General features: G+C 35.9%; 1 protein-coding gene and 1 non-coding gene across 2 annotated transcripts; both read left to right on the top strand.

Annotated features, from left to right (window-relative positions):
• The first annotated feature begins 250,175 nt into the window (after positions 1-250,175).
• On the top strand, positions 250,176-530,557 carry LOC150108157 (uncharacterized). Its single transcript, XM_090390420.1, has 20 exons — positions 250,176-250,294; positions 253,548-253,737; positions 254,506-254,610; positions 277,536-279,039; positions 287,346-287,417; positions 287,948-288,064; positions 315,985-316,105; positions 322,718-322,791; positions 348,626-348,690; positions 405,012-405,187; positions 418,541-418,634; positions 419,289-419,562; positions 432,050-432,124; positions 447,558-447,728; positions 463,195-463,287; positions 481,476-481,619; positions 492,744-492,803; positions 509,288-509,401; positions 521,886-522,028; positions 530,399-530,557. The coding sequence occupies exons 1-20, from the start codon at positions 250,176-250,178 to the stop codon at positions 530,555-530,557; spliced, it is 3,870 nt and encodes a 1,289-aa protein (XP_090246546.1).
• Positions 495,234-495,335, top strand: LOC150108158 (U6 spliceosomal RNA). The gene has a single exon (XR_016548173.1). It is a non-coding gene; the product is annotated as a U6 spliceosomal RNA (small nuclear RNA).
• Positions 530,558-576,716: the final 46,159 nt, after the last annotated feature.

Genomic DNA, 576,716 nt, shown 5'->3' with positions numbered 1-576,716 from the left:
TGTGGAGATTTTAAACAATACCATACAAGGGGCTATTTTCATAACAAAATGTACATTTGAAAGATCTTTTTATATTCTTTTTTTTTTTTATCATTGTGATTAAAAGATCTAATCTTAATATATATGACACCTGTGGCTCTGTAGTCACTATTTTCCCAGCCATTTGCTGTTTCAGTTATTTTGTGAAATATATTTCAATCCATATAAATCATAAATGTATAGTGATGAGGTCTTGATTATTTACATTGTAAATTAACAAGAATTTTGATTGTTTTGTAAGCAGCTGATGTTTTGAGTACTGTGTGGTTTAACAAGATTTAAAATTTTGGAAGTTTTTTTGAATGGTTATATATAAATTACTCAATAAAAATTTCCAAATTCATTCTTTATTGCAACATTCAACTAACTTGAACTGCATTCACTCTTCAACATATTTATTAGTATGAGGCAGAAATAATTTCACATTTAGGAATGTCTAAAGGTATACTTTCCATTTAGTACCTGTATATTCTTAAACCTTATCTCTATTTTACAAAAATAAAAAGGATTCTATTTAAAAAAAAAAAAAAAAAAACGTATAATATCAAGCATAGTCTGCAATATGCTGTTTTACAACACATTTAATTTTGAAAAATGTGGCACACCTTATTCAGCAACAAATCTTGACATTTTCATGGATCTTCTCTACTAAAGATTAGTCTATCAAAGCTAGTATGTAGGATAGCATTACCCTGCTTTAACTTCCTGCATATACACATATCGACCACCAAATTAGAAACTTTTATTTAATACTATAATGGATCTAATTTAGCCTGAATTACAGCACAAGTGTAGTTTGGCATAGATTCCCCAAGGTGTTGAATGGTATCTATGCCTACAACATAACAGGTGTTCATCAGACAGACTTTTAACTGGGTCAGATTTGAGAGAAGGCTTTACGCTCAGATTTTTTTTTTTTTTCTAACATGTCCCATAAATGGGGTTCAGATTTGGTCTTTGTGGTGGCCAAGGAAGATAGTAGATATCATTGTCATGCTCACTGAACCACTGCTGAACAATTCTTGCTCAGTAGAAAGTAGCATTGTCCTTGAAACAGCAATCACCTGCTAGATAAAAAGTCAGCATTGCAGGGTGGACTTGTTCAGATATTCCTTGGAAGATGCCTGATTTGGTCTTTGTGGTGGCCAAGGAAGATAGTAGATAGCATTGTCATGCTCACTGAACCACTGCTGAACAATTCTTGCTCAGTAGAAAGTAGCATTGTTGTCCTTGAAACATCACCTGCTAGATAAAAAGTCAGCATTGTAGGGTGGACTTGTTCAGATATTCCTTGGAAGATGCCTGACCTTCCAGCATTATTAGCAGACTTGTTCCATACCAACAGAACCTTGAGTTATGTTTACAAGGCAAGCTGGGTTTGTTGCTTTGTGGGTCTCCTGCCATACTCTCTGCTTACTGTTGGTACAGAACAAGGTGTATTATCACTCATCAGACCACATGACTTTTTTCCAGTGTCCAGTCATGGTGTTCCTGATACCACTGTATAGGCATGCGACTGCCAAAATCTTCAATTCCCTGTGCATGCATCGGGAACAGCCTTTGTTAAATGCTTTGGTCAATTGCTGCAAGCAGGAAGTTCTGTTTGTCTATGCAAGCCTTCCTCAGATCACAGCAGTCTCATTCCTGACAGATTGTCTTAGGACCACAGTTACACATCTTAGACAAGCAATGTGGGTTATTAAACACTTTGGATATCTCACCTTTTGAGGAATCAGCTCTGATGTTTTCAAAATTGTGGCTCCCAGACAGACATGTGCTGCCCGCAATATGCCATTTATTGAACTCCAAAAGATCCTTTGTTTTTCTGATTGTGATCAATATTATTGACTGGCAGCATTCGTAAATGGTTGCCTGGTGCACATGACCAAGTATTTTTCGTATATATATATATATATATATATATATATATATGCTGCATAAGTGATGTTTATGTATATCTTTATAAAGATTTCTAATTCATTGGAAATGGGGTGTGTAGTTGATCCACTAAAATCACAAACATCCTCAGCATTCAGCAAGCATTAACATTCCCACATGCCATGTGCACACAATTCATCACATGAAATTTCTTTGTGTGGTAGGGCAGGTACATTAACTACCTGGCAAACAATTATGACTACAGATATTTCTGGTTACAGTTTATTTTTTTTTAACTGTTTACAAGATAATATAGTTCTATATAGAACTATATAGTTCCCTTTCTGAGCATAGCCTATACATTTTTTTTTTCAGTCAAGGAGACAAATATCAGTTATAAAATTTCATTTTATATATAAAATACTTCTCCCTACTATGTATTAGGCCTACTGGCCTGTTACAGAGCTATCCTTAGCCCTTCTAAGCCGTACCCATCCCAAGGATAAGGTGACTAGCCCTATGCCTTCCGGTATATTCTATGGCTGTAGCTGCATGTGTTCACGGGTCCTGTTTGCCTGCTTGCGGGAGTAAAAACCCCAGATAGACCAGGGAGAAAACCCTGCTGTCCACCCCCACGGCAACAGGAATTGAACCCAGGACACTCCTTTCCCAGGCATATGGTTGCGATGCACATAGTCACTAGGCTAAATGCACAGACTAGTATTTTATAAAATACTAGTTTGGAGAAATAAGGTAAAAATTAATGTTTCAGTTGCAAATGGAAATTTTGCCTTACTCTGATTTACACCATGAAAGAAAAGATTTATGTAATTTCACAGTCACTTTCATTAATGTAATCACTCAAAAGTGCACATATAGTGTCACACTATCCGGGTAAAACAAAAGTTCAAAATTTCTTTGCTATGCAGGAAAAGTAAAGTAGTCAGTTCCAAGATACACAGGTATCCTATAATGGAAAGCATGCACATCTTAATCAAAAAAAAATCTGGATGAGTCTCTTAAGCACATAGAAAAAACAGTGAAAGGCTTCAAAAATAAAACATTCTTAAATTTAGTGCTCCCTAACTGCCCAATAACACTTGCAAAACATTAATATCCTATCTACAGAGTCTGTAGTATCTAAGTAAAACAAAGATTAATATTTTAAGAAAGAAATAGAAATTAAGAAACCCACTGATGTGAAATACAAAATATTAATTTCACTTTATACAGAATAAAAATAAATTAAATTTAAAAAAATACAGAAATGCAGAAACTATTTTTCTGAAATATTTCTCGTTTTTCATATCATATATGTGTATCATTACAATATTTCATTTCTCCCTGTGAAGAATTTTCTGTGAATCCCACATGTTTGTATGTTATTTAAAAAAAAAAAATTGCAATAGTTAAAACACATTGAATGTCTTTATTCTAATTAGTGGTATATGTTCTTTTGAGATTTACTAGTGGGCATGAACAATTTAGAATACAAGGGAAATATCTGGAATGAATGCCATCCAGGGTTTTTTTTTTTTTTCAGTTTTACTCTCTCTGAATATCTGCTAATTTATACTTGAAATACTTAAGGAAATGTTACAAATAAAAAGATGGCTTCAAAATAACATTCTTCTGTATAGCTGCCATTATTTCAATTGCAGTCATTAAACCCAAAACCATATTTTGGCATATATTTTGTGAACAATTTTATTCTGCAATTAAAGTGGTCCATGCAATCTTGTTGGCCAATTGAATAATATACTTTCTCTCCAGTCAAGAGCCTGTAGATTTGAATCCTGCTGTGAGTATGTTTGTGAATGTCTTTAGGTGGCCAATGAACTCCAATAAGCAGTGCAATGAGACCATTGCACTGCTTATTGGAGACCAGAAAGTTCCATATTTGATCCCTAGAGCTGGGTTTCTGTATAATGTAAAAATAAAAATTAAAATCTTAGTTCACACATGGTACTAATGTACATAGGCTTTATGACCTTTCATGGTTCAGAGTCACATGAAACAAAATTATCATGGAAAAAAAAAAGATTTATCAACCAGTGTTGAGCCTATAACTGTGCAACCTTAAAAATTATACTTTGGTATACTCTTATAGAAAGAGACATCTTTTTACCATTCTTTCTCTCTCTTTTTTTTTTTTTTTTTTTGTATGTGTATTACTGTGGAAAAGTGTTCAGGTTTAAATTTTCCATCGTCAGTATATATGAATTTTCAAAATTTTATCATATGGAGAGGGCTTACTTTTGTAAAAAATGTGACAGTTATAGCTTATAACTCCATCCAGTATATGTGGAATTACTGGAGTATATAATTTTTACACATTTTTTAAGAATTCCAAAGTTGAATAAAATATATCATGCGAGAGACTTATTTACTCCTTTGCATACGAATGAATAAAACAAATCATTGTGGTGCTAATGATTTGCCAAATACGATGAACTTGACACATTTGCACATGTTAAGGTCCTCAAATTATGTATGCAAGAAATTAGGCAATATGTGATGGCATCATAATGCTGGACATTAAAACAATGAAATGCATGTGATAGAAACAAATGTGATTTTAATCAAATTAATCCTCTAATGCCTTTTTTTTTTAATTTTCGAAGGGAGTACTTGGAGCTCTTTTAGACATACCTATTAGAAATTGAGGTTCATGAATAGTCAACGTTTCAAACGTTGACTATTCATGAAAATTATTTTATGTATATTTTTATTAGGCTTGCTGTCATATTCATTCAGTTACGATTTGCTTCTATAGCGATCTTATCCTCAATAGATTGCTACAAATCTCCAAACGTTTATCGAACAAATTCTGCAATCCTTTATTATTATTATTTTACAAAGGTTATGGGCAGAACTTTTTTTTTGGCCTAACTTTTTAAAATCTGTTGGTAGCCAGTTGCACCCTTCACTGTTACTAGTAATTGAGTTCATTTTCATTGTCAGGCAAAAAGGCAACGAGAATTGGGCGGATAACTGCTTATTTGTGTTCCTAAAGAGTACTATTGTATGAAATTAGTTCCACAGTAGATTGTTTTCTGAGTTGCGGAATTGAGATCCGAATTTCTTCCAGAACCTAAAAAAACCCTTACATGAAAGATAGATTACTTCAGAAGCCTGAAAAAGAGCTTAGAAAAAAAGAAGAAAAAAAATTCTGGTCATCACCAAAAATCCAATCTATAGTTATCGAATGCGTTGGAAGCTACTGTGAGCAATTATTTTATTTTATGATTTTTTAAGTAACTCGATTTAATGAAAATAAAAGCACAGATCTCTCCAGGTTAAAGCACTCTTCAGCCTGGAAAATTTCAGTTCTAAAACACATAAGTTGAAAATGTCTTGAAAAGGTATAAAGCAGTCCACAGATGAAAACTTCGACTGAGGAGCATTTCGCAAAATTAAGAAACTGCAGTGATAAATGTGGCATGAAAATCAGCAACAAAAACAAACGGAAGACTAGTAAGGTTGGGTTGTTATGAAAAAATAGCCGATTAATATTTATTTTCATAAAATAAATGAATAAAAAAGATGATAGTTCTTTTAGGAATGGACGATTTAACTAGCAATTAAAGCAACGTGAGGATATGAAAGGATTATTGGAAGCGTGAATGAAGACTAAGCAAGTGAAAATCATTATTATATTATATTAGCACTGAGCTATGATGGCAAACGATTTCATGAACTGGCTGTGTAGACAGGAGTGGATTAAGCCCGCTCGGGGTTCCTGCCGGTAAAATTTACAGGCCCCCTTAAAAAGCTGATATATGTATAGGCTATAAAGAGAACTAAGGCTTGACTACAACAACAAAAAAAAATTAAACACTCAAGATATGTGATTTAGTATTTTTATCTCTAATCATTCCAATAATTTTTTTATTTATAACATCAGGCATAAAATATAAAAATTAAAATTACAACAAAATAAAATATTTTAAGAAAAGAAAGAAATACGAGGGTGGTCTGAAAAGTTCTCATCCTAAGAATGAAAAAAGGAATTTATAATTTCTAAATTATTTTTATTTTTCAACAGAGCTCAGTAGAAGTGGTGTTTACACTCTACAGCGCTTGACCGCACGACGAAAGGCATTCGAATCTAGTTGCCGACTAGAGGAACTTTTTCCAAGTCTTTTCTCGACCAGTTCCAGAGTTAGTCGATCTCTGGCATGGCCTAGCGGATTTTTCCTCCCGGAAACTCAAGAAAATCGGCCGTCGAATCCACATTATTTTTAGGCATTAAATATATTGTGTTAGGGTTAGGGACCACCAGATGGCAGCACTTACTAGCCGCCTTCACTGCGTGCCGATTAATCAGATATAGCTGGCCTTGGGCCAGCTATATCTGATTGGCTACCAGTGGAGATTGAAATGCCCACTCAGTCTCCAAAAGTTAGATAGGGTTTAAAAACGGCCTCACTTACTCCCTATATATACGGGAACAAAAAAGGCATTAGCTGTTTTTTTTTTTTTTTGCTGATCTCCCTTAAGACTAATACACTTGTTACAGTGTCATTATCTTGTCACTGTGCTTCTCAGTAAGATCTGCAAAATACCCCTCTACAGCTGCAATCACCTCTTGATTCGAAGAAAAATCGAGGGAGAGTTTTAGTTTTGGGAAGAGATAGAAGTCAGAGGGAGCCAAATCTGGGAAATAGGGTGGATGTTCCAACAATTCATAGTGCAGATCCTTTAATTTTCCCATTGCCAAAACACCTTCATTGTCCTGATGAAAGATGATTTTTTCTTCTGCAAATCACTGTGTGCTTTTTGAAGCATTTGATGCGTTTCGGTAAAACGTTTACCAAGTTTGAGACACAAAAGTCAATCGCAGCTCTCTGTTTGAAACTCATTTTCCGACCTTTCGTCAAAACACACTGTCACTCTTGGCACCATAACTCGGCTCCTAATGAAACAAATGTCATAAACAGTCGATACAACACTAATGAAGGTTGCCGCTTTCGACAATAAAAAGATACAACAGGTGGCGCCACTAGTTTCTTCTATTTTCGAAAAGATCGATTTCTTTTTGGACAGAGGGTGTATAACACTCCCATTCATTTTTGTGAATGGGAGCGTCATCAAAAATGACGAAACTCAAGTGTACGATGATGGTGTATTAGAACTGTCTCATAAACTGAATAAGAATTCGGCAATAGGGGCTGATAGGAAATGAGTACAAATGTTAGAAGAGTATTCAACTAAATTGGTTGTGCCTTTGACCTCTCTCTCTCTCTCTCTCACACACACACACACAATCCCGACTAAAAAACTTGAATCAACTTGCAGCTTAGTGGTTGCAACAGTGTTCTTTCATTCTAAACTTGTGTTTAACAATAAAATAACACTTTCTGAACACGTCGAGTGTAATTCACACGAAATAAGACTGCATATGTTTTATCATTATTATTATTATTATTATTCATTCGCATCTCCCATCTCCCAAGAGTTCTAGAACTCATTGCTGGAGGCCACCACATCCATTTAATACGTTTTTGGATTTGTTAACCGAGTATGTCCTCAGGCCACTTTTGATGTGCGGAAGGAAAAAAAAAACCCTGCTATCTCCATTTAAAGCTTTCATATAAAATTCCTCACATTTCTGGTGCAAAATGTTGTGCTCGGTTATATAAAAAAAATAATAAAAATTCTGTTAGAGTTTATTGAGATTGTTTAGTGTCTTTTTAAGTAAATGTTTAGAAAGAGCGTCACGTGATAATTCCTAGCAATAGTGTTGTTTTTAATTGCAATTCCTCTTTCTGTCACTTTTTTGAAGTGGAATGTTATGAATACAGTTGAAAAAATTGCCACTCCCGCGTATAGTCTGTGGGTGTACATCAGGTTTGAGTTACTCTGTCATGTTGTTCATTTTAATCTAAAAGGATTTGTTTTTAGATAAAATAATGGATTCTGTGAACAAACAGACACCACATTTTCCTCAACTGAAGACGCTTGCAGAGGAAATAAACTGCGAAAAGAAATCCACTTGAACTCAGTATCAGCCTATGTAGATTTATAGGCAGTAAAACCGTCTGCATCTGATTTATCCACAAAGATCGACCAGTGGTCCGTATGTGAGTGGCTTTAGTTGCTATAGAAACCATCTAATCGGAATGTCAAACCAAGTGCTGTCTACAGAGAAAAGAAAATCTACAGTAAGTTTTCCTACCGATATTTTAGGTTATGTACTGTGTGCGAAGAGTAAAAACTTACGACTTCACTACAATAACAAATCATTGGTGAATTATTGTTTCGCTTGTCCACAAAGGTAACGTTAATCGATACGTTAGCTATGTTTTTAAAATTATGGACGATGTTGCATCTCTTGGAGAGTATACAGGCATTTCAACATTGTGAGTTATATTCACAAACTTAAATAGTACTTTTTCAGTTTTTATTTATTTTTTATAATTCAAAATGGAAATGAATTAAACATGGCTGGCCTCCCGGGAATAATTTTCAACATGTAAATAAATAAATGATGTGCTAATCTATAAGGTCAGATATAGGGAGAATATATCTCCTTTGGTAGAAAACAGATGTATGTCAGGATTTATTAATCCACTTATCATATTCATAATGGCTGAGACTGGGAATACTTTCTTCTGATTAGAAATTGCAAGGGTTATTTCGTTTCAAGGTAGTTTATCGCATAAACTTGCGAGTTACGCACACTAATTGGTGTTATAATAACGGAAAAATTAATTCAAAATTGTATCCAGGATATTTTTGATATGGATCACTTTTGATGTGCATGGTTTTGTTAAGAAAATATTATTATTATTATTATTATTATTATTATTATTATTGTTGTTGTTGTTGTACGGGCACCTACATGGAGTCCGTAGACTCATCCCCGGAGACCCAAACTATCCACACAATCTATCATACCACTCCTTGAATCCATTACGATAAAGTGCTAAAAATGACTCTGGCAACCCATCCCATTCATCCACAACTTTCGAAGCAAAAAATCTAGTCCTCACACCCCTACTAACACTACCTTTATTCAACTTACAGGGATGATCCCTTGTTCTGATCTCGCTAGCCAAGTGCTGAAACATTTCCTCTGCATCAATCTATAAAACCCTTTAAGCAACTTACATGTTTCTATCATATCCTATCTTTTTCTCCTATTAACCAACTTCTACAATCCACACACACACACACACACACACACACACACACACACACACACACACACACACACACACACACACACACACACACACACACACACACACACACACACACACACACACACACACACACACACACACACACACACACACACAGTGACATCAATATGATACGACTTGTAATCTATTTATCCCAAAATGTATCCCAATAATTTTACATTTCCGACATCCATTATCTTTTGCTTGGATAACTTTTTCATGTGGAATGCTACCATAAGAATATACTGATTAAAATCAGCTCAATCATCATCTTCTTCTACTTCTTCTTCTTCTTCTTCTTATTATTATTATTCTATTGTTTTTAAGCGGCCATAACTGTTCAAGCTATCGTAATCATGAACCTTTAATGCTATGCTAGAACTAATAATACTAATAGAAAGATCACTTGAAAGAAATGTGGACATTTATATACGGTTCATAGACTTTCAGAAGGCTTTTGACCAGGTAAAACATAATAAAATGTTCAATATATTAGATAAATTAGACATAGACGATCATGTACTTGATCTTAATATCTATAATGAGACAGTGATGAAAAAGATTGAAAAACAAAAAATAGGAATTCGTATCAATTAACAGCAATAAGGCCCCAGGTGCAGATGAAATCCCAGCAGAGTTAATTAAAGCCACAGGGGATGGAGGGATAAGAGTGTTTCATAGGTTGTTTACAAGGATATGGGAGACAGATCACGGCCTAGAGACTGGAAGAAGTCAGTTTTCATACCACTACATAAGAAAGGTGATATGAAGGCATGCAAGAAATATAGAACTATTAGTTTGATATCTCATGCAAGAAAAATTTTATTAAAGATCATGCTAAATAGAATTGAGGCCAAAGTTGAGGCAGAGATGCCCGAGGAACAAGCAGGTTTTAGGAAAGGTAGGGGCACCAGAGATCAGATCCTTTGCCTTAGACAGATCATAGAAAAATATAAAGAATTCAGACTCCCTCTGGTAATGTGTTTCTTAGACTACTCTAAAGCGTTTGACTGTGTTGAGCATGTGAAACTGTGGGAAGTAATGAAAAGAATGGGTTTTCCTCAACACACTATCAGGTTGATAGCCAACTTGTATAAGGAACAAGAAGCCACAGTAAGAACAGGTGCTGGATTGACTGACTGGCTTCAAGTTGGAAAAGGAGTTAGACAAGGATGTTTACTTTCTCCTCACTTGTTTAGTATATATGCAGAGGACATCATGCGTGAAGCATTGTAAGAGCTCAGGACAGGAATTAGGATTGGAGGTAAGGTACCGAGGTACCAAAACCTGGTTCGAGCGAAAATTCAAGGAAGCATGTGAAATGCTCAAACACGATCCGAATGTAAATAAAAATGATGGTTTAACCATTCCAAGAATGTTGAGGACCCATCTGCAACCTTCATAGCAACCACAATGAAAAATCTCAATACAAGAAGATTTGGTGAAGTGTTTATTTATTTATTTTTCCCCCCTGAACATTCAATAACAACCTGTACTGTACAAATCCAGAAGATAATCGTAATATAAGAATATGAACTGTATAAGTCCAGAAGAATCCTAGTACGTGAGGGCTTTAGCAGATTTTATTGTAGTTTTTTTTTATCACTAGAGGGCAGGCTAAGAAAAAAGATTAGTTAACAACGTAGATGTTACGTAATTACGTAAATTTACCTGCATAGAGCGTAACAGCATGTAGTTTGGTTCTTATACACATGTATCCTTCTGATGATGACCTCGATACAGGGGTCGAAACGTCAAGTTATTATTTTATTATTAATCAATAAAATAATCTTTTCAACACGTGTGTTTTGTGTCCCTAAATTCATAAATATGGAAGGATAGGAGGTAGATTGATCAGTAATCTGAGGTATGCTGATGATACAGTACTCTTTTGTAATGATATGGAAGAACTAGGACTAATTCTTAACAAAGTTAACAAGATCAGTAATAACAGAGGACTTAAACTCAATCCTAGCAAGACAAAGATCATGGTTCTCAAAGGAAAAACAAACAGAGAAGCTGTTTGTTTTTCATTAAGAAACAAGTGTATCTTAATGGAGAAATAATTGAGGAAGTCAGCAAGTTTGAGTACCTGGGATCCATTATTAATGTGAAGAATTGCTGTTCAGAAGATGTCAGAAAAAGGTTAGGAATGGATAAAACAACAGTCAGAGACCTGTCTAAAATCTGGAAGGATGGATTTATCTCCATGGAAACAAAGTTGAGGATTGCAACTTTGAGTGCCTTTTCAAAATGTTCCAATGCACTTCTGAGGTCATTCATATATACTTCACATTGAGCCAATAAAACTGTATCATTAAGGATCCATCCACTATCATTGACCTCTCGTGCATGTTTTAATGAGTATTTAGCATATTCTTTGGCAGTTGAATAGTTTTTTAATTCTACATAACAGCGTCCAATTTCATGGTTTAGCCAGGCTTTTTCACGGGGATATTCACAGAGAGGTATTTTGCTCTCCCATATTTCTAAAGTAGCCTGATAGTTTCCAGCCAGTGCATAAGATCTTCCAATGTTATCCAATGCCTGAAGCAAAGTCTTGAGCATTGGATAAGATTGGAAGATCTTATGCACTGGCTGGAAACTATCAGGCTGCTTTAGAAATATGGGAGAGCAAAATACCTCTCTGTGAATATCCCCGTGAAAAAGCCTGGCTAAACCATGAAATTGGACGCTGTTATGTAGAATTAAAAAACTATTCAACTGCCAAAGTTGAGGATTTTAGATGCAGTTGTGTTTCCAACAGCGACTTATGGATGCGAGACTTGGAACCTAAAGAAGTCAGATAAGAAACGGATATCTGCTTTTGAGATGTGGTGTTACAGAAGGCTGTTGAGGATATCATATACTGAAAGGCGTACAAAGAATGGGTGTTAGAAAAGATCAGCAGAGCTTTAAGGCTCCTTAAGGATATTGACAGAAGAAAGTTAAAATATTTTAAACACATAGAAAGGATGGAAGGAGGACTTCTCAGAACAGTAATAGAAGGTAAAGTTCCTGGAAAAAGAGGCAGGGGTAGACCATCAATGAGATGGAAGGATGGCGTGTGTGGAGTGACTGATCTTCAGAGAGTTGGGGCCGCCAGAAAAGCAACCAACAGGACTACATAGCGAGGCCTGGTGGAACATCACCGAGCATCGGAGTGACCATACGGCATCTGTAGATGCCCAGTGAACATAGATAGATAGACCAATTGAAGAAGTTAAAGAATTTGGATTAGATATTAATGCAAAAAAAAAACAAACAAATTTATGAAAATCTCAAAAGATCCGAGCCAGAAATATTCATAAACAATATGAAAATCAAAGATACAACAGAATACAAATATTTAGGCACCTATTTTACTGGAGATGGAAAGCAAGATAAAGAAATAAAAATAAGAACAGCCATAGCTAAAGATGCATTCTGGAAAAATAAAGATCTGCTCAGACGTTCTGTGGTTATTGAGACAGAAAAGAATAAGAATGGTAAGAACATTAGTGTGGCCAATTTTCACATATGGAAGTGAGACCTGGATATTCAAGAAGAGAGTAAGACAACAGATAATGGCTTTTGAAATGTGGTTCTAGGAAAGCACTAAAAATCCCATGGACAGAAGAACATGTGACAAATACAAATGTCCTACAGAGAATGAGAACACAGATCTTTATCAAGAAATGATCCAGAGAAAGAGGAGATTGGCGGGATATGTACTGAGAGGTTCAGCAAGACAGAGCTAATATATATATATATATTAGCATTTTACTGACTATAAACACCAAGTTAAGACAAAAACTTTAATTAGAACGCACCTAGTTTCGTGAATGCCGACTTCTTCAGGTCACAAAAAAAAAACTGGAAAGTTGTAAGATAAAAAAAGTGAACCTCTCATATAAACAAGTTAGGAATAACAACAGTGAAGTTTGAACTGGCGTCCGCATGGCAGGTCTAGCGTGAGGCGTTAGTGAGTGGGAACTATCTCGAGAACCCGAAAACTGAATTACTGCGCTGTGTGAATCAGGTAAGCTATAACTTAAATTACTGTTCAAATTACCGCTCTCAGGGTACCCTGTAACCGCTAGAGAGCGCGTCCCCTGGGTGGCGGATAGGGGAGCCCACCGTGTGTGTGTGTGTGTGTGGTGGGGTGGTCCGAATATACTGAATAAGGACTTGTGGACCAACAGGGCCATAAGGGGCAATCATCTTGATTGTAAGGGAAGCGGCATTCCCATGGACCCCTAGCTAGATCTATCCTCTCCTTCTTCTACTTTGAGGGAGATCCAAGATTTAAGTAAGCTTTAATCTTTCCTATAAGGCCTTATCAGCCAACTCTTCTTATTTTATTACCTTTATGCTATTAGAGTACTCGAGGGGCATGGGGTATTTTCATTTCTGGCCTTATAACTATGCCCTCTCTATAAACCTTACTATATTTCTTCTATAATCTACCCTTTCCCCTTCAATATACCCTATTCCTCCTATGGGTTTAAATTCGGAAGAAGACTAGTTCAGAAGCCTTAAGGTAGCAGCCCCACCACTGAACTATTCCATCATCAGGCTAGTCCCCTGACACGGAGAAAATAATCCTACTTGTAAGCTGACAGAAAAAGATAATCGGATTGAATCTATGGGAAACGACTCTGGAATGGAAAAGGGAAAACGAAAATGGAAACGACAAAATATAATAAGCATAGCAAACTGGAATGTAAGAGGAACAGCATACAAAGAAATAGAATTAGACCAAATATTAAATGAAAGAAATTTTAAAATAGGATTAATCACTGAAACGAAAAAGAAATTAAAAGGAACTATGAGAACCGAAAATTTTAATGTGATATACAGTGAAGTCGCCAGAGACCAAAGAGTACAAGCAGGAGTCATGATTTGGATTCATAATTCCTTTCAAAACAGTTAAAACATTATAAATTATAGAATGAAAGAATAATAGAAGCTAGAATAAAAATAGATAGAGGCTATTTAACAATAATTAGTTTATATGCCCCAGAAGTAGGAAGAGAACAGGATAATACTGATTTTTATAATCAGCTACAAAACATATATAATAAAATAAATAAAAATGACTACATAATTTTAGCAGGAGACTTAAATCCAAGAATTGGACACACGAAAATTAATAATAATGTAGGAATACATGGAGAACACACTCTAAACAGAAATGGTAAAAATTGATTGACTTTGTACTTTATAATAACCTAAAAATAATGAATTCCTTCTATAAACATAAAGACATACATAAATATACTTGGGCAGCAAGAGGATGGAAATCAATATTAGATTACTTCATATTAAATGAAAAGACATCAAAATTTTCACTAGATGTTAGAGTTCACAGAGGATATGAAATAAGCAGTGACCACTTCCTTGTTAAAATAAAATTAAGATGGCTACAAGTAACAAGAACAGAAAGAAAAATTGAAACATTTGTTTATAAAACTAGACTACTGAATGACACAAATGTACAATGGCTATATGAACAAAGAATTAACCAATATCTAGATAAAATAAAACAAAATGAAGAAATAGAAATAGAATGGCTTAATATAAAAACGATACTAAATGCAGCAGCAAATGAAAGCTTAGGAAAGACCAAAAAATTCAATAAAAGAAAAAAACTGAAGATCTGGGATGATACAATCAAAGAAATAATTAAAAAGAAAAAAAGAAGCCTATCACAAATGGTTAAGCAGTAAAAGAATAGAAGATGAAATAAAATATAAAAGAATAACAGCCATAGCTAAAAGAGAAGTCAGAAAAAGACATAGAGAATCATGGAATAATTTTATTTCTAATTTAGAACATGATTTATATAAAATAAGACCCAATGTATATAAGATTTTGAAACACTTAAATGCAGATACCAAAGAAAACATAAAATTAAACACCAAATTGAAATTAGAAGAATTTCTAAATTACTACACAGAACTGTGGAGAGACAAATATTTTAAAAAAGACAACTGGCAAACAATTAACTAAAATGAAAAGGAAATAACCGAAAGAATTAGAAATCAGCCTGAAAGAAACAATAAAATCACCTGGAGAAGATAAGCAAGGTTCAGAACTATATAAATACGCAGAAGCAAGATTCAAAAAAAGACTCTTATTATTTTTAAATAAAATTTACTCAACTGGTATCCCCCCAATAGAATGGAAAAAAGCAATTGTGATTCCTATCTTTAAGAAAGGTAATAGAGATGACCCTAAAAACTATAGAGGTATCAGTATACTAAATTCCTGTTACAAAATATATAGCAGAATCTTAAATAACAAACTAATGAAATTGGTACAGAATGGATTTAGAAAAGGACGATCATGTATAGACCCAACCTTTTGCCTAAAATTAATAATAGAGAAAAGAAGAGAATATAATTTAGAAACACATATTGCATTTATTGACTTTGAAAAAGCATTTGACAAAGTTAAAAGAAACATATTATTTAACATATTAAAAGAAAGACAAATACCAAATAATATCCTAAAAGCTATCACAAGTATATATGAAAATAATCAAATACAGATAAGATTAAATCACGAGCTATCATATACAAGAGAGATAAACCAAGGGGTCCGACAGGGATGTCCTCTCTCAGCAACTCTTTTTAATATCTACTTAAACGAAATAATAATAAAATGGAGTAAATATTTACATCAAGGAATTAAACTTTCACCTACAGCAAACTAACTTAAACACTCTCCTCTTTGCCGACGACCAAATAATAATTACAAATTCTGAAGATAACTTACAGAAAGCTATTTTAAATCTAAATGAGATATCCAAAGATTATGGCATGATAATATCAACGGAAAAATCAAAAACTATGGCCTTTAAAGGACAAGATCCAGCAAGAACTAAAATAGTAATAGATAACAAGATCTTAGAACAGGTGAATTCATTTAATTACCTAGGATGTATGATCACATATGAAAATGAAAAAGATATAAACGTAAAAATTGCAAAATACTTAAAAATAACAGGAGTAATTAACTCTATATTTAAACCAAACCTGTTCAAAAACAAACCCAAACCAGGCTAAAAGTATACAATACATTAGCCCTACCGGTCTTAATGTATGGAAGCGAAATCTGGATAATAAAACAAAAAGACAAACAAAGATTAACAACAGCAGAAATGAAGTTTATGAGAAAAACTGCAAAGTATACCCTATTTGATCACAAAAGAAACGAAGAAATTATGAAAGAATTAAACCAAGAACCAGTAATTGAAAAAATTAAAAAATATAAACATAAATGGATGGAACACGTTCAAAGAAAGAAAACAGAAAGATTACCAAAACAAGCCTTAAAGTACAAGCCATTAGGAAAAAGAAAACCAGGACATCCTCCTAAACGATTCAACGATGACTTCTAAGGCCGGAACAGGCCATGCCAGGCCTAAATCCTTGATACGTATGATGATGATGATGATGACTGTTCATGTGCGAGGGATCAAGAACTATTTCTTTCGATTCTAAGATGCGTCTTTCTAGTTCATAAAGGCATTTATGGATATTTGTAATAAGATTCCTGTTGACGCTCATAAAAATTAGAGTTGGCAGAGAAAAGGGAATGACTGGAGGGGGGCGTTTGCACGGGGTTCTGTTGTAAGAGATATTACGTTGATATCTCTTACAACAGAATATCACGATATCACGAGTCGTGGTGAGACCGACGTATCGGTTTGTCCATAATATGGCTTCCCAACTACAGATTCTACTCGGTTGTAATGGTACATTTTAAAGAATCAATTTTAAATGACTTTAAACCGAGATAAAATATTAAATTTAATGATAATGATACAACTAGTTTCAGCCTTTTACAGCCTTCTTCAGATATCCACTAAAGGTAGAACACAGTAATAAACATTGAAGATACAAAAAACTGAGAATTACAGGCAAAAAATGCAATACATAATTGATACATAAAAAATGTTGTATTTTTCAAGTCGTTCTGTCTAACGCGCTATTGTTTGTTGCATGCGTGCTTGCAGGTTCTCGTGAACGCCAGTATTGAACAACTGCAGTATGGCTATCAGGGATGTTATAACTCAAATTGCTGTTCAAATGTTCAGGATTAAGGAGGATTTCCCTGGACTCCACGATTTTCCTTTCAAACTCATCACTACAGCGAAAAATGTTTTCGGATTTATCCCAGCAGACTGAGTGACTCTGTAGATTATCACGAGGATTGTTAGAGAAAAGAACATGGCTGGATAGCGCAGATGCATGTGACCTTTCATAGGAGATGTTTCTCTTATGTTCCTCAATACGCAGTTCAACAGATTTGTTAATCTGTCCAAAATAAGGAATATTACAGTCGCACCATAACTTGTAAACACCTGGATAGTTTAGGTTGTGATGGCTAAAATATCTTCGGATGGCTTATAAGAGAACGGACTTTAGGGAGTGTAGTGAAAAACGTCTGATGTTGTATTTTTCAAGGACTTTAGCCAATTTATTGGAGACTGAACTAATGTATGGGATGGAGATGCTGCCTTTAAAATTAGTAGTTTCCGTAGTACACTGCCTAGGAGGATCCAGAACAAATTTCTTAATTGTTTTTTCAGAATATCCATTTTGTTTAAAGATAAGAGAAAGTTGTTCAATTTCTTTTTGGAGTTTATCTGGTTCATTTAAAAGAGATCGTGCTCTGTGTCTTAAGGTAGAAATAGTTCCGAGCTTTTGTGGTGGAAAGTGATGAGATTGACAGTGCACATATCTGTTAGTATGAGTTGGTTTTCGGTATATGGAGATTTTAAATCTATCAGAGCATCGAGTAAGAATTACATCCAGGAAAGGAGGGCAGTTATTTCGTTCTAGTTCAGCAGTAAATTTTATATTAGAGTGCTGGTTGTTAAGATGTTGAAGAAAATCCATGAGAGATGTGTGTCCGTGACTCCATATAATGAAATTGTCGTCGACATAACGTCTCCAAAGTTTCGGCTTAAGTGAGAAGGACGATATGGCTTTCGTTTCAAAATCTTCCAGGAAAATGTTTGCTAAAATCGTGGAGTCCAGGAAAATCCTCCTTAACACTTTCATTGCCAAGCTGAAAATTGGAATTTCGTGTGGTGGCCAATTTTTTTTTTTTCATTTAGTTATCGACGTCCACGCGATAACGCGTGATCGGCCGTTTGGTGAGAACTCGCATCCCGCGATATCGCGTGATTAGCAATGAACATGTTAATCCTGAACATTTGAACAGCAATTTGAGTCATACTGCAGTTGTTCAATACTGGCGTTCACGAGAAAATGCAAGCACGCATGCAATAAACAATAGCGCGTTAGACAGAACGACTTGAAAAATACAACGTTTTTTATGTATCAATTATGTATTGCATTTTTTGCCTGTAATTCTCAGTTTTTTGTATCTTCAATGTTTATTACTGTGTTCTACGTTTAGTGGATATCTGAAGAAGGCTGTAAAAGGCTGAAACTAGTTGTATCATTATCATTAAATTTAATATTTTATCTCGGTTTAAAGTCATTTAAAATTTATTCTTTAAAATATATATATATATATATTTTTTTTAAAAACATAGATTTAATGACTAAAAACCGAGATAACTTATAAAGATTTTAATGAGAATAATACAACTAGTTTCGGCTTATAACAGCCTTCCTCAGGTATTCTTAAAGGAAGAGAATAGTAATAAACATTGAAGTATCAAAACAAACTGGAAATTACAGGTAAAAATTGCCACACATAATTGATACATAAAAAACGTTGTATTTTTTCAAGTTTCAAGTTTTAGTCATTAAATCTATGTTTTTATCTATGTAATCCAACTTGAAAAAATACAACATTTTTTATGTATCAATTATGTGTGGCAATTTTTACCTGTAATTTCCAGTTTGTTTTGATACTTCAATGTTTATTACTATTCTCTTCCTTTAAGAATACCTGAGGAAGGCTGTTATAAGCCGAAACTAGTCGTATTATTCTTATTAAAATCTTTATAAGTTATCTCGATTTTTAGTCATTAAATCTGTTTTAAAAATGTATCACTACAACCGAGTAAAAGCCGATCGATTATCACACACACACACACACACACACACACACACACACACACACACACACACACACACACACACACACACACACACACACATATATATATATATATATATTAGGGGTACTATGTCCCCCTGGCGCCTACGGCGCTGAGCCCCCGAGTTTCGGGCTGGTAGGCTGGTTCTCTATGAACTTCACTTTAATTATTCAAAATCACGAAATGAAAATAAAATAATTACTATATAATCAGTCATGACATGCGCGTTATGCTAATTTCAGTAATGAATACTGACACGTACTGTTCTAATGGTCGAAATGAGTTTGATTGTTGTAATCCTGAAACGATAAAATTTTTGTCTCATGAAGGCAAACACATTTTCGGACTTTTCAAAACGTGACATAAAAACGTTTCAAATTTCGGCTTATCTTTATATATATACTAGGGGGAGGAATACGTCTCACTGACGCCTATGGCGCCCCCCCCCCCCGAGTTCCGGACTGGTAGGCCGGTTCTCCTTGAATTCTGATGACTCGAATTTTGATGACTCTTATTTATTATTATTTTTTTTATTTTATTTTTTTTTATTTTTTGGACATCTGTCTCCACTTTAAAAATGAATTAACATCTATCCACTGACTAAATGATTTTTTCCCCACAACTGAACAAAAAACAATCATAGAAGTCATATTGAGACATTTAGAACTTAAATTCGATGTCGTTCTGCGAAATAATAAAAATAAATAAAAAGAGTGAATGGACATCAGTCTCGAGATAAATGTCCATTCACTGATTTTTTTGTGATGTTCTGATTTTGGATCATTCGCGGCTACAGTTCATAAATACGCGCGCGCGCGCGCGCACACACACAGTTGGCGACTTTTGGTCAAATCTGACAGCGTGTTTTTCACTTTTTCTTTATTCAAACACGAATACTGTTTTTTTTTTTTTTTTTTTTTTTTTAACGCCTTAAATTTTTATCGATTACATGCAGGAAATGCAGATGCTGTCCTAGATATCATTTGGTAGGACTATGTAATGCATATCTTCTGGACAGAAGAGAGCCACTCAGAGGAGCAATTCTTCCTGAAGAATGCAGGGGATGTTAAGCCGATAAGGAACACGAACCGAAGATTATGTTTCAAACTTTCACATCGATCGACAATGGTACGGAAGCATTCACCAACAGAAGTGATACAAGACTAATGAAGGGTTCTAAGATTCTAGGGGAAGCAAAAAATCCTTCCCTCGTGAAATACTTCGAGGATGTCTACATTCAATGAAGAAAACTTAAATACTTATCTATCGAGAAGTATTTACAAAATCAATCTTCGCCCTTCGTATCGGCTTCCACTTCCAGCGTTCCTTCACGTACAGATGTCAGCAGTTGCTTGCCATCCTCTTCTTTCCAGATGCCAAAATTGCAGTCATTACAGTCTTGGGCCAAGTATGTGCGATTGGATAAGGGTGGAGTTTAGCTGCCTACTAGTCTTCAGAACGTTAGGGCTAACTGGCCTTGCCTACGCCTATTACCTTTCTGAAATAAAAGGGCATTAACGGATTCACCACTTCAGGGTTCTGAAGTGGTCTAGAGAAGTTTAATGTTTGTTTTCCAGAGCACGAATCCCAGATTATCTATGCCTTAGCAACCCATTATGCTATGGTAATGCACTACAGGTGAACAATGTTTTTTATTTCTAAATAGAGCAGGCAGAATTCCTTTAGCGTAAATGACTTCTAAAGTGGAAGATCGGTTGCAGCTAATGCTCTGTCCTTCAATCATCACTAATAGTGAGCTAAAGCTATCAATGAATCAAAGCTTTCAGGAGAGAGAGAGAGAGTATAGCAGACAGGCACCGCCATTTTCTGTCCGTAAACCCTACCTGGTATATATTGCGTCTGAAAAATAGGGTGAGTTCTACGATTGATTTTTTGAGTTGCTGGGTTAAAAATTCGACTTTCCACACAGAAAACCTCCTTCCTTTTGGCAGACCGACTAACTCGGGAACTGGCCGAATAAAGGCCTAGAAAAAGTTCCTCTAGTCGGCAACTACAGTCGATAGAATCGGCGACCTGAAATAATAATATTATTATTTATTTCAGCTGCGATTAGTAAATCAACTTCACGTAAATAAAAACAGAATTATAATGAAAAACAACAGTTTAGTAATGTGATACATACAATACAAAAGCGAGTTTTATAGTACTTTAGAGGGTTTTTTATTATTTATTACTTTGAGTAGATTTAAAATATTGGTTATTGACATTTCCGTTGTTTATGTAGGAATTATCTGCGACAAATTAATCCATTATTCACGGGACTGTCGAGCATGATACTTTGATAAAAATCTAACGAAGGTGGCAAAAGTCGTTTATTCATTATTCTGAAACCTCTTTAAAGTAAGCATCACTGAGAAGAGCTGTTCATTTATTACTTTTGTTGCAAAGCAATCAATTGCAGATGTTACATTCTCAAAATCGTGTTTCGATTTTTTTTTTTTTTTTTTTTTTTGTACGGTTGGAATGTGAATGCAAATGTTAGATGTCAACATTATGTAATGTCATACGTATAAGATTAAGGAGTTTTAATAAACTCCTTAAGGCCTGTGTAGCTCAGTGAAAACGGCGTTTGCATCCTCTGAGCTAAGCTTCCCGAAGGCAGACTTAGTTTCAAGCCTAGTCGCCGACTGGATGAACGTTTTTGGAGCCTTTCTTCGACCGATTTCCGAGTTAGTCGATCTCTAGCACAATCAGTTTTTTTTTTTTTATATTGTCCGTTTATTTATTTTCTTCCACACTCATAACTATTGCAAATCATTAGAGTATTTCTTCATTCATTGTGACGTCATATGACCACTGTATTTTATTTATTGGCGTGTTATTTTATTCTGTGCTACTTGAGCGCCATCTCTTTTGGCGAATTATTAACTCAGTTTATATATTAACTCTTCCTTTAACCTTTTCTACATGCTTTCATAATGTATTTATTCAATCTTTAACTTTCTTTTTTTCTCTCTCTTTATTTATCTTACTTTCAACCCCTACTACCTGATTTCGCGACGTGCTTCTGAAATATCGCCCCTATGAGTCTAACAGCATATGACAACTAATAACACACAGGCGCTGATGTTATGTTACACAAGACACCTTTCCGCACTACACGACTGCGAATCCCGCGGTCACGTGACTTCTCTTTAGCTTTATTCCACCTTCTTATTTATATAAGTAGTTTCAGATTTCTTTGGCGAAAACAAGTTATTGGAAGTGAAAGCGTGCAACTCGGAAAAAAGATGTCAAAATTGCTTGCCTTCGGGGTTAACGCAGCACTGCACCGAATATTAGCTGTTTGTTTGCGTTTTGGATTCCAGTCGGATGTGTTTAAAAGGCGAAATGAAAAGAAAATTTGTTCAAAGTAGTGTTAAATAATTTACTGACGTAAGAGAATGAATGTTTCAGTTCTTAAAAGTAAATAATTGTCTCAAAACATCACAATGTAAACAGAAATAAGTTTAAAAAAAAGTACACGAGCCCAATCCTCATTTGTCCAAATGCGGTGTTCCCGTGCCCAAATTCTTCGGCTCTTTTTTATTTGCAGTAAGTGGAATATGGTAAACGTGATACGGTAAACCATTAGTCTTCGAGCATATAAATGTATGGCTTGAAGACGATTTCGTACTGTCTGTGTCGATACCAGCCTCCCTGTTGCTGCGGCAAGTTCGCTTCGATGTTGTGTTGCGTTAAATGTTCGATTTCCTCTGGCAAGTAATGACAAATACTGATCGTCTGTTGGAGTTGTTGGTGATGGGAGACCTTGACCTTGTCTTTGCAAACATTTTCCGTCTCCAGGAAGCGATTCCAAAGTCGAGAAAAATTTACGCTTTGAGTTACACGACAAGTTTGCGAGACAACTTGCTGCGTTTGTCCAACTTCTAATCGACCAATGGCTCTCCAAGCCATGGATTCCGGGATATCATGTTGCTCTGCCATTTTTAGCAAAATAATGGGTGGTAAGTGACACAAGTTTACAGTTGAAGTGATAATTATGCACTGTGGAAGCGAGCGTAACAATCCACGATTTTATACCCCCCCCCCTCCATACGCTGATACGGCTAAAACACGTTTCGACAAATCTTAACATGATTTTGTACGCAGTTGTATATTTTCTACTCTGTTGTATATTAAGAATATTTTGTTACATTTGTAAATTATTTTTATAACTTTATAATTTACAAGAAAACCAAAATATCCCCTAATTGTTTTGAGCAGTATAGATAGAGGTTCAGAACATCTCATCCCATGATCATATAGCTTAATCGTGGCAATCATGACGCATATGATAGTGAATGATGGACTATATTTGCCTGGTTGATCTAGCGGAGAGCATTTTTGCTTTTCTACTAACAGGCTCTGTGTTTGAATGTAATCAATCTAAAAGGCAAAATCTACAGGACAGTAGCGAGACCAGCTATGAGGAGGGAGGATGAATATGTGGGAAGAAAAGTCATGCAAATGGATATGCAGGGGAAGAGGAAGCGCGGGCGGCCACAGAAGAGATGGAGGGAGATGGTGGAGGAGGACTTGAGGATGAAGAACTTGGATATAGTTACAGCCCAAGACAGGAGGTTGTGGAGGAGACTCATTACAAACAGCGATCCGACTTAAGTGGGACAAGCTGCAGAAGAAGGCTCTGTGTTTGAATCCGCTTGGGCATGGATGTTTTCGTTGTCTAAAATAACGGATCAAAAATACTAGTTTATGGGAGAAAACCTTTTCTCTCTCGTATTAGCCAGGCTAACTTACCCTTTGAAAACCCTTAGAAAGTTTTTTTCTTTCGTTGTTGTTGTTGTTATAGATGCGATTCACTAGGTCTTTATGGTAAAAAAAAAATATCAACTGAGCTACGGTGAATGCCTCTAAGCGTCGTTGATTTTCAACGTACGGTGTGAGACAACTACGCTAGTTATTGGATGCTGAGGTGGCTCAAAAAAAAAAAAAAAAATTATCACATTGGATTTGCATAGCAGACTTCCTTGGTACTAATGTACGGTAAGGTTGCAGTCTTTTGTGCGTGGGATTAAGGAAAGAAAAAAAAATTGATTTTTTATGAGCGATCGTCGGAAACTGAATCTACGTAGCGCCACAGATTCTGCATTTGATGAACAGAGATTACTTTGGGCATGAGAAAAACTGTACGAATATTATGCTTATCCACCGTGTGTGTGTGTGTGTGTTCTTCGAGTACTTTTTCTGTTTTGCGGAGAAAAAAAAATGTTAACGAAAAACATATGGTACCGGCTAATTCACATTTCGTTGAAGAAGCGATTTGTGAGGGCTTTTTGTAAACGAAAACACAGAATTGCAAATCCAAAAGTGATGCGTTGTTCTGAACGTGCATGAGGGAGGGCGGATGTTCTCCTTAAGTAATGTTTCATTCGTTGATGCATGATAATTGGAAAATGTAAAACTTTATTAACCGGAGAGGGTGGAGTTTTGTTTAAAATGATGTCACATCACTAAGAAGTTGACATTTGTTAGAACCGTTTGAATTTTTCACATTAGAAATGGCATCGAACCATAGTTTAAAAATGTTAAGATGATGTCTTTTTTCGTAATGATTTTCTTAAATCATTTTAATTAAAGATAATTAAGAAAAAGACATACTACCGAATATAAACAAAATCCGCGGTTATTGATTTCAGAATAATTCCAAATATTTTGATATAAAATATTATTATCAGCAGCTAAGCCTTCTTGAGAGGTTTAGATGAGTTCCTTTTCAGTGCATAATTATTATTTGTCAACTTCTCTCTCTCTCTCTCTCTCTCTCTCTCTCTCTCTCACACACATAGTGGGGTTTCTCACTTTACGATCCATCACCCTTTCTATGTAAGGTACAGAAATCTCTTATGAACAGCGTCTATTAAATATGCGATATTCTTGCACATTCACCAGAGTTATCGTGTTGTAGTTGCTTTTTCTTTTTAACATTTAAAAAAAAAAAAAAAAAAAAACCCTGGGCGAAAGGTCCCTATTTGCGACATCGTTTTAAGAAAGATTCCTCTAATTTCACGTTTGAATAAATGCTTTTTTTTTTTTTCTTTCAACCATATAATCTTTAGGTTGATTTCCAACTCCCAGAAAAACGTGCTTGTAGCAAACAATCATTCGATTTTTTTTTTATTTATTTTTAAATTTAATTTACGCTTGTAGCACTAGTTTCGCCAACATAGCGCTCTAAACATTTACGACAGATAGGTTGCGTTCTTCTAAACGACTGTTTTAGTACCTCTGAATATTCATTACAGACTGTATCACAACTTGGATCATTTCTTTTATTCTTTTGTTACTTTATTTTTATTTTGTTTTATGAGAAATGTGAACTAAAATTGCTTTACGCAGTATCTTGGAGTCGTTTGGCATAAGAGAATCTGTAATAAAGCGTTTGACGTCACGAACAGACAACAATGGAATGTTTGGCACGTTTTTGTCTTGTGCTAGCTTGTAGCTTACAGCAAGTAGAGATAAATTATACTTTCGCCAAAGGCTAGGATATTTCAGTATTGTGTTGCTTGCTAGTCAAAATGTGATGAGATAATGGCTGAAATTGCTCGCCATGTTTCACTTTTTTTTTCCTGTTTTTTTTTTTAACGTGAATATGTTCAAGAAACAGCGAGTACGTTATTGAAAGAATTTCGCTTATCTCGTCGGATATATATCCATGTTGTTTTACGCTAGAGGAACTACAGAGCTATTTATTTTGACAGGTTAAAAAAAAAAAAAAAAAAAAGCCAAGTTGAATGTTGTTATATAATTGCTGTGATTTTTTTTTTTTTTTTTTTTTTTTTTTTTTTCTCTGCTAGAACTGCGTTCCGGGACGCAGTTCTAACTTTAACTGTTGGTTCTTTATATTTGAATGTTAACCTAAAACCCCACATAAATTTAAAATAAAATAAGTAAATTAAAACTGCATTCGCAACGTTACATGAAACTAATCGTAAGCATTTCTGTAAGCAGGGAGAAACATTCAGCCTGTATCTTAAACGAATAAGTTGTCTCCGGTTATGGAGACTGCCCTTGGGTGGATATTTTCTGGTTGTTGAACAGTTATTGCAGAACCCATGGGGCAGTTTCCATGTTACTTACACTGTCTCGTATGGAATTGATTTTATATCAGCTAAAAGTTGTTTATATCACGTGTATCGCATTCAAACACGCACTGAATCTGCCTACCCGCTTTAAATAGCCTGAGAAATGACGCATTACGCTGTCTGGTGAGGCATCGGATTCAATTAGTTGAGGAGGTGTGCTAATCAACTGACTACTCAGTGTTTGTAATGGCTAATCACATTGTAAATTTAAAATGAGCATATTCTGTTAGTTTAAATTTAAAATGAACATATAAAATGAAGTTCAAAATTTTCATTGGTTTTGTTTCTTTTCTATTATTATTATTATTATTATTATTATTATTATTATTATTATTATTATTATTATTTATCTTTAATGTGAATCACACCCACGGAAACGTAAGCTTTAAATACCCAAATAACCCATTTCAAATTATTTAAGATCTCTCATAAGCAAGATGGTGGGTTTTATTTATTCATTTTTTAAGTGCAAATGCTACTATCAATCTTAACTGAATTAAGATTTATAATAAATCATTTTAACAATAAAAATAATTACATGTTCGATTTTTTTTTTTTAAAAAAATTATCTTTGATTTGCGATAAGCTTGAAACATATCCCTGGAATAAAACAATATTTTTAAATATGAAAAAAAAAATATGAAAATTAACACTCTGATTTTTTAATTAAAAGTTATGTAATTAATGCTAGCATAATTGCCAAACAATGAAATGACGTCATGAAACGTTCATGCTGCCAACAATGAAAGAAATGACAACAAAATCCTAGGTTGTAAGCAACCGTCATAAAGGTTTTTTTTTTTTTTTTTTTTTTTAAATTCAATGTGTTCACATTTATTACACCATTTATCAGGAAAACTTAGCAAATTATGCTTGCACAATGAGAGCTTTATGACACGGGAATTTTTCTTGATAGAATAGAATAGTCCGGATCCATTGGGTCACATTGTCACCATGTAACGTAATACCTGATCGGAAACCATCCCCATGTAAAATTAGTAGTCCAAGTGTGTGTTCAGTGTGAGTGATGCCCAATATCAGGACATCGCCATCCTGTTTCCGGCCAACCGTGCAGTCTGAGAGGTTTTCGTTTAAAATTTAGGGAGATCTAAAATTACCGGGGAAAAAAAAGTAACATTTAAGTAGGATTGAAACTCGAAATTACAAAAAAAAAAAAAAAAAAAAAAAAAAAAAAAAATTATAAATAGATTAGAATTAGTTCGTGCAGCAATCCCAAGACGAAATCCAACTCCCCCCCCCCTTGAAATACGTTTCAGTTCACCTCATAGCGGAAAGAGGAGCTCCGATGAATTTAAAGAAGAGAACGAAGCGGAAAATGATTACATACCTTTGGAGTCTCTTTTCAGGTAAGTCTCGTCTTATTGTAACTAGATACGCGTAATGGAACTTCTTTTTTTTTTTTTTTTACATTTTTATTTATTTTACTTCGCGGAACATTACTGGAAAAGAAGCCTTGGGAGAATCAATGCTTTTTTTTTTTTTTCCCGAAGTGTGTCGTTTGGATCTCATACAAAAATCGATGCCTCGATAGAACATTAATTGGTTACCTCGTTTTCTTTTATGGCAACAGCGTGTTCTGAATAAACGTGATGCTAGCGAATTATTAATAACGTTGCCGAAAAACACATAATTCACAGAAGCCAAGTTGACGTTTCGTTCAATAAATATCGGAGGGTAAACAGCTGCATAATGCTCGAGTAGCGATGAAATGCCACAAGTGATTGTTATTTATATGAGCAACAAGTTGACACTCGTCCAAGCTGCTTACATCGTCTGCTTAGAAACAGCAACGCGTGTTGATTTCAGAATCACACGTTTACGCCATTACAAGCTAATTTGAAATTTTTTAGACTATGCACGTGCATGTCATTTCAGTTTGCGCGTTAATTTCAACTGTGGGCGCTTTTTTTTTTTTTTTTTTCTTTAAAGCCAGCATACGTTATTTTGTCATTTTGCATGTTCATTTTAACTGTGAGCAAGTTTTACTTTTTTTTTTTTTTTAATACGTCATTTTGTCATTTCAGTGTATGCTCACAAATGCAAGATCATTCGACACATCTACGCATCTCAAAAGAAGGCGAATCCATTCCGGTAATAGGGTAATGAATGCGTTTCATGGGATGGGTGTTTATTATTATAAATCGGAAAATTAGCTTTTCTTTTGTGAAAATTCGAGTTCTTAAAGGGGTAACTATTTTGCTTGTACAACAGTTGGAAAAATTTGCGTATAAAGCACGTGATGGTGACCAATTCGTACATTCTTTATTTCTTTCTCCCCTTCAGCATGAATTGACTATTCTTGGCACATTGCCAAGCTCGGTTCTATGAACTTTGGACGTACAATTTTAATACTTGTTCATTCGGCTTATTATGTTATTTTATTTTTAATTTTCGCTTTGCATTGTGTGTGTGTGTGTGTGTGTGTGTGTGTTGTTTCGCTGATTGCTGTCGCCTGCACTAGTTGAGCGCCGCCACCAAGAAACGTTAGTCGCGCTCGATGCGACACGCGAGCGTTGACAGTGACGGAATTACGTTATTTCGTGTGGTGACGGTACATTTCCGCCCTCTGGTAACCTACCTGTCAGAAGCGCGTCACGGCTTCTTTGGGGACACGCGAACCCATTCGCAACTTCGTAACAATGCGCTTAATTTGATTACCTGCAAACACACCTGTCACTGCGCTGGGATCCTATTGACCGCCGCGTAAGAAGCCGATCGACTTAATATCTACATTAACGTCTAAGTCCTTGCCCGAAAAGTACCTATCGGGATTAAGCGATAATGAACACACACTGATTTAGTTGAAAGAAAGAAAGATCTGGAAAGTTTTGGGGAAGACAGAATTGTTCGCAACAACAGAAAAAAAAAAAAAAAAAGGAAGGAAAAGAAACAAACAAACAAAATACTCGTCTATTTCAGATTTCTGTATGGCTACCATGGAAACATGAAAGCACACATGCGTTGCCATAGAGACTCACGAGCAAACTTGATTAAATTTGAAACAACTACGTGTTTAAAGCAATGCATTGTTTAGATTTGTTGCTTTCAAGTTATTTTCTGTTAAATGGATGACAGCCTCGAATTCGTCTTAATCATAAAAGAGCTGGGATTACCGCGCGAGAGCCAGAATATGTAGTTGATAGTCTGTTTCCTGTGCTCATTTTTAAGGCTTTTTCCATCTCTAATAACTATTATCGAATAAAATTATAGACTGCAATTTCGAAATTGCAAAAGAAATACATAATTTAGTAAATATAAGCAATATTCGATTCTGCCATCTCCGAACAAAACGAGTCATCTAATTAGCATTAAAGGTAGATAACTCATACGTTCGCAATGTCTAGGATAAAAATGAAATGATAAAAAGACAAGGAAGAGGAAAAATAATAATCAAATACATGGCGCCATCTTCCGGCAAGTTTAAGAACTAGCACAAATAACTCAGCAAGTACAAAATGGCAACAACAATAATACTAAACTCTTATTAAAAATGCATTTTTTTTCACTGTATCCATTTAACCCCAACAAGTGCGTTTAATAGACGTTTTTACTCCCCAAAATTATAATATTTATGTATATATAATATCCTCCATATTAAAACTTAATAATGCGCTTTGGGGTAACTCAAGAATCCCTCTTTTATATTTTTTATTTAGAAACCTTTTTTCCCCCCAAAAAAAACGCATTAATAAGTATTAACAATATCTTAATTATAGTGATTCCTCGTGTGCTGGCCGGGAAAGAATAGTCCCAACGTAAATCCAAGCATTTCGATGAGGTGACTAAATGGACGCAGAGTTTGAGTTTCGCTCTCTTAAGGTTTTTGCCTTAAAAAAGCAATTTGAGTTTCCGGAGAGGGTGTTCTCCGGCACGGCCCGGTGAGGGGCTTTGTCGGTGGGTGCTTTTCCCTGGAATATGAGCGGTTCTGCTCAGTGGTGAGGGAGCCTGTCACTGAGTGGAGCCAACACTGAGTTGGACGGTCTTTCGACCACTCGTAGGGAGTGGTCCGGGGGATTGACTTAATTTTTAGAGAGGGCTTTACTTACATATCAGTTCCATTGCAGTCCATGCATGTCGTACGAAGCGACTAAAATGGGTACCCAGGGAGGGTAATGGATGGCAATGCTGTACCAATGAAATTTTAAACTGAGGCTAGGCTATTGCTGTTCCCCTCCTGCCGTGATCAGAGCTTATAGCTCAATAACACCTTATCCATACATTTTCTTCTGCAGATAACGGGGAATATGAAAAGCATTCTTGCTTAACCAATCTAGCCAAAAAAAAATTAAATAGCGATTTTCATAGTGTTATTTTTATATTGTTAACACAACACAGTGACAGTTTTATAACAGCTATCCTCTTATTGAAAATGTAGATAATAATAATTAAAAAAACTCAATACAACTTCGAACCTTTTTTGGGGGGGGGGAAGAAACTGGAAACGAGAGGGTTTTTTATTGTTTTATTTTATTATTTACTATCATCTCAACCCTTTTAAATATTATATATTTAAACTGGTATTATAATAAATTAAATACGTCTATATTTTAAATCGTTTTAATTATAATGCGACTGTTTAAAATAGTGATTACAAGTAAAATAAGTAACACGTTTTATGTTATTTTGTCCTATTTATTTTTATTTATTTTTTCCTACTTGAATTGGGTGATTTGAAACAAGAATGCGTTCTCCTTAGAAGTTCTCTTCGTGCTAGGGTTGTAGTAAAACCTAACCTGGAATGGCAAATGGCAAAAGGTAACTTTTCCTTCCACCGTAAAGCGGTGGCATTCTGGTAGTTTGTATGGTCATAACATCACTGCAATTGTGGCCAAGCATCCCATTGCAAGCATTAAATGCTCTACGTTAGACATCAACAGTGAAAAACAACCGGAATCGAATAATTAAAAGTATGGAAACTTAGCTAACCTAATGCTTTTTCTCAGGAAGGCAAGAATAAAATCGTTTGGAAGAGAAAAAAGAAAGCAAACGACCAATTCTTTTATTTTTTTTTCCCATCATGCATAAAAAAAAAAAGCACAAACACAACTTGACATGAGTGTCCGTTTTATACTTCCGTACTTTCCATAGCTACAAAAGAAATGTGCATTGCTATAGTAACCTGCAGAGTAATGTTAAAATTGCTCACCATTGTTAACTTTGAAACAAACAATTGAAATTGATTAAATTGTAGCTTTCCTATTGTAAACATGATTAAATCTCTTTTTTTTTTTAAATATAAACATAGCAACAATACTACAGGCTTACTAATTTGGAATTTGAATGCAACATAATATGAATACAATCTATCCATCTATTTTAAGCATGGCAACTTTATCGGCTGTCCTTGACACAGTGCTTCAATCTCTTGAACACAGCGCAAGGCAGATAATGATCTTTATAATATCGTTTAATTGCTCTTGAGTCTCTTTCTTCTTGGAAAAGTCGGTTGGCTTCAAATAGAACGGAAAGAATAAGATCGGAGGAGATGAAAGAAAACTTGATTTCCCCCCCCCCTTTGGGTACTTTAAAGAGCTTGTTTCCTCTTAAGAAAATGATTGCGTGAGTGATAAGTGCTCCTTGGATGCTTTAATAAATTATTATGCTGCTTTAATGAACCTCTCTGGTACCGTCTTTGAAGTTGGCCCCCTGCGGGCAAAGCAAAGAATCCTCGATGAAGTTTCTGTTGGGTTTTATTAGGAAACCGGAATTCAAATGCACGGAATAGCGATGAAGATAAGATCAGCAACATCACATCACGATGTCGATCTGGTTATAAGTGCTTTGTTTCGTGCCATCTTCGGATGCCAAGACATCCTTCCGTCGATCTCAAATAGAAAATTGCCGCAAGTAATTTCATTTCTCTTTTTATTCTTTCAAACTTTGTGTTATAATACACTTTATGTCTAATAGCTCCTGTTATAGAAATTATTGTATTCGTTCTGTTTACAGTTCAGAAGAGGAAGCAATAAATTTTGCTGTAATACAACAAGCAGAATTGAATGAAAGCAGTTTCATCGTGTTGGTAGTAAAATTTACCATTCTTTTGGTATCGCAGATGAATTATGGGAGCTTACGTACTTGTAACATTCGCTATCTTTGGACTGGTTGGGTAGACGACATCTCTGGTGTCTAATCAACTCATTGCGGGTTCGAATCCTGCTATATGAACGTTTTTATGTTGGAGATGAATTTCATCGGCAGATGTGTGACCACCGGGCGATGTTTGGTCTCAAGAATAAGGTTTCTTTTCAGACTATATTATTAAGTAACACCTCCAGGGAGTCCAAAGACTCATCGAGGGAGGACACCTACTCTACAGCTATCTCCATCACGCAATCAACTAACTATAACGAACCCCAACTACATCAACGCCATTTACCGCCCACCCCGACCACCACTAGTATTTTCACAGACAATCACAAACATTCATGCCCACGGCGGGATTTGAACCCGTAGCCTTTTGACTGGAGAGCGGACAAGCTAACCACTCGGCCAACCAGGCTGACTATATAAAAACTAAATAAATAAATCATGTTGAAAGACCACTCGAGAATGGTACTCAGAAAACTGGAATTAGTGGCCGATCAGTGGAATCTTCCAACACTTCATTCGCAAGAACGTCACTTCATGAGGAAAATTTAAATTTTCATGATTAATTATCATAACAATCTTCAGTTTTGCGATGCGCAACGTTAGTTGATTAAATTTCCAATTAATAGTTTGATGCGTTAGTTTCCTTCTCCCCCCCCACCAGTGATTTCAAGGGGTGTCCTCCACCTCCGTATGAGTCTGACTAACTCGTCTTCAATTGCAGATTCCTTAGAAAAATACTCGCAGCCAGGATCTTCCAACCAATGGTCGTTATCGCTAACAACGGCGAGAGGTGTTTGAGGGGGGGGGGGGGAATATCACCCCAGATAAGAATCATCGTAATCGTTAGATTGACTGATTAGAAATCATCGAGAGGCTCCACATCAGCATGAGGGGATGGTGCATAAATTATGAAACTTAATGTTACACCCCCCCCCTTCCCCTCTTTCATAAATTAATAGTTGCGTAACAAATTGACACTATCTCTCTCTCTTTTTGATGAACTACACATTTATTCAAAAGTGAGGAACATTATTTCGATATATTGGTTTATATCACTGCATTTAATAAGTCTGTTAGCCATTAATAATATTCAATTACCATTCGAATTCTGTAATATTATTTGCGTATTTGTCATTATCAGCCCTGTTTCTGATTCGATAATTCCAGATCGCCAAAACAAAGACCGCTCTATTCTCTAACTTGAAGATTTTTTTTTCCTAAGCCTTTTTTGATCTTCTTCTCGATTTTAAATCTTAATTTACGAATTGGCGGCAGCCGATTGTTATACTCTTTTCCCCGATGTCTTGAAATCGTCAGCAGCCCTTAACTCGACTACTGTTGACAATAACGGTGTAAACCGACTGCTTGGGATTTTAAAAAGTTAGTTAGGGCTAAAAAATCTTTTGCCTACTCTCCTTAGACGTTAGATGATTTAACTTATTTTATAGGATATATTTATAATTCGTTATATCTTATAACTTCAAAATACGTTTAAATAATCCTCCAGAGAATACGGCGGATTGGTTATCGGGTTCAAAGTTCATCCTTCATAAGATCTATTGCATCTTCTGTTTTTGACGAATTTTGAAATTTAGATTTTATTTGTATTTAGGCATTTATGTCTCTTTTTTTTTATCGCAAACATAAAATGTTTACTGATACTGATTTTCCTTTCAGTCGTTTCCGACCGTAAGTGACTTTGTGGGCATTGTCCACAAAGTATTCCTGGTGAGATTTTTACAGGGTAGTTCACCATTGCTCTCCCCCCCCCTTGATTTTATCCAGGCTCGGGACGAACATATGTCTGGGACGTAATCATGGCTGTAATCCATGCGTATGTTCAGGGGACCGGTTTGCTTGTTCTGGAGAACGGAAAACCCGAGTTTACGGGTGAAAAACCCCCTTACCTCCGTATGAGACCGGCTAACTCACTTTTAGTGAAACGAGACCAGCTCAAGTTTTCTCATGTCACTGACTAGAATCGAACCTAGGTCTTTCCGACCAAAGGCTTTGTCTATACTGACTGAGCTACGGAGACTCTCAGAGGCAAAGTTTGGTTATTGTTGTATAAATGTTAAGATGCAAACAGTATGAACACAAATGTAATTTCAGATCGTTTAAATAATATTGTTGTATTTAATGCTTTTATTTTCTATTGCTAGTATTTGTAACTATTCTTGAAGAACAATAAAGATGATTATTACTTTTTTTTAAAAATATTATTTGTCTACCGTACTCTTACCCCGAAATATTCAAATCGTCTGAAGCCTTGAACTCGTCTACCGATGACTAAAGGTAGAGAAGGCTTGAGGGTTTTTATTTCGTGATAAATCGACCAAAGAATATACGCAACGAAATGCTCAGCCTCTTAGCACTTAGTTGATTCAGCCACAATTCTACCCAAACCTAATCTTTCTGTTCTTCTCAAGAATTTTTCTTCATTTCTATCCTGCTCCTTCTCTCTCTCTCTCTCTCTTTGTAATTTCTAAAAATCTACTGATGGTATTAAAAAAGATGCAAATAAAAAGAGACACAGTTGAAATAAGACTGATTGTAAATGCCATAGAATGTAGATATCGATAAGATAAAGAAAGAAAAAAACGTAGAAGAAAGACAAGAATCAAGCTAATCACCGTTGTGTATCGGTGTTAGCTCCCCCCCCCCCGTCAATGTTCTTCAATGTAGCTTCTATTCTTTTCAGGAACTTCAGTATCAGTCAGACTGTACATCAACTCTCCTACCTTGCGCTGTCGACATGTTCCCGGGCATCTATGGGTAACACCGCCACAGGAAATACGAAAAACTCAGCTTCCTTCTAGCGTTACAGCGATAAGTCAAACGATAAATGGGACCAAACGATGCGGCAGTGCATTCTGTCTTCTATCACGTGCATTTATAACATACGCCTCCTCAGAGAAGATAGTTTATCAGATTGACACCAAATGTTCGCCTTCTGACATCCAGTTTATGGCAGTAGGATTTTTTATTTTTTTGCTTTTATTTTGTATCGTTTTTTGTTTAAATATCTCTTCCTAGAATTTCAAATACTGAAGTTATTTTTATTATGATATTGAAGGACAAATTCGATAAATATGAATGCATAGTATTACAATTGTCCAATTGTTTTGTAGCAGTTGTTGATTTCAAGTTGTTTTTTTTTTATTTCGGACTACAGTGGCGCCATCTCATAATCTCTATAATCCTGTTAGAATATTTTAATGGAAATTTCTAATAACAATACTGTTTTGCAAAGAGACAAAAAATATATATTAAGAGAAATGAAAACAATGGAATTATCGTTAGGATTAACTCCATATGACAAACATGTTGACATCCGAGGAGGAATTAAAAGGAAAAAAAAAACTTAAATAATGAAACTCAGTCTTGCTAATTACAGTTGAAAAAGTGAGAGATGGAGGGAAGGAAGAAGAAGAATGAAAAAATAGATAGGATTCGATACAAACAGAACGCAAACAAAACACTGATGAGGATAGAAAAATCTCATGTTTTTTTTTTTTTTTGTCGACGTTATCCTGCAGAAGTTAGTCTTAATTTCGTGTCTTTCTGTTTACTAAATATAAAAATAATTGAAAAATAAATTGTTTATAATATACGTTATAATACAAGCAGTGGCGGCTCGCTGGCTTAAAATCGTGGGGGTGCTGCAACTTTCGAAATATACATACACACCGTAAGTAGTGTATAGGTGTTTGGATAAAATATCAAAATTATGGTAAAAATTAAAAAAAATTAAACATGAAAAAATATTGTTTATTATTGATAGAATTATACAGTTTAGTATAATTCAAAATTACTTTAAAATAAAATCCATTCCTTTAATTGTAATTAAAGGAATGGATTTACAATTTTTGGACATTACATTTAAATCCTTTAATTGTAATGTCCAAATATTTAAAGAGACGGAGTAAACACGATAAGCACTACGAACACTCTACTACTGGCGCAAACTGCATGCAAACAACAGTGGAACTGCGCGACGGGCAGTGCCGCATTACGCTAATAGCTCGCATCTCACTATGACGTGCATATGCTTGCGCGCGTAGCAATATGACACTGTGGTAAACGCAGTGCTGCTAGCATCCTTCGCACTCCTAAGTGCTACAAGATGGATTTTTATTTTTTATACAAAATAAGAGAATTGTATAGGATTGTTGATGATAAAATTAAATATTACAAGCAAATATAAATAAATTAATAAATATATTTATATATCGAGAAAAATTGGGGGTGCTGCAGTTTCGCAGTGCCTACGAACGAGCCGCCCCTGAATACAAGTAATTATTAATCATTAATAATTTATAATATTATTAATGATTATCATGAATTATGTTGTAAATTGTATAATTAAAACTAAATCACTTTACACACACACACACACACACACACACACACACACACACACACACACACACACACACACACACACACACACACACACACACACACACACACACACACACACACACACACACACACACACACACACACACACACACACACACACCGAGTACATATAAATAAAGTTGAGTTAGGATCAGTAACATATCCTCTTAATCTAGCATGCTGACGGAATGTACTTAACCTCAGCGATAATGGGAAATAAAGACCGACTGCCCACCGATTTCCAAAAAAAGAGCTCAAAGATTGTTATCTGCTCCGTCTAGAAAATGAAAGTTATTTCGTTATACTTTATAAAATTCTGGAATTATTTTTTGATGGAACAGTGGTAGGTTTTTTTTGGGGTGGTGTAGAAGTATTTTACTAAACAGGACAACATTTTTTCTAGAAAACTTTCCCAGGTTTATTTTCAATTTCAAAATGTTTCGTATGAAGAAGACATTTTAGCGTCTGTTTGGTCTGTCTGTTCTACTACTTACTATTTGGCTCTTCATCATACTGTAATCATCATTTATGTGACGTCCATTGAAATACTAATCATTGATGAGGCAAATGAGTCATCATCAATAGCGCAAGATACTGCCTATAGCAAATATGAATAGAATTGATGTAACATGTATTTCAAGTAATTGTCCTGCCTGAATTTCGACATAAAAAATTGTAGTTGAAATTTGTATAATTTTGGTTGCCTATCATAATATTTAACTGAAAATTCATTTTCCGGAAAAAAAAAAAAAAAACAGAAATGTCTGTGTCTAATTTATATTACTTAAGAAGATTTTGTTTTCTTGTCCCACAGTTTGTGTTATTCAAAAATGTTTACCTGTATGCCTAAGTTGCTACTGAAGATCACCAGATGGCTCTTCGATCTGTTGCCTATTTCCATGGTATGATATTCCTATTTTCCAAAGATCACAATTCACGGAATCCTTTGGATATATTTAACAATGCAAACCAGTCGCATTTTGCCTTTATAAAAACGAAGCATGCGCAGTTGCAAGTGGTCATAATTTTGATGGAAATGCGCAGTCTGGCTGTTTGCCAGTGCATAGTTCTAATGGCAAGAGAAAGCACTACAAAGAACCAAGCAAACCATCTAATTACTGGTATTAACTAAAGCATTTCTATCGATCCACTTGGGTGTTGTTGCTATGCAGAGATGTCCACCCAAGACATATGTTTCCAAACACGATCATAAACATCATTCCAGTCACATAAACTACAAATTATTTAAGCACTCACACCACGAATAGCAATCCATATTAGCTTTTTTTTTTGCATCACACACAAATAATCACATTAATTTTAACAGAGTTGTTACATACTGTATAACTGTATGAGTGTTTAGGCTTAACTATAATTGCTTGGAATATTTGTGGCTGCTGTCCAACTATTGAAAAATAGATTTTGGAACGTAGAAATGAGCTTCTCTCTAACTTTAGCTTGAAGGCAAGTCCCGTTTCTCGTTTCAATTCCTCATTGAAGTGCAAATATCACCCATTAAAGGAATCACAGGAGCAAATGTGTTTGCACTTCAAACCAATCTACTAAATATTCATGATATTCATTAGTCTAAGTACAACCTCGTATTTATTATTCCTTTAGAAGTACATTTAATCTAAAGAAAATAGCGGTTGGTTGAATTTTATTCGCTATTCTTAAGATATTTTAAGTCTTATTTTTGTCTTTCCAACCTGAACGCTTAACCAATGAAGCGATGCGAGTTAATCATTGATGTTTATTGCTAATCAGATGGTGTTCGCTTTAACGTAAACGAAGTAACCCCACTGAGGATTTCCCTTTAAAGCTAAACGGGGGGAAAACCGTTGACGTAGTTAATATTAAGACTAACTGGAGTTCGATTCGTTCCAACTTCGTTGTTTCGTTTACTATTTCTTCGATCTGTTTATCCTTCTACTTATTTTCATTTCACTTACTTTTTTACTGATTTTAGGTGTTTTAATTGCATACGTGGCTAATTCGTATGGCGTGAAATGATGCAAGGATAAGGTTGATGTTCAGGATCTCTCTTATAATTTATTGAGTCAGCTCAATTTTGTTTTTCAATGGATTGTTTCAATATAAAAACAAAACAGTACGCAAGTCTACATTAGGTGGACATCGTATCTCCTCTGCAACCGTAGACTGTGGGTTCAACTTACCCCCATCCTATCCATGGTGTGGATATCTGTAACTGTCTTTAGATCGTAAAGGAATTTCATCGCTTTATATTAAACCACCATCCCGCTTACTGGAGCCTACATGGATTGAAAAAAACTCCATTTGGTCTCTAGAGAGGATTTCCAAATTGCCTAACCAGTAGCCCACTGGCGGTATCGGTGTGGGATACATGTAGGTTTTGTGAATGAGATGAACAAGAAAAAAGGGGACTTTGAGTTGAAATAACGAATCCTACACATGAGTCAATACGATTTACGGTACCAGGGAGGTAGCGTACTGAACCTTCTTTTGCTGACATAACTGCTTGCATCCCTTCTTGGCATTGACTCTGCTAAACAACGAAAGATGTCCTGATGTATTCTGGATCAACTACACAGAGTGACGTCCCGGAGGTTAGCGACCGAACGAAGTATTGGTGCCAGAAGATGCTGCATTCCGTACGATAGTAAATGTGCGAATGGATTCAAATCAGGAGAATTAGGCGGCCAGAAGGGGGGAGCACATGGAATGCTGGAATATGCTCTTCGAACTATGCTTGTGCAATGAGAGCCTTCTGACACGGAGCACTGTCACGGATGAGTCCAGATCCATCGGACCACATTGTCGCCCTGCAAAGCAATGAGATGTGAATAGATGAGAACCATCCTCATACTAGGATACTGACACCGGTCTGTTTCTGTCTTACCGTGCATCTTGGACACGCATTATTGTTTTGTACTGCAAGAACTTGGTAATACGAATCAATAATGAATTTGATCGGAAACAAGCTCGATGGTGTTTTAGCTCATGCGTGTATTTCCATAGAAGAATGCAATCACAAAACCCACTATTTTATTAAGATCGTCTAAGTTAATCATTTTTATTCTTAATACTTTTATCTTTCTGAATATCTTTTATTTTTTCTCTTCTTATGTTTAATATTTTTCCCCCTGTTCCATTGACCCCTTTTCCCCCATTCTATGATGTGCCTTTTTATCATCTTTTGTTTGTTATTATTCGAGCTATTTTATAAACTTTAGTTTTTGATCTCTCTCCATTTCTCTCTCTCTCTTTCCCTATCTTTCTCGATCTGTCTATTTAATGCCCATGATTTCCTGTACAACAACACGTGTCTAGTCAGGTTTATGATCGAGAAAAAAAAAAAAAAGCTTCCTCAAGATGGAAGTCCGCATCGATCAAACCGCGGTACTGCTAAGACCTGATAAGGTAACCTAATAACGGGGGTTAATTTCCCCAGGGAACAGTCTCCAGATGACGACCAGGTTTCGAGTGAAATTAACCAAAAATATCCATTTCCCTTCTAATATTTAGGCTAGCTTAGATAAATCACACGTGTGTGTGCGTGCGCGCGCGCGCGCGCGCGCGCGCGTGTGTGTGTGTGTGTGTGTGTGTGTGTGTGTGTGTGTGTGTGTGTGTGTGTGTGTGTGTGTGTGTGTGTGTGGAAGGCCTCACTTCTTACTATAAGATGCTTCAGTCACACGTACGTCTTAGACACGATTTGCTGTTTTGTACCTGCGAGAACTTAATCACGATTCAATAATGGATTTACTTTTTTTGTTAGGAAGTGTGAGTACACATTTCTGTAGCAAAAATTTGCCTAAATAACAGGATTGTTTCAAACAAACAAGGCAAAATTAAAACCATTAAACCTCATATAAAAATGCCAAGTTTACTTCCATTAAATTGCACGCAAGTCGAAATAAAAATCCATTATTAGTGTGACCGTAATGAGCTTACCTTAGCTTGCAGATTTGGGGATTGTAACGAAGGACTCGTTAATAATTGGAATTAGCAGATTTCGCAAATGACGCCATCTTCGCTAGACGTCTATTACCTTACATAATTAGAGGGTAGTCGTAACTGACGACTTGAAAAGGTACGTAACTTGACGTTAACGATAACACACTTAGCTACATGCCCAGATAAGTATCGTATACCGAGTTCATTTACATCTCTCTCAGTAATGAGGAATCTCGTAAATCCGTTTTTTTCCTCTTTTTCCAAGAAAATTTACAGACAAGCACACATGCAGATGCTTTTTAAGTACATCTTTTAAATTTCGTATTTATTTTTATATTTTAAATCTGTAATTATTTTTCTGCGCATATTTTAAATACATATTTATTTCATTTACATATTTTTAAATCTGTGTTTTTTTTATGAACATATACTTTTAAATCTGTACTTATTTCATGTACATAATTTATAACTTATTTTATGTATATATTTTAAGTCTCTATTATTTTTAACGAACATAGTTTTTTAATTTTCTACATGTCTTTTAAATCTATACTTATTTTATGTATATATTTTAAAATATGAACACATTTTTAATCTATAATTATTTTTATATACAGAAATACCTCGCATAGTACGGCTCATCGTTCCACCGGTGTCCTGGACTGTTTGAAACCGGACTAATCGAGGAATTAAATACAAAAAAATGATAATTGGTTCCAAAAAAAAATATTCTCCCTGTTTTTCAATAAATAAAACGAGATTAATAAATTCAAATGTCTTTATCAAAAATAATTAAACAAGAAATACATGTTTTTCGTAATTCATTTTTTATTTTCTAAAAATTGCAACATCGATGTCTGCACATTTTTCCTTCTCCTTTTTCACTGCCTGTTTTAAAAAAGGATGCACCTTCTTCATGAAGCTTAATTATATCGACTTTTGTTCTAAAGCGAGCCATTTACGTTTCTTGGTGAAAGAATCACTTTCACGTCTTCTTTTTGCACTCATTAAGTAGTAGTTTTTTTTTTAAATGGGATTAAAATTTAATTATCATAAATTCAACATTAAAGTTTACAAACATCCACTGCTTACTCGTACTATACATAGCTTACACATCAAGACGTCGAACATAATGCGGCATTTACATTCTCGCCGAGTCTAGGTACATACATAATAAGTATAGATTAAAAATGGGTACAGTTTTAAAATGTGCATAGATTTTAAAATATGCACAGCTTTAAAAATATGTACATAAAATGCGTATGTACATATTTTTAAATCTGCAGATTTTAAAATATGTACAGATTCAAAATATGTATATAAAAGTAAGTACAGATTAAAGAAAATATGTACAGATTTTTCAAACATGTATATAAAAATAAGTAGATTAAAATGTGTACAGATTTCAAGATATGGACATAAAATAAGTACAGATTAAAATGTGTATATATTTTAAAATATGTACAGATTTAAAATATGTAAATAAAATGCGTAGAGATTTAATTAATATGTACCGATGTAAAATATGTACAGCAATATCTCGCATAGTCCGGCTTCTATCAGGAACCCCACCCCCGAAAAAATTGAAATATCGTATTGCATAACTTTAAAACCGCAAAAAAAGAGACTTGACTGTATAAAAGGAAAAAACCGAACATTTATGTATAAAAAAATAATTTTGTGTACTAATTTTTCAGGATTTAAAACCGGACCATAATGAATCCGGACTGATAGAAGCCGGACTATGCGAGGTATTGCTGTACATATTTTACATCAGTACATATTAGTTAAATCTCTACGCATTTTATTTACATATTTTAAATCTGTACATATTTTAAAATATATACACATTTTAATCTGTACTTATTTTATGTCCATATCTTGAAATCTGTACACATTTTAACCTACTTATTTTTATATACATGTTTGAAAAATCTGTACATATTTTCTTTAATCTGTACTTACTTTTATATACATATTTTAAAATCTGCAGATATTTTTTAATCTATTCATACGCATTTTATGTACATATTTTTAAATATGTACACATATTTAATCTATACTTATTTTTCATCATCATTATCATCGTCATGTGTATCAAGGATTTAGGCCTGGCATGGCATGTTCCGGCCTTAGAAGTCATCGTTGAATCGTTTAAGAGGACGTCCTGGTTTTCTTTTTCCTAATGGCTTGTACTTTAAGGCTTGTTTTGGTAATCTTTCTGCTTTCATTCTTTGAATGTGTCCCATCCATTTATGTTTATATTTTTTAATTTTTTCTATTACTGATTCTTGGTTTAATTCTTTCGTAATATCTTCGTGTCTTTTGTGATCAAATAGGGTATACTTTGCAATTTTCCTCACAAACTTCATTTCTGCTGTTGTTAATCTTTGTTTGTCTTTTTGTTTTATTGTCCAGATTTCGCTTCCATTCATTAAGACTGGTAGGGCTAATGTATTGTTTAGTTTGGTTTGTTTTTCAACTAGGTTTGGTTTAAATATAGAGTTAATTACACCTGTTATTTTTAAATATTTTGCAATTTTTACGTTTATATCTTTTTCATTTTCATATGTGATCATACATCCTAGGTAGTTAAATGAATTCACCTGTTCTAAGATCTTGTTATCTAATACTATTTTAGTTCTTGCTGGATCTTGTCCTTTAAAGGCCATAGTTTTTGATTTTTCCGTTGATATTATCATACCATAATCTTTGGCTATCTCATTTTGATCTAAAATAGCTTTCTGTAAGTTATCTTCAGAATTTGTAATTATTATTTGGTCGTCTGCAAAGAGGAGAGTGTTTAAGTTAACTGTAGGTGAAAGTTTAATTCCTTGGTGTAAATTTTTACTCCATTTTATTATTATTTCATTTAAGTAAATATTAAAAAGGGTTGCTGAGAGGGGACATCCCTGTCGGATCCCTTGGTTTATCTCTCTCGTATATGATAGTTCGTGATTTAATCTTATTTGTATTCGATTATTTTCATATATACTTGTGATAGCTTTTAGGGTATTATTTGGTATTTGTCTTTCTTTTAAATGTTAAATAATATGTTTGTTTTAACTTTATCAAATGCTTTTTCAAAGTCAATAAATGCAATATGTGTTTCTAAATTATATTCTCTTCTTTTCGCTATTATTAATTTTAGGCAGAAGGCCGGGTCTACACATGATCGTCCTTTTCTAAATCCATTCTGTACTTCTAAAATAAAGTTTTCGGAATATTTCATTAGTTTGCTATTTAAGATTCTGCTATATATTTTGTAACATGAATTTAGTATACTGATACCGCTATAGTTTTTAGGGTCATCTCTGTTACCTTTCTTAAAGATAGGAATCACAATTGCTTTTTTCCATTCTATTGGGGGGGGGGGATACCAGTTGAATAAATTTTATTTAAAAATAATAAGAGTCTTTTTTTGAATCTTGTTCCTGCGTATTTATATAGTTCTGAACCTAGCTTATCCTCTCCAGGTGATTTTCCGTTTCTTGTTTCTTTCAGGCTGATTTCTAATTCTTTCAGTTATTTCCTTTTCATTTTCGTTAATTGTTTGCGAGTTGTCTTTTTTAAAATATTTGTCTGTCCACAGTTCTGTGTAGTAATTTAGAAATTCTTCTAATTTCAATTCAGTGTTTAATTTTATGTTTTCTTTGGTATCTGCATTTAAGTGTTTCAAAATCTTATATACATTGGGTCTTATTTTATATAAATCATGTTCTACATTAGATACAAATTTATTCCATGATTCTCTATGTCTTTTTCTGACTTCTCTTTTAGCTATGGCTCTTATTCTTTTATATTCTATTTCATCTTCTAATCTTTTACTGCTTAACCATTTGTGATAGGCTTCTTTTTTTCTTTTTAATTATTTCTTTGATTGTATCATCCCAGATCTTCATTTTTTTCCTTTTATTGAATTTTTTGGTCTTTCATTTGCTGCTGCATTTAGTATCGTTTTTATATTAAGCCATTCTTTTTCAATTTCTTCATTTTGTTTTATTTTATCTAGATATTGGTTAATTCTTTGTTCATATAGCCATTGTACATTTGTGTCATTCAATAGTCTAGTTTTATAAACAAATGTTTCAATTTTTCTTTCTGTTCTTGTTACTTGTAGCCATTTAGGTGGTAATCTTTATTTTATTTTAACAAGGAAGTGGTCACTGCTTATTTCATATCCTCTGTGAACTCTAACATCTAGTGAAAATTTTGATGTCTTTTCATTTAATATGAAGTAATCTAATATTGATTTCCATCCTCTTGCTGCCCAAGTATATTTATGTATGTCTTTATGTTTATAGAAGGAATTCATTATTTTTAGGTTATTATAAACTAAAGTCAATCAATTTTTTACCATTCCTGTTTAGAGTGTGTTCTCCATGTATTCCTATATTATTATTAATTTTCGTGTTTCCAATTCTTGGATTTAAGTCTCCTGTTAAAATTACGTAATCATTTTTATTTATTTTATTATATATGTTTTGTAGCTGATTATAAAAATCAATATTATCCTGTTCTCTTCCTTCTTCTGGGGCATATAAACCAATTATTGTTAAATAGCCTCTATCTATTTTTATTCTAGCTTCTATTATTCTTTCATTCCATAATTTATAATGTTTTAACTGTTTTGAAAGGGAGTTACGAATCGAAATCATGATTCCTGCTTGTGCTCTTTGGTCTCTGTCGACTCCACTGTATATCACATTAAAATTTTCCAGTTCCTTTTAATTTCTTTTTTGTTTCAGTGATTACTGCTATTTTAAAATTTTTTTCATTTAATAATTGGTCTAATTCTATTTCTTTATATGCTATTCCTCTTACATTCCAGTTTCCTATGTGTATTATATTTTGTCGTTTCCATTTTCGTTTTCCCTTTTCCATTCCAGAGTCGTTTCCCATAGATTCAATCCGATTATCTTTTTCTGTCAGCTTACAAGTTGGATTATGTTCTCCGTGTCAGGGGACTAGCCTGACGATGGAATAGTTCAGTGGTAGGGCTGCTACCTTAAGGCTTCTGAACTAGCCTTCTTCCGAAAGGGGAAAGAGTAGATTATAGAAGAAATATAGTAAGGTTTATAGAGAGGGCATAGTTGTAAGACTAGAAATGAAAAGACCCCATGGCCCTGGAGTACTCTAATAGCATAAAGGTCATAAAATAAGAAGAGTTGGCTGATAAGGCCTTATAGGAAAGATTAAAGTAAGTGGATCTCCCTCAAAGTAGAAGAAGGAGGGAGCACTTTAGTAGAAGAAGGAGAAAAAAGATCCAGCTAGGAGTCCATGGGAGTGGTGCTTCCCTTACAATCAAGATGATTGTCCCTTATGGCCCTGTTGGTCCACGAGTCCTTATTCAGTATATTCGGACCACCCCACCATATATATATACACACACACACACATACACATGGTGGGCTTCCCTATCCGCCACCCAGGGGACGCGCTCTCTAGGGGTTACAGGGTCTCCCGAGATATACTTATTTTTATATACATATTTTACAACTGTACATATTAGTTTAAATTTGAACGCATTTTAAGTACGTATTTTAAATCTGTACATATTTTAAAATCTGTACACATATCTGTACTTACTTTTATATACACGTTTTAAATCTGTACTCATTTTGTGTACATACTTGAAATCTATACTCACAGCTGAGTATTATAAGGTGGACAATAAGGAATGCAGGGAAGGATGGAAACGATCTGAGACAATCACAGAAAAAAAACAGTGCACTTCATAATAAAAGTCTTATTTATTTACATCGGTTGACAGGAATGATTTCCTATTATTTTCCTCGTTGCTCCACATGAAATACTTGAGAACCGATGAAGTGATTTTGACAAAATTTAATACTTAAGCATTCGAGAGAAAATTTGTTGAGTAATTTTAATCTTGCACGCAGGCCAAAATACATTTTACACTGCATCAGTGATACATGCAGTGAGGTTATTATTGGGCGCCGATGAGTTACACTGAGATGTTAATTCGACCAGGAAATATAAGATGCATTAATTTTCTTGTCTTTTTGTGGATTAAGTAACGGTATTAAACAACTCATGTTGTGTCCATTCCCTAACTTATTAGTATATAACAGTAAACAATGGTAGTGCCTATAGTATATATACTTTTAAAATATTCGGTTTATCCATGAGATATTCACTTCCTTCTCTGAAAGAGAACGAAGTGAATATCTTTATTTATATACAACTTACATTATCTTTGACAATAATACAGCTAGAGTTTAGGATCACAAGATGGCGGCAGTTCAAAATCATCGATAGCCATGAACACAGCGGTTGAAGGTAAGAGTGGAGTTCGGATGTGAATCAATTTTTCAAAGTTAGGTTTATAGGGGGGCGGAGACTTCGTCTACTCCCTTGAAGGAATAATTAAAAGGGTTTTATTTTATTTATGGATATTAAGTATTGTTCTCTAAATTTGTCATTTTAATTCTTAATGTTTGTTATATACGGAAAATGCTGTAATTCATACAGTTAACAGACATAATACATTGCCCTCATAGTCTTAAAAAAAAGATTGTCGACTGACTTGTAAATCTATCTATTCATTATCATTTATTTCTTTTTAATATTTATTTTCAGGTTTCTGATCTTAATCACTCTTCGGCCATTATTTGAAAATGCGATGTTCCTGCGAGATTTGCAGATGGTAACGACACCCACTTTCACATCCATTGCAAATGGTTGCTTTTACATAATTATTTAGAACGCGGGGATGATTTGTTAGTCACAGATCGGTGAACGCCCTCAAGGATTTAACCAGAGGAAAATCATTTAGATAGAAAGAAAGAAAAAAAATGTTCGTTTTCTCGCATTGGAAGAGAATGCTCCATCACGGAAACTAATTCTCTGATATCGAATCACACGAAGCGAATAATTAGCTGACAAAAAAATTGAAAAAAAAAAAAAAAAAGAAATATAATCGAGGGAGAAATTTATAGAGATATTTCTCCCGGGAATCTTCACACCCCATTCGATTTTTAATTGCCTTTGGATCTTATGTTAGTTTAGTTTATCAAAAATACGATGCTCCATTTAGCAGGGATAACAGGATGGAGTTTAAGCGAACCTTTAAATATCAGAGTGGTGAAATGGCAATTAATTTGATGGTAGTACAGAGACGTTGCTGATTAAGCTCCTACCTTTGCCAATAATACGTTGTATCAAGGGGTTCTCGGCTAATGTGTTTTATCAATATATTATCACTGAAGACTCGAGCATTCTTCAGGCCGTTGACTGATTTATTAATGGAAGCGAGCAACAATTTTTAGTTTATTTTTCTTCAGAAAGGTTTTTTTAAGAAAAACAAAACCCGGGTTGTTATCTTACAGCTGAGGAAAATCGATCTTTGAAAATATTTAGGATTAGGTTATCTTGGTTCTTATCTGTCACGGTGTGAATGCCCTGAACTTCAAGGATGGTGATGGAGATGATCGGGTCTTATTAGGGTCAAAATATAAAATCCACATGGATCGATTTATAATTTTTCAATTTTTATTTTCTTTTTTCTTTTGGTTGCCTAGAGTTCCATGTTTGAAGACTGTCACTTAAATACGATGGTTCTTTGTCATTTCAATTTTCTGTAACGACGTTCTTAATGTAAGACATTGTCTGAGTTCTTCCTTTCGATGCGTTTTATATTTTGTAAGAAGAAGAAGGATAACAGAAAAGGTTCCTGATATTGATGGTATTCTTCTAAGGTTTTTATTGGTTTGCGTCCAAGAGGCCTGAAGTGGTTTGAAAAAAAAAAGTTCCATATTTGGTCACCAGAGCAGGATTTCGGGACTGTGTAAAAATAAATAACAGATAAATTTGAAAAATAATGTTTTTTTTTTAGTTTTCAACCTTTAGTGATTGGGAGTCAAATTTCGTTATCCCCCACCTATAAGTGCATATCCTGTTTCATTATTTGAAAGGGCTTGATTTTTCAATACTGCAAGAGAGAAGGAGAGAGAGAGAGAGAGAGAGAGAGAGAGAGAGAGAGAGAGAGAGAGAGAAAGCACCACATACACTAGATTATTAATACGCATATACAGTAATTATCAATATTGAACTAAGAGGGAGGTGGGGAAATGGGTCAACCGTACCAACATTGTTTTAATACAACATTCATCTGTCTAAAGCAACGATTTTCAACTCGTGTGCCGCTGCACATTGGTGTACCGCGAGATTTATGAAAACAAATTAATTAAAAGAAATAATATCGTAATTGGCGCATTTATTTATTAGTGTCTGGTCGTCCCTCTTCTTGTGTATGTAAATCAATCAAAATTATGCCTATTTTTTTGCCAGATCATCAAAAAAATGAAAAGAATATATTTTTAGTGTGCCGCAAAATTTTCATAATTAGTCTAGGTGTGCCGTATTATGGAAAAGGTTGAAAACCACTGGTCTAAAGAGTTATATTGTTATCAATATAAATTCTTTAGTAAATATGACAGTTAATATGGATTTATCTAACACCATATTTGAGGGATAATTACTTAAGTGAGAGTATTGGACCTGGTCAGAATCAGAAGAACTATCCAATAACCAAGGTGGACACATTGCCTCCGGCTGGTGAAAGTAACCATGCGGTCTTGACTTGGGAGATTGAAAAACATGAGGAATATTCTGTGAGGAAGGGATATTTGTGGAACTATAAGACAGGTGATTATGACAAACTTAGGAAGAAACTTAGATTTGTGCCATGGCATAAAACACTGCAAGGTAAGGATGTTAGTAGTGCATAGAATATAGTTAAGGGTCATCTAGAGGAAGCTGTATTAAATTGTATACCTAGAGAAAGGAGGGTTAATCAAGTAGGAATTAGATCGATGAGTAATATTATTAAGCACGAGCTGCAAAACAAGAAGAAAACACTGTGGAGGGTATATAAAAAGAAAGATGACCAGCAAAGTCATGAACAGTACACGATTCAGGCACGGAAGGTGACCAGCATGGCAAGGAAGGTAAAATCAGATGATGAGAAGAATTTAGCCGAACAAGCCAAATGGAATCCCAAAGAGTTCTTTCGTTATGTGGCAAGTAAGAGGAAGAATGACTATGGAAGATTTACCTTAATGAGTGATGATGGTGGTCACGTGGAGACAGAAGCGGATAAAATAGTTGAGTTGCTGAGTGACCACTTTGCAAGCATATATCTTCGTAGTGACGTTACTGCTTTAACCTACGTGACAGGCACTAAAGTGGGAACAGGTGGATGAATTGGAGATTCTTACAATATTGCGGAATCCCAATGTAAATACAGCTGTGGAGTTAGATGGGATATCTGCTAGGGTTTTGCGAGAATGCGCAAGAGACAATGCCTTTAACTAAGCTGTTTAATTTAAGTCTCAGCTCTGGTAGAATTTCAAGGCGAGTGGAAAGAGGGAAAAATTATTCCTTTGCATAAGGGGGGGGGGTTCTAAGACTATAGTAGCAAATTATAGACCAATCAGTATTTCAGGTGTGGTGGTAAAAGTGCTAGAAAAATTGGTTAAAAAGAGAATTCAAAAATGGGTAGATGAAAATATGATACACTATGAGAGTCAACATGGCTTTGTGAAAGCTCGGTCATGTCTTAGTAATTTACTCTTTTTATAATTGAGTAACAGCTGAATTGGATAAAGGAAAAAGCTACACGATGATTTTGTAGGATTTTGCAAAGACATTTGACAGAATTCCACATGGAACTTTGCTACGCAAATTATAACCAATAGGGATGAATATGATACTGGTTAAGTGGATAAGAAGGTGGCTGCTGGACAGATATCAAAAAGTGGTATATGGAGGGGAAGAATCGAGGCGAAAACAGGTGACTAGGTGTACCACAAGGTTCAGTGCTGGGACTATTGCTGTTTAATTTAAATGATATAAGAAATTATCTGAAAGGAAATATCCAGCTGTTTGTTGATGATGCGAAATTAGGTAGAGTAATCTACCTAATCAAGGCGATGTGGAGAGCTTGCAGAACGATTTAAATAGGCTGTTAGTATGGGTAAAAGATAATGGGTATCAGTTTAATGTGAAGAAATGTAAGGTTATGCATTTTGGGATAAATAGATTACAAGCTGTGTGTCACATTGATATCACTGTACTCCAGGAAATAGATGAAACTGGAGATTTAGGGATGGTGGTAGACAGGGAGTTAAAGTTTACAGGATATATTGCTAAGGAAGCTTATAAAATCACTTGGCTATTGAAGAACTCATTAACAAGTAGAGATAAAGAAGTTGTTATTCCTTTTTATAAGGCCTTGATACCCCCACATCTGGATTACTGTGCTCGCATCTGCTCCCCTGGGTTTCTTGGGGATGAGGAAGTGGTGGAGAGGATTCAGAGCGAGTGGCCTATCAAATATTCCTTATGAGGATAGATTGAAGCCGTGTGGATTGCAGAAGTTGGGTGATAGAATAAATAAAGGGGATATGATGATAGAAACCTTTGCTTAAAGGGTTTTATAGAATAGATGCAGGGGAAATGTTTCAGTATTTCTCTAGAGGGATCAGAATAAGGGGTTATTCCTGAAAGTTGAATAAAGGTGTGGTCAGTAGGGGTGCGAGGAGTAGATTTTCTGCTTGGAGAGTTGTGAATCGGTTGCCACAGTCAGTTGTGAGTGCTTTGTCAATGGGTTTAAGGAGAGGTATGATAGATTGTGTGGATAGATTGGGTTTCCCGCGATGAGTTTTCGGACTCCATGGAGGTGTCCGTATAATAATAATAATAATAATAATAATAATAATAATAATAATAATAAATCTTCTTCATTTATTTCTAAACAAATATCAGTTTCCTGTTCCCATATTTTGTGATTCATATGGAAAGATGGTTCACTTTGAATTTCTTTTTCGAAACGAATAAATGGATGAAAAAATAAAATAATCTTTCCATTTCCTTATGTTGTGCTTGAATAGAGTTATATTTCATTTCGTTTTGTTGGAACCATACACTAAAAGATTCTTTCCACATAACAATATAAATAATGCGAAATGGAATAAAAATTAAAACGCTAGCATTTTAAACTCTTGTACAAAGCAAGATATTAAATATTTATTCTTCTTACTTTACTATCCGTTGACTTAGATGATAACAAATCCATTCGCTGTGCTATCGTTGCTTCCATTAACCCCCGTTCGGTCTTGCTCTTCCATCAATAACGTGAATGATGAGATACCTTCTTACAGGAACTGAGATAAAAGATTCATTGGATGTTGATCCATGAATATTAAATTTGTTCTTAAAATAAAAGTCCAAGTATACACTAATGGTCAAAAGTATAAACAGTTGGAAAAAAGTAATTTTCTCTTTAATTCATTTTTGCATATGTTATAATAAATAATAATAATCCTCGGTATTTACAGACCTTTCTTTTCTTTAATGATCCTTTCAGAGCGTCTTCTATGATCATACTTTTTAGGATAAAGGTGGTTGGTCTTATACGTAAATATATATTTTTGTGTAAATTGCTTGTGTTATTCTGGAGGGTTTGCCTGGTTGCGGAGTGAAAAACCCACCACCTCCATATGAGATCAACTAACTCACCTTCAGTTGAAAAACCTTGATAAAGGTTTGGCGTTCTAGGACAGGATTCCAAACCAGACCTTTACAACCAATAACTTTGTCGACATACGTACTGAGCTAAAAGCTCAGTACGTGTGTGTTTGCATAATCATAAAGAAAAGTTAAAAGTTTCCATATAATACAAAAGCATACCTTGTATAGCGCCATCTCTTGACCAAGAAACGAACTAACATACATTTTCTTATATATATATATATATATAGCTCATCATGCGTATGTTTGCATAAACAAAAATATATCTCTATATAATACGAAATATTTGCACATGGTGGATAAACTTCATCGTCATCTCTTGACTAAGACATGAACCAGCGTACATTTTGTTATTTATTTATTTATCGTGTAAGTAAGAATGAGTAAGGGAAAGAACATTCTAATTTATCTATAAATTAACTTACTTTTTTTCAATACCTTCATGAATAATTCATTTTTTCATTCTTTCTAATAATTACATTCAACAACCAAGTTCTATTAAATGATTCATCTCGATTTTTAACACCACATCGTACATACTCGTGCCATTACGCAACCCAGTGCGTTAGAAATTTCAAAGATCTTCAGCGCGTGCATCTTGAACGCATCAAAAGATAGGGAAAAAAAAAGCTCTCCGATATATTTGACGTCCCCCATAACTCAGATCCTTGACCAGTGTACTGTCCGCACATGAGGTTAGTGCAACGAAGTATTGATCGTCTTCTGTGGTTCGAGATTATCTTCAGCATAAGCTCCATGAAGGAAGCTTTTTATTTTATTTTTTTTTCCTCGATGTAGCATCGTTAATGGGGAACTGCTAGGGAAGATGAAAACCTTACCTGGATAATGGAAGTTTGTGAACTGTTTAAATGCATCTCACGTACAGTAAATCAAGAGAGGAGAGACGTTCCGAGGTAAGCTAGCCATCTGGAGGGCGATGAAAATGTGGTTCTAAAGATTATGAGATACTCCCGATTCACACTATTACTCTTTCTTTATCTTTCGTTTTCATGGAGTAAAAGCAAACGAACTACTTTATTTTCAGCTGTTTCTCTTTCTAACTTTAATAGATAGCTTAATCAAATCTATTCATTGGAGTTAGTGTCAAATTAGGCCCACTTTATTTCCAAGAGTGAATATAACTTGGAATGCATTTATTTACATAAGCTAGAGAGAGAGAGAGAGAGAAGATTATATGCTGTGTCTTCCGCCATAGTACAAAAAGGAATAAATGCAGAAAAAAATATATTCCGAAAAAGAAAATAATAAAATAAAATAATAATAATAATAGTAATAATAATAAAGCAAAATTATATAATACGAAGATATCAAAAACTAAAACAAAATGGATGACAATATCACAAGAACCACAAAGATGAAACTTAGAATTGGAAGGTACTATTATGGAACAAATAACGAATTACAACTATTTAGGTATACAACTGAAATGCAAAGGAAGACCACGTGTAGAAGTGAGAAAACAAGTTGCAAAATAATATCAGGATGCTTGAATGAAACAATATGGAAAAATAAACATTTTAGCGTAGAGACAAAAGCCAGAATTTACAAAGCAGTAATCAGGCCTATTATGACATATGATGCAGAAATAAGACCAAACACTAAGAAAACAAGACACATGTTAAACACACGTGAAATGAATATGTTAAGAAAAATAGTAAATAAAACTAGACTAGATAAAATATCAAATATAAGAAGACAATGTGAAATACAAGAAATAAACAATTAGGTTGAACCCGAAGAATAAAATGGATTGAATGTGCGGAGAGAAGTGAAGATAGAATAATAAAATAAGTGTATAGTTGGAAAACAAAGAATGAGATCAGAACAGAAAGACCTAGAAAAAGATTAAAAGATACCATTAAAGAAGATGAAGATATCACATCTAATGCGTGAAGAAGAAGACTTATAGGCCTTCATGATGTGCCCAGGGTTGCCTTTTCTAACCATCATTTTACGATATCGTTCATAGTCGTATGCTTATACAGGGTGTCCCAAACTTCACGCAAGATTTAAATTTAGTGCCATTTGTGCGGTAAAGTGTTGCCAACGAGATAAAAAAAGACAGCGTGACAGCTGACAGTTCAGGATTATTAAAAATGACCACACACACAGCGAAGAGAGTTCGTTGAATGGATTATGGAACAACAACAAGTGGATGCTTATTTTTCGAACAAAATCATCTTCAGCGATGAGGCTCATTTTCATCTTGATGGCTTCGTTAATCGACAAAATTGTCGCATTTGGGTTCAGAAAATCCACGAGTGATTGTTGAGAAATAAATGCATCCACAACGCGTCACTGTTTGGTGCGGATTTTGGGCTGGAGGCATCATCGGTCCATTCTTCTTCGAAAATGCGGCTGGTAAGGCAATCACAGTTAATGGTGCTCGCTATCGCGACATGATAATCCAGTTTTTTGTGCCTAAATTGCAAGATATGGATGTGGACGACATGTGGTTTCAACAAGACGGTGCCACATGCCATACAGCCCGAGAAACAATTCAATTACTGCATGAGTCATTTCCTGGTAATGTAATTTCCCGTTTTGGTGATCAGAATTGGCCGCCCTGATCATGTGACTTAACGCCGTTGGACTTTTTTCTTTGGGGTTTTTTGAAGTCTATGGTTTATGCCAACAAGCCCACGACCACCCACGCCTTGAAGGAGGAAATTGAGCGCTGTAATTCAACGAAATTCAGACACATTTATGCAAAACGGTCATGGAAAATTTCGACAAAAGAGTGCGTATGTGCCAGCAAAGCCGTGGAGGCCATTTACCCGATATGCTATTCCACGCATAACCCTATACTGTATACTTTATGAATCAATAAGAAATTACAATTTTTAATTAAAAACCTGTGTTTTCTATCAAAATTACTTCTTGCGTGAATTTTGGGACACCCTGTATATATTGTTTTGTAAAACCGGTTTTTACTTGGTTGTTTCGGGATGAAAAACTTGGGTTTCTAAGAACGAACGTTTCTTCTCCGCATGACACCAACTAACTCACCTTCGATTGAATAGTCCGTGATAAAGATTCTTCGCTTCCTAGGGCATTCGAATGAAGTCTATCCAACCAAAGAGCTTCGTCGAAACTATCTGCGGAGGTTTTATTCTGAAACCACACCACCGTATCTCAGAAAGTATAAACGTACGCAGGAAATATCCGAAATAGCAACAGCATCCTACACAAGTCTCTGTAAGGCGCTTACTCAAATGATCTATCAGTAATCAGCAATTTGCTTTTATTCGCGCTGACACTATTAGATTTAAAGCTGAGGTATTTATAACTCATCGTATCTCACATTTCTAGCAATGGCGTTGACTGAAGTATTGCCGAATCTACCAAACAACAGTTGATTTGGGAGATGCAGAAAGAGGATTTTGACACCACGTTAATAATGTAAGCATGAATGTTTATAAAAACATATCTGCAACATTATGTTGTCTTTACATAACTGAAAAATATATTACAGGATGAAATCGACAAACGTCATTTGCTTGCATGTCTCTTTCTTGTTGTATATTTTAATAAACTTATGACGTCATATCCGTCTTGGTCGACAATAGATAGCGAAACTCTTTTATTATATATAGATAAGGGAGTTTTTTTTAAGAAAATGTGTGTAAGATGACCTTTTTTTTATTATTTTGGAATAAGAACAATTTTTGCAGTTTATTTCTTACTTTCATTCGCTGTTTATTTTTTTCAGATAATCTTGTTATTAGCGGCAATAAGTTGTGTAATTTGTTGGTCATTTGTTATTTCTAGTTCTTTGAGATCTTCCATCCCAAATAGTTTTTTTTTTTACTCATCAGCGTATATAAAAGCATTGTTCTGGTACAGATTTTGATGAAATTTGGCATTTGGGATGTTTGCTAAATTTCTCGAGACATTTCAAAGTCAGTTTGAATCGGATAATTTGAAAGTGTGCGATCCATTAGCCCATGATCATGTTATGATCTACAATAACGACGGAGATTTACACTTCGTACTTTTAAAGTTGCGTGCTACGGTCAATACAAAATAGAAGCAGTATTGGTGTTTCTTTAGGATCATTTCCTTTAATGCTACTTTTCAGAGTTCATCAAAAAAAATTCATTGATTTTAACGTAGGTACTTCTCGCAGTAAACTCCAATGGTCATAGATTTTCCTTTGACTCGAGTATACGTGCATAAGGCTGTCTTCGACACTTAATGGAACTAGTAATGAAATTATATGAGAAATCATGAAAACGTGCATTTCGTGCCCTTCTCCAATCCATTCGTTATATTAGTATCACCAACGAGTATTTGATTAAGATGTAATTGCCCCAAAACCATTCGATGAGGATCGCTTGTACGTGTGTGATCTGAAAAAAAAAAAATAAAACGCATAATTTTTATTTTTATTGACCAGTGTCATATTCATCCCCATTTGTTCTCATTTGTACTGAAATTTGGATTTAGCACGACAAATTATTAAATATTATTTACAATCACATGCATATTTGAAATATTTGTGCTAAATAATTAACCATAAATAATTTAAATTCAATGTAATAAAATAACTTTCATGGCATTGAATTACTTTGCATATCATGAAGCATTTATGATATTATCCTTACCATTCAGTATTACCCATTAACTTCAATTACTATTGTGAAATTAACAATGACTTGGGAAGAGAAACGACCCGAAACAAACTTTGTTTCGCAGCGCCCTCTGATATCATTCTCTTTAATATAATTAAGGCATAATTAATTTTGTAATTATATGGACTTTAAACACTATGCATATCCAGGATTATAAAGCATTTCTAATTTTATAAATCTGAATCTCTAAAGTTCCCGTTGACCTCTGATCTTTAACTACTGACCTTTGGCTATCGGAAACGGATGTAGTAAATGACGGCGAATCTCTTAATTCAGTACAGTTTTAGCCGAGCAGCACCATTTCATTATCCGTATTTCTCCAAGCACTGATATTTCATTATCCACGTGTTTTAAAATCATCGACATTTCATTATCCATGTTTCTTATCTGCTGCATATTTTATTTATTTATTTTTTTACGTAACGAATGACGCAACAGTAGCAGATGCCCGTTATGGTAGTCACTAATATTTATTATCCATGTTCTTTTTCGTGTTTGTTTTTTCGTGCTTACAGGTCGGAAACACTAGATAACAAGTGGTTTTTTTTTAGTTTTTTTTTTATTCTTTTGTTATTTAGTTTCCTATTTATTATTTTTTGCTAATGTAATTATTTAAGTCTTTTTCTCTCTCTTTATTTAAAAAAGATGATTATGCTTACGACATATAATTAACTTTTTTTTCAAGATAATCCTAATCTATTAATAAGAGTAAACTATTAATCTATTAATCCTAATCTATTCATAGGAGAAACGACCGTGAGATGCGGTGATTAATACCCTTGGAGGGCAATGGATGGCAATGCTGTAGCCAATGAAGTTCTAACTGAGGCTCGGCTGTTGCTGTTGCTGTTACCCACCTGCCATGATCAGAGCTTTAATAGCTCAATAACACCTTATCCCTACACTGTCCTCTACAGATAACAGGGAAGATGAAAAGCATTCTTGCTTCGCCCCTTTAAGCCAGTCCTTATAAGGACTATAAGGACATCATTTTTTTTTTAAGCGCCTCCGTAGCGCACTTGGAAGAACGACGGTACATTGCGCCCTTCGATTGGAATAGGCCTAAGTTCGATTCTCGTCGCGACGGGAGGAATCTTTATCTGGATGATTTTCAATCGAAGGTGAGTTAGCCGATCTCATACGGAGGTAGCAGGGTTTTTCTCCCGCAAACTCTGGTTTTTCATCCCGCATACAGACAAATCGGCCCTTTATACAGACAAATCAGAACACACGCCATTTACAGACATAGAATACCTGTTGTGGTGGAAATGGGCGGTAGATGGCGTTGATGGAGACGATTCGTAGTAGAGGTTCGGTGTAGTGGTTGAGACAGTTGTAGGTGTCCTCCCGTGATGAGTCTTCGGACTCCTTGGAGGCGTCAGGAATAATAATAATAATAATAATAATAATAATAATAATAATAATAATAATAATAATAATAATAAATAAAGCACTAGTTAGTTTCTCTAACTGTAGTTTTCGTGAAGCAATTAATCATGTAGCATTAAATCTAAAACCACTTACGTTAATAGAAATTAAATTTTTAGTTCTTCTTTGCTTACTTAGCGAACTATATTGTTAGACTCGTAAAACACCAAAGGCAATACTACAACTGTTCCAATATCCCCGTGCAACCATTTCAACAGATGCGAACGGCTATCCATTTCCTCATTCGTTTAACTTGAAGCTTCAATAATGTACAAAGTGCACTGTTGAGGCTAAAAACCGTAAACAACAAACTCTTTGTGTACCTACATCAATTCTCGGCTACTGTTAAGACTTAGAGGTTCTCTCGGGATGTACATGAAAGATAAAAAAAAAAAACGAAATAAAAAAAGAAAGAAATTGAAAGGAGAAAAGCTGTCGTATATTAAACTCTTGAGAAAGACAGTTAAGGGAGAAGAGAATTCCTATTTGGGAGGTTTAACGAAGCTTAACAATAAACCAAAAGCAATAGTAAGCCATCGGTATTTCAAACGGAGAGAAAATAATGGCTACAGAGGCGCCACCTAGTGGATTAATTGTTTATAAATATGAAAGTGACAACCATTATTTTACCATCAGAGTTATCTTCGATGTTGATGTCATAAACGTGGTGTGTTCGGTTGTTAATCATGTTATATGATATACTCCTGGAAAAAATATTAGGAACTATGCACGTACGAAGGATTTTTTTTTTTTTCTCTTCACTGAAAAATTCATTTGCCATTCCTTTGAGACACATTACGTGCAGGAGTTTTCGAACAAAAATAACTGCGGGGGGAATTTTTTTAAAGAAGTCCATCTCATTAGCGCCTTCTCACTAGAATTTTGGAAAATCTTTCCGGCGATTATGATCGGACAGAATTCAAAGGAACACTCGAACGATAACAAGCAGGAGGAATCGATGATGCGATGAAAGGGAGAATAATTAGGATGCATACAGAATGAAAATAAGTAGCTAATCATTGCTATTAGCATATTGTAGCAGTTAGACGGAGATTATCAATCCGAATGGATGGCGCTTATGTCGCAATTAGAACGATTCGCTGGACAGTGTATGACAAGAATGGACACATTCAACAGCAAACGGAATGACTATTTCGTTTTGAATGAAATAAAAAAAAAAAAGAGAAAGTAAAATTCAAAGAATGGGTTCTTTCTGGATTCGAATGATAACAAGCAAAAATCGTCCATTTTTTTCATTTCTGTAGAATATTGTCCGACATTTGGTGACTCAGAAATGTACGATGGGATTCGCCTAAATAGAAATTTCAGATGATTGATGTATTGCAAGAGAGAGAGAGAGAGAGAGAGAGAATGACGTAGACAGTTTGTATACATCATTCTCTGAAAGAATAGCTAGGATATAAGGCCATGTATAATAAAAAAAACTATTAATCAATATATTTCCGATCTCTCTCTCTCTCTCTCTTATTTCTTAAAGATAAAGTGTATGTACTCGTATCAAATATACATCTTGCAAAAATATTAGGATTGAAATATCTATCTGTCACCACCTCAGACAGTAAGACACTTTAGCCCCAATCCACTGCAGACTGGAATCCAAAGAATGCCTTCCTCTGGACTGGAAAAAGATAAAGCAAAAAAAAAAAATATATATATATATAGTCAAGTCGAAGAGATTGTCTTTAAGGTATCTGAGATATCCGTGAACGCCATTAGGCGGTAGATGAATTTCATTGTCAGATATGAGAAAAAAATTTGGCTTATTACAGACTTGAAGTGACTTGAAAGGGTTACGTCTTCATCTCAAGTGTACTCGTTACTTGGCTTTCTGGATTACCCAACCCTTAGATCACTCTCAGAACTAATATTAATCTATAAGAGGATTAGCACCTTTTGCAGGTGGGATTCACATTATGAAAACTGTTTCGATAATAGCTGTATTTTAAGAATATTTAATTATTTGTTATCTCTGTAGCTAAAATGCACGCACGCACGCACGCACACACACACACAAGTAGAAAGAATAATAGAAAAAAAGAGATAATTTGAGGATATGCAGTTAACCAAGTGATTTCTGTCTGACGAGGAACCGTAACCTCGAAACATGAAATGCACACTAAACACTGATATCTATTAAATATGGACTAGATACACGCAATATCATCAGCCCACAGGCTTTATTTCTTTGTCTTTCATCACAGAAAGGCTTGTATAGGATATATCTCCGAAGATAACGATGAAATATAGACCTATAAACTGTCGCTATTTCTGTGACTGCTTGCTTGGTCGTAGAACTACATATTGGTTCTCATTACGGTGCGTGCGGGTTGCGTGCTGTCTTACAGCCATTATTAGAACTATCATTTTGCTTCATCAGCTTGTTTCTTGTCTTACGATAACAATATCACAAAATTCTTGTCGTTTTTTTTTTTTGGTAGATAACGGGAAGAAAAAAGAAATAATAAAGCTCCTTTATCTGAGTGATGAGTACAAGTCTTTACCTTTTGATTAAAAATGACGAAGGAATTATAAAGAAGGCCTTCATAGTTGCGTCACATATGTCAGTATTTGAAAGGCTAAAATAATAGAGATATTATATAGCTTAAGTAATTTCTTTAAAGTTTTAAAAAAAAAAAAAAAAACTTCGTTCAAATGATCACCTAAGGCACTAAGAATCAAAGAATTAGACACGATTTTTTTTTTTAAGGCTTACTTCAAATAGAATTCTAAAAGCAATTTACCCTTTGCTTTGTTGACTTCAGAATGCATTTTGGTATTGAAGAAAAAAAAATTCTAACTTGCTTTTGAGCTGTTCAAACGTAACCGGTAAAGCTTTTTATGATTTCGAATAGCAAACAGTGTTCCGAAGAGAAGACCTTTGCTTTCTTTTTAATGAGCGGATACTAATGCTGTTACTGGAACTGTTCCTTGCTTTTCAAACACTCAGATCTTTTTCAGTATAGATAAAAAGGAATGGCAGCGAATTTGTGAAAAGGAACGAGAAAAAAATTTAAAGAGTTTGCATTGGAGTGATTTCAGCAATTTTTTTTTTATATAAAGAAAGCATTTCAACGTCATTTAATTAAACAAGAAGCTCAAATTACGCGTATATAAACAGCTTTTTTAGCACATTTTTTTTCTTCTATTTAAAAGCGCTAGTAATGAAATTGACAATAGCACGTGCCCAGCTTCGTTTGCTAATTGTTGTGAACAATGCAATGCAATAGCAAATCTTCTGAAGACATAAAATTGACAATGTACATTTCGCCAGCAAGGCCAACAATGACTAATCTAAGAACAACAGTTGAATAAACGTATTGTTTCCAAATAAATTAAAAAAAAATTGCCATTAACAAAAAAAACCAAAAAAAAAACTATATTTCAGGTAATTTAGAAACAGCGGGTTTTAGAGTTCATGTTTTTTCGTGATTAATTACTCTTATGTTATCAGGAAGCTAAACAACGAACAGCGAAAGATAAATTATATGTTTTTGATTGATTAAATGGGAGATTGAATTGATGTTCGGATAACATTTGCTAGTTGACAGTCTTCCGAAACTTCCAGCTTAATTTTATTAATATACACAGTTAAAGTTGATAAACTTTAACCCCGATGGAGGGTCAATCTATAATCTTGTTACCCCACACTTAAGGTTTTTAATAGAATCAAGGATGGGTTTCGTTAACGATAATCAAAACTGTCCTAATTAGCCATCGAAGTATTTGTTCATATTAAATCTTTGACTTTGCTCAATTTAGAGACGTTTTTTCGAACTACTTTAGTTAGAACTGTTTTAATTCTTTTCGATTCATTTGTTGTTGATGATAGTAATCTCTCCCTATTTAGTTTTTTTTTTTTTTTTAAATCATACATCCAGACACAATTGATCTACTTAAGTCCGACATTTTTTTTCCCTTCTTGCAATGCCTTGGCAAAAGTCTCTTCTACAATGGTAAACGTCTTACAAGATTCCTGTCTTATTTTTTTTAATTCAAAAACATCGGACTTACTCGTCATACGTAGACGGACGAACAGACATACGGACGAAAAGTCATCCTAATAGACTTAGGCGCATTGTTGAAAAATGCATGTAAAAATGTACGTCAATGAAAATTGACGTCATCACGTGACAACATTAAAGTGCTGAATATTGTCGATTAATACTCATCTAATTGAAATATCATAAATATATATTAGAAGACTTCTGCTAATCGTAAAGAAAACTCATGTTTGTAGTTACCCATAATGCCTTTTATATAACCCAAGAGAAATTAAATAACTTTGTGTTAATACGCGGCGATGCTGTAATACTTCTCTTGACAAGCTTTATTAAGGTGCTTGATAAATCACGTCTCTTCCACCAGACTCGGGGAAAAGTGCGAACGATTAGCGAACTAAGTGTCAAAATAACCACATTAATAACGCCAGCGTGTTACAATTAGTTTTAAATCAAATAACCGAGATATTAATCACTTCTGACAGGTGAATATAGTTGACTGAGCATGAGGGGAATTTTTTTTTTTTTTTTTTTCTGGGTAAAAATATTTTGCTCGGTGTTGCGTTCAAAACCACAGCCGGTTTCTTAATTATGTACCCAAGTCAAAGGAAAGATATCGACAAACGCGGTTTTAATAATGTGCGGTTAATATATTAGGTCATGACGGAAACGAGAAGGCAGAAAAGTAAAAGAAAGACAGAATGATTTAGGTGAGAACGAAATGTTGATTAATTCTTTGTGCTTTTAAAATTTTTGAAAAAAAAAAGAAAAATGTAAAGTCAATAAAAAATAAACAAGTATGGAAATGATCCCAGGCCCATCCCCGCCCGTAATACTGAACCCCCCTCTTCTGGCTTTAGAGAGCTGTCTGTATGGATGACGTGGTGCTATCATGTTGGATTGCACGTCATTCGGGTTAAAAACTATCCAGTTGGATAGTTTTTAACCCTAAGGTGAGTTAGTCAGTCACATGAGGAGCTGAAGGGTTTTTTTTGCTGTTGGAAAGTATTGTTTATCATCCTGGAGAAACAGGTAAACGGCAGAACCCCCCCCCCACACACACACAAATTACGGTCCCTTGAATTAATGCCTCTCACTCCGTTTTAACATAAAATTCCAATCCATTGTTCTCGATTTAAATGATCGTTTTCATCTTCGATTCAGTCAGAGCAGTAGCCTATTGTGACGTCATTTAATCGTAACAATGAACCTAGATTTTTTTGTTTTGTATTGATGAATGTTTACTTTTATTGTCATTTATTACATATAATTTTGTATCATTTTGAAACTGAAGTGGTCCATCAGAAACTAAAATTCCAGTGAAAGCTTCAATTACTAAATTTAATTAAACGATCGTCCAATTAGACCAGAAGCTTTCCGCAACGAAATAGGAAGGAGATTCAATGTGCATCCTTGGTGACTTGAGGAAAAGGGTTTATTTCTTATTATTATAATCCTAAGGAGAAAGTATATATCTTGATGTGGGGGTAATCACAGCGGAACTTGGATTTAGACTCTGAGAAAAATATCTTGAACTGGTCTCTAAAATAAACACTGCGAACCAACCAAATTATGTGTCAAATTATGGATCCGAATTTTTTTTACAGCTCCGCACTAGATAGCTGATTGACCACCTGGTACGGAGTTGCTCTATACAGACGGACAGAAAAGACTAAGCTAAAATATTTACCTCAACTAAAAAAAGAAAATGAGGAAAAAGAATAAATTAAAAAATTTAGTAAATTAATACAAAAAAAATAAATAAAAAGGATTAAAAAAAAAAGAAAATGAATGAACAACCAAACCCATCGGATATTGTACTTGCAATATCGCTATCAGTTTTATAAGAGTTTATCGCACTAATCCACAACCCTTTTCACCTACTTCAATCCTTCTTGACAATATAATTTCTATTCTTGGCGATGGCTAATCGCTACATCTAACCAGGATGAACAATAAGAATGAATAAATAATAAGGATAAAAAAGACTTAATAATAAAAAGTGACAACGACAACAGTATATCCCTATAAAATACAAAATCCTTAATTAAATAAAATAGCATAATAATGATGCAGTAACACTAGTACAACTGAATATAACAATGCAATTTTTCCGATCAATCACTTGTGACGTCATAGAGCATTCTAACTCTTTCCTGTGCAGGCTCTTTTACAGCAACAGGTAGGCGTATTCTGATAATCTATGGTCTACGCTTTCTCGTGTTAAACCGGATATGACGTCATGGAAATCTCAGAAATAAAATTAACGCAGTAAAAAAAGAAATAAACAACAATAAAGATGCGGAAGTTGAAATGAGTACTATGAAATATAATTTATAGCGGATTTTATATTTTCAATCTAAATTTATTACGGCCAAAGAAACGCAATAAAGAAATGTAAAATATAACGACAGAAATGAAGTCTAAAAGCTTCCAACTGACACACAGGAAAGAGAAATACCGATGAAAAAAAAAAGTTGTTCCAAATTCACGAGAGCCATTCGTAAAATCTGACCTCGTTTCGAAAACATCTCTGGGACTTCTGTGTCGAGGTTTAAGTCCACTGGGTTGTGTATTATTCACAGATAGATACACAGAAATTCGTGAACTCTGCCATATGTCTCTTTACGACAGCACACATTTGGAGAAGCACGCCTGGGGAGAAATTGGAGGGCATGTTGGCTCGTATGAATACACCACAGCATCTTTATGGCCTTCTTCCGAGTTGAATCATTCGGTATCAGAACGTGTGGTAAAGATTTAACCCGACTCCACCGAAATAAACTCGTTCGCTAAAGGAAACTGTGCGAGGTTGATTGATTGCGCATGTTCAGTGAATATATATAAATCATAACGCGTCTTGTCGTAAACAAAAATGGATGAGCTAACAACAAAAAAAAACGTCTTCTGACAGTTCTTTTATATCATGTTCATTGCAGATTTTTCTCTGAAATGTACATTTATTTCATTGTTAGAATTCTCGTTGTTAAAATTAACAAATCCGCTTTTACCTGATTGGTATTTCAATAATTGTTGAATTGTTCTTTTATGTCATGTTGATTGCAGATGTTTCTCTAAAATGTACATTTATTTCATTATTAGAATTCTCATTGTTAATATTAACAAATCTGCTTTTAGCTGATTGGTATTTCAATAATTGTTGATTTCATTTATGATTAAGATTAACAATGCTTTTAGCTAATTTACATTTCGATAACTGTTGATTTCATTTATAATTAACACGAACAGATCTTCTGCTTTTCTAATTGATATTTCGATAATTGTGATTGTGTTTATAATTAAGATAAACAAAATTTCTGCTTTTTAACTAATTGGCATTTCATTGTTGTCAAATATTGTTAATTTCATTTATGACTATGATTGACAAATCTTCTGCTTCGCATTAATGACATTTCAATAATTGTTGCTAAATTTTGTTGATTGCAAAAGACTCATATTCTGCTTTATTTTTCACTGAAAAAATTTGTTTTAATTCTAAATTCACTTTCATCTCTGTAGAAATATCCAAGTCATTTTTTTTTCATATTTTAAATATATAATCCGATTACAGAGGTATGTTTATATAACTTTATGAAAAGATTAAACCAAATTCCAAAGCAAACTTCTCTATTTGAACAGTACATAAGCTTTCCCTCTGGAGACTATTAATACTTGTTACAGTCAACTTTATAGGCAGTTCGTGGTAAAGGGATAACACTGTAACCGTGTTTGACTGTCTGTGATAATTAGAAGCGATAGCCTTTGCCGCTTGGTGATTTCAGTGACTTCCTTGGGACGCTGTCATTAGAACGAATCCTCTTATGGTACCTCCATCTATTTGGGTTATTTCTGTGACGGGATAATGAACTGGTTTCCTGGTGTCTATATCAAGCGCTGGGGTCCAAACAAGTATATCGTCTACGGTGATTGCTCGTATATCCACAAACGATCGAGATCTATAAAATAGGTGCAAAGTGTGTATGATTGCTTACTTTTTTATGGTAACCTTAATTTTCTTGAAATGTTTATGGGAACCGTAAAAGATTATGCACTGTTTTTATGCTTCTGGTTTCTTTTCGCTGGTAAAGTGTTATTAATCAAGCAACATTAATATATTAGGAAATATATTGTTCAATTAATCATTCTCTCTCTCTTTCTCTCTCTCTCTCTCTCTCTCTCTATTGGGAGATTAAAATATTTAGTTTTTATATGATTTTATATCTTATATTTGTACATAACTTTTCCGATGGTCAAGGCTTAGGGAAATATTTTTATGTGAATCCCACCAATGCAAGGTCGTAAACTATTTGGATCTTAGTACCGTGGGTTAGCTAGAGTTAGATAACTTGCTCTAAAGACAGAATATGGAACTTATTTCTGGCCTCCAATAAGCTGAGCAGATGGTCTCACACCTGGTGATAAAATTAATCTCCCTCCTAAAGATATTCACAAACATCCATATACCTACGGTAGGATTCAAACTCTCAGTCTGTTAGTTGAAAAGCAACTCAGTCCACTCGGCAAATCAGAGTGGCAATGTGGCGGATGTTGAAGTTTTTCATTCACAGTACCTGTTGGACTAGTCACAGGATGCTTTTTTTTATTAGTTGTTGGTAGTAAACTTTAAGTGCAGGTTTTATTGGACTAAAGCAATTTCAAATAAACCATGTTCTGAATATCCTATCAAACTTCAGGATGTAAACTCCTGTTTGGTTGTAATAGTTCATTGAACTGTATCCGCTAATTTACTATAAGCATTAGACTAGTTAACTCACCTTCAGTTGAAAAGTCGAAACCATTACACGTAAGCTTAATATGTTTGCAGCTCTATCCTCCTTGCATGTCAAGAAACAAAAAAAGTTTGCTAAATACAGTATTTGAAATCCTATACGTAGCGCGAAGCCTTCTGTCTGCATATAGTGACATAATAATAGATCACTTGATGTGCACAAGTAACTAATATAAAAACAAGACAAAAGTTTAGCCATGCCAATAAAAAATCGTATTTATGGGATAAATGTTATAAATACTCAACAATAGAGAATTGATTTTACATCATACTTTTTATTAATTTTTAAGGACCCCGTAACTCAATTGGTACTGATGAAATCCCTGCCACATCAGTAGGGAATTATTATTATCATCATCATCATAAATATGCATTATAAACATTTAATGGAGTATTTGTTTTCTTTTATCTCGTTCGCGTATGATTACCGAAAACTAACATCACCTTTTCACTCATATTCAATATAAGTATTAATTATTTCATTGGTATTAATTCATTGCATATCGTATTAATTGGTTTCAATAGCAATGCATTAGGACGGCCCAGATATTAAATAAATAATTTTACCTGCCCTAAAATCATTTTATTTAGCTTTATTTTTATCACTTAACAATATCATTTATCATTCCTTTTATTTGAATCCAAAAGCGCCAACAAAGATAAAAAAACAAAAAAGTCTGTTATGTGTCCCTATTTACGACATCCTAAATAAGAAACAAATGATGAAATTTTTCCACTACGAAAAGTTGCTAAAGAGGTTCTTTAGCAAAAGAAAAGATGCTAAAGAAAGAGGATAAGCATATTTAATGAATGTAATGTTAAAGAGAACCTTTTGCAGATGCTTTAAAAAAATACCATTTTTTTTTCTCGCGAATGAGCACATTATAAAGAAAGAGCTCAACCGAACTAATTAACAATGGACTGCTCTTAATGTGGAAACAATTACTTTGTAGGAGATTCTGTTTTATAGAAGGGGGAAAAAAGATTGCATTTGTTTCAAGAGACGAACATTTCAAACCCCTGTTTAACTTTAACGTAGCCACGCGTGAACAAGGGCACCGAAAGGGCAAGAAATAGTTAGTTCCTTCTGATCATCAGCCAAATTAATGGAGTGCTATCTTAGCAAAATACCCGTCTGCTATCGACACGACATACGACACGGCGTCGAAATTCCTACAACCTTCACCAGTTGTTACCCCCATCACATGCTGTAAATGTTCACAATCCATAAGATTGTATTGAACATTGGCAAGGGCGGCCTTGATAGAACTTGTGGCATAGGGAAAGTCACTGCATTTGCAGGAAAACGAAATGTGATTTTATTCTGGAAATATCAATAAGAACTGTCGTAACAGAGTCATAATTGCTAATGCGAGACTTCTCCCTCCACTTATTATAAACTTGTTTTGTTTCCATTGTTTAAAATGTGTAATCAACTATGATCTTCACTTACGGTAGATTCAAATTTTTTCACATTTGCTGAAAAAGTACGTTTTGAGAGTTATTTCTCACATTCTATCCTCATCATTCCCATCCAACTAAGGCGGGTATTACGAGTTATTAAATAGTGGATAACTACCTTTTCTTAAAAGTCTCAATATCTCTCTGTCAATATTCCCAAACGTTTTTTGCATCCAAAATGTAAAATGTGTGATGAAATATTTAGATTTTCTGAACATGTTTTATGTCACTTTTATCAAGTTTAGTTAATAATACCTAAAACTAAAAATAGTAGTCTTTCTTATGAACATTTAAACCATTTTTTGTGCTATATATATATATATATATTCAACGTTGAAGTCTGCGCATTCAAAACTGTTCTCTCGTTGGCTTCATTGTTGGGCGTATGCATGCGTATAGCATCTCGCGAACGCCAGTATTTGATCGTAGCACAATGACAGTCTGAAAGGTGGTAACTCAGGTTGTTGTTGAGATGTAGGGGTTGAGAACAATTTCTTTTGATTGTATTATCTTCCTTTCGAATTCATCCTGACAACGGAAAATGTTATTAGACTTGTCCCACAGGACTGTATGGCTAAGGTTTTCTTTATTAGAATCGGCCGAGAACAGAACATGACTAGACAAAGCACTGGCTCGCGTTCTCCTGTAACTGATGTCTCTCATGTTCTTCAATGCGTAACTCGATCGATTTCTGTGTTTGGCCAAAGTATGGTATGTCACAGTTGCACCAGATCTGGTAAACACCAGGATATTTAAGGTTGTGATGTCTAGGTTTCGGATGGCTCACTAGGAACGGATTTTAGGAAGAGGAGTAAATAAAGTTCTTATGTTGTATTTTCTAAGAACCTTGGATAATTTGGGTGAGACAGAGCTTATGTACGGAATAGAAATATTACCTTTTACACTATTGGTCTCCTTCATTACGACGACCGGGAGGATTAAATAGGAATTTATCAGTAGTTATTTGAGAATAACCATTTAGTTGAAAAGTAGACTTGAGAAAATTGAGTTCTTTATTAAGTTCTATCTCATCATCAAGAAGAGAGCGAGCACGATGTCCTAGTGTAGAAATGATTCCAAACTTTTGAGGAGGATAATGATGGGATTGACTGTGGAGATATCTGTTGGTGTGGGAAGCTTTCCTGTAAATCGAGATTTTTAATTTCTCCGAGGAACGGGTCAGTTGATGTCCAAAAAAGGAAGAGAACCATTAGCTTCAAACTCAGCTGTAAATTTTATGTTTGAATGTTGATTATTTAGATGTTCTAGGAAGTTCAGGAGAGATTCACAGCCATGGCTCCAAATCAGGAAAATGTCATCAATGTATCTTTTCCAAATTCTTGGTTTTAAAGGCGAAGAGATGGATTTAACTTCCAGATCTTCTAAATAGATGTTCGCAAGTACAGATGACAATGGATTACCCATTACAAGGTCATAATTTTGTTTATAGATGTGTCCTGAAACTTATTGGATGCAATGAGTAAGTAAGGCCATGATATTTTTAGATAATTATCTTAGAGTAGTACAAAAACTTCGTCCGTAGGAACATTGGTAAATAAGGAGACCATATTGAAACTAGCCGTGATTTACACATGAAATAAAATCTGCGGAGTTTTTAACGAAAGACGATGATTTATCGGAAAAACATTTGAGAGATTTATATTTTGAAAGGTTATATGTTGGAGAATCAATTCCTTCTACGATAGGTCGAAGTGGGGTATTTTCTTTATGAATTTTAGGAAGTTCGTATAATCGTGGAATAAGTGTATGGAGAGAACGAAGAGAAAGGCGTATGTTTCTAGGTAATTCTCAGTAGATTTTTGGTCCGGTTGTGGAGTTCACGGGTGGGATCTCTCTCTCTCTCTCTCTCTCTCTCTCTCTCTCTCTCTCTCTCTCAAGGAACGAATAACTGTCACTCAGTAATAATTCCATCATCTTGTTATGAAATTCATCAATGTTAAGAAAAACTGTTTCGTGCCTTTATCCGTGGGAAGAATAATTATATTTTGTTGTTTGTAACTTCTTAATAGCCTGTGGCTCCGATGAAGAGATATTATCTGTTGGGGGTTTGGCGTTATTGATGATGAAAATGGATTCAATGCGGAGTAGGTTTGCCTCTTGGGTAGGAAGAAAGGAGGTAGATTTTTTAATCTTTATAAGTAATAGTTCTTTAAGAATAGATCTGGTAGATAAAACAAAATTTAGGCCTTTACTGAGGACACTTTTCTCTGCATCGGAAAGATTATAACCTTGATTTGTTAATAACAACTTTGTCGGGATGGAGGTGTGGTTTCGAAGAAGTTGAATTTCTTTGCATTTGCTTAAGGGCTTGGAATTTTCTAATAAGATTTAGTTTATTGTCATTTTGAATTCTGATGGCTTGAGATTCACTTCTCACTTTAAGACGATTCCAACTGTCACTATCTAGAGATTGTTCAATTTTTTGAGATAATGTCGTTTTTTTACTAAATTAAAAAGCCTAAATTAAAAATTAAATTATATATATATATATATATATATATATATATATATACACATACATATATATGTATGTATGTATATATATATATGTCGAATTTTAGTCGAAAAATCCTGAAGCTGGTAGAAACTGTCAATGAATCGAGGCTTTCCGGAGAGAGGGAGAGTATAACAGACAACTGTGCCATCTTGTGGTCCTCAATTCCAACACTAGTATTATTTACTGTGTGCTCTTCATCCTTTTTTTAAGATGCAGGGTTAAAACCCAGAGTTTCTCGCAGAAAAACAATAACAAGAGAATCCTACAGTTCCGAACATCGATGAACTCTGAAACCAATAAAATAAACGCTTAAAAAGTTCCTTTAATCGGCGACTTAATTCCATCTTATAACGGCTTTTTTTCGGAAAAGTTATCACTATGAATTCAGGCGTCAATTTCTATCGCGCTACACAGGGACAGCAGCAGCTGAGCCCCTTTATTCCAGTCAAAAGGGATAACTTTGCAGATTTTCCCTTCTTGTTGTTCTTTAACGTTGCTTATATGGATCGATATCAAAACAAAAATATCTCCATCCCACCCAGAAGAGTAGAATCATTGAAACTCTACAAAAATGTGCGGAAACCATCTCTCAACAACAATATTCCTAAAGTAAAAACTTTAAATATTATTCGGCACCTTAGGGTTGCATGAATGCAACGAGAATCTATAAGGATACATCAATTTCAAGAGAAATATCCCTCCTGCCAATACAGATATATCGCATAAAGGTGAAATCTCTCTCTCTCGCTCTCTCTCTCTCTCTCTCTCTCTCTCTCTCTCTTCCTTATATTGAAAATATGTCAAACAAAATCACCACCGTTACCTTCCAAAAACGGTTGTATTCTAACCCATAAAGAAATGATGATCCTAGTAGATCTCTCATGTGAAACAGATAGATCGATTTTAAGAGATAAAAAAAACATCAAGGAAATGCACACCCAAACAAAAAAAGGAAAACAAAAACTGGTTATCCGATCATGTCATCATTGAAAGACAGACTCTATTGCTAAGGCATTACCCTGTCGTTTTTCTTTAGCACATTTCCTTGTTGGAAACGTATGAAACTTTTTAAATGTCAACATAAATGATGGTGTGATATTAATCCCCCTACAGGCTGCGATAATTAATGTTCGTTAATAAAAATCAAGTGATTGAAAGAAGAGCTACATTAAAACCTGTGATCAAGAGTTATCCTGTAAATTTACCCATCCAGCACTTGCCAGTGTGCTGTTCGATCTAGGTATGCAGTTTATTTTGCTTTATGTAGTCTTAAAACTATAATACTTGTGTTACAATTATTCCGTTTTTTAAATTAGATGTATTCTATAAACATAATGAGTTATCATAAATGAAATATCAGTATTATCTAATAAACTTTTGACAAGTATATTACGAAGTGTGTGCAAATATAGCCTATTAGCCACTCTTTTCTCTATTAATTGCAGAATTTATGGAATCAACAAAAAGTTTATCTTTGACGCAGAATTCTATTCGTTATGGATGTTGACAAAAGTTGAACTAGCTAAGAATCCCGTGTTTAATCGTAACAATAGTTAGATTACGATACCACTAAGAAAATATATTATTATTTAAGTTTTATTTGAGAAAAAAAAACAGATAGAAAGAAAGTATGAGAACCGACAGAATGAAAAAACAGATATCAGTACAAACATAAATAGAAATATTTCCCATGAAATCACAGAGAATGAAACAAAAGCATTGCTTTCATTTCGAAAAGTAATAGACCTCCGAATTCTTACAAAGAGTGTGTCCCTGTTTGAAATAAGTTGTCACAAGCTGTTTGGCATATCATAAAAAGTGCATATACGAAGAATGGATTTCTGCTCAACCTTCTGAATGTCAGGAAAAGTGATAGATGAAGCGAAAGAATTTTCGACTTGAGAGAAAAATTTTGACACATTTTAAGATGTAGAGGAATATATATATAGAATTTAAGTGCATCCAACTCCTAAAATATCCGTAACTAAAATATCTCAGAAAGAAAGAACGGAAGTAGATGGAAGTTTTTTTATTATTATTATTTTACATATAGTTTACCTGAACATGTATTTGTTCAATGTTCTAGATGAGAATAATTGGGATTACACACTGTAAAGGTAGCTACCTGGCATAGCTTATCAATTATACAGTGAAACTTCTAACGTTGCACGTATTCGTATATATCTTCACTTCACCAAACTCATGAAACGACATAGAGATATATGCTCACGGCAAAAGTCATATTAATATTTCAATGGCACTTAATAAATTTCCGTGTGCCGCTGCGTAGTTTTGAAATATTTCCCAATAATGTTTCCTCCAGTGATAGCTGCGATTGCAATAGTGTAAAGATAGCTACCCTGCATAGCTAACTGGCTATACAGTAAAACGGCCTTCTATAACGTTGTACATATTCGTATTCATCTTCAGTTCTCCAAATTCATGAAAGCTCATAAAGATATACGCTCAGGGCAAAAGTTTTATTAATGTTTCAGTGAAGTCTAATAAATTTCCGTATCCCCTACGTAGTATTCAAATAGGAGAACTGCGCATGCCAACATCCTTATGGATCCTGTGAGATTTGACAGAGAAGGATGTCACAAGTCCCTATAGTGGCTTAATTAAATGGCGCACGGCTTTAAGGATTAACGAGTCCCTTTACTGACACCTGCTTCTAGACCTCAACAACACGTTTTCAAGTATGGCATGACAGAGTGAAGTGTGTCGTTGCATGTAGGGATGCTACTAAATTAATTACTATCCATCTACCGTCAGCTGTTTCAACTGAACACGGAAATTTGTTATTGATCTTCGCTGTGTGAACCTGTCGATCTCGAACGCCAACTGATAAGCCACTTGTGTCACGTGAGATGTTCACGGGGATGGAAGAAGACACAGAGATAATAGATTGTGGAGAGTTAGACAGATAGACATACACACAGATAATAAACAGACCATTATGACAGCAGGCATCTCAATAGCAGCTACTGTACAGTATATGAAACATATTGTATCCTTTCCATTTCTTTCTTCTCTCTCTCTCTCTCTCTCTCTCTCCCTTGCTGTCTCTCTTTGACATTAACTTTATATTTTTCTCGATTATACAGAGTTGTTTTTTATGAACTCTCTTACACATTTCTCTCGCTCTCTTTGGTTCTGTCTCTTATTCTGCCACTTATCTTTCTTTCTGTCATAATCTCCTCTCCATCTCTCTCTCTCTCTCTCTCTCTCTCTCTCTCTAGGCCACCGAAGATACCTCAGGTGATCTGAAGTCCCAGACGTCAGTAACCGAGCGAGACAGTAACCTAGACCGGTGGATGTTGCGTTCCACATGATCCCACAAATGTTCGACGGGATTAAAATCACGAGAATTAAAACGGCCAGGGATATGATCTTCGAACTATGCTTGCACAATGCAAGTCTTTTGACACGGAACGTTGGAAAGGCATCTTGAGGAAAGAGTCCAAATCCATATTTGTCACCATGTTGGGCTTTATCTCTTCGAAACAATCCCCAGGTAAGAATTAGCTGTCAAGGTGTGTTCATCGGGGAACTTGACCTGTGTGTGTGTGTGTGTGTGTGTGTGTGTGTGTGTGTGTGTGTGTGTGTGTGTGTGTGTGTGTGTGTGTGTGTGTGTGTGTGTGTGTGTGTGTGTGTGTGTGTGTGTGTGTGTGCGTGCGTGTGTGTGCGTGCGTGCGTGCATGCGCGCCCGCGCGCACATCCCGCAAACTGAATCGAATGATTTCTTCTAGTTTGATTTGCAATTTACTTTACTTTTTAAGGTTGAATGGCTTAGACAGTACTGCATAAAATACAGCTGTGCCTTTTAACCCATCGATCAGAATTCTCAATGTTTTGTTTTACATTCTTAGCACCATAATCTTCCATTGGGTTTTCATGTCGTGTTCAGTGAGTATTTCATGTTAACGGGATGTATTTTAATGATCGGGTTGAGAGGAGAAAAAGTCGTAAGAAGTTATTATTCCTGATGATATTTGGGTCTAGTATATCTAAGTGACCGGGATTACTCGATGGTCAAGTGATTTTGCTTGTTCTTGTCTCGTCTTTTTTATATATTAATCCCACGCACTTGTATACACAAGACTCAAATCCTAATAGCACAATAGTCAGTGTGTACGTGATTAGCGAGCACGAACATCGAACATTCTTTAAGAGCTGGAGGTTGTAGTCTTCAGGGAAGAAAGAGCGCTTCCAATGAAATAGAAGAATGAGACAGTTCGATAAGTTGTAACTGTATATGGATGTTGACCAATAATTGCTCATGTCCGGAGGAAAGTGGGAATGTGGCGACCAATTTGGCGGGAGGGAGTAGCACTCGTTAAAATACTTAATTAGAATGAGTTTGTGTGAAGGAGGACGTGTATTTCAAAGCTTTATCAATATTATGTTACAAGAGTTCTTCTGTCGTAGATGATACCCGTGAAAGAAGAAATAATTGGGACTTTTTATCAAATAAGAATTATCCAGGCTAATTTGAGTTATAACAACCAACCACAGCTGTAAGACAGGAAAATCAGGAAAATCGCAAGTGACAGACATAACCCTCCGATGGATCAAGGTAAATTACTTACCTTCTTGACACGTTTAAACAAGCTAAATGAGGCACCGATTACGCTATAGAACCTCCATCATTGGTTTTAAATATACTTTGTAGTGCTCTGCATATAGCACATTGCTATTAGTGAGATCTCACCTTTGTAAAAAATATTTACTTAGTTATTTAGTGTGCGTATGCTTTTAATTCTCGGAGATGACAAATGTGTACGCACATATACATCACGATAATGAGGGTTAAAGTATTGTCAGTTCTCTACTAAAAGGAGTGAAAGAGAGAGAGAGAGAGAGAGAACAAAGAGTTCAGAAAAAAATTAAATAATAGAAAAAATAGAACCAGAGAGAGAGAGAGAGAGAGAGAGAGAGAACAACAAAAAGTCAAAAGAAAGAATGAAAGAAGAGAAAAGAAGAGGTCAAAAATAATGATAGAATGAATAGAAGAGGAGAGATAGATAGACAGAGATAGATAGATAGAGAATGACAAAACGGACGAATAGAGCGATAAAGTAATTAAGGAAATGGTAAAGAAAAGAAACCTATCGGAAGAGAAAAATTATGTGATGCGAAAAGAATAAAAAACATCCGAAAGAAATCAAAAGAGATCGCGCAAACAGAGATGGAATTATGAAAAAAAGATATAAATAGGACGGAAAAGCAATCGATGGCATTGGGTTAGAAGGGCAGAAGAAAAGCTACAGGTAGAGATCAGCACACTTATTGATGTTCTGTTATCAATAAGTTTTTCTCTTTTTTTTCAGCAAACTACACCATCCGAGTGATCCAATCTGATGCTACAATAGTAAGTCGACAAACACGTAATAAGAGACCTGCTCGAGCCACGTGAGATCAATGGAAGTAGTGTGCATTGTTAGGATGTTGTGGTGACCACGCAATTTCCCAGAAACTATTGTACTTTGTTGATGTAGTGGCCCGACGTCGCGAACAGATTTTCTGATAGAGCAGACTCTTCTTTACAGGTTTGCGATTACAAACGAACCCGGATGAGAATAGTCTCATGCGAAAAACATTCAAAAAAAAAAGTAAATTATTTTAAATCTAAAGATGTTCAGTCCAAACCTTGAGAAAAACATCACACAAAATAGTCCAAGAAATGATATTTTAATAAAACATTGCTGGAGGTAGTTTATCGAAATGGCCGTAAGATGTCAGCACTGATGTTATAAAAAACGTGACCTATTTAAACATGCTAACTTTTTCAATCCATTCTTGTGCTCTTTTTTTCGTTTTTTTTTTTCTTTCGTACAAGTATCCAAACCCATAATTAGTGCTTACGTAATTTCTTTTTGTAAACGATGAAGTGAAGGCTGGTTGCTAATTGTAGATGTCAGACGCTCGAGTGTACAAAAAAGGGAAGAAATATTCTGTAATAATAAAAATAATCATGTATATATACAGGGTAGTTCAAAATTCGATGTACAAACTTTGAGGGGAGGTAGAGAACACCAAAATTAACCACATTCACATAGGAAAGCATGACCGTCTCTACCTTCCCCCAAAGTTCGTACGTGGAATTTTGAACCACCCTGTATATTAGTTTAAAGGGAATTGTGGGATTGTTTAAAAAAACAAAACGTTTTTAGGATTTTTTTTTCTTTCTTTTTTTTTTAAATTTATATTTCCAAAATTATTTTAACACCGAAATATCTACGTTAATTGTTCTTACACAAGAGACACTTGATCCACTAAAATCTAATGTAGAATTAACGTTCAAATGAAGGGTAAATGAATTCTGACTTTTCTTAAAGGATTGATGAAGCCTGCTTATCTTTATGTACCTCCTGAGTACAGCTTGAATGTCTTTATTTACATGCCAACCTCCGATCCCCGAGAGTTGACTAGCCACCGATTATTCTCATCAGTTGACTTTTAGTCCTTAATGACTTAATTAAGACATGGCTCCTGCTAATAGCGCTCAATTATCCTTATCACAACCACTTACATCCAGGCTTATTGTAACGAACTAGCTCAATTTCTTTTATCTTGTCGCTTTTGAATTTTAAACTGTGAATTTTTTTAACCGAAAAAAATTCTGTTCACGCAATCAATAGATACTTAGTGCACTGCTTTGGCAAAATATTAAGCTACCTTTATCCTTATATATATTTGAATATCTATAAAGAATTACTTTAAGTTGTTTTAAAACATTGTTTTTACAAAATAAAATGTTTGGAATTGTTTCTAATGTTCCATTGTTGGAAAATTCTCCTCCATTCTATCGTATGGCATTTGGTTTCCAAGGCAACGCAGCATTGTTGTCTGTGTGAAATAAATTTAGATTGCAGTGTCATTGAATACTTCAGTTTTGTAGCGAAATGAACAATTTCAATGTGAAATAAAACACTTCAGTTGTTTATATCGAAATGAACAACTTTAGTTGTTTATAGTGAAATGAGCACCTTCAGATGGTTATAGTGAAATGAACAAATTCAACTGTAGTAAACAAACTTCCGTTATTTGTAAAATAAACAAGTTCAATTTTTGCGAAATAAACACGCTCAATTGTTGCGAAATAAACAACTTTAATTGTGTAAAAGTACTTTGATTGTTGTGAAATCTAAAAGTTTAATTGTCGAAATAAACTTATTCAATTGCAGAGCGATTATTACATTGCAAAAATGTTTTCCATTATTTAAAAAAAAAACAATAAAAACAACCGAATATTTTTAAGAAAATAGGAGATATACAAATAAGAACAGGAAAAGTAAACTGATGATCTGAGAAATCGTGTTTGCCAACATCATTTTCTTACAGTAGCAGATTACTATTCATTTTACATAACCAACAATAGCTAGTCATGTTACCTTGGTAACTGAATTGCAAACGACAGGACTTTCACTAACAATGGAAACAGAACAAAACGCAGCACTTATTGGACATGTTTTTATGTCTATCTCTTTGGTATGTTAATAATAGAGGTTTCGAAGAAAATATTTCTGGTTTACAAAGAATATTTGTTTAGTAGAGTACTTGCAAGCATTTCCGTTCTGTTTTTGAAAGGCTCTCAGCTGTTGATGACATGGCCGGGATGTTCAGCCACAGCAACAAATTGTGTGGAGAGTGCAGGATGGATTGAAGAAAATGTGACCATTGAAGTCACCGCTTGACACGCGATCAATCAAACAGGTTCCGCATTTAGTTTCGAAAAAGCCTTACCATGGAAGTGTCATTTTTCAATACGTTTATGTGTTCTTTTCAAATCCCTCTTAAAAAGACATCTTTTTACATAGTTACGAAAGTTTTTCCCACTTTCCACTACATGCGCACTACAATTCGTTTTTTTAACCTTTGCGAGCATCCTTTCTTGTATAGAGTGTAATGTTCATTTCATGTAAACAACAATCAAGCGATGTTGCCATGGTAACGAAATAGCAGACGACAGGACATAGTTGTACTTTCAACTAACAAGGCTTTCTAAATAACTCATTTTCAATTTTGGTTGCCTAGTAACCAACTCGTGGCGCAATAAATGTGTCAGTGTGCAGCAAAATCTGTCAGTATGTTCAAGGACAGTTAATCAGACGTGAATTACAAATAAAATCAATCATTGCGCATTAAAGAATTTTCTGCTCCACCTGTGAAGACGGGGTGGTTATTAAAATATCAAATGCTTCAGATTTCTTTGCTAGGCATGCTTTACTATTCCATAATCTAATTTTTCCTACGAGAATCTGGACATTATGCAATTTGTACTTAAACTTTCCTCCATCCATGAGAAATGCTATTGTGTGGAAGTAATAAGTTTTTAAAGAATTTTGAATTAAAAAATACCTGCTCATCTCACTGAATAATTTTAATTACTCTTGTTTTTTTTTCTTCATATTCATTTCCTTATTTTTGTCTGAAATTCTTATTCTTTTAAATTTTAATTATGAGTTTCGTTTTTGTTTTTTATTACTTAAGTTTTGTTTCTAAACTCTCCGATTTACTTTGTTGTTCTAATTGAAACAAAACTGTTTCGAAATCTAATTTGTATTTATTTTTTGAAAACCAATTTAAAACCATTTGTAAAACCGTACGAATAGTTAGAAATAGATTGAGGACGTAAACGGATAGCTTGACTTTCCTAAACTTAATTTTTCTGAATGATAAAGGGTTATCAGGTTATGATAAGACAATGTTAGTCTTATCATAACCTGCTGGGTTTCGTGCGTGTATTATCCACCCAATTTCCAGTTTAGCGGAAAAAGTAGTAGAGTGGTGTGAAGGAGAAAGTGTGTGTACGGAGGTGGTAGAGTCTTTCTCGTGGGGGGGGGGATGAAAGAAGAAGAATAAGACGTTACCAGCGCATGAAACTGGCTAACTCACCTTCAATTGAAAGGATTCTAGAGTCCTGGACAGGATTCGAACTCAAGGTTTTTCAACAGTAGGACTCCATTATTCTTTCGACTGTACTCGAGACTTTAAAATCGTATTAAAATTTGAATAAAGAATATAAATAACTAAACAACAGTAAATAATAAAATATCAAAGAAGACAATATCAGTGCTCTCGAATTTGGGCTATGGAGAGAGAGAGAGAGAGAGAGAGAGAGAGAGAGAGAGAGAGAGAGAGAGAGAGAGAGAAAGTTAAAGGAATATGGATTGCATAGTTAGATGGAAAGGAGGAAAAGAGGTGATATGATAGATATTTAAGTAGGATTTTATCAGATTAATCCAGAGGGATTATAAAAATAGTACACGGTGGGGGCGGAAGAACCAGCGGCCGGCCCTGGTTATGTAAAAATGTCGTGAAGAGGGGTGTGGGGAGTAGATTATTTACATGGAGAATTGTCCGTGAATGGAAAGCATTACCAGAATGTGTTATTAATGCAAGGAGTGTTAAGGATTTTAAGATTCTATACGATAAATATGTTGTCAGTTGAATGAACCTCCTACGATGAGTCTACCAACTCCAAGGAGGGTGCAATAATAATAATAAAGAAATTACACGAACTCAAATTAAGCGCAATAAATATAATCTAACAGAATATACAACTTATAATATTATTGGTGCAACCAGGGATTTTTTCTTGCTGTGCGTCATATTAATGTGGTTTTGATCTCCCTTCCCAATACTACTAGCTGACGTCAAATTATTAGGGAAAAAAATAGACTCACCTAAAGAAAATCAGACACTTTGGCAAAAACGTCTCAAAGGAGGATAGAAGGCAGAGGATAGAATTTGCCAGAGCAACTGCTCTGGCAAATTCAGTTTATTTGATATTTGACAAGATTCAAACAAACTGCTTTCTCGACGCATTCCCTCCTTTCCTTGGGAAAATCCCATATGGATGTCCCTCATTATATATAAACAAATATTCATTGGGAATTGGGGAAATGGAGTTTCGCCTATTCTGAATAATACGCATAAACACGTGTCTTACACTACTGTATTGTGAGAAAGCAGTTTGTTTGAGACGTTTGTGCCAAAGTTTTTACTTTCATCCTTTTATTACTTGATGCAATCTATTTATCCCCCCCCCCATCACAAACTAATAACCAAGTTCTTACTTTATTTCTTATTCAATAATGGAAAAAAAATACTTACTTGGATTGGTTAAGAAGTTAAAAATCTCAGTTGGATTTTTTTTTCTCAATTCTCTTGGATGAGCTAAATCCAAATCCAACAATGATCGCAAGAAATTCTCCCATCGCTTAGGGCATCACGTGTTCTCATGAAGCCAATTTAAGACAACGTTTTTCTTATCCCACATGTAATTGCAAAAAAAAGGGTTTTACCGACATCGCTTCGTACATCCACTATTCCTCCAACCAGCATTTGCTATTTCCCATAAGAACAGATGTACATTAGTACAGCAACAACTTCCATCTCCATTCCTAATAGTTATAAAGCCGTCCATTTTCATGTAATCTTAGAGCATTTAGAGCAATAGTTTTCTAAGTATCCATAGCGACAGTCTTCTTGCTGTCATGGTTACCGGATATTCAGAAGACAGGAACGGTTTCACGTTACCAATAGCAACAGACTTCCGTTACTCATATGAAACTGGTAACCATAGCAACAGGCTACCTGTGTGCACGTCTGCTCAGCTGTAGCGAGTTGGGTTACAACTGTAGAGTCCAGAAAACAAAATTGCAATTTTCAGGTTTCAATGAACATTATTCACATGTGAGTGGAGAGATCGGCGTATGGAAGAGGAGGAGTTGGTTTTCAACATTGGGAATGAAATTGAAAGACCGAACATCTCTTTTGATAAACATCAAACGTTATATATCTGTTGTTTTTGACAAAAGAAGGGAGTCGAAGATGGTATATTGTGATAATCGTTTAACAAATGCAGATCTTAGAAGATAACTAAAGATGCTCCAGTCTTCTAATAATTGCAAGGAGAAAACGTTTGGTAATTAGCACAACTGCAAAAATCAGAAGTCTTTCTGATTTTTGCAGTTGTGCTAATTACTAAGCAGATTCAGTGGTAGCGTCAAGGTATAATTATGGAAAAGTCTTATCCTGGAATGATATTTGTTCAAGATGAAGTATTAAGGGCCGATATGATAACTGGGACTTGTACTCCCATTTATAAAAGTCATTTATACATTGAGGCTTCGTTAATAGCATCGATATCTATTGACGCTACCACTGAATCTGCTTTTTTCGACCATTCATCCCTTCTCTCACTTTCACTCATGATCCTTCTTTACATAAATGGTCTCATCTCTCAATGAACTAGCTATATCGTTGCTGATGATCCTCTTCTTCATACGACAACCCTTTTACATACCCAAGTTTCAAGATCTTCCATAATTCTGATCTCCCGATTTTCTAGTTATTCAGCGAGCGTGGTGATAACCTTGCGAATTTCATGCTACCAAAACGTAGTCCTGTCTTGTTCTCTTAAGAACAATCGCACGTCATCTACCCCTTTAAAAACAACCAAACCTCAAGACAAAACATTACATTATTATTGCGCTAATTTCAAACTGTAGTCTTTCCTAATACAAATAGATCACATCTTAACCTCTTCAAACTCAAAAAAAAATACTGGTTGTCCTTTGCCGTTCATTAATCGGATTGTGGAAGAGACAATCCGATTAATGATGATCCTCTCTCTCTCTCTCTCTCTCTCTCTCTCTCTCTCTCTCTCACACACACACACACACACACACACACACACACACACACACACACACACACACACACACACACACACACACACACACACACACACACACACACACACACACACACAGAGAGAGAGAGAGAGAGAGAGAGAGAGAGAGAGAGAGATTCACTCCGATCACTTCCCACACACGATCAGTTTCAGTATTATACTTTTTTCTGCAGGTGTTTCCATGGAAACTACTCTACTGAATTGACCGCCACATTTCTGGACTTGCCTTAGCAAAATATTTAAGAACACAAGAATTTGATGGTCCTCTTACTGTTCAACTTCAAACTTATGGAATTAAATTCTCCTCCTTCGTTTTCGATGCATTCACCACTGCTGTTTGCAATAGTTCTATTCACACTTTTTTCTAAAGATAAACACGTCGATAAGTGTTGATGTTTTTAAAAAAAATGGAAAATATTTTAGAATAGCTTCTCAATTGAAGGCGAACTAGCCGGTGTTAACTGGCTAGAGAACAACTCGATTTCTCGTAATACTTCCTGCTGTTCTGTAGTTGCTTTAGTAGAAGCAAACAACCAACAATGCATTGTTGGATCACCCTCAATGCAAAACTGCTGCAATCGGTAAATTGTAAATAGACGGGTTGTTTATGCAGAATAAACAAGAGATTAATCATTCCAGTAGAAATATCTGCGATTTAATTGTTAACATCTTTTATTTAATTTTTTTTTGCTCCCTCATCTATCTTACCTTTTATATGACACTTAAAATTAAGTCACAACGGTTCAGAAACTACTGATTGACCTAAAAATACGCTCTTTAATACATACGTTTAGCATATGAATAATATGCTAAGCATATCGTTTTCCTTTCTTTTAGTGTTGCACGGTGATCAGCATTCGTTTTAGAAATTATGGACTTTACAACCGTGTTATAAATAACTATTTTAATTTTCCGACGTTTTGACCTTCGTATTAAGGTCATCATCATCTGGAGTATACACAAATATACAAGGATAAGCTGAGTTACATTTCACACAGTATGCTATATATATATATATATATATATATATATATATATATATATATATATTCACTTCCATTTTCCAATTCTTCATTCTTTTTATGGTCTTAAAACAAGTCAATTTTATTTAAATAAGTAGTGACGTCAGAATATCGTTTGAATTCAGAGAACACTACATAGAGTTCTTGCAAGCTTTCGGTAGGAAAGTATCCCATAGGCACGTACGCCTTTGTGTGTGTGTGTGTGTGTGTGTGTGTGTGTGTGTGTGTGTGTGTGTGTGCGTGTGTGTGTGTGTGTGTGTGTGTGTGTGTGTGTGTGTGTGTGCAGGTAGATTGATATACGCAAGTTTTGCGATGAAAATTAAATTTAAATGAACAAATTAAGTAAATATTAAAGGTAAAGATGCTTCAGTACATAAGAATGTTTATGAGAAATCTGAAACCGGAATTTACGGGTCTCAAATCACCTGACCGCCATCTCCTTAGTTCTACCTATGAAAATCACAATACGACTGACGTCACAAGAGGACGCTAATGAATACAGATAGTAAAAGTGTACAAGGCATTAATTTGATTAATAAAAGATGGGAACTATTAAAATTTCTCAGAAATGAAAAAAATACATTCTTTCCATAAACATGAAGTGTGTGGACAACAATAAAAAATAAAAATAAAATAAAACTACCAGAAGATTTAAGCGAGTTCAGAGCTTACACGCGTGCCCCAGATTAATGTTCTGATGGAATATAAAACGGGATTAAGTGGGGGAGTGTTATAGCCTTATATAAAGAGCTACACACAAAAAATGCAGGTACTCTCAGTGGATATGTAATCTCATCTAATCCTTTCAGAATAAGATCTATTAGAGTGATTATAGATGGATTAGATATCTGTTTACACACCGCAGAGCGTTCTTCCGTGTCTGTTTTCTCTGGATTAGTTGCATCATTTGGGCTCCAAATAAAAGCGGAACTGTGCATTCACAACGGAAGCAGGTAATTGCATTTGTATTAGAGTGTTCCTTTCTGGCAACATTTGCTGCCACAGTCGATGTTAGATAAACACTCTGCCAGGATGGAAACAGTTGCATTCATCAGCAAAGGATGTCTGGACACAGTGGAGTAGTTTGATGAAAGAGGACTTCACAACGAGATGATTGATGGCATCTGTTTTGTGAGAATGTCTTGTGAAGATCTTGCGGACATTACACTGGAGAAAAGAAGCCTTTTTGAAAGAACTATAATAATTAGTATCTTGGTAACGTCTGTTAATTCAACAAATACTTTTGTGATCTCGACTATATCGCACATAATTACAGCCTAGTGATTTTTCTTCCTCAGTCACCAATAGACTGCGCTCCTGTTTTATCGTTGTCATGACAACCACTCGACTCTTGCTTGTGGTGGTCTTAAAGTAGAGCCTAAACTTCTTGCACCACTTAACTGAACAATCCTAATGTCGTTTCAAAAATGCGATGATTGCTATAAGTACTAAATGCATCGTTTGATAGATACTTAAGACGTTGCCGAAAATATTAGAAGGGATAATAAGAAGTCACTTAGTCCTTTACTAGCTTTCAACCGAACAGTGCATTTTTTTTTTGTCAAAAATAATTTATTTAGTCTATAATATTCCCTCAACGATAGCATTTTAGCACTTAAAGAATGGGTTGTCTGGGAAATTTCTTCACGCTATCAAACAGCATGCCTTTTAAGTTATTTATATATTCTGTAGTTATTGTTCTCATTCCTGCATATTACAGATTGGCTTTTAACTATGAATATCTTCGGAGTTTGGCTATAATTAGATATTGCAGACAAATCATTCAAGCCTTAAATCCTCCAGACATTATCGATCTAATAAAGGCATAAAATTAAATAGCTTTAACAGACAGAACAATCTTAATATCTTCCTGTTGTTTATCTTTTCAGACAGAGGGTAAAAGAGCTATTTTTAGCCCTTAGTCTTAAACACCGCGGTACAATAGCATACCACTGAATCCTAGTGTCTGAAAACCTGCTCTAAAGACAGGGTACTTTTTTCAAGCCACTTCAGGCCTCCAGAAAGCAGTGACTTGTGGTAACTGCGCAACTTTCCACGGGTCGTCATGGAGAAGTAATGGACCTTTTCCAAACAAGAAGTAACTTGTTTAGACAAGTTGCATACTATTCACTGCATTAGTATGACTACGTTTTTGTAGGAGAAACAGCCGTCTAATCTTTTATGATTTTGACTAGAAATTGTATAGGAGTTAGAAGACAATGATATCTACAAAAGGCCACCTGAGACACCGAAAGATTGGAAAACAAATACTGCATTAATGTCCTACGTGGCAAAAGATTATGGAGAAAGAAAAAATCTACTGATCAGTTTTTTGAACAGTTGAAGGTTATAGCCGTTGGAAAATACAGAATGAGGAAGATTTTTCTAAAGTACAGCAGTAGACGGAACGAAAGAGAAGTTAGTTCTGTAAGTTTGGACCAGCATATATTGATCTTTATCTGTTCATATTCTTAAAACCTTGGAGGAATCATGGCGGAAGCATAAAATCTATAAGAGATTGATTGGTTGATTCATCATTAATAACAGGAATCACCACAGAGAGCGTCATTGCTCCTCTATTAGACTGTCCTTTTCATCCTGGTCATTTTGTTTTGGGTTTCCACTGCGTGTGTATTGTTAAAGTATCCCCGATAATGCTAGTTTGAGCTAGCGAAACGTCAGCTAGAAAAGAATCTGTTAGAAATACATATAATGCACTATCCTCATACTCTTATTGCTTCGGTCGTAAATCCGAAACAACCCACACACAATGCGTCATGAAGAACAAAGAGCATGCGCACAACATTGGGAAAAATTCAGTCCTCATAGACTCACGAAATGTTAAGGCTAGAGTATATGGACGAAGTCATAAGCAAAACTAAAATTTATGTGGCACAAAAGATTTAACGATGAACAGCGTTCTGATTATCCACCCGTAGGGCAAAAGGAAAGCAAAGAATCGATATTATTGAAGAGTGCTAATCCTTGATCTAGTCGACCAATTAAAGATCTCTGGCGTCATCAACTGCTACTAAGCTTTGTTCTAGCACCTTTGAACATTCTTTTTTTTTAGTTTAAAATGAAAATTATTCCTTCCATGTCTGAACTGAAAACAAGCATGGAAGAGCTGTTAGGTTCGCTGCATCAATAGTGGAAAGGAAAGTCTTGAAGTGGGAGGGACAACAGTGGAGGGGACAGCTTGAAACGAAAGGGGAGGTCTTGAAGGGAAGGGAAAACCTTGAAGTATTAGATTGCAGTGAAAAGGGGATAGTCTGGAGTACGTTCCAATTACGTGTAACGTTGTCTTATACATTCCTGAAGAGTTCGGATTGTATGTAGTAAATCAGTGGGTGTCCAAAATATCAAGAGTCATTGCGAAGAAGGGAAGCATTAAGAAACGGAGACTCCAAATGGACGTTTGATTTACACCAACTTTTGTTTTGTTCACAGAGTATCAGTAAAGAGATTTATTGTGTTCTTTTCACCACTTTAATTATCATTATGATCTGGAAATTGTGTTGCACGCTACGAAGTCTTATTACCACCGTTAAGGTACTCAAGATGCATATTAGAGGATGCTAAAATAAACGTAAAGATAACATTTATTTCAGTTATTTACGAAGAAGATGATAACGTCGAAACTTTTCCTCTTCTTCTTTCACTAGGCGTTATGCAGGGTCCGCGTGTTACTTAGATGCGACTTCTTGTTAGTACCACTCCCAACCGACCTGTCGCTTAGCTGCCGCTAGGGGAGTATATCTTTGGCTGTAGATCCGTATGTTCACGGGGCCGGTTTGCCTGCTTGCGGGATGAAAAACCCCAGATAAACTGGCGGAAAAAACCCTACTGCCCGCTCCCAAGACCGGCTAACTTGGCTGTGCTGTGGCTGAGGAAGATCCTCAAGTTCGTCACGTCTTCGACGGAAATCGAACCTGGGACACTCCTTCCCCAGTCATATGGATGCGAAGCGCAAAGCCACTAGGCTAACCGCGCGGATAATGTCGAAACTTTTTAAATGACTTTAAAAAAAAACCTTTGAATGCCTAGAGATTTTTCTAAGCAATCCAATCTTCTAGAAGATAATCCCAAGACATCAAACCTTGGAGAAATACCACTTCGTCAGATGGGAGAAACCCATTCTACTCCACGAATTCCAGTTTAAATCGGAGACACTGTTTTTCCGGAAACGGAAAACGTTGTACAGTACTGGCAATATAATCATGCATAGTTTTGGCGCATCACCCTGTCTGCCTGTCATCATTAATAACAGGAATCACCACAAAGAGCCTCATTGCTCCCTTCCATTCGACTGTCCTTTTTATCCAGGTCACTTTGTTTTGGGTTTCCACTGAGTGTGTATTATTAAAGTACTCTTGATAATGCTGGTTTGAGCTAGCGAAACGTCAGCTAGAAAATAATTAACTTTAGTCAGTAAATGATTTATTTGCATTCAGTTAGTTTTGACAGAACCCTTTGGTTAAAAATCCTGGCCTCGAATCCTGTTTATGACGTGAAGAACCTTTATCAGATGTTTTCAATCTAAAGTGACAGTACAAGATCGGTCTCATACGGGCATAGAGAGTTTTCCTCTCTGAAACTCGGGTTTTTTTTTCTTCCCTGAAAGGCAATGGGAAACCATCTTCTTCTGATATTTCCTAGTAAACGTAACACGCTATCCCACCAACCAGTACATGGGTTGAGAGAGAGAAGAAAAAAGACAAAGAAAAGTGTAATGAAAAGACAGAAGCAAGACCTGATGTATATAAGAACGTATAGTACATAACCTAAACTGTTATAACTGTGGAGAACTCGAAGCTGTTTCTTTTTTAAATTCAATTAATAGAGTATACACACAGATTCGCGCAAGCCGTAGTTTGTGTACATAAGGAAGGTAATGAGAAAATCCTTCTCTCTCTCTCTCTCTCTCTCTCTAGCATTCTATAATGGCTAAACACTTCACATGTATGTTCGGCAAGCACTAATAAGAAAAACCAAATCTCATCGAAACGCCATGGAAATGTAGTTAAACAGCAACAGGAAACTGCCTTGGATCCGTTGCAATTTCCTCAGTGTGTGTGCGTGTGTGTGTGTGAAGTTTACCCTCACATAACTAATAGTCTAATGCAAAGTTTAAGCTCACACTGATTTCCCATTAGCGCGCTGTGGGTTGTTTTACCAGGCTTGCACGTAAATATTTCTCGGAGAAAATGAGAGAAAAAAACAGCTGTCATAGCCAGCCTTTGGAGATTAATACCAACTCATTGGCACGCCTTACCACTTATTACAATTTAAACAAGTCTCGTTTAAATGTGCGTTTTCATCTGCAAATGTAAAAGCAGTTGGCATCGTTGTTTTTAATGTGTGTGTGCGTGTGTGTAGGATGACAGAAAGAAAGAGTAAGGAAATGAGAAAATGATGAGAGGAAATAAACAATGAAACATGCAGGAAGAAGGATAAAGAAGATACGCATAGATAGAACAGATAGATGGAGATAGAAGTAAGGAAGGAAATGGAAAGAGGAAATAAAGGACAGATAGAAAGAAAGAAAGAAAGAAAAATTACACAGGTAATTTAGCATATTTTAAAAACATGGAAAGTAATGCTAGAGATAGTCTGATTGAGTTTATTGGTTTGAATTAGTGCCTAGGCAACTAAGGCTCAAAGACTATGAGACTACTGCTTATGTATGCTCATTCTGTGTTTTCTTCTAACCGAAAAACCGAATTTTCCGGGATGGAAAAAAAAAACATGCTATATCTGTATGAGACCAGCTAATTCAGTTTCTGCTGAGATCTTAAAGATTCCTAGCGTTCTAAATGGTTTTGAACCCAAGTGTTTTCAACGAAAGGGCATTCTTGTTATTGACTGTGATGATTGGTATAATCCAGTTTATAAGAAGGTAGTTAAAGCTATATTTTAGAACAAAATCAACATAAACAAATGACAAAAAGAACATGTCCATCTCTAATTTTTCATCAGACCCATAAACATCATTCTAAATTTCCATCACTTCTGGAAGACTTCAGCGCTTCCACAGGTGATATAAAATACATTGATGTATTTGACTACTCTCACAAAATGAATTTCAATTTCATCAATAATAGAAACAGAGTATTCAGGTGCACTCATAACCTATAACTAAGGAATTGTGAGAAAATTCATTATAAGTAGGATTCGGAATAATCAAGACAGTAACAAAAATACGTTTTGTAGAATAAAAAAAAATGCATTCTAATCCAGTGATTCGATTCAGAATTTTTTTTCCGAACTGCTGCTAAGTTAGCCTCAGAAAAGATTGGCAACGTTTATTTCAGATAAACTCAGATTTTATTTTCTTTCCTAAAACAAACCAACTGACCGCGGAACACACAGTTTACAGACATAACACCTTGTAGTTCAAGTTAACATCGAATTATGGTAAGTTTTGTTTCTTATTTAGAAAGCAAATTATACCTGACTGGAATTCATATTCTTGTTTTAATCCTTTATCCAAGTGTTAAAAGTTTGAAGTGACGCATCTTCACAACTAGGCTACTTGCACGTACAGGCTGTGTTGACTTCACATCGAATGGATTCAGTATTCAAAAACGCACAGCTCAACTTTGGAAGTGACGTTTCCCATAATGCACACAATATACACATCCAAAAGGGTGTAAATTGTGTATTATGGAATCCCGAGGCGATTTTATGTGGTCATCTGTCTTCACATACAAATAGCCTAGTCGTGAAGATACTTGCCGCTGCAACTTTTGTTTGCTTACACTTATATAAAGGAATAAAAATATGCAATTTATTGTTAAGTATAATATACTTTATTATTTAGCAAAAAAAGTTCTAAATTTTTTTTAGAATATTTAATAATATGGTAATACACCACTTTATTGCTCATATACAAGTAATACACCTTGTGTCCGAAAAAGAAATTGAACTTTTGATAGAAAATAAACCACAGGCCAATTATAATTATTCAAATCATTTATTGCAATCAATATCCTCTCCCTCAGCTTCGATACAGCGTTTGCTACGGTCATTTAATTCGTTCAATAAGTTTTTTATATCGGTTTTTTGGGACACTGTCAAGGGTCGTGGTTACTGCCGCTTGAACGTTTTGAATGGTGTCGTATCGCTTTCCTTTCATCGGCAAATGAAGTCGGAGGAAGAGAAAGAAGTCACAGGGTGCTAAATCAGGTGAATACAGAAAGTGATCCAACACACAAACTTGGTTTTTGCTCAAAAACTCTCGCGACGAGATGGTGCGTTATCGTGCAAAAGTAACCAGCTGCTTGCATCACGATATTCATACCGTACGCGACGAATTCTCGCTATCAATCGCTTCAAAACTTCGAGATAAAACTCACCATTGACCGTTTGGCCAGGCGGAATGAATTCTTTGTGGATAATGAATGCCCTTTGGATCGTAGAAACAAATCAGCATTGTCTTTACTTTTGGCTTCTCGAAGCGACTTTTTTTCGGATGCCCCTCTTCTGGTGGTCTCCACCAGTAACGATCGTTTCAAGGAAGTCTGAATCCTTACGAACGTAATGAGGTTCTTGCAGTGTTCAATTCGATACATTTTTTGGTCGTCCATGACCAAATGTATAAGAAATCTTCATCACTATAACCTGGGTAGCTTCCTGGATGTGGTTGTCGTTGATCTTTTATCTTGTTTCTGAGTAAACCGCGGATGATTGTTTAAAACGGTTTAGTAGTGATCCTTTGGACCCATTGAGTTTTGGGAGAGATAACTCCCACACTTTACCTCAATAATGGTCATCTTTGGGCTTCCTAGAAGTAGACCGGTTTTGCTAGGTCAGGAATTCTCAAATGACGATCAGGACTACTTGTGGCCCACCAAGTACTGATTGACGGGCCAATTCAAGTTTTTTGAACCGGCCCATCAGTTAGCAGCCTAAACAGTATGGAAATCGTGAAAAAGATCAATGGAAGTAAATGTGAATTCGTTTTCATGTGTTATTTTCAATTGCTAAAGCTAAGAACAGGTAAGTTGTAGTAACTACTGATAATCGAGAGGATCTTCTCCCCCCCCCTCTCTCTGTAACTTGAAATTCGTTCGCTTCCTGAGATATTTACATGGTATTTACATGGTTACAAATATTTACCTTTTATAATTGCCGGCCTTGGCTAGCCTGGCTGGCAGAGTGGTTAGAGTATCCGCTCTCCAGGCAAAAAAAAAAAAAAAAGCTGCAGGTTCAAATCCTGCCGTGGGCATTGATGTTTGTGATTGTCTGTGGAAATACTAGTGGTGTGGGTCGGCGGTAGATGGTGTTGGTGTAGTTGCGGTCAGTTGGTGGATTGTGAGTGGTGGAGACGGAGTTGTAGAGTAGGTGTCCTCCCTCGATGAGTCTTTGGGCTCCCTGGAGGTGACTAATAATACTAATTCATAGTAAATGTATGAAATCTTACCATTTTACAACATTATAACACTTTAATTTTTTCATTAAAAAATGGAAAATATTTTAATAATTTCTCAAATTTTAATTCTTGCAAAATATGAAACGAAACGACGCTTAAAACGATTTTAAAAACGATTTTAAAAGTATTTATAACATGCCAACATTGTGTTGCAGCAATTTTTTTTTTTTTTTTTTGGCTAGATGGGTGAAGCAAAAATGCTTTTCGTACTCACTGTTATCTGTAAAGAACATCTAAGTGTGTGGATAGGGAAATATAAAGATCATGACAGAAGGGTAACAGCAATAGCCGAGCCTCAGTTAAAACTTCGTTGGCTACAGCATTGCCATCCATTACCCTCCCTGGGTACCCATTTTAGTCGCCTCGTACGACATGCGTGGGCTACAGGGGGCTGGTAAGTAAATAAAGCCCTTTCTAAAAATTAAGACGATCCCGGACGACTCCTCACGAGTGGCCGAAAGATCGTCCAACTCAGCTTTGGTTCCACTCAGTGACGCCTCCCCACCACTGAGCAGAACGGCTCATATTCCAGAGACAAGAACCCACCGACAAGGCCCCTCACGGGCCACGCCGGAGAACACCCTCCCCAGAGACTCAAAATGCTCTCTCAGGGCTAACCCTCACAAATCTAAGTCCCCCCCCCACACACACACCTGAAAACACCCTCCCCGGAGACTCAAAATGCTCTCTCAGGTCAAACCCCCCGAAATCTAAGCCCCCCCCCTCATCGGGAGCAAAATTCCCTGACGAAACCGAAGAAAGCGAAACTGTCGAAATTCTGCGTCCACGTACAATGGTTACAGAGGTGCTATTCTTAGCTCGATAACCATACGATGTTAATGGACGCAGGACACAGGACATATATGGCGCAGAGGGTGAAGCTTGACGCTTTTCATATTCCCTGTTGTCTGTTTCGGGAGCAGTGATGGGAGAGATTTGTGAGCTATTTTAGCTCGCCCTGAGTGGGCAGAAGTGGTTACACGTCGTTGAGTGTTAGGATGGCTTTCGGTATTTTATATTTCCAGTGGTCATTACCGTCATAGTTTCCGGCTTGTTGTATTAATTGGTTTGGATGCGTAGATGTCTTTATAAAGAATTTTTCTGCTAAGGAGCGTAGTAGTGGAGAGATGTAGGGGATATTTATGCAGGCACTTGTTCTGTAGTCTTTGTAGCTTGAGGATGTTTGTCTTGGAGGTATGGCTCCAGGCTGGGGAGGCGTATATAATTGTGGGACGGATCACTGTCTTGTACAGTAGAATTTTGTTTCTTGAGCTCAGTTTGGTGTATCTGTTGATCAAGGAGTATAGCTGGGCGATAACTTTTGAAGCTTTGGTGCATGTGCTCTTGATGTGGCTGTTGAAGCATAATCGTTTATCGAGAATTATTCCGAGGTATTTAGCTTCAGTTTTCCAGGGAATTTTAGAGTTGGACAGGGTGATGTCTCCTTTGGGGGATGCTCGTCTTCTTGAGAAGAGTATCGGTGTGCTTTTCTGGGGGTTTAATTGTAGTCGCCAGTCTGTAAACCATTTTTCTAGATTCAGGATGGTGTCTTGTAGGTTTTTGGTTACTAGATGTGGTTGGCGGAATCTGGCTAGTATAGCCTGTCATCTGCATAAAGGCGATGGTGGATGTGAGAGGATTTTGAGGGATGTCTGCCATATAGATGTTGAACAAGATCGGGGCTAGTAGTGATCCTTGAGGAACTCCAGCGAGGATTTTCCGTTGGGTTGAGACTGTTTCATTGATTTTGAATTGCAACCTCCTGTTTGAGAGGTATGCTTTAATCAGGTGTATCATGTTTAGTGGAAGGTTAGCGATGATAAGATTGTAGAGGAGGCCTTGGTGCCAGATCTTATCGAAGGCCTTTGAGATGTCTAGGAAGACAGCTCTAGCGTGTTGATTCCAATTAAATCCTGTGGTGATGTATTCTACCAGTCTATGGATATGTTGGGTGGTGCTGTGATTTTGACGGAAGCCAAATTGCTCTTGTGGAATGATATTTAGTTGGTTGACATGATTTTTCAATCTGATGAGGATGATTTTCTCTGCTAACGATGTTAATGATGGTTCGCGTAAACTATTATAATTTTTATATATAATTGTATGTAAAGTGTGCGAATTAATTACCTATATATTCTAATCATTTAATGTTATAATAAATTTTTCTTTTTTGTTTAAAATATGATTTTAATTTAATTATTTTTTATTTGGAATTTTTATCCATAAGTAAAACTCAAGTTTAGCGGCTAATTTACCAATAATTCTATGCCAGGTAGTTTGCCTGGCACTGGGATGGAGCCATTGCTCAGGGTCTTGAAGTAATTCAGAAGTAATGTGTTTAGAGTGATCTTTAGATCACTGATCCATTTTCTCGCACTTTAATAGGAGGAAGTCGAAACATTTTGGATGGAGAACTTTCCCCACAGTGTAATGCTTTTGCATTATGGGATACTGAAGCAACTAATATCAAGTCAACAGCCACTAGATCCAAGTAGATTAGCCGTGATTTGCTTACTCTTGGATGAGGATTTAAAACAAAAATATAATTTCTAATCAAGTATCATTTTAACACCGAGCTAATTTGCACATCGAATATGCTGTCTTCCAACTACATGTGTTCAATGGCTGGTTTGGCTATTTGTGGAAGAGAAAAAATCCTGTAAGTTCGTATGAGACTGGCTAGCTAACGGGGAAACAAAATTAGTTTCTTTAGTGTTTCTTTCAATTCCAAACTTGATCTCTAAACGAGATAAAAAAAAGGAAAAATTTGCAAATTTTTAAGGATTATTTTTCTACCCTCTGGACTATGGAGCCCGTTGCTCGTGCCCCAACACTCGCGACTGCTCACACTCCCAATTTCGTTAAAATTGGGAGTGTGAGCGTATTAAAACAGCAACACAAGAAAAGACAGAAAACGAATAACATTTCCTTGAAGTTGAAATGGTAAAAGTCACACCGACGACCATATTAATACTTAGCTTCGTAAATGTTCAAGCGACCACGTCTTCTGTAATGTAGTTTTCTTTATTGATTCCAACATCACTTTAAAAGCAGACCTTGAAAGCAGCGAATACTTCCCCTGCAACACATTCGTTTGTTTTTTTTCTCCTTTCTTCATTCAACAACAAACATACAGTTCTTTTTTTTATTACATTCCACGTGTAAAGTGTTTTACTCTTTAAATCATGCCTCAATTCTTCAGGATATATCCTTCCATTACCATCTGGCTCTGCAAAGTTATTTTTTCTCTTGAACGACAGGATTTAGGTTTAGATTTTATTAAAGACTTTCTGCAACGAAATAGCAAGAGTATCTTACTTCAACATATTAAATTTGTTAAATTTCTTCACTAAAATTTTTTCGAGTCACTTCAGGCTTCCGATAAGCGGGACGGTGGTCTCACATCGGGAGGTGAAAATCATTTCCCACTTAAATTTAATAATTAAACGATTTAATTAAATTTAGTTTTATTAATAATTAATTTAATTAAATTGATAATAATTTAACATTTTAATAATTTCTTATTAAATGCCTTCGCTTTAAGAATTAAGACATTTTTAATTCTTTACACTTCTTTTTTTCAACTGTATTTTCTCGCTTTTCTAAGACAGCTACTGATTTTCCCATTCAGTCGTTTTCGACCGTAAGTGACTTTGTAGGCATTGCCCACAAAGTATTCCTGGTGAGGTTTTTGCACAGTAATTCACCATTTCTTTCCCCCACCCCCAATTTTTATCCGGGCTCGGGGACCGGCATATGGCTGGGATGTATTCATGACTGCAATCCATGTGTGTTCATGGGCCGGTTTGCTTGTTTTGGGGGACGAAAAACCCGAGTTTCCGGGTGAAAAAACCCCATGAAACCGGTTAACTCACTTTTAGCCGAAGGAGACCAGATAAAGATCCCTCACGTCACTGAAGGGGAATCGAACCCAGGTCTTTCCGATCAAAGCACTTCGTCTATACTGACTGAGCTACGAAGGCCCCACGTAAATCAACTGTGATGCAAATTGACGAATGGATTAAACTCAGCAGTATCCGAAGATCTATTGTTTTCAGATTCTGCTAAACAGCAATAGTCAAGTGGACATGAACGAACACATACTGCCCACACTTTCTGCTATTGAACGTAATCCTAGCAGGCGTTAGTGAACTCCGTTTAGTCTAAACATTAAACGGTAATTATAATAATGAATATCAAGGGAATCTAGAAAACCTTTGAATCGAGAATTATCAGACACGGTTTGCATATTACAGAGTAGAGAGTGAAACGATACAGCTTAAGTTAGATTGCTGAGTAGTATCATGGAAAATCAATGAACACATATCTTGGTTTAAATTCAGAACAATCCCCCTTTTCTTCACTCAATTTCTGACACCTAAATGAATAAAGCATTAATATCAAAAATAATTCAAGGTATTAGTTAAAATAAACCTTGTGAGCAGATTTCCTAACTTAGAATACTTTTTTTTTCGTATGACAGAGAGAGAGACACAGAGAGAGAAAGAGAGAGAGAGAGAGAGAGAGAGAGAGAGATTTCGCAAACACAGAAGCGACACAGAGTGCTTTAGCTGGTCACTAGACAACTTAACAGTTCCCCAAACCACTCTCTGGCGCCAGTACTAATTAAAGATAGTTTTGTTGAACATTCGGTAAATGCATTTTCTTCTTTTATAGGTCGGGCTATACAAATAAATGTAGAACATAAATTTAGCTTGAGCAAGCTGCTTTTAATCGAGGATGGAACATCACTTAATAGAAATGAGTCAGTCTGGTAGACGCACCCAACAAACCTGCATTGTCCTAATTGTGAAGAGTTCTGATAACAGTGTGTTAGCGGAAACTGCAAAGATTTTTCCAATATGCTTAAAACGCATGCTTTTAAACTTTATTTTTAAATGGTAAGAGAAACGAAAGAGAAGAATAGTGATTGTATTTTTATAAAGAAAATGAACTAGTTAAGTAAATGCCATTCACAGACTAGTAAACAAATATACAATCACCTCTCCAGACTCCTCTACTGAAAATATAATATAATATTAATAACGCATGTACGAGTGACTCCCATGTACATAATGTTCAATTGTTATCTAAATAGTACATCTGTACCATTGGTGGAGTAAGGATTTTTTCTGAATTTTTATTATTTTTATTTTTTTGTATCTTTAATTTTTACATAAACCGCTAACTCTATCTATAGACCAACATGAAACTTTTTCAAGCTATTTCAGGCCTCCAACAAGCAAGCCAATGAAATTCATCCAAACGACATTCCCAAACATCCGTGGTTAAAGTTGGATCGAAATCCCCGAGTAACTGTTTAGACAGAGTGTACGCTAACCATGGCTAACCCGACTAATAAAATAAGAAAAATGATATTGATATGAATACATGGATAAACTTCAGACTATATGAACAAAGATTAGATGTCCACAAGAAATTATGAAACAAAATCTCCAATACAAAATAGCTTTGACAATCAAACGAACAACTTATACATCCAAGGCATATCTCACTAGGTGAAGTATTGGTAGCTCGTTTGGTTGCCCAATTCTTTACATTATAATTGATATGGTTACTTCAATAGCATGACCGAAGGTAGGGAGCTTATAAGCCAGAATATCGTGTTGATTGTATGGATGAATTCCTCAAGCGAAATATCTTTGAAGGTACGGTAGTATGACATCCTTCTCCGATGACACCAAGGATTTGAAAGTCTAAATGATGCCACCTGAAATACGTTTTTCTCCCCCGTTCCTATTGGGGCGAGTTGAGCCCCCTCGTGGAGGATTAAGTATTTATGGCCATAGATCCGTGTGTGTTCACGGGGCCTATTTGCCTGCTTGTGGGATGAAAACCCCCAGATAAACTGGGGAAAAAAACCCTGCTGTCCACGCCCAAGACCGGCTAACTTGACAGTGGCTGAGGAAAATCCTTAAGCTCCTCACGTTGGCGACGGGAATCGAACCTAGGACACTCCTTCCCCAGGCATATGGTGGCGAAACGCAAAGCCACTAAGCTAACCGCGCGGTGTTCTTCTGCTAAATGCGACTGACTCAAAATAACAGTGGATACACAACCAGTTGTTAGAAGTAATATTGCATGATTATGAATAATAACGAAACAGCGCCCTCTTCCATTAAATATGGAAATAGACAACAGAATAGTAAAGCACATATGGTGAGAATTGAATAAATTTATGTGGAATAAGAGAGAAATTAATTACAACACTAAACTAGCAGTATACAAGACAGTCTTCAAACCAGTTTTAACTTATGGATCTGTAAATGGATTAAAACAGCTGGTCAAAGACTGGAGGCCTCAGGTGTGTGATATGAGAAAAATTAAGGATCTGAATACCTGGCATCAATGATAGAATCATATTAAAATGAAGACAGTAGATAGGAACTTGAAAAACTTGATTTGTTGCTGGAGTAGAACTAATCTACCGTGGTATTATCACTTAAACAGACCTGGAGTGTGAAAATAAGCACAACAGTTGTTTGATTTGGATCTTTGATCGCAATGCCTGGAAGGATCATGCCCATGTTTCTTTCAATAGGTCGATACACGTCATACACTGCAGGTCCTTCCGCAACATGATTTGAGAAAATGGATATGGAAAACGTTGACTCTTCTGCAGAGAGTCCCGATCTCAATTCATATAAAACACACCTTTGGGATTAAATGTAACGAAATCGGTTGCATGCTAAACCGTTAAGTTCAACAACAGCTTAGTTGAGTTGTTGGCGTTCGCGTTGAAGGAAAAAAATAGTCCACAAACCGTAAAAAATATGCCTCGAGGCTCTTGACGTTTATTCACAGTTTAGAGTTCTCTAAATCTAGTGTTGTCACCATTCTTATTTCAGCATAGGATGTATACGTGTGTACTGGAACTCCTTTGGATAGGAGTTCCAGTACACACGTATCGCTTGAATCCTGGTCTTGGTATTGATTGACTCAATCAGACCATGGAAAGTATCACATCCTGAGTTATCCTGCATCAACAGGGAGGTACTGGCGTCCACGGGCTGGTGTTGCGTTCCACATGATCCCATATGTTCTATGAAGAATAATGCGAAATGCTTGGATATGCTCTTCAACCTATGCTTGCACAATGCAAGCATGGTTTGAAGGCGTTGTCTTGCTAGAAGAGTCCGCATCCATCAGAACCCATTTTCAACACAGTCAACACCTGCTCCAAAACAATCCGCCAGATAACTATGTATATATATATATATAATAAACTAATTCTGGTAGTGGTTTAATTTTAATGCTACCAGACAGCATACTAAATTCCAACTGCAATAGGAAGAAATCACGTGCCTTGAACCACGCCCGTGATTGTATTGTTTCTGTTTTTTCTGTTTTTTTTTTCTCTCACAAGGGACAAAAAACTTGATTCAGTGTATATAAAAAGATTTCAAAGAGTTTGCCAATAATTAAAAAAAATGGTTATTCAGTTGAGAGACAAGCTTTTTTTTCTTTCATTCTACGGAAGCAAAAAAAAAAAAAAAAGAATTTGTAAGTTACAATTCTGATGAATTTCCACTACACTGCACACATTCAGAAAAGTTTAATTAGAAAAGTTGTTCGTCTTTCGTATTTATGTAATTTCAAATATAAACAGTCAATCATAAATTAGATTCTTAGAAAACGCGAACAATTTTTCTGTTCGTGCATCCTTCCTGAGAGGATGAATCCTAGTGATGCATGTACACGGAAAGGTTGGTAAACTATCAACCTTTCCATGGTCCTACAAAGAAAGAAGAAAAGGGGATTGATTCAACGATAGGAAAGGGTGGTGGATGCCTGTGTGTATGTGTGTGTGTGTGTGTGTGTGTGTGTGTTATTTCAATTAATTTGTCTTCTCTTCGGTTTTCATAAATGCACGTCCTCACATACGTACGGATGGAGAATGCTTTTGCTGCCTCTGCACATATACTGCTAATCATCTAATTAAATATTAGTCAGCTTGCAGAACTATATTTAACTCCTCGAATAGTAAAACTGTGCAGGTGCTTATAGAGCTAGCTTCCACAATGTAAAATAAGCCCTGTTTATTACTAATTGTTGTGTGTGTAAGAGCTTGAAGAGGATGTAATATTATACAACTGCTAATTTTGGCTATTATTAATACATATTTTTATTAGAAATAATAATGAAAATTATATTTTATTTAAAATTTAATATAATTTACTAAACATTTTATAATAAATTTTTAAAAATCTTGTAAATATAAAATACACCTTTAAATTTTTCATATTATAGTGCTATAACTAAATTATGATTCAACTTGAATGGGATCATACGACGGAAGAACTTCAATCCAATACCTTTGGAGGATAATGGATGGCAATGCTGTAGCCGATGAAGTTCTAACTGAGGCTCGGCTATTGCTGTTACCCTCCTGCCATGATCTGAGCTTTAATTGCTCAATAACACCTTATCCCTACACAGTCCTCTACAGATAACGGGGAAGATGAAAAGCATTCTTGCTTCGCCCCTTTAAGCCAGTCCTTATAAGGACTAAGGAATGGGATCAATCGACCGTGAGATGCGGTGATTGATTCATTCATTCCAATACCCTTGGAGGGTAATGGATGGCAATGCTGTAGCCAATGAAGTTCTCACTGAGGCTCGGCTATTGCTGTTACTCTCCTGCCATGATCAGAGCCTTAATTGCTCAATAACACCTTATCCCTACACTGTCCTCTACAGATAACGGGGAAGATGAAAAGCATTCTTGCTTGGCCCCTTTAAGCCAGTCCTTATAAGGAATAAGGATCTAACCGCATATATTTCTCAGGTAAGCATATTTGAATACTCTTAAACATGAACAGTTTAAGTCCCGACGACTTAAAACTGTTGAAGAAATTTGAGGTTGAGGTAGAGTGGCCAGGGTTTCTAAACCTATATTCAGCGACAGATGACTCCACAGAAGGGGACAACTCAACACCAGGGGAAGAAGGGAAGATGAACCTGATAGTCTCTGCTCCCAAAGAACATACAGAAACCCATGCTCGAAAAAAGTGTAAAACAGCGGAGACTCAGGTAAACATCAGGGGATAGAAGAAGATGCCCCCAACACTGACCTCCCCACGCCCATCAATGAAAAATTCCCGCCAATTGTACTACGGGAAAAAGAACGATGGATTGCCTATTCATGGGCAAAAAACGTAGATGACGGAGTTAAAATCCAGCCTGCCACAGTAGGCGACTACAGACACCTCACAAAAACCATGGATGAGTTAGATATTAAATATCATACTCTCTGAAATCAGAGAAAAACCCAAACGTTGTACTCAGGGGAGTAACAAAAAACATCTGCACAGATGAAATATCTGAAGGCCTCTGCCTCAACGATCTCCCACCTGTCAAAGTCAGCAGAATGTTACGGGCCGACAAGAGTCCAATGCTCGTAGTACTCGTAGAGATACCTAATACACACACAAGAACATATACAACATAACAACGATCTGCGGTCTGAAAATCACAACAGAACCACTAAGGAAAAGAGCCTCGTCGGGCCAGTGCCACAAATGTCAAAAGTACGGACACGCACAGAAACTCTGTAGAGCAGACTACAAATGCCTCAAATGTGGGCAAAACCACCCCACAGCAACCTGATCAAAACCCAGGACCTCACCAGCCAAATGCGCGAACTGCGGGGCCCCCACCCGGAAAACTACAGAGGCTGCAGTCACTACCCTAAGAATAAAACAGACAACAAAAAGAAACAGTTCTTTCAACCCTGCTCTCAAGCACCACAGTCGACGGCTTCCGTTGCCTGACACCCAACAAAAGACAACAAAATACCAGCTCTCACAAATGGAAAATACCAACAGTCTGGAAAGCCACCGTCGAAGCAGGACATACGCCGGAAGTAGCCCGCCCATCCAAAAATATCCAGCAGGACCAAATTCTTCCAAACATTAGAACAGTCATCACAGCCTCATTGGCAAACATGCTTCAAGACTTCAGTAAATCAAACCCTTCACCAAACTCCACAAAAAGATTTCTAAAAGAAACTCAAACCATCTTATCAATGCTTGTTAATGAACAAAACTAGGTTACTCCCAGACTCACTACAGATCGCCGCTTGGAACGCCAATGGCCTAAAAAACAAGACACTGGAGCTTCAAGAATTCTCTCACAGATACAACCCTGACATCATCCTAATTAATGAAACTCATCTAAGACCTGCAGACAATCCAAAACTGAGACGCTACACACTATATAGAAATGACCGACTGGACTTCACAGGTGGTGGTACAGCCATATTTATCAGGAACTGCATCAGGCACAATGGAATACCCAACCTCCAACATAGAACTCACCGGTGTCGAAGTCCACATAAACTCAACTGGAAGACTTAAAATCTACGCCGCCTACAACTCCCCCAATAAAACCCTGCTATTTTCTGACTTGGATGCCGTACTAGGCATAAATGAATCCATCATCGTCGCTAGGGACTTAAACTCCAAACATTCCTCCTGGAACAGCAGAACCACAAATAAAAATGGCCTTTCCTCTTCAGCTACACACGATTAAACAACACTGTCGTAACAGGACCCACCGAACCAACCTACCACAGCCCAACTGGCACAGCCGACATCCTATACATCGCCATCCTACACAACATCAAATACCAGTACAGCATTCAAGCACTGAACGAATTATCATCAGACCACAACCCAATCCTACTTCACTTAGAGAACAAACCCCAGTCACTCCCCTCCAAACCTCCATTGTCTGGGAGAAACTTAGGAAATTGCTACCAGAACACATTGGTCCGGTTCCCCATATAAAAGCCAAGGAAGAAATAGACACGGCAATAAAAAAAACTCACCAATCAAATCAATAAAGCCATAACAGCAGCCACAGTATCCACGATTACCCACAAAAAAACCCGTCTGCCGGAAGAAATCATGGACTTAATAAGGGAAAAAAACAAACAAAGAAAAAGATACCACAACACTCGTGCTCCCCAGGACAAAAGAGCCCTCAATAGATTAAACAAATCAGTCCGAGAAGTTCCCCAGAACCACAGGAATCACTAATGGGACAACAAGCTCACCTCCATCTCCACAGCAGATCATTCCATATGGAAATTCCTAAACAACCTCAGAAACAAGCGAAAATTCCTCCCATCCTCTAAGCAGAACAGCACCTTGCATACACAGATGCTGACAAAGCCGAAGCCACAGCAAGTAACCTAGAGAAACAATGCAGTCCTGCATATGAGAACCTAAACATCAGCCATGAATACAAGATCCACCGTAAAGTCAGATTCACAGTAAATCGTCTTGATGACAGTCCAAGTCCTATAATGCCTACCTCACCTACCGAAATAATTGGCATCATTAACCATCTCAAGATTAAAAAAGCCACAGGTCCCGTCGGCATCAGTAACAAAGTCATCAAGGCACTACCACGCAAAGCCATAGCACATCTGGCAAACAACATAAACTCCATCCACAAATGGCATGACTTCCCCCAGTCATGGAAAATAGCCGACATCATCCCAATTCATAAACCAGGCAGAGACCCACACCTACCTCAAAATTACCGTCCCATCAGCCTTAGGGAAAATAGCAGAGAAAATCATTATCATCAGACTCCAAGATCATGTCAACCAACTAAATATTATTCCACAAGAACAATTTGGCTTCCGTCAAAATCACAGCACCACCGAACAGATCCATAGACTGGTAGAATACATCACCATAGGATTTCATTGGAATCAGCACACTGGAGCCATCTTCCTAGACATCTCAAAGGCCTTCGATAAGATCTGGCACCAAGGCCTCCTCTACAATCTTATCATCGCTAACCTTCCACTAAACATGATACACCTGATTAAAGCATACCTCTCAAACAGAAGATTGCAAGTCAAAATCAATGAAACAGTCTCAACCCAACGGAAAATCCACGCTAAAGTTCCTCAAGGATCACTACTAGCCCCGATCTTGTTCAACATCTATATGGCAGACATCCCTCAAAATCCCCTCACATCCACCATCGCCCTTTATGCAGATGACACGGCTATACTAGCCAGATCCCTCCAACTACATCTCGTAACCAAAAAACTACAAGACACCATCCTGAATCTAGAAAAATGGTTTACAGACTGGCGACTACAATTAAACCCCCAGAAAAGCACAACGATTCTCTTCACAAGAAGAGGAGCATCCCCCAAAGGAAAAATCACCCTGTCCAACTCTAAAATTCCCTGGAAAACTGAAGCAAAATACCTCGGAATACTTCTCTATAAGCGATTATGCTTTAACAACCACATCAAGAGCACATGCACCAAAGCTTCAAAAGTTATCGCCCAGCTATACCCCTTGATCAACAGACACAGCAAACTAAGCTCAAGAAACAAAATTCTACTGCACAAGACAGTGATCCGTCCCACAATTGTATACGCCTCCCCAGCCTGGAGCCATACCTCCAAGACAAACATCCTCAAGCTACAAAGACTACAGAATAAGTGCCTGCGAATGATACTGGACGCCTCGTGGTTCATCAGGAACGCCCAGATCCACCGGGACATAAATATCCCTACATCTCTCCACTACTGCGCTCCCTAGCAGAAAACGTCTTTACGAAGACATCTACGCATCCAAACCAACTAATACAGCAAGCTGGAAACTATGATGGTAATGACCACTGGAAACATAAAAGACCGAAAACCATCCTAACACTCAACGACGAATAACCACTTCTGCCCACTCAGGGCGAGGTCCTGTCCTGTCCTGCGTTCTGATGCTAACCGCAAGAGATATAGTTTTGGTTTGTCTGTAGTGATGATGATTTGTAACCGCCTAAAGCCAGCACTCAAGTATACGTACGCAGAGGGGTTCAGCAAGGCTGCCCCTTCTTTTCTCTCTAGTACTTGAACCTCTTCTAAAAAAATCGACGAGACACACGCAGTGAGAGGAATTCCGCTGCCCATAGGCTCCAAACAGAGCAAGACTGTCGTGTATGTTGATGATATTGTCGGAACCCTCCGGGATTTCGATTCTACTGACATCTATTTCGGCATACTACGGAAGTTTAGCGTGCTCAGTGGTCTTCACGACAAGACGAAAATCAAAAATTTTGGAACGTTCGGCCCTGCCACTCTTCCGTATGGTTTGAAATCCACAACCGACCCGTTAACAATACTAGGAATTCCCTTCCTCGCGATCCCGGTGCTACCAACACAAACATTAATAGAATCTTATCGCGAAAAATTCACCCCCCTTCAAACCGACCTACCTATCATTCGAAGTTAGGGCGACCGTCATGAAAACAATTCTCAAACCAATGCTGCTATACACCATTAACCTAACAGACACACAAGACAACGCCACTTCCAGATTATCGATTTTGTTTTGGAACAACAGAAAACACGAGGTAAGCAGGGCCTTTCTCCATCTTCCCCCCCCCCCACGCAAGGAGGGTTTGTCCTGCCTTTCCTCAAATACTGCCACCTAACCAACACTGCTCAAACGATACGAAAAGCACTGGCATCAAACCACTCTTCTGGAATTTTAATCCAGTACTTTATAGGACATTTCCTACCTTACTTCGGGACCAATGGGCACGCCGGACCATGTGCGGAGATGGTGCCAGAGTGGTACTACACAATCGGCAAAATACTTAAAAAAATTTGCAACGGATGGAGTTCGGGTACTTCAGTTCAGTCCAAACAAGCTGTACTGGAAATCAATGGATACCTTTGACTGGGAAAAGCCCGATCGGGGCACAAATGAAGAGGTGCTATTCACCAACATCAAAAATAGCTGGGGACAACCATTTCACCGGGACCTCACATGGAGAATCGCCTACGGCAGACTCCCCGTGAAATTGGTTAAATCTGGTTTACCACTCGCGACGACCATGTAATGCCTTTTATGACGTCTGCCGAGCAGTGGAAACGGTAGGGCACCTCTTCTACCATTGTCCGCCCGCCGGTACAGCGCGTTTGGCAAAGGTAGGCTGAGGTGCTTGCGATCCCGGTACCCACATTCGCCGAAGTAATCTTACTACAGTCCTTCCCCCCCCCTCGGTGACTAAAAACAAAAAGTACCCAATTTTCCTAATAAATGTGATAAAACATCACATTTTCGAAAAAACATCTTATCGAGGAAGACCGCATCTATCTTCGAATTGGGAACTGTCTCTCCTCCGTTTCTTGGAGCAGGAAAGGTACTTACTGGGCGAAGAGCGGTTCCTAAGGAGATGGTGCAAGCCACCAACCATTTGCCAGATCACACAGAGGGGAAGAATCCGAGTGTGTATAACACTACTGCCTTTAGTGCCCTCCCTCTAACCCAGCATCGATGTAGTATCTAGTTAAATTCTCTACTCCCTGTTCAAGGTTTCTCTATTCCTAGGTTGGGGTGGGCCTGAATAAACCCGGACTGCGAAGGTCAACATCGAGGTGGTCCCATGGCTCCTTTTTTTAAATTTTTCTGTAAACCTATTCTCTTTCTAGAAATGTCTTCCGCACAACCTTCTGATATATTAACTCCTGTTAAGTTTTTGCCTAGTTTCTAGGCAAAAGGCCGTTTTAGAGGCACCAGGGGGGGTCAACAACTAAAACTGGTCAGCTGAGGCCTCTTTCTCTACTCTACCACCATACACCTCTATCATTTTATCTTCCTCTTCTACTATCTGTTGAATCTCAGCACCCCTTTTTAACTCAATAGGTCGATGATGAGAGACTCACAAATTATTATGAATTATCATATCGACCTCTTTTGGTAGCTGATATTGATGTTTTCACTTACGTAGTAAATGGTCATTCTTCTCTCTCTCTCTCTTCTAATATCATATATTTATATATTATTGTTTATAAATATAAATATTTATATTTAAATGTCTAATTTTGTGCATCCTTTAATTGTTCTTAAAAATCTCATTTCCGCTGCCTCTATTTTATTGTGATCTTTCTTTTTAAGTCCATATTTCTAAAACATGGAATAGAGTGGGAGTGGCCATTACTTCATAAAATTTAAGTCGGGTTTCTCGTCTTGTTTTTTATTCAGTCCCTTTAATTGTTCCACAGATTTTCTGAAATTTTTTTTCATCTATATCTTTATCTTTTAGGTATGTTATTATGGAACCTAAAGATTTAAGCTACCGTCACCTGGCATATTATGTTATATTTCTATGAATAGAATATTTAATAAGATCTATACATTTAAATGCCTGACTTTTGTTTAATTCGGCGAAATTTTTTTAAAATTATTGAAGTCTAATAATAAACTTGGTATGTTTGTTCACTCCACTATATAACATAGTATCTGAAATAAAACTGGGCTTAAAATTCAACGGACGAAACCTAGTTTTAGAGGCTGAAACATTTCAATTTTTCCCATTAACCTCGATTGTCAAGCCTAATTAAAACCTCATTCTCCGAGCAGAACGAACTACCCTCATGTTATTTCATCCAACAGGCAATCGGGCTGTGGGTACTGTCATTATCTCTAATTGCCACTGATGGTATGGGGTCTCATTAATCGAAAGAAGCACCATTAGGCTTGCAAAACAAACCTTTTCCCTAAGCACGCATACGTCAAGTATCATCGACATCGATGTATCACAGTTTAATCACAAACAAAATAACGTTCATTTCAGTTTCTTTTAGGTAAGCTAAAGAAATAATTTTTTGGTGTTTATTAAATATCTTTAATTATAAAAAAATTATTGGATATCTCATAATAATTATTCGAAATAATAAGAAAGTAAATTACTTGACTTTTGTTTTTAATTTATAGATTATCATTTTTTTTATTATTCGAGTGATATTAGAGATTTGTAGAGTGCGCAGTGAATGTGCTGCCTTAGCTATGTTGCATGTTATTGATCCAGTCTCAATCTGTTGCTTCGAGAGAAAAAGGCAGAGGTAAGCGCCCTCTTAAAGGGGAAAAAAGAGACTAAAGCAGACGAAAGAGAAGTTGGATGATTTTTTAACTTGTTGAGGTTTTTTTTTTTTAATATTTCGACAACATTGATTAACACAAATATGTACAAAGCTATGAATAACATTCTTATAAATTATCGTATCCTTTCATCTTTTGGTATCGAAATATAAAAAAAAAAACTTATTATGTTTTTAAGTAATTTATGAAACACTAAAACATTTACTCATAATAAAATATGAATAATGTACGTTTTATTTTCAACTTTATAAAATACTACTGCAATTATCAGTAAAATCATTAAACCGGGATTAAGCCGGTTTGTATTTGCTTATTTTATTAGGAGGATTATTAAGGAAAGTAACTAATTATCCTTAATTATTAAGATTAATTAAACATACTGATGGGTTTATGAAATGTTGAGAAGGAAGTTGCTTGAAAGAAAATTTAAAAAAATCTTAATAATGGATTTTGTCCATTTATAGGTTTTGAAATTAATTTTTTTGTAACATAAAATAAGCATTAATTAGACTTTTTTTATCCATCAGCTCTCTAGCTTTTTTATATTTTTATTTTTTTAATTTGGTATTTGTGATTGTTAGTGATTTTCGTTATCTCAAGTTTGAGATCATTTTCATTGAAAAAATTAGCGAAAAGATTAGCCAAAAGCACATTTGTATGCTACAAATGAATCAAGCTACAGCTTTTTTGTATGCTACAGCTAGGTTATATATTGTAGCACATTTGTATGCTGCAATATATAAGCTAGCTGTAGTTCAATTGCTGTAATAATAAATGATGCGAGTATAAGATGTTATTGAGAGCACACGTCTTTTTTTTTATTATCACCGATAATTTTCAAATTTGTATATTATTCATAGTTGATATAATGTGAATGAAACAAAATTTGTATTTCTAACGGGTATTTATATTTAGTAGGTTATTTTTTATATTCCGTACAGAAGAACAAGATCACAGGGGGAAAAAAAGTAAACTAAGAATGGTTTTGCACATTCTGTTTAATTGAGGAAGGAGCGTGGAACTAAAAATCTATACAATACAATACATCCGTTGTGTAGGTAATCAAATTCATACGAATTTGATAATAAAAATTCATTCGAATTTTTTATTAAAGAAATTAAATAAATAACGGAAAAATTATGAAGAGTGAATAAACGCGTAATAAGCTAATCATGAAGAATCCAAATGATTTGCTATCGAAAACACGTCTCTTGTTTGTAACAATTCCACTCTTCTCTTCTGTGTCTCTCCTTATATAATTTTTTTCTCCATTTTCCAAAGCGGATGTAATGTTTTACTTCCGTTTATCTATGGCAATAGTAGTGGCAAGATTATGACAACAACAACAACAGTCATTTCTATGGCAACAAATGTCGTGTCTATGGCAACAATAATGGTTTCTAGTGGAGTAACCAATAGAAAACACTGTGGTTTCTGTGGTAACGACAATAATGGTAAGATTGTCAATTACAAAGTGTTAAGATCCTATGGCAACAATAGTGATTTCTATTGGTAGTGACAGTGGTTTCTGTGGTAACGACAATAGTGTTAAGATTGTCAATTATAAAGTGCTAAGATTCTATGGCAACAATAGTGGTTTCTATGGCAACAATCAATGGTAAGATGGCAATATTTCAGCGCTATGCACACCATATTATAAAAATAATATCCATATTATAATAAATAAAATCAAACAAAAACCAAGCGCCATCTTTGGGTCAAGTAGTGAATTACATTACATTTATTTACGCGAATACAATAATGCAAGTTTCTGCGAATAAAAAGGAAGGCTCTAATCGGCGAATCACTCACTATCATTCAGTTTCTTGTTGGGTAACTGAGGTTAGGTCCCAATAATCATATCGAGAAGGTAAAGAGTAAACTAAGAAGCATTTTATTCCCTCAATCGTTATGTCGTGTATCCAATGAAATGTCGGCTACACTTATTTTTTGAAAATGCTGTCATTTTCCTTCTTCTCCCCCTACTTCTCTCCCCTACAACTTTTATAGCCCTGGCATATCGATTTTTCTGTCCAAACTTAGTTGAGTAGAACATTATAATCGGAGAAAGATTATCGTTATTAGCTCACTTGCCATGCAAGCAAGAGTCACTCGCTTGCTAAAAAGCGCCAAAAATCCAGTCGGGTTTATGTAAATTGATAGGCGCGAGCCATTTACCTGTATCTATGACGTCTTTCGCTTGACAGCACACGCTTAAAGAAAGAATTGTGCTGACAAAGATATTTCCTGTGTAACACCATTACTACACATTAATGCCAGAAGAATTCTTCGAAGAAAAAAAAAAAAAAAAAAAAAAAAGGAAGGAAGAAAAAAAATTCTTAAAATGAGCTTGGATTCAAATGAGAACTTTGAAAGTTACGAAGGAGTTATTAATGTCCATGCATAGCCTCGGAGAAAGCTAAAATGATGGGTTCGGAAGGGTAGACTGCAGCTCGTGTGTAAGGGAAAAGTGATGATGGCGAGACGACTACAAGAATGGCAAAAAGATAGCTTTTTTTTTGTTTTGTTTTAGTATAAAGCCTCAAAACATTAAATCATCTTAAAATCAAAGAAAAATGATAATTACGTGCGTGACTCTATTTCTTTCTTTCTTTTTTTTTTTTTTTTTACTAAGTCATAGATGTTTATGCTAAAGAGGAACTAATTGTTCTCAGCTACTATAGTAGTCTACTGTTGATTGGTGGATTTCTTCGGGTTTATCGGTTAATGTCTTCAGATAGCTTTTCACACGCAGTGTTTATCGCTATTGCCTAGAATAGAATATCCTTTTGATTTTCGATATATTTCAGCTGGTGAGGTCCCTCAATAGCATGTTATTGTTAATTCGGAAGCAAATTTTCTTTTTTGTATGAACAATAGTGTTTCCCAGGTATTTCTTGTCACAATGGGAAGATTCCTTCAACCACATTCACTTGGAGAGACTAATGGATTATCCCGCACGTTTTTGATAATGATTCCTTTAAAAAATTGCAAAAATTTATAGCCTAAAGGTCTCAATTTCGTATAATAGTATTTTAAAATGCAAGATATTATGGACTCATCCATATTTTATAGCGAAATGTTGAAAAAAATGAAGAGAGCTTATGAGAATATAACATTGGACATCGGAGTTGCCTTGGTTTGCACTACTTAAAAAACCCGTATGTTCACCGTTTATTAGTGCTTACATCAAGTTTCACTGGCCTGAGAGCTGTTTCAAACTTCTCATCATAGACCAGGAAGAAACGTTGAGAAGACAAAAAATTCTCTTTTGGATATCAGAACTTATTTTCGATAGAAAAAAAAATGGCAATACATCAAATGCAACAAATAAATTTGTCAACATAGATACTATTATGAAAAACTTTTTGATATCGCTATTTTGATTCATACACCAATTTTACAATTTTACTCATTTATTTTTCAAATACTTTAGTATATGTCAATATGGCGCACTTGGTGTATTTATTCTTAAAAAGAGACAATAACTCACTTCAATTGTCATGTAACATATCATCATCATAATCACATATATTTTGAGATGATGTTTATTTATTCCAATTAAATTGTTATTTTTCTTAGAAATAATAATGTAACTTATATTTGTCTTATATATATATATAATAATTTTAAATAAATTTATATGTGAATTTATATATTTTTAAATATTTAAGATAAATTAAATACACCTTTATTATTTTAATATGATAATATTACAATTTAATGATGAAAATTATTTATAACGTTTCGACTATTAGTCGGAATTTTTATTTTAGAGTTTTCATTGGAAAATGATACATTCGCTTATAACAAGTTATCAGACGTTGAATATTCTTCTTTCATGGAAATGAATGGTGACAGTATCTTTGTTGATCTCACCTTCGACGATCAGAAAATTGTCGTATTATGATGTGATGCTATCGTAAAAACAAGACCAAAATACTGTTGGCCTTAAAATTCATGTTTGGATGCTTGGAACTATTGCAAAAATGAAATCATTATTATTATTACCTCATAGCACTGAACAATAAAATATTCGGTTATTAAAAATGACCTGTGATAAAAATATTACTATTATTATTAGTAGTAGTAGTAGTATCTTTTAACGTCACAAAAGATTGGTAGAGATTTATTTAAATCTCTTACTTTTAAAATGTGTATTTTTTTTAATTCGTTGCATAATTTTGTTTTTATTTATTTTTGCATACTCTAAAGACCAAACACAGAACTTTATAAGCCTTCAGTAAGTGGGGTGATGGTTTCATACCAGGTGATGAAATTCATCTGACCAAAAGACAATCACTAACATCCATGCCCGCAGCAGAATTTGAACCCGCAGTCTGTTGGTTGGGGAGCGGATATGCTAACCTCTCGGCCAACCAAGTATGCCAGCAGATACATTGGCGGCTTGGCCAACCACGTCAAAATCTAAAGGCATTATTATAATCATTATATTTTTGTTCTTAACGACTTTACTGATATACACTTATACATCTCACATTAATAATTTTACAGTAATTGAGCATCGTAAACTTATTTTAATGTGATCAGTCAAGCGCTTAGAACATAATTAAGGTAAATGATGATTTTAATTTAATAAATTATAAGTGTGTTTTCATTTTTCTTTTTATCTAGTCTTATTTATTTATTTTTAATTATGAAATGGGCTTTACATGAAGTTTCACAGTTCTTTGCAAGTTCAATTCAATCACAGTTCAATCCTTCAAATCCTGTGAGACAGGATTTGAAGGATTTAATGATTTATTGATAGTGATGAATTAAACAGAAGAACAATTATAGTAAATAGAATGATGTCAAGATTGTGTAAAAGCTTCTGCAATGAAATGAAACTGAATATTCATTTTATGAATGTCTGGGATGAGTTTGATAAAAGGAAGGAGTATTTTAAGAGTGATGGTTTGCATTAAATGGATTGGGTGCTTGGCATTTACAACATTTATTGATAAAGGATAGAGTAAATGGTCAGAAAACTGGGAAACGAGATTTGCTAGGGAGACAGGTGATATAGTCAACTGTAAATAGTACTGAGGTTATTAATCGCTGTGAATTTGGGATTAATTTAATCCTAAATCTGTTGCCGCTGTATGACAGAGAAGAGTTGAGAAGGAGGGCCATAATTGCAAATGATCTTATGCGCAGGTTATGCAGGAGGAGTGGTGTGGACTTTGTGGATGTGTGGAGTGAGTTTGATGGACGAAAGGACTTATTTAAGATGGGTGGTTTGCATCTGAATGGATTTGATGTGCTGAGACTAGAAAAAGTGTTGCAGAATGAAGTGAAAGTGGATGTGCAGAATCAGGGAAACTAGAGCTATTGGGGGGGGGGTTGCAGACATCAGGGAGGCAATTGAGTGTAAGAATGTGTATAATATGCCTGAGCTGGTACGAAGGACAATAAATCAGATTGGGATCGTTAGTATAACGCATCAAGATAGGGGTGGGACAAATGGACGTCTGCATTTCATGTATACTAATGCCAGGAGTATTAGGAACAAGAAGGAAGAATTTTTGGCCTTGGTTGGCTCTTCCTGGCCACAGGTTATTGGCATTAGTGAGACATGGCTGACAGAAGATGATATAGCTAGTGGGATAGAAAGTGAAGGGTATAGTGTGTTTAGGAAGGACAGAGAAAAAAGAATGGGGGGAGGAGTGTTATTGATGATAGCTGATGAACTACAGCCAAGGAGAATCGAAGTTGAACTGCAAGATAGTGAAGAGAGCACATTTGAGACTATTTGGTGTGAGATTGAGGCTAGTGAAATAAATTGCTATTGACGAGGTGATGGAATAGGTGGTGGAGATAGTATGCATAGACAAATAGACGCAATGAGTGGAAGGAGGGTAATTATTATGGGGGATTTCAACTATGGTAACATTGATTGGAAAGAGGAGAGGACACATGGGAGGAAGGAATTGGATTTTATGCAGTTATTAAGGGATAACTACCTCAGACAGCATGTAATGGAATATACCAGGGGTTCGAGAGTGCTTGACCTAGTAATTGCATCTGAGAATTTGACTGTAATGAATATGACCATGTTGCCACCAATTGGGGAGAGTGATCATATGGTCTTGACCTAGGAGGTGGCTAAATGTGTGGAATTCTCAATTAAGAAAGGGTACATATGGAATTAACGGTCTAGTAAGCATGACAAGATTAGGAGATTGCTTGATTCAGTGCCTTGGCATGTACAACTGCAAGGGCTGGAGGTTGAGTGCGCATGGGAAGCGGTAAAGGAGCGTTTGAAGGAGGTATACCTAGAGTCCGCATAGTAAATCAAGTAGCGGTTAAATGGATGAATGATACCATTAAGCTTGAGCTGCAAAAAAAGAAACAACTATGGAGGGAATTTAAGGACAAAGGTGACAGACAGGCACATGAATGGTATAAAGCGCAGGCCAGAAGGGTAACGAGTGTGGTAAGAAAAGCAAAAAAGGATTACGAAAGAACATTAGCCATGCAGGCTAAAAACAATCCTAAACAGTTGTTTCGATATGTTGCAAGTAAAAGAAAAAATTTATACGGCAGAATGATTTTAAGGAATGCCGATGGTAGGGAGGGAACCGAATCAGTTGATATAGTGGAATTACTGAGCGAGGACTTTGCAAGAATATATCATCCAGGTAGTCGCATTGCAGGAATGGAGGAACCATTAGTTTATATGGGAATTGTGGTGAATGAAGTAGAGGGGGAATAGTCTATTACAGAACCTGAATGTGAATACAACTCTGGGATTGGATGGTATACCAGCTCGAGTCTTACGTGAAGCAGCAAGAGAATTGTCAGTGCCCTTGACATATTCTTTAATTTGGGTCTCGGGTCTGGGTTAGTCCCGAGAGGGTGGAAAGAGAGGAAAATAGTTACACAGCATAAAGAGGTTCCAAGACTGCTGTTGTAAATTACCGACCGATCAGCATATCAGGAGTCATTGTCAAGACATTGGAGAAAGTTGTCAAGAGAAAAATACAGGAATGAATAGATGAAAATGGGATACTGTATGGGGGAGAGCATGGCTTTGTGAAGGGCAGATCATGCCTCAGTAACTTGCTCATGTTTTATAACACAGTGACGGCTGAACTGGATAAGGGTAATGGGTTTGCAGTGATTCTACTGGACCTTGCTAAGGCCTTTGACAGGATACCACATGGAATTCTAATCAGTAAACTGTAGCATATGGGGATGGATATAGGGTTCGTGACATGGATAGGAGGGTGGTTGATGGAGAGATATCAGAGAGTAGTTTATTCAAGGGTAGAGTCCAAAAGACGGCCTGTGACTAGTGGTGTGCCGCAGGGTTCTGTTCTTGGACCACTACTGTTTAATTTGTTCATTAACGATATTGGAAAGGATCTGAGAGGAACAGTTCATTTGTTTGCTGATGATGCAAAGTTGGGTAGAGCAATAGTGAATGCACATGATGTCAAAATTTTGCAGGATAGATTGGAGGACTGGGATAAGGAGAATGGATGTCAATTTAATATGGCAAATATAAGGTTATGCATTTTGGGGTGAAAAGTTAGCAGCAGTATATCACATTGGTGGAACTGTACTCCAGAAGATTGACGAGGCCAGGGATTTGGGAGTGTTGGCGGATATGGAGTTCACGTTTAGGAGGCACATTGCAAAAGTGGCTAAATCAGCTCATCAAATCACTTGGTTACTGAAGAATACCTTGACGAGCAGAGACAAGCAAGTTATTGTTCCTCTGTATCGAGCTTTGATAAGACCCCATCTTGACTACTGTGCCCAGATCTGGGCGCCAGGGTTTCTTCTTGATGGGGAGGAAGTGGAGAGGATCCAGAGGCGAGTGACTAAGATGATAATAGGTCTATGGAATGAACCTTATGAGAACAGGTTGAAGATTTGTTTACTGGGTTGCAAAAATTGGTGGATTGGCAGAAAAGGGATGATATTATTGAGACATTCAAATTACTGAAGGGTATAAGATTAATTCAGAGGATATTTTTCAGAACAGGACTGGTGGTCGGAGGACTAGGGGACCTTCAATGGAAACTGGACAAGAGTGTGGTTAGTAAGGGTGTTAGAACTAGGTTGTTTACTTGGAGAGTGGTGAATGAGTGGAATAAGTTGCAAGAGTCTGTTGTAGGTGCCATGACTGAATAAGTTCAAAGCAAAGTATGAAAGATACTGTGTGGATGTTGAGTAGTTGTTTAGGACCTCCCTCGATGAGTCTAAAGAATCCTTGGAGTTTCCCGTAATAATAATAATAATAATAATAATAATAATAATAATAATAATAATAATAATAATAATAATAATAATAATTTAATTGTTATTATATAAACAACGTAATACACAAAACACATTCGATTTGTTCATTTTTTTTAAAGAACGAAAGCGCCCTCTTACGATAGTTGGAAATATTATGACAATTACGAAAGTATGAAATATTTAAATAATGTGTGTTATATAACATACTATTGCCTAGTCTTTTGATTTCATGTAATTATTTTGTCTAATTATTATTTGCAGTAATAAGAGGAGCTTTTATAAACGATTTTTAAGCAAAATATGAAGCTCGAAATATACGTTTTCTCTCCGGTGTATAATTAAAATAATGATATAATAAAAATCTAATTTGGAAAGTTTAAGTTTATATAATTTAAAAATGATAACTTTGTATTAAACGTGCAAATAACAATTATATACTTAATGATAGAATATTGTTCCATAATATTGGTTACGTTTTTGTATTTTTAAATAGAAAAAAAAAATCACTGCATAAAGCAATATATATATAGACACCAAACATTTTTTAACATAATTTTATATATAATCCTTGGAGGGTAATGGATGGCAATGCTGTAGCCAATGAAGCTCTAACTGAGGCTCGGCTATTGCTGTTACCCTCCTGCCATGATCACAGCTTTAATAGCTCAATAACCTTATCCCTACACTGTCCTCTACAGATAACGGGGAATGTGAAAAGCATTCTTGCTTCGCCCCTTTAAGCCAGTCCTTATAAGGATAAGGATGGCAATGCTGTACCAATGAAGTTTAACTGAGGCTCGGCTGTTGCTGTTACCCCCCATGGGGGACAGAGATTCGAGAGTTTGAGTTCGCTCTCTTAAGGATTTTGTCTTAAGGGAGCAATTTGAGTCTCCGGGGAAAGTGTTCTCCGGTGAGGGGCTTTGTCGGTGAATGCTTTTCTTCGGAATTTGAGCGGTTCGGCTCGGTGGTGGTGGTGGATGGAAGGCAATCACTGAGTGGAGCCAACGCTGAGATGGCCAGTCTTTCGCCCGCGATTGAGTGGCCTAGGGATCGTCCGAATTTTTAGAGACGCCTTTACCTTAACATACGGCAATGCTGTAGCCAATGAAGTTCTAACTGAGGCTTGGCTATTGCTTTTACCCTCCTGCCGTGACCAGAGCTTTAATAGCTCAATAACACCTTATCCCTACACTGTCCTCTACAGATAACGGGGAAGATGAAAAGCATTCTTACTTCTCCGCAGGATATATATATGGCGCAGAGGGTGAAGCTTGACGCTTTTTATATTCCCTGTTGTCTGTTTCGGGAGCAGTGATGGGAGAGATTTGTGAGCTATTTTAGCTCGCCCTGAGTGGGCAGAAGTGGTTATTCGTCGTTGAGTGTTAGAATGGCTTTCGGTCTTTTATGTTTCCAGTGGTCATTACCGTCATAGTTTCCGGCTTGTTGTATTAGTTGGTTTGGATGCGTAGATGCAAAAATATTCATAAAGAATTTTTCTGCTAGGGAGCGTAGTAGGGGAGAGATGTAGGGGATATTTATGTTCAGGTGGATCTGTGCGTTCCTGGTGAACCACGGGGAGTTCAGTATCATTCGCAGGCACTTATTTTGTAGTCTTTGTAGCTTGAAGATGTTTGTCTTGGAGGTATGGCTCCAGGCTGGGAAGGCGTATATAATTGTGAGACGGATCACTGTCTTGTAGAGTAGAATTTTGTTTCTTGGGCTTAGTTTTCTGTGTCTGTTGATCAAGGGGTATAGCTGTATGGGTATAGTAGGGTATAGCCTATATGGGCGATAACGTTTGAAGATTTAGTGCATGTGCTCTTGATGTGGCTGTTGAAGCATAATCGTTTATCGAGAATTATTCCGAGGTATTTTTCTTCAGTTTTCCAGGGAATTTTAGAGTTGAACAGGGTGATGTTTCCTTTGGGGGATGCTCGTCTTCTTGTGAAGAGTATCATTGTGCTTTTCTGGGGATTTAATTGTAGTCGCCAGTCTGTAAACCATTTTTCTAGATTCAGGATGGTGTCTTGTAATTTTTTGGTTACAAGATGTGGTTGGCGGGATCTGGCTAGTATAGCCGTGTCATCTGCATAAAGGGCGATGGTGGATGTGAGAGGATTTTGAGGGATGTCTGCCATATAGATGTTGAACAAGATCGGGGCTAGGAGTCATCATTGAGGAGCTCCAGCGAGGATTTTCTGTTGGGTTGACACTGTTCCATTGATTTTGACTTGCATCCTCCTGTTTGAGAGGTATGATTTAATCAGGTATATCATGTTTAGTGGATGGTTAGCGATGATAAATTTGTAGAGGAGGCGTTGGTGCCAGATCTTATCGAAGGCCTTTGAGATATATAGGAAGACAGCTTCAGTGTGCTGATTCCAATTAAATCCTGTGGTGATGTATTCTACCAGTCTATGGATATGTTGTGTGGTGCTGTGATTTTGACCGAAGCCAAATTGTTCTTGTGGAATGATATTTAGTTAGTTGACATGATCTTGGAGTCTAATGATAATGATTTTCTCTGCTATTTTCCCTAAGTTGGATAGCAGGCTGATGGTACGGTAATTTTGAGGTAGGTGTGGGTCTTTGCGTGGTTTATGAATTGGGATAATGTCAGCTATTTTCCATGACTGGGGAAGTGCTGCCATTTGAGGATGGGGTTTATGATATTTTCCAGATGTGCTATGGCTTTGCGTGGTAGTGCCTTGATGACTTTGTTAGTGATGCCGTCGGGACCTGGGGCTTTTTTGATCTTTAGATGGTTGATGATGCCGATTATTTCGGTAGGTGAGGTAGGCATTATAGGGTTGTCATCAGGACGATTTACTGTGAACCTGACTTTACGATGGATCTTGTATTCATGGCTGATGTTTAGGTTCTCATATGCAGGACTGCATTGTTTCTCTAGGTTACTTGCTATAGCTTCGGCTTTGTCAGCATCTGTGTATGCAAGGTGCTGCTCTGCTTAGTGGGGGGGGGAGGAATTTGCGCTTTTTCCTGAGGTTGTTTAGGAATTTCCACATGGAATGATCTGCTGTGGAGATGGAGGTGAGCGTGTTGTCCCATTGTTGATTCCTGTGGTTCTGGAGAGCTTCTCAGACAGATTTGTTTAATCTCTTGAGGGCTGTTTTCTCCTGGGGAGCACGAGTGTTGGTTTTTTTCCCCTTATTAAGTCCATGATTTCTTCCGGGAGACAGTTTTGTTTGTGGGTAATCGTGTATACTGTGGCTGCTGTTATGGCTTTATTGATTTGATTGGTGAGGTTCTTTATTGCCGTGTCTATTTCTTCCTTGGCTTTTAAGTGGGGAACCGGACCAATGTGTTCTGGTAGCACTTTCCTAAGTTTCTCCAAGGCGACGGAAGTTTGTGTGTGTGTGGGGGGGGGGAGGTGATTGGTCTTTGTTCCCTAAGTGAAGCAGGATTGGGTTGTGGTCTGATGATAATTCGTTCAGTGCTGGAATGCCGTACTGGTATTTGATGTTGTGTAGGATGGCGATGTCTAGGATGTCGGCTGTGCCAGTTGGGCTGTGGTAGGTTGGTTCGGTGGGTCCTGTTACGACAGCGTTATTTAATCCTGTGCAGCTGAAGAGGATACTGCCATTTTTATTTATGGTTCTTGCTTCGCCCCTTTAAGTCAGTTTTTATAAGGATAAGGATGGCAATGCTGTAGCCAATGAAGTTTTAACTGACGCTCGGCTATTGCTGCTACCCTCTTGCCGTGATCAGAGCTTTAATAGCTCAATAACACCTTATCCCTACACTGTCCTCTACGGATAACGGGGAAGGTGAAAATCATCCTTTAAGCCAGTCTTATAAGGACTATTAAGGGCGATGGCCAAACAGCGGCTCTTGTTAAGTTTTATTGCGGCTCAACTAACAAATTAAAAATATTTATAATTTTTCTTAATTTTCTATTATTTTTAATTTAATTTTTCAATTAACTATATTGTTGTGCGGCAATGTAGTTATATTTATATTACTTTGTCAGGAAATTTAGAAAGATACAAAAGAACCAACTGACATTACAAACCCACCACAATTAGCAATTTTTATTCGTTTCGTTCTTGAGGACGGAGTGACACGAGAAGAATTATCAGATTTAATGACATTAAAAGATAGTACTGTGGCGTTGATATGAAGGAAGTTTTTGATATTTCCCTTAAAAATGTTCCAAAAAGTAAATTTTTGGCTCTTAACAATTTCCGGTAGGTAACTATTGGCTGCAAAAACTCTGGCCACCCCTGCTATATACAATGCGATTAAATTAAAAATGGATAAATGAATATTAAATTAAATAAATGAATATTAAATATGGATAAACGGATATTAAAAGTAATTAAAAACGGACAAATTAATATGATAATGATCAACATTAATGAATTGAATATCCTCTTATATATTCTTTTGTATGCGAGAAGATTCAATATTTGTGTATTTATTATTTGTAATTAATATTACAAATATAATATTTATATTTATATTGAAAATCATAGAAGGTAGGATGCAAAAAAAGTTATATAAAAATATTTAAAAATACGTAAGACATTGAATTTTTAGCAATTAAATTGATTGAGAGATATAGGAGCAGTATAATACACAATAAAAATACATTCCGAGTTCAAATACTTTATCAAACTGCGTTTTATTTCTTTCGTTTCGAAAAGGGGAAAAAACTCCCCTTCTCCAAGATGTTCAGTGATGCATGATTTATACGAATGTGCAGATAGAAATATCCACATTTGTTGCCTGCCCTTACATTACAATTTTAAATTAAACCAGAACACTTTAATTAATTCAATGCGTCAACAGTTACCATGGCAACAGTTGTCAAGTACCTCTCGACGTTAGAAATGTACATTCGGCTTTGGAATAGCGTGTTAAGACTGAAATATATGCACGTAATAAAAAAAGAATAATAACTCTTTTATTCATTGGCATTCCCAAAGATTCTTTAACAATACGACAAGCTTTCTTATTAGCGATGTTTTTAGAAAAGAAGCGGAAGATTTTTTAAGAAAAATATTATCATCTAGTCGGGGTATACCTCTTTAAATTCTGACTAGCCTCCCCCCCCCCACACGCACATTCATCTAAACACCTGTAGGGTGGATGATATAATGGATAAAATTGATGGGCTCGTTCAGGCCAAAATTCCATTCCCGGAAGTGATTGAAGAGTTACAACAGCGATGACTGATCTCGCTCTCATCTTCATAGTCCGGTAAGAAGTAATCGATTAGAGAAAAGTATGTTCTATCCGGGAGGTATTTCTCTGGCACGTAATTTTACGGTCCTGCCCTGACGGATTTCATGGCTGGATGATCGGCAGTAAACATGCTAACGTAAGATGCAAGAGACTGCTAAGCGGACGAAGATTTAATTGGACGGAAAACTTCTAATCTATATAAAGAGGAGCAAAAAAAAAAAGAGAGATGGAGGTGTTTTATCGTATATAAATAATTATTTGTTTAATGTCTTTATATGTTTAATTATAATTAGAAACTTTCTGAATAAAAATAAATCTTAAAATCTATCTATTAATGTCCTCAGAACACGCGAGAAAGGATGGTTATTGATTCTAATAATTACAATAATCTTTTTTAATAGCTGAGCTATTTAATTGTTACGTCACACAGATGAATGCATATTTTGAATTTAATTTCAACAATCAGAAATGTTAAGAATAACACCCAATAATCAGAAACGTACAACAATTATCCTATATTTTTTATTGTTAGAAAATGGTCGATTTCATTTCTAGCAGTTTATTTTCTTCCATACTTTAATGTAGTCGTTTTCTAGCTAATGTAGTTGCGTTTCAACAATGAAGTTACCGGTCCTTATTTGTTAATTAAAAGTATTGTAATTTACGCAGGTGTTGATCTGTAAGAAAATTCTCACTTTTACTCTCGAAAACTCAACGCATTCATTTACGGTTTTGATAAACGGTGCATGCGCTAATTAACACTTCTGTGAATACGATGTATTTCTGTTTCTAACTTCAAGTGACTCATTAATTATCTCTAGCACGGAAGCCTTCAAGGGTAAGGAAAGAATCTACTCGCTCGCGAATAAATCTGAGGAAAATCTGCAAAATCACAGCTGAAGTATAAAAATATTGCTGTTCAAACAAGACATCGTTTCTGTAAACAATTACGGAAAATTATAATTATGAACATAATGTTGTCCATGGTTAATTGGACAATAGATGGCAGAAGTAATATCATGTTTGAGTTATTCATGGTCGGGGCCGTATCTATTTTTGTGTTGATTGCACTCAGAGAATATTCATATTATCTTTATGCTCCGAACATGGATAATACAATCTAGTATTTAAAATAGCTTTGCTTATAGTCCAAATGAAGTTCGTTGTATCCTGTACAAATTTAATGGTGGCAATGGTCCCAGAATTATCAGATTGTGTGTGATGTCGTAGAAGACGTTGATAAATGATGATCGCTCCTAAAGTCACGAGGAGTTGTGTCGCCAACAAATGGGAAAGCCACCAAATGATGCACAAAATTCAATTAATTGACTCTTATAACAATGCCCGCTAATTAACTCTGTGTGTGTGTGTGTGGGTGCGTGCGCGCGTGTGTGTCGTTACCTGGGATGGGCTCGTTTACGTGCACACATTTCAAATACAACAATGAACAGGCAACAGTAACGCCACCTGGGTTAATTATCTTTTATTGTTCACTCACACTAACAATCTCCAGCGAGAGCGTGATCTCCGTGTGAGGACTCATCCACTGACGTATGAACTTTGTAGGGGATGCTTCGCGATAAAGCGCAAAAGTCATATTTTTAGTGAGATGACTGACGTAATATGCGGCGAGTGGGCGGATAATTAGTACGAATACTTGTAGAGTTGCATTAGAGGTGGAAATAACTCTCTCTCTCTCTCTCTCTCTCTCTCTCTCTCTCTCTCTCTCTCTCTCTCTCACACACACACACACACACAGAGAGAGAGAGAGAGAGAGAGAGAGAGAGAGAGAGAGAGAGAACAGAAATTAAAAGAAAGAGAATAAAATTGGAGCAAAAAACACAGCTCATTATAGATTGTCATAAAATGGATATAATCTGCTTACTACATTTTTTAAGGGAATTGCAAAAAATGACATCAATACATACAGCTATGTCCGTTAATTTACACACCTAGAGAAATATTCTGTTATCCAATAAGTCGTTACAAATATCATTTACTGAATAACAGAAGAGCGGAACTGTTGAATGATAGAATCGACCAGAAATGGAGGCACAGATTCATCTCGAAGCAATTGTGGATTGCTGAGCGCTTCAGGCCCAGCCATGGGCAGAGGCGGATGGGAAACGGGGCACTTGTCCTCCCGGATCTACTTGTGAAAAAAAAAAAATAAATAAAAATTAAAAAATTAAATAAAAATTTATTCATGTAATTATTTGTCTCTAAGCTTTGCACCCCCCCCCCGCGAATATTTTCTGCGGACGCCCATGGGCCCAGCCATTCAAGATAAGTTTTGTCCTGAAATTGACCAAAACTTTGAATTCGGTTCTGTAGAATCACCCTTAGAGCCTCCGTAACTCAGTCGGTATAGACCAGTACTTCCCAAACTTCTGGATGTCAGGGTCCCCTTTGGAAAAATTAAAATATTTCACAGCCCCCTCGAAAAAAATTAAATATAGGCATATATTATTATAATATTTATATTCAATCCAAAACATACACAGCGAATATTGCAAAAATCAAATGCAAATATTACATTTTTAGCATCTTACATACACATTTGACAGGGCACATTATCTCCTATTTTTATATAGATTTATTGTTATTGTACATTTGCAGTACAAGCACATGAAACGTAAAACGATTAGTAATAAAGAAAGAATTAAAAACATAAAAGAAGTTTAATAACAATTTAATGTGATGGATGTGTTTCAATATACTGCTACACAGAAAGTCAATATCAGGTGAAATATTTGCATCTGCAAGTCTTACATTTCTGCTTTGAAATGAAACTTATATGAATAAGCATATATTTACTAATATTCATTAAGCGTCGAAATACGCAGGAAGCAAAATTTGTGAACCAATGTGTGATTTTTTCCATTAAAATATAAAAAATAACCAAAAAGAAATAATAAAAATTAAATACGTTTCTTTTAAGATAAAAAAATCTACTTAGTCTTAAAACATTTTCAATTTGTTTTCATTATTTCACGGCAGTCCTCAACAAAACCTACGGCCCCCAAGAGGGTCACGGCCCGCAGTTTGGGAAGCGCTGGTAGAGACGAAGCCCTTTGGTCGGAAACACCTGGGTTCGATTCCCGTCAGTGACGTGAGGAAACTTTATCTGGTCTCTTTCGACTAAAGGTGAGTTAGCCGGTCTCATACGAAAGTAGGGGGGAGGGTTTACCTGGAAACGCCCTCCCCCAGAACAGGCATACCAGCCCCTTGAACACACGCATCTACAGACATAGGACACACCGAGAAGCACAGGGCTAACCACCTCCTCCTCGGGACGGGTACGGTTTGGAAGGGAAGGACAATCCCGTAACAGGCCACTAGGCCTAATACATCGAAAGGAAGAAGAAGCTTGTTCACTGTATAATGAATGTGATGTTATTCCTATGGAAACAATAGGATTTTCTGCCTGCGCACAGTCATCAATGCAAGATTTCACAATAATTACTCAATTACGTTGCTAGGTTCAGTTCTCATTACTTACAGATCGTAACAAGGATCTACAATAAGAAAATGCTTAACAAACCACATAAGTATGTGTGGGGGGGGGAAGTGACCCAAGAATTGTTCCTGCACCTCTCTTACAATAACCAATGCTGTATGCGTGGTATGCTTCACTGAAACATATGTACATTACTTCGTCAAGAACGAAATATGCGATAGGCAGCGAGTATAACGAAAGTTTCCAATGTCATATCGCTGGGTCTCGTGAATTTTTTTTTGTGATAAATTTAAATTACGGTTCTTGAGTCTAAATTTCATCAAAATTGAGCTAATCGAAACCAGCAGAGAACGAGAAATGGAAATCTCGAGTAAACGGAGAATGTTTGCAGGAAACTGAGAACACAAAAGATGCGGTACGAGAGGGATGTTGAATAGAACGAGTCTCGAACATCTGCTATCTCATGTACCGCCCACAGAGTACGAACATTTTAGTGCAGTGTCTGGCAAAGCAAATACGAACGTCTCGATCCGTGTGTGGGTATGTGTGTGTGCGTGCGTGTTTTTGTTTGGACGAAGTTAGTGGAACGTGCCGCACTAGCTAATCTGCTCCAATGAAGAGCCAACAAAGGAAGAGGTAATCACCGAAATCTCGCCCGTACTTAGTCGATGGCAGTTCTCCCTTAAGCGTCCGCCTGCATTTTGTTGCTGCTGCTGCTGCTCTGGTCGTCTTCGTTGGAATTCCGTATGCTACTCCACATTCTTCGTTTCAGCTGCTCCTGACAGACACTTGTAAGATCGCGCTCTTCGTTGAGAGACCTTTTTTTTTTATTTAGTTCGTGTTTGTCTGGATGCTGAACTTTGAATTGGCCGAGATGCTCTCCTTTCAACTCTCTTTTTTTTTTTTCTCCCCTGTTGCTGCGAGGATGAATCTCATTTAGCAGAATAGAAAAGAGGAAATCCACACTAAAAAAAAAAAAAACGATAAACATTCAAACAAGTGAAAGAGTTTGTGCAATTTGTAACGTACCATTACAAAGATCAGAAGTTAATCACTCCACTTCCCATCTCTTTTTTTTAAAATTATTATTGATAGTTATTTATTGTCCGCGCGGTTAGTCTAGTGACTATACGCTTCGCAATCATATGCATGGAGAAGGAATGTCCTAGGTTCGATTCCGTCGACGACGCGAGGAGCTGAAGAATCTTCCTCAGCCATAGCCAAGTTAGTCGGTCTTGGGAGTGGATAGCAAGGTTTTTACCACCGGTTTATCTGGGATTTTCCATCCCGCAAGCGCAAACCGGCCCCCTGAACACACAGGCTACAGTCATAGGATATAGTACAGCGAAGGAAGGCTCATAACCATTTCCCTAGTATAGTAGCATATAGCTACCCCCACCAGCCGTATGGCTGAGAGAATAGAATAGTTCATATTCATATTTGACGTATCTTATTGGATGCCTTACGGTCACTTCCGTACCTTCTTGGGTTTTGGGAGGAAAGTCTCTGCTAGAAGAAGGAATTATAGGCCAGGTGTGGGGAACCCCTGGGACGCAACCCAGGGCTCACCTTAAAAATAAATAAATACATATCCAACATCTTAATCTAAAGGAACTTCAAGAAGTGATGCAAACTGACTAAGGTTGTTAATTACATTTCTGCACGCGCTTGGAATAGAAGACAATTTCAGAATCTATTGAATGAGGTGGATTCGGTGTACAAAAGACTAATAATGTACAACATTGTTCGTTGGCTTGGTCGAGGTCTTGTTCTGAAACGATCTGGTGAATGTCTGGATGAGATAAATCTCTTTTTGGCTAATCAACCAATGTCCTATAAAGAAATGTATGACATCGTGTGGGTTTGTAAACTGATTTTTTTTTGCAGATTTTTGCGAACATTTAAATGACTTGAGCCTTAAACTACAGGGCTCTGGTAAGAATCTTGATGTTATGTTTGATGACACAAAGGCATTTGAAATGAAACTAGGAGTATTTAAGAGGGATGTAGACAGACAGAGATTTAGATATTTTCCAAACTTAAAGAAATACATCAATGATCTCCAAAAGGATGACAAAACAGACTGCTAATGTAATGTCTTCAAAAGCTATTTTTAAACGTCTTTGTGTCAACTGTTGAGCAGATCTCTCTAAGATTTGTTAAGTTCAGAGAATTAGAAGAGTCTGCAAAATTCATTAAGTTTCCAGACACTATAAAACTGGATGAAGTTAACTTTAAGATGTTTTCGTGGATAAACGTGGATGATTTTGAAATGCAGCTGATTGATTTTCAAAGTTGCTCAATTTGGAGGCATGAATTTGTTGATCTCAAAATTAACTTGGAAAATATTGAAAAGGGGCGATTAGAGAAGGCAGTAATAGAGAGAAATGATGAAAACGAGGTACTAAAGACTTGGAATGTTATTCCAGAAACTTTTGTATGTTTAAAAACTCTTGCAACAGCATTATTATCCATCCGCATATTCTTGTGAATGATTTGTTCTCAGTGATGAACTTTGTTAAGCCTCGTAATAGGAGTAGCCTTACAGATGAAACTGTTAGCGCATGCGTATCTCTACATGTTACAAAATATAAACCTGATATAAATTATCTGTCATTAGTGTTGCAGCATCAGAAGTCTCATTGATGCTAAATAAATAAAACGTCCAGTATTTTTCTTTCTCTATTTTGATTTGATGTTTTCTATTAACAAATGGGAAAGATTAACTTCTGTTTAATATATTAATATATTATGTGGTAAAATAACATTTTATTTTATTTATAATTTTTATGTATTACTCGTAAGGGATTACAAATTAATAAAAGAATATCTTTAATTTTACTTTATTTTATTGTGCTTTAGTCAAGTAAAACGATTATGATATTTTGCACTGTAACATATTGGAAAAACGTACTCTTTTGCTGATGTTAAATATCGCGTTTTTAAACTGTGTGGCTTTATATGGCATTATGCGTGGGTAGATATACACGTAATCGGAATATTCGGATTTGTTTCTATACTGGGAAAATCTTTCTAAGAGGTTGCGTATAGTTAGTCGGTGTGATCGCAATGAGAGTCTTCTTTTTGAACAACGAAAGGTAAAAAAAAGTAAAACTGCCCGGTTTGTAGAGAAAGGAGAAATATTGCAATGATGAAATCTCGTGTTACATTTTATGGGTGATGATTGTTGACGGCTATTAAATGAAACGCTGACTTTACTGAAGATTGTTGTTGCAACAGTTTCGATGGGATGTTATCAATGAGACGTAAAACATTGGGAAACGTCGTCCATTTATCATTTTTGAAGGAAGAATTGAAAGAAGATACAGCGACACGAGTGAAGGAATCTTATTGTGTCTGAAAGCAAAAAAGAGAGAAGGTGGAAAGAGAGAAAATAGATAGAGAAAGAAAATAGAAGAAGAAACGGAATGAAAGAGAAAAAAAAAGGAATGATAGGAAAAGGAAATTGAGAAAGAGAGGGGAGAAAGCGATAGAATGGGAGAGAAATAAAAGAGAAAAAAAATAGGAAAAATAGATAGACAGAAGAAAGAAAGAAATGAGAAATTTTTTTTAATTGAGAAAATAAGGAAGCAAAAATGAAGAGAAAAATATAGGGAAGACAGATGGAGAAAGAAAGAAAGTAGTAGGGAAGCCGAATAAGAAAAGCAAAATACAAAAAAAGGAGAATGATAGAATAAAGAAAGACAGAAAGGAGAAAGCAAAAAAAAAGAAAAACAGGGAGAGAAAAAGATAGGGGAAACGTCTATTGGGAAAGACAGATGGAAAAAGAAAGTAACACAAAAGCAGAAAAAAAAATGAATTGCAGAGAACAGAATGAGGCGAATGAGATAATATCACAGAAAGAGAGAAAAATAGTAACAAATGGGGGAGAGGTAGAAAAGAAAAATCAAACATTAAATTAAATCGCTCTGTTTGTTTCGAAATGTGGTTTAAAATTCTAAGCCGTCATCAAATTAGTGTTTTTCTTTATTTTTTTTCCCCCACACTTCCGCAATGCCACCAGCTTGATTGTGGTCAGAGCGGTCGTTAGGTGGAGCCACCGTATTGTCTTCCCGTGGAAACATTTCCCACTGTCGTCAGCGGAGTGTTTTCAAGGTGACAGTCGCGCCTTTAACGTGAAGCAGTCGAACACACACACTGATAGGTGTTGGCGTTTTCTGTACCCAATCTGTGCTTCTATAACAACAACAACAACAACAACATCATCATCATCATCATTGGAAGTGATGTGGTTGATGGAATCGCCAGGACGACATCACGTACGTGTAACGGTAAGCTGTTGACCCTTATTAGTTAATTTATCTGATTTTACATCGATCACCCAATCTGTTAATTGGCGTTAATTTAATAGTTGAACACACTTGGGAAGTGCTCTTCTAATCTCATCGAGATCTTCTCTCATTGGATAATAAATAAACCACAAGGGAAAATCATTGATTGGCTGATTTCACAGGTCTGTTTTATTTCTCAAAACGGAACAATCAAAGTCGATTGATCTCTGATGAATGCATCAGACAGGCAACATAAAATAATTATCGATCTAATTGTATTTGTAACAAACAAACAAAAAAGTAATTGCTGAAACAAACAAGTTTCAATAATAACTTATTCAACAATAATACACAAGTATGATTGTTGAAACCAAAAGACAAAATTTGTATGTTACAAACAATATAACATATAATTATTATACATAACAGAAGCATTTTGAAGCTCATAAAGAATTTATTATTTTTTTCTATCGCTTTCTATCCAATGGATTATTCTGACGCTTCGTTGATTGAATACTTCTCAGATGAGGATCTTGCAACAGCATCCTTCCACTTACTCATTTCCGTAACCAATTTATTTAACTAATTCCTCTTGCATGTCCATATCACATTCATTTATATCCCTTGTCAGCATCTTCCTAAAGGAGTGATAGATAATCTACTCAAGGTTTTCAGGAGAGCGTAATGGTTGTTATACACGCGTGGGTTTTACCTGACTTCTCATTACGTGGTGGTGATGAGTTGTCAGTGGATAATATTAGAAATAAATTTGTAATCTTCCAGGCCTCTGTCTATGCTTCCGTATTCATTGCACTTTATCTATCGATCTATTATTTTCGAATTAAATATGTTAAAACTACATACAGTCCATATACATAATCTCGGTACTGACTCATACAAAAATACAACCACTATCACATGGACTCTCGTGTGTTATATTGGGAACGATACTTTACCGTATGGTAAACCCAACAATGAACATCAAAACACTCATGAATAGTCTGATATATACACATTTGCGTTTCCCATGAATCTTGAGTCGCCTATTCACACTGGAAGATTTAGAGGTGGTCCTTTAGATTAAGACCGTATGGGAGAGACAGACACACACACACACACGTTATTGATGGGAGGGAAAGTCTACTGCACGAAGACCACACCCATTTAGAGGTGATGGTGAGTGGATCGATAAACATTCTTTGGGTTTCTGAACTGAGGCAACACCTGCTACCAGTGGGGGAGTGGGGGGGGGGCTGTTCCATTCGCACAAAGTGTTTGTTGACACTACACAAGATGCCATGACTCGGGTTATAAATGATAGGAGCCACCGACTTGTTTTCTTTTATTCCAATCGGATTTTCTTCTAAGCTCTCCACGCTTCCCTTACTTCTTTGGATACGTTTTGGTTCCTTCTTTCATTCTTCTTACTATTTTATTTTTGCATTCAAATTTTTCGTGTGATATTTTTAACGATTTGTTTAGCTGATCATTGTGAGATGAATTGTATTACGTACAACCCAATTAAATCTATCTTTAATAGTGAGAAAAAGAAGGGGAAAGATATATAAGAAATTAAAGAAAAACAATAGTGAAAATAAATAGAATTAAAATTAAAATAAAACAACAATAGTGAAAATAAACAGAAAGAAGTAATCCCGAATTCAATATCTCAAGGAGAAAGGAAATAATGGCAAACATGCAGAAAAGGACCTGCGACTCTTCATAAATATAAGAAATTGCCAATAAGTGTAATATCCTCTTGAAGTAATAACACACTATTGCGAAGAAACTGCTCATAAAATACCTCTTCCACAAATCAGACATTTAAATTATTCTAGCGGTTGCCTAGCAACCAACATTTCGCTCATTGTTGTAAAGAGAAACGAGGGACAGTTTACAACGCTAATTGCTTTCATCCTAAAATTATATTTTTGTCTTTTAAAGAGTTTTGTAAATGGCTGTAGATGATTGCAACCAGAAGTTTGTTGCAAGGTGATTAGGGGGAGGAGGTTTCATCATGTTTACACAAATCAGTGATCTATCATATGTAAATAAATAAATGCACCCTATTAATATTCCAATATATGTCGGATTATTGTTCGCTTTTCTATTAGACTGATCTTGAGCTTCCCGTTATTCGAATAAAGGATTATTCCGAGAGTGTTCAGTGAATGATGCGACAAAGAGGAATTCGGAGGATTTCCATTTAGTCGTGTGAACGAACTACTGCACATCTGGAGGTCTTCATCAGTCGGTTGGCGTGTTTAATTGGTGTCGCTAATTAGCACAACAGCAGAAATCCCAATAAGATTGCCACGGCATGTTTATGACATGTCATTTCCTCACATACCGAATCTCGCGGAGATGGTGAAGTTGCTGAAACGAAAAACTACTTTTTCTCTACTTACTTCACTCTTATTTCATTTATTCGCTAATTGGAAGAAAATCTTGTTTCCTAGAAGTTTGTCTTCTATCTTCTCTCCATTATTCTGCTGTTTCCTTTTTGATATATATTCCTTTCTTTCTTTCTTCATCTCTCTCTCTCTCTTTATATGTCATCCAGTATTTATTTGTTCATTTTTTCTTTTTTCTTTCTATTTCTATCATTCTTTGCTTCTATCTTTCTTTTTTCATTTATCTCTCTCTCATTTCTGTTTCTCCTTTCTCTCAATTTTCTTTTTCTTTCAAAACAATACATTCCATTTGATTTGATGGAAAAGATCCGGGTTCGAATCCCATCTGGAACTCAGAAATGTTCTCTGAGATCGGTTTCGAACCCAGGGAACATTTCTGAGGAATTTTTATCTTTAACTAAGTTACTCATTTTCAGACGAGTCCCGATTCAAAGTTTTCTGAAAACTGTGGGGCGTATAACAGCTTTCGAACGTGCCATATAAAAAAAAAAGTTTAATTAAAGTTCATGTGACGTCACGACATCAGAACATACTTTGTTATTTATGATGACGTAAGTTTCCATGGAAAACAGAAATGAAAATATCCCATAAAAAATTCAATTTGAATTTTTAATGTGATATTTGAATGTTTGAATTCTTTCAGAGAAACCAATACAATACTTCCTATTCATCTGTTAGCAGAGTTTTATCGAGTACTTTGAGTTTGCGTGAGTACTGCGCATGTTTCGAATCTCTTGACAGAGAATACCCGACTGAAGAGTCTGGACACGGTTGAATAGGAGAGAAAATCACAGGGGGAAAAAATCACACACACACCGAAACTGACTCGGGAAAAATTCAGGAGTTGTGTGTAGAAGTCCATCGGAAATCTGCGAAAAATTGTTTAGAAACAAAGGTAACAACTTTTGCCACTTCTTAAAGAGGGTTAAACGAAATAAAAGGAATTCAGAGTTATCAAAAAAAAAAAAAACTGGATTGCGAACTACCTAAAAATGGAAGTCTGTTAATCCACATCCATTCTTTCTTTTTTCTATTAATTACAACAATCATATTCCTTAATTAATTTAAGCCATAATAAATTTAAACAGATGATTTTTTTAAAAAAATAATCTAGTGTGGCATCACTTCATTTGGTAACTTACATTAAGCATTTTCTTTTGCTATCGGCTTTATGCCGTACTTCTCGTGTGCTGGTGAGCAAATTAAAACGTTTTGAAACTGAAAATAATTTTGGTGATCTTAATGTAGCCTCTGTAGCTCAGTCGGTTTCGAATGAAGACTTTTGGTTGGAAAAACCTGGGTTCGAACCCAGTCTAGGACGCTAAGAACCTTCATCAGGGCTTTTCATCTGAAGGTGAGTTGACCATTCTCATGCGAAGGTGGTATGGTTTTTTCTCCCCAAAACTCGTGTTCTTCATCCAGTAGAACACCAATTGACAAAAGGGAAAAATGAAGATCTAGAAGGCCGGAAATAGACAAAATCAACAACGTTTGTATCAGAAATACGAATATCTTGTAATTAAGTTGATTTGTATGCCGTTCTCTAATTCAGTTAATCTGACCTTTAAGGTTTTGGATGAAATGGGAAATATTCTCAGCTCTACTCTGAAGTTTGGACATTTAATTTTATTTTTATTTTTATAATAGGACAGTTTCCTATTCAGGAGACCTGTTTACCTGTTTTAAGGGACGAACCCCCCCTCCCCACCACCATTTGAGACTGTATAACACACCTTTGATTCGAACCGGGATGTATGGTTCTGTTAAAATCCATGGACATTTTGTCGAAAGACAGTTCATCGAATGAGAATTGATCGAAAGTCAATTCATCCAAAACGGCAATTCATCGATTTTAGATTTCAATCAATCATTATTTTGATGAAAATCCCATTTAATAAATTTTTCGGAGAAATGAATTGTGAGTTTTCGGCGAATGGCATTTCAATCAACTGCTTTGTCGATGAAATGAAATTTCAATGAATTCTGATTTTTCAGTTATTTTTTTTTATTGTTGGTGGATGAATTGTGATTCGATAAACTGTCATGCAATGAATTTTCTGCATACGAAGTAGTACATAAATAATGTCATCTTAAAGATTAGGAAAAGCGAAACTTATATTACAGGGGGATGGGAATTAAAGTACAGGAAAAAAATAACCGTTCCTCAATTTTTCATAGTCAAATAATAAGTCAAAAGCATAATAAAATGAAAACAAAATCCCCTTTGCGATATATGAAATCCTTTCCTCACTAAATGACAGCGGCTAAGAACGATCCGAATCTGGAAATGCCGAAGGAGATTTGGAGAAAAGTCAGTGCAGCACGATAGCCAGTATCAAGCGAAACGAGGCGATCCCCACGAGAGAAGTTAGAAAGAGCTACGTCCTTCTCACTTTCATCTCCCTTCGGAGGAGAAGGTGAGTACGGAAAATCCCCTTTTGGGAATGCTATCCCGATGATTCCCTAGCTGAATTGGGCAGAGCGAATTCGGAGAGACTAACGCTGGTACCCGAGAGTAATGGATACAAACAGTGGTCTTCACGAGCTGTGAATCGTGACCCCTCCGCTGCATACAATGAGGAGTGACCATAAGGAAACTCAGTCTACAATAGAGAAAGAGAGAGAGAGAGAGAGAGAGAGAGAGAGACTATCATTATTATCTTAATAAGATCAAATTTTGACGTCATCTGATCAAACATCTCCACTAAGATCAAAATAATATTATTTCCATTTTAAATCTTATTACGGAGCTATTACCCAATCCGATCCACCTTAAACCGATCTCGTAATTAATGTCTGAATAGAATAAATAATAATCTCTCCATCTTCATCTTGGTCTTCCCTGGCCTCTCATCTGTTTCTCATCCATAGGATAAGTGAAGACCAAGCTGAAGCTGGGATGATTATTAAAATAATTTTAATCTTCATTTTGACATTCGTTTATCCTCCTGTCTGTTTTTCCAATTATAATATAAAATATGTAATGCTGATTATAATAAAATCATTTTGATAATCTCTTCATTTTCATCTTGGTCTTCCTCTATCCTCCCGTCTGTTATATCACATTGCATTATGTGATAGGATAAAGGAAGCAATCTAACAACGAAAATATTATTAAAATCATTTTAATCTCTTCATCTTGATCATCCTTTCTGTCGTCTATCTCCTCATTGTTATCACAGGTCATATTTTTTTCAGCATCTGTTTTTCCACTTGTTATCTCAAAATATGTAATATTAATAATTGAAATAATTTTAATAATCGCTCTATTTTTATCTTGCTCATCCTCTATGCACCATCCGTTTTTTTGCCATGATAGATTAAATGAAGATCAAGCTAAAGATGGAGAAATTATTAAAACCACTTTAACTTCTTTGCATCTTCATCTTGATCTTCCTCTGTCCTCCCATCTGTTCCCCTTGTTATTATAGGCCATCTAGTAGCATCCTCCACTATTGTAGTTTCAATTTCTATGCATAGCTTGCAATATTTATGCGATATTCTATATTTCCAGTTCATTTCTATTATCCTTATTACATTTCTTAAATCCAATCTTGTATATCGAGTCAGTAGACTTCAAAAAACCTCTTTCTGCTTCCTCTATTCTTTTTGCTTCGATTTATTTCATCTTACGTCTTACATGTAACTCCTAATTGAAGTATCTGTTCTTGGAGTAATCTTATAATGTTTCTCGAAAACTCCTTTCTTTATCCATTTGCAAATCTTGATATAAAATTCCATTTCATCTTATAAATTTCTATTTCTCTTTATTATTTTTTAAATTATTTGTTCTCCTTCCCAGTTTATCGTAAATGGTTAGGAGATTTAAATCCTTTTATCTATGTCACGAGATTTTCATTTACGAACATTTTATGTCATCATTTTTTTCTTCACTGTAAAATTGTCATGTTCTATGCTTTTTTACCTTTAAAAAATCGTTTTGTAGAATAACAAATTAGCATTTCACCACATTCGATCCACGTGTTTTTTAAGAAATGCCTAGTTTCAGATTCCCAGAGTCTCGGCCATTTGTATTAAATGTGAAAAATTTTCTTCGCCAGTACAACCAACAAGTGTTTACTCACTCCAATTCTTTATCCCACCCACGCTAGCATCAAACATTCAACAACCTTTTGTAGGATTTATCGAGAAAGCATGATAAGTTACAGACAGACAGATATCTCTCGCACTACGTTGAATAAAAGGGAAAATGGGCCGTAACTCCATTCTGAATGTTAGATTTTATGCTATGCAAAACATCGATCTGTTAAAGAACAGAACACCAAAGTCAAGGTTGGAGACTATTGCTATCTACGAATATATTTTCGAACCATTTATTGCTAAAGAAAAACAGTACTATCTTTAGAAATAACTTGAAAAAAAAAAGGAAATTGCGTTAGCTTGAAAAATGTCGTTGTCTACAACCCTTTTTATTAGTCAGTTTGCTAAGTGTAAACATTTTTGTACAAAACATTCAGAGAAAAGAAATAAAAGTTAAGCCTAATGCAGCAACTCGATGTATCAATATCACTGGTGAACAAAAAATAGTTACATAAGTTATTTATTAAAAATTTATACTAATAATAGTATTAACAATAATTATTAATATATAATTATAATTATTATCAATACTATTATTATACTCATACTAATATCTAATAAAAAATAATTGTCAAATATTATAACACCTTTTATTTAATTACATTTCTTTACACTTATAGTTTCGTAAAGAGGGCTGCACTGTGTTAAATTCCGTGCAAAAAAAAAAAAAGTCCTTTTTAGGACTTCCAGGGTAACAATTAGCAATGCTGAACCGAGGAAGTAAACTGAGGTTCGGCTGTTGCTGTTATCCTGGGTGTGAGTTTTTGAGTTTGCTCCCTTAGGGTTTTTGCCTTAAGGGAGCACTTTGAGTTTCCGGGGAAGGTGTTCTCCGGCAGGGCCCGCTGAGGGGTTCTTGTCGGTGATGAATTATTTTCCTCGGAATTTGAGCGGTTCTGCTCAGTAGTCGGGGTGCTAGGACGGGGCGGCCGACACTGAGTGGAACCAACGCTGAGCGGTTCTGCTTAAACGGGGAGCCCGTCGGGGTGCTAGGACGGGGCAGCCGTCAATGAGTGGAACCAACGCTGAGATATGGACGGTCTTTCGCCCACTATGGAGTGGCCTAGAAATCGTCAGATTTTTTGAGATTTTACCCTTTACTTACTAATCAGGACTTCCAGGGTAACGAATGGCAATGCTGAACCAAGGAAGTTAACTGAGGTTCGGCTGTTGCTGTTATCCTGGGTGATGAGTTTTTGAGTTCGCTCCCTTAGGGTTTTTGCCTTAAGGGAGCACTTTGAGTCTCCGGGGAAGGTGTTCTCCGGCACGGCCCGCTGAGGGGTTCTTGCCGGTGAATTATTTTCCTCGGAATTTGAGCGGTTCTGCTCAGTGGTCGGGGTACTAGGACGGGGCGGCCGTCACTGAGTGGAACCAACGCTGAGATATGGACGGTCTTTCGCCCACTATGGAGTGGCCTAGAGATCGTCCGATTTTTTGAGATTTTACCCTTTACTTACTAATCAGGGTAACGAATGGCAATGCTGTAGCCAATGAAGTTTTAACCGTTACCCAGCCATGACTGGAGCTTATAGCTTGATAACACTCCATCCACACAGATTCTCTTCATTCAGATGACGGGATAAAGAGTCAAGGACTCAGTCCATCGCCCAGTTCTCTTAAGAACTGCATTGTGTTAATAGCAAAAATGCTATTAATATTAATGTCATTCGATATCACATGATGGTGTTAGTTTGTGTTATTCAGGTAATAAATACTTGATGCGAAGAAAACATACGATGAATAAGAATGGGATTAGACAGCGCACTGAATTAACAAAAACTCTTATCTAGTGTTCTTTGCTAGTTCGATAAGCTTAACATTTGAAGAAATTAATTCATTTCAAAGACTTCTACATCGAAATGAAATAACGTGTGAATTTACTGTAGACAATAAGAACATTTCTTTATGAAAAATAAAATAAGAAAGCGTGTATGTTAGCCGAATTAAAGTTTAAAAAAAAGAAGAAGAAATAATAAACTATATAATTTGAATTTATGAATGCAACTTGACAGTGTTCGTTGCAAGAATGGCAGCCCTTTTTGGGAACATACGCTACGTTGTTCAAGTACAGGAACATTCCCAAGAGAATCGTACATGATGCAAAGAACATTAAGAGATTATGTAAATAATGTAGCAAAGAATTATATGCCGTGATACAGACGAAAGGCTGGCTTACACATTAAAATATATTTTGATTTTTGTTAGTATTTCTGGAGTATGTTACCATGTTTTGGGCAATACAGTGCGGATAAATATTGCAATATAAGAATCAAATGCACAGATAAGCTCCAACAAAGTTGGACCGGGTTGTTTTGAATTATGACAGAAGAAATTTGGGGTGCGAAGCCAGTGTATTATTCCTAGTTTTCAGAAGAAAAAACCTTCGACTTACGTATGATGTCAGCTAACTTATTTTCTGTTGAAAACATTTCTAAATGTAGATCACAAGGCATAAAGTGGACTATTGAGCGTGTATTTTCAGATAGAATTCAATGAGTTGCAACCACTGTATTTCGAATGTTTTCCTATTTTATTGAGTAATATTTCATCTTTGGACATAAACGATGACATCGTTCTGTACACATTTGATTTTTTTTTCTCTATAGGGACGAATTTCAAATTACATTTTTTCGCCTTTTATTTAATAAAGGAGTCCTAAATGAATAGGAGACTCTTTAATGTGAGACAAAGAAATCTGTTTCTTACAAACTCTCTTTAAGAAATAGCAGCTCCTTAATTAATGCAAAATGTCAATGTTAATGATATTCGGGATGACGATGTCTCTAGGCTACAAGATACAGAAGCAATTAAATACTGTTTCCAATTACGGATTTTGTATTTAAAAAATAAACGTATGTTACCAATCAGAAATAAAGATGATACCAATAGATCATTTATATGTTAATTCTTGTGATTTATTCGTTTGTTTTAAAATTTTTAATAGTGTGACATGTTATTAAACAAATATCTTTCTTGCTATTCGCTGTAGTTATATGTGAACTGTCAACTTGAAAAGTATTATTTATGTAGGAGAAAAAAACTCTGTCATCCACAGCCACAAATGTGATGGTCTTGGAATAAATTCGAAAGACTTTTCAAGTTGGTTTTGCTGTGAAAGAAGGCGATGTACACTATTTCAAACCGTGTCCGGACAATTCATCGCGGAGAAAATTCATAGCAGGGAAAATTCATCGCAGAAAAATTCATCGCGCGAACTATTGATCGCTGAAAAATGTTATTCGCTAGAAAACTGAAATGAATAGCATTGATACCGATATATAAAAAATAAATGCAGTGCAAGATAAATTTCACAAAATATAATTTTATTATGTATTTATGTATTAGTCCACGCAGTTAGTTGCTTCACAACTATATGCCTGGGAAATGAGTGTCCTGGGTTCGATTTCCGTCGCTGACATGAGGAGCTTAGGATCTTTCTCAGACATTGCCAAGTTAGCCGGTCTTGGGCAGAGGACTGCAGGATTTTTCCTCCCACAAGTAGGCAAACTGGCCTTGAGAACGTAACGCTTCTACAGACATAGGATACACTGGGGGGGGGGGGGGAATAGGCCAACCACTTATCCTCATATAACGGTTGCGGTTATAAGGACTAGAAACCCTCGACACCGTAAAGGTACAAGAGGGATAGATCTGTGTATTATTTATTTAGATTTTCATAATTTTTTTTATGCGAAACAGAGGATAAAGTGGTTGGCCCTATGCCTCCCAGTGTATCCAATGTCTGTAGAAACGTTATCTTCTCAGGGCCGTTTTGCTGTTTGCTTGCGGGAGGTAAAACCCCACATAAACTGGGGAAAAAACCCTGCAGTCCTCGCCCAAGACCGGCTAACTTGGATATTTCTGGAAAAGATCCTTAAGCTCCTCACGTCAACGACGGGAATCCAACCCAGGACACTCCTTTCCTAAGCATATGGTTGTGAAGCAACCAGCCACTTGGCTAACCGCGCGGACTAATACATAATAAAATTATTTTTTGTGAAATTTATCTTGCATTGCATTTACTTTTTATATCAATGCAATTCATTTCAGTTTTCTAGCGAATAACATTTTCAGCGATCAATAGTTCACGCATTGAATTTTTCTGTGATAAATTTTCCTTGCGATGATTTTTCCTCGCGATAAATTGTCCGTGAACCATTTCAAACCCTTTCTTCCTCTTTCACCCCCATCCACAAATGAGAAATATTTGTAAGTCTTTATCATTTATTTCTAGAGAGGCCTTCTTCGCTCTATCTTCTCCGAAAACTACAATCTCCAGCTGTTCAATAAAAACATCAACAGATTCCTACTTTATCATTGACACGTGCGGATGATATGAATGAAAAAAAAAAGTCAGTTCTTATATATTAAGATACTTTCATCTTCTAGACTTGTACGAAATACAGATTATGTCAGTATACATTTTTATTTAAATAAGAAACAGTTATGATCCTTATTGTTCAGCACCTCCCCTCCAAAAAAAAAAGAATGATTCATTCATCGTTGTTGTGATGGTGGCTGTTGTTGGTTCACATTTTGTATCCTTCGTTGGTGGTAGTTTGCCAAAGGTATCTGTTAGGTACTTCACTCAACAACTTTCCTGCTTTATTTGGTTTTTAGCTTATAACACGGAATGCAATTTTCTGGAGAAGTTATAGATTTTTTTTCTCTGATTTTTTTTAAATAAATTTTCTTACTGTAGGGCAGTTCTGTCCTTTTCAAAATCCATATTTTAAAAATCTTAGAGTGTTCTTAATATTCTTCGTATAATATAACATGAAAATTCTACTGAGAAAGTAGCTGCACGTTTAACAGAAAACAGAACTAAAATGTGAAAAGAATCAATTGTTCAAAAAGTAAATTCCCAAAATACCAAATAACTTTCAAAGTATTTTTTTTTTACTTGAAGGAACGAAATATATAACTTTCAAAGCAATTTTCTTCTTTGCTTGCTCGTGATTCCTAAAGGAACGAAATATTCCATGATGTAATTCCTTATAGTCCCTATAAGGACTGGCTTAAAGGGGCGAAGCAAGAATGCTTTTCATCTTCCCCGTTATCTGTAGAGGACAGTGTAGGGATAAGGTGTTATTAAGCTATTAAAGCTCTGATCATGGCAGGAGGGTAACAGCAATAGCCGAGCCTCAGTTAGAACTTCATTGGCTACACATTGGCTACAGCATTGCCATCCGTTACCCTCCAAGGGTATTGGATTGAATGAATCAATCACCGTATCTCACATGACATTATGTAATTCAACATAAATTTTTTATTTAAATTTTAACATTAAAATAAAATTTAAGTGTATAAGTAAATTATTTAAATCATTAAGAAAATAATGAAATTAAATAATGTATTTAATAAAAATTAATAAATAATAATGAAATAAAATAAATTTTATAAAAATAAAGTAACAAAATAAATATTAAATTTTTCAATAATTAATAAAATCTTTCATGTGATGTTTATGGAATTACAGGCTACAAAATGGAATAATGATTAAGAAAATATACAAACTTAGGAAATCAACAATATTAATTTATAGAAAAGGTCCAAAACATTAATTCAAAAAACTGAGTGCACATCTTTGGGTGATTTCAAGTAATTTTTAACAGTCGTAATTAAAATTATTTTACTGTCGCTTTATTATCGACCTAACCATAATAAAAACAGTCGTTTTTAGAGAAGAATACAGAAAAGGAAAAAAAATAAGAAAAAATAAATAAATCAAAAGTAATAATCATCATTCTTTTTAGAATTCCTTTTCAATTTAACCTCACAAACACAAAAGTTTCGGTTGCCATAGCATCTTTCATTACTGTGACACCAACAATATTTTTTCTAGTCTAATTCGTTTCCAAATTTGCGAACCACTTCTAATTAGTCAGTCAGGACATTATGAATTTTTCTTTCTCTTCTATATTATTTATCCCAAGCTGACACCTTTTCTTTGTTAAAAATCTTAATTTAAAAGGGGGAAAAAAAATTCTTTCCATGTGGCGACTTAATTGAGATCCCCGGAATAAAAATAATGTAATTTTCCCCCACACACAAAAAAAGAATCTTTGTGTTCTCTGCTATCAAACTAAGGCAGCTTAGTTTTGCAAACCGCTACGACAGGTAATTAAAATTTTAGGGTACTTTTTTCCTACGTAAGACGGAGATCTCTTATTTAGCGAATGAGATTCTGTTACCACTTTTTTTTATTATTATTTATAGCCCACAGTCTTTGTTTCCTGTTTGTGTTCAGCTTCCTAGTGGTGTGTACGATCCTAAAAGAACATCCGGTAAGTCAACAGTGGTGAATGTTAGTTAGCCAACAGTAGTGTTTAAACATGCATTAACCTCAACTCTTCTTTCACTCCTTCAAAGTTCTAATATTTCCCCAGTGACTGATCGTTTAAAATATTTAACAAAAGAGTTTCGAAAGTGCTTTCACCAGTTTTTAAACCAACGATGCAAAGTATTCGTAATTTTCGTAACTTCAGATATGAACATTATTTAATACATAGGCAAAACTATGTATTAATCTGATCTAGCATAGAGGGATATCAGCTAATCTATCAGGTTATTGTCTTTGCAGATAACCAAAAATTCACACGTATACCACAGTCATTTATTTTTTACAAATGATATGTAGATATTTCGTCTTAATCTTAAGTATCTTATCTTAAGACCAGGGGCGGCTCGTGCATAGGCACTGAGGAACTGCAGCATCCCCAATTTTTCTCGATACATAAATATATTTATTAATTTATTTATATTTGCTTGTAATATTTAATTTTATCATCAACAATCCTATACAATTCTCTTATTTTTGTATAAAAAATAATAAAAATCCATCTTGTAGCACTTAGGAGGGCGAAGGACTCTAGCAGCACTCTGTTTACCACAGTGTCATGTTGCTACGCGCGCAAGCATATGGACGTCATAGTGAGATGCGAGCTATTAGCGTAATGCGGCACTGTCCGTCGCGCAGTTCCACTGTTGTTTAGATGCATTTGGCGCCAGTAGTAGAGTGTTCGTAGGTGCTTTTCGTGTTTACTCCGTCTCTTTAAATATTTGGGCATTACAATTAAAGACATAACATTTGTTATAGTTTTATTTTAGAACATTATTGGGGTTAGGATAATAGATTTTATTTTTAAGTAATTCTGAATTATACCAAACTGTATAATTTAATCGATAATAAACAATATTTTTTAAATTTTTTACATTTTTTAAAAAATTTTACCATAATTTTGATATTTTATCCAAACACGTATACACTGTACTTACAGTGTGTATGTATATTTCGAAAGTTGCAGAAGCCCCACGATTTCAAGCCACGAGCCGCCACTGCTTCGACATCTTATATATCTTAATACATATCTTAACATCTTATCTTATCATCTTATCAATCTTATCTTATCTAAATTATCATATCTTAACATCTTATATATCTTATATCTTATATAAGCATGAGCGTTCATATAAAGAAAGTGCTAAAGCCTTACGTCACAGGCCCAATCTTAACCGTAAGGACTATCTCACTATCCCAAAGGCCTGGGAAATTATTATCTTCAATTGTATAAAATAAATTTATCAGGTACATTTGAATTTAACTTTAATTACAGCCGATTTTTTGGGGTCCCTAAACACTGTATTCTACGTATAGAGGGATTCCAATGTAAGCATGCGCAGTAACTGTTCCTTTGAATGTAATTCCTAGTATTTTTTGTAATAACTATACTGATGATGTCTTAAGATACTTAAGACGAAATATCTACATATTATTAAAAAAATTAATTACTGTGGTATACGTGTGAATTTTTAGTTATGAATACTCCACAGGTTTCATTATATAATAGTGTCTTTGCAGATGAATCGTCAATTTACTCTTCACTACGTATCATGGTGGATAGCTTCTCTTCAGTTTTCCCCCAGATGCTGGAGAACCCTAATATTCCGACCGTTCATCCACCGTCTTCCTTCTATATATTAATCATTTTTTCTCACTAACCACAAATCCTTTCATGACTACATAAACCATTTCTCTTCTTCGTTCACCAATCGTCAAACATTGCAAGCTTTGAGAGCTCCCCCTAAGTATTAAAATGGAAGATAATGGGAAGGAAAACCTTCCACTCAGCATTAGAATGGTTAACGCATCCAACTAGGTATCGTCGTATTGTAAGGTGTATTTGTAATGTTTGCAATAAAAATGAATCTTTATGCTATGCAGATGGACTTTTCTCTCTTGTGTCAACATCAAGTCTGAACACTCAGAGTAGCGCAGGGTTGTGATCACGTGTCTTGCTCGACATACCGGAAACAATGAAGGTCAATAAGCTTTTCTGTCACAAAAATTAATTGGTCTCCGCGTTCCTTCGGTAGAAGCGATATAATAGGATGGGTTCGTCTGGAAATCCGTCTCTCTCTCGCTTCAGCGATGTAATTGCGAATATTTCCGGCTGGTTATTCTCGTTAGTACTTCCGAATTAGTGTTTTCTTCTTATGTTTTAAGCGAAATTAATTAAAGAAAACACTTTAATTATCTTTGACTGATGTGTATTCCTGGAAAAACATCACCACTCTTTTGGGAGTACCTGAATCCACTATCCAATCTACTTTGACAACTCCATACTAATTAGATATTTTTTGATGAACAACTGAAAGTCATTTTTAATTGCACTTTCATAATTATTTAAACAGAACGAAGTACAAGAGAGGCGATCTTCCCTTTGACACACAAAAGTGAGATAAAATAATCTCCCCTCCATTTTTTTTTTTTTTGAATTTCCAACTTTTGAATAAAATTTAAGGGAGGATCCCTGTGATATCGTTACATTAAAATTAACATTAAAAATAATTATAACTTATTTTAATTGAATAATGATAAATGAATTATAAAGATATAATTATTTTAAAAATTTAAATAAATTTTAAAGTAATTAAATTTTATATAATTTATATAATTATATTATCTTGATTACCTTGATGGACCCGTGTTTCACTCAGGATTTCCCCATGAGTGCAGGTCACAAAGATGCCTCCAACGATCTCGATCTTGAGCTTCTCTCTTTCATGTTATACCCATAGATTTCACTAGTGGACCTTCCCATCTTGTAGGTGCACTTCCTGGTTTTCTCTTTATTCTTGGTTGCCAGTTGAGTATTCTATATGACCATCTGTTATCGTCGAGTCTGGCTATGTGACCTGCCCATCTCATCTTGCTTTCATATACTGCAGTTACCTGATCTCTTTCTTAGTTCCGTGTTTCTAACATGTTCCATTCTGCTGATGTTACAAATCCTGCGTTCTATTGCACGCTGAGTTATTCTGAGAGTCTCTTCTTCTTTTCTTGTCGTGTTCCATGTTTCTGATCTATATGTGAGTGATTGTAGAATATCACTATTAAATAGTTTGGCCTTCGGAGAGATGTCAAGATTTGGATCAGTAAGTGTTTCTTTTAGTCTGTTGAATGATAACCATGCAGCTTTCTTTCTTTTTTGCTAGTTCTTCAGATAAATCGTTATTCATTTATATTGTTTGTCCTAAGTACTTGTAGGAGTCAACTTGTTCTATAGGGATGTTATCAATACATAGGTGACTGTCACTTGTGTAGATGTTTTTGATCCATTTTGTTTTTTTCTAGGTTCATTTCTAAGCCTATCTTACTGCTGTTTGTGTATACTTTTTCACCCATTTCTTCTAGGTCTTTTGGGTTGTGGGATATCACTACTAGATCATCGGAAAACATAAGGATTTGTAGCTTTTCACCATCTATGCTTATTCCTCCGTTTAGGTCTATTTTTTTCAGAATGTATTCTAAAGTGCTGGTAAATAGATCTGGGGAGATCACATCGCCTTGACAGACCCCCTGCTCTTTATATCTATATTTAGAGGTTGATCAAATAGGGTTATTTGTGATGACTGCATTGTGTTCTATGGTATCAAATGCTTTTTTAAAATCGATAAAGAGGAAACATAAAGGGATTCAGTATTCTCTGCATTTTTCTGTTAGTTGTGAAATGACCTGGATATGATCTATTGTGGAGAAGCCTCTTCTGAATCCTGCCTGCTCTCTACTGGAGTTGTCTTCGAGTGTGTTTTGGATTCTGTTCAATATTACTCTGTTCATGATCTTATATATGTGAGAGAGTAGACAGATTGGACGATAGTTTTTATGTCTTCCTTGTTCCCTTTTTTGAAAGAAGTATGGTTTTTGAGGTTTTCCATTCCTCTGGAATCTTTCTTTCGTTCTTTGAAGTACCACGTGAATCTGGCAGCCAAGGCTTTGAAAATAATTGGTCCACCTTGTTGGATTTCTTCAGCCTTAACATGATCAAGTCCTGAGGCTTTTCCTTGACTCATTTTCTTAAGGGCATGTTCTATTTCATCTGGAAGTACATCTGGTATATTGCTTGGTTTTGGAATGATAGGTTCTGAAACTTGGCACTTAGTTGCATAGAGATCATTATAAAAAATGTGCACAATTTCTTCTATCCTTTTTCTATTAGTATGTTTTTCTCCATTTTGATCCTGTAAAGCAGTTGGAATTAACTGTTTAAAATTTAAGTCTTTCTCTTTTTTTTTCAGGCTGGTTTTTGCCTACACTGCTTCTCTTAGTTTTTGTATTCTGAAAGCTTTGTAGTCTTCTGGAATTCTTTTCCTTAGTAACTTACAGATAATTTTGTATTCTAGAAATATTTCTTCAGTTCTTTTCTTTTTTTCGGTAGTTCTATAGTTTGAGGTGGGAGTCGTTCTCTTTTCTTTTGTTTCTCTGATTTTTTCTTGCACACGTTGAATTTATTAATAAAGTCAATGTAGTCATCATTTATGTAACAGTTCTAAATAGCCCATTTGGTCTCTTCTATGTACTCCCTGAACTTGTGGTAGTCTATTTGTTTGGGTTGTCTTTTGTGGTTCGATGTTGCCCTGATATGTTGTTCTTTTTTGTGGTCTATTCTTATAATGGCTGTGAAGAGTCAGTGGTCAGAACCTATGTTGAAGTATGTTTCGCCTATTGTACCAACATTTTCTATCAGTCTTTTACAGTCTGTTAAAATGCATTCAATTTCATTTTTTGTCTCTCCATTCGATGATTGCCAAGTCCATCTTCCTAGACGTTTGTTGAAAAAAGTGTTCATGATAAAGAGTTGTTCAGCTGCAGCAAATTCAGCGAATCTCTCTCCTCTTCTATTTCTTTCTCCTAGGCCATGTGGTCCTATAAACGTTTCATATTCTTTTCCACATCCTATTTGGGCATTAAAGTCACCACCAAAGAATGTGTATGTTGACTTGTAATTTAATTCCTGTTCAAGATTCATGTAAAAATTTTCTATTTCTTGATTATCAGCTACAGGTGTTGAAGCATAGCAGGATATTAATTTTATTGTTATACTGTTCTCTATTCCAATCACCAGTACACCTATTCTTTCGGATATGATGTTACAAGAAAGGATCGACTTGGTGAGCTTAGATTTAACAACGAAGCCCACTCCGCCTTGTTTGAGGATGCTCCGAGGAGTATCTGTGAGCCATTGTACCATCTTGCTGTCAGTTCTTTCAATCTTTTTGTTTCATTCACTAGCAGGATATCCAAATTGATATTGGTTAGTTCTTTGAGTAATAAATCTATTCTGCAGTCTCTTGCGAAAGTTCGAGTATTGAGGGTACCAATTGCCATTTTCATAGATTTAAGAGGCGGCCTGTTTTCATCTGCGAGATTCTTAGCACCCCTGGCCACACTCTGTTGTTGTAGTGGCATCTTTGCTGTGGTCGCATATACACTTCTTCTGACCAGGGTTCTAAAGTGTTTGCCAGAGCTCTGTTAGTGATGTTGGGTCCAGGTCCGATAGTGGTTAGGATTCCCAACACTCCAGGGTGCACCACGGGGAGGTAGAGTTGGACTTTGCACCCCATAATTATATATTATAATATAAAAGAAAATATAATTATAAGACATAAAATTATATTTAAACCGCTATATTTCATTAGCAGGAAAAATTATAGCGATTTCAATTCAGAAAACCAGCTGACGTCATTAATCACTGGAATTCAATAAATCAACAATATAATAACAATGAAAACTCAACCGGTTTTGTATGACCATTGTTGCGTAACACGTTACAACAATAACACATCTCATTGTCGTAACTGTTAAAAGATTATTTCAACAATTGTTTATTATGTGTATATTTCTAACAGTTCGCTACAGTACAATGATGTCAAAGTTATTTGCTATCATAAATTTTGTTTTGGTATTAAAGGGTTTAAGTGGATTTATCTTAAATATAACAATGTCACTCAAACTGTAAGTATCCTGTCATGAAGATTCATTTATCTTGTTGTTATACGAGTGCAGATGGGTAAACGGACACAATATGACAGAACATTAATCAATAGATTGTTGAAATGGTCTAAAATAACTAGGAAGCAAAAACACCTATACATTAAAATACGTTCAAAGGAATTATCTCTTTATGGGTTATAATAATCTTAAAAAAAAACAATATTAGTTAAATATTTTAAAGTTACAATTCATATTTTTGGACTTATTGTATCCTTTATGTTCTTTTGTCACTGGGAAAAATTATTACTAATTTACTACAAGTACTTTGGTAAACTTAATCCATCGTAATTTGTAGCTTCTTCTTGGTAAAAGCAGCTGTCAAAACTCTGTTTGTACTCATAGGCTAACGAAGCTTAAAAGTATATCCCTTGTTTCACTAAGTCTGACGTTCATTTAATCCATTTACTCTCATTATTGCATTTTCTTATTGTTTATCTAAAGAGGAAACTAAAAAAAAATTGTCTAGGTGGCGCCACATGTCTGCAGTATCATAAATATACTTCGAAAGAGCCTCATCTCCATGCTGTTGCTGGATAACGACCACATATATTAGGAAGTGCCAAGCTCAAGACACCAACCCCCCCCCCCATGTTTCCCCCTATCCCCCTTGTTCTACAAAGGAACCAACCACGATCCTCCACTATAGAAAGGCTTGACATGCTGTCATCTTTTCTAGTTGACAACAGGTGGGACATTTGGAGTGGGGGGAAAGAGAAGTTTTTTTTTTTATTTGAAAAATGAGGTTTGGTATCCCACAGAGGCGTCTACATCTATGGCTGCTTCTCTCTGTTGCCTTGGTAACCGGGTAGTGTTTGTGCCCGCATCGCAAGGAAACCAATCACATTTCTTATTATCGTTATAAATCTCCAGAGACCTCACCGGTTCTTGGCAGACGCATTCTTGCCATTAACAATGATGGTTAACAGGTTGAGGCAGCCGACCTCCTTCAATTTTTGTCAATTAATTAATTAGAACCAACTGGAAAGAATATTGCAGCTCGTAACGAGAGAGAGAAAGAGGGTTGAATAATGTTAGTATAACTAGTTAGTGATGCTTGCCTGTATCTATGATTTACAGCCATGGAAAGAAGAATTTACAAACAAAATTCCCTGAAAAAAAATCTACCGAGAACAATAAAATTTAATCGATCAATATCTATTCATATTTTTATATACAAAAAATAAAATGGCTTATTATTATATTATTAAAAATCTTCAGAAAGAATGCATTATATGTAATTTTTTTAATTTAATATTAATAAATATTATACTTGGCAAAAAATTATATTCTCATCTTAATCTTTAGTACCTGAATCAACTATCCAATCTACTTTGACAACTCCATGCTAATTAGATATTTTTTGATGAACAACTGAAAGTCATTTTTAATTGCACTTTCATAATTATTTAAACAGAACGAAGTACGAGAGAGGCGATCTTCCCTTTAACACACAAAAGTGAGATAAAATAATCTCCCCTCCATGTTTTTTTTTTTTTTGAATCTCCAACTTTTGAATAAATTTAACTTAAAAACATCTTTTCACTTTTAGAGAGGATCCCTGTGATATCGTTACATTAAAAGTAACATTAAAAATAATTATATCTTATTTTAACTGAATAATGATAAATGAATTAAATAAGATATAATTATTTAAAATTTTTTAAATTTAAAATAAATTTTAAAGTAATTAAATTTTATATAATTATATATTATAATATAATTAAGTCTAAGGAAACAAAATTTTCCCGTGAATTTCACGTCTTAGTTTAAACTCGATTTATGTTGAATAATTACAATTAACATCGTAATTACACGGAGGAATTGTAATTAGTTTTGCAATTTTCGTATTTTTACGACATACTCTAGTTGAGATCTTTCTTATCAATGAATATTATTAAATACCATTGCGTAATACGCAACATTTGAAAGATATATTTACGTTTGATTTTGTTACGTGATATTGAGGATACGAGTGGGTGTGATAACATTTAAGGATGATCCCCCCCCCCAGTAGTTTTATACCATACAATTGTATGTTATTCAACCTAAAGCGAGTTAGTGGGCGCATGCACAGAATCTTTTCTCCAAGAAAACTAGGAAGTAGGGGGGGGGGATTCATCATAAAGGCCAGTACGGAGAACACATAAATTTAACATGACAAACCACAGTAGCCTTATTTTTTTTTTTTTTTTTTTTTTGTGTTACTTGTTTCGGGCAACCAATTCTTATCACAGAATGCTATTGAAGTACGCTATAAAGAAACGGATAAAATCAATTTCAAATGAAAGCAATATTCTGCTACAAACGGGTTTCCATTTTTTAAATTTGTACATATCTCGTCATTTCAAATCCATTGATCAAAAGAGACATCTTTTGAAGCAGTACTGTTTTTCATATCGGGCACAATCTTTACTTCATAAAAATATAAATAAATGAAAGCCTTTTTTTTTATCAATATCTGTACAAATATCTCCATTGCTGCATTCCGGGTTTTCTTGAAAAAAAAAAAGGTTTTAATTGAGTCCCTATTTATTTGATTGTCAGTTTAAACTGCGGAACTGCACGTGCATAATTTTTCTCTGTTTGTAAATGATGGTGCTGATAATTGACAACCTTCTCTGATGAAACATCCATTGCCTGGTTAAAAACAAATGTTTCAAAGAAAAATGTGCTGATTAGTTATAATAGGAGATACTGTTTAAGTGTTAAGTGCGGCATACATAAGGAAATATAGTTACTTTAAGATAGGCAAAACATGTGATGTAACTAACGTTCCAAAGAAAATGTCTTTGTGTGTGTGTGTGTGTGTGTGTGTGTGTGTGTGTGTGTGTGTGTGTGTGTGTGTGTGTGTGTGTGTGTGTGTGTGTGTGTGTATACAGAAGGGTGGCTGTATATAAAAGCCGAACACCAAAGGTGAAAGTCAACGGTGCAGATTATGTTGCTATAAAGTATATCGTCATTGCTCTATAGAGTGTTCAATGTATGGGGTATGAATTCTTTTACGATTCTGATGGGCTGTGTGGGTTATGGAGATGTCTGTAGAAAGCATTGTGTCCTATTGCTTCATCGCAAATGATAAAAGCCAAGATATACACTTTGTGGATCATGCAATGCTTCCATCAGTTTTATGGAACAGACCGATTCTTCTTCTTTCAATCCCGCGAAGCTCAAAGCAAGACTGGAGTTTTGAAGTGACTAAAAATATAATTCTTTTCATGTTTTCAAACGTGACACTCATCATAATTCAGTCTTGTATTTATAAGAAATAAATAATTATATACCATTTTAACAGAATAAAATAAGATTTATCAAAAATATTTCACCCTCACCACGAACACACACCAATAATAAAGGTTTCGTATCTCACAGAAATAACGCGCACAAGCATACAATTTATCTGTAGCGACTCTGCTCAACGAGCAGTGTCAGATTCACTTGTTAGGTGTAGTGACAAGCGCAAACGAATATCGACGAGTCTAACCGCAACTGACCGAACGTGATAATTCCGACACTGCGTTAGATCGCAGTGCATTTGTTTCGTAATCTAAAGCGTTAATCGAACAATTCCAATTATTAATTATTCAATCACTGTCGAAACATAAATTGTAACCTTTAACATGTTGTATTGCATTTATATAATGTTGAAAGCATTGTTACTATTATATAAACACAAACAAAATTTAATTTTTTCGTTTTTTCCTTGGGGTAAACCTTCTATCTCCGTATGAACACCGACTAACTCACTTTTGATTGAAAAGCCCGGAAAAAGATTCTTCGACTCAACCAACCAAAGGACTCCTTTGAAATTAACTGAGCTACTGTTGATTATCTTTAAAGTTAAAGATAATCAACAGGCTTCTGATGATTATCTTTAACTTTAGTTTTTATTTATGAAAGTGTTTCCCTTAACAATAATGATCTCAGATTATTTGAGAATATCTGAAACTATCTCAAAAAAATTCCCTAAGTTTAATATTGAATCGAATTACACTTTTGTCTCGTTAAAATCTAAGGGTTCGTATGCAGAAATGAACTTTGATCTCACTCACACAGCCGAAGTACTTTTCCTTTTAATTTTTGCATCGCATCTTGCGAATTTTCCGAACTCACCAATTGAGAACCACAATCATAAGTCATTCCCAATGGCGGCTCGTGGCTTGAAATCGTGGGGGTGCTTCAACTTTCGAAAATAAAATACATACTGTAAGTAAAGTGTATACGTGTTTGGATAAAATATCAAAATTATGGCAAAAATTAAAAAAAAAAAAACATGAAAAAATATTGTTTATTATCGATAAAATTATACAGTTTAGTATAATTCAAAATTAGTTAAAAATAAAATCCATTCCTTTAATTGTAATTAAAGGAATGGATTTACAATTTTTGGACATTACATTTAAATCCTTTAATCGTAATGTCCAAATATTAAAAGAGACGGAGTAAACACGATATGCACTACAAACACTACTGCGCAAACTGCATATAAACAACAGTGGAACTGCGCGACGGACAGTGCCGCATTACGCTAATAGCTCGCATCTCACTATGACGTGCATATGCTTGCGCGCGTAGCAATATGACTGTGGAAAACACAGTGCTGCTAGAGTCCTTCGCCCTCCTAAGTGCTACGAGATGGATTTTTATACAAAATAAGAGAATTGTATAGGATTGTTGATGATAAAATTAAACATTACAAGCAAATATAAATAAATTAATTAATATATTTATATATCGAGAAAAATTGGGGGTGATGCAGTTTCGTAGTGCCTATGTACGAGCCACTCCTGCTCCTTTCATTTCGTATACGACTAGTTTCATCTACACAAAAAACGAAAATGAAATGGATAATACAAGTACATTCCTTGTACCAATGGAAAGACTAACCGATCTTAAAACTTCGTTTGGTTTCATTTTATTATTAGACAAATACTGTGAATTATGGTTTCAGCATTTCCATCGAAACAGCCATAAAGTTAAATTTACTAGTAAGTAACGCGGGGGGGGGGAATGCAAAGGCCGCCATCAACATCTCAAACGTTGGACCCCCACAAGTAAAAACATTCCAATCGATAAGCTGTTGGAAGGAAAGAGAGCAGTAATGTGCCAAGACTCAAGTATTGGTTTGCTATTCTGTAGGTACGTGTGGTGATGAGAAAGCAAGAGAACTAAAGGACTGGGGAGAGGCGAATAGGGGTGGAACATGGAACGATGGTTGGAAAAGATCGATTTTTCAGCAAGTAATACTTTCCACAGCACTTTCCATAAGTAAATTTTCGGTTTATTAAGGAACAGGAAGACTTTGACCTCCTTCAATTTGTTTTGATTTCGTTTTTTTTTTTTTTCATCATATGTTTTCTACGCCAAACCAATAGGGAGATTCATTTGGAATACAACTTGTGTCGGGTATCATCTTAGACGAAAGAAGAAGAATGCGTCACTCTTGCAATGAATCCGAGGATTTTAATCTGATTGATGGATTTAGCGATGATTTTTTATGCATTGTCAAATTTCCGTTTCGATCATAGGCTAGCTATGAATGTTTTTAATCCCCTACGCATAGAAGTCATAAAATGGCTTTTCCTTAAAAATAACTTCCGTGTCAGCAAAATGAAAGCAAAGATTTTCTTGTGTCAATAGCGAAATGTGCTATAAAAATATCGCAGTTCACTGTCTCTCTCTCTCTCTCTCTCTCTCTCTCTCTTTCTGTCTTTCTCTTTTCACTCAAAATTCGCCATCAAAAAAAAAAGACTGAAAAAAAAAAAGAACATCCACGAAAAAATAAAACGTTTGCTCAAGTCACGTTACTTAAAGATATCATTGTTCGCACGTACACGAACTTCCAAATCAAAATCGAAAAACGTGTGCCCGAATATGGTTGCCATGGTAACGACAGAGACCCTTTCTTCCATTCCCCACTAAGAAATGAATATGTAAAAGTAATGATGGCGTTCAAAGCACTTCATTTCCTTTGTTGCTTATTTTTGCGCGAACCAAACAAAAATATTTCCCAACAATTGCTAAATAATCCCTAGCACCTTTTTCCAGATAGGGGAAAGTTTTTCTGAAAAATTATTCTCATCTCCAAGGTTACGTTAAATGTTTCTTTACCAGTTACAAAATACATCGCAAAATTTCAATGAAAGTAACACGAACGGTATGCAGTGATATTACATGAATTCTGTTGCACATTTCAATTAAGATGGCTGCAACAACACGTGACATCTACCCGCAGATTATTTTAAAGCTCTAAATTTATACAAGCCATCTGTAGGAAAGAGAAAAAAAAGATATAAAACAACTCGGGCAATACATCGCTGAAGTTCTGAGCACAAAAGTTGCAGGATAAGGGTGGCACTCAGAATTCCTGAGCCAGTCCTGTGACGCGATGATAAATAAGAAACGATAAACCAATATCAGCAACCTTCCTGAGTTGTTATACGCATGCATATATATATATATATATATATATATATATATATATATATATATATATATATATATATATATATATATAAATTAAATGAAAAAACTAGATTTGTAAATCTATCGCACATTATAAAGCTTAGAAAATCAGAAATTATTGTTGTGCATTAAAATTTTAAAAGTGGATATTTATTTTTATTCCTAGTTAAATTGCCATACCAGAGATTCAAGGACTAATTATTGGCACGTGCTATCACATCATTAGCAAAGTGGAATGCATCGCGATTCGCATCAACTAAAAGACGTTTCTCGGTTACCTTCTTCATTTTGCACCAAAGGAAACGCAGACAACCATCCCCCCTTGCTTCACATTTAACTGGAATCCAAAGTCCCGGATGTGTTTACAGCTTCGTAAGAGATCAACTGGCTTTCTGATTTGTCGTTAGAAACAGCGTTCGTAACGAGATAACAATTACATTAGATTAATTAACCAATCGTTATGTTTGTAAATGCAAACACATGGAAATAATGCCAGAGGGGGTTGCTTAGTAATACTGCCCACCATCGCTCTTCGTAACTAACACTAACATAACATACTAATGTCTTATACCAATTTACAGTTTCCATCGTTATATCTAGATCACATCAATAGACTCGTAAACGATAAAAGATCTCTGTATGAAACACATTCTTTTATTATCATCAAACCTCGCTCCTCCACATAAAAATAAAGACTTTTCCATATTCAGACAGATGAGAATGTGGCATTTGGCCAAGGCTATATTAGTAATGGTGCTCTGTTGACACAAGTATTGAAAGTGTCATCTGATGGTCTCTCTCTCGCTCTTTATCCTAATAAAATATTTCCTCACCCTAAGGGTAACGATGTGCTAGTTGATTTCCGGGTTCCAAGCATCTAATATTTACTTTAGCCATAACAACTGTGTCAATATTTCTGCTTATTGGCTGTGTGTCTGCAAATGATGCGTTTCCTTAAGGCCCTCATCGTGACTAGCTTGTTGTCAGCGCTTTTGGTTATGGTTTATCCGTATATTTAGGATCATAGTAACGATATTATTCAAGAATATCCACAGAAGATAAACAGGAAAATAAAATGGCAACTTAAAGCATAACCCTTTAGAATTGTTTTGAGATACTGTGTTCTAACAGCGTGAATAAGGTACAACGCCCTCTAGTGATAATTGTAGACATTATTCTTTGAACTAGCTATTGTACAGTTGTTGTTTTTTTCCTCTGCACACTAGCGACCTCTATTCTCTCCAAAAAATCTGGTGCATATCTGGAAAGAAATTCTTAATGCTATGTTTCATTTAATGCATAACGGTAATAAACTAAATAAAAAAATAATGTAATTATAACAAAATGTAAAAATAAAAGAAGAATAATAACCGTATTAAAAACAGAAAAGCTTATCTTTGTGCTATCTTTTCATATTGGCGAATCACTTCCACCTCAGAAGAGATTGAAAAGTTTGATCATAACAGTAATTAAATTGAAGTTATTTGCATGCATGTTTTTGGGATGCGATGGAGAAATATTAGCGTTTTCTATACTTTGTAATAATAATTAATACGAACCATCTCATTCGCACCTGCCAACAAATGTGTTACTAAAAACGGAGAAGGATTAAAAAAAAAAAAAAGGGGGTGGATACATGCTGTATCCTAGCAACCATCTGATATCCGAAAAGTTTTCGATAAGGCAGATAATACACCGATGTTACTACAACAGTGAAGTATTTCTAGCTGAAGAGTGCAATTTTTATTGCTTACCAAAGGACCATCTATACTCAGGGTTACGAAGGTTTCAAGTGCTAAAGAAACCAATATTACCTTTTTTTGTAGTTGGAGCACTTCAAAATCGCCTCTGCATTTATATACATATACACCCACGCAAACACAACTTACTGTATATACAGTAGGTTAATTTCTTATGTGAAGTTCCATGCTGTTGTGTTTCAGTCCAAAATTACTTCAAGTGGCGCCCTCTGGTGCCTTTAGAGGGAAACTGGTGGATGTATACAGCACAACTTGTTCGCTATTTTGGGAGTGGGGTAGGGAGGGAGGGAGGGAGGGAAACTATCCAAGAGATTGAAATTGTCCTCAGTTTCTCTCTCTCTCTCTCTCTCTCTCTCTCTCTCTACAAACTTTCATTACACCGCTTCCTCCTTTGAGACTGGTTCTCTTTATTATCAATATAATAACATGTGTAGCAGATGAATTTTTTATCTGTATTATCATTTATATCTTCTTTTATGTGCATTCACATGGAAAAAAAAATGAAAAGAAACATTTCAATGTGACCTCCCCGAAGTTTAATTTGAGTATGTCGTGAGAACGGAGATCAACAATAAAGAAAATTCTCCTTAGATAACTTTAAGATGATCTCTTTAAAAGGAAAGATATTTGAATATGCTAGTTAACATTTTCACTTACCAAAAACCCAAACTTATTTGTTTGAAATTCCAATCCAACGACACATTTGAATAATTTCTCGATACTCTTTCGAGTTTTTTCATCTTTCGGATACACGTAATATTTACAATTTAAAATAGATTCGAAATCAATTGAACGTATTTACATGTGGTGCCCTTATGTTGAAGAAAAGCAATAAAAATAGAATGACTTTTTGAAATATCACCATACTGGCTATGAAAGTTTTGTTACAGAACGTGTAAAAATATTTATTTAAATATGATATTTGTCATGATGAATATAAAGTGGGCAAAGTTGGGACAAATCCGGATCGAGTGGGGAAAGAAGTAGAGGCAAGTCATCTCACAAGAAATTTTTTATATGATTTCAATTGAACAATAAAAAAAAGAAAGGTTTATATTTTAATTATAATTCGGATAACAATTTGAATTCACTATTTTAAGAAAATTGTGAGCTCCTTTAGCAAGGCTTCACTTTCAAGTGAGCGTGAGTTAGCCGATCTCATATAGAGAGAGGGCAGGAGTTTTCCCTTCAGGTTTTTCATCAGGTAAACTGGCCAAAAGAACGTGCTCAATATACAGACGTTGGAGACTATGGAAATAACCATTAACCACCCTGTTCCGCAGAATAGGGTTTCAAAAGACTGCATCGTATGATGTGGGTGAGCGTAAATATAATAAAAGTGAACAACTGAAGTTATACCAATAAACAAGATTAAGGGGGAAAAAAAACATTTCTTAGTCTCTTGCTACTAATATTCTCAATTGTATTCACGTTTTTCCAAAACGTGCATTCATCTTTGGTTAATAGCGATTCTTTGTATTATATCAAGTCGTGTTTCCTTACAATCTCAACGTTTGCTTCCTTAAATTGCATGCTGTTTTTTTTCAAGAAACTTCGTAGAACCTGATAAGGCGATAAAGCGGTAAGCCGATGTTCAGAATAAAGTTTCTCAGGCGATAAAAAAAGACAAAAAAAAAAACAGTTGTAGGGTTAACCGGACTTTGTCAGTACACGCGGCAACAAAATTTAAACAATAGTACGACACGTACATTTATCGGACCAAATTTCAAAACAGAGAAATAAAAGATATATAAAATAGTGAAAAAAAAAGGAATTAAAAATAAATAAATTTGTATTTTATTTATTGATTTCGTATGATTATACAACTTTTACGGGGAGGTACGGCACTCCCCTATTTTTACTCGGGCTCGGGACCAGCACAGCTGACGAATCAGACCTGTGGTTGGAGGGGTCGTGTTAAGTATTCCTGACTATAATTCGTGTGTGTGTTCATGGGGCCGGTTTGTCTGTTCTGGGGCGAAAATACCCGAGGTATTTTCCGGGTGAAAAAAATCCTTTACATCCGAACTCACCTATCGTCGAAAGAGATCAGATAGATGTCCCTCCCGTCACTGACGAGAATCGAACCCAGGTCTTTCCGACCAAAGGGCTTCGTCCATGCCGACTGAGCTATGGAGGCTCATGAAATAGACGTTTGTAATAATGTTAACTTTTCGTGTGCACTATTGCAGTCACCGTACATTCCTTGAGAATACGTATCACGAATTTGATGACGACAATGAAATGACATCATCAGTTTAATACGCCAAATATATTCTAGTCTTTATCATCTATGCGACAGCAATTGCCATAATCTGATGATTTGCTGAGTAAGTCAACCAATCAAAAAAAAAAAAAAAAAAAAGAAGAAGAAGAAAGAAAACGCGTTGTATCCTAGCAACCATCTGATGTCTATAAGTGTCTAATCTTTTATTTCCTCTCATCCAAAGCGGCTGGTAGTAGAATAATAATCCAAACCCAGAAATTTTTATACATTTTCACACCATGTAATGAGGCATAGAATGGAAGATTATTATTGATTCTTAGAGGTTACTGTTGGGTGCTTATATTTATGTAAATAATTATTCCAGTCAATTGCTATCTGACTTGTACTCGATGTAGCTAAAGATCTTTACACGTCCACTAGGAAGTTCGGCTTATCGCTAAACCCATTTAAAAGACATTAGGGGACCCTAATAGCTGTGTTCTTTCCGCCTGTCTGGTACTTAACATTGTCTAATGCTTTCAGCTCAGAAAACACTAAGTTGAACCTCTACTTGTATTAACGAAAGATGTGCTGCTGTCCGTGTGCACATTCTTTGAGAATAAAGAATAGTTTGCCTTCATTTCTTACATTCCACAAGCGGATGGCTGACTGCAATGAGATTCATAATTTTGTAGAAGATCTTATTCCAGCATTTTCCAACTACTTAACTGAGTTTATCATGCAATTTCTTTTTTTAATTTTAAGAAAGAAATATGCTATGGCGTACTATTCTTTTCAAATATTGATTTTCTATTGGCCCTTTAATGTTGTAGAACTTTCTTTGAAAAGTAGGTCTAAGTATACATATAAAAAAGCAAATAATCCATTATGTTTTGGTTATCTTTATTTTTATTTATTTTTTTTTTCGTTGGAAAGAGTCTTTTTTTTTGTTATCCTCAAAACTCTTCGTGTGTTTTCCCAACAACTCTCTTTCTTAGAGGAGCTATTAATCCAACCTCAACAATTACTGTCAACATGTCAACCACACAAACGAAGAAGGATCACATCTCGTGTACGCTTTGTAAAATGGAAACGCATTGAAATCACTTTCTTGTTCTGACTACGAAATAAAATGTTCTATCTCTTGTAACATCTGCTATAGAAAGACCTTACATAACATTACAAAGTTCACCTTTAGTATCCATTAACATAATATCGATCGAAGATGCTTTTACTGAGGACGGAAGGCTCAAAGTGGTTGTAAAAAAAAAAAAAAAAAAAACACGCGCATTTGTAGTAAAACAATATAAATGATCTGCCAACAAAATATATACTTAAACCTTAAAATTGCGTTATTAAAACGAATTCATTTTCATTGTTTGTTACAAAGTACGTACAAGCTAAAGTTGATTCCTTTAGATAACCTAATGGTATAATGTGTAGAATGACCATTCAACGAACGATAACAAACTATAAGGCTTAATGTATTAGAATCGTAAAGCATATATTAAAAGAGAGTTTTTTAGATCCCTCCTACACATACAAAAGGTGTATTAGGATTGTTAAAAAAAGAAATTGGCTCTTCGTATATGCAAATGAGGTAAGATTACCACCCTGGCTGAATAGTTAGCATACCCGTTCTCCAACTAACAGGCTATGAGTTAGAATTCCACCATGGCAGAGACTGTGAAGTCTTTAAATGGAAGATGGATTTTATTGACCAGTGTTAGATCCAATCCTGCTTACTGGAGACCTGAAGTGGCTTGATATGGATCGGATAGAAATGGATTGGACAGTACGGTTGCTAATATTAATGTACTGTTGGCTTTCGAGCCTTTATAGGTACGATTTGCATTTATGACCTCTGAAGTTCAGAGAGCATATTACGGAAGTTGCCAAAATAGTTTAAAGAATTACTGGGATGTTGAAAAGCACACTAACTAATAAAGATTGAGAAGTTATTATCCCTCTTTATCATTACCTAGGGATAGATACAATTTCCTTCATATACGGGAGATTTTATTTTGAGCCAACAAAAATTGTGAGACATTTTATTGTGTCTTCAGCGTGTTCACAAACATCTAATATTTGGAATGGTGCAATGGTCAGTGCAGTGTCTCCAAGCCACCTACCGGAAAATTATGAAAATACGTTAAGGATTTCTCTTTCATTTGTACATTATGAAACTTTCTTAAAACTGCAATGCATGGAATAAAAAAAATTGCAAAGACTTTTATATATTTGCAGGAGAAATTCGTTTCAATCGTGATTTGAATTGAAGCCGAATATGTAGTTACCTTAGATAGAAGCCTAATTTAATAGTCATTGCTAGATTCTCTTCTCTTCTCTCTCTCTCTCTCTCTCTCTCTCTTTATGATAAAACCTTCTTTATGACAAAGGTTTCATTTTTATTTATTTTATTTAGTTAGTTCTTTGTATGATTGGATCAATTTCCACAACTAAATCATAAAAACAACCAAATAAAGACTGATTTATATTCTGTATTTTGTTCTTCTGATATCGTTAAAGGTCAGAAATAGAAATAATGGGGGATTTCTTCTTTTGGACGTAATCTTTGAAAATGATTTTGATTACATCCTACGAACTGTTCGAGTTGTTTTCATTGAGAACAAAAAACGAAAAGAAAAATCAACCGGAGTCATTCAGAGACTGATTTGATGATATTATGTTTGTTATGGGTTCTTGTTATTTTCTTTAAGAGTCTTTGGAAACAAAATACTAAAAAAAAAGCTCTACAAGTTCAACGTGAAAAGAAATCTACAAGAGAGAGAGAGAGAGACTTCCAAAGAGAATACAATGGATCGTCAGAGTAGTCGCTACTGGCAACCAGAATGAGATTGTCGAGGAACAGCTCCGAAATAGACACAAGTGCTCCTCCTCTCCTGCCTGCTGTTCTATTTTACTGTAAAGATGAGCTGTTCATATTTTACATAAAAAATGAACAATAGTGCTTTTAAGAGAACACTTGAGGCTCATTTAGTTCTCAGAATTTGGCAGACCATTATAAAACGTTCTTTATTCATCACAGATTTCCTTCTATTGCAATGTAATCCGTTTCCTTCGAGGTTCAATTTTTTACCAAGGTTCAATTTTCTCCCGCTCAAGAATCCGCTACTTTATATTACTATCTCTCCTACTGTACTGTTGTCTACATGTTTTAAACCTATTACAGAAAGAATGTTCTACAAATGGTTTGGGCTGGTGATATTCGGAAACAGTAATTTGCCTTAAAATATTTTTTTCCCTTTTAGATAGATCCCGTCTTATTGATTTTCTCTTACTTTAAATTTTCCAGATTCTAATATGTCTCAATGAGCACAGTTAGCCCTTCTATCGCATCTATGTTCATTGTACCGTGAAACAATTGCTTTAGGAGGATTTGGGACCGACCTTGTGGGCTGACATGGTAACAAAAATCACAAGCACTCGACCGAGACGATAGTAGCGCCACCTGAAGGAAAATTACGCCGGTTCATTTCCCGTTACTCCAAGTAAGTACAAAATGACTCTGTCTACCTATCATTCCATTCGCTGTATATTTTCCAAACATTATTCGCTAATTCCATCTGCTACGACTAATGCAACTGCTTCAGTGCTTGCACTTTAAATAGCAAGCTAACGCCAATAATAAACAATACGTATTTTTATCTGATCGTTAATCCTTCTAACTGGAGCATCAGACAGACATTCATCTCAACGCTCTTCGTTTTATCAAGCTATAGAAGTTACTTCTTTCTTGAACACAACTTAAGAAGATTAAAAGTGTGAAAATGCCTTTGCCAATAATAACTCCGACACTAAAGCGGCAGTTATTACGGTGCACAGGTTCGGAATTTAAGGCGAGAAAGGTACAATCAAGTCGGAAGGGCTTTGAGATAAATAATATTTATCTTTGGAGGATGTTAGTCGTCTTTGAAGACATTATTCGCCCTCTCTCTCTCTCTCTCTCTCTCTCTCTCTCTCTGATGGTGAACTCGGACAAAATGAGATGCTAATAGCATCTCCGATAGTTTGCATTCCACAAAGGTGACAAGAGTTTCAGATGATTGTTAGTCAAGACGGAATCCAGAATACGAGAACAGTAAGAGAGCATTTACTTCATTCGAGGTCTCATAGCATCTTTAGGCTCTTAAGATGTCTTTCATATTTCTCTTTTTTTTTTTAAAAAATGAATATTGCACAAATTATATATATGCACTGCTGTGTCGAAATATTAGATCTTGCCGATAATTATAATTGACGATATAATTAATCAACAGATAATAATTAGCTCTGCTAATTGTTTAGGTAACATATTTTAATTAAGATGAATAAAATACTTCGCTTAATAATTCCAAAAAAAAAAAAAATAAGTCCAAACACGCGATTCATAATACATTCTTCAATTCATAACTCGCGTTCTAAGGAATCTCTTTCACACGTTCGGGGAAATATTTTGCCTTACAATATGGTTTTTTATGGGAATCCAACTCTGGAACGGTCGTAAATCTATCAACCCTTAGTACTGTGGGTGAGCCAAGGATTGGATAACCCAAAAACCCTGTTCTGGAAACCAATCATAGAACCTTTTCAACCCACTTCAAATCCCTAATAAAGAGGACAGTGGCCCCACATCGGGTCATGAAATTCATCGACCACCTCGGTAGTTCTGCAAAGGTTCAAATTCCGTGTAAAGCATGGACATTTGTAAAAGAAGTTGCAGAGATGACGCGCTATGCATCTAGCCCATCTAAGCCGAATTCCATCAGCCGAGTGGAATTGCAGGATCGCGCTGAATTAAGTTTCTTTGTTTCTCGTCGAGATCAGGCATAAAGAAGAGGAATATCGTAAAACAACCACATGAAAAGTGTGCAACCAGATGGGAATGGAATAACTCTAGACTTGGAAAGGATAAAAACTTGAAATATCTTTGAAAAGTTGCCTGGACTGTATATAATACTTAATCACGAGGTTTGGATTTTAATTGTATTTAATCCTATTGGTGTTCTGTTTGGTTGAGAAGTAAGCCGATTTTATTCAGCTTCATTTAAAAATATTTAATCAGATTTTGATGATTTGAAACCCTTCCAAGCTGTACCTTATCGAAGTTCTCTTGTTAATCTGAAGATCACTATTTAAGATTTCACTTACTAAACGTCGGCAATTTTATATCGATGTCTATAAACTTCAGTATTAAATTTATTTAGTAGTTGGCCTCTGCTATTCTTAAATATGGAATATATTTCTGTCCATAATCTGTTTTATTTTTCCATGTTTCATCTAGAAGCAGGTACTTGTAGCCTGCACTTCTATTAAAATCACATTTTTCCATTATTTTTTAAACCAATTTAGTCAAGTATTTCGAATTCTCATACAGACTAAAACAAAATCTTTATTTATTTTTTATTTTATTTTTTATTTTTTTTTGGCATCGAAAAGAGTTGGCACACTGCTCGTTTACTCGAAACATAAAAATGCTGTAAGACGTTTCCATGGTAACAGATAGAAGAAATATTTCTATAGGTTTATGATACTATGAAAGAGAGAGAGAGGGGGGGGGAAGAAGAAACAAGAACAGAAGAAGAAGCTGTTTAAATTCTTTCACGAATGTTACTAAGGTAGCCTTACGTGACACAAGAAGACACAAAAGTATGTCGCATCACGACGTTTTTCGTCACATAAAATCATCAATTACATCACTGACTTCGGCAAAAAAATGATCCTCAAGAAATAATACCTCTGTGTAGAGAGAATCCATCTTTCTTACTATAATCTCTCTGTCTTTTGCTGATAGTGATGTTCTTCTGAACACACGATCAGAAAAGGGGGGAAAAATCATTGAGGAAGTGACCCAGTCGTATTTTGGGTTAAAATTTTCATTAACCTTTATCAAAATAGGAGAAATTATCATAAGAACGAAATTATACAGTTATAAAAATTGAATACACAAAAAATCTCGAGAGAGAGAGAGAGAGAGAGAGAGAGAGAGAAACAGGGACGATAGGAGCTATCTATCTAAACTTTCTCCATGCTAACAATTGATTTTAATTAATGCATCGTTTTAACAATCACTTTAAGAGAATGTTCTCAATTATACAAGTTACCACAAAGAAATGCAACATAGTTTGACCGTGTGATGATTTATAGGTTCTCCTACAGCGGGACCTTTCTATCAGAGCTATATCAGCTTTGTTAGTCGCTACTGTCTTGCATGGGAGCAAGAGGAACAGTGAGATAAACAAAAGATCTTCATTTTCTGAAATTATCGCTTATGTAACAGTATCCAGAAAAATTACCGTAGTTAGGGACGATAATATGTTTGGTATTTATCATAATCTTCTTCCAGGGGAGATTAGGAGAGTCAATACTGTTTGAGAGCTGGAACCATCCCTTCCGACATGATTCATTGTCCAGTGATGTCTAGAAATGAAAAGAGGTAGGGGTAAACGTAACACTTGACCTAATATGGGGGGTGTCAACGTGTTTGCTTCTGCATTTATAAAGCTGTGATTGTGGTTGTTCAGAATTATGGCCGAAGTAATTATGAGATTAGTGTACTGTATTGTGTGTGTTAATTACGTGTATTCTTATGCCCGCTCGCCTATTTTTCGGGATAAAAAAATAGTCAGCGTTTCCGACGATGAAAACTCAGTTACCACTAATATGCTAATAATAAACTATTTGGACAAAATTCTGGGAGCTAAAGAATTAGCGGATATGCTTTTCAATGGTTTAAAATTTATTTAGTGTCTAGCTAACAAATGGTAAATAAAATGAAGGTTATAACAGTTCCCTTGAACTACACGCATAAAGAAATGTGGAGGGGATTACGTTTAAAATATTTTTCGTAATACATATTTACACGGGTGCCTGGGTGACTCTTGGCAGTTTACTTGACGTTGAATCCCCAAAAAGAAAGAATTTCTGGATCGATTCTAATCAACAACTAAAAGATTTTTTTTAGTAAATTCCAGAGTTTGTCGATTTTGGCCCATAAAAGTTTTTTAATCCAACAGCTTAGCAAAGGCAATCGTCGAGTACATGAGTCCACACAAAAACTAATTAGTTCGGATTAGAAACATCGCCATTGCCTTTTCCTCTAGCAACCCCCCCCCCCACTCCGGATGCACCGAAATGAAATAAAAAATGATGGAAGCGATTTACAGATTTCGAAAAAAGAGTTAGAGGCTAAAGTTGTTTCTTCTACTTCCTTTTTGTAAAATTAGAGCTTTTTAATTTTGTAAAATTAAAAATCTGTAAAATTCAACAATCAACTTGTGAATACAAAACACCAGAAATCATTCGTAAAGGCGCGTCCGTTATACACGCACACGCATAAAGGCTAATTGTGAAAGACGATAGGTTTTGCAATTTGTTGTATGCTCTTTGTGAACGGTAGCGGAAAACGAAATGCGTATATTCTTGCAGAAGCAGTTCTTACTCACACTGATTTCCTTCAGTATCCCCCCCCCCTCTCAATAATAATTGAAGAGAAATCGTGTGGTCACGCGGCGAATTGTCTTGCTGAAAGACACAATGGTCATTTCTATAGAAATACCATAAAGTAAGAAGCATTGTCTAGAAGATTCAGATACCTCTCGGAGTTCAATGTTAGTGTTATCACAAACAGAAGCCTGAGGCCAATAGTTATGAAACGTGAGGAAGACTGCTCCAAGCACTGAGGTAGATTGAATAAAAGGGTTTCGATGAGAAGTTGGCAAGTATAAAACACGGCTGTAAACCAGGATTTGTTCTAGAGTTGTTCTAGCGTTCCAGGTGAGAAGTAATGTCTTGAATGGAAAAGAAAATAAAGTTTCTTGAAGATTCGGGAAGCTATGGATATGCTGTATTCTGTGCCAGGAAAGAATGGTGGTGTAAGAGTCCGACTGCAGAACTATGCTCCTGTTTAGAGATAGATCTCGGTAGACATCATGGAATTATCCATTCCAAATGGGATTGATTATAATTACAAAAGAAACAACTTAGGCTATGAGATCAGTGAATTAAACTCAGTTTTGGGAGTGGAGAATGGAAAGTTCCTTTCCATTCCCCACTCCTGCAAACCACTACAGGGAATTGTTTAATTCTCTTCAGAATGACAAACCTTTATAACATTCTTCCTATACGGGCAAGGAGAAAGAACTACAATCCTTTCAACTGAAAGAGAAATTCCGTGACATTCTGGCGAGTGCAATATAAAATCACTCTCATTTGGTACTAATATATACTGCTTGGAAAGAAGTCAATGGACACCATAGTGTGAGGAAAAAACATCCATTGAATTTACCTCAATAAAATGTAGGACCTCCTTAGGCTGCAATGACTGCAACAACCCTACAGAGCATACTTTATACAAGGGTACAATAGCGATCAATGAGAATTTTGAACCGTTCGTCCTGTGGGCACGTAATGAAGTCCTGGACTGTTGTAGGGTAGATGTCTCTTGACCTCACCAAACGCTCCAGTTCATTCCTCAGATGTTCAATAGGGTTGGGATCAGAGCTCTGTGCAGATCAGTCATATGTGGTGACGTTCATGTCTACAAGCCTCGCAATTACAGGAGCAGTCTTATGCCACGATGCATTGTCTTGCTGAAAAAGGCAATGGTCAGTTCCGTAGAAACGCCACAAAGTAGGAAGCATTGCATCGTCCAAAATGTTCAGATACCTGTAGGAGTTCAATGTTCATGGCACCACAAACAGATATCCGAGGCCAAATCATGAAGAAACGACACACCGTAACCTCCGAATTTCATACTTGGGATTACTTACTCTGGTAACAGAGGTTCACCGGGCATCCGCCACACCCACAAACGTCCATCTGCTCCATAGAGGGTGCAGCATGATTCGTAGCTCCATAACACAGCTTTCCAAGGATCAAGTCCCACTGTACACGCTCTTTGCATCATTGAAGAAAAGGCTTCATGTTTGTTCGAGTAATGCGGGACTTGCATATTGTGATCCTACCATGGAAACATCCATGTTATAAACCTCGGTTCTGAATTATTTATTTATTTTTGTGCAGATTCATGTTCCAGTCAATGCCTGGAACTCCGCATTCAACGTGTCGCCTTATGAGTGGCGATTTGTACATAATTATCCTTTCTAGCACCCTATGGTCATGTTCTGCGAGTGTGGTGATCGTCCACTGCTGGTGGCACTTGCAGTTGACTCCCTGCGCTAGGACTAGCTACGACCTCTGGAAGGTGTTGCCTGAACTAAACTTTATTCGGTATTTTAGCTAATTTTTAATAATCGTATTATGAAGTATTTTGCACTCATTTCGAAGAAGTGAATTATTCGGTCTATGATTTTTTTTTGTTTTGTTTTTGTAGAATAATTTAGAATCGTTGACAATCAGCGGGATGATGTTAGCTTGACATGTCCTCAGTGTCAAAAAAAAAGTTCATACTAGTCACCGCAAAAATAAATAAATCAATAAAATAAAATAAAATAAAATTTTAAAAAGTAAATTTTTACCTTATTAGACTCGTAATTTTCAAAAGGACTTTATAAGTCAGTTTATTCGAAAACTGTTTATTTATATGAATTTGAAATGTTCCATTCCAGAATCTAATCTTACTTAAAAGAATTATTTTGCAATAGCACTTTTTGGTCAGTTTGTGTAAGCAAACAGAAGCCATTTTATGTAAACTCAATGGTTTTGTGAATTTTTTAAAATTCATTAAAAAATGTTAAATAACATTATATCGTCAAAGGCTTCGATTGGTTATAGTTAAAATACTAAAATAGAGAATATTGGCTATTTATTAATATTCAACTATAAAATATGAATGCATCTATAATATTCTTTATTATAATAAATTTAAATAAAATTTCAAAGTGAAATTTTTAATTTTTAAAATATATTTATTATACAGGAAGTAATTTTTCATATTATTAATCTTTAAAAGAATGAAAATAAACAGCCGTTTGGCTTTTTATCTTAGAATGAAATAAATAAATTGCATAAAATAATGTGAAGTTATAAATATCTGTGAAACAACTTCAATTGTTATTAGGCAACGAAGGAGTTAGAATTTACTTAAAATAATAACAGAATTTTCCACTCACCTTTGTATTATTGAATTCTAAGACCTCATTGTTTCACTAACATTCAACAGCTTTGAAAGACGGCAACTGAATAGATAGAGCTTAGCTATAAATGGCTTCACTTCGTATATTGTGTTCATTGCAATATCTGTTCAACTTAGCGTTGAATCTGCTGTCAACAGAGACTCTAAATTCCTTTGACGCTTACAAAACAATGAATACTCAAAGCGAATCGCTGTATTTTGAAGCCGAATATATTTTCCTCTAAGATAATAACTTTTCAGAATCGTATCATTTCTCATTTCCAGAGGGCTCGTCTGACAGATAATATGTTGCTCTTTACAAGAAACACTTTTACCCAGACAGTATCAGGGGATTTGGACATAATAATAATTTAGTACTTCAGATAACAAATTTAGATGTTTGATAGCTCTTCTTATCGTGTAGTTCCTTCAATGCGTTGACAGTTACCAGTGTCATTCTATGCACGGTAACGGGTAATATTTATAACCTTTTTTATTCAAGTACAAAAAAGATCATTTTAGGGAAGTAGGATATTTATTTTTACTATCTACAACAAGACATGGGAACGTAAACAATCTTTTTTTTTGGTAGCGTACATTCAGAAAAAATATTAGTTATCCTCCAACGAAATGTTAATTTGCATTTTTAAATTTTTTTCTATAAAAATAACCATCTCTCTGACACCAATCCTTTTATACCCGATAGATTTTGAAGCCACGAAGCTCGTCCGTTTTATTTTTAACCCCACAAACCTCAGATGGCAATTATAAGGATCTTTAAAAGATATTATAGATGCTGTGTATCCATTATTTACCTGGGCAACTTTTCATAAAAGTTACGAGTCTGATTTCTATGAACGATATCTGTTTGAGGGATTGGTATAAGCAAAAATGTCATGAAAAGGAATGCTCCTATGAATGTATTAAAAGGTTTTTCGTGTATCTCTCTTTATTTTTTTTTATATGATCCCCACGAAGACTATCGACTATCACAGTCAAACGGTGCTATTCATGGTTCGATACTTAATGCGATATTCTCCACTCTTGTGAAAGAAATAACTCAGAATGGCTCAAAGAACGGTGCGGTTGGTGTTATCAACAAGTAGGGAAAAAAACCGACTTAACTTCCCACTTTCCGAGATAAAAAAAAAAAAAGTCGGATTAGAGATCAACTCTAGTTTAGACTTTTATATTTATTCATCTCTTTCTTTCTTACATATTTTGTGAGTTTGAAAGAACTGATTAATTTTAAATTCAGCCGATAAAATACTTTACATACGTTTATCTATTGCATTCTGTCATCAAATATTTCTCTCTTCACTCATTCAATTAACTAACTAGTGGACTAATCCGCTAAGATATGCTTTCGAATTCTTAGAGGCTAACTGTTGCAATCTAGAAAGCTATATTTATTTACTTGTTTATTTTCTTTGGTTTTTAAGCGTGAGCATTATTTGTCCGCACCTTTCTTTTCATTTAGTTCGTAATCCGCTTAGTTTTAAAACAAATGATCATTCTATTGATGCATGCCATAGTCATTTTTAAAGGTAAACGAATTTACGGTGAGCGCCTGTGTTAAGTAGCTTATTAATAATAGTGTTGATTTGTTAAATCCTCAAATGAAAAATCGACGTGTATTACCTCAGTTCTTTATAGGAATAAATTGCTCTCTCTCTCTCTCTATTTTCTTAGCAAGTAATGGTTAACTGCCGTTAATAATACGAATAAAAAGAACGGATATGCAAACAGTGAGAACTCTTGCACCTGTACACTTACAATGCAATGAACACTAAAATAATTGCGACAGACGCGTACAAGAAATAATCATGAAAAATAGGAAACAGACTGTAATGGCAGATCTGCTTATAAAAACGAATCTACCTGAGGTTTGCTTAGATGAAATAAAATTATAACGATGACTTAGAATTATGAGGGAAATCTGTCGCTGTAGTCCAGGGGTGGCTCTTGCATAGGCACTGCGGAACAGCAGCACCCCAATTTTTCTCGATACATAAACATATTTCTTAATTTATTTATATTTGCTTGTAATATTTAATTTTATCCCCAACAATCCTACACAGTTCTCTTATTTTGTATAAAAAATAATTAAAATCCATCTTGTAGCATTTAGCAAGGCGAATTAAGCTAGCGGCACTGTGTTTTCCACAGTGTCATATTGCTACGTGCGCAAGCATATGCACGTCATAGTGAGATGCGAGCTATTAGCGTAATGCGGCACTGTCCGTCGAGCAGTTCCACTGTTGTTTATATGCAGTTTGCGCTAGTAGTAGAGTGTTCGTAGTGCTTATCGTGTTTACTCCGTCTCTTTAAATATTTGGACGTTGCAATTAAAGACATAACATTTGTTATAGTTTTTATTTTAGAACATTATTGGGGTTATGATAATGGATTTTATTTTAAGTAATTTTGAATTATACTAAACTGTATAATTTTATCGATAATAAACAATATTTTTTCATGAAACAAAAAAAAGAATATATTTTAATTTTAAGTAATTTTGAATTATACCAAACTGTATAATTTTATCTATAATAAACACAGTTTTCATGTTTAATTTTTTTAATTTTTACATAATTTTGATATTTTATCCAAACACGTATACACTGTACTTACAGTGTGCATGTATATTTCGAAAGTTGCAGCACCCCAACGATTTCAAGCCACGAACCACCACTGCTGTAGTCGCTGAATGGTTGGGAAATTGGCAGGTTCAAAATGCATCTCTGATGAGAGTAGTTTTTATGATTTTTTAAACAATTAGCTGATCTGAGATACAAGAAGACTTTTCTTAATTATTGTAAATTTATCTCGTTCCTGTAAAATAAACAAAGAAGGTTGTGGCAGGCTTGCATTTGTTCTGGACTATTCATTTCTGGTACAAAAATATCAATCTGTAGCTTCTTCAGTCTCCAAAAACGCTATTTTTTCACAAATATATTCTGTACAGATCTCAAATTCCTATGCCTAGAACACTATTCTCAGGTTTAAGACCGTGCACCAAAAACTTCCATAGAAAATCCATGATGTTGTTTATATGAGGAACACACACACACACACACACACACACACACACACACACACACACACACACACACACACACACACACACTGTTTCCATTTCATGTCATTGCTACAGTTATTTTACAAGGGCTTTGTTCCACAAAAGTGGCACCATCATCCCACCATTATTGCTAAGCCTATAATCATCAAGTCAGCTAACGCCTTTTATTCCTTAATAGGGAATCAGCGAGGCCATTTTAGCTCTATCTAACTGTTGGGGACTGAGGGGGACAGGTCAATCTCCATCGGTAACAAATCATAGATAGACGGTCCTTGAGTATCATTAATTATACACGGCATCTGGTGAAGAGAGACGACTGATAAGTGCCATCATCTCGTGGTCCGTAATTCTAACACTGTTTGATATTTGAAAATATTGTGGATTCTACGGTTGATTTTCTTGTGTTTACGGAACGAAAAACCCGAGTTTCCTGGAGAAAAAATCCACTTGTCTATTCCCGAGATCGACTAACTCCGGAACCCGTAAAAAAAAACTTAGTTCCTCTAGTCGGAGACTAGAATCGAACTCACGACGTTCTTTCGTCGGGCAATCTAGCACCATGGAAGGCACGCGCCACTTCCACTGAGTTACACAGACACTTTTGACTATAATTGTTATCCCACCGAACATGTAATGCCTTCCATTCTGCTATGGATCAGCCTTCCCGATGAAGTATTTCTCAAGGACTACACATTTCAGCTGTTCAAAAATAATACTCCAGTACTTATCGGAGTTAAGTACTATCGCGTGCTTAAAGTGCTAGGCATTCTGAAACCTATCAGGCATGGCATTGATATTAAAAATTGCATAGTAGTAATATGCCGCAAATTATGTGATCAAAGTTATAATTTCGACATTACTTCTTGCACTCCTAGATTTTTGTTCTTGCGTCCTACGCAAGCAGTTACCACACGAAATCCAAAACTATTTCCTACAGAAACTTTTTTAGCGCTTATATGTGTATAAAAATAATTACGTGCAATATCCATATTTAGCTGTTTAGACTGTGAATAATTTCTATGTATATTCCTTAAGAAATCTCATAAAATCACAGAAAATTTCGTGATAGAAGGCAGCACCAACTCATATAATTACTAAGTTTTACACATCTTGTAACATAAAAGTTAAATAATGGATTAAATTTTTATTAAGCAAAATGAAATGAAATACAGTGTACACAGGCATCTCCACACGTACACAGATTGTGTGTGTGTGTGTGTGTGTGTGTGTGTGTGTGTGTGTGTGTGTGTGTGTGTGTGTGTGTGTGTGTGTGTGTGTGTGTGTGTGTGTGTGTGTGTGTGTGTGTGTGTGTGTGTGTGTGTGTGTGTGTGTGTGTGAGTCCGCCTTCTGTACATCTGTACCTTTCATCATACTAGTCTTGAGTCGATAAATTCTCTATTGGATTTCAATCGAATGATTAGCCAACCCAAGTAATCCAATTAATGTTGCTCTTCCATAGCCATTACTGTGCTTTATTAGTTCGGTGATAAGCGGCATTAGCTTTATTGAACTTTAAACGACGACCTCTATAAGCTTGGTAAACGTTAACAGCTGATGGCAACACCTTCCTCTAGAAAATGTGAGCCAACGAAAGCGTAGACCGTGTCTGAAAGTATCAGAAGCAGTTTAGTTAATCCGAAAGGGAATTCACGGCATCTCTATACCCATGAATATTTAATAGTCGAATTGAAACAGAATTAATGTGAAAATTCCAAGAAAATCAGATCACTTTCCACTGATACCAAGCTGTTGTTCATTATTGAAGGAATTCATTCAGTTCCTATCATTTCACCAGTCATTAATTTTCTTACAAATACCTTACTATTTGATGTTTATTGCAAAAGTGAATGAGAAGATATTAGTTTGCATTGAACTCGGTTGATAAGGTGAATCACTGTCAATCACCGGAAAGTCTGTTTGCCACACCTCCATCTACGTTTTAAATAAATAACTTCTGTAAGGGATTTTATTCTCCAAAGGGAGTAGGCGAAACCCCCTTTTGGTTCTGACTTTTTTTTTTTGAAAATAGGTAGGCTAGTTGTCTTCATCCTTGGTCGTCACTCTTAGTTGAGTCCGTAGCTGCCGACTATTTTGAAAGCATGAGGAAGCCATCTTGTGCTACTCCTGAATCCTAACAGTTATTATTAATGACTGAAATAGCGTCAGTTCAACAGTCAATTTTTATGAGTTTCGGGATTAAAAATATAAAACTACAAAGGTTGTCAGAAGGCTATATAAGCCTCACGGTTTATTTTGTGGGGATTTATATTCGCCTTTTAAGTAGTCCAACCTTTATCCGATTATTTCTATAATTTCATTCACAGAGTAAACTTTTTTCATGAATACTAACGACAGTTTCGACTTTACAATAGTTAGTTTCAGATATATCTCCCTTTTATAAGTTGACATGCAAATACATCAACATTCGATTGAAATGAAGATCTGAAACTGCATAAATGTATATTAATGTGTGTATATTTATGTATCTATGCATGTTTATGTGCGTATATACATCAAGAGTAAAGGCAATCTATAAAAATGAATCTATTATTATTATTATTATTTGAAATTATTTTATGCCCTATCTGGATCATAGCTTGGATAACCTCTATGCGCAACATTGTTTTTTTTCCCTCTATCATTGTACTTTGTTTAACAAAAAAATTCACATTAAATCCTTCAAGATATAAGCAATATATGAATTGCTAACGAATACAGTGGTTTGATCAACATTCACCTCTGGTGTACACAATCCAAGTCGGATTTCCTGCCAATGACAGATGGAATCTTCTACGCATGTGCAGAACCCTTGTCATAGCGTAAACAGAAATAAGTATCTTCCTTTTATTTATTTTTTTCTGAAGTCTGCCGGAAGTGTTCGTTTGATATTGCTTTCTTGTCACGCCAAGTCTCCAGTGAGTGAGATAACTTTCCTGGTGAGGGAAGCAGCAACAGAAGCGTCACGAGTGGAATATCTAATTACAGCAGAAACGAGCACGTTTTTAAGGCTGGCAAATTTTCTATTGTGATTTGACGAGTAAAATTTTATGTTGAATTAGTTAGGCTCAAAGCTCACTTGTTATTATTATGGTTTTCAGTGTATTTTACACTCTTCTTCGCGAATTTTTATAACCTATAACATAAACTGGGAAACAGGAGAGTAATGTTTAGTAATACTACAGCAGTTCCACCGACTTCATCACATACTATTTTTGGAAACGCCTTGAAGGTGGCGTTTCCACGCAGTTGCTCCTAACTTGACATTGTATTAAATTAGCTGACTGTGGCAGCAGAGCCAGTTAATTCAAATATGAAAGCAAATGCATATTTGAAGCGGGGGATGAACGAGTATGAATTAAGCATGAACGAGTATGAACTAAGTGATGCTATTTTTCAAGATCATTAAGAAAAATAAACAAAGTTTGTCCGAATTCATTTAGTTTTTTTTCGTACGATTTCATTCACCCACTTGCATTTTAACTATCGATGTTTCACCGGCGTATTACAGATTTATTTGGCCAAAGATATTTTGAGGAATTTGAATAAACACAAGGAAAATTACGAAGAATGATGTCCTTGGATGTTCTTCTGAATACGTGTATAAATATTTGGCCGTAAATAAATATACAAAGGAATAGGGAAATGTTTTTAGTTATTTTCGATGAATTTCCTCGAGTGTAGCCAGTTACTTCCTGTGAGTAAAATCTGAAGTTTGACGCTTTAGTTGCGTCCTAAACTTACCAAATTTGTCCACAAAAATGTGTTGATGAATAATTACGTGTATCTTAGGCCAGTAGAGTATTTCGTAGAAGAAAAAAATCTGTATTCATTTTCAAAGTGAATTAACGTAGGAGTTTCAGATTATAAATATATACGTGATGATTATTGCTCGACCTGCTATTTCTTTCACTTTGTTTGTGTACATATTTCTTCATACAGTTGATGTTTCTGTAGCATAAAATGTCGACGTGATGTGGTATTCCACCGGACAAAAATTACGGTTCGAATTCCGTCTTTCTCACGAACATTTATGAGGGTTTTTTAACTCAAGGGTCAGTCGATCTCATAAGAAGATTACAGTAACTGCGGAACTGACTCGTGTGTGAGAGGATTCGTTTGCGCGTGGATTTTAGTTAATCGTTTGCTAAACGTGGGTCGAACGAGTGACATATCAGAAGCTAAGAAGTTTCGTATGGTGTCTTTACACAAAGAAGGCCAAGCTCAATAGTTTATAGCTAAGGAGTTGAAATGTTCTCAAACAAGTGTGAGTCGAGTATTGAGACAGTATTCTAATAACCGGAGTTTTCAAAATAATCGCTCTAATAGCGATCGAAAGGTGATAACCACATCAAGAGATGAGAGGAGATTGAAGAATATCGTGAAGAAAACCACTTTTGAAATGTAAGGTATATTTGGGTTTTTAAATGACGTGTGTGTGCCTAAGACGAAGTCGCTTATGACTTCCAAGCAAAAGGCAGCCAGGGTGTGATGGTGTAAGCAAAGACTGTTGTGGGGTCAAGAGGACTGCAAAAAAGATACTTTTTAGCGATGAACGTAAGTTTTGTGTGTGTCCCATGGTCATTAAGGGATACTTCTTTGACGTCTTAAGCGAGAAGCATTTGTTTTTTTTAAAAAATGCATGCAATTTGCAATCTTTGTCATGGTATGGGTTTGTAGGACCACAGAGGGTGCAAGTAGGCTGTGTATTGTGTACGAAAAAGTCAATTTATTTTAATTTATATTTGGCAATAATTATTTTCTATGCAATAAATTAGAATTGTAAATCATTCAACACATTTTCTTGGATTATTCTAATTTTTGTGATTCGGAGATGCATATAATCGGAATAAATTGAAGAGGACTGGAGGGGGGGGAGGGACAGATATCTCTAAATCAGATCATTTAACAGATTTTGCCTGTTTATGACATTTATTAAGGGTATCTGAAAATTCCATTCAATCTGACTGAAGTTCAGAGAGTTATTTAGGTGCCGTCGTGTTTGTTCATAAACTTTACACTTAGCATCGTTCAACTGATATCGACAAAAGTGGCATACGCTTGGTTACTAGATGTCTAAAGGTCTGTTGAAAAACTCAGTGAAATGAGACTGAAATAAAGTTACATAGTATAGGATAGTATAGTATGGTATGTTGTTGTTGGACAAATACCTCTACAAGTCGCATCTTTCAACTGATTTCGACTATTTCAAAATGGCAGCTTCAGAATATCTCATATATAAACAAAAACTTTATATAATATGAAGGAAATCTTCTATATCCTCGACATATTGAGGAAACAAAAGATTCGTTACGATACGAAATCAGCCAAAGTAGCCATAGCGGCTACTTAGCTGATTTCGTATCGTAACGAAAAAAAAACGAAATTTTTTATGAGGTTTATTATACAAGAACAATGCTCATAGGCTTAATAGTATAGGCTAAAATATATTCGCTTTGAAGTCATCAGATTTACGAGAAATAGAAAGAGAAAACAGTAAGAAGTCACCTCCACATCGCAGTCCAACTTTAAACCAGCAGAATCAGATATTTCCTCTTTGTTCATAGCTCCTGCCTGCATCTACTCTTTGAACAGCCTCCCTATAGTATTTTCTAAGAATTACAACTGCGGTAATGTCAATTTTGTTTCCCTTTTGTGGGTTTCTTGTTTCTCGTATTCGGAATTGCAATATTTTTTTAAGAAACCGCAAAATAAATAAAAAATCAGTAGTAAAAGTTGGATGCGAAATGTGTCGAGTACAGTTTCACGAGCTACTGATTACCTCGAAAGAAACACTCGCGCCTAAGGAAGAGGCCAAAGAAATCTTTTTATATAACCCGCAGTTTATCCGTAACAATGGGTTTCCTCATGAGGTAAAAACGACGCCCATCCGACATTTCTGTCACTCTTCTGTCCGTCATTCTCACCCAGAAATTCTCCTGTGCGGCTGCTTTTCACCAAGTGCGGCAGACGCTAAAAGTGCGTTTCCTGTATGGAAAAAGCTTCTCCAGCATCTTTTCACAAAAGCCAAAGAACATCACTCAGAGTAGCCAAGGCGACAGGTGGAGAAGAAAGACTGTTGTATGCATTTCCCTGCCAGGAAATACCGTATGTTTCCTGACGATGCTCGGCGAACGTCTCCAGATCTGTAGGAATTAATGCTTGGCTACAGAAGTGGTTTTTCTCAGAAATCTCGCAGAAGTTGTAGAAAGGGGGGGGGGGGTAAAAATTTGTCTTCAGTTATGTTTAGTTATTTCTTCCGTTCTTTCTATTTCCATTGCGATTAATTGCATTGAAAGTTCTGCTTCTTTCTTAGGCTTCTTTGTTCTATGGGAAATTAGTATTGGATTCGTGGGTGGATTTAAGAGGTGAGAAATTTTTGAACCCTTGCTCTGTACATTGGAGGTTCCAGACTATCTAAACGTGATACTTTTAAAACAACTTAAGGTCTACAGAAAGCGGGCGGGGGGATTTACTACAGGTGGTACAAATAATCTATCAACGACATCTGCAAGTGTTCGTGTCACAAATGGGATTCGAACCAACAGATTGCTGGTAGAAAAAAGGTATTCAGTAAGCCACCTTCCGCTATTATTTTCGTTCATTTTACTCTATTTTCTTAATGTTTCTTAAATTTAGACTTTTATTCTTTCTATTTTCATGTTTCTTAAATGCTTAACTGTTTCATGTACTTTATTTTATTTATTAAAATGCTTTTTAAATTTGTGACTATTTTTTATTCGTTTCTTGTTTTTCTTCTTGACCGCCTTCGGTTTTATATAAACGTTATTTCTTCTTCTTCTTCTTCTTCTTCTTCTTCTTCTCTCTCTCTCTCTCTCTCTCTCTCTCTCTCTCTCTCTCTCTTTCTTTGTCTTTATCGCTTTCTCACTCATACCACCCATTCAATTTATATGATCTTCAATTTTTATTTTCGACATTTCATTTCCTACTCAATGCGTGCGTGCGTGTTTTGTGTATGTTTGTATTGTATGCGTGTATGTGCTTGCATGTGTTCCCCCGCCCCCCATCTCCCATTCCCTTCCCTCGCTGTGATTGCAACGGATAGACAGAAGTCTTTAGGATTACATTCAACAAGTATCTAATAGAATTCTGTCCGTTTGGTGCTCCTCTCCACTGGATCTTATGAATATCAGTTTTCCTCTTGAAATATCTCCAAGGGAACTCACTTTGTCTTTTCTTCCTTTTCCATTCATTGGGCTGCTCCCATGCGATCATCCCCCCCCCTTACCCTCCATCCGTACGTACATACGGTTCGTTTTTCTTTCGTAATCCCTCTTTCTGCACGATTCCAAACAGAATTATTTACCTTTCTTTCTTAATTTTAGGACCGCCAGGCCAGGGACCACGAGCCAGTCAGCAACAGCAGCAGCAGCTTGACAGGAAATGGTTACCAAGGCAACTAGAAACAGCAGAAACCGCTGTGATAAGATGGCTCCTCGTACGTTGCAGTTCCTCGCTCTACGACGCCGCTGCCGCTGTGTTCCGAAGACATCGACAGCCTCCTGTTGCTCGTGAAAAGGTGTGGCGAACGGGTGACCAACGATGGAAACACTGCGTGCAATCGATTCTTAGCCCCGAACTTTGAACAATGGAGTTACGGCACGATTCAGAGGCCGTAAATTATCGACTAGTACAGCCTGTCACATTCCATATGCCTCCATCATCTTCTGCAAAACTATTATGATCTAAGCTTTTAAAAGACACGCTCCGTAGACGCGTGCAAACTTGTATACCCTTCCCCACGTTTCAAAGGGGGGGTTTTTGCATTAGGGAAAAAAAAAAGAAAGTTCGTTTCTGTCCAGTGTGTTTCTTTCGCTCGTGTTACCAAAGGTTGTATACAGATGGGGAGTTTTGTCACCCCCGAACGCATCAGATTTCGATTCCGATCTTTACCGAGACTCCGAAATAAAGGTGGTGTTACATGTGGACGCTGAGGTGTTGAAACATTCGCGAGGTATACGGTGACATCATCGCTGTGCTTCTGAAGGATCGTTCGACTAGTGCTCAATAAGCCAAAATGATTTCCACTAATATGATGTCCTTCATGAAGAAGGTAAGTTTTTTTTTTTTTAAATGTGATTCCTTTAAATATATATTAAAAGGTTATCTAAAAGTGATATGTTGGCACGTGACAGGAAAGACATTTTCCTTTTCATATTCAAATATATAAAAGATAAGAGAGCAAATATATATGCAAATGAAAGAAGCCTATTGAGTAGCTAAATATAACAAGTATCATAAGGCGCGCATGCGCGCGCGCACACACACACACATATCCGACAGACAGATGAAGAGAGAAGAAATGAATAAATATTGGGAAACGTTACTATTTATGCAAATATGAGAGAGTCGGTAGATTGAAACTAAGCAACAGAAACAGTGACAGACACTACGAACGCGAAAAAAATAAAACACAAAGAAAGAGGATGGCAGAAAGAAACAAAAAAAGGAGAAAAAAGAAATAGAATTTAAATTCTGGAATATTTAAAAGGGGATTAATGTCAAGTTTTCTAGGGAAGGGACAAAAACTTCAATAAAAAGTTACTGCAAAACAGATTTAAATGTATACTTAACAAAAGATGGCCAAAACAATTCTAAAATATCAAAAAGCGTGATAAAATTTAAAAAAAAATAAGAAGAAATAAATCTGATAAACAATTATTATGTTGCCCACTTAAAAGCGAAAATTATACTGCATACTTGTACAAATGCACCTCTTTTATTACCATCCAAGGGGTGATGAGCATCCTAAGTACGATGTCTGCTTAGAAATGGTTTGTAGTTCTCCCATTACAAAGTTCGAACACGTTTGGACTCTACAGGTGGAGAGGCGCTCTGTGCGCTGATGCCATCAAGGTCACTGTGTGTACACCGGGTTTCGGCATCCACCTGAGTCAATATTAAGTGTTTTCCGCCATGATGGGGTTTGCGCCGTAAGTTCGCTGCCATTACCGCATTAAATTCTTTGAAGTGTTCAAATTTAGATATACACACGAGAAAATGATAATCAAGACGTATTAATAGTCGGATGTCACTAAATATAAGGTTACGTTTTCAATGAAACTTGTTAAAGATATTTTCTGTTTATTTTTCGTCATACTGTTGTACCAGTTTGAAAAAACGATGGACTCTTGCTAGGAGCGTAACACAAAATTTGCCAAGATTTTTAGTTTTTTTTTTTTTTTTTTAGTAACAAAAAAGATCACTCAAAATGTCTTTTACATTAAGCCAAATTTAAGAAAGATTAACAAAAAAAAAGAGGCAAACTTTGTTTACAGCACGATGACATGTATTAAAATTGTCAGAAATTTCTTTAAAAAAATATTAAAAACAAATTTTCAGAAGAAAATTAAAATAAATAAATAAATAAACATTTCCAAACTATCTTATGTAAGGTAATACTATGTCAGGTTTGTACATAGAAAACAACTAAGCCAAAATTCAAAGCAATAAAATCGCTTAGTAAGAAGAAAAGTGTGCAGTCAAGTATCACGCTTGTTGGTCTACTGAAAAACTAAAATATGCAAATATATGTATTAAATACAAAAATGTAAATCACTGCAGACGAATTACCCACGTCTTATTATATCAAAGTAACAACACTAGCGCAAAGAAAAGAATTTCTTGCATTTGGTTTTACGTTTTTGGAGAAATACCAACCCTAAAACCAAAGTCTAAACCATTATTTCAGTGGTGGGGATTAAAAGGAAACTGTCACCTTTTAATTCCGAGGAAACGACTCACAATATTGATATCGTTAATATCGATATTATGATATCAGTATGTCAAAGTCACTGTGTGGAAAAATCAAGAATAATAACAGTTAATATTAATTTACGTTAATATTAATATTAATTAAAAAAAACTCTTTCATTCCCCTTCTGTTACCTCACTTTAAATTGAAAATTTCTAATAAAGGCCCTTCTCGCTCTATATGGGATTCGAACCCAGGTCTTTCACCCAAAGGGCATCGAAAAAAACTGAGCTACGATGGTTCTTGTTTATAAATCATTTCAACCAATCACTGTTTTTTATTAACTATAATTAAAGCTAACAATAAGTCTATAAATAAATATAAATAAATGATCTGTGACTTGTCATTCACCAAAAGAAGTAGGCGACACACCTCAGCCAAAACATCACTTCCTGTTTTTGAGAATTCATTTCTTACTCATCCTCCAAGTAATCGTCAATACCTGGTGAGATGAGTTAGGAAACTGATGGAATAGAAGCATTTTAATTAGCAGCACACACGAACATTATCGAAGCCTTTGATAATGTTCATATGCAGGACGCTATCAAAGGCTCTACTTAAACCTAAATAATCTCACGGTCATCCCCTACAGTACTTTTTTTCGTGACCTCTTAATACAGGCCGCTGATAGATCCTTATTTTGTTGAGTATAGCATCTTTGAATTTATTTTTATGCGGCTTCTTTTTACAGCCAGCGTACTTAACAAAAATTACCTGTTTCTTTTGATCAGTTTTAATGTTGCAAAGAGTAAGTAAATTTGTGTGTGTGTGTGTGTGTGTGTGTGTGTGTGTGTGTGTGTGTGTGTGTGTGTGTGTGTGTGTGTGTGTGTGTGTGTGTGTGTGTGTGTGTGACGTACAGCACACAGCCTACCCATCCACTGATTCTATGGCTCTAACCATGGAATTTTCAATATCACATCTGATTGTTATCCTAACCCATCACATCCTCTTTTACTTATTAGGCCCAACAACCTATTAAATCCTGATTTTCCATTCCTAATTTGGATAATAATGCAGTGATAAATCCTTCCTCCACAGCTCTATCTATCATTTGTGTGCGCTTCCATGCCAGTTTTTGCAGGAGGGGAAAACCTCTCTGTAAGACTAATTCACTTTCATTTGAAAAGTTTTTTTTTTAATTATTTTAACAAAACGTACTCTATTTACTCCTGAACTGGCCAAGGATTGCCAAGAAGTCCTCTAATATTTTAAATAATTCCAAATGTAAACCATTTGTTCCCATTAGTATGAACGAATATGAATTGAGTATTTTTCAGATCCTATATCTTTACCACAGTCAAGAATATTCGCGCAACAACACTTTTTATGATCTCTCCTCCTATTTAAGTTATTTCCAACCATCACGGTATCTCCATAAATTGTAATGTTACTACCTGTAATAATATTTGCATTTAGCATACTGTTTCTTATTATAATTGTATTCATTAGCGTGTTTCACTTACATGATTCCGTTTCTCACTTGATTCCTCTTCCTAAAGTGAGTTAATGGCTTCCGAAATATTAGACAGAATTAATTATTTCCGCTAACCACGAAGATTTTAGTTTCTCCAAATAATTATCGCCTTCCTTTCCAGAAGACGTTTTGCTCTAATCACCATGTTCTGGATTTCTCCATTTGGACTCTAATACAATTTCACCGACTGCCTCTAAATATTTCCCTTCATCATACCAACGTTTACATTTAAATGACCGGCTATTTAGTGATACGCTATCGTGATCACCTTCAACGACTTCCCTTTTAAAGTTTCCCGCTGCAACATTGCACTGTACCTACTTACTTGTTATGATCCTCTAAATGTTTGTTATAACTTCTAACTTCCACATCTTCCTTGTAGATTAATCGAATGCTATTTCGCTACTTTTGCCATTATTACCCTTTCGTTAGTCTACCTGCTGCGTAATGTTTAAGTGCGTTGAACGATTTAAGCAATAGTAATTAATAAATCAACCAATAGTAATGTTATAGAGAAGACAGAGCTCGGATAACGTGCTACCAATTAGCAAATGGTGTCCAATATAACAGCTGAGAGAACGTGCATCCCACTCGTTTTAAAACGATCATTTTAAAACGAAAATAGACTCGTCCCAAAAAAAGTACAGTTACTTATCTTAAAGAAATTGTAAAGAAAGAACAACAGGCAATAGATTAAATCAAACAGAAATTAAACCTTATGTTGAAGCAATTAAACTCTGACTTACATTCGTTGTTGTCTTTACAAAATGGTTCGCGGACGTTTGCAAAAATAGTAAGTAAATTAATTTAATTACTATTCCAATATTTCGCCTTCATTTCATCTTCAAACGTTTAAGGAAGTATTGGAATAGCGATTATCGGATATTCTTTATATGGATCTATTTAAATGAAAATCGCTCACTCCGATGCTCGGTGATGTGCCACACTAGGAGAGGCCTGGTGTGGCACATGTAGAATCTACATAATTCTAGGATTATAAAATTATACATGAGTGAGTTATTGTAGCCAAAACAACAAAGACAAATAACAGATAACGAATCTCTGAAACATGTATCGTAGTCAGAATGTTAGAGAATGGCTTTGCTGTCCAAAATGTATGCTACAAGTGGAATCATCATCCAAATAGGTTTCATCCATTGGGCATCGTTCGAAATGGATTTAATTCATTCTCATTGATCTGAACATCTTTGTGAGATATGGAAGAAGACTTGGAGTACTACACACACACAGTAACACATTGACATATAGATAAATGAGAGCGGTTGCATGAAGTATCTGGCATCTGCCTATCAAACATTTCGCCAAGGGCAAGCTAAAGTTGAGTTGATCCGTTGTTCTGGAGACCAAACATAAAACTTTTTTTTTCAAGGCACTTCCCATCCTCAATAAGCAAGGTGATGGTCTCGCGCTGGGCGAATGAATCCATCTACCATTTAAAGACATTGACAAGCAGCCTATCCAGAGTCGTTAGCCAACCACGTGAAAATTTATGAAGGACAACTTTTGAAAATATAGACAAAATTTATAAGCAGTACAATACTTCAGAAGCGCAAACATATGATGTAGACGGCCGATTCCATCCATAACATCCATAACACAAGATACCCATGCATCTGGAGCAACAGTTCTAGTTCACTGGAGCTACTTTCGGTGAGTATACGATTTCGGCTCGTTGGTCTCTCGGGTGTTGATTTAGTTTGTCACAAAAAGATTGCAAGCAGATGAGCATGCAATCTTCAAGCAGCAAAGATTGTAGGCTTATCTGCTCACATTATTTTAGAAATATCCAAAAAAGAAAACAGACACGCATTATTTTGCATAGTGTGGGGAAAGATCTGAGTCAGTGATCAGGTGAAAACATGAAATGGCACTCATAACAGGAACAACGTTTCGTTTCTGTTAGTTGGTGCAGTAAGTCTAGAATATTTTTATGCACACTAATACCTCTCTTCATACTAATCGAACGATTCTGGATGCAAGCGAAGGAAGGAGCACGATAGAATACTACATCTCATATAAACCCATTGAATCCATTTGAAATATTCACTTCTTTCAGTGCTAGAAATTATTTGTATTCAACCTTAAAAAAAGACCATCCATTTATAAGTGTGTAGCCGTAGCTCAGTTAGCTTCGACGATGTCCTTTGGCTAGAAACACTTGGGTTTGAATCCAGTCTAGGATGCCAAGAACCTTTCGAATGGCTTTTCAATTGAAGATGAGTTAGCCCGTTTCATACGATGTGGCAGGGTTTTTTCCTCTAGAAAATTCAGGTTTTTCGTTCCACAAAACAGGCGGCCAGAAAAACACAAACAATATACAGACATGGGACACCACAGGAATAAGGATTAACCCCCTAGTCCGTCAGATATGAGTTTCAAACATCTGCATGGTAAAAGGGTGGGTCCACTCGTAAACACAAAACAGGAAGACTCGTGGAGTCCCTTAATGAATGCAGTAAAATTGAACCAAAAACAGATGAAGATATTTTATTCTTGTCTAACTTAGGAGTGAGTTAGATTTTATCATGAATAAGAATATAGATTGAATTTCTAAAGGCACTCTTATCCAACTGTCTGTGGCCAACTAAATCTCGAGTAAAACCAACCTACTCGTAAATACAGAATAATTCAAAGAATAAGAATTCAACAACAGATTTGTCTCTGTGTAACATCACTTGTTGTAAGTATCACTTACAGATAATTCCCCTCAGCTAAATATCCGAATAATAATGTTCCAAGACATTTCCCGAATTACCAACTTTGTGGAATTCAAATTCTACAGTGTTTCAGAATTCCTTTTGGCGATATGAAAATTAAAATAGTAATGAACCTCCTTAAAACAGTGAAGAAGACATTTTCGTTAATTTATAACTAATGTGTTATGATACAGTAAATGTGGAATGTCGAAACATTCCTTCCGTGTCAACAAATTCACTTGCGAAGTGGACCAAACTACTAAATTTTCGTCGCGTATATTTTCCTTGGAATTCGAAAATTGTGTGTGTGTGTGTGTGTGTGTGTGTATGTGGTAACCTCTAACGAAAGATAAAACCTTCGAGAGAGATCTTTGCTAGCTTCCGGCTAAAAGAGCGGAAACGACTCTCCCCCCCCCCCCAAAAAAAGGGGATTAAATTTTGATTAAGTCGTAAATAAGATTTTTATTAGAACATAATTAGGGTTCACGAAGATGGTATGTCTTTACGTATGCCTCACTAAAGGGACTTGGAATTTAATGATCAAATAAACGTGTTGATATTTTTAATCTAAAGATAATGAAATTGAAATTCACGTTGGAGAGTAATTGCACGTCGAGTTCGATAATATACATCAAAGGGAAATGTCAAGAAGAGAGATCGTTTTGGTAATAAAAATTAGTGTTCATCTTAAGACAAAAAATATTTTCGACGGATCAAAATAAAATACAAATAAGCGTCTTAAATTATAACAAATAAGTTACTCTAAATACAGAAAACAAAACTAAATCCATACCTATCATTTTATTCTTCAATTTAAAAATAAAAAGTCATTTATTTGCTAGGCTAATAGCCTACACGAAAAACCAAAGACGGTGAAGATATCAACATTCACTAACCATAAAGGTTAACCTTACTCAATTTCCCCTAATATTTTTAAAGCAACTGCTTCCTTCAAGTACCTCATTAGCGGAAAAGAAAAGAAATGCTATCCTTATTATCGGCAAAATAAATATGCTCCATTGCTCTTTACTTTGGGAAACAAAATTGAATTCAAATAAATATCTCACCTCCATTCAAAAAAAAAGTTGAATATTTTATTAATTTAACGAACTGAAGCTGTCAAAACATCTTTTTAATATTCAGTTTTTATCAAAAGAACAAACTGGAAAAAATATCTGTAATTCGTTTATTGGCTTTCGTAAGACTTATTGCTGCTCTTTGGCAAAAATGGAATTCATGTTTGTTTCGTTCCTCGCAGCACAATCGATTGCTTTCAGCCATTATAGATTTTTTTCCCAATGTCTCTATGTGCATTCTTGTTGTGTGCGCGATTTTATGGAGCGCCTTCTGGAGGCCTTTGCTAGTAGGTTGAGTTACTGGGTTTCGAAGAGTGGTTGAATGTCCTCTCCCCCTCCCCTCCCCCGATAAATTTGTTCCTATTATAGACAGACGCTCCATCCTGAGAACATGCAACTACAGGATGTGAACAAAGTCTGCTTTTCTGCAGAAACAGACCTCTCTAAATATGCTATAGATTCCCCTTTCGGAAGTGGGAATGTCATTAAAAGAATTCCATCTTGAAATGTAAAATTAAAGCACAGTTTATCAGGACTTTTCAGTTATAGACGAAAATTGATCACGAAATACACTGGTGTCAAAAGCTAAGGCGAACTACATTTTGACTTGTATGTGAAAACATTTTCGCGACTACAGCCAAATGTAAACACACATTTATCGCAGCGTACTAATAAATTATATTACACAAAAAATGTGTTATAAATTTCGTACAAATTAAATTGCAATACATTTTTTGGCAAAAGTTACAAATTTCCTAAAGATGTAGTTAAAGAATTAAAGTACAGTACTTATAAAAAACTATGCATACAGACATTTCAGTATTGTAAGTCTACCTCGAACTGTGATGCAGCTCTCACAACGTCGTACCGTGATTAGCACCAAGCCATTCAGGAGTTCTTGAGACAAACTGGCCTGCTTCTCTTTCAGAGAAAGAATAAGGTCTTGTTTGTTTTCTGGAAAGAACTTTCGACCTGAAATACATCTTCCTATTGCATCCCAAACGTGTTCTATGGGATTGAGATCTCGGAATCATGTTGGCCTCGATTCGATTCGATTAATACCCTCGGTCTGCAGAAGTATCTCCACTGCTCGTGTACGATGTGCTGTGGCCTTGTCATTCATAAAAATGAATTCTTCGTGTACAGTACCACGGAACAATCGAACATGATGTAGAAGAACTTCTTTGCAATATCGGTCACCAATCATAATTCTTTATTCCAGCACTTGTACCTCGCTGCATCCATTAAGTATAATGCCTTCCCACACCATGCCCCCGGTACCTCTGTATTTGTCCCTTTCAGGAACATTCTCACGATGATAAGTAGTTCTACTTTCACGCCAGATGAATCGGAGGAAAAACTAAAACGATCTCATTCGTAAAGAGTACATTAGTCCATTGGTGTCTTGTCCAATTTTTATGGATAGAACACCATGAAAACGTGTTCTTCTACGATGAGCTGTGGATAAAGGGACGCAGACTACAGGCATTCGGGCATATAGACCAACATGTACACGAGCATATCGACAACTGTGGCAAGACGTATGCCACAGTTTTCTCGACAGTTGTCGAGATGCTCGTGTGCTTGAATGCGAGATGACCTGCCGTGGTGCGCCGATTACGTTTTGCTGTTAGAACCAAAAATGCGTCTTCGTGCTCCTTGGTAGAGCGAGGGCAACCTCTTAGCAAACATCTGGAACACATTCCATTGGTTTGAAACGCTGCCCAGAGCCTGGACACAACGCTAGATGAGATTCCAAACTCGCTGGCAAGATCGGTAATTCTGCGGCCTTCTTCAAGCTTTCCAATAATTCTTCTTCACGTGAAATCATCTACATGATCTCTTTGAGACATTGCAAGACATTCAAGTTTGCAACTTTATTCCTTCACGAAAAGACTTCCTTCAGACACAATTCGCTTAGCACAGTCTTTTGCCTTTTATCCTGTTAAGTGCTAACATATGACCCCTTTGCGCGGGATTCCAAAATTTGAATGTATACTCGAAATTGTCCGTTATACAAATTGCTCCAATCTGAATTTGCAGTTGCAATATTCAGAAATAGTGTTCTTCCTTAGGTTTTGGACACCAGTGTATGTGTGATGACAAAGTTTCCACAAAGTGACACTTATGCCTTAGCCTCCGAGCACTCTTCAGAATTTGAATTCACTCCTTCTAGCCAAATGAATGTGTTGTTCTTTTTCCAGAAGTTTGTCAACACGCTTGGCATGGGTTGTTTCAGTGCTAGTCCTAAATAACCAACCAATCAGCCTGAGCTTTCTGAAACAACAAACTAGTTATTGAGATTTTTGGAAAAGATTTCAATTTAAATATGGCCTAATGGCGCAGTCTTTTGCCTTGTCAGTACTCAATTTTATTAATCATTGGAAGATCTGCTTGGAGAATCTGGCGTTTCCCCTATGAAGAGAAAAAAACAGTTTGGAATGTTTTGAGAACAGATAATGTTTTCTTGTCTGTGATATTTTTTGTATTAATTTGATACCTTCGGAAGTACCTTAAAGTTGAAATGATCTTAATATTACTGCATCTGCTTTATTTACTTATTTGGTATTTTTAAGCGAATCAGTTTAGATCAGTGTTTCCCAACGTTTTTTGGATAATGCCCCATCTCAACGTCTCAAAGATTTTGATGCCTTCCCCTCCCCCCCTTCTAGCATAATAGTCAGCCAAGTTCTGAAGAAGCATAATATAAATATGTAGTTTAAATAAAAAAGGAACATACGTAAAACTGTTTTTAATTTGACTTTCTTCAATGAATATAAATTTTATATTACACTTTGTATATTATAAAACATAAATCGAACTGAACTCGGAAAAATTAAATCCAAGTTAATGCGATCCTTGAGCTTGATGTCTGCTGCAAAGAGTTTTTATTTGAGGTACTAATTTAGTCAATTTCAATCTCAAATCCCCATGGTTTGTGATATCCAGATGATTTCGTTTATTCAGTAGCAAGTCATTTACAGCACTCAAGCCACATTCAACTAAATAGGACGACGGGAAGGGCAACAGTAATTTTTTTTTTTTTTTGCAAAACTAGTTGAATTTCAGTATTTCGTTTCTGTCTCGTCAGAGTAGAGTCAGAGTAGTCATATCATTGTCCCTTTTATGTTGAATAAAGTTCTAATCGACTCATTATTTTGCTTTTCTGAGAGTTCTTCTTGATACTGTAATTATGTTGACTGCTGTACTAATGATGTCAGCTTTTTTTCTCGTAAAGTCAGGGTTACAACATCGACAATTTATCGCCGACAATGGTAAGTTTTTTGAGTATATCGGTGATGAGGTGACGAATGCAACATCATTTTCTAATTGCCCCCCAAAATGAACTAGAAGAAAAATATTCTGGAATACTTTTTTTTCTACGTAGAAATCTATGTCAACAGCAGAACTATCGCATATGGTTTGCAAAAAAAAAAAAAAGTCTTCTGTTATGCACGCTCGTGCAAAAATAGAAAATAGAATCTATGTAGGAATGTTTGGTCAAAAATGGCGCACCTGTCATTTTAAAATCCCTATACTCAACAGCTGTCATCTTGAGAGTTTTTGCTATATTTTGTCCAATAATCAGATGTCACGGAAGGGAAGAAGATGTGACGCCATTATAACGATTCGAAACAAAAATCTACTTATCGAGTTCAAATCCTAGGACTTTTGCAAAGATTTTTCAACAGTAGTTCAAACATCGGTCGTTGTCGCGTCGATAAGGAACTACAGAAGACAGGCATAGAATACAAAACACTGTTATCTTACAGGAAAAAATGTATTCTTCATTAAAAACAAAAACCTAAACATACCGCAACTCTATCTGAAAGTTTATTTTGTGGTCAGCATACACCCATAGCTTGGTGTATGCTGACCACACCATCCTGCCATCATTAACTAATTGGATTGCTAAAGTATGTAGAATTTAAGAACAATATTCTTTTCACTCATACTAACAAAATCATCTCTGTGTCTGGAATTTGTAAAATTCTTCGTAATTGGGCATCCAAATATGCATTGGTAAAGTGGAAAGGCTTCATTAGTAAAAGTAACAAATATGCTCAACTACCAGTCGTGACATTATTTTCTATTACTCCATCATATTCAGTTTCAGTAAACTACTCTACTCTACTCCATCACACAAAAGCTCTGGAAGTCATCAAGCAAACTAACCACTTTAATAAAAATAATGGTCTGAAGCAAGCTAAACTCGATCTAGACAACTGTCGAGCCTGAAGTACTGTGTGTTTAATGATTGTAACAAACAATGACGCTACGTTACATCTTCTGTTTCGATGAAAAATCTGCTTGCGTCTACAAATAGTTTCCTTCAGACAGTTAATCTTAACCAACGATCTAACTCAATCAACAGTCTCGTGTTACTACGACATAGCTACTTAGTGTGATAACATTTCAGCTTTTATTAGTTATAATGTCTCCACTATCCTTCAAGTGGGGGCGCTGTCTAAAATGAAGGTTTAAAAAAAAACTTCACCGTTATATGAGTTCATGTTTGTTTTGATCTCCTGTTATGAAATTATAAATTATAATTAAATACGTTTATATAACACAATATAATTTCAGTATCATGTTTCGTATAATCCCAGTATTTTTACTTTTTTTTTTCTTCAAATGTTTAGTACCCTATATTCTATAGTTTCCTTAATGTAGGCTTAGCGGCCTGTTATTGTGGCTAAGTAACTCGACTTCATATAAATTTAATTAACGCGAGGATGTTCTGTAGATAATTGGTCAGGAAAAACAACTGTGAGACAGGCCGATCCATATTCGATGGAAAAGCGCTTATAAAAATTCCTAATGTTGTTTTAGCGGCGTTTTTTTTTCTTTTCTTTGTTCAAAATATCACAAATAAATCTTCGTTTGTATTTTTGAATAAGCATTACTTTGTCGCTCACCACCAAGTTCATGTTGTTTCACACGTCTAGAAATGTTATTTCTCCAGGTTAAGTGCGAGTATGTCACTCGTTTGTAGAAGGTATTTGAAAGCAGAGGAATGGTCTCATGACTTGAGCAATATCAGATTGAAATTTTTTCTGAATACGTTCAACACCTGAAGTTGAACGTATCTGACAAGCACGAAACCTAGCAAGAAGAACTAAGGAAGTCCTACATTTACATAATTGGTAGGGTTGAAACAAAGAAAACAAAAAAGTTGAGATTCTTCCAGACGACTAAAAGATGTTGTATTCAGAGAAAGGAAAAACCAGCAATAGCATCAAACACTAACGAACATAAACTTCTCGATTAGTAAGCAATATCAAGAAGAGTGATGTGGGCTAACATCAAAGTGGAGAATTGGACAGTGAGAGGTGGAGAAATTTTTCGAGTCATTACAGAAGTCAGGTAGGTGGATAGAAAATGAATCCCAGATATGTGCTAGGAAAAACTGAAGAAAAGGGTAAAGCTAATAATAATGGTAAGTGCACGCTGGATCTATGTTCAAGACAACCTAGTTATTACTAACACCAACATAAAAATATGCATAAATTCACACGGAGAGAGAAGACACAAGGGAAAAAAAGTTGTTACTGACATTGGTAGTATCTTCGCGTTGGTTCGAGATACAAGAGAATACAGAGGATTTGAAACAGGAAATGAAAACCATTTAGTTCTTCTTGTTGTTCTTCTTTTCTTCAAGGATTAAGCATTTGCCTGTTTCGACTTCACTGGTCTTTCCATCTTGTCCCTAGTCTTCCTTCCTCTTTCTTTTCCTATGGTCTATATCTATCCACCTAGGTCTTTTAGTTACCATTTGGTTTAAAGCAGGATAAAATGGATATCGTATATCTATTTTTAACCTGCTAAAGAAGAAACATGTGTATACAAAAGTTTAAAAAAAGAAGTAAAAGTCCAGCAGCTTTAAATTGGAGATTCAACTATACAAACATTAATATAAAAAAAGGAAAACCGTTTAAAAACAAGAACTAACCTTTAGAATCCTAGTGTCAAATTTTTAAGAAACCATTGATTGATTCAGCTAGGGAAGCATGTGAAGAAGTTGTTTGCATGGATGTAAAAATCTCAAGTTCGTGGTGGACGCAAGAAGTTAAAGAAGAAGAAGCCCTAGAAAAGAAGAAAGCATATCGTAAGTTCGTAATAAAGTTGGCAGATGCCCTAAGAGAACACAGAGAAAAAAAATGTAAGAGAACTAAGCTTTGTGTAAAAGTAGCCAAGAAACGTCATGGAAAGACTTGGGTAACAATATAGAAGACAAATATCACGGCACAAATGGGCTGGAGGCTATTGAAAAAGCTTCGTAATGGAGGAAAGAGTACTGTATGATAAACGTGATATAAAAAAACTGAAGATAAAGATGTTCCGGATGCCTCGAGTAATTCAAAAATTACTTTGAAGGATTATTAAATAAGACAAACGGTCATAAAACAGTAGTAGAAAACATTCAAGAGCATTGCAATCAGGAGTACAAATCAATACTTCAGGTAGAAAAAGCTATCGACAGACTAAAATAGAGAAAGACAGAGGAAGTACATAATATTCGGTCAGAAATACTCAGATATGGAGGTAGTATACAAGTTTTTCAGTGGCTGCACTGAATAATTCAGAAGAGTTGATCAGAGGGTCGAATTCCAGATAATTGGCGTAGAGTTCTCATTGTACCCATCCACAAAAAAGTGAAATAAAGCTAATTGGGGAATTACAGTGGAATTTTCCAGTTGAATGTTCCACTTCAGATTTATGAATGGATACTCGAGAAGATACTAGGAAAAATTATCGAAGAAAAACAACTGAAATTTGGGGAAGAACAACATGGGTTTCGGACAAAATATGGTTAAGATTTTCACTTTACCCCAAGTAATCAAGAAATCGTTTGAATCGGTGGAGGATTACTCAATAGACGCACTAGGAAGGCACCTAGGGTCTGTCGTTTTAATATATATTGAATTTTTAATATAAAAAAAACACTTTTACATATAGGACCTTATACAAAATTGCGTCAAAGGCCTCAAAGGAACATAATCCGCTACTGATTTGAATATAACAAGGATCGATGCTTAAGATTTGTAGTTCTAAAAAACATACAAAGCTACCAAAGAAAAAAAAATCTTTCAAGTTATATGCTGTAAATAGGATATTATATCGAGCACTAAATAGTCTATATTATTCAATAATACAATAATAATTCAACACCTAGAATCGAAGGAGGTAGGAGAAATTGTTTTTCATAAAAGCAGATGTAACACAAGGTCGTTCAATATCGTCTCTGCTATTCATCATCTGCTGTATACGGATCACATTATGGTTATGTTCCTAAACACTTTTGATTATGTTCCTAAACACACATCCAAGGCAAGTCTACAGGTTTCTTTGACCTTATTAAATAATTGCTGTAACAAATATTGCATGAAAATCACTATGAAAATGACTATACGTTTACAACCTATAGTAGATTAGTATCGCGAATGGGCTAAGGATTTCTATTTTTTATGTAATCCGTAACTCTTCTCTAGAGAACATTGGAACTCTAAGCCACTTCAGACTCCAGTAAGCTGGGCAGTGGTCTCACACCGGGAATTGAAATTCATCTTCCATCGAAAGATAATCACAAACAATCGATACCCACGGGAGGATTCGAAGCCTGTTGGTTTGGTATGCAGATACTCTTACTACTCGGGGGCCAAAAAGGCCGATAAACAACCGGTGACTTATTTATTACTCTGGATGAACCTCTTCTATAGGTCCTTCAATTAATAAGAATGTCTTTATAAGAACAATCATCTGAAATTGTCTATTAGTGTCGTATCCAGATTTGCGAGTTATTGTTTTGAAGATATTGTAACAATTTGCCTGAATTTCAGTTTTATTCCTGTGTGATCTGAGTGATCAATTATTTCTCCACTGTCAGCCATCTGCAGTATAATTTCTTCTGTATAAATTATTATATGATGTAATGGGATGTTGAGTATAATTTCCATCCTAATTATTTTAAGACTGTGGGGTTTGTATTGTAATAGGTTATTATTTTCCGCCAATTTCGTGTGAACTTTCACATTAATCAACTATCAAGTGGATTTATTATCTTATGAGTTTTAATTTTATTTTAATATATTTAAACAATAAGAGGCGATATTTCATTCGGGTAAGAATGTTTCAACCTTACTACATTTTAGCCTCACCAGTTTTGAGTTATCGAAGTATTGAATAGTTTATCATCAAACTACTCGGAAATTGAGATTATCATAAAAAAGTGCAAAGTATTTTGAACTGTGCCCCAGTTTCAAAGTACTTTAAGAATTTCACAATGGACATATATCCATGTTATTACTTAACCAAAAGATGTACAATGTCGGACGGAGTTATAATATTTTTTACAATTTTTAAGCGCGTGTATTTTTATAATAAAGTTTTTACTGCTTGTGTCCCTAGCTCAACTAGCTAAAAACAGCCTTTAACCACCGGAAAAATTAGCTTAAATTCCGGTAATGTAGCGTTTATGAGGCGTCTCTCTCTCTCTCTCTAGAGAGAGAGAGAGAGAGAGAGAGAGGGAGACGGATCTCTTCCTAGGTCCCTCTGAGAATTGTGAGAACAAGTATGACAGCTGATACTACACGCATCAACTGTCATAGTTGTTCTGCAATTTATTCACATTGCTTGCACACACAACATCCATGGTAATCAATCCCAATCATGCACTACTCTATGAAAAAAAAAAAAAAAATAGATCTCACCCCTTTTTGACGGCATTCATTCTCAGCCTCCAAGGATGCCCTCTTGTCTTTTCCCCACCCTCCATAAAATTAAAATTTCCATCTACTGATATTCTGTCTGACCCTTTCAGAAGTTTATAAGTCTGAATCATATCACTCCTCTTTCTCCTGTTTGCGAGTCTGCAGGCTACAAATTCTCAATTTGCCTTCATAATCAGTATTCCACAATCCTGTTATCATTTTTAATACTCTCCTTTGCACTTTCACTACTGTTTCAGAATCACCAAGGGAACAAGAAGACCAGACCTGCGCACAGTAGTCCAATTAAGGCTTTGTAAAGAGGCAAAATCACATCCTTATCTTTACATGTCAAATTTCGTTTCAGCATTTGCAATTATATTCTAAGTTGTATTTAAAATCTTTGCTACATGATCCCTGAATTTCAACTTTCAATCTACTAAAACTCCAGGTTTCCTAGTTTGATCAATTTCTTCAAGCATAATCCCGCCAATATAGTACGACACTAGATATCTAATCATGCCAAAGTGAATGACTTTACAGTCACTAATATTAAACTGATAGCCATTTTCCCGTGCCCACAATTCCAGCCTATTCAAATCATTTTGCAAGTACTGCATATCATCAGCATTTCTGATTACCCTACCTATCTTTGCATCATCGTCATCATAATCATCATCATCAAATAGCTGTATGTTGCCTGTCAAATCCTTCCTAATATCATTAATGTACAGACTGAATAACAGTGGACCAAGCACTGATCCTTGTGGTACATTACTGGTTACTTTAAATTTTGCAGACTCACATACCCCCATGTACCACTTTTTGATATCTGTCAGTCAGCCATCTTCTTATCCATGCCAATTCTTTAGAATACATTCCCATATTCTCCAATTTATGCAGCACTCTGCCATGCTGTGTTCTGTCAAAATCTTTAGCAAAATCCAAACGTATCAAGGTGTATCCATCCCCCCCTTGTCTAACCGAATAGTAACATTATTATAGAATGTGAGCAAGTTGCTAAAACATGACCTTCCCTTAGTAAACCCATGCTGCTTAGTAAACTTATGTTCATTGCAAAGAAGAAATTCTCTATCAACCCATATCTGAATGCGAACCCTAACCAAGTTTTCCAAAATCTTCACCACTACTCCAGGAATAATAATAGGTCAATAGTTGGATTCATCATTCTTTGCACCACCTTTGTGCAATGGGATTACCATACATTCTTTCTACTCCTGGGGAATCTTCTCTGTTCTGAGACTTAAATTTTATAGCCTGATCAAAGGACTAGCCCATTTCAGGTGAACACTCTTTTAGCATCTGTGCTGATATTCCATCCGTCCCTATTACAGATATTACATCAGTCCGTACTGCTGAATTCTCATTCAGTTTGTGCAACAGCTCTAATTCTTCCTTCTCATGCTCCTGAGTTTCTCCATTCATTGAAGAGATAGCAGTGAGCGAAATGTTGCATCAGGTTGATAACTTTTAGCAAATTGAGCACTCATTTGTTGACAACCTCTTCCGTATCTGTCACCTTCAGTAAAGTTATTCTTTCATATTCATTCTTTCTTTTACTTGCAGCATAACGATGGAATTCTTTGGGGCTGTCTTTAACTTGCAGACTTTGACTTTCTTTTCATACTCGGACTTAGCTTTCCGTACAACAGTTGTGACTATGCTAGCCTGCTGCTTAAATTATCATAACTAACATCATAGGATGATGTCAGTTATGATAATATGCACACAATATTCCTTCCACATCCTTCTCTTGAGAATCTCTTGCTTGATAAGATTACGCATCTATTTGACTCCTACTCTATTTATTCTTCAAACTCTAGAGACACATTCTGATATTGCATCATTTATGTATTTTTTAAAGACTGCCCATGCACTGTCAATATCCTTCCCATCCAACAACTGATACCATGGCGCAGAAACCAGTATACATCTCAGCTGGTCATAATTTCCTGCTTTGTAGTTCAGCATGTAACCTAATCTCTAAATGGAACATTCATAAACTTAGGCACTTCCCAGTCCATACCTAATGCGGAATTGTAGCAAGATATACTATATCTGAGTGTGGGCTCTCCTAAGGATTTGTAGATTTTCCTAGTGAATGGTGGTAATACGAGTATATCTTGCAAGGTAGTTAATTTTAAAGAATAATACGTGCAGCATTTTATGTATATAGTTAATGGGAGTAATTCATCGCAAGTACAAGCCTAAATATATGAGTTTTTGTAACTTCCTGGATAGTTGGGCAATGGTACGTTTTGATGTAGGGAATATACTACTCATAATAATACGATTTAATTAATTTCAAATTTAAAAAAGAAAAGTGTGTTTTAAGCCAATATAAATTATATTTAAGTTTTGTTTCTTTTTTTCCCAGTATAATCAATGAGTATAATTAATCAATAAACATAATAATAATAACCTATAATCAATAAATTCATTATTTAATAGCATATATTCCCGATAACCAATTATCTTCAATTAGGATTCCCCACCATTTGCTACCAACTGCTTAGACACCTTTCATTAGTTTTTGCATTGTTTCCAAAACACAATTTAACGAGACGACTGCTACGCCTGCTTTGTTTTTCGAACACCATTTATGCCGATAAATTAATAAGCGTATGTATGCGAAATGTTAATAAAAATCTTTTATAGAAAAATTATGGTAACTAAAGTGAACAAGCAATTAATGCATTATATTTTGATTCTATATCCGTCATTTTTTATAAATAAGAATAAAGTTAAAATAAATAACTCATTATAGTTTATCCAAATAGTTAAAATCTAACTTTTTGGAAAAGCTAACTTATCCAAAACATCGTTTTACGATACGACTGCTACGCCCTCTTTGCGTTTCGAACACCAAAACTCGTCATTTTCTATAAATAAGAATAAAATTAAATAAGCAAGTCATTATAGCTTTTCTAAATAATTAACAGCTAATCATTTTCATAGTTTATCTATTTTAAATATTTTATATGAGGTTGGAATCAATAGATGTTTTGGACGGAAGGAGGAAGAATTTAAAAAAAAAAAAAATCAAGAAAGAATGAAAGAAAAGACAAATTGCCATTGAATCATTAATTCTAGAAGTCTTTTTCTTTCTTTTTTTCCGATTAGGTTATTCTCAATCACATAAAAGGAAATAGAATGGAATGGACCCACATAGGCTGAAAAAACTCGTTCAAGTCATCTGTCGCTATTATCAAATTCGATGAGTATGTGGTTCCTTTTAAACCATAATGATGGCTTCATTTTTAACGATAAAATCATAGTAGTTTTACGGATAATAGCCATCGATCTCCATCACATGGGCTTGCCTCACCTTTAATGCTTTAAAATGAAAATCATTCAAAAATGGGCATTTAATACATAATCTTCGGTTGTCAAACAGTTGATCATTTTATTAGAGTATTTTTTTGTAAAGCAGGCATTCGCTAATTTGAAGACTCTAGGTCTGGTTATGATTGTGCAATAATTGCATGTGCTATGGCTAATATCATCGGTAAATGCACCTAAGAATTCACGTTAAGTTTATGCTAAGGAAATTCACATTCCAACTTGAGAATTCCCATCTTGTCCGAAGTGTTGGGTGTTGTTTGATCGAAGCGTAAAAGAAAGGAATTCTTTAATTTGAGGGAAAGAAAAAAGATTTGAGCTGCCAGTAATGGAGTTTGTACCGGTTTTCTCAGCATTTCTCTTAGAAATTGGGGCGGGGAATTCAGCATTTAAGGAGCGTATAATCTTGAAATTTTCTTATGTATGTAACGAGAAAAAAGGAGTATAGGTCGTAGAGGCAAAGAAGTCTTTTTTTTTTTCCTGTATTTGGCAAATTTTTCGCTGAGGATAACGAAAAATTTGCTTCACTTGATAATTCATATCTCATATTTTAAATAATATACAGGATTCTTTTTTAAGATTACGTAATGTGTATAAATCTAATATTTTACGTAGTTTAGTTTGTCGAATGTGAGAAGAATAAAAGAAAGACAAACATTTCTGTTTGTCTTAAAGAGTTACTTTCTATTTAATTTTTTTTTACTCTTAGAGCATCCAAAACAATCATGTCTGATTATTATTGATTGATTGTAGTTTTATATTTGCTGAAGCGAGTTGGATTTGTGGCCGAAGCAATTAGGCTATGAGGTCAGTGTATTAAGTATCTATTTTAGGGAGTTTTCCAACAGCTTTTACTGTCTGGGGATATTTAAAAAAAAAAAAAAAACTGGAGTTCAAAGAGAAAAACATTTACTGGAGTGATCAGAGATAGTTCGAGAGACGTATAGTACTCTTATTTGAAAAATGAAGTGTAGAAATGCGTTATAATTTTACAATCAATAAAGAAAGAATAGATGAATCTTGAGGTTAAAAATTATTTCGAAAACTGAAAGAATTAATTGAAATAAATTGCTATCCACTATCATTGGATAAATGTATCTCATTGTATGCGCATTATTCTTCTTCCTTTTATTTTGATATTGGGCCAGTTTTTTCTTGGAGGTGGGGAAGGAAAATATTTCGAGATAATAGTGTATTTTTTATTTTTATTTATTTTAATTTTAATTATTTTATTTATTTTTATTTCTTACCGTACATTTTTCCGTTAATTATTACTGGCAAGTTTATACACTTTATACAAACGTAAACTGCATTGTCATAAAGTACTTTGTATTTAGTTATGCATTGTTTATGTCAGATGAGGGTTCTGTGAAAGATTTTCTGAAGAAACAGGTGGGTAGCACGTATGAAAATTATGTGAAGGGCGAGCTGCTCGATACTAGAAAAGTAAGTTCAGGAAATACGCTAGTGATGTGTTAATATTTAGAAGATGGGTGTGTCGGATAATTATTTAGTAATTTGATTTAGAAATGATAGCGTGATGAATGGCAATCATTGAATGTGAAGCATCAGCGTGTTGGCCTTTTCATCTTTTATCATATTCGAATTGCCATCGTACGCAAAGTAGACAGAAGTTTCTCAGGCAGCTATATATATATATATATATATATATATATATATATATATATATATATATATATATATATATATATATATATATATATTCAAGATACCAAGTAATTTTATATAAATTTGGTTTTTAATCCTATTTCCCAAGTAAAGAAACAGATGAGTAAGTCAAGTTTGTGCCTGCGCGTAGTGCAAGTCTGAGGCAACTCGTAGTAAAAATGGATTAAGCTCTGATCACTTTCCTTAGTATTTTTCCCCTAATGTAAAGCACATCCCCTTGCAGAGATGTATGATGCATAGCATCATACATCATTTCGATCTTTATGGAGGTTTCGAAACCGGTTTCGACCTTTATTGAGGTCTCGTCAGTGGGAGACAGATCTGACAATGCCAAGGTTGAAGTAATGCAGAGCTTATAAATTTTACCTAAACAAGTTGCCACAAGGTGCTTTGACCTTATTAAATAAAATCTCAGGATGAGAGATAGAGATTATTTATTATTTATTTAGTTTTATTTTATTTATTTATTTATTTATATATAGAGAGATTATTTAATAAGGTCAAAGCAGCTTGTGGCAACTTGTTTAGGTAAAATTCATAAGCTCTGCATTACTTCAACCTTAGCATTTTCAGGTCTGGCTCCCACTGACGAGACCTCAATAAAGGTCGAAACCGGTATGAGTAGTGACCATTGCCGTTAATGCATATCACCATACATCTCTGCAAGGGGATGTGCTTTACATTAGGGGAAAAATACTAAGGAAAGTGATGAGAGCTTAATCCACTTTTACTACGAGTTGCCTCGAAATAGCACTACGTTACCACGAATTGCCTCAGACTTGCACTACGTGCAGAAGCAAACTTGACTTACTTGTCTGTTTGCTTAATTGGGAAATAGGATTAAAAACCAAGTTTATATAAAACTAGGGGGGGCTCCGGCGCCCCACCTCGAGTTCCGGACTGGTAGGCCGGTTCTCCTTGAATTCTGATGACTGGAATTTTGAAGACTCGACACTCAGGGTAGCCCCTGAGTTTCAAATAACTTGAAACTCAGGGTAGCCCCTGAGTTTCAAATAACTTGACAAAAAACGTGACACAAAGCATTACAGAAAAAGGCTTATCATTTTATATTATAGGGTAGATTACTTGGTATCTTGAATACATAATATACCCAAGTTAAAAAACTTTCTACAAATATATATATATATATTTCTGTTTATGATTTTGGTATCAGAATGTTCTTAGGAGTATTTTGAGCATGTGCACGGTAAGCGATAAATAGAGAATTATTATTATTATTTCTATTATTATTATTTTACTCTTGCCAACGCTATGAGTGCGAATCCCACTGTAGTACAGATGTTTCTGAGATTCTTGAGGTAGCAGATGATTTTTGTAGCGTGGTGTGCGCTATTGCCTACTTCTTTGAAGCTCTCAAGTTTCTGGATTATGTTAGTTTTAGCTTACCTTCGATAGGTTTAAAACTGTTCATGGATGGAATTCATTTAAAAAAAAATCTTAAAAGACATAAGTTTATTTTGGTTTGAGTGGAAAAAGTTTGCTTCTGCTGGATAAAAATTACGTTTCTTGGAGAAAGACCCTTCCGTGCTCATATGGAATTTAATCACCGAAAAAGCCATACGAATAAAACATATATAACAAAATATAAGCTTCGTATCCATATTATTTCTATAGTATCCAAATATTACATTAAATTCAATGGACACTTCGCTTCCATATAATTATTGACGTGCATTCACGTCCAGACCGGTTCGAAGGTTAATGTTATTAGAGAGAGAGAGAGAAAGAGAGAGAGAGAGAGAGAGAGAGAGAGAGAGAGAGAGAGAGAGAGAGAGAGAGAGAGAGAGAGAGTGAGTGGGTGAAAGAGAGATCAATTCTATCTTAAAATTGCTAATGGATTTCGTTTATTTTATAAACTGCAGTATTAATGAGTTGTTGTTCGGTTCATTTGGTTGTAATTGGCCATCATATATTTTTATGTGTAGAAGTTACATTAAATTCTATGCTTATGTTCGTAATTGATCTATCAAATTTTTATTATTAAATTTACTACAAAGTTCGCTGTAAAATTGTGAGCGTTTCATTGCTGTATTCTTGCTTTATTGTTATTTTTATTGCGCTGGCCCTCATCTACCTTTCTGCGCGATGGGTTGCGAAGATGTAATATGGCAAAAATATTATCTTCCTAAGAGTTCGTGGTCAGTGTGAACCATTTGTAAAGATAGACTATAAGTCGGGAGTTTCAAAAGGCTTTTATGAAGATCTTAACCTTCAAAAATAACCATGATAAATAAATTAAAATAATAAATAAAATAATAAAATAATCCTGAAGGACATTTGTCTGGATATTTTTAAAACTTTGGCTCAAGAATTTATGCAGGAATGTTGTATTCGACCATCATTTATTTCATAATTTGGAAATGAAAATATCCAGCCCATTATAGTGCAGCTACCTACCTGCTTTTATTGTATTCGTCTTCTTCTGTGAGTGGATTTGTTTTGTTGGTCTCATGTCATTCTTGGCTTTATTTGAATAAAGCGAAATTTATTAGAAATAACGTAAATAATTAGAATTAAAAGGTTTAGCAAGCATTTTGTAATTATGCCATGTTTGAAGACATACACCGAATTTCTTCACTATTGACCTTGTCGACATCTTTACTCCCAAATGTATGTACATTTTCATTTCTTCAAGATATCCTCTGGAGTTTTTCGTTCCGCGTAATATGCAAATAGATCGGAGTATACGCCTAATTTGCAGACATAGCACATTCTTAGTTGCTCTGGTCCGATATGAACAACCAGCTAACGAATGCCTCAGGCAAGAACTCGCGCAACATGGCATTTCACTAGCAAATTGGAAGCATTTTAAATTTATACTTACGAAATGGAAAGGGTGCAAGGGATGCTGGGACTTGTATTAACTGTCTACTCTATCTGCAAAAAAAAATCAGTTAAGCATTGAAAAAGGAAATAATGATTTTTTTTGTCGAATTAATTATTAAAAAAATAAAACAAACCTCTGTCCTTATTTAAATCGAATTCATAAAAACAACAATTTTTATTTTATATAATTTAACCGAATTTGTTTTTCGAAAAACGCTTTGATTGGTCTAAGTGGAAGTTCAAGAAAAGAAGTAATAACATTTTCAAATTTATTCCCACATTTCAAAAATAACAAAATGCACGAAAACTGCGTAAGATACAAACATTTTAATGTAACTAAAATAAGCAGTTTGTGTTTTAGAACGTATTAGGATTGTAGCACAGTTACGCATGTTACCGTCGACCATTTGGAAACCTCGCCTTCTATGATTATTATGCAACTGTCAAAAGAAACTGTCAACGTGATGTAGAAAACCGACTTTAAACTTTTATATTTTTTATCTTTTGCTTGACCCTCTGTTTAATGATAGTTTCATAACCTGCAATTTTAGGTTCCAAAATTGCGAAGGTTTTCTGTGCGTAAGTTACAAAGCGGTTTTCATTTATTTGGGTCTACAAATGGTAATTTTAGGCTATATTTAGTTATAAATGTGTATAGGAAACTTTTAGGTGATTTTTCCCCTACTAATAAGTAGTTTTCCCATATTAAAACTGAAGTTTTGTCAAATAAAATTTAAATATACATAAGCAAAGTTATGAAAAGCTTTTTTTTTTAATTTCGAGATAAATATAACTCTGTACTTATTTTAATGTTTAGAAATAATGATGCAAATTTCATTTTACAATTATTTCATTTTAGAAATAATTGTAAAACTTTCTAAAAATTTAAAAATATTTTCGAAATTTCTAAAACTAAAGCATATGCCTTTAAACTTTCCATGTGGCGGACGGGCTAAGAATAGCGCCACTATAGCCCATGCATGTCGTAAGAGGCGACTAAAATGGGACGCTGAGTTTCGAGAGTTTCGCTCTCTTAGGTTTCTTCCGGAAATTTGCTTCCCGTGAGGCGGGGGGGCTTAGATTTCGGAGGGTTTTCCGTGAGAGAGCATTTTGAGTCGCTGGGGTGGGTGTTCTCCGGCGTGGCCCGTGAGGGGCTTTGTCGGTGGGTGCTTTTCCCTGAAATATGAGCGGTTCTGCTCAGTGGGGGGGGGGAGGCGTCACTGAGTGGAACCAACGCTGAGTTGGACGTCTTTTGGCCACTTGTAGGGAGTGGTTCAGGGGATCGTCTTAATTTTTAGAGAGGGCTTTACTTCCATATCGGCCCACGCATGTCGTACGAGGCGTCTAAAATGGGTACCCAGAGAGGATAATGGATGGCAATGCTGTAGCCAATGAAGTTTTAACTGAGGCTCGGCTATTGCTGTTATCCTCCTGCCATGATCAGAGCTTATAGCTCAATAACACTCCATCCATCCATTTTCTTCTACAGATAACGGGGAATATGAAAAGCATTTTTGCTTCGCCTATCTAGCAAAAAAAAAAAAAAAAAATTGTAGATAAGAAATTGCTTTCTCTTCTCAACTGATATTTCATTATCAGTAGATATAGATAGATTGTTCGATCTTCTCATAAGCAAAGAGTTGAAAAGTTTAGTGAAAGGTTGAAATTAGGAGTGGTTACTTTGTTGACGTTATTTTGAATAATTTCTGGTATATTTTTGTCTCTTCTGTTATGATGTTGCTATAATTATTCAAGGCAATTAACATTTTCAATTAATTATTATCATTATTATTATTATTATCGATTAGATTTAACACCAGGAATTTGGTAAGCTGTAGTTAATCCTGAAGTAGATAAACAGAAATAACTAAGTTCAGGACTAAATTACAGCAAATCGAACTGCTGTCTAGTGGCTACGAGGTGATTAAATTTAAGACGAGAAGTCTCGCTCCCAAGGAGTTGGATTAAAACACTTCAAACCCTATGAATTACCTTGAAGTTGTTTTTCCGTTCTCTAGTTATTTATAAGAGGAGGGATGAGTGTCCCATCTGTATCCTCTCTTTGATTTTAGTATATAAGGTAACCACCCGAGAAAGAGTAATTTCTCAAAGACGTCAAATGAAAAGAGTAATCTTCATTTGACATGGAAATGAAAAAAAAAAAAGTGTCCTGTTGCAGCTGTTTCGTGAACTCATTTTAAAAAGTAGTCAAATGAAATAATTGTGGTTTTTGCGTATCCTTTTGAGTGTGATATTTGCACTCCATAGTATGTAGCTGTTCACTGACAATAAAATCATCAGAATTTTATTATTACAAAATGATGAATTTATGCTGTATTTCGACAGAAAATAGCAGTAAGTCCTTACTACGGTAATGATTATACTAACAAACTTATTATTATTATAAGACGATTTGGATATAACTTATATGCAAAAGATGCTTGAGGTTCTGAAACCTTCAGTCTGAATAACACGATTTGGCATTTAGTTTAAAGCTTTGATCGCCACAAGGAGCTATTGAAATAAAGTATGTTTCCCAAATGTCAAAATATTTTTAACAGCCATCCAAAATCTAAAACGAAGTATGGTGGTACTTATCTGGTCTGATTATATAAATAAATGAAAATAGTTTTGATCAAGTATTGTATTTGAAACCGATTTAGCAAACAGATAATTAATTAAAATAAATCAGAATTTTTGATAGAATGCTTTTGATTTGAAACATTGCAAATCAAAATTTTTTCAAATGCATGTCTGAGGGATTTAAAGACTCACGAATTCACACGCCTACCATGTATTAATCAGCCAATATTTATAAGCGAAGTCTCGAAATTGATGGACGACTCGACGCCATCAATCAGAATACCTCCTTTTCATTTTAAGATTTATTCTCTACCTCTGGGAATGCATTCTAACTTTCAGCTTACAAGAATCTGATTCACTCCATAAATCGATAGCTCAACGTTCGATTTTAGTGTCAGAAAGTATCAACACGTCCCGTAGGTCTCGCCACCGCATATCGAAGCATTTGGACTAGAGATCCGAAACGAAATCGAGAATGAGATTTACCGTAAACCTTGTGAAAGGAATTTTTTTTTCCAGTTAGCACGCATGAAGAACGTATTTGGTAATTGCTATTCTCGGCCGAAGGGGATATATTCTAAAATATAGTCGCTAGAATGCAGGAGCAATTTGATTTTGCCGTTGAATGTGTGGAAAAAGTAAATTCTCCCTTTCCCACTTTCCTCTCGCTTCCTTACGATGAACGGCAAAACTTGAACATGTCTAATCTACCATCGAGTAAGAGCAAACTTGAAATTTGAAGACGTCCAAATAATACTGAAACGAGATGAATCGCCTGATGTACAGTAACCGATATGTTCAAACTAAAATCATCTACTGACAAACGAATTCATTTTCAATTTCATCCATTTAAACGAGTTGTTTGTTTCCACAATATTCTTTAAAAGACAAATCAATTCTAAAAATTATGACAAATGACGTCACAAGTATCACGTAAGTAAGAAGAACGAAACATTATCTTCTTTCGATACGCCTGTTTTTGTGTCGTGCTATTAATTTTATTTTTAATTTGTCTTGGAAAAAGAGAACGATAGCTTCCGTGATCAGAACGTGAAAATAATTTGAAATATTGCGCAAATTCCTTATATTTCAGACAGCTAATCACTAGTTGCTATTTGGCTGACGTGTTGTATGACAGTCGCTATTTCACATTCCTCGAAATGGGTTTCTCACAAAGCGAGCTTATTTCTCGAAATAATCGATCAAATACTTATCAGGAATAGTTTCATCTGTTGCGTTGTTATTTAAGATTTTAGATTCGAAGGCCAAATGATTTCGAAGAGTTATGTGGATGGAAAAAACGATTCATTTTTCGATGAAACCGTGGTTGATTCTTTTATCCCCCTCCTTAAAGTGAAATGTTGTCAATACAAAACTGATCATGCAGAGGAGCAGCTTATCATGTATATTAACTGTAAGGATTTAATTTTTTGTTGTTTATGTTGTATAATTAAACCAAGATTTTCATCCTACATGATCAACACATTGAATTACTATGTAACTTTGGAGAATCTTTCTGCCCATCTATCGCCATGGTTTTCCATCAAATTCCAGCACTTACATTTTTCCAACAAATTCCTAAGAGTCCTATTTGCCAGTGCAATTAGGACTCTTTTTCCCCATCAGAAACCCCAATCATATAATAGAGGAACGTAGAAAACATAATAATACTTATTTAAAAAGAAATTAATGCTAGATTAAATACTAACTAAATGATAATTTACAAGAATTCACTCGTATAGATTGCCAAATATTAACTTCTGCATGCTTTACTATTTCAAACTAACAGCTTCTTAAAGAGGTGAAAAAAGTATTGAAATACATACAAAACGAAAACCCCTGTAAAACCCTTAAATAACGTTATTTGAAAAAAATTGAAGCGTGATATTGCCGATCAATCATGGGAATCATCTATCGTGTTAGGTGCAGTTAGTTTATTGTTACACATCGTTTTTAGATGGTTGCTAGCGTAATGAAGCGTAATAAAAAATAAACAAATCTCATAAACAGTTGACACAACAGTAATTTCTATTACTGTTGTGTCAACTGTTTATGAGATTTGTTTCATTAGAAGCCGAGTTATAGTGCCAAGAGTGAGTGTGTTTTGACGAACGGTCGGTCGTCACGATATTCATGCAGTACGCAACGAATTCTCGCTATCAATCGCTTCAAAACTTCGAGATAAAACTCACCATTGACCCTTTAGCCAGGCGAAACGAATTCTTTGTGGATAATTCCCTTGGAATCGTAGAAACAAATCAGCATTGTCTTACTTTTGACTTCTCCAAGCGACTTTTTTCCAGATGCCCCTCTTCTGGTGGTCTCCACTCAGCACTCTGGCGCTTTGTTTCGGGCTCATACTCAAAACACCCCGTTTCGTCACCAATAGCGATCGTTTGAAGGAAGTTTGAGGCCTTACGAGCAGTTTTAAAGAGATCTTTGCAGTGTTCAATTCGATACATTTTTTGCTCGTCGATCAACTTGTGGGGAACAAATCGCGAATTCAATTTACGAATGCCCAACCTCTCGGTCAATTTGTGCACAGTTTGATTTTGGAATCCCCAATTCATCTTCAATCAATCTCACGGACGATTTCGGGTTTTCTTTGATGAAATCACGCACTTTTTGAATGTTAACTTCGCTCAGTCCAGTTTTTGGACCGCCCAGTTTTTCGTCGTCCTCAAGCGTCTCACGACCACTTGGAGATCGTTTAAACCACTCGTAAACTTGAATACTGGATAAGCATTCATCACCGTATGCTTTTTGAAGCATTTCATGCGTTTCGGTAAAACGTTTACCAAGTTGAACACAAAAGTCAATCGCATCTCTCTGTTTGAAAATCATTTTCCGACCGTTCGTCAAAACACACTGTCACTCTTGGCAGTATAACTTGGCTTCTAATGAAACAAATGTCATAAACAGTTGACACAACACTAATGAAGGTTGCCGCTTTCGACAGCAAAAAGATACAACAGGTGGCGCCACTAGTTTCTTCTATTTTCGAAAAGTTCGGTTTCTTTTTGGACAGATGGTGTAATATGCTGCACTCTTCCAAATATCATGTAGAACGAGACCTTAGTTTCCATTGCCGGGGTGCCTGGAGAACGTATGACATATAAACTTTGCTAGATTCTTTTAATGAATAATAATAGTTGATTTTCTTCCAAGTAAGGCATCGAGGTAGATGATAATTCATGCTCTGGTATTTTGTGAAGATGTGTGGTCTGATTTATTTTTCCTTTTGTAATTCGGACACATTCCTAAATAGTGCATGCATCACATTTTGTAGAAAAAATATGAGATATCCAGATAAATCCTTGAATCGTTTCAGCTGGCCTGAATGTTATGTCTTTATTCACAAATATATCGTTTGACACATTGCTTCCTTAGACGATCCATTTCCACCAGATACTACAAGATTTTATAAACATTGCTTTTAGGCATCTTTCTTTTAAAAGAAAAGATAAGTTTCATATCCAGAAATATGGTCTTGCTATGAATCATAAAAATAATACTGGAGCTAATATCCATTTGGCTTATATAATTTTGCATCGCCTAACTGAAGCCTTTTGGTGCTTTATTTTAGTAACAACTATGGGGACTATGTTCAGAAATGGAGCTATTACTGCTGTTGTTTTTATTATGCCTTTTTTATGTTGCTCCCACCCACGAAAAGTTATTTTCAAAAATATAGTACATATTGTGCTGTGAGTGGAATAAAGATCTTTTTTTTTGTCATTTTTATCAAATTTATATTTAAAAAAAAATTTTTTTTTTTGCATAGTCCGGTGGTGGTCTCACACCGGACAATGAAATTCATCTCCCACCTACAGACAATCACAAACATCCATGCCCACGGCAGGATTCAAACCAGCATGTGATGGTTGAAGAGCAGATACTTTAACTGCTCGGCTAACTAGACCGGCGAAAACTTTTTTCTTTTTGAAGACCTAGTTTAACGTGGGGGGACGGATGTTTGTTTTTAGGCTAATTTTAATAAATATGCTGCAGATAATTTCTGACTTTTCCTTAGATCATTAAGAAAATGTACGTAATTTATGAGAAGGAAATGCACTGGATTATTGTAACTAAAAGTTACGAGATTCAACCAAAAGCAGGTTGTCGATCGAAAGAAAAATGTGGACAGAATTAATTTTAAACTTTATACTTAACAAGATATTGTGTGTTTGTTTTTATCCTTAACCAGAAGGAGTAACTTTGTTCGTTGTACTGGGACATTGATTGGCTAGATTTATTATCATCGAATTTTGTGTGTGTGTGTGTGTGTGTGTGTGTAATGGAATTGTTAGTGGTGGTGGGAAGAATTAAAGTAACAATCTCAATAAAATCCAAAATATAATTTGCCGATTTTTTAAATAAAGATGCAGACGATAAGTTTGTTTTTTCTCCTTAAAAATGTCATAGTGATTTCCTTATCATCCAATTAATCCGATTTACAGAAATCCATCCAGGTACGGCTTTATACGGTCCATAACCTTCTTATCTCTACTTGCAGCTCTTCCGGTTCTTAATATAAGATTAAAAAAATAATACGAACTATGCACTTACCCGGGTTCAAACTCGATTTATAGCATTCCCCGGGCTAAATTTCAAGAAACAATTATTTTTGTCTACTTCCGCAATAAAAACTAGTTCCTCGAGTATTTTCCGAGTATGGTAGACAACAACGAGGTCCTAAACGTCCGACAGGTAAGTGAACTGTCGTGTTCAATGGCAGTATTCTGTTGTAAACCGAGAACATTATGGGTGTCTTTAAACGGACCCCACATAACACTGTCCTTAGTGCCAGTTACGAAGTTTATTTTTTCACCTAAAGTAGCAATTACATGTATCCTTACTCCCAAACTAGAAGCGTATGTTACCGTAAAGATTTAATCTCTTTTGATAGTCTCGAATGATTGGTCGAGGGCTCTTCACACTCAAGAGAGAGAGGGTTGAGTAATGCTGGTGAATTGTTACGGCTTTATTTAGCAATGAGATGGTCGTAATGCATATGTTCGCAAATCTTGAGCATTGTCGGGGATGTTTGGATAATCTCCGTTAAATTTTACAACACTTCTTCCATTGCCAGGTCTTATCGTTGAGGATGATTCTATTCTTAAATCCACAATGTGGAAATCATTACGAGTTTCAGTTAAACTGTTTATTGTGATTTAATTGGTTGATTTGGAATTACTGCCGAGGCAAAGTAAACTCGTGAGTACAATATATATTATGGCTATTAATTGCACGTGCCCTCTGACCGGTTTGCGGAGGAGAATGCCTCCCAAATCCGTATGAGACTCACACACACACACACACACACACACACACACACACACACACACACACACACACACACACACACACACACACACACACACACACACACACACATTAGAGTTATCCTACAGTGCCTATAATTTTAATCACTTCCTCGGTATATCATTAACGTCCAGTTACTATTACTACTATTACTATTATTACATGACACCTCCAAAGAGTCCAAGAACTCAGTCGTGAGAGGATACATTGCTCCACTACACATAACTGACAGTCTCTCCAACTTAATTTGTACATGAATGATGTAGGAAATAACCTGAAAGGAAATATTCAGTTGTTTGCTGATGATGCGAAATTAGGTATAGTAATAGTTAATCAAGGCGATGGAGAACCTTCAGGACAATTTAAATAGGCTGTCAGTATGGGCGAAAGATAACGGTGTCAGTTTCGTGTGGAGAAATGGAAAGTTATGCATTTTGAGATAAATATATTACAGGATTACAGGCAATGGATCATACTGATGTCACTTGTACTCCAGGAAATAGATGAAGCTAGAGATTTAGGGGTTGTAGTGGTAGACAGAGTTAAAGTTTAGAGGACATATTGCTAAGGTAGCACATAAGATTACTTGGTTAGTGAAGAACACATTAAGAAGTAAAGATAAGAAAGTTGTAATTCCTCTTTATAAGGCCTTGGTAAGCCCACATCTAGATTACTGTGCTCATGTCTGGTCCCCTTGGTTTCTTTGGGATGAGGAAACGATGGAGAGGATTCAGAGGCGAGTGACCAGTGGAATGTTCCCTATGAAGACAGATTGAAGAAGTTGGTTGATAGGAGAAAAAGAGGATATGTGATAGAAACATTTAAGTTGCTTAAAGGGTTTTATAAGATATTTTCAGGGCAATTTTTTCAGCACTTGGCTAGAGTAACCAGAACAAGGGGTCTTCCCTGGAAGTTGAATAAAGTTGTTGTTAGTAGGGGTGTGAGGACTAGATTTTTTGCTTGAAGAGTTGTGAATGAGGGGAACAGGTTGCCAGAGTCAGTTGCGAGTGCTTTGTCTGTTAATGGATTCAAGGAGAGATATAATAGATTGTGGATTGGATTGGGTCTCCCGCGATGAGTCTTCGGGCTAATAATAATAATAATAATAAGACGCTACTGTAAAACTCGATGTAGCTTGGAAATACCAAAGCGCTTTACATCGATTTTTACAGAGGTCAAATCCCATGAGAACGTTACAAAAATAACCTCTGTATATTTTATGCAAGATATTATTGTAAATAACCCTATGGGAATTGACTGTACTTACTGCTTCAACAAAAATTTCTCTAATGTCAAAAACAAAGGCAATGCTTTCCCACTGGAACTTTGTATAATAGCTCTATGTAAGTGCATAAGAAAGTTGTTTACGATTTAAGTGTATGAGAAAGTTGCTTACGAGCTTTGCGCATAAACACCTTCAAATTCAGTGTCTAAGAGATCAGCAGGATTCAGATAAGTTTCCGCTGGCCAACAAGAAAAAAAAAAGGAGTGCACGGAGGAGAAGAAAGAATGGCTCGGTCTTCACAGGAGATCAAGGAGATATGCCGAATTCTTCGGGGGTTACAAAACTTCGTGAAAGGTCCCAGAGAACAAGAAATAAAAAGGGACTGAGCCGAATATCGTGGTCGACAATCAGAGTCAGAGCGGCAGTCATTTAGAGTCATCGCAGTCGGCAGTCGAGCGGAAGTTTTCGTCGTCGACAGTTAGAGGTAGAAATACCAAGAGTAGGATCCAGAGGACCAGAAGTTATGGCGAGCCCACGCCAGAGGAGAAAATTGGGAATGACGAGAGAACAGCCGATGTAAATACCCGAAGCAGTTTCGCTTAGAAATCCTTTTGCTGAGGACTATCAACCTCTTGCCAGAGCTATTCGAGTACCGCAGGTTGCAGTCCGCAGCCCGCCAATTCCCGACAAGATAATGCTGATACAAGACACTCCTGAAGAAAGCCTAAGACCTGAGATGAAAGAAAGTCCATAGAGACTTTAGTGCAAGACTTTTGATTGAATGTGCGATACATAGCCTCTGTAAGTTTGTTCTATTTTTTGTACATTTCCTTTTGTAATCTAGGAGACGTTATAAATGGACTGATAAGAATCAATTTAATAGTAATAAGAAGTGTCCATACGACAGTCATTTGAAATGGTAATGATTGGCATAAGAATTGTGAAATAACTTGGCATATCGATACAAAATTAATAACGGAAAAAACTCACGTGCAAAGATTATTTAATAGTATAATTTTCCCCTGTGTGTCAAAGGCATCTTCAGTACATATTAAGCTCAAATTAAACAATAACTGACAATTCCAAAAAGCGCCACCTAAGTAGCTGGTGTAAGATAACTAAAAAGGTCAATAAATTTCCTTAAAAAAATCAATACAATAAAAAATTAGGAAAGATTAGCTGATTTGTAAAGTACTATCTGCCATAAAGGGGATAGACGTAAGCCGTCGAGTCTGTTTAAGTTAGGAGAATGAAGTAGAGTTTCACATGTTTCTTTATAAAGGCATTCCATGAGGAACTGACTTTTGTGAAGAACTCTTTTCTTTCTCCAATGAACTCTATGTCTAGTGAAGATGGCATGTTCTGCAAGTCCAGACTTTTCAGGTTTAAAGTATTCAATATAAGATTGGTGTTCTTCTAGCCGAATAGAGTCAGATTTTCTCTTTATCCGAAATAAGATAATCACACAAGAGCACGGAATCTGGTAGACACCTGGATGATTAAGATGTGGAAGCTTGTCCTTAGGAGAAGTGAGAAAGGTGGAGATTTTTCTAAACGGTCTAAAGGCAACAAAAATATTCAGTGGTTTTAAAGCGTTTGCTATACGTCCACTGATGCCTTGTACATAAGGGATAGGAATGTGCGTTATTTCTTCTGTGTTTGAAGAGGAAGACATATTAAAACTACTCAAAGTTCTTTTAATGAAGCATTTCTTATAACTATTAGATAGAAAGGAAGAAGTTATATATTGTAGTTCTTTCTGTGAAAGATCATCTGAAGAACCAAAGGAGTGGGCCCGATGAACCAGTATTCTTTCTTGTTGGCGAAGAATTAGAATATCTAAAAAGGCTAACTGCTTATTTGATTCTACTTCTAGGGTAAACTTGATCCTATGATGAATTGCGTTTAACTTAGTGAGAAATTGTTGAAGTTCATCCGAAGAGCCATTCCATACAGCAAGTCATCGATATATCTGAACCAATGAGTAGGTCTGGGAGAAATGTTGTCAAAGATACGTTGTTCAAAATGTTCCATAAAGAAATTGGAGATAGCAGGAGAAAGAGGATTGCAGATTGCTGTTCCTTCAATTTGTTGATACAACTTATTTTTAAAGGAAAAATAACCAGAATGTATTACAAAATCAAATCCGTTTACAATGTCTGAAGGAAATTCATGTTGTAGTAATTCAATGCTTTCAGAAAGAGGCACATTTGTAAATAAAGAAATAACATCTGAACTGATCATGATATCAGAAACGTCCAAATGAAGATCTGAAATTATATTTTTGAAATCCAAAGTATTTTTTATATATGTATCAGTTCTTCTAGTTGAAGAGGAGAGTAAATTTGATAAAACTTTTGAGAATCTACATGGAATGAAGATCAAAAGAAAAAACTTAAAATTTTCTTCGGTCGTCCACCTAGATTGTATGGTCTTCCAAAAGTTCATAAACCAGGCATTCCGTTAAGACCAGTCGTAGATTGTATAGGATGCCCCACTTAAAAATATCCAAATTTTTATCAAATTTACTCTCCTCTTCAACTAGAAGAACTGATACTTATATAAAAAATACTTTGGATTTCAAAAATAAAATTTCAGATCTTCATTTGGACGTTTCTGATATCATGATCAGTTTAGATGTTGTTTCTTTATTTACAAATGTGCCTCTTTCTGAAACCATTGAATTACTATAATAGGAATTTCCTTCAGACATTATAAACGTATTTGATTTTGTAATACGTTCTGGTTATTTTTCCTTTAAAAATAAGTTGTATCAACAAATTGAAGGAACAGCAATGGGCAATCCTCTTTCTCCTGCTATCTCCAATTTCTTTATGGAACATTTTGAACAACGTATCTTTGACAACATTTCTCCCAGACCTACTCATTGGTTCAGATATGTCGATGACATTTTTGCTGTATGGAATGGCTCTTCGGATGAACTTCAACAATTTCTCTAAGATAAACGCAATTCATCCTAGAAGTAGAATCAAATAAGCAGTTAGCCTTTTAACATCTTCTAATTCTTAGCAAACCAGATGGTAACTTACATTTCTCAGTCGATAGAAAGAAGACTCATACTGGCCATTAGATTCATGCTGAATCTCATCACCATCCCAGTCAAAAGGCAGGAACTATTAAAACACTGGTTCATCGGGCCCACTCCTTTTGTTCTTCAGATGATCTTTTACAGAAAGAACTACAATATATAACTTCTTCCTTTCTATCTAATGGTTATAGGAATTGCTTCATTAAAAGAACTTTGAATAGTTTTAATATGTCTTCCTCTTCAAACACAGAAGAAATAACGCACATTCCTATCCCTTATGTACAAGGCATCACCACTGAATATTTTTGTTGCCTTTCGACCGTTTAGAAAAATCTCCACCTTTCTCATTTCTCCTAAGGACAAGCTTCCACGTCTTAATCTTCCAGTGTTACCAGATTCCGTGCTCTTGTGTGATTATCTTATTTCGGATAAACGGGAAGATCTGCCTCTATTCGGCTAGAAGAACACCAATCTTATATTGAATACTTTAAACCTGAAAAGTCTGGACTTGCAGAACATGCCATCTTCACTAGACATAGAGTTTATTGGAGGAAGACAAGAGTTCTTCACAAAAGTCAGTTCCTCGTGGAAGGCCTTTATAAAGAAACATGTGAAACTCTACTTCATTCTCCTAACTTAAACAGATCCGACGGCTTACGTCTATCCCCTTTATGGGAGATAGTACTTTACAAATTAGCTAATCTTTCCTAACTTTTTATTGTATTAATTTTTTTAAGGAAATTTATTGACCTTTTTAGTTATCTTGCACCAGCTACTTAGGTGGCGCTTTTTGGAATTGCCAGTTATTGTTTAATTTGAGCTTAACATGTACTGAAGATGCCTCTGACAAACAGGCGAAAATTATACTATTAAATAATCTTTGTACGTGAGTTTTTTCCGTTATTAATTTTGTATCGATATGTTTACTCACGGTATACCTCTTTTAAAACTTGGCCTAGTTAGCTCACCTCTTAAATGAGTAAACCAGAGTTTTCAATAATTCGATTTAATAAACAGAGAAGTAATTGAGTAATTATATTGAATAGTGATTTAGTATTGAAAAGGGAAAGTTTGTTTCTTTATGCTGAAAGTCTAACAGATAGGTAGAGAGAGTAACCTCCCTATCGTTTAATTAATTACTTTGATATTCATGTAAATAAATGTGTTTTATTTATGCCAATAGAGTGATTCTTTAAATTGCAATGCACTGTTCCTAAATAAAGAGACTTGTGAGTGGGAAACCACTAAGGCATATCAAGCGTAGTTTAAGTACTTGAGAAACCACGACTGTTTACGTAAACTTTATTGAAGGAATTCATGCTAGTGAGAGAGAGAGATCTACCGGATGTATTACTGAGTCTTATGCCGAATATTGTATGGCGCAGTCGTAACAAATAAATTTTCCACTGTTCATAGGCATATGACTAGGTGAATGCGAAAGGTGGATAAACATAGTACGCAATAGAATGAGTAAGAGAGGTTACGAAAGAAAAAGCGCACAAGTAATTAGAATAAAGATATAACGCATTAAAACAGCACTTTGTTACACTACCATAACCAACAATGCCATGTACTTCCCACCACCACCACCACCACCAGTATTTTTGACAAACAGGGTTCCCTCTTTTCGAGGGGGGGACCCTTCTACCTCACTATGAGAGCGGCTAACTCACCTTCTACTGAAAAAGCCCACCAAAAAAGATTTCTCTCTTCACGACGAGAATCGAACTCAGGTCTATTCCAGTCGAAGGTAGCTCGTGACATTCTTCCGAATGCACTACAGAAAAGCTTAACCGCTCACTCATCTTCTTGCCTTTTGTTTGTTAATTAGCAGTCGTTAAATAACTTACCTTAATATTATGGAAGCGCCTGCAACGTTGCATTGTACGTACATTTTCCAATATTTTCTTTTTGTATGCTTTCATTTGACACCCGTCTGACGGACTGATGAATATTTCAAAACTTTAAACGCACTGGTTCCAGGTTAATATGCGAGAACAAGCAGAAACTCGCATTCTATGTTAATTTAATGTTTTGTTTCTTTATTAGTATAGAATTTTATTTTGAGTTTTTGGTTCATTTCTCTATTCATTTATTTTTTATTTATGTATGTACTTATTTATTTGGTAGTACAAGTAACCTTCGTATAACGCAGATGTTAGGTTCCACAAAAATGCGGCGTTATATAAAGACAGAGAAGTTGTAAGAAGATTGGAGGCTTTGAAATGTGGTGCTGGCGCTGCATGAACAAAATAAAATGGACAGAAAAAAAAAATCAAACCAAGTCCTGAGAGAGATAAACGAAACAAGAACTCTAATAAAATCGATCAAAATTAGAAGGGATAGGTAGTTTGGACATATACGTTGACATGACGGACTTGTGAAAAGAATAACTGAAGGCAAAATAGATGGGGAAAAGAAGAAGAGGCAGACCAAGGAAAAGCTTTCTTGACCAAGTCAAAGACAGCACGCGGTGAGGAGCTACCAGGAGGTTAAGAAGAAGGCCAATGATAGAGCGGAATGGAGGAAATTGCTGCTGAAGCTACCAGTCCCAAGACTGATGCAACTGATGATGATGATGGGTTTATCCCCATTAACAAACGTGTATATATGCAAAAGCGCTCTAAGTGTGGCCATTACTATAATTTTTTTTTTTACATAAAAGAAGCATTACATATTGTATGTAACTCACCAAAATATAGAGTGCTCAGCTTGAGATGAACACACTGATGATTTTTAATGCGCTTTCCTGACAGAAAACGAAAACAATTATCAACAATAAATACTTCATACGGTAAGCAATTGAGGTACATGCGTGTTAAAGGGTATTTCCCCTGATATAAATTCGCTACTTATAACTACATGCGCGATACGGGAAGACGCAGTTTAACGAAGATAAAATTTGATTTTTAAGTCGCGCGGTGAAAAATATATGAAAAGATAAAGGTTACTACAGTTTCTAGACCGTCTTATATCGAAACCGCGTTGTATAAGTACCGCGTTATACGAGGGTTATCTGTATTCATTTATTGCAAAATTATAATCACTGCTTTGGACGATTTGTACAACCGCATTTTATCTTAATCCACTTCTCCAACCTCCCCCCCCCCCAACTCTTTGTAAATTTAATATTTACTCTAAGACAGCTTCCGTAGAGCCCATGAATTCACAGTGAAAGTTGCTTCCATTCCCCCCCCCCCTTCCTGTATTCGTTTAGTTTAACACATTCTTGTCAACAGACTTCCTTCATATATATTTCTTTAAAATTATAATCTGCTTATATTCAAGCCTAATTTTTTGTTTCTTATTCATCAGCCTTCAATTTAGAATGATATTTTCCACAATCTTTCAAATTCGAAGTTGTCGAGTGGGGGAAAATATCATTTAGTTTCATTCCTCATTAATAACGTATTAAAATTCAAATGGTAGCTTCGTCTAATTAAATTGTATAACGGAATATAAAAATTTTATCAAGATTCTTAATCATTTGTAAACACTTACTGCAAAAGTGACACGAACTTTAATTTTACGGTGACAGCAGAAAATCTGTTTCATCTGTCAACATGTTTCCCCCAACGCAAACGACAGCTTAATTTTATGAATATAGTGTCAAGACGGAACTCCCACAGTCGATGCACTCGAAAATTATTTCTTCAACCATGTCCAAGATATCATAAATTCTAGAAGTTTACGCTGACAAAGTTATTCGCAATGAAAAGTTGATTTAAATCAGTGAGTGGACATTGAAATATTGAGATTTATAATAGGACTGTTGTTTGACAGCGTAAACAACTTTCAAAAATTTCTTGCTATAAATAAACCGAGAAATAAAGAGGAAATAGAATACAGCCATATGCTGACAGACATTTGTAATGTTTGTTTATATATAAATAAACCGAGAAATAAAGAAGAAATAGAATACAGCCATTTGTAATGTTTGTTTATACATAAAATTCAATATACCGATAATGTAACTCTTTCGGGTTTGAGGCTACATGCTCAAGTACGTCAAAAAATGACAGATTTCTGTTGCAACTGCGTTGTTAAATACGGGCACTTCGATGCGTTTTATTTTTATTTTTCTTATCAAGTTCGCTATTTTTAAATAACTCTCGTGAAATATTTGTTTATTTGGTTGGCTCATTGATTTGGAATGCTTAAATAAATTCAAACAATATCATGTTTAATGCAAAACAATAACTAAAAATTATTTAACTGTTTTGCAGCATATTTTATGCTTTAAGGTTTATTTAAATGTATTTATTATTATAAATACATTTATTTATTTATTTATTTAATAAGTGATAAATAATATTTATTTATTATTAATTCTATTTATTTGTAATTTGCTTGATATTTGTTAATTTTTAGTCGCTTGTATAGTTTCATTGCTTTAAAATTTCCTTAAAATTATATGTAATTCGATTACGCTATTATTATTATTATTATTATTATTATTATTATTATTATTATTATTACGCTATTATAATTCATAATGACCATTTCTGGTTACTAAATTCTTGTTTTATACTGATCATTACATTATTTACTAGTCTTAACTAAAATTAATTTAAAAAATGTTGGAATTTAGTTTCTTTGTCAGCTTTCATAGGTAGATCATAACTGGGGAAGGTATTGAAGAGTCACATCATAGGAGTGACGTTCGTAGGACTTGTAGAAGCAGTAATGATTTCTTATGTTTATTCACTAATGCTAGAAGTATTCGAAATAAGGGGAACGAAATTGTTGCTTTGCTCGAGTCTGTTCGCCCCAAAATTGTTGGCATAAGTGAGACGCGGTTAGATATGGTATTTTTCGTGATGATGACAAGGGAAAAAGGGAGAAGGAATACTGTTAATGGTAGCAGATGAGTTGTGCCCATCTAAGGTGGAATTGCAAGGTGGAAATAGTGGTCACGGTTTTGAGGCGGTATGGTGTGAGGTAGAAGTAAACAGGATGAAATATTTAGTTGGGTGTTGCTATAGACCTGGTAATATGGAGGGCAATGGGAAAGAAATGTATAGGCAAATTGGCCTAGCTAGCAAGAAACGAGTTATCATTATGGGCGACTTTAATTATGGTAATATAGACTGGAAGCAAGAGACTGCATCTCTGGGGGTAAAGAAAATGAATTTTTGTAGTTTTGGGCAGCACGTAACGGAGGGTACACGAGGATCAAGAGTATTGGATTTGATCATCTCATCAGATGATTTTAAATGAGGTGTCAAATCTTCCACCAGTTGGTGAGGGTGATCACGTGCGGGATGACCAGTCATTCGAGGACGTCTGTTATAAAAGGATATATGTGGAATTGTAAGTCTGGTAATTACGAAAAGATCAGGAAACAGTTTGCGATAATAAATTGGAAAGAGGAACTGGGTGGAAAGGATATCAATGCTGCTTGGGCAATACTCAAGAACTATTTGGTGAAGGCAATATCAGAGTGTATTCCAAGAGTCAAAAGGGTAAATAGAATGGGTGTAAAATGGATGAATGAAGAGATAAGGTATGCAATCTGGAAGAAGAAGGTATTATGGAAGAAACACAAAATGAGTATTTGTAACAACCAGTTGCATGAGAAGTACAAAGAGCAGGCGAGGAAGATGACTAGCTTGATAAGGATAGCAAAAATGCGGTATGAGCAGCAGTTAGCTAAAGCGGCCAAAAAAAAATCCTAAGGAGTTTTTTCGATATGTCGCCAGTAGAAGAAAGAATGATTATGGTAGGATGGGATTGATTGGTGAAAACGGAGGAATGATAACCGCTGCAGAGGATATAGTTGAGATATTTAGTGAGCAGTTTCTAAAGGTATTTCATTCTTGTGAATGTGGCATCATGCAGAACTTGAAAGCAGTGGGAAAGGAGGAGGAGGAGGAGGAACTGTTAGTAAGTGAACAGGAGGTATATGAGGAATTGAATAGACTTGATGTAAATAAGGATGTGGGACTTCATGCTATTTCACCACGTGTCTTGAGGGAATGTGCCAGAGAGTTAACAACAGCTTTTGTATATCTTTTCAACATGAGTCTCTCACTGGGTCAAGTTCCAAAAGAGTGGAAAGAGGGTAAAATTGTTCCAATTCATAAGGGAGGTGATAAGAGTAAGGCTTTGAATTATAGACTAGTCTGTGTGTCTGGAGTTGTCAAGGTATTAGAGACGTTAGTTAGGAATAAGATCCAGAATTGGGCTGACAACAGAAAAATACTCTTTGGCCGCCAGCATGGATTTACTAAAGGAAGATCATGCTTTAGCAACCTTCTTACTTTTTATAAGAAAGTGACAAATGCGTTGGATAAGGGTGTTGCGTATACAGTGTTATATTTAGATTTTGCAAAAGCGTATGATAAATTGCCACATGACAAGCTGGTAATTAAATTGGAATGGATGGGCTGAACAGTAGATTGGTTCACTGGATTGGAGAATGGCTGTCTGATAGGTATTAGCGAGTTGTCTATGGAGGAGCGATATCCCAGAAGAGGAACGTTACTAGTGGTGAACCTCAAGGGTCTGTTTTGGGTCCATTGCTGTTTAATTTGTATGTAAATGATATCTGGAGAGGTCTGAATGGTGATGTGCAGTTGTTTGCAGATGATTCAAAGTTGGTGAGAGCTATCAGGAGTAGTGTGGATGCTGTAGCTTTGCAAGAGGACTTGAATACACTAGCTGAATGGGTAAGTAAGTGGGGATGTCAATTCAATCTTTCAAAGTGCAAGGTTTTTAAATTTGGGAAGCAGAGATGGGATGTAAAGTACACAATCGGTGCAAATATCTTGGAAGAGGTAGAGGAAATGAGAGATCTGGGAGTGATTGTAGACAAGGACCTAAAATTTCGGGGACATGTTACTAAAATAGTGAAGACAACACAGCGGGTAATGGGAATGATGCAGAGGAGATTGACTTGTAGAAGTAAGGATGTTATGGTTCCTTTGTATAAGGCTTTGATCAGGCCACATATGGATTATGTGCACAGATCTGGTCACCTGGTTTTCAAAAAGATGAAATTGCGTTGGAAAAAGTTCAGAGGCGATTGACTAAGGTGGTTTCTGGTCTCTGGAATGTAGAGCATGAAGACAGATTGACAAAATGCAATTTGCCGAAATTGGTGGATAGAAGAAAGAGGGGGATATGATTGAGACATATAAGCTGTTAAGAGGTTATTACCAGATTAATGTCGGGGAGGTTTTGCACAAAATCGATGAGGATAGCAGGAGAACAAGAGGTCATTACTGGAAGCTGTATAAGGAGGGTGTGAGCAAGGGAGTGAGGAGCAGGTTTTTTGCATGGAGAGTGGTGAGCAATTGGAATGCTTTGCCCGAGAGTGTGGTGCGTGCAGAAACAGTGAATATATTTAAGGCACAGTATGATAAACTGTGTGTATAACAGTGGACCTCCCACGATGAGTCTTTGACTCCATGGAGGTTTTTATAATAATAATAATAATATGCGCAACTCAAAGGTTATCATTAAATGAACAGAAGAATCTCCGAGGCGGTATTATTGGTTATATAAAGAACCTATTTACTTTACTGATCGCTTTCCGAAGCTTCATTGTGAGACTTCAGTAGCCTCTCAGAGATCTTAATTTAGATTGCAACACGAAGTTCATTAACCAAGGTTTTCCTGGCGCACTTTAAATAATCGAAATAAATATCTTTCTAGAAGAATCTGCTACAACTCGCCTGGCATTAAGACATTAATCTTCGCGGCTAAAAGCTTTTATGAAGACAAAATACTTGGGGTGCTCTGTTTTGAGTAACCTTACGCAAAAAAACTATTACTCGTGAGGCCGCTACAGCGAGGTCATACGACACTAATTCTTGCTTACTTGTTTTCTTTTACTACCAAATTTTGTTATCATTAATTGTCTATGTTACTAATGCGCTTCTCCAATCGCATGCTGGTAATTAGATTGTGTGGGTGGAGGCGGGGGGAAAGGATCTATACCGAAGAATGAAACATATTGTTGTTGTTGTGTTTGGGAAATGATTATGCTTCTGTGGTTGTAAGACATGTCATAAATCATGAAAGATACGTGTACTTATTACGTTGCCACACAAGAGCTTTATTGTTTGTTTTACCATCATGCTCGTCAAAGATTTGTTTGTTTTATATGAAGTTATTTTTGATTTTTGCACTTTTGCAAAATCATCCAAATGCCAACAAGCTGAAATTCTGAGTATGGCATGTTGATGGTTACCTATTGAGCAGAACGTGTTCAAAACTAGACATTGATCAACATCGTAGCCGGTTAGTTTTTGAATCATCTAAGTATCATCAGTATATTTCAGTAGTAGCCAGCTTTGTTGTTTAATTCTATACCAAGGATGACCCAACTATGGCATGCGTCAAAAGTGGAGCATTAGATGATTAGAAGTAACGCATTGGACCCCCCAATGATAATAATAATAAAAACGTAAGCCTATATATGCATAAAGATATTAACTATTGTTTTTATTATATTTTTTTTTTCGTGTACATCTTTTGCGCCTTCACTTGTTTGATCCTGAGGCGCCCAGCGCTAGCAACAGCGGTGCGTCGCAGATTTTTGTCAGTCAGTTGCAATTGACACTCATGCGCTACGGAGAGTTGTGCTTTGTTCGTCCTTTGTGAACATTTGCAGTTTGTACCTTTTTCTAAAATTAAGCCTTGTTTTTTACATTCAATTACCCATCACAGTGCAAAAGAAAGACAGAAGGTGATAGTGAGCGTGAATTCAATGAACAGTGGGAAAATGAGTTCTTATTTATAGCGAATCCATCAGGAAAACTCTACTACCCGTTGTGCATTGTTTGTGAAACACTTTTTCGAATAATAAAAAACATGATCTTAATAGACACTATAAAACACAAATCAGACAAAAATAGAAGGAAAGCTGAAGCTAGTGATTGGGTCTGAGGTATACGGAGAGAGAGAATCTTGTTTTTATATTAAATCAAGATATCATGTCCATGTTAAATATGTATATATTAACATATTTTTCTGAAAGTTTTTAAGGGTACAAGAGTTGTAATACGCATCGAAACTCGTACGTGAAAAAATTGGGCGAATGGAACGTAAAAGGTTGGCCACCCCTGATCTATACTATTTAATCATCCATCTACACACGACACCACTGTACCATCGACAAATAACATCATCTATCACTCAATAGTATTTTTGCTTGCAATTGACGTGTGTTCTCTTGGCCTATTTGCCTGTATGCTGAATGAAAAAAAAACACGAGTTTTCGAAAAACTTCTACCTTTGTGTGAGATCGATTTGCCTTCAGCTGAAAAACAGCCCGTATAAAGATTTGGCTCTTCGCCATGAGAATCGAACTTCTGTACATATTTTACAATCGAAGAGCGCAATGTCCCGTCGGCTTTCCAACTGCGTTAAGGAGGCCCATAGATTTCAGGTTCATCTATTGCAAACCCAGAACGAAATGGATCGAATGCTAATGTACTGCAGAAGAAATTTCAAATAATACAATTTAATGAACTCTTTCTTCTTTCTTGTTTTCTTTGTTTTTTTATGTTTTCAAATTCCCGTATGCTATACGAGTTATAAGGCTTAAGACTCAGTATTGCAATTATAAAAATTACATATACGCATTGGATATGAACCTACCATTAGCCTGCGATATAAACTACGAGGTGGGTGTTAATTTTTATTTTAATATATAGTACAATTATGTTAATCTTTCTTCTTTTATTGGGGAGGGGATAGTTCATTTTGTAATTTCACTTATTTTGCGTTGATTTGAATTCGTCAGTTCCTAAAAATTTCGAATCCAGCTTCGTCTTTAAGACACTTTAAAGAAGAAGCTGGAAGAGCTTCCGGTTTCCACTTTCATGAAAAGCGTATCTATTTGATTATCTCGACTACTGTACCACTTACTTTTGCAATATTTTTGCGGTGCAGCTTTCAAAACTCCAGGAATGCATTTCGGACCAGATAGCTATGGACATAGACCACCCATACGTTGTGGTATCGAGAGTCGAAAGTTTTCAAAAAATATTTATTCAGTAGAAGATAGTAAAATGCATTCTATCTATTGTTTCAATCACTTTAATTAATTTCTTGATAAAACCTTAACGTTAGACAAATATAATTATTTGAATAAATGAGATGCATTTTCATTTGTTTTCTTAAAAACAAAATCACAAACTCTTTATAACTTCAGAACCGGATTTCTGTTTAAAACCTGTAATTTTGAACTGCCGCCATAAGAGAGAGAGAGAGAGAGAGAGAGAGAGAGAAATGATTCGATCCATAATACATTAGTACTGTAGATGGACAGAAAACTCCAGAGAAAGATGTTAATACTCGATTTGAAGACTTGTAGATTTAGGAAATACATAACAGTAGAAACTGTTCTAAAAGAAAGCCGAAAAGGGAATAAACGAATGAAAAAGGAGAAAATTTTCGTCTGTGAGTTGGAATTGAAGTGTGGGAAGGAGTATTAAATAGTTCTTGCGCTCGTTTTAACTGATTTAAAGAAGAGTGGAGCGTTACCAATGCCAAAATTCTGGTGGAAATATTTGGAGAGAAATGTATGGAGCAGAAAGTGAACGAGACGCTGATCATTAATCAACATAATTGCTTTCTTCGGTACTGAGTCAAAGATTTTAGGGTGCTCTCAGTCGATATCGCCCGAAATCTGTGCTCTGTATTAAACTGTTGGATGCATTTGCGATTTGTATAAAAGTTACAGATTACCAAAATTTTTTGTTGTTAAAAATCACGTGTACAATACTCTTTGGACGCTGCAGATTTATTAGTTTATTCTAAAAAAGTGTGGTTGCCTGCGATCTTGCTGTAACTTCCATAATGCTAGATCGGCAGAAGAAAGACCGTGACTAGATGAACTTCATCTATGAACTCTTTTTTTTTCAATCGATTCTCGAGTTAATACATTTTAGGTGCAGGCAAATAGGGTTTTTCCCCTCCCTGAAACTAGTTTTTAAATCCCCCAACTTTAAAAAAAGTAGCTCTCACAGTATTTCGAACAATAATGTAACAATTGAGGTTTAGGAATGCGAGATAGAAGAACGGTCATCGACCATACTCACCTCCCTGAATCTTGAAATACATTTTTATTTTTATTCATTTTATTTTATTGAAAAAGTATACATGATTATCATTCCCCGGGTAAGACACCGCTACTCTGCTTACCAGAAAAGTGGCAAAAATGCAGATCTGAACTCCGTAAGTGGTGGGGAGGAGAAGGAGGACCATTTAAAAAAATAAATCATGCTGTAAAACGTTTTTCAGCAAGATCATATTAGCTGACCTTAGAGAGATCTGCTAAGAGGAACAACCTTACGCCGTAAAAATTAGGTTTTGAAAGCCAGTTATTTAGCCACAATAAACAACTACGTCCAATTAGTGGAAAGAAGAACTTAATTTATTTGGCCGCGTAACTGTCGTTAGATATTATTTGTGTCCTATTTAAAATATGCATTCAGTTGCTTGGTGAATTATCTTTCTTGATCTTCGTTACGCGACATATTTGAAAACCCTCATCAGTCGTAATGTTCCCATGAAATATTGTCGTTTCAATGGAATGGACCCAACTCCTCTAACTGGGAATCATTAAGATAAACAAAACAGTATCGGTTATCAGAAGATAAGGCAGGTTCACGTCATTATGTTTCGCAATGCTAGCCTAATTACAGAATTATAATTACCAACTGCTAGAATTTTGTGAACGTCCTTGTACACCATTAATCTCATCTATCACGGGTTGCGCATGTTAATGTGGCTTTTCCTCAGAGCTTCTGCTGTGTGCCAATTAATTGGTCACGCCTCAGTTTGTCCAAATGATTAATTTTCATGGTTATAATTCTGTTCGTTCGTTTCGCTTAGGCAACGATAGCCCCAGAAAGAGACACACCCCACTGTTTTCAGATACAAATTAAAATAACCATTACGATAAATTTTATTAGTCTGGATTATGAAATTGTTTCGGAGATTTTTTTTTTTATTAAAAGAAGTAATACTCTCATAAAAGAGTTACAAGAAAATAAAATTAATATTCCATAGTTTTAGTCAAGAAAAGATGAAATTTTGACGAGTCTATCTTAATTTTGTACAAATTTAATTATAAATCTTCTGGTGGGAATATTTAATTGTAAAATAATATTTAACTTGGCTGATTTAACTATAATGTTCTAAACTCATCACAAGATCAAAATATATTGCAATATGTTAAAGATACCAAGCTATTTTATATGTATATAAATATAAACTTGGTTTTAATCCATTTCCCAAGTAAGCGAACAGAAAAGTAAGTCAAGTCTGGGGACTCCGTACGTAGTGCAAGTCTTAGGCAACTCGTGGTAAACGTGGAATAAGCTCTGATCACTATTCTTAGTATTTACACTTAATGCAAAGCGAAACCGGTCTGGGTAGTGGCCCCTTGCCTTTAATGCATAGCATTATACATCTCCTCAAGAAGATGTGCTTTGCATTAAGGGTAAATACTAAGAATAGTGATCAGAGCTTATTCCACCATTACCACGAGTCGCCCAGACTTGCACTACTTGCAGGCGCAAACTTGACTTACTTGTCTGTTTGCTTACTTGGAAAATGGATTAAAACCAAGTTTATATTTATATACATATAAAATAGTTTGGTATCTTTAACGTATATTATACCCAAGATAAAAAAAAAAAAAAACTTTCTATATTCCAATATATTTTTTAAAACTTTTTTTTATGATGGATAGTTTGGATTTGAATAGCCATTAGACGTTCTTTCTCTCAACATTGCTCATAAAGAAGAGCTGATATATGAAAAATTCATATAATTATTCGTGTTTCAATAAATATTTTGTTCAATAAAACATAAAAGATCAAACATACACTAATGTTATATCCATGTGATGTACGTACCAATAAGAAAAAAAAAATAATAATAATGGCACTCTCATCGCAAGGAAACACTACCCGGTATCAGAATTCTTTCATATTTTGCCAAAGGTGACATTGTCATTCATCAGATCGAGTTCTCTGCTTACGTATCCTGCATCTCTTAGAATAATAACTAGAAGTTGAACGGAGCAAAGTACCATCCCAAGGGATTCTTGGGATATCATTTTGCCTTTCAGAACTGCGGTTTCTTCTGCAACGTAAATTGAATATTCGAATATTGATAATGTTAATGTCGTAAGACATCTAGAAGGGAAGAGATGGCAGGTTTTTTTTTTTATCTCTCTTCAAATGACACTAATCAACGAGAACAAATGGTGACTTTTTTTTCGCTCTTAGGAACACATTACCGGATATTTCAACACCAAATGCTTATGACGCAAATTTATTTTGAATACAATAGTTGATTAAGTTGTATTTAATAAGGAATTAATAGTTTGAGAATCTCTTCTGTAACATTTAACTGCAAGATTAAATTGTCTCCTTACACATAAGTAATTTCTTTTTTTTTTTAAGAAAATATTTTTTCTTTAAAACGATTTTTTAAATGATTATGTTGATTATTAAAATTTTTATCAATGTTTTATAACGGAAGTAGTTTTTTCGATTATCGTCTTCTTTATATTTGTATTCGAAATGTCGAATGCCTTACGTATCACCTATTTAAGGCAGTTATTAAATGCGAACGTTCTTTAAATGATGTTAAAAACTTCATTGGTGTTAACACTCACTTTCATAATGTGTTTTGCAGCATTTATACGAGTGCAATATCTAAATTTTACCGCAAACGATAACTGAAATATACATAACATCTTACTCTACTTATCTTACTGTCTTTGTTATAGAATAATGCTAATAATGCTTCAATTCCATATATCAGAGTTCGCGACTGGCACGTGATTATGATGTATTACACGTCTACCTCTAACGTACTTTTCATTACTGTTAACACTCACGTCCATCCCATAAGTTTTGCCACTGCTGTATTTCATGAAATATTGCATTATACATCACAGGAATTTATAGACACGATCGTTACTATTTTCTTGTAACTGTGATGTGAAGTTTTTAACTCTAGACATGTCGGAAGTAAAGTAAAAAAAAAAAAAAGTTTTCAATCATGGTAGCAAGACTTTGTTGACTTATGTAATCATTTTATAAACCTAAACAAACCTTTGGAGTTGCGTTGTACGTTAATACGTAATTACGTCAAGAACAAAAGGCGATTAACAACCTCCCTTACAAACTGCCTGTCACCTTTTGTTCTTGACATCATCATTTATTTGTGTCCTTTTGTTCAAGATGACTAATACTCAACTAATTACTGCATCATTTACACAATGAAATATTCGTATAAGGAACAAAAGAGTACAATGGAATAATAATGATGCCGTCACTTGTCTTGTTTTTGATTACAACCCAATGCAGTGTTCTAAATGTTTACAACAATTATAATACTATAGGATTCAGATCTTTCGCATGAGTACGAAGCGGATACGATATCACAGATGTTTGACGTCATATTTATGTCAAACTAACTAAATCCATCAGCTCCGTGTCTTTCCCAACGTTTTAAAATGGTGCAGCCCACCTTAATTACAAGAAAATTGTTGGCAATTAATTAAATGATCCCTCCTTTAAATTACAGTCCCCTAATTTAAAAGGAGACATCCAATATCGAATTTAAAGTTATTAGCGGATGAGAATGACCTGTCCGTCTGCCAGCCTTTGGCTTTGAACAGATAAATGTCAGCGATTTAAATCAAGATACCCATATCTTACTTTATAGGAGATGGTCATCATCAAACCAAGTTCTAAAGCTTAAGAAAAACCAAATAATCTTTCAACAAAATCTTAGCATAATTTCTAGTCTGAAATACTAAATTCCAGACTAATCTAAACCAAATGTTTACTCCACTGTTCTGCAGAAAGGTCAGCCAGGGTGTTTACAGGTTCCTTTTCATTTTAGTCTTGAATCGGAAGCATATCAAAATCTGTTATGTTCAGATAAGTTGCTAGGTGACAGTTTGAGTACCATCTTCGAATGCTAATGAAATCAACATTAATGAATTAAATACTCTAATGCCTTTTATTGACAAAAGAGAGTAGGTGGGATTTTTTAGCCTAACTTTTTGAAGATCGGTGAACAGCCAATCTCCACTCTTATCTGTCAGTGGTAGCTGCTTCAAGGGGATCAATGATTTCATAGGAATGAGGGGAGAACTTACGAAACTCTACTGGTCGATAACATTATATGTTATTGTCTGAAATAGCATGGGTTTTACGTCAATTGTTTTTAGGTTGCGAGGTTAAAACTTGATTTTCCAGCAGATCAACCCCTACTTGCTTCGGCAAAGATCGGCTAATTCGAGAACCGGTTGAGAAAAGGCTTACACCTAGAAAAACTTCCTTTAATCAGCAATTAGAATCGAACATATAATGGTCTTTCTTCTAGCAGTCTAGCGCTATTGAAACAAATGCATCATTTCCAGAGGATTACACAGGCATCCATTAATGAAATCATTGGCGTATTTCATTAATGTGTATAGACTCTAGTTCTACATAAAATTGTTTGCAATTACTGTCAGAACAAATTATTCAGGCTATGAGAACAGAGTATTTAGAAAGTCCCAGTTACAGAAAAGAAAAAAACCTCTTTCGTATGAGAGATTTTCCTTTCCCAGATAAGATTCGAACCCAGGTTCGACACTTAAGGATCGCCATTTCAGACTGAACTACAGAGGCGGACATGAATAACAAGATCCGATTATTTTTTGAGCGCTAAGAAATTCATATGTAATACATTTATTCTACAAAAGAAAGAACACACGGCAAAGCAAATAAAGGGCAAAGCAAATTTTCGCTTTAAGAAATCTGATTCATCATCATCAGTATTGCGATCTCCAAACCAGGTATAAAAATTTCATTTTTCAGGACAAATACTTACATTAAAATTATAATATTAAAATATGTGTCGTTAGTAACATGTTATATGAACTTGTATAATTAAGTCAACACTATAATAATAAAACTAGAGGGATCTGTTTTTAACAGAGTGTTAGCAACGAATAGAGAGAACATGTGCAGACAATAAATATGATCTTATTATTAATGCAATACTCTGTCAAGCGACCAGCTCTTGATAATCTATCACAGTTTATTTCTGTCCCTTTTGTACATATCTAATTATTCTACAGCTTCTATGAGTTTTACCGATATTGTACATAATACATTAGCTAGCACAATCGCTTTCCACCCACTCATGCGTCTGATGGTATATAAATGTTTAATCTCGACACCAATGTCAACGTTCAGACATTATTATCATCTTTCGTCTGAAGATTCATACATTATTGGCGAACTGTCTAAGCCTTACATACATCGCCGTATATCGGAAGGCCCCTAGACATGGTAACAAGCAAAGTACTATCGATAGCCTTTGGTAAAACTACTACGCATAATGGATTCACTAAATCTTTAAAGGTGTTATCCCTGTGTGCTTCCATTTGATCTGAATCATTAATATGCAAGTAACAGCGGTCAAGAAGAGGAATAATTGATGACGCTAGAATATGTACTTCAAGGTGCTTGCGGGCAACTTTTGGAAACCCAAACAAAATACATCAATTCCCACTTACAGCCAATTGACATTCCGATATTTGGCATCCAATCTTTTACATATTTGCATTAACATTTCTTTACGAAATTTTAAGAAACTTAAGCGAAAAAAACGAACTCGTTATGGATCTTCCTTTTCCATAAATTTTAAATTCGTGTTGACTAAAAGCATTTGGCATCAAAGTAATCAACGCTTTCAGCTATTTTTAATGGAAACATAAAATGCATCATCTGTTTATTTGTGAAAGCGGTGAGTTTTACGAGTAGCTTTAATAAATTGATAACGTACTTGGCTCCACTGCAGTCGAGATTAATTACGATATATTATCTGGTTTGTTTCACAAAAATCAACGCTATATTTCGACTTGAATGCAGTCAGGATATTGTGAAGTTGGGTTTTATCTTACTAGCAATTTATTTTTCCGCTTTTGTAACTGTAGGAAGAATTAAATATAATGTTTTGCAGAAAGCAAGCTTCAGTTTCGAAATAGTAGCTTAAACAAAGCTTGTATAGTGTGTATTAAAAAGAGTAATATCAAATTATTATTTCTGGTGTGATTAAAAGACTAAATCTTTTTTTCCCCGTTGATCTGATTGCTACTTAATGTTGTATTGTCGTCTGCTTAGTTTTTGGTTTCTGAATACGCAACCTACCGGTATTTTTTTTTTATGTTTAAGAATATACGTAGATTTAGTCATTATCTAAATATAATTATTTTTATCTAAAACTTTTGAGAGTATAGTACATAAATTATCAGTTTTAAGATCCAAAAATTTGTTTTTTAGTTTCTTTTACAAATATTCCAATTCAAAGTTTAGGTTAAGAAACCATGTAATATTTTATTACATTTTTAATATTCTGCTTATCGAGTGAGCACCAAGAAAACTCCTTAAACTGCCAAATAATTATTTCGCTTAAAGAATATGCGAAATATTGCATGTTCTTATTTTTCTTTTGATTTTTCTCCAACTATTTGGAGATCAGCTCTTTTGGTTTTTTCGTTTCCTTTCATGTGTTTCTAATCTACCCTGTGTCCTTCAAACTATTTCACAAGCCTTTCTACCATCTTACGTCTTCTTATTTTTATTATTATTCCTCTATCACTATTTCTCTTCGGCATATTTTCGTTACGAAAATAATGTAACATTTGCAGCAACGGCTTGAAAAATGTTTCGTGTTTGGTCTCGAGAGTAGTATTTCGGGATTTTGTAACTCATAGCCCACCAATGATACTAATGTACAATAGGTTCACAACTTTCGTGGGTGGATAATAATAATAATAATAAATCTGGCCTCATAGATCTCTAAGCGTTAACAACGAATGGAGAGAATGAGGCCGGATTTATTATTATTTTTGGATTCCACCCACGAAAGTTGTGAACTACAAACCATATTTCCCATTTTTACCTTATTAATCGTAAACCTTTATTGTCAAGTCTGTATCCCCACACTTACAAATATCGTTTGCATATTCGCTTTACATTCCCCACCCAATCTTTAGAGAAAGAGAAAGAGAGAGAGAAAAGCATGCACAACGAGGTATTTAATTCGTTGTCAATGCATATAATGCCAAAGTGAAATGATCAAAGCAAAGAGCCGTGCTTTGTGCTTTTAACCTATTATAACCCTGACCTTTTTTGATTCCAGTCGATGGTGAATCTTAATGGTGGTATAAAACAAAATAAGATTATTAAAAAAAAAGTGATAAAAATTATTCGTATAGAATTCTTCGTTTGTTCTTTTCGCATTATTGATATCTCTGCTTATGACTGTTATAAATATTTATATTTATAGCATTCCTAATTTTTTTTCAGTTAAATTAGGAATAATTTCACTGAATTAGTAATATTTTTTTTAGTTAAAATGCTTGAATCTCGTTGTAAGTTAATATATATCTCTGGTCAGTGATATTTTTAACTGTTAGTTTTCTTATAAGTTACGTTTATATCCATTTATCATCAGCTATCTTTACTCTTTAAAGTTATCATTTTAATATATATGTTTTATATATTCTAAAGTTTTTATAATTATAAATTTTATAACATATATATAAATTTTATATTTTATAATATATATGCTACATTTAATCTTGTGTATATACTAAGTAGCCCAACTCTCAACTAATCTTAATTCTCAACTATTAACTAATTTTATTAAATTTCATCAATCTATTTCAACCTTTCTTTCTGTGGAAAAATGGTAGAACACGAGCCTCACCCGAAATACCTTGGCGTGAGCCTGGACAGAAGCCTAACCTATAAAAGGAACGTCACCAACCTGTCCAACAAAATTAAAACGAGAAAAAATATCATTTCAAGGCTTGCTGGAGCAACCTGGGGTTGTGGTGCAGAAGTCTTAAGGTCATCTGCACTAGCCCTCGCATTCTCTGCAGTAGAATACTGTGCCCCTATCTGGAAAAGAAGTGCACACAAATAAACAAAATACAAATAAATTAGCAACCCACTCCTTTCCCTGCACCAAACTCTCATAAATCCACCTAGTCTTCGACTAAAATCTAGAAAGCCCTTCTGGTTTATGGACGAACTCTCTTCAGCTGCCCTACCATCAACACCTGACATGTGGAGAGAATACTGGTCCAACAATCTTCCAACAAATGGTTTCCTGGTAGACGATCCCTGTGCTTCGCAGCCTGGCTTTACTCTTCCTGGGAAGTTTTGGTCATCAATCAACAGGATCAGAACTAACCAGGGCAGATGTGGCTACCTATTACATAAATGGAGGCTATTAGACCACCCTTATCGTGATTGTTCTCCCGTGGCCCAGACGATTACTCATATTGTGAACGACTGACAAAGACGTCAATTTCATGGTGGTGGTGGTGGCCTTCAGGACATCCACAAGGTGACTGATGAGGCACTGGATTGGCTTTCCAGATTGGACATTGACCTGTAGATATTTTGTATTCCTTTTGCCATAAGAATAAATAAAATAAAATTGAATTTCATATTTTATTTAAATATTATTAAACATGGTACGTTCCGTGAAGTAGAATTAATACATTATATAAAGTGAAGCGACCTCATATGACTTTTCCAAATTGTAATGCTTTAAAATATATAATATTTACGAAATGTATATTTAATTTGCTTTAAATATTTTTTTCCTTGTACTGCCTGATATTTCTAATTTCCCATACACAAATTACGTACCTAAATTAATATTTTTCTTTATTTTTTATTTTTTTCATCTTAATTGAATAAAGAAAATAATATTTTCAACTCACGAAAAAATAATATCCCTCTAGCGGAGTTTCCGAGAAATATAACTGAAGTTTATAAAAAATCAGAAATCCAACACTATAACACGTCCAGGTAAGTGTTCTGTTTTACGCGTCGCTACATGGGCCTTCAGGAGCATCTCCGCGCTAACAATGGAAATATGTCGATTGAAAAGGTGCTATATTTCCCAAGAGACTGAAACAAATCTCTTTGACGCATTTTCAGGCCAGCAACGTTAATTTAGTTGCTATAGCAACAAATCTTACTTTTGATTTTTTTTTTAGCCTACCTTTCTTTTGTACTACATATTTAAAATTTTATGAGCTTTTTCCAATAGGTTTAGCGTAAGATGTTCTGAATTTTTCAGTTTCTCAGAAAACTGAAAAGTGGCACTCCTTTTATATATTTATCCTAACGTACATTACTTACGGGAAAGGAAAAAAAAAGAAAGAAAAAGAAATGTATACAGTAAAGCACTTGTTGGTTCCTTTTTGTCGAGATTCAACAGGCGGATAAAAGAAGTAGGTTTAGTATATCTGTGCAGTGTATGCGTATATATATTCAAGGATTTTATTGGTGAGATTTCATCTCGTTATATAAAATAGTTTACATAAGAGGCCTGATCAAAAACATCGAATGTCTTATACCTTTCATTGCTGAAACTCTTTTCAAAGCCTGCTTTTAAGATGAGAAAAATATGGTAAACAAATTATGTATAGTGAATAAATCAAAACTTCCAAATTCAAATGTTTGTTATGATTTGGTTTTACAGAATATATTGCTAATGCTATTCTATAATAACTGAAGAAAACATGCAGTTATTTATATTTATATTTATATATATAATAACTGAAGAAAACACGCGGTTATTTATATTTATATATATATATATATATTTATCTATATATAAATATAGATAAACGTATCTACCGTATCAATCCACCTAGACCAAGATATAGGTGGATTGATACGGTACAAAGTGCCTTAGACGATAGAAATATAAGATCTGATAATGTTGGAGTCTTGACAAGTAACAGACTGATTTGGAGGAAAATTGTAGATAGGAAGTTAGTAATGATGTAATTTTTTCATGTAGTACTGTCATATCCTGTACACTCCTTGAGGGTACATGGCAGGAATTTGATGATGATGATATATTTATATTTATATATATAATAACTGAAGAAAACACGCGTGGAAATATATTTATATAAATATATAAATAAGTGGAAATATTTATATTTATATATATATATATATATATATATATATATATATATATAAATATAATGTATATATATATATATATATATATATATATAAATATAAATAAGTGGAAATATTTATATTTATATTTATATAGCAGTAGGATGAATAACCTTGGAGGGTAATGGATGGCAATGCTGTAGCCAATGAAGTTCTAATGAAGTTCAATGAAGTTCAAAGGAATATACAGTATATATACAGTTTACATATATATATATATATATATATATATATATAAAGGTTTAATGACTATTACCGAGAGAAAAGATGACAAGATATATTTAACAAGATACTACTAGTTTACTAGTTTCGTTACATGAACATCCTCAGGAATATCTTGTATTACTATGTATCAGGAATATTAAATATATCTTGTCATCTTTTCTCTCGGTAATAGTCATTAAACCTTTTTTTATAATATTCCAACCGATATATAATAATAGATATATAATAAGATTAAAAAAAGATTAAAAAGGATTTAATAAGATTAATACAACTAGTTTCGGCTTATAATAGCCTTCGTCAGGTATTCTTAAAGGAAGAGAATAGTAATAAACATTGAAGCATCTAAAAATCTTGAAAATGCAGGTAAAAAATCGCCACACATAATTGATACATAAAAAACGTTGTATTTTTTCAAGTAGTTCTAACAGGCGTGCCATTGTTTATTGCAAGTATGCGTGCAGACTCACGTGAACGCCAACATTGAATAACTGCAGCATGGCTATCTGGGATGTTATAACTCAAATTGTTGTTTAAGTGGACAGGATTTCCCTTGATTCTATAATTTTTCTCTCAAGCTCATCATCACAGCGAAACATATTTTCTGATCTATCCCAGCAAACGGAGTGGCTTTGTTGATCATCATTAGGATTATTTGAAAAAAGAACATGACTGGATAACGCAGTTGCATGAGATCTTTTGTAAGAGATGTCTCTTTTATGCTCTTCTATACGTTGCTCAACAGATTTGTTAGTTTGTCCAAAATAAGGGATTGCAATCGCACCATAATTTATATACACCTGGATATTTTAGGTTGTGATGAGGAGGCTTTGGATGGCTGATTAGAGAACGGATTTTTGGAAGGGTGGTGAAGAACGTCTTGATGTTATATTTTTAAGGACTTTTACTAATTTGTTAGAGACTGTGCTAATGTATGGGATGGAGATGCTGCCTTTAAAATTAATAGTTTCTGTGGTGCACTGCCTAGGAGGATCCAGAAGAAATTTCTTAATCGTTTTTTCAGAGTAACCATTTTGTTTAAAGATAAGAGTCAGGTGATTTATTTCTTTTTGTAGTTCATCTGGTTCATTCAAGAGAGAACGTGCTCTCTGTCCTAAGGTAGATATAGTTCCAAGTTTTTTGTGGTGGAAAATGATGAGAAATATTATGCAGATATCTATTGGTATATTTATATTTATATATATATATATAAATATAAATATACAGTATATATATATATATATATATATATATATATATATATATATATATATATATATATATATATATTTAGAAATATACAGTATATATATTTATATATATATATATTTATAAATATACAGTATATATATTTATATATATATATATTTATAAATATAAATATACAGTATATATATTTATATATATATATATTTAGAAATATACAGTATATATATTTATATATATATATATTTATAAATATAAATATACAGTATATATATTTATATATATATATATTTATAAATATAAATATACAGTATATATATTTATATATAGAGAGAGAGAGAGGGATCGAAGGATAGAGGTCGACCGTGAGTTGCGGTGATCAATACCCCTGGAGGGTAATGGATGGCAATGCTGTAGCCAATGAAGTTCTAACTGAGGCTCGGCTATTGCTATTACCATCTTGCCATGATCAGAGCTTTAATAGATCAATAACACCTTATCCCTACACTTTCCTCTACAGATAACTATTAACTCGGGGTTGGGATATGTTCATTTTTAATATTAACTGACTTAAAACCCGAGAATTATAACAAAATGAGATTTATTTGAAAATGCAACATGTTTCGTCGAGATTGACTTCATCAGGCGTTAAGAACATAGAAAGATATTAAAAGACACTGAAAATAACATTGAGACACTGTAAAACTGTACAATTATAAAGTCATAATATTCGACTGTGAATTACAGTTATTATGAACTTGAGCTATAGTCCGTGTTAAAGTTCTATTGTTGTACACTTGTGCGTGTGTGGAACCACGCGATCTCCAGTATCTGATAGTAGAGCTGAAAGAGTCAGGCAAATTATAGCTGAGATTATTGTTCATATGAAGCGGGTCTAAGATGATTTCTTTTGACTCCACAATGCGGCGTTCCACCTCATCATGGCAAATGTGTAGGTTTGAAGTTGATGTCCAATTTATCTCATGTTGGCGGATTTCGTTTTTCGTGTTTATTGAAAACAGGGCATGGCCCGACAGAGTAGTTGCTCTGGTTCTCTTATAAGCAATGTCTCTCTGGTGCTCCTCGAGACGCAGTAGGATAGATTTCTCCGTTTGCCCATAGTAAGGCTTTCCGCACTCATATGTGACCTTGTATACACCTGGGAATTGTAGAAGGTTTTGAGATTGTTTATAGTTATTGAAACGTGATCTTATTTTTGGCAGAGTCGAGAAGCACGTTTGTATGTTAAACTTCTTTAGGATTCTACTCAGCTTTTTGGACAGTGTGCTGATATATGGCAAGACGATATGACCTTTGGAGTCGTCCTGTGTCTCTACGTTGCTATGTTGACGGTGGTATAATTGGTCGTTAATACTTTTTAAAGAGTAGCCAGTGTTTTTAAAGGTCCATTTAAGATGTTGTAGTTCTTTTTTTAGTTCTTCTTCATTTGACAGTACAGATCTTGCACAATTCGCAAGAGTTGATATAATACCCAACTTTTGCGCTGGATGATGATGTGATATATACTGTATATTCATATATATAAAAATATGAATATACAGTATATATATATAATATATATATATATATATAAAATACTTTCTACAAATATATATATATATATATATATATATATATATAAGTGGAAATATTGGCATACTTCTTAAGTTCTTAAAAGAACTGGGCGATGGACTGAGTCCTTGACTCTTTATTCCGTCATCTGAATGAAGAAAATCTGTGTGGATGGAGTGTTGTTGAGCTAAAAAGCTCTAGTCATAGCTGGGTAACGTCAATAGACGAGCCTCAGTTAAAACTTCATTGGCTACAGCATTGCCAATTGTTACCCTGGAAGTCCCAAAAAGGACTTTTACACCTCTCTCAACCTGTCATACTTCTTGACCATTGACCATTGACGTTACTGACAGGATGGGTGAAGCACAAGTGCTTTTCATATTCCCCTTTATCTGTAATGAGAGTTATTTGGGAATGGGAGATTTGTGAGCAATTAAGCTCGCCCTCTGAGGGCAGTAGTGTTAGCTATGATCGGTTGAGAGAAGAATAGCCTTCGGTCTTTTGTCTTTGTAGTAATCAGTCTCATTGTAATTGACAGCTTTCACGATTAGTGGGTTTGAATGTGAACTTGACTTCACGAAGAATTTTTCTGCAAGATCACGAAGAAGGGAGGAGATGTATGGAGTGCCGGTTTCTCGGTGAATTTGTGAATTTCTGATGAACCACGGTGCATCCAGGATCATCCTAAGGCATTTGTTTTGGATTCTCTGTAATTTTGAAATGTTTGATCTTGAAGTGTGACTCCATGCTGGTGAGGCGTAGGTAATGACTGGACGTATTACCATCCGGTAAAGAAGCAATTTATTATGTAGGTTCAATTTGCTCTTGCGGTTGATCAATGGGTAGAGCTGAGCTATGACTTTGGAAGATTTGGAGCAAACGAGATTGATGTGTTTGTTGAAAAGGAGTTTCTTATCCATCAATACCCCAAGATATTTGGTCTCTGAATGCCATGGGATCTTTTGACCAGAGAGCAGGATGTCTTCTTTGTTGCCGATCTTTCTTCTTGAAAACATCATGGCTGAGCTTTTGAGGGGGTTTACTTGAATTCTCCAGTTGGTGAACCAGTTTGCTAGCTCATTGATACTTCCTTGGAGTCTAGTGATTGCTAGGTGAGGGCTGAGCGATCTAGCTAGAATAGCGGTGTCGTCGGCATAAAGAGCCATAGTAGTTGTTTTTGGGTTGAGAGGAATATCTGCCATGTAAGTTGTGAAAAGTATTGGGGCCAGAAGAGAACCTTGAGGTACTCCCGCCAGGATTTTGCGCCTTGAAGAAACAATTCCGTTGAGTTTTACTTGCATGTATCTTTCATTGATATATGAATATATGAGTTTCACTAATTTAATTGGGATATTGTTTTCAATTAGTTTGAAGATAAGGCCTTGATGCCAGACCTTATCAAAGGCCTTGGCAACATCCAAAAATACAGCAGCAGTATGAAGGTGCCAGTTAAAGCCATGAGTGATATGTTCTGTTAGTCGGTGAATTTGTTGCACCGTGTTGTGAGCTTTGCGAAACCCAAATTGCTCATTTGGGATTATTTTCTGTTGGTCCACTGCTGATTGTAGTCTTGATAGGATGACATTTTCTATTACTTTGCCAAGACAGGAAAGAAGACTGATGTGCCTGTAGCTTTGGAGAAGTTGTGGGTTATTACCAGGTTTTTTCAGAGGTATAATGTCCGCGATTTTCCAATCAGAGGGAAAGTATTGGAATCTTAAGATGGAATTGGTAATATTAACTAGATGAATTATGGCTTTCCGTGAGAGTAGCTTTATTATTCTATTGGTAATGCCGTCAGGGCCGGGGGCTTTTATTCTTCAGATGGGAAATGATATTTATTATTTCTGTTGGAGATGTGGGGGTGATGGTTTCTGAATCATCCTTAGGCTGACTTAGTGCATTTCTAACTTTACGATGAAATTTGTAAATAAGATTGATATTTAAGTTTGCATAAGATGGGCTGCATTGATTTTCCAGATTGTCAATTAGGGCTTCTGCTTTTTCTTCATCTGTGTGTGCAACTCCAAGATTGGTCTTTAAAGGGTGAAGTGGTTGTCTTTTGGTACGAAGAGATTTTACAAACTTCCACATGGAGTTATCTTCTGGGTTGATTTCCTTCAGTTTGGTTTCCCATTTGGACTTCCTGTGGACCTGGAGGGCTTCTCGAACCTGTCTGCTCAAAGTGTTTAAGGTTGCTTTGTCCTGCAGGGCTCTGGTGTTGTGATATTGCTTTCTGGCCTTGTTTTTGGCTCTAATCAGGTCCATTATCTCTTCTGGGATCCAGTTAGGAGCGTGGAAGACAGTGGTTTGAGTGACTGATGCTATTGCTGTGTGGATTTGCCTAGTTAAATTGTTTACAGCTTGATCTATTTCTTCTTTTTTACGAATGACAGGGGGAGGACCGATGTGGATTGGAAGAACCTTAGAGAGCTTGTCCCATGGTATGAAAGAATGATGGGGAGAGAGCTGGTCTTGAAGTCCTAACCTGAGTAGGATGGGATTATGATCTGAGTTAAGCTCTTCTACTGTCTCCAGCTGGTATTGATATTTGATGTTTCTGAGGATAACTATGTCTAATACATCAGAACTTCCTGATGGGCTGTAGTGGGTGGGCTCAGTGGGTCCAGCTACTATTGATGAGTTGAGTGATGTGTAGTTGCATAAGGTACGGCCTTTGGTGTCGATTGACGAACTGAACCAGGCCGTATGTTTGGAGTTAAGGTCTCCAGCTATAATTATGGAATCCGTGGAGTCAAGGATGGAGTCTAAGTCTGCTGTCAATAGTGGAATACTGGAAGGATTGCACGCCGCGTAGATTTTGAGTTTGCCAGCGTTATTAGTGTGCACCTCCACACCCGTAACCTCAAGGTTTAGAGTTTGGGGGTTGGTCAGCGAGTTGTGGCTTAAATAATTTTTGATAAAAATAGCTGTTCCGCCTCCACTAGAGTTAAGTGTGTCTGTCCTGTATAAAATATAACCTCTTAGTTTTGGATTGTTTGATGGTCTGAGGTGGGATTCACTGATCAAGATTATGTCTGGATTGTATCTTTTTGCAAATTCTTGCAGCTCGAGAATTTTGTTTGTTAAGCCATTGGCATTCCATGCTGTTATCATGAGAGAATTTGGTTTAAATTTTTTAAACATTATAGAGAGCTGTTAATATGGATTGGGTTTCTAGGTAGAATCTTTTTCTGGAGGATGGTGAGGTGCTTGCTTTGCTGAATTCATGCAGCATTGTTGCAAGTGATGAGGTTAAAGCTGATGTTAGATTAGAGCTTGTTCGCTCTTGCGATGAAGAAGTCTGGGTTCTTACCGCTTCCGCATATGATTTGGACATGGTTGAGTGCCTTCCTGTGTTGTCGAATGTGAGGTAATATGATCTGGAGGGCGAACTGCTTGGATGTGCATTGTGTCATTTCTTGGAGGAGCGTGGTTACTTCTTAATCATCCACGGTTTTTTGGATGGAAAAGGCAACCCTTGTAATTAGAGGGGTGTGGTCCTCTACAGTTGGCACAACAGGCAGGTGTCGACCTGGGTTTGGTGCAGGAGTTGGTTTGATGACCCTCACCGCATTTTAGGCATCTATATGCAGCTCTGCACAGTTTTTGGGCATGCCCGAACCTCTGGCATCTGTGGCACTGCCCTGCCGATGCCTTCTTCCTTAGAGGTTCGGTTGTGATTTTAAGCTTACAGATGTCAGTTACTTCATAGATGCTTTTTTGTGTGTTGGAGATTTCGACCAACACCAGTGGCATTGGTGTTTTATCTGACCTCAACATTCTACTTACTTTGGTTGGAGTCAGTCCTTGATTGATGAGGTCAGCTGTGATCTCATCAGTTGTGATGCCTTCAGCCACTCCTCTTAGAACTACCTTTAAGTTCTTCTCGCTTGCTAGCACAAAGGTGTGGAAGGGCAGTTTTGAGTTGTCAAACATTTTCGTCATCAAGCGATAATCAGTGACAGTGGTAGGGTGGATCTTTACACCCTCTTCAGTATTTCTTGCCCAGGAAAAATTGATATTATGTTCTCCTATGGATCTTGAGACTGAGGTCCATTTGTCTTTATCTCGAAGGATAACTGGAGGGACCTTTTCTTTTCTGTCTTGGGAGATCTGATTTTGTTGAGTTGTTACATTATCTTCCAATTCACCTCCCGATGTTCTTCGTCTTTTATTAGATTGTTCCTCATAAGAACAATCGAACTGTCGGGGAATCTTTGTAGGTAGAACAGGTGTAATGTCCTCTTCTATGTCCAAATCATCATCTTCAGTGTCATTTACTTGAGTGAAGAGATTCAAGCAACCAGGATAGTCTGTATCAAATTTCTTAAGGATGAATTTGAGAATGTCAAGTGACATATCTTTGTTTAGCTGTTGAATGGCGTTCTTGATATCGTTTACATTCTCCATTCTTGTGTACGAAATATTAAGATATATTTCGGATAGGTATGATGGCGAATAGAACGGGCTAGGGCCAAAAAATTGTATCAAAAGTAATTCTTATCTTCTATTCCGCAAACAAAGCAGATTCACAATATCTAAAACTCACTAATCACCACTGAAATAAAAAAAAAAAACATTCTTCGCAACAACAACCATCATGCGAGACTACTATGCGAGCCGCCATTTTGTAAAAAATGGCATACTTCTTAGTCCTTATAAGGACTGGCTTAAAGGGGCGAAGCTAGAATGCTTTTCATATTCCCCGTTATCTGTAGAGGACAGTGTAGGATAAGGTGTTATTGAGCAATTAAAGCTCTGATGGTAACAGGAGGGTAACAGCCTCAGTCAGAACTTCATTGGCTACAGCATTGCCATCCATTACCCTCCAAGGGTATTGGATTGAATGAATCAATCACCGCATCTCATCTCACTGTCGATTGATTCCATCATCCACCCCATGGCATACTTCTTCAGAAATCTCTCTATAGTATATAAACAATATTTTATTTCTTAAATGGTGTTTAAACTATTTTGCTATAATAATATTTATTAACCAATAATAAAAGCAAAGATCGAGTATATTTTACTCGATATATTAAATTAAATATATTTTTTATTTTGAATGTTATGATTCTCCTTTAAGTATAGAAGAAAATCATAAAGTTCAACCAGTCAAGCACAAAAGTAACAATAATATAAACAAGTAAAGATTCAACTGGAGACAATCATAAAAAGATGTTTTTAGGGACACTGACTAAAAATTTAATTGCAACTCAATCTCTTCCAAAAACATACAATCAGACTCGAAAATATCGACAATTATCAGATATGATACACTTAAATACAGAAAATTATCCCAAAAACAAAATGAATAAAAATATAGGTTCAGCCGATTGGAAAACGAAGATCTGGACTCCCATTAAACATTTTATGGAAGAAAAATTAAAAATATGATATGAGGTTTATTTACTTACAATAAATAGACATATAATGCACATTTCTATGTATATTTAATCATTATTTCAGGAATTATTACTCTATCTAAAAATGAATAGAAATGTTTCAGGTAATTGGTACACAATTATGCCCATAGATATTAATTTTCAATAATATTTCGAAATTAACATCAAAATGTATAGTTCTGGAATCGTGTAAGTAAAATAAACGAAAAATAAATTGAGGATCCACGATTAAATGTTTACTTAGCTAGAAATACTAAGGCAGCTATCGATCTTTCACAAGGTTTAAACAATGAGCAACCAAATAGTTGGACAGTTGCCAGTATTTTATTTACCATTTGAAGTTAAGTCAACTAGACATATTTTACTGAGCTATCATGCTGTGCAAACATCAATTTTAGTAGAATGTAGCAAAGGTTAATGCTTAAGAGAGAGAGAAAGAGAGAGAGGAGCACAGTGACTGTGCATTAAAAAAAAAACTTTGTTTGGATCGCCAAATATTCAAGTTGTTTCTATTGCAGCAGTTTTGAAGTCCTTGAAAACAGGCAGTTTTTCCAAATACCAACTCATTGGCTTGTGATGACATTTAAATACCCTGCATGACATTTTGAAACTAAACTTAAATAACTGAAATCCATCTGTATACGAGACCAAATGATGTTCACTATTTGAATGTAGTTTAATGTGAGCACGTATTTTTCTTATTTGTAAATAGCTTGTAACTCTTTGAATATGGGAGTTTACAGATGAATTGACTATAAAAAAAAAAAAGAGGAGCCTGTCTCTGGTAAAGCAGACAGGTCAAATTGGTGTTTCAAGTTGATATTTTTACTATTGCACAATCAGCATGTCAAATATAACGAAGACTGTATACATTAGACTGATTCTGCATATTCAGCCAGATTTATGGATGCAACGTGACAAATTTAAACATTCGAGACCAGCTCATTCGATACCAAATGCATCCAAATGGATATACGAAAAAAAAAAAAATTATTTCTAAAAAAAATGTCATCAAAGTTAAATATATATACTGTATATATGTATATGTTCAATAATTTTAATGCATATATATTATATAAAATGTCTATTTTATGTAAGTAAATAAATCTCATATCATATTTTTAATTTTCTTCCACACACACACACACACACACACACACAAATTTTTTATCTGTTTGTCATTTTATTAGCTCCATCGATCAGCTCAGTATTATTTTTTAATCCTAACCCTTCAACGCATATAATATATAATAACAATGTCTAATAACCAAATCCATATATGTAATATGCAGTTTTCTTAACTGTATATAATAATATAACCAAAGTCATATACGTAACTTCCTAATTATATATAAGGCGGTTTAATATATAACATAACACAATCTAATCAAATAACATAATATAACCAAATCGATGTAATTTTGTAAATGTATAGCATAGCCTACTATCCAAATGAATTTTTTTGGCTAGATGGGTGAAGTAAGAATGCTTTTCATATTCCCCTTTATCTGTAAAAGAAAATGTACGGATAGGGTCTTATTGAGCTATAAGCTCAATGATCATGGCGGTAACGGCAATAGCCAGCCTCAGTTAAACTTCATTGGCTGTGAATATGTAAAGCCATCTCTAAAAATTATTAGGCGATTCCCCGGACCATCCCCCCCCCCTACGAGTGGCCAAAAGACCGTCCAACTCAGTGATGGGCATCCCTACCACTGAGCAGAACTGCTCATATTCTATTCCAGGGAAAAGCATCCACGGACATGGCCCCTCACGGGCCGCGCCGGAGAACATCCTTCCCAGAGACTCAAAATGCTCTCTCAGGGCAAATCCCCCCCCGAAATCTAAGCCCCCTCACCGGGAGCAAAATTTCGGAAGAAACCTAAGAGAGCGAAACTACGTCCCAGGGTAACGGCAATAGCTGAGCCTCAGTTAACACTTCATTGGCTATAGCTTGCGCACACCATATCTGCCTAGCAGCTTACTATATCTGTTACCCTCTGGTTTTAAATTCTATCCAAATCAATCTATAAGGACTGACTTAAAAGGACGAAGCAAGCATGCTTTTCATCTTCCCTGTTATCTGTAGAGGACAGTGTAAGGATAAGGTGTTACTGAGCTATTAAAGCTCTGATCATCGCAAGAGGGTAACAGCAATAGCCGAGCCTCAGTTAGGACTTCATTGGCTACAGCATTGCTATCCATTACCCTCCAAAGATATTAATTTAATCACCGCATCTCACGGTCGATTCTCGTACTCTATCTATCGTATGCTATCGTTTTAATCCAGAATGATCAATTTGGGTTACTTGCTTGAATTAGTATGCGATAAGATTTAATAGGATCAAAATGAAAGCAATAAAAATGAATTTTAATAATCTACTATGTAGATGGAACTGTGAAAAAATAAACTTATTTATTAGTTTTTTTAATATACTTATATTAATCACTAACCAGTAGCGGATTATGTTCCTTTGAGGCCAGGCGCAATTTTGTTATAAGGCCCTTTATGTAAAAGTGTTTTTTTTTTTTTTTTAATATTAAAAAGACAATAAAATCCTTAAATAATAACAAGTTTTTTTTCTTTATTTATAATTATTTATTTAATTTGCCTGGTTAGTATTACAACCTTACAATGTTACCTCTCGTGCTTTTCAATCTGCAAACTGATCGATAATGTTATCATAATTTAGAATATTAACTATATCGTTTTCTATAAACATTATAGATAAATCATTTAATTAAGTCTGCCGTAAACTATTTTTTAAATATTTTTTTATTCTTTTTAAGACCGTTCGCCACTAACATTGCTTATTGGTAAAATCACAAAAATTGTTAAGACTGTCTCTACGTTTATTAGATGCATATTATCTTTTTGCTATGTAATGTTTGAGGTCCCTCGATACGAAGAGACCCTAGGTCTAGTGCGCCTATTAGGTAATCCGCCACTGTCACTGATTATTATCAGTTGTTAGGCAAGAAGTACTTTTATCTACTTTTCATTATTACGTTTAGGTGACTGTCAAGTGAATCAGGGGCCAAGTAGTATGTTCCCAACGGATATACAATTGCATATATTTAAGCCTTCCTGGCTTGGAGTACCGTTCAACTTACCAGCTACTTTCTGGAGCAGTTGTGGTTGCTTGCAATTACGACTGATGCAGCTAAAGCTATGAGGCCAGTGTCATTGCATCTGTTCTACGAGACTAGCTAACTCACCTTAAGATGAAAAAAAAAAAAAGAGTTTCTGGATTTTAGAGAGAGAGAGAGAGAGAGAGAGAGAGAATTTTATTTTCTGAAACATAGAAATATAATCTACTCTATAATATAAAATGATAAGCTTTTTTGTAACATTTTCGTGTCACGTTTTTTGTCAAGTTATTTGAAACGTTTTTTGAAATTCGGTGGCTACCCTGAGTGTCGAATCTTCAAAATTCGAGTCATCAGAATTCAAGGAGACCAGCCTACCAGTCCAGAACTCTGGGAGTTGAACGCCGGGTGGGGGGAAGAATCCCCTTTCGAGTCATCAAAATTCAAGAACTGGCCTACCAGTCCGGAACTCGGCGGGGTTGGGCGCCGCAGGAGCCAGGGGGGGGGCGTAATCCCCCTTTCGAGTTTTCAAAATTTGAGTCATCAGAATTCAAGGAGAACCGGCCTACCAGTCCGGAACTCGGGGGAGGAAGCCGTAGGCGTCAGGGGGAGGATCCCCTTCCCCTTAGTATAATATAATATTAGTATAACACAGGTCCAATGATCATTTCTACAAAGAAAATCTATCATATCGCCGTTCGTCATCGTTACAAATATTGCATGACAGACGCGAAGTGGATGAGCCACTGATCCCCTCATGTAAACCATTATCCCTTTTGGGGGAGGGGGGGTAAGACTTATAACGAGTGCTTTCCTACGATGCATGGCATTGATGTTTGTGGAAGTGCTTTAGGTGACGAAAGAATTTCACCTCCAGGAAGATTTCCATCTTACTTGCTATAGAAGAATCAAAGTGACTTGAAAAATATGTTTTTTTTTCCTTTCTTCAGTTTCTTGACGAGAGTTTTTGGATGGTTATCAGATTAGTATTCTTCCTGGAAATGCCTATCAAACTTTCGTGTGCAGAACATACAGTATGTACGTGTAAAAAAGAATTTTAAAAAAGGATTAAATGCTAATGCTAAACACTGTCAACCCTTTTTTTTTATTACACCTCATAGACATTTATTAGATTTTGAAAAGAAATTATCTTCAAAGAAAAAAAAACAATTCTTTTCTTGTCTTATTCACATTTTCTAATAATTTTTTTTCACTTAAAAAAAAGGCACATATTACCGTTGCTTTTCCAGAAATATATATAGGATATATATTCATGAAAATCCATGTTGCCGAGTGTGTAATAAAAACACAGAAATGCCCAAACTTTTCTCATGTCGCTAAAAACTTTGTAACTAACAAGAAACATTTAACGCTTCTTGCTCATCGCTTCGTCTAAACTTCTGCTACTTCGCAAATTTATGTTCCGAAAATAAAAAAAATAAAAAAACATACTTTTCAGAAATACTCGCATACCAATGCGAGTCCATCTAACCTAACTTGTTCGATGAGGGGAAAAGATAAAATAAAATAATAAAAAAATCTTTCTTGATATCTTCGCTACTTCAATTCTAAAGTCGCCAAACGATACGATGTTAGGAATAAAAAATAAATTCATTAAATAATAATAATACAAATTTGATTGTCATCTATCGGCCGGTTTAAGTACTAAAGTTGTAACTTATGATTAAAGATAATTTTCTTCTCAAAAATGAAATTTGATGTTCTTAAATAAGCTGATATTTCATTTTTGAATTTCGAAGTATTTATTATTTTTGATTTAGATTGTGAAGAGTACGGGAAATGCAGCAGAAGACGAAAGAGAACGACCGGGTACCATCAACAAGCTGAAGCAAACTGTTGCATCAGGCATACATGAAATAGTACTGGTAAAGGATAAAATGTCGCCTGGAAAATCTCCTCGGGTTAATTTGAAACACTTGACTGCTGAAGAAAGATCGATTTTGGAACGCGTGTGGCAGAAAGAGGAAGAATTTGAAAAGGAAGCTCAGCAGATGAGGTATTTTTCTAGCTTATAAAGTTTTAAAATGAGAACTAAAATTAGCTACATTTTATTAGTATATCTGAAAATTGTAGGCGTGCATTTTTATACTCACCATAATTGCTTGCTTAATATAACAATTAATCTTTACATTAAGATTAATTATTTCATATTTAATTATTAACAGTTCAGTCCTTCGATAATCTATTAAGATTTTTAGAAAGCATCGATTATTTTCATTACGATTAACAGTGCATTAATAATAATAATAATAATCTTTTCTCATCAACCTAATGGTTAGTAATGCTGTTTTCATCCTCAGTGGTTCTAACAGGCACTTAAGCTTCCACGACCTTCCAAGCATCCTTAGATTTGATAACCGTATGTCTATAAGTATTCTTTTGTCTATAAATTGCGTGTATTCTACTGGCCGGTTTGTCTGGATGCGTGACGAAACCCCGCCGCGTTTCTGAGAGGAAAAACCCTGCCAACTTCGTACGAGACCAGCCAACTCACCTGTCACTGAAAATCCTTATACAGATCCTTCTCATCCTAGGTGGCATTCGAACTTAGAATCTTTTTCGACAAAAGGGCTTCGTCTATAGTTCGTCTATAGGATTAGGAGGCAATTCTACAACAACGACAACAAATACTACAACTATAATAATAATAATAATAATAATAATAATAATAATAATAATAATAATAATAATAATAATAATAATAAAGCAAGATAGCTCATACTGACTATAAATACCCCCATGATCAAGTGGCCAAAATATTCCATTGGCATGTATGCAAAAAAAAATATGCTTTTCCTACATCTGATAACTGGTGACAGAATAAAATAGAGACAGTATTGGAAAAACCAAACAGCAAAAACCCTCTGGGACCTCAGAATATTAACTGATCGGCATTTGGAACACAATAGACCTGACATCACAATTATCGAAAATCGACAGGTTTGGATTATCGTTATCGTAGTACCCATCGATAACAACATTAACAACAAAGAACTGGAAAAAATTACTAAATATTGAGATCTGAAAATTGGCGATTAAACTGCGGCTTAAACACACCAAAGTCATCCCAATAGTTATCAGTGCACTTCGTGCAACTTCAAAGAAGCTATCCAACTATTTACAGCAATTAAACATCAACGAAGTGACCCCATATGACCTACAAAAAACAGCATTACTTGGAACAGTCCATATTTTATAATAATAATAATAATAATAATACACATTTTATTGGATTAAAGCAAACTCTAATTATTTTAAATTTAATTTATTAATATATTGTAAGTTGTTTTTTATACAAAAAAATATTTTACGACAATTTTCCACATAGGGCCTGCGTAGTCTTGTGGAAATAGCGTTTCCACTGGACTTCAGAGATCAGACAGGAGTTCAGAGTTCTAGACTGCCCGAAGAAAGACATAAGTTCGATTCTGCACATATCAGCCACTGAATTAGAAACTTTTATTTCATGCAGTGATTACCGTATAGGCATGCGACTACCAATGTAATCCTCTTCAATTCGCTGCCTTAGTTCAGTGAGATATAGGTCAGGAACGGCCTTCATTAAATGCTTCGGTTACTTGCTGCACACAGGAAATGCTATTTGCCTGCACAAGCCTTCTCAGACATTTTCTGACAAATTTTCTTAGGACCACAGTCACGCCTCTTAGATAAGCAATGCGAGTTTTTTTCCACTGATTAAACACCCGGGATATCTCACCTTTTGAGTAAGCAGTCGGTTCTGTTGTTTTCAAAATCGTGGGTTCAACCAGACGCGCACCCACAATAAGCCCTTTATCGAACTCCGAAAGATCCTTTGTGTTTCCCATTGCGATCAACACCATTGACAATTATTGACCAACAGCATTCTTAAATAGTTGTCTAGAACAGCGCTTCCTAAACTCTGGGCCGCTGCCCCCTTGGGGGCAATAGGTTTGTTGAGGGGGGGCAGTGAAATAATGAAAATAAATATTTTCAAACATGAAAACAAACAATGAAAATGTTTTAAGGATAAGTAGTTTTTTTATCTTAAAAGAAACGTATTTAATTTTTATTTATTATTTCTTTTTTGTTATTTTTTATATTTTAATGGAAAAAATCACACATTGGTGCGAGTTCACAAATTTTGCTTCCTGCGTATTTCGACGCTTAATAAATATTAGTAGAATATTAGTAGTAAAAGAATAGCTTATTCATATAAGTTTCATTTCAAAGCAGAAATCTAAGAATTGCAGTTTCAAATATTTCACCTGATATTGACTTTTTGTCTAGCAGTATTGAAACACATCCATCAGATTAAATTATTATTAAACTTCTTTTATGTTTTTAATTCTTTCTTTATTACTAATCGTTTTACGTTTCATGTGCTTGTACTGCAAATGTACAATAACAATAAATCTATATAAAAATATGAGATAATGTGCCCTGTCAAATGTGCATGTAAGATGCTAAAAATGTAATATTTGCATTTGATTTTTGCAATATTCGCTGTGTATGTTTTGGATTGAATATAAATATTATAATAATATATGTCTGTATTATGATTTTTGTTTTCGATGGGGGCCGTGAAATATTTTAATTTTTCCATGACATCCAGAAATTTTTGGAAGCACTGGCCTAGAACAAGTGGTGATCCACGTGACAAGTATTTTGCATATTCTCTACGTAAGTGACGTTTACGTCTATCTCCATAAAGGTTTCTAACTCAGTGGCCGGTATGTGTAGTCACCGACTAGAGGAAATAAACTTCTCCTATGCCTTTCTTCGGGAGGTTTCGGAGTTAGTCGATTTTTGGCGTTTGGTAGAGTCAATTAGTGTTTCTCCTCCCATAAATTCGAGTATTTTATTTCACAGTTGAAAAATTGACCTTAGATCTCTCACTGTTTCAAACATAATATGTACCTCTTAGAGTAAGGCGAAGATATGGTGGCATTTGTCTGTCGTAATTTTCCTCAGGAAAATTACGACAGACAAATCGAATCGAATCTATCAATTGTCGAATTGGTAGATTCGATCTCACTATCAATGATAGCTGAAGGGTGGAGACCGATTGCCAACCGCTCTTCAAAAAATTCAATTAGCGCTAAAGGAGCTCCGTCTTTGCGATTAAAACAAGGCAGATTAATTTTTATATTTTTTTCGGTATTAACGAAAGCAGCAGAAGTTAATTAGGACGTATTTTAGTAATCCTCGCAAAGCATTATACTTGCGAAAATTTTCTAATTCCTTTTTTTCTGTTTGCTTATTTTTAGAAAACAACCACCTGCAGTAAAAGAAAAGCTTGCCGAAACCCCTCCAAGAGTTGCAACTCCTACAGAGACATGTCGAAGTTGTCGGAAGGCACTTGACCCTAATGAGCAAATCCGTACTTGTGATGAGTGCAGTCAGAGAGTATGTGAAGATTGCGCTTCGTATTCCCAAGTTCCTTCTGAGGAGGGTCTGGTATGTGTTTTGCGCAAATTCTTTTCTCAGTTTCTCGTGCTTTTGTCTAAAGAGCAATTTCTAATCTTGGTTCCTTAATGGCTTAGAAATCAATTACAAAATGTCACACTAGAATGTTTAATGTCCCCGAGCATTAACTAAAAATTACAACATCGAAACACAGCTGTTAGAAACGTGATTAGGTTCGATTTAAGCTTAGCTCGTTTTTTTTTCATGTTTCAAACAAGACTTGATGAGAGAAAAAGGCAAACTTTGCCTCTTTCTGCCATCACTTAAAATGCCCACGTCTACGAAATTAACTCGAGAAATATTTGCATTGAAAATTACTAACAGTTGGAATGTATTTCGTCTGCCAGTTCAATGTTGAAATAAATTCACGTAAAATGACGCCACCTATAAAATGCAGTATTACCGAAGATAATTTTTTGTGAATATGAAGTTAAAATTTGTTTTCTTTAAGCGAGATATTTGAATATAATTCGCTATTATTTTATTCAACGTTTACCATTCGCTTTTCTCTTTCAAATAGTTTGAAATTTTTAGTTGTATATGTTTAAATTATTGTCTCTCAGACTGTTAACAATTTATCTTCTGCCCATTATAAAGTTAATTTGTTCATTTTATCAATTATTAAAATAATGAGACATAATATCAAAAACATGAATAGTGCAGAAATATTCAAATAATAAAAATGAGTATATAAACAAAATAGGTTTCGTTGTGTGAAGCTGTTTTTTTTTTTTTCTATTTTCATTTTTATTTTTTAAGGGTTGGAAGTGCAGTTTTTGCCGAAGACGTCAGGGTCAAGATCGCCTTGGAATAGAACCTCCACCTGGAGCTGGTATGCATAGGGTTCCTTCTGTTCGAAGAATGGTAAGAATATTAATTCAATTATTTAAAGAAACTGTTTAATATATTTAATTATTAAAGATGGCGTCACTGATTTCGAAACGTTTATTTTTCATTTGTTTCGTCTGTTGTCTATTAAGAAATATATCTAAACAACATTTAAAGTTTAAAAAAAAAATATATATATAACTATTTTATAGTTCTTATAAAAGAACTATAAAATTATTTTATTCTTATAGAATAAAAGAACTATTTTATTTAGTTAAATAAAAATAATGGAGCTTTATCTGACGGAAAAGAATCGTGCCAAATTTTCATAGGAATCCTTTTCACGTTCAATGCGTTTTTATTCTTTAAGAGAAATTAGTTAATTATTGTAGTAAACTATTCTCGAATATCCTGATTTGTATACAAAACCATAAAAAGCGTTATGCGAAGTGTTTGCTACTAAGTGCCCCATAACTAACATAATATCGCCAGCCATGGACAACTGGATAAACGAAGTAGCAGAATAATGGAAATATCATCTACTTTATTGGATCATACATGCAGCACCACAATTCTGCTGTTGTCACTCCGGGTCGTTTTCCGGACAAAGTGCACAGTCTTTGCATTTATATTTTTCTTAAAATCGCGTTTTCATGTTCGCTTCCTGAATGTTGAGCAGCCAAATATAACAAAGAAAAACTCCCCAAGTATAATGCAGGGCACAGACTGAGATCAGAGAAATATGCAACATTACAGTCTCCAAAGCCCATCCTACACATGATTAATGGGAAAAGTAACGTACCGCTCTTCAGGTCACTCTACACTGTCACGTAAACTCAACCAAGATATTACTTTAGGAAAACAGCTCTGAATTGCTTCTGGAATATTAAACTCATGATGCACAGCGTTTCGTTTTTCAGACCACACGTTTTCAAGAGAAGAAATATAAAACTCTAAGTAAACTACTAATCGTATGTGATAAAAAAATAAAAAATAAAATAAAATAAAAAAACGTGAATACAAAATCAGGAATATTCACCACACTGAAATATTTATGTGTTAATTTTATCTAACTAAAATTCTTTATCACACATTTTTCTCATCTCACATGGAGATATTTATTGTAACCAGAACATGCTAAATCTAATTTAAGTGATACATAAATGAACAGATATGTCCGACCCACAGGTATAAAACACAAACACACCTGCAACACACAAAAATTCCTTGCATATTAATTTTACATGCATTTTTACTCTCGTTTTGATAAAGAAATGAAGACTAAATCTGTACTGCACTTCATTTTTTCGGAAATTTTATTTTTTTAACAATTCAATATTTAATTGGCTTGTAAATTTTAGCTGATATTTTTTAAAGTCTTGTAATTTTAATTAGTTTCATGAATAGGTTGTAAAAATACTTTACTACAGTTTTTTTAGCCATTATTAGCTCAGTTATTGTCGAGTGAGATTTTTATTATGGCTATTGCAACGATATGACGTATACAAAATTGTCTTTACTGATAGCGTTAAAGATTGTACATTTGGACTATTCTACTCTTGAGAGTAGTCATTCATCAGACTCAATTTAGCATTCAAGTTGAGAATCCGCATAATAACAGTATCCACTTTCTTTAGTTTAATTAATTTATTTATATTTAGAGTCAAATTATGGAACTGCAATCGAATTTTCTGCAGGTAGTCTGAATTACTGTTTTGTACTCATACAAGATACACCGATTTCTTTATATAATATCGATAATTATGTAAAGAAATCGTCTTGAGTTTTTTATTCATCACAGCTAGAGCTCTTTCAGCCTTAAACTTTTAAAAATTCGTGGGTAGCCAGTTTCTCTACCTTTAGCCGTCATGAATAGCTGAGCCCATGACTATCGATGATTTTCAAGGTATTGGGGAAGAGAGAGAGAGAGAGCGAGAGCATGACAGAAAACTATTAATCATAAATCCTAATTCATATTCTTGTTCAAAAGAGTAAGCTGAAAGAGTGTGTGTGTGTGTGTGTGTGTGTGTGTGTGTGTGTGTGTGTGTGTGTGTGTGTGTGTGTGTGTGTGTGTGTGTGTGTGTGTGTGTGTGTGTGTGTGTGTGTGTGTGTGTGTGTGTGTGTGTGTGTGTGTGTGTGTGTGTGTGTGTGTGTGTGTGTGTGTGTATGATAATCGGCTTTTACTCGGTTGTTGTGATACATTTTTAAAACATAGATTTAATGACTAAAAACCGAGATAACTCATAAAGATTTTAATAAGAATAATACGACTAGTTTCGGCTTATAACAGCCTTCCTCGGGTATTCTTAAAGGAAAAGAATAGTAATAAGCATTGAAGTATCTAAACAAACTGAAAATTACAGGTAAAAATTGCCACACATGGTTGATACATAAAAAACGTTGTAGTTTTTCAAATTGTTCTAACAGGCGTGCCATTGTTTATTGCAAGTGTGCGTGCAAGCTCACGTGAACGCCAATATTGAATAACTGCAGCATGGATATCTGGGATGTTATAACTCAAATTGTTGTTTAAGTGGACAGGGTTCAGCAGGATTTCCCTTGATTCTATAATTTTTCTCTCAAGCCCATCATCACAGCGAAACATATTTTCTGATCTATCCCAGCAAACGGAGTGGCTTTGTTGATCATCATTAGGATTATTTGAAAAAAGAACATGACTGGATAACGCAGTTGCATGAGATCTTTTGTAAGAGATGTCTCTCTTATGCTCTTCTATACGTTGTTCAATAGATTTGTTAGTTTGTCCAAAATAAGGGATATTGCAATCGCACCATAATTTATATACACCTGGATATTTTAGGTTGTGATGAGGAGGCTTTGGATGGCTGATTAGAGAATGGATTTTTGGAAGGGTGGTGAAGAACGTCTTGATGTTATATTTTTAAGGACTTTTACTAATTTGTTAGAGACTGTGCTAATGTATGGGATGGAGATGCTACCTTTAAAATTAATAGTTTCTGTTGTGCACTGCCTAGGAGGATCCAGAAGAAATTTCTTAATCGTTTTTTCAGAGTATCCATTTTGTTTAAAGATAAGAGTCAGGTGATTTATTTCTTTTTGTAGTTCATCTGGTTCATTCAAGAAAGAGCGTGCTCTGTGTCCTAAGGTAGATATAGTTCCAAGTTTTTGTGGTGGAAAATGATGAAAAAGATTATGCAGATATCTATTGGTATGAGTAGGTTTTCTGTATATAGAGATTTTTAATCTTTCAGAGCATCGTGTAAGCATGACATCCAGGAAAGCTAAGGAGTTATTATTTTCTATATCAGCAGTAAATTTTTTATTAGGATGTTGGATGTTTAGATGATGAAGAAAATCTGTGAGAGATGTTTGCCCGTGATTCCAAATAATGAATATATCATCAACATATCGTTTCCAAACTTTTGGTTTAAATGAAAAGGAAGATATGTCTTTCGTTTCAAAATCTTCAAGGAAGATGTTAGCTAGAAATGGGGACAAAGGATTGCCCATTGGCAGGCCTTGTTTTTGTTGGTAAACGGAAATATACATATATATATATTTTTGTTTTTTCCAAAATAAGCAAATAAGCTAAGTTTGCACCTGAAGTATTTTCAGGTCTGAGGTAACTCGTGCTAAAGGTGGACTAAGCTCTGATCACTTGCCTAAGTATCCCATAATACAAAGCACATCTCCTTATGGACATGAATAATGCTATGTATTATGGGAAGGATCACTACCCAGATCGGTTTCGACCTTTATTGAGGTACTGTTTAAGTAAAGACCTCTCTAAAAATTAGACGGTCCCCCAGACCACTCCCTACGAGTGACCGTCCAACTCAGCGTTGTTCCACTCAGTGACAGGCTCACCCCGTCACCGAGAACTTCTCAGCGTTGGCTCTACTCAGTGGCAGGCTCGCCCCACCTCCAGACAATGACTGACAGGCAAAAACCTACCCCAAGCAGAGGCTCATACCTCAAGGAAAGGGACCACTTCTGCGCCAAAGCACATCAGTAGGAGCAGGACCCAGAGGTAATGATACCAAGGTTGAAGTAATGCAGAACTTATATTTACCTATACGAGTTGCCACAGGGTGCTTAAACCTTATTAAATAAAAATCTCAGGATAAGAGAAAGATGAAGAAAGTTTTTACCTTAGTGTACTATACGTTAAAGATACCAAGAAATTTTATAAACTTGGAAACGTGAAACTCACTCCTATTACACGCTGTAATAATCTTGTGTATATAAGGGTAAGATTCGGCTGGCATGAGTAGTCTAGTGGAGATAGCATTTCTTCTTTAAGACCAACAAACTGTGGATTTGAATTTTGCTGGGTGTTTACGAATGCCTTTAAGTAGTTGATAAATGCCATTGCTTGGAATGAGATCAGTTTTCTGCTTGACTAGATCAGATCAGCATGAGACAGAAGAAGAAGAAAAAAAAAATTGGTCGATTCTAGTCACCGACTTTAGTAACGTTTTCTCTAGGCTTTTTTATCAGCCGATTTAAGAGCAGGAATGTAAATATTTTTTCCGAGGAATATACCTAGCAATCTCAAGACCCAGAAAAATATACTGCTTGAAACAATAAATCCAATCGTCACAAGTTGCTCAAATCAGAGTATTCTTGTCTGTGATATTATTCATGATACTTTAAATTGACCATTTATATAAAGGGTGTTTAATGTTGACGCCACGGGGGTTTCGCCCTATGATTAATTTGGCTCGCCATATGACTGTCTTATTTAAGCTTCGTGCATTAGCAATGACTACAGAAGAGTGACTATCGTTACAAGCAACCAATAATAATCGGGTTCATATAAAGGCCATAGGACCGTAGATGCTGCTCTCCAGTTAATGATGATTCATCCCTCAATCACGCAAACTGACCAGAAGAACACACGCAATTTACACACAAAAATATACACTTAGGCATAAGAGTGACTGACTACCTTATATACGGATTACTATTATTATTATTATTATTATTATTATTATTATTATTATTATTATTATTATTATTATTATTATTATTATTATTATTAATGTTATGATTAATTACATATCTTGGTGCCAGTACTTTTAAAATATGCTGTAATTTGATTCTGTCAATGAAAACTCATAACTATTAATTTACTTTTCTATCGTTTTATTCTATTATTTTGTTTCGCAACAAATATGGCATTTAATGCATGATTTCCTCTTTTGAAATCTTTGTTGTTCGTTATAATTTAATTGTGATTCTGATTCTTCTTTGATAAATTTTGGACACTAGCAAAAAAATCTCTGATGCAATCTCGTCTCTTTGTGGCTCATAAGGCATGGAACATGCTGTAGAAAGGCGGGGAGGCATCTTTTTGAAGCAACTGCATAACTACGGAATATTCCATGACTTATGGGCCACCTTATAGTTGCAAACTCGTATAATCGCAGCAGAGGAAAGCCATACAAAACTATAAAAAAAAATCTCTCTTTGTCAACTTACAGTTGATTTAACATACTAATTAACATTTCATATTTTTTGTAAAAAAGAATGAGTTGCATTGAATTTTATAATAGACTAATTATTAGCACTAATGGCCTACTGAAAAGTTTCCACTGCACATACTAACCTGTATTGTTAAAAATATAGATAGAGAAGATTAAAATTATCAAACTTTGTACCCTTCTTTCCTCGGAAGCAGAAATTGTTATTACAGCCGAAGCTATTAATGCTGTAAGACAATTGTATTAATCCCATTAATTGCTTGTTTTCTCTAGTTTGTCTTTTTCTGGGGATAATATTAATTTAAAAAAAAACTTTCACGACCCTATGAGATTCTGAGTAATACTTGTGGGTAAGTCTCTGTTTTGACACTGGCCACTTGTCTCCGGAAGTGATGACGTGTTGTACGAGTAGGGGCATCCGGATGGAGACCAGTAGCTGAGAGTCGTCAAGTATGTGATCGACAGTCTGTTGATGGTGCGGGCAACAAATGTATGATGGTGATTCCAGGATATAGAATGTGTAAGTAGTGTCTTAGTTTTCCACGTAGCGTGGTTAAACTTGGAGAAATGGCGTGTCTTTTCAGCCGGAGTCTGCTTCTGATGCTTGGTAAGAATTCTTTTGTTGTTGGTCGTTTTGTGATGTTTTCCATTCCTCTTCCCAGAGTCTGGGCTTCTTTCTTCTGCAAGTGTTTTTATAACAGATTTCGAGTACTTTCGATAACTTGTTTCTAGCCGTTCATAGCTGCTTCTTTAGCCAACTAATCCGCTCTCTCGTTTTCTGCTACCCCAGTAAGCGCGTTCACCCAACAGAACTTGATTTCCCATCCCTCTACAGTGAGATTCCAAACCCGATTTCTTGTCTGTTCTGTTAATGCTGTATGGTTGTTCTGGTTTTTTATGCCGTGTACAGTGCTTCTACTGTCACTGTCTGTAATATGCAATGAAAGAACAACTGACGTTTTCTTCGGTTTTGCTTCCGTCAGTGTGTATATATATATATATGGAAATCGTCGCTTTCAGAGTTATCCTTCTCCTTAATATATGTTTTTCTTTGCTGGATGAGGCCACCTACTGTAGTGAAGCGTACGTTCGTAGCAATTTGGATCAACGCTGGAATTTCCGCCATATCTTCCGCGTAAGTGACTGCATATATATAAGAGAGAATTTTTTTTGTATTTTCAGGCAGGTCGGTGTTAGAGCTGCAATACGCAGCTGCCTCGAAAGATATTGTTCCGTATCCTTTAATTATTCGTATGGCTATAAAATGTCGAATTCTGTTTAACTTTTGTTTGTTTTTCTTAGATTTTAGTGTATTTTTTCCAAGCAGGTGCAGCATAAGATATCAGTGGTAGTATAGCTCCGGTAAATATTGTTTGCAGAGCTCTTTGGTCAAATCCCCACTTAATCCTTGCCGATTTTGCTAGAAGGTTTTCAGTTTGTACGCTTTTTTTCGGTAACATATCAGATGTGCTTGTTGAAGGTAAATTTTTCATCTATTATTACTCCTAGGTATTTTAGCTCACTGGCTACCTCGAGAACTTCTTCGTTTAGGAAGACCGTTACAGGCTGTTTTGATTTTTTAAGTGACATGTGGAGCACTTTAGACTTGGTGCTATTGAAGGTAACTTTCTTCTGCAATTTTGAAGAGTTCTTCGCGTTGGCCGTTTCTTCTAACTGTAAGCCGTCGCGTCCCCGAATCATTATCATCGCATCATCGGCGAAGGCTATGATGCGATGACTTTTGTTTCAGTAGTGAAAGGAAGTCTTAATAGCGAGTCGTACTGGATGTTCCAGAAACCTGATCCACAGCAGGCGCCTTGGGGACAGTCGCATTTAACTTCTTTCGTTACAGCTGTAGAACGGTTGAAACAGCAGATTTTTTTTCCATGATTCCATTTTCCGTTCGTAATTTTGGACTAATAGCCGTTTATGGCTTTATAGTAGTATATAAAGCCAACTTTATAGTTGGCTTTATATAGAAGACAGTAAACTTTATAGTTTACTGTCTTCTACTTTATCTTAAATCTTGATTACTGTAGGTTCTTTGATATAGTCGTCTGAGTGGGTTTACACGTTTTCTTGGGACTGTTACTTCGTCGTTCCACCAAGGTGCTAATTTTCTACCATCGATGTTTAGCTTCTTGGTTGTTCTGAGTTTGGTCACAGGATTTTTTCAGACCTGATGAAAGCGCAGAAGTTTATATCTGCTTGTGCTGATGCCCAGATGGCTGTGTTATTGCCTAAGCTGTTGTTTTCTGATCTCAGTGCAATGCTCTGAGATTAGGCGTGCAAATTCTCTTTTTAATGTTTTTATAAATGTATCTAGATTGGTTTTGTTGGTGGAGTATCTGATGTTGATGCTATGGTTTGTCTTCTGTATTTCATTTAAATTTTTGTTACTGATGATGAAACTTAATACATCCGGAGTAAAATAGCATTGTCAGATCAATGAAGCTGCTTCCTCTGGTATTTTCAAATGATGGAGTGTTACAGTCGTCGTTTAGTATGTAGGGAATTTGGTGCTAAAAACTCTTCCAAATTTTTGCCTCTATTGTTTGTGCTCTCGTTAAACCATAAAACCGAATGGTCGTTGCTATATATTCCAAGAATTAGGCCGTGGTTGATGGCAAAATCCACGATGTTTCCCATTTTTTCTAAGTCATATTTTATGTCAGTGTGATAGTTTAGATACATACTTGTAGCATAAGTTTTAATTCCTCTGTACGTAATTTCAATAAGTACCGAGTCCTCGTTGCTATGCTGAGAAATTAATTTTGCTTCAACTTCAGGGTTGACCACGAGTATTGCAGCTCTCTTTCTTTCTGATCCTTTGGAAAATATTCTATAATTACTTGGAAAGCCGCATATTTTGTTGTTGATGCTGTAGGGTTCTTGTATTAATACCTGTCCTCGCAGAACTTCTGTTCCTTAGAGCAGAACGGACATGTGGTTTTCCCCATACAGCCTCGTGTATGATGGTGAAACTTATTGCAGTTATAGCACCCCAGAAAGCTTACGTAGTCTGCGCAATGGCAAATTCTCCACAGCATTTTAACACCAGTTTTCAGCAATTTGGTCCTCACCGTTGGATCAACTTCTATAATCAGTTTTCTTTTGTCCGTTTTTTTTATTTGTCATGATAAATTTCAGTGTCATCTTTGTATTGCCATTGAAGAGTTCTTCATGGTATTGAGCCAATTGCATTGTTCATATCGATTTCACTGGGAATATCATATACGAGCCTTGGAACCTATTTCTTACTGAGATTTTCTACTAACATGTCTTTGTATTCCTTAGAGATTTCGTTATGTATCAAGTCTATGTCGGTCTTTTCTTTGGATTCAATTAAGACTCCATTATTATTTCTTTTCTTTTTTGTGATTCCCATTTTGATTTTTCTTGGATCAATTTTTTTCTTTTATGATATTTTTGGTTTCTTCGCCGTTTAATCGGGCTGTCGGGTTCACTATTAATTTATAGCAAGGATTGTAGATTCATCTTTGTTTTTAACATTGTTTTTAACGACTTGTGAATATAACTGAGTAGGCTGAGCTAAGTTAGCTTGTTCCTGCTTGTTTGTAGTGGACTACAGTTCTTATGTTTCATTTTTCATTTTATAGAATACTTTCGTTAGTTCTCTCACTGTAGTTGTGTTTCTTTTTTTTTTTTTTTGGATACTTATGCTTTGGCATGTAACAAACAAAAGTATTGAATTGAACTAAGTGAGGTATTATGTTCCTTCAGGAATAATAAGTTAAATTTTAAATTCTAATGTAGCTTAATTGTAAAATATAATCGGAACTACGTGCTTTAAGTAAATAATTTAATTACCATCAGCCATGAATGCATTTGTGTTTATCATAAATATTTCTATATTATTTAAAATATCAAACTTTACCCAAAGTAAATACTGTGTGAACAAATAAACAATTTTTTTTTGTTTTAATTTAAGAACGCAGTTGGTTTACTAACGACGTGATTTCATATTCAGAAAACAACTACGTATTTTCATTTTGTCGTTTTTAATTTGAAAACGACGCCTTATCTTGCAAAACTAAACAAGCAGACGAAATAGTTTTTACTGCGTTGAAAATAATTTATACGAAACCGCGATATCATATACGTAAGTCTCTTTGTTCAATTTCCCTCTAGGTACTGTATTATGTTATAAATATTTCCTCGCATTTTTCCCCTTTGTAAGATCTAATTAAATTACGAATTCAATTATAGTGGCTTGCTTTAAGATAAACACAAAAGTTGAAATTAGAGTAATACAATATGACACTGTTTGTTTGATAAAAAAACTGAGTATGAAAGATTCATGTGACATATTGTTTCATCGCACAAAAACATGCGTTATTTTGCGTTTGATCTTATCCTTGTCTTATTTTGATTCCATTACTGAAAGTGCTCAGCATATCGCTAAAGGTCACGCGCGTAGGTTTATATTGTACAGCCCTTTATTGGTAGCATATTCAAATTACACAACTGCACTTCGGGTTTTTGATTTCTTCTTTTCAATGTTTTTATCCTCTTTCTTTAACGAAAAGACTGCATTTAGTTAATGGGACTGTGTGCGTGTGTGTCAGCGCTTTGTTTGCATCAATACAGTATTTGAAATAAAGTTGTGAGTTAGTGGATTCGGGGAGGGGGGGGGGGAGAATTGTTACATCTAAAAGTTTGAGATACACTTTTAAATGCGGAATTTGCGTCAACAGGGACCTTTTGATGATACTCAAATGGCGAAAGTAACAAAAATCAATAGCAGATACGATCAATGCACTTATATAAAAGCATTTACTGAAGTTTTCATTTTTAGAAAAAGACATCGGGATAGGTGAACCATTAGAAAAATTTCTGTTAAATAAAAATAAACATTACGAAACAGCTCTATTTAAATGGATACCGGGAACCGGTCGAAGATAGGCTTAGAAAAGGTTCCCCCAGTCGGCTACTAGACTTGAACCTAAGTCTAACTTCGAGCGGCCAAGCCCAGAGAATGCAGGCGCCACTTCCACTGAGCTACTTCCTTCAATTGGGAAAAACCTGAGTCCGATTTTTTATATGGGTTCTTCAGTGGAAGGAAGTTATAGGTTCTTATATACGGAGGTATCTAATATCTAATACGAAAAGATAAGAAAACCTGTACTTATGAGATTAAAATCTGATATGGGCCTCAAGATATTAAACTGAATTTTGGAAGGCTGCGAAGTGTTTGGAACTTCAACCGCCTTTGCTATAAGTCAGCTCAATTCTCTAGGAGAGAAAAGAGAAAGAAACACACACACACACACACACACACACACACACACACACACACACACACACACACACACACACACACACACACACACACACACACACACACACACACACACACACACACACACACACACACGTGGGTGTGGGTGTGTATGTGTACTGTTTTTAATGCACTTCAATGGGTATATGCTATAGGATTACTAGAAAGTCCTTCGGAGCGCTAAAGTTTGTCTAGTTCTTTTTTTATTCATAAAAATGATTTTTTTGTACCGTTTCTATTTTTTTTTCCTGGCTCCTCTTATACCATGTCCACCAACTGAATTTGCAGTAGACATAATCGATGTCATGATGAACTGCAAGGTCGTTCCGTCTGCAAGCTAATGCCCTTTTTATTGCACTGAACATTGCAAATATTAAATGTTTAGATATTTTCCCCATATACTAAATATCGTATTTCGATTTCTTAACATTGCACAAAAGGACACTTCGAAGGGTTTTTTATTTATTTATTTTATTCAATTACATTCTAGAAGTTACTTAAGAATTGAACAATACAGAAAGATATGTTCACAAAATGTCTTTCGGAGTGTCTTGTTCAGGTCGTGTTTAGCTCACTGGTTGCATTCCTCCAGACATGGAAGAACATTTCAAACGTGGATAGTATTTGCTCTAGAACAGCAAACATTGTCCAAAAAATATAGTTGAACTGAATTACATTTTAATTCTGAAATATTTGCACTTAAGCGATAAATAAATGTCCATGATGTTTAACTTCAATTAACAATTTGTACATCTGTACAGTCTTTGTGAATGCACCAATGTATTTAGAATGGTTTGGGACATAACATTTGAATACATTAAAATACTTTGAGTCCTCGGCTATTTTATTTATACAAAAGTTTTTGTTACTTTTTTTTCATGGCTATTGGTCATTTGGATCGCATTTTCTATATTTTGTTTATAATCCTACTCAATTAGTATTGGTAATAATTACTACCAAAGGCAACTTGAAGAAGTCATACCTTTCCAATGGCTGCAGAAATTACGGTATCTTCGTTACCTTTCCTTAATTCAGTGTAATCAAAGTGTATATTATTGTATATTATGTTCTATTAAGCGAAGAATTGATGCAGATGCATAAATGTACTTTGTTACAGAATGCAGTTAGATTGAAGGTTTCTGAATACACCAACCAGAAACAACTCGAGTTGGGTATGGATGTTTAGAATTACAGTGGTAACAGCTGAAGCTATGTATATTATATCTGTTAAATGCGTGTTCTTCAAGTCGATTTGCCTATTTTGTGAAACAAAACACTTTCAAGAAAAGCCATCTGTCTTCGTATGAGACTAGTTAACTCACCATCAAATGAAAAGCCCTGATTAAGGCAATTCGCTTCCTGGACAGATTTCGAAACCGGGTCTTTCCAACCAGAGTGCATCCACGTTACCGACTGCTGCGGCTGAATAAACAGCCAACATAAAAAGTATTAAGACACCATTATATTTCTGAGAAATATTACTTACACGCAGTTTAAATGCCTGCAATCTCTCTTTTAGCCTGATAATGTTTTTGAACTAGTTTGGCCCTCATCTAAGGTCCAATAAAGTTTTTCAAGTTTTCTAGTTCATTCAGAGCTGTTCTATTTAGATTGAGATTCTTCCAAATCATTTTCCTCAAATGCTGTGGCCATGTGGTGCTGTTGAAACAACTGTTTCAACAGCACCACTTGGACTTAACATGTTGAACGATAACACTTGAGTCTGTTCCATAAAACTACCACAAAATAGGAATCATTGCATTATCCAGACTGCAGCATATACGTCGGCGCTCATCCTTCTGGACTTTACAACGAAAAGTCCGAATTGACATTGAAAGAAACAGCACTAGACCATTACATTTCTGCCACTAAACTTCAACTTCATAGGATCTTGACTCGAGCACAAAAACAATTACATAAAACAATCTTTCAGATCTTTGAGGGCCATTTAAGATGCTCTTATTAGTGTAGTCTGGCCGGTTGATTTCCATGGACGAAAACTGTGCAGATCTTTTTGCACTGTTTTTCAATTACTCGCTTCCCCCAAATGGGGGAAGTGAGTAGTAGAAAGCACTACGTAAAGAATGGTAGTAGTCGTAAAGAACCTGGGATGGTACCTCCTTGATTTCCATTCAAATGTAATCCATTTGATTTCCGTTGATAATACGCTTACAGTCGAATTTGGATGATGCAGTCTTTAACGTCCAATGTCCTAAACGGATAGGCCGCTAGTGTGGCATTTTATGATAACAGCTCGTTTGAAGTCCGTAAGTTTGTCTTCGGGTGTCACTGACAATGTGCAGATATAGATTCCACTTGTGGCCATGAGAATATACATGTCAGTATCTTTCGCTTTAAAACAGGGGATTCCCAATGCTTGTTATAAGATAATGTCTTTTAAAATGAGTGCGAAACATCCCTAGTATAGTACAGAGAAAGAAGTACTAAAACAAAAACATATAGTAGATATAGAAACTGGAAACAACACTCCATCGGTAAACAGATAGAATGTTGCAGAATTCTATATATTGAACTAACAGATTTTACCTTTATACCGGTCGTCCGATGATAATTACAAAAAAAAAAGTGTGTAAGAAAAGAATTAGTTTCATAGAAATATGATTATCAACAGTGCTAGGAATTTTAATAAAAATAAATAAACAAATAAAAACATGAATATTGCATTTCGCGTTGTGTATCATATTTTACTCTTCATCTTTTGACTTTTCTTTACTTGTTAGGCTTAGTTGTCTGTCACGGCTAAGTAACTTTGCTTTACAGAAATCCTAATTAATGTTATCATAGGGCAGTTATCCTCCCCCGTTACCGTCAAGCTACGAAGACGGATTTTACTCTCTTCGTTCAAATTGTCAGTCTGTCCGTATAAGAATAAATAATCATAGAGAAAATTGTAGTTTTTATTACGTTGTGGCGCCATCTATTGTTTTGATGGGATATTAGACGATATTATAAAATCAAACGTTAAAAAATCTGCTTCAAAAAAAAATAATAAATAAATAAATAAAAGAAAAGAAAAAAAAGTAATTAATTAAAAAGGCCCAGATTCAGAACATTTAGGCTGTCGGATTAAATGATCTTACTTGCCAACAGACCATCTACTGTATCAATTGCAGCAAAAAATTGTAATAAAAACATGTAAGTTATGATTCTATTGTGCTTTTTTTTTTCTTTTTAGTTGCCAACGAGGCAACTAAAAAGAAACGCATATTCACTAGAATAATAACCATTAAATGACTCGCTTTAAATCTCCAAAACTATTTCTTACAATATTCTGGCTATATTAGACGTTATGCGGAGTTTATATCAATTATTATATCATTATATAATAATTGATATAAACTTTATTATATCATAACTTAAAAAAGTCAACGGATTTCCATGAAATCTGAACAATACTTTTAATAAAATTCTTTGCGAAAACATAAAGATTCAAGCCAAAATAAGTAATTAATTAAATCGTGTTTTAAAATGTATTATTTCTATTATAATATACGTCCTCATTTCTTAAGCGACGATGTTGTTGTTGTTAACTTTATTATTTTCCCAAGGAAGGGCTGTTTCTATAATTTAAAAAAAAAAAAAAAAAAAGTAACATATGTTGATTCTCCTCGAGGTAACTCCATGACTCTAAATCAACAGAAGAAAGAATATTATAGGTTTATTTCTAGGTACTGATTGCAAAAACTTTTTCGACGATATTTTATTTATTTATTTAAAAAAAAAAAAAAACTCATCCCCTGCTTACTCTTACTTAGTCAATCTTTGGCGTAGGAGAGTACAGTGTTTTTTTAACTAACAAGCTCCAAATTGTTATTTTCATATTATTTATTTAATTAGTTAGTTCCAGGTAAAAGAAAGCGTACAGAGGACTCACTAATATGTATCTATTTCATACGCTTAAATTTTATCTTATTCTATGTCTCCCCAATGATATTTTTTTGTACTGACCAACTGATTACATTCGCCACATTCGAATACGAAACGAAATAATTAGTGAAAGCCATCAGCCTCGAAACAAGGTGACGACTGGGGATTGGTATTGTTCAGAACGCATGCGTTTGTAGTTATTATGTGTGTACGTTGCTATCGACTGGACATTAATATTACATCTCATTCCGGCGTTGTGTTATCGTAACCTAAGCTGAGCAAATATTTACTTCGTCTGCCACCGTGACGAAATATTGACTACCCAAACGAAAAAGAAACGCTTTTTTCTTTCATTATGAGTACTGCAGAATAAAAATAAAAATAAAACAGTTCCGTATGCTTAATCACTATTTCATTGACTTTTTAATTGAAAAAGGAACAAAAATAATTAAAGCAGCTCATTACTTTGAACATTCAAATCTCGTTGCCAGTTGCATATTTAAGATTCCCACTACAAGTCTGATGCTAGGATTAGCAGTTTATTTTTAAAACAACACAAGGGGGCGGGGTAACTCTTTGAAGGTTCCTCAGAATCAAAAATTCACCTAAAAGTCAAATGAATATTAAATTTCAAAAGCTAGTTTGATTTCCATTTTTTAATTATAATGGAAATTTACAAAGATGGATCCTTACAAAGAATATACCGGATATCGGTATATTGTAAACTAAATTATTAATCTATAAAGAAACTTTTTCCCTAGAAGTGATTTTCTCAAAATCTGAAATCTAGGTTCTCTGTAAATATTTTTATGCATAAATTAATTGTTAAAAAAATCAGCTAACGCCTTTTATTCCCCTTATAGGGAGTAGGCGAGGCCTTTATACCCTATCTAGCTTTTGGAGACTGAGTGGGAAGTTCAATCTCCACTGGTAGCCAATAGAAATAGCTGGCCCATGTCTATCACTAATTATAGCAGCCACCGATGAAGAGGCTGGCAAACAAGTGCTGCCATCTCTTGGTACCTAACCCTAACAAGATATGTTACTGTCTGAAATAATGTGGGTACTACGGTCGATTTTCTTGAGTTTACGGGATGAAAAACCCGAGTTTCTTGGGGGGGGGGGAACCCACTTGCATGTGCCAGAGATCGACTAACTCGGGAATCGGTCGAAGAAAGGCTTAGAAAAAGTTCCTCCAGTCGGCGACTAGACTTGAACTTAAGTCTGACTTCGAGCGACCAAGCGTAGAGGATGCAAGTGCCACTTCCACTGAGCTACACAGGCCGTTAAATTAATTGTTTACTATGAAAAAAAAAAGCTGAGTTTTTGTTTAAAAAATTATTTGAAATTACTTGTTTATTCAAGATTTTAGAACTGGAATCTCTTCACATAGTTACTACATGTTATATATATATATTAAAATTCAAATTAGAAAAATACTTTATTAAAGCTAATATTAAAGAAATCCTTAAAATAATGCTACAATAAATGCATATACCTAAAATCTAAATGGAAGTGCACACCAACCATGCTGGCAGTCTCAAAATCTATGCAGCTTACAGTTCACCAAGCAACCCCCTACTAATTCAGATTTAGACTCCATCCTCGGCTCCACAGATTCCATTATCATAGCAGGAGACCTAAATGCCAAGAATATAGCCTGGTTTAGCACCACAATAAATAAAAATGGCCGCACTTTATTTAATTATTCAACACTGAACTCATCGGTAGTTACAGGTCCTACCGAGCCCACCCATCACAGTCCCCTAAGCAGTTCGGATGTACTAGACATTATCATCTTCAGAAATATCAGATATCAATACCAGTTAGAGACAATCAGCAAGTTATTTTCAAATCATAACCCCATCCTGCTCAAACTAGGCATGCAAGATCAACTCATCCCCCTGCACTCCTTCATAGCACGGGACAAGCTATCTAAAAGTGTCTCGGAGCACGTCGGCCCAATACCCATCATACACAAAAAGGAGCAGATAGACGAAGCTGTGGATATCCTAACAAACCAAATCGATAAAGCATCAGTCACCAAAACTACAATCATCCACCCGACCAATAGGATCCCAGAGGATATCATGGACCTAATCAGATCAAAAAACAAATCTAGAAAGAGACACCACAAAACAAGAGCTCTCAAGATAAAACAACTCTAAATAACTTGAACAGAGAAGTCAGAGACGCTCTTCAAAAACATAGAAATCAAGAATGGGACAATAAACTATCATCACTCAACCCAGATGATCATGCAATCTGGAAATTCTTAAGAAGCCTTCATATCAAAAGTCCTTACCCCCAATGCAGACTAAGCACTGAATGGCACACACACACCGATAAGAAAAAAGTCGAAGTTCTAATGAATAGTTTGGGAGAATAGTGCAGACTTTCGTATGATAACCTAAATTTTAATCGCATTTATAACGTCCATTGGCAGTTTAAGCGCGCCTTAAGACAAACAATGAACAAATCAGATCGCATCACCCCACTACTCCAGCAGAAATAATCAATATCATAAAGCATTTAAATACCAAAAAAAGCTCCTGGTCCAGATGGTATCCAGATGGATGATATCAAAGATGCTACCTCGAAACAACATAGTACATATAGTGAATATAACTAATGCAACGATGTCATTCCAGCACTTTCCCATAGCCTGGAAAACTGCTGATATCATACCGATAAAGCAGCCAGGAAAGAATCCCCAACTCACTCAAAGTTACAGACCCATCAATCTACTATCCAACCTAGGAAATATAACTGAAAAAGTAATCCTCTCAAGAATACAAGAATCAACAGAAAAACTAGGAATCATTCCAAATGAACAATTTGGCTTTGGTCGTGAACAGAGCAGTACAACAAATCCACCGGCTAGTGGAATACATCATACATGGATTTCACTGGAACCTGCACACCGCCGAGGTATTTTTAGATATTGCGAAGGCCTTCGATAAAGTCTGGCTTCAATGCCTCCTCTAGAAACTCACGAAAGCAAACATACCAGCAAATCTCTTAAGGCTAATGCAGGTGAATTTAACCATGCAGGTGAAAGTCGATAGAATTATCTCATCAAGGTGCAAAATCCTAGCAGGAGTTATGCAGGGCTCTTTTCTAGCCCCTCTTACTGTTCTCAATCTATGTAGCGGACATCCCACAAAAACCCAAGGACCACCATCACAGCCCTATATGCAGATGACACAACAATCTTGCGACTCCAGGACAGTATCTCTACACTGGAGAAATGGCTCTCGGATTGGGGAATTCAAGTAAACCCTTACAAACGTTCAGCCATACTATTCTCAAGAAGGAAAGTCTCCATCAGAGATGACATCCAGCTTTTCGCTATCTCGGAGTACAACTTGACAAAAAACTCCGATTTAACCGCCATATCAAACTTAATAATATACTAAGGCATCCATAGCCATAGCTCAACTTTATCTCATGATCACCGCAGCAGAAAACTAGACATACAAAATAAATTATTAATATACCTGATGGTGATACGTCCTGTAATTACCCACGCCTCCTCAGCGTGGAGCCATACCTCAACATCTAATATTCTTAAGCTGCAGGGAATTCAAAACAAGTGCTTGTGGATGATTCTGGACGCACCATGGTTCATTAGAAATACTCAGATCCATCGAGAGACTAGAATTCCATACATCCTTTCCCTTCTTAATGATCTACCTGAAAAGTTCTTCGCCAAGGCAAGCGCGCATCCAAACCCATTAATCAAACAAGCCTCCGGCTACAACGAAACAATCTACTGAAAACTCAAAAAATCCAAGTCAATTCTAGTCACTTCTGAACACAGCTAACCCCTCAGCCAGAAAGGGCAAGCGTAAAGCTTAAACCATCCGATCACCAACTTCTTTATTCAGATTAAGGGGAATATGAAAACCTTGTTTGCTTCGTCCATCTAGTCATTAACGTCGTTGTTGTTCATTAAAAGTAGAAAACCAGATGAAATACTCATGTGCCATCAAACCAGTGGTGGGTAGGTAGTGGGTACAATTATCTCACCTCTCCACCCAAAATATCAAAACAAAAAAAATTAAAATTTCCAGTTAAATAAAATAAAATAAAATAAAAAATATATAAAAAAATAAAAACCATACAAAAATGTAAAAGTAAAAGAATGCTATTAATCAGTTAAAATTGATCTAAATTACGATAATAAATCATGAAATATTAAAACGCCTATAAAGACTTATAGGCTTAATAGGAGCATCTCAATAATATAATATTGAGATTCGTCTGTTATTTTAGATATAACCATGCATTTTTTTAAGAATAAAAAAGACATAATAATTTTAACATGTTCTGCTGCGTCACCAAATATTTTGCACGTGTTGCAAACTACAAACTTTAATGACTGAATAAGCGCTTTTAACGAAGTACTTTCTCTTTTTTACTTAATGTGCCGTAAATAATATGAGGCAGAAAATTTTCTACTGTAAGTATCTTTTAGTAACTTATATTTTCCAGTGTCAGCGTAATTCTCAGCTAATTGAATTAAACTGAATTGAATGTCTTTATAATAGCAGTTTCGGACTTTTCTGAGTCATTTGATATCATATAACTTGTCGCTTCTTTTACCTGATTTCTTCGTCTGTATTTAAGGTTGCTCTACTTCGTTTTATTCATCCTATTTTCTTCAAGTTGCGCTATCATTTCCTTGATTCGATTGTTTGGTCGCAAAGGGAAAAACATACCTCAGTTTGTAATTACATCATGACATAAGTCGGGTTAATATATACACTTCTGAATAAAAGAAAATTAGAATAATCAAAGAAAACGCATGTTGAATGATTTACAATTCTAATTTATTGCATAGAAAATAATGATTACCAAATATGAATTAGCATCATCTATATCTACGTACTTTGTAGACTATATAACCATATAAATGCATAAAATGTAATGTAAATTATACGAAAACTGTTATTTGAAAACATTCACAAAATTAGAATAATTTTTGACATGTTTCAAAATATTAGAATAATGCGAAAATAAATGCACGAAAATTAGTCAAATTTTCGTGCATTTATTAACGGTGCACAATCTATTTTATCAAAACATGCCCATATGGTCTGAGACTAGAAACAAGTTCATTTTGTCTCTTGGGGCATCTTCTTGAAGACGTTTCTTCACAATTCCCCATAAATTCTCAATGAGGTTTAAAAATGGTGAGTTTGCCGGCCAAGGAATTACATTGATTTGCGCTTCTTTGAGCCATCTAGTAGTTTTAAGAAGCTGAATCTTGATGAAAACGAAAATCACCATCACATAAATCTCCAGATGTCGGTAACACTAAGTGCTCAAAAAAATCTTGGTACACTTTGAAATGGACTTTTTTTCGTACACAATACACAGCCTATTTGCACGCTCTGTGGTCCTACAAGCCCATACCATGACAAAGATTGCAAATTTCACCGAATGTTTCATGCATTCCTTATCAAATGCTTCTTTCTTAAGAACCCAAACATGTATCCCCTTGATGACCATGGGACACACAAAACTTACTTTCATCGCTAAAAAGTAACTTTTTCCAGTCCTCTTGACTTCACAATAGTCTTTGCTTACACCATCGCACTCTAGCTGGCTTTTGCTTGGAATATTATAAGCGGCTACGTTTTAGGCACACGTGATTTAAAACGCAATTTGTGAAGTCGTCTCAATGTCGTAGTTTTAGATACATTCACATCTATTTTTTTCCATCTCCCCTGAAAATACCTTACACTTCAAAAGTGGTTTTCTTCACGATATTCTTCAATCTCCTCTCATCTCTTGATGTGGTTATCACCTTCGACCGCTATTGCAGCGATTATTTTGAAGACTCCGGTTATTAGAATACTGTCTCAATACTCTATTCAAGCCTGCTTGAGAACATTTCAATTCCTTAGCTATAAACTGTTGAGTTTAGCCTTCATTGGGTAGAGATACCATACGAAACTTCTTAGCTTCCGATTTGTCACTCGTTCGACCCACGTTTAGCAAATGATTAACTGAAATACACGCACAAACGATTCCTCACATACAAGTCAGTCCCAAGTCCTAAACATGTGCTATTTCTATGCTCTCCTCAAAACCTAAAGGAAAATTTTGGAACATCGTAATATTTTGAACCACATTAAAAATTATTTTAATTTTGTGAATGTTTTCAAACAACAGTTTTCTTATAATTCATATTACATTTTTATGTGTTTAAATGGTTATATAATCTACAAAGTAGGTATATTTAGATGATGCTAATTCATATTTAGTAATAATTATTTTCGATGCAATAGGTAAGCCTGTGTAGCTCAGTGGATGTGGCGTTTGCACACCATCGCGCTAGGCCGCACGAAGGAAGTCTTGGTTTCGAGTCTAGTCGGCGACTAGAGGAAATTTTTCTAAGCCTTTTTTCGACCGGTTCCCGAGTTAGTCGATCTCTGGCACGGGCAAGCAGGTTTTTCCTCCCGGAAACTCGGGTTTTTCGTCCTGTAAACTCAAGAAAATCGACCGTAGAACCCACATTATTTCAGACATTAAAAAAATATATTGTGGTAGGGTTAGTCACCACGAGATGGCGGCACATTTGAGCCGTCTCTCTTCACTGCGTACCGCTTAATTAGTGATAGGCTTGGGCCATCTGTCTCTGATTGGGTACCAGTGGAGATTGAACTGCCCACTCAGTCTCCAAAAGTTAGATAGGGCTAAATGGCCTCGCCTACTCCCGTATATACGGGAATAAAAAGGCGTTAGCTGATTTTTTTTTTTTTTTTTTTTTAAATTAGAATTGTAAATCATTCAACACGTTTTCTTTGATTATTCTAATTTTTTGATTCGGAGGTGTACATTACATATGTTAACCAGGCATAGTTTAATGTGTATACTTGTTATCTAATTTTGCTTGAATTGATTATTATAAATTCTCAAAATGTATATTTTATATTAACGGAAACGTCTGCGCCACCTTATGATTTGACTATCCATGTGGGCTGCATACGTTACACAACAGGACAGGAAAGATTATTATTGGAAAAAAAAGTTTATATTCGATATTTGTACACAAATCGACACACAGGCCGATTTGTGTATGCGGAATAAAAGAAACAACCCGTTTCTGAGAGAAAAAACGTTACTTCCTCCGTATGAGATCAACTAACCCTCCAACTAAAAAAGTCCACGTGAAAATTCCTCTCGTCGAGGATCGAACGCAGGTCTTTTCCAGTTGAAAGACGCAAAGCAACGTCGTTCTTCAAATTGAGCAATGGAGGCACATATGAATGAAAAAAATAATATAATTTCTTATCAAGTGTTATATTAAAAATAAAAGTACGATGTTTGTTTTCTAGAAAACAGAGCACTCAAGATATTAAATGTGTGCTGTAGGTTTCCAAGCTTTCGCGAGCGAGATTTTCCCTTGTAATGTGATTTAAGCGAAAATTTTCCCTAACAGTGAACACATGAAGATTTTATAACATAGATCGAAAGCCAAACGGCTAGTTGCCTTGGTGTTGCACTACCAAGTGGTTACTTACACTTGGATTTGCCGGTAGTTTTTCGGTATGAAACTCATAGATCTTAGTCCGAGTTCTTAGAGTTTCGCTTACTGGCAGTAAAACATCAAAAGATTCATATCTCCTTCATTATTATTAAGGTTGCCAGAAAAATAGCCGTTTGGCTTTCAATCTATGTTATAATATACAAGCACACCTTTATGGCATTCGTATAGTGAAGGTATGTAAGTTCTTTTCACTTAAACCTTGTTATTATCTTCCAGGTCTACCTGCTCACCGATGAGACCTCAAAAAAAGGTTGAAACCGTTCTGGGTAGTGACCTCTCCTCATAATGCAATTACATCCCCTAAGGGCTGTGTTTTTACATTATGAGAAAATATCAAGGGTAGTGAGACTCGAATCGAAGGTGGAGCTTGCTCCACCTTCGATTCGAGTTGCCTTGGTGTTGCACTACCAAGTGGCTACTTACACTTGGATATTTCGGTATGAAACTCATAGATCTTAGTCCGAGTTCTTAGAGTTTCGCTTACTGGCAGTTAAGCGAAACTCTAAGAAGCAGGATTTTTATATTGGATTGTTTAATATTTTTATGCAGTTTAAATGGCGTTTATTGTGTGTGTGTGTGTGTGTGTGTGTGTGTGTGTGTGTGTGTGTGTGTGTGTGTGTGTGTGTGTGTGTGTGTGTGTGTGTGTGTGTGTGTGTGTGTGTGTGTGTGTGTGTGTGTGTGTGTGTGTGTGTGTGTGTGTGTGTGTGTGTGTTAGATTAATCACTTTTTTCTTTTTTAATAGGCTGAGAGGATGGCTAAAGGACAAAAGGAAGGACCTTTAACTTCGCTAGGTCATTTCGATCTTGATGTACTCGGAACGCCTACGCTGAACCTCGGAGAAGGACGAAGGTCAATCTGCAATCCCGAAATCATACGGCAAGTTCGTGAAAACGCTAGCTGGTTTGAAGCCCGAAAAACTCAGAGCGAAGAATCCAAAGACGACTCATGTACCATCTTGGCTAGCGACAGACAACCTCGAAGGGACAACCGGCCACCGGTAGAAAGACAGAAATCTATCGAAGGTCTTCGGGATGGCATTGAGCGACTTCAGTCGACTAATGATAAGAAAGAAACATCGCGTTCGTCTTCACCAGAACGTCAGGATCGTCTAGGTGATAAATACGCTTCCTCGGAAACCCCGAGCGATAGAAGATCATCGTCCGAGTCGCAGAAAGGCATCGCTAAGCCTTTAGTTCCGTGCATTAGTCCTAGTAGAATGGGCAGACACAGTCCGGGATTTAACAGATATTCGGGACAACATCACCAACAGCAACATCAACAATCGCGAGCATCTTCGGCGTCCGAAAGCTCTCTGGAAGACGTCTCCGAAGGGACTCATGACAGACGGCGACGAAATCGAATGCGACGCCGATCTCGAATTCAACGCCAGAAGAACTACGAAGATGAGCCCGAATCGGAACCCAGTTCTTATCATAAGGACAAACTTCACAAACGCCAGCCGGTTACATCCCTGGAGTCGAGCAGTGCCTTAGAAAGCTACGACAACGAGCTTGACTATTGTCGTCGAAGGAGACGGCAACAACAACAACAACAACAACCACAACAGCAACACGACAGGAACTCTCCGAAGCCGCTCCGTCACATCGCATCTGATGCTGCTCTTTACATTCGTCACATGAGCTCCGAGAGTTCCGACGTTAGCGATGCCAGTGGTGAATATTCGACTTATAGCGAACGTAGCACGTGCGACGGAAGATACGATCATTATTATGCCGAAGGAAGGAAATCGGACAAAAAACAAAAGTTGGTGAGTAAACAATCCTCCCAGAGACGACCTTCCGATTTCAAAAGAGAAGGGAATTTAAGTCCACCAATGACCATCGAGAGCAGTCCTTCGCCAGAAGAAGTGGAGACAGTCCGTCTGTCAACTGACATCTCGTGCTCTATCGACGAAGCAGAACTCGTTCCGAATACTGCACCCACAGTTAGAAGAAGTATTCCTTTTGTAATGGTGGATGTGGTTGGGGATTATCCTGGAAACAGGCGTCAGGATTACGAGTACGAAGGTGAATTTCCCAGAAGAAGTAGCACTGGACGCGCCTTGCCTCAAATTCCTTTTCTCGATGGTCAGATGAGCTTGTTTCACATGCCACACAATAGGACTAGAAGTACGCACTCTTTGGACATTCCTCGAGAAGAACAAGGAAGACCAGAGAGGAGGGCATCTGCACCCGAAAGGGACCACATAAAAATTGTCATTGATGATGTCGACTCAGAGAAAAAAGGTACGTGTTTCTGTCAATAGTATCATTATCGTTAATATGTAATAAAGACTAAAGTATTAGCTTTCTCTATTTTTATACACCTTTTAGTGTCTTCCGAATTTATACACCTTTCTTGATCATGTATTTTTTTTAAAAAAACAGCATCATTATCATGCTCAAGGTGCCTGTATAGCTCTGTTGAAATGGCGTTTGGATTCCAAAGTGATAGACCGCCTAAAGAAAAACTTACAGGTTCAATTCTAGTTGCCAAATAGCGGAACTTTTTCAGTGGCATCCCGAATTAGTCGATGTTTAGCACATACAAACAGGGTTGATTTTTCTTCCTGTTGACTGGAGATTTCTATTTTCTATTTTCTATTTCCATTTTATGTCGAGGAGAGATTTCTAATAGTTGTAACCCTATTTCTAATAGTTGTACCGCTAAAGAACATCGACGTGAAACTCGAACTATTTCTATTTCAGACAATAATATATAATTTTAGGGTTAGGAACCAGGAGATGTCAACAGCTGTCTGCCGTACTCTCCTCTCCAATGCGTATGAAATCAGTCATAGCTTTGAGACAGCTATCAATGATGGCTAAGGATAGAAACTGGCTGGCTACCAATCTTCAAATAATTAGTTACGACTAAAACGGCTTCGTTCTACTTCCCTCGTATTTTATACGATGTTTTTTTTAATTTATCCTCGTGCTCTAATTTTTCTTAGCCACAAAGCTTGATTGTAGTTCTTACAGGATAGCACTATTCTTAAATATTAAATCGAAGTTTCAGTCACGAGTTCAGATAGTTGTATTCAATTAAAATTTTCAATAAACGAGTTGATTAATTCTCGTTTTGTTTCATCATTTTTAATAAATTAAAATATAGTAACTTATAAATATTAATAAATATTTATATTAAGAGTTATTTTACTTCAATTTTCCATGTATAAAAAATTCTTACTGATCATTAGTACTCTGTGATGATAAAAATGCATTTCGATTTCAGAAGATCGCGCTATTTTTTAAAATACAAAACCACAATTTTTACAAACTGTGCCTCAGAATCAAAGTGCATTTGTTAGTATAAAGTATAAAATATTAGAGAATTCGAATATATTTAAAAATATAGACTAAATAACTCTAAAATACATTCTATATATAGATATCAGGGACGCATATGCAGGGTCTGCTAGGTGTCCAGTGCACACCCACGGAATAGCAATGTTACCATATTATATATTTTTGCATTTATTCCTGTTAAAGACTACCCTAATTGTTTCCTGGCTTTACGTGATTCCTAAAATAAGATACAATATACTAAAGAGGACAGTCTTCAAGGAGTAAAGATTGCATCACATTCGCGTTAATAGCCCGGGTGTGCGGTCACAAATACGAACACCTTCGAGCCATTTGAACAGGCGTACAGATGACGCAGCGGGTCAAATTCTTAGCGTTCCAGTAGATTTAAACTACCCCGACGGCGAGGGTGGGTGTGTGCGGATACAACAGCACCCAGAAATCAGTGGTGGTGATTTGTTATTGTGCGAACCAATCCAATTGAACTTTGTCACGGGTTGCTGTTTTTGTCTTTTTGTGTGGGGTGTGAACTGACGTGTTTAGGACACGATTTAGACAAGTTTTTAATATATAATTTTCCATAAATAATTTATAGCTTTTTTTGTCCATATTTACAATGGGAAACAGTGTTGACGATCTACTGAAGTCCCGTTTTCTGGCAAACAGATCTTTTGCAGATTGTATGATTGTAGTCGCAGGAGGTAAACCTCGTCCTCCTCTTCTTGCAAATTTACTATTACATTTACGTAAACCTTTGAGTAATTTAAATATACCAACCAAATATAGCATTCTCCTTCGTTATTGTTTTCTAACATAACTTAAAACAAACACATTGTCCCTCACTCTACACAGATTTGGTTACAATTAATTGATAAATTAAAGTATTCCAAGTTATCCTACAGTTAATTGCATTAGCCCCATTAAGATGAGCGCTGATGCGCTATGCACTTTTAAAACTTTCGTGCATCGATAAAAATGCAATCATACGGTCAAACTGACGTGAATTTTGTAGCGCATTATACACCAAACCGAAATACTGTATTTAAAACTTCTCTTCAAATTCGGTATTAAGCTGAAATTTCTGTCGAAACTTTACGTTGAATGGCGATATTTCTAATATCCAATGGCTCCGCTAGAATGCCATTTCTTGACATGCCTCAGCAACTGTGAATTCTGCCTGTCTTCATTTATAAACATTTATTCATGGCGTATTGCTGGTGAATGAATATCACAGATAACCTGACCTTTCCCATTTCCATTGTAAATCACAAATATCTTCCTGGAAACATCAAACGTGCTGTAGATACCAGGAAGTTGTGATACGTTGGAATTTACACGGCCACTAGTTATTCAACACTTCGTTTAACTCTTCACAAACAGTTTTGTTTGATTATAAAAAACAGATTATGTTGAGAAGCATTCTCTCTCTCTCTCTCTCTCTCTCTCTCTCTCTCTCTCTCTCTCTCTCTCTCTCTCTCTCTCTCTCTCTCCCTTCCTCTATATAAAAAATTATTATATCATTTGACACAATAATACTGTATCATTATGTCATACATCAACCGCGTTATTGTTAAAATTTAGCAAAAAAAAATGTATCATTTAGTCACTAAAATGATTTTGATTATTCTGACACTAAAATGATCCAATTTGAACCAAAAATACGAAACGGAGATTCTGACTCATCAAAAAAAAAAAAAAAAAAAAAAACTTTTCCGTTGAGTTAATGTTAGATTTAAAAGAAATGGAGGAACAAACACTTCCCAAGAAAAACGCTTAATGAAATATAACGTGTAATCTCTTATAAACAAGAGAATACGATTACCGGTGATTTTTAATGATATTTCATTAAATAATTACTTTTTTTATTAATAGATATACAATCCCTCATTTTTTTTTTTATTTTGTATAAAGTGTCGACAATGATAAAATGGTGCACATGGGCTAACATTTCGATAATCAGAGAACTCTCTGGCTTCAGTAAGTAATAAATAACTCTTAATCGGATAATCATCGCGGGGAACTGCTAAGATTACAAGAATATTGTTATGAATTATTATTTCAATTTTATGATTTTAATATAAAGTTTGATATATATATATATATATATCAATTTAAAACATCTTCTTCTTCGTTTATGATTTCTTATGCTTTTAAGCGTCGAGATTTTGCCAAAGAGATTTCCATGCCGTCCTGTGCAAGGTTTGTTGTTTTGCTTCTTTCCAGTTGATTCCCTTCTTTTCCAATTTTTCTTTAATTTCCTTTTGCCAACCTTTCCTGGGTCTGCTATGTATCTTTTTCCTATTTTCTGGCTTTCGTATACAGTTTTTGCTATTCTTCCTTCTTCCATTCGATTGAGATGTCCAAACCATCTCATTTGGGTTTGTGTTATGAATTGATTCACAGGTGCAACTTGAAGGCTGTCTCTTATGGTTTGATTTCTTATTCGGTCTAGTCTTGTTTTTTGTGCCACTTTCCTGAGATATTTTATTTCAATTGTTTGTAGTTTATTTGTGTTTCCTGTTGTTAAACACCAAGACTCACAACTGTATGTTAATGTTGGTAGAAATACTGAACGGTACACTGCCATTTTGGTATTTTGGGTGACTTCTTTCTTATTTAGGAGTGGGCCTTTCATTGCATAGAATAGCTTTGTTTCCTCTCTTATCCTGTTGTTAATTTCTGTGTCTAGTCTACCATCTTCTTGTATATATGATCCCAAGTATTTAAAGGAGTGGACTTGTTCCAGTTGGTGATTCTCTATTTTTATTATGTGTTTCTGTTAGTTTCTAGATATGATCATTGTTTTAGTTTTATTTATATTTATGGTCATATTCTTTTTCTTTGTTTCTTCATACCAAATGTTGATATTGTATTGCAGATCATCAGCTGTATTTGCTAGAATCACTACATCATCTGCAAAAGCCATATGTGAAATCCTGGTTTCTTTCAGTTCCCTGTATCCTAAGTGGAACTTTTTTGTTTTTGTTTGGTATGCCTTTAAAATTTCATCCATTACTACGATGAAGAGAAGAGGGCTGAGGATACAGCCTTGCCTCACTCCTACATTTGTTTCAAATTCTTTTGATCTATTATTACAGGTTCTTACATAATTTCTATTACTTTTGTAGAGGCTTTGTATGGCTGCTATTAAGTTATCTTGTATCTTGTTTTTCTTTAATGTTTGCCATATTAAGTGTCTGGGAACTCGCTCAAAGGCCTTTTCAAAATCTAAAAACATGAATGTAGTTCTTTTCCATATTCCAATGTTTTCTCTGATATTTGTCTAAGACTGAAGATAAGATCCTGTGTGCTTCTATTTTTTCCAAAGCCATATTGCATTTCATCCAGTGTGTCCTCTATTTGATTCCTAAGCCTCACTTCTAAAATGCAGGTATATAATTTTCCTGGAACGCTTAAAAGCGAAATTCCTCTATGGTTTCCACATTTGCGGTTGTCTCCTTTCTTAAATATAGGGATTATTATAGCTACTTCCCAGTCTTTGGGAATAATTTTCTTTTTCCATACAACATTGAATAGGTGTAAAAGAAATTTTATGGCTTTCGTTCCTAAATTCTTTACCATTTCTGGTGTTATTTGGTCATGGCCTGCTGATTTGCCCAGTTTTATTTTATTTATTGCTGCTAACAGTTCATTTACATGAATTTCTTCACTCTGGTCTTCTATTTTGCTTGTGTGTCTTGCTCTTAGGGTTCTATTTTTTCCGTGTCCTGCATCTTTCAATAATTCTTGAAAGTACTGTTTCCATCTTTCCATGATGTCTTCGGAATTTGTGAGTAACTTTCCATCCTTATTTTTGACAAACTTTATGGGGCATTCTTTCTCTGACCTCATTCTTCTTAAAACATTATAGAAGAGTTTTTGGTTTCCTTTAAAATTTTGTTCTAAAGTATGTCCGAAGTCTTCCCAGCATTTTCTTTTCTCTGCTTTCACCAAGGTTTTAACTTTATTTCTTTGGTTGTTGTATAGTTCTCTATCAATCTGCAGCTTTGATGTTATATATCTCTTCCATAATTGCGTTTTCTTTTTAATTTCTTCTTTTAGTTCTTCAGTCCACCAGGGTGTTTTATGTTTCTTCTGTTTATTATTTAATGATACACCACAAATTTCTTTGCTTGTTTCTGGAAGAAGTGTTTTGAACCTGTACCATAGGTTTTCTACATCTTGGTCTTCATATATATCTTTTTCTACTTCTTTCATCTTCTCTTCTATTTTACTTTTATACTCAATGGCTGTTTCTTCTTTCTTTAGTTTGTAGTTCTTTATCTTAACATTTATTTCCTTGCTACTTTTTCTACATTTTTCAACTTTTATTTTATAGATTGTTTCCAGTACTAATAAGTAGTGGTCACTGCCTATTTCAGGACCTCTGTAGACGCTTGCATTTTTTGTATACTTCCAGTACGATCTGCTTATGATGGCGTAGTCGATTATAGATTTTTCGTTTCTATTGGGCTTTTCCCTGGTAAACTTATGGATTTCTTTATGCTTGAACATAGTATTCGCTATTATTAAATTATTTGTAAGGCAAAGATTTATTATTCTTTAATCCATTATTATTCCTGGTTATTTCTCCTTGTGATCCCAACACTTGTTTCGTTTCTTCATCTACCTGATTCCCTACCCGGCCATTAAGGTCCCCTAGTAGTATGATATGCCCTTGAACTTCTTTAATTGTTTTTTGTAAGAGTTCGAAGAATTCATCTTTAATTTCTTTATTGGCATTACCGTTTGGGCCATATGCAACAATTACAGTGAATACTTGATTGTCTGATTTAAAATCTATAGTAATTGTCAACAACCTTTCGTTTATTAGTTGCCATTTAGTAATATATTCTTTGAGATCTGGTTTAATTATGCAAGCTACCCCTTGTTTTCCCCATTCTCTTGGGTTTACCCCTGAATAGAAAAGTATATACCCATCTTTCATTTTCTGGCAACCTTGACTTTTCTTTTTTGTTTCTGTGACTGCTAGCAAATTCAATCTTGATTTTTTAAATTCATCAATTAATTCGTTTTCTTTTCCATGTAGACTTTTAACGTTCCATGTTCCGTATCTCATATACCTTTTTCCTCGCTTTGTCATTAACCATTTAGGCAGTTCGGCTATCTCTTTGTTATTTCTTTTAATGAGTGAAATTTTAAGGTGTGCAGGGGGGATTAGCCTTCAGCGCCCGAGTCTGGTGATGGGGCTGCCACCTTCGAGGCCCCCAGACCGGACTATGAGTGAAGTGCTATCCTGTTGGTCCGCGGGAGGTATTTTATTCCCCTCCTACCCTTCATACTAAACTATGACGAGCATTCCCCGATCTGCCACCAGGGGACGCGCCCGATGGGGGTGTTGCAACTGCAATATACCGTGTTTTAGTGAGAGGGAAAAATTTGTTGAATGACACATAGAGAAACATGTGCGAGACATCACTATGGCAGAACTAGAGCTACCTCTCCATCTAATCACGTCCTTAATTCTGTTAACCCTAACGATGAAGATTTTACCACTCACCAAGTGATCTTGGATAAATCAGAAAACATTTTTAGATTCTATGATGAGCTTGAGAGGAAATAATGGTTAAATCGACAGAAACTGTCCTCAGTTCGGTCACCTTAGTACTAATCTAAGCTATAACATCCCCAATTGTTACTTCTCAACTGTGGTGCACATGAGATCATACCAATGTGAACAATACTGTGGGATCCAGAACACCTTCCAATGTCAGCAATCCGTTTGTAACTTAATTTATCAAATTGTTATTCACCAATAATGTATATTTTGCTTTGCTTTTCTTTCTTTTTTTTATTTTTCACTTCCATTTTATACACCCAGTGAAGTCTTCTTGGACAGGAAAACGAAACTAGTCGTGCATAATAGATATTTTTTTTATATTGTTATATCTCGGTTTTAGTCATTTAAATTTCTTTTATTATAACAGATAGCCGCGTAAATCCGTTGCATGAAATATAAATCCGCTAACATCTTTTCTGTTCTTAACCAATTACATACTCAAGTCTATCATTGATTTTAATTGGCATCTGGAGAAGAGAGAATGGCAGAAACTGCCGCCATCTCATGGCCCTAACATATTCACGGTCGCTTTTCTCGAGTTGTGGGATTATCTAATGGGTAATTGTATCTTCTTCTTTTTAGTATCATCTGGATCCTAAACTTTCGCTAATCTAAACTTTTGTTGGACACTCCATTAAGTTGTACGAAAATGTATGAAGACATATGGTCAAAAAAGATGGATAGACGGAAAATGCAAAACAGATGGAATTCAGAAACATTGATGCACATGGTTTCTCACCTTATATGAGTTAATAACTGTTGAGTTCACGGCTAAAATGAAGAAATCTGTTTGCCCATTTTTTTAATATGACTTCCAACTATAAACGGTTATAACTCTATAATATATTAATACCATGGGTACGTTAAGGATGGATTTTTCTATATAAAAAATACGAAATAAATTCTCTAGCAACTTTTATTTTCCAAAGTGGTAGCAGGGATTCCTTTAGTATTAAGTTTCTGAAGATATTTGGGCGCCCATCTCTATCTTTCAGCCTTCACTGATTACAAAGTCAAGCTATTAATGAACCAAAGCTTTAAGAGAGAGAGAGAGAGAGAGAGAGAGAGAGAGAGAGAGAGAGAGAATACAACAGACCACTGCTGCTATTTCGCGGATCTAAACACTTATACTATTGTCTGTGAGTGTGAATCTGTTTATATGGTCTATTTTTATTATTTTATATTGTTTGTGTTTTTATTTAATCTTTATATAATCTAGAACTCTACTCTAAAGAAAAAACATGAAAATTTTTCAAGCCACTTCAGACCTCCTATTATTAGGAAGGTGGTCTGACACTGAGCTACCCATCTCCAACCAAACATTCGCATACATTACCCATAGAGGAATTCGAATATGCAACCTGTTTATTGGAGAGCAGGTATGTTAATCACTCTACCAATGAAGCCAGCCCAAACAACTATACCATGACATGTTCTGCAAGAGCTATCCTTGCACGTATTTCGAACCACTGTTTGACAGACGAAATTTTCTAATTACCACGCATGTTGGGAAAGGTTTTTGGGGTAGAGCTGTAACTTTAACTTTAACATTCAAAAAATAATTGGAATATTTTAATTTTTTTAGTATTGCTATTATCGGTATCACATTCAAAATAGGTTTGTTGACTAAAATGATTATCATTTTATATCTTTCTTTTTTTTTCAGATGAACAGCCTAATCAAGTCCATTGCCAAAGAGTTTTTCTCAGGCGTGACCCCAATGACCCAGGTGCTCGTAGTAAGGGCCCATTTCTTGTAGTGGGTAGTGTGCGCATGTTTGCTTTGTAGAACGCTGCTGTAATACTAAAAGATTAAATTGTAGAACAAAGTATGAAAAGGCCTATCAAAAAGGTTTCTTTGGTGGTGAATAGAAATGGATAATTATCAATGGTGACATGCTGGAGTGAGCAAATGATTGATATCTTAAATAGTGTTGAATATTCACCTAACTAGATCAAATAAATGAATTGTTCATTTACCGTTTACTGGGGGAAAAAGTATCACTTTGGAAACCTTTTGATAAGCCTCCACATTACAAAATGTTTATCTTTGATCACCTTGCTTAGAATTCAAGTTGTTTTCACTTATGAAACATTAACGATCGCGTGTTGACTTTAATACCTGATTTGCATTGCATGTGTGCATGAGAATGAATTTATTTCATTTTTAATTTTTTTTTGTCTTTTATGCATGAATAAACAAAAGAATTAATCTAAAACCTTGTTAACATTTTGGATCTTGACTGTTTGGTGTTTCCTTTTTGTTCAGCTCGCGGCTTTGGCCTTCGCGTTATGGGAGGGAAAAAAGGAGAAGATTCTCGATTATATGCTGAGATAGCGTGGGTCGTAGAAGGAGGGTCTGCAGACAAGGCAGGACTGAAACAAGGTAAGGAATATCTTTCTGTTAAAAGAAGTTAATAAGTAAGTATAAATAAATAAATAAATTCGCAATGTTTCCGTTGTTTTTTGTTATAAATCCCATCATAATTGCAGTCGGGAATTTAGTTACCGAAATAAATCTGCTTCCTATCACATTAGAAGTGTACAAATAAGTATACAAGTATGCGCCATGCATTCCTGATGCCTTATATTAATTTATGGATAGCGTTTGCAGCATGCTATTGATTTCAAGTGGAAGAAATCATATCTTCGATTTAGCGGCAGATACTTATGACAGTGATAGATTAAAAGTGGATCACTCTTTCCGGTGCACTTATTTGGACTAGAAAGAGTAGTGGACTTTAAAGTTTGTGAAAATAACTGTCTGCTTTTCTTTGATAGGTAGTACTAAAAATCATTACCCTATGATTATCATCGCCCGATGGAAGACCAGTTCAGTTTCTTGCTTGATGGAGGAATAAAGTGGCTTCAAAAAGTATTCTCGTTTGAAAAAATATAAAGTACGATTTTCCGATCGTCTTACTCAGCTCACCCATAGTGTTCTAGGCTTCCAGTTATTTTGGGGGGGGGGATTATTTAAAAACGGAAGAGAAAATCCAAACCTTTTGGAATCTATGTTTATTTAGCATTAAATAGCACAATTCACAAGAATAATTCTAAACAGTATGGACAACAAATCTTCTCTTCTGGATAGTATTCCTAGCTCTCAATTTGAGCTCCAGAATCCTTGCCATATCATCTTTACAAGCTTTCTTGTTTCACTGCTCTCGGCAATAATAGAAAAAGTCAAAGTCATCTGGAGGCTCTATCCACGAATTAGTGACTATCATTATATATTCCTCCACTCTCATTTCATAGCAAATCTTCAGTCATCATTACCAATATTTGAACACAGGCCATGAAAGAAATCTAATGGTCGCTCTTTGCATCAAATTCTTTGAGCATTTTACCTGATCCAGAATAACGGTCTGCTTGCTATCCCTCTTACCATCATATGGTCTACTTTTCATCGAATGTAATTGGGTCATCAGTTTCCTCTCTGGTTGTTCACGTGTCATGGGAATAATTTCCTCTTATCAGATTTTCTCGCCAATGCTGGAGTACAAAAGCTCTGTACTTTCGTTCCCCCAAAGATCTGATACTTTCTTCCCCTTCCTATATATAAATAACTATCTTTCTCTCTCTCTTACCAAGCTTAAATTCTATCCATAATTTGCTTATTACAGTCATCACCTTCTTCATTTGACATACCTTATAGTGCGCAAATGTGTCACGCTATAAGGTCTCCCACATGCAGTACTTTAAACACTGATCTTATCATTTTCCAGTGATGCAGGACCATCTTGTGGACTTTAATTATACCAAGCGCCGAGTTTTTTTTATTCTCGTAAGAAAGATTCCACGATGTTACTCCATCTTACTTTTTATAACACTTAGATCTTTAGGAAAGATTCAGATTTATCATCTTGGGTTAACATTACGAAAAAGAAAACCAGGACGTCCTCTTAAAAGATTCAACGATGACTTCTAAGGCCAGAACAGTCCATTCTAGGCCTAATCCTTGACAGGCATGATGACGATGGGTTAACTTACACCTACACAATGCTCTTCTGAAGTAGCTGTCATCATTTTCTCACTTTTCTTTAGGCTACACGAGCAGCTGCAGATAAATATTCATAGTATAATTCAAAACTTACCAAACTACCTTCTTAGCTTAAGTCTTTGGAACTACAGCCTACAGCTATTCATAAGACACTTCAATAGATTCCTTCTTTCTCCACTTGTCCACACCCAGAACTGCTCGGAAATGATTAATCTAAGAAGAGGATATATTACTGTCCACAACCACGACTATGCCTGATACGATGCCCACTGCATCGATATACCATTCCACTTTCTAATACTTCGTATAGCTTTCAGAACTACACCATAACTATGTTATGCCACTGGCATAACATAGTTATGCTTTTTAAATAGTATTCAATGTTTTCCTCATTTTTACAGCAAAAAAACAAACATGTGCCGGCTCCGATTTATATTACCTGCTTTTCTTGTGCCTTTCCGCTTTACATTTTTCTGGATATTAGTTTACCTCTCTGGATCCATTAATGAAAATCGCGGGGATCTCTTTCTTCGTTTCCCATTAGGAGCCACCTAATGGGAAACGTGTACACTATTTGTACTGTGGCTTTGTTGGGTTAAACAGCGTCTGTATTGATCCTTCTTTGTTTTTCGTATCACTTTTCGAAAGCGCAAGTGTTTTATCTCTATAAAATTCGGAAAAGGTTTTTATTTCGAATAGAGAAAACACTTCCAAGCATTTCTGAATGTTTTGCAAGTGCGGAGTTATATAAAAGGATTTTGCATGGGAATATTGTACTTTTGGGAACAGTTTACTTTCAGTTGCAATAGTAAACACAATCAAATGAAACCGGGATTTCGATTTATCCTTGCAGCAGACAATGATCTACGCACAACAGGAAGAGGTACTACAGTATGTTTTTGTGAAAACATTGGAACTACTACTATATAGCAATTGTTCGAATAAAATGAAAAAAAAAAATATATATATATATATATATTGCGAGTCTAACTTTATACATAAAGCTATCTGCATTATTATTATTTCGTATCCAAACACAAGCGGTACAGTAGTAAGTGGTACAACATTATTTACAACAAATTAGGGTACATTCAGTGGTGAGCTATAAGGGACTCGCTGGGGCTCGCGCGAGCGTTTTGTTAAATTTTTCTCAAATTTGCGAGCCAGTTGTTATTCTTGTTTAATAATCTTGTAGAACTAGAACATACCACTGCGGGATGTATACATGCTATTATAATTGCTACTTTAAATTCAAATGGATTTTCTGATAACTATTTAAAAAATCGTTTCATTGCATTTTGTTCTGATGGAGCTAGTGTAATGTTAGGAAGCAAATCAGGTGTTACAATCAAACTTCTACAAAAACTTCCCAACATTGTGATTTGGCATTGCGTAGCTCATCGTTTACAATTAGCATTAGACGATTCGATAAAAAACATTAAAGAAATAAATCATTTTGAAATATTTATGGATAAATTATATGTTTTTTATCATCAATCATCAAAAAATCAACGAGAATTAAATACGATTGCAAAAGACCTTGGTATCAAAATTTTATAGATCGGCCTTGTGTTTGAACCATGATGGGCAGGTTGCAGTTTACGAATGTCTCTTGCTGTGTGGAGAAATTACCCAGCTTTATGGAAGCATTTTGCATCGAACGATAAGGGTTTTTTAAACCGACTTCTCAATTTGGAAATTTTAAAAGATCTAGCATTAATGATTGATATCATACAGGAATTATCGTATCTGTCAGAAGCTTTACAAAGTCGCAAATCGCAATATAAGTATTATAAGGGCTAAGTTAAATGCCCCCCCCCTTTTTTTTCTTTTCCTTTTCCTTTTTTTTTTTTTTTTTTTTTTTTTTTGCTCGACGATGCGAGCCCTTTGTTAAAATTCCCATAGCTCAACACTGGGTACATTACAAATGAGAACAGCTTAAATTTGGTAGGTGAATTATACAGGAAATAATAAATAAAATATGAAGAAAAAGAAACCATACAGTGTTATATACGATAAATATGGTCAGCTGTTCCTCCAGTATCTTGCGCAATCAACTGCTCTTTCTGTGCAGGATATAAGGTCCTCTTTAGTGCAAGGTGATTGAAGAAGGGAACAAGAAAGAAAGTGTTCCATGGACTGAGTTGTCCCATACTCACAATTATCTGGTCCAGTGAGGTAGCCCCATTTGATGATGTTTTGTTTGCAGCTTCTTGTCGTTCGAAGTCTGTTGAGGCTTTTCCAAGTATTCCAGTCCAAGTGGGCACCACGTGGAAGATGTTCGACTGTTCGAATACCGGTATTACTCTCAGGGTACAGTGCAAGCCATTGTTGAAGTCTTGTCTCTGGAGGGTTTTTAGGTGGTTCAACAGTTGCTAGGAAGCTGTCTCGATCTTAGTCTTTGCGGTACCGTGGTCTGGCCGAATAATGAGTGGCGTTCATCATTCATTCATCATGAACAGTTCTCCCCATATTATTTTTCTCCAATGATTACAACGCCCATCTTTTCAAGAAAAACAATAATTCGTTTCTTTTCGAGAACCACTTGTGAGGTTGATATATAAAAATGTATGGGATTACCATAAAAATGCAATACATTTTTAAATGATTTCTTGACCCAGAGGAACAATTCAATTAATGTTTTCCGTTTAATTCTAGATATTATCAAATATTTCCATTTGGAACTTAAAGCAATGATAGTTTCATCGCCAATTTGGTGACTTCATTCCCGAAAACCTGATCAGTTAGGTGAACAGGCTATCATCTGACTTTTTGAGTCAACGAATGTAGATTATACCTGAAACGTGCCTTTAAAAACACTCGATTTCCATTATTTAATAATAATATAAAATACCAAATAAATTTCCTATAATTTTATTCTATTCAGAAACATAAACTTTCGGATTTCTTTTCGAACTCAGTTGTCTCTGAATAATGGCATATGCATAATACGTAGGGTGACCAACTTTTGAACATGAAAATAAGGGAGATTACAGGGAGATAAGAGAGAGATCATAGTGTGAAAAACTAACGCTAACTCACCTGCAGTGTTGTTTAAGTCCTTGTGTTACCGAAAAAGAGGTTCAAATTGGAAGAAGTCTTCACAGCTTTCTCTCTCTGTTTATGTCCTTCAGTGCTAGAATGTTGCTTGCAGTCATTATTACCCCATGGACGATACTGAAGTCACTTATATATATATATATAATATACAATCAGCTTTGTCAACGTTGGATGGCACAGGTTTTATCCAAGAGTACTGTTCTTCCCATTTCTTCAGATAAACACACAAATATTTACATTTCTTTTTTGGTGGTGTTTTACATTATTACTTTCCATTTCACCGTCACTATCCAACACGAAAATATACGATGGCACTCGATGTTCAAGGATACTAAAAATACTTTGAGAATGAATACAGACACAACGGCTGGTAAGAACACAAGATGGGAAACAGACAAACAAAATCCGGAAGTGAATATCGAAAATCGCCACCAACGATTTGATTATTTCGAATGGGTATCGATTATTAAAATGGCACCAAAGGTTACAAGATTAACGCAACGATATAACATCTTTGCCAGAACACCCATGTATATTCGTTGGCCGGTACAGAATTGGATCGAAATACGGGAGAGTTGGTCACCCTAATAATACACTCTTAAGAGTGGTATAATTTTGCTTCCTCTAACTAATTTTATTCTGTTTGTTTCTTTGAAGATCACCTGAAAAATACGTACTTTCTAGGGTTAAAATATAACAAACTAGTTGTTTGTCAATTTGTATTTCACGCTGAGGAAATTAATCACGTTCAGAAAGCAATAAAACCACAGAAATTGAACAAAGGAAGTTTAACATCTCGGAGACTTTCTCAAAGAACTGGATCCTTGTTCTTGACATTTCTGACTGAAAATGGCATTCCCCACCCCGGAAATAAACTTTGAAAACTCTACATTACATTTTCTCCGAATATAGATAGCTGATACGTAGATTGAGGACACCATTAAAATATTAATGATGTCCAGGGCATGGGAATTATTAATAAGGGCTTTTCAATTGAAGCTGGTCTCATTAGGCTGACCATATTTCCTTGAAACAAAAACGGGACATTGGGATGGCAAAAGCGGGACGGAGGGTTACGTAATATTTTGTATTCATGAAAAAGTAAGACGATAAAAAAAATTTTATTACATAAATTATTGAGCTTACCATTATTCTTCAGTGACAGAACTCACAAAAATTTAGGTCGACGTAGAGGGGGACTGTATTTCAGGTAAGGAAATAAAGTCTATAATTTTGTCTTGAACACCACAATTTGTCAAAAAGTACCGCACAACGATTGGAAAAAGTTTCATGTCTTTTAATGTTTTTTGTTTTATTCAAATCCTCTATTACTTTGCCTAATATGTCTGGTGCTGAAACATTGGTAAGTATTGCTTCTGATTTGTTACGTGCTGATGAAAATTTTGGTTCATAAATTTTATTTGTCGATATCTACAAGCAGTCATTTTCGTGAAAACTTTGGCCGTGATGCACAGTATGATAAGCAACAAGAGCTTCACTTGCTGCAATTTTATCGTTTTCACTATCACCATTACGTCTCACCATAAACGAGCTGATGTTTTTAACTGAATTCGGAGTCTTTTCAGCATCGTTATGTTTCTGGCTACGTGGATGTTGGTTGATGTCGCTTCTGTTTCCATGAGCAACGGAGAAACGAACAATACAATGTTGGAATATCAATTTGGTTCCATTGCTACACAGCTTGTCCAGTTTAATAATTTTGAATGCTTTCTGCAGATTGTCATTAAAATTGCAGTTTCGCTCTTTGACATTCCAAGGTTACACTTAAAACTTTAAAAAATATGAAATTTAAACTACCGGCATTGAATAACAGAGCCAACAGTTAGCAGACAGGAAAAACAAAAACTAACGCTACAGCAAAACAGACGCCGCGTCTGAGACGCGCAAGTGTTGCCGACATGCATTTTTTTTATTTTCTCTTAATAAATCACTGCAGATATTGATATTTGGTATCGAAATGCGACTCCATGGTTATACAAATTACTGGTATCCATGATTTGATACTTTTGATTCATAACCACGATTATAGGTTATGAATAATAAGTTATGATTCACCAAATATTAAATTATATTTATAGTTTTTATTAAAAACGGGACAAAATTGACATTTTTATTAAAACGACGGGACGGTCGGGAAATACGAAAAAACGGTACTGTCCTGTTCAAAACGGTACGTATGGTCAGCCTAGGTCTCACACGGAGACCAGCTTTCGTTGGATAATAATTGGTCTGTTATTGGCCGTAAAACCATGAATCAAGCAAAAATGAACTTGGTTCATATTTCAGTTCTTCTCGCCAGCACAAAAGCAATTCTTATGTGAATTTTATAATTATATTTCTTCAATTAATCAACATATATTTTGAATAGTGTTTAGTTTGTTTGGCGATTCTTCAATGTCTACCCAAGTTGAATATAGTAATACTTCTTTTTCTACATTTATTTATTGTTTCTTGGCTAAGTTTAATGAATTTTCTTTCTGCTTCTCCATGTCTATTTTAAGACCGCATGATTCCAATCTTTATTCCAACTTATAACGCTTCTCTATAAATCTGGTTATTGTTTGTACTCGTATTTCTTTTAACTGAAAGAGGTTCTTTAGTTGTGTCAATCATATTTTTATTATCTTTTTCTCATAATTTATCTGCAAATGTATCATCATTTCTGATCAAAATTTCTTCCAACTTGGAGTTTATGATTATTACTATTTTCACGTGATTTTCTAGCTTTTAGTGATAATTATGTAAATGAAACATGACAATAGACTAACTGATACTGTAAAAAAAAAGCAAATATTAAAATGTTATAGTAACATAATGAGGAAAAGGTGAAAACCTGAAGAAGGTTATCAATCAAGGTACAATGCAAAGATTCGGATGGAGTGGAAGATGTAGACTGAGGTAGACTTATCAAGTGGTGAGGGTGAAATTTGTCAGAAAGGATCCAAAGCATAGATCAGAGAGGAAAAAGAAATTGTATGGATTTTCCTCATCAAAATCATCGCTTATTCTTAGACATGAAATGATCCTAAGAGAAAATAATTGTCAGTATACTCTACTATGTTAAAAAAAAAAAAAAACATTTTGCAAATGTCGATATAATTGGATGGTAATGTGACTAACCGGATTTCAGACTGGTGGCTCAAGTATCTAACATTGCTATACAAATACGCGTTCCACTCTTCAGCCCATTAGATGGCTCATATTGATGGTCTATAAAGTCATGGTAAATTTATAAAGACCTACCGTTTGACAAATGGAAGACCATCAATATATGGCTACCTTCTTGTGGTTTAGAGTTCCAACCTTAATCTTGAATCATATGTTAAGCAATTAATTCATTGCTTAACATAAGATGCAATTCGGATAAAAACAGACATCATCTTCCTAAATTTTTAAGTCAAGTTAAACATTAAAAACGAATCAATTTCAATTCTTCCTTAATAATTCTGTTTGAATTGCTTTCATGTCCGTATATCAGTTCCTTCGCTTTCTTTCTTTTCTTTTCTTTTTTTTTTTTTTTTAGTAAAAATCAAATCTAAAGAACGTAAAGTTTGATGTATCATCTATAATTGTTTGGTTGCTTAACTTCCATTTCCATTAACATTACAAAAGAAAGCCCAGCTGCCTGCTTAATTGAAACTCGAGACTGCACTTCTTTAAACACACAATGATCTTTAACGAAAGACAGGAAAGAAACGATGACAGACAGAAAGAAAGGATTAATATTTAATGATAATCAGAGATACTAGACACATAATACGTTAATAGAATTTTGTTCTGTTGGTATCTTCGCCATCAATCTAAGATCCTGATACGTTAGAAAACCCATCGCTGTCTTACAGAGACAATAATATAATTTTTGCATATTAACAGTCTAATTAAGAAAGCTTTATAATCTTTGAGAACATTAAGAAAATAATAACATATTTGCATATTCCATTAATGCGATAGAACAAACATAAGTGGAACGTGATGTCGACTCAAGTTAAATTATAATTCGGAAGGACTTTAATAAAATTTTTATAAAAATATTTTATTATGCTTTTCACCATTTTTTTACAGAGCACCGCACCTTTAAAGCATGCTTTACAGATTAGTACGCAGAATTGCCTGAGTTTGTCTTTACTATTATTATTATTATTTTAAAATCAGTATGCAGCTGATCTTCACCAGTTACCATTTAAATTTCGGTTATTTAAATTTTTCATTTGGAAAAATATAAATAACCGAAAATTTAAATATCTGAGTATCTTCTTCTTGTTTAAGATTTCCTCTTTTAAACTAATTGTCCTAAGTGGCGCAGCGTTAACAAATAAATGTCTTAGGACCTTAAGAGAAAAAGAACCTGAGATGCTTTGTTGCATTTTGGATTTTGGCTCAATCCTGAGGCAATTCCTTTGTACTTAGACAGTACCACGTGATACCATAGGGCGAACATAACGTATAGAGCATAATTAACAAAGTGATTAATGAAAAAGGGACACAACACACAACACCATCCCAGCAGATGGGGACACAACAAAAGGGACACAACACATAACACCATCCCAGCAGATGGGATGGTGTTGTACAAAGTACAAAGGTTCTTCTCAGGTTCTTCTTCTCTTAAGGTCCTAAGACATTTATTTGTTAACGCTGCGCCACTTAGGACAATTAGTTTAAAAGAGGAAATCTTAAACAAGAAGAAGATACTCAGATATACTCAATGACTAACACCTTTGCAATCGTGATCATAAATTCACTACTTAAATCAGGTTCGTATATTTCACAACTGGTGCATCGGATAGTACATACAGACAACTGAATTAGAAGAAACAAAAGGTTTATTCAACATACTAACATTTAGACAGTGCATGGAAATTTAGTAAAATTCAATTCAATACTACAAAATATTGCGCAAATATTATCAGCAAATGTGAACGTTAAGTCACGTAACTCATATAGGGTTGACAATTGTGCTGCTCCAAACTATATCACATATAAATTCTTCAAATCCCTATCTAATAAAATCTAGTTAAGATGCATTAGCACCTTATAGACACATTCATAGTGTAACACTCTTAAATTTACAGTCATTTCCTTTCGCAGTTTATAATATGCTACGGTCCTATTCTATCTCTGTTTAAGTCCTCAGATCTTGAATTATACATCATTCATTCACATTAATTAACAAGAAAATTTCACGGTTTACAGTGAGTTCCTGCGCTTGTTCCTTTCCTTACTCGTCCTTGGATCCTCGAAATGATTTCTTCTAGCTGGGGAAAGTATCTGGGATTTCTCGATCATGTATAGGCCTACTCGTTTCCAGTGAGTCATGCCTTTTTTTTTTTTTTTTCAGAGAGATACTTGGGGTAAAGTAACTCCTTCGACGTGAAGCATTATACTTAGACTCTGAGCTTTTCCGCAGACTTCCTTGTCTTTTCCGGAATAATGTTATTCTCCTCTGGTTCACGATACATAATCTTTCCTATAGATGCGTGGCTCTTTCCGTTCTCTTCAGCTGGGAATCTCTGCCCCGATTCCCGGCAGAGATTCCCGGGGCATAGACAGCGCTCAACGTGATGTCTTTTGGTGGCGGTTTTCTTCCTTTTTCGCTTATTCATTGTGTGCCATGTGCACACGATATGCTTGCGTCAACTTCTTTTAATCCTGTGCTTTGGCCTTGGATCAAGCCCTAATTCTCGCTAACAAAATGTGAGCCACTTAGCCATGCTTTGTCTATCTAAATTTTAGGAATATTATACTATTTCAATTATACATTAGCGTTCTTTTCCTAGAAAATTCACAGCCAAATTCAACTAGCTCAAGTATCCTATTTATATAATGAGATAATCTTTTCTTATACATTTTCACAATTATTTTCTCTTTGCTTAATATATCCTAATTTTGTTCACATATACAATTTACACACTTTGATGCGAGCAATTTTCTTTTATAGGATCATTGCTTGTTAAATTATGAAGGAATAAATTATCTAAGAACTTTATTATTCACAATTTAATAATGGGAACAAAATCCTAGTTAATGTTTTTAATAACGATTAATTTTTAAATCGGTAGTTTCGAAACTTTTACTGTAACTAGAAAAAATTAAGTTATTGCATATACAGGACAATAATTAATTTTGAGTTTCTGAGGTTTGTGTGGCTATAATGAAATTCTTGAGAGTTCCAGTATAAAAATCTCATAATTCTGAGACAAAAGGTGTTTAATTTACACACACACGCACGACATAAAAGCTGGAATTTGTTCTAGCTTTTATGTCTAAAAAACTAATATCTAACAGCAGAACTTATCGTATACTATTTTTGTACAGTTCTGCTGTTAGATATTAGTTTTTTAGACATAAAAGCTAGAACGAATTTCCGGCTTTTATGTGTGTGTGTGTGTGTGTGTGTGTGTGTGTGTGTGTGTGTGTGTGTGTGTGTGTGTGTGTGTGTGTGTGTGTGTGTGTGTAATTAAGGAAGTTTATATCGAGTAAAATAAATAAATATATAATATACCTGTCCAGAAATTTCTAAACGTTACACTCCAGAACAACTTGCATATAGATCATAAATATTCACAGAATTTATTTTTCTTTTTTTAAATTAAAAAAAAAAAAGGTCGTTTTTCCTTTTCATACGAAGGCTTCCATGCCTACGTAGTACAGTCATAAGGATGGAGAAATATTTGCCATTCGATTGGAAAGACCTGTTTTCAGAAACTCGTCTAGAATGCGAAGCCAATTTCATATTGAGGTGGAAGCCTACCCCGAAAACTCGAGTTTTTCATCCTGAAGTAACAAGTAATCCCGATGAAAAATGCATGCAAGTAAAAGACTCAGTTATAATACAGTCGCTTCAGATAATTCGACACTGTAATTCAAAACAAATAAACAACCCAAACCTATTAGAGTTCTTGGACATCACGAGTATGTAAGATGCTCGTATTGATGTAAGATGCCACCATTATCGACAAAAATAACATTTAAACAGCAATCAATCTATGCCAAACTGTATTCTAATTTTATTAATTCCATTCTACACAGACCTTTCTTGTTGTGTAAAATGCATTTAACGCCGAGAAACGACAGAACTAAAAAATGGCATTGTTGTTGGCTTTTATATAAAATTTGCTGAAGCCACTGATAATTTGCATGTTGACACGTTTCTCATTGAAAACTTGCCATTAATTGTATTATTGTATGGCCAAAACCAAGTTTGAATATTTATGATATCATCTGCACTCACCGTATTTAAATCACCGAGACTTTTACATTCTTCCCGAAAATGAAGTTTTACCTCAAAGATCGATGCTTCTTTACAGGTCAAGACTGATGTTTGCTTTCGATCGCTCTTACAGGGCTTTATTTTTCTTATTTTCTTAATCAACAACTTGGGTTGTTAGTATTTAGGTTTTCTGATCCAAAACCGCGTAACAGCAATGGCAAAATTGAACTTTGAAAACAATTCTTAGCATTCGTTTTGCAACTATAATGCGGTTTACAAATTATTTTTATTATTATTATGTGACACCTCCAAGGAATCCAAGATTTATCGAAGAAGGGCTCTACTCTACAACTCTCCGTCTCTTAATCCAACTACAGCGAACCGCCACTGCCATCTATCGCCCACCACCACCACTAGTATTTTTTGTCTGTAAATTGTGTTCATTCTCAAGACTAATTTGTCTGTATGCGGGATGAATTATTATTATTATTACTACTATGAGACGTCTACAAACATGGCCCGGTTTACTCATAAGTTAGAAAATCCATAGCTTAGGGCCTTACATTATACAGGGCCTCATCCTCCTCAGTATAGAAACGCTATTAAACCTAAAATTTACTGAGTAAAGGGGTGACCTCATAAAAGTTGTAACTTAGGGGCCACAATGACATTAAATTCGGCCACTCCTTCAAGGAACTCAAGGACTCATTGCAAAAGAGGGATCCTCCATCAACCTGCTGTCTACTGCTTAATCCTCCATGTACTGTACGTGTTCCTACTGAAGTAGCGGGCATGATAATAAAAGAAGATAATCCTAGTATTTAACAAACCGTAGTAATCGAAATTTATTCAGAAAAAGTTCCAAAAGAACTGCAAGATAGATGTCAAGATCTACTTACAGTTTGAAATACTTCATAATCTGTTTTAGTGACGTTACCAACAGTTCGAAGGTACCCTCATTGTAATTCCATTCTGATTTGTATTATTCTTTCATCCCAATAAATATAATTAACTACTTTCTTTTCTAGTGTTCTGTGTACCATCAATACCACTCCAGCTTTTACTTTCTCATTGCTACTTATACCGCTACGAAATTGTATATAATTATTTAGTTTTGAGCGCCTCAGCTTTTTCTTGCTTTCAGATATTACTGCAATTTTTATAGTCTTTTTATCTTTATTTAGCATCTTGTTCATATTTGCGATCTTAGAAGGATATAAAACTATTTTTAGCAAATTCGTTTGCCTAATTGTATGGATTGTTCTATAACTAGAGCACAAATCGTATACCTAAATTTGTTGGATCAAGGTGACCACTCAGCAAAAAAATATTTAGTACCAACGTATGCAGGAAAAATGGTACTAGATCTTAAAAAAAGTACTAAATTTTTATTTGCTCTCGTTTCATTCACTCTATTTAGGGCATTTTGCGGTATTGCGTTCATCTATGATAATAAGGTAGTAATACAATGCAAAACCGCTAAATTAATACATGTACGACAAATATGGAAAAAAAAAAAGTCAAAACTCACCTCACTGTAGTCACCTATGAGTCCAAGAGCTGCAGTTGTCAGTCATCATGTAGCATTAAATTTTCAGTTATTTAATATGCTATTTACATATATAGGGGTTCCCACTCACAAGAAAAACACTGGAAGTATTTATTCATTATTTTTAACAGATATTTTGCTAAATTAATTAACTCTTCAGAAATAGTAAAATCGGTAGCTGATAAATGTTTCAATTTTTCTTTTGCCAAAAGGAGTCCATTCATCAAGGGAGTTTGTAGTTGATTTCTAATTTTATTCTTATTTATTTTCCCTGCTGAAAATATTCTTTCAGTTGCTGCTGATGAATGAGGGGGGCACAGTACAGCTTTAACTAATGTTGTTAAATTAGGAAACATTTGCTCTCCTACAGCATTTTTCATTTCAAAAACTTTATTCCAAAAAAACCATGAATTCTTGACCTCTTTTCAATGCTTTTACAGTCTTCAAAGTTGCCATTCTTTATATACATTTTCTATGTCTAAAAACTGACCATTGTCGGCTGGATTTCTCTTTTCAATGGGGTTCAAACTACGCTGTGCATCAATAAAAAGTGGTTATTCATATTAAAATATTTACTTTTTCCACTTGTTTTCATTGTTGTAATGATCTTATAACGCCGAGAAGTATTTGAATAGCGAAGAATATATTTTCATTGACTAATACCAGTCGGATTGCTTGAGTATGGGATCAGGGGGGAAGAGAAGGTTAGCGAACAGTGAGAAGGGGGAAATCATGCTGTGTCACTGAATGTGACATATGGGGAGGTGGGAGAAGAGAAAATATTAAACTCATATGTCTAACTCTCATATTATTATTTCAACTATTATTATTATTATTATTATTATTATTCAGAAGGATGGAAGTACTAGATCTGTTGGTGAATGTACTAGAACACTAAAAATTTATAAAAAGTACTAGATCTAGTACGAAAGTACTTGTGGTGGTCACCCTGTGTTGGATGCGTAAACATTGGGTGGAATCTGCTTACCAAATACTTCTGCAAAAACTTTGTATATTTCTGTTTTACTTTTGGAGCAGTGCTTTAAACAAGTTTCGTGGTCGATGCTGTGTATTTATATGGAGTTCTCAAACAGCAGTATAGATTTCAGTTCCTCTTAGATCGAAATATTTTACATTGAACAAAAGATAGCGTGTGTGCGAAACTAACCGAACTTTAGTAGTATTAAACAAAAATGTATAAATCTGAATTATATAGTATCGCTTATCTGTTGGTGTCGATTTGATTTACAAAGCAAGTGGAGTTACATTTCAAAAATTCTACCTTTCTGGGCTTTTGTCTAGCTAAGCAGTAGTTTAAAGAATGTAGAAATCATTATGCAAGTAAGAACGTGGCATTCAGGGTTGTCAAAAATACATTACTGTATTTAGTTTTGTTTATAATATACGCTATTCTCCTACATGCATTGACACAGAGCGATGGTTGGACGACTGCAGTTCTAGGGGTATATAAATATACAAAACAATATTTTTATTAAAAGATCACACTTTATCAACTTCTACTATATTAAAATAAAATAAAAAAGCTAATTCATATAACACTTTCTTAGTTCAGTTGGAACACGAGGAAATGAATTGCGGTTTAAAAAAAGCGTGGACTCTATTCTCATGGTGAAAAGGATCTTTATAAGTGCTTTTTAAAGTGAGGGCGAAATTAGCACAACATCGTTACCAGGAGGCAGCAGTGTCGGAGTTTCGTTCACGAAACGAAAAGTAAATAATGACTGGCATAAGTTACGTGGTAGTTTTATGTTTATCATAAAAATTTTATTCTAGTATCAAGAGCATTCTTATTATGAATTTGAAAATAAACAGACAGAAAAGACAAACCGGAAGACTCAACAATAAAAAACGCATGAGCTATGAAAAAGAACTGTTTTCCATAAAAGACCGTTTCAGTTCAGATTTAGTGGGTGAAGCAAAACTTCATAACTTTGTGTCTTTTTTTTTTAAAGACTCGATGTTTGATGGATAAGGAGTTTATGAAAGCCAAGACTGTTCCAGCTCAGGGAAATCATTAATATAATCAAGATATTTATCATGCAGATCTACCAGTTTGGCTAAATTATAACCTACAATGGAATTTGATAAACACCAGAATAGGTTAAAGGCCGAAGTTTGTTTATTTACTAGGGGGGTACGCCCCCCCTGTCGCTTACGGCACCCAACCCCCTGTGTTCCGGACTGGTAGGCTGGTTCTTCTTGAATTTTGAAGACTCGACACTCAGGGTAGCCTCTGAGTTTCAAAACGTGACATAAAACGGCTTATCATTTTATATATATATATATATAGGGTAGAGTTATTGCAGAGTAAAATGGCAGAAATCCTGTTAATAGGGAAAGAGGACAGACACTTTATCAAAATTTTTCTTATCATCTACAAGGATCATCTGAGCATGGAAATTTAGATGTTGCTTAACTTCTCACAGCATTGCCTCCTCACTGAATGTTGGTGGATAACAAGTTATTAGTTCAAATTTCAGGGCCACAGATTGCAAAGTTGGAAAATACTCAGAAAATTGTTGGAATACTTGTCACTATCCTTCACATTATTCCATCAATTTTCAACTCATATTGCAACATTACCTTAATCTTTTACATCTGAAATGGCATCACCTTATGCCATCTCTTCATTCCATTGTTTTAATTTGCACTTAGCAACATTGAACTGATATCCTCAATTCTTCTTTCCAAAACTCTAATCTGTTTAAATCCTTTTGTAATATTACACCAGAGCTTTGTGACATTTTTTTCTTAAGTTTGCCTCATAGAGTATTATATTCTTATCCATCCATTCCTAAATTCTATTTTTGACCAACTCAACTAGTACTTTTACTACCACTCCTGAAATACTGATTGGTCTATAATTTGCTACTGTATACTGGTCTGGTTGGCTGAGTGGTTAGCTTATCTGCTCTCCAACCAAAAGGCTGCAGGTTCGAATCTTGCCATGGGCATGGATGTTTGTGATTGCCTGTGAAAATACTAGTGGTGGTGATGGGCAGTAGATGGTGTTGGTGTAGTTGCGGTTTGTTGGTGGATTGAATGGTGGAGACAGAGTTATAGAGTAGGTGCTCTCCCTCGATGAGTCTTTGGACTTCCTGGAGGTGTCAGGTAATAATAATACTTAGATCCTCCTTTATGCAAAGGAATTGTTTTGCCCTCCTTCCACTCTCCTGGGAGTTTGCCTGAGTTGAGACTTAAATTAAACAGCCTAGTTAATGGCATTGCCAGTTCCTCTGCACATTCTCTTAAATTGCAAGCCAATATCCCATCTAATCCCACAGCTGTATTTGCATTCAAATTCTGCAATATCCTAAGTACCTCTAATTCATCAACCTCTGTTCTCACATCAATCCCTGTCACCTCTGCCATAACAATATCTTCATTTGGATGAATTTTAAGTCACCCTGTGATATCTCTGTATCATTTTCATTGACTGTTGCTCTTCCCAGTTTTGTGCAATGAGTAAACAACTAGATATTTCCCCTTAAATCATTTCCTATATCATTAATGTAGAAATTAAATACCAGCAGTCCAAGTATAGAACCCTGCACTGCATCACTAGTCACCTGCCTTCTCCTTGTTTAATTCCATCATCAGCCTTGTATCCAGCCCTATTTGTTCCAGTTTATGTAACGTAGTTGCATGTGATTGATATCCTGTTAAATGCCTTTGCAAAATTCAGTATTATCACTGTGTAGATATTTCTTTTATAGAGCTCAGTTGTCACTTAATTATAAAAAGTAGAGCCTCCATCAGTAAGTATAGACGAAGCCCTTTGGTTAAGACCTGGATTCAATTCCCGTCAGTGATGTGAGGAACTTTTATCTGGTCTCTCTCTCTCTCTCTCTCTCAACTAAAGATGAGTTAGCCAGTCTCATGTGGAAGTGGAGGGTTCTTCATCCCTCAGAATAGGTAAACTGGCCCCTATGAACACACACTTCTACAGACATGAAATCCCTCCCCTGCCACCATCAGGCTCTGCAACAAGTTGGTTGGGATCATGTATGTAAAAGGCCAACCCCATATAAATGTGATAAGGCACAAGAGGAAGAAGTTGTCACTTAATTATAAAAAGTGAGCAAATCACGAAGGCAAGACTTACCTTTCACGAAACCATGCTGCCTCAGTAGAGTATCACATTCCTGATCACTCAATCTTTTTACCAACTTTTCTAATACCTTAGCCACCACCCCTCCTGAGATTCTGATTGCCCTATAATTTGCTACCTCTGTATAATATTGATGAGACTAGGGATTTTTTTTTGGGGGGGGGGGGAGGTAGTTGAAGGTTGGGGGGCTTGTGTTGAATTGGATGTTAAAAATCCATTGACCAGTATAACAGTTAGATTAACAAGTGTTAGTTATTAAAAAAATACATTGACAGGTAGGGATTTGGATGCTCTTATCCATTTTTTTAATAAGGCTTTGATACAACCATATCTGGACTACTGTGTTCAAATTTTGGTCACTTGGTTAGCTGGTTTTCTTAAGAATAAGAAAGTGTGGAGAATCCAGAGACAGGTAATCAAGATGTTGACAGTTTTGCAGAATGCTGCCTATGAGACTAAATTGAAAGTTTGGGCAAAATGTGATATCTGGAGGAGTGTGGATAAAGTAGAAACATATAAGTTGCTTGGGAGTTTTATAGAATAAATTGACATATAGGAATGTAAGACATGATAATAAATAACATAAAACAGATTTAGCTTACATATATATTTTTATTAGTATAAAATTTTTGCCCTAACTTTCAAATTAAACAACAAGAACAGAAACAGTTTATTCAACAATATGAACTACACATAGATAATGTAGAGCAGTGTTTCTTAACGTGGGTTGTATGCCCCACAGGGGGCAATTTGAAAATGTACATGTACATATTTATATTATACTTTTTCAGAACTTGGCTGACTATTATGCTAGAGGGAGGGGCATCAAAACCGTTGAGATGTTGAGGTGGGGCATGATCCAATAAACGTTGAGAAACACTGATGTAGAGCATCATGGTCTAATTATGTTAGGGTTCTAGTAAAAATAACTATAACAAGATTTAATATATTATTAATTTAATTAATTTAATATATAATTAATTATTAAATAAATAAATAAAAAGAAATAAATTTAAGTTAATTCTGGAATTTTGTGAAGAAGGAATATTTCCCATAAGAGGGATAATCTAATCCATCATTTCTATATAGATTTGGTGGATATAGAAGGTCTCACAAGTCTCTTTGTATAAACGTTCCAAGAAATTATTACTTTCATGGAGAACTTTAATTTTCTTCCAAAGAACTCTGTGTCTGGTGGTGGTGATAGCATGCTCTGCAATTCCTGAATTGCTCAGGTCAAGGAACTTAACGTAGTCTAAATTTTCATCACAACGCATGGCTGTAGATCAGCCTGTTTGGAAAAATTATGATAATCCACACTGAAAAGGAATTTATACACTCCAGAAGGGACTAAAGGCATAAGTTTATTTTTAGCTGAGCCTAGAAAAGTATATACTTGTTAATAATAGATGGAAGGACATTTGTAGGCCAACAGATCTAAGTAGTTTTCTGGCCTTGTTGGCCGAGTAGTTAGCATACCCACTCTCCAACCAACAAGCCTGAGGTTCAAATCCCGTCATGGGCATGGATGTTTGTGATTGTCTCTAGGTAGGAGATGAATGTCATCGTCTGGTGTGAACCCATTGCTTATTGGAGGCCAGAAGTGGCTTGAAAAATTCCATGTTTAGTCTCTCTCTCTCTCTCTCTAGAGTAGTGTTTCCAAGCTATGTAAAAAAAAAAAATAAAGGAAAAATATATAAAAATTGATAAAAATAGAAAAAATCTTTTGCCCACCCATGCTACAAAATGTACTATAGGTTTTTATGCTGCTCCTGCCCACCTTTCGTGGGTGGGAGCAGCATAAAAAAAAGTTTAGCTATACCTTTAGAGATGCTCACTATTGTGATGAGAAGCAAATTACAAAAAAATTCTATAATTATTAAGAGATTCAGCATGAAATTTGGAAGAAGAGAATACTGTGGAGGCAGTGCAAAATGAATAATGGTAGCAATCAATTGCATAAAGAGCAGGCCAAGAAGATGACTCATTTGGTATGAACAGCAAAACTACAGTATGTACAGAAATTAGCGAATCAGATGAAGAAAAACCCTAGAGTGTTTTCTAGATATGTGACAAATAGACTGATTATAATAATGAGAATGTTAATGGATGAAAATGGTAGAATGGTAATTGCTACAGAAGACATCATTGATACATTTTTGAAAATTATGGAGACAACTACAGTGTTTGAATAAAAACTTTAGTTTAATATAACTAAAATCTACATTCGACGTTTCGACCTTTATGCCAAGGTCATCTTCTGAAGCGTACACATTATACACAGAAATCACTACACTACAATCAAACTGGTTTGTTAAAGTTACTGACCAACTGCTACAACGTCGAATGTAGATTTTAGTTATGTTAAACTAAAGTTTTTATTCAAACACAGTAGTTGTCTCCATAATTTTCAAAAATGTATTCGGATCATCGTGTAAACTTAAAAGAAAAGACGTCATTGAGTTTATACGTCCTTATAAATTGTTCAGTGAATAATTTATAAGGATGTTTCATCCTCATCAGGATGGAATCATGACAAACTTGAGTATAGAGGACATTGTACAGGGTGGCTTAATTGTGAGTGAGTAGGAGGTATATGAGGAAATAAGTAAGCTTGAAGTCAATAAGGTGATGGTATTTGATGACATATCACACGGTGATATGTCATCAAATGATCCAGTGAATTGCCATGCCTGTTTAATAAGAGTCTTACAACCACACAGGTTCCACTGCATACAGTGATAAGGCTGTGGCTACAAATTATAGGGCAATCTGTATATTTGGAGTTGTGGTTAAGCTACTGGAGGAATTGGTGAGAACTAGGATATAGAAATGGGTTGATAACAGCAGTATTCTCTGTAGTTAGTAAGTACATAAGTAATTACTAACTTATGTACTATAACAAGCTAACAAATGTCTTGGACAAGGGAGATGCAGTGGTATACTTATATTTTGCAAAAGCTCTTCATAGACTCACATGACAAGCTATTAAATAAACTCAAACAGATGAGATTGGATAACAGGCTAGTGAATTGAATCTGTGACTGCTATCAGAGAGTTGTATATGAGGGTGCAGTATCCCAAAAGAGAAAAGTCACTAGTGGTGTGTTGTAGGGGTCTGTTGCAGGCCATTGTTGTTAAATTTGTATATTAATCATATTGGGATGGGTTTAACTGGTGAAATACAACTATTTTCAGGTGGAGAGAGTGAAGAAATCAAGCAGATATGGCTTTACAGGATGACTTGAATAGATTGTGTGAGTGGGCAGCAATATGGAACTGTCAATTCAATGTTGCAAAGTGTAAGATTTTGAAATTTGATGAGCAATGCAAAGTATATACTTGGTGGGGAAACTTTAAAGTGGGTAGAGGAGATAAGAGATCTGGGAGTGGCAGTGGCAGTGGACAAGGACCTGAAATTCAGGAGCCACGTTGCACAAGTTGTGAAGTCATCGTATTGAATAATGGCAGTGATGCAGAGGACGTTTACCTGTAGAAATAAAGGGGTTGTAATTCTATTGTATAAGGCCTTGATCAGGAATCATATGGATTATTATGTACAGATTTGGTCACTAGCTTTTAATAGTGATGAGGATATATCAGAAAGGGTTTGGAGAAGATTCACAAAGTTGGTAAGTAGTCTTTGGAAAGTGGAGCATGAAGACAGATTGAAAGAATGTAAATGCAAAGTCTCCTGAATAAGAGGAGGAGGGGATATGATTGAGACATTTAAGTTAGTTAGCGGTTGTTATCTGGTTAACATGGAAGAAATGTTTCATAGAACAGGAGAGGAGGGTGTGAGCATAGTGGTTGGTGAATGGAATTCATTTCCTGAGTGTTGTGAATGTAGCACATTGATTCAGTTTAAGGCATGGTAAGTGGTCAAGCTTTGTTGTACCTCCCATGATGAGTCAGTGACTCCGTGAAGGTCAGATGTTAATAATAAAGTTTCAAACAAGAATATGACAACTGATTACAGTTTGTATGCTGTGTAGCAACACTTGAAAAATACGTCAGTGAGATGAGCTAGTATCAACTCCCCTCCCACCTCCATACACATACATGCACACACACTCAGCTGCTCCATTGGCTCTATTCAGAGCTCACGTTTGTGCAATGTGGGGAATGATTTTCTTCACATATTGCATGAGCACCAGCCTACTTATGGGAGGTGTGAAGCAGCTTGAAAAAGCATCGTTGGTCTCTGTAAATAATTATCCCAACCCTCTTCATCCACTTTTCCACTCCTCAACGTCAAACCATTCCAAACCTTTTTTATGTCTTACACTTCAACCATATGAAACAAGGATGCAACACTTTCAAATAACTCCAACAACCCTCCATCACATAAAATAACAATGAAATGATGCCTAATGACAGATGGGATAAGCTATGATTAAGCACCCTTCCTAGTAATGGCAATGAAATTTATTTTACTTGCATGCAACGCCATTCAGTAAACTCAAGGAGACATCAAAAGAGATGACAAAGCTTGACAATTAAGCTCATGAAAATGTGGCACACTCGCAAAGTGCATTTTGACAATTCTTCCTTGGCGATACCTAAGTCTCCATGTAACAAATGACATCACTAACAATTTAAAACACATGAAGTGAATAAAAAATCGAAGAATTCCCAATGAGATCTCATTTTGAGAGACTTGGTTGTCTGTTTTTCCCCACTGATCGAAATCAGAAACAAACACTTATCTGAAGCCCGCACCGCAGTCAGATAATTCCCTCGTCTCTGTAAAAATGGGGTTCTGAGATTATCATGAAAACAAAACATCAATTTGACTCTGTTAGTAGTTTAAAGATATTAACTTTCTAAGAGAGCCTGTGTAGCTCAGCAGATGTGGTGTTTGCACACCGCCGCGCTTGGCCGCACGAAGGAAGACTTGGTTTCGAGTCTAGTCGGTGACTAGAGGAAATTTTTCTAAGCCTTTTTTCGACCGGTTCTCGAGTTAGTCGATCTCTGGCACGGGCAAGCAGGTTTTTCCTCCCGGAAACTCGGGTTTTTCGTCCTGTAAACTCAAGAAAATCGACCGTAGAACCCACATTATTTCAGACATTAAATATATTGTGTTAGGTTTAGGGACCACGAGATGGCGGCACATTTGAGCCGTCTCTCTTCACTGCGTACCGCTTAATTAGTGATAGCCTTGGGCCATCTGTCTCTGATTGGGTACCAGTGGAGATTGAACTGCCCACTCAGTCTCCAAAAGGTTAGATAGGGCTAAATGGCCTCGCCTACTCCCGTATACGGGAATAAAAAGGCGTTAGCTGATTTTTTTTTTTTTTGAACTTTCTAAGAGAATATTCTTTTATAATTTAATTCCCATAACTGAAACAATGGCAAAATATTATCCCATTTTATAATGGGAAAAGGTTAGAAATAATTAAATTATGTATGTCATACCTTCCCAATTACTGTGGACTTTTTGAAAATTTTAGGCAGCATGTTTGTTTTGCAACTTTCATTCAAGCTTTGGGAGATTTTCATTCCTGGGAGATGTTCAATATACACTCATGATCATAGAAACCGCATCACCTGCTGTAACCATGTTTTTTTGGTTAATTAAATTTGAATGCCTATTTGAAAAAGGATAATAACACAATAATTGTCACAAATAATGAAGAAGGTAATATAACATTTTTATTTTTGATTAATATTTGGCTCTTTTAGTACAAGATGTGACATAATTAGGAAATGACAACAAATTTGACAAATATTTCAAAATAGAGTGGACAGTGATATTTTCACAAAAAAAAAAAAATACTGGTATAAAAATTTAGTTCATCTGCATAGTTTTACTAACATTCAAAGCTAAAAATTCACTCTTTGCTGTTTAGTACTTCGTGGGTCCTCCTTTTGCCTTGATTACAGCTTGGCACAGGCAGGGCATTGACAAAATCAATTGCCTGATGGATACAACTGTCAATTCATAGTTCCATACCCTTATAATGGCTTATTGGAGCTTCCAAAGTGTTTATGGCTTTTGATTGTGTATTTCAGTCTTCATTTGATATCACAAATTCTCAATGGGATTGAGATCTTCTGTTTCCTGGCCACAATAGTTGCTGAATTGAGTGTTCATTAAGCCACTTATTAACCTGCAACAAAAATGAATGCTATTTTAATTATGAAACTCAATTTGTATGGTACATTAAAATGTACCATACAAATTGAGTTGTATGGTACATTTTATGGTACAAGGCATTACACAAGGCAAAAAGTGTAATGCTATTATAGCCCTAAAGGGCTATAATAGCATTACACTTTTTTGCCTTGTGACAAGGGCAGAGTCATCCTTAAAGATACAGTTCGTCATTACAGTGAAGTGGTCTCTGATAGCAGGCAGCAATTCTAAAATTTTCCAGTACACGTGTGTATTCACTGAACCTTTTGTGAGATGCAAGCAGCCAACACCATGTTACGACATGCAGTCCCAAATCATCAAATTGGCTGAGAATTTGACTGTTGATACCAGACAGTCAAGGTGGAATTTTTCCCTTGATCGTCTTCAAACTGTCTGTTTTCCATCTGTGCCCTGCAGGTTAAACTTTTTCTTATCAGAAAAAATTATTTTTTTCACTGATCAGGGGTTCATTTAGCATGCTCTATGCACCAATTTAATTGAGCCAATCTCGTTTTTTTTTTTGTTAATAAGACCTTCTTTTTAGGATGCCTGATAGCCAGGCATCCTAAAAACACACAACTCCCATTTGTTTTTCCCTATCCTGGTTCAGTATTCCAGATGATGCACAACAATTTTTAAGGCAGAGCTGCTTTAGAACTTGATCTTGGCATGGTGTGAACAGTGACTTTCTTCCTGTCCCCTGCTTCCTTTCAGCAGATCCAGTTTCCTTCACTTTCAACAGCAGCCATACCACAGTAGATTGACCACAAGACACCCTTTTAGCTATTTCATGAGAAGAATAGTCCTCTCTATTCAAAGCTTGAATCACTTTTTCTGCAAGCTGTTAACTGCACTTAACTAGCCATAGTGATCTCAGCATGAAAATGCAAAAAGTAGCTCTTGCTGTCTGTTTATGGCATACAAAATTCTGATGCAATAGCAGCAACTATTACATTTACATTATACAGAAACCCGTGGGAATGAAAGATGATGCAATACAATAAAATATCTAATGATAAACCAATGAAAATTACCATTTAACTACTAAAAACTATATTTATGTAAGGTGATGCACTTACTTTGAACATGAATGTGTGTATCAATAACAACCTGTTGTTGAATAAAGTGAAAGTGGACGTGCAAAATCAGGGAAACTAGAGCTTTTAGGGAAGGGGCGGGAGCTGTTGAGTGGATATGCAGACATCAATGAGGCAGTTGAGTGTAAAAATGTGTATAATATGCCTAAGTTAGCACCACTGGTAACAAACCATGATATAGTTAGTGCAATAGAATGTAAAGGGTATAGTGTATTCAGGGAGGATATAGAGAAAAGAATGGGGAGAGTGGTGTTATTGATGAACTGCAACCAAAGAGAGTAGAAGTCCATCTGCAGGCCAGTGAAAATAGTATATTTGAGGCTATCTTGTGTGAAATTGAGGCTAGCAGAACAAAACATACAGTCGAATGCTGCTATACACCAGGTGATGGAAAAGATGATGATAGTATGCATTGGCAAATAGACTCAATAAGTGGAGGACACGTAATTATTATAGGAGATTTCAACTATGGGAACATAGATTGGAAGGAAGAGAGGACACATGAGAGGAAGGAAATGGAATTTTTGCAGTTACTAAGGGATAATTACTTAGACAGCATGTAATGGAATATACTAGGGATTCGAGAGTGCTTGATCTAGTAATTGCATCTGAGAATTTGTCTATTACAAATATGACCATGTTGCCACCAATTCATTGAGAGTTATCATATGGTATTGACCTGGCAGGTTGCTAAATATGTGAAATTTTCAGTTAAGACAGGATATATGTGGAATTACATTGCTGGTAAGTATGACAAGCTTAGGAAATTGCTTGGATCAGTGCCATGGCATGTAAAACTGCAAGGGAAGTGGTAAAGGATCGTTTGAGGGAGTTAATGGCAGACTGCCTAGAGGCAAGAGAGTAAATCAAGTGGGAGTTAAATGGATGAATATCATCATTAAGCTGGACTGCAGTTCTTTCGATATGCTGCAAGTAAAAGAGAGAATGTATATGGCAGAATGGTTTTAATGAATACTGATGGTAGGGAGGTAACTGAATCAGTCGAAATAGTAGAATTACTAAGTGAAAACTTTGCAAGAGTATATCATCCAGGTGGTGATATTGCAGGAACAAGAGAGTCAAAGGCTTATATGGGAACTGAGGTGAATGAAATGAAAGTGCATAGCATATTACAGAACCTTAATGTGAATACAGCTGTGGGATTGGATGGTATACCAGCTCAAGTTTTACATGAAGCAGCAAGGGAATTGTCAGTGCCCTTGACCATATTGTTTAATCTAAGTCTCAGTTCTTGGTTAGTGCCAGGGGGTAGAAAGAGGAGAAAATAGTTCCATTGCATATAGGGGGCTCCAAATCTGATATTGCAAATTACTGACTGATCAGCATATCAGGAATTATTGTCAAAGTGTTAGAGAAGTTGGTCAAGAGCAAAATACAGGAATGGGCATGGTTTTGTGAAGGGTAAGTCATGCCTCAGTAACTTGCTCACATTTTAGAATACACTGACAGCCGAGTTGGATGAAGGTAATTGGTTTATTTACAATGATACTGCTGGACTTTGCAAAGGGCTTTGACAGGATACCACATGGAATTCTAATCAGTAAACTGCAGCACATGGGGATGGATATAGGGTTGGTGAGATGGATAGTAGGGTGGTTGATGGAGAAATATCAGGGAGTAGTTTATTCAGGAGTAGAGTCCAAAAGAAGGCCTCTGACTAGTGGCGTACCACAGGGTTCTGTTCTAGGACCGCTACTGTATAAATTGGGTAGAGCAATAGTTAATACAGATGATGTCAAAATTTTGCAGGATGACATGCTATAGGGGGCTCCAAATCTGATATTGCAAATTACTGACTGATCAGCATATCAGGAATTATTGTCAAAGTGTTGGAGAAGTTAGTCAAGAGCAAAATACAGGAATGGGCATGGTTTTGTGAAAGGTAAGTCATGCCTCAGTAACTTGCTCACATTTTAGAATACACTGACAGCCGAGTTGGATGAAGGTAATTGGTTTATTTACAATGATACTGTTGGACTTTGCAAAGGGCTTTGACAGGATACCACATGGAATTCTAATCAGTAAACTGCAGCACATGGGGATGGATATAGGGTTGGTGAGATGGATAGTAGGGTGGTTGATGGAGAAATATCAGGGAGTAGTTTATTCAGGAGTAGAGTCCAAAAGAAGGCCTCTGACTAGTTGCGTACCACAGGGTTCTGTTCTAGGACCACTACTGTATAAATTGGGTAGAGCAATAGTTAATACAGATGATGTCAAAATTTTGCAGGATGATTTGGATAGATTGGCAGACTGGGCAAAGGAGAATAGATGTCAGTTTAATGTGGCAAAGTATAAGGTTATTCATTTTGGGGTGAAAAGATTACCAGATGTATACCACATTGGTGGAACTGTATTCCAGGAAATTGACGAAGCCAGAGACTTTGGAGTGTTGTTGGATAGGAAGTTAAAGTTTAGGGGGACATAGCAAAAGTGGCTAAAACAGTTCATCAGATTAATTGGTTACTGAAGAATACTTTGACAAACAGAGTCAAGCAGGTTATTGTTTCTCTTTATTGAGCTTTGATAAGACCCCACCTTGACTGCTGTATGCAGATCTGGGTGCTAGGTTTCTTGGCAATAAGCAGGAGTGGAGAAGATCCAGAGATGAGTGACCAAGATGGTAGCAGATCTATGGAATGAACCTTACAAGAACAGGTTGAAGATTTGTGGGTTACAGAAACTGGTTGTTAGGCAGAAAAGGGATGATATGATTGAGACATACAAATTACTGAGGGGGTTTTTACAAGATTAATTCAGAGGAAATTTTTCAGAACAGGTCTGGTGGTGGGAGAACTAGGGCCATCCATGGAAAATGAATAAGAGTGCAGTTAGCAGGGGTTTCAGGACTAGATTTTTTGCTTGGAGAGTAGAGAATGAGTGGAATAGGTTGCCAGAGTCTGTTTTGTGTGTGTGCCATGACTATGAATTAATTCAAAGCAAAGTATGATAGATATTACGCAAATGTTGGATAGTACTTAACATGGAGTTTAGGGCCTCCGTTGATGAGTCTAGGGACTCCTTAGATTAGCCCATAATAATAATAATATGTTCTTTTTTTTCTCTCTTTAAAGGTGACAATATTATGGAATGGGATGGAGTTTCATTGGTTGACTTAACATATGAAGAGGTGTGTACTGTAATGGACAGATCTGGTGAAACTGTAGAACTCCTTGTGGAATTTGGTCAAAAGAAGTTAGTCTGCTGTTATTACTTTTTAAAAGATTGTGGCATTTTTATGACTATATAACAAAATAATCGTTAAATAAACTGCATAAAAATAAATCTCTTCATATTAAAATATTTTTTATTATTTATTTATTAAATAAATAGAATTTATTAACCTTGCTAATATTTTAATGATTTTCAAACTAGCACATCATCAGAGCACAAATTGCAACTGTGGTAGACACACAGCAGTCAGTTAGAATGGTATGAAAACAGTTTAAATTGTAACTGAAAAGGAATGAATGTCCTAATGAAACACTCTCTAGGAACCAGGTAGCAATGAAAAGTTTGTACTATAAATGGGCTTAGAGTGACCCATATCTGCAAATTAACACAGCCATACTTGTTGAGATTAGGAGAAGGCTTTATAGCTGATGCCAATTCTAAAAGTGGTCTCTCAGACCTGTAGTGACTTCTGTTTGGTACAGTTGTCTTCTGGCATACCATGCTCTGGATATTTCTTCACACAGGATTAAATGAAGGAAGACAATTCTGCTTACCAGGAGTCTCCATGTTGCACAGTTGCTAAGTGGAAGAAGACAGAGCATTAAAAATATTGCAGTAGCTTGATGCTAACATAATAGTTGCTTTGAATGAGGTATCTGCATGCATGGTAACCTGTTTCATGATTGCTTTGAATGAGGTATCTGCATGCATGGTAACCTGTTTCACTTGAGTCTCAACATGAATGCTCTTCCTAATGAGTGGAAGGAAGGCAAGATAATTCCACTATATAAGTGAGGAATTAGAACCAATGCAGCCAAAGACATGTAGTCTGTATCTCTAGAGTAGTTATTAAGGTATTAGAGAGGCCAGTAAGAAATTGCATCCAGAAGTGGGTAGATAATACTATCTTTTATAAAGGACAACATGGCTTTGTTTAAGGTAGGTCTCGTTTTACCAATCTACTCACTTTTATAATACAGTGATAGTTGGATAAGAGAAGTGGATTTGCAATGATTCTTTTAGATTTTGTAAATTCATTTAGCAGAATTCAACACAGGAGATTATTATACAAACTCAAAGTGATTGGCATGCAAAATAAACTTGTGGCATGTGTTGGAGCATGATTATCTGACAGGTATCTATAGGTGATATATGGAAGAGCTTAATCTGAGAAAATGAGGGCAACTAGTGGGGGTACCACAGGGTTCTGTCCTTGAACCACTCCTGTTTAACTTGTATGTTAATAGCATTGGGAATGAGCTGAAGGGAAATATTTTCAATTATATGTAGATAATGCTAAGTTGAGTCAGGTCATAAAGGATATTTCTGATACATAATCCTTGAATGCTGAGTACAATAGACTAATTCTGTGAGAAAATGTTAATGAGTATCAGTTTAATGTTGCTAAGTGTGCAAGATTATTTATTTTGAGCTGAAGACATTGCAGACAAGGGTCAAAGCTGTATAACTGAGAGGAAACCTCCACATAGCCTTTAAAGGAATGCGGAGAACCGACCAGAGCTTCTGACCTAATGTCCAATCCTCACCTTCTCGTGGTGCACCCTGTTGGGTATCTACTTTGATACTGAACGAACGAGGATGGGCTGGCAATTTGGGATTTAGCCGACCAAATAGTATTCTTATTGGTTAAACCAAAATAAAAAATGATGGTACAACATGACAAAATTTCATGCCGGCTGGGGCGTCGCCCGGTTAAACAAGGCCCCCGTTGTTTTCACCAGGGAACCAGGGCGAACAGCGAAAAGTCAGCTACTGGAACAAATCTGAAAACAAACCCCAACTCAACATCACCAGAGTTAAAGATCGGTACTATCAATGTAAGAAGCCTGAATGGCAAAGAAATGGAGCTAGCTGAGGAATTGGATAAGCCAGATCGACATAATAGGGGTGACTGAAACAAAAATGACAAAAACTGGTGAGATTTTTCTGAGCAATAAATACAAAATGTTATATTCAGGCAATGACAATCAAGGAAAAGAAGGCGTAGCCTTAGTATTCAACACAAAATACGAGGCTAATCTTCTTGAATGGCAATCAGTCTCAAGTAGAGTAATGTGGGCAAATATGAGAATGGGGAACTGGACAATGAGACTTATTTGTGCCAATGGTCCCACAGAAGGTTCTACTAAGGTAGAAGTGGAGGAATTTTTTGAGGCTTTAGAAAAAGCAACTGACACAATGAAAAAGGAAAAGTTGGTCCTTGTTGGGGATCTAAATAGCAGAGTAGGAAATGATTGTGAGACATACAAAAATATTTTGGGAAAATTTGGAGAAAAGAGCAAATCTAATAATAATGGAAATATCTGTTGGATTTCTGCTCAGGACATGGACTGGTTATTACTAACACCATGTTCCAACATAAAAATGTGCACAAATTCACATGGAGAGAAGAGGCTAGGAATAAGAAAAGTCTCATTGACTATGTTATTGTTGATAGTGATGTTTTCTCCCTGGTGCAGGATGCCAGAGTGTACAGAGGATTTGAAATTGGAAGTGATCACTATTTAGCCTTGAGCAGGATAAAATTGAATTTCATATTGAAAAGAATAACATGTAAGAAAGTTTTAAAGCGAATAAAAGTTGAGCAGCTCTCAGATGTGAACTGTAGACTAAAATACAGAAAGATTATTGAAAAATAAATGAAAGAGTTTGAGAACAGGAATCAAACCTTGGAGATTCAGTGGCGAACTCTGAAGAAAACATTGATTGATTCTGCCAGAGAGGCATGTGGTGAGGTTGTGTGCAAGGATAAAAAAATCAGAATTCCCTGGTGGACACAGGAAGTTAAAGAGGCAGTGAAGGAAAAGAAGAAAGCATATCAAAAGTTCCTGGCAAATAAGTCAGCTTTTACTCTTACAGAATACAGAAACAAATGTAAGAAAGCTAAACAGGGTGTAAAACTAGCTAATCAAAAGTCATTGGAGGACTTTGGCAAGAATATAGAAAATAAATATCAAGAAGGTGGCAAAATATTCTGGAGGTTGTTGAAGAAGCTTAGGAATGGAGGAAAGAGTGCTGTAAAAGGAGTTAGAGATGATAAAGGTGACATGAAAACAGGAGAAAAAGATATCCTTGAAGAATGGAGTAATTACTTTGAAAAACTGATAAATGAAACAAGCAGTGATGACAGCACAGTGATAAAAAACACTGACCAGGCATGCAGTCAGGAATACATATCCATACTTGAAGTAGAAAAAAGCCATCAAAGGCTTGAAATGTGGAAAGGCAGCAGGAGTAGATGATATTCGACCAGAAATGCTGAAGTATGGTGGTATAAAAGTCTTACAGTGGCTGCACTGCATAGTTCAGAAAGCCTGGACAGAGGGACGAATTCCCGATGATTGGAGTAGAGCTCTCATAGTACCTATATATAAAAAGGGAAATAAAACAATGTGAGAATTACAGAAGTATTTCCCTACTGAGTGTTCCTGAGAAGAATTGTGGAAGAAAAGCTTGGTGAAGAACAAGCTGGATTCAGGCCAAATAGAGGCTGTTTGATCAGATCTTCACTTTACGACAAATAGTCGAGAAAGCATGGGAATACAACAAAGATCTGTATTTAAGTTTTCTCGATTTGGAAAAGGCATATGACAAGGTGCCAAGAGAGAAGCTATTCAATACGCTGCAGTTATATGGTGTCAATGGGGCATTATATCAAGCAATACTTAGTCTTTATTTGAGTTGTAAGTCAGCAGTAATGTTAAATCTGGTGTGAGACAAGGATGTACATTATCCCCTCTGTTATTCATTATCTATATGGATCACATTATGAAGGAATGTGGTATTAAACCTGATATCAAAATTGGAGATGTTAATGTCAGCTCGTTGCTTTATGCGGATGATGTTATACTTCTAAATAAATCCGCTACAAGTCTGCAAGATTCTCTGACTAAATTGAATAGCTGTTGTAATAGATATGGTATGAAGGTCAGCAATAAAAAGACAAAGACAATGAAAATAGGCAGAATCATTGAAAATGTCAACTGTGTTGTGAATGGAGAACCTGTGGAACAAGTAAAACATTTTAGCTACTTAGGCATGATTTTTACTGAAGATGGTAAATTAAATATAGAAATAGACAACAGAATCAGCAAAGCTGGTATGGTGGGAAGTCAATTGAATAAATTCATATGGAATAAGAAAGAAATTAGTCGGAACACTAAATTAGCTGTATACAAGACAGTGTTCAAACCAGTTTTAACTTATGGATCTGAGAGCTGGGTCAGAAGTAAAACACTTGACCAAAGACTAGACACCACAGATATGAGAGTCCTGAGAAAGATTAGAGGCGTGAACAGATTGCATCAATGGCAATATCATATTAAAAATGAGGATATTAGGAAAGAACTTGACATTGTCAGCATCCAGGAATGCGTTAGCAGAGCTAATCTCAGATAGTATGGTCACTTAAATAGAATGGGAGAGGAAAGATTAGCAAAACAAGTGTTCTATGGCAGGTTGGCAGGAAAACGACCCGAGGAAGACCAAGATATAGGTGGATTGATATGGTACAAAGTGCCTTAGACGATAGAAATATAAGATCTGATAATGTTGGAGTCTTGACAAGTAACAGACTGATTTGGAGGAAAATTGTAGATAGGAAATTAATAGTGATGTAATTTTTTTCATGTAGTACTGTCATATCCTGTACACCCCTTGAGGGTACATGGCAGGAATTTGATGATGATGATGACATTGCAGACTGAGTATCATATTAATTGGAATTTGCTGCAAGTAGTTGGTGAAGCTAGAAACTTAGGCATAAATTATACTTGGCAAGAAATTATGTTCTTGTTTAATTCTTTATTCCAGTGTAAGCAAACAAAGTTTGCACATTGAAAGGAAGAATTAAACAAGAATATAATTTTCTTTGTAATCAAGTGAAAAAATTTTCTGAAACTTCAGGGTAATGGTAGACAGTCAGTTAAAGTTTAGAAGCAACATTGTCAAGGTAATTAAGACATCAGCACATCAGATAAATGCAATGGGGACACTAACTTTATGAATAAGAAAGCTATTCTCACACTTTACAAGGTCTTGATAAGACCACATCTGGATTACTGTGCTCAGAAATGGTCAGCTTAGTTCCATTGAGGTGAGGAAATAGTGGAAAAGGTCTAGCACTGGCTAACCAAAATTATATATGCCTTGTGGAACTTTACATATGAATCTAGACTGAAGGAGTGTGGCAGTCAATTGACCTCCCTCGATGAGTCTTTTGACTCCTTGGAGGCCTGAATAATAATAATAATAATAATAATAATAATAATTCAAAGTTTGAGAAATAGAAGGAAGAGGAGGAAATATGATAGAAACATACAAGCTAGTAAGTGGTTCTTACAGTACAGATACAAGGGAAGTTTTGCTGCTAATGGGATATGGGGAGAACTCAGGGTCATCCCTGGAAGCTGGTTATGGGTATAGTCAAGAAGAATGTGAGGTCCCAGTTTTTTTCACTGGAATAAATTACCAGTGAATATTTTTAAGGAGAGATGTGATTGGTACCAAGAAACTAACCTTCCAGTGCCACCCCTCTCTTTCAATGAATCCCTGACTTCCCAGAGTACTTGCATATATCAATAATACCACATATATATATACAGCAACAATACAACTATACCAGTGGGTGTTAAAGATACCAAGTAATTTTATAACCTTATTCTTTTCCCTAATCCTTTTTCCCAAGTAAGCAAACAGACAAGTAAGTCAAGTTTGCACCTGAACGTGGTTCAAGACTTTTGGTAGTGGTGCACACCAAGGCAACTCGTGGTAAAGATGGATTAAGTTCTGATCACTTTCCTTAGTATTTCCCATAAATGTAAAACACATCTTCTAGGAGATGTATGATGTTATACATTATGGGTGGGGGTCACTACCTAGACCGGTTTCAATCTTTATTGAGGTCTCATCAGTGAGTAGGCAGACCCTGAAATGCCAAGGTTTAAGTAATACAGAGCTTATCAATTTTACCTATGCAAGTTGTCACAAGGTGCTTTGACCTTATTAAGTATCTCCGGATGAGAGAAAGATGCACCACCACCAAAAGTCTTGAACCATGTTCAGGTGCAAACTTGACTTACTTGTCTGTTTGCTTACTTGGGAAAAAGGATTAAAACCAAGGTTATAAAATTACTTGGTATCTTTAACATATATTATACTCTAGGTAAAAAACTTTTCAAATACCAGAGGGTCTTCTGCCAGCCTGGCTGGCCGAGTGGTTAGCGTATCCGCTCTCCAGCCAAATGGCTGCGGGTTCGAATCCCACCATGGGCATGGATGTTGTGATTGTCTTCAGAAATACTAGTGGTGGTGGTCAGCGGTAGATGGCGTTGGTGTAGTTGTGGTCAGTTGGTGGAGACAGTTGTAGAGCAGGTGCCCTCCCTCGATGAGTCTTTGGACTCCCTGGAGGTGTCAAATAATAATAAGAATGATTAATGATCATGTCATAGGAAATATATTGCATTATTACAGAGCTGCTTAAATCACTATATTTCATTTACAGCAATCATTAAATTTCTTAATTAAAACTATAAAATGTGATATTAAAATGTGTATAGTGATCCATACCTACTCTATTGCAATATTGAACCTTTTGTTTGTTCTTATTTTTAGTACTAGCAATGATTCTTTGAGCTCTAGTGGGGACATTAAAAAAACTGCAGTTCAGAACTTAACAATTACTCAAGGTAAGGATTTAGTGTGTATTTACAGTGAAATGTACAAATATTTCTCTATATTATTAGGAAATGTTGCTAACGTAGTCATTGAAGAAGGAACAATTCTCGCATGTAAAACTTAGAATTTACACCTATTCCAGGCACGTACATACACAAGAATTTAGCATTAGACCTATGAGCTTCAAATTTTGTGTGAAAGACTGTGTTTGAATACAAAACTTGGCAGTCCATAACAGAACGTATAATGCAATTACACAAGCTTTACTTTTCTTGATACTAGATGGAAGTACAAGTTATTTCTTATACTAAACAAACTTGGAGCTTTTTTTTTAGATAACGTACAAAAAAATTAATCAGGATTAATTATCAAAAAAGGAAGCTACAGGAGATTTTTTTATGATAAATCAATAAACACTACAAATTTAGGTAGGAAAAGTTCAGAAATAAAAAAAAAACTAACTGAAAATTGGAAGGAGGACTTAAAAGAGTTGGTGAATGAGATAAAAAAACAAGAGAAAAATTAATCATGACAATGAGTGAGTTTATTGAAAGTTTATTTTTCACTTGGTTAGACTATAATAAATTTAGTTTAATCCTTTATCCAAGTGTGAGCAAACAAAGTTTGCTCCTGAAAGTATCTTCAGGACTGGGGTAAGGTGGTACAACACCAGGCAACTCATTGCAAAGGTGGAGCAAGCTAACATCACTCCTATCTCAGTATCTCCCATTCTGCCTGATATCTCCACTCAGGCCTGGCTCCCACTGAAAAGACCTCAATAAAGGTCGAAACTAGTCTGGGTGGTGGCCCTTCCCTTAATGCATAACATTATACATATCCACAAAGAGATGTGTTTTGCATTATGGGAGATACTGATTAGCTTGCTCCACCTTTGCAACAAGTTTCCCGGTGTTGTACCACCTTACCCCAGTCCTGAAGATACTTTCAGGCGCAAACTTTGTTTGCTCACACTTGGATAAAGGATTAAACTAAATTTATTATAATGAGTGAGTTTGTTGTACAGTAAAAGAGGAGAAAGCTAAGAAGGCAGGCTGTAAGTAGGTTGATTAAGAGGAATGGTATACACTATGTGGATATACAAGATGCACTTGAATGGGTTTTATGTTTGATTTTTGGAGAAAATATCAGAGAGAAACTCTTACAGAAGAGAAAATGCATGTAAAAAGTTAGGAAAACTTGAGCAAGACATGGCGAGTTGGATTTGGTGATAGCGACAAGATTTGGTTGAGAATTAGGTATCAGAACTGTTGCTGTGAGCATGCATGAGGATTGACTTAGGAAACATTCAAGCATGGGAGGGCTGCTGTCAAGAAGGAACATATGTGGAACTATAAGGCAGCTGTTTATTAGGAGCTCCATAGTTCCACCAACATCAATACAACAGGATGATAAACTATGAGTAAAAAAAGTTGGTAGAGCATGAGAATTAGTTAGGACACATCCAACAGTTAGTGGATAAATGATGTAGGAGTGAAATTAGACAAGCAGTGGGAGAAAAGAAATTATTATGAGAGATATTATTATTATTATTATTATTATTATTATTATTATTATTGCTCCGGACCTCCATGTAACCATAGCAGTCACTGTGGGAGACCCATGTTTCACAACACACAGTCTGTCATACTACTCCTTAAACTTGTTCACTATTCATGCTCTCACCAACCTACTAGATAATGCATTCCACAGTCAAACCACCCTCCATGCAAAAAAGCCACTTCTAACCATATCCCACTTCTATCACATCTTATGGGATGGCTCCTTGTCATTGCTCCTTCCTCTTTTTCTACCATATGAAAGATACCCCAGTATCAATCCTGTAACTACCTCTCAACAGTTTAAATGCATCAGCCATATTATCTCTTTGTATTCTGCCTATGTCTGTTCAGTTAGTCTAGTAGCTATGTGCTTCACAACCATATACCTTGGGAAGGAGTGTTCTAGGTTTGATTCCTGTCCACGACATGAGGAGTTTAAGGATCTTCCTCGGCCATAACTGGTCCTGGGCATGGATAGCAGGGTTTCTCCCCCAGTTTATCTGGGGTTTTTCATCCTGCAAGCACGCTAACCAGCCTCGTGAACGCACATGGATACAGTCATGAATATCGCCCTTAGGGAATGCAGGAAAGGAGTGGTGAACTAGCTGCATTAATATGCCAGTAATTCCTCATTAGGAGGGGACTCAATCCATCCTAGACAGATGAGAAGGATAGGATAGGATTTTGTCTATCGAACTCTGCAATTCACATGCCCTCAGTGTATCTTCATTACTAACATTGTACAGTCCTGATATCGTTTTTGTTATATGTCCCTGCACCCCCCTTTGAGGGGGATAAATTAATTTATCTCCTTCAAACCACAGTGACCAAATCTGAGTACAGTACTCCAGATATGGTTTAATCAGGGATTTATACAGTGAAATCACTACTCTTCTATCTCTGCAGATGACTTAGTGTCCTTCTGAATATTGCAGCAAGCTTCTGGGTTACCTTGTGAACACCTTTGAAATACATCCCTTAAACTTCAAATTTATGTCAATCATCACCCCATGATCCCTTGTCTTCTCTACTTCCTCCATTTCCACAAGTAGAGTATATGACCTCCAATCATTTGGTCCCAAATTTCAAGATGAGTCTTTTGACTCCATGGAGGCCTGAATAATAGTAATAATAATAAACTGACCTGCATTTCTTTGTACATCTGTCCAGTTTATTCAGATCCTTTTGAAGGGCCACCACACTGGCACTAAAATTCCCAGCTTCACATCATCTGCAACCAACTGAATATATCCACTGCAATCCACTGACAATGTCATTGACAAATTGTTAAACCATAGAGATTCTAGTACTGAGCTCTGTGGTACTCCACTTGTGATTTTTGCTTCCTTGACACTGCACCATTATATGCTACTCTGGTATCTATCAGACAGCCAATCTACAATCTAGTTCACTAGATCTAGTTTGACATCTCCATTTTACCACCCAACCTTTTCAATGGCATTATCTTATCCTCCTTCCACTCCTTTAGCATCTTTACTATAGCCAGACCCTCACTGAAATGGCCAGGCCAATGGAGTTGTCAGTTTCTTAGCACAACACATTCTCCTCGTGCACATTTAAGCCTTGAGCCCTCTCCATCCCTCTAGTAATGAAGCCTAACTTTTTCAAGAAGAAATACCCTAATAAAGTAATCATTAGATAACTGCACTATCACATCTTCATTGGTCACTTGACCCCCATTTTCATCTAAATGTCATTCTTCCACAATCAGTTCTCCTTCTGCTAGCAACATGATGAAAGAAGAAGTCCTTAGGATTTTCCTTGGATTGCAGGGCTGATCACTTCTTGTATTCTAGTTGTTGCATCTTTCTTACTATGCTAGTCACTTTCCTGGCCTGAGTCGTATATTCTTTATGCAACTACTCTCATTATACTTTTTTTCCATAACCTCTTTTTTTCTCTGCGGTTTCTGTTTGATTTCCTTAGTCATCCACTTTAAACTAAAATGTTTTATCTTTTTCACTTGAGTTATATGACTTGTCATTGCTGCTAATAAATATTTCTTCACTAGAACCTACACAATGTGGGATATCTTTCCTTTCCTATTCTTCTATCCATGGAATTGTCTCAAGCTGATTTCTAAGATTATTATAATCACCTGCCTTATAATTTCATATAAATGCCCTTCTCCTTGATGCGTCTTCGTGTCTATTCATCCGGTTACTTTTTCTATCTGGATGGTGGTGTGTGTGGGAGGGTGGGGGGAGGAGTAAGACATCTCAATTTCAATCAGATCCTCTGATGCTATGACCAAATATGAAATTCTTGAACCTTGTGTGTCCCTCTACTGCATGTTGTCTAAGACATTTGTCCCTTGAGAATTCCAGAAATTCTGCTCCCTTATTACTGTATGCTATTTCCTCTTTCCAGTTCATACTGCTTTAATTAAAATCTCCCATAATGATCACTCATTTTGCATTTGCCAAACTTAACTGCCTAAACATATCCTACTCTTCTCACACTGTGCTCTCTAGCCTTATGTAGTTAAGAATGATCAGATGCATGAGGAATATAAAGTGCAGCTAAAAAGACCAATGGATATTCAAGTGAATTCTTCTGCTTACAAAAAGGGCAACAGTACTGGATAGTGATGGTAATAAGGTGAGCATATCAAAGGATTCAATGGAATTATTTAATAAGCACTTCATTAGTGTATAAAGTTAAGCAAGTTTGAGCATGGTTAGTAGTTGGAAGGGTAATCAATCGATTCTCCCTCGATGAGTCTTTGGATTCACTGGAAGTGTCACATAATAATAATAATATCATGTTATTTATGAGTGGTACTGTTTCAACACCATATTTTTAGGGAATGTGCAAAAGATTTACTGTGCTCTTAACTTACTTCTGTAATGAAATACTTCCTGTATGGAGGCTTCTTAAGGAGTGAAAAAAGTAAAAATAGTGTTGTTGCACAAAAGTGGTGCCAGAATGCTTTCAGTTATAGACCAATCTGTATGCCTGCAGTTATGATTAAGTGGAATAGAGGATTGAGTCATATCATGGATTTGTAAAAGATAGGTCTCGCATTAGCAATCTGCTTGCATTTTATGCTGAAGTGACAGATGTGTTGGATAAGGCATACCCATATCATGTTGATGTTCTTGGACTTTGTAAAAGCATCTGATAAATTACTACATGACAAATGGAGAAAGAGAGGGATGGAGATGAAAGTTATACACACACACACACACACACACACACACACACACACACACACACACACACACACACACACACACACACACACACACACACACACACAGCTTGGAAAGAAGGCAACAGACACCTCCACGGGCAAGGTGCATCGTGCCATGTAACAAGTCACATGCTTGTATCTGGTATAAATTGATGGAATATACTTCTCCCAAGTCAATTCAACTGTGTCTAGGTGAAGTGGCTGCAAAAAGGGAACTGACAGAGTTCGGAAAAAAAACATTGTAATAGGATGCCATGTTTCAGGCCTATCTATTCAGCAAATTGTTAACAAATTGGGCCATCCCAGGTCAACAATCAGTGATACCATATTGAGATGAAAGCACAAGGAGTCAATAGCAAGTGCAACTCGCAGTGGATGACCCACCACACTCACTAAACATAACTGTAGCATGCTATGAAGGATAATATGTAAAAACTGACTGGAACACGAATCTGTATAAAAACATTCAGAGCCGAGACTCACAACACAGGTTTCTATGGCAGGACTGCAATATGCAAGCCCCACGTTGTCCGAACCAACATGCAGCATCGTCTTCTGTGGTACAAAGTCATTGGACTTTGTTCAATATGGACTTCATGAACAGTGATATATACTGCACATTGCATTGGCTAAATGATTGCTGTACACTTTAAAAATTTTCATTCCAAGAAATTTCTAGGAGCATTCTGCATTTTCGTTGCACAATATCCACAATCCTCTGACACAGAGCCTGTTCCTTAGGCACCAATGTTGCATAAACATCAGCTGTCAGTTGTTCTCATTCAGAGAACTCCAGTAGATTCATATCAGAAGATTGTTTTTCTATATTTCAGCTAGTCATCCTCTTCCTACCAGGATATGTATGAACAAGATGTTTGCTAACACTTTGATGAAAATGCAGTGACTCTCCATTATGAATGAACCACGTGCACCAGCATATTGCTAATGACATGTCCTCCAGTAACACTGGTTCTTCCTCCTCCAAGAAGTAAGGGTACTACTGGCTGGTGCATATCAGTGGTAAAAATAATGGACTAATGAGGTAGGTGGTCTCCATTAATACTGATCCAACTTGGGTTGGCATCATTGGAATCTAGGCTGGTGCCTTATTGCACACTGGAGTTTATGATTGTGTCATATATTTACACATTTTCAGTCATGACCAGTATCCGTTGACATTCAAATGATGTTCATTTCCATAGCACCATGCTTACCGCACAGTCATTCATACATTGGGACAGCAGTTAGCCTTGTGCTACATTTTATATCCTGACAACGTGCTATATTTCTGTAGAAAAGCATTTCTAGTTCTATGTTTATGTGACTATTTTGTTATCACAATTGGCAGTAAAACAGGTACTCAAAGTTTGACTAAATGTTTTAGAAGCTCCCTGTATATATTTCAACATGATTAAAATATAATCTAATCTTTAAAGGTACCTATGGCATAACTATAAATAATAAATTACACGATAACCACAGTAATTAACTTTAATGAAATAAAAGTACAGATATTTCATACTGAAATTAACAGTACATCATCAGTGTAGACAACAAGAAATTCAAAGGAATGGAATACAAAGTACATAACAGTCAGTAGATTACCAATTAAAAACTGTTGCTGCATGCTAGAAATTAATGTTAATAAAAAATATTATTAAAATTATTCTTAAAAACTATTTTTTGATGGTTACATAAGATAAGAATCTCCCAAACTTTTGAGAAAGAGAGAGAGAGAGAGACAATCATTTTGATTGAGATTTGGCCGATGTAAAAGGTCTTCGCAACTTTCTTTGAAAAGGCATTCATATTTAAATTTGCATCTATGGAGAAAATGAGCTTTATCCCACTAGATGTTGTATGTAGTGCCAATACTATGTTGTTACAGACCAGACTTTTGAGGTTTCATGTGTTCGATATAATATTGATGTTCATTAATTCTTTTTTCCACAGAATGGCCTGCTTATCCAAAGTATGTTAGATTACATTCACATGGTATCTGGTAAACGCCAGCTAATGATAGAGGTGCCAGTTTTTCTTCTGTAGATGACAACTGGTGAGAAAGAATGAAAGTTGTGAAGCCCTTTTACATCGGCCAAATTTGAATTGAAACGATTGTCTCTCTCTCTCTCCCCCAAAAGTTTGGGAAATTCTTATCATATGTAACCATCAAAAAATATTGTTTTTAAGAATAATTTCAATAATGATCTTTATTTATATTAAATTTTAGCATGCAGCAACAGTTTTTAATTGGTAATCCACCGACCTTAACGTTATGTACTTTGTATTCCATTCCTTTGAATTTGTTGTTGCCTACACTGATGATGTACTGTTAATTTCAGTACAAAATATCTGTACTTTTATTTCATTAAAGTTAATTACTGTGGTTATCGTGTAATTTATTATTTATGGTTAAAATATATATTCTGATTATGTCTGAAAAAACAAACTATCTATTTTTATAAAAAGAAACATGTTTCTGAAAAAGGATTATAGATATATACAAAAATATTCATATTATTATTATTATTTTATTTTATTCTATTTTATTTTTATTTTATATTTTTTATATATTAATTTTTATGGATATTTTGTCTATTTTTGTTTTACTTTTGCCTATTTTTCTATTATTTTAAAGATATAGATATATGAAGAATGTAAGGAAGGAATACTTTTAGACATATTGGAAGTTTTTTCCCACTTGGTTAGACTATAATAAATTTAGTTTAATCCTTTATCCAAGTGTAAGCAAACAAAGTTTGCACCTGAAATATCTTCAGGGTTGAGGCAACTCATGGTAAAGGAGGACCAAGCTCTCATCACCCCTTGTCTCAGTATCGCCTATAATGCAAAGCACATCTCCTTGCAGACATGTATAATGCTATGCATGTCCGCAAGGAGATGTGCTTTGCATAGCATTATACATGTCTGCAAGGAGATGTGCTTTGCATTATAGGCGATACTGAGACAAGGGGTGATGAGAGCTTGGTCCTCCTTTACCATGAGTTGCCTCAATCCTGAAGATATTTCAGGTGCAAACTTTGTTTACTTACACTTGGATAAAGGATTAAGCTAAATTTATTATAGTCTAACCAAGTGGGAAAAAACTTCCAACATCTTTCTCTAAATCCAGAGTAATTTAATAATAAGGTGGTACACCTTTTGGCAACTCGTATAGGTAAATATGACTTCTCTATTGCTTCTACCTTAGTATCACCACTTCTCGGTCTGGCTCCCACTGATGAGACCTCAATAAAGGTCGAAAAACCAGTCTGGGAAGTGGTCCTTCCCTTAATGCATAGTATTATACATGTCTGCAAGGAAATGTGCTTTGCATTATGGGCGATACTGAGACAAGGAGTGATGAGAGCTTGGTCCTCCTTTACCATGAGTTGCCTCAGTTCCTGAAGATATTTCAGGTGCAAACTTTGTTTGCTTACACTTGGATAAAGGATTAAGCTAAATTTATTATAGTCTAACCAAGAGGAAAAAAACTTCCAACATCTTTCCCTAAATCCAGAGTAATTTAATAATAAGGTGGTACACCTTTTGGCAACTCGTGAGATAAATATGACTTCTCCATTGCTTCTGCCTTAGTATCACCACTTCTGGGTCTGGCTTCCACTGACAAGATCTCAACAAAGGTCGAAACTGGTTGGAAGCTTGGGTTATGAATGGCAATGCTGTAGCCCATGAAGTTTTAACTGAGGCTCTGCTGTTGCTGTCACCCAGATCCTGGATGTGTGTGTGTGTGGGGGGGGGGGGGGATAATAAATGGCAATGCTGTAGTCCATGAAGTTAACTGAGGCATGGTTACTGTTACCCCTCAGATGAGATATGAGCAAATGAGCAGCTCTACTTGGCGGTGAGGTGAACCTGCCACAGTGTAGAGCCAACCAGTTCTGAGAGTTCTTCTCAGTGGCAAGGTGAGCCTGTTACTGAGGGGAACAACACTGAGTTTTTGGAGTTTGACCTGTACTTGAACACTCAATAATGATCGAAACCGGTCTGGGTAGTGGCCCTTCCCTTAATGCATAGTTTTATACATGTCCAAAAGGAGATGTGCTTTGCATTATGGGAGATACTGAGACAAGGTGTGATGAAAATTTGGTCCACTTTTACTGCGAGTTGCCTCAGTCCTGAAGATATTTCAGGTGCAAACTTTGTTTGCTTATACTTGGATAAAGGATTAAACTAAATTTACTTTTAGACATACTACTTTTTTTTGGATGTTCATGTTTGTCATCTTACTGAATGGCATCTGGTATATGGTGGTATTACTGAAGTATGACTGAAAGGAAGGAAGGGAGGGTGGGAAATGTGGAGATAGAGAGATGTGGGAGAATTGCGGGTAAGACACAAGGTATATAAATTTAAAACCTGGATTTTAAGGGTGGGCAGTGAATTCTTTGGGAAGAAGTGAAAGATAGAAATTTTTGGGGGAAGAAGGATAGAATATGATGAAACAAAATTAGATGTCGGAGTAACAGGGTGTGAGCCATTTCGACTGTGTGTCATCGACTGTGTAAAAATTAATATTTATTTAGAGGAGTAACATGGAAAATTTTCCAGAAATAATATCTATATTTTTTATATATTTTATTTAATTATTTTTTAAATTGCCATATCCAAATTTTAATTATAAACACATCTCCATAAAAAGAGTTTTTTTTTTGCTGAGAATGATAAAATTTTCCATTTACACTATGGAGGAGGAGTATTTTCAATGCTTTTCATCATGATGTTTTAAGTGACCCTCAGCTGTGAAAGAATGCATAATGTCTTCTTTGATTCTGAAGATGGTACCAATAGAATTCTTTTCACTTTTCCTTGTTCTTTGTGGTGGTGACACTCAAGGAATAGTCTTGTGTGTAGTTTTCTGCATAGGCTCCACATAGTGGTTTCCCTAGACTGATCTATGATCATTTTCTCTTATGTATTGTGTTATGGTATTTTCTCTTGGGTGGAAACTGTAGATGATGGTGTTGATGGCAACAATGATTTGGTTGCATATTCGATATCCCATATCTTCTGATCCACATGGAGTAGACTCCATTAGTTTTTTAGGCTGCATGTAGCAGAGACAATGGCCATATCTGATAATTGCCATATCTACACACAAAGTCACATGTGTATGGGTGAAGGTTCCAGATGTGTTATAGAACATTCAAAGATCCAAATCTGTAAGTTGGAATTTGTGGATTTCATTGATAGAATGTTATGCATAGCTTCTGCTGGATATCTGTGCCTGGTTTGGTGCTTCTAGTCTTGTATGGGAGATCCTATTGAAAGTTTGATGCAGATGTGGTTGTGAAGAAGTGGATGTAGTCACATCAGCAAGTGATATATTTTCCTGTGGGTGTTTGGTAGTTGGAGGTGCCAAGTAATATGAGTTGGAAGATAGGTGCTAGTGAATTTCTAGCACAAATATTAATACCATTAAAATAGAAACATGGCAAAATTATTACCAAGATCTGTGGTATGATGAAAACTTTCAAATCAGAAAATCACCTTTTGAAAACAACTCAAACAACTTGGAAACATTACTCTAGAACAGGAGTCTCCAAACTACGGCCTGTGGGTCAGATGTGGCTCGCAATATGATTTTATACGGCCTGTCAATTGGACTAATTTTTCAATAAGAATCCGCAAAAAAAACATGGGATGGTGATAGATTTCAAATGCATTAATTAAAATTGTGTTCATAATATATTCCCGAATAGCAAAAAGTAACCATAATCCAAGTTACGGTCTTTCTGACTGTAAAAGGTCAGTTAAAATGGACTAATGAAGAAAAAAAATTTGAATTTTACAAAATTTTACAATCAAATTTGAAGAAATTTACTTGTAAATTTATCTCTATTTTTGCGACAACGTATCTTTGCAAACAAACTTTTTCCCGAATGAAATATATCAAGTCAAAATACAGGGCAAATTTATCTGATGAACATTTTAAATTGCAACTTGTAATTAGCACTTCAAAATTTGAATCTGAGTTTAATAATATTTTAAAAATACAAACACAGTTACATCATTCACATTAATGGTTTTATTATAATTTGTGATAAAAATATGAGAATTTGCTGATAGTGTTCGTTGTCATTAATATACGATAATTTAATCTCACATACTCTGTAATCATTTTTTTCTGCTTTCAATAAAACTCATATATCTAGTTCTAGAGTTTTTTTTTTTACTATGGCCCACTGAACAGTGCTGAAGTATCCAATGTGGTGCTCACGACGAAAAGTTTGGAGACCATTGGTCTAGAAGAATTAACAGAAGCTTTAACCCAAAGCAAAACAGGAAAAGCTCCGGGAGAAGACAATATAAACTTGGAACTTATCAGATATGCAGTACTTGAATTCTCGCTCAGGTTTACTTAACTATTATAATATGATTTATAAAGGAGATGAATTGGTGGCCCTGATAGCGTCAGCATGGGCAAAGATTATTGGGATCTTTGAAACATGAACAGAAGTAGCAGGGTACAGCAATTTTAGGCAGGATAGGAAGGGAAAACACGGTAGTGGAGTACTGCATATGATAAGTGATGACTTATGCCCTCTAAGAGTGTGGTGGCTTTGGAAGGCAGTGACACTAATGGTTTTGAAAGCATATGGTGTGAGGTAGAGGTGGGAAAGACAGGATATTTAGTGGGGTGCTTCTACAAGGCAAGAAGTACAGAGGGTGGGGAGAAGGAGATGTTTAGGCAAATGAGCTTGGCAAGTGCAAGAAGAATGATTGTTATGGGAGATTTTAACCACAGCAGTATAAGCTGGGAAGAGGAAAATGCATGTAGTAATAAGGGAATGGAATTTCTAGAACTCTTGAGGGACAAATGTCTTAGGCAACTTGTAACAGAGGGAACAAGAGGTTAAAGAGTTTTGGATTTGGTCATAGCATCAGAAGAGCTGATAATAACTAAGATGACATCTCTCCCCCCAGTTGGAGAGAGCGACCATGTGGATTTGACTTGGAAGTGGAAGATGAATAGACATGCAGGAGTATCAAAGAAAAGGGAACGTATGTGGAATTATAAGGCTGGTGATTATAATAGTCTTAGATATCAACTTGGGACAGTTCTATGGAGGGAGGAATTGGAAGGGTGAGATATCATTAGTGCTTAGGAAATTTTGAAGGAATATTTGTTAGCAGCAATAGTAAGCTGTATTCCACAAGTGAAGAATAGAACACAATTTGGTGTAAAGTAAATGACAAACAATATCAAACATGAACTGCAGGTGAAAAAGAGATTATAGAAGAGATATATGGAGAGGAGTGGAGAGCAGATGCATGAAGAATATAAGACTCAGGCCAGGAGAGTGACAAGTATGGTGAGGAAGGCAAAATATGAGAAGAGATTGGCATTAAGATCCAAAGAAAATCCTAGGGAATTTTTTAGCTATGTGGCCAGTAGGAGGAGAAATGATTGTGGAAGAATGACATTGTGGGATAAAAATGGGAATAGAGTGACTAATGCAGAGGACATAGTGAGTTGTTCAATGAACACTTTATTGGAGTATTTCATCCTGGAGAAGAAGGTTTTAATACTAGACAGGTAGAGCAGGTCCGAGGTTTAGAGGTGCAAGAGGACAGTGTGTTCCAAATACTGAGTACTCCGGATGTCAGTAAAGCCAAGGGACTGGATGGTATTTCACCATGAATTTTGAGAGCATGTGCTAAAGAACTGACAGCTTCTTTGACCTGGTTTTAAATGAAAGTCTGGCTATGGGAACGGTACTACCTAAGGAATGGAAGATAGGTAAGACAGTGCCATTAGATAAGGGCAGTAGCAGACTGGAAGTGTCTAATTATAGGCCAGTTTGTGTGTCATCAGTAGTTGTTAAGGTCTTGGAGAAATTAGCAAGGGACCATATACAGCATTGCACAGATGAGGGTAATGTTATCTATGAGAATCAACATTAATTTGTTAAAAGGTGTAATTTTTAACACATGGGTTTAGATGTCGGGTTAGTCAACTGAATTCAGGATTGGCTGTCTGATAGGTATCAGAGAGTTGGGTATGGTGAGGCAATATCAAGGGGGCAGAAGGTTACAAGTGGGGTTCCACAGGGCTCAGCTGGGACCTGTATTGAACCTTTATATCAATGACATTGCAATCAATTGCAAGGGAATATTCAGTTGGTTGCAGATGATGTGAAGCTGGGAAGGGTTATTAGTAATAGTACAGATGTGGAGAAACTGCAAGAGGATTTGAATAAACTAGACAGATGTGCAAATGAATGGGGGTGTCGGTTTAATGCAGCAAAATGTAAAGTCTTGAAGTTTGGGATACATTGATGGGAGACTACATATTCGATTAGAGGAGCTGTACTGGAGGAAGTATAGGAGACAAGAGATCTGGGGATGATAATTGGTAGAAAAATGAAATTCAGAGGGCATATTGCGAAGGTGGTGAAGATAACCCAGAGGATTGCTGCAATATTGAGAAGGATGCTGATCTGCAGAGATAAAAGAGTTATCATTCCGTTGGATAAGACCCTGATTAGACCACACTTAGACTATTATTCTCAAATTTGGTCCTCAAGATTTGAAGGGGATAAATTAACTGTGGAAAAAGGGTGCAGAGGCAGATAACAAAGAATGTTTCAGGACTGTAGAATGTTAATTATGAGGATTGGCTGAGGGAATGTGGACTGCAGAGTTTGGTGAACAGAAGAAGGAGAGGTGATATGATCAAGACTTTTAAACTGTTGAGAGGCAGTTACAGGCTTGACACTGGGGAGTTCTTTCACTTGGTGGAGCAGCAGGTGAGAGCAATAACAAGGGCCCATCCTTGGAAAGTTAAAGGAGGCTGTGAACAAGAGGATGAGTAGTGGTTTCTTTGAATAAAGGGTGGTGGAACTGTGGAATGCATTGCCTGATAAAGTGGTGAGAGCAAGAATGGATGGTCGATGAGATGAAGGAGTGGTATGATATGCTTTGTGTTTCCTTGGAAGGACCTCCCGCAATGAGTCTCTTGACTCCATGGAGGACTGAATGATAATAATAATGATGGTGGTTTGCAAAGAAGGAAAATGCCCACAAGGTTGGAGGCAGTTAAAGCCTTCACTCTTAGAGGACGTAAGTCATCACTTATCATAAGCAGTACTCCACCACCACATTTTCCCCTCCTATCCTGCCAAAAAATGCTGTACTCTGTCAACCATGTCTCAGTGATCCCAATAATCTGTGGCCAGGCTGATGCTATCAGCACCACCAATTTATCTCTTTTATTGCAGATACTCCTGGCATTAGTATAAAGCAAAAAAATGTTACTGCTTCTAAACTTATCATTATCCTCTCCAGACCCCACTGGACTGAGTGTTACCTGATGTCGTCCCTCTTCCCCAAGTAACCATTCCCACAAGAGGCCACCCCTGCTACCATCCACCCTGGGAACTTTAGTTTCCCTGCACTGGCACACTGACTCATTGAGAAAACAGCAATCTCTCCTGATGTCTACATCCTTCCTCATTCAGATGTAAGCTGTCACTCGCATGCAGTTCCTTTCTGTCCTCAAATGCCCTCCAAGCATCTGCATGTTCCAATCCTCTCTTCTGACACATTCTTGCTATTATGCTAAGCTGCTCAATATCTTACCTGGGTAACAACACACTATCTTTCTTCTCTGCGTTTTCTTTTGTACAACCTCAAGCATGAATCTCAGATCTCTTGCTACTCGATTTACACTTCCTCTCAAGTCATTTCTTCCATCCTTTCACCCCACTTAATTGCAATAGCCACACTTTCTATCATTCCTCCAGGCAAACACTCTTCTGGCATCCTATCTTGCACACCACGGGTCATCGAGTCTCCATACACCTCTTACCACTCTGTTCCTTGATTGCTCACCTGCATCCCTCACTCTATCCCTGGTTCCAGCACTCCCTCACATTCTTCTCACTTCCCCTCTCCAACTGTTTCCATCTTTCCACTTCTCTCATTCCCTCTCTTCTACTGTTTCCATTCTCTCCTCTTCTATCATTCCCATAACTCTTTCTCACTCCTTCTCTGATTCACCTTACATTCATCTCTTCCATTCACCTACTCTCATCTTTCATGCTTCACATCTCATTCCCAAGACATTCCACCTTTTCTTTCAACTCATCTCTCTCTCTCTCTGCAAGTTAGTCGGTCTTACTCACCATTCATCCATCCTCTCAATCAAGATCATCTCCGAAAACTTCACAATCATTCAAATCTTCCACACTCCCTACTCTTACTTTTTCATTCATATTTTGCTCGTTATTCTCATCTATCACACTCCTCCTCTCTCTCGAGATTCTCCTGCTCCTGATGCAATGAGGTCGGATATCATAACATCTAACTCACCGAATTCCTTCCATTTCCTACATTTTACTCATATACACACTCCCTCTTCTCTTACCCACCACATATCCAACTGCTGGGATGCATACATGCCACAAGTAGTCCTGCATGTCACAAAATGCTTTATTATGTTATGCAAAATAGAGTCCTTGAATGTGGGAGGACGTGGTAACACGCCATTTGTAATTGGAGCAAGCTAATTTACTTTTTGCTGATGACGAAATAATCCTTGAAAGCAATGCAAAAATCATTATGCAGTCTAAATAATCTGATAAAAACATATGGCAAGGAAATATCAACAGACAAAACAAAAGTTATGGCCTTCAAAGGTACTAATCCAATAAGAAGCAAAATAGGAATAAGCAACAAAATAATAGAGCAAGTAAATACATTCAAATATTTAGGATGCACAGTGTCATATGAAAATGAAGCTGATATGGAACCAAAGCTATCAAACTTTTTAAAAGTAACAGGCATTATAAATAAAATTTTTAAACCCAATTATGTTCAAAAACATGCACAAATAAGAATCTACAATACAGTAGCTAAACCTATCTTACTTTATGACAGAGATATGGACAATAAAAAAAGTACATGAAAGAAGATTTGAATCATCTGAAATGAAATTTCTGCACAGAACTGAAGGAGTCACAATAATGGATAAAATGAAAAGCAGCGAAATCAGAAATAAACTTGGAATTACAAACTCCCTAAATGAAACATTTAATTTCTATAGAGAAAAATGGAAAGAACATGTACTGAGAATGAATAGAAGCAGCATACCTAAACAAATTCTAAATTACCACCCAAAAGGTACCTGGTACAGAGGAAGACCCTTAAAAAGATGGAATTGAGCCTGGTAAGGAAGAAGAATTTCTAGTGGGATTTAGATGCATTATGTTGTTTTAAGTCTGGAAAGGTTTTATAACTACAAATTTTTATTTTGGTATTATGATTTTGCTTTTGAGTTTTATACTTGCAGATTTTTTGAGGGTTTTCCACTTTAGGTTCTGTATTAGAATGTCTTCAATGGTTACAATTCCTATCTAGTTCCATGTAGAGAAGATATGTTGTCTGGTTGTGAGGTCTCTTGCACCTTTCTAGTATGTGTTATCTTCATTGTCTTGAGGAAAAAGATGATTCTGAAGGATGCAATTCTGGTTTCAGGGGTGACTAAATACCACCCTTACAGAATGGCTTACAGCATGATTATATTCAGGATTTTCAGGTCTATAGAAATGGATAACAAATTAGTTAGACAGATGGGTAGGAGATTGGTTTTCTGAATGATACCAGAAAGTTCTATATGGGGAAACTGGCTGCGTCCTATAAAAGGAGAGTAACTAGTGCCATGCCACAGGGCTCTGATCTAGGTTCTCAACTGTTTTAACTTATTGTTAATTGGTACACCCTTACAAATGTGATCCCTTAGTAACTCAACCACACTGGTGTCTAAAAGCTAAGGATGAAGGATTTTTATCTGTATATGAAAAAAATTTTCATAACTACAGCCAAATGTGGGCATAAATTTATTGCCAACATACTAATAAATTATAAAAAATGTGTTTTAAATTTCACAAAAATTAAATGGCAATATGTTTTTGGCAAAAGTTATGAATTTCCTAAACATAGTTAAGAAATTAATGTACAGTGCTTACAGAAAAATATGTGCAGAGACATTTCAGTATGGAATATGCCCACCCCAAACTGCGATTGAGCTCTCACAACATCGTACCATGCTTAGCACCAAGTGATTCAGCATTTCTTGAAGCAAACTAGCCACTCCTCCTTCAGAGCAAGGATAACACCTTGTTTGCTTTCTGGAAGTCAATTTTGAGCACCAATGCATCTCCCTATTATATGCCAAATGTGCTCTATGGGATTGATATCTGGGGGATCGTGCTGGCCACTCAATTTGATTAATATCCTCGGTCTACAGAAGTATCTCCACTCCTCACGTACAGTGTGGAGTGGCACCACTGTCATCCATAAAAATTAATTCTTCACTTACTGCACTACAGAACAATGAAACATGACATTGAAGAACTTCGTTGCAATATTGTTCATCAGTCATAGTCTCTTTATCCAGCACTTGTAGCTCAGTGCATCCATTAACACAATGCCTCCCCACACCATGACCCCAGCACTGCCATATCTATCCCTTTCAAGAACATTCTCGTGATGGCAAGAAGTACCACTTTTGCGCTACATAAAGTGTTGTTTAGAATGGGAGGAAAGACTAAAAGGACACTCATCTGGAAAGAGTGCGTTATCCCAATGGTGTCTTGTTCAATTTTTATGGATACAACATCGCTGAAAATGTGCTCTACAATGATCTATGGATAAAGGAATGCAGACTACAGGCCTTCAGGTGTATAGGCATATTGTTGCAGACATCTTGCCGCAGTTTGTTGAGATATTTATGTACCTGTGCTTGAATGGAGCTGACTTGCAAGCTGATCTGCTGTGGTGTGTTGATTACGTTTTGCTGTTATAACCAAATTCTGTCTTCATGCTCCATGATAGAGTGAGAGTGACCTCTTAGCAAATGTCTGGGCAGCGTTTCAAACCAATAGAATGTGTTCCAGACATTTGCTAAGAGGTCACTCTCACTCTATCATGGAGAAGAATTATTGGAAAGCTTGTCCATTTAAAATATCATCAAGATGATGTCTTTGAGACATTACAAGCATCTAAGTTTGCAACTTTATTCCTTCACAAAAAAAACTTCCTTGAAACACAAGTCACTTAGTTCAGCCCTTTATCTTATTGAGTGCCACATGTAATCCCCTTTTTGTGCGATTCAAAAATTTGAATGTGTACCCACTTTCTACTCATAATCATCAAATATACAAATTGCCACAAGTTTATGCATGTGAATTTGGTTGTAATTTTTCAGAAATAGTGTACCTTAGGTTTTGGACACGAATGTATTTCTTCTGCTTCTGTCACCATCTTACCATTGACGTTCATTACAGTTATCCTTCCATATTTTTGAGTTTATCCTTCCATAATATTTTGAGCTATTTTAATAAATTATTTAACTGGATAATTTTATGAACAGAACTTTTGATTTGCACTCCTTGTGAAATCTGCATTGGTTTAATGGCTCATTGTTTCAACATTTGAATGAATTTTAATTGTGTGTTTGCTTGCTTATTGCTCTTTACATCTATCGGGTGCATGAAGTCATGAGTTTAGCATGCCATCCTCTTCAGTCCAGTGCTGCCTCTCTTGCTCTCCCCCAGCTTGACCATCCTAGTTTGTTTTGTTCTTCGATTGCCATCTAGCGCCGTGTCATTTTGGGTCTTCCCTTCTTTTACCATCAGACACACACATGTCAATGCTGTTCTTGTGTGTTCTGATGTTGCCATTCTCAATATATGACCTATTTTTCCATCTGCATTTCTTTAACTCTATTGTGATAGGTTTGGTTTTTGTTTTGTTGTATATTTCAATATTTGAAATTTTATTTGGCCAATAAATTTTGAGAATTCTGTGAAGACATTTTGTTTGGAAGGCATCAATTTTATTTTCTTGTTGTTTAGTTAATTTCAATTATTTACTTCCATAAAGTAGTAAATTTAACAGTTGAATTAAATTTGCACCTTTATGTTTATATTTATATTTGATTATATCCAAATATAATCAAATATAAAAATCAAGTTTTAAATGTATAGCAAGATTTTTTAATTCTTATTGTAATATTCATTGGTACCACCTTCCGGGTTGACAGTTGCTCCAAGATAATTAAAAGTGTTTGTCACTTCTGCTTGATTTCCATTTATAAAGATTGGTTCATTCTTTTTACTGTTGATTTTTAATATTTTGGTTTTCTTCTCATTGATGTATAAAGCTTATTTGTTTAGCAGTTTCCTCTAGCTTTGTTATCTTAATTTTCATGTCTTCAAATCTAAATGATAGTGGTACAATGTCATATGCATAGTCCAAATCTTCTAATGACTATGACAATGATGAAAAGTGTTCCAGACATGATACAGCCTTGCTTAACACCAGTTTTGATGTCAAAACTTTCGGAAGTTGTTCTATTTACTAGAATTTGTCCTTTACTTCCATCATGCAAATCTTTTAATATTTATTATTTGTCAGGGAATCGATAAATTTTCAGGATTTTCCATAGACATTCTCTGTCTGTGTTGTCGAATGCTTTAGTAAAATCAATAAAGCTGAGATATATAGTTGAATTTAATTCAACACTGTCCAATTATATTTCTAGGAATAAAAATTGCATTTAATGTGCTTCTTCCATTTCTAAAACCTGCTTGTTCTATTCTCAGTGCTCAGTGCTATCTTTTATTTTATTTATTATGATTCTAGTGAAGATCTTTGATGGTACTGACAAAAGGTTGATTCCTCTCCAGTTGGAGTATCTGGAAGATCACTTTTTTTTTTTTTGGAATTTTGACTATTTGTGATTCTTTCCAGGTACTTGGAACCATGTCAGAGGCTCATATAAAAATAAACAGTTTATACAATATAGTTGCTGATGTTTTTAGGTCAGCAGCATACTCAAATTGAGGGAGCTGTCCTGGAGGAAGTAGGAGAAACAAGAGATCTGGGGTTGATGATTGATAGAAAACTGAAATTCAGGGAGCATATTGCAAAGGTGGTGAAGGTAACCCAGAGGATTGCTGCAATACTGAGCAGGATGCTGACTGCAGAGATAAAAGAGTTATCATTCCATTGTATACGATCACACTTAGACTATTATTCTCAAATTTGGTCCCCAGGATTTGATTTGAAGGAGATAAATTAACTGTGGAAAGGGAACAGAGGTAGATAACAAAGATGGTTTCAGGACTGTACAATATTAGTTATGAGGATCAGCTGAGGGAATGTGGACTGCAGAGTTTGGTGGATAGAAGGAGAGGTGATATGATCAGGTGCATGAAGTTGATGTTACTTGGTGGAACAGTGGGAAGGAGCGATGACAGGGGGGGGCTACCTGGAAGTTATGAAAGGAAGCTGTGAGCAAGAGGGTGAGTAGTGGTTTCTTTGCATTGGAGGGTGGTCGAACCGTGGAATGCATTGCCTGATAGAGTGGTGAGAGCAAGAACGGTCAAGGAGTGGTATGATAGACTTTGTGTTTCCTAGGAAGGTCCTCCCACTATGAGTCTCTTGACTCCATGGAGGCCTGAATAATAATAATAATAGCTTTCAGCAGTTCAGCACGGTTATAATTTCCGCTTGGTTTTCTGTTCTTTGGGATCTTAATTGCTTCCATGATTTCTTGCACTGTGATCTCTCCCATGTTTACATCAACTTTGAATTCATTTAGTATCTCCTTTGAAAGGGGACTCAATATTTGGTTTTATAGAATCATGTTTAACATTTAATAGTTCTTCAAAGTATTCTTTCCATCTTTGTTGGACTTCTTGCTCTTGAGTTAGTAGTTGATTGTTTTTATTTTTAACCCGACATTCATTCTTCTGGTAGGTCCCTCCAAGTTGCCTTATAATTTTATAAACTTCTCCAAGATTTCTGGTATCATTTGCTTTCTAAGTATCTTTAGCCAAGCTGATGGTAGTTTATCTTGTCATTTCTGGCAGAGCACTTCACCATCTTGTGTACTTCTTGGTATTACTTCTGATATTCTCCACATAATCTTTCTGACTTGGAGTTATTTATTTTATCTTTTATCTTCTCCTTTCTTCAAGTTTTAATGTATTTCCTGTAATCCATTCTTTGTATGACTTCCCAGTGCCACTCCTAAAATATCTTCTGCAGTTTTGTTGAAGACTTCTTTACACTTTTTCCCAGTTGGCTTCAATCTTATTTTCTTTGTCATTTTCATTTGATTCTTCTAAAACTGAGAATCTGTTCTTCAGTTCATTGGTAAATTTCTTTTTTTGTTTTCTTTTCCTTCAGTTCATCAATGTTATATTTAATTTTCTTTTTCTTTCTTAGTTTTGAATTTCTTGCTAGCTTTAGTTTGACTACTGCAGTTAGCAGAAAATGGTCTGAAGCTACATCAGCTCCTCTTTTGACTCTTACATCTTGTAATGGCCTCTTGAAAGTGCTGTATTACATATAGCAATGTTATCGATCTGATTTTTTGTTTTTCTATCAGGGGGATCCATGTTATTTTATGAATTTCCTTATGTTTGAAGACATTACCTCCTCTGATGAGGTTATTTAATTCACAGAAGGATGTAAAAAGTTCTCTATTTTCATTTTGTTTACCACTTGCTTCGTTTCCTATAGCATGTTTATCATCTGTCTTTCTTTTTCCTACTTTAGCATTCATGTCTCTGATCAAAATTAGTAAGTCATGTTTAGGAACTTTGTCAGTCACTTATTGGTGTTGATCATGGAATTGGGCTTTCTCCATTTCTTCAGCATAATTTGTGGGTGCATATGCTTGTACGATGGTCAATTTCATGAACCTGGAGAAAAATCTAGCTTTAATTATTCGATTACTTCCTGAGTTTCAATCCATCAGAATTTTCCTTGCTTTCTATCTTACAATCATCGCAATTCCTTTCTTTCTTACAATCAATTCCTTTCTTATGTCTTTCATCATCTCCAGAATACATATGCAGTATTTGTCAGTTGTTCTTATCTCACCAAAGCCTGTCCATCTTGTTTCAGCAATTCCTAAGATATCAGTATTTACTCATATTTTATTTTATTTTATTTTATTTATTATTTACTCATTTCATTGATTATCTGCCTAGTTTTTCCTATTTGGTACATTATGCAAATGTTCCATGTTCTGATTTAAGTTTAATTTTAGGGTGAATGATTGACCTCATTTGCATGTGGGGTTCCATAAGGCTTGGTCCTACCTGCATCATAGTTGTTGGCTCCTTTCCAAAGTCCTGTAAATAGTTGTCTGTCAGGGAACCAACGGTCATAGCACTCTGCCCCAAGAGATTTTTTACTTCACTCATGCTTTCTGTAATCAGGGATTTTTTATGTAGATAGGTGATTAGCCCATTGCTCAATCTTCCTCTTTTAACCAGGCATGGGGATGAGCATAAGCTCCACCTATGGCAGAATTAATTGTATGTATATTTCATCATATTGCAATGTCTTTTTATAGTACATGGTACTGTGTAACAAAAATGATGGAACAAATGATCTGTGCAACAATTATGGCCCAAGATTTCTGTTCCATCTCATTTTCCATATTAGATACAAAGATGTATAAACTCCACTTTTACAAAACTATCCTGTTTTATTTTTATTTTTATCTTTTAAGTTAAGCTAGTTAATCCTGTGTCCATAATCTTTGTCTGTTTTGCAGACAAAAACACTCATTTCTGGGAGAAAAAATCTTGCTACCTTTATATAAGACTCACTAACTAGCTTTCAGTTAAAGTCCTTATAATGTTCTTCACATCCTAGATAAAATTTGGACTGGTCATTTCAACTGAAAGAAGGTTCACTAAGGAAGATGTGGAGGAATTTTCTGAATTATTAGAGAAAACAGCTGACATTAAGAAAAAAAAATAAAAAGTTGGCTCTTGGAGATTTAAACAGCAGGACAGGAAATTAATATCAGAGATATAGAAATAGAAATGTAGATATAGAACATATAGAACAGAGATATAGATATAAAAATGTTTTGAGAAAATCTGCAGAAAAAATCCAAAGCTAATAATAATGTTAAGTACTGGCCAATTTTTGTTCAAGACATGGACTAGTCATTACTAATAATACCATGATCCAATTTAAAGCTGTGCACAAATTCATATGGATGGAGAGAAAACACAAGAAATGTCTCATTGACTGTGTTGTTATCGTTGATAGTGATATCTTCATGCTAGTTCACAACACTAGAATATAACTAGGAATTTGGAATAGGAAGTGTCCACCACATAGTTTAGAGCAGGATAAAAATGAATTTCATATTGGAAAAAATATGAACAAAAGTTTTAAAACAAATCAAAGTTGAGCAGCATACAGAGGTGAACTGTAGACTAAAACATGCAAATATCATTCAAGGAAAAAATGAAAGGCTTTGAAAATGGGAACCAGACCTTGAAGAGTCAATGGTAGAATCTGAATTAACCATTGTTTGATTCTGCCAATGTAGTGAAGTTGCTTGTAAGGATGGAAAAATCAACTCAGCGGTGGATTTGGAAAGTAAACAAAAAATCCTGCAAAAGCATATCACAAATTCCTATCAGTAAATCATCATGTGCTCTGAGATAATACAGAAAACAATGTAAGAAAGTGAAGCAATATGCAAAAGTATGGGAAGATTTTAATATGAAGTTAGAAAAGATAAATATCAGGAAGGTGAAAAAATGTTCTGGAGACTATTGAAAAAGTTTGAAGTTCAGGAAAGAACTTAAATGTGACATGAAAACTAAAGTAAAGATATTTTATATGTCTGGAATCATTCCTTTGAAAGATTGTGAAATGAAACAAGAAGTGAAAGAATGTTGGTAGAAAATATTCAGGAATACATATCAACACTTGAGGTAGATAAAGCCATCAAAAATCTGAAATCTGGAAAAGCAGGTGTAGGACATCATATTCAGCCAAAAAATGCTCAAATATCATCATCATTAAATTCCTGACAGGGTGTAGAGGATATTATGATAGTACTACATGAAAAAGGTACATCATTACTAACTTCCTATTGACAATTTACCTCCAAATTAACCTATCTGTCATTCCAATATTATCAGATCTTATCTTTCTGTCTTCTAAGGTATGTTTTACTGTATCAGTTTACCTGCATGTTGGTCTTCCTCTGGGTCTTTTTCCTGCCATCATGGCAAAGAACACTTGTTTTACTAACCTTTCCTCTCCTATTCTGTTTAAGTGGCCATACCACATGATATTAGCTCTGCTAACATATTCCTGAATGCTAACAATATCAAGTTCTTTCCTATTATCCTCACCTAATATCCTCATCTCAAATTATGCTTCCATATTTTGGGTTTGGGTAATTCATAATTCAGAAGGTTGAATTTTAGACAATTAGAGTAGAGTTCTGAGCCTCCTGTAGCTCAGTCGGTATAGACAAAGCCCTTTGATCGGAAAGACCTGGGTTCGATTCCCGTCCATGACACGAGGAACCTTTATCTGGTCTCTTTTGACTGAAGGTGAGTTAGCTGGTCACATACAAAGGTAGAGGGTTTTTTCACCCAGAAACTCTGGTTTTTCATCCCTTAGAACAGGCAAACTGGCCCTATGAACACACAGAGTACAGTCATGAATACTTGTCCTTAGGAGATGCAGAAGAGGAGTGATGAGCTGGCTGCATTAATTCATTGTAAACTCCTAATTAGGGGACTCAACCTTTCCTAAGGAACAGATGAGAAGAGAGAAAAGAGCTATGATAGTACCTTATAAAAAAGGAAATAAAACGTGAGAATCACAGAGGAATTTCTCTATTGAATGTTCTAGGTAAGATTTATGCAAACATACTTGAGGAGAGGCTAAGAAAAATTAAAGAAGAGAAACTCTTGGATAAGACCAAGCTGGATTCAGGCCATATAGGGGGCTGTCAAGATCAGATTTAATACAAATAGTTTAGAAATCATGGGAGTATAACATCGATTTGTATTTGAGTTTTGTAGATCTGGAAAAGGAATGACAGAGTGCTAAGAGAAATGTTGTTCAAAATGCTACTATTATATGTATAAATGAGATTTGAAGAGGTACAGGAATATGGTTTGATGTAATATAAGTTGTAAGACAGTGGTGCTCACTATTTCCACTGTTATTCATCATCTATATGGATTGCATTATGAAGAAAATTAGTACTAAACCTACATTATGAAAGAAAGTATTAAACTTGATAACAAATTTGGAGTTGTCAGTCTCGGCACTTCATGCAGGTGCTGTTATATTTGTAAATAAATCTAGCGTAAGTTTTCAGGATCTTTTGATTAGATGGAAAAAATGTCCTAACAAATTTAGTTTGAAAACCTGCAATAAAAAGGCAGAAAAACCATGAAAGTATGCAAAACAAGACATTACCTGTATTCTCTGTGCAGAACGTATAAAACAAGTATAATATCTTGGCTATTTAGGCACACTTTTTAGTGAACAAGGCTATGATGAGGTGCCAGTTGAATAAAGTCATATGAAACAAGAGAGAAATTAAACAGAACACTCACTAACAATATACTAGGCAATGTTTTCTAACCTGTTTTAACTTTTGGATCTGAGAGCTAAGAAGTAGAGCAATTTATCAGGCTGAAAAACCACATATATGAGTATTCTAAGAAATATTAGGGAAGAAGAGATGATATTAATGGCAGTATTATATTAAAATGAAGATATTAGGAAGGAACTTGATATTGTTTGCATTAAAAATTGAATGCAAACAATGTCAAGTTAATGTGATCATGGCTAATTTAAAATGGTATAATCACTTAAATAGAATGAAAGTGGGAAGGTTAGCAAATGAGATGTTTAATGCCAGAATAGCAGGAAAAGATCCAGAGGAAGATGAAACTCTAGGTGGATTGATGCGCTAACGGTGTCTTAGAAGACTGAAATATAAGATCTAATAATTGTATCCATGATTAACAGATTAATTTTGAGGAAAATTAATTGTGTAGTATCCTGTGCACCATATGAGGAATTTCATGATGATGATGAAAAAAGAGGACACGTTCTTGAATTGTTTTTCTCATTAATTCTATACAATGATCATATTTATTTCACTTTCTAAATATTTTGATTTTTTTTTCCTACTAGAAACATTCATTTTTGCATTTAATAATATTAGATTATTCATTATAGAACAGTTGGCAGATGGGGATCTCCCATTGGTGTCTCCAACTAGGCGGAAACTTCCAAAAACTCCAGTAAGTAGTGTAGTTTCTTGATTGATATTTGTTTATTATTATTATTACCAGATAGACGTTGAAAGGTTTTTCACTTGTTTATATTGTTTATATTATAAATTAAAGATTCCAAGAAATTATATTCTTTTTTAATTCTTTATCCAAGTGTAAGCAAACAAAGTTTGCACGTGAAAGCATCTTCACATCTGGACCACTTGTATATAGAGGCTAATGACTTCATATGAGGTGCCTTGATATCCCATAATGCAAAGCCACTAACCAGATCAGTTTCAATCTTTATTAAGGTCTCATCTGTGGGAACAAGATGCAGAAGAGATACCAAAGTTGAAATAGTGCAGAAGTCATATATTTCTCATATACAAGTAGTAAAAAAGTGTATCACATTACTAATAATAAAAACTGGTCTGGTTAGAGGCTCTTCTCATAATGATTGCATTACATGTCCGAAAGGAGATGTACATTATGGAATATTAAGGCAATTGATGTGAAGTCATTAGCCTCTATGTGTAAGCAGCCCAGTTGTGAAGATGCTTCACACACAAACTTTGTTTGCTTACACTCGGATAAAGGATAAACCCAAGAATATAATTTCTTGTCATCTTTAATTTATTATTATTACATGGTCGAGCAGAAAAGTAGAGACAAAATTTGCATAAATTGTGTATTAAATTAATCGTCTGAAACATCATGGTCACCTTCAAAGTAACTCCTCTCCACACGAAACACACCGGTTCCATCATACCTTCATGCAGTAAAGGTTTCAATTGGTAGAGCCTCTGCTACTAATGGCTCAGTTAAATAAGTTTGAGCGCGGTTAGTAGTTGGAAGGGGACCAATCATTCGATGCTGTCGGCACACTCTCCCTCGATGAGTCTTTGGACTCCCTGGAGGTGTCAAAATAATAATAATAATAATAATGCAGTATAGCAGGATTGGAAGTTCTCTTCTGATAGCTCATTTATAGCTCCCTGCCACAGCTCTTTGAATGTTTTCTACAAGCTCAGAATGGATACTTTTCTTCTTTTTCTTGAGCTTGTAAAAGGAAAAAAGTCACATGGAGACAAATTGGGTAGTATAGTGGCTATTCCAACACTGGAATGCATTTTTTGGCTAATACTTGTAAATCAGTGCAGAATGAGAAGGTACATTGTCGTGATGCAAGATTCAATCTCCGGATGCACCCGTAAGATGTGTTTTACAGAACTGTTCAATGATTTCTTTGAAGCAAATTTAACTGACAGTTACTTCAGAAGGTACAAATCCAGGAGGTAAAAATTCCTAGTGGACCATGCCATGACTATCGAAAAAGATGACAATCATGGTTTTCATTTTGGACTTGCTCGTGCATGCCTTCTTTAGTCCTGGAAAATTTTTTACGTGCCACTCTGAACTTTGGCATACTAAAAAAAAAAAATGCTTAATTTTATCGAATGTTTTAGTGTTGTTCAGTCACTGTCATTCATTAAATTAAAGATGTCAAGAAATTATATTCTTGGTTTCATCCGTTATCCAATTGTAAGCAAATAAAGTTTGCACCCGAAATCACTTCACTACTGGGCTACTTGTATATAAAAGCTAATGACTTCACATCAATTGCATTATGGGATACTAAAGCAATTGATGACTTCTGGTTCTTACTCACACTGACGAGACCTTAATAAAAGTCGAAACCAGTCTGGATAGTGGCCCTTCCCATAATGCAAAGCATTATACATATATGCAAGGATATGTGTATGTTGCAAGATGCTAAGCCAATTGATGTGAAGTGATTAGCCTCTATATACAAGTAGCCCAGATGTGAAGATGTTTCATGCACAAACTTGGATTGCTTACACTTGGATAATGGATAAATTCAAGAATATAATTTCTTGGCATCTTTAATTTATAGTATAACCAGCGAAAAAACTTTTAACACTGCCATTCAGTTTAACACAAAAGTTAATCGCAGAATGTTGTTCAAGATTTTTCTTCTCCATTTTCATGATGAACATACCATATATATACATTTACTAAAAACACAATAACTCAACAGGTATTTACCCTACCGATGAGAAACTGGTACTGATGGAAAGAATGGGAATCACTGTAATGTGTGGTTGGTCTAAAAAGGTCTCAGCCTAACAATGAAAAAACGAATTTATAATTTAAAAATTATTTTTATTTTTTAACATAATCTACCTTCAGACTAATACATTTATTCCAGTGATGCCCCAGTGCCATTATCCCATCCATGTAGTGGTTCTCAGTAAGATCTGCAAAATACCCCTCTATAGCTGCAATCACCTCTTGATTCAAAGAAAAATACTGACCAGCGAGGAAGAGTTTTGGTTTTGGGAAGAGAAGTCAGAGGGACCCAAATCTGTCTGTGGAATAGGGTGGATGTTAAAACAATTCATAATGCTAAGACTATTACACTTTTTTTATAATCTTTGCCAAGTAGCTTTATTTTATCCTCCTACATGTTTCGCCAATCTTTTTCTATTGGCATCCTCAGGGAATACAAACTAGTAAGCTAAAATGAAGGTTACAGACTAGGTTATAACTGATAGTTCTAATTCATACAAAAAATTGGTATTGTGCGTGACAACGTGCGTGTCTCGTTAACGTGATTTATTCGTTATGGCTCATTACGTAATTGTTATGAAAGTTCATTTCTTTGATGTTTAATGATCTGATAAAAGTTTTCCAAATTTCTGGTAAAATTAGACCTTGATTCTTGTTTAGGTTTTCAGTTTTACGGGCAACTGTAGCTGCTTCTTTAAAGGTTCTTGAATGGTAGTTATCTTCTATGTATGGCATAAGGCTCTTATCCCACTCAATGTGATGGTTAGTAGAGGCAAAGTGGCATGAAAGGCCTGAAATGTCTTGTCTGTTATTTCTGACATATCCCATGTGTTCTTTCTTTCTTGTTTCAAAGCTTCTAGATGTCTGACCTATGTAATTAATACCACATGAGCAAGGTATATTATATACTCCAGAGTACTTGTAGAATGGGTGAGGATCTTTCGGAGATCTTAAAAATTTCCGAATAGTGTTGATTGGTTTGAATGCCACTCTGATCTTATGTGGTTTTAAAAGGTTAGCTAATTTTTTGGAAAGGTTGCTGACAAAAGGAATCGTAATTGTACTGATGTATTGGACGTCATCATGTTGTCGATGTGGTATATCAGTAAAGAGAATCTTGTTATAGAGTCTTTTTGGGTAACCATTTAAAGAAAGTTCTCTGGATATTGTGGTTAATTCCGTTAGTAGGTCATCCTTGTCTGTCATATACTGTATAGCTCTTTTCTCGAGACTATGGATAATGCTAAGTTTCTGAGCTATGTGATGAGCTGAGTTGAAATGGAGGTAACGTCCAGTATTTGTAGGTTTTCTGTATACAGATAGGTTGATACTATTATTGGATTGTTTCTTTATTAAAATGTCAAGGAATGGCAGTTTTTTATCTTTTTCCATTTCTAATGTGAATTTGATGATGTTGTGGAAACTATTGATTTGGTTGAGGTAATTCATTAGTTCTTCTTTCATATGATCCCAAATGATAAAGATGTCATCTACATATCTGTACCAAATTTTCAGTTTTGGAATGATCTGGGTTAAGATTTTTTTCTCTAGATCTTCCATGAATAAGTCAGCAAAAGGAGGTGATAGGGGGCTACCCATAGCTAATCCAGTGAGTTGTTTGTAGATCGTTTTTTGCCAAATAAAATAGAAGTTAAACAGTTAAACAGTGATTGAACAAAGTAGTAATGTTTTTTGGGAACAAGTTGTCTAAGATGTTGATGACTTCAACCACTGGAATGTTAGTAAACAGAGATGTAATGTATAATAAATTTAGTTTAATCCTTTATCCAAGTGTGAGCAAACAAAGTTTGCGCCGGCCCTTCCCTTAATGCATAACATTAGACATATCCGCAAGGAGATGTGTTTTGCATTATAGGAGATACTGAGATAGGAGTGTTGGTAGCTTGCTCCACCTTTGCAACGAGTTGCCCTGGTGTGTACCACCGTAACCCAGTCCTGAAGATACTTTCAGGCGCAAACTTTGTTTGCTCACACTTGGATAAAGGATTAAACTAAATTTATTATACTCTAACCAAGTGAAAAATAAACTTTCAACAGAGATGTAATGTCCAGACTTGCTAGTATATCCTCTTCAAAAATAGGGATATTTTTTATTTTATCTATAAAATGTTTTGAGTTTTTAATATAAGTATCCGAGACGTGAATGTGTTGTTGTAAAATCTTCGCAAGATACTTTGACAGTTGGTAAGTGGGAGAATAGATTCCATCAACTATTGGACGTAATGGTATACCTTCTTTATGAATTTTTGGAAGGCCATAGAATCTAGGAATAGGTGGGTGCATAGATTTTATTGGTATATCAGTGGTATATTTTTTTATAATTTCTATAGGCCAGTTATTCATTCCACGTAATAATTCATTGGTGTCATTATGGTTTTTTGTGGTAGGATCTCTACTGAGAACTTCATATACAGACCTGTCATTTAATAGATTTTTAATTTTTTCTTCATAATCTGAAGTATTTAATATAACTGTATTATTACCTTTGTCGGCTTTGAGTATGATGATATCTTTATTATTCCTTAATTTGAGAAGCGTTCTTCTTTCCATTTGGTTAGAGTTGGTGTTAGGAGATCTTGACTGAGCTGAAAGCATTATGCTGCTTTTTAATCGTAAGTCATTAGCTATTGGAACTGATAGTAATGAGAAGGCTTTTTCTAAGTTGCAGATGAACTCTATTTTAGGAATGACAGTGGATTTTAAAGCAAAATTAATCACCAAAAGATCCTCACCCATTCTACAAGTACTCTGGAGTATATAATATACCTTGCTCATGTGGTATTAGTTACGTAGGTCAGACATCTAGAAGCTTTGAAACGAGAAAGAAAGAGCACATAGGATATGTCAGAAATAACAGACAAGACATTTCAGGCCTTTCATGCCACTTTGCCTCCACTAACCATCACATTGAGTGGGATAAGAGCCTTATGCCATACATAGAAGATAACTACCATTCAAGAACCTTTAAAGAAGCAGCTACAGTCGCCCGTAAAACTGAAAACCTAAACAAGAATCAAGGTCTAATTTTACCAGAAATTTGGAAAACTTTTATCAGATCATTAAACATCAAAGAAATGAACTTTCATAACAATTACGTAATGAGCCATAACGAATAAATCACGTTAACGAGACACGCACATTGTCACGCACAATACCAATTTTTTGTATGAATTAGAACTATCAGTTATAACCTAGTCTGTAACCTTCATTTTAGCTTACTAGTTTGTATTCCCTGAGGATGCCAATAGAAAAAGATTGGCAAAACATGTAGGAGGATAAAATAAAGCTACTTGACAAAGATTATAAAAAAAGTGTAATAGTCTTATGAATAATTGTCAAGAAAAAAATTCAACAATTCATAATGCTGATCCCTTAATTTTCCCATTACCAAAACACCTTTGTGGGCAGGTGAATTATTCTCATGAAAGATGATTTTTTTCATCTGCAAACTGGGGCTTTTCTCACGAAGTTTTTCATCTAATCTGGTTAAAAGATCAGAATAATATTCCCTGGTTATTGTTTTACCCTTTTCAAGATAATTAATAAACAATATGTCTTTAGCATCCCAAAACACCGATTCCATGCTTGTCTTCTTTGGCACCACTGAACAACCGACTTCTGTCCACTGTTTTGACTGCTATTTGGATTCTGGTGAATCCAAGTCTCATCCATAGTAATACATCAATGCAAAAAATCAGTTTTATTCTTGTTAAAATGCTCCAAGCACCGTTCAGAGATTTTCATGCGAGTGCATTTTTGATCTGTGCGGCACCCATCTTGTGCAGAGCTTTTTCATTTGCAATTCTTCATACAAAATGTATCCTACACTTTCTTTTGGAATGCCTATAGTCTCAGTAATTTCATGCACTTTGACCTTGCTGGTCATCCAATATCATATCTTGCACTGATCAATGATTTCTGGTGTTGTTGCACTTTTTGGACGTCCTTCACTTGGATCATCTTCAAGGTTGATATGGCCGCGTTTAAACTCAGCAGCCCATTTCTTAATTGTCAGAAATGAAGGAGAAGAGGGGCCCATAAACTTTTATGACTTCAAATGAATTTCTTTTGCTGTTAAACCTTCTTTTACAAAGAATTTTATAACTGTATGATACTCAATTTTATCCATTTCAAGGGATACAGACAACACTTTGGCTCCCAACAGCTGTATAAAAAAAAACTACTTGATAGAATGACTTGCAATTTCACATAGATGCTTATGACAGATCTACCAACTTAGAAAAAAAAAATCTTGCCGATAGTGTTGCCATTTATGGTTGAGGCCGAGAACTTTTCAGACCACCCACATGCAATACCTCATTATTGGTTCAACAGTGCTGCCAGTTGTTGCAATTAAAAAATATCTCTCATCACTTTCTGCTAGACATTGCATTGTTATTATATTTTTTTTTACAGACATCTTCATTGAGTCAGAAACTCATTGCTGAAAGCCCATTCCTACAATTATTCACACAATATTTATCACACTTCTCCTTGAACTCTTTCATGACTGATTCTGGCAACCCTTAATATCGTATTAATACGATAATAACCTTTCAACAGCTTAAATGTCCCGATCATAATCCCCACCCCCTGCCTTTTAACCACCAAACGTTGCAGTTTGCATGCCCTCAGTCTATCCTCACAATCAACATTTACAGTTCTGATATCATGTTTGTTATCCATCTCTACAACCTCTCCAAGGTTACTTGAAGAGGATGCAGTTCTGAACACAGAAATCCAGTTGCGGTCTGATCAAAGCTTTATACAATGGAGAGACAAAAACACACGTTGGAGTATTACTTTACTTCTAATTTTGAAAATAACATGCATTTCAACCTCTGTATTGAGTCATCATCAAGAAAACATACATATTCACAGGACATCTGTGTATATGTATATTATACACAGTATACATAGGACATCTGTGTATATTTCTATGTACATATACACAGCTACATGACACTACACAGAAGTGAGATATATCTAAATGCTTTGTTAATTGTTTACCCTAGCCTGACCTCTGGTGAAAAAAATAAATCAATTAAAAATTACACATAAATATTATTATTATTATTATTATTTTATGGCATCTCCATGAAGTCTGGAGACTCATCACAGGAGACCCAAATCAACCATTGTACACACAAATCCTATCATACCTCTCCTTGAATCCATTCACCATCAGAGAACTTGCACCAAATTCTGGCAATCCATTCCACTCACTCACCATTCTCCATGCAAATAATCTGGTCTGCACACTCCTTACTAACCAACTTCCACGGATGACCCGTAATTCTCTATTTGTCATATATTAAAAAATTTCACTTGCATCAATTTTATAAAACCCCTTTTGATATCTTAAAAGTTTCTATCATGTCCCCTCTTTTCCACCTATTAACTAAACTTTGTAACCCACAAACTTTCAATCTATCCTCATAGGGAGTATTCCATAGACTTGTCATCATCTTGGACACTTGTCTCTCGAATCCTTTCAGATATAAATTAATTAACAAAATTATATAATTTTATACATATAAGTATAACGATATACAGATGATAAAAAAATCTGAATAAATAAAAATAAAAAAGTTTTATAGTGGAACTATAAACTATTTATTTAGATTTTTTCATAATCTTTTACAGTATAACCATACAGCTACTTACTTCCACATGTCAGTGTCCACTACATAATTGCCATAATCCATTGTTCTGTCTTCAAAATTTTAGCAATGTTTCTCTTAAATTTTAGGTCCTTAGGTTCCATCTTTGCTTCCCAAATATTAAAACCTTACACTCTACAATTTTGTACTGGCAATCCCGTCACATGTTCACCCACTCAGTCTATTCACATCTATTCTATTCCTTATAGTTCTTCCCAACTTTGTGACATCTATGAATAATTGTATTTCCTCATTCAAACTTTTCCCAAAACCATTAACATACAACTTAAACATTCCTCCAAAAAAAATTCCCTTGGAGCACACCACAAATGACTTTCTCTTCTGGGATATCGATAAACAACTTCTTGCTAACTGTCAGACACCGAATCTCCAATCCGTTGCACTGATCTATTATCCAGCCCCATCCTTTCCAGTTTAATCTAAGTTTGATTAATTTAAATTTGTCATATGGCAATCTATCAAAGGGCTTTGCAAAATCTAATTATACCGATGTGTATGCATATTATTATTATTATTATTACATTGAATGAGAGCCCCAAACATCATGTCAAGTACTATCCAACATTTGGGCATATCCATCATACTTTACTTTGAACTCATTCCTAGTCGTGGAACACAATAGACTCTGGCAACCTATTCAACTCATTCACCACTCTCCAAGAAAAAAATGTAGTCCTGACACCCCTGCTAAAACTGCACTCTTACTCAGTTTCCAAAGATGGCTCCCTAGTTCTCCCACCACCAGACCTGTTCTGAAAATTTTTTCTCTATATTAGTCTCGTAAAAATCCTTCAGTAATTTGTATGCTTCAATCATATCACCCATTTTCTGCCTATCAACCAATTTCTGTGACCCACAAATCTTCAAAATCAATATGATGTCCTACCAAGGCTCTATAAAGAGATATAATAACCTAGACTGACTCTGCTCATCAGGGTATTCTTCAGTAACCAAGTAATTCAATGAGCTGCTTTAGCCACTTTTGCAGCATGTCCTCTAAACTTTAACTCCCTATCCACTAATACCCCACAAATCCCTGGCTTCATTAATTTCCTGGAGTACAGTTCCATCAATATGGTACACAGCTGGTAATCTTTTCATTCTAAAATGCATAATCTTACACTTGCTATATTAAACTGATATCCATTCTTCTTTGCCCAGAAGAATGTCTATCCAAATCATCCTGCAAAATTTTAACATAATGTTTATTAACTATTGCTCTACCTAATTTTGCATGATCAGCAAACAACTGAATAGTTCCTCTCAGATCCTTTCCTACATCATATCATTAATGTGCAAATTAAATAGTAGTGGCCCAAGAACATAGCCCTGTGGCATACCACTAGTCAGAGATCTACTGGATTCTACTCCTGAATGAACAACTCTTTGATATGTCTCCATCAATCATCTTCTTATCCACTTCACCAACTTTATATCCATCCCCATGTCCTCCAATTTATTAGTTAGAATTCCACTCCAATTTATTAAATAGAATTCCAAGTATCCTGTCAAATGCCTTTGCAAAGTTCAGCAGTATCACATATTTATTTATTCTTATGACAAAAGGAATACAGAACAGCTATAGGCCAATGTCCAGTCTGGAAAGCCAATCCAAGGCCTCATCCATCACCTTGTGGATGTCTTGGGCAGTCGTTCACAATATGAGTAATTGTCTGAGCCACAGAAGAACAATCACAATAAGGGTAGTCTAACAGCCTCCATTTATGTAGTAGGTAGCCACATCTGCCCTGGTTAGTTTTGATCCTGTTGATTGATGACCAAATCTTCCTAGGAAGAGCAAAACCAGGCTGCAGAACACAGGGATCTTCTACCAGGAAGCTGTTTGTTGGGAGATTGTTGGACCAGTATTCTCTCCACATGTCAGGTGCTGATGGCAGGGCAGCTGAAGAGAGTTCGTCCATGGACCAGAAATGCTTTCTATATTTTAGGTGAAGACTAAGTGGATTTATGAGAGTCTGGTGTAGGGGCAGGAGTGGGTTGCTCATTGCTTTATTAAATTCTTTAATCGAGGCTTGTCTTCTCCATATGTTTGGTGGAGCAATGTTAGATAGGACAGGCAGCCAGGAGAGAGAGAGAGGGGGGCTTCTCACTGTCCCACTAATTTGTGCATGGTAGAGTTTAACTGGGTGTCTATAATGTTAGTGTGTGCACTTCTTTCCCAGACAGGGGCACAATATTCTGCTGCAGAGAATGCGAGGGCTAGTGCAGATGACCTTAGGACTTCTGCACCACAACACCAGGTTGTTCCAGCAAGCCTTGAAATAATATTGTTTCTTGTTTTAATTTTGTTGGACAGGTTGGTGATGTGCCTTTTATAGGTTAGGCTTTTGTCCAGAATCACTCCAAGGTATTTCGGGTGAGGCTTGTGTTCTACCATTTTTCAACAGAAAGAGCAGTTGAGGTATCGATTCGCCTCTGCATTGTTCAGGTGAAATACTGTAGACACAGTTTTTGTTGGATTTGGCTTCAAGTACCACTGCTTGAAGTATTCTTCCAGGATGTTCAGGTCTGTGTTCAACGTTGATTTCAGGTTGGCAAAGGAGGTAGATTGATGTAGGATCACTAGGTCATCAGCTTACATATACTTGCTTGAGCTGGTATGTGGTAAGTCATGCACGTGGATGCTAAAGAGTAAAGGGGATAACACAGAGCCCTGTGGGAGACCATTTTGAAGGAATCTTGGCCTGCTCTTTTTTTCTGCCAATATGGACCCAGATCTTTCTGTTGGAGAGAATGGGTTCAAAAAGCTGGAAAGTTTTTTTGTACCTTATAATATTTCCTAGCTTTAGGAGGAGGCCCCTGATCCAGCCTGTGTCATAAGCTGATGTTAGGTCAATGAAAGTGGCTCCAGATTTAAGTTTCTTCTGGAAGTTTGCTTCAATCTGTGTTGTCAGGGCCAGGATCTGGTCATAGCAACTTCTTCCTGGCCTGAAGCCAGCTTGTTCAATTGGGACTACTCTTTTGATGAGTGGTGAAATTCTTTTAAGGAAAATTCTTTCAAAGAGCTTAAAGGTGGAACAAAGCAAGGAGATAGGTCGTAGATTTTTGACATCATTTGAATCTTTCCCTGGTTTGAGCAATGCAATTATTTTGGCATCCCACCACAGATTTGGTAGTTTTCCAGTCATTATAATTTTTGAGAAAAGGCATGTATGGCCTTGTTGACCGAGATGTTTTAGAAACTTGGGGAAGATACCATCCACTCCTGCCGCCTTGCCATTCTTGGTGAGTTTTAAGGCTACCTGTACCTTTTCCCGAGATACTGGGTGTACAAGTTCAGGAAGCTCGGGGCCTGTCTTCAGGATTTGTCTGATGGAAGATTGCACAGTAATTTTTCTGATAGAGCTAGGACGTATCTTGGAGGTTTTCAATAAATGATTAGCCATTTGATCAGGAGTTATCTCTGTTGTTTTGTGTGTTGTTGGTTCTGCCCCACCTAATTTTCTCAGAGGTGACCAGCTTTTCCGGCTAGATGTGGTGAAATCAAATTCATGGATGGTTAAGTTCCTTAGTTTCTCTACTCCTGCATGGGATGTATGAGGTAACCTGTGTAGCCTCTAGGAATAGAGGCTTTGGCTGCAGTTTTGATTAGTTTAACAAATCTTGAATAGCAATTAGGAGTGGGTGGAATTGCTCTAATGGTTTGCTCAATTTGTTTCTGAAATGCATTCCAGTTGGACCTGAGAAGGTTCCATCTAGTGATTGGTGTTCCACTGATGACTGGGATTGATGTGCCTGTCTCTATTAGTGTAGAACAATGCTGACTATTAGGTAATCTGTTGAGGATGGTTCTGGTTGTTGGCAGAAAGTGGTCTTCAGCGTCTTTAGAGCCTATGCACAGATCTGGGGTGTAGGTTCTGTTCCATCTGGCTGAGTGGAGAGTGCCTTCCTGCTTGGCATTGTAAATCAAATATAGGTTATATGTATCCATCCAGTTAACAAGATTATTACCATCCCAGTTGTTAGAGGAATAGCCTCACATGGTGTGATGAGAGTTGAAGTCACCAACATAGATAGCAGGGTGAGGTGGTGGCCAGTCCATCTGATCAGGCCAGGATTGCGATGGTGGTTTGTAGACAGTGTAGATGGTGGTATTTTGAACTTTAATACCTATGGAATATTCTGCATCAGGTACCCATTGGATTATGTCCTTGAGGCCAGGCCAGATGTACATTGCCAGGCCATGCTTGGGATGGCAATTATAAGACATGAGAATTAGGCCTAGGAATTTTAGTCTATTGAGGGCTGTGTCAGGCACATGGGTTTCCTGGAGAGCCAAGACGTCAATTGCTTTGTCTTTGGCTATTTTGCCAATGACTTTGGCTTTGGATTTAGATAGTCCTTCCATGTTTAAGGAACATATCTTGAGAAAGTGTTATTTAGGGGACTGTAACTTATTTTTCGAAGCTTGTCCTCCACCCAAACAAGCAACGTGATCCTTGTTATTCCAGGTGACGAGCGGTATCACTGTTAACCCATGACCTTTATCCAACTCAATTGTTACTGTATTATAAAACATGAGCAAGTTACTGAGGCATGACCTACCCTTCACAAAATTATGTTACACCCCCATATAGTATCCTCTTTTTGCCTATTCATTCCTGTATTTTTCTCTTGACCAACGTCTCCAGCACTTTGACTATGACTCATGATATACTTCCGTACCCTTGGGACTAACCCAGAGCCAAGACTTACATTAAACAACATGATCAAAATCACTGCCAGTGTGAATACAGCAAATCCCATAGCTGTATTCATATCGAAGTTCTGTAATATGCTATGTGCCTCCAGTTCATTTACCTCAGTTTCCATATAATCTTTGACTCTCTTGTTACTGCAATATCTCCACCTGGATGATATATTCTTGCAAAGTGTTCACTTAGTAATTCTACTATTTTGCCTGATTTAGTTACTTTCCTACCATTGGCATTTATTAAAATCATTCTGCAATAAACATTCTTTCTTTTATTTGCAACATACTGAAAGAACTTTTTCGGATTATTATTATTACCCAAGACCCCCATGGAGTCAAAGACTCATCTAGGAGGTCCTTTTATCAAATACACAGCTCATCATACCGTGCTTTAAGCACACTCAAATTTTCTGCAGCCACCACACTCTCAAGAAAGGCATTCCAATCATTCATAACTTTGCATGAAAAAAACCTGCTTCTCATTCCGCTACTCACACCTTCTTTATACGATTTCCAGGGATGACCTCTGGTTCTCCCCTGATCTCCCTATTTTCTGTAGAACCTCTACAGCATTGATACTATAACAACTCCTTAATAACTTGTAGGTCTCTATCATATCTCCCCTCTTCCTCCTGTCCACCAGTCTGCAAGTTGCATCTTCTCAATCTTTTCTCATACTCAACATTCCAGTGGTTAGAAACTACCTTAGTCAGTCGCCTCTGAACCCTTTCCAACATCCTTCTGAAAACCAGGTGACCAAATCTGGGCACAGGAGTCCATGTGTGGCCTTATCAAAGCCTTATACTATGGAACAAGAATCTCCCTATTTCTATAAGTCAATGTCCTCTGCATCATTCCCAGAAGCCTTTGTGTTGTCTTCACAGTTTTGGCTATGTGTCCCCCTAAATTTCAGATCCTTATCCACTATCACCCCCCAGATCTCATATTTTCTCCACCTCTGACAATATATCCTTACCAAGCATAAATTCTGCATCCCATTTTTGTTTTCCAAATTTTAAAACCTTACATTTTGCAACATTGAACTCATATCCCCATTCCTGTGCCCAATCACTCAATTTATTCAAGTCTTCTTGTAAGGCCACAACATCTCTACTCTTCATGGTTCGTCCCAACTTTGCATCATCTGCAAACAACTAAATATCTCCATCCAAATCTTCACCAATATCATTAATATACAAGTTAAACAGCAATGGTCCTAAAACAGACCCCTGAGGCACGCCACTAGTAACTTTCCTTTTCCTGGATATTGCTCCCCCATACACAACTTGTTGATACCTATCAGATAGCCAGTCTCCAATCCAATGCACCAATCTAATATCCAACCCCATTCACTCCAGTTTGACTATCAACATATCATGTGGTAATCTATCAAAAGCCTTTGCAAAATCTAAGTATATTACTGTGTATCATTCTCCTCTGTCCATGGAAGCAGTCACCTTATTGTAATTATTATTATTATTACTCCAAGACCTCATGGAGTCAAAGACTCATCTGGGAGGTCCTTTTATCACACACACATCTCATCATACCGTGTCTTAAACACACTCAAACTCATTGCAGACACCACACTATCAGACAAGGCATTCCAATCATTCACAACTCTGCATGAAAAAAACCTGCCTCTCACTCCCCTACTCACACCCCCTCTTTATTACAATTTACAGTTTCCAGGGATGACCTCTGGTTCTCCCCTGATCTCTCACTATTCTCTGTAGAACTTCTCCACCATTGATCTTATAACAACCCCTTACCAACTTGTAGGTCTCTGTCATATCTCCCCTCTTCCTCCTCTCTGCCAAACTCTGCAAATTACATCTTCTCAATCTTTCCTCATACTCAACATTCCAGAGGTCAGAAACTACCTTAGTCAGTCGCCTTTGGACCCTTTCCAACATCTCTTCATCCTTCTGAAAACCCAGTGACCAAATCTGGGCACAATAGTCCATATGTGGCCTAATCAAAGCCTTATACAATGGAACAAGAATCTCCCTACTTCTACACATCAGTGTCCTCTGCATCATTCCCAGAAGCCTTTGTGTTGCCTTCACAATTTTGGCGATGTTTCCCCTGAATTTTAGATCCTTATCCACTATCACCCCCAAATCTCTTATTTCCTCTACCTCCAACAATATATTCTTACCAAGCATAAATTCTGCATCCCATCTTTGTTTTTCCAAATTAATAAGTAGATTACTAAAATGACCTCCCTTTAGTAAATCCATGCTGTCCATGAAAGATAATACCATTGTTGTCAACCCAATTGTGAATCCTAGTTCTCACAAGCTTCTCCAACAACTTAACTACAACACCTGACACACAGATAGGCCTATAGTTTGATGCTTGAGTTCTATCACCTCCTTTATTACATGGCACAATCTTGCCCTCCTTCCACTCCTTAAGATCTTGACCCAGTGCAAGACTTGTATTAAAAAAATATGTCAAGGCCGGCGTCAACTCCCTGGCACATTCCTTCAGAATACGTGGTGATATATTATCAAGTCCCACAGCCTTATTTACATCTGTTTGCTCAACTTCCCATACACCTCTTGCTCACTTGCAGTCAGTCTCTCTTCCCCATCATCAACTGCTCTCAATCTCTCCAGGAAGTCACATTCATAACATTGAAAGACCTTTATAACTGCTCATTAAGTATCTCCACCACACCTTCTGTAACAGCTGTCTTTATACCATTTTCTCCAATCAATGTCATCCTTCCATAATCATTCTTTCTTTTGCTGGCTACATATCGAAATCAGTTAGCTAATGAAGCCAAAAAGAATGCTAAGGATTCTTTTTGGCTTCATTAGCTAACTGCTGTTCATACCTCTCTTTAGCTACCTTCACCAACCAATCACCTGCCTTGCCTGGTCTTTGTAATCCTCATGGAATTGATTTTGGAAGTTTATTTTTCACTTGATTAGACTATAATAAATTTAGTTTAATCCTTTATGCAAGTGCAAGCAAACAACGTTTGCACCTGAAAATATCTTCAGGACTGAGGTAAGGTAGTGCAACACCAGGAAACTCCGAGCAAAAGTAGACCAAGCTCTCATCACTCCTTGTCTCAGTATCTCCCATAATGCAAAGCACATCTCCCTGCAGACGTATATACTGCTATGCATTAAAGGAAGGGCCACTACCCAGACTGGTTTCAACCTTTATTGAGGTCTCGTCAGTGGGAGGCAGATCCAAACGTGGAGATACTAAGGTAGAAGCAATAAGGGAGGTCATATTTACCTATAGGAGTTGCCCTTCCCTTAATGCATAGCAGTATATACATGTCTGCAAGGAAATGTGCTTTGTATTATGGGAGATACTGAGACAAGGTGTGATGAGAGCTTGGCCCACCTTTGCTTGGAGTTGTCTGGTGTTGCACTACCTTACTTCAATCCTGAAGATATTTTCAGGTGCAAACTTTGTTTGCTTACACTTGGATAAAGGATTAAGCTAAATTTATTAGTATAACCAAGTAAAAAATAAACTTCCAACATCTTTCTCTAAATTCAGAGTAATTCAATAATAAGGTGGTACACCTGTTGGCAACTCCTATAGGTAAATATGACCTCTCCTATTGCTTCTGCCTTAGTAACTCCATGTTTGGGTCTGCCTCCCGCTGACGAGACCTCAATAAAGGTTGAAACCAGTCTGGGTAGTGGCCCTTCTCTTAATGCATAGCAGTATATACATGTCCGCAGGGAAGTGTGCTTTGCATTATGGGAGATACTGAGACAAGGAGTGATGAGAGCTTGGTCCACCTTTGCTCATGGAATTGATTGTTTCCTCTTCTCTCATGCTGCCTCCATAATGCCCTTTTTCTCTGTATTGCATGCTTAATCTCTTTATTCATCCATTTCACACCTACCTTATTTAACCTTCTCACCCTTGGAATACATTTAGACATTGCATCTACTAGATAGTTTTTGAAAATCCCCCAAGCTTCATTGATCTATTTTCCAGCTAACGCCTCATTCCATGCTACACCTGCAAGCTGTCTCCTGAGCTCTTCATAATCACCCCCCCCCCTTGTAGTTCCACATATACCCTTTTCTTACAGAGGTCTTCACACTGCTAGCAACCACTCAGGTAATCACCTCATGGTCACATTCACCAATTGGTGGGTGATTTGACACTTCATTTATAATTACATCCTCTGATGAGATGACCAAATCCAAGACCCTCAATCCTCATGTGCCCTCTGTTACATACTGTCTGAGGTAGTTATCCCTCAACAACTTGAGAAACTCATTTTCTTTACTTCCAGTTGCTATCTCATCATTCCAGTCTATGTTGCCATAATTAAAATTGGGTATATTTCATTTGCATTGAGTAAAACATGAGTAACACACTAAGAAAAGAGTGATCATAATGGGATCACTCTTTTCTTATTTGCTTGGCTAATTTAATTATACATTTCATAGTCACTACCATCCACATTTCCTGGTCTATAACAACATCCAACCAAGTATTTCATTCCATTCACCTCTGTCTCACACCATACCTCAAAACCACTGGCACTATTTCCCTCTATTCCATTCAGGATGTTGTCCTCATGTCTCACTTATTCCAACAATTTTTAGGTGAACAGACTCAATTAGTGCAACCATTTCATCTTCCTTGTTTCTTACACTTCTGGCATTTGTATATAAACACAACAGCTCATTCCTGGATCTACAGCTAGTTCCACTGGTAACACTCATTCGATGTGATCTCTCCATGATCGACTGGGACCATTTCCTTTTCTGCTTATTCATTTTAGAACCCTCTTCAATTCAAACTGTTTCCTCTTGATCCCAGGTCATCCCATTCCTTTCCTGTCTACACATGCTCTCACATCTTCTTGGGGCATCCACCTTTCTCACACTGTGTCCCCCCCCCCATCCACCCTGAGTCTCCCCGTTTCCCTGTTCATCTTGCACACCCATTCTCTCATTTTCCATACTCATGCCACTTACTTCCTCATTCATAACCACCTTTTCAATCTCTCCTGTCGTACTCTCCTTCTCTTCCACATCACTTCCCACTTGATCTGATTCATTCTCTGTACTCACTTCTCTACCTTCCAGCAACAGTCTCTCCAAGTGACTCACACCATAACCACCCAAATGCAGTCCATCACTCCCATACAGCTCACTTTGTCCTTCAAACTCATTCCACACATTAACAAATTATACTCCCCTCTGCTCACACATTTCAGCCAACATGCCATTCATAATCCTTGCTCTCTGCCTCATCTCACCACAGTCATACCTAGGCAACATGCTTACTACCCTTCCTGTCACAGTATTCTCTTTTATCCATCTAAGCAGCCTCCTGATATCCATTCTGACGTGCTCTTTGTCCTCTTTCAAATCATTCGTATCTATTAAAACCATCGACTCCTTCGCTCACACCCTCCTCGTATCCAGTGCCTCAATCACTCTACTCATTTTACCGCCTGTAAAACATACCTTGTGCATCCTCTCATTTAGCACACCTTTAATAATGGAGTCTCCATACAACACCACTTGCTTGTCTTTCATTAACTCTTTCATACCTACTTGATTTGTTTTAATCATTTTCACCCGAATTTTCTTAATTTCACTCTGCATCCATTTCATCTTTTGCCTCATCCAACCCAATTCAACTTTTGAATCGTGTGTCACATTCTCTCTATCATTCAATCTTTCTAATTTTTACTCCCGCTTCACACTTTCACTCTCATTCATCCTTTTGAGTTTCTGTACTTTCGGTCCATACATCCAACTTTCGCTTTCATTCATTCTTTCCATTTTTCCCACTTTCGATCCTTTCATCTCGCTATTTCCAGTTTCTTTCATTCTCTCAATTCTGTTTCCTTCCGCCACATTCGCCTCGCTTTCATTCTTTTTACCATCCATTACGGTTTTGCTTAAACTTAATTACAAATTAAGTTTAAGCAAATCACTCTTTTTTTTTTCAATGCTTTCTTAACAATTTTTTGCCTTTCTTTCAACCATACTTCTCTTTCGAATGAGCACTCATTCTTCCCGTGACGTTCTCGCTACTAACACTTTCTGTCATCAAATTCATGTTAGCACTCATCAAATCCTCATTTATCTCACACTTTGCACATACCCTCCTTCCATCAGCCCTAAATGTCCACAAACCATCTATATAATCAAAATAATGCATGTAGCACACCTCGCACTTCACGAAACTAAGTTAAAGTCATGCACTGACAAAGCCGCCGCCATCTTTTTGGTAGCTTGTTGTGTCTGTGTGATTTTGGTGTGAATTTTGTTATTTAATTCAGTATTTAACGATACGTTTCATAGATTTGAATATGATGCCAATGCGACGTTAGATAATGGCATCCAAAAATACGATGCCATTGTTCAAAAACTATAATGTGAGAGAATTTGTCCAATGTAATGTGTGTGGAATGTATGCATTCCCGAATGAGGCTGGAGTTTGGATTGAAAGTGATAGTGGTGAGACAATGTGCAGAAAGTGTAAGCAAAGTGAGGAGTTGAAGTATGTGTCAGGTTGTGAGACAGTTATGGTTGAAGAAAGCCAGAATGAGAGTGAAAATAGTGGCTTGATAGGGAATTGCAATGTACAAGATGGCAATGAGAGCGCTGATCTAAGAAAGAGTGAGAGCAACTATACAGAAAGAGAAAATGGTTTGAATGATAAAAAAAATGAGGAATTGTTTGTAGGAAGTGAGATCGCTAGGTTGCGCGCAGTGATGCAAAATGCGCAGCAGCAATTAGAGCACCTGCAAAACTCTTTCCAGAGTGATTCGGGTAACGTAAATAAATAGCGTAAGAGTGGGAGAGTTTCTGAAATGAAGGAAAGAGTGTTGTATGGTGACTCGTTATTAAGAGGAGTGATAGATGGGAGTGTAACTAAATCGTACTTACCAGGTGCAAAATTTAAGGATGTAAGTGAGAGTATTAGAGTGCAAAAACAGAGGGTGAAAGAATTAATAATTGTGGTGGGTACGAATGAATTGAAAGGTGATAAATGTTTCATGAGAGAGGACTTGAAAGTATTGTTAAAGGTAGCGAAAGAAAAGAGTGACAGAGTTAAAATGGTGAGTCTGTTTCCATGGTGTGACAGAGAGGAGTTTAGAAGGAGGGCCATAATCGCAAATGACATTATGCGCAGGTTATGCAGACGGTGTGGTGTGGAATTCGTGGACGTGTGAAATGAGTTTGATGGACGAAAGGACTTATACAAGATGGATGGCCTACATTTGAATGGACTTGGTGTGCAGAAACTGGAAAAGGTGTTGCTGAATGAAGTGAAAATGGATGTGCAGAACCAGGGAAACTAGAACTACCAAGGAGGGGGAGGGTGTGGATATGCAAACTTCAGTGAGACAGTTGAGTATAAAAATGTATATAATGTACCCGAGCCAGCACTAAGGACAAAAAATGGGAATGGGACATTTAGAATAACGCATCAAGATAGGGGTGGAACAAAGGGATCACTGCATTTCATGTATACTAATGCCAGGAGGATTAGGAACAAGAAGGAAGAATTTTTGGCCTTGATCGCCTCTTCCTGGTCACAGGTTATTGGCATTAGTGAAACATGGCTGACAGAAGATGATATAGTTAGTGGGATAGAATGTGTAGGTTATAGTGTGTTTAGGAGGGACAGAGAGAATAAAATGGGGGAGGGTGTTATTGATGATAGCTGATGAACTGCAGTTAAGGAGAATTGAAGTTGTATTGCAGGATAGTGAAAGGAGCTCATTTGAGGCTATTTGGTGTGAGATTGAGACTGGCAGAATAAAATATACAGTTGGGTGCTGCTATAGACCAGGTGATGGAAAAGATGGTGGAGATAGTATGCATAAACAAATTGATGAAATGAGTGGAAGGAGGGTAATTATTATGGGGGATTTCAACTATGGTAACATTGATTGGAAGGAGGAGAGGACACATGTGAGGAAGGAAATGGATTTTATTCAATTATTAAGGGATAACTATCTGAGACAGCATGTAATTGAAAATACTGGGGTGTGAGAGTGCTTGACCTGGTAATAGCATCTCACAATTTGACTGTAATGAATATGACCATGTTGCCACCTATTGGTGAGAGTGATCATAAGGTCTCGACCTGAGGTGGCTAAAGGTGTGAAATTTTTGATTAAGACAGGGTATGTGTGGAATTACCATGCTGGCAAGTTTGACAAGCTTAGGAAATTGCTTGGATCAGTGCCATGGCATGTACAACTGCAAGGGCTGGATATCGATAAAGCATGGGAAGTGGTCAAGGAGCATTTGCAGGAGGTTATGGCTGATTGTATACCTAGGGTTCGAATAGTAAAACAAGTAGGGGTTAAATGGATGAATAACACCATTAAGCTTGAGCTGCAAAAAAAGAAACAACTGTGGAGGGAATTTATAGAAAGGGCTGACCTGCAGGCACACGAACGGTATAAAGTGCAGGCCAGAAGGGTAACGAGTGTGGTAAAAACAGCAAAAGCTGATTATGAAAGGAAACTAGCTATGCAAGCAAAAGAGAATCCCAAACAGTTCTTTCAATATGCTGCAAGCAAGAAAAAAGCTGTACATGGCAAAATGATTTTAAGGAATGACGATGGTAAGGAGGTCACTGAACCAGTTGATATAGTGGAGTTACTGAGTGCGCACTTTGCAAAAGTATATCATCCAGGTGGTGACATTGAAAAAATGAAGGAACCATTAGTTTATACGGGAATTGTGATGAATGAAGTGGAGGTGAATAGGCTATTACAGAACCTTAATGTGAATACATCTGTGGGATTGGATGGTATACCGGCACGGGTCTTGCGTGAAGCGGCTAAGGAATTATCAGTGCCCTTGACCATGTTGTTTAATCTGAGTCTCTGGTCTGGTTTAGTCCCGAAGGCGTGGAAAGAGGGGAAAATAGTTTCACTGCATAAAGGAGGATCCAAGACTATGGTGGCAAATTACTGACCGATCAGCATATCAGGAGTCATTGTCAAGGTCTTGGAGAAAGTAGTCAAAGGAAAAATACAGGAATGGATTGATGAAAATGAGATACTGTACAGGGGACAGCATGGCTTTTTGAAGGGTAGATCATGCCTCAGTAACTTGCTCAACTTTTATAACAAGGTGACGGTAGAACTGGATAAGGGAAATGGGTTTACAGTGATACTGCTGGACCTGGCAAAAGTGTTTGACAGGATACCACATAGAATTCTAATCCATAAACTACAATATATGGGAATGGATATAAGGTTGGTGAGATGGATAGGTGGGTGGTTGATGGAGAGATATCAAAGAGTAATTTATTCAGGAGTAGAGTCCAAAAGACGGCCTGTGACTAGTGGTGTGCCGCAGGGTTCTGTTCTTGGACCAGTGCTGTTTAATCTCTTCATTAACGATATAGATAAGGATCTAAGTGGAACAGTTCATTTGTTCACTGATGATGCAAAGTTGGGTAGGGCGATAGTGAATGCAGAAGATGTCAAAGTCTTGCAGGATGACTTGGATAGATTGGAGTTCTGGGCTAAGGAGAATGGATGTCAATTTAATGTGACAAAATGTAAGGTTATGCATTTTGGGGTGAAAAGATTAGCAGCAGTATACCACATTGGTGGAACTGTACTCCAAGAGATTGATGAGGCCAGGGACTAGGGAGTGTTGGTGGATAGGGAGATGAAGTTTAGGGGGCACATTGCAAAAATAGCTAAATCAGCTCATCAACTCACTTGGTTGTTGAAAAATACCTTGACGAGCAGAGACAAGCAAGTTATTGTACTTCTGTACCGAGCCCTGATAAGACCTCATCTCGACTATTGTGCCCAGATTTGGTCACCTCGGTTCCTTCTTGATGGGGAGGAGGTGGAGAGGATCCAGAGGCAAGTGACTAAGATGATAGCAGGTCTATGGAATGAACCATATGAGAACAGATTGAAGATTTGTGAGTTGCAGAAACTAGTTGATAGGCGGAAAAGGGGAGCTATGATTGAGACATTCAAATTGCTAAAAGGATTCTATAGGATTAATTCAGAGGATATTTTTGAGATCAGGACTGGTGGTGGGAGAACCAGGGTACACCTATGGAAGCTGGGTAAGAGTATGGTTAGCAGGGGTGTTAGAGCTGCGTGCTTTACTTTTAGAGTGGTAAATGAGTGGAATAAGCTGCCAGAGAGTGTTGTAGGTGCTATGACAGTGAGCGAGTTCAAGGCAAGGTATGATAGATACTGTGAGAATGTCGAATAGTTGTGTGGACATGTTTAGGGCTTCCCTCGATGAGTCTAAGGACTCCCTGGAGTAGCCCGAAATAATAATAATCTTTCTTCTGCCAATTACTACTCTAAGGGCCAAACCCAATGAATTTGTAATTAAGTTTAAGGAAAATATCCCACACACTAATAATACTAGTAGCGCACAACTTTTATAGCAGCTCTTACTCAAACAATCACTCATATACAATTAATTATTTCAAGAATAACTTATCTGAATCCAGAGCTCTTCTTTCACACCCCCGCTACTATTGCCTCATGAGCGCCCTCCTTTAGCCTTTGGCCTGTACTGTTAACTTTCTTTCATGCTCTACTTTTACCTTTCTTACTACACTGGTTACCCTTCTGGCTTGTGCTTTTGGTGCTCATGTGCCTGTTGGTCACCCTTTTCCTTGAATTCTCTCCACAAATGTCTTTTTTTCTTTTCTTCTTTTTTTTTTTGTAGCTCCAACTTAATGATGGTATTCATCCATTTAACTCCCACTTGATTTATTTTCCTGACTCTAGGTATGCAGTTAGCTATTACTTCCCCTAAATACTCCTTCATTCCGCTTCCCATGCACTATCACCATCCAGCCCTTGCAGTTTTACATGCCATTGCACTAATCCAAGCAATGTCTTAAGTTTGTCATACTTACCAGCCCTGTAATTCTACACATACCCCCCCACCCCTCTTAACTGAAAATTCCACACATTTAGTCACCTTCCAGGTCAAGACCATATGATAACTCTCACCAGTTGGTGGCAATGTGGCCATATTGGTTATAGACACATTCTTCTTTGATGCAGTTATAGATCTATCACTCTTAAACCCCTAGTACATTCCATCACATTCTGCCTCGGGTAATTATTTCTTAGTTACTGCATAAATTCCATTTTCTTCCTTCCTCCCATGCAGGGGCACACCAGTAGTGTCCAGCACCCATGTGCAAAACTTTAGTTGGCACCCCTATCCCCCCCCCCTCCATTAAAAAAAATCACTTTAAAAAAACGTCTTTTTTAAGTATTTCCTCCTCTTTGGCGCTTTTACTATCCTGGTGCCTGTGTGCACATATGGCCAGTGCACCCCTGCTCCCATGTGTCCTTTCCTCCTTCCAATATATATTCCCATAATAATTACTCTCTATCCACTCATTGAGCTCATTTGCCAACGCATACTATCCCCATCATCCTTTACATCTCCTGGTTTATAAAAGCAACCATACTTGTACAATACACTTATCACCTTGTTATAATAAGTAGACTTCTAAAACAAACATTATATTCCTTTGGCATACCCATGCTATTCTTATTAGTCCAATTCTGGATCTCAGTCTTCCTTACTAACCTCTCCAGTACTTGAATCACAACTTTTTACATGCAGATTGGCCTTTAAATTCAAAGCCTCATTCATCTCCCCTTCGCTTATGAAGCAGAAAAATAATTTGTCTTGTGTTCACTTCTTTGGAACTTGGCTCATTGTAAGACTCATATTAAACAAGTATGTCAAAGCAGTTCACTCACTGGAATGTTTCCTCAAGAGATATGGTAATTTATCAAGTTCTACTGCCTTATTAACATCAACTTTTCTCATTTCCCCATATACCTCCTGTTCATTCACCATCAGTCTTCCTTCTCTTTCCCCCCACCTTTCCACTACACTCAAGCTCTGCATGATTTCACATTCATGGAGATGAAATAAATTTATGAATTGCTCATTTAATATCTGAAGTATATCCTTCACATTAGTTATCAGAAGTAGCTTAAGGGGCAAAGTCAAATAATTGGGAGAAGACCTCTACATTGTATTTAAGGAATGCAGAGAAAAGACTGAGGCTTCTGACTTCATGTCTAGTCCTCACAATAAGATTTAATGGCAGCTGGGGGTGTCACCCGATTAACTGCTGTTTTTGTCAGGGAACCAGGACAAACAGTGAAAAGTCAGCTATAGAGAACTCTGACTTAACATCTAGAAGAGGATGAATAAACCCACTGTCAGAAGAACTGTGGATAGGAACCATCAATATAAAGAATATTAATGGAATGGAAACTGAACTTGTAGAAGAATTGCAAAAGTGCCACGTGGATATCGTTAGCATTACTGAGACAAAGAAGACAAAAACAAGTTAAATCTTACTAAAAAAATTTCCTGTTAAATTCAGGCAATAATGATCAAGGAAAGGAAGGAGTAGTGATAGCATTCAACACCAAACATGGACAAACTTTTTGATTGGAAGGCAGAGTCAAGTAGAGTTGTTATAAATGTTCCGTATTTCTATTTTCCTGCTTTGTCTTTGTTGTTCTTTACTTAAAACTTGGCAAATTGTAAATGATCCACTGTCTTAACTAATGACTGTCACCATTTATTTATTTCTACTAGATCTTATTTCTCACGCTCTATAATCTAACAAATTTATTTGTTTTACGACTGTGCCAATTAAACTGTATTGAGCGTGAGATTATAATGATTCAAACTAAAGCCAAAGCAGATGTTGTTAGCATTCCCCGCTTATGTTAATCTTTACCGTTAATTAGTATGGTTTGATTATTGATCACCTAAACCTTATCTTATGCAGGTTCAAAATTTTCAGGATAGTGCATTGACAGAATCAGTCCAGTGTGTTGTTCACAAACCATTTAATTAAATCATAAAGGAATATTTATAGTTTGATTCACATTAACATTAATTTCATTACAATTCTTTTGTTGTTTTCAATTCTTCCTAATTCAAACTTAGTTCTAATTTTCAGGAATTCCTTTGAAGATAAATCACAATCTAGAATATCCTATCAGTCATATATACACAAATTGACAATAAAGCATACCTTGAGTAACCTTAATTCAATATCAATTTACATATCTTATTGTAAACAGACATAAACAGACACACACTTGATGTACATTCTTGTTCAGAATTATCACATACATAAGTACTTGCAATTCTCATTCAGCACTGCCTTTTACATGAATCTTTTTCCTCACACGAAAGTGCTTTTTTTATGTCCTTCTTTCCTTCTGCTGACAATTAAGCTTATCTTGAGTAACCTTAATTCAATATCAATTTACATTATCTTATTGTAAACAGACATAAGCAGACACACACTTGATGTACATTCTTGTTCAGAATTATCACACACATAAGTACTTGCAATTCTCATTAGCACTGCCTTTTACATGAATCTTTTTCCTCACATGAAAGTGCTCCTTTTATGTCCTTCTTTCCTTCTGCTGGCTTGTTCCAGATTTCCTTCCAAATTTCTTCTTTGTCTCAGTTGTCGATTATTCTATGCCCTTTTGGACACTTAACATGGCAGCAACTTGCAGCTCTTTCAGATGATCAACACAGTACTTCTCATGGCAGCAGACTTTGAGATTGAGAACTTTTAGACCTATGACAGTTGTCTCTTGATTACCAATAATGGACCTCACGTGGTGGCGGACCCAGGTAGAAGACTCAGTGACCTCAGAATCAAAGTCTTTCTCAACATCTCACCTTATAAAGGCCCGAAATTCCATTGTATGCATTCTCGAAACTTCCACAAATGGTCATGAATTGACCTTCAACCATGATGATGTCATACTTCATGAATCTTTTGAAATTGCCATATATGGACATGAGTTAACAGTGTTACATAATGATGTCATATGCCACATTATTTTAACAAAGGCTCATGGTTTAGTTATTGCAAAAAATACAAAATTATTAGACAAATTTGATATTTTTCTAAGTACAATCTCCTTAGAAAAACATGTAAAAATGAGCATGATAAGTTACATAGTAAAATATTATGAGAGATTTTACAGAGTTATGTGGACAAACTTCAAAATGAGTAAATAGACAATGAAACTTATTTGTGTCCATGATCCCACAGAATTCTTCTACAAGAAGTGAAGAAGTTTTTCAAGTCATTAGAGCAGGCAGCTGATATGCTGGCCTGGATAGCCGAGTAGTTAGCGTATCCACTCTCCAGCCAAAAGGCTGGGTTCGAATCCTGCCGTGGGCATGGATGTTTGTGAATTTCTGTGAAAATATTAGTGGTGGTGGTCAGTGATAGATGGCATTGGTGTAGATGATGAAGGTAGTTGTGGTTGGTAGAGACGGAGAGTTGTAGAGCGGATGCCCTCCCTCAATGTGTCTTTGGACTCCCTGGAGGTGTTATGTAATAATAATAATAATAATAATAATAAAGAAAATGGAAAAAATGGTCCTCATTGTTTCATATTTGTGCCTATGGTCCCACAGAAGGTTCTACTAAGATAGAAGTGGAGGAATTTTTTGATGCTTTAGAAAAAGCAACTGACACAATGAAAAAGGAAAAGTTGGTCCTTGTTGGGGATCTAAATAGCAGAGTAGGAAATGATTGTGAGACATACAAAAATATTTTGAGAAAATTTGGAGAAAAGAGCAAAGCTAATAATAATGGCAAATATCTGTTGGATTTCTGCTCAGGACATGGACTGGTTATTACTAACACCATGTTCCAACATAAAAATGTGCACAAATTCACATGGAGAGTAGAGGCAAGGAATAAGAAAAGTCTCATTGACTATGTTATTGTTGATAGTGATGTTTTCTCCCTGGTGCAGGACACCAGAGTGTACAGAGGATTTGAAATTGTAAGTAACCACTATTTAGTCTTGAGCAGGATAAAATTGAATTCCATATTGAAAGGAATAACATGTAAGAAAGTTTTAAAGCGAATAAAAGTTGAGCAGCTCTCAGATGTGAACTGTAGACTAAAATACACAAAGATTGTTGAAGAAAAAATGAAAGAGTTTGAGAACAGGAATCAAACCTTGGAGATTCAGTGGCAAGCCTTGAAGAAAGCCCTGATTGACTCAGCTAGAGAGGTATGTGGTGAAGTTGTCTGCAAGGATAGAAAAATTAGAATTCCATGGTGGACACAGGAAGTTAAAGAGAGAGTGAAGGAAAAGAAGAAAGCATATCAAAAGTTCCTGCCAAATAAGTCAGCTTGTGCTCTTAGAGAATACAGAGACAAATGCAAGAATGCTAAACACTGTGTAAAACTAGCTAAACAAAAGTCATGGGAGGATTTTGGCCAAAATATAGAAAATAAATATCAAGGTGGCAAAATATTCTGAAGGTTGTTGAAGAAGATTAGGAATGGAGGAAAGAGAGCTGTAAAAGGAGTTAGAGATGATAGAGGTAACATGAAAATGGGAGAAAAAGATATCCCTGAAGTATGGAGTAATTACTTTGAAAAACTGCTAAATGAAACAACCAGTGATGATAGCATAGTGGTAAAAATCACTGACCAGGCATGCAGTCAGGAATACATATCCATACTTGATGTAGAAAAAGCCATCAAAGGCTTGAATTGTGGAAAGGCAGCAGGAGTAGATGATATTTGACCAGAAATGCTGAAGTATGGTGGTATAAAAGTCTTACAGTGGCTGCACTGCATAGTTCAGAAAGCCTGGACAGAGGGACAAATTCCTGATGATTGGAGTAGAGCTCTCATAGTACCCATATATAAAAAGGGAAATAAAACTGAATATGAGATTTGCAGAGGTATTTCCCTACTAAGTGTTCCTGGCAAGATCTATGCAAGTATACTTGAGAAACGATTGAGAAGAATTGTGGAAGAAAAGCTGGATTCAGGCCATATAGAGGCTGTCAGGATCAGATCTTCACTTTGCGACAAATAGTCGAGAAAGCATGGGAATATAACAAAGATCTGTATTTAAGTTTTGTCTATTTGGAAAAGGCATATGACAAGGTGCCAAGAGAGAAGCTATTCAATACGCTACAGTTATATGGTGTCAATGGGGCATTATATCAAACAATACTTAGCGTTTATTTGAGTTGTAAGTCAGCAGTTAGAATTGAAGGAAGTACAGGAAGATGGTTTAATGTTAAATCTGGTGTGAGACAAGGATGTACATTATCCCCTCTGTTATTCATTATCTATATGGATCACATTATGAAGGAAAGTGGTATTAAACATGATATCAAAATTGGAGACGTTAATGTCAGCTCTTTGCTTTATGCAGATGATGTTATACTTCTAAATAAATCCTACAAGTCTGAAAGATTCACTGACTAAATTGAATAACTGTTGTAATAGATATGGTATGAAAGTCAGCAATAAAAAGACAAAGACAATGAAAATAGGCAGAATCGTAAATGTCAACTGCGTTGTGAATGGAGAACCTGTGGAACAAGTGAAACATTTCAGCTACTTAGGCACGTTTTTTAGGGTAGATGGTAAATTCAATATAGAAATAGACAACAGAATCAGCAAAGCTGGTATGGTGGGAAGTCAATTGAATAAATTCATATGGAATAAGAGAGAAATTAGTTGGAACAAAATTAGCTGTATACAAGAAAGTTTTCAAACCAGTTTTAACTTATGGATCTGAGTGCTGGGTCAGAAGTAAAACACTTGACCAAAGACTAGAGATCTCAGATATGAGAGTCCTGAGAAAGATTAGAGGCATGAACAGATGGCATCAATGGCAATATCATATTAAAAACGAAGATATTAGGAAAGAACTTGACATTGTCAGCATCCAGGAATGCATTAGCAGAGCTAATATCAGGTGGCATGGTCACTTAAATAGAATGGGAGAGAAAAGATTAGCAAAACAAGTGTTCTCTGCCAGGTTGGCAGGAAAACGACCCAGAGGAAGACCAAGATATACGTGGATTGATACGGTACAAAGTGCCTTAGACGATAGAAATATAAGCTCTGATAATGTTGGGGTCTTCACAAGTTACAGACTGATTTGGAGGAAAATTGTAGATAGGAAGTTAGTAATGATGTAATTTTTTCATGTAGTACTATCATATCCTGTACATCCCTTGAGGGTACATGGCAGGAATTTGAAGATGATGATGGTCCTCATTGGAGACCTAAGCAACAGGGTAGGAAATGAATCTCAACATGTAATAAGAACATTTTGGTTAAATTTGGAGAAAAGGGCAAAGCTAATAATGGTAAGTATACCATTTGTGGTCAGGATATGGACTACTTTTCAGGATATTGAACTAACACCATGTTATTATTATTATTATGTAACACCTCCAGGGAGTCCAAAGACTCATCGAGGGAGGGCACCTACTCTACAACTCTCCCTCTCCACCAACGGCATCTACTGCCAACCACCACTGGTATTTTCACAGACAGTCACAAACAAACATCCATGCCCATGGCTGAATTCGAACCCACAGCCTTTTGGCTGGAGAGCAGATACGCTAACCACTTGGCCAACCAGGCTGGCATGTTCCATCATAAATATATGCACCAGTTCATGTGGAGAGAAGGTGCAAGAAACGATAAATGCCTCATTGTTGATAGTGATATCTTCATGCTGATTCAGGATACAAGCGCTTATAGAGTATTTGAAATTGGAAGTGGCCATGACTTAGTGTTTAGGAGGAGAAAAATGAATATCACATTGAAAACAATAGTATGTAAGAAAGTTTTAAAAAGAATTATTAAAGTTGAACAGAATTTGTGGGTAAACTGTAGAACCTTCTGTACAAACATTATTGAAGAAAATATGGAACAGTTTGAAAACAAAAATCAAACTCTTGGAGTCTCACTAACTGATCTGTTAGTGAGCAGAACATTGTCAAAAGAAGTGAGGGTGAATGAAGCATGGTCTTCCAAGAAATGAGACAGGATTGCATTTTGGTGATGTTAAAATTCACCAGGTTATCCTTATCCCACTTGAAATGGCAAGGAGATCAGTGTACAAGGCATTGGTTAAAGATCCTTGAAGCATGAATGACACGAGTTGAGATTTTAAAAATGAAAAGAGGAGTAGAGAGTACTGTCATCAGCAAAGCTATGAATAGAATTAGATGTCAGAGAGAGAGAGGCTGATGTATAATGAGGAAGAGTATGGGTGAAAGTGCAGAACTGTAGGGTATCCCAGCATTGATTGAAAAATATGATGAAAGGACACCATCCACGGTGGCCTGCAATGAACAACTGGATAGGTAGTTGGCAATCTATTCACAAAGGGAAAGGAGGAATACCATGAGATGGTAGTTGGTAAGAAGGCCACAATGCCAGACTTGATCATATGCCTTGGAAAAGTTATATAATAATCACTTATGAAAGTAGATGTGATAAGTTTCTAAAAAAGCAGATCACTTGATATCTTCACTTGATATCATTGCTGGGACCTAGAAGTTCCCAGCATCACTGAGAACTTCTAGGTCCCAGTGATGCTGGATTTCAGAGATTATATTGTATATTAAATGTAGTAAATCTATAAAAGTATGTATATGTGACATTTAAATAAGGTTTCTGAAAGTACTGTATTTTAATATTTTCAAAGACTGGTTTATAATGCTAGCATAGATACCTGTGCTGCCAATTTGTTTTATTCCATTATAATATGGCTGGCAGAAAATGAGATGTGTTTAAAATAGCTTAACTTGGATCAAAACTATAACCATAAATTGGATCATAACTTAACCTGGATCAAATAACTTCTGAACAAATGCTATTTGTATCTGTTCAGAAGATATTTGATCTATATTAATATTAGTTCTAACTGAGTATTTCTGTTCAGTATGTGCAGAACTATGTAGGAAGTGTGATCATATTATAATACCTGTAATGAATATTTTTACCTATAACATCTTTAACTATTTTTAGCAGTTAACTGAAAGGTAATGAATACAGTTATCATTAAATATTAACAATATTTCATAACTTTTGAGTCACTGTTGTAGTGTCCATAAAAAACAAACCCAGTACTTTCAGAATTATTATTAGCAGTAAATTAATAAAGAAAGAGCCATACAGCTTCATTTTGGTGAAGTAAATTACATAGAAATAGTGGATATTAAAGATCCAACATGATTTCAAAGCTGAATGTTTGTAGAAACTATGCAAGTTTTGTAAATTTGACCTTATGAGAATACAATCCTCAGCATCAGAGTTGCCTTAGCAGCAAAGAATATATATATATATATATATATATATATATATATATATATATATATATATATATATATATATATATATATATATATATTCTTTGCTGCTATGCAGATTACCAAAGTTTATATCTGCATTTATCTAAATATCGGAAATTTGTAAAATTGTATTGTTCCCCCCCCACCACCACCAGCTACAATATTTTAATTTTTTAACTATACTCATCTATATTAATAGCCCAATCTAATAATCTTCCATTGTTTTCTTTTTCCCTCTTTTCATTTCAACTTGCCTAGCAAGAACTCTCCTTTTTTGTTTTAAGTGCTAAATTTAAAATTAAAAAGAAAGTATCATTTAATAAATATATATTAAAAAAATTTATGTTGGTTTTTAGATAAAACATTTATACCTAAACACTTTCTGCTTTCATTTCAACAGCTCTAGCATTCTAATATTAATTCCCTGTATATCATTCTGAAATTTTACTTCATTTTTGTTTATAGATTTGTAAAGCACCATAACATAAAGATACACCACTTGTTCATGGAAAAATATTTACACTGTAAAAATCTGAACTTGTTATAAGTACATCTTGATAATATATTCACATCAAATGTGTGTGAGGAATTAAAGTTAACAAGTTACAAAGCTGGACATCAACATCTGCCAGAAAGTAAGAAACAAATACAGCTTTTAAGTCAAAGCTCCGTATTTTCTCTCAGAATACCAAACTAAGTGAATAAAAACAGTTCTAGTTGAAATATAGCTGCTGACTAGCATTCACTATTTCTCATTCTGAAGCATTACATCTTATTTTCATTTCTGCTTGCCTGGGCAAGCTGTCAGGTGTTTTTTCACAAAAGAATAATCTCTCCTCTCTGCATATGTGTTGAGATATGATCATGTAACTACTTCTATATTTTCTGATTTGCTCTAATAGCCTATAGATCCTTTAGGAGAAATATCAGTTTGGACCAAATGGTAGGCACCACTCATCTTAAGTTTGTGACACTTGTAAGGCATGTGTGTAAGGATGATATCCATACAGTGAAAAACATGATGAAACCTTTGTTTTTAGTTATTTTTAATGGTGAGCAGTAAAGATGCTTATTTTGTCCTGATTGCCGTCGCGATGTATAGAAAGGCTACTTGTGCATTGTTCTCACATCACACAAAATTCCTTACCCTGAAGTGTGGTTTTATTTATTTGTAAGGTTAATTGGATTCTGTAGATTCTAAATCAACATGGGATAATGGATACAATCTGTACCAACCAACTGTTAGTTTGGATAAATCCAGTCGATCTAATTGAACCTCACAAGCTCCAAGACCTTGATTGTGCTCAAATCCCTTTTGTCTTTCCCAGATCATTACCTGTAAAAGAACATTTCATTAACTATCTGAAAGAATATAAAAAGATAACTTAAATGAATTACAGGTCAAAAAACTGTCTTAAAATAATAAAAGAATACATTTTTATCCTGAATTGTGGCAATTATTTGCTTCTAAAATAGTTAGAATAATGAGAAATATTGCAAAATGATTGCAAAAATAAATGATTATTAAATATTAGAAAAGTGCTTAAGGGTCAAAGCTGTATACTGAGAGGAGACCTCCACATAGCCTTTAAAGGAATGCGAAGAACCGACCAGGGCTTCTGACCTAATGTCCAATCCTCACCTTCTTGTGGTGCACCCTGTTGGGTATCTACTTTGATACTGAACGAACGAGGATGGGCTGGCAATTTGGGATTTAGCCGACCAAATTGTATTCTTATTGGTTAAACCAAAATAAAAAATGATCATACAACATGACAAAATTTCATGCCGGCTGGGGCGTCGCCCGGTTAAACAAGGCCCCCGTTGTTTTCGCCAGGGAACCAGGGCGAACAGCGAAAAGTCAGCTACTGGAACAAATCTGAAAACAAACCCCAACTCAACATCACCAGAGTTAAAGATCGGCACTATCAACGTAAGAAGCCTGAATAGCAAAGAAATGGAGCTAGCTGAGGAATTAGATAAGCCAGATCGACATAATAGGGGTGACTGAAACAAAAAAGACAAAAACTGGTGAGATTTTTCTGAACAATAAATACAAAATGTTATATTCACTCACCTTCTTGTGGTGCACCCAGTTGGGTATCTACTTTGATACTGAACGAACGAGGATGGGCTGGCAATTTGGGATTTAGCCGACCAAATTGTATTCTTATTGGTTAAACCAAAATAAAAAATGATGATACAACATGACAAAATTTCATGCCGACTGGGGCGTCGCCCGGTTAAACAAGGCCCCCGTTGTTTTCGCCAGGGAACCAGGGCGAACAGCGAAAAGTCAGCTACTGGAACAAATCTGAAAACAAACCCCAACTCAACATCACCAGAGTTAAAGATCGGCACTATCAACGTAAGAAGCCTGAATAGCAAAGAAATGGAGCTAGCTGAGGAATTAGATAAGCCAGATCGACATAATAGTGGTGACTGAAACAAAAAAGACAAAAACTGGTGAGATTTTTCTGAACAATAAATACAAAATGTTATATTCAGGCAATGATAATCAAGGAAAAGAAGGTGTAGCCTTAGTATTCAACACAAAATACGAGGCTAATCTTCTTGAATGGCAGTCAGTCTCAAGTAGAGTAATGTGGGCAAATATGAGAATGGGGAACTGGACAATTAGACTTATGTACCTATGGTCCCACAGAAGGTTCTACTAAGGTAGAAGTGGAGGAATTTTTTGACGCTTTAGAAAAAGCAACTGACACAATGAAAAAGGAAAAGTTGGTCCTTGTTGGGGATCTAAATAGCAGAGTATGAAATGATTGTTAGACATACAAAAATATTTTGGGAAAATTTGGAGAAAAGAGCAAAGCTAATAATAATGGCAAATATCTGTTGGATTTCTGCTCAGGACATGGACTGGTTATTACTAACACCATGTTCCAACATAAAAATGTGCACAAATTCACATGGAGAGAAGAGGCAAGGAATAAGAAAAGTCTCATTGACTATATTATTGTTGATGGTGATGTTTTCTCCCTGGTGCAGGACACCAGAGTGTACAGAGGATTTGAAATTGGAAGTGATCACTATTTAGTCTTGAACAGGATAAAATTGAATTTCATATTGAAAAGAATAACATGTAAGAAAGTTTTAAAGCGAATAAAAGTTGAGCAGCTCTCAGATGTGAACTGTAGACTAAAATACAGAAAGATTATTGAAAAGAAAATGAAAGAGTTTGAGAACAGGAATCAAACCTTGGAGATTCAGTGGCAAACTCTGAAGAAAACATTGATTGATTCTGCCAGAGAGGCATGTGGTGAGGTTGTGTGCAAGGATAAAAAAATTAGAACTCCCTGGTGGACACAGGAAGTTAAAGAGGCAGTGAAGGAAAAGAAGAAAGCATATCAAAAGTTCCTGGCAAATAAGTCAGCTTTTACTCTTACAGAATACAGAGACAAATGTAAGAAAGCTAAACAGTTTGTAAAACTAGCTAAACAAAAGTCATGGGAGGACTTTGGCAAGAATATAGAAAATAAATATCAAGAAGGTGTCAAAATATTCTGGAGGTTGTTGAAGAAGCTTAGGAATGGAGGAAAGAGTGCTGTAAAAGGAGTTAGAGATGATAAAGGTGACATGAAAACAGGAGAAAAAGATATCCTTGAAGTATGGAGTAATTACTTTGAAAAACTGCTAAATGAAACAAGCAGCGATGACAGCACAGTGATAAAAAACACTGACCAGACATGCAGTCAGGAATACATATCCATACTTGAAGTAGAAAAAGCCATCAAAGGCTTGAAATGTGGAAAGGCAGCAGGAGTAGATGATATTTAACCAGAAATGCTGAAGTATGGTGGTATAAAAATCTTACAGTGGCTGCACTGCATAGTTCAGAAAGCCTGGACAGAGGTATGAATTCCCGATGATTGGAGTAGAGCTCTCATAGTACCCATATATAAAAAGGGAAATAAAACTGAATGTGAGAATTACAGAGGTATTTCCCTACTGAGTATTCCTGGCAAGATCTATGCAAGTATACTTGAGAAATGGTTGAGAAGATATGACAAGTTCCAAGAGAGAAGCTATTCAATACGCTGCAGTTATATGGTGTCAATGGGGCATTATATCAAGCAATACTTAGTCTTTATTTGAGTTGTAAGTCAGCAGTTAGAATTGAAGGAAGTACAGGAAGATGGTTTAATGTTAAATCTGGTGTGAAACAAGGATGTACTTTATCCCCTCTGTTATTCATTATCTATATAAATCGCATTATGAAGGAAAGTGGTATTAAACCTGATATCAAAATTGGAGATGTTAATGTCAGCTCTTTGCTTTATGTGGATGATGTTATACTTCTAAATAAATCCGCTACAAGTCTGCAAGATTCTCTGACTAAATTGAATAACTGTTCTACTAGATATGGTATGAAGGTGAGCTATAAAAAGACAAAGACAATGAAAATAGGCAGAATCATTGGAAACGTCAACTGTGTTGTGAATGGAGAACCTGTGGAACAAATAAAACATTTCAGCTACTTAGGCACGATTTTTACTGAAGATGGTAAATTAAATATAGAAATAGACAACAGAATCAGCAACGCTTGTATGGTGGGAAGTCAATTGAATAAATTCATATTGAATAAGAGAGAAATTAGTCGGAACACTAAATTAGCTGTATACAAGACAGTGTTCAAACCAGTTTTAACTTATGGATCTGAGAGCTGGGTCAGAAGTAAAACACTTGACCAAAGACTAGAGACCGTAGATATGAGAGTCCTGAGAAAGATTAGAGGCGTGAACAGATGGCATCAATGGCAATATCATATTAAAAATGAGGATATTAGGAAAGAACTTGACATTGTCAGCATCCAGGAATGCATTAGCAGAGCTAATCTCAGGTAGTATGGTCACTTAAATAGAATGGGAGAGGAAAGATTAGCAAAACAAGTATTCTCTGCCAGGTTGGCAGGAAAACGACCCAGAGGAAGGCCAAGATATAAGTGGATTGATACGGTACAAAGTGCCTTAGACGATAGAAATATAAGATCTGATAATGTTGGAGTCTTGACAAGTAACAGACTGATTTGGAGGAAAATTGTAGATAGGAAGTTAGTAATGATGTAATTTTTTCATGTAGTACTATCATATCCTGTACATCCCTTGAGGGTACATGGCAGGAATTTGAAGATGATGATGGTCCTCATTGGAGACCTAAACAACAGGGTAGGAAATGAATCTCAACATGTAATAAGAACATTTTGGTTAAATTTGGAGAAAAGGGCAAAGCTAATAATGGTAAGTATACCATTTGTGGTCAGGATATGGACTACCTTTCAGGATATTGAACTAACACCATGTTATTATTATTATTATGTAACACCTCCAGGGAGTCCAAAGACTCATCGAGGGAGGGCACCTACTCTACAACTCTCCCTCTCCACCAACGGCATCTACTGCCAACCACCACTGGTATTTTCACAGACAGTCACAAACAAACATCCATGCCCATGGCTGAATTCGAACCCACAGCCTTTTGGCTGGAGAGCAGATACGCTAACCACTTGGCCAACCAGGCTGGCATGTTCCATCATAAATATATGCACTAGTTCATGTGGAGAGAAGGTGCAAGAAACGATAAATGCCTCATTGTTGATAGTGATATCTTCATGCTGATTCAGGATACAAGAGCTTATAGAGTATTTGAAATTGGAAGTGGCCATGACTTAGTGTTTAGGAGGAGAAAAATGAATATCACATTGAAAACAATAGTATGTAAGAAAGTTTTAAAAAGAATTATTAAAGTTGAACAGAATTTGTGGGTAAACTGTAGAACCTTCTGTACAAACATTATTGAAGAAAATATGGAACAGTTTGAAAACAAAAATCAAACTCTTGGAGTCTTAGTGGCAAACTCTGCATGAAACATTGATTGATTCTGCTAGGGAGATGTGTGGTAGAGTTGTCTGCAAATATGAAAATAAAAACACTGTGGTGGACACAAGTTATTAAAGAAGAAGTCCTGGAGAAGAAAAAAGAATATCAAAGGTTCCTAGCAAATAAGTTGTCAGCTGCCCTAAGAGAATACATAGAAAAATATAAGAGAGCTAAGTTAGAAGAAAAGCCAAACGGCTATTTTTTTCTGGCGAGGTTGATATAAGTTAAGGGGATAAAAATCCCTTATTGTTTTCAGCCAGTAAGCGAAACTAAGATCGAACACTACGATTTGTAACGTTTCATGCCGACGAACTGTCAGCGTATCCAAGCGTAAGTGACCATGTGGCACTACCAAGTGGTCACTTACGCTTGGATACGCTGACAGTTCGTCGGCATGAAACGTTACAGATCGTAGTGTTCGATCTTAGTTTCGCTTACTGGCTGAAAACAATAAGGGATTTTTATCCCCTTAACTTATATCAACCTCGCCAGAAAAAAATAGCCGTTTGGCTTTTCTTCTTAGTTATTATACTATGTTATAATGTAATATAGTGACACACCGTTCGGTCAATCGTATAGCAAGAGTATGTAAGTTTTCTTCACTTAAACTCTGATATTAACTAGGTCTAGCTACTCACTGATGAGACCTCAAAAAAGGTTGAAACCGGTCTGGGTAGTGACCTCTCCTCATAATGTAAAACAGTACTACATCTCTTAAGAGCTGTGTTTTACATTATGAGAAAATATCAAGAACAGTGAGGAAGCTTGCTTCACCTTTGCAACGAGTTGCCGTGGTGTGGCACTACCAAGTGGTCACTTACGCTTGGATACGCTGACAGTTCGTCGGCATGAAACGTTACAGATCGTAGTGTTCGATCTTAGTTTCGCTTACTGGCTGAAAACAATAAGGGATTTTTATCCCCTTAACTTATAAGAGCTAAGTTAGGTTTAAAAGTATCTAAACAAATGTTATGGGAATACTTTGGTAAGAATATGGAAAATAAATATCAGGAAGGTGGAAAAATGTGCTATAGGTTATTACTGAAAAAAACGTTAGAAATGGAGGAAAGAGTGCTGTCGAAGGAATCAAAGATGATAAAGGTTATGTGAAAACTGAAGATAAGGATATCCTACATGTCTGGAATAACTACTTTGAAAGACTGTTAAACTAACCACGCAGTGATAGAACCATACTAGAAAATTTTCAAGAGGAATGCAAACATGAGTACATATCAATACTGATTTAGAAAATAGATATCAACTCTCTAATGTGGAAATACAGCTGGGGTAGATGAATTTGACCAGAAATGCTTAAATGTAATGTCCCTGTAGTGCAGTGATAACAGGTTGGACTTATAATTTGTTGGTTGGAGTCTATAGGGGGATAATGCTGTGTATAGAAACAATTCATTTTTATGCTTTATACTAATGCCAGTAGCATTTGGAATAAGGGAGAGGAATTGGTGGCACTGATAGCATCAGTCTGGCCAAAGATTATTGGGATCACAGAGACGTGGTTGACAGCTGAGGATATAATAACAGGAATAGAAAAGATTTTGAAAGCATATGGTGTGAGGTGGAGGTGGGAAAGATAGGATATTTAGTGGGATGTTGTTACAGACCAAGGGGCACAAAGGGTGGGGACCAGGAGATGTTGAGACAGTTGAGCATGGCAAGTGCAAGCAGAATGATTGTTACGGGAGATTTTAACTACAGCAGCATAAATTGGGAAGAGGAAGATGCATGTAGCAATAAGGGAATGGAATTTCTAGAATTCTTGAGGGACAAATGTCTTAGGCAACATGTAACAGAGGGAACAAGAGGTTCAAGAGTTTTGTATTTGATTATAGCATCAGAAGAGTTGATAATAATTGAGATGACATCTCTCCAACCAGTTGGAGAGAGTTACCATATGGTTTTGACTTGGAAAATGGATAGACATGCAGATACAGAAACGTATGTAGACTTATAAAGCAGGTGATTATAATAGTCTTAGATGTCAACTTGGAGAAGTTTTGTGGAGGGAGGAATTGGAAGGCTGGGATATTATTAGTGCTTGGGAAATTGTGAAGGAATATTTGTTAGCAGCAATGGAAAGATGTATTCCACGAGTGAAGAAGAGGACACAATTTGGAGTAAATTGGATGACAAACAATATTAAAGAGGAACTGCATGTGAAAAAGAGGCTATGGAAGAGATATAAAGAGACAAGTGAAGAGAAGATGCATTAAGAATATAAGACATAGGCCAGGAGAGTGACTAGTATGGCAAAGAAGGCAAAACTGGAATATGAGAAAAGATTGGCCCTTGGATCCAAAGAAAATCCTAGGGAATTTTTTAGCTATGTGGCCAGTAGGAGGAGAAATGACTGTGGAAGAATAACATTGTGGGATAAAAATGGGAATAGAGTGAGTGATGCAGAGGACATAGTAGAATTGTTCAATGAACACTTTATTGGAGTATTTCATCCTGGAGGAGTCAATTTGAATACTAGAGGGATAGGGCAGGTTCGAGGTTTAGAGGTGCAGGAAAAGAGTGTGTTCCAAATACTGAGTACTCTGGATGTCAGTAAAGCTGTGGGACTGGATGAATTTCAACATGAATTTTGAGAGAATGTGCTAGGGAACTGACAGTGCCTTTGACCTGGCTTTTCAATGAAAGTGTGGCTGCGGGAAAGGTGCCCATGGAATGGAAGGAAGGTAAGATAATGGGATTGCATTAGGGCTGTAGCAGACTGGAAGTGTCTAATTATACTGTCTAATCTACAAATACTGAGTACTTTGGATGTCAGTAAAGCTGTGGGACTGGATGAATTTCAACATGAATTTTGAGAGAATGTGCTAGGGAACTGACACTGCCTTTGACCTGGCTTTTCAATGAAAGTGTGGCTACGGGAAAGGTGCCCATGGAATGGAAGGAAGGTAAGATAGTGGGATTGCATTAGGGCTGTAGCAGACTGGAAGTGTCTAATTATAGGCCAGTTTGTGTGTCATCAGTAGTTGGTAAGATTTTGGAGAAAGTAGTGAGGGACCATATACAGCATTGGGCAGATGAGGGTAATGTTATCTGTGAGAGTCAATATGGATTTGTGAAGGGGCACTCTTGTTTTAGCAATATGCTAGCATTTTATAATAAAGTTACAAGAGCATTAGATGAGGGAAAGGCATATACTGCCATTTTCCTAGACTTAGCAAAGGCATTTGACAGGGTGCCACATGATAAGTTGATATTAAAGTTGCAGCACATGGGTCTGGGTGTCAAATTGGTCAACTGGATTCAGGATTGGCTGTCCGATAGGTATGGTGTGTATACAAGTGGGGTTCCACAGTACTGGGACTTATATTGTTTAACCTTTATATCAATGGCATTCTCCATGGATTGCAAGGGGATATTCAGTTATTTGTGGATGATGCAAAGCAGGGAAGGGTTATTAGTCATAGTGCAGAAGTGGTAGCCCTTCAAGAGGATTTGAATAAGCTAGATAGATGGGCAAATGAATGGGGGTCACAGTTTAATGCAGCAAAATGCAAGGTCTTGAGGTTTGGGACACATTGATGGGACGCTGCATACTCTATGGGAGGAATTAAACTGGAGGAAGTAGGGGAGAAAAGAAATCTGGGATTGATGATTAATAGAAACCTGAAATTTAGGGGACATGTTGCAAAGGTAGTGAGGGTGACACAGAGGATTGCTGCAATAATGAGAAGGACACTGACCTGCAGAGATAAAAGGGTTATCATTCCATTGTATAAGATTCTGATCAGACCAAACTTAGATTATTGTTCTCAGATCTGGTTCCCAGGATTTGAAGGGGATAAATTAACTGTGAAAGGGTACAGAGGCTGATAACAAAGATCGTTTCAGGACTGTACAATGTTAGTTATGAGGATCGGCTGAGGGAGTGTGGACTGCAGAGTTTGGTGGATTGAAGAAGGAGAGGTGATATGATTAAGACTTTTAAACTGTTGAGAGGTGGTTACAGGGTTGACACTGGGGAGTTCTTTCACTTGGTTGATAAGCAGGAAGGAGTCATGAAAAGGGGCCAACCCCTGGCAGTTACGAAAGGAAACTGTGAGAAAGAGTGTGAGGAGTGGTTTCTTTTCATGGAGGGTGGTTGAACCATGGAATGCATTGTCTGATAGCAGAGCCGGCGCTAGGGGCTTTGTCGCCCACATGCAATGTGTATCTAAGAACCCCTGAAACGATCCATGCATATGTGGTTCTTTTACGATAATAAAAATTGAAATTATTTCAAATTTCTTAAATAAATTTTGACAGAACAGCCACACGTTGGTTCGCTAAATGTAATGAACCGGGGGGTGTTGACTAGGCAGGATAATCGTTAAAAACCCAAATATTCAAAAAATTCTCAAAAGTTAAAGCAAATTTTGATAAAGCCACTTCACTTTAATCGTTGAATATAATGATACAGGGATTATAGCCTTCTGACTGACCTGAATTGCTAACAAAATTAAAATGAATTTTAATTAAAGTTAAAATTTATTTAAACTAAAGTTTAAAAAATTCTTGCATTTTACAAGTTACTAAATTCTTAGTAACTTGTAAAAATTTTAGGAAAACAAAAGAAACTCAAGATAGATGAGAAAATAAGAAATGAATTCAGAAATAATTAGAATATTTAATATGAGTATTCAAAAAATAGCATCTTTACAGAATAACAGAAAATAAATTAAATTACATAAATATACTTGAAATTTTTTGAATTAAAATTTTAGGGTTTTTGATTTCATATTCATAAAATTAGAAATAATGGTCTTAACATCTAATTCCACACACATATCATTTTCAATAGCTATTAACGCCAAACTAACAAGCCTTTTTTTGTGACATACTTGTTCTTAAGTTGGTTTTAATCAATTTCAACTTGGAAAAGGAACGTTCACTGCCCGCTACACTAACAGGTCAGGTTAATAGTATTCTTAAAGCAATTGAAAAGTTAGAGAAAGATGAATTACTGGACACAATATAATTAAGAATATCGAAAGGGTTTTGAATATTTCAATTATCCTTCGAAAATATCTCGGAAAACACATAACGCATCATATAGGTCATATAGTTCTATTGCATTTACGTCTTTATTGTCGCCGTCCTTCAAGAGAATCTCTAAATCATCAATTTTTTCGTAAATCTTCATTATTAATTTGTAGTAATCTATACAAGAAATTGAAATTATCATAATATGCTTTTAGTTGTTCAAAATGTTCTATTAACGAACACATTGCAACATTTGGAAGTGTATAAAACACATTCAGTCTAAATTTATCTTCTGGCGATTGTGACATTATTATTATTATTATTATTATTAAACAAGACCTCATGGAGTCAAAGACTCATCTAGGAGGTCCTTTTATCTCACACACATCTCATCATACCGGGTCTTAAACACATTCAAACTCCTTGCAGACACCACACTCTCAGGCAAGGCATTCCAATCATTCACAACTCTGCACGAAAAAAACCTGCCTCTCACTCCCCTACTCACACCCTCTTTATACAGTTTCCAGTGATGACCTCTGGTTCTCCCCTGATCTCCCACTATTCGCTGTAGAACTTCTCCACCATTGATCCTATAGCAACCCCTTACCAACTTGTAGGTCTCTATCATATCTCCCCTCTTCCTTCTCTCCACTAGTCTCTGCAAATTACATCTTTTCAATCTTTCCTCATACTCGACATTCCAGAGGTCAGAAACTACCTTAGTCAGTCGCCTTTGGACCCTTTCCAACATCTCCTCATCCTTCTGAAAACCAGGTGACCAAATCTGGGCACAATAGTCCATGTGTGGCCTAATCAAAGCCTTATACAATGGAACAAGAATCTCCCTACTTCTACACGTCAGTGTCCTCCTCATCATTCCCAGAAGTCTTTGTGTTGTCTTCACAATTTTGGCGATGTGACCCCTAAATTTTAGATCCTTATCCACTATCACTCCCAGATCTCTTATTTCCTCTACTTCCAACAATATATTCTTACCAAGCATAAATTCTGCATCCCATCTTTGTTTTCCAAATTTTAAAACCTTACATTTTGCAACATTGAACTCACACCCCCATTTGCTTGCCCAATCACTCAATTTATTCAAGTCTTCTTGCAAGGCCACAACATCTTCACTACTCTTTATGGTTCTTCCCAACTTTGCATCATCTGCAAACAACTGAATATCTCCATCCAAATCTTTGCCAATATCATTAATATACAAGTTAAATAGTAATGGCCCTAAAACAGATCCCTGAGGCACTCCACTAGTGACTTTCCTTTTCCTGGATATTGCACCCCCATACACAACTTGTTGATACCTATCAGATAGCCAGTCTCCAATCCAATGCACTAATCTAATATCCAACCCCATCTGCTCTAGTTTGACTGTCAACTTATCATGAGGCACTCTATCAAAAGCTTTTGCGAAATCCAAGTATATTACTGTGTATCCTTCTCCTCTGTCCAAGGAAGCAGTCACTTTATTGTAATAAGTAAGTAGATTACTAAAACACGACCTCCCTTTAGCAAATCCATGCTGTCCATCAAAGATTATACCATTGTTGTCAACCCAACTCTGGATTCTAGCTCTCACAAGCTTCTCCAACAACTTAACCACAACACCCGACACACAGATAGGCCTATAGTTTGATGCTTGAGTTCGATCACCTCCTTTATGAAGTGGCACAATCTTGCCCTCCTTCCACTCTTTAGGGACTTGACCAAGTGCAAGACTCGTATTAAAAAAAATATGTCAAGGCAGGTGTCAACTCTCTGGCACATTCCTTCAGAATACGTGGTGATATATTATCAAGTCCCACAGCCTTATTTACATCTAGTTTACTCAACTCCCCAAACACCTCTTGCTCACTTACAGTCAGTCTCTCCTCCCCATCATCAACTGCTCTTAATCTCTCCATGAAGTCACATTCACAAGATTGAAAGATCTTTATGAACTGCTCATTAAGTATCTCCACCACACATTCTGCAACAGCTGTCTTTATACCATTTCCTCCAATCAATGTCATCCTTCCATAATCATTCTTTCTTTTGCTGGCTACATATCGAAAGAACTCCCTAGGATTCTTTTTAGCTTCATTAGCTAACTGCTGTTCATACCTCTCTTTAGCTACTCTCACCAACCAAGTCACTCTCCTTGCCTGGTCTTTGTAGAACTCATGAAATTGGTTACTTCCACTTCTCTTATGCTGCCTCCACAATGCCCTTTTTCTCTGTATTGCATGCTTAATCTCTTTATTCATCCATCTCACACCTAACTTATTTAACCTTCTCACCCGTGGTATACATTTAGACATTGCATCCACTAAATATTTTTTGAAAATCCCCCAAGCTGCATTGATCTCTTTTCCAGCTAACTCCTCATTCCATGCTACACCTGCAAGCTGTCTCCTGAGCTCTTCATAATCACCCCCCTTGTAGTTCCACATATACCCTTTTTTCACAGGGGTCCTTGCACTGCTGGCAACCACCCAAGTAATCACCTCATGGTCACTTTCACCAATTGGTGGATGATTTGATACCTCATTGATAATTACATCCTCCGATGAGATGACCAAATCCAAGACCCTTAATCCTCTTGTGCCCTCTGTTACATACTGTCTGAGGTAGTTATCCCTCAAAAACTCAAGAAACTCATTTTCTTTACTTCTTTACATTTCGTCATGATGCTCGTAGTCAAATTGTCGTGTCTTCTTTCGTCGTCGGACTTCCATACCAGTTTTAAATTCTTTTTCTTCGTCCACCTCTTCACTCAGTTCTTTTGCTGTTTTAGAACTTCTTTGAAATTTGTATCTGATCAATACTCTTGTAAGAATATTTTTAAGTTTTTGATAGATTCTAAAGCAAGTGTAATGTTCATATTTTTGTCTTGAAGCATTTTACTCACAGGGTTTATTCTGTTAAGTAAATCATGCCCAGTTATAAGAGAGCAAATAAATTTGTAGTCCTTTATTTTAGCACATAATGTTTGTGCTATATGCTGAGTTTCTTTATTAAAATTTTCATTATTTAAAATTTCAAAAAGTGCATCGTAAATTTCTTGTAACTGATATCATAGAGAGCGGATTGCGTTAATTTTACTTTCCCATCGCGTTTCTGATGGCTGCTTCAATGTTAATTTTTTTACGAACTTTAAAAGGATTGCCCAATGTTTGTAAGAGAATGAAAAGAAATTGTATATTTCTTGAATAATTGCAAAGAAACTAATTGTATCTGCATTCACTTTGGCTGCATCGTTAATGATTAAATTTAGAGTATGAGCAGCACATGGCACATAAATAGCTCGAGGATTTTTGTTTAAAAGCAAATTTTGGAGCCCATATTTTTTCCCTTTCATATATGCCCCATTGTCATACCCTTGACCTCGCATGTCTTCAATGGGAATGTTCCATTTTTCCAGTTGTTCCATTATTGTTGCACATAAACCACATCCTGTGGAATCTGATATATCTGCAAAACCTAGAGTTTTCCCTGATCTCGACAATTCCATTGTCACAGGAAAGAAAGCGAATAATAATGGTCATTTGTTCTGTTTTACTTACATCAGGTGTGCAGTCTAAAATTATGGAATAATATTTAGATTTTCGAATTGATAATAAAATTGTATCCCTGATTGTGTTACTCAAAGTTTCCAATATTTCATTTTGACTGTCTTTACTCAAATAGTGTACTCTATTGTTTCGTTGTAGGGTTCTTTCAACATGATTTTCCATAACGGGATCAAACTTCTCAAACAGTTCGACTAATTTTAAAAAAATTGCCGTTATTCCTTTCATGTATAATTTATCAGATGATCCACGAGAAGCTAAATTTTGGTTACCAAGGAATTTTATAATTTAAATCAAGCATTCTAAAACACTCATCCAATGTTTCTTTTCCATTTCATACATGCTTTGAGTCTGGCAATCAATAGTAGTTTTGTTTTTTAAATTTTTATCAAGTTACTTCCATTTTAAGAAATTTTTCATGTGAGTTAAACTAGTCTCATGTCTATGCAAAGTTGTATTTACATTTCTCAAATCGTTATAACCTTCTACAAGACTACTTGATTCGGTAGGTGTGAAAGGTTTGCAACAAAAGCAAAAAACAGAATTTAAAATTTCGGAATAAATGAGCCATGTTCTTGGCACGAGCTCACCGTTTATCATTTTTCTATTATAATACATGTCGCCAAATTGATGACCATATGTATTTCTGGGATATATTATATTTTTCTTTTGAACAGGCCCCATTTCAATTAAAACAACTCATAATTTTCCCCATTCACCTGGATCTTCTAAATTTACAGAGACTAACAATGTGTTAGTTTCATGGTCAACTACAACTAAACCTTCTCCTGTTTTTCACTTCACTCATACTTCTTGTTATCTTATTCAATAGTTGCAATAGTAGTTTCATGCAAACTGGATGATGTGCACAGTTCTTCAACTCTGATTTCTGATGTATCGAGTTGGTTACAATCTGCATCAGAATATTTTAACAAATTTATTAAGAGTCTTGGTTTGTTTCTTAATATCTGCTTCTTTTGCAGCATGACGCTTCTGATTTTGTGCACCGGATAACTTTTTTTTTAAATTTTTGATTCCATTTCTATTTTATACCACAAGAAATTATTACATAACACGACACAGAGACGAAATAATAGTCCGCACTGCGCTGCTGTCAGTAGCCTACTGAGATGCATACCATATGACTGGTTAACTAGCAACAAATGTTTTGTACGAAAGTTCGTTTCTGCACATAAAAATCGTTCACCATTTCACTTTAGATAGACTGCAGTAGACACAACATTCTGCAGGCAAGCATTTAGCCTGCTCTCACTGCAAAATTGTAAACAGCCAGCTGATCAAAGAGGCAGCAAAATATAATTTTTTTAAATTTTTATTCAGCGTATCCAGCCTTATTTATTTTAACATTGATCATTTTAAGAATTTTTTGTTTTCATGATAAAAATTTTGTTTGTTAAAAATGAACTTATGAACGGTGCCAACGTGGTGGCACCCCCTTCGTAGCTGCACCCGCATTCACCGCATGCCCGCTTCCACCGCCCCTGTCTGATGGAGTGGTGAGAGTGAGAACCGTCGATGCGTTTAAGGTGTGGTCTGATAGACTTTGTGTTTCCTAGGAGGGACCTCCCTCGATGAGTCTTGATAGACTTGTGTTTCTTAGAAAGGACCTCCCACGATGAGTCTTTTGACTCCAAGGAAGCCTGAATAATAATAATAATAATAATAATAATAATAATCCAAAGATCCTGGGTTTGTGTCCTGGTAGGGATAAAACTAAATCAGATTACGAGAGAAAATTAACTAAGCAGGCCAAAGTAAACCCAAAAGAGTATTTTCATTATTTAGCAAGTAAGAAGAGAAAAATGACTATAGTAGGATAATTTTAAACACTGCTCATGGTAGGAAGGTAACAGAGGCAAAAGAAATAGTTGAGTTCCTGAGTGATCATTTTGCAAAGGTGTAGTATCCAGGTGGAGATTTTTCAGTTCATGATGTGACAGGTGCATATCAAAACTGAGGTAAATGAGGAGGTGTTCAGCACATTTAAAAATATGAATGTAAACACAGCAGTGGGACTGGAGAGCACGTCAGCACATGTACTGTGTGAATGTGCAAAAGAATTGGCATTGCCAGTTCTTTTGCACATCTAAGTCTCAGGTCTGGCAGGATTCCAGGGGAGTGGAAAGGGAATAAGATAGTTCCATTGCATAAAGTGGCTCCAAGAGAGAGGTAGCAAACTACAGACCAATTAATATATCAGGAGTAGTTGTTCAAGTATTGGAAAAGTTGATTAAAGGTAAAATCCAACATTGAGTGAATAAGGACGCAATACACTATTGAGTGGCACAGCTTTGTAAAAAGTAGGTCCTGTCTTAGTAATTTATTATAATATGTTATTATAAAATGATAATATCTCACATATTATCATTTTATAATAAAGTGACAGCAGAATTGGATAAAGAAAATGGCTACACCATGATATTGCTGGATTTTGCAAATATGTTTGACAGAATACCACATGGAAAACTATAACAAAAGTTAGAGTAAATGGGAATGGATATGAAGCTAGTAACATGGATGGGGGTGGCTGACAGACAGGCACCAGATAGTTATATATGGTGGAGTGGAATCTAGGAGAAGGAAGGTGACTAGTGGAGTTCCACAGGATTCTGTACTAAGGCCACTACTCTTTACTTTGTATATTAATGACATAGGGAAAGATTTTATTATTATTATTATTATTCAGGCCTCCATGGAGTCAAAAGACTCATCATGGGAGGTCCTTCCTAAGAAACACAAAGTCTATCAAGACTCATTGAGTGGAGGTCCCCCCCTGAGAAACACAAAGTCTATCATACCACTCCTTAAACTCATTGACCGTTCTCACTCTCACCACTCCATCAGGCAATGCATTCCATGGCTCAACCATGCTCCATGCAAAGAAACCACTCCTCACCCCTCTTGCTCACAGTTTCCTTTCATAACTTCCAGGGATGGCATCACTCCTTCCCATTGTCATCACTCCTTCCCTCTGTTCAACCAAGCAAAAGAACTCCCCAGTGTCAACCCTATAACCACCTCTCAACAGTTTAAAAGTGTCAATCATATCACCTCTCCTTCTTCTATCCACCAAACTCTGCAGTCCACATTCCCTCAGCCGATCCTCATAACTAACATGGTACAGTTCTGAAAACATCTTTGTTATCTGCCTTTGTACTCTTTCCACAGTTAATTTATCCCCTTCAAATCCTGGGGACCAAATCTGAGAACAATAGACACGTATACAATGGAATGATAACCCTTAGTAATAATATTTTTGGTTTACAGATCAAGTGTTGATCAATTTTATTAACTTAACCAACTAGTTTTGCCAAACTTTAACTGTTGGCGTTTTCAGGGCACTTACATATAGGTTGAAACAATCTCACAATTATGTGTAACTATAAAACTGACAAGAATAACTGTAAAAAAAACTGACTAAAATAATTACAAATAAAATAGTATCAAACGTGCGTGAAACACGTATCGCGTGCACAAGATTAGCTAGCTGTTGCTGAGGAACTTTCTGTAGTTTGTATTAAAGTTCATTTCTTTTGTTTTTAAAGATTTGATTTGGGTTTTCCATATTTCTGGGAGTATTAGGCCTTGATTTCTGTTAAGGTTGACAATAGAATGGGCGACTGTGGCTGCTTCTGAAAATTCTTGAATAGTAATCTTCCTCTAAGTAAGGGAAAGAACTTTTGTCCCACTCGATGAGATGGTTAGTTGTGGAGAAATGAGACGATAGGTCTGAAATGTCCTGTCTGTTGTTTTTGATATAGCCAATGTGCTCGTTTTGCCTGATTGATTTCAAGGCTTCTCGAAGTCTGTCCGATGTAACTAGAGCCACATGAGCATGGAATATTATAAACTCCAGGAATGCTAACCCTTTTATCTCTGCAGGTCAGTGTCCTTCATATTTTTGCAGCAATCCTCTGTGTTACCTTTACCACCTTTGCAATATGTCCCCTAAATTTCAGTTTTTCTATCAATCATCAACCCCAGATCTCTTGTCTCCCCTACTTCCTCCAGTATAACTCCTCCCATAGAGTATGCAGCATCCCATCGATGATTCCCAAACCTCAAGACCTTACATTTTGCTGCATTAAACTGAAACCCCCATTCATTTGCCCATCTATCTAGCTTATTTGAATCCTCTAGCAGGGATACCACATCTGCACTATTACTAATAATCCTTCCCAGCTTCACATCATCTACAAACAGCTGAATATCCCCTTGCAATCCACTGACAATGTCATTGATATAAAGGTTAAACAATATAGGTCCAAGTACTGAGCCCTGTGGGACTCCACTTGTAACCCTCTGCCTCCTTGAAACTGTCCCACCATACGCAACTCTCTGATACCTATTGGACAGCCAATGCTGAATCCAGTTGACCAATCTGACATCCAGACCTATGTGCTGCAACTTAAATATCAGCTTATCATGTGGCACCCTGTCAAATGCTTTCTCTGTCTAAGAAAATTGCAGTATATGCCTTTCCCTCATCTAATGCTCTTGTAACTTTATTATAAAAGGCTAGAATATTGCTAAAATAAGAGCTCCCCTTCACAAATCCATGTTGACTCTCACAGATAACACTACCCTCATCTTCCCAATGCTGTATATGGTCCCTCACTACTTTCTCCAAGATCTTAACAACTACTGATGACATGCAAATTGGCCTATAATTAGACACTTCCAGTCTGCTACCACTCTTATGCAATGGCACTATCTTACCTTTCTTCCATTCCATGGGCACCTTTCCCACAGCCAGACTTTCATTGAAAAGCCTGGTCAAAGGCACTGTCAGTTCCCTTGCACATTCTCTCAAAACTCCTGGTGAAATACTGTCCAGTTCCACAGCTTTACTGACATTCAGAGTACTCAGTATTTGAAACGCACTCTTCTCCTGTATCTCTAAACCTCACCCCTGCCCTATCCCTCTAGTATTAAAACTGACTCCTCCATGATGAAATACTCCAATAAAATGTTCATTGAACAATTCCACTATGTCCTCTGCATCACTCACTCTATTCCCATTTTTATCCCGCAATATCATTCTTCCACAGTAATTTCTCCTTGTACTGGCCACATAGCTAAAAAATTCCCTTGGATTATTATAATTACGGCTATTTAGCCTGCTTCAGTTTAGGAGTGCCCCTGTTTAAATGTCATTGGCTATTTGCTCATGGATTCTTAGGGCATTGTAGGTGTAAATTTACCAAAAAGTATATGTAGCATAAAAAATAGAAATTTACACATACCTTTTTCTGGGTGTTGCGGCTTTTCCTCTTTCTGTGATGTCGAAAAACTACTTAGTCGGAGGGGGGGGGATAGGCAATTTGGGAGAATTCAGTTAGAAAAACCCAGGGTTTTTTTCGTAATATATATAAACATATATATTATATTATATAGGGTGGGGGAAAAGGTGAAAGGGTAGATTTTTTAAAATAGGGAGGGGAAGGGGAAAGGTGGTTGATGGGGTGCGGTCCGTTTCGACTATTCTTGGTCGTCATCTGAACACATTGGGAAAGTGGATGCTATGTCAGGTCGGGTAGGTGCTTCTGCTTTTGAAGTGTTTGTGTTGGCGCCTATTGGTCGGGGTTGTGACCTCAATTTTATGTTGTGAAGCTTCCAAACCTCGGAGATTATGTAGGGCCTGTGTACGTTGATAGAGTTCGCGTCACACTTTATAGCTATTGTTTCCGATATTCTGAGCATTGTTTCATTGTCTTGTCTGTCTACTATGATGGCCTTGTCGATCTGCGGGGTATGTTTTTGTTCAAGGGCGTGAATAGCTATTTCCGTTTTTCCTGTGCTTTGTATTCGATTTTTCTTTTTGATGTTACGTTTTTTAGTGTTTAAATGTTCTGGAATAGGGATGTTACAGTCACGGAAGTGTTCTTGTAGTCTTGCCCATAAAGACCTGATGGTGGAACCTGTGTAGGTGATGTCACAGTCTTGTTGGCAGGGAAATTTATAGACTGCGTTGCGCTGTTCAAATATTTCTTTCTGTGTGTGGGGTTTGGTGGATTTTAGGAGGTTTGCCAGTTTTTGGTTTGTGGTGAATACCAGTTTGTAGTCAGTATGTTTGAAGATGTATTTATATGCTTTGTATGTGTTTTGGGTGTATGGTAGTTTGATAATTTTTTGTGTAGGGAAGTTCGTTTTGGTACTTGGGTTGTTTTGGCGGTTTTTTGCCATCTTGTTTGCGTAGTTGTGTAGGATAGTTGCGATTTAAGAAGATCTGTGTTAGTTTTTTTTATTTCTGCGTTTAGGCTATTTTGATTGGTTGAAAATTTGTAAGCATTTATGAATTGTGATAAGATGACAGATTTTTTAACAGAATATGGATGGTATGAGTGAAAATGGAGGTAGTTTCCGATGTGCGAGGGTTTGTGGTATATTTTCGTGGCTATTTTGTTGTGTGTTCTGGTTAATGTCAAGTTTAAGAAATTGATGGATTTGTTCTGTTCGGCTTCAGTGGTGAATTTTAATCTGTTGCTGTAACTGTTTAGGGATGTTTTTAAGGTGGTGATGTGTGTGGGATTACCAATGCAAAGAATATCGTCCACGTATCTGCCATAAAAGGTGATGCTGGGGGGGGGGGGAGTAGGAGTGATTCTATATGTGCCAGGAATAATTCCACTAGTTGTCCACTGATGTTTTGGCCCATGGGGAGCCCGAAGATTTGAATGTACATGTCGTTATTGAACTTGAAGAAGTTTGCCGAGATTATTAGTTTTATTAAGTTAATAATGTCAGTGGGTGTTAGTTTAGTAGGGTGTGGTCTTCTGTGAGTAGTGTGTGTAAGATGTCTAAAGTTCTGGGGACGTCCACGTTAGTGTATAAAGAGGCTGCATCTAAAGAAGTGAGGATGTCTTCTTGGGATAGGATTAGGTTTTTTATTTTTTTGAAAAGGTCGTCCATGTTTTTTATCATTAAGTTAGACGTTGTAGTTAAAGGTTTGAGAAGTTTACCTACGAATTTTGATAAAGGGGCTGTGGTGGTATTTTTGTAGGAAACTATTTGTCTCATCGGGTACCCGTCTTTGTGGGTTTTTATTTGTCCGAACATACAGGGGGTGCGTGTGGTGCGGGGGGTTGTGTTTTTCAGTGTGGTTTTGTCAATTTTATTTTCATTTTTTAGGATGTGTAGGGTACTGTTGATTTGTTTTATGAGGTCAGGGTGGGGTCAGTTTGTATTTTTCGGTAGGTGTGTGGGTCGGATAAGATGGCTGTTATCTTGTTGTGGTAATCGGTTTGGTTTGTGATGACTACGGTGTCCCCTTGTCAGCTTTATTGATAATAATGTTCGGGTTCTTTTGGGATAAAAGGGCTTTTTGTAAGCTGGGGGTGATGTTTGGTTTAATTATTATTTTACTGTTTATGATGTTGTTAATTTTGTGGAAAATTGTTTCTTTGTTAGGGTCATATTCTAATTTCGCTTGCATTTCAGTAATAATGTCTCTGTTTTGTATGTATTTTGGGGAAACACCAAAGTTTAATCCTTTGTTCAGGATGGTGATTTCGTCGGGCGTGAGGTTGTGGTTCGATAGATTGATGATGGAATTGTTTTTTGTTGGTTCTAAGGCGGGAATATCCGAAGGGTTGGAAGCAACGCGATTGTTGTATTGGGTGTTTGTTAGTGCATACCATTTCTTTGCATATCGATCTTCTAATAATAGCGTGTAGTCGTTGATGTGAGATTGGGTATTATCCCAAAAGACTGCCCATTCGTTTGTGGTTAGTAGCTTTTTTAATCTGTTTTTTGTTTTGTGAATGTATGAATATGCTTGTTGTTTCTTTTTAAATCTGTTGTTTATGGCTTGTTTTATGAGGGCATGGGATGCTCGGTAACAAATTTTTTTTTTTGTTTCTGCGAATCGTGTTGTTGCCACATACTGTCGCGAATTTTGGTGTGATGTTGTGATTGAGGCATTTTTTGAGGAAAGTTGTGTATTTTTTGAGCGGTGTATGTTAGGATGGTTTTTTGGTATGTACTTTTTGTAAAGTGTATGCATTCATTGAACATGTGATGTGCGACCATGACATATGCTTGTGTTGGTATGTGCGTTAGGTGAAGGCTATTTTTAAGGGTGTTTTGTGATCGAGGGGGGGGGGGGGGGGGGTTGGCTGGGAGGTTATGACAGGGGCACTCCTAAACTGAAGCAGGCTAAATAGCCGTAATTATAATGGTTTTATTTTAATTATAATAAAAAAAATTATCAAACTACCATACTCCCAAAACACATACAAAGCATATAAATACATCTTCAAACATACTGACTACAAACTGGTATTCACCACAAACCAAAAACTGGCAAACCTCCTAAAATCCACCAAACCCCACACACAGAAAGAAATATTTGAACATCACAACGTAGTCTATAAATTTCCCTGCTAACAAGACTGTGACATCACCTACACAGGTTCCACCATCAGGTTTTTATGGGCAAGGCAACAAGAACACTTCCGTGACTGTAACATCCCCATTCCAGAACATTTAAACACTAAAAAATGTAACATCAAAAAGAAAAATCGAATACAAAGCACAGGAAAAACGGAAATAGCTATTCACGCCCTTGAACAAAAACATACCCCGCAGATCGACAAGGCCATCATAGTAGACAGACAAGACAATGAAACAATGCTCAGAATATCGGAAACAATAGCTATAAAGTGTGACGCGAACTCTATCAACGTACACAGGCCCTACATAATCTCCGAGGTTTGGAAGCTTCACAACATAAAATTGAGGTCACAACCCCGACCAATAGGCGCCAACACAAACACTTCAAAAGCAGAAGCACCTACCCGACCTGACATAGCATCCACTTTCCCAATGTGTTCAGATGACGACCAAGAATAGTCGAAAAGGACCGCACCCCATCATATTGTTTTTATAAGAATAAAAGGGTATATTCAGTTGTTTGTTGATGATGCAACTCGTGAGAGCAATAGTTGATAAAGGCGATGTAGATATCCTGCAGGATGATATAAGTAAATTGGCATTGTGGGTAAAAGATAATGATTGTCAATTTAATGTTGCAAAATGTAAGGTTATGCACTTCTGGTTGAAATGGTTGCATACGGTGTATCAAATTGATGGTAATAGATTGCAAGAAATTGATGAGGCTAGTGACTTGGGGATAATGATGGACAGAGAATTAAAGTTCAGAGGACATACTGCAGAAGTTTGTAAAATGGCTCACAATGATTACTTGGATGTTGAAAAACACAATAACAATAAAGATAGGGAAGTTATTCCTTTTTATAAGGCTATGATTCAGCTACATCTTGACTACTGTATGCAGATTTGGTCACCTGGATTTCTTGGAGACCAGGAAGTGGTCGAGAAGATTCAATCATAATGAAATATAGAGGTAGAAAAGTTTTGCAGTGATTACACTGAATAATTCAGAAGGCCTGGTCAGAAAGTCAAATTCCAGATGATTGGAGTAGAGCTTTCATAGTTCTCTTTAAAAAAAGGGAATAAAGCTGAATGTGATAAATTCTAATGAATTTCTGTACTAAGTGTTTCAGATATTCATGCATACTTGAGAAGATGCTGAAAAAAATTGTGGAAGAAAAACTTGGAGAAAAACAAGCTGGGTTCAGGCCAAATAGAGGTTGTCAAGATCAGAATATGTGTGTATTCAAAAACAAAGTTTCACAATTATGAACAATAAATATAAAGAGATTTTTGATGATTGTATCATCATTAAGAGTAAAAATTGCAATTTAACAGATGTTGTTAGTATTATGGTGACTTTCTGCAGTGTATGCTTCCTCTCTGGAACTAAATGATTCCACTGACAGTAATTATAAAGGCTGTGATGGTTTGCATTATTCATATTCAATGTTGCTACTAACACTTCATAACTTAATCACCATGTAAAGGATTTTATATATGTATATATATAAGTATTAAATGAAAACAAGTTGACAATTATTGTCATATGCCAGACATTTTCTATGTATTTTGTACATTACCCTAATTTCTTGCCTACAGCAAGAAATGTTTTGGACAAGAAATGAAGATAATTAAGCGCAAATCTAATTTCTTTAAAAAAATCTATCGAGGTTAAAAAAAGTTATGGATGTTATTTTATATTTTAAATATGCTTTAACATATTTTATAGATTACTATAACCTAGCAAAATTGTTCACTTCTTTCACATTATTCAGGATCAAGCAGGTCATCACATTCATTTGCATGGAGAAATTGGAATTCAAATCTGGTATGATCAAAGTCGATGTGACTTAGTAGTAACAGTCATTGCTGCCAGAGGTTTGCGTAGACGGAAAGCTTCCATTGGTACACTTCCAAGGGCATTTGCAAAGATCCGATTACTACCTCATTCGTAAGTATTTTCATTATATTATTATTAGCATGCTTTCACGAAGTTGACAGCTCATTATAGGTCTCACTCAACCAGCAGCATATCTACCATATTATTATTATGATTATTACACCCTCCATGGAGTTGGCATACTTATCGTGAGAGGTTCATTCAACTGACAACAAATCTGTCATACTGAATCTTAAAATCCTTAGCACTTCCTGCATTAACAACATTATTCTCATAATGCATTCCATTCACTGACAATTTTCCATGTAAAAAATCTGCTCCTCACACCCTTCTTGACCACACTCTTACACAACTTCCAGGGATGTTTCTGGTTCTTGCCTTCTACTCTTTTTATAATCCCCCTATGAATTAATCTGATAAAATCTCCTCACTAACTTAAATGTCTCTAACATCTTACCTCTTTTCCTCCTATCCACCAAACTCTGCAATCCACATTTCTTCAACTTCTCTCTATAACTAGCATTCCTGAGTCCTGATATTATCTTAGTCACTCTTTTCTGGACCTCTCCAATGTTTCCACATCAATTGAAAACCAGGTGACCAAAAATGAACACAACTGTCCAGTTGTGGTCTGACTCGTGTTTTATACAGTGGCACAACCATCCCCTTATCCCTACATGTTAGACTACTTCATATCATAGCCACACTATGATGTGCAGTCTTTGCAACACTTGTAATATGTTCTCTTAAGTTAGTGTCTGCTGTCAACCATCACTCTCAAATCTTGAATCTCATCCCTTCCTGCAGTACAGCACCGTCAATATGGTACACAGCCTTATATTTTTATGCTCAAAAATGCAACACCTTGCACTTATTAATATTAAAACTACAACCCCACTCCTTTGTCCAAGTCAAGAGTCTGTTCAGATCTTCTTGAAGGTGATTAATATCAGCAGTGCTACTTATAATTCTCCCCAACTTTGAACTTTAATTGTGCAACTGGATTTTGAGAGATTGAGATATGATTTCACCAGAAATAATTGCCAAGAGTTTTTTAAAAACCGGCATTTCTAATGCCCTGGATGGGAGTAAAGATGACAGTGTTTGGGTAGATGACCCTTGACAATGCACACAATGAAACCACTCTTGAGGCTGGAAGCAGCAATAGCAAATAGGAGATTCTTGGTAAGTTATACCAATTTTCAGTTTTTTTAAATCATTGTCATCTTATGATTCCAGAATTATTAAAAGGAGAAGCAATAATGAAACTGTTTGTTTTAATTTAATTACAGATGCATTGTCACTAAAGATTCAAATATATTGCATGATGAAGGTGAGTGACTGATCACGTAAATAACATTGATAATTAAAATTTAAATGCATTTGAATGATGAGCCATCCAAGGATTTTGATGGCTCACCTATGACCACCATAACATCTGAAAAAAGGAATGAGGACTATGTAATGGTACTACTGGACTTTTAACTTTAATTTTGGGAAAAAAATGAGAGTTATATTCAAGTAAATATGGTAACTTTGTTCCTGAAAGTCAGGATGTGTCATCATCGATAGCTTTCTTCAGTCCATTGCCTCTCTATACTGCTTACATTTTGATTGATCTTCTTCATCTCTCTCCACCATAAATGTCTATAACATCTTTTTATATCATTATCTCATCTTACTGCTGGTCTGCCTGGTTTCAAATAACAAGTTTTCTTGGTGTCCATTCTGTTATTCTCGTTGCCCATCTGTGGTCAGACATTCTCATTTTATGTCCTGCCCAGCACTATTTATTGCCTTTTATTACTGATGCAAAGTCCATTACCTTTGCTTTGCTTCCTTACCAAAGTATTATTCTGTTTATCTAGCCATGCTATCCCCAAAATGGCTCTTTTGTGTTCATTTTTTTTATCAGGCTTTAGTTTTACTACCATAGGTCATTGTTTGGGAGCACATCCTGGTTGTAGGTTCTTCATTACAGGGTCGCATGTTGATCAGCAATCATTATGAATAATTTTGGAGACATAATGCAATGTTTAAGAACTTTAATTAAATTAAAATTTGACATTTCGACCTTTATATCAAGGTCGTCTTATACATATTTACCAATATGTATCACAAGTCATATTAGTACAGTGGACTGAGAATACCTGCTTGGTCAACCATTAACCATAGCTTGATCTCTTGTGGAGAAATAAAATAATAATAATAAAACAAAGTGCAATAAAACATAACAGTTATTTGTTTCTTGAAGTGCTGGTACTTCAAATTTCTGTTTGCTGCCTGAGAGTTACTGTGTTGTTATCCAATTAAATTTCTTTTCTTTTTGGTATTCACCATATGGGTTATTCTAAGTCCCAAGGATTTGGGTGGCTCACCTATGACCCCATAACATCTGAAAAAGGGAACGAGAGCTAAGTAATGATACTGCTGGACTTTGGAAATGCATTTAACAGAACGCTACATTTAACTCTGTTAAATACATTGGAGCAATTGAGAATATGAAGCTGGTGATATGGATATGAAAGTGGGTGATGGAGAGATACCAAAGAATAGTATATGTTGAAGTAGAGTCCAGGAAAAAGCAGGTGATTAGTAGTGTGTGACAGGGCTCTGTATGACCACTGCTTTTGAATTTGTTGCATGAATGATATAGAAAATGATTTGTAGGAAAATATTCAGTTGTTTGCTGATGGTGCACAATTGGGAAAAGTAATAATTAATAATGATGATGTAGAGATCTTGCAAGATGATCTAAATAACTGACAGTATAGGCAAAGGAGAATGGCTATTAGTTTAATGTGGAAAAGCATAAGGTTGTTATGTTACCAGCTGTTCAATATGTTGATGGCACTGGACCGCAGGAAATTGATAAGGCTATTGATTTAGAGGTGGGCTGTGAGTTGAAGTTCATCGAGCATATTGCAAAGTGGCTAAAATAGTTCCTAGGGTTACCTGATTGTTGAAGAAGAGGAAGGTGGAGAGGATCCTGAGATAAGTGATAAAGATGTTGAACAGGTTGTAGATTTGTAGGTTACAGAAATTATTTGATAGGAAGAAGAAGGGGAGATATAATAGAAACATAATTTACTTTAAGGTCATGATAGGATTTATACAGAGGAAATTTTTGAGTATATGACTGATGGAGGAAAGAATGACACGAGTGTGGTTAGCAAGGGTGGGAGAACTAGATTTTGTTTGGAGAGTTGTGAATAGGTGTGTTGCCAAAGTCAATTGTGTGTGTGTGCTTTGTCATTAAATGAGTTCAAAGCAAAGTATGAAAGGTATTGTGGAAATGTTGGTCAGTGCTGTGAAGGGTTTAGGACTTCCTTTTATGTAATAATTATAAATTGTCTGTGTGGTTAGCCTAGTGGCTATGAGCTTCGTGACCATATGCCTAGGAAAAGGAGTGTCCTAGGTTTGATTTCCGTCAATGGCGCGAGGAGCTTAAGAATCTTCCTCAGCCATGGCCAAGTTAGCCAGTCTTGGGCGTGGACAGCAGGGTTCTCCCCCCCCCCATTTTATCTGGGTTTTTCATCCCACAAGCAGGCAAACCGGCCCCATGAACACACACGGATACAGTCAAGAACACTTAAGACAATCCCTCCAGCCATAGGTCTGAATTGTCAGCTATGCCAGTCCTGAGCTTGGATAAAAATAGGAGGATTTGAGTTGGTGCTGTACCTCCCTGTAAAAAGGGCTCATGCCCGTTGAATCACCATACGAAATGAATGACTATAAATTATTGTGTTAGATAGAAGATTGGTTGTCAGTGATCAGCTATCAGCCAGTTGTATACAGGAGAGTATTATCTAGGAAGAGTAAAGTTATTAATGTTGTGTCCCTGTTAACTTGTATGCTAATAATATTGGGAGATTAAAATGAAGGATATGATATGCAGTTATTTGCAGATGATGCAAGGCTAGGGAGAACTATGATCTGTGAGCAATTGCCAGATTGCCAACCAACTGAATATGGGTTCAAATCCTGTCATGCGCATGGATGTTTGTGATTGTCTTTAAGTCGGAAATAAATTTCATTGTCCATTGCAGCACCACAGCCCTGCTTATTGAAGAACTGACATTCCTTGAAAAAGTTTAATGGTTGGTTTCTAGAGGGTTTTTCTAGACTAAATAAAAAATAAATAAAAATATTAAAAAATGCTTAGCCTAAACCGACCCAATGGTACTATTGTAGTATAGGTTTACAACCATTTTTGAATGGAAGTTACATAAAAACAAAAAATGTTTTGACTTCATGGGACGAAAAGTAAATGGAGCTTGCCAGTTCACTGTTGCAAAATGTAAGGTTTTAAAAATAGGAAAAGCACAGATGAGATGCAGGGAAGATCAGTGATCTTGGGTTGATGGTAGACAAGAGCTTACAATTTAAGGACACATTAGTTATCATATAACCATTACCACTTGTTAACCATAATCCACTTATCATCATCAAATTCCTGCCATGTACTCTCAAGGGGTGCACAGGATATGATAGTAATACATAAAAAATATACATCATTACTAACTTCCTATCTACAATTTTCCTCCAAATCAGTCTGTTACTTGTCAAGACTACAACATTATCACATCTTATATTTCTATCGTCTAAGGCACTTTGTACGGTCCACCTATATCTTGGTCTTCCTCTGGGTCGTTTTCCTGCCAACCTGGCAGAGAACACTTGTTTTGCTAATCTTCCCTCGCCCATTCTGTTTAAGTGACCATGCCACCTTAGATTAGCCATGTTAATGCATTCCTGGATGCTGACAACGTCAAGTTCTTTCCTAATATCCTCATCTTTAATATGATATTGCCATTGATGCCATCTGTTCATGCCTCTAATCTTTCTCAGGACTCTCATATCTGCAATCTCTAGTCTTTGGTCAAGTGTTTTACTTCTGACCCAGCTCTCAGATCTATAAATTAAAATTGGTTTGAACACTGTCTTGTATACAGCTAATTTAGTGTTCCGACTAATTTCTCTCTTATTCAATATGAATTTATTCAATTGATTTCCTATCATAGCAGCTTTGTTGATTCTATTGTCTATTTCCATATTTAATTTACCATCTTCACTAAAAATTGTGCCTAAGTAGCTGAAATGTTTTACTTGTTCCACAGGTTCTCTGTTCACAATACAGTTGACATTTTCAATGGCTCTGCCTATTTTCATTGTCTTTGTCTTTTTTTATGGCTGACTTTCATACCATATCTATTACAACAGTTATTTAATTTAGTCAGGGAATCTTGCAGACTTGTAGCGGATTTATTTAGAAGTATAACATCATCCGCATAAAGCAAAAAGCTGACATTAATGTCTCCCTTTTTCTTCATAATATGATCCATATAGATAATGAATAACAGAGGGGATAATGTACATCCTTGTCTCACACCAGATGTAACGTTAAACCATCTTCCTGTACTTCCTTCAATTCTAACTGCTGACTTACAACTCAAATAAAGACTAAGTATTGCATGATATAATGCCCCATTGACACCATATAAATGTAGCGTATTGAATAGCTTCTCTCTTGGCACCTTGTCATATGTCTTTTCTAAATAGACAAAACTTAAATACAGATCTTTGTTATATTCCCATGCTTTCTCGACTATTTGTCGCAAAGTGAAGATCTGATCCTGACAGCCTCTATTTGGCCTGAATCCAGCTTGTTCTTCACCCAGCTTTTCTTCCACAATTCTTTTCAAGTATACTTGCATAGATCTTGCCAGGAACACTTACTAGAGAAATACCTCTGTAATTCTTACATTCAGTTTTATTTCCCTTTTTATATATGGGTACTATGAGTGCTCTACTCTCATCATTGGGAATTCGTCCCTCTGTCCAGGCTTTCTGAACTATGCAGTGCAGCCACTGTAAGACTTTTATACCACCATACTTCAGCATTTCTGGTCGAATATCATCTACTCCTGCTGCGTTTCCACATTTCAAGCCTTTGATGGCTTTTTCTACATCAAGTATGGATATGTATTCCTGACTGTATGACTGTAGAGTGTTTTTTACCACTGTGCTATCACTACTTGTTTCATTTAGCAATTTTTTGAAGTAATTACTCCATACTTCAAGGATATCTTTTTCTCCTGTTTTCATGTCACCTTTATCATCTTTAACTCCTCTACAGCACTCTTTCCTCCATTTCTAAGCTTCTTCAACAACACCTCCAGAATATCTTATCACCTTCTTGATATTTATTTTCTATGTTCTTACCAAAGTCCTCCCATGACTTTTATTAAGCTAGTTTTACACAGTGTTTAGCTTTCTTACATTTGTCTCTGTATTCTCTCAGAGCACAAGCTGATTTATTAGCCAGGAACTTTTGGTTTGCTTTCTTTTTTTCCTTCACTGCCTCTTTAACTTCCTGTGTCCATCAGGTAGTTCTTATTTTTCTATCCTACAGACAACCTCACGATATGCCTCTGTGGCTGAATAAATCAGTGTTTTCTTCAAGGCTTGCCACTGAATCTCCAAGGTTTGGTTGCTGTTCTCAAAGTCTTTCATTTTTTCTTCAATAATCTTTGTGTATTTTAGTCTACAGTTCACATCTGAGAACTGCTCAACTTTTATTTTCTTTAAAATTTTCTCATGTTATTCTTTTCAATATGAAATTTAATTTTATCCTGCTCAAGACTAAATAGTGATCGCTTCCAATTTCAAATCCTCTGTACACTCTGGTGTCCTGCACCAGGGAGAAAACATCACCATCAACAATAATATAGTCAATGAGACTTTTCTTATTCCTTGCCTCTTCTCTCCATGTGAATTTGTGCACATTTTTATGTTGGAACATGGTGTTAATAATAACCACTCCATGTCCTGAGCAGAAATCCAACAGGTATTTGCCATTATTATTAGATTTGCTCTTTTCTCCAAATTTTCCCAAAATATTTTTGTATGTCTGACAATCATTTCCTACTCTACTATTTAGATCCCCAACAAGGACCAACTTTTCCTTTTTCATTGTGTCAGTTGCTTTTTCTAAAGCCTCAAAAAATTCCTCCACTTCTACCTTAGTTGAACCTTGTGTGGGACCATAGGCACAAATAAGTCTTATTGTCCAGTTCCCCATTCTTATATTTGCCTACATCACTCTATTTGACACTGTCTGCCATCCAAAAAAATTAGCCTCGTATTTAGTGTTCAATACTATGGCTACTCATTCTTTTCCTTGATTGTCATTGCCTGAATATATCATTTGGTATTTATTGCTCAGAAAGATCTCACCAGTTTTGGTCTTTTTTGTTTCAGTCACCCCTATTATGTCGATCTGGTACTTATCTAATTCCTCAGTTAGCCCCATTTCTTTGCTATTCAGGCTTCTTATGTTGATAGTACCGATCTTTAACTCTGGTGATGGTGAGTTGAGGTGTGTTTTCAGATTTGTTCCAGAGGCTGACTTTTCACTGTTCGCCCTGGTTCCCTGGCGAAAACAACAGGAGCCTTGTTTAACCAGGCAACGCCCTAGCTGGCATGAAATTTTGTCATGTTGTACCATCGTTTTGTATATTGGTTTAAGCCAATAAGAATACAATTTGGTCGGCTAAATCCCAACTTGCCAGCCCATCCTCATTCGTTCAGTGTCCAGGTAGATACCCAACAGGGTGCACCACGAGAAGGTGAGGATTGGACATTAGGTCAGAAGCCCTGGTCGGTTCTCTGCATTCCTTTAAAGGCTATGTGGAGGTCTCCTCTCAGTTATATAGCTTTGACCCTTAATCCACTTATGTGTCCCCTAAATTGTGGATTATGGTTAACAAGTGGTTATGGTTATGTGAGGCCTTGATCAGACCACATATGAATTACTGTGCACAAATTTGGCCATTCTGTTTTAGGAATAAGGATATATTGAAAAAATCCAGAGACAATTGTTTTATGCAATTTAAGAATGATTGAGGAGATGCAATTTATTATTATTATTATTATTAACAACATTTGACCTCCATGGAGCAGAGACGCATTGTGGGAGGTCACACTATTGCACACAGTGCTCATCCAACCATGCCTTAAACTGGTTCAATGCATTTACACCCACAACACACTTAGGCAATGCATTCCAATCACCAACCACCCTCCATGCAAAGAACCTACTCTTCACTCCTCTCTTCACACCCTCTTTATACAGTTTCTAGTGATGGCCCCTTGTTCTACTCCCTTCTCCCATTCTATGAAAACTTTCTTCCATGTTGACCCAATAACAACCCCTGACTAGCTTGTATGTCTCAATCATATCCCCCCCCCTTCCTCCTATTCATGGGGCTCTGCAACTTACATTCTCTCAATCTGTCTTCATACTCCACATTCCAAAGACTGCTGACTACAGTTGTGAATCTTCTCTGGACCCTTTCCAACATATCCTCATCACTATGAAAACCTGGCGACGAAATCTGAGCACAATAATCCATATGAAGCCTGATCAAAGCCTTATACAATGGAATCATAACCTCTCTATTTCTGCATGTCTGGGTCCTGTGCAATGTGGTCCCCTGAATTTCAGGTCCTTGTCCACCATCACTCCTAGATCTCTCATCTCCTCCCACCAAGTGTATACTTTGCATCCCATCGTTGCTTACCAAATCTCAAAAACCTTCAATCCTTTGCAACATTGAACTGATAGTTTCACTTACCTGCCCAATCATGCAATCTATTCAAGTCCTCTTGTAAGGTAATAACATCCACTTGACTCTGCATTGCTCTCCTCAGTAGTTTTGATCATCTGCAAACAGCTGGATATCACTAGTTAAACTCAACCCAATATCATTAACATATAAATTGAACAACAATGGCCCCAAAACTGACTCCTGCAGCATACCACTAGTTACCTTTCTTTTTTCGGGATACTGCACTCCCATATACAACTTTCTGATACTATCTGACAGCTGGACACTGTTCCAACTGAGAAGTCTGTTATCCAATCCCATCTGTTTCAATTTATTGTAAAATGTGGCAGTCTATCAAAAGTCTTTGCAAAATCTAAGTACACCATTGAATATGCATCTCCCCTGTCCGAGGTATTTGTACCCATTTCCCTTTAACAAACCCATAACTGATAACTGTTATCCTACTTCTCACTAGTCTCTCCAGGATATGTACACTGGCCTATAATTTGAAGCTACAGGCCTTATCATCATCACCTTTATGCAATGGAACAATTTTAACTTCTTTCCACTCTCTTGGAACTTGTGGTGTTGTAAGACTCTTATTAAACAGGCATGCCAATTCCCTGGAACATTTCCTCAAGATGCATGGTGATATGTCATCAAATCCTATTGCCTTATTGACATCAATTTTATTTATTTCCTCAAATACCTATTGCTCACTCACAATTAAGCCATCCTCCCCTATGTCCTCTACACTTAAGTTCCTTATGATTTCACCCTGATCAGAATGAAATACCCTAATAAACTGATCACTGAATACCTCAACAATGTCTTCTACAGCAGTTACTATTCTACCACTTTCATCCTTTAACTTTGTCTTACCATGATCATTCTTCCTTCTACTTGCCACATATCTAAAAAACTCTCTAGGGTTTTTCTTTGCCTGATTTGCCAATTTCTGCTCATACTCTACTTTTGTTTTCCTTACTAACTGAGTCACTCTCCCGTCTTGTTCTTTATACTCATCATGTGACTGATTATCACCATTATTCATCTTGTACTTCCTCCAAAGTACCTTCTTTTTCCAGATTTCATGTTTAAGCTCCACATTCATCCATTTTACACCTACCATATTCAACCTTTTGGCCTTCAGAATACAGTTGTACATTGATGCTATTATGTATTTCTTTGTCAGTTCCCATTCAGCATTTATTTCCTTACAGCATTCATTTTGTTGGATCCTACTTGTTCTTAATCTATACCTTGGATCCGACATGATTACAATTACAATGTTCTTAACTAATTGATAAGTTGTGAGTTGATTTCTAATTCAAATATAGAGAAAATTTATATTTATAGACTGTGCCACTCTATATCTGGATTAGTTCAAGAATTGAAGATAAATCAACCCTCAACTATTACTCCTTAAAATATATACTGGCCGAGTATATTTGACTTACTTAATTCACCCGCTTTGGTTCGAATATTTTATGAATGGTGCAGTAAAAGAGATTCAGGCAAAATACAACTTTAGATTAACACGTTCGCTGCCACGCTACTTTGGCATGGTCTGTTCCCCTACGCCGAGCAGTTTTACTTCTTCAAGGTCAGTACGATAATCTCGTTACCGGAGGTAAACGTCCTACGAGTATACTCGTAGTTGGCTTGTACAGAACATATACGGTCTATGAGAATACACAGTTTTGAAGCTAGCCCCACAAGCCAAGCATTTTCACTTCTTCAAGGTCACTACAATAATCTCGTTCCCGGCGGTAAGCTTCCTACGAGTATACTCGTAGCTGGCTTGTGAAGCAGGTTTACCCACTACGAGTATACTCGTAGTTGGCAGCGAACGTGTTAACAAAACAAACATTTAATTTTAAAATCACAAATTTTACACTTAACTTCAAATCACTAATTAAGTTATTAGAAACACTTCAACCTTCCTGGCAATACAGTCATGCAAACTCAGACAATGGTAATTCTGCTATCTCTACTTTACAGTCTTCTCACAGTTCCTTAACTTCCAAAATACAATAAAATCGCAGTAACATCACTTTACAAGCAAACACTTTTAAATTTTCACTTCAGTTAATCTTCGTGATAGCTACTGTTAACATAAGGAAATTCTAGGATGAAATTCGCACACTTCTCTGTACAGAAATATTAAGGTTGGAATAATCTTACCGATAATCCTTTATCTTCATCTACTTATACACAAACACTTTTTATAACCGTAAACACTTTTAACAATAATCAGCACTCATTAAAATAAATCTTCTAAGCATTAACTGAATTAATTCACGGGCACAATACATATAATCAGATGTTCTTGTATGAAGCACTGTTGAACACAATAATTCTTAACTTGGGGTTTTATATGCGCAGTTGTTCATTCCTCCAGCATTCAATTAATTCTTTAGGCAATATATTTCTAAGCTCAGCTAACGGTAAACCTCAATTTTACAGCCTCTACTATACTTTAGTAACTTCGTGCTTTGCTTCAAAGTTCTGTATGTCCTCGAAAGGTCGGCCCTGAAATTGAATCTCAATACAAATATCGCTAGTCTATTTAGTAGACACTCAGCTGTCTTCCGTAGCTATAATTGTTATTCTACAACTTATTAGCTAACCGCCTTTCAACTAGTAGACTTTATTTAGCTGCTTGAGTGATTTGCCGACTCGCTATTATCGCACTGTGATTCCCGAATGCCTGATTCCCACCTAATGCCAATCTCTCTCTAATAAATCTCTAATCTTCTAATTAATTAATAATTCCAGTGTTCGTCGCTTATATATCTGTTTTTTTCCCTAAATTGCTCACGTCATCTCATTCTAAAACTCTTTTCAATAAACCTCACATGGTGTTCCAAAACGTGCTTGCTCACTTACATACGTTTCCATGACAACAAAACAAAATATAATAAAATCGAGCTATTACATAACGTTAAACTTTACAAACAGGAATAAATAGAGAATATTTACATTTCAAATAATGCGCAGTTAAATTATCAAATACAAGTTCTTATAATATTAACATAATAATAATTAAAATAGCTTAATAATATTTAATACAGTCTTATCACTATTAATACATATATCTTTCATTAAATAATTAGATATTAGACAAAATTAAAGTAGTTATATGAATATTAAATTGTAAAATAAGTTGTTTACATTAAACATTATTTACAAGTCTAGTCTTTGTGATGGAAGATCATGTTGGATTCTGAAGCAAATAATAATTACTCTAATCTCTACATAATCAGAATCCAACATTATGTATTTCTTTGTCAGTTCCCATGCAGCATTTATTTCCTTACCATTCAACTCCTCGTTCCATGTTATAGCTCCAAGCTGTCTCCTAAGCTTGTCATAATCACCAGCCTTATAATTCCATATATCCTTTCCTCACAAAAGTCTGCATATGGCTAGCCACAACACAGGTGATTACTTCATGAATACTTCCACCAACTGGAGGAAAATGTGAAGCCCGCTCTAACAATTACATCCTCTGATGAAATGATGAGATCTAGAACTCTTGATCGTCGCTTGCCCTTCTTTACATGCTGCCTGAGATAATTATCTCTCAAGAACTTGAGAAATTCATTTTCCTTATTCTAAGATACTATTTCTTCATTCCAATCTACACCACTATAATTAAAACCACCCATAATAATTACCCTTCCTTTGTTCACTAATCCAAGTTGTTTATACATTTCTTCATCACCACCACCTTCCACATTCTCAGGCCTATAGCAACATCCAACTAAATACGTCTTCCTCTCAACCTCCATGTTGCACCACACTGCCTCATAACTATTTCCACTATTTCTCCCTTTCATATCTACCTTATGTGGACTTAATTCCCTTGCTATCATCAGCAGCACTCCCCCTCCCTTCTTTCTCTTTCTATCGTCATGAAAAATACTATACCCTTCCATTTCTATTCCCGTTACAATATCATCTTCATTCAACCATGTTTCACTTATAATAATGATTTGGGAGTGAATAAACTCAATCACTGAAATCATTTCATTCCCTTTATTCCTGATACTTCTGGCATTTGTAAACAGACACAGCAGTTCATTCTTAGGTCTATAACCAGTCCTACCCAAGCCATGTGTTGGTTGTGATTTCTCCACTACACCTGCCCAATCACCTTTATCACCGCTTACCACATACATCTGCTCAGTCTCAACTTCCCCACCAACATCGCAATATAGTCCATCTTCATGCACACATTCACTCTCACGTCCAACATTCACTCTCTCTATGCCTTGACTTCATGAGAATTTGCATAGCTTCCTTATAAGGAAGGTGTAAGGATTAGATTTTTTTATGGAGAATGGTTGGTGAGTGGATATCATTGCTTGAGAGTGTGGTTATTGAAGAAACAGTGAGCTTAAGAATTGGTTTGATGAGTTATATTCATGATAGTGGACCTTCCACAAGGAGTCTTTTGACCTCATGGAGATCTGATGATGATGATATTAAAAAAAAAATAATATTAAAGTTTAAAAGACAGAATGTTCAATGGATGATATCACTCTTGTTTGTTTTAAACCCGACTTTACTAAACATTTGCACAAAAATTTGTCATGTAAATGAAAAAGAGTTAAAATATTAAGTAGTAGATAAACAGAGATATATCTATGCTATATTATACTCAGTTTATTTTATCACAATAGTGTTATTATGATCCATAAAATGTATAAGTTAGTAATGTTTTCTTTTATGTTCTGATCTAAAACGTAGGAAAATCTCTTATGTTTTAATTTTTTTGCAGTGGTTATGGTTCCATGAAAACCCAGATCTCAGAACCAAGTGTAACTCCAGAATGGAACAAGACATTTATATTTTCAGAAATTGGTTCAGAGGAGGTATGTGTTATTCGGCATAGGTTTCAATGATTGTTTATTATGATGTGCACTGTGAGTTTTCTATAATTAGAATTGCTCATATAAAGGCAAATATAACAAACAGCTCACTTAATTATTAGTATTGAGTACACACTATTAATGTTTTGTTTATCAAACAAATAATAATAATGATAATAATAACTTTTGCCAAGTTGAACCAACCAATGTAAAATCCCCCCCCCTCCCAATTCCAGATACTTCTGGGACATTAATGAGCACTTAAGAAGCTACATTCAATATACTTTTTTCATTCTCCCACTCACTTTGCCCATCAAGGAATGCCTGCATCTACTCTGCTGTTTCTTCCCTAAAAGCTCTATTTTCCTTGAAACTTCCATGCTCTCACTGAACAACACTTTCTCAAGAAATACCAATCCATTCAAATGCAAACCATAAGTCCTTTCATCCATCAACTCGCTCAGCACATTCACAAATTCCACACTATTCCTGATGCACAATGTATGCATTGACTTATTTACTATCATGGCCCTTCCTTTATTGTATTTTATTATATTTTATTTTTATTATTATTTTATTTTTTTTTTTGAATTTCCTAATTTCATAAGCAGTTGTTTAGAAGTGTTAAGATTTTATATGATTATCTTATTTTTACAGGTTGTAGAAAAGTTGCTACAGATCTCAGTGTGGGATCATACACAGGTGGGCAGCAATGTATTCCTTGGGGAAGCACAGATTCCGCTACGTAAAGTCGATCTTCTCAACTGCTTAGAATGGTATACATTATCTAGCCATCAACCAGGTCATAGCCTGCTGTCTCCAACCCATAAAAATGCACCAGCTTCTATTCCTCCTGCCACATCACATGATGTTTCCCGTCGAATGCTGAAAAATGTAACTAGTGAATTTGCCCACTCACAGTCACTGTGTGGTGAGTAGATTAGAAAGCAAATAACATGCATTAATTTCTTGATTTCCTCAAATTGAATTCCATGATAATCATGTATTTTCCTGATATTTTCCAGTTAAGTTTAGAGAACAGCACCATTATCTGTTCTATAAATGTCCTTTCGATATAAAAGTTAAGATACATTATGATGAGCTAGAAACACTTGTTTCTCTTCCATTGTAAAATCTGAAAAGGCACAAAGTTTGAGAGATTATATATAACATTGATGAATTAGAAACATGCAGTAATTCAAACATTCCAGTTCTAGCAAGCCATTGCAGAGATATTTTTTAGTCACTTACTCTATATAAATTTGGAAGGAAGGTTATAATGATTCTGTAGGGTCTTTCAAATACACACACACACACACACCTTACTTTGCTTGAAAAAAAGTCAACAAACACCCCTAAGGGCAAGGTGCATTGTGCTATGTAATGAGTCACATGTTTGTAGCCGATATAAATTGCAGGAATATGATACTCTCAAACACTTGAGTTTCCTCATGCAACTGTGTCTGTGTGAAATGACTGCGAGATGGAAACTGACGAAGTTTGAGAGAGGTGTTGTGATAGGATGCCATGTTGCAGGCCTCCATCTGTTTGGCAAATTGTTGACAAATTAGACCATCTCAGTTCAACAATCAGTGATACCATAGTAAGATAGATGCACAGGGAGTCAACAGCAGGTGCTACCTGCAGTGAATGACCAACACGCTCACCAAATGTGACTGTAGAGTGCTATGAAGGATTACATGCAAAAACTGCCATTCATTGAATGTGGAGTTCTGGGCATTAATTACGACACAAATCTGCATGAAAACATTCAGAACTGAGGCTTACAACATGGGTTTTCATGGTGGGACCGCAATATGCAAGTCCCACATTAACCAACATGCAGCATCGTCTTCAGCAGTGCAAAGAGCTCTTGTACAGTGGGACGTGGAAGTTTGGAAAACTGTGTTATGGAGTGATGAATTATGCTACACCCTGTACCAAATTGATGGTGGGTGTGGTGGATGCTTGATGAAAGTCTTACTTGAGTGCATAGCCTCACCTATGAAATTTGGAGTTGGTGGTGTGATGGTATGGTCCTGTTTTTCCCTGGTTTCGCCTCAGACCTCTGTTTGTGGTGTCACATACATTGAACTCTGAGAGGTATCTAAACATTCTGGACAATGCTTCCTACTTTGTGGCATTTCTACACAAATGCCACATTGTGTAGAAACAATGTGCCATGTCATAAGGCTGCTGTTGTAACTGCATGGTTTTGTGGAGATGAATGTCACCACACTTGGCTGGCCTCCACAGAGATTTGATCTCAACTCTATTGAACATCTTATTATGTTATCTCGTTACATGCCTACAGGAAGAATGGTTCGAAATTCCCATTGATTGCAATCATTCCCTTGTGGAAAGTATGCCCTGTAGCATTGCAGAGAAAGGAGGTCTTCATCTTATTAAGGTGGGCACCATGGCTGTTTGTTCCTCATACTATGGTGTTCCTTGACTTCTTTCTAAACATTGTAGATACAGGGTGGCCATAATTAAAGAGGAAGTGTTCAGAAGCCCTGTAGCAAAAAATTTATTAGACAAATTTAACCAAACTTGGTGTAAATATACTCTGAAACATAGGGTTTTGATTTATAGAAAAAAAAAAGTATACAAAATTCTGCCACCAGCAGACCAATGGCACTAGAATTGTGTGATATTTGCATAATCTCACTATTTGTACTGATGAGGTGGTGGATATAAGGAAGACGAAAACATACTTGCATCATTTTGATAAGAATGAAGTGGTATGGATCTCACCTTACCTGAATGTGTGTTGCTAGTCAAGCTTTAATATCAACAACGCGATAATGCTAATGCTGTGCTTTGAGAATTCTGGAATTTGAAGGATAGGAGAAAAGGTCCAATGGCAATAACTAATCTTAGAAAAATGATTTTACGACTTGAAAATAGTGAATCTTTATCAGTGAGGTCAGAATAAGGATGCAAATGGATTATTCTTCAACAATTTGAAGTTGCAACTGCCGTCATGGAACACAGAATGAATAATGCACAAGGGTACAGAAGTGCTCGGGCAAGCAACTTGAAGTGCCATACTCAACTGTGTGGAAAATCCCATGTGAAATGCTGAGGTTTTTCCCCTACAAGATCTCTCATACTCAAGCTTTGCTGATGCAAAAACTTGACTGCAGTTTTCTCTGATGTTCTTAGTTCAAATGGAGGGGGATGATGCCATGGCCATGAAAGATCTTGTGGAGTCACGAGGCACATTTTTATCTGAATGGTAGTGTTAACTCACGCAGTTGCTGCATTTGGACTGTGAATAACCCTCACTTGTTCTATCAGATCCCTTTACACTTACCGAAAGTCACAGTGTGGTGTGGTTTCACTGTCATTTATTATCAGTCTGTACTTTTTTTTTTTTGAAGAACTTTGCCCGCCAGGACTTGTACTGTCTTTGAACTTTGCCTGACTGACTTGTACTGTCTCTCTGCTGTTAGGTTTCGAGAGACGCTGCACTTTGTTGTTTCGAAACTGCAGCAGTGAAGATGCTTCGACTCTACCATATTCATGCAGGATGGAGCACCACCACCACCACCTCACATTAGAATGCTCGTACAGTAAATGTTACAAAAACACTTCACAGAACACAGCGTGATTAGTCGTGCATTTCCCACAGCATGGCCACCTCGTTTGCCAATTTCAATCCCTGTAACTTTTGGTTGTAGCCATCTGAAATGCATGGTGTATGAAGAACATGTTCCTGATTTACCAACCTTGAAAGACAGAATAATGCAGCATGTGAGGAAAATCAATGCAGATCTGTTGCATTCCGCTGTAGAAAATGTCATTCACAGAATGCAGTTCATTCAAACATCTGAAAGGAGGACATATTGAACCACATTTGTAAGTTATATGAACACGAAAATCGATTTTCGTGTTCATATAACTTTTTGTACTATTTTTTATCATCTGTAAATTTTATCTTGTTTTATAAATTAAATTTAAAAAATTAAAAAAACTTATAAATATTATCTAGTTTTTATCTTCTGCTGGCCTGGTTGGCTGAGTGGCTAGCATATCCACTCTCCAGCCAAAAGGCTGCAGGTTCATGCCTACTGTGGGCATTGATGTTTGTGATTGTCTGTGGAAATACTAGTGGTGGTGCTGGTGGATGGTAGATGGCATTAGTTGTAGTTGGTGGAATGAGTGGTGGAGACAGAGAGTTTTAGAGTAAGTGCCCTCCCTCCCTCGATGAGTCTTTGGACTCCTTGGAGGTGTCATATAATAATAATAAATAAATACCCCATGTTCCAGAGTGTATTTATACCACGTTTGGTTGAATTTTGTCCAATACATGTTTTGCTACAGTCTCTGAACACCTCTTCTTTAATTATGACCACCCTGTATATATATATATATAATAGGACTCTAAGAGCTATAAGAGCTATAATAAATATAGTTTAATCCTTTATCCAAGTGTGAGCAAACAAAGTTTGCACCTGAAAATATCTTCAGGACTGAATATGATGTACAAGTGGCAGTGACAGCTAAGAGGAAGGCAAAGCAGAAGTGGGATGAGTCAAGAGTGGAAGAGGACAGAGAGGTGTACAAAGAGAGAAAGCAAGAAGCCAAGAGAGTTGTGGCACAGGCGAAGGCCATGGCATATCAAGATCTGTATGATCAATTAGAAACGAAGGAAGGACAGAGAAAAATTTACCAACTAGCAAAATGTAGAAATAAAGCAGCTAAGGACATCTTACATGTGAGGCAGATCAAAGATGCTGAAGGAAGAGTATTATGGAGGGATGTGGACATAAGAAACAGATGGAAAATATACTTTGAGGGACTTCTGAATGAGGAAAATGCAAGGACTCACAGAGGAGATGGGCAGCCTTCTGAGGGGATGGTGCAGAACATCAGTAGAATGGAAGTGATGGAGGCCATGAAGAGGATGAGGAATGGAAAAGCGGTGGGCCCCGACAGAATTCCAGTGGAGGCATGGAAGGCACTGGGGGAAGAAGGAATTGACCTGCTGTGGGACCTGTTCATGAAAGTTTTCCAACAGGAAAATATACCCGAGGAATGGAGGGAGAGTACTCTTGTTCCCATCTACAAGGGTAAAGGGGATGCACAAGACCGTAAAAATTATAGAGGAATAAAGTTGATGTCCCACACAATGAAGATCCTAGAAAGGGTTCTTGATGGTAGATTGAGGGAGGAGGTGGAGATTGCAAAGGAACAATTTGGCTTCATGCCTGGTAGATCAACAACAGATGCTATCTTTGGGTTACGACAGATGATGGAAAAATATCGAGAGAAACAAAGGGAGCTACATCTGGTATTTATTGATCTGGAGAAAGCATACGATAGAGTGCCAAGGCAAGAAGTCTGGAGGTGTCTGAGGGAGAAGAAGGTGCCAGAGAAATATGTCAGGTTGGTGCAGGAAATGTACAGAAATGTGAAGACAAGTGTTCGGACCTGTTTGGGACAGACAGAAAGTTTTCAAGTAACAGTTGGCTTACATCAAGGGTCAGCATTAAGTCCGTTTCTGTTTAATATTGTGATGGAGGTGGTAACAGAGGAGGTGAGAGAAGATGCACCTTGGACAATGTTGTATGCAGATGACATCTTGCTGTGTGTAGATTCAAGAGAAGAAGCGGAAACTAAACTGGAAAGATGGAGAAAAGTACTGGAAGAGAGAGGTATGAGACTGAGCAGAAGTAAGACAGAGTATATGTGTTGCGCAGTGGGCGGTGGCCAGGAGACAGACCTGGAGCTGGAAGGAAATGTCATCAGGAAGGTGAGAGACTTTAGATACTTAGGTTCAACAGTGGAAGAAGATGGAGGAGCTGAGAAGGAAGTGGGATGCAGGATACAAGCAGGTTGGAGGAACTGGAGGGAGATGGCTGGAGTGTTATGCCATAAGAGGTGCCGATCAATCTGAAAGGCAAAATTTATAGGACAGTAGTGAGGCCAGCTATGACATATGCTATAGAAACTGTGGCCCTGAGGAAAAATAACATTAGCAGGATGGAAGTAGCAGAGATGAGAATGCTTAGGTGGATGTGCGGTGTGACCAGAAAGGATCATCTGAGAAATGACTATGTCAGGGGAACAGTGAAAGTTACGAACTTAGGAGCGAAAATACAGGAGGCAAGGTTGAGATGGTTTGGTCATGTGATGAGGAGGGAGGACGAATATGTGGGAAGAAGGGTCATGCAGATGGATGTGCAAGGAAGGCGGAAGCGTGGACGGCCAAAGAAGAGATGGAGGGAGCTGGTAGAAGAGGACTTGAAGATGAAGAACTTGGATGTGGTGACAGCCCAAGACAGGAAGGTGTGGAGGAGACTCATAACAAACAGTGACCCCACTTAAGTGGGAGAAGCTGCAGAAGAAGAAGAAGAAGAAGAAGACTACCTTACCAGGGTAGGTAGTACAACACCAGGCAACTCGTAGCAAAGGTAGAGCAAGCTACTAGGAGCAAAAGGTGGCACACCTTTTGGCAATTCCTATAGGTAAAGATGACCTCACTATTGCTTCTGCCTGGTATCTCCAACTCTGGGCCTGGCTCCCACTGAAGAGACCCAATAAAGGAATAACATTATACATATCCGCAAGGACGTGTTTTGCATTATGGGAGATACTGGGATAGGAGTGTTGGTAGTTTGCTCCACCTTTGCTACGAGTTGCCTGGTGTTGTACTACCTACCCTGGTAAGGTAGTACAACACCATATTCAGTCCTAAAGATATTTTCAGGTGCATACTTTGTTTGCTCACACTTGGATAAAGGATTAAACTAAATTTATTATAGTCTAACCAAGTAAAAAATAAACTTTCAACATCTTTCTCTAAATCCAGAGTAATTTAATAAAAAAGGTGGCACACCTTTTGCAACTCCTATAGGTAAAGATGACCTCGCTATTGCTTCTGCCTGGTATCTCCAACCCTGGGCCTGGCTCCCACTGAAGAGACCTCAATAAAGGTCGAAACTAGTCTGGGTAGTGGCCAATCCCTTAATGCATAACATTATACATATCCACAAGGACATGTGTTTTGCATTATGGGAGATACTGGAATAGGAGTGTTGGTAGCTTGCTCCACCTTTGCTATGAGTTGCCTGGTGTTGTACTACCTACCCTGGTAAGGTAGTACAACACCATATTCAGTCCTGAAGATATTTTCAGGTGCATACTTTGTTTGCTCACACTTGGATAAGGGATTAAACCAAATTTATTATAGTCTTACCAAGTGAAAAATAACTTTCTAAGAGCTATGCAAAAATGAATACATGAATATCTTTGTTCTTGTTCTCATTTCAATAGCAAAACATATTTGCATAATGTGATTGCAGAATATTTATAAAACTTTTGATTACACTATATCTGACATGAAACCATTTCCAGTTAAATAGTGTCATTATAAAAACATAAACAAGTGCAGAAAGAATTTTTCACTATTAATGTATATTTTATTTGGATATTATGAATGGGTATGAAATCTTGTGTTTTTATTGCAATTTTAGTAATAAAAAATGCAAGATCTCATTGATAACTGCTGCACCTGAATTGGAGATAGCTGCCCCCCCCCCTTTAGTTTTGTATTCAGGATTATTGCAAAATGAGTGAAGGTTTGAGTTTATTTACTTAATGAGTTTCCATGTAAAATTTGGTGTAATAAATATCTTGTTAAATATTCTTTCTGTGTAACAATAAAAATTAATTTAATGTTGGATATTATTATATGGGTATTTCCATCTAGTTGAAAGACACATTGCAGGAAACCACACTTACCATTATTCACAAAAAATACCTAACATTACCTCTCTTTAAACTTATTCACTGTCAAGGGCACTCACAACCCTTCATAATCACACTCTTACACAACTTCCAGGAGTGACCCCTCATTTTCTCCCAACTCATCATGTATTAAAATTTTTCTGTTATATCAATCTTGATATAGCAGATATAATAATTGATATAATAATGATAGAAACTTATAAGTTTTTATCATCATCATCATCATTATTATTAAGAGGGGCCTCCAGGGAGTCACAGACTCATTGAGGGAGGCCACATAGGCCACTTGCACTCAGAACATCCAATGGCAATCCATTCCAATCATGCACTACCATATGAGAGAAAAATCTAGCCCTTACCCCCTTCTTAGCAGCATTCATTCTCAGCTTCCAAGGATGCCCTTTTGTCCTTTTTCTCACCCTCCATAAATTGAAAAATTCCATCAACTGAAATCCTGTATGACCCTTTCAGAAGTTTGTAAGTCTGAACCATATCATCCCTCTTTCTCCTGTTTGCTAGTGTCTGCAGTCTACAAATTCTCAATTTGTCTTCATAATCAGCATTTCACAATCCTGATATAATTTTTAACACTCTCTCCACTATATCAGAATCACAAAGGAGACCAGACCTGCACACAATAGTCCAAGTGAGGTCTTATCAAGGCCCCATTGAACTGACATCCATTTGTAAAGATGCAAAAATGACATCCTTATCTTTACATGTGAACATTCATTTGAGCATTGCAGTTATCTTTTGAGTTGTATTTGCAATCTTTGCTACATGGCTCTTGAACTTCAACTTCCTATCTACTAAAACTCCAAGATCCCTAGCCTCATCAGTTTCTTCTAGCATAATTCCACCAATATAGTACGACATTGGATTATTCAAATTAAGTGGATATTGAATCCAACATTATTTCAAAGCTGAATAGAGAAACTACAAGAGTTTCGTGCCGAATTTATAGAAACTATAAAAGTTTTGGCAGATCCAAACGTAAGCCAACCTTTCATGACAGGTGTTGAAAATTTATTTTCAACACCAAAAGGTTTATCACCAAAAGGTGATAAACCTTTTGGCAACTCCCATAGGCACAGATGACTTGCTACTGCTTCTGCCTGGTATCTCCAGCTCTGGGCCTGGCTCCCACTGAAGAGACCTCAATAAAGGTCGAAACTAGTCTGGGTAGATGGCCAATCCCTTTAATGCATAACAGTATACATATCCACATAGGAAATGTGTTTTGCATTATGGGAGATACTGGGTTAGAAGTGCCTGGTAGCTTGCTCCACCTTTGCCACGAGTTGCCTTGGTGTTGCACTACTTACTGGATAAGATAGTACAACACTATATTTAGTCCTGAAGATATTTTCAGGCGCAAACTTTGTTTGCTCTCACTGGGATAAAGGATTAAACTAAATCTATTACTTTCATGACAGGGGCAACTCGTGGTAAAGGTGGAGTAAGCACTGATCACTCCCCTTAGTATTTCCTATAATGTAAAGTACATCTCCTTGCAGACATGTATGATGCTATACATTTGGGGGGGGGGGGGGGCACTACCCAGACCGGTTCATCCTTTGTCGAGGTCTCATCAGTGGATAGGTAGACCCAAATGTAAATACCCAGGTTGAAGTGATGCAGAAGTTATACTTTACTATACGAATTGCCAAAAGGTGTCACATCACAAAAGGTACCAAGAATTACTGAAATAAAGAGCCAAAAGGTTTCACTTCAGCGATGCAAAATTATTCAAATTAAGTGGATATTGAATCCAACATTATTTCAAACCAAATAGAGAAACTACAAGAGTTTCGTGCCAAATATATAGAAACTATAAAAGTTTCGGTGGATCCAAACGTAAGCCAACCTTTCATGACAGGGGAAACTCATGGTAAAGGTGGAGTAAGCTCTGATCACTTTCCTTAGTATTTCTCATAATGTAAAGCACATCTCCTTGTGGGCATGGATATTTAATCCTGCCAGAGTGAATGACTTTATATTTACTGACATTGAACTGACATCCATTTTCCAGTGCCCACAATTCCAGCCTATTCAAATCATTCTGAAAGTACTGCATGTTAGCAGCATTCCTGATTACCCTACCCATCTTTGTGTTATCAGCAAATAGCTGTATGCCACTTGTCAAATCCTTCCCAATATCATTAATGTACAGGTGGAATAACAGTGGGCCAAGCATTGATCCTTGTGGTACACCACTGGTTACCTTGTGTCCGCATGGTTAGCGTAGTGGCTTTGTGCTTCGCAACCATATCTGGGGAAGGAGTGTCCTGGGTTCGATTCCTGTTGCCGAAATGAGGAACTTAAGGATCTTCCTCAGCCATAGCCAAATTAGCCGGTCTTGGGCGTGGACAGCAGGATTCCCCCCCCCCAGTTTATCTGGGAGTTTTCATCCCGCAAGCAGGCAAACTGGCCTCGTGAACACACACACAGATCTACAGCCATAAATACTTAACCTCCCCCCCCCATGAGGGGGCTCAACTCACCCCAATAGGGATGGGGGAGACAAGGGAGGAAACTCCATATGAATAAATAAATAAATACTGGTTACCTTAAATCTTGCAGACTCACATCCCCCCATATACTACTTTTTGATATCTTTCAGTCCGCCATTCCATGCTAATCCAAATTCTGTAATCCGAACCCATATTCTGCAATTTATGTAACAGTCTACCATGCTATATTCTGTCAAAAGTCTTAACAAAATCCAAAAGTAACATGGTATATCCATTCCCCTTGTCTAGTTCAATGGTAACATTGTTATAGAATGTGAGCAAATTATAAAACACGACCTTTTCCCTTAGTAAACTCGTCGTTCATTGCAAAATATAGATTCACTGTCACCCTGTTTCTGAATGAGTGCTCTAAACTGTTTTTCCAAAATCTTCACCACTCCTGAGATACTAATTGGTTGATAGTTGGATACATTAGTCTTTGCACCATCCTTATGCAATGGAATTAACTTACATTCTTTCCATTCCTGCAGAATCTTCCCTGTTTTCTAAGACTCATATTAAGCAGCCTGGTCAAAGGAATAACCTGTTCAGCTGAACACTCTTTTAGCACACATGCTGATATCCCATCAGTTCCTATTGCTGAATTCTTATTCAATTTGTGCAAGAGCTTTAATACCTCATCCTCATACACCTGAGTTTCTTCATCCAGTGAAGAGGCAGCAGTGAGCTCAATGATGCACACACCAGGTTGATAACTTTTAACAAAATGGGCACTCATTAGTTGAACAACCTCTGGACAACCCAAAGTGCACAACCTTATACTTTGCAGCACTAAATTGTCAACTATTAAGTTGATTATTAAGTTCATTATCCATTGACTACAATTTATTTAAATTATCATGCAAGATGTCTACATCACCTTTATTAATTATTGCTCTCCCCAGTTTTACATCATCAGTAAATAACTAAATACTTCCCACACTCAAATTAAACAGTAGTGGCCCTAATATAGAGCCTTGAGGCAATCCACTAGTTGCTTGCATTCTTCTAGTTTCCACACCACTATATACTACTCTCTGCTGTATATCTGTGTATCAGCCACCTCTTATCCATGTCACCAGCTTCATATTATTATTATTATTATTTGACCTCCATGGAGTCAAAGGACTCATCATGGGAAGTCTATACTCTCTTATGCCAAAAAAGCTTTTGGCATAAGAGAGTATAGACCAAAAAACATAGTAGTATATTTTTTGTATTACTACATTTTTTCCATTCACAGTTTTTTCCACACTTACCACACTTTCAGGCAATGCATTCCATTTACCAATCATTCTCCACACAAAGACCCTGCTTCTCACTCCTCTACTCACACCCTCCTTATACAGCTTTCATGGATGGCCTCTAGTTCTATCCTTGCTGCCCTCTACTCTATGAAATATCTTCTCCACATTTATCTGGTAATAACAACTCACAAACTTATATGTCCAAATCATATAGCTTCTCTATGTTCTATTTACAGAGGTTTGCAAATTGCATTCCCTCAATCCTGTGGTCTCAACTCTGCTTAACTAAAGTGATCAGATAAGATTCAGTGCACATAGCACAAGATGGCTATGGGATAGAAGCCTCAATATGTATATACTATAACCAGAACCCTAAACTCTGATCTCCTTACTATACTTTAGTTGGGAGATAATATCCTTGTAAAACTTCAGTGTTACAAAATTAAGTCCTAATTTCTTGTAAGAAAATCTCATGTCACTTACCTTAACTTTTGATAAAAGCCAGATATCCAAACTTAATCAGATTTTCATTCTTATGCTAACCAACCTTTCCTAGCATAAACACATCTCAGCCATAGCTCCTGCAGCTGCTAAAGAAACTGTGTACTTTTGTGCTCAGGCATTTGTTCTTACCTATACAACTGCTTACACTGTATAAATCCCAAATTTTCAAAACTATAGAATACTGCTTATAGATGTTTAGTTTCTTTCTTATGCCTTTTCCAGGTACTTTCATAAACAATGCTGTCTTGAATTAGCCACTATCATTCCTTCTCTTTCTTCCAAAACTGTAAGTACAAGAGCAGCTGTTAATCAACACTCATGATTCTGTGCCTTAAACTGATTCAATGTGTCTACGTTCACAACACTCAGGCAATGCATTCCACTCACCAACCTCTCTATGCAAAGAACCTACTCTTCACTCCTCTGCTCACACTCTCATTGTACAATTGCAGATATGACTGAGACATATAAGACATATAACAATCCCTGACATATAGTCAGAGATTGTTATCAAATTGACATGGAAGAGATTTTTCATAGAATGGGAGAGGTGTGTGTGTGTGGGGGGGGGTAGAACAAGAAGCCATCACTGGAAACTGTATAAGGAGAGTATGAACAGAGGCGTGAAGAGTAGGTTCTTTGCATGGAGAGTGGTTGGTGAATGGAATGCATTGCCTGAGTGTGTTGTGAATGTAGACAAGTTGAATCAGTTTAAGGCACAGTTGGATGAGCATTATATGCAATAGTGCATACCTCCCATGGTGAATCTCTGACTCCATGGAGTTCTGATGTTAATAATAATAATAAATAGCTGAAATTTATAGGACACATTGCAAGAATGGTTAATATATCTTACCTGTTTGCTGTCATATGCAGAAAGATAATGAGTTAGGATAGGAACATGTTTGTGCTTTGTACAAAGCATTGATCAGGCTTTATCTGGGCTATGATTACATATTTGGTTGGAAACACTGGGAAAATCTGAGTGTCTAAGACTGTTAGGACTGTGAAATGTTGAGTATAAGAATAGATTGAGGAAGTAAACTTTGTAGAACTTGGCAGATAGAAGGAAGAAAGTGGAACTGTTGTATAGAGTAGTTGTTAATAGGTGAACGAGAGTGATGAGTAGATTTTTTACACAGAGGGTGATAAGTGAGTAAAATGCACTTCCAGAATGGTTATTGAGCAGCAACAGTGAGGTTTTTTTTTCAAGGTAAGGGATAATAAGTATTTGTTATGTATGTAATGGAAGGATCTTAAGTGATGAATCTAGTGACTCTATAGAGACTTGTGAATAATAATAATAATAATTATAGAAAGCAATGAATTTAGAAATATTATAATCATATGTCATATAGAAAATATGTTCTGTTTGCAATGAAATCTTTATTTGCAGAACAAAAGGCAAATGAAAATTCACAAGAAAAAGATGATAAAGGATTAGTGAAGAGTTCTTCTATGGACTCAACACGTGAGTGTTTATTAGAAATTTATCTAATTTCATTTTAGTCAGTTTTCCTGTAGTAAATATTTTGTGAAGATGCCTGCACACCAGTTATTCCAATCTGCACACTATTGTGCACAAGGTATACAAACATCATTTGGTATAGCCTTTCTAAGATATTTTCTACGTTACAGATTAGTGTAGAATATGTTAAACAGACAGTTTGTGTACATTAAAATGATCAAAATCCTGGCAGTGATCTAATGCGACTTAGTAGAAAGAGGTAAATTAGCTTTAAGGCTTATCCATAAAGGCATTAATGTTGGTAACAAATCCAGTAACAGAATACTCAATTTATTTATTATAGCGTGTAATTTAATAGTTTTGGTGTAATTTTGTTTATTTTTCATAGCTTTTTGTAACTCATTGTAGAGTTCTATGTGTTTGAAACATATTTTTTGTACTATTTTATGAAGTTGTGGAGAACGATGACAAAATTGAATATGAATGAGAATGAATATGTCGAAATACAAATGAGATCTGCACATCATACAGTTTTGCATATGTGACAGTGGGGACCTGACTTCATAGAGATGTATAGCATTAATAATAATAGTAATAATAAGATACTTTTAATAAGATTTTTTTTAAGATAATAATAAGATACTTTGAGCGCCTCTGTAGCGCAATTGGAAGAACGACAGTATGTTGCACCCTTCGATTAGAAAAGGCATGTTCGATTCTTGTCGTGACAAGAGGAATCTTTATACGGACTTTTTCATATATATATATATATATATATATACTCATACGGCGGTAGCAGGGTTTTTTCTCCTGGAAACTCGGGTTTTTCATCCCACGTACTGACAAATCGGCCCTTCAGAACACATGCAATTTGCAGACAAAAAATACTAGTTGTGGTGGTGAGTAGATGGCGTTGATGTAGATGATTGGTAGTAAAGGCGGTGTACTGGTGGAGACAGAGAGTTGTACAGTAGGTGACCTCCCACGATGAGCCTTCAGACTCTTTGGAGGTGTCACGAATAATAACAATAATAATCGCGGTTATATGTGTGCTTTGCAACCATATGCCTGGAGAAGGAGTGTCCTAGGTTCGATTCCCATCAGTGACGTGAGGTGAAGGATCTTCCTCAGCCATAGCCAAGTTAGCCAGTCTTGGGCGTGGACAGTAGCGTTTTTTCCACAGTTTATCCTGGAGTTTTACATACCACAAAGCAGGCAAGCCAGCCTTGAGAACCGAACACCACATGACATATGATACACCAGGGTGTAGGGCTTGGCTACCTTATCCTGTGAATGGTTTGAGGTCCGATGATTAACAAACCATCAACACTGCAAGGTAAAAGAGGGTAAAAGGAAGATGAGATAAGATGAATAATAATAATATTAACAATAAGGGAGAGGAATTGGTGGGACTGATAGCATCAGCCTGGCCAAAGATTATTGGGATCACCGAGACCTGGTTGACAGAAGAGGATATAATAACAGGAATAGAAGTTGCTGGGTAGGTACAGCATTTTTGGCAGGATAGGAAAGGAAAGCGTGGTGGTGGTGGAGTACTGCTTATGATAAGTGATGACCTATGTCCTCTAAGAGTGGAGACTTTGGAAAGCTGTGACACTAATGATTTCGAAAGCATATGGTGTGAGTTAGAGGTGGGCAAGACAGGATATTTAGTGGGGTGTTGCTACAGACCAAGGAGCACAGAGGGTGGGGACCAGGAGATGTTGAGACAGTTGAGTGTGGCAAGTGTAAGAAGAATGATTATTATGGGAGATTTTAACTTCAGCAGTATAAATTGGGGAGAGAAAGATGCATGTAGCAATAAGGGAATGGAATTTCTAGAATTCTTGAGGGACAAATGTCTTAGGCAACATGTAACAGGGGGAACAAGAGGTTCAAGAGTTTTGTATTTGGTTATAGCATCAGAAGAGTTGATAATAACTGAGATGACATCTCTCCAACCAGTTGGAGAGAGAGAGTGATCGTATAGTTTTGAATTGGAAAATGAATAGACATGCAGGAGTATCAAAGAAACGGGAACGTATGTGGAATTATAAAGCAGGTGATTATAATAGTCTTTGATGTCAACTTGGGGAAGTTTCATGGTGGGAGGAATGGGAAGGCCGGGATATCATTAATGCTTGGGAAATTGTGAAGGAATATTTGTTAGCAGCAATGGAAAGCTGTATCCACGAGTGAAGAAGAGGACATAATTTGGAGTAAAGTGTATGACAAACAATATTAAACAGGAACTGCATGTGAAAAAGAGGCTATGAAAGAGATATAAGGAGACAAGTGAAGAGAAGATGCATGAAGAATATAAGACAAAGGCCAGGAGAGTGACTAGTATGGTAAAGAAGGCAAAACTGGAATATGAGAAAAGATTGGACCTTAGATCCAAGGAAAATCCTAGGGAATTTTTTAGCTGTGGCCAGTAGGAGGAGAAATGACTGTGGAAGAATAACATTGTGGGATAAAAATGGGAATAGAGTGACTGATGCAGAGGACATAGTGGAATTGTTCAATGAACACTTTATTGGAGTATTTCATCCTGGAGGAGGCAATTTGAATACTAGAGGGATAGGGATGGTTCGAGGATTAGAGGTGCAAGAGGAGAGAGTGTTCCAAATACTGATTACTCTGGATGTCAGTAAAGCTGTGGGACTGGATGGTATTTCACCACGAGTTTAGAGAGAATGATTGCTAGGGAACTGACAGTGCCTTTGACTTGGCTTTTTCAATGAAAGTGTGGCTGTGGGATAGGTGCCCATGGAATGGAAGGAAGGTAAGAATAGTGCCATTGCATAAGGACAGTAGCAGACTGGAAGTGTCTGATTATAGGCCAGTTTGTGTGTCATCAGTAGGTAGTAAGATCTTGGCAAAAGTAATAAGGGACCGTATACAGCATTGGGCAGATGAGGGTAATGTTATCTGTGAGAGTCAACATGGATTTCTGAAGGGGCACTCTTGTTTTAGCAATATGCTAGCCTTTTATAATAAAGTTACAAGAGCATTAGATGAGGGAAAGGCATATACTGTCATTTTCCTAGACTTAGCTAAGGCATTTGATAAACTGATATTCAAATTGCAGCACATGGATCTGGATGTCAGATTGGTCAACTGTATTCAGGATTGGCTGTCTGATAGGTATCAGAGAGAGTTGTGTATGGTGGAGCAATATCAAAGAGGCAGAAGATTAAAAGTGGGGTTCCACAGGGGTCAGTACTGGGACCTATATTGTATAACCTTTATATCAATGACATTGTCCGTGGATTGCAAGGGGATATTCAGTTGTTTGCGGATGATGCGAAGCTGGGAAGGGTTATTAGTAATAGTGCAGATGTGGTAGCCCTGCAAGAGAATTTGAATAAGCTAGATAGATGGGCAAATGAATGGGGGTGTCAATTTAATGAAGCAAAATGTAAGGTCTTGAGGTTTGGGACACATCTATGAGATGCTGCATACTCTATGGGAGGAGTTAAACTGGAGGAAGTAGAGGTGACAAAAGATCTGGGATTGATGATTGATAGAAACCTGAAATTTAGGGGACATATTGCAAAGGTAGTGAAGGTAACACAGAGGATTGCTGCAATAATGAGAAGGACACTGACCTGCAGAGATAAAAGGGTTATCATTCTATTATATAAGACTCTGATCAGACCACACTTAAACTATTGTTCTCAGATTGGTTCCCAGGATTTGAAAGGGATAAATTAACTGTGGAAAGGGTATAAAGGCGGATAACAAAGATGGTATCAGGGCTGTACAATGTTAGTTATGAGTGATCAGGAGATATATGAGGAATTAAGTAACTCTGATATGAATTAAGCAATATGACTCAGTACCATAACACTATATTTAAAGAAAGTGTTCCAGTAAATAAATAGCAGCCTTGATTTAATTTATTAACAAGAGTCGAACAACAGTGTGAATCCCAGTAGAGCGGAAGCAGAGAAAACTTCTTCTACTTCACAAAGAGAGAATAATAAGGCTGTGGCTTGAAAGTAGAGACTGTTCTCGTTATACTGTTAGAAATGTTGATGAGAGATAGGAATCAGAACTGCTTGATAATAGAAGATTCTCTGTCAAGGTCAGCATGGGTTTATTAAAGAATAGGTGTCGTAAATTTATATGTACAATGATAGAACTTGATGACATGCTTCTGCATGTTCTAGTCTAATATTCCAAGTATTTTCTAGTGCCATTGCATGCTATTTAACCACTTAGTAGATTTGTCCAAATATATTTGGGTATTGCTCATAAAGCCAAAAAATAATTTATGATTATTATTGCACCCTCCATGGAGTCAGCAGACTCGTCTTAGGAGGTTCATTCAACTGACAACATATTTATCATAACCAGGTGTGCGCCAATAATGTCTGCCGCCTGTGTGCAAAACTTTAGTTGGCTCCCCCCCGTTTATAAAAATGAATCAGTGAGTAAAAATGAAATACAAAATATATTAATTATAAATTTATTGAACAAAAAAGCAGGAATTTCAAAAAAATGTATAAAAAACAACTAAAATAATTTGGAAAAAAATAAAGTAGTTTATATTATTTGGCAAGAAAATCATTTGCGAATTGCACCTTATATAGTTTTATGTAAATTATCAGATAAACTTAGTTTTATAAAAACAAAAATATTAAATATTTTTTGGTACAAAATTAAACTAACTATATTTTATTTCGCAAGAAAATCACAATAGGTATAAATAAGAAACAGATTAATTTACAAGTATATAAAATAGGAACATATTAAACATTATTGGGTAAAAAAATAGGTAAATAAATATTTAAACAGAAAGAAAAATCACTTTAATCGACACACCATGCCTGTGAGGCCTGTCAGGAAATACCCACTCGACAGATGTTACACACTATGCACATGGGATCGAATTTCGTATTGGAGTATTAATAGGCTTCTAAAAGAGTAAGGTTGTGATTGACCATGAAACCTAATGCGTAAGAAGTTGAGGATGAAAAATGATAATACATATCCTGTTTTTCAGGAAAGATTATTTTTATTTAATGCAACTACCTGAACATCTTTTCATCAGCCTATTCAATATATGACAATAGCCCTATGAAATGTCAGTTGCCCTAGGTTGCTCGAAAACAGATTGTTCTAAGTTTGATTCTAGTCCCAACTAGAGGAACGTCTTCGATTGGATCTGTAGTTAGTTGATCTCTTGCACAGGCGAGTAGGGTTTCCTCCAGTAAACTCGGGTTTTTAATTCTGCAACTCAACGAGAGAATCATGGAAAGATCATATAGATTCCTTAGATTCAGCACTTAGACACTGTTGTGAAACTTGAAATTTCACAATGAATGTTATGTGAATACTGCATGCAGTAGCTAGTGCAGATTTTGCATTAAAATGTAAAATGCACATAAAAATAAATATACTAATAAAAAAGTACAAAAAATGCAGTTTAACACGAATATTTCTGTGGTATTAAAAAAATTATGCATCAAACAAAAGAACTTCGATAAGAAATTAGACTACATTTGAATTATAGTAATATTTGCTCTGTGTGTGTGTGTGTGTGTGTGTGTGTGTGTAATTTTTTCATACTATATTTTTATTTTAATAATTTTGATGCAACAAATGAACTGTTTTCGACATTGTTTCATCAGTTAACAATGCTCTCTTCACTCATTTATTTCACGAATAACTGCAATATCCAACAATCAATGCTTAGTGTGTTTTTGGTTTACTGCTGTGAGTGTCCTGGTTATAGCCTTTTGCTTAATTCATCTCTCCACCATGCCAAAAACAAACAAGAAAGTCAACATAAGCCCTCATAAGAAAGTCAACATAAGAGAACAAGAAGAGTGGAAAATATTCCACTACCACCAGTGTCTTCCCTTCGAGAGAACAGAAGGAAACCAATGATTGGTGATTGTGCTATTCGGCGTTTAGCGAAACAAAGTGAAATCAAAAAATTTAAACATGATGTGAAGGATGCAGTTAGAAGAGAAATTTTTCTGTCCATGTCAGATCTCATGAAGGCCTCTGTCAGCATAACTGAATGGGCTAAAAGAATCACAGTGAGGGGCGAAGATGTTCAGATGGCGCTTGATGCGTCAAACAAGGTTGTTTTCGGAGTGTAAACCAAACAGTACCTCACCGAATGCTTCCTCTTTTCAAAAATTCCACTGAGTAAACCAATGATCACTCACAAAAAAAAAGTTTTCTGTTTTAAATAATTGATGTGTAATTTCGATTGCTGAACTTAAATAAATTATCTTGGAACTGACTCGTGTTTGGGCATTTACTACTTTATGAAATTCACTGGAGTATTTATTCATTGTTCTTTGAATAAGTTCTGGTAAATATTCCCTTTGTTGATGCACCTGATATTTGCAAACAGTTCACGAATATGTAGTTGATAAGGGTAATCATTCAAACATGTACTGTTATATCAAGCTGCTTAACACAGCTTTTGATGGGTCGATCAAAAGAGATGTTCTGAGAAGAATAGGATTCCAGTGGGATCTCATACGAGAGATCCCATTGGAACCCTAGAGAGATGGATTGAGGAGCCCTTCAAAATAATTTTCTGTTATTTTATCCTTATTTATTCAATTTATCCTTATGGGTACTAAATGAGTGATTTTTATAGGTGACTGTGATTATCCAAACATTGATTGGGTAGAAGAGAAATTTCATGATAAGAAAGAAGAGGAATTTATTGAATTGTTGCGAGACAACTTTCTCAAGCAGCATGTGAAAGTTTGTTTACAGTCAAGAAAGGGGATAGAGATAGGTTTTTCTCCCAGAGAGCAGTGGAATAGTTTGCCTTTAGGTGTGGTGAATGAATTTAAGGGAAAGTATGACTTCTGTTTGGGTGATGATAATAATAATAATAATATATTTGTTCAAAAAAAAAAAAAACATGTATAAGTGGACCTCGTAGTTCAAACACGCGTTCTTCAATGGTCAACTGTATATAATAGAGATCAGCCAGTGAATGAAAATTGCTACCGATAGAAACCACTAGGCCTTTGTTCACTACCCTCTTACTTATTGTGAAATGTCTAAAAAAAAAAAAAAAAAAAAGTAAAAGCCGAATTAAAAAGTGAAAAAATGTCTCCTCTATCAAAAACTGTAAGCCCAGAATCTTAATTATGATGAAAGACATTTTAAATTTTTGTAAAATATAAATAAATTCGTCAGTTATAAAAGCCATTTTGCAGTTTCTGTTATTTCGAAATATAGCATTAACATATGGATATTCGTGGCATACACGAATTTGCTATTCTTAAAACGGCTGCATTTCGAAGTTGTATCACTCTGGTATCGCTCTTGCATTACTAACACTTTATAAATACGTTTTGCAAAAATAAATAAATAAATAAAAATAATAAAATAAAATAAATAAATACACAAGTGCCTATTAAATTAGTTTTGTTCGTAAGCATGTTAGTCTAGCTGGACTTTAAAAAAAAAAAAAAAATTAGTATATGCAAGCCTCATTCAAAAATAAATAAATAAATAAACAGTAATAATAATATTGTCCTCATTCAAAAATAAATTATCATTAATAATAATTATTGAAGATGTCGACGTGGTTCAGTTTGGCTTCACTTGAGATTATTTTAATTGGTAAAATTTTGCAAAACAAGTCAAACTGGTAATTCTGAAATATATAGGTGGAATATATTGAAATGTGTTATTAAAATTATATCTCGATTGAAATTTTTCGAGTGATCCAAATTTTACTTTCAATTGGATAATTTCTAGTGATAAAATTGTGCAAAACAAAATCATATGTCTAGAATTCATTCGGCCAACAAAATTGGTAACAACTACCAAAAAAAAAAGGTGAGTTTGACCTCTGGTTTTCTCCCTCTTGCCCTCTACTTTTTTTTATAATCTCATCTGGATTAATCCAATAAAATCCTCTCACTAAATTAAATGTCTCTATCATATCACCTCTTTTCCCCCTATACACCAAACTCTGCAATCCACATTTTTTCAACCTCTCTCCATAGCCAGAGTTCTGATGTTGCCTTAGTCACCTCTGGACCCACTTCAATGCTCCACATCACACTGAAAACCAGGTAACCAGATTTGAGCACAATAGTCCAAATGTAGTCTGACCAGTGCTTTATACAGTGGCACAACCACTTCCTTATCCCTACCTGTTAGAGGACTTCTTATCATAGTAGCACTACAATGTGCAATGTTTACAACACCTAGCAATATAGCCTCTAAATTTACTGTCAACCATGACTCCCAAATCTCTAATCTCATCCACTTCCTGCAATATGGCACTGATATGCAGCCTTATATTTCTGTACTCCAAAATGCAATACCTTGCACTTATTGATATTAAAACTACAATACTTTTTTCCAAGTAAAAAGTCTATTCAAATTTTCTGGAAGGGAATTAACATCAGCAGTGCTACTTATAATTCTTCCCAACTTTGCATCATCAGTAAACAACTTTAGATTCCCACTCAGTCCACATGATATATCACTTACATACAAGTTAAACAGCAAGGGCCCAAGAACAGAACCCTGGGCATGCCACTGGTTACCCTCCTTTTTTTGAGACACTGCTCCATCATACACAACCTGCTGGTATCATTTAGAGAGCTAATCTCCGATCTATCTAACCAATATACTATCTATTCCCATCCTCTGCAACTTGTACACCAACTTATCAAATGCTTTTGCAAAGTCCAAGAATATCACTGTTTATGATTCTCCCTTATCTAACACACCCATTACCCTATCATAAAATGCAAGTAAATTGCTAAAACAGGACCTACTCTTTACAAATCTATGCTGACTATCATAAAGAATACTATGTCCATCAACCTAATCCTGTATTCTATTCCTAACCAATCTCTCCAACACCTTGACCACACACTGCAATTATACAGACTGGTTTATAACTGGAAACTTCTGTCCTAGAACCATGTTTGTGGAGTGGTACAATTGTGCCTTCTTTCCATTTTCTTGATAATTTTCTTAGGAACCTACCCACTGCAAGACTTTCATTAAATAACCAGATCAAGGACATAGCCAACTGTGGTGCATATTCCTTAAGAATAGATGGTGATATGTCATAATGTCATCCATTCCCACAGCTTTATTAACATCTAACCTAACCAACTTCTGATACACCTCTGATTCTTCCACTTCCAATTCTCCTAATACTTACCTCCCTTCTATATATTGCACCACATCATTTACACTCATATGACATATGCTGATAAAGTGCTCATTCAGTAATTCCACTATATCCTTTATGCAACTGTTATTCTGTTGCCATGACTATCCACCAGTGTCAACCTGCCATAATTAATCTTTCTCTTGCTTGCCATGTAGCAGAAGAATTCCCTGAAATTAACCATGGCATGACCAGCCAATCCCTTCTCATTCTGCACCTTTTCTTTCTTTAACCATGCTCATCACCTTTCTAGCCTGCACTTTATACCACTTCATGGATCCAATCACCACTAACTGTCTTTTTCCAGCACAGCTTGCTTGAGTTCACTGTTCAACTGTTCACTCCTACTCTATTTAATTGCTTAACTCTTGATATGCAGTTATACATTGCTTTTTGTCAGATACTGCCTTGTGAGTTTCTATGCATTGTCAACATCTCTTTTGCTAAGATTATCTACCCAATGTACTGATGCTTACTGACTGTAGAGCTTCCTATAATCACCTGCTTTATATTCAACGTATATCCATTTCTGGGCAGTAACCTTTTCTTCATCACTTCCCAAACAAGCACCTTGTGATCACTCTCACCAACCAGCTGTGGCGTCAACACCTCACTAAGAATTGCATCTTGTGAAATTATCACCAAATCCAAAACATTAAAGCCTCTAGTTGCTTCAGTCATATACTGCTTAAGATAGTTATCTCTCAGAAATTCAACAAATTCACTCTCCTTGTTCCCATACACCATTTCCTCCTTCCATTCTATATACCTGTAATTAAAGTCTCCCATCAGGATTACTTTCTTTTTAAATGCCCAACTAAGTTGCCTAAACATTTCACAATCAGTATTCTCTGGCCTATTAACAGCATCCTGTCAGATATACTAACCTGTTTATTTCAACTTCATGCCACACAGATTCAAAATCTATGCATGCACTATTAACTTCCAACTTTGTGGACACAGTTCCTCTTCAATCATTAACAGCATTCCCCCCTCCTCATTTCACATTTCTATCCTTCCGGAAAAATCACATACTCCTTAGACCAGCGCTTCCCAAACTGGGGGCCGTAAGTTTTGTTGAAGGGGGCCGTGAAATAATGAAAACAAATTTAAAATGTTTTAAGACTAAGTAGATTTTTTTCTTTTAAAATAAACGTATTTAACTTTTATTATTTATTATTTCTTTTTTGTTATTTTTTATATTTTAATGGAAAAATTCACACATTGGTGTTGGTTCACAAACTTTGCTTCCTGCATATTTCAGCGCTTAATGAATATTAGTAAATATTGCTTATTCATATGTTTCATTTCAAAGCAGTGATTAATGGTATTTACTTCGAATGCTCTCCAGGGAAGCTCCAAATCTTCCTGTCCCTTTCATCACGCGTTCGTAATCAGGGACTGTTGATATTGACTTTATATACATATCAAAACTCGTTTTATATTATCACTGTCATCCGAGCTAGTTTTCTGTTACCAATAAAAGTTTCGCATATACTTCACACATGAAAAAAAGCTTAAACAAGTTCGTGTGGGGAGATAGTAACTCGCTTGCAGTGGTAAACAACACGCCCTCCCTAACAGCCACTATACTGCAGAAGCAATAAAAACAAGTACTTTTATTATGCCAGTGAATAAGGTATGAGGAGTCTGTGTAATATATTTCTCAACAAATAGTGCAATTAGAGACAAGTGGGATAAAAACACACTAATTAATGAATCACATGTCCCTTCATACAGAAACTATGCTGTATAGACTGAAACAAAACCATATGTTGCATGGGCAAACACAGTATCTAACTAAAAACTATTGTTATTAATTAGATGTGTGTGAGTTCAATTTCCAAAGGGAGCAATAAAATTCAACCGAACATGTTAAAATTTGTAAAAGTGTTAAAACTAAGTAATATATATATATATAATGAATGTTATGGCAGTTTCACATATGGAATTCAGTTGAAGAGAGTTAGCATTTCAACTCAATTGTCAGCTATGCTTTTATCTTTCGGTCGCGCGATCTTTTGTTAATACTGCACCAATCATATGCACGTTTTAATAACCTGTCTTTGCTGTCTGTTTCGCGTTAGGCTTAATTACCGTAAAGGGAGAAAAGTCACAAAAGAGAAAAATGTTCCTGGTTCGGGGATTCCCTTATTCAGGTAATATTCACTAATTTCATGTTATCAGGCTGTGGTGTGCCAGTATCGGTAGGTGGTGATATTATTTGATCTATTCTACGTTAAAAAAATTTAACCCTGAGATGGATAAGTGGCTGATAAAAAATAAATAAAATTCCCGCGAATAATCCGAAGAAGCAGAAACAGACTCAAAAAAAGGACGGTATTTCATATTTTACCAGAACAGCCCGCATTGTCTTCAGAACCAAACGGTAAGAGACAAAAAATGTAATAAATGCATTTGATTTTTGCAATATTCGCTGTGTATGTTTTGTATTGAATATAAATACAATAAATATTATAATAAAATATCTCTCTATTATGATTTTTTTTCGAGGGGGGCCGTGAAATACTTTAATTTTTGTAAAGGGGGCCCTGACATCCAGAAGTTTGGGAAGCACTGCCTTAGACAACCAAGTTTCACTTATTCGAATTATATTTGGACATGCTGACTCAATCAATGCAACAAACTCAGCTCTCTTGTTTCGAATATTCCTTACATTTGTGTACAATCATAACAATCCTTGTGTCCTTGATGCCATTCTAGCAGCACCAACATTTTCTCTCTATTCTAGCTGCTATACCATACCTCTCTCTCTTCAGTCTGACCACTTCCATTTCCCTGATCCTGACTCTGATTTCCATTCCTACCTGTCTCATCCTCACCTTTATGCATCTCATCACCTTGTGCTGCTGCAACCACATCTTCAACCTCATATCCATCTTCTTACTGTTACAATCTATTTAGTTGTGCTATTCTGCTTCACAAGTAGACTCTGATTATTTACTACATTAAATTCTTGACTTCGTGCCTTCTCAGAAAATAATAGCTTTTCTAAAAGCACAATACCAAATCCATTCAAATGCATTCCACCTACTTTAAACTGTTCCAACTTTCCTTCAAATTCACTCCACAGATTTACAAATTGAACCCCCTTTGCTTCACACAACTCAGCCATCTTACTATTCATTATCTCTGCTCTCCTTCTTAATTCACTGTTGTCATATCTGGCAACACGCCTACAACGTTTCCAACAACACTATTCTTCTTTATCTGCTGCAACAACTGCCTCAAGTCTCTATCAACATTCTTTTTTTCCCCAACTAAGTCATTTGTGTTCACGACTGCCACTAATTTTGATTCCTGGTCTTTCCTGTTCTGCAGTGCATCAGTTATTTACTTCATTGTTCCACCAGGAAAGCATGTTTTGTGCACTTTATTAGTCATCACACCTCTAATGATCAAGTCCTCCCCATACAATGATATACAACTAACCTTTGACTTTTTCTTCGTAATACTAATATCCTTCTTCTCATTCTCATCAGCCAATTTCTTCTTTAGATGTTTAATATCTTCTTGCCTAAGCTCTTCTACTACAGTCCCAACACTTGTTCCCATTTCTAATCACTCTAATCTATCAAGACACTTTTCACATACGTTAATACATTCCCTCTTCTCGTTTATCTAAACAGTCCACAAATCTTTCACATTTTTCAGTGCATACATGTAGTAATTTTTGCGATGCATCCACTGAGAAAAAAAAAATCCAAGGCAGAGTTAGACCTTCCTTATGTGCTGCCGACTTCGATGGACACTTGTGTCCAAACTGAAAAAAGTGCAGCACAATTTGCAATAAAAAGGCACACACTATATCCTAATTAAAAATACTTTTTTTTAGCACAGTTCAAGTCTAGTGCTAATTTCACTTGTGACACTAGCAACATTTCCTCTACTTTACTTTTGAGTTGGTTATAGTTATTTTCTTGTGATTTATATAAATTGATAGCCCATAAAAATGGACATTGATAGGGATGAAGAACACCTTTTACTGAAGATGAAGGATATAATTTGGACACTTCAGAGGATGACTGCTTTGATTCTAGCTTTTCAATGTAAGAACAAAGCTGTTGTCATCCCCCATGTTGGAGCAGCAGGATGACAACAGCTACATTGACTAATAAAAAGAAAAAGAGGGAAGAAATATTACAAGGAAATATTTTTCCATCTTTTTGGACATAGCTGTATGGAATTTGAATATTTTGATTGGCCTGAAAAATCAGGCCAATCAATGAAGCCATTGATTTCAGGATGGAACTAATAGACCTTCTTGTTGGAAAATATAAATCATTTGAAAATAGTTGTGATCATTCTGCAACAAGGTTTTCGGCTTATTGCCAATCATTTTCAAAATGCTATTCCTCCTATGGAAATGAAAATCAGTCTTGTCAGAAGGCGCACTGTACTTGCAAAGAAAAAAGATGCAAAAGGGAAAAAAAAAGGCAAGGCAAAAATTAAGATGTTTCAACCCTGATTGATATCGAGCTGCATGCGATTCCATGCTTCAGAGAATACCACACTAAAGTTAATTTTTAAAGTGATTTTTTTATCTTCCTTTCCTTTTTTTCCCACTTAGCTGTCATGAAGAAATTGTCACTTCTAAAATAAAAAATAAATTGTATTTTATTTTTATACTCCTTAGATAACCTGGACAAATTTCTTATTGAAAAATTATTCATTTATAAATACATTAAAAAAATAAAATTTACTAATAGGAATTTATTTTCTAAAAAAGCATCATTAAATCATAATAAAAAATAAACCAAATATAAAAATGAATCAACTTTCTCAGAAAATTACTTGATGTTAGCAATAGCTTTTTTACAGGTAAGGTCTCAAGAAGTATGAAAATAAAATATTCCATTGTCAAGGGGGGGGGGGTTAAGACTGATGCTTTAAATTTCAGGCTAGTCTGTATATCTGGAGTATTGGTTAAGGCTTTAGAGAATCTGTGATAACTAGGATCCAGGATTGGGTTATTACAACAGAATTCTCTATGACAGTCAGTATGGGTTGGGTTTGTGGAAGTTGTGTTTCAGCTCCTTACTTGCACATTACAACAGGCTGATGTCTTGAAAAGTGTATGTGGAAGGAGGATGCACATATACTAGTATATCTTGATTTTGCAAAAGTCTTTGACAGATTGCTACTTGACATATCAATATTTAAATTGGGCAACTAGTTCTGGGTAATAGATTAGTGAATTTGGCAGTCTCATAGATATCAGCAAGCTTTGTACAAACGGGCAGTTCCAAAAGATGAAAGTCACTAGTTGTGTGCCACAGCATTATTGCTTAACTTGTGTTATTGATATCAGGAGAGGTTTAAATGGAATGTACTGTTATATGCAGATGATAACACAAAATTGAGGAGAGCTGTTATGAATGAAACATATTTTATTGCTTCCAGGAGTATTTGAACCAACAGTTTAGGCAAATGAGTGGGGGGATCAAGCTTTGAAATTTAGAAGACAAGGATGAAATGTGCATTCATTTAGAAGGATGTATATTGAAAGAAACAGAGTAGATAAGGGACTTGAGAATGATGGCCAACAAGGACCAGAAAATCATGGACTACATTGCAAGGACAAAACATTTATCACCACTGATGAGATTGACATCATTGATGTGTTGAAATAAAGAGGTCATAGTTCCATTATACAAGAGACCTTTATCATACTGCAAGACTACTGAGGCTGATTTGGTCATCTAGTTTTCAGTGAAATGAAGAATTTTGTAAAAGGTCTTAGTCTCTGAAATATTGGGAATGGTAATTAAGAGAATAGTATTTGTGTAATCTGCATAATTTTACTAATAAATTAAATTTATTAGTAAATTAAAAGAATTTAATTACTAAAATAAAGAGCCATAAGGCTTCAGTTCAGTGATGCCATTATTTCAAAGCCAAATGTAGAAACTATAAAAATTTCGTAAGGTAAGTTGAAATATTGGTAATGAATATTGGTAAGCTCTCTGGTCAACTTACCTTGCGAAACTTTCATAGGTTCTACATTCAGTTTTGAAATAATGCTGGATCTAATATCCACTTTGCTTATATAAAAGAATTTCATTTATTAGTAAATAGCAGATTTTTTGGCTTGGCAAGCAGAATGCATTGCCTGAGAGTGTGGTGATTGAAAAACAAGTAAACTAGCTTAAGTCACAGTTTGATGAATGATACTCCCATGTCTTTTGACTCCATGGCTTGATAATAATAAAAACTTTTATTCTTTAGTTCTACATCCAGATGATGCATATGACAGGCAACCAGGAGTAGTAGCCAAACCAACTGAAAGGAAATCCTCATCACCCTCAGTTATATACATGCAACAAACACCAGCAGCAGCACAATCAGCTTCTGTAAGAAGAGCCTCTTCAAATCTTGTCTCACAAGACAGTCTTCCAGGTAGAAAAATTTGTTTTCTTAATTGCTTTCCCATCTTTATAATCAATTTTATTTAAAAACAAAAAAACATATATTCTTAATAGTTTAATATCAAAACAGGAATTTTGTAATTTTTCCTGAAGACTATTGAAAATAGCTTCAAAATGGAGGAAAGATGCTGTAAAATGAATCAGAAATAATAAACGTAGCATGAAAACTGAAGATAAAGATATTCTACATCTGGAATAATACTTTAAAAGATTATTACTGAATGAAACAAGAAGTGACAGAACAGTGGTAGAAAATAGTCAAGAGACAGAATGCAGTCTGGAGTAAATGAGATAGAAAAAGCCCTCAGAAACTTGAAATGTGGAAAGGCAAATGGAGCACATGATATATACAGAAATGTTCAAATATAAAAGTATAAAAGTTTTATATCAGCTACACTGCGTAATTCAGATGACTTGGTAACAGAGTTGAATTCCAAATGATTAGAATAGAGCTCTCAAAGTACACATCTATAAAAAAGGAAATGAAATTGAATGTGAGAATTACAGAGGAATTTCTCTACTAAGTATTCCAGGTAACAATTATGCAAACATACTTGAGAAGAGTTGAAGAAAAATTGTGGAAGAGAAACATGGAAAAAAACAATCTGAGTTTAGGCCAAACAGGAGTTGTCAGGATCAGATTTTCACTTTAAGACAAATAGTTGAGAAATCATGGGAATATAACAAAGGATATGTATTTGAGTTTTGTAGATCCAGATAAGGCTTATGACAAAGTACCAAGTGAAAAGCTTCTCAAAATGCTACAATTATATGGTGTGAATGGTACATTATATCAAGCAGTACATAGCCTATATTTGATAAGAGGTGTAAGTCTGCAGTTAGAATTGAAAGAGGTACAGGAAGATGGTTTGATATTGAATCATTTGTGAGTTAAGGGTGCACATTATTTCCACTGTTAGTCATCATCTGCATGGATCACATTATATAGGAAAGTGACATTAGAACTGATATCAAAATTAGAGGAATGCTTAAAACTTCATCTGCATTCTGAATGGGGAACTTACCGCACAAGTAAACCAGTTTTAGTATTATTACACTCTCCATGGAGTCGGCAGACTCATCGTGGGAAGTTCATTTAACTAACAACATATTTATCATATAGAATCTTAAAATTCTTGACACTCCTTTAATTAATAACACATTCTGGTAATGAAGTTTTAGAATTTAGGCACAAGTTTTAGTGAAGGTAACAAATAAAATGGAAATAGACAAACAGAATTAGCAAAGCTGGTATGATGGGGAGCCAGTTGAATAAATTTATATGGAATAAGAGAAATTAGTAAAAACACTAAACTAGCTATATACAAGACATGTTCAAACCAATTTTAACTTATGGATCTGAGAGCTGCATTAGAAATAAGAATTGATCAAATACTGGAGATTGCATATGGAAGGAATTAGTCCCAGAAGAAGACCAAAATCTAGCTAGCTTGATACAGTCAGATGTGCTTTAGAAAACCAAAATCTAAGATCTGATAATAATGGAGACCTGAAAGACAACAGATTAATTTGGAGGAAAGTTGTCAATAGGAAGTTGGTAATGACATAAACTTTCATCTAGTAATTATCATAATATCTTGTACCCACTTCCCTGAAGGTTCACATTCAGGAATTTGATGATGATGAACAGGAATTTATGGATTATCTGAAGAGCATGAAAAATGGAATCTTCAAGTATGCAATCAGTTTGCATGTGACCTGACAGACAAAAGCAACATGTTCCCCATGATATGATTGCCCATATGGCATGACTGTGAAACTTGCTTGTTATTATCATATAAGCGTTCTGAGATTCTCACCGATGTCCATTAGACCAATGAATTACATTCCCCAAAAAAGCTGTGTATTTTTATTCATGTTAAGAATAGCAGAATTTTCCATTAATTTATTTCATTTCTAAGTGCTATTCTTAATAAATTCTAAGATAAATAATGTCTTGCATATAGGTATCTAATTTTAATTTTTATATCAGTTATAATTTCCTACTAATAGCTGTAGAAGAAACTATGCTAAAAATGTAATGCAACATGATATTAATATTATAAAATATATACACGTTTACACAAGAATATTATTTAATTTGCCAAATATTTCATTCTGAATATTACAGACATCTTCAGTGGCTACATAGGAATAGTTTTAAAAAACAACGAGGAATACAAACAATTGATCATTCACAAATAGAACGAGCTGCACGATGTCATATCACTAAGTATTAAAAGAGTTTTACTCTTTTTACTTTTTACTTTTACTTTTTTACTCTTTTACTTTTAAAAGAGTTTTACTCTTTTTACTTTTTACTTTTAAAAGAGTTTTACTCTTTTTACTTTTTACTTTTAAAAGAATTTTACTCTTTTTACTTTTTACTTTTACTTTTTTACTCTTTTACTTTTAAAAGAGTTTTACTCTTTTAATACTTAGCGATATGACATCATGCAGCTCGTTCTATTTGTGAATCATCAATTGTTCATATTCCACCTTCTTTTTTAAAATTATTCCTATGTAGCTACTGAAGATGGTCTGTAATGTTCAGACTGAAATATTTTGCAAATTAAATAACATTCTTGTGTAAACGTGTATATATTTTATAATGTCATGACGTTCTCTTCTCATGTTGTGTTCTAATCTGCCATCTTGTTACTAGTCACTTTCATAAAATAAAACACAACTAATTGTAAATTGATCACTAATCCAAGGGTAGAGAAATTTCTATTATACTGTGCCACTCTATCCTTAGATAAGTCTATATGAAACAGTACGATCAATTCAAAGTTAGTTAGCAGTCCTTTCATTCAATCTGGTCGAAGTATTTATTTTCCTTCTGCGATTCCCGCTAGATTCGAATTTTTGTGAACGATGCAGTAATAAGAAATTCAGGCAAATACAATAGTTAGATTAACCAATGAAACATTTAATATAGGTCATATAACACATACATAAATTTTACTTCTAATTTCTATATACTAGAAACAAGTCAAACATTAAGTTTAGATAATCTCAATAGCACACTCTTCCAAGTCTTCACATGTACTTTCTCAGCTTCTGGGTTACAAAGTTTCTACACTTAAATTAATATAATGGAACATCCAATCTAGTCAGTTTTCACACAATTCTCAGTCATGCTATAAGTTCAAAATATTACAAGCACTAATAGCTGAAAATATCTTTCAAACAATTCTTATCTCCAACTCTCATTCACAAAGAGTTTCCACAGTTAAAGTAGCGTTAAGCATAGCGTAATTAACACACAATTCTTCAAGCATAGAAATAATACACTATGATAAACCTTACCAGAAATAGTTCCTAATACATCAATTATGTTGTGAGCAAACCTTTGGAACTTATTTATCTAACTTATAAAAACACATCTACAAGACTTATCCACGGTTATACTTAAAGCACTATCAAACGCACTTCAGAATTCTAGACTTCAATTACAGGGTACTTCAACTATTGTCGTTACCACTCATAAACTAATTAAACACCGTGAGGTTCCTTTTAGGGCAAATCGGAAATAAGCCACAATTCTAGAATAGCCAGGTTCATTCAGAATTCTTCCTTGAACGTCCAGCTTTTTATTTTATCCGATTGTAGTATTAATTTCCTTTTCATTATTACTGCTGATTATACTTTCAGCTAACTATAAAGCTCGTTTCGTCCTTGCTCACTTATAAAAAAATATCCACTCAACTCCTACCCTTAAGAACCTTTTATTTACTTTTACTTCTCTAGTTTATCTCCTTGCTACCTTTTACTTCCAAAATTCCGTTCCGACTCCCCTACTTCGTATATCTTTTCTCCTCTCTATTTAGCCCACGTTCTGTTCCACTCGCGCTCGTTTATTTCACGCGTCTCTATGACAACCGATAAACGTAAACATTCTCGCGAATGTTACATTAGGCTATACAACTACATTCAGTTATTACATAACGTTAAACTTTCACAAAAAAGAATAAATAGAATATTTGCATTTCAATAAATGCGTAGTTAAATTACAAATACAAGTTCATATAATATTGACATAACAATAAATAAAATAACTTATTAATATTTAATACAGTCTTTTCATTATTCATACATATATCTTTGATTAAATAATTAAATATTAGACAAAATTAAGGCAGTTATATGAATATTAAATTTTAAAATAAGTTATATACATTAAATAATATTTACAAGTCTAGCCTTTGTGATGGAAGATCATGTTGGATTCTGAAGCAAATAATAATTACTCTAATCTCTACATAATCAGAATCCAACACTATGTAGCCACTGAAGATGGTCTGTAATGTTCAGACTGAAATATTTGGCAAATTAAATAACATTCTTGTGTAAACGTGTATATATTTTATAATCCTAATGTCACAAGTATCTTTAAAGCATCATGATATTAATAAACATATAGAATTAATAACTCTCCCTAATGAAAATCTTCCCTTCAGTTTTCACAAACCTGGGTTCAAATCCTGTCTAGGATGCAGTGCTTTTTCAGTTGAAGGTGAGTTAACTATTTTCATTTGGAGGTGACATGGTTTTGCACTTATCAAAACAGCCTGGCCAGTAACCATACATATATGAGGGTGGTCTGAAAAGTTCTTGACCTAAAAATGAAAAACCGAATATAATTTCAATTATTTTTATTTTTCAACATAATCTCCCTTAAGACTAATGCATTTATTCCAGTGATGCTCCAGTGCCATTATCCCATTCCCTGTAGTGGTTCTCAGTAAGATTTGCAAAATACCCCTCTACAGCTGTAATCACTTCTTGATTCGAAGAAAAACACTGACCAGCAAGGGAGCTTTTTAGTTTTGGGAAGAGAAGTTAGAGGGAGCCAAATCTGGGGAATAGGATAGATGTTCCAACAATTCATAGTGCAGATCCTTTAATTTTCCCATTGCCAAAACACCTTTCTGGGCAGGTGTCCTGCCCATAAAGGTGTAATTTCCTACGATAGGTCCTGTCCTTTCATTGTCCTGATGAAAGATGATTTTTTTTTCTTCTGCAAACTGGGTCTTTTCTCACGAATTTTTTCGTCTGGTCTGGTTAAAAGATCGGAATAATATTCCCTGGTTATTGTTTTACCCTTTTCAAAACAATTAATAAACAAAATGTCTTTAGCATCCCAAAACACTGATGCCATGACCTTTCCTGCTGATGGAACCGACTTTGTCTTCTTTGGTGCTGAACAACTGGCTTCTGTCCACTGTTTTGACTGTTGCTTGGATTCTGGTGTGTAATGGTGAATCCAAGTCTCATCCATAGTAATAAATCAACACACAAGATCAGTTTTATTCTTGTTAAAATGTTCCAAGCACTGTTTAGAGATTTTCATGCGTTTCTGATCTGCTGTGAACAAATGTGGCACCCATCTTGCGCAAAGCTTTTTTATTTGCAATAGTTCATGCAAAATATATCCTACACATTCTTTTGAAATGCCTATAGTCTCAGCAATTTCATGCACTTTGACTCGCCGATCATCTAATATCGCACTTGATCAATGATTTCTGGTGTTGTTACACATTTTGGACAACCTTTACATGGATCAGCTTCAAGGCTGGTACAGCCCTGTTTAAACTTGGCAGCCCATTTCTTAATTGTCAGAAATGAAGGAGAAAAGTGCCCATAAACTTTTATGAACTTCGAATGAATTTCTTTGCTGTTAAACCTTCTTTTATAAAGAATTTTATAACTGTATGATACTCAATTTTATCCATTTCAGGGGATACAGATAACACTTTTGCTTCAGACAGCTGTATAAAACAAACTACTTGATAAAATAAAACTACTTGATAGAATGCAGGACCGCATTTACCATTAGGTGCAAGCTGGAGGCCTCACTCCCTATGGGGGGGCCACATTTTAAAACCTTACTCCTAACAAAGAACAATAAAAAAAAACAGCATAGTTATAGTTGCAAACTAAAATACTTATTTTAAAATATTAAATTCATAATATAAAAACTAGAAGCTGCTGAAAAATTTGTGAGGCCTCCTGCTTCCATTTGAAATACATTGTTCTTTCCTTAGAACATAAAACTAATAGGAACTCTTGTATTCCATAAAATTCATGTATATAAGCATACCATTTCTTTGCTGGACGTATATATACGTCCAGAAAACCTGGATAATATTCTGTTCACCTGCTGAAAGAACATGGATAAGAAGTGCAGTTTGACTGCCATGTCCATTAGAAGGCACAATAATCCTTCACACTGAAAAGAACACTTAACTAGATTATCTGACGTGCGTAGTAGCTACGTTCAGTTGCCTACAGCAAGAAACTGTTACTTGCCGTTTACTCGGTAACTGGAATCTAAGTTATATCAGACTAAATACCTATGAGTTATATTCATTTTTTGCTGTTTGTTTTTATCATATAATTATAGTTTTTAATACCAGTGCAAAATAAGAAATCCATTCTTATTTTGCGCTGGCAAGAAATCCTTTCATACTTTCTTCACTTCATATTGTATCACTTTGGAAGATCAATGTCACTATCAATTTTTTTGCTTATTATTTTAATCACCAATACATTTTAAAATTCTCCCAGAACTTGGTTGAAGATAATTATTTTTGTCAAACAAATATTTTATAAATTTGTGAAAATCAGAATCTAAAAATGAATACCACCTCCATATGTTCCAAATTAAGTTTTCTTTTTTATTCATAATCTTAGTTCGAAGGTTAGTTCACAGATTGCGCGAAGGTTCGCACTTTTAAATTTTGCTTTATAAAGAATCATACGTAAATCTTGAATCATATCATGTAATGCATAATTTTTATAACGTAATTTGTAGGTTTTTGTATTTCAACTTTCTTGGTTTTCTCCTAATCACTAACTACAAATCGAAATAAATGGCAGTTATGAAGTCAACTGTTATGTACATATTTTTGGCTAATTTCGATATTTTGCGCCAGTTTTGAAGTAGCGATATTTTCTCAACAGTTTATCTTTCAAAACATGTGTAGGTGCATGCGTTGAAATGAAATTTTATTTCCAAAATTTTCCTAACAGAATTAATTCGCCTTTAATGGCTAACTCCTCCCTCCCAAAATTATCACACGGGAGATTTTTTCACACACACACACACAAAATACTATACTGCTAGTAACATATGTGCACTTTCTTTTTATTTGAATTTGTTATTTTCCAAAGTAATTGTACCAGAGAACTTTTAATATTCCGATACCAAAATTAAATTGTAATTATTATAAATTAGCACATTTTGTGTATTTTTTCATTTATATTATTTCCTGATAAGTATAAATCATTAAATTATGTAATATTGAGGAAATTAATGTTTAAAAAACAGTTTCATCCTACAAAAGCAATATCAGAATAAAATGTTTTGAACATCTGTAAAGCAATCAGAAAGGTGAAAAATATAATAATAAAATAAAATAAATTTCTGTGTGTATTCGGCTCTGGTTAGGGACTTTTAATGCATCTACTGGACATGTTGGTTTCTCACTTTCTCAATAATTTTCGTTAGCTTACAGACTGTTACTCGAGCAGAAAAGAATAGGTCTATAACCCTCCCCCCTCCCCCGCCAAAAAAATACATAAATGATTATGTAATACATATGCACCTTTTCTTTTAAATAATTCAAATCTTTTTTTTTTCAAGATAATTGTATCAAATTATTTATAATTTTTCGATAATAAAAATGAAACTGATCACTATAAATTAAGAAATCATCTGGTATAACTGTTGTATCAGCCTGTAAAAGATTATGTCATTATTTCTGTGTTAGGATGTCTGTAATCAACAATGGAAAACGAAACAAGACATTCTTGATGTATTCTGCACTACAGCTAGGCAATTTAGTGTGATTTCTGGGGAAACTTTCTCTCTTGTCTTTCGCAATAGCAATACGAGTAATCTAAGTTTAGCTTTAGATTACTCGCACTTTAGATTAATCTCCAGCTAAGAGGATTATTATGGAGTATTTCGAAGACGTAGTAATATTTAGAATTAATTAATGAATAAATAAATAACAAAAATAACACTATTAAAATTTCAGCAGACTGCTGAACAACTGATTTCAGATTGCAAAGAAATAGTACAGAATTAGAAGCATCCACGTCACAACAATATTATTGCTTTATTTTATTCGTTTATTGTTTAATTTATTTTTTTTGTCAAAACGGTAAACTGAAGTAACAGATTTTGAATACTTTCTGAAAACCAGTAGATATTTAAAGTAGTTATGTAATTGAGTTCCAGTAAAGGAGAGGGGAGATAGATGCAGTAGAAAATCTTCAAAATGACATAAATTTCGAATTATTTCATCTAGGATATCTTTCACATTATATTTTCAGCATATCTACAGTGGTTACACTGGATATAGTAATGCGGATCCTAAAAAAAAAAAAAAAAAATCTGTTGTAGTTTTAAGTAAAAGACAAAGGGAAGAGTCTCTGATAAAATACCATTGGATATAAATTTTTGATATTAAAAAGACTCACAATCGGAAACCCCGAGTAATGCAGTTTAACATTATTTGTTGTTCACAAAAAAAAATCATTCCTAAAATTGAAATGTTACGATCCATATAATGGTATTTTGCAAGGCAAGAAAGCAAAATGTCATATTTATTTCGATAAATGTCATTTAAAAAATATAAATATTTGACACAATATTTTAAATGAAACAAACATTTGAAAATTCACGAAAAAAAAAATCTTCTATATTGTCAGTAAAGTGAAAGAACGTAAAGTTGTCTTGTTCCGTGACACTGATTTGAAGAATAAAAGGCAGCAAATTTACTATTACCAAATAGATTCATTGCAAAGGCTGATCTCTGGTCATTTCAGGATTGATTATTTTCGCACATGTGAAATTCGTTTTTATTTTTGGGAAAAGACAAATAATTGTGCAGGAAAACAAAACAAAAAAAAAATCAAATATCACAGGACAGTAAAGGAAATTCCAAGTAACACAGTACACGTAAAGTCAAAGGTTGTTCCACACAGCTAATCTGTTAACGGCTCTAAAATCACCATTCAGGGATTAACGGCAAAGGGGGTAATTGCAAATATACAATACTTTAGCAGCCACATTATTATGTGGCAGTGAAATTTGGGCAATAAATAAACAAGATAAACAAAGAATAAAAACAAGTGAAATGAGATTTTATAAGAAGAATTGCAAAATACACATTATTAGATCAAAAAAGGAACAAAGACATTTTAAAAGAACTAAAAACAAAATCAATAGAAGAAAAATTAAACAATTATAAACAAAAATGGATTGAACATGTAAACCGAATGGCCAACACCCAACATCCAAAACAAATACTAAAATATAAGCCAATTGGAAAAAGAAGGCAGGGTAGACCTCAAAAAAGGAATATTGGATGGATAATGAGACCAAAACAGACCAATATGATCTATACCCGTAATTAGTGTTATGATGATTGCATGATAAAACATAGAATGCGGATGAAGTTTTGATCCATTAAAATTGAACTGGCAACTATGCCGCAGAATCTTGTCCGGAAGCAGTGCAGTATTTTTGTTTAATTTAAAACGTATATAATTACTTTTCATCGTCAACAAGAAGATGGGGTATACTCCTTAAACATTTAGGGAGAAAAAATCTTTAACTGTTAAAAGACTAAGTGAAACGAGTGGTCCGCAAGAGCTTTGAAACCATGAATATAAACAAATTAAAGAGGCATTACTTGAAGTATCCATTTCTCCTCATGAAAAACCTATTTCTAAATTAGATCTCATTATTGGCTGATCATTTTGAAATTCAGAACAGCAATTTTAATAGTTGTGTGGGACACAATTTTACAACGAATAAATGCTACTAGCAAATCTCTACAAGATCCAGATATCGATTTGTTTTTAGCTAATAATTTGTTACAGTCTTTACTTGATTTTATTTTAGATATAAGAAATAGTTTTTGCTGCTTTAAATGAAGAAGCGAATTTATTAACAGATGAAACAAAATTTAAAGATGAGAAGGAAAGAGTGAAAAAAATGAAAAAAAAAGGTCTCACGAAATTTTACGATCTAACGATGAGATTACTCATATAATGCACGGGAAAGAAAATTTCATTGTTAATACTTTTCGTGTCTTTGCGATAAGCTCATTTTGGAAATTAATGAAAGAGCAAAAAGCTATTTAGATGGATATGTTTGGCATTTTTTTGAAGGAAGGTATATTATAGCTCAAACAGTACAGTAATGAGGGTAACGAAGTAATGAAGTACAGTAATGAAGTGCCTGTGGCAAGTGTCTAACTTGCACCCCCCCAAACCCAAAAATGACAACAATTTTGAAAAATTTAAATGTAGCAGGTTAAATTTTACTAAATGCAATATGTCAAATACTTATTATTAATCCCATCAACATGAGTTGCAGTTTGTTGCAGAATTTGCATGTCTAAAGCAGCATATTGCCAAAATTTAAAAATACAATGTAAAATAGCTGACTTTTATATCTATTTATTTATTTTTATTTTTTACGTTTTGCATCCCAAACCTAGCTGCACCCATGGTGGTGCCTCTTTCGCCATGCCCTTGTTACGGCACTGACCTCAAGACAAGTACAAGACTAGTATTAACAAAATTTTACAATCTTATGGGGGCTGATAGTGATTCAGAAAAATTTATTGGTGAAGTTAAGCGATTTTATTATATAATGATTTTTTATAAATATATTTTTTATAAAGGAAGAAAATTTTTCAATTAATATATGTACAAATTTATAAACAATGGGTTAAGGTCTACTTTTTCGAACGTAGAAACAATTCTAAAAATATTTTTGATGATGCCTATTTCAAATGAAAGTGCTGAACACTCATTTTCACTGTTGAAACTAATAAAAAAATTAAGAAGCAACTTGCACTAAAATAAAACAAGTGACCTGTCGTTATTATGCATTGAATCAGATGTAATAGACTCGATTAATTATGATATCATTTTAGATATATTTGCTAAAACCAAAGCCAGAAAAAAAACTTTGTTATTATTTTTTCTTTTTAATTTAAATTTGAACTGATTTATATATATAATATATTATTTTTTTTAAATGCAAATATATGTATGCCAATGTTGTGTTATTTTTAGTTGATTAAAATGAGTTATTATGGAAATGTCGACTTTTATTTTAAATAAACTAAAAAAAAAAAAAGCGTATGAATTTGATTAACTGAAATATACTTGTTCTTTTGGGACCTCATTATGATGTTGTACCTAGAGCCTCAAACAGTATAAATGCAGCCCTGATAGAATGACTTGCAATTTCACATGGATGCTTATGATAGATGTACCAACTTAGAAAAAAAAAATCTTGCCGATAGTGTTGCCATCTATGGTCAAACATTATGTAAAGTGGAGTTTTCACTTAGATTTAACTGTTTTTTTTTCCATGTTGATACTTATGCTTAAAAAAAATTAACTTAATTTTTTTAAAAAATACTTTGTATTTCCTAGGAAGGACCTCCCACGATGAATCTTTTGACTCCATGGAGGCCTGAATAATAATAATAAGAATAAGAATAAGAAATTATATTCTTGTTTAATCCTTTATCCAAGAGTAAGCAAAGAAAGTCTCTGGATATTAACTTTAACCATAATGCATAGCAATATACATATCCAAAAGGAAGCATGTTTTGCATTATGGGATACTAAGGCAATTGATGTGAAGTCAACAGCCTCTATATACGAGTTGCCCAATCCTGAAGTTACTTCAGGCACAAACTTTTGCTTACACTTGGATAAAGGATGAAACCAAGAGTATATTTTCTTGGCATCTTTAATTTATAGTATAACCAAGTGGAAAAACTTTCAATATAATTTCTTGTCAAGTATAATTTTATAACCAAGCAAAAAATCTTTCTACAATTTTTATATCTTTTTTTATATATATAACTAAAGCCATGGCTGAAATATGCTTGTTCTAGGTAAGACTGGAAGTGCAGGTCAGCACAAGGAGAGAAATCTAATCTTGTTTGGATATCTAGGTGTTATTAAAAGTAATGTGGGGGGGGGAGTGCCACGAGGTCTTTCTTTGGAGAAATTAGATATAATCATGTTTTGAAAGCATTGAAATTCACAAGGTTATACTCACCCTGTTGAAGAATAATTATAGGATCAGAATTTAAGGTAATTGTTTTAGAGGAGCTTGAGGCTTCTAATGATTATGCACTGCAAGGCTTGTTAAATGAGAGGGAGAAGTGGAGAGTACTGTCATCAGCATAGCTATGGATAGGCTTCGATTTCAGTGAGAGAAAGTCATTTCCATACAGGAGGAAGAGGGTGAGAGAAAAGTATAGACCCCTGGGGGTACTTTGCATTGGTGGAAAACTGATGAGAGGACATCATCTATTATGACTTTTAGTGAGCAACCAGAGAGGAAGTTGGTGACCAAGTTACAAAAGGTTGAGGGTAGATCATAGGATGGTAGTTTGCTGAAAAGACATGTGCCAGACCTGATCAAATGTCAAGAGCAACAACATGAGCACACACTTTGCTGTAAGAGATCAGTAGGCGTAATGCATTATGAGAAAATGAGATAATGAAATTAAAGAAGATATACTGATGTTTTTAAATAGTAATGTGTTAAAATGTACAAGCATAGCAGCTGGAAAAACATTTTTCTCATTTTCTTTTGAATTAGAGTACATTCAGTAGTATTGTTGCCCTTGTTGAAAACATTCAAATCCGAATTCATTATCTGGTCTTATACATTTTAAAAGTGATTTCCCCCAAACTTCCACACCAGTTTAAAGCACAGAAGTAGATCCAAGAATTTCATGTTGGAGGCTTAATGGAATGTATACAGCACTCAGAAATAGTCTCTCTTTCTTAAAAGAAAGAGAGACTATTCTTAGAAGCAGCAGCAACAGCTCTCAGAAATCAACCAAATCTCAATAAATATGGTTGCATAGAAGCAGCAGCAGCAGCTCTCAGAAATCAACCAAATCTAATAAATACGGTTGCATTAAGTTTCCGAAGATTTGGGAAACACTCATCACCAGAGGTCCCACCTTACATTCCAAGCCACCTACAACTGCCGTTACAAGGCACTCCACCTTGATAGGACTTTAGTGTCACCCACATGGTTGGGCTTAGTATTGTATAATATTTGTGTTCATGTTACATTAGTTGTTTTTGTAATCCCCAAAGATGTCCTAGTGACTAGGACGAAATATGGGAAGTATTAAACCTATGTTAATCCTTTCTGAGTGCTGTATACATTCCATTAAGCCTCCAACATGATGTCCTCACAGCACTTAAGCCTCTACACACTAATGACTGAAGAATTCTAGACCAAACCAAACATATCCTCTGTTTGTATGTGAAAATACTAGTGGTGATGATGGGCAGTAGATGGTGTTGGTGTAGATGATGATTGTAGTTGGAGAATTGGATGGAGACAGAGTTGTAGAGTATGTGCCTTCCCTCAATGAGTCTTTGGATGCCCTGGAGGTGTCACGTAATAATAATAATAATAATGTCACTTGAGTAAGCATCTGCATGCAATCTATAAAGATCCATCTAAACCTACCATATGAAGCAAAGAAAGCCGTAACAGTGATGAAGGAGTGCTTTAAACCTTGTTAGTAGATGGATCATTCATATAATTTACAGTGACATAGCTGCAGACTGGACATTATGGAAAAGAAAAAGTCTTATATGCAATTTTTGTTGACAAGTGAACACAAGCCAGTTGTGGAAAGATTGATGAATTTAGAAAATAGCTCAGAACTCACTACTTTTAGACATAATTTCTTACATTTATTCTTTATATTATCAGGGTAGATGATGTTTACTTGCTAGGAGCTTTTGATACAATTTCTTCTTTTTTCATACTGCTTATTTAAGTTCTTGAATTCACCAAGGAGTTTTGATTTTTTTCTTCCTTGCAGGTGACTTTATTATATGCTTACAGGAAGAGTCTATCAAGGTTCTCAGATTTGCTACTGGGTTTTGACTCTAAGGTTTATTCTTTTTTCTTTCAAACTCCTTCACTTTTTTTGCAATAATTTGAGTCTACACTTTGAAAGTCAACATTTGAAAGCTGCTCAACTTTGATACATTTAAACATTTTGCTTTGCAATGCAATACTCATTTTTTTATGCTTGAAACTGTTGTTATTATTATTATTACTACTTAACACCTCTAGGAAGTCCAAATACTCGTCGAAGGAGGGCTCTACAAACCTCTCTCTCCACCAATCCATCTGCTGCAACTACCTTCCTCATTTGCACCAATGCCATCCACTGCCCACCACCACCACTAGTATTTTTACAGACAATCACAAACATCCATGCCTATGGCAGGATTGAAATCCTCAGGCTTTTAGCTGGAGAGCAGATACACTAACCACTCGGCCAACAAGGCCAGCTTGTATAGTGGTCACTTTTTGAAAACCCACATATTTTCTTAAATTTTAATCATTTGAAGATATCACCATGAATAATACTTGTATCCTCTATGTTCTGTTCATGTTATGGACATTTTTATGGTGAGCAATTATTGTGTTAGCAATGAGTAATATATGTCCTATAGAGAATGTGCCAGCTACTTACCTATTATTGGTTCTACCATTTTTTTTCAAATATTTTCCCTATAATAACATTTCTGTACATTTGTGATTCATTTTCTGCTTTGCTATTTAAGTCTTCAGCATGACCCATACAATTCCTGAAATTTTTCACTACTAGTACTCTCAAGTTGACCATAAGCACAAATAAGTCACATTGTCCAATTTTCCATGTAAACTTTACTGTACTTGAAATTGCCTACCATTCAAGAAGTTTATTTTTTGTTGTGTTAAATATTAGAGCTTTCCTTTTCCCTGATACTATTGCCTTCGTAAATCATCTTATAATTATTATTTACAAGTAGCTTACCTTTTAGTTGAGTTACTTCTTCATTTTAGTGAGATAAGGAGGTTTATATGATATTTTTGTAATTCCTCTGCTCAACTTTAACTCTTTTTCCATTGAGGTTTCTTACTCTGATGATTATTATCTTCAGTTATTTTGAAGTTGTCAGCAGCTGATCAGTGTTTGTCCTGGTTCCATGATGAAAACCAGGGGTAGTATAACAGCCCTTGTATAACCATATGACACGTGGAGGTGTGCTATTTATCTGTCTGGATAAATCAAGATGCACCACAGGAAAATGAGTATTGGACATTAGATTACTATCCTGGTTGGTTCTCCACATACATATATTACAGGTTATGTGGAGACCTCCTCTCAGTTATGTAGTTTTAACTCTTAAGAAATCCCACATGAAAATCATATCATACATAAAACTGTATAATCAAAAGCACGTAATGAGAATATCATAGAATCACATTTACTTTACTTTATATAAAAATAATAATAATAAATTCGGTTAATCAGGATTTTGAGAATATGCTATTACCTCTATGCTCTTTTTAGAACTTTATGGATCTAGTCCAAAAGTAAAAGAACGAGGTCGCAGTGCTAGTTTTAGAGTCCACCGAAGAGAAGATGGTGGTGAGTCTGACAAAGGTAAGCAATCACTGTTGTATATTAACTATTAATTTCTAAGTTTTGTTAGAAATGCCACTATCAATATCAGGACAAGGAAGGGTAAAAGTGCAAGAAGAAGAAGAGTGAAGGGGAAAATAACTGTACTTAGTTATACTTCTTTACCTCTCACTGTAAAGAACTGGCTCACAAATACAGTTTAATTTAAACTGTATTAGTGAAACGTCTCTTTACAAATGCATATAGGACTACAGGAATATTTGTTATAGTCAGTGAGGTTCTTATAGTGGTGTTTGCAATAGTGAAAGTTAACCGTATGACAGTTTTAGTACAGTAGTCTGAGGGCACTGTTTTTGCCTTGAATAAGGAAACTGAAATTACTTGCTGTGCATCTGCTGGCTACTTTGTAATCTGTTACCTAACCAGGATTCATATATTTTTTTCACTGAAAGACAAGACTTGAAAAATGCATTTCAGTATGTTCTTGAAATGTATTTTCAAAAGAATAATTAGTGACTTCCAGATGTCATGAAATGTAATTTTTTGGTTTCTGTTTAATGTTTGGTGCAAGCAAATCACCTTGGGTGACTCCTTGAACATTCTGATGAAAGTATTTTCTTCTAAGTAATGCACAGAGGCTTCTTGCCGATCTACAGTGTGAAGATGTTCTGCAAAGATATTCACCAAAAGTGCACTTCTTTTTTCTCTCTTATTTTCAACATTGATTTCAAAATCCATTTTATGGATTTTGAAACTTCTCTCAGTTTGACCCATGTCACCTTTCCACAGGGAACAAGGGATCTTGTATACCCCAGGGTGTTTATAGAATGAAATGCTGTCTTTAGGGGAACATAGAAAACTTTGTAAGGTGTTAACTGGTTCGAAGGCTGTTCTGATGTGAATGAATTTTAATACTCAGGTTATTTGTCTTCATCTCTTGCTAACATATGATAAAGATGATAGTGCCTTTGCAAAGTTCTGATAATGCCTAATTTTTGTCGAGGATAGAAAGAGCAAGCAGTCATCCAAGATAATTTGCTCCCATGGCACATTAGAAACCAAGGAATTATACTTCATGATATCTGGAAGTTGTTAATTAGTATATGTAACATTCAAGACTTCTGCTATACCAGCAGCCATGCACAAAGTTTACACAACAATATACTGACTTCACAAGATGTGCTTATGATATGACAACAGCTGCTATTTATCTTAAAACTTCTTTCATACTGAATGGATATTCTGAAAGAATTATTGAAAAATTCCTTCTTAATCCTCCTAGTCATCACACAGAAGAAATAAATACATTTAAAGGCAATATATCTATTCCTTACATAAGTTTGGTTTCACAAAAATTAGCCAAGGTTCTAAGAAAATACAATATCAGAACTTTGTTCACTCCACTTCCAAAAATCCACTCCTAAATAAGCCACCCAAAACCTTGTCATCATCATCTTAAATATCCTGGTGGGATATTCCTTATTTTGGCCAGACGGACAAATCTATTGAATTACGTATGGAGGAGCACGAGGGACATTGCTTACAAGAGACAGCAAGCCAGTGCCTTATCAAGCCATATCCTTTTCTTGGCTGATCCTAATGATGAAAACCCAAGTCATACAGTCTGCTGGGACAGATCTACCAACATTTTTCATTACCATGATGAATTGGAGAGTCACAAGACTCATTGTGGGAGGCCCACCCTAGAAAACACAGTCTTACATACTACTCCTTGAATCCATTGATCATTTGTGCTCTCGCCATTCAACCAGCCAATGCATTTCACATTTCAACCACCCTCCATACAAAGAATCCACTCCTTACCCTCTTGCTTACAGCTTCTTTTGTAACTTCCTGGGATGGCTCCTTGTCTTCGCTCCTCCCCCCCCCCTCCAGTTCCACCAAATGAAAGAACTCCCTGGTGTCAATCCTTTAAGTACCTCTCAACAGTTTAAAAGTCTCAATCATATTACCTCTCCTTCTATCTGCAGCCTATTCTCCTAACTAGCCTTGTACAGTCCTGATATCATCTTTGTTAATCCGCCACTGCACTCTTTCCACGGTTAATTTATCCTCTTCAAATCCTGGGGACCAAATTTTAGCACAATAGTCTGATCAGGGCTTTATACAATGGAATGACAACTCTTTTATCTCTGCAGGTCTGCATCTTTTCTTTCTCAGTATTGCATCAATCCTCTGAATTTTAGGTTTCTATCAATCTCACCCAGAGATCTTTTGACTCCTCCACTTCCTCCAGTACATTTTCTCCAACAGAGTATGCACCCCTCCCATCGATATATCCCAAATTTCAAGACTTTACATTTAGCTAAATTAAACAGACTCCACATTCATTAGTCTATCTGTCCAGTTTATTCAGATCCTCTTGCAGGGTTACCACATCTTCACTGTTACTAATAATAACTCTTCCTTGCTTCACATCATCTGAAGAAACTCTCAGATACCTATCAGATAGCCAATCTCGAATCCATGTCACTAACCTGACATCTAAACCCATGTGCTGCAACTTGAATATCAGACTATCATGTGGTACACTGTCAAATGCCTTTGTTAAATCCAAAAAAAATGGTAGAATATGCCTTTCCCTCATCAACTGCTCTTGTCGCTTTATTATAAAAGGCAATCATATTACTAAAACAAGGCATCCCTTAACAAATCCATGCTGATTTTCACAGATAACATTACCCACATCTGCCAAAATGCTCTAAATGATCTCTCACTAATGTCTCTAAAATCTTAACAACTACTAATAAAATACAAACTGGTCTATAGTTGACACTTCCAGTCTACTACCACCACCACCCTTATGCAATGGCACTATTTCACCCTCCTTTCATTTCTTTGGCACTTTTCCTGTGGCCAGACTTTCATTATAATCCCAGGTCAATGGAGCTCTTCTTTAGCACATTCTCTCAAAAACCATAGTGAAATCCCATCCAGTCCCATTGCTTTATTGAAATCCATAGTACTCACTATTTGAAACACAATCTCTTGCACTCCAAAACTCAAATCTGCCCTATCCCGCTAATATTAAAATCTGTTTCTCGAAGATGAAATACCCCAATAAAATGTTCATTGAACAACTCTGCTATGTCCTTTGCATCAGTAACTCTATTCCCATTTTTATCCAACAATGTTATTCTTTGATAATCATTTCTTCTCCTATTGGCCACATGACAAAAGAATTTCTTAGAATTTTCTTTGGATCTCAGGGCCACTCTCTTCTCATATTCCAGTTGTGCCTTTCTTACCATACTAGTCACTCTCTCCTGACCTGAGTCTTATATTCTTCTTGCATCTACTCTCCACTCCTTTCCTTATATCTCTTTCATAACACTTTTTTACCTTTAGTTCCTGTTTAATATGGTTTGTCATCCACTTTACACCAAATTGTATTCTCTTCTTCACTCATGGTATACAGGTTGCTATTGCTGCTAATAAATATTCCTTCACAAGTTCCCAAGCTGATATCTAAGACTATTATAATCATCTGCCTTATAATTCCATATGCATTCCTTTCTCATTGATACTTCTGCATGTCTATTCATCTTCTAAGTCAAAACCACATGATCACTATCTCCAACTAGAGTCAGAGATGCCATCTCAGTTATAATCTGATACTATGACCAAATCTAAAACTCTTGAACTTTGTGTTTCTTCTACTACATGTTACTTAAGACATTTGTTCCTGAAGAATTCCAGAAATTCCATTCCCTTACTACTACAATCAGTTTCCTCTTCCCAATTTATACATCTGTAGTTCAAATCTCCCACAACAATCATTCTTTTTTGCACTTGCCAAGCTCAACAGCCTAAACATCTCCTACTCTTCACCCTCTATGCTTCTTGGCTTATAGCAACAAACACCCCATTAAATATCCTGTTCTGCCTACCTTTTTCTCACATTATATGCTTTCAAAACCATTAGTGCCATTGCTGCAAATCCTCCACTCTGAGAGGACATAAGTCATCACTTATAAGTAGTACTCTACCACTGTGTTTGCCCTTCCCATCCCATTGAAAAATGCTATACCCTGCTACTTCTATTCCTGTCAATATATCATCTTCCATCAACCATGTCTCATAGAGCCCAATAATCTTTGGATAGGCCGATGCTATCAGTGCCACCAATTCATCTCCTTTATTCTGGATACTCCTGGCATTAGTGTAAAGAATCAAATCATTGTCACTGTCCTCATATATCATTATCCTCTCCAGACTCCATGGAATTCGGCATTACACAATGCATTTCCCCCCCCCCACCCTTCTCCCAAGTGCCTATTTCCACAAGAGGTCACCCCTGCTAACATCCACCTGGATAATTTTAGTTTTCCTGCATTGACACACTGACTTGTTCAGAGAGCAACATTCTCTCCAGATGGCTACATCCTTCCTCATTTAAATGCATTCCATCTCTCGCATACAGTTCCTTTCTGTCCTCAAATTCCCTACAAGCATCCATGTAATCCAAGCCTCTCTTTTGACACATTCTGGCTATTATACTATTCATTATTGATGCTCTTCTCTGCAGCTCTGCATTATCATACCTGGGTAGCACACTCACTATCTTTTCTCTCTCAATCTTTTTCCATACAATCTCAAGCATGAACTACAGATCTCTTGCCAACTGATTCACACTGCCTCTCAGATCATTCATGTCCACCATCACAATCATCTAATCCACCCATTCACCTCACTTACTTTCCATAGTCACACTATCTATCATTCCTCCAGCCAAACACTCCTTTGGCATTCTATCTTGTACACCACAAATCATCAAGTCCCTACATCACACCTCTTAACACTCTGTTTCTTCCTTGCTTACCTGCATTCCTCACTCTCTCTCTCTCTCTCTCTCTCTCTCTCTCCTCTAACACTTTCTTTTTTTGTTATCCCCACTCACCTGCTATCCTGTCATCTCTCCATCCCTGGTTCCAGAACTGTCTTGCCTTTCTCTCATTCCCTCTCTTTTAGTGATTCGCCTATTCTCTCCCTTTCTATCATTCCCATAACTGTCTCTCACTCCTACCCTGATTCACTTTGCATTCATTGTTTCCAGTTGCCTAATCTCTTCTTTATGCTTCTCAACTCATTCCTGCTACATTTCACTGCTCCTTCTTTCAGTGCAAGCTACCTCTTGCGCAATACTCATTCTCCCAATTAACACCATCTTCAGAAACCTCACGATGTTTCAGACCTACTACACTCACTACTTTAATTTTTTCATTCACATTCCACTCATTTTTCTCACCCTCAATCATGCAAATCTCTCTCTCTCTCTCTCTCTCTTTCTTGGTTGGTATTCACCTGTTTTTGACATAACACTGTCGAGGTCCTTTATGATAATTTCTAAATCACAAAGTTCTTCCCATTTTCTCTATTTTCCACAGACATGCACTCCCCAATCTCTTACCTGCCAAGATGCATACATGCTGCAAACACTGCATACTACAAAATCTCATAGTAAGCTGTGTAAAATGTAGCCCTCAAATGGAGTCAGACTTAGTGATAAGCCATTGGTAAACTGAGCTGTGGCTGCTGCAGTTATTTAAAACACTGCACAAAGAATGCTACAAACTATACTGAAATATTATATTTAAATACAAATTCTTCAACTTCAAGTTACACACAGACTGTACATTGTATCTAGCTTAGATTCCCCATAATTTAAAGTAAAAATTCTAATAAATAATAATGAAACCTTATCTCTCTTTGCTGCTACCTCATAATATGTCCAACTGACCTCACCCTCTAGCAGATTTCCAGACTCTCAGTATTGCAGCAATCCTCTGGGTTACCTTCACCACCTTTGCAATATGTTCTCTGCATTTCAGGTTTCTATCGATCATCATCCCCCAGATCCCTTGCCTCCCCCACTTTCTCCAGTACAGTTCCTCCAACAGAGTATACAGCCTCCAATCAATGTATCCCAGACTTCAAGACTACATTTAGCTGAATTAAACTGATACATCCATTCATTTGTCCAGTCTATTGAAATTCTCTTGCAGGGCTATCACATCTTCACTATTACTAACATAAATTACTATTAATAATTATTATTATTAGTTATTACTAATAACTATTACTAATGCATTATTACTAATATGTTTCAGTATATGCTACACTACCAATGTTGCAGTGTATCACACACACACACACAAAAAAAAAAGTTCATCTGGTTATTTTTTTTTTTATTTCAAAATTCATATATATATATATATAGCCATCTAACATTTGCTCATTTTTGAGAGTATAAATCAATTTCACTCAATAAACACTAAACTAATTTCTTCCTAATTAGTTATAATAATAACAATAACAATTAACAATAGGTAATATGGTTAACTAATTAGGAAGAACTAAAAAAAAATTATAATTTTTCATTATAGGAGGGTCTGGAAATGATCATCGAAAACTGGGCGATCTTGTAAAGCGCAAGCTGTCCCGAACACTCAGCTTGAAGACAGAGAAAGACAAGAGGTCTGTGGGTCTAGGTAGGATGAGTAGAGTAGTTCCCAATATGGCCACTGGTGTCACTGTTGTTGGCCTGCCTGTCTGATACTTTGCATGCTGCTGGTGGCAGTGGGAGATTTTGAATGTACTGTTTCCAAAAAATTTTTTGTGACTTTTCTTGTCATCTTTATGTATTCTCTCTCTCTCTCTCTCTATTGTGTGCTTTATCTCTGCATGGATGTTTCAAGTCATTTCATGCAAGACTCTAAATTGTTTAATAATTAATTACTTTTAATTAATACAAATTATATCATGGATATTAACCATATTCTAATGTTAGCCATTCAAAACGTTTTGATATCATAAGTATCTTTTAAGCTAAATAACATTAATCTAGATATAAAAACAATGGTATAAAAATATGAAGTGCAGAAGCAAGACTGCAAGACTCCTTCAAAGAAAAGCTTTTTTATGCATAGTGTATTATTCAGAAAACTTTTTGCAGTATCTTATAGGTAATATGGTAACAATTAAAATAATTAATTTATATGATGTTATTTAGATGATAAGTGACCTATACTTATCTGACCTATAGTTATTATTGCTTAGGACCTCCTGGAGTCACAGCAGTCATCATTGGCGGTCCATCTTAGACAACACAAACTATCATACCATGATTTAAATTTGTTCACCATTCATATTTTCACTGACCTATCAGGCAGTGTATTTGGTCAAACCACTATCTATTTAAAAAAAAAAAAAAGTGACTTCTTTTACTCTCTTCTTCACCACTTCCACTTACAACTTCCAGGGATGGATCCCCCCCCCCTTGTCTTTGCTCCTTCTCCTTATTCTACAGTACTAAAGACCCAGTGTCATTCCTATAACCACTTCTCAACAGTTTAAATGACTCAGTCATATCACCTCTTTGTTTTCTGTTCATCAAACTGTGCAGTCCACATGCTATCTGTGTACCTTCATAATTGACATTGTACAATCTTAATAACATTTTTGTCATCCACGTTTACACCCTCTCCAAGGTTAATATATCCCCTTCAAATTCAGGAACCAAATCTGAGCACAATAATCCAGTTGTTGTCTGATCAATGCTTTATACAATGGAATCACTATCCTTCTATCTTTGCTGGTCAGTGTCCTCAATATTGCAGTAGTCCTCTCATGTCCCTTAAACTTCAAATTGTTACTCCAAGATGTTTGCCTCTTCTACACCCTTTAGTATAGATCCAACCAACAAAGCATGCAGCTTCCCATCAGTGGATCCTAAATTTCAACATTTTACATTTAGCTGCAGTAAACTGAAATCCCCATTCCTTTGTCCATCTGTCCAACTTATTCAAATGCTTCTGAAGGGCAACCACATTGCCACTGTTACTAATAACCCTTTTCAGCTTCATATCATCGAGTGAACAACTGAATATGTGTCATTGATATAAAGGTTATATAGTAGAGGTCCTAGTACTGAGACCTGTGCTTCCCCCCACTTGTGACTTTCTTCCCTGAAACTACTACCTCATACATAACACATATCTAAACTCATATGTTGTAACTTAAATATCAGTTTATCATGTGGCACCCTATCAAATGCCTTTGTAAACTCAAAAAAAAAAAAAGGCAGTATGCACCTCTCCCTCATTAAAAGCTCTTGTTAGTTTATTATAAAAGACAAGCAAATTACTGAAACAAGAGCACCCCCTTAAATCCATGCTGATTCTCATAGATACCGTTGCCACTGCTGGCCCCATCCTGTACTCCAAAATTTCTCATTAATTTCTCCAAAATCTTAACAACTACAGAAAAAAGACAAATATAAATTGATGTGTAGCTTGGCATTGAACCCTTCCAATCCCACTAGTAATAAAAGGTAATTTTCCAGGATGAAATACTTCAATAAAATGAACATTAAACAACTCCATCATATCATCTGCATTGGTCACTCAACATCAGATTTTCATCTAACAGTGTCATTCTTCCACAATTATTTCTTCTCCTACTGGCCACATAATGAAAGAGTTCTTTAGGACTTAGTTATTAACAACAATTTTAATGAGTTGCTGAAAATTGCTAACATCTAATATCAAACATTTCCAACACTCTGGAAATTGATCATTATGATATCTGTTTTATTTGCAGTTTTACCAGTTAACACAACATTGATGCCTGATCACTACCAAGACTGAGAAGATTGAAGGTCATGCATTTTTGATCACTGGCTTAATGATTACTGAATTTATATAACACAGAATGGTACTTGTGGAAATGGCATTTGCATCTGTAGCAGTCAAAAGAAAGGTTGTTATATGTTTGATTCTAGTTGCTGACTCGAGGCGACTTTTCCAAGCTTTTCTTTTGCTGCTTTCCAAGTTAGCTGATTTTTGGCAGAGATGACAAAAGTTTTTTACCTGGAAACTCAGGTTTTTAACCTTGCATCTCAAAAATCAACCACTGTTACAGGCATTATTAGTAGTGTTAGGGTGTATGATCACAAGATGGTGGTAGTCATCTGCTGTATTGTATCTCCTTGAAAAGCCTGCATTCATTGATAGCTTGGGTTCAAGATCACTGAATGCTTGAAGGATAGAGACTGGCTACTCACTAGTTTTCAAGAAATTAGTAGAGGAATAAAGGAGCTCTGCCTATTTCCTTTGTGGAGAATAAAAAGGCATTAGAGGATTTATTTAGGATGCATAGGGAGTAGCATATATATACAGGGTGTTCGGGATAAATTTGACAGTTTCGTAAGGAAAAAGAAAATCTTCTTTGTATCTATTAAATTTAATGAATTGACAAAAAAACATTACAGGCAGAGTTAATTACAATACTATCAACAAGATTTACTCAAAATAACCACCATTAGCATCGATCACAGCTTCAATTCTGCTTCGGAACCTCGAACAAGCTGATGCTACAGTCTCCCTGGGAAGGGCCGCAAAAACTGTTTTAATTTTATCCATTAACTGGGCTTTTGTATTACTGGAAGTGCGATTGGTGTCTTTTTCAACTGCGCCCCATACAAAATAATCCATGGGGTTAAGGTCTGGGGAGTTTGGAGGCCAAACATTTGGACTGGTGAAGTCGTAGAAATTTTCAGACAACCATTTTTGACTTTTCCCAGAGGTGTGGCAAGGGGCTGAATCCTGCTGCCATACATACGGCCTACCATTGGCTACCCTTGTTATCCAGGGCTTGACTACAGTTAGCAACTCCACGAACAAAGCCCGAATTCCAATGCCAGGGTTCTTCAACACCTGTTCCTGCAGATTTGCGAGGAATTCTGCTGTACGAACGCAATCAGATCGTCTGCTAGGGATCTTTCTTCTTGCTACATCCTCGTAGTCACCATTGCAAGTCTCTAGTTCATGCCTGATTGTTTTTACTGTATTCAGGGAGCATTGGGCAGCAGTCGTAATATCCTTATTTTGATGGCGGGCACGAATCATCATGATACAAGTTATTCTCTTCCATGATTCAGGTGGGTTCCAGCTATCCATCCTTTCTGACATCTTGTATATGAATGAAGAAGGGTCCAAACTTTTAAATGAAGAGAAGTGTGTGTTAATACATGTAACTTACGGAAAAATATAATTAATTATAAATATGTCAAATTTATCCCGAACACCCTGTATATATATATATGATGAACAGCCTATGTTTCTACCCGCTGCAAGGTGAAGACCTCTCACATTGAGGGAGGTTTTGGTCTACTACTCCCATGGTGACCCAGTCCATATTGGGAGGGTGTATCTATACTTGGGTGAATGAATGTATGAAGGTGGAAGACAATCACAAACATCCATGCCTACGTGGGATTCGAACCTGCAGCCTCTTGCTGGCTGGAGAACGGATACGCTAACCACTCGGCCAACCAGGCCGGCACATATATATATATATATATATTACTAATTTATGTCTCGATCATGTTCCCCTTGTCTTTCTATCTACTAGACTACAATTTGCATTCCTTCAATATGCGGTCATACTTCATATTCCAGAGACCAGAAATGACTTTGGTCAATCATCTCTGAACTCTTTTAAACATATCTTCATCCTTTTTGAAAACCCATTGACCAAATTTGCACACATTAATCCACATACAGTCTGATCAAAGCTTATGCAATGGAATCATAACATCCTTACTCCTACATGTCAGTGTTCTCCACATCATTCCTATAATGTGCTGCGCTGTCCTCAAAATTTTAGCAGAATGTCTCTGAAATTTCAGGTCCTTATCCACCGACACCCTCCTAGATCCCTTTTCCTCCACCTTCTCTAAGATATCTCCCATCAATCTTATACTCTGCATCCTATCTGTGCTTCCCAAACTTTAAAACCTAACACTTTGCTAAGTTGATCTGGTAGCCCCATCCATTTTCACATTCAGAAAGTCTATTCAAGTCCCCTTGCAAGGCTACAATATCCATTGTACTCCCCATAGTTCTTTGCAACTTTGCACCATCTGCAAATAACTGTATATCACCATTCATGTCCTTCCCAATATCATTTACATACAAATTAAACATCAATAGACCCAAAACAGACCCTTGAGGCATACCACTGGTGACCTTCCTCCTCCAGGATATCACTCCCCGATACATAACTTGTTGATATTTATTAAACAGCCAGTTTTCAATTCAGTGCACTGATCTACTACCCAACCCCATCTGTTTGAGTTTAATTATGAGCTTGTCATGTGACAATCTATCAAAGGCTTTAGCAAAATCTGAATATATTGTGTATGCTTGATTCCCCTTATGCTTGGGCCAATGTTGTTTAATTTGTATATAAATGATATAGGAAACGGCTTAAAGGGAGATATTCAGTTGTTTGCTGATGATGCAAAGTTGTGTAGGGCAATAAAAAATCAAGCTGATGTTGAAAGTTTGCAGGAGGATTTAAATAAGCTGGTAAAATGGGCAAAAGAAAATGGATGTCAGTTCAATGTGGAAAAGTGTAAAGTCATGCATTTTGGGATTAAAAGATTACCAGCTGTGTACTACATCGATGGAAAGGTACTCCAAGAGATTGATGAGGCTAGGGACTTAGGGGTATTGGTAGATAGGGAGATGAAGTTCAGAGGACACATTGCTAAGGTGTCCAAGATTGCACATAGGATTACTTGGTTGTTGAGGAACACACTGACATCCAGAGATAAAGAGGTTATTATTCCCCTTTATAAAGCATTGATACTTCCACATTTGGATTACTGTGCTCAGGTCTGGTCACCTGGATTCCTTGGAGATGAGGAGGCTGTGAGGAGAGGGTTCAGAGAAGAGTGACCAAGTTGGTGAGTGATATAAAAAATGCTCCCTACATTGATAGATTGAGAGCTTGTGGATTGCAGAGATTGGTTGATAGGCGAAGAAGAGGGGATATGATAGAAACATTCAAATTACTAAAAGGTTTTTATAGGATTGATGCAGGGGAAATGTTTCAGCTGTGTGAAAGTGATGGAAGAACAAGAGGTCATCTCTGGAAATTAAAGAAGAGTGTGGTTAACAAAGGTGTCAGAACAAGGTTTTTTGCCTGGAGGGTGGTGAATGAGTGGAATTCATTGCCTGACTTAGTTGTGAGCTCTTCGTCTGTAAATGAATTCAAGAAGAGATATGACAGATATTGTTTTGCTAGTTTGGGTCTCCCGCGATGAGTCTACTGACTCCATGGAGATACCCGTAATAATAATAATAATAATAATGTACCTATTAGCTTGTTACAGTAAATAAGTAAGTAAGCAAACAGATTGCAAAAACATGACCTTCCTTTAGCAAACACATGCTGTCCATCAAAGAGAATGTTGCCATCAATCAATTCTATATCCTGTTTCTCACTGGCCTCCTTTATGAAGCAGAACAATTTTGTCCTCTTTCCACTCCTTTGGAACTTGGACAAATCTAAGACTCAAGTTAAAGAGGTAATTTAAAGCTGTTGTTAACTCCTTGGAACATTCCATCAAGACACATGGTGATATACCATCAAGTCCTATGGCTTTATTGACATCAAATCAAATTTACTCAATTTCTCACATACCTCCTGCTGACTCTCCATCAGTGGCTCCTACTCCCTTCCTGCTACTCTCAAGTTCTGCATGATATTACTTTCATGAGGATGAAATACTTTTACGAACTGGTTTATGAACTAGCATCTCTACTATATCTTCCTCTGTGGTTATGATTCCACCATTCTCTCCAACCAGTATCATCCTTCCATAATCATTCTTTCTTCTACTGGTTATGTATCAAGAAAAACTCCCTAGGATTTCGATACAAAATTAATAACGGAAAAAACTCACGTACAAAGATTATTTAATAGTATAATTTTCGCCTGTGTGTCACAGGCATCTTCAGTACTGAATGATGTACTGAATGTACTGAAGATGCCTGTGACACACAGGCGAAAATTATACTATTAAATAATCTTTGTACGTGAGTTTTTTCCGTTATTAATTTTGTATCGATATGTCTACTCACGGTATACCTCTTTTACAACTTATCCCTAGGATTTGTTTTGTCTTCATTAGTTAACTGCTGCTCATGCTGCACTTTTGCTACTCTTGCCAAGCTAGTTGCCTCTCTTGCTTACTCTTTGTGCTCCTCATGCGACTGTTCCACCCCCCCACACACACATTCATCTTATGCTGCCTCTATAATGCCTTCTTCTTCCAAATTTCATGCTTCACCTCTTCATTCATCTATTTCACACCCAACTTGACCTCTTTTTCATGCATTCAGACATGGCCTTTGCCAGACAGTTCCTGAATGGGTTCCAAGCAGCATTGATCTCTATAAATTAAAGATGCCAAGAAATTATATTCTTGGTTTAATCCATTATCCAAGTGTTAGTAAACAAAGTTTGCTCATGAAGTCACTTCATGACTAGGCTGCTTGTATATAGAAGCTAATGACTTCACATCAATTGCCTTAGTATCCCATAATGCAATGCACATATCCTTACGGACATGTATAATGCTATAGTGACCTCAAGTGCAAACTTTGTTTGCTTACACTTTGATAATAGATAAAACCAAAAATATAATTTCTTGGCATCTTTATATAAATAGTATATAAATTTATAGTATATAACCAAATGAAAAAACTTTCAACATCTGTCTCTAATCCAGAGTATTTTAGTAATAAAGCGTGACATGTTTTGAATACTCGTATATGGAAATATAACTTCTGCATTACTTCAACCTTGGTAACACTTCTGGGTCTGGCTCCCACTGATGAGACCTCAACAAAAGTTGAAATCGGTCTGGGTAGTGACCCTTCCCATAATGCAGCATTATACATGCCTGTAAGGATATGTGCATTGCATTATGAGATACGAAGGCAATTGATGTGAAGTCATTATCCTTCTATTTACAAGCAACCCAGTCATGAAGTGACTTCAAGCATGAACTTTGCTTGCTTAGACTTGGATAATGGTTTAACCAAGAATATAATTTCTTTGCATCTTTACTTTATAGTATAACCAAGTAAAAAAAAGCTTTCAACAGCATTGATCTCCTTTCCTTCCAGCAAGCTGTCTCCTGAGATTGCCATAATCACTACCCTTATAGTTCCACATATATCCCTTTCTCACAGAAGTCCTCATATGGCTGACCACTACCACCCCAACCACCACCCAAGTGATCAAATCATGGTCACTCTCTACTGGAGGGAGATTCACAAACATCCTCTGATGAGATGATAAAAGCTACATGTATCCTTTGTTATGCATCTAAGGTAGTTGTCTCTCAAGCATTCATTCTCTTTGACCCCTGACACTGTCTCTTTATTCCAGTCTATATTACCATAATTAAAATCAGTTATAATGATCACCCTTTTCTTAGCAGCTAGACCAATTTGACTGTACATTTTCATCTCACTGCCCTTCACATTACCAGGTCTATAACAAAACCCAACTAGATATTTCATCCTGTTCATCTCCACCTCATACCATATTGCTTCAAAAACCACTGCTACTGTTCAATTCTTTCATCTCCACCTTACTCGCAGATGGCGATAACTCCTCAGCTACCATCTACAGCACCTCCCCCCCCATTTCCATCTTGCCTATTCTCATGAAAAACATATATCCATCCATCTCTATTCCTGTCAAAATGTCATCCTCATCTAACCATGTCTCCCTTATTCCACCAATTTTTAGACAGATCTACTCTGTTAATGCTACAATTTAATTTTCTTTATTTTGAATACTTCTGGCATTTGTAAACATACATACTAGCTTATTTCTGGTTTTGTTATCTGCCTGCTCAACCCCACTCCTCAGATATCACTCCTCCATTCCATCCTTGGCCATTATCTCTGTTATCACTGATTTTATACATCTCCTCAGACTTTTTTTGTTTCCTCCACATCTCTGGTCATTCCAATCCTTTCTTGTACACACACACGCACACATCTACTCCTGTATTTATCATCTGCTCTTTTCACACAGTGTCTCTCTATCCACCCTGACCTTGCCCCATTTCGCTGTTTGTCTTGTGTTCTTTTTTTTCATTCTCTTCACTCATCATGCCACTCACCTCTGTATTCACAAGATCTCCTACCTTACTTATCTGCTGTTCCATGTCCTCTACCACTTCTTGCTTCCTCGGGTCTTGAATTTACTTCATTTGTCACTCTCTCTTGTAGAAACAGTTTCTCCAACTGATTCACACCAAATCCATTTAAATTTAGCTCATCTCTTTTATACTAGCTCCATTCATCCCTCAAAATTCATCCTACACATTCACAAAATGAATTCCTTTCTCTTCACACATCTCAGCCAGCATCCAATTCATAATCCTCGCTTGCCATCTCATCACTATCATACATTGACAACATGCTGACTACCTTTCCTACCGCACTAATCTTTTAATGTCCTTAACGACCTCCTGATATCTATCCTTACATGTTGCTGTCCAGATCATTTGTGCCTACTACTACGAACTCTTTTGTTTGCTTCTTCCTCATATCTAGTGCTTTAATTTCTCTGTTCAATCTACCCTCTGGAAAGCAAACCTTATACACCTTCTCATTTACCACACCTCTAATAATCGAATCCCCATACATCTCTTTCACACTGCCATCTTTTATTCACTTCCTTTCTCTTCCATACATACCTGTTATTCTCCTCATTTCACTCTGCAGTTTCCTCATCTTCACCAACTCTTTATACTCTCTTTCACATTTCTTTCAACATTAATTTCTGCTACTTAATTTTCTTGCATTTCTGGCTCATAAAACATCTATGACACAACCTCTCTCTCCACCGTCACTCCCATATCGCAATCCATTTTCTCTTGTCAATGAATACATAGTGCACGCGGGTGCACACACACACACACACACACACACATTTCACAAAATCCCCCATGTCAAACCTCCCGTATAACAATATATTGACAACCATTGTTCTTGTTTACCAGCATCATGAATAACACTTTATCTGTCATACATGGTATAAATATATCAAAAAATAACACACTCAACCACACAATCATACACAAGGATGCTACAACTATTAATTATTAAAAATATCATGAATGTAGTGTTGAAACAGTGACTTATCTGTAAGCTCACAATCATGCAGTCAGTCCAGTATGCACCACCTGGTAGTCCTGATGGAAGCTGGATAATGTGATTAGGGCTAAAAGAGGGGCACACACACACACTGTATGTATGCATATGTAACTTAGGTTTCACAAAATATATATATGCTGTTCCATAACTTATTTTAACATTGCTTATCTCTCATGTATAAAATTAATATCAAACTCATATTTAATATTAATTTTATATATGAGAGATTGCAAACCTACAGAGCCTGTATTTCCAAGAGATGAAAAAAAAGAGGAATGAATCTATTGATGTTTTTCTTAAACAGCTAGATATTACAGTCCTTGGAGAACACTATGTGAGGAAGGCTGTTCCAGAAGACAGAAGTAGGAGGAAAGGAAAGAGCAGAGCAGTTATCTTACTGGGTTTGAAGTTTGGACTGTGAATATATGGTAACCAACAGCTGTTCACATTTTCCTAATGTTAGAGAAAAGTGGAAGAATGATAGAAGCCAGCACCCACCAAAATGTGTACAGAAAAGGCACAGAGAAGAAACAGAAAAACTGTGATAAAGTGTCTGAAGTGATTCTTCAAGAAAGGAGTTATCATTTAAATGGAATGTCCTCTTCTGGACAGTAATAAGAATGTTTAGGGAGGTTTTTTGTGTAGCCCCACCACCCCACCCAAATGTGAGAAAATTATTCTATTATGATTGGATGGATTTGGAGATAAAATGGACAAGATTATCCCCCCCCCCTCTTCCCACTGAAGATATTTGTTGTTGAAGATATAGATGTTATTTGTTACAGATAATGAAATTTGGAATGTTTGGGCACTTTAGGGTTTTGTTGTGTGGAAAATGGTGTCTTCAACCGAAAAGAACAGCAAGAAGGCTATGGATGTGTTTGTACTAGAGAAAGCTAGAGTTGTATGTCAGCCCAAGTATAGAATTCTAATCCACTGGATATCTATTATCAAAGCTAAACTGAGAGAAGAAGTAAGATCATGCTTAGAAGAATGAAGAGAAGACTGTTTTTATAGCATTAAAGTTGATAAGATTATCCTCATCTCCCAATTGTGACTGTTCGGAATGTTTGATAACTTCAGGGATTTGTCAGTTATTATTATTATTTGACACCTCCAGGGAATCCAAAGGCTCATCGAGAGAGAGTATGCCAACAGCATCGAATGATGGGCCCCTTCCAACTACTAGCCGCACTCGAGCTTGCTTAACTTTTTTTTGCATGAGCCATTAGTAGCAGAGGTTGAAGAGGAATAGTGGAATGTGCTATCATCAAAAAAAGGTGTGGATAGGATTTCAGATAGCAAGAGAGAAAGAGAGAGAATTAATTTATGTATAGGTGGAAGAGGATAGACAAAAGTAAAGAACCTAAAGTTCTGTACTTTTGTCAATGTGGATCACTAGAATGGAAACCAGCCACCAAATTACAAAACTGGAAAGCAGACCTTAAGTGAGTAGAGTTAGTTATATTGGCCTAGTTTATTGTCAAGCTAAAGTATGCTGGGCATTATGCAAGACCCAATCAACGACAATGGAAACATCCAGAGCAAAGCCCTTTTGTCGGAAAGGCTGTTCAATTCCTGTGCATGAGGAATCTCTATCTGGTTCTCTTTCGACTAAAGGTGAGTTAGCAGGTCTCATACAGAGATAGAGGATTTTTCACCAGAAACTTGTGTTTTTCATTCCTCAAAACTGGCAAACCAGCCACATGAATACACACACACACACAGATCTACAGTCATGAATACTTGCTCATAGGGGATGCAGCAGAGGAGTGATAAGCCGGCTGCATTATTTTATTGTAAAAGCCCTCATTAGAGGACTTTATAGGGATGGATGAGAGTAGGGAAGAGAAGAAAATATCTATATATGGGTTATGCATTTAGTTCCCTTAAGCATCTAATGCAAGTCTGTATCATGCATGTCACTGGTTTCTACTATTAAAGGCCACTTACCAAGCTTTACTAAGTTTTTTAAAAAAATTTTAAAAAAGATCTTAAATATTTTCTAATTCCAACTAATTTTCAAATAAAGAAAATATCTATACTTATGAAAATTTTAATTATTCCTCTTTAACTAAAATCAAGTTTTAACATGATGTTATATATGTTTTTTTAATTCTTCTTTTGATAAACTCATTGGCTAATTCAACTTCTAAGGCACACTCACTGTAACCCCTGATCACTGGCCAAATAGCTTTTCCAGTCCTGATTTGAGTCCAGAGACAGAAGGAGAAAATAATGATCCAAAATATGGTGGTCCAGGACAGATTAGTCCAAGAAGACATACATCTGATAATACAGGTAAATTAATCTACAAGTTTTATTCTAATTTAATGAAATTTAAAAAATAATAATAAATGATTATATGTGTTGAGTATGTCCACCTCTAAAGTTATACATGCTCAATATTTTGCCGGTCTGGTTGGCCGAGTGTCTAGCGTATTTTCTCTCCAGTCAAAAGGCTGTGGGTTCGAATCCTGGTGTGGGCATGGATGTTTGTGACTGTCTGTGAAAATACTAGTGGTGGTCGGCGGTAGATGGCATTGGTGTAGATGATGAAGGTAGTTGCGGTAGGTGGAGACGGAGAATTGTAGAGTAGGTGCCCTACCTCGATGAGTCTTTGGACTCCCTGGTGGTGTTACGTAATAATAATAAAAAAAGAAATAACCACAGTAATAAACTTTAATGAAAAACACTGATATTTCATACTGAAATTAACAGTACATCATCATGTGGAAACAGCAATCGATTCAAAGAAAAGGAATATAAGGTAAATACAATGATCAGGTTACTGATTAAAATGGTTGCTGTGTTGTAGAGAAATAATACTTAAAAAACAAAAAACATTTCTGATAATTATCAGAAATGTTTTACTGCATTTACTGCAGTGAAATTTATTGCATTTACTGCAGTGAAATTAGGCAAGCACTGTGGAAAATATTGTTGTTATGGAGAAAATATACAACAGAATATGACTAGGAGCATAGGGAATACAAGGTGCCTAGAAATATGACAAACTAGTAAGAAAAGAAAAAAGAGCAAATGAGAAGGAAAAAAACCATCAGCTAAAACAAATCCAAAGGAATTCTTCTGCTATGTGTGTGTGTGTGTGTGTGTGTTGTAAGCAAAAGGAAGAATGATTATAAAAGGACAACAGTGGTGAAGTAACCACTGCAGTAAATATACTGGAATTATTAATGAGCATTTTGATAGGTATTTCATATTGATAAAAGTGATATTGTGCAAAGTATAGAGATCAAATGTTAGAAAAATTATATAAATTAATAAATCACAACCTTGGATAGGACCTGAAAATGGATTACTGTGTTTGTTTACAAATGCCAGAAGTATCAGAAATAAGGGAAATGAAATGGTTTCATTGATTGAGTTTATCCACCCCCATGTTTGAATGAAGGTAATATTCTAACGGGAACAGAAATGGAAAGATACAGTTTTTTGCGAGGATAGAAAGGACAAGAAGGGAGGAGAGTGTGCTGCTGATGATAGCAGAGGAATTATGTCCACATACGGTAGACATCAAAGAGGGAAATAGTCTCAGTGTGGTGTAACATGGAGGTTGACAGGAAGACATATTTAGTTGGATGTTGCTGTAGACTAGGGCAGTGGTGGCGAACCTTTTTATGTGCACATGCCAAAAGTTTACAAATTGAGTTGCTGTCGTGCCAGCGTGTGGCAGAAATTTACAAATCAAGTTGCTGATGTGCCGGCAGTTTTTAATAGGGGAAAAATTAATAGAAAATTATTTATTTATTTATAATATTTTATAAATATTTTATTTATAATATTTATATATAAATTTATAATATTATTCAGTGTAAAATTGATTATTGTATTATTAAATTGATTTTAATGATGTTGGTTTGAAAAAAAAAAGAAAATGGTAGTGAGAAAAATATTTATGCATTGTAATATGCAAAAAAGATTTGCATATTACCTCACACAAGAAAAATGTTTAAACATGTTCATGTCGAGGCGATAGTAACTTGCTCCCCGTGTTAACAACATGCCTTCCCCAACAGCCATTATACTGCAGATGCAAGTAAAACAAGTGCAGATTTATTGCATCCCTGAATAAGGTACAGAGGCTTTTGCAGTCTGTGTAATATATTTCTTAACAAATAGTGTGATTCATTAGTTAGAGCAGTTTTTATTCTAGCCTCTAATTGCACTATTATTGTCCCCTCCCACAGAAACTATGCCGTATAGACTCAAGCAAAACCATATATTGCACTTAAACACATTATCTAACTAAAATCTATTGTCCAATTTTTCGAAATAAGTGTTTGTTTTATTGCATTTGAAATTCTCGATATCATTATGACAGATAGAATAACTTCAAATAAAATTCTACCACGAATTGAAACATGCCATATAATTATGATGACCATACATTCTTTATTTAAGAGGACAGTCCTTTATTTCACTGCTCTGTCCTTTAGATTTTTTTTTTTCTAAAATGGCCATTTTGTCCTTTATTTTGTGAATTGAAATAGTAAATTGAATATTGATGCCAACATATTTAAAGATGCAATTCATAGATTTTACCAAACCTGCATTGATTATTTAAATAACTGGGACAGCTGTTTTGTGGAAATGGAAGTATTTGATTGGATCCTACTATGAGAAATCCCTCTGCAGGCGAAGATCGAGGAAAGTGTTTTGTTCACTTCCAGTCATTGGAACTTAAACATAAATGACGGCGAACTCTTTGATGAAATTTCATGTATTAAAAGTTATGTCACCAGTGAAAAGATCGAAGAATGGCAACAAAATGACGAGTCCTGCCGATGTAGATGGGTTGAAATTTTTAAATATTTCGCAAAGATAAACATGTATCTTTTAAAAACATTTTAAAAATCGTTGATTTTTGCTTATATCTCCCTGGATCTATGTCCTCCACTGAACGAGTATTTTCATTAGTGAACAATATGTTGACCAGTGATAAAAAAACCAATTAAAAATCGAAACATTGAAAGCATGCATTTATATAAAATGGAACTTTGACATGAATAGTATACAGTTTTATGAATTTTTAACACACGAACCTGATTTATTAAAAAAAGTTCATTCTTGTGAAAAGTATCAAAATTAAATTTTTTTAAGTAATAATATGAATGTTTAAAATGCTATGTATATGCTTATGTTTTACAATAAACGTTATAAAGCTTTTTAGTTTTTTTAGTCAAACAAATAAACGCAACCTGTTTTTTTTTATTATTTATTATGAAACAATTTCTGATTTGTCCTTTATTTTCTCTAAAAAAATATAGTCACTATACATATAATGCTTATGTGAGTTCGCCTGCCAGCCCAAAAGCAAACAAGCAGGAATAAAATTCAACCAATGGTTGAAACTTTGTGTGAGTTGAGCCCGCTGGTAATGAGAAGTTCCATTGGAACGATAAACGACACCCCGTCGTGAATGTGTTAAAACTAAGAAATATATAGTGAATATTATTATGGCTGTTTCAGATGTTATGGAATTCGGTTGAAGAGAATTAGCATTTCAACTCAACACTTGTCGGTTGCCTTTGTCTTTGGGTCGCGTGATCTTTTGTTAATACCACACCAATCATATGCACGTCTTCATAGCTGCTCTCTCATGTAAAACAAAATTTAACTTGTACGTATTGTAATAATTTTTAAAAAATTTAAATGTATAAGTGTATAAAAGGATATCACCTGTAAATCATTGACGTGCCAGCAAAATTCTCAGACGTGCCACCTCTGGCATGTGTACCATAGGTTCGCCATCTATGGACCAGTAAATGTGGAGGGTGGTGATGAAGAAATGTATAAACAACTTGGATTAGTGAAAAAAGGAAGGGTAATTATTATGAGTGATTTTAATTATGTTAGTATAGATTTGAATGCATTTGGAAATAAGGAAAATGAATTTCTCAAGTTCTTGAGAAATAACTACTTCAGGCAGCATGTAAATGAGGGCATACAAGGATCGAGAGTTTTAGATCTGATAATTTCATCAAAGGAAGTAATTGTGAGAGGGGTTTCACATTGTCCTCCAGTTGGTGAGAGTGATCACGAAGTGATCACCTGCATTGTGGCTAGCCATATGCAGACTTCTGTGAGGAAAGGATGTATGTGAAATTATAAGGCTGGTGATCATGACAAGCTTAGAAGACAGCTTGGAGCTATAGCATGGAATATGGAGTTGAGCAGTAAGGAAATAAATGCTGCTTGGTAACTGACAAAGAAATACATAACTGCAGTAATGTGAATGTATTCCAAAAGCCAAAAGGCTCAATAAGATCAGTGTAAGAATGAATTGAGGGGCTTAATTATTATTATTATTATTTGACACCTCCAGGGAGCCCAAGGACTCATCGAGGGAGAGCACCTGTTCTACAACTCCGTTTCCACCATTCAATCACCAACTGACTGCAACTACACCAACGCCATCTACCACCGACCACCACTGGTATTTCCACGGACAATCACAAACATCCATGCCCATGGCGGGATTTGAATCCACAGCCTTTTGGCTGGATATCGGATACGCTATCCACTCGACCAACCAGGCCGGCAATCTGGAACAAGAAGGTACTTTGGAGAACAGTACAGGATGAATAATGGTAATAATCAGTTACATGAAGAGTATAAAGAACAAGCCAGGAGAGTGACTCTGTTAGTAAGGAAAACAAAATTGCAGTATGAGCAGAAATTGGAAATTCTGTAGGGTGTTTCTTCGCCTGAAGAAACGCCCTACAAAGTTTTTTTAGATATGTGGCAAGTAGAAAGAAGAATGATCATGGTAAGATGATGTTAATGGATGAAAATGGTAGAATGGTAATTGCTGCCAAAGACATTGTTGAGGCATTCAGTAATCAATTTATAAAGAAGTTTCATCCTCATCAGGGTGGAATTATGAGGAACTTAAGTGTAGAGAACATAGGAGATGGCTTAATTATGAGTGAGCAGGAAGTATTTGAGAAAACAAATAACTTTGATGTCGATAAGATTTGATGACGTATCACCACACATCTTAAGGGAATGTTCCAGGGAATTGGCAGTAGCATTGGCATGCTTATTTAATAAGAGTCTTACAACAGCATATGTTCCAAGGGAATGAAAAGAAGGTAAAATAAAGGTGTTGCTAAGGCTGTTGCTTCAAATTATAGGCCAATCTGTATATCTGGAGTTGTGGCGAAGGTACTGGAAGATTGGTGAGAAGTAGGATATAGAAATGGGTTGATAACAGCAGTATTCTCTGTAGTTATCAGCATGGGTTTGTTAAAGGGAGATCATGTTGCACTAACTTATGTGCTATAACAAGATGACAATTACCTTGGACAGGGGAGATACATATACTGTGGTAGACATCATATTGCCTTACTGACATCAAGGTTATTTATTTCCTCAAATACTTCCTGCTCTCACTCACAATTAAGCCATTCTCTCTATGTCTTGTACCCTTAAGTTTCTCATGATTTCACCCTGATGAGGATGAAACACCCTTATAAATTGATCACTGAATACCTCAACAATGTCTTCTGCAGCAGTTACCATTCTACCATTTTTATCCATTAATATCATTATTATTATGGGTATCTCCACGGAGTCAGTAGACTCATCGCCGGAGACCCAAACTATCAAAACAATATCTATCATATCTCTTCTTGAATTCATTTACAGACGAAGAACTCACAACTGAGTCAGGCAACAAATTCCACTCATTCACCACCCTCCAGGCGAAAAACCTCATTCTCACAGCCTTGTTAACGACACTTTTCCTTAATTTCCAGGGATGACCTCTTGTTCTTCCATTACTATCACACAGCTGAAACATTTCCCCTGCATCAATCTTATAAAAATCTTTTAGTAATTTAAATGTTTCTATCATATCCCCTCTTCTCCACCTGTCAACTAACCTCTGCAATCCACAAGCTCTCAATCTATCAGTGGGGAGCATTTTTTACAAGATTTAGTCACTCTCCTCTGAACCCTCTCCACAACCTCCTCATCTCCAAGGAATCCAGGTGACCAGACTTGAGCACAGTAATCCAAATGTGGAAGTATCAATACCTTATAAAGAAGAATAATAACCTCTTTATCTCTGGATATTAGTGTGTTTCTCAATAACCAAGTAATCCTATGTGCAATCTTGGAGACGTTAGCAATGTGTCCCCTGAACTTTATCTCACTCTCCACCAACACCCCCAAGTTCATAGCCTCATGAATCTCTAGGAGTACCATTCCATCAATGTAGTACACAGCTGGTAATCTTTTAATCCAAAATGCATAACTTTACATTTTTCCACATTGAACTGACATCCATTACCTTTTGCCCATTTATTTAAATCATCTTGCAAAATCTCAACATCAGCTTGATTTTTTATTTAACCTACTTTGCATCATCAGCAAGCATCTCCCTTTAAACCATTTCCTATATCATTTATGTACAAATTAAACAATAACGGCCAAAGCACAGAGCATTGAGGCACACTACTGGTCACCTGCCTCATCCTGGACTCTGCTCCTCCATATACCACTTTCTGGTATCTCTCCCTGAGCCATTCTCTTATCCATATCACCAGTTTAATATCCATCCCCATCTTCTCCAATTTGCACGACAGTATTCCATGGGGTATCCTGTCAAAAGCCTTAGAAAATTCCAGAAGTACCACTATGTAGCCATTTCTTTTGTCCAACTCAGATGTCATTCTATTATAAAAAGTTAATAAATTGCTAAGGCAGGATCGATCTTTAACAAAACCATGTTGGCCCCTATAGAGTATCATATCCTGATCCACCCAATTCTTGAATTTTGTCTTTAACCAACTTTTTGTCTTTACCACCACTCCCAAGATGGTGATTGGTCTGTAATAACTACTGCAGTTTTAGAGCCACTTTTATGCAAAGGAACGCCTTCCTTCCACTCCCTAGGTACCATACCATAGTTCAAACATAAGTTAAATAACCAAGTAAGAGGCATTGACAATTCCTTTGCACATTCACACAACATCCGAGCTGATATTCCTTTATACAAATAAATATACAAATTTAAATACAACAGTGTTTGTATTTAAATTTTGCAATATACTAAGTACCGCTGATTTATTACCTTCAATACTCGCATTAGCTATTGCTACAGGTACAGAGATATTATTATTAAACAAGACCTCATGCAGTCAAAGACTCATCTAGGAGGTCCTTTTATCTCACACACATCTCATCATACCGGGTCTTAAAAACATTCAAACTCCCTGCAGACACCACACTCTCAGGCAAGGCATTCCAATCATTCACAACTCTGCACGAAAAAAACCTGCCTCTCACTCCCCTACTCACACCCTCTTTATACAGTTTCCAGGTATGACCTCTGGTTCTCCCCTGATCTCCCACTATTCTCTGTAGAACTTCTCCACCATTGATCCTATAACAACCCCTTACCAACTTGTAGGTCTCTATCATATCTCCCCCCCCCTCTTCCTTCTCTCCACTAGACTCTGCAAATTACATCTTTTCAATCTTTCCTCATACTCGACATTCCAGAGGTCAGAGACTACCTTAGTCAGTCGCCTTTGGACCCTTTCCAACATCTCTTCATCCTTCTGAAAACCAGGTGACCAAATCTGGGCACAATAGTCCATGTGTGGCCTAATCAAAGCCTTATACAATGGAACAAGAATCTCCCTACTTCTACATGTCAGTGTCCTCCTCATCATTCCCAGAAGTCTTTGTGTTGTCTTCACAATTTTGGCGATGTGTCCCCTAAATTTTAGATCCTTATCCACTATCACTCCCAGATCTCTTATTTCCTCTACTTCCAACAATATATTCTCACCAAGCATAAATTCTGCATCCCATCTTTGTTTTCCAAATTTTAAAACCTTACATTTTGCAACATTGAACTCACATCCCCATTTGCTTGCCCAATCACTCAATTTATTCAAGTCTTCTTGCAAGGCAAGAAGACTTGAATAAATTGAGTGATTTTAGACACAACATCTTCACTACTCTTTATGGTTCGTCCCAACTTTGCATCATCTGCAAACAACTGAATATCTCCATCCAAATCTTCGCCAATATCATTAATATACAAGTTAAATAGTAATGGCCCTAAAACAGATCCCTGAGGCACTCCACTAGTGACTTTCCTTTTCCTGGATATTGTACCCCCATACACAACTTGTTGATACCTATCAGATAGCCAGTCTCCAATCCAATGCACTAATCTAATATCCAACCCCATCTGCTCTAGTTTGACTGTCAACTTATCATGAGGTACTCTATCAAAAGCTTTTGCAAAATCCAAGTATATTACTGTGTATCCTTCTCCTCTGTCCAAGGAAGCAGTCACTTTATTGTAATAAGTAAGTAGATTACTAAAACACGACCTCCCTTTACCAAATCCATGCTGTCCATCAAAGATTATACCATTGTTGTCAACCCAACTCTGGATCCTAGTTCTCACAAGCTTCTCCAACAACTTAACCACAACACCTGACACACAGATAGGCCTATAGTTTGATGCTTGAGTTCGATCACCTCTTTTATGAAGTGGCACAATCTTGCCCTCCTTCCACTCTTTAGGGACTTGACCAAGTGCAAGACTCGTATTAAAAAAATATGTCAATGGCCCTAAAACAGATCCCTGAGGCACTCCACTAGTGACTTTCCTTTTCCTGGATATTGCACCCCCATACACAACTTGTTGATACCTATCAGATAGCCAGTCTCCAATCCAATGCACTAATCTAATATCCAACTCCATCTTTCCTCTTGGGTGATAGACTTTTGAAAAGTGATGACTCAGTAACTCTACTATTACATCTGAATTGGTCAACTCAGTGCTGATGGTACTGAGTTGACCATATGGAAGAATACTTTGGAAGGATAACTAAAGTTATCCTTCTTAAAGTATTCTTCCTTTTACTTGCCACATAGTAGAACTCTTTGGGATTACTCTTGATCTCCTTGGCTAAGGAGATCAAAGGTAATCCCAATTTTGCAACCTCCCAAGTCAATATCACATGATCGCTCTCACCAATTGGAGGTAACGAGGACACTTTACTTATGCATATGTCCTTTGAACCAATGACCAGGTCCAACGCTCTCACACCATGTGTTGTCCCTTCAGGTATGTGCTGTTTCAAGTAATTATCTCTTAGAAGATGTATGAATTCCTTTTTACCACATGATATTTCCTCCTTCCAGTTGATATCACCATAATTAAAATTCCCCATAATAATCACTAACCCTGCACTCATTGCACTAATTTGCTGATGTATGAATTCAATATCACTCCTTGTACCCCCTGGCCTATAGCAGCAGTAACCAACTATATATTTGGTTGTGTTGGTCACTATTTCACACCAGACTGCTTCAAATGAACTACCATTCACATGTTTATCCTCTTAATATATACTACTTTCTTTGGCTGTAACTCATTGGCTATCATCAACAGTACTCCCCCCCCATTCTATCTTCTCTATCCTCCCTGAAAATGCTGTACCCGTCACATTCAATTCCAGTAACCACATCTGCTGACAGCCAAGTTTCACTAATGCTACAACTTTTGGTGAGATTGCACTGACTAATGCCAAAAATTCTTCCCTCTTATTTCGAATGCTTCTTGCATTAGCATACAAAATTGCAGATTCCCTGTAGTTCTTGTATATCAGTTCTAATTTCAGTAGTCATGGGACTACTGAAATTAGAACTGATATACATGTCACTAATTTCAGTAGTCCCATGCCGATTTTTATCCACTCTATTCTGCAATTTATTCCGTGAATAAGGATCAACAAATATACAATCACTGCATAAGTATCTCCCTCTTACACTCAATCTTTTCAATTTTAGTTTCCCTGCTCAATTTCTTCAACTTGTTCATAAGCGATTGAAGAAGTTACTGTTTTTTAACAGAAAACAGTAACTTCTTCAATCACTTATGACCTTCCATGTTCAGATGCAACCCATCTCTTGCATACAGCCATCTTTTGCCTTCAAACACACTCCAGACCTCTTTTTTTGCATGATATGATTGCATTCTTGCAATCATATCATTCATTATCTTCGCTCGTCTACTTAACTCGTAATTGTCAAAACGAGGCAGCACACACACACACACACACACTATCCTCCCTTTGACACTTTTCTTCTTCACGATATCTAACAATGTTCTTAAATCTTTTGCTACCCGATTAATACTACCACTGAGGTCATTTGTACCCCACCATGACTATCATCTTTTCTGCATCATGCCATCTCTTTATTGCTAAAGCCACTCTCTCTATTGTTCCACCAGCCAAGCACTCCTCAGGCATACTGCTCTCCATACCCTTAATCATAGAATCACCATATACTGTACCACTCATAACTACATTCAAGTCTAAGCAAGTGTCACTCACAGCTCATTTTCTATGCTATTCAGCATGACTCTCCCAGTTTCATTACTTTCCCTCAATGCTCATTTACTTACTCCCTCACTCTCACGACATCTCGTTTTTTCTAGACTCTTATGCTTTCATTCTGTTGACTCCCAATCACTCCCATATTATTTATTACTTCATCAATCACCATCATCTTACCATTATCTCAACAATGTTTTCTGCAGCAATTACCATTCTACCATTTTCATCCATTAATATCATCTTACCATAATCATTCTTCCTTCTCCTTGTCACATATCTAAAAAAGTATAGGGCTTTTCTTCACCTGGTTTGCTAATTTCTGCTCATGCTTCACTTTTGTTGTCCTTACTGAGTCACTCTTTATAGTCTTCATGTAACTGATTATTACCATTATTCATCCTGTACTGTCTCCAAAGTACCTTCTTATTCTTCTTCCAGATTTCATGCTTAAACTCCTCATTCATTCATTCATTTTACACCTATCTTATTCACCCTTTTGACCTTCAGAATACATTCAATATGAGCAGAATGTATTCTGAACATTGATGCTATTATGCATTTCTTTGCTATTTTGCAAGCAGCATTTATTTCCTTACCATTAAACTTCTCATTATAAGCATAGCTCCAAGCTGTCTCCTAAACTTGTCATAATCGCGGGCCTTGTACTTCCACATATATCATTTCCCAGGTGATCACTTCATAATCACTCAACTGGAGGATATGCAGGATTTTTCAGACATTACTGACTGAAAAGACTTGGATCATCAATACTGTCTGAGTTACCAAGGCTTTGCCGAACTCTGAAGCCCATAATGCATATTATTACTTGCTGGTGATTTACTGTGATCTTTTGTTCTAGATAAACATAGGAGGTTACTATATCAATTTCCTGGTGTTCCATTTGTACTGGCTTTTTTGGTAATGTATTTATTATACATTAAACATTATTATACATTTTCTTAAATACTATACGTTTGATTTTGTCTTTGTTTCTATTTAATCTTTTGTTTTTACTTTCTGCATTCAGTGATAATTAAAGTTCTTCTGCAGTGTTTCCAAAAAGAAGAATGTCATCAGCAAATCATAGGTGATTTAGTTCTTTGCCATTTACCATAATTCTTCTATTTTTCCATTCCAGGTTTTTAAAAATTTGTTGGTCAATTTTTTAGTCAAACTCCATTTTTCACTTCCATGTGTCATGAGTGGAAGTATACAACTGTAATAATAGTAATAATATTTTACAGGAAGGTGTAAGAGAAATGATTGTGTCCGTTACTGGGCTGTTTAAGTTTTCTTCCACTGGCAAAGCATCGAAAGAATGGAAAGAGGGCAAGATCCCTATTAAATAATGGAGACTTCAAGATAGACATAGCAGATTATAGACAATTTAGTATCCTAGGTGGCTAAAATACTTTATTATTATTATTTCCCAAGACCTCATGGAGTCAAAGACTCATCTGGGAGGTCCTTTTATCACACACACACACACACACACACACACACACACACACACACACACACACACACACACACACACACACACACACATCTCATCATACCATGTCTTAAACACACTCAAACTCCCTGCAGACACCACACGCTCAGGCAAGGCATTCCAATCATTCACAACTCTGCACGAAAAAAACTGCCTCTCACTCCCTTACTCACACCCTCTGTATACATTTTCCAGGGATGACCTCTGGTTCTCCCCTGATCTCCCACTATTCTCTGTAGAACTTCTCCACCATTGACCTTATAACAACCCCTTACCAACTTGTAGGTCTCTATCATATCTCCCCCCCCCTCTTCCTTCTCTCCACCAGACTCTGCAAATTATATCTTCTCAATCTTTCCTCATACTCAACATTCCAGAGGTCAGAAACTACCTTAGTCAGTCGCCTTTGGACCCTTTCCAACATCTCTTCATCCTTCTGAAAACCAGGTGACCAAATCTGGGCACAATAGTCCATGTGTGGCCTAATCAAAACCTTATACAATGGAACAAGGATCTCCCTACTTCTACACGTCAGTGTCCTCTGCATCATTCCCAGAAGTCTTTGTGTTGTCTTCACAATTTTGGCGATGTGTCCCCTAAATTTTAGATCCTTATCCACTATCACCCCCAGATCTCTTATTTCCTCTATCTCCAACAATATATTCTCACCAAGCATAAATTCTGCATCCCATCTTTGTTTTCCAAATTTTAAAACCTTACATTTTGCAACATTGAACTCACATCCCCATTTGTTTGCCCAATCACTCAATTTATTCAAGTCTTCTTGCAAGGCCACAACATCTTCACTACTCTTTATGGTTCGTTCCAACTTTGCATCATCTGCAAACAACTGAATATCTCCATCCAAATCTTCGCCAATATCATTAATATACAAGTTAAATAGTAATGGCCCTAAAACAGACCCCTGAGGTACTCCACTAGTGACTTTCCTTTTCCTGGATATTGCACCCCCATACACAACTTGTTGATACCTATCAGATAGCCAGTCTCCAATCTAATGCACTAATTTAATATCCAACCCCATCTGCTCTAGTTTGGCTGTCAACTTATCATGAGGTACTCTATCAAAAGCCTTTGCGAAATCCAAGTATATTACTGTGTGTATCCTTCTCTGTCCAAGGAAGCAGTCACTTTATTGTAATAAGTGAGTAGATTACTAAAACATGACCTCCCTTTAACAAATCCATGCTGTCCATCAAAGATTATACCATTGTTGTCAACCCAACTCTGGATCCTAGTTCTCACAAGCTTTTCCAACAACTTAACCACAATACCTGACACAGAGATAGGCTTATAGTTTGATGCTTGAGTTCGATCACCTCCTTTATGAAGTGGCACAATCTTGCCCTCCTTCCACTCTTTAAGAACTTGACCAAGTGCAAGACTCATATTAAAAAAATATGTCAAGGCAGGTGTCAACTCTCTGGCACATTCCTTCGGAATACGTGGTGATATATTATCAAGTCCCACAGCCTTATTTACATCTAGTTTACTCAACTCCTCAAACACCTCTTGCTCACTAAGGTATTGGAAAAGTTGTTTAGGGGCTGAACTCTAGAATGAGTTGATAAGAATATCATACTGTATACTGGAAGGTGGGGAGAGAAAAACGCATTAAAGGAGAGGCCTTATATTAGTAATTTTTTTTAAATGCTTCCTACCCATGAATTGTAAACTTATAGTACATTAGTACTGTGGGCAAGCTAAGGTTTTTTTTTTACAATTGTTTTTATTTTTTGTATTATTTTATTTATTTAGTATACACCTGAAAAATGAAATTCATCTACCTATCTAGACAATCACAAACATCTATACCATGGTGGAATACCCACATCTATACCCACAGCCTGCTGGTTGAAGAGCAAGTATGCTAACCTGTCAGCCATCTAGACAGCAATTACTCACTTTCTGCAATGAAATACAGCTGAGTTAGATAAGAGAAATGGCTATACTGTAATATTACTGGACTTTGCAGATTCATTTGACAGGATATCTCATGGAGTTGCTTCGGCAGTACATATACTAAAATTGGAATGATACAGAGGATTAGCATGGCCCCTGCGCAAGGATGACACACAAAATCGTGAAGCGTTCCACATTTTTAAGTGCCTCCGTAGCGCAATTGGAAGAACGATGGTACATTGCGCCCTTTGATTGGAAAAGGCCTAAGTTTGATTCTCGCCATGACGGGAGAAATCTTTATATGGACTTTTTCAATCGAAGGTGAGTTAGCCGATCTCATATGGAGGTAGCAGAGTTTTTTCTCCCAGAAACTCAGGTTTTCATCCCACATACATACAAATCGGCCTTTCAGAACACATGCAATTTACAGACAAAAAATACTAGTTGTGGTGGTGGTAGTGGGCGGCAGATGGCATTAATGTGGATGATTGGTAGTAGAAGTTCGGGTGGAGACGGCAAGTTGTACACTAGGTGTCTTCCCATGATGAGTCTTCGGACTCCTTGGAGGTGTCAAGAATAACAATAATAATAGTAATATTACACATTGGAGCAAATGGGGATGGACATTAGCTTGGGGACATTGATAAGAAAGGGGCTGATGAATGGCATCAGAGAGCAATAAATGGTGAAGCTGATAACAGAGGAGGTGACCACAGATATGCTACAGGATTCTGTACTTAGCTGCTGCCTTCAATTTGTACACTAATACTTTATACATACATAATTGGCTATGAACAGTTTATATTTTGAGGCTTTTATTGTTTAGAGCAGCATTTCCCAAACTTTTCCTACGACGGAAAACTTCACAAATCCTGAAATTTTAACGGAACACCTTGGTTATTTTGTAATGTATTAATTAATAATTAATTGTTAATTTAGCTGAATTTTCATTATTAATTAATAATTGTTCGTTAATTATTAATTAATTAAACATCGATTAAACATCAACATCATTAAATTAATTTGTGCGGATTTTCATTGACATATCCCATTCTGATCACCAAAAATGTATAATATTATTATAAGTACTTACAAGTGAATGCAGACTTTTTCTCCTGTGCTGGTAGTTTTCCCCTCCCCTGGAGATCGCTTTGTAGGCTGGAGGTGGATGAATCACTATCTGTTGCATCACAAACACCTTCAATAAGAGATTTCTTAACATCAAAATTAAACAAAGTCCCTTGTCTCTTATTCATATTAAAATTTAAATCTGTAGGCCTATTACTTTTAAAAAATCACAGCACTACGGTTTCGAAACAAGCACTTTCACCCTACAATACGAACTTGTGAAGAAAGTGCCAGCCTGGCTGGCCGAGTGGTTAGCGTATCCGCTCTCCAGCCGAACGGCTGTGGGTTCGAATCTCGCCATGGGTATGGATGTTTGTGATTGTCTGTGGAAATACTAGTGGTAGTGGTTGGTGGTAGATGGAGTTGGTGTAGTTGTGGTCAGTTGGTGGATTGAGTGGTGGAGACGGAGTTGTAGAGCACGTGCTCTCCCTCGATGAGTCTTTGGACTCCCTGGAGGTGTCAAATAATAATAATAATAAATAAGTATTCAGTATTATTAGATCTGAAAACCAGATGCAGACTACCTTGATCTTCAATTTCAGTGGAAAAATTTTCTTTATACTTCCTTGCTGATTGATCACTAGCATTTGCAACACAGATGTTATTTTGTTCAGTTTTGAGAACAGAGGATACGCATTATTGTAATCGGCTTGCAGGCAATTTTTATGACAGGTCATAAACAGTGGTATTCCCTTTCCCGAATGTTGAAAGGTTTCGATGTGTGAAAATTAACAATAATTCATGAATACTTCCATGCTTAAAAATACACAGCTTGGTCACTGACATTTGCTACACAGATGTCATTTCCTTCAGTTTTGAGAACAGAGGATACGCTGCCCATTGTTGTAATCTGTGTGCAGGCAATTTTTATGACCAGTCATAAACAGCAGTATTCCCTTTCCCAAATGTCGAAAGGTTTTGATGTGTGAAAATTAATGATACACAGATGTTATTAGGCGTTGTTAGATCTTGAATAAGGACCTTTTCTTCAAAAGGATCATTCATTCAAGATTTAACAAGAATACAATAATAACCAAGAAATACTTGTACTGTTAGTAAAGAAACAAATTGTTAATAGAGAACATAATTGAATTACCTTAAAATGAAGTACAAAAAAAAGGAGGAACTTGTCTGTCTAGTTAGAAATATTGTTGTTTGAAAACAGTAGTAAGAAAAAAATACTCTATGCAAAATGTATGTCAATGTAAACAAAAGTCCAAAGGTTGCATGTGAGTTACCCACGATAAGCGTAATGCCCAAAGCGAAGGCATTCGTGGAAAGTGAATTGAACTCTTTTCAGGGAATGCGAGTTCAATTCGCTTTCCACGAATGCCTTCGCTTCGGGTGTTATGCTTATCGTGGGTAACTCACACGCAACCTTTGGACTTTTATTTGCATTGACATACATTTTGCATAGAGTATTTTTTTCTTACTAGCGTTTTCAAACAACAATATTTCTAACTAGACAGACAAATTCCTCCTTTTTTTTTGTACTTCATTTAGAGAAAACTTTTGCAACAAAAAGAGGGTGCAACAAGAGATAATAAATGCAGATTCATGCGGGTTTCAAGCCCCCCCCCGTGTTTTCTGTTCCTGTTTTCATTCGGACCCATGATGCTGACCAGCAGAAGGGAATTCTATGGCATCGAACGGCAAGTTTCTCCCCGTTGCTGACTGGTGAGTATCAGGCGAGATGACGGCGTTCACCGACTCGGGCCATCGGTAGAAGTGCTACCGGAATGAGACAACAGAAGGTTCCTCCAGGGAGATGGGCAGTCTGACAATAGTGACCAGTGAGACAAGCGTTTGCCCAGCAGAATGCTGAAAATGGTTGTACGTGACAAGTGAAATGACCTCCACATCGACACAACCCACTGAAGCAGTAAAGTATCTAACAGTAAAGGACAGACAAAGGGGACATGGTAACCTCATGCAGCAGTGGTAATGTACAGAATTTTCTTATTTTATTAACAATTAGCATTAGAGGAAAAGGCTGAATCAATTTCTAGTTGGAAGAAAAATGGACAATTGCCCAGAGAACTTTTTAAATGACTTATATGCATTGTAACTTGTTATCTCCATTGGACTGGTAATCGGAGGACTTGAGTTCTTGTGTAAGACCTAATTAATGTGGTGGGGTCTGTGTTAGCATTTGAAGTAAAAATTGTAAACTTGTATTTTCCCATGCTAAGTGTGTTTTAATTGACCAGAGGATATGAGTTATATGTTCATTAACTAGAGTGTTCATTTATGATTGTCAGTTGATTTAGTATTGGTATTGTGATAAGCTTTTGATATGTTTAAACCTAATTGCAAACATTAGATCCTTAATAAACATGTTTTACTATGTAAGCCTGAGTTTTGCTTGAGCATGAGACTAATTTACCACTCATAAAAGTTTGAACCTATGCATAAGGGGAAGGTGAAGAATAAATTAGAAAGGATAGGACCATGACTGCAAACTGAGATCTCTACAGATGCTATATATATATTCAAAATTTAGGTAGCTGTTAGAACTCTGGGAAAGTTTCTCTGAGCAAGAATTCTTCTGTCCTAGGACTCTGACTGTCACAGCTGGAACAAACAAATTTGTCAGAGTTTGAAAAGGCGACGGCCCCAGAGAGATAGACTGGAGATCTCATTCTTAGTTGGCACAAGAGGGGATAATAGTAACATAGATTTAAAGAAAAAAACACAACATAACAGCGTTCTGGGTCTGGGCTTTTTGATATATTCACGAATATTATTCTCCTCAGAATATTTCCACTATAAAATATTCATGAAAAATGCTTAGAAAACTAAAATGACAAATTTCAGGAGAACTTGCAGAACACGTATTCACTTTCCTCAGAACACTAGTGTTCCCCGGAACACAGTTTGGGAAACCCTGTATATCTTATCAGTCTTTGTACTGTTTCAATAATGGTGGCTGCTGTAAGTCTATCAATATATGCTATTGCATAGCCTGCTATTCAAGGAGTACATCTTACACTGCATACTACAAGATTTTGTGACGTAGTGCTTGCAGTATGTTTTCATTCTGGTAATTAGAAATGTGGCAGGTAAGAAACTGTGGAGTGCATATCTGCATAAAACGTAAGAAATGGGAAGAACTCAGAGAGAGAGACATTGATATTAGCATCAATTTAAGAGGCCATGGTAGCAGTGTGTCAGGAACCAGCGAATGTCAACAGAGAGAGAGAGAGAGAGAGAGTTGCATATTGTAATCAAGGGGAGGAAGATGAGCATTATGTGGAAACAAATAATTGTCAGGGAGCATAGTAGATTTAAAAGATGATAACGATTGGGTGGTGAGTGAATGTCAAATGAGAATAGGTTGCTTGGAGAGAGAGAGACAGATACTGAAAGAATAAATAAAATAAAATATCAAAAAAGGAGTTCAGAAGCTTGAAAGAAGAGAAAAGCTAACTGATGAAGCAAAAAAAAGACCATGGACAAGAGAGATTGAGAAGAAGGCAAGATAGTGCATAACCTAGGGATGGAGAGATGACATGAAGGCAGGTAAATGGAAGTGTAAGGAGAGATTAGCGATATAGATGAGCAAGAAATGAATGTAGCAGTGAGGGGTGTGTTGTGTGGAGATTCAGTGATTAATGGAGTTTAAAAAAATGTTAGTGGAGTGTTTGCCTGAAGGAATGATAGTGTGACTATGACAATTAAGCAAGATGAGAGTGGATGAGATGATGGTGAGTACAAGACCTGAGAGGTAGTGTGAGATTTGAGGTACAGCAGAAGAGTGTGAAAAGGAAGATAATAAGTGTTACCTAGATATGATAATGCGAAGTTGAGGAGAAGAGCATCAGTAATAAAGGCATGATAGTGGGAATATGTCAAAAGAGAGAGACTTGGATTATGTGGATGCTTCAAGTGCATTTAACAATAGAATACAGCTATATGCGAGAGGCAGACTGTATTTGAATGAGGAAGGACATAGGTATCTGAAGAGAATGTTGTTCTTGGTACAAGTGAAGGTATCAATGCAAGGAAACTAGAGTTGTCAGGGTAGATAGAAGCAGTGTGTGTGTGGGGGGGGGGGGTCTCTTGTGGAAATAGACCCTGGGGAGATGGGGGAATGTGTGGTGTTATGCAGAGTCAAATGGAGTCTGCATGGAATAATACTATAACAATAGTTATAGAAATACTGAATGCGTTGATGTTTCTTTATACAAATACCAAGAGTATTAGGAATAAAGGAGATAAATTAGTGGCATTGATAGACTCAGCCAGTCCTAAGATTATTAGGATCAGTGAAACATGGTTGACAGATGATACATTGAAGAGAATAGAAGTGTCTACTATATTTTTGCAAGACAGCAAGGGAAAATGTGGTGGAGTATTGCTTATGATGTGATGAGTTTGTTTCCTCTCAGAGCAGAGCGAAATGGCACTAATAGTGTGAGAGTATATGGTGTGAGGTGAGAGTCAGCAGGACAGGATATTTAGGATGTTGCTATAAGCTAGGAAGCATAGAAGATGAAGAGCAGGAGATGTTTATGCAATTGAATTTGTCAAGTACAAAAAGAGTGATCATTATGGGAGATTTAACTAAAGCAATATAAATTGGGAAAAAGGAATTGCATGTAGTAGTAAGATTTTGTATTTGGTCTTAGCATCAGATGACCTCATTGTAACTGAAATTATCCCTACCTCTTGGTGGAATGAATGACCATATAGTCTTGACTGGGCGATGATTAAACATGCAGAAGTATCAAGAAGAAAGGAATTTATGTGGAATTATAAGCTAGGCAATTATAATAATCTTAGAAAGAAGCTTGGGTCAGTTCCATGGGTGGAAGAATTGGAAGAGTGAGATATCACAAGTGCACGGGAACTGATGAAGAAATATTTATTAGAAGCAATGGCAATTTGTATACCTTGAGTGAAAACGACAACACCATTTGGTGTAAAGTAGATGACTAATGATATCAATGGGGAACTGCAGATGAAAAGAAGGTTTTTAGAAAAGTATATGGAGAAGGATGGAGAGCAGTAGCATTAGGAATAGAAGATTCAGGCTATGAAAGTGACTAACATAGTAAGGAAGGAAGGCAGAAGTTGAATATGAGAAGAGATTAGCTCTGAGATCCAAGAAAAATCCAAAGGAATTCTTTTGTTATGCAACAGTAGGAGGAGGAGAGGTGATTATGGAAGAATTGTTAGACATTATGATATTGTTAGACAAAGATTGGAATACAATGACTTTGCAGAAGACATAGTGGAGTTGTTTTCACTTTATTGGAGTGTTTCATCCAATCCTGGATGAAACACTCCAATAAATCCTGGAAAAGAAAGTATTATTACTAGTATAGGGAGGATACGTGGTTTTGAAATGCAAGGAAGAGTGTGTTGCAAATACTCTGAATTCAGTAAGGCAGTGGGACTGGATGGATTTTGCCACATTTTAAAAGAATGTGCTAAGGAACTTAATGTTGACTTGGTTTTTCAGTGCGAGTCTGACTATGGGAAAGATACCCGAGGAGTGGAAGAAGGCCAATGCCATTGCATAAGGATCATTGTAGATTGGAGGTGTCTAACTATAGGCAAGTTTGTATTTTTTCTGTAGTTCTTAAGATTTTGGAGAATTTAATGAGAGATCCTATACAAAATTGGGAAAATTAGAGTGATTTTATCTATGAAGATCAGCATGAATTTATTAAGGGGGATCATCTTATTTTAGTAAAATTGCCTTTTATAATAAAGTAACAAGAGTGGTTGATGGGGGCTGGGGAAGGCATATATTGGCATTTTTTTTATTTTATTTTACAAAAGTATTTGACAGGGTGCCACATGATAAGTTGATATCTAAGTTACAGCATATGGGTTTAGATATCATGTTAGTGAACTGGATTTGGTATTGGCCATATGATAGATATCAGAGAATTGTGTACAAGAGAAAGAAGCAGAAGTTACAAGTGGGATTCCTCAGGGCTCAGTATTCAGATCCATATTGTTTAACCCTTATATCGGTGACATTGTCAATGGATTGCAGGAAGATATTCATTTGTTTGCAGATTATGTGAATCTGGGGTTATTAGTGATAGTGTGGTTGCCCTGCAAGAGGATTTCATTAAGCTGGACAGATGGGCAAATGAATGGAGTATCAGTTTAATGCAACTAAATAGTCTCTCTAAGGTCTTGAAGTTTTTGATCCATCGATAGGCGGTGTCATTCTCTGTTGTAGGAACTGTACTAGAAGAATGAGAGGATGCAAGGAACCTTAAGGTGATGATTGATAGAGACTTGAAGTTTAGGGGATACTGGCCTGGTTAGCCAAGTAGTTAGTGTATCTGCTCTCCTGCCAAAAGGCTGCAGGTCCGAATCCTGCCATGGGCATGGATGTTTGTGATTGTCTGTGAAAATACTAGTGGTGGTGGTGGACAGTACGTGGCATTGATGAAGTCCAGTTAGTTGTAGTTGGTGGACTGAGTAGTGGAGACAGAGAGTTGTAGAGTAGGTGCCCTCCTTCAATGAGTCTTTGGAATCCCTGGAGGTGTCACGTAATAATAATAATATTGCAAAGCCCTGATCAGACAACAACTGGATTATTGTGCTCAGATTTGATTACCTGAATTTGAAGGGGATAAATTAACCTTAGATACGATGCAAACTGGGTGCTTAAGTGTCAAAACTTTATAACTGAGAGGAGACCTCCACGTCACCGTTAAATAAATGCAGAGAACCGACCAGGGCTTCTGACCTAATGTCCAGTCCTCCCCTTCTCGTGGTGCACCCTGTTAGGTATCTACTGGATACTGAACGGACGAGGATGGGCTGGCAGTTTGGGATTTAGCCAACCAAATTGTATTCTTATTGGCTTAAACCAAAATATAAAAATGATGGTACAACATGAGAGAATTTCATGCCAGCTGGGACATCGCCTGGTTAAACAAGGCCCCCGTTGTTTTCACCAGGAAACCAGGGTGAACAGCGAAAAGTCAGCTACTGGAAAAAATCCTAAAAGACATCCCAACTCGTCACTAGAGTTCAAGATCGGTACTATCAACATAAGAAGCCTGAATGGCAAAGAAATGGAGCTAGCAGAGGAACAGAATAAGTACCAGATCGACATAATAGGGATGACTGAAACAAAAAACACAAAATCTGATGAGATTTTTTAAAGCAATAAATAAAAAATGTTGTATTCAGGCAATGACAATCAGGGAAAAGAAGGTGTAGCTATAGTATTGAACACAAAATATGAGGCTAATCTTCTTGAATGGCAATCAGTATTAAGTAGAGCGATGTGGACAAATATCAGAATGGAGAATTGGACAATGAGACTTATTTTTGCCTGTGGTCCCACAGAAGGTTCTACTTACGTAGAAGTGGAGGAATTTTTTGAGGGTTTAGAGAAAGCAACTGATACAATGAAAAAGGAAAAGTGGGTCCTTGTTGGGGATCCAAATAGCAGAGTAGGAAATGATTGTCAAATGTACAAAAATATTTTGGGTAAATCTGGAGAAAAGAGCAAAGCTAATAATAATGGCAAATACCTGTTGGATTTCCACTCAGGACATGGACTGGTTATTACTAACACCATGTTCCAACATAAAAATGTGCACAAATTCACATGGTGAGAAGTTATTCATCATCTATATGGATCACATTATGAAGGAAAGTGATATTAAACCTGATATCAAAATTGGAGATGATGTTATACTTCTAAATAAATCTGCCACAAGTCTGTCAGATTCCCTGACTAAATTGAGTAACTCTTGTAATAGATTTGGTATGAAGGTCAGCAATAACAAGACAAGGACAATGAAAATAGGCAGAAGCATTGAAAATATCAACTGCATTTTGAATGGAGAACCTATAGAACAAGTAAAACATTTCAGCTAATTGGGCACAATTTTTAGTGAAGATAATAAATCAAATATAGAAATAGACATCAAAATCAACAAAACTGGAATGGTAGGAAGTCAAATGAATAAATTTATATGGAATAAGAGAGAAATTAGTCAGAACACTAAACTAGATGTTTACAAGACTGTTCAAACCAATTTTAACCTATGGATCTGAGAGCTAGGTTAGAAATAAAACACTGGAACAGAGACTAGAGACCACAGATATGAGAGTCCAGAGAAAGATTAGAGGGGTGAACAGATTTCATCAGTGGCAATGTCATATTAAAAATGAGGATATTAGGAAAGAACTTGACATTGTTAGCATCCAGGAATGTGTTAGCAGAGCTAATCTCAGGTGGTATGGTCACTTAAACAGAATGGGCGAGGAAAGATTAGCAAAACAAGTGTTCTATGGCAGGTTGGCAGGAAAACGACCCGAGGAAGACCAAGATATAGGTGGATTGATACGGTACAAAGTGCCTTAGACGATAGAAATATAAGATCTGATAATGTTGGAGTCTTGACAAGTAACAGACTGATTTGGAGGAAAATTGTAGATAGGAAATTAATAGTGATGTAATTTATGGGAGAGGAGAGAGTAGTAAAACAAGTGTTCTTTGCCAGATTGGCAGGAAAAAGACCCAGAGGAAGACCAAGATATTGGTGGATTGATACAGTAAAAAGTGCCTTAGAAGATAGAAATATAAGATATGATAATGTTGAAGTTATGACAGGTAACAGATTGATTTGGAGGAAAATTGTAGATAGGAAGTTAGTAATGGTGTCATGAAAGTACTATCATATACAGGATATGATAGTACTTTCATGCAGTACTATCATATCCTGTATACTCCTTGAAGGTACATATCAGAAATTTGATGATGAGGAGGAGGAGGATGCAAACGTGGATATTATTATTATTATCCAGGCCTCCATGTAGTCAAAAGACTCATCGTGGGAGGTCCTTTCTAAGAAACACAAGTCTATCAAGACTCATCGAGGAAGGTCCCTCCTAGGAAACACAAAGTCTATCAAAAAACTCCTTAAATGCACTGACCGTTCTCGCTCTCACCACTATCAGGCAATGCATTCCACGGTTCAACCACCCTCCACGCAAAGAAACCACTCCTTACCCTATTTCTCACAGTTTCCTTTCGTAACTTCCAGGGATGGCCCCCTTGTCATGACTCCTTCCCGCTTATCAACCAAGCGAAAGAACTCCCAAGTGTCAACCCTGTAACCACCTCTCAACAGTTTAAAAGTCTCAATCATATCACCTCTTCTTCTTCTATCCACCAAACACTGCAATCCACATTCCCTCAGCTGATCCTCATAACTAACATTGTACAGTTCTGACCCATCTTTGTTATCTGCCTTTGTACCTTTTCCACAGTTAATTTATCCCCTTCAAATCCTGGGGACCAGATCTGAGAACAAGAAGTGTGGTCTGATCAGAGACTTATACAATGGAATGATAACCCTTTTATCTCTGCAGGTCAGTGTCCTTCTCATTATTGCAGCAATCCTCTGTGTAACCTTCACTACCTTTGCAATATTTCCCTTAAATTTCAGGTTCCTATCAATCATCAACCCCAGATCTCTTGTCTCCCCTACTTCCTCCAGTTTAACTCCTCCCATAGAGTATGCAGCATCTCATCGATGTGTCCCAAACCTCAAGACCTTACATTTTGCTGCATTAAACTGAAACCCCCATTGATTTGCCCATCTATCTAGCTTATTCAAATCCTCTTGCAGGGCCACCACTTGTGCACTATTACTAATAATCCTTCCCAGCTTCGTATAATTTGCAAAAAACTGAATATTCCCTTGCAATCCACTGACAATGTCACTGATATAAAGGTTAAACAATTTATGTCTCAGTACTGAGCCCTGTGGGACCTCACTTGTAACCCTCTGCCTTCTTGAAACTGCTCTGCCATACACAACTCTCTGATACCTATCGGACAGTCAATCCTGAATTCAGTTGACCATTCTAACATCCAGACCCATGTGCTGCAACTTGAATATCAGCTTATCATGTGGCACCCTGTCAAATGCCTTCGCTAAATCTAAGAAAATGCCTTTCCCTCATCTAATGCACTTGTAACTTTATTATAAAAGACTAGCATATTGCTAAAACAAGAGTGTCCCTTCACACATCCATGTTGACTCTCACTGATAACATTACCCTCATATGCCCAATGTTGTATATGGTCCCTCACTACTTTCTCTAAGATCTTAACAACTACTGATGACACACAAACTGACCTATAATTAGACGCTTCCAGTCTGCTACCATCCTTATGCAATGGCACTATCTTACCTTCCTTCCATTCCATGGGCACCTTTCCCACAGCCACACTTTCATTGAAAAGCCAGGTCAAAGGCACTGTCAGTTACGTAGCACATTCTCTCAAAACTCATGGTGAAATACCATCCAGTCCCACAGCTTTACTGACATCCAGAGTACTCAGTATTTGAAACGCACTCTTCTCCTGTACCTATAAACCTCAAACCTGCCCTATCCTTCTAGTATTAAAACTGACTCCTCCAGGATGAAATACTCCAATAAAGTGTTTATTGAACAATTCCACTATGTCCTCTGCATCAGTCACTCTATTCCCATTTTTATCCCACAATATCATTCTTCCAGTCATTTCTCCTCCTACTGGCCACATAGCTAAAAAAACTTCCTAGAATTTTCTTTGGATCTTAGGGCAAATCTCCTCTCATATTCCAGTTTTGCCTTCCTTACCATACTAGTCGCTCTTCCGGCCCGTGTCTTACATTCTTCATGCATCTTCTCTTCACCTGTCTCCTTATATCTCTTCCATAGCCTCTTTTTCACATGCAATTCCTGTTTAATATTGTTTGTCATCCACTTCACTCCAAATATATTATTATTACTTCAAATAAAATGTTATTATTATTATTCCGTGACACCTCCCAGGAGTCCAAAGACTCATTGAGGGAGGACATTTGCTCAACAACTCTGTCTCCACTACTTAATCCACCAACTATACTGAACCACCACTGCTATCATCATCTACACTACCAATGCTATTTACTGCTCACCACCACCACCATTAGTATTTTTGTTTGTAAATTGTGTGTATTCTGAACGCCAATTTGTCAGTATGTGGGATGAAAAACCCGAGTTCCAGGAGAAAAATCCCTGTTACCTATGTATGAGATCTGCTAACTCACCTTCAATTGAAAAATTCTCATATAAAGATTCCTCTCATCATGAAGAGAATCGAGCTTAGGCCATTTTCAATCAAAGGACAAGACATACTGTTGTTCTTTCAATTGCACTACAGAGGCACCTAGGATAACAAAATTGATATCAGGACGGTACATTATTCACTATGAGAATAGACCAAGGATGCAGACTGCAGAAGTTGGTAGATAGAAAAATGACAGGAGATATTATCGAGACATTTAATCATTTGAGAAGTAGTTACAGGGTTGACACTAGGGAGTTCTTTTGTATGATAGAACAAGATTAAGGAGCAAGGACAAAGGATCATCCCTGGAAGTAGTGAGGGTTAGCTTTTTTACATGGATGGTGGTTGGACCGTGGAATGCATTGCATGATAGAGTAGTGAGAGTGAGAGTAAACGAGTTTAAGGAATGGTATGATAGGCTTTGTGTTAAGATGGGCCTCCCATGATGAGTCTTATGACTCCATGGAGGTCCTGAATTTTAATAATGATTGGGTAGAGTCCTGTACAGCATAAATGATGCTGTACAGAATATTTTAGTGTCCTGTGAAAGCTAGGAAAGTTTGAGCTGTGTTACGAGGGTGGTCTGAAAAGTTCTCGGCCTAACAATGAAAAAACGAAGTTATAATTTCAAAATTATTTTTATTTTTCAACATAATCTCCCTTAAGACTAAGACTAATACATTTATTCCAGTGATACTCCAGTGCCATTATCCTGTCCCTGTAGTGATTCTCAGTAAGATTTGCAAAATACCCCTCTACAGCTGCAATCATCTCTTGACCAGCGAGAGAGTTTTGATTTTGGGAAGAGATAGAAGTCAGAGGGAGCCAAATCTGGGGTATAGGGTGGATATTCCAACAATTCATTATGCAGATCCATTAATTTTCTCATTGCCAAAACATCTTTGTGGGCAATTGCATTGTCCTGATGAAAGATGATATTTTTCTTCTGCAAACCAGGTCTTTTCTCACAAATCAAATTTTTTTTGTCTAATCTGGTTAAAAGATTGGAATAATATTCCCCAATTATTGTTTTACCCTTTTCAAAACAATTAATAAACAAAATGTCTTTAGCATCCCAAAACAGCAATGCCATGACCTTTCCTGCTGATAGAACTAACTTTGTCTTCCTTGGCACTGAACAACCGGCTTCTGTCCACTGTTATGACTGCTGTTTGGATTCTAGTGTGTAATGGTGAATCCAAGTCTCATCCATAGTAATAAATTGACACACAAAATCAGTTTTATTCTTGTTAAAATACTCCAAACACTGTTCAGAGATTTTCATACGAGTGCATTTTTGATATGCTGTGAGCAAGCGCAGCTCCCATCTTGGACAAAGCTTTATCATCTGCAATTCTTCATGCAAAATATATCCTACATGTTCTTTTGAAATGCCTATAGTCTCAGCAATTTCACGCACTTTGACTCGCCAGTCATCCAATACCATATTGTGCACTTGATCAATGATTTCTGCTGTTGTTACACTTTTTAGACGTCCTTCACGTGGATCATCTTCAAGGCTGGTACGCCCATGTTTAAACTCGGCAGCCCATTTCTTAATTGTCGAAAACGAAGGAGAAGAGTGCCCATAAACTTTTATGAATTTCGTTTGGCTTTAAACCTTCTTTCACAAAGAATTTTATAATCACACAATACTCAATTTTATCCATTTCAAGGGATACAGACAACACTTTTGCTTCAGATAGCTGTATAAAACAAACTACTTGATAGAATGACTTGCAATTTCACATGGATGCTTATGACAGATGTACCAACTTAGAAATAAAAAATAAAAAATCTTGCCGATAGTGTTGCCATATATGGTTGAGGCTGAGAACTTTTCAGACCACCCTTGTATTTGATTATAAACTAGTTGAACTAAAAATTAATTATGTTTAGTCTAATATAATCTTTCTTTTCTCTTCTCAAGGATTAAGCAACCTTGGGGAAATAAAGCTGGGCCTAGTAATGACCAAAGGACAGCTAGTAGTTGAAGTGGTTAGTGCAAAAAAGCTTGGATTGAATTCAATTGGCCAGCCTCCAGGTAAATATGTTAAGTATTTATTTATTTTTGTTAAATAAACCTTCTGAACTATGCTAGATTAGAATGAGATAAACTTACACAGTGTTTTGCATATTTCTTTCAAATGCTGTATAGGTAGTTAAAATAGCTTTGAATAATTTCTGTTGAGCACAGCAAACACATCAAGAAACTCAGACTAGCAACCAAACTTTATGACTGGTCCATAGTACAAGACATTTATTTATATCATGTAGTATAGACTCAAACTCAGCAAGCCACTGCATAACTCACAAAACTACATGAAGAATTTATTATAATGCTGAAATACATTGAGATATGTAAAAATGGAGAAAACTTGTCTTGAAGCAGTGAGTGTACCTTTTTAGTATTATTATGGAGTTTGGTTCAAAGCCATTTCGTATGCAGGTATGTAATTTGTTGCTCCTTTAACATAGGAAATTTTTTGATTCATTGAGTATTTTTCTTGGGTTAGTTAGTGTATTGTTCCTGTATTATTGTGGTTTTTACTGATTTTACTGCATATGCTGATGTAATTTAAGACATATTGTTAAAGTAAGATAGTTTTTGAAAATGGCATCAAAAACCCAGAGAACAATAGACAGTGTCGAAAGATAAGGATAATGATAACACGGAACCTGGATATGAGAAGAACCTTTATATTGATGACATAAATGAAGAAAAATTAACATATGAAATTTCCAGATTAAAAGGAATTATTCAAAAATCAAACAGAACTGAGACAGAAAATCAAAAATAAGAGAAAGAAAATCACTTCTATTCATAAGTTATAAGTGAATAATAATAATAATAAAATAAATCAATTGGAATATAAGAAGAAAAAAAAAAAAGAAACAATATGATATAGCAATTCAGTAACTAAATTTGTGCTTGATGACAGTTTTACATTGAGCTTTCCAGGAGTTAAAATAAGGGATATAACAAAGGCAATAGAGAAACAGAAAAGAAATGTAAAGCGATGGTAGTGCTTGTAATGATTTAAATAATGATAAATATAGTATGAGAGAGGATATGGAAGGCTTGATGGAAGAAGTGAGAAAGAAAAGTTAAAAAATTAAAAATGTTTAGTTTATTGCCAAGATATAGTAATAATAATAATTATTATTATTATTATGGGCGACTCCAGGGAGTCCTTCGACTCATCGAGCGAGGCCCTAAACAACATGTCCACACAACTATATAATATTCTCACAGTATCTGTCATACCTTGCCTTGAACTCACTCACTGTCATAGCACCCACAACAGACTCTGACAGCTTATTCCACTCATTTACCACTCTAAAAGTAAAGAACCCAGCTCTAACACCACTGCTAACCACACTCTTGCCCAGCTTCCATAGATGTCCCCTAGTTCTCCCACCACCAGTCCTGATCTCAAAATCATCCTCTGAATTAATCCTGTAGAAACCCTTTAGCAATTTGAATGTCTCAATCATATCTCCCCTTTTCCGCCTATCAACCAATTTCTGCAACCCACAAATCTTCAACCTGTTCTCATAAGGTTCATTCCATAGACCTGCTATCATCTTGGTCACTCGCCTCTGGATCCTCTCCACCTCCTCCCCATCAAGAAGAAACCTAGGTGACCAAATCTGGGCACAGTAGTCGAGATGAGGTCTTATCAAGGCTCGGTACAGAGGAACAATAACTTGCTTGTCTCTGCTCGTCAAGGTATTTTTCAACAACCAAGTGAGTTGATGAGCCGATTTAGCCACTTTTGCGATGTGCCCCCTAAGGCACATTGCAAAAGGACTTGGGAGTCCCTGGCCTCATCAATCTCCTGGAGTACAGTTCCACCAATGTGGTGGAACTGTACTCCAGGAGATTGATGAGGCCAGATACTGCTGCTAATCTTTTCACCCCAAAATGGAAAACCTTACATTTTGTCACAATAAATTGACATCCATTCTCCTTAGCCCAGGACTCCAATCTATCCAAATCGTCCCGCAAGATTTTGACATCTTCTGCATTCACTATTGGCCTACCCAACTTTGCATCATCAACGAACAAATGAACTGTTCCTCTTAGATCCTTCCCTATATCGTTAATAAACAAATTAGACAACAGTGGTCCAAGAACAGAACCCTGCAGCACACTACTAGTCACAGGCTGTCTTTTGGACTCTACTCCTGAATAAACCACTCTCTGATATCTCTACATCAACTGCCCTCCTATCCATCTCACCAACCCTATATTCATCCCCATATGCTGCAGTTTACTGATTAGAATTCCATGTGGTATCCTGTCAAAGGCCTTAGCAAGGTCCAGTAAAATCACTGTAAACCCATTACCCTTATCCAGTTCAGCCGTCACTGTGTTATAAAACTTGAGCAAGTTACCGAGGCATGATCTACGATCTACCCTTCACAAAGCCATGCTGTCCCCCCCGTACAGTATTTCATTTTCATCACTCCATTCCTGTATTTTTCCCTTGACTACTTTCTCCAAGACCTTGACAACGACGCTTGATATGCTGGTCGGTCGGTAATTTGCAACAGTAGTCTTGCATCCTCTTTATGCAGTGGAACTATTTTCCCCTCTTTCCACACCTTTGGAACTAAACCAGACCTGAGACTCAAATTAAAGAATTACTGATAATTCTTTAGCCGCTTCACATAAGGCCCGTGCCAGTACACCATCCAATCCCACAGATGTATTCACATTAAGGTTCTGTAATAGACTATTCACCTCCACTTCATTCATCACAATTCCCATATAAACTAATGGTTCCTTCATTTTTTTCAAATGTAACCACCTGGATGATATACTCTTGCAAAGTGCTCGCTCAGTAATTCCACTATATTGACTGATTCAGTGACCTCCTTACCATCGTCATTCCTTAAATTCATTCTGCCGTGTACGTTTTCTTTTTTTTTTTTTGCTGGCAGCATACTGAAAGAACTGTTTGGGATTCTCTTTAGCTGGCACAGCTAGTTTCCTTTCATAATCCGCTTTTGCTTTTTTTACCACACTCGTTACCCTTTTGGCCTGTGCTTTATACCATTCGTGTGCCTGCAGGTCACCTTTCTCTTTAAATTTCCTCCACAGTTGTTTCTTTTTTTGCAGCTCAAGCTTAATGGTGTTATTCATCCATTTAACCTCTACTTGTTTTACTATTCGGACCCTAGGTATACAATCAGCCATAACCTCCTGTAAATGCTCCTTGACTACTTCCCATGCTCTATCGACATACAGCCCTTGCAGTTTTTATTATTATTATTATTATTCAGGCCTCCATGGAGTCAAAAGACTCATCGTGGGAGGTCCTTCCTAAGAACATAAAGTCTGTCGAGATTCATCGAGGGGAGGTCCCCCTTAAGAAACACAAAGTCTATCATACCACTCCTTAAACTCATTGACCGTTCTCACTCTCACCACTCCATCAGGCAATGCATTCCACGGTTCAACCATCCTCCACGCAAAGAAACCACTCCTCACCCTCTTGCTCACAGTTTCCTTTCGTAACTTCCAGGGATGGCCTCTTGTCATCACTCCTTCCCGCTGTTCAACCAAGCGAAAGAACTCCCCAGTGTCAACCCTGTAACCACCTCTCAACAGTTTAAAAGTGTCAATCATATCACCTCTCCTTCTTCTATCCACCAAACTCTGCAGTCCACATTCCCTCAGCCGATCCTCATAACTATCCTTGTACAGTCCTGAAACCATCTTTGTCATCCATCTTTGTATTCTTTCCACAGTTAATTTATCCCCTTCAAATCCTGGGGACCAAATCTGAGAACAGTAGTCTAAGTGTGGTCTGATTAGAGAGTTATACAACGGAATGATAACCCTTTTATCTCTAAAGGTCAGTGTCCTTCTCATAATTGCAGCAATCCTCTGTGTTACCTTCACCACCTTTGCAATATGTCCCCTATATTTCAGGTTTCTATCAATCATCAACCCCAGATCTCTTGTCTCCTCTACTTCCTCCAGTTTAACTCCTCTCATAGAGTATACAGCATCTCATCAATGTGTCCCAAACCTCAAGACCTTACATTTTGCTGCATTAAACTGAAACCCCCTATTCATTTGCCCATCTATCTAGCTTATTCAAATCCTCTAGCAGGGATACCACATCTGCACTATTACTAATAATCCTTCCCAGCTTCACATCATCTGCAAACAAATGAATATCCCCTTGCAATCCACTGGCAATGTCATTGATATAAAGGTTAAACAATATAGGTCCTAGTACTGAGCCCTGTGGGACCCCCACTTGTAACCCTCTGCCTCCTAGAAACTGCTCCACCATACACAACTTTCTGATGCCTATCAGATAGTCAATCTTGAATCTAGTTGACCAATCTGACATCCAGACGTGCTGCAACTTAAATATCAGCTTATCATGTGGCACCCTGACAAATGCCTTTGCTAAGTCTAAGAAAATTGCAGTATATGCCTTTCCCCTCATCTAATGTTCTTGTAACTTTATTATAAAATGCTAGCATATTGCTAAAACAAGAGCACCCTTTCACAAATCCATGTTGACTCTCACAGATAACATTACCCTCATCTGCCCAATGCTGTATACGGTCCCTCACTACTTCAAAATCTTACTAACTACTGATGACACACAAACTGGCCTATAATTAGACTAGTCTGCTACAGCCCTAATGCAATCCCACTATCTTACCTTCCTTCCATTCCATGGGCACCTTTCCCGCAGCCACACTTTCATTGAAAAGCCAGGTCAAAGGCACTGTCAGTTCCCTAGCAATCATTCTCTCAAATCTCGTGGTGAAATACCATCCAGTCCCACAGCTTTACTGACATCCAGAGTACTCAGTATTTGGAACACACTCTTTTCCTGCACTTCTAAACCTCGAACCTGCCCTATCCCTCTAGTATTCAAATTGACTCCTCCAGGATGAAATACTCCAATAAAGTGTTCATTGAACAATTCCACTATGTCCTCTGCATCAGTCACTCTATTCCCATTTTTATCCCACAATGTCATTCTTCCACAGTCATTTCTCCTCCTACTGGCCACATAGCTAAAAAATTCCCTAGGATTTTCCTTGGATCCAAGGGCCAATCTTTTCTCATATTCCAGTTTTGCCTTCTTTACCATACTAGTTCACTCTCCTGGCCTGTGTCTTATATTCTTAATGCATCTTCTCTTCACTTGTCTCTTTATATCTCTTCCATAGCCTCTTTTTCGCATGCAGTTCCTCTTTAATATTGTTTGTCATCCACTTTACTCTAAATTGTGTCCTCTTCTTCACTCGTGGAATACAGCTTTCCATTGCTGCTAACAAATATTCCTTCACAATTTCCCAAGCACTACTGATATCCCAGCCTTCCAATTCCGCCCTCCATGAAACTTCTCCAAGTTGACGTCTAAGACTATTATAATCACTGCTTTATAATTCCACATAAGTTCCCGTCTCTTTGATACTCCTGCATGTCTATTCATTTTCCAAGTCAAAACCATATGGTCACTCTCTCCAACTGGTGGGAGAGATGTCATCTCAGTTATTATCAACTCTTTTGATGCTATAACCAAATCCAAAACTCTTGAACCTCTTGTTCCCTCTGTTACATGTTGCCTAAGACATTTGTCCCTCAAGAATTCTAGAAATTCCATTCCCTTATTGCTACATGCATCTTCCTCTCTCCAATTTATACTACTGTAGTTAAAATCTCCCAGAACAATCATTCTTCTTGCACTTGCCAAACTTAACTGTCTAAACATCTCCTGGTCCCCATCCTCTGTCATCCTGGGTCTGTAGCAACACCCCACTAAATATCCTGTCTTGCCTACCTCTACCTCACACCATATGCTCTCAAAATCATTTGTGTCACTTTCTTCCAAAGTCTCCATCACTTATCATAAGCAGTACCCCACCACCACGCTTTCTCCTCCTATCCTGACGAAAAATGCTGTATCCAGTGACTTCTATTCCTGTTATTATATCCCCTTCTGTCAACCACTTCTCAGTGATCCCAATAACTTTTTGCTATCTGCGCCACCAATTCCTCTCCCTTATTCCGGATACTCCTGGCATTAGTATAAAGCATATAAATGCCATTGTTTCTATACCCAGCATTATCCCTTCTAGACTCCACTGGGCTCAGTGGTACCTGATGTCATCTCCCTTCTCCCAACTATCCATTTCCACAAGCGGCCACCCCTGCTATCATCCTCCCTGGGACACACTGACTCGTTCAGAACAGCAATCTCTCCAGATGCCTACATCCTTCCTCATTCAAATGTAAGCGGTCTCTCGCATACAATTCCTCTCATTCCTCAAACGCACTCCAAGCATCAACATATACCAGTCCTCTCTTGTCACACATTCTCACTATTATGCCATTCAATATCACTGCTCTTCTGCTCAGCTGATCATTATCATACCTAGGCAACACGCACACTATTTTTCCTATCTCTCTGTCTTCTTCCATACAGCCTCAAGCAAAAATCTCATATCTCTCGCTGCCCAACTTACATTACCACTCAAGTCATTTGTTCCTACCATCACAATCATCTCATCCACCCTTTCACCTCTCTTAATTGCCATAGCCACCCTTTCTATCGTTCCTCCTGGCAAACACTCCTCACGCATCCTATCTTGAACACCACGAATCATTGAGTCACCGTACGTTATACCTCTTACCATTCCCTCTCTCCTATTGTTCCATTCTCTCCTCTTCATTCATTCCCATAGGTCTCTCTCATTCCCTCTCCTCTACTGCTATTCTCTCTTCTAGCATTCCCATACCTCTCTCTCTCTCCTACTGTTTCCATTCTCTCCTCTTCTAGCACTTCCATCTCTCTCTCTCTCTCATTCCATCTCTCCTACTGTTTCCATCCTCTCGTCTGCTAGCATTCCCATACCTCTCTCTCATGCCCTCTCTTCTACTGTTTCCATTCTCTCCTCTTCTAATGCTCCTAAAATTCTCTCTCTCCCCTTCTCTGATTCGGCTTGCATTTATCTCTTCCATTTTCCTAATCTTATCTATCATACGTCTGCTCTCATTTACAAGACATTCCACTTCCTCTTTCAGCTCATCTAATTCCCTCTGCAGGTCAGTCACTTTTAATCTAAATTCACTCCCCCAAACAAATGCCATGCCATGGCACTGAACCAAGCAATCTCCTAAGCTTGTCATACTTGCCAGTACGGTAATTCAACATATACCCTGTCTTAATCGAAAATTCCACACCTTTAGCCACCTCCCAGGTCAAGACCTTATGATCAGTCTCACCAATAGGTGGCAACATGGTCATATTCATTACAGTCAAATTCTCGGATGCTATTACCAGGTCAAGCACTCTCAAACCCCCTCGTATTTTCAATTGCGTGCTGTCTCAGATAGTTATCCCTTAATAATTGAATAAAATCCATTTCCTTCCTCACATGTGTCCTCTCCTCCTTCCAATCAATGTTACCATAGTTGAAATCCCCCATAATAATTACCCTCCTTCCACTCATTTCATCAATTTGTTTATGCATACTATCTCCACCATCTATTCCATCACCTGGTCTATAGCAGCACCCAACTGTATATTTTGTTCTGCCAGTCTCAATCTCACACCAAATAGCCTCAAATGAGCTCTTTTCACTATCCTGCAATACAACTTCAATTCTCCTTGGCTGCAGCCAAGTCAATGAATAATTAAATTAACTGTCAGGACATTCACAACTAATTCCGGCAGTTCATCCCACTCGATCAACATTCTTCATGCAAATAATCCAGACTACACACCCTTACTAGCTACACTCTTACACATATTCCATGGGATGACCTCTAGTTCACTGACTATTTGTCATTGCAGATATGTCTAATGTTATGCATTAAGGGAAGGGCCACAACCCAGACTAGTTTCGACCTTTATTGAGGTTTCTTCAGAGGCAGAAGTATTAGCAGGTCATCTCTACCTATAGGAGTTGCCAAATGGTGTGCCACCCTTTTTTAATAAATTACTCTGGATTTAGAGAAAGATGTTGAAAGTTTATTTTTCACTTGGTTAGAGTATAATAAATTTGTATAATAATAAAAGAGTATAACAAAACACTTCTCCTTGCGGATATGTCTAATGAAGAGACCTCAATAAAGGTCGAAACTAGTCTGGGTTGTGGCCCTTCCCTTAATGCATAACATTAGACATATCCGCAAGGAGATGTGTTTTGCATTATGGGAGATACTGAGATAGAAGTGTTGGTAGCTTGCTTCACCTTTGCAAGGAGTGTCCTGGTGTTGTACCACCTTACCCTAGTCCTTATCCACCTTACCCACGCAAACTTTGTTTGCTCACACTTGGATAAAGGATTAAACTAAATTTATTATACTCTAACCGAGTGAAAAATAAACTTTCAATATTTGTCATGTATTGAAAATTTTCCTTTGTGTAAATTTTATAAAATTCCTCTAATATAAGTTTCTATCATGTCTCCTCTTTTCTTCCAATCAACCAAACTTTGTAACTGACACGCCTTCAATCTGTTCTCATTTTCACAGAGCAGTTTTCGTCACTTGTCTCTGAATCTTCTCCACCACCTCCTGATCCCCATGAAATGCAGGTGACCAAATCTGTGCACAATAGTCAAAACGTCACTGGCCTGGTTGGCCAAGTGGTTAGCGTATCTACTCTCCAGCCAAAAGGCTGTGGCATGGATGTTTGTGATTATCTGTGAAAATACTAGTGGTGGTGGTGGGTGGTAGTGGCATTGGTGTAGTTGGTGGATTGAGTGGTGGAGACAGAGCTGTAGAGTAGGTACTCTCCCTCGATGAGTCTTTGGACTCCCTGGAGGTGTCACCTAATAATAATAATAATAATAATAATAATAATAATGTGTTCAAATCATAGTCTTACTGTTTAAAGAGGGATAATAACTTTCCTATCTTTACTTGTTAACATGTTTTTCAACATCCAATAATCCTTTGAGATATTTTATCAACTTTTGCAATATGAATTCTGAACTTCAACTCTCTGTTCACCATTATCCCTAGTCCCATCAGTTTCCTGCAATCCAGTACCATCAATATGATAGACAGTATGCAACTTTTTCAGTCTGAAGTGCATAACCTTACATTTTGTAACATTAAATTGATAATCATTATCCTTTGTCCACAATGCCAATTTATTTAAATCATCCTACAGGATATTTACATCACCTTTATCAACTATTGCCCTCCTAAGTTTTGCATCATCAGCAAACAAATGAATATCCTCCCCCCCCCCTTAAATGTTTCCCTATATCGTTGATATACAAGTTAAAGTACTGACCCTAATACGCTGAGGTATCCTACTAGTCACCCTCATTCTCCTAGATTCCATTCCACCATATACTACTCTCTGTCTGTCAGCCATCTTCCTATCCATATGCTACCATCTTCATATCCATTACCATTTGCTCTAGTTTTTGTAATAGTTTTCCATGTGGAATTCTGTCAAATGTCTTTGCAAAGTCTATGGTGTATCCATTTCCTTCATCCTATTTCACTGTCACTTTATTATAATATGTGAATAAATTACTAAGACAGGACCTACCCTTTACAAAACTCTGCTGTCCACTGCTAACTTACAGCTCAGATATAGACTATATATTGCTTGATATAACATCCCATTTACACTATATAATTGTAGCACTTTGCACTGCTCCATTTTCATCTCATCTCCATGTAGTCAAAAGACTCATCACTGTAGGTTCAGACTATCATGCAAAAAGATCACCACGAGAAGACTTAAATGTTGAAGATCAAAAGATCATCAACATTTAGGTCTTCTCTAAGGCACTTCTGACTGAATCACCTCACCTAGATCTTGGTTTAACTCTGGATCTTTTTCCTGATATTTGTCATTAAATACCTACTTTGCTAACCTCTTCTCTCAACTCTTAAATTGACTATACCACCTGAGATTAGCCCTGCTCACATATTCTGGAATGCTATCAATGTCAAGTTTTTTCTTCTTAACATTTTCATTTTTAATGTGATTTTGCCAATGATGTCATCCATTCAGGCACCTAATTTTTCTCAGAACTCTCAAGTCCATAACTTGAATAACTTGGTTTTAATACTGTCATGTATACTGTGTAGTGTTTTGGATAATTTCTCTCTTATTTCATATAAATTTATTCAACTGATTTCCCCACTATAAAAGCTTTGCTTATTCTCTTGTCTATTTCCATATTTAATTTGCCTTCTTTACTAAAAATTGCCTAAATAGCTGAAATATTTTACTTGTTCTATAGGTTCTCCATTGAGAATGTAGCTGAGGTGGTCTGTGTTCCTGCCTATTTTCATAGTTTCAGTCTTTTTATTGCTGATTTTCATGCCAAATTTGTTACAGCTGTTATTCAGTTTAGTTAGAGAATCCTGCAGATTTGTGCTTGATTTATTATCAACTTCATCTACATAAAATAGAGAGCTGACATTAACATTTCCAATTTTGATATCAGGTTTAATACTACTTTCATAATGCAGTCACTTCTGCAGAGTGGCCATACCAATACTAAGGAATCAAACCATTCAGATAAAGTGAAAGGATAAGTACTGGAAACCTTTTTTGAGGAAAACGAAATGCTTCAAATGGGGTAAGACAGCATCAAGAAAAGGAAGAATAAGTGCTGCTAATATTATCATCCATCTTCTCAGTAAGAGCTGCTCAGCGAAGGCAAACAGCTCTTACCTTGCTTGCAGATGACCCCCCCAATTTCTTCTTGGGAATTATTCATGTTAAATGAAATCCTCCAGTGCATTTTACTCCATACAAGTGAAGAAATTGTAACAAAATGGAATAAATACAAGGACCCTGGAATAACTTACACAAAAGATCTTGATATGGTTGAGTTGAAAGCCTTTATTGGATTGCCGTATCTGTCAGGAACCATGAAATTAGGACATGAAGATTACAGGCCTTTTTGCCAATGATGGAACTGGTACAGACATATTTTGTACCACCATGAATATATCCCAATTTAGATTTATATATGTTGCCTCAGATTTCATGACAAATGAACACGACAAGCAAGAAAGGAAGGTGATAATGTTTGTGGCAATTCATGATGTTTGGGATATTTTCATAAAAAACTGTAAATCCCATTTTATACCAGGATATTTCATGACTATTGATAAGATGCTAGTGCCTTTTAGGGGGTATTGTAGTTTCAAGATGTACGTGCCAAAGAAGCCAGCCAAGTATGGATTTGAAGGTGCTCTGCTTATGTGATTCAAAAACATTCCATCTATGCAGTGTGTTTGTATACACAGGAAAGGATGACAAGCACAACAATAAGCCCAACATTCCTACAGACACAGTACTGAAGTTGACTGTTCTTGTTTGTCTCCTACTGGACAATGGAACTGGCAGATGAACTCTAAAAGCATAAGCTAATGATGCTTGTCACAACCGACAGCATCTAGTTGGTTCTGCTGTCTTTGGACATACCTCCAATCTTATGTTATGGTCTTTTGTACCTAAGAAAAATAGATCTGTTGTATTTCTTTCAAGTATGCACCACGATCAATTCATAGAACCAGAAAATCAGACATGATATTACACCACAACTGAAGTAAAGGTGGTGTCAACTCCCTAGACCAGCTGTGTTCCAATCATTCAGTGGCCTGGCAAACATTCAGGTGGTGCCAATGGCTATCTTTTTTTGCCATGCTCAACATCATTGTAGTGAATACCACAGTTGTTTGCAAGATTAGAAATTCCTCAAAAGAAGACAATTCAGCTATGAGATACATATTCTTATCAACTTGGGAAAGTCTCTCATCAAACTTGAAGTTGCTCGTAGAGACAACTTCAAGTTTGATGAGAGAGTGCTCGTGTCTTTTCTCCAAGCGAATTTGTGCATATCTTTATGTTGGAACATGGTGTTAGTAATGACCAGTCCATATCCTGTGCAGAAATCCAGCAGGTACTTACCATTATTATTAGCTTTTCCCTTTTCTCTAAATTTTCTTAAAATATTTCTCAATGCCTGGTAGGATTCATTTCCTACTCTGCTGTTTAGATTTCTAACAAGGACCACTTTTTTTTTCTTTATATCAACTGCTGCTCTAATGACTTGAAAAATTCTTCCATTTTTTCCTTAGGAGAACCTTCTGTGGGACTGTAGGCACAAATAAGTTTCATTCTCTATTTCAACATTTTGAAGTTTACCAACATAACTCTACTTGAAATTGTTTTGCAATCAAGAAGTTTATTACCATGTTTGGTGTTGAATGCTATCACTACTCCTTTCTTTCCACAATTGCTATTGGCCAAATATAAATTGTATCCTATACTTATTTTGCCTCAGTAATACCAGTTATGTCCATGTGGTACTTTTACAGTTTTCTTTTGAGTTCGATTTCCTTTTTATTAATACTTCTTATGGTGATGGTTTCTCTCTTATTTCTTCTGATCTTTGCCTTCTAAATGAGTTGGAGTTTGTTCCAATATGTGTTACGTAAACTTGTGTTAAATATTAGCAAAATAACCAACAGATTTTATTTTTCTCCCTTTTAGATACTTATGTGAAAATGTACCTTAAAGACTTTGACAAAAAGATGCAGAAAAGGAAAACAAAAGTTGTTAAACATTCATCAGATCCTCAATTTCGGCAGACACTGAAATATAATGCTGCTGATGTACTAGGACGCAATCTTTTGGTGTGTATTTAGAATGGGGAATTTTTTCTTTGAAATTCTTTAAAAGTGTGTACAATGTAGTTACTTTTAATATATACATAAGGCAAATATGAAATCCTTGATTTCATATAAGAAATGTAATATGTGTATGACTGATATTAAGTTTCTGTAGTATGTATTATCTATAACAATGATTCCAGCATAACTACAGCAAAAATTAAAAATTTTGAAGTAAAAAAAGAAAAGTTTTTAATTCTTCTTCCAGTTTCTTATGTATTAAGGTATATATCATCAGGAATAAAGATATTTTTAATTACAGAATGTAGAATTTATAGCAGCAGAATGATTTTTAATATGTAAACTACATATATGTCATACATGTGCTTCATTGTTGATCAGTGCTATGTAATATCTACCATAACCTAACCAAACTAAACTTGATTAAATCAAGTATAGTTCTATGTACTTGATTTAATCCTTTAACTTGTTTGCATATTAAACAAGTTAAATTGTTTTAACTTGTTTAATATTTAACTTGTTTAATGCAAACTTGTTTGTTTACACTTGGATAAAGTATTAAACCAAGGATATAATTTCTTAGTATCTTTAATTTATAGTATAATCAAGTGAATAAACTTCCAACAACTTTCTCTAATCTAGAATTCAATTGGAAAGGCTTAGACATTGGTTATACATTTTTTACTAAGTAATTTAAGGAAATTACAATGTCACTAGGATATACATTAAAATAAATTTTAATATACTTCAATATTTCGGCAACGTCACGTTGCCATTTTCAAGAAACTTAAGAACAAGACACGTGCACGCAGGCACAACAAACAGTAAATGAGGAAGAAGTAGGAAGCTATTATTTCTCCTAAAGTCCTGATGGTGCCCCCTAGTGGGCAATGTTGGTATTCTTGGGCGATTGGGCTGAAGGTCTTCTGATGTAGGTTTCCCAAATTTGAGGCAGTCTCATGCAGCCAGTTTTGTTGAGGTTGTTCGAATTGTTTCTTAGGGCTGAAGCTGATTCCATGAAAAGCCTTTCATACTTGTATTTACCACGGTGTACTATCGTGGCTTTCTTCCACCGTATTCTATGGCAGGTATCCAGGGCATGGTCCGCAAGACCAGAGTGGCTGTACTGGTGAAACCGGATGTAGACCTTGTGTTCTGAAATTCTGATATTGGCTGTCCTGCCTGTTTGGCCAAAGTAGGACAGCTTACAGCTGCAAGGGACCTGGTATACACCAGGTAGGTCTAGGGAGGGGGGAAGGTTGGTCTTTAGTAGAGCGGATAAGGGATGCCAATTTTTTATATGGTCTGTAACAAGAAGTTAAGTCATGTTTTTTTAGGATTTTTGTAATTTTTTCCGAGGTGCCTCGGATATAGGGTATGGTGATGGATTTAGAGTAATCCTTGTTGTGTGTGTGTGGGGGGGGGGCATTGTGGTTTACTGGTTTCAATATTTTTTGGATTTTTTTTGGGGGGGGGGGGTAGCCATTGGCTGAGAAAGTGTTGAGAATGTAGTTTAGTTCTGTGGTTAGAGCATTGTCATTTGAACAGATAAGTTTAGTCCTGTTGTGTAGTGTCTTAATGACTCCATATTGTTGCGATCAGGGGTGGTGGGATTGTTGGTGAATGTGTCTGCCTGTATGGGTGGGTTTTCTATAGACTGAGGAAACCAAGGTTCCATCAGGCTGGCGGGTGACTAGTGTGTCTAAGAAAGGAAGGCAGTTGTTTTTTTCTTCTTCCAGGGTGAATTTGATTCTGGGGTGTTGGTTGTTTATATGTGTTAGGAAGGAGAGGAGTGCATTGGAGCCATGAGGCCAAATAGCGAACACGTCACCAACATAGCGAAGCCAAATGGTTGGTTTTTGTGGAGCAGAGTTTAAGGCTTTCTCTTCAAAAGTCTCCATCTAAAAGTTGGCTAAGGGTGGGGAGAGTGGAGAACCCATGGCTGTCCCCTCTATTTGTTTGTAGAATTTACCTTGCCAAACAAAAAATCCAAAAAATATTGAAACCAGTAAACAACAACCCCCTCACAACAAGGATTACTCTAAATCCATCACCATACCCTATATCCGAGGCACCTCGGAAAAAATTACAAAAATCCTAAAAAAACATGATTTAACTTCTTGTTACAGACCATATAAAAAATTGGCATCTCTTATCCGCTCTGCTAAAAACCAACCCCCCTCCCTAGACCTACCTGGTGTATACCAGGTCCCTTGCAGCTGTAAGCTGTCCTACTTTGACCAAACAGGCAGGACAGCCAATATCAGAATTTCAGAACACAAGGACTACATCCGTTTTCACCAGTACAGCCACTCTGGTCTTGCGGACCATGCCCTGGATACCTGCCATAGAATACAGTGGAAGAAAGCCACGATACTACACCGTAGTAAATACAAGTATGAAAGGCTTTTCATAGAATCAGCTTCAGCCCTAAGAAACAATTCGAACCTCAACAAATTTGGCTGCATGAGACTGCCTCAAATTTGGGAAACCTACATCAGAAGATCATCAGCCCAATCGCCCAAGAATACCAACATTGCCCGCTAGGGGGCACCATCAGGACTTTAGGAGAAATAATAGCTTCCTACTTCTTCCTCATTTACTATTTGTTGTGCCTGCGTGCACGTGTCTTGTTCTTAAGTTTCTTGAAAATGGCAACGTGACGTTGCCGAAATATTGAAGTATATTAAAATTTATTTTAATGTATATCCTAGTGACGTTGTAATTCCCTTAAATTACTTAGTAAAAAATAAAAAAAGTCTAATCTAGAATATTTTAATAATAAAATGTGACACCTTTTGGCTACTTGTATATGAAAATATGACTTCTGCCTTAATATCACCTCTGCGTCTGGCTCCCACTGATGAGATCTCAAATTTCGAAACAGGTATTATACATGTCTGCAAGGAGATGTGCTTTGATGGGATACTAAGGCAAGTGATGTGAAGTCATTAGCTTTTTATACGAGTCCTGAAAATAGTTCAGGTGCAAACTTGTTTACTTCCTAATGTTATATACATCACATCATGTTGCCTTCCTCACCTTCGATCATTGTATTGTCTTTCTGCTGGCATATCACATGCTCTTTCCATTTTATACATTTTATGCAAACATGCACTGCCCAGTTAATATGGCAAATTGCATTGTACCAACTTTTTCTCCCTCCTGAAAGGTATAAATTTGAAGTTTTGTACTGTTGAATAAGTATTTGGAACACAGCCTTTTAGAATGAAAAATACTGTTATGTGCATTCCTGTTGTTCAGATGTGGTCTGTATTGCTATACAAAACCAATAGTCAACTGTATGTCTGTATCCTGTCAATATTATTTATTTATTTTATATCAATTTCACACACACATATGTAAAAGGTTACAGAACCAAGTGCAGTGAGTACGCAAAATTTAGAGAAGAATCTGCAAACTTCAAAAAAAAAAAATATATATATATATATATATATTATCATAGGATGCAATAGCGGTGGCCTATTCTTTCATGATATTGGTAATCTTAACTTCAGACCACATTATCAGCAAGTGGATAGTGCTACCCCAGCCAAGAAATACACTGAAAGACTCAGGAAGCTAACACCCAGGAACTGAGGGGTAGAATAAAAATCTCAGCATTCCATGTGGAAATCATTTAACCAAGAGTGAAATCATCTATAGGATTCAGATTTATAGCTATGCAAACAGCTGCATGGTATTGGTTGCTGCACATAAATGAGCTATGAATCATGTCAGTATAGCACAAATCACACTGGTGCAAAGAATATTGTGACTGGTATGCAAAGCAGTAAAAAAGCCTGTGATATGGAACTATGAATGCCACAGCCCCATCCCCTTTCCAGTGGGATAGGCAAGCATGGCAGAAGTTTGGTGGCAAAGGTGTAATAATCTTTTTATCATGCAATCTTTGGTAAAACCTAGAAAGATGAATATTAACAGATATGCTATACTTTGAGTAATTTGATGCTTATTGTGTAGTTTACAGAACTGATGCATGTCTCTTCTAACATGATTATGTACTATATCATATTGCAGATACAACATGGTTTAAAAACAATTATGTGGGAAACATTTACTGGTCAATATAATACTTAGGTATCTCTACATATTGTTTTTTTTTTTTAATGTGACCGCTATCAACAAACAAAAGGTTGTAAACCTATAGCAGAGTACTATTAACCACGCTACCGACCAAGACGTATATATATATACGTCCAGTTTATAATGGATGCGAAGTGCATATTAAAATTGTAATACCATTGATATTACATTGAAATATATGATGGATATGAAGCGTATGAGGATGCGTATTTGATCCATAATGGCCGGTAAGGTAGTTAATGGGCTGATTGTTTAAATTACTTTAAAATTAATTTATATTTGTTTTTAAATTTGCAATTTATTTTTATTTTTATTTATTTTTATATTATTTATTTTTTTTTTTTGCATAATCCAGAAAACCCTGCTCTAGAGACCAAACATGGATTTTTTTTCAAACCACTTCAGGTTTCCATTAAATGAGCAGGAGTTTCATGCCACTTAACATTCCTTGTCCATGCCCACAGCAGATTCAAAACTGTAGCCTATTAGTTGAAGAGCAGTTAGTTAACCAATTGGCCAACTAAGCCAGCAAATTACACTCTTGTGATGCAAGTGTACTTTTATTTATGGTTTTATCTTCTTACCAAATTAAAAGAGTTACCAAAAAAGAATTAATGTACATCTTCCTAATGATGTCAATTGATGAAAAAATGGAAATAAATGTCATTATGTACAAAAATAAAATTATTTAACAGTATTTCAGAGCTTATTAAATTTACATGGATGTTCATCATCATCATCATCAAATTCCTGCCATGTACCCTCAAGTGGTGTACAGGATATGACAATACTACATGAAAAAATTACATCATTACTAACTTCCTATCTACAATTTTCCTCCAAATCAGTCTGTTACTTGTCAAGACTCCAACATTATCAGATCTTATATTTCTATCGTCTAAGGCACTTTGTACCGTATCAATCCACTTATATCTTGGTCTTCCTCTGGGTCGTTTTCCTGCCAACCTGGCAGAGAACACTTGTTTTGCTAATCTTTCCTCTCCCATTCTATTTAAGTGACCATACTACCTGAGATTAGCTCTGCTAATGCATTCCTGGATGCTGACAATGTCAAGTTCTTTTAATATCCTCATTTTTAATATGATATTGCCATTGATGCCATCTGTTCATGCCTCTAATCTTTCTCAGGACTCTCATATCTGCGGTCTCTAGTCTTTGGTCAAGTGTTTTACTTCTGATCCAGCTCTCAGATCCATAAGTTAAAACTGGTTTGAACACTGTCATGTATACAGCTAATTTAGTGTTCCGACTAATTTCTCTCTTATTCCATATGAATTTATTCAATTGACTTCCCACCATACCAGCTTTGCTGATTCTGTTGTCTATTTCTATATTTAATTTACCATCTTCAGTAAAAATCGTGCCTAAGTAGCTGAAATGTTTTACTTGTTCCACAGGTTCTCCATTCACAACACAGTTGACGTTTCCAATGATTCTGCCTATTTTCATTGTCTTTGTCTTTTTATAGCTGACCTTCATACCATATCTAGTACAACAGCTATTCAATTTAGCCAAAGTATCTTGCAAATTTGTAGCAGATTTATTTAGAAGTATAACATCATCTGCATAAAGCAAAGAGCTGACATTAACATCTCCAATTTTGATATCAGGTTTAATACCACTTTCCTTCATAATGCGATCCATATAGATAATGAATAACAGAGGGGATAAAGTACATCCTTGTTTCACACCAGATTTAACATTAAACCATCTTCCTGTACTTCCTTCAATTCTAACTGCTGACTTACAACTCAAATAAAGACTAAGTATTGCTTGATATAATGCCCCATTGACAACATATAACTGCAGCGTATTGAATAGCTTCTCTCTTGGCACCTTGTCATATGCCTTTTCCAAATCGACAAAACTTAAATACAGATCTTTGTTATATTCCCATGCTTTCTCGACTATCTGTCGTAAAGTGAAGATCTGATCCTGACAGCCTCTATTTGGCCTGAATCCAGCTTGTTCTTCACCAAGCTTTTCTTCCACAATTCTTCTCAACCGTTTCTCAAGTATACTTGCATAGATCTTGCCAGGAATACTCAGTAGGGAAATACCTCTGTAATTCTCACATTCAGTTTTATTTCCCTTTTTATATATGGGTACTATGAGAGCTCTACTCCAATCATCGGGAATTCGTCCCTCTGTCCAGGCTTTCTGAACTATGCAGTGCAGCCACTGGAAGACTTTTATACCACCATACTTCAGCATTTCTGGTCGAATATCATCTACTCCTGCTGCCTTTCCACATTTCAAGCCTTTGATGGCGTTTTCTACTTCAAGTATGGATATGTATTCCTGACTGCATGTCTAGTCAGTGTTTTTTATCACTGTGCTATCATCGCTGCTTGTTTCATTTAGCAGTTTTTCAAAGTAATTACTCCATACTTCAAGGATATCTTTTTCTCCTGTTTTCATGTCACCTTTATCATCTCTAACTCCTTTTACAGCACTCTTTCCTCCATTCCTAAGCTTCTTCAACAACCTCCAGAATATTTTGACACCTTCTTGATATTTATTTTCTATATTCTTGCCAAAGACCTCCCATGACTTTTGTTTAGCTAGTTTTACACACTGTTTAGCTTTCTTACATTTGTCTCTGTATTCTGTAAGAGTAAAAGCTGACTTATTTGCCAGGAACTTTTGATATGCTTTCTTCTTTTCCTTCACTGCCTCTTTAACTTCCTGTGTCCACCAGGGAGTTCTGATTTTTTTATCCTTGCACACAACCTCACCACATGCCTCTCTGGCAGAATCAATCAATGTTTTCTTCAGAGTTTGCCACTGAATCTCCAAGGTTTGATTCCTGTTCTCAAACTCTTTCATTTTCTTTTCAATAATCTTTCTGTATTTTAGTCTACAGTTCACATCTGAGAGCTGCTCAACTTTTATTTAAAACTTTCTTACATGTTATTCTTTTCAATATGCAACTCAATTTTATCCTGCTCAAGACTAAATTGTGATCACTTCCGATTTCAAATCCTCTGTACACTCTGGTGTCCTGCACCAGGGAGAAAACATCACTATCAACAATAATATAGTCAATGAGACTTTTCTTATTCCTAGCCTCTTCTCTCCATGTGAATTTGTGCACATTTTTATGTTGGAACATGGTGTTAGTAATAACCAGTCCATGTCCTGAGCAGAAATCCAACAGATATTTGCCATTATTATTAGCTTTGCTCTTTTCTCCAAATTTTCCCAAAATATTTTTGTATGTCTACCAATCATTTCCTACTCTGCTATTTAGATCCCTAACAAGGACCAACTTTTCCTTTTTCATTGTGTCAGTTGCTTTTTTCTAAAGCTTCAAAAAATTCCTCCACTTCTACCTTAGTAGAACCTTCTGTGGGACCATAGGCACATAAGTCTCATTGTTCAGTTCCCCATTCTCATATTTGCCCACATTACTCTACTTGAGACTGACTGCCATTCAAGAAGATTAGCCTCGTATTTTGTGTTGAATACTAAGGCTACGCCTTCTTTTCCTTGATTGTCATTGCCTGAATATAACATTTTGTATTTATTGCTCAGAAAAATCTCACCAGTTTTTGTCATTTTTGTTTCAGTCACCCCTATTATGTCGATCTGGCTTATCCAATTCCTCAGCTAGCTCCATTTCTTTGCCATTCAGGCTTCTTACGTTGATAGTACCGATCTTTAACTCTGGTGATGTTGAGTTGGGGTTTGTTTTCAGATTTGTTCCAGTAGCTGACTTTTCGCTGTTCGCCCTGGTTCCATGGCGAAAACAACAGGGGCCTTGTTTAACCGGGCAATTGCCCCAGCCGGCATGAAATTTTGTCATGTTGTATCATCATTTTTTATTTTGGTTTAACCAATAAGAATACAATTTGGTTGGCTAAATCCCAAATTGCCAGCCCATCCTCGTTTGTTCATTATCAAAGTAGATACCCAACAGGGTGCACCACGAGAAGGTGAGGATTGGACATTAGGTCAGAAGCCCTGGTCGGTTCTTCGCATTCCTTTAAAGGCTATGTGGAGGTCTCCTCTCAGTTATACAGCTTTGACCCTTAAGCACTTTTCTAATATTTAATAATCATTTATTTTTGCAATCATTTTGTAATATTTCTCATTATTCTAACTATGTTAGAAGTAAATAATTGCCACAATTCAGAATAAAAATTTATTCTTTTATTATTTTAAGACAGTTTTTTGACCTGTAATTCATTTAAGTTATCTTTTTATATTCTTTCAGATAGTTAATGAAATGTTATTTTACAGGTAATGATCTGGGAAAGACAAAAGGGATTTGAGCACAATCAAGGTCTTGGAGCTTGTGAGGTTCAATTAGATCGACTGGATTTATCCAAACTAACAGTTGGTTGGTACAGATTGTATCCATTATCCCATGTTGATTTAGAATCTACAGAATCCAATTAACCTTACAAATAAATAAAACCACACTTCAGGGTAAGGAATTTTGTGTGATGTGAGAACAATGCACAAGTAGCCTTTCTATACATCGCGACGGCAATCAGGACAAAATAAGCATCTTTACTGCTCACCATTAAAAATAACTAAAAACAAAGGTTTCATCATGTTTTTCACTGTATGGATATCATCCTTACACACACATGCCTTACAAGTGTCACAAACTTAAGATGAGTGGTGCCTACCATTTGGTCCAAACTGATATTTCTCCTAAAGGATCTATAGGCTATTAGAGCAAATCAGAAAATATAGAAGTAGTTACATGATCATATCTCAACACATATGCAGAGAGGAGAGATTATTCTTTTGTGAAAAAACACCTGACAGCTTGCCCAGGCAAGCAGAAATGAAAATAAGATGTAATGCTTCAGAATGAGAAATAGTGAATGCTAGTCAGCGGCTATATTTCAACTAGAACTGTTTTTATTCACTTAGTTTGGTATTCTGAGAGAAAATACGGAGCTTTGACTTAAAAGCTGTATTTGTTTCTTACTTTGTGGCAGATGTTGATGTCCAGCTTTGTAACTTGTTAACTTTAATTCCTCACACACATTTGATGTGAATATATTATCAAGATGTACTTATAACAAGTTCAGATTTTTACAGTGTAAATATTTTTCCATGAACAAGTGGTGTATCTTTATGTTAAGGTGCTTTACAAATCTATAAACAAAAATGAAGTAAAATTTCAGAATGATATACAGGGAATTAATATTAGAATGCTAGAGCTGTTGAAATGAAAGCAGAAAGTGATTAGGTATAAATGTTTATCTAAAAACCAACATAAATTTTTTTAATATATATTTGTTAAATGATACTTTCTTTCTAATTTTAAATTTAGCACTTAAGAACAAAAAAGGAGAGTTCTTGCTTTCTTTCTAATTTTAAATTTAGCACTTAAGAACAAAAAAGGAGAGTTCTTGCTAGGCAAGTTGAAATGAAAAGAGGGAAAAAGAAAACAATGGAAGATTATTAGTTTGGGCTATTAATATAGATGAGTATAGTTAAAAAATTAAATATTGTAGCTGGTGGGGGACAATATAATTTTACAAATTTCCGATATTCAGATAAATGCAGATATAAACTTTGGTAATCTGCATAGCAGCAAAGAATATATATATATATATATATATTCTTTGCTGCTAAGGCAACTCTGATGCTGAGGATTGTATTCTCGTAAGGTCAAATTTACAAAAGTTGCATAGTTTCTACAAACATTCAGCTTTGAAATCATGTTGGATCTTTAATATCCACTATTTCTATGTAATTTACTTCACCAAAATGAAGCTGTATGGCTCTTTCTTTATTAATTTACTGCTAATAATAATTCTGAAAGTACTGGGTTTGTTTTTTATGGACACTACAACAGTGACTCAAAAGTTATGAAATATTGTTAATATTTAATGATAACTGTATTCATTACCTTTCAGTTAACTGCTAAAAATAGTTAAAGATGTTATAGGTAAAAATATTCATTACAGGTATTATAATATGATCACACTTCCTACATAGTTCTGCACATACTGAACAGAAATACTCAGTTAGAACTAATATTAATATAGATCAAATAACTTCTGAACAGATACAAATAGCATTTGTTCAGAAGTTATTTGATCCAGGTTAAGTTTTGATCCAAGTTAAGCTATTTTAAACACATCTCATTTTCTGCCAGCCATATTATAATGGAATAAAACAAATTGGCAGCACAGGTATCTATGCTAGCATTCTAAACCAGTCTTTGAAAATATTAAAATACAGTACTTTCAGAAACCTTATTTAAATGTCACATATACATACTTTTATAGATTTACTACATTTAATATACAATATAATCTCTGAAATCCAGCATCACTGGGACCTAGAAGTTCTCAGTGATGCTGGGAACTTCTAGGTCCCAGCAATGATATCAAGTGAAGATATCAAGTGATCTGCTTTTTTAGAAACTTATCACATCTACTTTCATAAGTGATTATTATATAACTTTTCCAAGGCATATGATCAAGTCTGGCATTGTGGCCTTCTTACCAAGCTACCATCTTATGGTATTCCTCCTTTCCCTTTGTGAATAGATTGCCAAGTACCTATCCAGTTGTTCATTGCAGGCCACTGTGGATGGTGTCCTTTCATCATATTTTTCAATCAATGCTGGGATACCCTACAGTTCTGCACTTTCACCTATACTCTTCCTCATTATACATCAGCCTCTCTCTCTCTGACATCTAATTCTATTCATAGCTTTGCTGATGACAGTACTCTCTACTCCTCTTTTCATTTTTAAAATCTCAACTCGGGTCATTCATGCTTCAAGGATCTTTAACCAATGCCTTGTACGCTGATCTCCTTGCCATTTCAAGTGGGATAAGGATAACCTGGTGAATTTTAACACCACCAAAATGCAATCCTGTCTCATTTCTTGGAAGACCATGCTTCATTCACCCTCACTTCTTTTGACAATGTTCTGCTCACTAACAGATCAGTTTTCTCATCTTAGATTTCACATCTAGCCTATCCTGGCACAAGTACATCAGGTCCATAGCCTCTTCCATCTTCAAAAAACTAGGTATTTTTGGTTCTGAACAGTACTTTCTCTTTATCAACTCCCAAAACTTTATTAAGCTCAAATCCGCCTGACCTTAGAATATTGTTCCTACATTTGGGATGGTGCATCTAGGACCTCCCTCAGGATGCTTGACTGTATTCAGAAGGGAGCAGTTTGCTTAATTGATGATCTTTCTCACTCTCACTGACTATTTCCAGTTGCCTTCATGTATAAACTCTGTTTGGAACAATCTTCCAAACACCTTTTCCCCAATGACCACAAAAAAGTTTAAGTCTTCAAGAAACACATCAACAAATTCCTTTGTTGTTTCTAATCAATTGGCCACATACAACACTGTTATGTTATAGGTCTTGGGACTCGTGTGTGTGTGGGGGGGGGGGGGATGATATATCAGCTTATATAATAGGACCTCTTGTATTTCCTTTTTTTTTTCTTAAAAAATTATTTGTACTACTATAGATTTTCTACGGAGAATGCAGTTGAAGTGTTCAATATTCTGGCCTATTTCCATAGTTTTGTCTTTTTATTGCTAATTTTCATGTCAATTTCTTGCAACTGTTATTCAGTTTAGTTAAAAAACAGGATACATTATTTACATAAATCAAAGAGCTAAGTTTGATTATCTCCAATTTTGATATCAGGATTATTACTGCTTTCATCCATAAGGTGATCTATATAGAATGAATGAGAGCAGAGATAGTGTGTACCTTTGTCTAACTTGATATAAAATCAAGTTAGACAACCACCTTACTGTACTTTCTTCAATTCTAACTGCTGACTTACAACTTAAATATAGACGATGCACTGCTATATATAATGTTCCATTTATCCCCATATAACAGTACTGTTCTGAACAGCATTTCTCTTGGCCCCCTTGTTGCATGCATTTTCTAGATCTACCTAATTCAGACTCGCATTATATTTCGATGATTTCTCAACTATTTGTTAAAGAGTGAAAATCTGATCCTAAGAACTTCTGTTTGTCTGATTATTTTTCACCCAGCTTATTTTTCACCAAATTTCTCTTCCACAATTCTTCTTAGCCTCTTCTAAGGTATGCTTGCATAAATCTTACCTGGAACACTTAATAAGAGAAATTCCTCCGCAATTCTCAGTTTTATTTCATTTTTTTTTATAGATGGGAACTATGAGAGTACTACTCCAATCATCTGGATTTTGACCTTCTGACCATGCTCTCTGAATTATGCAGTGTGACCACCGTAAAACTTTTATACCTCCATATTTGAGCATTTATGGTCCAGTATCATCTACTCCAACTGCCTTTCCACATTTCAGACTTTTGATAGCTTTCTTTCTACCTCAAGTTTGAGTATTTACTTCTGATTGCATTTTTCTTGAATATTTTCTACTACTGTTCTATTACTTCTTGTTTCATTTAACAAGAAGTAATAGAATTCCTTTTTGGAGTACTCTTCTCTCCTTTTCCAAACTTTTTCTGTAACCTTCAGAAATTTTGCCACCTTACTGATATTTATCTTCTATATTGTTACAATCTTCCCATGACTTAGTTATTTTCAGCATAATTTAGTTCTTTTACATTTTTCTCTGTATGCACTTAGGACATATGCCAACCTACTTACTAGCAACATTCAATATGCTTTCTTCATTTTCAAGACTGCCTCTTTAAATTTTAGCATCCATGCCTTCTCCTGGACTCATTTCCCCCATAAACTACTCTTTGATATATATCAATCAGCTACCCTCTAATCCAAATCACCAACTTTGTATCCAGCCTCATTTGCTTCAATTTATGCAACAAAGTTCCATGTGGAATCCTGTCAAGTGCCTTTCCTTTGTAAAGTCCAGCAATATCTCTGCGTATCCATTTCCTTTATCCAACTCAATTGTCACTTTATTATAAAAAGTAAGCAAATTACTAATGCAAGACCTACCCTTCATAAAACCATGTTGCCCTTGTAAAGTTTCATATTGCTGTCCATCAGCCCTGAATTCTAGCTTTTATCAACTTCTCCAATACCTTAATCACTACTCCTGATATACTGATTGGCCTAAAATTTGTTACGTTTGTCTTGAAGCCTCCTTTATGCAGGTAGAACTATTTGATCTCTTTCCACTCCATTGCCACCCTCCCAGAATTGAGGCTTAATTTCAACTTTAATATTAAGTATAATATACCAAGTACTCTGTAAATCTTTAAGTCAGCAGGACAGATTGGATTTTTTTATTATTATTAATATTACGGGCAACACCAAGGAGTCGATAGACTCATCGAGGGAGGCCCTAACATCAAGAACAACTATTCGACATTCACACAGTATCTATCATACCTCGCCTTGAACTTATTCATAGTCATCGCACCCAGAACAGACTCTGGCAGCTTATTCCACTCATTCACCACTCTCCAATTAAAAACCTAGCTCTAACACCCTTGCTAACCACACTCATGCCCAGCTTCCATAGATGTCCCCTAGTTCTCCCACCACCAGTCCTGATCTCAAAAACATCCTCTGAATTAATCCTGTAGAAACCCTTTAGCAATTTGAATGTCTCAATCATATCTCCCCTTTTCCGCCTATCAACCAATTTCTGCAACCCACAAATCTTCAACCTGTTCTCATAAGGTTCATTCCATAGACCTGCTATCATCTTGGTCACTCGTCTCTGGATCCTCTCCACCTCCTCCCCATCAAGAAGAAACCCTGGTGCCCATATATGGGCACAGTAGTCTAGATGGGGTCTTATCAAGGCTCAATACAGAGGAACAATAACCTGTTTGTCTCTGCTCGTTAAAGTATTTTTCAGCAACCAAGTGATCTGATGAGCTGATTTAGCCACTTTTGCAATGTGCCCCCTAAACTTCAACTCCCTATCCACCAACACTCCCAAATCCCTGGCCTCATCAATCTCCTGGTGTACTGTTCCACTGATGTGATATACTGCTGCTAACTTTTCACTTTGCCACATTAAATCGACATCTATTCTCCTTAGCCCAGTCCTCCAAACTATCCAAATCATCCTGCAAAATTTTTACATCCTGTGCACTCACTATTGCTCTACTCAACTTTGCATCATCAGCAAACAAATGAACACTTCCTCTCAGATCCTTTCTTATATCGTTAATGAACAAATTGAACAGTAGTGGTCCAAGAACAGAACCCTGCAGCACACCACTAGTCACAGACCGTCTTTTGGACTCTACTCCTGAATATACCACTCTCTGATATCTCTCCATCAACCACCCTCCTATCCATCTCACCAACCCTATATCCATCCCCATATGCTGCAGTTTACTGATTAGAATTCCATGTGGTATCCTGTCAAAGGCCTTAGCAAGGTCCAGTAGAATCACTGTAAACACATTACCCTTATCCAGTTCAGCTGTCACTGTGTTATAAAACGTGAGCAAGTTACTGAGGCATGATCTACCCTTTGCCACATGTTTTAAGAGAAATTGCTAAGAAACTGATGTTCTTTACCTGGCTGCTCACTGAAAGTCTGGCTACTGGGAAAGTGTCCAGGACATGGAAAGAAAGTAAGATAGTGCAATTGCATAAGGGTAGTGGTAGAATGGATGCATCAAACTATACACCAGTTTTGTAATTAAAATGAAAAGCCAAACGGCTAGTTTTCTGGCAACTTAATAGAAATTAAGTGGATAAAAATCCTATGTTGTTATATAGCCAGTAAGATCGTAGTTCTCGATCTTGAGTTTCACTTACTGGCTATATAACAACATAGGATTTTTATCCACTTAATTTATATACCAGTTTGTATTTTTTCTGAAGCTGTTAAAATCATGGACAAAAGTGTGAGAAATCGTATACAAAGTATATGATTTCTCATATACTTTGATTATTTGATCATTATGCTTTGATCAAATACTCAGATTATTTCATTAATCTGCTTGCTTGCCTTTTATAATAAAGTAAAAGAGCAATTGATGAAATAAAGACATATACTACTTTTTTTTTGCAAAGGCATTTCATAGGATGCTACGTGATAAGTTGATATTTCAGCTGCAACACATAAGGTCAGATATCAAGTTAGTAAATTGGCTGCCTGATAGATATCAGAAAGTTTAGTACAGGGCAGGAGTATCAAGAAAAAGGAAGGTCACAGGTTGGATTTTACAGTGCTCAGTACTAGAATCCTTGCTCTTTAACTTTTATGTTAATATTGTTATTATATTGCAGGAAGATATTAAGCTGTTTGAAAATAATGTGAAGTGTAATTAGTAATAGTGCTGATGTGGTAGCCCTTCAAGATGATATGAATAAGCTGGGCAAATATGGGTATGAGTGGGGTTGTCAGTTTAATGCAATTAAATATAAGTTCTTGAAATATGAGATCCACTGAACAAAGGCTAATCAGTTTCTTTTTTTGTGATACTGTCCCCATGTACCCAACTCTGATATCTTTCAGACAGCCAATTTCCAATCTAATTTACTCTACTTACAGAACTATACTAGAGGAGATCTTGGAGTAATAATTAATGGAAATTTGAAGTTTTGGGGACATATAGAAAATGTGATGAAGTTTACCCAGAGGACTGTTGCAATTTTGGTAGGAACATTAACCAACAAAGACAGAAGAATGGTGATTCCATTGTATTAAGCCCTGATCAGACCATGTATGATCACTGCTACTGGGATTTAAAGGAGATAAATTAATTTTGGAGAAAGATAACATAAATTATACCAGTACGGTAAAATGTTAGTTATGGTGACTTAGAGAGCTTAGAAATTATTCTCCCTTTGTCTTCTAGATAGAAGACAAAGGGGGTATAATTTTTCTTATAGAACAACAAGGGAAAAGAGGAGCCATCCCTAGAAGTTGCAAAAAGAGATGGTGATGAAAAGTGGCTTTTTTTGTGTATGGAGATTGGTTGGACCATGGAATGCATTACCTGATAGGTTGATCAATGTAGAGACAGTGAACAGGTTTAAGGAGTGGTATGGTAGAATTTGTGTTGTGTCTAAGATGAGGCTTGTGATTCCATGGAAGTCCTGAATAAGCTTGAACAGCAAAATTAGAAATCCATATTATGATGTATAAACATTTTAAAAAGAATCAAAGTCAGACAGTTATGAGGCATGAACTCCAGACTCAAACAACAAATATTACTGGATAAAAAAAAATTAATACATCTGAAAACAAGAACCAAACTATAGTAACTCAATGTCAAAAGCTGAAGAAAACCTTAAATCATAGAAACCTCAAGATGTTAAAGAAGCAATCTGGGAAAGAAGAAATCATACTGAAAGTTCCTGGGAAGTAAGTCAATATATGTCCTGTTAGAATATAGAAAATAATGTAAGCCATGTAGTACCCAAACAAAAGTCATGGGATGAAAAAGACTTTTGTAAGAATATAAATATCATAAAGGTGGTAAAATGTTCTGAAGGATGTTGAAAAAGCTTAGAAATGGAGTAAAAAATGCTGTGAAGAGAATCAGAGATGATAAAGTCCACGTAAACACTGAAGATAAATCCATTCTAGATTTTGAGAGTAATTACTTTGAAAGATTTTTAAATGAGAGAAATGGTGACAGAATTATGGTGAGAAATATTTGATAGGAATGTTGCAATCAGGAATACATCAATAATTGAGGTAAAAAAATTAATCAAAAACCTGAAATACGAAATAGCTGGAGTACATGATATTTGACCTGAGATGAAATGCTCAAATATTGAGGTGTAAAAATTTTATATACTGCATAATTCAGAAGGCTGTCAGAAGTTCAAATTCCAGATGATTGGAGTAGAGCTCTCATGGTACCCATCAATAAAAAGGAAAATAAAACTGAATGCAAGAATTACAAATAATTTCCCTCCTGAGGTGTCCAGGTAAGACTTATGTAAACATATCTGAGAAGAGGCTAAGGAAAATTAGAAGAAAAACCTGGTAAAGAAAAAAGTGGGTTCAGGCCAAATAATAGATCAAAATTTCACTTTTAAGACAAATAGTTGAGAAATCATGAGAATATCTTATGACAAGGTGCTAAGAAAAAAGCTATTCAAAATGCTAAAATTATATGGTGTAAATGGGACCATTATACAGAGTAAATAGTCTATATTTAAGTTGTAAGTCAGTAGCTAGAATTGAAGGAGGAACAGGATGATGTGTAAAAAGAATCAAAGTCAAACAATTATGAGGCATGAACTCTGGACTCAAATAACAAATATTATTTTTTAAAAAAAATTAAAACATTTGAAAACAAGAGCCAAACCATAAAGAGACTCAATGACAAAAGCTGAAGAAAATCATGAAAACCTTAAAAAGTTAAATAAGCAATCCTGGTAAAGAATAAATCATACTGAAAGCTCCTAGCAAGTAAGTCAATAAAACTGAGAAGCAGTACAAGGGAGGGCATAGAAGTATTGCTATGTCACATATAAGACAACGATGCATACTATCTGCACTCTATTCATTATCTATATGGATCACGTTATGAAGGAAAGTTCCATTAAATATAATATCAAAATTGTCAATGTTAACCTCAGTTCTTTATTTTATGTAGATGTTATTATACTTCTAAATTAATCCAGTATAAGTCTTCAGGATTCTTTAACTAAACTGAATAGCAAATTTGAAAAGAAAATGGAAAACATCATCCATTCTCTGCTGAGAACATACAGAAGTAGTAAAATATTGGAGCTATTTAGGCACTATGTTTAATGAAGATAGCAAAGTAAATATGATAAAGACAATAGAGTAAAAAAAAAAGTTGGTATGGTTGCTATATGGATTGAGAGAGAAATTAGCCATAATATTAAAATAGCAGTATACAAACCAGTTTTAATTGATGGATTTGAGACTTTGGGTTAGAAATAAAGTAGTTGATCAAAGACAAGAGACCATGGTTATGAGAAAATGAGGGGGGGGGGATAGATGGTATCATATTACAAAATGAGGATATTAAAATTTGACATTATAAGGTTGGTAGAGTGTTACTCATGATAACAGATGATCTGTGCCCTCAAAACACAGAGCCAAGAGAGAAATGTGCGAATGCCTTTGAAAATTATGGTATGAAGTGGAGCTGGGCAGTAAAGAATATTTGGTGGAGTATTGCTATAGGCCAGGACATGTGATGCATGACATGCAAATGATGTTTAAACAGATCGGGTTAGGAAGCAGGTTTTTATAATGGGAGATTTCAGCTATAGAAACATATGTATTGATATTTCAAAATATTGGATACATATATATTTGAGAGTAATATTGTCTTTTATAATAAAGTAACAAGAGTAGTTTGTGAGAAAAAGGCATAAACTGCCAGGATTTTTCAAAAACACTGAACTGGATGCTGCATGATAAGTTAATATTTAAGTTGCAACATGTTGGTTCAGATATCAGGTTAGTGAATTGGATTGCAAATTGTCTGTTTGATAGATATCAGAGTCGAATATGAGGGAGTGGTATCAAGCAAAAGTAGAGTCACAAGTGGAATTCTTCTTGGCCCAGTACTGGAACCTTTGCTGTTTAACCTTTATGTCATTGATATTGTCACTGGATTGTAAAAGATATTCAGCTGTGTGCAGATGATGTGAAGCTTTAAAGAATTATTAGTAATAGTGCCAATATTGTGGTCCTTCAGGATTTGAAAAGTCATCAGACAGATGAATGATTGGGATGTCAGTTTACTGCAACTAAATGGAAAGTCTTGAAATCTGGGATTCACCAATGGTAGGTATCATACTTTATGAGTAAAACTAGACTAGAGAAAGTGGAGGAAGCAAGAGATATTGGGGTTGAGGCTCAATAGAAATTGAAAGTTTAGGGGACATATTGTGAAGGTAACTCAAAGAATTGATACAATATTAAGAAGGATATTGAAAAGCAGAGATAAAAAAGAGTGGTGGTGATTCCATTGTATAAAGCCGTAATCAGAAAATATCTGGATTATTATGCTCAAATCTGGTCACTGAGATTTGAAGGGAATAAAGTAACCCAGGAAAGGTGTAGCAGTGATAATAAAAAAGATACCAGGACTGTACAATGTTGATTATGAGGGCATGGAAACTGCAGATTTGGGTGATTGAGACATTTTCCCACACTTGACAAACTGGGGAGATTTTTTATGTGGTAGAACAAGGACAAGGGCCATTCATGGAAGAATTTGCAAAAGTAAGTGGTGTGTAATGGAATGAGAAGTAGGTTTTTCACATGGACACTGGCAGTTTCCATGTAGCTAGTTGGTGAAGGGAATATACTATACTTTGTGCATTCCATTCGTGAAAAGCTATAAAACCTCATTAGCAGTGTGGGGTCAGATAATCTGGGAATTCTTCTCCCCCTCCCCATTGTCGTGACGTTCTATTTTCATGTTATGTTCTAAATCTGCCATCTTGGTTCAAGTCACTCTTATCAATATAATAACTAATTGCAAATTGATCACCGATCCAAAAGTAGGGAAATTTATAATTATACTGCGCCACCCTATTTTTAGATTAGTCTATATAAAATAGTAGGATCAATTTTCAATTAAGTTAGCAGTCTCCTCATTTATTTAGGCCGAATTATTTACTATTCCACTTGGGGTTCCTGCAAGATTTGAATATTTATGAACGGTGCAATAAAAAGGAATTCAGGCAAACACAATATTTAGATTAACAAAATAAAACATTTAATATATGATATATATAACAAATACAAGAATTCTCCTTTAAAATAAAACAATACAATCAACTTAATACATCTTGCTAAGTCACTCATGCCAATTCAATGTTCTAAACTTTCACATACAATTCACAGTTTCAAAATCACAAGCTTTCTTAACTCAAGTTAATAAAACGAAACTTCTTATTTAAACAGTCTCCAAATATCTATCAGCTGTATTTAATGTTTAAAATTCACAGGAAGCACTAATATTCCAAGGTAGACAATATTCCAAGCAGTCTTATTTCGGACTTTGAACTTCGAAGATATGTTAATGTTAGAATAAACAAACAAGTATGACTACTCTTACCAGATACAATCTTCAATACATCTATTAATTGTGAGCACACTTATGAATTAACTTATTTACGTTAGCGGAACACATTAATAAAAATTCTTCAACGATTTTAGCTGAACTACTGTTAATTGCGCTTCACTACTCAAAAAAAAAAAAACACATCAATAAGGCACTGATATCTTTCCTTGTTTACTTTTCTGAAACTAGTTAATTTCAATATAATTCTTCTCACGGCAACATAGAATTAAGACGCAATCCTAGACTAACTGGAACTAATCAGAATTTTTCATTGAATGTTCAGTTCTTTATTTATCCAGATACGGCATTAATTTTCCTTTACAACACAGCTGACTTCACTTGCAGCTAAGTATATGATTCACTATGTTCTGGCTCACTTCTAAACACTATTCTCATGAATTTCTGCCCTAGAGAACTTATAATTTTCTTCCACTTCCTTTGCTTGTATCCTACCTTCCTTTCCGCTCCTCAAAAACTTCCTCTCTTCTCTCTAATTAAAAATCTTCTATATCTATATAATATCTTTCCTCTCCTTTTTGGTTCCAAGGTCACGCACTCTTCGACTCGTGTTGTTTATTTCATGCGTCTCCATGACAACGCATAAACGTAAATATTTCGCTAATGTAATGCAATGCTCTACTACTAGATGAGTGATTACATAACGTTAAATTTTTACAAATAAGAATAAATAGAATATTTGAGCTACTGCATAACTCTAAACTTCTGTAACAGAAATAAATAGAGAATATTTACATTTCAATTAATATGCAGTTAAAATTATCAAGTACAAGTTCTATAATATTAACATAGTAATAAATAAAATAACTTAATAATATTTGACACAGTATTTTCATTATTAATACATATATCTTTGATTAATTAATTTAATATTAGACAAAATTAAGGTAGTTATATGAATATTTAATTGTAAAATAAGTGATTTACATTAAATAATATTTACAAGTTTTGCCTATGTGATGGAAGATCATGTTGGATTCTGAAACAAATAATAATTACTTCAATCTCTATATAATCAGAATCCAACACCATGGAAACAAAACATGGAACTTTTCAACTACTTCAGGATTCCAATAAGCAGAGCCATGATCTTGTATCAGGTGACAGAATTCATCTACCACCTAAAGATATCTGTGTCCCAATTGGGATCCAAGCTCACGGTCTCTTTTTATTGGGGAGCAGAGACATGCTATCCACTTGGCCAGCAAATGCTTTATACTGTGATATTTCTGAATTTTACAAAGACATTTATCACATTGCCACATGACAAGTTGATATTTAAGTTGCAATGAATAGGTTTAAATAATTGGCTAACAGTCTCTCCATTGCCTTGATGTCATGATGATGATGCTTTTCCTTCTCTGCTAACAACTCTTAAGATTTTCAGGGAAATCATATAAGTTTCATAAATGAATTTTCAATCCCATATATATTGCAACTCAGCTGCTTAAACTTGTTGGCATGTTGTTGCAATATTTTAATCATTTGGGTCCTTGCTATTTCCTAAAAATTTACTAATAGTTATAAAAGTATAAATATTAATAGTCATAAATGCATTTTTAAGTATTATATTTATAGTTAACTATTATAATATTTATAACTACAGGTATATGAACATTGTGTGTGTGTGTGTATGTATATATATATATAACTACAGCTATGAATATTGTATATAACTATGAACCTCTATAAATGCAATCCAGCTTATTTTCAATATCTTTCATTTTTCTTTTCATCTGGAGTTAATTTCCTTATCTGAAGACAAAATCCCTTATTTAAGTTTTGCTTCTTTGATGGAGCAGGGAATTGACCATGTTTATGAGCCTCCTTCCTCAATCAAACTGAATTTTATGTGAAGTTTAATAGATAATTTTTTGATGCTAGATACCACTCAGATTCTTCACAACCATCACTTCTGTATCTAATGCCAGCCATGTTCTCTGCTTTCCTGTGCACACAGAAACACATGAAAGCAACGTATAACCCTAAATTATTGACCCAACAGTATGCAAAGGACATATGTCTCCCAAAAGCAGCTAGCTATGCTCTTCATATCTGACCTTATTATGTAAAACTTTAAGACTTCTGTAAAGTGTGCTATGAATCAAATATACAATGAGAAGAGATATGCATAAGTTACCATTATGAAAATAACTTATGTTTGTAAAAGTAAAAATTACATTTTGGGAAAATTTTGTGTAAGGAAAAATAGATAGCTTCGCACAATATTATCGTCCCTCATCCATTACCTCCACATTCTCCTTAGTCATTGATTCTTTCAAGCTCTACAATGTGCTTTCCCTCACTTGACACACACATTCTTTTAATCTCAACATACTTCATACAGCTGGTCTGACTGTCACTGGTAATGTAATAAAGGCAAGCCTGATAATCTTATCCTGGCTAGATATCCTGTATGTATTTTATATGGTCTTTTTCTGAGCTAAACCATTAAATTTCCCATTTGTATATCTTGCAATTTAGTGTTTTCAAGCCAAGAAATTTCCAAAATACTAATGACAAATACCAATTTGTATATTACAAACCACCTTTAAAAATAGTAAAATCATTATCTGACTCCTGCCTCCATATAATAGTCACAAAGTAGCATTCACAGTTCGATTGTAAAGATCTGAGTTTAACACGTTCGCTGCCAACTACGAGTATACTCGTAGTTCGTATATGAGCTTCACAAGCCAACTACGAGTATACTCGTATGTCGATTTACCGACCTCCTATGCCAAACACGAGTTATCCCTTTGTATAATTACCTTAATTTGGACCCTTGGATTCTGAATAATGCGGAGAGCATGTCTGGGGGCTTGGTAGAAGAGAAATAATTTCAACTAAAATATAGTATATTGTGTATGTGCCTCAGATGCCAACTACGAGTATACTCGTAGTTCGTATATGAGCTTCACAAGCCAACTACGAGTATACTCGTATGTTGATTACCAACCTCGTATGCCAAGCGTGAGTTAATCCCTCGTATAACACGTAATTTGTATATCAATTTAAACTAGTAAAATCAATAAAAATAAAAACCAATCAATGAAATAAAAAAGCACTCAGTAAAATAAAAAAAAAACAATTTATTCAAATTAAGAATGGTACATTTTAAAACACTTTTCCACGCACAATGATGGTTTTTCCTGGCAAACAGGACAATAATAACGTGTTTCGCGTCTACGTTTGTTTCTTGTACAGACACGGCATGGCTTTGTCGGTTGATTCTTTTTTTCTGTTGGTGGTAAAATTTCCAAATAATGAAAATTCCCATTCCTCCTGATATTCTCTGATGCTGTAAGTTCATCCATCCCAACAAAAATTGAGATAAATTTATCTCTAAATTTTAATGCAGACATTGCATTTCCAGTAATCATGTTATAAAATTTATGCGCATTTTGAATGTATACCTCAAAAATGCGTATTGCCAATTTCTTTGGCCATCTAATTGTCTTTCGTAAGGTGGAATAGTATGAAAGCATTTGATATTGTTAATGTTGATGTTGTTGCATTTGGCTGGTTGCTATCTTCATCTTCAAAAGTTTCTTCATCATCGGAGTCACCGCTAGAGTCGTCTGTAGGATCATCTTCGGAATCGGAACCAAATATTTCATGAAATTCATCATCGCTCATATTAGCATAAGCTTCCACTTCTATATCAGTAAGTTTTCTTTTACTGGTCATGGCGAAATTGAAGGTTCTTAGAGACTAGAAACTAAAACTGAACTAGATGCAATAAACACCGTCATCAGCGCATGTAATATATAGCTGGAAGTGATACGAGATTACTCGTAGTTGGCGTATGAAACAAAATTCTGTCTGATAAGCAGGCTACAAGATTACTCGTAGTGACCTTGAAGATGGGAGTGATACGAGATTACTCGTAGTTGGCGTATGAAACAAAATTCTGTCTGATAAGCCGGCTACGAGATTACTCGTAGCGACCTTGAAGACGCGAAAAGCGCTTGGCGTGCGGGAACAAACTATGACTGAGTAGCGTGGCAGCGAACGTGTTAAGATGCAAGGAACCCTTGATACAGCTTTTTATTTTGAAGTGAAATAGTCTCCTCCAGAGGGGACAGAAAATTTTCTGCCTACAAACAGACTGTCCAGAGAATACACATATATAAAAATTAACACAGACACACACAAATAATATGCTGGCTTCGTGGTCTTAGTTTTAGCCATAATTCCAACAATACCTGCTCCTCATATTTTTGAGCCATCTTCTAAAAATATAATTGCCATATAACAAAATATTGATTTTGTTCAAATACCAAAAGTAGATGTTCTTTTTTGGGAGGAAGGGGGGGGGACCCTGAATTTTATTCTTAAAAATCTTCACAGTATGATGGTCAACAAAAAAACCAGCCGAATTAAAAGTTTTGCCTTATTTCCAAGCTGCCAAAAGTTGTATTTAAACAAAAGTAGACTGGCTTTGCACGACATGCACACACACACATTGTTGCTTTCCTGAAGCTATCTTGCAGTGGCATTACAAAAATCAGCTACTTACTTTTCAAATGAAAGCCATTATTCAGAAGAGGACCAAATGTCCTTACAGCTAGCTGCTTCATTAATCTTTTATATCTCTTCAGAGAATAGATAATGAGAACGTTTATCCACTTATCATGGGACCCCGACCCCCAAAACTGAAATTTTGCAAAGATGTAACTTTCAGTGTACAAGAAAATTCAAAAAACCTGAAAGTTTTTTTTTGTTAAGTTTTCCTTTCCTTCTCTAAAATTCAAATTGGCAGCGATTGGAGACTGAAAGTTGAGTAAAGTGAGCTGTTGCTCATGGATGAAGAGATGCATCACAGCATCATAATGTGTGTGTGTGTGTGCGCGCGCCCACACACACACACACTAGACAGATGATCATGTAGAAGAAATACAGTCCACATTGCACAGATGGAATATTAAAATTTAACTGAACTATCACAAACCTCCTTATGAATATGTTGTTACTTAGCAAAGCATTATTTGTAACATACTGATAATAAAGCATCTACTTTTAATAAGGCTTTGCTTATGAAAAGTTATAGACTGTTTTTCCATGTAGCCACCACAGTAATTGATACATTGTCACAGTATAATATTAGTAAGATATTGTTATCAAAATCTGTTTAAAGTATGATCACCGAGTCACACATTTGAAATGATAGTTTACACAGGTTGTAACTAAAGGTCAAGTCAGGCTGTATGGGAGAAAGCAAAATGCTACTGTCCAAAATTCACTAAGAAATATTGTAGTTCGATAGATGAAATACTGGTCAGTGAATTTGAATAAGAACATTGAAATATCTTTCCCATTCCATCTAGAATTGTCCTCCAGTAGTTATCATCTTTTAATTCTTTTAAGAATCTCTTGATCACATTTTGTAGTTTAATGAGTTGTTCAATGGCTTAGAGTACAAGATCCAGAATTTAACAAATATCACAACTACTGCAATAACTAATTAACTAATACAGAAAAACAGTCTACACATTACACATCTGAACGAGTGCTGTTTCCTGACATATGAAAATTGCTCAATGATTGAAAGGAAAGAATGTTAGGATATTCAGTCCTAATTGATTCTATGGTGCATTACTGTGCATAATTTATTTAAACAGAATAAATAGAAATTAAATGTTAATTGCATAAAATGGCACTAAAGGTTGGAGAGAGAGAGAGAAATTGTTTTTATTTTGGTGAATTATTCTATCCTTCAGCTATGTGAGCCTTATCTACATCTTTCTGTCCATCCAATTTGTTATTTTCACCTTAACTTATTCTTATTGAGTAAAATCCGCTTCTCATCTTTTGGAGTAATTCTTCATTTTAATATCCATGCAATTTTTATTTTTTTGTTGTTTAATATATCAGTTTGTTTAATTAAAATTATTTAATAAATAAGATATTTTAAATATGTTGATGAAGTATTACTTGAGTTACTAGTACAACTTGTTATAGTGAATTGGAAAAATTAATTTCTTTTTTTATAAATGCATTTAATTTTGTAGTTTAGAATTTATTGTATTTTTATTATACTGAATATATATTTTCAAATGATGTATAATGCATTTAAATTTAATAAATTTAAATATTTTTATTCATATGCCTTACGAAATATTTCTGCTGACATTCTGCCCACAACAACTGCTATTTTTGTTGACTCAGAATATGCCATTTATGCTGACAATGGCAGAAAAGCAGTTGTAATCAATTTGATAACTATTCTTATTTTTGCAATGTTTTCAAATATTAAATATTACTCTTGTAATTAATATTTATAAATGTAATACATTAGAAAATGGTTGGTATATGTTACTACACAGGACATTTATACTGCAGTCTTGTTTTTTTTATTGTCTTAAATGTGACTAGAATTCTAAGTAATGTCCTGACAATTAGAATACGGTATAGTTTGTAAAATTATTATGATTTTGAACCTTTTGGGAATTTATTTTTTGGCCATTCTAAGTTACAGCAATTGAACTTCTAAAAGAAAAATGTTTCTTAATTCATAACAATCTTACTGGCTGCTCTTTGTCAGGTTAAGCCATGGGAAGTGACTGTAGAAAATTGAATCCTTTATCACAGATATGGCTAATTAAAACTTATAATACTACTTGGGTGAGTTGGTAAGCTTTGTATCGAGGTGCTTCTTACAAGATATTGGTTAAGAAATACCAGAATATTGATTTCCTATAAAAAAAAAAAATTCGGTTGATGTGAATTCAGATTTCCAGTTTTTTTGTATAACCGGATTCATTAGTTCAAATGGATGATTCTTCAGAGTGAAATCATTCACACTAAACTAAACACTGTTTTACATAAATGAATCTATATACTTCTTCGGTGCATCAATCCAAAGATTGGTAAATATAGCAGCACATCACAACATCCTGTCATGATGTGCTGCGATATTTACTTTTTATCTCTTCATAACTCTTAGTGCCAGTTAGTATATCATTATGTTATTTATATATGAAATTCTTGGTCTGCCTCGTGGCCTCTTTCCTTCTACAGTCCACTCCATTATTTCTGTAATCAGTCCCCCATGCCTCAAATGGTGTCCAATTAGGCTTTTTCTTCCCTTATTGATGTGTTTCATTAATGACCGTTCTTCATGAACTATATTTAGAACTTCATTACTTTTCCTTTTTGTCCAACTAACTTTCATCATCTTTCTCCAGCACAAAAGTTCAAATGCCTCCAACTTTTTCATGTCTTGTTTTGTTAGAGTCTAGGCCTCACAACCATATAATGCAATGCTCCATATGTATGTTTTCACTACCCTTTTTTTGAGCTGGATGCTAAGTCCTTTACTGGTAAAAATGTTTCTTCTGTTATAGAATGCTAATCCTTTTTTGGCTATGATTATTCGTGCTTTAATATCTGATTGGTTTCTTCCATCTTCTGTGATAAGACTTGCAAGATATCTAAAAGAGGATACCTGTTGTATTAGGTTATTATTTATTTCCAGGTTTATTTTCATTGGATTTGCTTTACTTGTAATTAATAATTTTGTTTTCTTATAATTAATTTTTAGGCTGTACTATGTGAAGATTTCTTCCATCTTTGTTAGGGTGGCTTTCAGTTTGTTTTCGTTATCAGCTATAACTGCTATATCATCTCCAAACCATAGCTTAATATCAATTTCATTTATCTTAATTCCTGTTTCTATTAGTTCTTTCAGTTTATTTATTGCATCTTCGATGTACAGATTAAACAATATGGGTGAAAGAGAGCACACCTGTCTTACACCTCTACGTATTTTTGCTATTGCAGTTTTTGTTGTATTGCTGGCTGCTTCTATTATGGCTTCTTGATGCTTGTAAAGATTAAATATGAGCCTTCTATCTCTCCAATCTACCTTTATTGTTTTTAGGAGGTGAAACATTTGATTCCAGTCAATACTATCGAAGGCTTTCTCCAAGTCAAGAAAGACTATCAGAGTATTTTGATTCTTCTCCAGTCTTCTTTCAATAACTGTTCTTAGAGCTAGGATTGCTTCTCTTGTCCCTGCTGTTTTCTGAATCCAAACTGGTCATTGCCAACATATTTTTCAACCTTCTTTGTTAGTCTTTTTTGTATAATTTTGAGTAGTATTTTCAAAGCATGTTGATGATTTTCACACTTGTTTGCATTATTTACTTTAGGAATGGGTATGGTAGAGCATTGTGTAAATCTTTGGGGATGATCCCCGTGCCATAAATATCCTTTATGATCTTGAAAAGGTATGACTTAGTTATATACAGTGTATATAATTATATACACCGTATATGATTATATATGATGATGATGATATGATAACTGTATATGATTATATAATTATATACAGTGTATATAACTGTATATTATCCATATGATTATATACAGTTATATACACTGTATATAATCGATATGGATTATATAGATTATATACACTGTATATAATCGATATGGATTATATACACTGTATATAATCTATATCGACATTATCAATACACTGTGGTATTAATAATGTCACTGCTATACAGTCATCAGTACTTGCTAGTCAGTCAGTTGCTTACAATTCATGTTTTTTTTTCTATGAATAAAATCCATTATGTTACTTTTGTTCCTTATGCTAAATTTGGATTTCAGTAACTGGCCTACTAAACTGCCTTAGAATAATGGATATGCTATAGTTCCAAAATTGCAAATCCAAATGAAGTGCTCACCATAACCTATAAAATTAAAATTAATTGATGCATTCTCTCTCAAATTAAAACTCAAATACTGTATGCTTATTTAGTGACCCAGCTGCATAAAATAGTTGATTCACTCTAAGTGTTACAGGATTACTGTAACACTTAGAGTGAAACCTGTGTATGAGTTGTTAGAAATGAAAGGTATATACATAAAATGGATATGATTAAATTATGCTCCTGGGTTTCCAGTAATAACTGCAGTTATGTCTTTTCATTCAAAATTATCACTGAGGACTTTACATAAGGAATTGCTGAAATGCTTTTTTTTTAACATCTAAATGAAACTGTAATATGTGTGAGGTAAACTAATGATCTGTGAATGATACCCATTAGTGATTGTTTTCATTGGCCTGTTCATGATGCACTGGTGAGTAAAATCGAAATGCTAATGATTCCCATTTCTAAATCAGAGCAGACAACAGTATTGGTTCTAGTCAGTGCGAAGACATGAAGGCAGTACTTCCTACTCTAAGGTTCTTCACATTGTCATATATTATTATTATTATATTTTTATGTCACTCACCCACCTGTGAGTACTGTGCATGAATCATGGCTTTAAATAAATGAGAAACACTGCTCTTTAGACTAAATATGGATTGTTTATCCCAAGCAAACAAGGTGGTGAAAATCACCTAGTACTTCCCTCTCCCCTTCTTCTTGTTTTATTTTTTGGCCAATTCTAATAGGTCAAAAATAAAACAAGAATACATTAAGAAAAAGTTTTGTACATGTCATAATGGGATTCAAACCTGTTATCTAGCTGGGTAATCAATGTGTTTTTTGTTGTTGTTACATTCTCTAATTTCTCATGTTAGCAACATGTTAATGTAGCTCTTTGTTTACAAATACAGATGTGATTATGAAGACAGTAGTTTCTATAAGTTGTTTGTAATGTTTCCAGTAATTTTTTCTTCTATGTATATTTGTTGACTGCTTGTTAGGTAAGAGGTATGACTAGATTATGGTAATGAAATGGTCTGAAAAATGAATTAGTCCCAAAAATAACCAAACTTCTCATCTCTACCTGCTGCTCAAATGAATACCAAAAAAATTAGTCATAACAAAAAAGTTCCACAGTCAGGTGATTTCAGTAAATAAATAATGATATTTTAAAACCATATTTCCATTCACCATAAGGTACTCTATAACAAACAGTGGTAGAAACCAATTTTTTTTCTATATCTCTATAATTTCAGAAATAATCTATATTAGTTTTTTTAAAAAAAAAATATATATATATATATATACATCTTAAAGAGGAATACAATATTTATTTTGTATCTCAAAATATAAATGAAAAATGCTATACATTCATAAAAATAAAGAATAAAAAGATTTTATCCTCTCAAGCTTAAATGACTCAGAAATGGCTGAATAATGAGCTTTTTAGTGAAGTTATAAATATGCATCCTCTGTAATGGACAGCGAGACCAGAAATTTAAAGGGTTTCTCTTTGTATGTAAGAAGATATAGTGAAATAATAAGGGACTATTAAACTGAAAATATCATAATAATATAATAAATACCAACTATGCTTGAAAATGTATTTAAACTAAACTTACTCAGGTCCCTTCTCAAAAGAACATCAATCTACAGCCATTTTAAACACATGAATAAAAGTTAATTTATCCATATGCACTTGTACCTGTGATCATCCTTGCTCATAAGTGCAAGTGAGTGAAATCTAAGTTTATTTTTACCCAGTATATGCATTCTTTTGAGTTATATTTTTGTAGTACAGATTTTTTTTTTTTTTTTGTCATGTATACAAGTTGAAATTTTTCACAACTTTCACATTGTTACTTAGGTTGCTAATGGGGTGCCTTAAATTAAACTGGAACATATCTCAAAATATAAATGAACGAATGCTTATATATTGTCTATGTAATGAATTAGGGATATGAATATCTTTAATTCAGTGTCTAGACAGCATTATAAAAATGCAGCTTTTAACTTTTCGTGTCTTGAAAATGTATGCAATTAAAAATGTCTAAACTACTAATGGGCTATGAGATCAGCTATAGATATGAATTAACAAGGTTGGAAAAAAAATATGCATGGCATTTTAGCCATGCTATCACTCATTGATGTCTGTGATCATTTATTACAATTTTTCAGTGCCCTTGCACATTCACATTTATTCCCAAAGTGGTAAGTAATTTTGGATGTTTTCTTTGTTAATATCTGATCTGTAAGTGTTCAATACAACTATTTTCAGCTATTGTATGTTATTACTTCATTTGTAAATAAATAAAAAAAAAAAGATAATTGTGTATCTCTATACACTGAGTGGTTCCTAATTAGATAGTTATACTTGGATATTTCTGTACAAATGTATATTTTTTGAATGCTGCTCTTTCTCTCATATTTGTGGATACATTAACAGAATCAATACCATACATCTGGCATCTATTGTGAAAAAAATGTTTCTGTTAAATGTATTTTTCCAAGGTATGAATTTATGATTATTAACATATTAATAGGATGCTAATATGCTGGATGAAGAAAAAGAGAGAAAATATTACCTTATATTCCATTTCAAATCCCATTTTTGTCAATAAATCCATATTTTTGGACAAAAGAATGTTTGCACTGTTAAACCCAGGTTTCTGATAGCATATCCAAATGTTCCACCCCTTATGCCAAGTGTTTTGTCTCTAGAACAGTTGCTTCAGTTATCACCTGACAGAAGGCTATTGAAATAAATGAGAGAACTAAAACCAGACAGTTATTCTGAATCTTTTCATTTCAATTTCACAGAACCCAAGTGGAGCCAAGCAGAAGCTAAAAATATTTTACACCAGCCTCTGCCAAATCCAGGAAGCTAATGTATATGTTTTATGGTATCCACCAAAGATGTAAACAGTTATTTAAAGATAAAGCTTCACATAGTCCTGCTTTGCAAATATAATAGTTTTAGTTTAAAGGGAGGATTAAAAAAAATCGACCAAGAAAGGTAAATAAATTTTCAATATGAAACCAAAATTTTTGATGAAATTATTGTATAACTTCTCTGTACTTATCAAGAAAAATATAGATTTTTTTTAATCCCTCATTCCTAAAATACCTAGTTATGGTTATGCTTGCTGGCTTAGTTACCTGACAGCAGCTGGTTAACATTTTTGCTTTTCCAGCGTTCAGGCTGTGGATTCAGAAGGCTCACTGCAGGAAGCCCACATTAATCATTATTCACACAATACTATCATACCTCTCTTTAAACTCATTCACTGTCATACTCACATTCTGACAATCCATTTCAGCATACATCTCTTCAAGCCAAAAATCCTCACAATCCCTAGGGGAAGGAGCCACCCTAGCTATCTCTACTTGTCATCATGTATTGAAAAATACCATTTGTTTCCATCTTATAGAACACTTTTAGTAAGTTATAAGTTACTAAAGCAAATATGTGCACAGTAGTCAAGATATGTCTGTATCATCAGGACTAGATTTTAAGCTAGACAAGCTACAGCTTAGGGCCTCCCATTACAAGGGACATTTACATCAATATGGGTAATCTAAAATTTCCTCAGCAGAGGGGCCTCATAAGTTATAGCTTAGGGTCACAACAACCTTAATGTATCATAGCCTTACAAAGGAGGATAATAAACTCCCTATCTCTACTTGTCAATGTGTTCTTCAACATCCAACTAATCATTTGACCTATTTTGCCAACTTTACCCCCAAATCCCTAACCTCATCAATTTCCTGTAATCCAGTATAATCTTTCATCCCAAAGAGTATAACCTAATACCTTTACCACTATAACTGAGATACTAATTGATCTGTAATTTGCTACCTCTGTCTTGAAGCCTCCTTTATGCAATGGAACTATCTTACCCTCTTTCCACTCCCTTTGAACCTTTCCAGAGCTCAGATTAAACAGCTTGGTCAGAGGCACTGCCAATTTGCTTGCACATTCTCATAACACATGAGCTGATATGCCATCCATCCCACTGTATGCACATTGGTATTTCCCAATATTCTGAGCACTTCCAGTTCACCTGCCTCAATTTTCACATTAGTAACTGCATTAACTCCACTTGCAAAACGATCACTTAGAACCTATTCTGCTTTTATCACTTTCCTATCATCAGTGCTGATGATAGGAAAGTATTATCCTTTAAATATTATCCTTCCATAATCATTCTTCCTCTTACTAGCTACATAGGGGAAAAAGCTCTTTAGGATTTCCTTTGACCTGCTTAGCTAATTTCTGTCCCATAATCTGATTTACCCTTCTTGCCTGTGCTTTGCTCGTGGCTAAGCCTGTAGATGATTTTCATTGCCCACCATGGTCACTAGCATACTTAATGGAAATCTTAAATGCCTTGAAAAAGTCTCATGTTTGGTCTCTGGAGTAAGATTTCCAGATCATCTAAGCCTTAGCTTAACCCACATTACTAATGTGTTGCAAGTTTACAACTTTTCATGTATATGGAATTGACATTAATTAAAAAAAATATACATATTAAGGTATCTTTCCCAAACAGATGACACATTTGCTAGTTAGCCAATCCTACACTGAGTTTTTTTTTTATTCCATTCTCACATAACAGATTAAGGGAATATTAATCTATTATGTTCTAAACAAGATTTTGAGAGCCAAGTAGCTTAATTGTAACAGCCCACCAGACCTAATATATGGAGGAGAATAATTATCTTCAAAGTAATTAATTATGTTGTTTTCAGTTGGCTTTCACATATATTATTTCACACACATATTTAAGCTTTCACGTATATTATCATCATATTGGAGTCTGAAAACTCACTGCAGACAGAAAGTCCACGCTAATCATTATTCACAGTTACTTATCATACGTTCCTTTAAACTCATTCACTACTCTTCAACATAGGTGCAATTAAGATTCAAAATGATTGTCATGTTACTTCCAAAGAGTACTTTAAGATGGTATGATGAGAGGTAAAATAAGAGAGGTGCAAGTATCTAAAGCAACTTGTAGCAAAAGTGCAGCAATTGCTTATGCTATTAGAAAACATATATTTATTTCCATTCCTTGGTCATGTATTGCCTTTATCCTTCATCAATTAAAATCACATAAGTCCAGTGTTATGAAATTTCAATTATGGTACTTTTTTTTTGCCAACAGAAAACACAGTGTCCAACGAAAAATGGTTTGAGTTAAAAATAAAGACTGACAATTATGAAATAATTACATAGCATGATGCCTATGCAAAAACAGTACATACATAAACAATAAAACACAAATACAGTAAGAAAGATTACTTTTTTTTTTCAATGGCAATCATTGGAAATCCTATAGAGACCATATCATGGTATTTTATTTCAGGACTAATTATGGTGATGGATCCCAGATTCACAAAAAAAAAAAAAATGCATCTTGCAACAGGATTCAAGTTAACATCACAAACTGTTGGTAGTGAAACAAGAAAAGATATCTACTTAGTCATCCAGCCTAGCTCTAGATATTTTTAAATATCTACAGCTATCAAGTATTTACTAAGCACCGAGGCTGAAGCTTGGTAAATACAATGTTAGGTACTGGATAACAGTCTGTACATTTTAAATCAATTAAAGAAAAAAAAATTGGAGAATGAACTGTTCTAATGACAGATACAACCACCAAAACTGTAACCTGTAAGACATTAATACTTGAGGGTAGACTAAATTTGTGTAATTCATGAAAAGTAATTTTAATGGCTGATTGGCACATACGAGGGTGGTCTGAAAAGTTCTCGGCCTTGACCATAGATGGCAACACTATTGGCATGATTTTTTTTTTCCTGAGTTGGTACATCTGTCATAAGCATCCATGTGAAATTGCAAGTCATTCTATCAAGTAGTTTGTTTTATACAGCTATCTGAAGCAAAAGTGTTGTCTGTATCCCTTGAAATGGATAAAATTGAGTATCGTGCAGTTATAAAATTCTTTGTAAAAGAAGGTTTAACGCCGAAAGAAATTCATTCGAAGTTCATAAAAGTTTATAGGCATCTTCTCCTTTGTTTTCGACAATTATAAAATGGGCAGCCATGTTTAAACATAGCCGTACCAGCCTTGAAAATAATCCACGTGGAGGACGTCCAAAAGGTGTAACAACACCAGAAATCATTGATCAAGTGCACGATATGGTATTGGATTACCGGTGAGTCAAAGCGCGTGAAATTGCTGAGACTTTGAAATTGCATTTCAAAAGAACATGTAGGATATATTTTGCACGAAGAATTGCAAATGAAAAAGCTTTGCGCAAGATGGGTGCCATGCTTGCTCACAGCACAGCAGATCAAAAACGCACTTGCATGAAAATCTCTGAAAAGTGCTTGGAACGTTTCAACAAGAGTAAAACTGATATTGTGTGTCAATTTATTACTATGGATGAGACCTAGATTCATCATTACACACCAGAATTCAAACAGCAATCATAACAGTGGACAGAAGCGAGTTGTTCAGTGCCAAAGAAGATAAAGTCGGTTCCATCAGCAGGAAAGGTCATGGCATCGCTGTTTTGGGATGCTAAAAGGCATTTTGTTTATTATCTTGAAAAGGGTAAAACAATAATTGGGGAATATTATTCCAATCTTTTAACCAGACTAGACAAAAAAATTTGTGAGAAAAGACCCATTTGCAGAAGAAAAAAATCATCTTTCATCAGGACAATACACCTGCCCACAAAAGTGTTTTGGCAATGAGAAAATTAAGGGATCTGCACTATGAATTGTTGGAATATCCATCCTATTCCCCAGATTCGGCTCTCTCTCTGACTTTTATCTCTTCCAAAAACTGAAACTCTTCCTAGCTGGTCAGCGTTTTTCTTCGAATCAAGAGGTGATTGCAGCTGTAAAGGGGTATTTTGCAGATCTTACTGAGAACCAACACTTTTCAGACCACCCTTGTGTAATTTCAAAGCTGATTGTTGGACTATGTTGTGAGCATATGTTCCATAAGACAAATTTATGCCAAGTAACAAAAAAAAGTTATTAACAATAGCTTATAAACATGTACTTGAAGTTAAAATAAATGGAGGATTTTGGAGAAACTGTGTAGTACATAACTTTTCACCAATAATTTTTATGAGTGCTTACCATTAGGGCTAATAAGTAATTAATATCCCCTCTGGCAATCAGAACTGCTGCTATATGCTATGCTATTGAGTCAGTGAACTCTTTAAAGGTTCTTCCAAACAAGAAAATCTTGACCATCTCTCTTTAGCCATATGCAATATAGGGAGACAAATGAGGTGAACCCACTAATGTTTGAGGCAGTTTTCTCCAGTACCTGCACCTCTCATAGCTGCACTACAGAATAATATAATAGTAATGTTAATTAAAGGCATCTACCTATCAAACATGATCTGCTAGCTAAGAAGTTTCATAAGAAGCAAAAATGCATTGGGTATTTCATAGATCTGTATATTACAAAAAGAAGAAAAGAAAGAAAAAAAATTAGTATTATTTCCTGGCTTCGTGGAGTCACAAGTTATTGCAGAAGAGGCCAAATTCTCTGCATCATGTAATACTTATATTTTACCCTAAATATCTTCAACATCCATGTACTCACTATCCACTCCAGCAAACATTCATTTGTCCCTCTCCCTGCAAAATTTTTTTTCTTTGCTTCCTTATTCTTTATATGAAGAGATGCATCACAGCATCATAATGTGTGTGTGTGCGCCCACACACACACACTAGACAGATGATCATGTAGAAGAAATACACAGTCCACATTGCACAGATGGAATATTAAAATGTAACTGAACTATCACAAATGGTGTTCCACCAATATGATATACATAATTGCATCTTTCCTCAAACTCAACATTCCACAGCAGCCTGAGACAGTTGTATTAACTCACCTCTGAACTCTGTTTCCTTATCTACCCAGAACATTAAGGCAACCACTGTGCACAGAGTTCCAGATGTGGCCTGATCAGTGGCACTGTCACCTCATTATCCCTAGTTGAAGTTCAGGAGATGCAGTGCAAGTTACTCATAAAATAGCTGATATAATGATACCATAACCCTCAAGATTCCCTGTCCCCACCTTTTGGTCAGAGAACGTGCAATGCTATTATTGGCAGTATTCCACCAATATGATATACAGAAAGTGGAGAAGGCAGGAGATCTTGGGAGTAATGATATCCATTGCATTGCAGATGATAATTTAATGTTGCCAAGTATAAGGTTGCATTTTGGTCAAAGAATACGCAATAATGTGTATATCATCACATCAGAACTATCTGCCATTACTCTCATCAATACAGTCATAACCTGACTTACACGAAACCGGAGTTACGCGGTTTCTTATATATATGTATTCCTGTCCCGCTTCACCACTAGTCATATCTTTCAGGCGCCTGCCGCATTTGCCAGTGTCGCGCATGCTGTGAACAAGCACTGAAGTGTTTCGTGCGGTCTCCATTCACACAAGATTTTTATAGTCTACAAACCTTGCGATTATTTAATGTTATGTTCTTGATAAAAATTTTATCACATAAAAAATAATAATGTCATCCAAAAGAAGCAAGTCTGATTCTTCTACAGCTAGCAAGAAAAGAAAAACATTGACTTTGGAAACAAAACTCAACATTATTAAGGATTTTGAAGGCAGAATGAAAATTTGTGAGCTAGCAAAGAAGTTCGATCTACAGGAATCCACAGTAAGAACAGTCATAAAAGAAAGGTTTACAGATTTTGGAGGACATAGATTCTAACGAGGAACAAATTGTAGCCACAAGGCAAGGAATAAAAAAATCATTAGCTTGCTATGAAGAAATTTTTTGTGACAAGAAAAAGACATTATGCCGTCAGACGAATCTATTAGATTTTATGAAACCATCGACATCGAAATAACTTTCTTTTTTTTATGTATGAAAAACTACAATTATGATTATATTTCTTAAAAAATATAGGTGTTTTTGTAAACCTTTGGTCCCAATTGTATGTTTTTATATATAAATTACATGCACAATTATATCCCGAGTTACGCGAATTCAACTTGCGCGCTTTTTGTTGGTCCCACCTACTGCATAACTTCGGGGTTTTACTGTATATAAATTAAAGAACAGTGATCCCATAACAGAACCTGTGGAACATTGCTTTTCACTGTTCTCCTTCAAAATTCAAAACATCACCCCCCCCCCCCCCCATACATAACTTGCTAGCTTCTATCAGCTAACTATTCCTGCATCAGGGCCACCAACTGACTTATCTCCATTTTCAGCAATAGTTTGTCATGTGGGGTTTTATCAAACAGTTTTTGTGAAATTTATAAACACTGCTGTCATAGCATCTCCAATACACTGCTGTCACCCTATGATAAAACAGTAACTGTTACTGAAGCAGGATCACCCTTTAACAGATTCACACTATTCTCTGAAAAGATGGCTTATTCTCATTAATCAAATTTTGTATTCTATTTCTAACCATACTCTCTAACTTTCACTTCTACTCATACACAATTGACCTCCAAGTTTGCCACTAATGACTTGGGTTTTATCTTACGAAGTAACCATTTTTCCTTCCCTCTGCTCTTTGAACTGTTCCCATTCTGACTAGTTGCACAACCAAGTACTGTTAGCCCCCTTTACACATTTCCTTAATATATGCAATAACCCACTGACTTATTAACATCAAATATGAAACCATCGACAGAATGCAGAACTTCTTAATTAAACTATAATTTTTCATTGTATCAGGTACAACATTTTCAACTATTGTATAATTTAAAATTTTTCTCTCTTTCTCTTCTTCCTACTTCTGGTATTTATATGTATAAGAAAATCTTCACTTTAATAAAGTGCACATGCTACTGAGGATAACCTGGAATAGTATAAATTGTTAAATAATAGCTTCACACATGTAAGAGAAAACTAAATAGAATTTATTACTCCTACATGCATATAATATGTGTCTTGGTTCTGTGACCGAGACACATGATATTATATTCATGCCGATGACTCATTCTTGTATTCAGAATTTAAATGTTGTTACCAGTTCTGCCTTCTCCCCTTACAAAGCTCATGACATATGAATGAAATACATAGGCATAATAAATTCTATTTAGTTTTCTCTTACATGTGTCAAGCCATTATTTTAAAATATATATATACTATGTCTAATGTGCATGTTTCTATTAAATATCTGATAATCTAGAATGCTATAATAATCATATTGTGACACTAAATTTCGTGCCTCAAAAGCTCTTATACAGTATGATGCTGATAAAAGAGCTTACATAAATTTATTTAAAAACATATGGGATGTTTTGATGAAGTTATAAGACTTCATCAAAACATCCCATAATATGCTCTATATTCACATTCTAAGCAGTGATTTCTGATGAATAAAAATATTCATCAGAAGTAACTGTTTCGTCAGTAATTCTTTTATTTAATACAGTAGAATTCGCTTATTGTGATTGCGGATAATATTATCAATCGGCTATTGTTATCAAAATTATTCGGTCCCAAAACACAATATTTAAAATGAATCAAAAATAATCCATCTATTATAATCAAAGTTCTGGTTATTGTTATCGAAATCCTCAAATGTTTAGCTTTTTGCATCTCAGAATTAAGAACTTGAAGGATTAATCAGGAGAAAATTCGACAAAGAAAATTTGTCGAAATCTGACTTTTGTGTTAATATTCCTTTAATCTTATTCTTCTGTAAATCTTAAATCTTCCAAGCAAATGCAGGTGGGCATAAATACAGTTGAATTGTAATTTTTCGAGTTTATTTTCATGCTCTCTTTCAGTAAGTGAATTTAACTTTAAGTGCTCATTAAAACAGCCCTTAGCATTATGGCAGAAGCAAGTAAAAAATGTAAAGATTTATCTTTTCAAGAAAAGCAAAGAATTTTGGAGTGCTATGATAAGTTGCTAAAAATGGCTGTACATTTAAAAATTTCACATCCACTCTTGTGTAATATCTTAAAAAGCAGATCAAACATTGAAACTTCAGCTGTTACTAATGAGAACATGGATCGGAAGAGAGCCCAATCTGGTAGGAATACTCGAGTTGAATCAGCATTAAAAATTTGGTATAGTAATGTTCGTGAAAAGAATGCTTCGATTAATGGGCCTTTGATGCTTCAAGAAAGCAGAACTTGCAAAAACAATGGGCAAAGAAAATTTCACTGTAACAGATGGATGGTTTAACAGGTGAAAAAAAAAGAGAGAATATTGTGTACAAGCGTATTCATGGTGAAGAAAAAAGTGCTGATTTTTATCAGCTGATGCATGGATTAAGACCGAGTGGCCAAAAATTATTGCTGAATATTCTATCAAGAATATTTACAATGCAGACAAAACAGGACTCTTATTTTCATGCAATGCCTGAGCATACTTATTTGTTTAAAAATGAAAGTACTAAAGGATTTAAATCTTCAAAAGAGCGAGTGACTTCTTTGTTGTGCTAATACAAAAGGTGAGAAACAAGGGCTGCTAGTGATTGGAAAAAGTAAAAATCCTTGGTGTTTTAAAGTTGTCAAAAGTTTGCCTGTTGACTACTGTTCTAGTGCAAATGCTTGGATGACTAATGCCATTTTCAACAATTGGTTAAGTGGGATCTTAAAGCGAAAAATTGTCTTGTTGTAGACAACTGCACTGCACACACAAAGAATTTATTGTTAAAGAACATCAAAGTAATCGTCTTGCCTTCAAACATTACATTATTAATTCAACCATGTGACCAAGGCATCATACAAGCTTTTAAAGCTTATTATCGCAGAGAAGTTCGTGCAAGAATTATAGCTGAACTTGATTATATAAAAGACCAATTTGATGCAGGTGCAAAAAAAAGATTTCCCTTCTTGATGCATTACATTTATTAGCAAGTCTCAGAGAAGACTATTGAAAACTGCTTACGAAAAGGTGGATTTTTTAAAACTCTGAAACTCCTTCTTCCGAAGAATTTGAATATCTTACAAATGAAATTTTTGATAAAACTCCAGATGGTATGCCAAAAGAAGAATTTGAAAATTAGTTGGATATTGATAACAACATTGAACTGGTGGCTACAATGACGGTGTCAGAAATATGTCAAGCTGCTTCTGATGAAAATTTTAAACTAGTGGAAGAAAGTGAACATAATACAAGTATAGAAGAACAAATTTTAGAAGCTCCTCCAACCAATGCCCAGATGCAAGAAGCTCTACGAATATTTCATCACGGAGCACAACATAGAGCAACAAACTTCAAAAGGCATTATGAGTATGAGCAATTAATTCACGAACTACTATATTCAAACACACAACAGACACACTAGATAAGTTTTTAAAATAAATTTTGTTGTTGCTTATTAAAAAGTTGTTTATAACAATAAATTATATAATGTCATAACAATAAATTGAAATAAATGATACAATTTTTTATATCCTTTGTTTAATGTTATCAGCCGGTTATTGTTATTGAAAAGCGACTGTCCCAAAGTGATCACAATAAGTGGCATCTACTGTACATGTATTAGTAACTGACAGTAATGAATTTATTAAAAAGTAAGTAGCCAATTTAATATATTTATTAAATGGTATCAACTTAAATTTTTTTTAAATCCTCCCCCCCCCCCTCAGATTCCAGAAAAAAAGAAAAAAATACCAAGTTCTAAATCTGCCAACCATAATATTATCTTGCTTCTTTAAGTATTTATTTCAAATGCTGATGATCTCAACCAAATAATTGCAACAAAATGATTATTAAAAAAATTCTAAAGAATTTACGAGTTAATTGTACAGAATTTCCAGATGAAGCAAGATATATTGTATTGTTACAAATGTGATATGTCATTCACTGTATCTATTTCAGAAACATTTGTTTAGTCAAGTATAAAATAAACTTAATGGAACATTCAAATTTGAAAAAGATTGTATGCTCTGAATAAATGCCATTTTAACTTCATGTTTGACTGATTCATTAAATTTGCAACTTGATTTGCAATTATGTTTTCTAAACATAAAGAATAAAATAACAAATGATTATAAAACAAAATAGAAATAACTGCCAAACTGCAAAAAAATTGTTACCTTATCTTTTTGGTAAGATAAAATAATTTTATCTGAAATTTCAAAAATATTCAGTAATATGAAGCATGAGTTATCCATTTTTTCTGCAAAAAATATTTTTTACAATTAAGTTAATTGTGAGATGGACATTTAACCATCTAACTAATATAGCTGTGCCTATCAGCAATAGCTTACAAGCACAGAGTATCTTTCTGTTCTACAGGCTGTGGGTTTAAATTTCACTATGGCACAGAAGTTTGTGAATGTCTTTAAGTGGATATGCTTTTCACTTATTGATGTTAGACTACTACTACTCAGCATATTAGAGGCCTAAGTGACTCAATTTGGTACCATCTTTACTGTAGTATAATGCTCCTGGATAACTAGGTTATTTTTATCACCTAGTTATCACCTGCATATTTCATCAATATAGGTGTTTGACACCGTATTCAATGCACTACAAGTTTACAAACTTTTGTGGATACAGTTGTCAAAAATAAATAAATACATATAAGCAAATATCTCAGTTAGCCTCTCTGCCTTATGTAGGCCAGACCACATGAGCATGGTGCTCTATATATACTCCTACAGTGCCATCCTGAAGAAGTTGCAAACAGTTTGAATTTGCTTGAAAATCATTCTCAAATTATTTGTTCTGAATTGATTATTTCAAAAAAAATTGGCAAAAATTTGTTATCAAATTGTCCATCTCTCCGTAACCAGAACATGCAGTATAGATTTGATTGTCATTTCATACACTGGAAATCTATCCATTAGGATTGATTATCTTTTCAAAGACCATAACATCAGAGTGACTTTCAAGCTGATTCAAACCATTCACAGCCTTCCTCCTAAGGACAGCATCCCATTTTACAAATATCCGAGAGTGTATAGAATACCATGCTTGTGGTCTGGCTTACATAGAGCAGACAGATTTTGGATTTCAGGTGAGAAAGAAAGAACATGTTGGAGATGTTAAGGATAAAAGAAAAGTTCTGGTCTGGCCCACCATACCTCAACCACTAACCATACAATTAACTGGGATATTTTCACCATACCACATTTAGAAAAAAAAAAACTTTTACTCAATACATTACAGTTACGTGGATCTTTGAATATAAATCAAGAGACTTACAGGGTGTTCGGGATAAATTTGACATATTTATAATTAATTATATTTTTCCGTAAGTTACATGTATTAACACACACTTCTCTTCATTTAAAAGTTTGGACCCTTCTTCATTCATATACAAGATGTCAGAAAGGATGGATAGCTGGAACCCACCTGAATCATGGAAGAGAATAACTTGTATCATGATGATTCGTGCCCGCCATCAAAATAAGGATATTACGACTGCTGCCCAATGCTCCCTGAATACAGTAAAAACAATCAGGCATGAACTAGAGACTTGCAATGGTGACTACGAGGATGTAGCAAGAAGAAAGATCCCTAGCAGACGATCTGATTGCGTTCGTACAGCAGAATTCCTCGCAAATCTGCAGGAACAGGTGTTGAAGAACCCTGGCATTGGAATTCGGGCTTTGTTCGTGGAGTTGCTAACTGTAGTCAAGCCCTGGATAACAAGGGTAGCCAATGGTAGGCCGTATGTATGGCAGCAGGATTCGGCCCCTTGCCACACCTCTGGGAAAAGTCAAAAATGGTTGTCTGAAAATTTCTACAACTTCACCAGTCCAAATGTTTGGCCTCCAAACTCCCCAGACCTTAACCCCATGGATTATTTTGTATGGGGCGCAGTTGAAAAAGACACCAATCGCACTTCCAGTAATACAAAAGCCCAGTTAATGGATAAAATTAAAACAGTTTTTGCGGCCCTTCCCAGGGAGACTGTAGCATCAGCTTGTTCGAGGTTCCGAAGCAGAATTGAAGCTGTGATCGATGCTAATGGTGGTTATTTTGAGTAAATCTTGTTGATAGTATTGTAATTAACTCTGCCTGTAATGTTTTTTTGTCAATTCATTAAATTTAATAGATACAAAGAAGATTTTCTTTTTCCTTACGAAACTGTCAAATTTATCCCGAACACCCTGTATATTAAATGACATCTGAAAACCCCCTCATTAAATCCTTCAACATCTTGGATTTCAATTTTTCCAACAATTACCTCTAATCTTTTGTCTGATGACAGCTAATACATGGCGTGTAACTTCACATTCATATTTAGGATGAATCAATTTATTTTCTTTTGTAATGATTTTTCCGTGTTTAGACAACTTTGTTATCTGTTTTTATATTTTTTGTGCTTATTGTAAACCCTGACAAAGCCACCATTTTTAGTGTGAGCAAAAGTAGTTGGTCATAAGTCTCTAAAATAATGACTAATAAAATATCCTTGTTTATTCTTTAGTTTTTCAGTTGTAAAAATACTTTCAAATAAGTTATTTGAATCCTATCATGTCTGTAAAATCCTTTTCTAATAGAATACAGGTGAACATGTTTCACCATAATTTTATTTTTTTGGTACCTTCAGGGCCACTAGCAAACTATAAGAAATTACATATAATCATTCAAGAGAAAGTAATGAATATATATAGAGAGAGAGAGGGAACCTCCATAGCTCAGTCGGTATAGACGAAGCCCTTTAGTTGGAAAGACCTGGGCTCGATTCCTGTCCAAAACGTGAGGAACCTTTATCTGATCTCTTTTGATTAAAGGTGAGTTAGCCAGTCTCATATGGAGGTAGGGGGTTTCTTCACCTGGAAACTCAGGTTTTTCGTGCCTCCAGAACAAGCAAACTGGTTCCATGAACACACGCATCTACAGACAGAGGACACACCGGGAGGCATAAGGCTAGCCACCTTATCCTCGAAGTGGTCACGATTTCAAATCGTAATAGGCCATGCCTAATACAAATGTAACAGGCCACTAGGCCTGATACGGGAAAGGAGGAGGAGGATATATATATATATAAAATTGTAATGAGAGCTAGAATTGGTATACAACAATCAGATGAAAACTAAATGGGAAATTTTGGATATGAGATAATAGAGGAGCAAGGTTAATAAAATTTGCAGAAAAAGAAAACCTGTGCATCATGAATTCTTTATTCAAGAAAAAAACATAGGAATTGGACATAGAAAAGTCCAAACGGAAAAACTAGTGAAATTGACTTTATCCTCAGCAATAAAAAAAAAACATCTTTCAAGACAGCTCTGTTATAAACGCCTTCAACATTGGAAGTGACTATCTTATGGTATCAGTAAGATTCAAATAAACTGATAAAAAGAAAGAAGAAAATGTTTTGAAGATCAAAGCAAAACATAGATATACACAAACTCAACATTAAAAAAGATATAATCCAACATGAAATAAACGACAGATTTAAAAATCTTATTATAGATGACAATGCTGATCCATCAGAAAGTAATGACATTATCCAAAACATTTTACAATGCTCACTTGAAATAGCTGGTACCACAGCTATTTGAAAAATTTCTGAAGAAACAAAGAGAAATGAAACAAATAGCCTACGGAATAAAACTGAATTGTGCAAAACAGTCAGAAAACATATCACAGAAAAAATAAGAAAATTCAATTGTAAATTCATACAACAAACAATTGAAAACAACCGTAGTCTCAAAAATGCAAAAAACAGCAATAAACAGATGGTTGCAGTCAAACTACAAAATGGGACCATAACCTGAAATAGATATGCTATAGCAAAAAGAATTGAAGAATTTTATTCAGTATTATATCAGGATGATGATTAAATGAAGAAGAAGACAACTATGAAATAGCTGAAGCACCACAGATTCTACCAGAAGTTATGTGGAGCATGCTGAACTTCTAAAAGCAGGTGGAGAAATGATCTACAAAATATTAGCAAAACTATTTACCTTATGCTTGAAGAAAAATGATGTACCAAGAACATGGAAGGGTATACCCTAATTCTGATACATAAAAAAGGTGAAGTAGAAGACTTGATGAACTACCGACCCATCAGTAGTTTACAAAAGTCTTAGTTTATAGGCTTTGTACAACTCGCAACCAAAAGAACAGGCTGGCTTTCGAAGTGGCTTTAGTACAATGGACCATATTCAAGTTGTACAACAGATTATTGAATGGTGTAATGAATATCATTACCATTATGTCTTGGTTTTATTGATTATGAGAAAGCCTTTGATTCAGTAAAAACTTGCACAATACCAACAAGTGAAGGAGCCATACGTCAGGACCATCAAATCAGCATACACTAATGCCACAGTAGCAATTCATTTCAATGGAAACATCTTTACTGTGGAAATACAGAGAGGTATAAGACAGGGTGACACAATATCTCCAAAATTATTCACAATCACGAAATTATTCAGAAGAAATATTCAAACTTCTTGATTGGAAAGGGAAATCTTTGTTGCTGCTCTACTGGTCTTGTGAGGATTTGGTATCATTTTATGGTTCTATTTTTGTTGGAATATTAACAATATTCCATCATATTTTGATACAAAATATACTAAGAAGCTAATGTAATAAAACATATAAAAATCACTAATTTCACACGATTAAAGATACCAACCATCCACTACTGAAGATAAATGGAAGATATTTAAGCCATTTATGCTTTACAGATAACATAGTTATCGTTACTTCAACTGCGTTCAATAGGTCCAACCAAAAATAATAAAAATCAATAATGATGAAATTAAACAAGTAACCATTACATATATTTAGGACAACAGGTATTAATGGAACAAAATATCATGGACGAAATTAAAAGATGCACGATGCTTGGGTGGAAAGCATTTGGAAAATTGCATTCATTATTCAAAAGCCAACTACCATTATGCCTGAAGAGAAAAGTTTTAACCAATGTATTCTTCCTATATTGACATATGGCTGTGAACCATGGATGCTAAATGCAAAGGAAATTCAAAAATTAAGAACAGCACAATTTAGTATGGAAAGAAATATGCTTGGTATCACAAAAGGAATACATGAATAAGAAATCAAACCAAAGTCTCTGACATCATAGGAAGAGTGAAACATCTGAAGTGGCAATGGGCTTGGCATATTGCTTGAAGACAAGATCAATGATGGACAAAAGAAGTACTGGATTGGATTCCACGAGAGGAAAAACGACCACAATGCCAACCTAAATCATGGTGGATTGATGATATCATCAGATTTGCAGGAGCGACATGGGGAAAGGAGAGCCATGGACAGACAGTTTGGAGTAATCTTGGAAAGGCATTCATCCAGCAGTGGATTGACAATGGCTGATGATGATGATACACACACACATGCACACCATCTTCATAATAGTAATTTCTAAACCATTATTATTAAATAATTATCAGTGCAGTTTCATCTTTCTCAAGTGATCTGTTTTAAGATATGGTTTAGTAGAGTGGCATAGTCTTACATATCAAGAAGAGCACTAAACTTCTCTCCTTTCATACAATACTTGAGACTTTCCATACATCATTAAATTGTATCCTTTAATTACAGTGAGGAGTTTTATGTGATAGTATAACCTCCAACTCATGAAATGCTCTCTCTCTCTGTCTCTAATAATAATAATACTTTTCTCCGATTGGAATTCAGATGTACCTATACACCTCCTTGAGAGTACATGTCAAGAATTTGATGATGAAATTCAGATGTTATTCCAGTCCAGCCTCCTTTTACAACCACATGCAGCATAAGGCCTATTTTCTGCTAATGTAAAACACTTTATCTTTCTACTATTCTCCTAATAATAAGTTCTATGTAATCTTTGGCATTAATCAATCTTATTTTATGCATTAGTACCAATATTTCACAGATCTTTTCGTGATCAGAGCAGTAATAACTATGAATGATCCCATTCAGAACAGATTATAATTCTGAGAAAACATTCAAGGAGCCAACAGAGATTACTCACACAGAACTCTTAACTATGATGAGTGATAAAAGGTTCATGATATGTGGGAAGCCTTGATTTAACATTGTGAATTTGACATTTAGGCTATACTAGACCATAACATGTGGAAAGGCTTATGTGTCGGCAGTACGTTTGTTTATTTTCATGGTATTTATTACAACACAGAATGATAAGAAAATAATTAATATTTATTAACTGGTATTACATCCAGCATCTTCAGAGCAACAACTTGTCACAATACACGAAACAACAATATGGTATAACAGTGGGAATAGTTTAAAAAAATTGTAATGGACAACGCAAGGAACTCAAGTTCTAATTTGGCACCATCTATGTTGGAAAAAGAGAGAAAAAAAAAACAAGTATTAATTAGATCTTAAAATGACTGCCTCCCAGATTTTTGGTAAATTTATACAGCCATACTTGCTGAGGTTTGGAGTATGTTTTAAAGCTTCTGTTGATTCCAAAAACAATCTCCCTGACTTATGACTTCTGTGTAGCACTTTTGTTTTCTTCCACCTGATCCTGCGTAAAGGGATATATAAGGTATGGTCTGCTAGACCCAACTTGCCATAACAATAGTGCCAGATATATTTTTTATGTTCACCAAGGCAGATGTCAACAGTTTCCATAGTAAGCCAGGTCAGTTTAATTTCAATATACAAACACTGTTTGCCTATTTGGTACAAAATAATAGTGGATATTTATAAATGATGCCTCTTTGAAATAAGAGAAAGATATATATTATATCTACTATATAGCTGTTTACATTCTTTCATAAAATACTGAAAAGTATTTTATGAAAGAATTCCATCCCCATATAGTACAAAAACCAATCCTCAAAAGAATGACTTCCGAAGTAGTACACTAAAACTTAAAAATATTTCTGTTAGAAAATATTGTTAAAAATATTTCCAGCCAGCCTGGTTGGCTGAGGTTAGTGTATCTGCTCTCCAGCTAATAGGCTGCAAGTTAGAATCTCGCCGTAGGCACAGATGTTTGTGATTGTCTGTGAAAATACTAGTGGTGGTGGTGGCCAGTAGATGGCATTGGTGTAGTTGTGGGTCACTGTAATTGGTGGATTGAGTTGTGGAGTGGGTGTCCTCCCTCGATGAGTCTTTGGATTCCTTGGAGATGTTACACAATAATAATAATATTATTATTTTTAATATAAAGCAAAAAATAATAAAAAGTATAAACTATTCAAAGTTAATTATCTTAAAAACCTTATTAGATTAATTACTTTCATACTGGATTTCTTTCTCTCTCTCTTTTTTTTTTATTTTTGGAAGGAAAATCATGACCAATGAGGATGGTTAAAGAACGCACAATGACAGTAAATAGCTTATTACAGCTATTTCATTTTGATTTTTTCTTGTAATGTTTTATCACTTCAAATCTGTTAGAAGAGAAAAGTTCTCTCAAAAGTTGTTCACATTTTATTTCAAATTGTAGAGAAATTCACTTGGTACTATTTCAAAAAACAGCATTTTGTGTTCTTTTATTATTATTATTATTACATGACACCTCCAGGGAGTCCCAGACTCATTGAGGGAGGGCACCTATTCTACAACTCTCCATCTCCAACACTCAATCCACCAACTACACTAATGACATCTACTGCTAACCACCATCACTAGGTATTTTTACAGACAATCACAAACATCTGTGTCCACGGTGAGATTCTAACCTACAGCCTATTGGCTGGAGGTTAGAATCCACTCTCCAGCCAAAAGGCTGAACCTGCAGTCTTTTGGCAGGAGAGCAGATATGCTAACCACTCAGTCAGCCAGGCTGGCTATTTTGGCTTTTATAGCCAAAACTAATAAACAAATGTTCCTGTGATGTTAAAGTTTAATTAATTTGATTTAATTATCACTGTATTTAATAAATGATGCAATGTCAAAAGAATAGACATTTTGTACCGATTCTTCTGATATGTTAAATGAGTGATATTTCTATGTATTTCTGTCACAAACTGTGATATGATCTTTTTGAAAAACTAGCATGGTTTAATCTATATTCAAAGATCCAATCTTACTTCATAGCTGAATTTAATTACTTATTAAGTAGAAAGGGAGTAAAAGACTGTTTAAAAGTGAAAATGACTGAGATGGAAAAATTATATATTTAATTCAGAAATGAAGAGCTAACATCATTGCAAAGGGTTCTGGGTTCTGTGGATTTGAGGACATCTATGAAAGAACCAGATGGAATACAATAATTTATTGATTACTCCACTAGTTTCATGAAAATTCTTGTGTTTCACATCATCAGGAGAAATATGTGAATAAACTAAAAAACGAGTTATAACAGTAATGTACATAATGAAATATTTGAAAGCAGAAATGACAATGAAAAACATACATTTGCTACGAATTCTGCAGAATACATTAAAAAAAAAAAAAAAATGCAATCTCTACTGAATAATACAAACACCTATATAAAAGTTGGTCATGACCCAGCACAAGGTCATAATAAGATCAATAACTTATACCCCCCCCCTCCATAGTACCAAGATCTATGAAGTCCCAAAAGTTCACAAGCAGGGCTTGCCACTGATACCTATTGTTGATGCAAGAATTACACTGCTGATCAAATATCTAGCAAATCTCTAAGTCCCCATGTCAGCAAAACAACCTGTTTTGTAAAGGACATGACATACTTCATAGAATGCACCATAAAGACATTACCACAGAATTTACTGATTTGCTTGCAAGCCTTGACAATGTTAATCTGTTCACCAATGTACCAAGAATAGAAAGATTACAACCATTACAGAATCTATTTCTACCAGACACTATGGATCTCTTTAAACGTTGCATTAATACCACTCTCTTCAAATTCCAAGAAAAATATTTTGCACAGAAGGAAGGATTAGAAATGGGCTCTTCAACCTTCAGACCTGTCTATCTCCAATTCAAAAGTGAATGGAGGTAGACAGCTCTTTACCATTTTTAGACACAGAACATGCTCAATTTCTCAGTGTACGGGAAGATAACAAACGCTGGATGATATTTGTACGCCACATCCCATCACCACCAGGCACACAAAATAGGCATTATTCATTCCCTATGTGACAGAAATTACAGAATCTCCACTAATATAGATAAAGAAAACAAGAGCTTGCTACCTCAGCACCATCCTACCCATTGGTAGGATGGTGCTGAGGTAGTCAAGATGTTACAATTGTTGATGAGGTTACAATAGAACATTAGTGAACAAAATTCGAAACATCAACTTCCAAGACAGCCAGATGAACATGATTAGAACAACAATTCTCCCCTATATACAGTCAGTCAGTCAGAGATAAAATATCAAGGATACTCATCAAAATCCTGACATGTACCCTCAAGGGGTGTACAGGATATTATGATAGTACTAAATGAAGAACTTACATCCCACTAACTTCCTATCTACAATTTTTCTCCAAATCAATCTGTTATCTGTCAAGAATCCAACATTATCAGATCTTATATTTCTGTCTTCTAAGGCAGTGCTTCCCAAACTTCTGGATGTCAGGGCCCCCTTTGCAAAAATTAAAATATTTCACGCCCCCCCCCCCTCGAAAAAAAATCGTAATAGATATATATTATTATAATATTTATTGTATTTATATTCAACACAAAACATACACAGTGAATATGGCAAAAATCAAATGCATATATTACATTTTTTGCCTCTTACCGTTTGGTTCACGATGCGGGCTGTTCTGGTAAAATATGAAATACTGTCCTTTTTTTTTTGAGTCTGCTTCTGATTGTTCGCGGGATTTTTTTTTATTTTTTTTATCAACCACCTATCCATCTCAAGGTTAATTTTTTAATGTAGAATAAATCAAATAATATCACCACTTACCGATACTGGCACACCACAAACTGATAACATGAAATTAGTGAATATTACCTGAATAAGGGAATCCCGGACCAGGAACATTTTTCTTTTGTGACTTTTCTCCCTTTAATGTAATTAAGCCTAACGCGAAACAGACAGCAAAGGCAAGTTATTAAATGCATATGATTGGTGCGGTATTAACAAAAGATCATGCAACCGAAAGATAAAAGCATAGCTGACAATTGAGTTGAAATGCTAACTCTCTTCAACCGAATTCCATATGTGAAACTGCCATAACATTCATTATATATATATATTACTTAGTTTTAACACTTTTACAGAATTTTAACACGTTCGGTTGAATTTTATTGCTGCCTTGGGAAATCGAACTCACACACATCTAATTAATAACAATAGTTTTTAGTTAGATGCTGTGTTTGCCCATGCAACATATGGTTTTGTTTCAGTCTATACAGCATAGTTTCTGCGTGAGGGGACATGTGATTCATTAATTAGTGTGTTTTTATCCCAGTTGTCTAATTGCACTATTTGTTGAGAAATATATTACACAGACTCCTCATACCTTATTGACTGGCATAATAAAAGTACTTGTTTTTATTGCCTCTGCAGTATAGTGGCTGTTAGGGAGGGCGTGTTGTTTACCACTGCAAGCCAGTTACTATCTCCCCACATGAACTTGTTTAAGCTTTTTTTCATGTGTGAAGTATATGCGAAACTTTTATTGGTAACAGAAAACTAGCTGGGATGACAGCGATAATATAAAACGAGTTTGATATGTATATAAAGTCAATATCAACAGTCCCTGATTTCATCACCCGTTCGTAATCAGGGACTGTCAATATCAACAGTCCCTGATTACGAACGGGTGATGAAAGGGACAGGAAGATTTGGAGCTTCCCTGGAGAGGTAAATACAATTAACCACTGCTTTGAAATGAAACATATGAATAAGCAATATTTACTAATATTCATTAAGCGCCAAAATAACAGGAAGCAAAGTTTGTGAACCAACACCAATGTGCGAATTTTTCCATTAAAATATAAAAAATAACAAAAAAAGAAATTATAAATAATAAAAGTTAAATACGTTTCTTTTAAAATAAAAAAAATCTATTCATAGTCTTAAAACATTTTAAATTTGTTTTCATTATTTCATGGCCCCCAAGGGGAGCCACGGCCCACAGTTTGGGAAGCGCTGTTCTAAGGCACCTTTTCATGTATCAATCCACCTATATCTGGGTCTTTTTCCTGCCAACCTGGCAAAGAACACTTGTTTTCCTAATCTCCTCCCATTCTGTTTAAGTGACCGTACCACCTGAGATTAGATCTGCTAACACATTCCTGGATACTAAGAATGTCAAGTTCTTTCCTATTATTATTACCTGATACCCCCAGGGAGTCCAACGACTCAGCGAGGGAGGGCACCTATTTTACAACTCTGTCTCCAACGAACCCCAACTACACCAACGCCATCTACTGCCCACTACCATCACTAGTGTTTTCAGAGACAATCTACAAAAGGCTGTGGGATTCGAACCCGCAGCCTTTTGGCTGGAGAGTGGATATGTAAAGCACTCGGCCAACCAGGCTGGCATAATATCCTAGTTTTTAATATGATATTGCCATTGATGCCATCTGTTCACACCCCTAATCTTTCTCAGGACTTGGTCAAGTGTTTTATTTCTAACCCAGCTCTCAGATCTATAAGTTAAAATTGGTTTGAACACTCTCTTGTATACAGCTAATTTAGCATTTTTGACTAATTTCTCTCTTATTCCATATGAATTTATTCTATTCACTTTCTACCATACTAGCTTTGTTGATTCTGTTGTCCATTTCCATATTTAAATTACCATTTTCACTAAAAATCGTGTCTAAGTAGCTGAAATGTTTTACTTGTTCTATAGGTTCTCCATTCACAATGCAGTTGATATTTTTTTTTCAATGCTTCTGCCTATTTTCATTGTCTTTGTCTTGTTATTGCTGACCTTCATACAACACGTATTCAATTTAGTCAGGGAATCTTGCAGACTTGTAGCAGATTTATTTAAAAGTATAACATCATCTACATAAAGTAAAGAGCTGAGATTAACATCTCCAATTTTGATATCAAGTTTAATACCGCTTTCCTTCATAATGTGATCCGTATAGATAATAAATAACAGAGGGGATAATGTACATCCTTGTCTGACACCAGGTTTAATATCAAACCATCTTCCTGTACTTCCTTCAATTCTAACTGCTGACTAACAACTCAAATAAAGACTAAGTACTGCTTGATATAATGTCTCATTGACACCATATGACTGTAGCATTTTAAATAGCTTCTCTTGGCACCTTGTCATATGCCTTTTGCAGGTCTACAAAGCTTAAATACAGGTCTTTGTTATATTCCCACGATTTCTCAACTATTTGTTGTAAAGTGAAAATCGGATCCTGACAGCCTCTATTTGGCCTGAATCCAGCTTGTTCTTCACCAAACTTCCCTTCTACAATCTTTTTTGCCCATTTCTCAAGTATGCTTGCATAAATCTTACCAGGAATGCTCAGTAGGGAAATATCTCTCTAACTGTGAGAAAACTGAATGTGAGAAAGTAATTCTCACATTCATTTTTATTTTCCTTTTTGTATATGGGTGCTATGAGAGCTCTACTCCAATCATCTGGAATTTGTCCCTCTGTCCAGGCCTTTTGAACTATGCTGTGCAGCCATTGCAGGACTTTTGCAACTCCATACTTGACCATTTCTGGTTGAATATCATATAAAGATTGCTCCTACCTTCTCAACAAGATCACTAATCTCCTGAAACCTACCCATCAACCTCTCAAAAAACCTAGTGTCAACTAAGATCAACTGTAGCTGTGGTTTACACTACACAGAACAGGCAGGTCAGGAGAAGTACTCCAATCTGAATATATCAAGGATGTAGAGAAAAAGAAACACATATAAGAACTGGTAGCACATACAACTGAAAGTAAACATCAAGTATTATGTCAACAAAATGCTCCACACAGATTAGTGTTTTTTTTCTCAAGAGCATTCAAGGAATCAGCTGAAATGATCAAACATTCTCAATAAAAGGGAACAATTTTACATCAAATCAGGTCTTCTCTAATTCAACATGACACA

The sequence above is a fragment of the Typopeltis vanoorti genome, chromosome 3 (genome assembly GCF_054136105.1).
Source record: "Typopeltis vanoorti isolate ZY-2024b chromosome 3, IOZ_Tvanoo_1.0, whole genome shotgun sequence".
NCBI classification, from domain to species: domain Eukaryota; kingdom Metazoa; phylum Arthropoda; class Arachnida; order Uropygi; family Thelyphonidae; genus Typopeltis; species Typopeltis vanoorti.
This window is presented reverse-complemented; position numbering and strand designations above follow the sequence as displayed.

Excerpts from the sequence above, each read along its gene's own strand:
- LOC150108157 (XM_090390420.1), top strand. The coding sequence starts at position 250,176 with ATGTCGCCTGGAAAATCTCCTCGGGTTAATTTGAAACACTTGACTGCT. Across the intron at positions 287,418-287,947 it reads CAATGACCCAGGTGCTCGTA|CTCGCGGCTTTGGCCTTCGC; the intron begins GTAAGGGCCCAT and ends CTTTTTGTTCAG. Across the intron at positions 481,620-492,743 it reads ACATACATCTGATAATACAG|TGATAATTAAAGTTCTTCTG; the intron begins GTAAATTAATCT and ends TTCTGCATTCAG.